Source organism: Juglans regia, chromosome 11 (assembly GCF_001411555.2).
Source record: "Juglans regia cultivar Chandler chromosome 11, Walnut 2.0, whole genome shotgun sequence".
NCBI lineage: Eukaryota > Viridiplantae > Streptophyta > Magnoliopsida > Fagales > Juglandaceae > Juglans > Juglans regia.
Window position 1 is genome coordinate 35,677,011 of NC_049911.1, and position 441,726 is coordinate 36,118,736.

At 35.7% G+C, this 441,726-nt stretch overlaps 50 protein-coding genes, 2 long non-coding RNA genes and 2 other non-coding genes across 78 annotated transcripts; 25 read left to right on the top strand and 29 right to left on the bottom strand.

Moving 5' to 3' along the window:
• The first annotated feature begins 6,528 nt into the window (after positions 1–6,528).
• On the top strand, positions 6,529–7,973 carry LOC109001819 (uncharacterized RNA-binding protein C17H9.04c-like). Of its 2 annotated transcripts, none has more exons than XM_018979261.2 (3): positions 6,529–6,619; positions 7,037–7,548; positions 7,650–7,973. In XM_018979261.2, exon 2 carries the CDS (start codon positions 7,045–7,047, stop codon positions 7,531–7,533), a length of 489 nt encoding a protein of 162 aa, XP_018834806.1. In that variant the 5' UTR covers positions 6,529–6,619; positions 7,037–7,044; the 3' UTR covers positions 7,534–7,548; positions 7,650–7,973. The 2 variants fall into 2 exon arrangements, with proteins under 2 accessions (XP_018834806.1, XP_018834807.1); XM_018979262.2 differs by having other exon boundaries at positions 6,538–6,619; positions 7,041–7,548.
• A 4,103-nt stretch (positions 7,974–12,076) lies between these two features.
• Positions 12,077–15,642, bottom strand: LOC109001817 (UPF0481 protein At3g47200-like). 2 transcript variants are annotated; one of them, XM_018979259.2, is made up of 2 exons: positions 15,319–15,642; positions 12,077–13,565 (listed from the first exon to the last, which is right to left on the bottom strand). In XM_018979259.2, exon 2 carries the CDS (start codon positions 13,527–13,529, stop codon positions 12,222–12,224), a length of 1,308 nt encoding a protein of 435 aa, XP_018834804.1. In that variant the 5' UTR covers positions 13,530–13,565; positions 15,319–15,642; the 3' UTR covers positions 12,077–12,221. The 2 variants fall into 2 exon arrangements, with proteins under 2 accessions (XP_018834804.1, XP_018834805.1); XM_018979260.2 differs by having other exon boundaries at positions 15,384–15,615.
• Positions 15,643–25,904: 10,262 nt separating this feature from the next.
• Positions 25,905–28,163, top strand: LOC109001821 (transcription factor HY5-like). Its single transcript, XM_018979264.2, has 4 exons — positions 25,905–26,112; positions 26,490–26,670; positions 26,788–26,944; positions 27,604–28,163. The coding sequence occupies exons 1-4, from the start codon at positions 26,016–26,018 to the stop codon at positions 27,673–27,675; spliced, it is 507 nt and encodes a 168-aa protein (XP_018834809.1). The 5' UTR covers positions 25,905–26,015; the 3' UTR covers positions 27,676–28,163.
• Positions 28,164–31,070: 2,907 nt separating this feature from the next.
• LOC108992210 (cellulose synthase A catalytic subunit 1 [UDP-forming]) lies at positions 31,071–44,636 on the top strand. Of its 2 annotated transcripts, none has more exons than XM_018966688.2 (14): positions 31,071–31,347; positions 32,412–32,607; positions 32,761–32,942; positions 38,657–38,789; positions 38,889–39,075; positions 39,603–39,869; positions 39,973–40,318; positions 41,447–41,584; positions 41,677–41,802; positions 42,053–42,265; positions 42,365–42,629; positions 42,736–42,932; positions 43,026–43,376; positions 43,633–44,636. In XM_018966688.2, exons 1-14 carry the CDS (start codon positions 31,267–31,269, stop codon positions 44,218–44,220), a joined length of 3,270 nt encoding a protein of 1,089 aa, XP_018822233.1. In that variant the 5' UTR covers positions 31,071–31,266; the 3' UTR covers positions 44,221–44,636. The 2 variants fall into 2 exon arrangements, with proteins under 2 accessions (XP_018822233.1, XP_018822234.1); XM_018966689.2 differs by having other exon boundaries at positions 31,101–31,347; positions 38,669–38,789; positions 43,633–44,611.
• Positions 44,637–45,394: 758 nt separating this feature from the next.
• LOC108992242 (adenine nucleotide transporter BT1, chloroplastic/mitochondrial) lies at positions 45,395–48,646 on the bottom strand. The gene is made up of 3 exons (XM_018966737.2): positions 47,795–48,646; positions 46,334–46,495; positions 45,395–46,257 (listed from the first exon to the last, which is right to left on the bottom strand). The coding sequence occupies exons 1-3, from the start codon at positions 48,335–48,337 to the stop codon at positions 45,784–45,786; spliced, it is 1,179 nt and encodes a 392-aa protein (XP_018822282.1). The 5' UTR covers positions 48,338–48,646; the 3' UTR covers positions 45,395–45,783.
• Positions 48,647–54,941: 6,295 nt separating this feature from the next.
• Positions 54,942–57,503, top strand: LOC108992201 (pentatricopeptide repeat-containing protein At4g21065-like). 2 transcript variants are annotated; one of them, XM_018966676.2, is made up of 2 exons: positions 54,942–56,822; positions 56,960–57,503. In XM_018966676.2, exons 1-2 carry the CDS (start codon positions 54,970–54,972, stop codon positions 56,961–56,963), a joined length of 1,857 nt encoding a protein of 618 aa, XP_018822221.1. In that variant the 5' UTR covers positions 54,942–54,969; the 3' UTR covers positions 56,964–57,503. The 2 variants fall into 2 exon arrangements, with proteins under 2 accessions (XP_018822221.1, XP_018822219.1); XM_018966674.2 differs by having other exon boundaries at positions 54,942–57,503.
• Positions 57,504–57,637: 134 nt separating this feature from the next.
• On the bottom strand, positions 57,638–59,184 carry LOC108992203 (probable sugar phosphate/phosphate translocator At5g25400). Its single transcript, XM_018966678.2, has one exon. It carries the CDS (start codon positions 59,021–59,023, stop codon positions 57,974–57,976), a length of 1,050 nt encoding a protein of 349 aa, XP_018822223.1. The 5' UTR covers positions 59,024–59,184; the 3' UTR covers positions 57,638–57,973.
• Positions 59,185–62,845: 3,661 nt separating this feature from the next.
• Positions 62,846–63,702, bottom strand: LOC108992186. Its single transcript, XM_018966652.2, has one exon. The coding sequence runs from the start codon at positions 63,700–63,702 to the stop codon at positions 62,869–62,871; it is 834 nt and encodes a 277-aa protein (XP_018822197.2). The 3' UTR covers positions 62,846–62,868.
• Positions 63,703–67,544: 3,842 nt separating this feature from the next.
• LOC108992202 (DEAD-box ATP-dependent RNA helicase 15) lies at positions 67,545–72,316 on the bottom strand. Its single transcript, XM_018966677.2, has 12 exons — positions 72,296–72,316; positions 72,023–72,138; positions 71,674–71,774; positions 70,744–70,916; positions 70,394–70,625; positions 70,182–70,300; positions 69,633–69,689; positions 69,364–69,548; positions 68,833–68,977; positions 68,670–68,753; positions 68,511–68,574; positions 67,545–68,074 (listed from the first exon to the last, which is right to left on the bottom strand). Exons 2-12 carry the CDS (start codon positions 72,133–72,135, stop codon positions 68,064–68,066), a joined length of 1,284 nt encoding a protein of 427 aa, XP_018822222.1. The 5' UTR covers positions 72,136–72,138; positions 72,296–72,316; the 3' UTR covers positions 67,545–68,063.
• Positions 72,317–73,079: 763 nt separating this feature from the next.
• Positions 73,080–75,245, bottom strand: LOC108992204 (probable carboxylesterase 6). Its single transcript, XM_018966679.2, has 3 exons — positions 74,797–75,245; positions 74,618–74,699; positions 73,080–74,219 (listed from the first exon to the last, which is right to left on the bottom strand). Exon 3 carries the CDS (start codon positions 74,133–74,135, stop codon positions 73,197–73,199), a length of 939 nt encoding a protein of 312 aa, XP_018822224.1. The 5' UTR covers positions 74,136–74,219; positions 74,618–74,699; positions 74,797–75,245; the 3' UTR covers positions 73,080–73,196.
• Positions 75,246–75,343: 98 nt separating this feature from the next.
• Positions 75,344–78,406, bottom strand: LOC108992205 (SPX domain-containing protein 1-like). Its single transcript, XM_018966680.2, has 3 exons — positions 77,892–78,406; positions 76,697–76,823; positions 75,344–76,133 (listed from the first exon to the last, which is right to left on the bottom strand). The coding sequence occupies exons 1-3, from the start codon at positions 78,192–78,194 to the stop codon at positions 75,697–75,699; spliced, it is 867 nt and encodes a 288-aa protein (XP_018822225.1). The 5' UTR covers positions 78,195–78,406; the 3' UTR covers positions 75,344–75,696.
• Positions 78,407–88,261: 9,855 nt separating this feature from the next.
• Positions 88,262–97,011, top strand: LOC108992217 (RNA-dependent RNA polymerase 6). Of its 3 annotated transcripts, none has more exons than XM_018966699.2 (3): positions 88,262–88,464; positions 92,599–95,345; positions 95,845–97,011. In XM_018966699.2, exons 2-3 carry the CDS (start codon positions 92,622–92,624, stop codon positions 96,718–96,720), a joined length of 3,600 nt encoding a protein of 1,199 aa, XP_018822244.1. In that variant the 5' UTR covers positions 88,262–88,464; positions 92,599–92,621; the 3' UTR covers positions 96,721–97,011. The 3 variants fall into 3 exon arrangements, with proteins under 3 accessions (XP_018822244.1, XP_018822243.1, XP_018822245.1); XM_018966698.2 differs by having other exon boundaries at positions 92,605–95,345; XM_018966700.2 differs by lacking the exon at positions 88,262–88,464 and having other exon boundaries at positions 92,093–95,345.
• A 2,151-nt stretch (positions 97,012–99,162) lies between these two features.
• LOC108992195 (ethylene-responsive transcription factor SHINE 3-like) lies at positions 99,163–100,220 on the bottom strand. Its single transcript, XM_018966663.2, has 2 exons — positions 99,936–100,220; positions 99,163–99,817 (listed from the first exon to the last, which is right to left on the bottom strand). The coding sequence occupies exons 1-2, from the start codon at positions 100,013–100,015 to the stop codon at positions 99,283–99,285; spliced, it is 615 nt and encodes a 204-aa protein (XP_018822208.1). The 5' UTR covers positions 100,016–100,220; the 3' UTR covers positions 99,163–99,282.
• A 1,578-nt stretch (positions 100,221–101,798) lies between these two features.
• LOC118343821 (phospholipase D alpha 1-like) lies at positions 101,799–109,520 on the top strand. The gene is made up of 5 exons (XM_035682827.1): positions 101,799–101,891; positions 106,233–108,081; positions 108,186–108,470; positions 108,582–108,795; positions 109,438–109,520. The coding sequence occupies exons 1-4, from the start codon at positions 101,799–101,801 to the stop codon at positions 108,749–108,751; spliced, it is 2,397 nt and encodes a 798-aa protein (XP_035538720.1). The 3' UTR covers positions 108,752–108,795; positions 109,438–109,520.
• A 6,718-nt stretch (positions 109,521–116,238) lies between these two features.
• Positions 116,239–120,363, top strand: LOC118349837 (phospholipase D alpha 1-like). Its single transcript, XM_035695533.1, has 5 exons — positions 116,239–116,318; positions 116,545–116,705; positions 117,606–117,683; positions 117,809–119,660; positions 119,767–120,363. The coding sequence occupies exons 2-5, from the start codon at positions 116,607–116,609 to the stop codon at positions 120,204–120,206; spliced, it is 2,469 nt and encodes an 822-aa protein (XP_035551426.1). The 5' UTR covers positions 116,239–116,318; positions 116,545–116,606; the 3' UTR covers positions 120,207–120,363.
• An 8,339-nt stretch (positions 120,364–128,702) lies between these two features.
• Positions 128,703–142,642, top strand: LOC108992226 (phospholipase D alpha 1-like). Of its 2 annotated transcripts, XR_004797581.1 has the most exons (7): positions 128,703–128,771; positions 129,019–129,174; positions 130,735–130,788; positions 130,919–132,767; positions 132,872–133,341; positions 135,645–135,790; positions 141,266–142,642. XR_004797581.1 is itself a non-coding variant. In XM_018966715.2 (5 exons), exons 2-5 carry the CDS (start codon positions 129,082–129,084, stop codon positions 133,309–133,311), a joined length of 2,436 nt encoding a protein of 811 aa, XP_018822260.1. In that variant the 5' UTR covers positions 128,703–128,771; positions 129,019–129,081; the 3' UTR covers positions 133,312–133,474. The 2 variants fall into 2 exon arrangements, 1 of the variants encoding a protein (XP_018822260.1); XM_018966715.2 differs by lacking the exons at positions 135,645–135,790; positions 141,266–142,642 and having other exon boundaries at positions 132,872–133,474.
• LOC108992227 lies at positions 139,697–143,364 on the bottom strand. The gene is made up of 4 exons (XM_035682614.1): positions 143,361–143,364; positions 142,898–143,217; positions 142,723–142,810; positions 139,697–140,712 (listed from the first exon to the last, which is right to left on the bottom strand). The coding sequence occupies exons 1-4, from the start codon at positions 143,362–143,364 to the stop codon at positions 140,708–140,710; spliced, it is 417 nt and encodes a 138-aa protein (XP_035538507.1). The 3' UTR covers positions 139,697–140,707.
• A 14,306-nt stretch (positions 143,365–157,670) lies between these two features.
• LOC108992244 lies at positions 157,671–161,920 on the top strand. Of its 4 annotated transcripts, none has more exons than XM_035683072.1 (6): positions 157,671–157,944; positions 158,157–158,279; positions 159,696–159,954; positions 160,595–160,682; positions 161,403–161,469; positions 161,566–161,920. In XM_035683072.1, exons 2-6 carry the CDS (start codon positions 158,271–158,273, stop codon positions 161,617–161,619), a joined length of 477 nt encoding a protein of 158 aa, XP_035538965.1. In that variant the 5' UTR covers positions 157,671–157,944; positions 158,157–158,270; the 3' UTR covers positions 161,620–161,920. The 4 variants fall into 4 exon arrangements, with proteins under 4 accessions (XP_035538965.1, XP_018822285.1, XP_035538966.1 ...); XM_018966740.2 differs by having other exon boundaries at positions 157,711–157,944; positions 159,701–159,954; XM_035683073.1 differs by lacking the exon at positions 157,671–157,944 and adding an exon at positions 157,961–158,051.
• Positions 161,921–164,631: 2,711 nt separating this feature from the next.
• LOC118343829 lies at positions 164,632–166,303 on the top strand. Of its 2 annotated transcripts, none has more exons than XR_004797607.1 (3): positions 164,632–164,951; positions 165,160–165,258; positions 165,977–166,303. It is a non-coding gene; the product is annotated as an uncharacterized LOC118343829 (long non-coding RNA). The 2 variants fall into 2 exon arrangements; XR_004797606.1 differs by having other exon boundaries at positions 165,160–165,253.
• Positions 166,304–174,324: 8,021 nt separating this feature from the next.
• Positions 174,325–178,862, top strand: LOC108992206 (EIN3-binding F-box protein 1-like). The gene is made up of 2 exons (XM_018966681.2): positions 174,325–174,604; positions 176,047–178,862. Exons 1-2 carry the CDS (start codon positions 174,580–174,582, stop codon positions 177,966–177,968), a joined length of 1,947 nt encoding a protein of 648 aa, XP_018822226.2. The 5' UTR covers positions 174,325–174,579; the 3' UTR covers positions 177,969–178,862.
• A 1,507-nt stretch (positions 178,863–180,369) lies between these two features.
• On the top strand, positions 180,370–182,345 carry LOC108992209. 3 transcript variants are annotated; one of them, XR_001996289.2, is made up of 3 exons: positions 180,370–181,160; positions 181,511–181,645; positions 181,758–182,345. XR_001996289.2 is itself a non-coding variant. In XM_018966686.2 (3 exons), the coding sequence occupies exons 1-3, from the start codon at positions 180,415–180,417 to the stop codon at positions 181,581–181,583; spliced, it is 729 nt and encodes a 242-aa protein (XP_018822231.1). In that variant the 5' UTR covers positions 180,370–180,414; the 3' UTR covers positions 181,584–182,345. The 3 variants fall into 3 exon arrangements, 2 of the variants coding, with proteins under 2 accessions (XP_018822231.1, XP_018822230.1); XM_018966686.2 differs by having other exon boundaries at positions 180,370–180,897; positions 180,988–181,160; positions 181,511–182,345; XM_018966685.2 differs by having other exon boundaries at positions 181,511–182,345.
• Positions 182,346–182,420: 75 nt separating this feature from the next.
• Positions 182,421–186,597, bottom strand: LOC108992207 (protein WVD2-like 6). Of its 4 annotated transcripts, none has more exons than XM_035695773.1 (9): positions 186,481–186,597; positions 184,837–185,101; positions 184,514–184,756; positions 184,373–184,413; positions 184,102–184,170; positions 183,870–183,966; positions 183,713–183,784; positions 183,521–183,631; positions 182,421–183,257 (listed from the first exon to the last, which is right to left on the bottom strand). In XM_035695773.1, exons 2-9 carry the CDS (start codon positions 185,086–185,088, stop codon positions 182,778–182,780), a joined length of 1,365 nt encoding a protein of 454 aa, XP_035551666.1. In that variant the 5' UTR covers positions 185,089–185,101; positions 186,481–186,597; the 3' UTR covers positions 182,421–182,777. The 4 variants fall into 4 exon arrangements, with proteins under 4 accessions (XP_035551666.1, XP_018822229.1, XP_018822227.1 ...); XM_018966684.2 differs by lacking the exon at positions 186,481–186,597 and adding an exon at positions 186,156–186,450; XM_018966682.2 differs by lacking the exon at positions 186,481–186,597 and adding an exon at positions 186,156–186,447 and having other exon boundaries at positions 182,499–183,257; positions 183,870–183,972.
• Positions 186,598–197,780: 11,183 nt separating this feature from the next.
• Positions 197,781–207,248, bottom strand: LOC108992224 (putative L-ascorbate peroxidase 6). Its single transcript, XM_018966711.2, has 10 exons — positions 206,888–207,248; positions 206,666–206,783; positions 200,822–200,949; positions 199,877–199,947; positions 199,586–199,628; positions 199,398–199,494; positions 199,060–199,143; positions 198,866–198,987; positions 198,470–198,527; positions 197,781–198,075 (listed from the first exon to the last, which is right to left on the bottom strand). Exons 1-10 carry the CDS (start codon positions 207,126–207,128, stop codon positions 197,973–197,975), a joined length of 1,065 nt encoding a protein of 354 aa, XP_018822256.1. The 5' UTR covers positions 207,129–207,248; the 3' UTR covers positions 197,781–197,972.
• A 489-nt stretch (positions 207,249–207,737) lies between these two features.
• LOC108992178 (G-type lectin S-receptor-like serine/threonine-protein kinase SD2-5) lies at positions 207,738–210,895 on the bottom strand. The gene has a single exon (XM_018966647.2). It carries the CDS (start codon positions 210,560–210,562, stop codon positions 208,130–208,132), a length of 2,433 nt encoding a protein of 810 aa, XP_018822192.2. The 5' UTR covers positions 210,563–210,895; the 3' UTR covers positions 207,738–208,129.
• Positions 210,896–219,532: 8,637 nt separating this feature from the next.
• LOC108992177 lies at positions 219,533–222,407 on the top strand. 2 transcript variants are annotated; one of them, XM_018966643.2, is made up of 4 exons: positions 219,533–220,016; positions 220,173–220,328; positions 220,727–221,122; positions 221,374–222,407. In XM_018966643.2, exons 1-4 carry the CDS (start codon positions 219,669–219,671, stop codon positions 222,316–222,318), a joined length of 1,845 nt encoding a protein of 614 aa, XP_018822188.1. In that variant the 5' UTR covers positions 219,533–219,668; the 3' UTR covers positions 222,319–222,407. The 2 variants fall into 2 exon arrangements, with proteins under 2 accessions (XP_018822188.1, XP_018822189.1); XM_018966644.2 differs by having other exon boundaries at positions 219,904–220,016; positions 220,142–220,328.
• A 5,593-nt stretch (positions 222,408–228,000) lies between these two features.
• LOC108992223 (probable clathrin assembly protein At4g32285) lies at positions 228,001–230,698 on the bottom strand. The gene is made up of 2 exons (XM_018966710.2): positions 230,421–230,698; positions 228,001–230,286 (listed from the first exon to the last, which is right to left on the bottom strand). Exon 2 carries the CDS (start codon positions 230,228–230,230, stop codon positions 228,260–228,262), a length of 1,971 nt encoding a protein of 656 aa, XP_018822255.1. The 5' UTR covers positions 230,231–230,286; positions 230,421–230,698; the 3' UTR covers positions 228,001–228,259.
• Positions 230,699–232,294: 1,596 nt separating this feature from the next.
• Positions 232,295–232,367, top strand: TRNAR-CCG. The gene has a single exon. It is a non-coding gene; the product is annotated as a tRNA-Arg (tRNA).
• A 448-nt stretch (positions 232,368–232,815) lies between these two features.
• On the bottom strand, positions 232,816–235,710 carry LOC108992182. Of its 2 annotated transcripts, XR_001996284.2 has the most exons (4): positions 234,112–235,710; positions 233,857–234,018; positions 233,556–233,616; positions 232,816–233,206 (listed from the first exon to the last, which is right to left on the bottom strand). It is a non-coding gene; the product is annotated as an uncharacterized LOC108992182 (long non-coding RNA). The 2 variants fall into 2 exon arrangements; XR_001996283.2 differs by having other exon boundaries at positions 233,556–234,018.
• Positions 235,614–235,716, bottom strand: LOC118343884. Its single transcript, XR_004797671.1, has one exon. It is a non-coding gene; the product is annotated as a U6 spliceosomal RNA (small nuclear RNA).
• Positions 235,717–236,455: 739 nt separating this feature from the next.
• LOC108992179 (auxin-responsive protein IAA29-like) lies at positions 236,456–239,669 on the bottom strand. The gene is made up of 4 exons (XM_018966648.2): positions 239,255–239,669; positions 237,408–237,685; positions 237,198–237,294; positions 236,456–236,802 (listed from the first exon to the last, which is right to left on the bottom strand). Exons 1-4 carry the CDS (start codon positions 239,551–239,553, stop codon positions 236,748–236,750), a joined length of 729 nt encoding a protein of 242 aa, XP_018822193.1. The 5' UTR covers positions 239,554–239,669; the 3' UTR covers positions 236,456–236,747.
• Positions 239,670–245,630: 5,961 nt separating this feature from the next.
• LOC108992172 (UDP-N-acetylglucosamine transporter UGNT1-like) lies at positions 245,631–250,472 on the top strand. Its single transcript, XM_018966638.2, has 10 exons — positions 245,631–245,842; positions 246,392–246,468; positions 247,154–247,315; positions 247,422–247,555; positions 248,164–248,294; positions 248,378–248,422; positions 248,521–248,618; positions 249,219–249,326; positions 249,773–249,829; positions 249,948–250,472. Exons 1-10 carry the CDS (start codon positions 245,674–245,676, stop codon positions 250,020–250,022), a joined length of 1,056 nt encoding a protein of 351 aa, XP_018822183.1. The 5' UTR covers positions 245,631–245,673; the 3' UTR covers positions 250,023–250,472.
• A 3,552-nt stretch (positions 250,473–254,024) lies between these two features.
• LOC108992192 (E3 ubiquitin-protein ligase KEG-like) lies at positions 254,025–258,074 on the top strand. The gene is made up of 5 exons (XM_018966661.2): positions 254,025–254,199; positions 254,621–254,998; positions 255,126–255,217; positions 255,328–255,801; positions 256,797–258,074. Exons 2-5 carry the CDS (start codon positions 254,630–254,632, stop codon positions 257,728–257,730), a joined length of 1,869 nt encoding a protein of 622 aa, XP_018822206.1. The 5' UTR covers positions 254,025–254,199; positions 254,621–254,629; the 3' UTR covers positions 257,731–258,074.
• A 623-nt stretch (positions 258,075–258,697) lies between these two features.
• On the bottom strand, positions 258,698–261,852 carry LOC108992190 (myosin-11). Its single transcript, XM_018966659.2, has 2 exons — positions 261,549–261,852; positions 258,698–261,101 (listed from the first exon to the last, which is right to left on the bottom strand). Exons 1-2 carry the CDS (start codon positions 261,609–261,611, stop codon positions 258,849–258,851), a joined length of 2,316 nt encoding a protein of 771 aa, XP_018822204.1. The 5' UTR covers positions 261,612–261,852; the 3' UTR covers positions 258,698–258,848.
• Positions 261,853–270,542: 8,690 nt separating this feature from the next.
• LOC108992193 (adenine phosphoribosyltransferase 5-like) lies at positions 270,543–274,704 on the top strand. 2 transcript variants are annotated; one of them, XM_018966662.2, is made up of 7 exons: positions 270,543–270,819; positions 270,950–271,060; positions 271,874–271,966; positions 272,508–272,657; positions 272,773–272,831; positions 273,719–273,791; positions 274,427–274,704. In XM_018966662.2, exons 1-6 carry the CDS (start codon positions 270,729–270,731, stop codon positions 273,788–273,790), a joined length of 576 nt encoding a protein of 191 aa, XP_018822207.1. In that variant the 5' UTR covers positions 270,543–270,728; the 3' UTR covers position 273,791; positions 274,427–274,704. The 2 variants fall into 2 exon arrangements, with proteins under 2 accessions (XP_018822207.1, XP_035551372.1); XM_035695479.1 differs by lacking the exon at positions 274,427–274,704 and having other exon boundaries at positions 272,742–272,831.
• Positions 274,705–275,027: 323 nt separating this feature from the next.
• LOC108992191 (PX domain-containing protein EREL1) lies at positions 275,028–282,788 on the bottom strand. Its single transcript, XM_018966660.2, has 10 exons — positions 282,266–282,788; positions 281,172–281,282; positions 280,182–280,280; positions 279,882–279,968; positions 278,935–279,043; positions 277,933–278,732; positions 276,993–277,157; positions 276,654–276,896; positions 275,826–276,044; positions 275,028–275,462 (listed from the first exon to the last, which is right to left on the bottom strand). Exons 1-10 carry the CDS (start codon positions 282,353–282,355, stop codon positions 275,211–275,213), a joined length of 2,175 nt encoding a protein of 724 aa, XP_018822205.1. The 5' UTR covers positions 282,356–282,788; the 3' UTR covers positions 275,028–275,210.
• A 5,504-nt stretch (positions 282,789–288,292) lies between these two features.
• LOC108992180 (14 kDa proline-rich protein DC2.15-like) lies at positions 288,293–289,093 on the bottom strand. Its single transcript, XM_018966649.2, has one exon. The coding sequence runs from the start codon at positions 288,997–288,999 to the stop codon at positions 288,619–288,621; it is 381 nt and encodes a 126-aa protein (XP_018822194.1). The 5' UTR covers positions 289,000–289,093; the 3' UTR covers positions 288,293–288,618.
• Positions 289,094–293,393: 4,300 nt separating this feature from the next.
• LOC108992245 (vesicle-associated membrane protein 711) lies at positions 293,394–296,009 on the top strand. Its single transcript, XM_018966743.2, has 4 exons — positions 293,394–293,902; positions 294,250–294,440; positions 294,835–294,998; positions 295,639–296,009. Exons 1-4 carry the CDS (start codon positions 293,686–293,688, stop codon positions 295,727–295,729), a joined length of 663 nt encoding a protein of 220 aa, XP_018822288.1. The 5' UTR covers positions 293,394–293,685; the 3' UTR covers positions 295,730–296,009.
• Positions 296,010–296,195: 186 nt separating this feature from the next.
• On the bottom strand, positions 296,196–299,715 carry LOC108992236 (protein FAR1-RELATED SEQUENCE 6-like). Its single transcript, XM_018966731.2, has 3 exons — positions 299,560–299,715; positions 298,928–298,993; positions 296,196–298,354 (listed from the first exon to the last, which is right to left on the bottom strand). Exon 3 carries the CDS (start codon positions 298,351–298,353, stop codon positions 296,338–296,340), a length of 2,016 nt encoding a protein of 671 aa, XP_018822276.1. The 5' UTR covers position 298,354; positions 298,928–298,993; positions 299,560–299,715; the 3' UTR covers positions 296,196–296,337.
• A 1,606-nt stretch (positions 299,716–301,321) lies between these two features.
• Positions 301,322–314,832, top strand: LOC108992213. Of its 3 annotated transcripts, XM_018966692.2 has the most exons (10): positions 301,327–302,923; positions 303,580–304,053; positions 304,187–304,488; positions 309,817–310,539; positions 310,622–310,900; positions 311,090–311,251; positions 311,357–312,292; positions 312,390–312,605; positions 313,373–313,633; positions 314,129–314,832. In XM_018966692.2, exons 1-10 carry the CDS (start codon positions 301,525–301,527, stop codon positions 314,471–314,473), a joined length of 5,097 nt encoding a protein of 1,698 aa, XP_018822237.2. In that variant the 5' UTR covers positions 301,327–301,524; the 3' UTR covers positions 314,474–314,832. The 3 variants fall into 3 exon arrangements, with proteins under 3 accessions (XP_018822238.2, XP_018822239.2, XP_018822237.2); XM_018966693.2 differs by lacking the exons at positions 312,390–312,605; positions 313,373–313,633; positions 314,129–314,832 and having other exon boundaries at positions 301,322–302,923; positions 311,362–311,479; XM_018966694.2 differs by lacking the exons at positions 312,390–312,605; positions 313,373–313,633; positions 314,129–314,832 and having other exon boundaries at positions 301,322–302,923; positions 311,335–311,427.
• Positions 314,833–315,079: 247 nt separating this feature from the next.
• On the bottom strand, positions 315,080–315,879 carry LOC118343809 (14.7 kDa ribonuclease H-like protein). The gene is made up of 2 exons (XM_035682615.1): positions 315,291–315,879; positions 315,080–315,168 (listed from the first exon to the last, which is right to left on the bottom strand). Exons 1-2 carry the CDS (start codon positions 315,877–315,879, stop codon positions 315,080–315,082), a joined length of 678 nt encoding a protein of 225 aa, XP_035538508.1.
• Positions 315,880–322,808: 6,929 nt separating this feature from the next.
• Positions 322,809–326,515, top strand: LOC108992233 (ACT domain-containing protein ACR2). Its single transcript, XM_018966727.2, has 8 exons — positions 322,809–323,039; positions 323,608–323,679; positions 323,809–323,860; positions 323,986–324,100; positions 324,251–324,318; positions 324,651–325,358; positions 325,554–325,658; positions 325,821–326,515. Exons 2-8 carry the CDS (start codon positions 323,609–323,611, stop codon positions 326,163–326,165), a joined length of 1,464 nt encoding a protein of 487 aa, XP_018822272.1. The 5' UTR covers positions 322,809–323,039; position 323,608; the 3' UTR covers positions 326,166–326,515.
• A 551-nt stretch (positions 326,516–327,066) lies between these two features.
• LOC108992234 (probable glycosyltransferase At5g25310) lies at positions 327,067–330,970 on the bottom strand. Of its 2 annotated transcripts, none has more exons than XM_018966729.2 (4): positions 330,585–330,970; positions 330,063–330,232; positions 328,465–328,816; positions 327,067–327,766 (listed from the first exon to the last, which is right to left on the bottom strand). In XM_018966729.2, the coding sequence occupies exons 1-4, from the start codon at positions 330,825–330,827 to the stop codon at positions 327,101–327,103; spliced, it is 1,431 nt and encodes a 476-aa protein (XP_018822274.1). In that variant the 5' UTR covers positions 330,828–330,970; the 3' UTR covers positions 327,067–327,100. The 2 variants fall into 2 exon arrangements, with proteins under 2 accessions (XP_018822274.1, XP_018822273.1); XM_018966728.2 differs by having other exon boundaries at positions 328,465–328,819.
• Positions 330,971–338,030: 7,060 nt separating this feature from the next.
• LOC108992232 (synaptotagmin-4) lies at positions 338,031–345,919 on the top strand. Its single transcript, XM_018966723.2, has 13 exons — positions 338,031–338,305; positions 338,436–338,540; positions 338,721–338,771; positions 338,866–338,986; positions 339,986–340,113; positions 342,558–342,659; positions 342,942–343,016; positions 343,101–343,180; positions 343,897–344,047; positions 344,130–344,360; positions 344,683–344,982; positions 345,206–345,319; positions 345,447–345,919. The coding sequence occupies exons 1-13, from the start codon at positions 338,201–338,203 to the stop codon at positions 345,591–345,593; spliced, it is 1,710 nt and encodes a 569-aa protein (XP_018822268.1). The 5' UTR covers positions 338,031–338,200; the 3' UTR covers positions 345,594–345,919.
• A 4,700-nt stretch (positions 345,920–350,619) lies between these two features.
• LOC108992250 (uncharacterized vacuolar membrane protein YML018C) lies at positions 350,620–355,619 on the top strand. Its single transcript, XM_018966748.2, has 8 exons — positions 350,620–351,153; positions 351,660–352,061; positions 353,147–353,364; positions 353,982–354,052; positions 354,148–354,249; positions 354,540–354,657; positions 354,746–354,881; positions 355,273–355,619. The coding sequence occupies exons 1-8, from the start codon at positions 351,073–351,075 to the stop codon at positions 355,333–355,335; spliced, it is 1,191 nt and encodes a 396-aa protein (XP_018822293.1). The 5' UTR covers positions 350,620–351,072; the 3' UTR covers positions 355,336–355,619.
• A 1,369-nt stretch (positions 355,620–356,988) lies between these two features.
• On the top strand, positions 356,989–360,080 carry LOC108992199 (ER membrane protein complex subunit 7 homolog). Its single transcript, XM_018966671.2, has 7 exons — positions 356,989–357,297; positions 357,520–357,557; positions 358,286–358,394; positions 359,036–359,099; positions 359,190–359,306; positions 359,388–359,496; positions 359,698–360,080. Exons 1-7 carry the CDS (start codon positions 357,215–357,217, stop codon positions 359,790–359,792), a joined length of 615 nt encoding a protein of 204 aa, XP_018822216.1. The 5' UTR covers positions 356,989–357,214; the 3' UTR covers positions 359,793–360,080.
• Positions 360,081–360,945: 865 nt separating this feature from the next.
• On the top strand, positions 360,946–365,786 carry LOC108992198 (hydroxyproline O-galactosyltransferase HPGT3-like). Its single transcript, XM_018966670.2, has 13 exons — positions 360,946–361,026; positions 361,116–361,284; positions 361,736–361,799; positions 362,133–362,182; positions 362,287–362,477; positions 362,752–362,812; positions 362,967–363,039; positions 363,417–363,540; positions 363,653–363,740; positions 363,845–363,895; positions 364,528–364,599; positions 364,968–365,080; positions 365,445–365,786. Exons 2-13 carry the CDS (start codon positions 361,160–361,162, stop codon positions 365,465–365,467), a joined length of 1,035 nt encoding a protein of 344 aa, XP_018822215.1. The 5' UTR covers positions 360,946–361,026; positions 361,116–361,159; the 3' UTR covers positions 365,468–365,786.
• Positions 365,787–366,551: 765 nt separating this feature from the next.
• On the bottom strand, positions 366,552–372,369 carry LOC108992197 (heparanase-like protein 3). 2 transcript variants are annotated; one of them, XM_035695639.1, is made up of 10 exons: positions 372,137–372,369; positions 370,637–370,917; positions 369,468–369,504; positions 369,168–369,351; positions 368,899–369,047; positions 368,404–368,634; positions 367,973–368,162; positions 367,766–367,891; positions 367,108–367,207; positions 366,552–367,028 (listed from the first exon to the last, which is right to left on the bottom strand). In XM_035695639.1, the coding sequence occupies exons 2-10, from the start codon at positions 370,904–370,906 to the stop codon at positions 366,654–366,656; spliced, it is 1,662 nt and encodes a 553-aa protein (XP_035551532.1). In that variant the 5' UTR covers positions 370,907–370,917; positions 372,137–372,369; the 3' UTR covers positions 366,552–366,653. The 2 variants fall into 2 exon arrangements, with proteins under 2 accessions (XP_035551532.1, XP_035551533.1); XM_035695640.1 differs by lacking the exon at positions 368,404–368,634.
• Positions 372,370–372,482: 113 nt separating this feature from the next.
• On the bottom strand, positions 372,483–375,024 carry LOC108992200 (phosphopantothenoylcysteine decarboxylase subunit VHS3-like). The gene is made up of 3 exons (XM_018966672.2): positions 374,662–375,024; positions 373,166–373,224; positions 372,483–373,024 (listed from the first exon to the last, which is right to left on the bottom strand). Exons 1-3 carry the CDS (start codon positions 374,779–374,781, stop codon positions 372,685–372,687), a joined length of 519 nt encoding a protein of 172 aa, XP_018822217.1. The 5' UTR covers positions 374,782–375,024; the 3' UTR covers positions 372,483–372,684.
• Positions 375,025–375,838: 814 nt separating this feature from the next.
• On the bottom strand, positions 375,839–385,065 carry LOC108992196 (topless-related protein 1-like). Of its 2 annotated transcripts, none has more exons than XM_018966665.2 (26): positions 384,941–385,065; positions 384,478–384,575; positions 384,213–384,324; positions 383,917–384,096; positions 383,684–383,797; positions 383,215–383,373; positions 382,914–383,091; positions 382,664–382,787; positions 382,471–382,541; positions 382,240–382,390; positions 382,050–382,123; positions 381,855–381,924; positions 381,687–381,760; positions 381,496–381,591; positions 381,318–381,413; positions 381,090–381,217; positions 380,763–380,997; positions 380,454–380,615; positions 379,996–380,139; positions 379,180–379,290; positions 378,861–379,040; positions 378,268–378,396; positions 378,080–378,175; positions 377,388–377,576; positions 376,992–377,158; positions 375,839–376,387 (listed from the first exon to the last, which is right to left on the bottom strand). In XM_018966665.2, the coding sequence occupies exons 3-26, from the start codon at positions 384,293–384,295 to the stop codon at positions 376,177–376,179; spliced, it is 3,222 nt and encodes a 1,073-aa protein (XP_018822210.1). In that variant the 5' UTR covers positions 384,296–384,324; positions 384,478–384,575; positions 384,941–385,065; the 3' UTR covers positions 375,839–376,176. The 2 variants fall into 2 exon arrangements, with proteins under 2 accessions (XP_018822210.1, XP_018822209.1); XM_018966664.2 differs by having other exon boundaries at positions 382,014–382,123.
• Positions 385,066–386,328: 1,263 nt separating this feature from the next.
• On the top strand, positions 386,329–395,655 carry LOC108992220 (topless-related protein 1-like). Its single transcript, XM_018966705.2, has 26 exons — positions 386,329–386,474; positions 388,038–388,149; positions 388,236–388,415; positions 388,504–388,617; positions 388,703–388,861; positions 389,008–389,137; positions 389,288–389,408; positions 389,517–389,587; positions 389,674–389,821; positions 389,940–390,049; positions 390,138–390,207; positions 390,299–390,372; positions 390,457–390,552; positions 390,619–390,714; positions 390,817–390,944; positions 391,031–391,265; positions 391,403–391,567; positions 391,641–391,703; positions 391,911–392,054; positions 393,247–393,357; positions 393,469–393,651; positions 393,810–393,938; positions 394,026–394,121; positions 394,421–394,603; positions 394,720–394,886; positions 395,318–395,655. The coding sequence occupies exons 2-26, from the start codon at positions 388,070–388,072 to the stop codon at positions 395,496–395,498; spliced, it is 3,234 nt and encodes a 1,077-aa protein (XP_018822250.1). The 5' UTR covers positions 386,329–386,474; positions 388,038–388,069; the 3' UTR covers positions 395,499–395,655.
• A 714-nt stretch (positions 395,656–396,369) lies between these two features.
• Positions 396,370–400,656, bottom strand: LOC108992221 (protein MEMO1). The gene is made up of 8 exons (XM_018966708.2): positions 400,368–400,656; positions 398,981–399,065; positions 398,823–398,891; positions 398,477–398,589; positions 398,097–398,208; positions 397,883–398,026; positions 397,060–397,234; positions 396,370–396,825 (listed from the first exon to the last, which is right to left on the bottom strand). Exons 1-8 carry the CDS (start codon positions 400,417–400,419, stop codon positions 396,700–396,702), a joined length of 876 nt encoding a protein of 291 aa, XP_018822253.1. The 5' UTR covers positions 400,420–400,656; the 3' UTR covers positions 396,370–396,699.
• Positions 400,657–401,894: 1,238 nt separating this feature from the next.
• Positions 401,895–416,383, bottom strand: LOC108992211 (calcium uptake protein, mitochondrial). Its single transcript, XM_018966690.2, is given in 8 exon segments — positions 401,895–402,360; positions 402,362–402,517; positions 403,147–403,443; positions 410,011–410,224; positions 410,731–410,814; positions 410,986–411,209; positions 415,706–415,773; positions 415,895–416,383. Coding segments are annotated over 8 exon segments (1,542 nt in total). The 5' UTR covers positions 416,334–416,383; the 3' UTR covers positions 401,895–402,300.
• A 4,273-nt stretch (positions 416,384–420,656) lies between these two features.
• Positions 420,657–421,864, bottom strand: LOC108992212 (putative protein TPRXL). The gene has a single exon (XM_035682914.1). It carries the CDS (start codon positions 421,734–421,736, stop codon positions 421,071–421,073), a length of 666 nt encoding a protein of 221 aa, XP_035538807.1. The 5' UTR covers positions 421,737–421,864; the 3' UTR covers positions 420,657–421,070.
• A 5,871-nt stretch (positions 421,865–427,735) lies between these two features.
• On the bottom strand, positions 427,736–429,833 carry LOC108992187 (putative UPF0481 protein At3g02645). Its single transcript, XM_018966653.1, has 4 exons — positions 429,752–429,833; positions 428,789–428,840; positions 428,443–428,683; positions 427,736–427,820 (listed from the first exon to the last, which is right to left on the bottom strand). The coding sequence occupies exons 1-4, from the start codon at positions 429,831–429,833 to the stop codon at positions 427,788–427,790; spliced, it is 408 nt and encodes a 135-aa protein (XP_018822198.1). The 3' UTR covers positions 427,736–427,787.
• Between the last annotated feature and the right edge of the window lie 11,893 nt (positions 429,834–441,726).

The window sequence follows — 441,726 nt, forward strand, 5'->3', positions numbered from 1 at the left end:
AAATTACTTTTGTGCAATCTTTGTGGCTGTAGCAATACTCTATTCATAATACTCTTACTAATGCATGGACTTGTTCATAAGAATTCGGGACGTACTGGTTTGATTCAATGTATAAAGTGAATTTTAGGAAGTTCGAGAGAAGTAGGGCCGAGCAAAGTTTTAAGCATGTGAGGGACACTTTCATTCTCAAAAGAGACCATTTGAAAATCGGAGAAAATGCAGGCGCAAAATTAGGACGTAAGAAACCAGAAAGAAGTCGGGACTTGCAAATAAAACTCATTCAACCTTTGTGTTAAGGTAGAGCTCTGTAAAGTAAAACACTTGATTGAATAAAGAAACGCTTAAAACCAAAGACATGATATTGAAGATATGAGAAGGAAGACTACAATTACAAATGATAGTGCAGTAAGAGACGGACTTGGAGAATTATGTATTAATACTTATGTGATAATACACAAGCATACAAACTTCTCTGTAGTCTATATTATATGCTATGGATATCTGGGTTGGGCCTAAGTTGTTTTAGCATTACTACAATTAATTGTATGAAAGTGACTCTGAAATGGGCCATACGGGCTTTCTCCATCTCAGCTCAAGCTATAAATTGGGCTAAACATTGGGCCGAATCGGAAATTTTCAAAGATTCATTACCTTTTCACACTTACAATTAACCTTATCCTAACCAGAGTAATATTTCAGATCTTAAAGCTGTATTTGGATGTTGAGCTGAATTAAATTATGATGATAAAATATTATTAAAATATTATTTTTTAATATTATTATTATTTTGAGATTTGAAAAAGTTGAATTGTTTGTTATATTTTGTATTGAAATCTGAAAAAGTTATAATGATGAGTTGAGATAAGTTTAGTAATCAAACAAAGCTTGATTCAAATAATCATGTTTTTGTGTGTGTGTGTGAAGATGATTAAAAATGTTATTAGTAATAATATATACCACATTCTCATTTTACTATATAATATATTGCCCTTTATCATTCTTGGATTATTTTTTATTTTTGTAAAAAAATAATAATAGAGATTGATGAGTAATGTTTTTTCATAATAGTGGAAATTAATAAAGTAGAATGAGAGTAGAATATATAAAATATCAAACGCCTAACCACGAGATCGATCGTCTTCCGAGTTCGAAGTTCTAAATCCCAAACAATTATGCAAGGGGCCGGGGCCGGGGCCAAGTCAGAGGAATTCTTGGAGATCATACATTTCACATATATGGAAGAGGAACCGAACTTAAACATGTGTAAACCTAAATATATAGTGTTTATTTTCATTGATAATAAATATAGATCATCGGTACGTATCCAAGCGCGCGCTCACACACATGTATATATAATATAAAAAAGTTATACACATCGTTTTTACACTATACATTACATATTTTTTTTTTCCTTACTAAATGTGTCGCTTTTGGTGATTAGATTTTAAAATTTTAAAAATGTATAGTATATTGTGTAGAAATGATAAGTAAAAGAGGTTATATCTCTTGATATTGTTATCGTGAAACCACGCAAGGAATTGAATAATTAATAGGAAGAGCAATGCTATACAACTTCTCATCCTCTACACATAACATTTTTTTACAATTTTAAAATTTTAAAATTTTAAATTTTTTTTTTTTAGTTTATTCTTTTTAAACTAATTCAATTTTTCTATTCATTATTCATATATTAAATATTTGATAAAATAAAAATAAAAATAAATTTTAAAAAGTGTGGTGTGTGGAGGTTATGTGAATAGTAAGAGATTGTGTAGATTTTTTAAATCAAAGATTCCATATGTGCAATATAAATTAGTATTACCTGTAGAAGTAGTAGTAGTAGTAGTAGTATGCATAGATAATTTCTAGGAGTTGGCTAGAAATATGTGCAGCATCAAAGGGGTGGACATTTGGGGACTCCCAGAGCACAATGAAAAAGATATTGGAGGCCGGGTCTTAAAAGTGAACACCTTTTATCATTGTGCTTATAGCTAGCCTTATACTACTACACACACAGCTGATGATCTACACCTCACGTGCATGCGAGTCTACCCAAGAACGAATTACGTAAAAAAACATATAAACATATATATATTAGCAGATCAATACGAAATTCGATATATTTTTTTCCTTTCTCGTACGTACGTACGTCTGTCTCTTAACCCGACACGATCACTCATGCGAGAATATTCAGCATGCAATTTCATTAATTTGCTGGCAATACTTATAAACAATTAACGTTATAGGCTGACTAATAATTAATTCCAATTACGGTTAAGATAATTCTAATTTCAATGTCTATAGCTATCTTAATTTATTTAAGCAGAAAATATACTGACGTATATATGTGTCCTACTTTTAAGTGACTTTTCATTTAAGCAGCTAAGTTATAAAAAAATCATTTAAAATATGCATATTATATATCTCCTTTTAACTTAAACAAAAAAAGCTACACAACTTCTACACACCATACTTTTTTTAATTTTTATTATTTTTTTCTTTTATCCAATATTTAATATATGAATAATGAATAGAAAATTTTAATTAGTTTAAAAAGAATAAACTAAAAAAAATTTAAAAAACATATTTAAAAATTTAAAAATATTTTGAAAATGTAATGTGTGGAGGTTGGCAAGTTATGTAACATTACTCTAATTTAAAAGCTGCTATAAACATGAACAATAATGAATAGTATTATAGTAATGAACAGTGCAAACAGTAATGAATAGTTCTGAACATTGCTACAGTAATGAATAGTGCTAAACAATAAAATAAATAATAGAATTTTATTAAATATTTTTAAGAGAGTAAAATCATATAAATAATTAGAGTTTTTAATATAATTTAAATCTCATAATATTTTTAATTAACTAAAATTATTTAGATAAAATGATTTTATACCATTATAATATTTTTGGAGTTTGCTCATGAACAGTAATAAACAGTGCTACAGTAATGAACAATGCTGAACAGTAAAATAAATAATAGAATTTTGTTAAATATTTTTAAGAGAGTAAAATCATAAAAATAATTAGAGTTTTTAACATAAGTTAAATCTAATAATATTCTTAATTAACTAAAATCATTTAGATAAAATGATTTTCTGCCATTATAATATTTTTGGAGTTTTCAAAATAGAAGAGACTTACTTTAATAATGAAAAAATGTGAGAGCAATATAGAAATAAAAGATTTTATATTTTTTCAATGCTCCATGAGTCATTGAGTATTGTGGTTGAATTCTACACAATTCATATATTTTGCTAAGAAAACTATTGTTAAAATATCCAAAATCTTTTAATTTTCATATTACTCATATTATTGTAACGTTTTGTTATCATTATGATGTTTGTTAAAATTTATTTTCCTAGTCCTGTGCATTAAATTATTAACTAATTAATTTTCTTTAAAAAAATATATTATTTTTACACATCATAATATTTTTTTGGACACATCATTTTCAATTAGATAAATGGGCAAACGTGCTTTGCACGTTATATAACTGCTAGTATATATATATAGGGCAGCGGAGCCTCGCCTTGTAGGTCAAGACACTGGCGGGGGGTGGTATGGCCCCGGTGCTCCATCCCCCGCCCCACACTTCAATTTTTTTTATATAAATATTTATTATTTTTACTATATATAAATATATTAATATCATGTATTAAGTAGAACTTTTATTTAATACTTTGTGTAAGTTGTAATATAGTAGAGTGATCATTTTATAGATTTTTTTGACAATACAAATGATCTCACACTTAAACAATATGAGACTCTTGTATTATATTACAACTTACATAAAATATGCAAAAAATTTAAAAATTACGTAATTTTTAAATTATAGTCATATTTACAAATTTTTTAACCTAATGGACTGTAATCCATTATTGAAGTGGACGGAAGGCGGGATGGATTAGGAGTCCACCCCCGCCCCTAAGATGCGGGGGTGGGAGGCAAGGGTGAAAACCTCACCCCGGCTCATGCGGGGTGGAGGTGGGGATTAGGGGGCTACCCCACACCGTATGGTGCTGGTAGCACCTATATATATATATATATATATATACACACATGATGTGATGAGAATAACGAAATCTATGATAAAGAAATATAACATTGCTTATCACAATATTGAAAAGTGATCTAAATGTGCATTACTCCAGTGGTTTTAGTCACAGTTTGTTAATATATACATGATGTATATATAGGTCACGTACGCATGTAATTCCCAAAGGAGAATTTGTGGACAAATGTACATGCATGCATGCTTGCATATGTAAATATATATATATATATATATATGTATAAATTAGTATACTTTAAATTAAGTATTCACTACGTGGGTACTTGGCTAGATCAGTTATACGTATATATCTTTAATCTTATATATACGTCATGTGTGTGTGTGGGGGGGAGGGGGGAAGATTAAAAGAGAAAGTGGAAAGTGGAATGGAATACGTTAGGTGTATAGGGTACGTTTGGTCATGGTCATGCATGGAAGCATTTCCCAAAGCGAGAATCGAATCGGTCTGCAGGCACCCCCATGCAGCTTTCTTTCTTTTTTGCTTTTTTCACAGTTTGCTACAGCCTTGATCTTTACCATTCCCCAAGAATAATGGTGGGTGAATGATATCTTATATATAAATAGCGCTAGCTTAGGTTTTCAAACTTGTATTTATTTATTTCTGTCTCTCGGCCAGCCAGCCAGTAGTACTGTCTTTCTTCTCTTCATTCTCTAGCTCGAGAGAAAAGGGGAAAAAGAAAATGACAGCGAAAAAGCCATACCAGCAATGAAGAAGAAAAAGAAAAAGAAAAGATGGTCAAAATTTGAACCTCGAAGACTTCTCTTCCATCATGATGATGATCAACTTCGACTATCTTTATCGAAACTCTACCTCATGCATATATTTTGATCATTTAATTTGAACCCTTAGCTATATATAATATCGTCCTTCGATTATATATTCATATATCCCTTCACATGAAAATTCGGTCATAAAAAGAGAATTGATCTTCTCTTTCATTAATATATATCGCAGTCTTCGCTTAATGTATATAAAGTGAAAAGGGAAAAACTTATCATTTTAAAAAACACTGCCGCACATGCATAATCAAATATTGCTTGAATTTCTGGTTCGTTAATTTCCTCAAGTACTTCCATGCAGATCAATCTTCTTATCATTTTATAGCTAAAGATCAAGCTGATTTGTACACAGAGATCTGAATTAAGGTTCAAGGCCAAATTAATTAGCTAGAGGTTTGAGAAACATTACAAGATCAATTGAATTGATTAATGATGAGGCCACTCATTAAACCACACATGATAGGAGGACACACATGCAGCATGCAATGCATGAGTACTACTACAGCCCTTACTTTAATGCACGCTTTATTAATCACTCGATCAAAATTAGAAAATATGTTGTCTTAGAAGTGAACTCTTTTGACTTATATATTCATATATTTTTTGGGTTCCAAGTACAATAAAAGGAATATTCAAAATTGAAAAGCAACCACCATTTTTCATACATAGTGACTGTTTCTTTTGCGGGCTCTCATATTCATGCATGTTGTCTGTCTGGCCGTAAGAGATAGTGGATTTTGTTCTTACTTCTAATTATCTAATCCTAATATCCCAAACACCATATATGGTGTTTGGGATATTGGAGCTGGCCGACCATGCATGCCTTTTTTTTTTCCAACTTGTCGAATGAGAGTCCTGGTTAAATGCAATAGTCAAAAAGTATTTTAAAGGGTCGTTCATGAATTAATTCTATGTCTAAAAGATGTTGGAGAGGGCCGGGGCTATATATGCTGTGTTTAGAGGTTACATTAATGTTAAATTGCTAATTTGCTTTATCATGTACGTGGGGACAAGGCCGGAGCTTAATTAGCTTGACAAAGTTGAACAGAATGACCTAAATGAACATGCATCATGTCTATGCACTTTTTCTTGAAGCATGGACGATTCCAGTCTTCTCACCATTTCAACGGGTCGGGATGAGAAAAGTGTAATCTCTTATAATTTTTTGTGTTTTCTTTAGAGGATATTGTTGGCTATATAGTATAATTAATTAATTCGTAAGAATATTGCATGGGATTGAATAAACATATATATTATTTGAAGAGAGTACATACACTTGATAAATGTTTTAATCACAGAGAGGGATCTATAAACAGTTAATATGGCTTATATATAATATGGTACGATAGATTATAAAACTATTTTTATTATAAAATAAATTTAAACGTATTACATGAAGTGAGCTAGCAGATGATTAATTGATTTTGGCCGGTTGCATTATATACATACTGTTATTTTCTTAATCTTTTTTTCCTTTGGAATAGGATTTACTTTTATCTCTTTTCCTAAGTTTTGGTTTTTGTGATTCCATGGTTCAAGGAAGCAAAGTGAAGCGAATATGAAAAAGAACAACCTAGCTAACCCTCCACTGGCTACCTCAATCTGCTCGGTTCCCGAGGATCTTAAGGAAGTATATAAACTCATTCCAGCCCATGGCCATTCAACAATCATAAATTCCTCATACAGTCTGTCTTCATCATACATTCTGTCTTCAACTTCAAGCAACTTAACCTTCACATACTCACTTTGTTTTCTTTAGGTAAGTCCTTTAACATACACACATACGCATAGATGTTTTTATTTTCATATGCATATTATATCCTAGCAGGCTGCTGATCATTTCTGATCTCAAAGGTTGATCATGGCCAGCCGGGTTTGTTTCAAGCTCGATGCTTATTACGTACAAATCCCATTATGTTTATAATTACTTCTATTAATTCCTTTTTGCTCGGCCTTGAGTCCAGCTTGTAACGCCTAGATGTATTAGTTGATCATGATACTTTCAAAGGACCTTTAACGAATAATATATAATTAATTAACTTCAATAGTACAGTGTAATTGTTAGTCTGGCTAGCTAGCTCAATCATATATATATATATATAGCTGGCCGGCGTCTTTCTTTGTTATGTAATGGACTAATGAAGTTCTCTCTCTCTCTGTCTGGAATTTATAATAGAAAGGAAAATGAGCAGACCAGGAGATTGGAATTGCAGATCATGCAACCATCTCAACTTTCAAAGAAGGGATTCATGCCAGCGGTGCGGGGAGCCAAGACCAGCCGAGAGAGGTGACTACGGAAGCTTTGGGGGAAGAGGCAGCCCAACATTTGGGTTCAATACAGGCCCGGATGTCCGCCCTGGCGACTGGTACTGCACCTTCGGAACCTGCGGGGCTCACAACTTTGCTAGCCGCTCAAGCTGCTTCAAGTGCGGTGCCTCCAAGGATGAATCTTCCGGTGGGGGATATGAAGGTGACAGGCCTAGAATGAGAGGTTTTGGATTTGGCAGTGGCAGTGGCAGTTCTGGCAGCTCCAGTACTCGCTCGGGCTGGAAATCTGGTGACTGGATTTGCAGTAGGTCGGGCTGCAACGAGCACAATTTCGCTAGCAGGATGGAATGTTTTCGGTGCAATGCACCGAGGGACTCAAGCGGCAGGTCTCCATATTCATCCTAGAGTTTCCATTTGTGGGTAAGGATCTTTGGCCACTTCAAATATATGAACGTACAGTTTTCCGCCATTGTAGTATATGATCCCTAGCTATTAATTATATTCACGAATTTAATTTACAGGTACTGCTGTCCAAGGTGGAGAGAATTATCAAGAAAGTTCATGATCATGCCCAAGATATCCGAAGTTACTCTCATTTTGGCCACCACCTGATCTATTTTTTGTTCTTTTTCTTGTTGGTTAATGAAAGTCTAAATCATTCAGCATTCTGTGAGCTTCCTTATATATTTTAGCATCTAAAGGTATGGTTGTTGATCATCTGGTCATGTATCGATTTAATATATAATATTATCATCATGGTGTCCTTGTGTTTGAGAGGGTTTCTTTCTTGCCTCAATATTATTGATGCGAGGTGCTGATCATTCTGGCGGCCTCTATCTAGCTAGCTAATTATGTTGAGAATATATTTCAAGATCTCTCTCTCTCTCTCTCTCTCTGGCTTTTACTGGGGCCTTCAAAGTGATGAAAGAGCTGTTCATCATGGACCACACTCGGGTCTTTTGGTTAAGCCAATGTTTCTTGACAATTAACAAATTGGATTCTATAATTAATATATATCATGTTCGAATGTGTTGTACGTGCCTTGCAATATTACCACGTACCTTCACCACTTCACGATACCTCACATCTCTAAAGATGAGAATCGATCGGATAAATATACATTATATTAATGCGTGTCATGTCGACACTTACAAAGAGATTCATGAAAGTACTCCATATATATATATATATATATAATATATATGTGTGTGCATCTTCATTAATAATTTTCCTTTCAATATTCGATCCCTTCGTCTAAAAATTTGAGAGTACGTGCATGGGCTCTCAAGTTCTCAAAGTACTTAATGCCATCCTCCATGCATGGGAATGAATCAAATGATAGATTAATGCCTTTGCACTGATTTTTAAATGTGATCAGGTTCCGCCTCTTGTAAGAGAAAAAAACTAATCTTATTTTGTACGAATATATATGATTATCAAACTAATTGATCATTCTGCTTAATTAATTACGATCGAGTACTACATGAGCATGTAGAGGATATATGATGGATGCATGGCATAATTGAACTATTTTAGCTTTGATATATATATATATATATGTATCTACTATATCATATTAATTCTTGCTTTGTTGAGAACAAGAAATATTAGTGGAGATCTTGAAAATTAATTAAAGGCCAAAACGAGATATATAATTATGACACGCGCGAAAGCATAAAGAAAAGATCAGACGACTCACAATTAACGAAGTTAATTTCGAGATATAATGTTCGTGTTGTACTGTGCTCTAACAAGACAAGAAATTAATAATTAGGTCAATCAATGCAAGATTCTTAGGTTAATTATATATCATGGAAATTAGGTGATATGCATGTAATGATTTATTCGTGTACTTGAGCAATCATGGACGTACTGAGTTAACGCAAAAATGGATATTATATAAAGCTAAATCAAACTCATCTCCCTCTCTCTCTATCTCTCTATTTCCTGTGATATGCAATCATTATCATCTGCAATCATTTCTTTTTTAAAGAAGGGATATCGATGAACAAGTATATATAAATATATATATATAGAATATTGTTACAGAACTGTTAGCACATATTATAAATATTACGTAGCTACTTCTAGTCTTTTGTTTTGTTTTTGTTTTTTTTTTGGTGCAAAACGCATTAGACTTTCTGGCTTCTACCCCTATCTCTCTCTTCTACTCTCTCTCATCATCTCTCTCTAGCATCTCTCTCATCTGCGCTCTCTCTCTCTCATCATATCTCTCTCTCTCTCCTTGACTCTCTCTCATCCCTCATTGTCTCTCTCTCTCTCCTCGACTCTCTCTCACCCCTCATCATCTCTTTCTCATCTCTGCTCTCTCTCCCATCTCCGCTTTCTCTCATCTCAGTCTCTCTCTTTCATCTCTACTTTCTCTCTTATCAACTCTCTCTCATCGTCTCTCTCTTAGTCCGGTAGTAATTTTAAATTTGAGAGATGTGTGATTTGGATGATGCCACGTAGGGTGTGCAAAAGTGGCTACTCCCAATATTTTTTCATATATATATAGTACTCATGTCACACCAATGAATTAATTCTTAGCAAAACATCATTCATTTGTGTTATCAGTTATCACCTAATTCATTAATTAATGTAGTGTTTATTCGTTTGGATAGTGAGATGAGATGAGATAATCTTAGATAAAAGTTAAAAGTTAAATTGTGTATTCTATTTTATATGAAAATTTGAAAAAATTGTATTAATGATGAGATGAGATGAGATGAGACAGTTTCTTTATCCAAACGGACCAAATATATATATAAATATATATTATTATTATTATTATTATTATTATGCACATTGGATTCCAAAGCCTTTTAAGCCAAAACCTTTCATGCGTTCCCTCATTGACCTCAAAGGGTGGGTATATATGCATAAGTATTACTGCAAATTTCATTGGTCAAAAAGTAACCACACATTCATTAGTGTCTGCTACTACACTCCATTACTTAGCTTTTAGCAAGATTCTTTCATATTTCACTTTAAGCTTAACTTTATGTTACTTCATTCATTTGCTTTGTTGGTGTTGGTGTTTGCGAAGGTAAGTACGTACCTCCCATTCAATCATGATATCACGTGCCTTTAATTCCGACTTCCTTCTACAGATTTTCTGCCATTTTCAGGCGTTAATTCCTTGCATTTATTATAGTTTTATATATTGTTTTTGGTTCACCTTATATAAATTGTGCACATAATTTTTTTTTATATATTATACACGGCCGGTACATGAAGAGTAATTAATAGATATAAGATACTTTCACTCTATCACAATATATAGATAAAAATGTAGTACTGATTGTGTAAATAATTTTAATAATATGATATCATGATGTGATAAGACGAGGCTAGCTACAACATACACATTTATATTTTGAGAATGACTAATAATCACTATAAAAAAAAAAGAACATTTATAATGAATTATTTATAACGAAAATGATTATTTACGATGAAAACATATTTATTTTAATAAAAAATAATCATTGTAGTGAATTAATCCTAATGAAATATTATAAACAATATTTGAATCGATCATTGGTATTAAAGGTGAAAAAGAGAGAGAGAGAGAGAGAGAGAGAACTATTTCCGATTACTTATAATAAACATGAGCGTGAGGCCAGCTAGCAGGCTTTGGGAAATTATTTCGAGATTCAGTACTAATGGAAAAACATATATATATATATATATATATATAAAATTGTGCCTCGTGTGTTCCTTGGTGCAGTATCCCAATCTAAAAGAGAGACATGAAGACGTGGCAGACTCGTGCTCATGAAAGAACAACATGAACGACATCTCTCTAACCATGATTTTAAAATGTCAGTCGGGCCCTGAGAAAGCTATCAAAACCAGACAAATAGACAATTCAATGGACTAAGTACGAGAGTGATCGGAAAACTAATCAAAGTACTGTGATGGTCAATGGTAGCAAAAACAAGGGAGCTTTTATCCAACTCAAGGCACGAAAAAATGACTTGAGCTTTTTAAAGTTTTCCCTTTTCTTTCTTTATAAAGTGGGCATTTTTTCTTTTACTTTCTTGAGTTTTTTTTCCAACTATTCTTTCTGCTTCAAACCAAAGACATATCGATCTTTATAAAGCATCAACTATTCATGTACATGCACCGTTTGGGCATTCATTTTTTACTTTCTTAAGTTATTTCCCTGGCCTATTCTTTCATGTATATGTTTAATTCTCTGCTTCTACCTCTTAATCAAGAGGCTGCTGTTTGTGTGTACACGTTCTCTACTTTTACCTCCTAAGAGCATTGATCTACTACATATATTTGTGGGTGATACCAAATGCCAGATACTACACAAAATTCAAGGTTTCTCAATGCATGTTTCCATTTGAATCCCACAATTTCAAGAAAAATTTTAACTCTTTGTATATATTTATAACTTATTAAGGGATCTTCTAGCCATTGATTGATCAGAAGTCCTAAAAATAGCAGATACAGAGAGGTCAATTAAACACTTAACCCTAAAGATCGATCATAACATGTTCCAGACTTCATCTTTTACTTTTTCTTTGGTCGAGAAGGCCCATGATAAGAATCAATATTTGCCTTGCATTTCAATTTCTACATGCCCTTAAAGTTCTTAGATATATGTCAAGAGTGCCCGTACCTATCAAGAAACCCATCTCAGTCTGTGCCCAACGTCCATTATATTTCAAAAATTCATACTTATCTTCCCCATATATATGTCATCAACTGCAGAAATTGGTTCTGTGCTTGCGTTACTCGATCGATCAAGCATTCCTGTGCTTAGCAATTAAGAGATAGTAGCATTTGGGGTGACAAGAATTAAATTTTCCAGAGAAGCCGGCACATCTCTCTCTCTCTTTTCTTTTGGACGAATCTGATTCTATTCAGAAGATCTATCTTCGCGGGCAAGAAAAACAGCAAATTACATGAAATCCGTACTTCAACAGTATGATGCATCAAAAACAATAGTAATATCTTATCAAATCGTTGCAGAAGAAAACTGGTACATGGAACCAGCATAGATACAAATTCACCAAGAAGTTTTAACTGCAACAATTATAGAAACAACAGCCAGGGAGTGATGAAATAGTCACATTTCATTTCTGCTTATCAAAAACAACGGAGATAACAGAACACACCGATTGAATCAAAGTGAGTATAATGAGAATGAAACCTGCAATAACAGAAATTATGGCCCATGGCGTGTTGAAATAATTTTGTTTCAAATTTGCCTTCCACCTGTGCCAGGGTCTTCTGTAGTAAGTGTTCAGATCTTCAGAAAGACCAGCAAAGTAGAATTCCTCAAATTCCACAACCACCCCATCAGCAAGTTTGTTAATAAGAATTGCCGCTTCATTGCTGTCACCTAGCCTATTCTCAACAATTCCATACTCGACCAGCAAATCCACATCCTTATGAGTGTTCACGAGGCGATCCATGATGACAACATAATCATTGATGTAATTCTTATCACAATGGCATTGCTCAAAGGCAACCATATTTCGGATGGAGAGTTCTGTTTCGCCACATATAATAAGCTTTGGGATCTTCAGAATCCCTTTTACGAACTCTATGTCAAATACATTGCTGCTTGATCCCACCTCAAACCTGACTCCAGCCTGCTGTAGCTCTGTCATGCAGGGCATCGTTAGTGTTTGAAGTTTCCTTTCTTTTCTTGCCTGCGAAGGTAGATATAACTTTCTCAGAAGATCGACAAAATGTTCAAATTTATCAGAATTGAATTTCATCAAATTGTCTTTTGTCACCGCCAAAAGCATTCGCTCTTTGAAGAAATTATATGAAAGCTCAACGATGGAAGGTCTCTTCCCAAGCTGGTACGGGATTGTTACTTTGCTTAGTTTAAACAGATCCGCAAGAATAAAGAAAGGAAGCTGATTTTCAAGCAATTGCATGTCAGACCATACATCCTGTATCATTCTTTGTTTATAAAATATGCGGTCATCTCTATCTTGCAGTTCTGGGAAATAGGACCTCAGTAAGACCTCAATTATGAAGGCAGTGTCCACTACAATGATTTTAACAAATTCATCACATCTAAACGGAATGGTTTCTGCATAACAACTACGCAGTCTTACTTCCTCTTCTTCGACAACTTTAATATAGAACTCCAAGCTTTCCTGGGAACGTTCTATAAAATCTTTCAGGTACCTCATTTTGTGTTCTTCCATGGCTTTTAAGCTTTCCCTGCCATGGTGAAGCGGGCCAATGGAGACTACCTGAGGCGTATAGTCTTTTTCTTTGGCACGACGTAGTCGCTCAGGAACTCTATAGATACTACATTCAGAGGACAGACGGGACAAGCTTTCCAACTCCGTCTTCATTGACTTTGCCAAGCTATAACAGGGGTTTTCTATGTCGAATGAAGAACAGTTGCCTCTATCCATTTGGTTTCAAGAAAGACAACTCTCTCTTGATAAGCCCTGAAAATAGTTATGTTCAAGATGTAACCTTACAAGAAAAAAAAAATATAAATGTTCTTGATATGTGCATTGAACATGTAAGGAAGGCAATTCTAGAGTGCGAGGTTGATGAAAACCGAGCTTGAAGAGAATCCCAGACCTGTTTTGAGGTCTCCAAATTAAGAACAGTGGAAACTAATTTTTCAATAGAGGCATATAGCCAACTGAGGATGCTGTTATCTTGTTTGGACCAGCGTGTGTACTCCGGATTTGGAGTGTTATCTGGGAGAGTCTTGGTTGGAGCAACGTTGGTTCCATCAACAAGACCAACCATGTCATGACTCTTCAAGAATACAAGAAATTGGATCCGCCAAGTGAGGTAATTGGGGCCATCCAACTTCGGAAACTGGGGAGTATTTTGGGAAGAGGCCATTCTGGTTTTAGTGGTGTGCGGAAGCTGTTTACGTAGGATCTTTGTTGTTTTGACGTTAGCCTTAGAGGCCTGATACCATGTAAGAAACCGTAGATCTATATGGATAAAAACAGAGAAGGCCAACTTACCTTTCTCATTCACTTCATTCAGTTTAAATAATACATGAGTCAATGTGTAGGTTGCAGCTTTACAAGTTAAAAAGGAAACTAGCAGATTTACAGGAGGAAACTATGGCAACGTTTACAAGAGAGGATCAAGGAATCAGAGGAGTAAAATCAGGAATCATATCACGTTGATCCAGTTGACATTTCATATCTGGAAGGCTCATTAATGTGCTCTGTAATTTCGGGATTTCCAGTTGTAGTTGCTGTTTTGAGAGGCTCATGAAGATGTGCTGTATTTTCAGGATGTCCAGTAGGATTTGGTCTAACAGAACAAACATAGAGCTCAAACTTTATCTGGCGATCGAGGCCAAAGCCCTGGCAATGTAAAATGGCAAAGCTAGCTAATTGCTCAGAACGATGACCTTCCACAAATTTCCAAGTTCTTGCATAAACCGAGTCAGTCGTGCCTATAATTTTGGTTGGAATGACAGACATGCAGTATCTTTATAAAATTTTTACTTGTAATGCAATCCATGCATGCATACGAATCTGAATCCTTGTGAAAAGAGAGAGAATTGCAAAAATGCAAACTCTCATATCATCTCTTTTCTCCGGCCTGTTGTTTTCTCTCACTTATTGGTGCCTTCTTGATACTACTTTTGGTTGCTAAGAAATGGAAAAGAAACCAAATTCTTCAAACGAATTGAAATCATTTTTTTATTATTTGGGGATCAAGGGGAAAAGGAAAAAAGAAGGAAAAGAAAAAGAGGGTGTATGTGCCAGGTACCATACGAATTGAAATCTCAGCACTTCCACTTAATCCTACCATATCAAGAAAAACTTCAACTTTTAGCACTAGTAAAAACTCTCAAGTAAGAAGAAACTTAAAAAAGGATCAAATCATGGGTCAAACTCACAATTACATGTCATACCACAACCAGAAATCATCATTGCAGTAAACATATGCAACTTTGAGCTTTGACCCCAAAGGTTTGGAATATGTTAAAATCTTAGAACACAAATGAAATGTTTAAAGTTCATCTAGCTCTTCCGACAAAGTTTAAGCTTCTGGGCATAATTAATCATGCAACATACAATATCGGAGCAGTGATGCTCAAGTTTTTAGGAGATCGAATCGAGGTTTTAACATTAAAACATATACAACAACTAAGAGATATCGGAGGGATTAGAATTAGTGAATGAATCCATCATCAACAACAACAAAAGAGTATTGAACCTGGTATAAAGAAGTTTGCTTAATTTGCCTCTTGTAGTTGACCGGAAAAAGTTGAATAGACAGACCTTTGCTAGCTAGCTTTATAACGGATGAAATGTAGTTTTGCGGTGTCACCAAAAGAGAGCAGAGCTCCTTCTCCCTCGAATGACCAAAACATCAGAGTACATTCTCCCTGGCCAATTTTTAGAAGAACACAAGTTTCTCTAAAGTCAAGTCAGCCCTATTTTTCTGTCTGTTTCCCCGTTTCACGAAAGTTTCCCAAATTAAATTATGATCCAACGCAGGCCGCACAACGGCCTGCTGCCCCAACCGGGTTCTCAACCTCCTTGGACAGAATCAGATAATTGATATTTGTAATTACAAAATGCGTAAATATTGTGATTTTTTTTTTAAGTAACTGAATAAAGGATCCATAAAATTAATTTTTTAATAATAAATTTTATTCTGAAAAAATTTATAGACCTAATTTATTTCATTAAATCGATTCAATAAGAGATGATTATTTATTTTTTTTTAAAAATGTATAAGACCTTATCTACAGATAATGTAAAATTATTCTTCAACACATTCCCTCTTGTGCAGATCAATATTTTTTTCTGATCATTATTACGAAATAAGTAGTGTGGACTTCCATTCGTCTTGTGACAGATTTTAATACCATGAAAAAGTTTATCGGATCTCATAAAATCAGTTCAACAAGAGATGATTACTCATTTCTTATACACATATTTAAAACTTTATCCATAAATAATAAAAGATTATTTCTTAATATACTATTTTTTTATTAAAAAAATACACAATATTTACACAATACATAATTATATCTAACAAGAATTAAAATCGTCTACACTTAAAGTGTAGCTCTTATGTCACACGCTTTGAAGCCTTTAATGATACAGAATTACAGATTCCGTGATATAACTTGTGTTAGTGTGAGTTTTATGGGCTGGGCTGGGCTGGGCTGTCCCTACAATTAGGCCCATTTATTCCCAAACGGATCGGAAGAAAGAATATCTGCGTCGTGGAGCCCATCAGTTAAACGGTGCGTCTCCAAGAGCTTGTATTAAAGACTGCAGAAGATAGAAGGCAGAAGCTCCCAAGCCTCTTTGCCTTTTGATTCAACGGTTTAAACTTCACTTCAACCATGGCGGTTCAGCAGCGCTTCTCAGTGTTTTCATACTCTCTCTGCGACCGCCTCCTCATGGCCCCCCTCCCAACTCATCTGGTTCTGCCACATCTCCCCCACTTCCCCCGGTTTCGTACTCTTTCTCTCTCGCCGCCAAAACCCCCAGCTCTTCCACTCCCGCATCACTAGAAAACTAAGCTTTATTTCTATTCTTCTTTTTTTGGCTTCGATATTTCCTGCTGCCCAATCCTTACTAGGAGATAAAAATTTTTGACTGTTTGCTTTTCGGAAATCTGTGACTGTTATGGCGTGTAATGTACTATTATAATGCGATATCTTTCTTCTTATAGAAATGATGATATAGAGGGTGATGATAGAGATGAGGATGCATTTGAGGGAGGCGACGGTATTGATTTGAAAAGTGATGGAGCAATCCCTAGACGACGGTATTGATTAGGTAAGTGATGACGATCTTTCCAGGCTTGAACAAGGTACTAGGCGATTATGATACTCTATTCCAATAGTTAATTTGGCAAGTGGCCTATTCCTGACCTGGGCTTTGCTAAATGTATCTTGAACTCTTTTCAATTCCATTTGATGATTTAGAGGGGTGCTTGGAAATTGAAATTTGATCGCTATGCTCATCCATGTCAAATACTTGTGTAGAGACGGCTTCCATACTTAGAAAGAAAAGGAAAGCAAAATCGCATCCAACTGGTTCTGCTAGGATGCATGGGATATCTGAATGAACCAAATACATTAATGTTCTGAGTTTCTTAGTTTATTTTTCAATATTTTTTCTTTTGTATTTTGCTTGAAAGCAATCTACGAGTTAGAAGGCCATGCGCAAGTGTTTAGCTGAAGGGAGATCAAAATCCGAAGCAGAACCCCCTTTGACAAGCATTTTCAGCATGATAGATGCTTCTTAATCTGCGCTTGTAAGGTGTGCCCAATTTCTTGTTTTGAGTCCCCAATTTCCTCTTTTTTCAGATCAAAAGTCTTGCTGCTGAGCTTTGTCTTTATAGGGCTGTTGTTCTTTAACTAATTTGTGACCCTATCTATGACGCCCCAGTTTCGGAAGTCTGGAGAGTTAACTCATGTTATCTAAAATCATATCTAATAACACAATTATATATACTCCAAAGACTCCATAAAATATTAACTTATTTATTCAACACAAATATTTCAAAATGATACTAAAGAAATACCTCAATAAAATAAATTAAAATCTCAACAAAGACTCGAAAATATCCATAACTCAAAATATCAAAATAACATAAAATAATAAATCTACTAAATAGGACTCTCCAATAAATACTTGTACTATTTGACACTTATTTCTCTACGATCATCATACCTTATTAACACTTTCTACTTTTGATTTTCAGTTGAACCATCAAAATTATCTGAAAAATATTATGAAGATAAGGGGTGAGTTATCAACATGAGAACATGTTATTTACAGAGTTTAGAATGCAGAACAAAGCTTTTTTATTTTTAGAATGCAGAATCAGAACATGTTATTAAAAATATCATAGGGAAAGTTCATAAATATTCTTATTCATAATTCATTTGGCATAGCATAACTAAAACATTACATCAAAATAGAATTCCATGTTTAACTCTCGTGGTAGGGTTGTGCAAATCCCAGCAGCCAACCGAACAGAAACATAATGTGAAATCTTCTTTTTGTTATTCTTGGGAGCTCTAAGTGTGCACACAGGAAAGACCACGTAGAAAATCATTTTACTTCTAAAGTGGATGCATCGGAAATAGAACCATATATAGAATCAGAAATAGAGCAGAACATAAACAGAACCAAAACCATATACAAAATCAGAATGTCATACCAAAAGTTTTCAGATGCCACATCTTATCAAAACAAAGTACTGAACAGAATCATATCATCTTCATAATCAAACGAGATTTAGAGTATTTTCATATAATCATGCACAAATTTGCATATTCGCTCTTTTTGCATAGTTCAGAAATAGAATGCCAAAAATAACTCATGTCTACACCAGTCATGACATAAAATATTTTTCTCTTTTTAAACAGAATTTCACGCGAATGCTGATAAAATAACCGAGCTTGTTTTCAAGTTTTTATTTTCATAACAAAACATGCATATTTTTAATAAAATCAACCTCAGTCCAATCGTTTTATGCAAAGTCTAGGATATGAATCCCGCTTACCTGAACCTTTTAACTTTTCTGAATTTATTCACAATAGTGCCAAGGGAATATCAATCACCTATAAAATAGTCACGTAATTTGCGTTAATTTTCAATCGAACACATACTTCGTAATTAAAAGTTGATATATAAAAATCTATATTTCCTTGATATCTAAAAATCATCGGAACTTGCTAAGATCTTTTAGATCAATTGACAACACATTAGTTTCTCACTAAGAGAACCAATAATCGAATCCCCCCTCTCCATGTATATAAAAAAAAAAAAAATCATCGAAACCCTAAAATATTGTTACTCCCCAATATACTTTGATTTTCATATAATTTCGCGATTAATTCCTAAAATCATATTAACTCCATAATATTGACATTCGAGTCATAAACCTAGTGTTCATATGTATCCAACTTTAACTTTTCGACATTTCGTCAATTTTCCTAAAATAGTCTATTCTTTCTTGGGATTTAGGGTGATAAATGGTCCGGTCGGACCGAACTAACATACCGTTTCGGTCTGGACTAGACCGGACCGAGATTTAGACTGGTTCGGTTCGGTCGACCAGATCGAGACTTAGACCGATCCGGTCTGGTCCACATTTTAAAGGATCGAAAAGTTTCGGTCCGGTCCACGGTCTAGGATTTTTCCAAACCGGACCGGATTGAATGAAAAATTAAATTAAAAAAATATATATTTTATATATAATAATTGTACAATTAACAATATATCATTTTAAATATATTATTAATACTTGTTAATATTCTATAAATTAACAATATTTTTTATATATATTCATTTAACATATCACTAATTATATAATAATTATATAAATTAATTTTATAATTTTCATCTAATTTATTATCATTGACCATATAAAATATTTTTATTGAATTTGTTACATAATCCACATTAATAAATCACTTAATTTAATTTAGTATTTTAAATAAAAAATTTTATTGATTATTTAAAAAAATAAAAAAATTAGGCCGGACCGGACCGGACCATTTACACTCCTACCTGGGATCCAAATAACCTAAACTCAAGTGACTAATGAATCTGCGGGAGTATATGTAATTATGCTTAGAAAACATTTCTCAAGTATTACATGTACGCATCTCAACTTCATTGCTTCAAATTAACACTTAGGTAGATGGCTTAGATTGCATGCACTGACCGACCGAAGTGTGTGTGAGAGAGAGAGAGACGTGAGAGGGAGAAATGGAGAAGAGGCAGTGGGCTTACGAGAGGAAAAACAAACGGTGGACCTGGAGTGGCGTGCAGTGCTTGGCGGCACTTTCTGTGCAGGTGGAGACGACGTGGAGGGGCTCACGACGTCGTTGGGCTTCATCATGTCGTGGCTGGTGGCTAAGATGTCTGTGTGAAAGGGTTATGGATGGCTTGGGGTGCTCTGTTTTGGCATAGTGGAAATATGGGCTTTCGGTGGTTTTACAGAGGGTGGGTAGTGGTGTGTATGGAGAGTCTCACGGTGGCTGGGAGGTGGTGTAGGACGGAGGTTTAAGCTGTGGGCCCAGCAGCTCCTGTCGTGCAGGGAAGATCTGGACACATTGGGTTTCCGTTCAAGGTTGTTGTGTTGCGCGATGGATGCCAGGTGTGGGCTAGCGGCTTGTGGAGGTGCAGTAGGCTAGGCCTTGGGCAATGGTTGACTGGCTAAGTGTGGGTGGGCTTTGGTGGCGTAGGTTGGGCAGGGTGGTTCCGTACGATGGACGCACTTGGGGTTGGGCTTCCATGATGGTGAGGATGTGCAAGTGGAGTTGGATGACGGCTTGGTGGTCTGCGGTTTGGTTACTAGGAAAACTATGTGCGGTGACCCTAGCTTAGGAAAATAACCAACCAGCTTATGTGTGAATATATATATATATATATATATATATATATATATATGCACATGCACTGCCGTGAATGTAGTGGGAAGGAGACGTGCATGGCGTGGAGTCTGAACTTGGTTCTTCACGGGTTGAGTTTTGGGCGTACTTGGTTTGGTCTTTTTTTTTTTTCCATGAGTTATGGGCCTCGACTCAACCTCTAAAAATAATATAACATTGTCCCATAGATTTTTTGAGTCCATTCTCACTTGGCTCACTAAAAGATTTTAATTTAATTATCAAGTCCAAGAAAATCCATACTCTGCCAAAATAAACTTTGGACCATAGCTTATTTCAAAAATTTTTGTTAAAACTCAAGTGGAGTTTTCATACATATTAACCCAAAAGTTTTATAGAACCTGCGATTAGCTTGGGCTTGGTGTTACACTCTTTGGATCTTCTAATGATGAGCACTGCTTTACCTGATGAACCTGCATTGGCAGTATAAATCTCAGTATCAGTTCCTGAAACCAAACTCACAGAAACTGATCCTTGTGAAACAAGTGTGGATGCTGCAGAACCTAGGACCAAGGTTCAAGTGCCTATTCGTGTGATGCAACATAGATTGGCTGCTCAAAAAAGACTAAAACCAATACAAGTTAAAACCCTTGAAAGAGTTTATAGAATAACAAAGCGAGCCCCCACTGTAAGTAATTTAATTTATTTATTTTTTTGCCTCAATACTACAAATTTGCATGTTTGAGATTTTTGTTTTCTCATCTATTGCTAACTAATCAAGGCTATTGTATCAACTGATTTAATCCACTTTTGTGTTCAGTTTTAATGGAAAATAGCTCTTGATGTTCACGTATCAGCTGCCTAAATGTTATCAATGCATTGCAATATCATGAATCTTTTAGGATTTTCTGGATGCAGCTTCAAATTTTGTTTAGTTGAATTATCCTATAAAATAATTTCAGGGTTGTTAGCAAGAGTTCTAATTGAAATGACTTCCTTCCCCTTATGAATGAGGTAGAGGGTGAGATTATAGGTTCAATACACTATAAGAAATAAGGCTTTTTGCGGTGATTTTATATCTGTTAGAAATAAAATCGCCGCAATAACCTTTAATTGCAGCGATTTTTTACATCGTCGCGATTTTTTTACATCAAGTTGAAAAATAGTCTTTTGCGGTGATTTTTATACTTTTTACAAAGGACAAATTCGCCGCAAATACTAAATTGATCTTTTGCAGCGAATTGTCAATTTTTGCAACGAAACATTCGCCGGAAAAAGTAAATATTTTTTTGCGACGGTTAGTTAATTGCTGCAATTACGAAGGTGGACATTTGCAGCGATTTTTTATGTTTAAAAATTCCCAAAAAATAGTATTTCCAGCACTTTTAAAATCTTCACAAAAGTAATCGCTGTAAATACTATTTATTTGCGACAAATTTAAATTTCGCCACTGAATTCAGCACGAAGTTTGAAACCGTCGATTGAATTCACTGTAAGTGTTTTTCCGGCGACTTTTATTCGCCACAAATGAGTATTTGGAGTGATATTGTTTTCGTTGATAATGACTTTTTTCCCAACGAGGTTTGAGGTGTTTGTGGCGAGATTAAGACGCCGTAAAAAGCTAATAAAATTAAATTGCCCGCTCGTTCTCCATTCATTTCCCTCCAGTCGTTCCCCCTTACCCTCCCCTTCTCTCTCCCCAACTCATCCTTTCTGGAGCACAACCCACGCCGGTAAGCACAGTCCGGTGCCAGCGACCCCACCAAGCCACCTTAGCTCGACGGCCACCCCCTCCTTCTCCCCCAGCCCCCCGCCGATCTATTTCCTCTCCGAATCTGGCCTCACCTCTCTTTCTCTCTCTCGAATTTCTCTATATCGCCGCCACTAGGGGAGCCGTTCGCCACCACCCACACGTCGACGCCGTCGCCAGTTCTCTGTCGGAGCCCCCTTCTCCTCCACGCCCAGCCCAATAGCCCGAGACCCTCCCTCTCTCCCTTACTCTGTTCGTAACCCACGGCCACCAGCTCTCCCCAGCGCCACCGTGCTCCTCCCGAGCCACCACTCTGCACCAAGCAACCACCACGACCACCCCTTTTAGCTTCCTCATTACAGATTTGGCTTGCCATTTACCAATAGACAGTATACTCAATTTATATGATGTTTTGCAATATTTTGTCTTTGATATTGTCCTCCTTGTATAATGTTTATGTGGGGAATATGTAGGATATGTAGAATATGGTCCTCCTTTTACAATATCTGTGATATGGTCCTCCTTGTTTTATTGGATCTTAGCTAATCTTGAACGCTTAAAAGTTAAAATTACTAAGAACATTGAAGCACGTAGATGATGACTGAAAAACATGCTCTACAAGCATTTCAGCTAAGGAACTATTTGTTTTTGTCTCAAAACCTTAGGTGGTATATTTGTGGAGAGATGGCATTGTGTATCAGGACATGAATTTTGTAAATATCATACCTGAAGGCTAACAATTCTCCTTTATTGGCTTTCTTAGGATTACTAGTTTCGTCGAAGACAACAATCTAATAATTATGATATGGAAGACTCGGGCTAAGAAGAATTGATGTCCTATTATGGGTTAGAAACATGCGTCTTGAATGACGGTTACTTTCCCTTCGTTCATTTCTTGTCTTCTTTGGCCTCTCTCTCTCTCTCTCTCCTCTTGCATACGTATTAGAACACGATTTTTGGGTTTCACTGGTTTAACTTTTAAGTGAGTCAACAATTGCGACGAATGTCCGGCGCATCATAAATCACTGCGAATGGTTATTTGCATCGATTTTGAGGGTTATTTGCTGTGATTTTTGGTGCTGCAAAATGCCTTATTTCTTGTAGTGAGAGCTGCTAAGTTCACATGCAACATAGCCAGGGATGGCGACAATGTCTTCTTCGTTCTTTCATCAAGAATGCTGTGTTGTCAGACCTGTTTTATTGTGAAGTTAGAAGGAGACCTAAGGTTGTATCCAAGTACACAAGAAGTATATGGGAGAATTGCCTAAACAAAAGGACGGAGAAAAACAGCAAATGGGATTATGGGATTAAGCCCTAGACCTGCCAACTCCCATCCCACTGAAACAAAGTACCCCTCCATACCCTATAAGCTATGTACTGAACTCCCCACACGTCCCTAAAAAGGACCACAAACTCCCCACACAAAGTAAAATCTAAACTGAAGACTCCCTTCTTGATTAAACCCAAGCCTCTTCACACTGTGGCCTTGACATATGCCCACATCAGTTCTTCCTTTAGCTTCAAATGACAATGCTTCATACTTTTCTGATGAATTAATTAGAAAACCTAACTGCAAGTAGGTTCCCTGGGGGTGAAAACCGACCCTTTCGGTTTAGTTTTTGGGCAAAACCGACGCTGACCAAAAGTTAATTTTTGGGGGAGAAAACTGGCCAAAACCGGTTGATAGGGAGGAGAAACACTGGTTGAAACCGTTGCTTCATTTCTTTGGCGGTTTATGGTCAGTTCTCATACCGCGCTTCCTCTTAGAGAGTAGAGAGAGAGAGAAGCCGATGCGAGGAAGAAGACGAAGTTATTTCGAAACAACGCCACCAAACGGCGTCGTTCTACTTAATTTTTTTTAATACGTTATGAATTAAACGACTAATACCAAACAACGTCAGTTGAGTTGTGTTTGAAACACAACTACAGGCTTAAAACGACATTGTTCCACTTAAACTTAAACTTAAGTGGAATGGCGTCGTTTTGAGTACAAATTATATATATTAAAAAAATAGTTTCTTTAGTCGGCCAGTTCAGCAGTTTGAACTAGGTTCAAACTGATGCCAAACCGTCTTATATTGGTTTTCCCTATTTGCTGTCGCACGCCGACTGGTTCTCCATCAGTTTCGGCTGGTTCTGAGCTCCTTCAGCTGGTCTGAGTCAGTTTCTCTATTTTTTGTACAGCCCTAGGTTCCTATAAGGTTACAGGACCATAATACTCTTTCTGCTAGAGATTCCACTCTAGTTTTCTCTAGGTAACAATTCTCCTTTCTTGGCTTTCTTAGGATTACTAGTTTCGTCGAAGACATCAATCTAATAATTATGATATGGAAGACTTGGGCTAGGAAGAATTGATGTCCTATTATGGGTTAAAAACATGCGTCTTGAATGACGGTTACTTTTCCTTCATTCATTTATTGTCTTCTTTGGCCTCTCTCTCTCTCTCTCCTCTTGCATTCGTATTAGAACACATAATTTGGTTCATAAGATGTTGTAGAACATGTACAAAAAACTTTTAAGGTTAGCTGTCTGGTTGAGGTCACATTTGATTAAGTATTGATTTGTAAGCTACATGGGGCAAATTTTCAAGGAGAGTTGTTATTGCTAGAGTTTTTCATCTGAAGCATTTCTATGGATAATTATATGTGAGATCGCTTGAAGCAACAAAAACTGTCTGGCAGTAATAATTTCGGTCTGCAGGATGTCCGCAGGTGCCTAATGCTTTGAACACAAAAAATGTGCAAAGGTTCACGTTTTTCTTTCGAATGCATATGGGTATGCTAGAAGTAAAGAATTTATATTCTATTGTATATAAATTATGAGTAATGTTACATATAATTATAAAATGTATAAATATTGTACAGTCATTTTAAAAATAAGTAAAGTATATTATTAAAAAATTAATTTTTTTTTATATAAATTCTATATTTATTTATTTTTTTAAATAATTATATAATACTTACATACTCATCGTTACAATTATCATTTTTGATAAATTATTGGGTCTGAGCAAATGTGCTGTTTATTATCACATTTTACTCGACCATGACCTGTGATAAGCCCGCTCGGTATTACTTTGTTTCCCATTAACATAGGAGCCTTCAAGGCAATTGATATGAAGAGGGCCCTTTAGTATATCGCACGTGTGTAGCACATGCAGGTATCCCAGGGATCGAGATTCTCAGATTCATGGTAATTGTGAAGGAGAAACATTACTCCCACAGAATTTGTTTACCGAATTTTATTTTAATTTTAATTTATACTTAATGATTAAGAAACTGTTTTCTAATAAGTTTGTAAATTTTATTTTTTTAAAAAAAAATATTTAAAGTGATTTAAAAATATTGAAAGAAGAATCCAAGAAAAAGGAATTTTTTTTTTTTTTTGCACTATTCGGTACCCAGAGTTGACCAGAATCGAGACCAGTGGTCCCAACTCGTTGCATTACCGCTTCCAACTTCGGTCCCAATCCGTCGGATCAGTATTCAATCCAACGGCCTGGGAACTTCCACCACTGTCCTCTGCAAACCTTTGATTCACGCCACTCCTCATGGCTCATAAGTCTCCACGCTCTCACTTTCAAATCCGTCAGATCGAGACGAATCTAACGGCTGCAAATAGACGTCATATTATTGTTATAATTATTATTATAATTATTATTACTATTATTTTCTCAGCACCCTTGTATTAACTCGCCGTAACATTGAAGTCCCGCTCTTTTTTGTGTCTGAAAGCCCAAGAATATTTGGCTTGCTGCGTGTCCCCTCTCTCGATCTATTGCTTGTAGATGCAATGCAAGAGCAAGCAACGAGTTCCATTGCGGCGAGTTCTCTGCCTTCGAGCAGCGAAAGATCTTCGAGCTCTGCTCTTCAGCCTGAAGTCAAAGAAGGTCGGAACTTTCTCGCTTTGGGATTTTTTTTTTCTTTTGTCAAACAGGTTATCAATTTGGTGCTTTTCTCTCTTTTACTTTAATTTTTTTTTTTCTGATTTCCAATCTTGGCTTTCTGGAATGTCGAAAATTTTCTCCGCGTGAAATTCCGTCCGCAAATTCTGCAGCTTCTTTTTTTTCCTCTTTCCTTTGTATGATCAGCATTATTCATGATGTCAAGACAATTGAAATTTCCCTTCCGGGTTTTGTACAAAGTCGAGCTTTTCTCAACTGGGACATTCTGTATTTTCATGGGTATCACTTCTACCTGGGAAATCCCCGGGATTACCATTACTCCCACCCCTTGCAATTTTTTAATATTTCTTTCTTATATTTAGGTTTGGAGAGTGATGAAGAGATCAGGAGGGTACCAGAGATTGGTGGTGAGTCTGCTGGAACCTCAGCCTCGGGGCGGGACACGGGTTCGGTGGCCGGCCCAGACCGGGCTCAAGTTAACGGGGAAGGTCGGAGGAAGAGAGGCAGAAGTCCAGCTGATAAAGAAAGCAGGCGGCTGAAGAGGTATTAGTTTATAGCTCTTCTGCCCCCTTCCCGATCTATCCGCTTTATTCTATGGGGCCACTGGCACTTTTGGTATATAACATTGTGCATTTGGGGGCTGCAAAAAATTGGGAAAAGGTTGCTGAGGAACAGAGTTTCAGCACAGCAAGCAAGGGAAAGGAAGAAAGCATACTTGACTGAACTGGAAACGAGGGTGAAAGAATTAGAGGAGAAGAACTCTGAGCTCGAAGAGAGGTTGTCCACCTTGCAGAATGAGAATCAGATGCTTAGACAGGTATGTACTTCACCATCACATCATACCACAGTAGCCATCATAAATGGTTGTTGAGATATATGGTAGTTAGGCATGTAGTCCTATCATTTTCCATCAATGATCAAAACGCCCATGAGCTTGTTGATAATGATCTGATTGGGTGGGTGAGGGTCTTCATGATCAAAGCATATTCGATGTGTTTGCCATACAAGTATAGGCATAGGGGCATAGAACCCCCCCCCCCCCCCCCACAAAAAAAAAAAAAACACCACCAAAACAAAAAAAAAGAAAAAAGAGGAGGCTAATGGCCATAATTCATATTCTCCCTTGACGTGTCAATCATGGTTGTAAACCACCCTCTCTCTCTCTGTGGCTCAAAAATGGAGATGCACGCTTATGTATATACACCAGCTTGACCTTAACTAACTCACTCCTAATCAGAAGTGGCAAATTAAATACTACAACAGAATTACAACTTCTAATGCAGGGCCTCAGTGAGCCTGGCCAAACCGGTCAGCGACGAGCAAGTCATGCTTATTAATGAATTTTTGTTTGGGTTCTTGGTATATGAAGTTTCTCAGGTTATTGGAGTTGGCACCTGTGATTTACCGCTATCTTATCTCAAACCGCAAGTTGCATGACATCTAATTGTTTGCACTTTATCGATTTGATTTTTTCAGATATTGAAAAACACAACAGCAAGCAAGAAAGGAGGAAGTAGTGGTGCTAATGGCAATGATGGGTCTTTATGAGACCAAAAAAAGGAAGAGCAGGATGCAAGTGTATTTAATAATATTTGGTACATTATGAAGTATCAGAAACTGAGAGCATCTCATTCTCGACATGCTTAATTCTAGGTTAGTGTTTTCCTAGGGATTTTTTCCCACTTTTCTCATATCCGTATGCCATGTAATGCTAGCCTGGCTAATAGCTATGACATCAAACAATGATGGTGGGGCGACAGTGACTATGGTTGTAGTGCCAATGGCGGAAGTGGCGGTGACTGGTGGAGTGGAAAGTGCAATAGGGGCGTGTGTTAGGTGGATGAACAGTTTACTTAAGTAAGCTTCTTTGGAGAATCTCCATTTGTATATCCTCATCTCAGAATCTGTTTGGCATGCATATGTCAATTTTAGCTGGTGTTTACTTGTTTCTCTCTGTGCTGCTTCTTAAGTTAAGCTCATACTATTGACAACAGCGATGTGTATGAATTAGCTGGAACAATGCCATTGTTTTCCTCATATTTAACTCGCAATAAATAGCTGGTTTTGGGCGCATTCCATTGAATAATAATTTACGGGAAAATATTGTCTCGAGTGTTTAAATGAATTTGAGGATTTTAAGCAAGTGAGAGATGGGTACAATCTTACAGTATATTTAAATTTGGATGAAAATCCCTGGGTTTTAGATGTTAAGTTTATTTCGCGTGTGTATCACTAATTCAAGTTGAAATAATAATTTACAATAATTTGGAAAAATTCTAATGTACAATTTAAGGATAATGGTGGCAGTTAATTTTTTATTTTATTCCTTTTGAACTAGGCAGTGATAAAGATCTTCCGAATGAATACTTAAATATATATATATATATAAAAATAAATAAATAAATCTTTCGAATGGAAGCAAAAGATAATCTCACTCCAAACCCGAATAGTTTATACAGTAAAATTATTTTTATTGTATAGTTATTTTTATTATAAAATAAATTTAACAAATCAAATGAACTCATATCAATTTGTAAAATTATGATATAATTTTTTTTTATAGATGTAACAATACTCATATTATAAAGTAAAATGCTATTGCCCCAAGTGCCTGCAGGGCATTTTAATTTTTTTTAATGCTTAAAAAATTATTACTAATAAATTTATGTATTTTTTTAATATTTTAAACAAATTAAAAATATTTTTAAAGGGCAACCTAATTAATTAGCATATTATAAATATATGTAAATAAAGCTGATGCATGAAGATAAAGAGAACTGCTAGGGCAAGGCAAAATTCACTTTTTAATTTTATGTGTTTTTTAAAAAGTATTTTTAAAATTATTTTAAATACTATTTTTAATAAATTTATAAATTTATTAAAATAATACTTTCTTTTAACTGTTAAAAAAAGGGTAAAGAATTTGGTGGTTCTCGGAGTTTCGCTAGTTGATTTTAGTTTTTTTTTTTTACATGTATTTTCAAAAAAAATTTAAAAATTTTATTTTTTAAAAAAGTTATAATATTATTTAAAAATAATTATTTAGGGCAGGTTTAGGGAATGAGATGAGAATTTTGTGTTTTGTTTTGAAATTTAAAATATTATATTTTAATATTATTATTGTTTTGGGATTTGAAAAAAGTGTATTGAAATTTGAAAAAGTTGAATTATTTATTATATTTTATATAGAGATTTGAAAAAAGTGTAATGATGAGATGAGAATTTTGTGTTTTATTTTATTTACAAAACCTGCCCTTAATCATTAAATAAATTTAAAAAACAAAAACCCAGCGGTAGCCGAGCGGAAGAGTAGATTTATCCTAAAGAATTTGTCCGTAATCCAAGGTAAATTGCCACTAGTCCACCGACAGCCATAGTCAGATCAATCAATACAGAATTGGACTGATTAAATTTATTTTTAAGTTTTAATAAAAAATATATATTTTTCATATATTTGAAATTTTTTTATTTATAATTTTATATTAAATTAATTATTAAATTCATCAAAATAATAATATAATATTATTTTTAATAAAAATATTATTTTTTTCATATTTTATAATTACATTAATAATATATTAATTAATAATTTAATTTAATTTTTATATTATTATTATAAGACAATTAGAGATTAAATGTGAATAAAAAAATTATTAAAGATTAAAAGTGAATAAAAAATATATTTGATAAGTGAACAGTAATCCTTTAAATTTAAAAAAATCTATACATTTATTATAGTTTAAAATTGTATATTTTTTGAAAAAATTTATATATTTATTGTAACTTAAAATTTTATATTTATCTTTAAGGTTTCGTTTGGATCTCAAACTCATCATTATAATTTTTTTAAATTTCAATACAAAATATAATAAATAATTTAACTTTTTTTAAATTTTAAAATAATAATAATAATATTAAAAAATAATATTTTAATAATATTTTATCATCTCAATTTAACTCAATTCAATTCACTTTTACGTATAAACACAATCTTAATTAATTTAATGCAACTCTCTTTTTAATAAAATTTATTATATTTTATATTTAATTAAGTTTTGACAAAGCAAATACCAATGCCCTGATTAGAAAACCGGAAGCTACCGACACTTAGTAGGTAACCCACAGGTGACAGGACAGCCTGTTAACAGCAACGGAAATGTTGCAAAAATTTGGGAAAGCATATACGACGCTTGTCCCCTTCGACTGGACCCCGCGTGACTAACGGAATTCAAGTCTCATCTCTCGCTGATAAAATATAAAGAAAAATTATTTTAAATACATATATATATATATATATATATATATAAACTCATTATATTCATTTAACATAAAATATATTAATATTTCATTTTTTTATAATTAATAAATTTAAATAATGTCATTCATCATTCTTTTATAATTATTTTTTTACTGTGATATAATATTAAATAATTAAAAACTATTTATTATATTTTATTTTATTTTTAAATTTATCATTAAATGTCTCATAAATTTATAAAAGAATGATAAATAAATATTTTTAATAAATATATCCATCCAATAATGACTCATATATAATATATTATATAAAAAATATTTTAATCATAAAAAAATTATATAAAAATTATCTCATAAATTAATGTTACTTAACGTGATTCGTCAGATTATAAAATTATTTTTATTATAAAATAGATCTAATAGATTAAATAAAATCATATTATTTTATAAAATTATTTTATAAAATTTATTTATGAATATAACAGTACTTTATTATATATATATATATATATATATATAATAAATGGAGATTAAAATGAGCCCCACGGTCCTACACCTTGCCCGTTGCTGTCCTGAGAGCCGCGTTGGGTTTAGGTACAAGCAGCTACCGTTCCGGCCGGTAGCCACCATTGCTTTATTATCATTTTTTAGAGATGATAAAGTAATACGCAAAAAGAAATTGATAAAAAGACAGGCTTTAGTCCTTTATGTTGCTGGAAGTGTTGAAACCAGAGGTACAGAGATGGCGTCCTGAATGGGCGAAGAATTCACAGCATTTGCACCAATCTATTCGCATCCCCTCCTATACCCTCACAACACTGAAATCAGAAGCGGGGATCTCTTCTGATTTCCCTAAACGAAAGAACCAACTGAGAAAACAACATGGAAGCAAATGCGGGAATGGTGGCTGGGTCTTACAAGAGGAACGAGCTGGTCCGGATTCGCCACGATTCCGACAGTGGGGTTTGTGTTCTCGACATACCCATTTCGGATTTTCCAGTTCCATACTAGTTTTGCTTTTGTGTATTCTATTTATTTCTTATTTATATTTTTTTTCCCTGTCCTTCACTGTGGCGTATGGATCTGGGTGTTGGGTAGTGTGGAATGCGAGTCCGTGAACTCCTAATTTTGTTTTATACATGAGTCGGGAAATTGTGGTGGTCGTACTTCCGATTTTGTATATTTTGGTTTTTCGGCATAGTGATTATTACATGTATTTAATTGTTTCATTGTGAAGCTTGGATCTTATTGTTTATTGAGTGCGAGTGAGTGTGAGCTGAGCTCAAGCTCACACCGTTTATGTGGGAATGGATAGCAGGTAGTCGCTGTATCAGTCGGTGTGGGGATTTGCCATGTGGGTCTCTAAATTTGAACTTGTTGCAGTTATGATCTTGTGAAATCAGTGCCTTTGTTTTTGGGCTGTTCCCTTGATTTCGATATACCATTGGGGTAATCGGTTGTGATGGCTTAGTTAACGAGATTTCCTATTAGTTTCTCCTTTTTATACCTAGTCCTAGTAGCGAGAGTGATTGGTTGTCCTTCAAAAAATGATGGCTTTTATTAGGGAGCATTCAAGCTGAGATCCGAATATTACAGTTCGGTGGCATTCAACTCTTTTCCCTGAACGTAGTTGAGATAAGCAATTACCTACCACACAATACTGTTGGGCCAGACTTTTGACGAGATCTGCTACTGCTTGAGCTGGGATCTAGTCTTATGGGTTTCCTGAATTTTTTTTTAACCGAAGAGATTAATGTAATCTTTAGGCGTAAAGAATTTATATATTTTTTTACCTGAAAATGTTATTTTTATGCCTAGCGAATGCCATCCTGATTTGCACAATGGAAAATGGTGTGCCATTGCGTTCTCATCATCGGTAGAAGCTATAATTTGAAAATGGGGCTAGTTAATGTAGTTACGTGTTGATTTACAAATTTTCAAGAATTTATTCTTCCAGTATATTACCATAATGTTTCTCTATTTTTCTTCTGTAATGTTGATTCTTACATTGTCTTTGGAAAATGCAGCCCAAGCCCTTAAAGCATTTGAATGGCCAAATATGTCAAATTTGTGGTGATACTGTTGGACGTACAGCTTCCGGTGATGTCTTTGTTGCTTGCAATGAGTGTGCCTTCCCTGTTTGTCGGCCTTGTTATGAGTACGAGCGAAAAGAGGGGAACCAATCTTGTCCTCAATGCAAAACTAGATATAAGAGGCAGAAAGGTTAGCTTGCCCTGTTCCCCATTATTCATTTGTACTTGTATCTGGTACTTGGCTTGTGCCTCTTTGCTGTTTTTAATGAAAATTTATTACTGATAAGATAAAAATTGTATTTGTACATGTAGGAATGAAATTAATACTGTTTATGTATTTTAGGGAGTCCTCGAGTGGATGGAGATGATGATGAAGATGATGTTGATGATTTAGAGAATGAGTTCAATTACGCTCAAGGGAATAGCAAGGCAAGACGCCAGTGGCAGGGGGAAGATGCCGACCTCTCTTCTTCCTCTAGACATGAATCTCAACCTCCAATTCCCCTCCTCACAAATGGGCAATCGGTAGGCACTTAAAACAATCCATTATCCTTTTTATGTTTACATCTTTCTTGCACTATTTTTGGATTGCAGTCCAGGTTTGAGCATGGTGGTTAGTTAGGTTCCGTTGTTTACGTTGACGGTGGTTGAGATGGGATTTGCAAGGGAGCTTGTGATTGAATCAAAGTTCTTCACAGGTGGACTGATTCGTATCTTTGAGAGAGTTAGGAGGTTCAAACAGGAGCTGTTACTGGGGCTGGGCACTGCAAAATGGCTCGGAAGAGCTCTGGAGGATTGTGCGATAAGTGGAAGGAGGGACTTTTATACGTCTATAAGAGAGGGCCATCAGAGTGTCAGCTCAGAGATGCTCGAATAACTGGGGAAGATTCATGGAAGTGGTAGCGTATGGTGAAGGGAATCGCAGAAGTTGTATTATTATTCCTAAAGGTGAGGGGGCAAGGGGTTGGAGAAGAATGAAGGAGGTATTATTGGAGGCTACCATGGAGGATAGAGATAACGTAGGGTTTGAGGGTGGTTTGCAGCGGAAGCCATGGAAAGAAACTGAGGGGGTTTCGAAGTCTTACAAAGATGCTTTATTTCCGGCAGGAAGTCATGGCGGCCTGAGAACTGGGGCTGGCGGGGAGGAATTGGTTGGGAAGGTATTGGTAGGGGGCACTTTGAGGCCATGCGCATCGAGCCCATCACGTTTTCTCTCGGGAGCGTGATTATGGCAGAGACGTGTACTGCATGGTGAGGGAGGTGCAGGGGCAGTTAAGGTACCTGCAGAGGGAGTTGGATAAAGTGGTGAGGAGTGTTGGGGTGTTTAAGGAAAACGATGAAACGGTGCGTGCAGGGGGGGAAAATGGCGAGTTTTGGAGGTTTGTTATGCATAAAGGAAAGGGCTTTCAGGCCCATAACTCTGATGGTTTTGGGCTGGTCCACCAGGCCCGTAACACTTCTGGGTTTAAGAATAGCCATATGGGCTGTACCGAGAAGCATGGGTTTAAGCCCAATAAGCCCACCAAGTGGAGGGCTTGGGCAAAGAGAAGTTTCGAGGCCCTCATTGCCGCAACGCCACCAGAGGGTGGTGGACGTGCCGGAAACTTCGTCGCGTCGGCTTCAGAAGACGCCGATGAAGGTGGTGGCCTCGTCAGAGATTGGGCTGGTACTCCAGGTGAAGCTGAAAGAGTTGGTGGAGTCTCCTCCAACACAACCGAGATGCGGGGGTGGAGAGGAAGGTTCGGGGAATGGACAGAAAATGCCGATGATGCTTGGGGGTGAAGCCGAGGGTCCGGCGAGGCCTTCCGAGACGGGGAATGGACAGATTCAGTCAACGGGGGGTGAGGGTGGAGATATAGTTCAAGTGTGGCCTCTCGTGTTGCCGTGTGACTCCACTGTTGGGCAGAATATTCTTCCTCTGGGGAATGGGTCATTGGGGTCGTTGGGGTGTGAAAAAATGGGAGTAGTGGACTCAGCCAGTGAAGATCTCTTTCTCTCAGACGAAGAGAACCTGGGAGGAGAAGTGGGTTTCGTACTCGGGGATGAGGTTTTGGAGGAACAATTTGAGTTTAGAACTCAGAGTCCTATCCCTTTGAATTGTTTGTTTCCAGACCAGTCTAGTGTCTCAGATTGGATTTTTAACACAGTAAAGGATATACAGAATTTGGTGAGTTTGAAATGTGAGGGATATGAAAAGCAATTCATGTCGCTGCTCACTGCCATTGAAGTTGGGCATCAACAACAAAAAAAAGCTGGCTCTAAGAGACAACGTGAACTTAGAAGGCTAACCTGGTCCATGAACTCTGAAGGTAGTTCTAGTAGGGATAGGTCTAAGGGAAAGGGTCTTGCCTATCCCAAATGAAACCAAAAATTGTCTCGTGGAATGTCCATGGTCTAGATGAGGCTAGTAAGCGTCTTCAAATAAGAAACTTACTGAGAGGATGGAAGGCGGACATTGTTTGTTTACAGAAGACGAAGTTGAAAGTCATTAATACTAAAATGGTAAGAAGTATATGGAGATGCGTTCATGTGGATTGGGTATATCTGGCAGCTGATGGGGGCTCAGGAGATGTGTTGGTGATGTGGGATCAAAGGGTGGTGGAGAAAAGGGAGGAGTTCATAGGGTTATTCACGGTAGCATGCTCTTTTAGGAGTGTGTCAGATGGTTTTTTGTGGGCCTTTGTAGGTGTGTATGGTCCTAATATAGATACTGATCGTAGATTATTTTGGGATGAACTATTTGGAGTTCACAACGCATGGGATCTTCCATGTGCATTGGAGGAGATTTCAACGTAATCAGATTTCCCAGTGAGAGCTATGGTAATAGAAGGATGCGTCCAGCAATGTCAGATTTCTCGGAATGCATTTTTTAGTTGAATTTAGTGGATCTACCAGTGGCGGGGGGTACATGCACGTGGGCGAATAATCAGACGTGGTCTCGATTAGATCGATTCCTAATTTCCCTAGAATGGGAAATCCATTATCTGGAGGTTTGGCAAAAGAGATTGCCTCGTGTGTGTTCAGACCATTGGCCTATTATGTTGGATTGTGGGGGGTTTCAAAGAAGACGTCGGTATTTCAAGTTTGAAAACATGTGGTTGAAATCAAAAGGTTTTGTGGTCATCTTATCAGATATGGGGTACTCCTAGCTTCATGTTTGCAGGTAAATTGAAAGCTTTAAAACAAGATTTAAAACTTTGGAATTTACAGTCTTTTGGCAACATTGGGGAGACCTTAACTCAGGAGGAACTAGCCCAAAAACTAGTGCTGGCTGCAGATCTTGAGAGGATCATTCTACTAGAAGAGATTTCGTGGCAACAAAAGTCTAGAGCATTATGGTTGAAGGAAGGAGACCGAAGCACTAAGTTTTTTCACAGGGTCGCCAACTCTCACAGGAGATCCAATAATATTGGGATGCTGAAAATTGATGGGGTTATCAGTAAGGATGAGCAGGTGATTAATAATCATGTGGTTGGTTTTTATGAACAGCTACTAAGGAGGTTTGGTGACCTAAGCCTGATGGTTTGATCTTTGACTCTATTGGACCCTTGGATGGTAGCCGTTTGGAGAGGCCTTTCGAGGAAGTAAAGGTGTTCGATGTGGTTAGGAAAATGGCTAAAGACAAGGCTTCAGGCCTTGATGGGTTTTCTATGGGTTTCTTTCAATCATGTTGGGATGTTTTGAAGGAAGATCTTATGAAAGTGTTCCAGGAATTCCATTTGGTCGGTAAATTCGAGAAGAATTTAATGCCACTTTTCTTGCTTTGATACCAAAGAAGGTTGGGGCTGCGGAGATTAGAGAGTTCCGACCCATTAGTTTGGTAAATTGGGTATACAAGATTCTTTCTAAGGTACTGGCAAATCGCCTTAGTGAGGTGGTGGGATAGATAATCTCAAAGCCCCAAAATGCTTTTGTAAAAGATAGACAGATCTTAGATGCGGTTCTCATTGCAAATGAATGTCTGGATAGTAGACTGAAAGATGGTAATGCAGGGATCATTTGTAAGTTGGACATGGAGAAAGCATATGATCATGTTAACTGAGATTTCCTTCTTGACCTTCTTGGGAGGTGTGGTTTTGGGGAGAAATGGCGATCTTGGATCCGTTGGTGTATATCTACGGTGAAATTTTCAGTCTTAATTAATGGTAGTCCAACAAGTTATTTCAATAGTTCACGAGCCCTAAGATAAGGAGATCTGCTGTCTCCTTTACTCTTTGTTATTGCGATGGAGGCTCTGAGTAGGATGACCACAGCCTTGGTCACCATTGGGCGTGTGACTGGTTACTCGATCGGATCCTCGGGAGGGGGAGTTATTAATATTTCTCATTTATTGTTTGCAGATGATACTCTTATATTTTGTGAGGCAGAAAATAATCAGGTGCGAGTATTAAAGGCTCTCTTACTGTGTTTTGAAGCAGCTTCGGGGTTGAAAGTGAACTTAGACAAGTCAGAGATGGTGCCTATTGGAGGGGTCCAGCATATCAGACAGCTGGCTAACACTCTGGGGTGTAAGATTGCCTTACTCCCTATGACATACCTTGGCCTTCCGTTGGGGGTTGCCTCGAGAGCGGCTTCTGTATGGGATACAGTCATTGAGAAAGTAGAGCGTTGTCTAGCAAGCTGGAAGATAATGTACCTATCAAAAGGTGGTAGGATTACCTTGATAAAGAGTACATTATCTAATCTACCGACATATTTCTTGTCCTTGTTCTCCATTCCAGCAAGTGTGGTACTTCGAATTGAGAAATTACAGAGGGATTTCTTGTGGGGCGGAATTGGTGAGGAATTTAAATTCCACCTAGTCAGGTGGGAGAAGGTTTGTTGTCCTCTCCCTAATGGTGGTTTAGGCATTCGAAATGTGATGATTTTTAATTAGGCGTTGCTTGGTAAATGGTTGTGGAGATACCATAAAGAACCAGAAGCTCTATGGAGATTGGTGATTGAGAGCAAATATGGTGGTTTATGGGGGGGGGGGGATGGGGCGCCAGTGACGTGAGGGGGGCATATGGAGTGGCGTTGTGGAAACATATAAGAAAAGGATGGGGGGTTTTCTCTCGTCACTCACGATTATGCTTAGGAGACGAGGCTAGGATCAAATTCTGGTATGATGCTTGGTGTGATAATGGTGTCCTAAATGATCTATTTCCTGATCTCTTCAGGGTTGCTAATGATACAAAGGTTTCAGTGGCGGATGTCATGGTGTTAGTAGGGGAACAAATCCAGTGGAACATCAATTTTAGCTGGGCAGCAAATGATTGGGAAGTGAACAGCTTTGCAGCCTTTTTCAGACTTTTGTATTCTCTTAAACCGAATAACCATCATGCCGACTCATTGTGGTGGATATCTTCGGGTGGTGTGTTCTCAGTTCGCTCGTTCTATAAATCCCTTTCACATGAGCTCCCTATTCAGTTTCCTTGGAAAAGAATTTGGAGACACAAGGCACCTCTCAAAGTAGCTTTTTTTGTATGGACATCTTCCTTGGGTAAGATCCTCACAATGGATAATCTGAGGAAACGAGGGGTGATCATCGTAGATTGGTGTTGCATGTGTAGGAATGGGGGTGAATCCGTGGACCATCTTCTACTACACTGTGAAGTAGCTCGAGGGTTATGGAACGAGGTTTTTAGAAGACTAGACTTGGGTTGGGTAATGCCTGAGTCAGTAATGGCGGTTTTGGCTAGCTGGACAGATCTAAGAGGAAATTGGCAGATCAAGGCTGTTTGGAAGTTGATTCCTATTTGCATCATGTGGAGTTTATGGCAGGAGCATAATGAACGGACGTTCGAGGACAAAGAGAGATCGATTGAGGAACTCATTGCTTTCTTTTTTAGAACCCTTTGTACTTGGGCCTCTTCCGTTAATTTTAATGGACAAGATTTCTATGATTTCCTTGTATCTAATGTCCCTACATAGTTAGGGCACTCTTTATACTACACATGGCTTTGCCTATTCTTTTATTAATTCACTTTGATTACTTACAAAAAAAAAGGTTGGGCGATTAACATCACTTGTATTGTTTCAGAAATTATATGTCACTTGTTGTGCCTTTGAGTTTATGAATAAAGATTTATTACTTATAAAAAAAAGAAATTTTATGTCACTTGCGGCTTTTGATGTTATCTCCACTAACTGTTCTTACCATGTTTGGAAGGATAATCAAAATGGACGTGTTTTTTATGATTGATTTTTCCTATTGATAGTCCTGGTGATTTATCCACCTTCTCTCTTCTGATATGAAGATAATATTTCAGGTGTCTGGTGAAATTCCATCTGTTATATCAGACAACCAGTCCGTGCGAACCACATCAGGTCCTTTAGGTCCTTCAGAAAAGCATGTTCACTCCCTTCCTTATATTGATCCAAAGCAACCAGGTAATCAAATAACTCGAGTTTGTTCATTTATAAATCCTCAAACAAGCTTTTGTATCACTTGTATTGCTTGATAAACTGTCATGTCATCTATTTCTACAGTTCCAGTGAGAATTGTTGACCCATCTAAGGACTTGAATTCTTATGGCCTTGGAAATGTTGACTGGAAGGAAAGGGTTGAAGGTTGGAAACTCAAACAGGAGAAAAATATGATGCATATGACCAATAGATATGCTGAAGGGAAGGGAGATATGGAAGGCACAGGTTCCAATGGAGAAGAACTCCAAATGTGAGCATCCCATACATGAAAACTTTATTTGCTTTGCACTTTTGGTGGTTATGAGTTTTATTTAGTATCACCGTTTCCCTGGTGAATGGAGTTCACAAATGATGATGATTTTCAATGCCTCATTGTAATTAATGGCAAATTTCTTTGGCTTGAATAGCATCTGAAATGTTTTATATCTCCTTAAATTTGAAATTTTATAAGTAAATGTAACCAATACCAATCAAAAAAATTTTTATAAGTAAATGTGTAAAATTAAGTTTTATATTCTGCCATGATCTTTGTTTTCACTGTTGTTGACACCTTCACTTCACTTCACGTCTCCATCAGTGACTTCATATATTTTTTTTTCATATCATGCCATTTGTTTAACGTGCAATATCGTGATGAGATAATGTGGAAGCATGGATCTGTGCCTTCTTTAATCTGTTGATTGACAATGGAATGGGTTCTTTTGCCTACTCAGTGTATCAAGCATTTTTTTATCTGTATTTTTTGGTGAATTGAAACTCTCTCTCCCTCTCTCTCAGGGCTGATGATGCTCGGCAACCTTTGAGTCGTGTGGTGCCTATTTCTTCTTCACATCTGACACCTTATCGTGTCGTTATCATACTGCGGCTTATTATTTTGGGCTTTTTCTTACAATACCGTGTGACTCACCCAGTGAAAGATGCGTACCCATTGTGGCTAACATCAATTATTTGTGAGATCTGGTTTGCTTTATCCTGGCTTCTGGATCAGTTCCCAAAATGGTCTCCGATCAACCGCGAGACCTATCTTGACAGGCTTGTATTGAGGTTAGTTTTCTTCATTCTATTTGTTATGTTGTATGGTATTATGTGTGGTTTGAACATGAGGAAGTAATCTACTTTTCTTGTTAATTGTTATTATACCCTTCAGGTACGATAGGGAGGGAGAACCATCGCAACTGGCTCCTGTAGACGTTTTTGTCAGTACTGTAGATCCCCTAAAAGAGCCCCCTCTCGTAACAGCAAACACTGTTTTGTCCATACTTGCTGTGGATTACCCTGTCGACAAGGTCTCTTGCTATGTATCAGATGATGGGTCAGCAATGTTAACTTTTGAAGCCCTCTCTGAAACTGCAGAGTTTGCTAGGAAGTGGGTGCCCTTTTGCAAGAAACATAACATTGAGCCTAGGGCCCCTGAGTTCTACTTTGCCCAGAAAATTGACTACTTGAAAGACAAAATACAACCTTCATTTGTGAAAGAGAGGCGAGCAATGAAGGTGAGTGAATTTGCTATGATGGATCAATATTTTTTTTGTGGTTTGGATAGCATTATTCTCTCTCTTATTATGTGATGCATGGTGGTAATGCAAGTTTTATGACTGCCATGGTATGGGGCTTTTGAAGCTGTCTACTCTTGTCTTGTTCATCAATGATAAAAACTACTGTTGTGTCTTATAAATAAAAAGTAATGTCTTTGGGCGAATGTTCTTGTATTGAAAGGGGATAATCTTCATGATTTTCTTAGCTTTTTCTAGCTCCCAGTTCCTAGCTTGGATTTAGGTGTTTCCGCTTGTATACTTAGGGGTGTAATCGGTCCAGTCTAGTTGGTGCAAAGGGAGATTTTTGAACCTGACTGAAACTTTCGGTCCACCCATTTTCCACCAGATATACTTCCTACTTGGGCTATGCCTATTTACTTGTTTTAATAAAAGTTCTTATTATTTTTTTAAAAAAAAATTACTGTTATGATAAGTTGATGATATCTCACAAGAAATAGTAGAAATAACCAGTAGCAAATACCATACTTGTATGGGAAATTCTAATAAGATTTTTAAGGCTTGTTTTACCGAAAGTGTTCCCTATATTATCAACGGCATATATATACTGTTCATAAAATATCAATATTTTTTATATATCAGCTGATTTTTTTTTTTTTTTTTAATTTTTGTATGAGTAAACCGAAAATAATTGTTGGGTCTTTGGTAGAGTAGGTGAAGACAGGATTTTTGAGTTTTGACTTCAATAGAGCTTCACCCTATGCTATATAACATTTTTTTGATTGAAATATATGAGGTGTATGAGAGATTTGAAACTTTTGCAAACTAATGTGTTTAAAAGAGGGTAATAAGTAAAATACAGTTTTGTTGCCTATAAAAAAATACAGTTTTTCTGGAACATCTGCAATAAACTAGGCCATATAAAGACTCCTGACATTAATATTTGTTAGGATCACATTTTTTTGCAAAGTACCTTATTGACTCCATTCGTATGTATTCTCGAGCAATTTTGAGTGGGTCATGTAACAGGTCTAGGACTTCGCACATTTGTATATAGGCAGATGGTTTTAGTATTAGGATTATGGTGTCTTTGATTTTTTAGACATTCAAAACCATTTTGTTTCGTAGAGAGAATATGAAGAATTCAAGGTACGGATCAATGCCCTTGTTGCCAAAGCACAGAAGACGCCAGAAGAAGGTTGGACAATGCAGGATGGCACTCCATGGCCTGGAAATAATCCTAGGGATCATCCTGGAATGATTCAGGTATTCTCATTTTTCCCAAGTGGTTCAAGATTTTGATAGTTTTCTTCATATTTTTACGGCCATGTTTACTTTTCAATTGTGTGGAAAAACAGGTGTTCTTAGGCCACAGTGGGGGGCTTGATACAGATGGAAATGAACTACCCCGACTTGTTTATGTTTCTCGTGAGAAGCGACCTGGCTTCCAGCATCACAAGAAGGCTGGAGCAATGAATGCATTGGTTTGTCTACTGATGGCCTTCTATTGTTATAATTAGATATCTTATTCATTTACAGCCATAATAGCTACCATTGTCCACCATTCTAGGTGGTGCAATCAGCGATTTGTTTGAAAAAATAGAGAGATCACACAGATTTGTACCGTAGTTTGGCGGTGATATGATTTTTCATTGGTTGCCTGATTGATTGGAGCGGCTTGTCATACCAAGATGTTGTTGAATCCATGGTTTTTGTTTATCTTATATATTGCAGATCCGAGTTTCTGCTGTCCTAACAAATGGTGCATATCTTCTGAATGTCGACTGTGATCACTACTTTAATAACAGCAAAGCTCTTAAAGAAGCCATGTGTTTCATGATGGACCCTGCTTTTGGAAAGAAGACTTGTTATGTGCAGTTCCCACAGCGTTTCGATGGCATAGACTTGCACGATCGATATGCTAACCGCAATATTGTCTTCTTTGATGTAGGTTCCACTGGATGTTTCACAGCAAAATATTTTGTGTTTTGTTTCTTATGGTTGGGCTTTGGTTAAGTACAATCCTGTATTTATTGTATTATGCAGATCAACTTGAAAGGGCTGGATGGCATCCAGGGTCCTGTCTACGTGGGAACAGGTTGCTGTTTCAACAGGCAAGCTTTATATGGGTACGATCCAGTTCTAACTGAGGAAGATTTGGAACCGAATATTATTGTCAAGAGTTGTTGTGGTTCAAGAAAGAAGGGAAGGGATGGCAATAAGAAGTACATTGACAAGAAGAGGGCAATGAAAAGAACTGAATCCACCATTCCCATTTTCAATATAGAAGACATTGAGGAGGGTGTTGAAGGTTGGCTTTCTGTTTTCCCAAATTTGACAAGAATAATTGTCAAACCAAATGATGGTCTGGTGCGTACATGCCTTGTAATGTTAACCCCACTCCCTTTGTTCTGCAGGATATGAAGACGAGAGATTGCTTCTTATGTCTCAGAAGAGCTTAGAGAAGCGTTTTGGTCAGTCTCCAGTTTTTATTGCAGCCACCTTCATGGAACAAGGAGGCATTCCGCCATCAACCAACCCTGCAACTCTTTTAAAGGAAGCAATCCATGTTATCAGCTGTGGATATGAAGACAAGACTGAATGGGGAAAAGAGGTCAGTTAGTATAGTAATTTAGAACCTAGCAAGCTACTAATTTGACATAGTGCTCAAGTATTAAGTCATCTAAGCCTTTTCTTTTACCACCAGATTGGATGGATTTATGGTTCTGTCACAGAAGATATTTTAACTGGTTTCAAGATGCATGCCCGTGGGTGGATCTCAATCTATTGCATGCCTGCTCGTCCAGCATTCAAGGGATCTGCTCCGATTAATCTGTCTGATCGATTGAACCAGGTTCTTCGATGGGCCTTAGGATCAATTGAGATTTTGCTGAGTAGGCATTGCCCCTTGTGGTATGGATACAATGGGAGACTGAAGCTTTTGGAGAGACTGGCATACATAAATACTATCGTGTACCCGCTGACCTCAATCCCACTGATTGCCTACTGTATGCTTCCTGCCTTTTGCCTTCTCACTGGGAAATTTATAATTCCTGAGGTAAGTGATGGTTCTGCTTAATAACAGTCAATCCGATGAGTCTTTCAAGCATGCTTGATGTGCATTCGTTCGTTTTCTCATCTTTCTATGCGCATTATATTGGTGGGGTTGAAAATTTTGGCTGTGGAGATGTTCAATGCAAGACCACAAATTATAAAAGTAGTTGACATGGATCCTTCATGCTTGTCTATAGGATATACTATAATTACTTTTTGTTTTTTCATGTGATTAAAAGATTAATATCCTTTTTATGCAGATAAGTAATTTTGCTAGCATGTGGTTTATTCTCCTTTTTGTCTCCATTGCTGCTACTGGAATTCTTGAGCTTAGGTGGAGTGGGGTCAGTATTGAGGACTGGTGGAGGAATGAGCAATTCTGGGTCATTGGTGGTACATCTGCCCATCTCTTCGCCGTCTTCCAAGGGCTCTTGAAAGTGCTTGCTGGAATTGACACCAACTTCACTGTCACTTCAAAGGCATCTGATGAAGATGGAGACTTTGCAGAGCTTTATGTGTTCAAATGGACATCACTTCTCATCCCTCCAACCACAGTCCTTATTGTTAACTTGGTAGGTATTGTGGCTGGTGTTTCATATGCCATAAACAGTGGATACCAGTCCTGGGGTCCCCTCTTCGGCAAGCTGTTCTTTGCTATATGGGTCATTGCCCATCTGTATCCATTCCTGAAGGGTTTGTTGGGTCGGCAAAATCGTACCCCAACAATTGTCATTGTCTGGTCCATACTTCTTGCTTCGATTTTCTCCTTGTTATGGGTACGGATCGATCCCTTCACCTCTGACTCCGCAAAAGCTGCAGCAAAAGGTCAATGTGGCATTAATTGTTAGTTCATTGCAAGATTATTCTGTCGTCGTATATGCCATCCTTCTCGCTGAAGCAGTGTAGTGTGTATATAACAAGAAATCAAGGTATCAAAGTTCTCTGCAGAATCTGTGCCCCCTCTCCCAAAAGAAATAGTGTCTGCACGATCAAAGGTCATGTATTCTATTTATGTATGAAAGGAGTTGGAAGGAAGAAAACGGGACGGGACCCTTTTTGGTATTTTTATTTTTAATTTTAAATTCATTCTCTTCAGAAGTGTCTTTGTTGGCGTCTTTTAAGATAGGTGTCTCCAACTCGTCTGATGTTATTATTTTGTTGTATTGTGACAAAGTTTTGTCAGGACACGGAGCATATAGAACCTATATATGCAGGTGCTTTCAGTTCTTGGAAATAAAATAGGCTTGTTATTCTTTGATGTCTAGATATTTGGTGCGATGGTGGAATAAGAATTAAATTATATGCATTATTCATCTCAGACCCAATTAAAGAGATTGGTTGTTAGGGATTACTTTGAAATGCTTTAGTGATAAAGAGGTTTCAAAAAAGTAAACTGATATGACGTGATAAGATACATTGGATTGTAAAGTTATTTTTTTATTATTATAAAGTAGGTGAAGAATTTATTTTTCTTTCCTCAGCTGCTGTGCTCTAGTTTCAAGTATAAGATGGCTGTACTGGTACATTTGATGAAATTCCAATCATCCAATTTAATCGCTTAGGTCTACGTAGTTGCAATCTGTTAGATTGGCTTTGTTTAGTGAAGTTAACTAGCTATCATCATATTTCTTGAAGGAATTTTTGTTAACTACACGTACTCGTTATTCAGTATTCAAATTTGTTTCTAAATGAACTGTTGTCACCACATTGTTCTTGAGTATGTGCGGAAATTTGTGCCCTCTCTTGGTTGAGCATCTCATTCTGTTGCGGTCAGACCATTTTAATGCTGTTGTTGATCGGGCAGAGGGCTTGGCTTTGTTGTCTTTTGTGCTGCCTTTAGCGACATCCCCAACCAAGAGTTTGTCAATGAATCCCGTGGGAGTGGTGTCAATGGTCATCTGCTTGACGATCAGCTGATGCATCCGAACCATCCTCCAACCTTTATAGTTGAAAAAGCTGAGAAAGCTACAGGGAATTTTTTTTACCTTGAAAAGTAATGGAAACAGTATAAAAGGTGTTGAATTTATCTGAAAATCTCTTTAAAAAAGATTTTTATTTATTTATTTATCCTGAAAATGAAGAGCCTAATGACAAACTTATGTACGTCTGAACGTTTAAGGCAATGTTCTAAAGCATACAAAATTTTGGCACCTCGTTGCTAGGTGTTCCCACTCATTTCAACTCTAAAAACATCAGATCTAACCTTACAGACAAGGCTCATTGAACTGAGTCGCAATTGGGGGGGAAAACAATACTAATGATGATAATAATAATTCAGAGGTGAGTAAAAAAAAAGTAAAAGAACCCAATAACTTAACCAGGGCACGTGAAAAAGGTGTATGAGTTCTTCCCTCTTTGCTCCGAGAGATGTATTTTGTGAAATTATTTGGGACTCCCAAAAAACTCTCTATTTATGCTTCCTCATCGTTCTCTATCAATATCCTCTTGCATGCTTCGTAGCACATGAAAGAAATCCCAGCAGCAGGGACCAACTTCATGCAGCTAGGGCCCAGCCCTCTGTATAAACCCGGGATCCCTTCTTGTTCAAATATGCTTACAAGTGCATGGATCACATTCTCATATACCTGCCTACCACTGAGAGCCCCCACCTGCATGTGCTTGCGAGCCACCTCAAGTGGGAAAGTCGCACTACTTGAAATAGCTCCAGCAGCTGATCCAATTAAAAGGGTTTCGATGTTGCCAATTCTCTCTTGCTTGAATATTTTACGATAGGTTTTCCTTAATGTGTCATAGGCAAAGTAATTAGCGGCAGCATATGGAATTACACCAATAAGACTAGGTGTAAGGCCTCTGTAGAGTTCTGCAGGTCCTTCCTCTTTCAGTATTTTTAAAAATGCATGAAATAGTCCCTTGTAAACACCTCTCTGCAACAGACCACTAATTTAACTACTGCATTTATACTGAAGAGAGGCACAATTTCAAGCTTAGATCTACATGTACCTCAACGGTTAGTCGGGTCTTGACTAATTCGAGAGGATATGTGCACAAAGTTGAGCTAACACCAGCACAGGCCCCAGCAACTAACGAGGCAGGAATCGGGAGTTTGGGCTGTTCCCCAGGTTTGTGCGACAATTGCTTGTTGACCGTATCATAAGCAAATAGCTGGTATTGAGAGTAGCACAAATGTTTAGATACAGAGCGAAACAATTATTATATTTAAGGTCTTAAAAGTTGACTACCCTTGATGTATATAAGGTTTAGTTCTCTTTTTTCTACTTGATGACTATAGAGCGCGCTGCAAGAGAATCACCAAGTACAACTGATGTTCACCACAAAATCCATAAAACACCTTTTCTCTGTCCAAAATCAAACTGAATGAAAATTTGGGCACCTCCAATTTAGATTATTGCTTTTTTTCAATCATAGCTAACTAGAAGTCAGAGACCATCTCCTCAGATATGGTGGCTCTTATTTTTAAAGATGCAAGATATATATTGTGTTTCGAAAAGTGAGAACAGAAAGGGTGTCAGGGTGCAGAGGAACAACCCACAAAAGTTTTTTGATAAGTAGGAATTACCCACATAAAAGTACCATGAATTTCTCCGCTTTGATCAAGTTCATTTTTATAAAGCAACAAAAGTTTTACAAATATAACATTTACCACACAAGAAATTTAACAATTTTCAGTGAATGATCCAAGTTTATGCTTGAGATTGATGTGCTGTCATGCCAAAAGCATATCAATGTGAATCAAGAGTTGGGCATTCACAATGACACATACAACTACTTCCAGAGAAGAGAGCTGGATAATACGAACAACATGAAGAATTACTTCCACCAGTATTGATAACATTACTATATCGGCAAGTAAACTAATGATATAGTAAGTGGAAACGTTGAAACGACCATAACTAATATGCAACTGTAAATATAACACCTTTTGAAAAGATGTAAAATACTTCTGCTTGTAAAACCATGGAATCTTAAAAAAGCAGTTTAAGATTCAATGATGCCTCTCTTTCAGTTGAACATAAACACTCATCTTTAAATGACATTGAAAAAGCGGCAAGAAATGCAGTTCCACAATCCAATCATCTTACTTTCAAGTCAAAGACACAAATTATGGCGATGTCAAGGAAACGGAATAAAATTGGCAAAAAAAAAAAAAAAGCTACCGTAACCATTTATACGTCACTGATCCTAAACTTAATTGTCACATGGAACAAAAACAGAAAGGACGTCCATTTCAGAATGTGTAAGCATCGTAACCAACCGACAAGAGTTCTCTTGTCTATTTGCAGAATGTGTAAGCAACGTGACTTACATGAGTACCTAAGTAAACCGACAAACGAATTGCAGCAAAATGCGAACCAAGCAACCATTTATCCACAATGCAATAGCCGTTATATCCAAAAAAAAAAAAAAAAAAAGTGATCTAAATTGAAGATATTCATTTAGTACCTCTATCGCCTTGCTAGGTGCGACCCGAATCACATTGACCAAATTACCCCTGAACAATCCCTTCCACCCATCAGTCTTCATGATATTGTGGAACACCTCTGTCGTGGAATGGCCACTACTCCCAACCATCAAATGCGTCCTTATGGTCTCCAACGGCGCCACCGCCGTCCGTGATACCGCCCCGGCTATCGCGCCGCTTATCAGCCTCCTGAGCGACGGATTAGAGACCTTTATTTTCAACTTTAGAACGCCCTTCTTCGTCTTTTTCTTCCCAACCCCCTCCTCGTCCCGTAACCCAACTATCCGAAATCCCTCCAGAGACGACATGTACTTGGCGTACAAATCTGCGTACGGTACTTTCACACCCCCATTGTCACGGGAATCTGGAGGATTCGGCGAAACATCGAACCCCATTCCGACCTGACCGACGCTGGCGAATAAGCCTCCGGGGTGAAAGAACCCCTCTTGGAGGGTCCACTGAGAGCCCAAATCACAAACAGAGAAAAGCCCATCTCGTTTATCGTCGAAAAGTCTCCTACCCATCAGTCGGAGCCTTGCAAATGTGCTATTGTTTTGAGGATTCTGAACAAAAGCCGTTTGCTTTCATGGGTTTAAGTAAACTCGGAGCATTGGAAGAGAGACTCGGTTTTTGGGATAAATGGGTATGTGAGAGAATGAAACACCGATTTTGGAGGCGGTAAAAAATAGAGAAAGGGACTGTGCGAGGAAAGGAGAATGAGCAAAACCTAACAAAAGAGAGAGAGGAGAGGTTAAGGTAATCTCTCTCTCCCTCTCTTTTCACCCTTTCTCGGTCTGTGAAAGTTTGTGTGACCTATATTCTTTGCTGCAACTTGTAACAGCATTCTATTGAATTGGTTAAATTCATATTCAAATTTTAACTAATATTATTTGAATTTATATTTATTTATTTTATTTAGATTTCATTTCTATATTAAATTATTTATTTATTTTTTATATAATAATTAATTAATTAAATTTTTATTTTTATCATATTTTATAATTTTATCAATTAAATATTAATAATAATTATATTCTAATTAAATTAATATTAACAAAATATTATTAAATGTTAATAATAATTATATTATAAATATTAAATATTAATTATATTCTAATTGATTTAATTTGTTTGTTTAGATTGAGAAATTAGTATTTTAGTATTTAATGAATCAATTATAATTAGTTATATTTGGTGAAACACTACAGTTGAAATTCAAATTATTTTAGAGATGTTCAATCTAATGTAAAGTCTTTTTGACGTAAATTATCTAAATTTTAACTATCGTTCAACTTTGATCTAATCAATGAACATGCTCTTAGATTTGCCGTTAGCTTGCTTTGCCTTGGAGCTTGGTAGGTGGGTGATAACAAAGGTATTTCCCAGAGGAATAAGGGATGTTGCTATCCAGTGATTCACAAACCACTTTACCAAATTAATCCTGAAACGAATAAGGCTCTGTTTGGATGTCCATCCTTGTTCTGTGTCATGGGATGGTTTGAGATCCACTTGACTTGATTATAAGTTATAACGCACCTTATTCATGCTGCAAATCACCCAACCTAAACCGCTAAACGTTCCCCCGAGATGTTTTTCCTATTTCCGTCAAAAAAAATTAAAAAAAGGAACGGTTCTCCTGTAATAATTTAATTGCATTTAGTTTGGTAGAGATATTGTTACATAGTTTGTCCACGAAATTAAACATATACATATTTCTTTCTTTAATACCAGTTTTTCAAGGGGGAAAAAGAGAAGAATGGTTGTATATAAATCGACGCAACTGGCCGCTACCGACACAAATCGGCCAAAAACGATGGAGAATCGGATAGTATATAGTGAAAATTTGAAGAAACAGACGTTCAGCAATTCGATCCCAATTTGAAAATGGATCGGATCGCTGAATCAACCGATATAATAAAATTAATTTTTTTAAATATACTTCAATCAAAACGACATCATTCCACTTAAGTTTAAGTGAAACGACATCATTTTATATCTATAAATATACAACAGATAATGGAAACAACGTCGTTTAGTTTTAAACCAAACAACGTCGTTTTATTAACAACGTAAGAAAAGAAAATATTTGAAACGATGTCATTCTACTTAAATTTAAGTGGAACGGCGTTGTTTCAATATGAGATCTTCTTTCTCAACTATTTTTCAGTTCTCGATTTACTTTACAACTCTCTCTCTCTATTTATTCTCTCAGTAGAATCTCGTTGCTAGAGAAATCGACGCCGATCGAGAAATGTCATAGAACTGTCTCGATCGGTTTCCTTCTCCTCATTGACCGGTTACCGTCAGGTACAATCCTAATTTTTCAGACATCGAAAGGTGTACAAACAAAAAGGGTCCACTAGATATGTATCTAGATATACAGATAGATATATACAGATAAATATATATCACTTTAGAAGAGTTAAAATTTTAATCTTGTGTCAAAACCTATGGACCAAGGGACAATCTCAAATAGACAATTTCTATGAGGCGTAAGCCTCCCAAAAAGGTAACGGAGGCGAATCAGTTTTGCACGAAGGCGTTAGTTTTCACCCTAGTTCCACGTTCTAGGGAAAAAAAGTAAAACTTAATTTTTCTATTTATTTATTTATTAATCAATCAGATTGTTATTTTATAATCTCTTCAAATGAAGTAGAGAAGGGTTCGTTTGTTTTTAGAGATGAGATAAGATGAAATGAAATGAGTTAAGATTAAAGTTAAAAAATTAAATAAAATATTGTTAGAATATATTTTTTAATATTATTATTGTTTTAAAATTTAAAAAAATTGAATTGTTTATTTTATTTTGTATGAAAATTTATAAAAATTATAATGATAAAGTGAGATGAGATGAAATGAGATGTTTTTGAATAACAAATAAGGCTTTAATTGCTTTGAAGCAATGAATGCGCAAGAACGAAAGAGACAGAAAAGAAGGCGCAGAGCAAGTACTAGTAGACCAGTCTTGGACCTTAGAATGACAGAAAATAAAGGGAAGACCAGTGTCAGTCTTGGACCTTGGTATGACAGAGAAGTTATGAGAGGGAATTCTACCTGCAATTATATTTCCTAACTCCCTCTAAAGCTCTCCCAGTCCCAGTGGACCAACTTTTATAATATAAGGACCTACTAGGCCTGGTTTGACTTGTTATAGATGAAATGATACGATTTTATATAATTTTTTTTAATTTTTATAAATTTTTATAAAAAATATAATAAATAATTTTTTTTTTTAATTTAAAAATAAAAATTATATTCAAATTCAAAACTAGATACCCTTCGCTTGTTTTAGCCATGCAGAGTGGGCCTGCTCTAGCCCGATTAGGGTCCCCGGCCCACCTCAAATCTAATTAATTATGATTAAAGGTGAAAAAAAAATTCCGGTTAATAGGACCGGATCAAACCGGTGGATTAAGTCGAGCATCGATTTTAATTTTTTCAAAATTAATCGAAATCAGTCTGATTTCGATTTTTATTTTTTCAACACCGGACATGTTGATATATATATTTTTTAATATTTTAAGAACCCCGTGAGTCCATGATCTTAATTTATATAGGATGATGCTACCATCACAAGGAGTGGCCATCGGCTGTAATTTGTTTTTCAAATATTTTTTAAATCTATTTAGATATTTAAAATAAAATAAAAAATCGATGAGAATTATATATATAATGCTCCATCTAGAATATGGGAAAAGTTAACTTCTTTTTTTCTTTTTAAAAATATTCATGTGAACTTTCTTATTAGAACACAGATTTAGAACTTAGAAGTATTTGGAGAGATCAGAAGATTCAAGTATTACAAGCAGATCATGATCAAATCCAGTACTAGGAAACACGATAAATATAGTCTCGTTTATTTTCGTATATGAGATGACATGACATGAGTTGATATTAAAATTATTAAAAATTAAATAAAATATTGTTAGAATGTATTTTTTTTAATATTATATTATTTTTTAAAATTTGAAAAAATTAAATTATTTATTTTATTTTGTATGAAAATTTAAAAAAATTATAATAATAAAATAAGATGAGATGAATTGAAAGGATTCGTAAAAACAAAGAGTAATTGTTTTCAACCCCTACCATATATCCTAATTAATTTGATCATAATGTACTCGTGAGTCAAAGCAAATTAATTAGTACTTGTGATGACGAATAAAAGAGTAATTCTACATACAACCGTGAAGTGCGTAACCGCCGCGTAATCGCTTTGAAAAAAAGTGGGGTCCACTTTTAAAAAATTAATTTTTTTCATATGGGTTCCATGTTTTATTCATTTTTTTCAAAGCGATTACGCGGCGGTTACGCAATTCACGGTTGTAAGTATTTTTTCTCCGAATAAAAAGAAGTAGCTTTCAAAACATGATGTTCAACCTAAGTAGATATTTTTCAGTCCTCAACTTTCCAGATAATAATATCTTAATTGGATGCAAATTGGAATATATAGGCTATCATCCACAAATCGATTACTCTAAGCATGCCACTATATATACATATGGACTATATATGTTATTCTGCCGTTCAATTTTTACCGTTGGGCATGCCCTAATTAGTGTAATCAACCTTGTTTTAAATGTTTTTTAACGTTTTTCATATATTTAACTTTCACACGTGGTTATATATATAGGCATTAATGGGACATGATTTCCGCGTACATTAATGCTTCTGGTATACGACCACCCGATCGATCATAATATTGTGGTTTTTCTCATCCCATAGTGGTGGAGTTGATGATCAGTCTTTGAAGTGGTCCAAATTATTGGACAATAAGCCACCAGTTATCAGACCTGCCTAGCATGGATTATAAAGTGAGTTATATGTTTCGTGAAAGAAATATTATAGCTGATTTTTTAGTTAAATTGGGAGTTGAGGGTGTAAATATATATGGACTAGATTGAAGACAGAGATTATTTATCCAGTAAGTTGAGGGGTTTTCTTCGCATTGACAAAATTGGAATTCTTTATTTGCAAATTTCGTAATACGGTATTTGTTAAACTGCACCTGTTTTTCTTTGTAATTATTCTTATTGGTGTGTGTTGACGTTTTATCTGATGGATTGTCTTCCTTCTTAGTTTTTAAGATTTGCTTTATTGTTGATTGACCTGTAATCGTTGGATATTTGTCTATTGTTGCTTTATTTTAGGTTTTCTTGAACGTCTGAATTTTGGTCATTTATGATTATTTGTAAACTCTAAGTGTCTGCCTGTAACCACGATTTTCATCCACAACAAATTAGGACTATCAATAAACTTGGGATATCATCATCTTTCTTTAAAAAAAAAAAAAAAAACCTCGAGTTATATTTTTAATTAATAAACACCTTAATTATTAAAATGCAAGGTGGCCGAAATCATGATAGCCATCACATGTGATATTTTAATGATCCATGTTCCACTTCATGGCATATTTTAATACATAGTGGATCGAAACTCATGACATATATATAGAAAACCCTTAATTATCGAAAGATCTTTTTTTTTTTTTAATAAGAAAAAAGATTATATTGAAATGCCAATTACCATATATTACTTTATATTTAAGGGTGGATCGGATTTTAACACTTCGTGATCATGATCTTGAGAGGGGAGAAAAACAAAACCATATATATATATATATATATATATATATATATAGTTTTGACATGCTTATAAAATGGAAATGAATTATATTTATAATGCTGTCCCACACGGTAATTTGAAACTATCACAAAATTATCGTGAAAAACATAAAACATTGACCTCTGTTATGATCCACATATAAGATCGAAGTGGTAGTCTGCAGGTAGGCCTCCATGATCGATTGATGTTATCGCCGATCGAGTATATATAAATGATGATAGAAATTAAACAATTAAAGAAATTAATTAGACAGCATATGCATGCTGATCTGGATGATCATCAACATACATAAAATTTAGAAAAACTATCGAAATGAGGCCGGCAGCCTTCTTAACAACATTGCTTCCGCTAGTTTGCATGTGCTTTGATATTATTCTTGGAGCTCTCGGGGACGTTGGGACGGCAAAGTACTATGCTCCTCCCTACTTGCGTAAGTAGCTAGCTCTAGCATCAAACCCCTCCACCTCCCATCCCATGCATGCATGCACTTTCGTATTGTTTTCTTCCCTCTTCATGAATCTATTCTTCTAGTATTTTTCACTGTCTTCCTTAATTAGTATAAAAATCACTTTGTATTATCGATGGTTTTTCCTCTTTAAAGTTTTTTTTTTTCTTTCCCGGATAAAGCAACGCAATGCAACGGTATTGACGAGAACCAATTTCCCACAAACGGATATTTTGCGGCAGTGTCGGAGGGCTTATGGGACAACGGAGGGGCATGTGGTCGGAAATATCGAATGCGGTGCATCAGTGGCAGTTACCGGTATCATGGTCGTTCTCATCGTTATGGCACGTATCCCCAGTACAGCCCATGCACCGGCGAATACATAGTGGTGTAGGTACTTGATCATTGTCTAGAGGACCCATGCCCAACAACAATGACCGTGTCTCTTAAAGCCTTTCGCGCCCTCTCCATATATAGCTCCAAAATCAACGTCGAGTTTATACAGTAATAGTCTCGTCCACCATCATCGTATCTCCTCTGTTTTGACAACAATCATTTTTACAGGCCTATCGGCGTGCATTAATGCTGATATGTTTTGTATTTGCAGAATTTGATGTGGGAGTACCTCAGCCAAAGACTCATCATGATCAGTTACTAGAGGATTAATTGATCTTGCATGCATCCAAATAGATGCTTCTTCAAGATCAAGATCCCCTGGATCGAATTTAACTAGTTTCTATTCAGTATTGAGCATCGGATAGTTTAAATTTTCTTAACGTAACAACCTATATATGATTGATTCTCTGATTAGCTTGTATAAGGGGCATTTACACAAAGAATGAAGTATAGATTTTTACCAATTATGTGCTATACCAATAAACAGCCGTGCCTGGAAAGTGCGTGTACAACTTTCTTTAAATGACAAAAAAAAAAACAAATGTGAAGTAGGACGCAATTTTCTTTAATTTTTGTACTTATTTTATCCTTTTTTTTTTTTTTTTTTGGAACGTGACTCCTTAGCAGTAACTCTTCGCTAAAAATTGATTTGTGACATTCGTCTGTCCAAAGTCTAAGCCCACGATCAAAATGCAATTTTCAGCCATAAGACCGAAGTTGCTACGTACCATCAACGTGGCAACGGCCACCACCTCATCGTCGCCCCACCACCCTTCCAGTGCCACCACCAGTAAAAGAGCAGCAGAGCAGCGCTGCTTGGCCCTCTTCCAGGACCATACCTGCAACACTTTTCCGAAGCTCGCCCAGACCCACACCCACATCCTAAAATTGGGTCTCCATAACAACCCTCTCGTCCTAACCAAGTTCGCCTCCACCTCCTCCGATCTCGACGCTATTGACTATGCCTCATCCTTTATATTCTCACCCGACGCTGATACCCGGCTCTACGATACCTTCCTTTTCAATACCATCATTCGAGCCTATGCTCAAACTAGTCAGTCAAAGGAAAGAGCTTTGTATTTTTACAATGTTATGCTTGATTATGGAGTTTGGGCAAATAAATTCACGTACCCATTTGTACTCAAGGCCTGTGCTGGCCTCCGGGTCTTGAGTTTGGGTCAATCCCTTCATGGATCGGTTGTGAAATTGGGATTTGATGATGATGCTCATGTTCAGAATACTATGGTTCACATGTATAGCTCTTGCAGTGGAGGGATTGAGTTTGCTCGAAAGGTGTTCGATGGGATGCCGAAGTCGGACTCTGTGTCTTGGAGTGCGTTGATTGGAGGGTATGTCCGACTGGGGTGGTCGACAGATGCGATTGGTTTGTTTAGGAAAATGCAGATGGTGGGAGTTCGCCCAGATGAGATCACTATGGTCTTGGTTCTCTCTGCTTGTACGGATTTAGGTGCGCTTGAGCTTGGGAAGTGGGTTGAGTCGTATATTGAGAAAGAGAGGGTTCAGAAGAATGTGGAGCTCTGTAATGCCCTCATTGACATGTTTGCAAAGTGCGGCGATGTTGATAAAGCTCTGAAATTGTTCAGAAACATGAGCGAGAGAACAATTGTTTCTTGGACTTCTGTGATTGGTGGTCTGGCAATGCATGGTCGTGGTTTCGAAGCCGTTTCCTTATTCGAAGAGATGATAGGAGCTGGGGTGGCTCCAGATGATGTGGCCTTTATTGGGTTGCTTTCTGCTTGTAGTCACTCGGGGTTAGTTGAAAAGGGCAGAAAACATTTTGATTCAATGACGAAAGAATTTAAAATTGTGCCGAGGATAGAACACTACGGATGTATGGTGGATATGCTGTGCAGGGCAGGACATGTCAAAGAGGCACTGGAGTTTGTTAAAAAAATGCCCATTAAGCCAAACCCAATAGTTTTGCGAACCCTGATCAGTGCTTGCCATGCTCATGGCGAGCTCAAGATTGGAGAGAACATCACTAAACAGCTAATCAGGAATGAGCCTATGCATGAATCCAACTATGTATTACTTTCCAACATCTATGCAAAAATGTCCCATTGGGATAAGAAAACCAAAATTAGAGAGGTGATGGACAAGAAGGGGATGACAAAGACTCCTGGGAGCACTATGATTGAGCTTGATAATGAAATCTATGAATTTGTAGCTGGAGATAAATCACAAAGACAGTACAAGGAAATTTATGAAATGGTGGAGGAAATGGGGAGGGAGTTGAAGGGAGCAGGATATGCTCCCACCACGTCAGAGGTCTTACTGGATATTGATGAAGAAGACAAGGAAGACGCCTTGAACAGGCATAGCGAAAAGCTGGCTATTGCTTTTGCCCTTCTTAATACCCCACCAGGAACTCCTATTCGGATTGTGAAGAATTTGCGAGTTTGTAATGATTGCCACGCTGCTACTAAATTCATATCTAGGATTTATAATCGAGAAATAGTGGTGAGGGACCGGAACCGGTTTCACCATTTCAGGGAAGGGTTCTGCTCGTGTAAAGACTTCTGGTGACAATGCTGATAATCTAATTGTCATTTCATTATTCTTGAGTTTCTAAATGAAGCCATAATTTTTTTGCTTATGGAATCTCATGAGAACTGCAGCGGGATTAGATCCTCCTTGACCCCCTCTCATGATCATTCAGGTAACCGTGCCAAAGTTTGATCCATCTATCAACGTTACAACTGGACAAGTTTCTTCCCCAAAGTTTGATCGGAAGGCCTGTCTGTCGGAAGAACAAATTTAGGAATATATCCGGTGTGCGACAAAACTGTTGGTGCCACTGATCTGAATTCCTTATTTGAGAGAGAGCCATGTTACCACTGTGCTTTTTACTCTTTATAGAGGATTGGCCTTGGAAAATCAGTCTTGCCGTGCTGATCAGGAGGTGGTGCAACAAATACTCTGACATAAGGTTTCGTAGTTGAGGTAAGCTCTGTTGCCACAGGACAAGAGAGAAAGCGAGAGAGAGAGAGATCTACAATCCATTGGTTTAGAACCAGCACAAGGCAATGACGAAAGAGAAGGTTCAACAAACCAGCACAGAGCATGACTCCCCAAATGATAAGAACTAAGAAGTTCCAAATGAGTGCGCATTTGTTATAGTGCAATCACCGAACTAAAGTTCTGGAGACCTTTAGGTGTAATAAGCGAGTTTGTGCAAATACTAATTCAGTGTTATAGTGCCTCGTGAAATTGTTGTTCGTTTGTCTATCTCTTAAGAAATCGCTCTCCTATTTCAAAGAGACGTTTTTTCCTTCTTTCAAAGACTTGAAATTAAACTACGTGATAAAGGTTACATTATCAAACGAAATATACAAAATGACCCCAGAATGTGAGCCCAACTATCATGTCATGTAGATATCCACCTCATACCAAATCATAATAGCGTTAAATATGAAGAAATAACCATAGCAAATATTTTATAAGAACGAGTTCCTACACAAACATAATCCAGGGAAAAAAAGAGGGTATTTGATACTCTTAAGACACAGTGTAATGGACTATAAGCAACAGACCGAACCTAAAATCCCTGAACATTGCTGAAGAACAACCACAGTTGGCAGAACAAGAAGCACAATTTCATCCCTTTCTCGTTATTTCCGTACTCTTCCTTCATTTTTTCCACAAATTAAAATTTCTAGAGCTCCTAATTAAATCAATTTTGCAATTCGCTCTTCTTTCCCAATCCATCTTCTTCCCTTTCTTCCAACAACCTCCCAGCCTCCTCATCGACCTGGGCAGCCTTCTTCTGCGCCTCCTTCGCCTTCAGAGCCTGCAATTTCGAGTGGTTGTAATAGGCGACACCCAAGAAAGCAAGAAAGTACCCAAACAAATTAATGGGTGTCACCATGTCCTTAATGACCGACCACGAAAACGCGATCAACAACCAGTCCTTCACCACGCCGGCCACATTCATGGTCAAAGCCGAAGTCTTTCCCACCAGCAAAAACACCGCGAGATTCAGAGCGAATGCACAGAGAGAATTGGTGCCGAAGGTAAAGAAATCGAAGTGGAAGCTAGAAGAATCCTTCAACAACGGATACTCCACGAAGATCCAGGGCACGGAGAGGAAAACGAAGCAGCAGGGAGCGACGTAGTACAAGGAGGTAATGGGATTCAAGGAGATACCCTTGGAGGTGAGCAAGATTTGGATCATGACGAGCCTCGTGGCTTCGAAAGCCACGGCACCCAGTTGGAGAATGACACCCCAGGAGTCGAATTTAGCTTCTCCATAGGCAGCAATGGCGACGCCGAGGGAGATGGAGAGCATGTTGGCCATGGTGTTGGGCTTGAAGGACTCTTTCTTGAAGAGGATGCCGATGGAATAGACGGCGACGGGCATGAGGGCCTTGAGCATCTGGATGAAGGAGACGGAGAGGTAGATGTAGGCGGAGTTGGAAAGCCAGAGAGAGAGGGAGTAGAGTGCACCGATGGGGACGACGGAGGAGAGATAAAGTTCGCGGGACATGGAGACGGGCTCGACGAGGCGGAGGACGCGGACGAGGAGGAAGGCGATGGAAGCGCAGAAGGCCATGTGGATCATGGTAAGGGAAATTGGGAAGGGCCAGTTGTACAACTTCTTGTCCAGAATGTACTTGTTGTATACGATCACCGAAAAGCTGAGGACGATCCAGATGAAAACATAGGTGTAAGACTTACAGATCTTCCTGCCGACGCTGTCGCCTGAAGCGCCGCCCTTGCCCATTGTAGCCGACGCTCTCGCTCTCGCTCTCACTCTGGGGATCAGATTCGAAAATCAGTAGTGGAGTTTGAAACTGAATCTGAAAAGGAATAATATTATATATATATTAGGCAGAGGAGACCAGGGGAGATAGGAGTTATATGTGGCATAAAACTCTACGACTTTACGTTGATGTGTCTGTGGCAGAGAATGGGCCTCTTTGGATTTTCACTTTTCTCTACTCTTTTTTGTTTTTTTTTAATAATTTATTTAATTTTTTTATAATTTAGGAAAACATAAAGAAAAAAAACTATGTCCAAATGTGAATCAATCATGAGTCATGACATGACCCCTACGCAAACGCAAATAAAGCCCGTTAAAACATCATCAATGGAAAAGCCCAATGGTGAATAAAATAAATTGGTGTGAATAATTGAATTGAAGAAGAATTTTACTATTATATACTGAAAATAAAAATAAAAATTTACATAATTAGAAGTACTGTGGTGCAGGACGGTTTCCAAAAATATTTGTTTGATAACAAACATTGTCATTCACGCAACTTTTCATCATATAATATAATAATATTATCCGAATCTTACGTTAATATTCTTAGAAATAGAATTTAATTACTACTTAATTAGTTCTATAGCTTGCTAGAATTCCAAAGCTACTAGATAACGTCTGAGGAAGGTGTTATCTTTATCATTAGGTCAATAATGCTAATCCCTATTTTTTTGTGCCACTCCGACTCCTAGGGCGGGAGAAGGATCTGAAAACGTGAAGCTTTGTCTTGATTTTTCAAGGATATGTTAAGAAATATATATTTACTAGTCACTATTTATTTTTACATTTTATTATTATAATTTTTTTATAAAATATGAATATATTTTTTATAAAATATGAATATGTAAATAATAATTAATGAGAAGAATTTTTATATCTATATATATTCATGATCTTAAATAGTTTGTCAACGCTAGCTGCTGAATAAAGCAAGTAGCAAGAGAATATGCTAAAACTAGTTTATATGAACTGTCAAAAGCAATTCTCGGGCGGTGCATGAACAAGCTGCTACCAGCTTAATTTTATGTATTTAATTTTTTTTTTTAATAATTAAGAAAGTGACCATAAGTTTATTTTTTTATTTTTTAAAAATATATATATAATTTAGATTAGGCAGCACAATAAACGATCGGCAGAGTATCATCGCTGTTAATAAAAACGTGTTCATGAGGACGGATCGACGTGGCAGGGTAGCTGGAAAAGGGTCTCTCCCATCACTCTAAAAGACATGTTAGAATTTCAAATGGAGAACAGTTTTTACTTTTAGGCTCTTGAAGGAAGGAAAAAAAAGTCCTTCCACAGGGCATGATATGATCTTTATCAGCCTGCTAAGCAGCCATTAATTATGACTCATTATAATTATGAACCTCGTGTATATGGGCTAAATAAGCCTCTCTCTCTCTCTCTCTCTCTCTCTATATATATATATATATATATTCATTCAAAGATGGATCAAACTTCAAAGCACTTAGACATTATTTATGGTATTTATTTGTTAATTTTCTGATTGTTTTGTTTTTTTGGTACGTAGTAGGTAATTGCAAGTTAGGTAACGTGAGGACCCGAAGAGCTAATCAATGTTTACAGAAGCTGTCTCAATATGCTGTATGTATCTGAATGACCACATAATTAATATTATATATGTAAAAATGAATGATCACAGACAAAACAGAAAGGTTTGGTGTGTGAAATAGTCAAATATGGTGCCCAACCAACACATGATAGCCTGCATAAATAATCTCATAAATAAATTAATGTCATTCTATTTAATTTGTTAAATTTATTTTATAATAAAAATAATTTTATAATCTAACAATTCATATCAAATTATTTTATGTAATTTTTTTATAACTATAATATTTTCTCTTTAATTATAAGAAAAATTAATCATATTTGTTTTATCCAAAGTACTATGAGACGACGAACGAACGTTCATGGATATAGATACGACATATAACTCAAAGCTTCCACGGGACAGCTGATGATCAGTTGAGCGATCGCTCTCTTCTATAATAATTTCTAAACCAAAACAATATATAGTATATACCCCACTTTTGTATATGATAATATTATCTGCCACTTCAGACACCGCTTTTCGAAGACTTTTCTTTCCTGATCTTGCGTGCATTATTTGAGCTTGCATGGTTTGACTGAGATCTAACGCAAAACTCATTATATTCTAGAGAATATATTTATATATATATATATATATATATATATATATGCGCAGAACCAGATATAGCATTTCAAACAAATAAAAAAATCATAGCAATAATGCATTTTATTTTTTTAGTGGCAGGATAATGTACCCAAACAAAACCATGGAAACTGGAAGAACAATGTAAATATTACATAATGTAATATTACGTACGATCGTAAATTGTGTAAATACCATAAAATTGTTTTAAAAAAGAATAGAATTTATTATTAAAAAAAATTTTTTTTTTATATAAATCTTTTATTTTTTTTTATTTTTTTTAAATAATTATACGATATTTATAAATTCATTTATCTATTACATACGTCGTCTTAATCCTGTCATCCTTTCAAGCCTTTTGCCGATGGAAGGGATCAATGGCAATGGCAGTGACGTGAAGACCCAATCAATTACCTTATGGCTTTCCAGGAGAGTCCCGTTAAGAGTCCGTAAAGCCCACAAAAACAGAACTTGGAACTGTGTCAGACGTCATCTTTATTAAATGGCTGAGAAACATCAAGCACATGATCATTCCAATCATCATAACCAGCTTGATGTCTCTTCCACTTTAGAGGTCAATGCCGATGTTGTTAAGACTCTTTGCTGAAACCGGATGTGTCATCTCGATGTGCCGATTCCAATGTGGTTTCCGTCTGGATCGAATTCATTCACGAAGGTGTAAGCTCCACGGCTAGTTTCCGTACAACGCCACCTGCATTTTATTTGACAGCTAACAAATATGTTTTCCCAGCAAATCTAAAGGATCAAATGATTCATGAGTTCCTCGTATAAACACAAAAATTACAGTATGTTTCTCAAAGTGAGATATAATTAATTACCTTCCGTACTTGCTCGCTGTTCTTAGCGTTTGTTTCTGAAATGTTAACCCTTCAAAAGAGTTTTGAACAAAAAAAATAGTATTTATAATCGTAAATTATGCAAGTGTTATCTAATTTTTTTGAAAAAATTAAATAAATATAAAATCTACATAATAAAAAATTAATTTTTTAATAAACCACACACTTCACAACTAAATATAACATTACTCTCAAGTGTTACAAAATTCCATACTTGTAACTCGCATTATGACAAAATAATGGGAGTTATTGTCTCTATATATGACTAGAGGAATTCTACTCATCAGTTATTATTTACTCATACTTCTCATATTTATAATTATTTTTTTTTATAAAATATGAGAATATTTTTTATAAGGTATAAAATAAGAAATAATAAATAAAAACTGATGGAAAGAATTTTTCACATAACTATACGTGGGATCTCGTAGAAAAACATACACTGAAAAACATACACTGACGGAAGTCCATTCTGGACCCAAAAAATCGAAAAGACAAAAGCCCATTCAAGAAGAAGAACGTTACACTGACCTTTCTTAGAAAAAGGAAGATATGTACGGCTAAACAAATTGCCAAGAAAATGGTCAAAGTAAATTCTTCAGGAACCACATAAAGAAGCGTGCATCTGATTCAAGACAAGGGATATCCAAAACCCACCACCCCAGGACCATGTTTTATTACAGATGCGATATGCAAAGAAAGAAAAGGAAAATAGAAGTTCTCGAATCAGGCTGATCTCTTTAGATGATCTATTCTCGACGTTCATACTTCCGAGCCCACATGTGTTTGCCATTGACCCGAAATTTGGATATGCGTTTCCCATTCAAAATCCGATCAACAAAAGTAACAGAATGCAAAACCATTCTAGCATACAAGGGTTGCTCATTGGAAGGGACGGTCTCCATTTGGACACTCTCCACACAATCCCCATAAAGTTCTGTAAAATGCTCCTTCACTTCCTCTTCCAGCACGGGAAAGCCCCGCGAGAAAGTCAGAAACATTGTCCTATCATCCTCTGTAACACCATCAGTTGGTTGCCAACCCCATAATCCACCAATAGAAAAATCACTACCCATTGGCTTTGGTACTACAGTTATGGCACCAAATAGTGGGTGTGTAGAACTAGGAACCACAAGAGGCTGGTTCAAAATTACTTGGGAAGTGCCATCCAGAGCACGTTGTAGAATATCGTTAAAAATATGACAACAAACACTGTTAAGAAAATTCTTTATCCCACTGATTGCACTGAATCTGTTTTGGTTGAACATTTGCAAAGAAATGTCCCTTTCCATAAGTCTTGCAGTTAGGGGAATGCCACCACCTGGTGCCACAAGAGGAGTCTTGGATTCTAGACACTTCAAACATAAAACAGCTTCATTTGCTAATCCAATCACAATAGTATCAGGCAACCCAACCATTTTTACTACAATGTTCGGGTAACCCTTCTCTTCAAGCCACAGCCAAACAGCCATGACAAGTAAGGATTCTGCAGGGTCGCGCTTAAATTGAATAACCAGTCGAGAGAATACATCCCTATCAATTTTGTGGTAATGATGAAGCTCCTCGAGGCTAACTGAGGCCATCATGAAAATGTGTGTATGTGGAAGAAGGGAAAATGTAAAAAGAATGGAAGCAAATGCAATGGTTGTTGGCATAACCTACGAATGCAAGGGAGTATGGGGATGGATCACTCGGTTATATATCCTGAGAAGGGCCATTTACGGCAAGATGTGGCAAACAGGATCTGCATTGGGTATGGTCAAAATTGGGAGCGTGTGTAGCGTAGCAGTTCCCTGAGCCATCAATACGAGGTTGCCCGGTACTCTGACAGGAAATGTCAAAAGAACTCCGGCCCACAACTTGTTTTTAATCCTAATCCCCTTTCAGTGTTTGCATGCTCGTCTTTTAAATCTCTTCTTTTTTGTGACTATAACCGATACAAGTACTTGTGGCATCTTCCAGACTTCATCTGCAGAGTCCAGATGTATTTCCCAGTGACAGCTAAGAACACTCCTAGTGCTTTAATGAACTTTCCTTCTATGGCTCTTTTCACTATAAGCTCTCTTAATTGCATAAAAACTCAAAATCTTGGCCATGAATGACATCCAAATTCTAATGCACTTTAGGATTTATGAACCTAAACTTGCATTGAATTTGACAACTTATGCTGTGCACAGTCACACTACCTACATATTTTGGCTTCGAGATTTATTTGAAGCTCAATAATTAAGGCTTCTCACATTAGTGACAAGGACAGGAATAATTGTACTAGCTGGTTGGAAAAATCCTAATCTCAATTTTAATGGTTCAGATTTCATCAACTCAGCATTTATTGGAACTACTCGATGAATATGATAAATGCTGAATTAGTGAATATGATAGATCTAAAATGCTAAACAATTGAAGTTAAAATGAGTTGTTAAGATTTAAAGGATTTCAAAAGCAAGTACCTTACCCTAAGAACTCAGAAATTTTGGATGATCAAAGTCTATAAGCTTGGTCCCTTGGATATATCAACTAGGCCCAGAACAGGTAACCAACCAGTTGCCCTGCTAAAATTGCAGCGGTGTTCCATCTACAGTCTTGTTTCATAAAGCAACAAAGAGAGTGAACAAGCAAACTACCTGCCGTATAGCTCAGTTTTGCCCTAGAATAATAGCAAAACTATGTTAGGTAAAAATCTCAAAAGAAAATACTTTAGCCACAAAAGAATTAAACAAAAATAAAGTCATAAATTGATATGGTTTGATATAGTACATCAGATAATAAAGTTATTTTTGTTATAAAGTAGATCTAATAGATTTTATGAAGTCACATAAGTTTATAAATTTACTTTATATAATTTCTTTGTATCTATAGTAATTATCTTTTAATTTTTTTAAAGTAAGATCTACTATTATTATTGTTAAGATTTATCTATTTAAAATTTGTATAAATTGTTAATTAATAGAAAAGAGCAGGAGTTGACATTCGATGTGGGGGTAAAAAGCATGTCTGACCAGTGAACTTTGTGAACATGCACACAGCCCAAGCAATGACTGGCCGTTAAATAAAACACAAGTTTTATTATTCAAATCCTTTTTTTTTTCTTTTTTTCATGTCCTTTATATTAGATGTTGTGTGGAATAGGCATTCTAACCCATTAATTTACTTGCCAAATATCCCCTGTTTATGTTGTAAATTTTTTTTTTTTTTTTATGGGTTTCTCTAAGTCGTCGATTAAAACTACAAATATGATCTCAAAATAATTACTATAAGCATCTTATTAACAAAAAAAAATATATATTTTCCTTAAAAGCCAATATGTGAAAAAGGGGGAAAAAAGAACTTACTGGAAGGTTAACTTGCTGGTTCCATGCACATCCGGAGCTCTGAATTAATTCCAGGATGAATCAATTTTTTTCTACTTCAATTCGACATTGAACACCAAATAATATTGAATGCTCCTTTGAACAGTTATATGATGGCTATGGGGGAATCAACCACAAAGTAATTGGGATCAACTTCTACACCCACTTGAGTACACTCCTTGCCCTGCAAGTTTCAAACAGAAGACCCTCAAAATTGTAATGGTATTCCTCACTTCCCACTGAAGAAAATAAGGAAAGAACAGAATATAACAAGAACCGAGATTGATCAAGAACAAGAAATGAAGAAATGAGAAAGAAGCCACAACACTTCTCTTATTGCTCAGAGATTTTCGAGGAACCTCTAACCTCCAAAACAAAATCAACTTCCAGGATTCTGAACAACCTCTTCTTAAAGGTTGGCGCCCTTTTATACACTGAACTGATAATGCAAGACAAGAACGACGCCGTTACACTACATGAAACGCAGCGCTCCACTTAACTACAAAACGTACCGTCTATATTATTCTACCGTTAATTCTGTTATTATCTCAACGCAGCGTTTTATCTTCCCTACTTATACAATATTTATCAACACGATCAGAGTCCTGAATAAGACTCCACAGCAACCCTGCAACTACACAGCCAGGACTCCACCTTGCAAAAACTTTCATTACCTAATATTGTTACTGTCGGACCAAGAATCGTAGTCTTTTATCGAAGAAATCAGAAAGAAATTTTATCCCCCAAGTCAAATTTTATCCAGATCACGTTATTTCAAGAACGTGCGTTGCTTAAAATATTTGCACATGGGCCGAGAGATTTATATGCTTTGGAAAGCTTGCAATTTTTGTTTCTTTTCAAGTGTATTAAAGCCATCCGCCTGGGTAAAGTTTAGGAGCACTTGTAGTAACCAAATAAACAGTAATTTTAACTTCACTCAAATGTAACCAACCAAAATCGATGATCAAATAAACAGCAAGTTTGGGATTTTTGCTGGTTGCGGATTGTTTATGTTTTTTATTTGGGATTTTTGCTGGTCTTGGGGATTCACCAATTACCATTAGAATTAAAATAAATAAAAATGTCAAAATAAATATTTTAATAAAATAGTGATAAATTTAGAGAATTTTTTAGTTAGTATTATTGAAAAGTAGGTAACCAAATTAAAAAAATAAAATGAATTTCCTAATCAAATTTTAGTTAAAAAATAGTTAGGCTACTACTAATGATCTTATGCTCAAAATGCCGAGGTTACCAACTTACCGCTGGCTGAAAGCGTCCTCTTATCTTTCTTCATTCTTTCCACTATCTTCAGCATTTTTTTGCCCCCGCGAGTTGTAAACTGAGATAAATTTGCGTACGGATGCGGGTTTTTAGCCCAAAACAGATAGGGCTATTAAGACGTGATAGGGTTGAGCCCGTCATTCGTTCATTGAAAAGGAGAGGATGTTGTTACTACTCCTTTAACGAAACGAGAGGGAGGGTTTGGTCTTGGAAATGTCACCTGGTGAAACTACCCTATAATCTAACAAGTAGTAAACCGGATGATATAAGAGAGTATGCTCAAGATAACCCAGACGATTTTCTTTTTCTTCTTTTTGAACTTCGGGGCAGAACATTTGAGCCGAAAACAGAAGGTTTTTGGACCACAGCGACCCAAGCAAGGACCCTACATTTTCTCATAGAAAATGTTGCTCGAAACTTCTTTATCCACCGTCAAAGACTCAAAATTGGGCAGGGGAAAAAAAGGAGATAATGTGGGGGGGGGGGGCGCTGCTAGAGCGTAGAACAGATTCATTTCCATCTGACCAGGCGACGGGGGTACCACCATGTCAAAGAGACCCAGGTGAGAAAAACACATGCAAGTGGACGACTCAGAAAAAGAAAGAGAAGATCATGGAGGACTCTTAAGAAGGTAACACACACCATGGGGCGCACCTTAATAGAAATATGGCTCAAACTGCCATCAAGATGCCGTTGCTGCGGCTACTAGAGCTCAACAAATTGGTGCAGCTGCTGAATCGTATCCCTTAAAAGCCCATGTTAAATCACACAACCCCTACGTCTTTCAAGTCTCGCAAAACACAGCATATTATTCAGCGCCGGTCAGCACCCAGCATACACCTAAAATGGCAACCACATCTCTGATATCCATATGCAAGTAGACCTGATGCACAACAATCTCAAGAAGGCGGCTATTGCATGCAATCTTCAAAAACTAGGCATCGTTTTTGTATGGGCCAAATAATCTTTCCCGACTCCTAAAACAATAGGTCTTAAGTTCCACATAGAACATATTTAATTGTTGAAAAATGCATATATGGCTGCTACATAATAAAAATTCAGAAACCGGAATGCAACTCCATTGCAAAGTCCTAGTGGAATAAAACCTAATTCCGCTGCATTCTGCTCGTCTCAGAAAAGTTTTTTTAAAAGCTACATCAACTCCAACTCCAGATCTGAGCAAGTGCCATTTCTCAAGCCAATTGTTTCACATTAATCAGAAACAGAACACGATGGGCCTGCAGCACACCCGCCTACAGTTCCCATGTGAAGCTTCCATGTGGATATACGGACCAATGTGAATCCCCCACTTACGATGGCACTGCAAGTAACAAGTTTGGAAATGGTTAGTATACCCCTTGCAATTGTATTTGCAACACCAATGAAAACAAGTTAAAAGTCCTCTATAAAACAAGCAACAAGTGTCAACAACGAAGCTTTGTTTTATCACCCAGAAAAACTTTATGTTTTATCAGCAACGAAACTTTACTGAGAAAATACTAACATTAAATTTAAAAGAGCAAAGAAGAAGAAGAAGAAATCATCCATGACCCCACACCCCTAGTTAACAGGCAAGCACAAAAACAAGATTATAAGACTTCTGTTAAACCAGACCTCATATTTCTTAACTTATGAAATCCAATCGCCCAAAAGGTCCCAGTTTCTCATAATAGAACAAATAACGAAAAGGCAGATCAAATTGTGGAAGGATAGAAGGAATTGCGAATCTGCAATCACATAGACCAGAGAAAACTTACTGTATGTAGAGGTATCAATCTGCTCAGGAAGTTCCTTTATATCCACCTCAAACCTCATCTGAACCTGCAATTATCCAACCAAAAAAATGAAATTAAATAAAATAGAACCACCAATAAATTGAGAAAAGAAACATTAAAAACTAAAAAGTGAATACATACATTATTGAGAACATCCGAGTCAGAAGCAGATGAAACAAATGTAATCGCAAGCCCCTTGGTGCCAAACCGACCAGCTCTACCAACCTGTTGGGAGCAGTCAGAAACCTCAGGAATGAATATGACAACCTATATAAAATAAAAGCCAATATTATTTTGAACCTACCCTGTGCAGGTAAGTGTCAGCAGAATCTGGCATGTCATAATTAATGACAATGTTAACGCGTTCGATATCGATGCCCCTGCCAACCAAGTCTGTGGCCACGAGAATCCTCGACTGCCCCTCCTTAAAACCCTTGTAGCGTGTCAATCTACAAATAAATACTAATGAAAATAATGATGGTGGTCCATGTTTGCACAGTATGAGAAAATCCCACACTGGGCACCAGGAATCAGAACAGATTGAAATGAAAAATCCATGTAATTGGACTTCAAAGATTGACCACATTTTCCATGAAAACAATGACAAACAGAAGGAACAGAATATGGAACTAAAACAATATAACTTAAAACCTTTTTTTTTACTGGTAAAATAAGGAACAATATAACATAAAACACATGAACCAATAGACAGTACAAGGCAGGGAATGGTAAAAAATCTATAAAATATGGACCTTTACAGAGTACAAAAAATTAAAATAAACAATCAAAAGCATGAATCATTTCAACAGACATACAATTATCCGCAGATACAAACCTTTCCTCTTGGGACATCCCAGAATGGATGCATATGGAGGGGAAATTACACTCCTTCAGTAGCTTGTTCAGCTCAGCTGCTCTACTGACACTTTTGACAAAGATAACAACTTGATTAAAGTCCAACGCATCAAGGAGGTCATTCAACTTGCGATTTTTCTCTGACTCGCTTAATTTGATGTAGTGCTGCCATTTAAGTTGTGCTACATAAGATATATCCACAAAGACTACTAAAGCAAAACTGATGATCAGCTGACAAGGATATAATACCTGAACAAGACCATGAAGAGTCAGCTTGGCCTCGTCATCAACATAAATTTCCATTGGCTGAAACGAACAAATGTCACAGTAAATCGTATTAGGGCCTTTCCTCATGCTAATGGAATCCAGTACGAAATTAATGAGTGATGCACATCCCCTGAATCAAGATCCTGCTCCATCTGCTGTCTCCCCGCAGGAAGTCATGCCAATCAAACACCAGTAATCTACTACATAACTGACAGCACAACCCAGATAGAAAACTACCCTCCCCATCCCCTTCTCTTGATTCAATAACTTAAACAAAGACACACCCAGCACCCAAGTTAAGAAAGTAAAGGGACTACAACAAGAGTGAAGGAAAAATTTTGTGTGTGGAACAATAAGACACCGATCCCACACAACTTTGAGCAGACTAAAAGGTTTCCACCTTGCCACTCAGCCCCCTGTAAAATTACCGGATACATAGCGAAAGCACAACGCCAATGGCAACCTAACATGATGCACCAGATTTTTATGAAAGACTTCAAAATTCAAGTATTACGGGCCATGGAACATTACTTCTTGCATAAATCTCTTACAAACTGGCCGGATTTCTTTGCTGAGTGTTGCAGAAAACATCATAACTTGTTTATCATGAGGAGTCATCTTGAAAATCTCCTGCACATCTCTCCTCATGTCTGCAGAACATATAAGCACATGATGATTAAGGCTATGCAAAAACATAACTCTGAAAAAATAAGTTAATTTAAAGGGGGGAGATTAAATCATACCTAGTGATTCAAGCATCTTGTCACATTCATCGAGAATAAAATGCCTCACATTCTTCAAAGAAAGGTCCTTATCTCTTGCCAGTGCTAATATTCTTCCAGGTGTTCCAACAACAATATGAGGGCATTCATTTTTCAGCAAATCCTTGTGAACTTTGATATTTACCCCGCCATAGAAGACGGCAACCTTGAGATCAGGTAGGTATGTACTGAATCTCTCAAACTCATGACAAATCTGCAAAATAGAGGGGTACAAAATTAAATGATGGGCAACAAACTCTGATAAGACTAGCAATGTAAGCAAGTGAATTTAAAATTATGAGCCTTGTAACAATGGCAAATATTGAATATACCTGGTAAGCTAACTCCCTCGTATGACAAAGCACAATCGCAGAAACTTGCCCGGCAACAGGTTCAATCTGCTGCAATGTTGAAAGAACAAAAACAGCAGTTTTGCCCATTCCGGACTTAGCTTGGCAAATGACATCCATTCCCAGGATGGCTTGAGGGATACATTCATGTTGCACTGGTGAAGAACCAAAGAAAATTGCATCGAAGGAACCATCGGTAAGTAAAAATATAACCTCTCCGATCCTTTAATGCAAAGGATTACCAGACCGACTAAGTTCTCCGAAATCAAGTTTATAACAATAGAATATTACCTGAAAAGTAAAGCATCCAAAAATTACTAAAAAATAAAAATGTTATCCAGGAAAAGGACGCAAAGGATAAGATAGAAAACAATGAAAAAAACCACCATATTTAGCAATTTCTAATCATGCCAGATTCAATAAATATGGAGAGAACCAATCGATATTGAACACCATATCAAAAGGGCCAAATGCACAACAAAGAACAATTTTTCCAAAACAAAACTGTCCTTTTTTCATTTAGACCAAAGAAATTCACCGGGTGAAAAACTACAATAGTAGGACGCAGAGAAAATGTTACTCTATCAAAGAAAAAAAATGTTTTGTAAACATGCAATTAGATAAATCATCTACAGAAAATTAATATATGAATGATTAGGATTGAGTGAATACATAAACAAGTCAAATAACAAAAGGAAACTTTTTTTTTATAGGTAAATAACAAAAGGAAACTCTAGCATAACTCAAAATTACGTACAAAATACAGAAACCTCTCAAACAAGTTAGCATATTCAAATATGGTTCTAGCCATTCAAAAATTCTTTTAAACTTGTTTTTGGTATGGTTCCAAAAGTTTATCAACTGATATAGCTTCGCTAATAAAAAGAGTTACAAAATAAGTAAATAGTTTGCCTTCCGAAGGATGCTCAAATCCAGAGTCCACAATAGCACGAAGAAGCTCTGGCTTCAGAAGGAAGTCTCTGAATCCTGAACTGTGAATTCCAACATAGCCCCTGCACCAGGAAAAAAAAGCACAAAATAAGCGCATTTACGAACACCGAACAATTTGTTCTCATATTTTTCAAAATTTTCTATGGAAATATGCAAGAGAACAGATCTTAATAGTAAGCACACTATTTCCTGTATTCACATCGAACCCAAGCAAAAGATGGTTATTTGCCATCATTTCCTAAACAAATCGACCGAAAAGGTACAAGAAATCCGACATCGAAATGAATGTTCCGAGGACTACTCTACTCACTTCTTGGTGGCTTCGCCATTAACTTTGAGCGCTGAGGTTGGGGCATGGGCTTCTTCGTCGTCGTAGTCTACAAGCTCTTCCTCGTACCCATCGTTCTCCCTGGTTTCTCCCATATCCTACACACATACACACGAATATCAGTATTTAGGGTTTCGAGAAATAGAATAAGAGATAGGAATTAAGAATCAAATTGATTCAGGAGGTTAAAGGAGGGATTAGGGATTCGGATATGAAATTGAAGGAAAAGGGAGAGGTTGAGGAGATCGAAATTACCTGTGAGGCTGTGAATAAGTTGGGAGGTTAGGGTTAGGGTTTGTAGAGTCTGCAAAGGAAAATGGTTAGCTGAAAATTAAAATTTGGGGAAAGAGATCTTGCGAGAGCTTGTGTAAAGATTTATATATTTCGCGAGAGCGGAGACGTCGTCGATAGCAACTGGATAGAGACTTGATTACTAAACAACTCCAGCTGTAGCGTCTGATTAGGGTTTGGAGCTTGGAGGCGGTCTTATATAGGCACGAATTATACCGTATTTCCGTGATTGCCCTTCAAGTTTGCCATAATTGGCTATAAGACAATGATAACCACGACTATATTACAACTTACTATTTATACATTAAAATATTAATATTTTTTTATTTTAATTCCAAATTTTTATGTTTATTGTAATTCAAAATAAATAAAATAATACTTTTTATACTTAATTATAAATAAATTATAGTATAATTGTTCTTATATCATGGTTTCTGATCATAATAAATCACACAATTTTAATCAATATAAGATAGAACTTGTGTTGTTAGCATTAAGAATCTCAATAGGATATGTTTCAAATTTTTAATTGTTTTGGAAATTGCAAAGGAGCTGGTTTTGTTGGAGGTTGCAAGAGCACTTTTGTTGAATAGAAGTCATGTGCTGAATGAAGTAGAAAGAAGTGCTTATGCCAGATATAAAAGTATGATTTGGCCCTCATTATCCTCATAGCAGACCGATATGTGTTTGTGCATATGAATTAGCGTTTACATTTTTTGGGGCATGGATATGTTAGTAACTGGGATTTTGTGTTGCCATGCATGCAATGCATTGCTAAAAATAGCCTTTTTCATTCATTTATATATTTAGAGCTCCAAAGACAATAATAGAGGACCATAAATTCTTCAGTCCGTTTAGGAGGAGGTTAAGAGCTCTTCATGAACTCGCTCATTTGCTGTTGGAGCAAGCGAGTCGCATCAGATTTAGGATACAACACATGAAAAACATGCGCCTCACCCTCAGCCTCCACCAGTCTCACCACTTTTACACCTTTCTTCTGTAGGAATTCTGCATACATTACTCCCCTTTCCTTCAAGAAATCCAAGCCAGCCACAAAAACCATCACACCAGGGAAGTGGCTCCATTCAGCTGCAGACAGTTCTGCCTTCTCAAAATTACAACCATAATAATCACGATTTGAGCCTTCTGGTATACTTAATCTCCAACACAAGTCAATGTTTGCAAAATCTCTTGCTGCTCCCTCGGACTTCTCTTTCTCGGTCTTCTGCTCACTCCCAAAATAAGGGTGTATCGGCAATAGACCCTTGATTTTGACGGGACAATTGTTGTTCTGAATGGCTTTCATAGCAACATTGTGTACAATGTTTCCTCCAGCACTGTCCCCTGACAGAAACACACGAGAAAGGTCAGCCTGCTCAAGCCATGGCTCAGAGCTTACCTGGTGGCCAAGCCAATCCAATGAGCTACAACAATCTTCATAAGCTATGGGGAGACGATTTTCTGGAGCTAGACGATAGTCAACAGAGAGAACGATGGATTGGGATGCGATACACAAATCTCCCAAGAAATTATGGCTGCCAACCGATGTAGCGGATCCGAAGCAAAAACCACCACCATGAAAATGAACTATAACAGGAAGCTTATGATCTGAGGACCCAATACTAAGGGTACCCGGAAGAAATAACCTTCCTGTGATTGGCTTTGATGTGTCAATAATCACATCCTTGGACTTGTATCCGTTGATTGATTCTGACGAGGCTGGGACAATCTCACGCGCAAAGCGTTTTACAGATCCATCAGACAAGACTTGAAGGTAACCTGGTAATTCAGCTACAATGGACATTTCTTGTTATGATAGCAGAATCCCGAATGTCACAGGCGGAAGCCAACCCGAGAAAACAGTAAAAGAACTTTACCCAGAAGCAACCTATAAAAAACGGTACGATTAAAAAGACCGCAAGAACACGAATATCCAGTTACGTGAATCGAAATTCAAAGGCAAGCACGAACAGCACTGTTGAAGATTCGAACTTAAGACCAGCACCGCAGGAAGAACAATTACAAATTTACAGCCGGATTAAAAAAAAGGGCTAAGTTATTGGTTAATTTTCTGTAACTGAGATTGTCACGTTTAGACATAACCATCATTTACACCCAAAAGGCAAACCAAACAACAAACTTTTAACAAATCCGAATTGAAAAAGAAAATCATGGCACGAATCTCTGTAGGAAATCTCTACCGGGATGAAAATTCTACAAACGTGAAAGCCCAAAACTTTACAGTGAATACATGATGCGAAGAAAAAACGAAGAAGTCGATCAAACCTGGAAAATAACAGCACAAGAAACTCCCTCTCGACTACAATGAGAGGCGCCAGAAATGGTGTGGAATTTTGAACCTGTGATACTGATGTATAAACACGCCAAAGAAGTCAAAGAAAGCAGGCGACAAAAACCGATTAAAATATTTCGGATGGACGCCAACGAACAATGATCAAACCTACCGAAACAAGAATGACTATGTTTGATCAAATAAAGACACAAATGCCTGCCAACAACATAAATACGTATTATTTTATCAGATAACAAAGGCAGAGTTTTGAATATTTATCATCATCGATGGTTATCTATGACAGCAAACTATAATTTTTTATTATAAGAAAGGTTGTGTGCTCCCTACCCAAAAGAGAAGGGTCATCTGGTCTTGACAATATGTAGTTACTTGGCTTATGAATACAACTCGATACCCTATAAAAAAGATGAATGCAACTCGATGGGGGCACATTATTTGTGTACATGATCCCATTTATTGATTCTAATGTTTTAACCAATATGGCTATGGAGCATTTTTTTTGGGTTTCATTATTTGATATACTCTTAATGAATTTGATTATTCCGAAGGAAAAAAAAAAAAGTTTCGCAGGTTTGAACCTTGAGATGGGCAGTCATCCATCTACATATGTCTCTGTAAAGAATCAAATGCTTTTTTTGTCATATATTCAGCTAAATCTATGTCAAAATTATCACCAAATAATATAAAGTAATACACAATTGGAAAGCCAGCATCGTTCTTTGTGTTATTACTGGTTAACTCAATTTCACATTGAAAAAACCAGAAGTACAGAACAACATCCATCGCATTACAGTCAGCTTTCAGTAAGCCAAGATTCAGTAGTCCGTAGGTCAGATTCTAGCTAGAGATATATTCCCGATCAAAAGCTAACGGCAACATTTTACCAAAAAAAAAAACATCACAGGCACAGATTTTAAACTTTATACAAAAGAGGGCAAAGGATTATTCAATGTATCAACAAGACCGCGGTATTTAGCATACAAATGCGTTGTTACCTATGTCCAATGTAACGTGAAAGTGTGAGAAGGAGCAGAGAAGTACTATTCCAAAACTATTTGGCTGCTTGTTCTAGAACCGTTATATTTTTCATCTCCCTTGTATTATTTTGCAAAGGGGGTAATGAAAACACGCTCACTGTTGAACTTCCGCCCCGGACCTCCTTCAGGACACGGAGTGCCGATATCGTTAGCTTCATGTACATGCTCTCCATATGCTTGATTTCTTCAAGTTCTTTGGGAACTTTAAGTTGAGTTTTTTTACTTTCAGTCACAGCCTTAGAATCACTCCCTTCTTCGTTATTGGTTCCTTCAAGTGGGCCTGACGGGTCATTCCTGGAGAAAATTTGATCCAGCATGCTCTCACACTCCTTCACAAGCTTGTTAAGGACATCAGTAGTGAAGAATGGTTGTTGCATGACCCTTTGGATAAAAGGCAAGCGAATGAGAGCACCACTTCTCTTCTCATATTTCTTCAGTATCTTCACTAGTCCTGTGTATTATAGTATGTCAGGAATATCAAAAAGAGAAGAAAAGTTTTTTAATGCTGAATCCCAGAACGAAGTTCTGCATGAATGTGTATTTGTAATGCTCGGTCAGTTAATGCTGTCCATATGAAGATTAAGCATCATCAAGATGCTCCAACTCTCTTAACTGCCCAAAAGCCATGCTGTATTTTTTCTTCTTTCTTGTCTAATATTTACATAGAACTCCGATCTTCCCATGCCAACTTAGGGTTTCGGCAAACAAAGAAGGGAAAAAACACATGGGCGCGCAAATTATGTTGGAAAAATTGTGAAGGGCAAAACTAAACCCACAATACTTCACAGTTTCATCTCTTCACTGAACTAATGTATGCTATTTTCTATGTTAAAAGTGGTTTACTGGGTAATTCTCGCAAAGTATTTTGCATTACTATCATTACAAGAATTAACCATAGATTGTTCCTCACAAAAAATTTCACGATCAATATTCCAAGTTTTTCATGACCATGCATCATAGGTACCAAACTTTGCTTATTTAGTCACTAGTAATACAGCACTAAGAGGCAAGTACCTGTGTAGTTAAGTGCACTGTAATTCTCTAACAAAACCATCTCTCCATGAAGATCCACTACTTCTCTCCCTACTTGCATCAACTCTTCATTTGAATCCTTCGCCTTTGCTATCCTATCTTGCAGTTCCTGCATTCCAACCACAAGCCAGACAGTTTAGAACATTTACCATGCATATTAGTTCCTTGCCTAACCAACAGGCAAGCCCCAAACAAGAATGAGTAGAAGATGGTCAAGAAGGTGAATCATGTGAAGAACAACATTGCCTAGTGTGATTAAATGCCAAACAAGAAAACATGATATTTGGATCAGGGTAGTAGTGCTAGGAAATACATGATTATGTAGGAGTAGGACAAGCTGGGGGATTGGAACATGCACGCAGATCAGTTGAGAAAATATAGATTTGAATTAGATAAGAACACACCAGAGGAAGCAGAATTTGAAGCAATTAAAAGCTAAATTCAGCACTGGTGCCAAGTGTAAGAACTACCAAAGCAGTCCTTGAGAAGTGGCAGTCGCATCAATGACACATGTACACCATGAAACTGAACTTATCAAAGAATATGGCTTTAGCTAACCATCCTCCTTCCTCGGGCAATCATAAAGCTCCAACTCCTGCAGGAGTAAGCTAGTACATTTTTATTTTCTTGCTTCTTTTACCAGTCAATTTTGTCATTCACAAAATTTACAAGAAAAATAAAACCCACAAGTTTCCTCAAGTGAATTTCATCCGCCTTCCATTCAATCGCGTAATATCTCATATTCAATATCATGATTCAAAATACCACCAGACATACAATTCCTAATCTTCCCAACAAAGGTCAAATGATCATTTCCAAACAAATAACCCCATCAAATTTCTCATCCACCGGACCGAAATTTAGAAGAAACCCCTATAGGCATTTATTACCAAATCCTAATCAGAAACACAATCCTTCATATCCTAGACATGAAAGCCGCAAACAAAAAGATTCCCTCAGAATTCCCATCTTCTGAGAAACGCACACCCTTTCAATTCTCATATTCAACAAGAAAACGATAATTTCCTTACTTTTGAAAATCAAGAATCTTTTAAAAAAAGAAAGAACTCCACAAATCAACAAACAAGTTTCCCATATCCCAAAAAAATAAACAATTCAACGAGTGCTAGTTTTTTCTAGATAAAGAAGAAGAAGAAGAAAGAAAGAAAGAAATTACCTTCCACCGAATAACGTACTCCTCCTCCTTGTCGACGAAGAAGCCGTTGAACTTATCGATCTCGTCCTCCAAGAGCCTGACGAAATCGTCGACCTCCTTGGACAGCTCGGGTGGACAATAAGATGCGTCGACGTTGGGGTCCGAATCCAATCTGGGCCGTTTATCAGGCATCTTGTGGGTATCGTCGTCCTTGGGGTAGATAAGCTTGAGCTGCTTCTTGAGGTCCTTATAGGACAAGAACTTGTCCCGCCACTCCGGCAGGGTCTCCTCGATTAGGCTGTTGAGGATCTTCCAAAACTTCATGGTGTTCCCGCTCGCACCGGATGAAATCCTCCTCCACCACCACACCGCAGAGAGAAAGAGAGAGAGAGAAAAGAAGATGGCCAAGATGGAAATAACTAAAATGAACGGATGGTCGTAGAGATCAGAGAAATTCGAATATTCGGATGAAAGGAATTCTGGGGAATATACTCTTTTTTTTATTATCTTGCTTGTTCGACACGAGCTACAGAGGAATCTCTCTCTCTCTCTCTCTCGGTTTCCTATCTTCAACGTCCGCCGAGACCGTTAAAACTTAAATCGTTTTTATGTTCTGCTCTATTCTATTTCACTCTCAGTCGTAACAAGGCTTGGAATATTTTTACCCTTTTAACTCCTATTTAGATAATAAATTCATCTCAATTTATTTTATTATTATAATTTTTTAAAATTTTTATATAAATTATAATATATAATTTAAATTTTTTTTAATTTTTAAATAATAATAATATTAAAAAATAATATTTTATTCAACTCATCTAAAACCATATCAATTCTCACGAATTCTTATTGAAAAAATCTACTTGCAAGCAAGTTCGTGCACCGATATTAATATATAATGTATATGTTTAATGAAATGATGTGAATTAAAGATAAAAATAATTTTCATGATATAGGAGATTTTCTTCTTTTCTCAAAATATTTTTTTTTAAATAAAAAAAATTATCAGTATACGATATGATTCACAAACTCGTTTGTACCTAATAAAACTCATTCTTATTTTCCCTTTTACATGAAATCTTGCTTTTGCTCCAAGGGATTGCTCATTAAACGACAAATAATAAAGAAAAAAGACGAGACTTTTTTGTTGTGGGTAGAGTTGCGTTTTTATGCCACGCGAATATAATGTACCAGTGGCTAGTCTGATCATACTGCAAGAATAACCTATTCCGACACTTCAAGTGCAAACATATGCGGCTCAAACAGCCGCATTCGAGCCAAAAACAATGATCTGCAGGACCAAAAGCCACAGGCTTTCAAGGCCCAAAGGTAAGTAACTCTGATGGGCAGGGAGCCAGCTGAGAGTAATCAGCAAACGCACGACTCAATAACAGCACTTGTATGCAATGCATAATAAATAAAATTAAATGGGTTTCAACTTCTCCCTTTTTGAAGTATAAAAATTTTAGTTCTGATTTAAAAATCACTTGAATCACATTTCAATAATTATAAAGGAATTGAATTTGTCACTCGCATCATGGCCAAATTTGTTGTTGGAATGGTGAATTTTCAAGTCACCATTTGCAACTTTACCCAAGATCATCAGAGAAGTGTATTAAGATTTCCTACTTTTTAAATAAAAAGATATTTACAATTCAAAAGATGAAAAAATTATATTCATTATCATTTCTGTTACCACTGGTGACTGGGTGATAGTAAAAGTAACTGTGAGCGAAGAAAGTGAGTAACATTATTCTAGAACATATATTAATAGAAAAATTATTCTTATCAATCACTATTCACTACCTCACACCCCATACCTTATGAAAAATACCTTCACACCATATGAAAAAAAAAATTATAAGTATTGGTGTGAAAGTGAATAGTGACTGATACATAGAATTTCTTATCTATTCTATTATTATAAACAGCTATCGAGCCGATAGATTGAGCTACTGAAAATTTTGTCCATCCGTATAAATTTCCCGTATGTTTTGTGAAGTTACTTTTTTATCTCTCAATTTTCTTCTTTAGAGTACGTTTAGTGTCCGTTTATGCAAGTTTTTTTTTGTCCACTTCTTGTGTCAGTTTTTATTTTTCAGTTCTTCTATGAGCAGGTAAGTTGGCGTAGGGATTGCGCACAAATAAGTATTTACATCACGTCATATACAACTAAAAAATAAACACTCAAATAAAAGCTCTTGAGTCTTACATTTGCGTTGCTCTTTGGACATTGAAAGCTCAAGGCCAGAAACCGCAGAGAAAGCTGCATGATTAAAATGAAATTCTGTCAACTTAGTAACAAAGATCCAAAATTTCAAACTTTGAATCCAAACCCAGAATAAGACCTCGAATAAATTACTAGAAATAGCCGGTGAGAGCATACCATCTCCAATCACCATGCAAGCACCAACCAAAGCCAGAACAAGCAGAAATCTCTGCAAAACCCGGTGCTTTTCTAACGTAGACTTCAACTCGACCCAAAACATATCTTTGGGGCCAAACGAACTCTATCATTTTCATATTCCGATAGCTCCTCGTCTACCAACTGGCAATTGGGCAGTGAGCTGACTCGAGCGTGTCGACACAGCAACGATTACAGCGCAAACGTGCCTCCCTTGCTATTATCGTCAGCTCTAAGCACAATAAACATGTATTTCAGTAAGGGAACCAAAGTGAGAGTCTAGAACACAAAGGACAACACGCCATAAATTTCTTCATTGCCATCTGAGTGTTCGATATCTTCAGCAAATGTGTTTCTATATACATATAGAGGTGAAGTGCTCAAATCTCCATAGACAACACCAAGACTCTGATAAGCAAGAGTCAGCACTGTCCTCCATGACTCTTTTTGCAACAAAAACAACAACTTATTCACAAAATTGAACTGGGTTTCCCTCGAAAAATCACTGTAAAAAAAATTAATGCATGTTTGTGAATATTCTCAGCTCACCTTAACATGGTTTTGAAAAACTCCAGGTCCCAAATCCATGGTTGATGAACTTAGAAATTGAGGAAAGTAATTGTTTATTGTGACGTTCAAAGCTTCCAGGAAGACCCATTTGCCAAAAATGCAAACATCAATTATATTTGACGGAAAAATATGATTCTTCAACAAATGAGACAACTTTCCAGATCAAAGATGAGTTGTAGAGATTGAAAGCGATATTTCTAGTAAGAAGTAAAAGGAATTCAAGGACAACCCAGTTACGAAACCTCCCTCCCCCAGTTTCATGCTCTTCGAAGCTAAATGGATCGTTTGTGCGAAACGCATCGTTTTATTTTTCACGTAGATGTTCCTGCGCGATTCTTGCGCAAAGTCACTTGTGAATATTATTTTCCTTTATTTTTTGTTATTTTATTCTTTTCATTTCGGTAACTTATCCATCTGTCAGTCATGTCTATCTCAGTAACGACATATATTTATTACTCTATTGTCTGAAAGTCTGTCCTCGAGTTCATTATTTATAAAAACCGTATGTCCGTCTGTCAGCAATCATAATTTCAATTCATTTGTAGCCATGAATTTCGTGGAGAGATTCTAAGCCATTGGATTCCACTACAACACCCTGCGTCCATGAATTCTTACTATATACAGAGAACACGGGTGAAAAAAAAAAAACAAAACAAAATACACAATACTTAGTAGGGTCTGTGTGTGACAAAAAAAAAATAATAAATACACAATACTTAATAGGGTCTCACTGACTGACAAATGCCAATACTATTTTTATTGCTGAACAATAAAAAAATTTAAAAAAACAAAAAACTATTCATATCTCTTCCATCAGTTCATTCATCCGTGTCAATTCATCCTTCATCAATTGTCATTATGTCAGTTCGACGATAGATAATTCAACAATTCCCAACAATTATATCGATGGGACGTCGTTTGGAGTATAGTGGATCCAGTGGATTAGTCCATTACGACCCTCCTTTCGAAATTAATTTGATCTTGTGTTCTACTTTTATTCTGCATATTGTTCTTCATTACAGGTGATTTTTTAGAAAAAAATTTTGCTTCTTAATTTTATTTCTTTCCCATTTATTTGTTTGATCATATCCTGCATGCATATGGTTTTATGTATAGTATTTTCTAATCCTTTTTTTAACTACAGTTCTATTATTTTCTATAGATTATTTTTGTTGATTTGTTTTCAGGTCTTAGGTCTTTTGTCGGTTAAAAACTTTCAAAACTGGACATTTATCTTTCATCTTTGCAAGTGTACGGTAATATTGATTTTAAAAGTATTTTTTATATAAATTATTTTCTGATTATTTATTTATTTATTTTAGTCCATATGGTAATCCTAACAATTATATTCACATAACACATTTTATAACAAATTTAAAAAGTAAAAAAATTCAATCATTTGGTACAGTCTTTTATGGCTCCTTTTTTTTTTTGTGAATGGTTATTAACTTCTACAGGTTTTTTGTTGTTGTTTGTCTTCTAAGTCTTTTGGTTGAGGAATAAATATTCCATATAATCTTTGTAAGTGTATGGTGTTATTTATTTTGTAACGTCATTTGTTTTATAATTCTTTCCCTATTTTATGGAACTGTGAGTGTTTTAGAGAAGATTTTATCACAAACTGTGTTTTGAAAAAGTTTGGCAGAAATGATTTTTGTCACAAACTAAGCAAAACATACAATATATACAACCTAATATAAATTGTGAGTATATTATAAAAATCATCTAAAAAAGCATCTAAAAATCAAATGTTTTATGGAAATCTCTTTTTGAGTTATTATTTTATTGTTTAATACTGTGTTTGTGGCTTCATTGATGTTGTGTATAAGGATGATATTATGTTCGAACATAATTAACAATATATGAAAATATCTAAAAGAAATTTGTGTTGTTAAATCTGTGCTTTGGAGAAATTTGACAAAAATGATTTTTGTCACAAACCAAGAAAAAACACAAATTAAAACTTCCAGATCTAAGTTACAACTTCTCAAATGTAAACTAAAATTAAAACTTCTTAACTAAAACTTATCAGATGTAAACTAAAGTGTGTACATGTCTCGAAGCTTCTAAAGATAACAATAAATAAATAAATAAGCTATCAAAAGAATCGATAAAACATGCAGATGTAAAGAGGGAAACTTCTAAAAAATTTAAAATTTCTCAAGAATTACATATTTTTTCATGGCTAAAACCGAGAACTTTCTCTAAAAAATGATTTAAAAAAAGAAAAAAAACTAGAAGGTAGAAATTCTAAAGTAGAACCTATCGGATCTAAGCTAAAACATCTAGATCTGTCAAAGTTAACAAAGAACAAAAAAAAAAAAAAAACTTCTTTCCCCAAAAATAAAAGGTCAAAACTAGAGATCTGAACAATACATAATATAAATAGATCTTCAAACTTCTCGGGCCTACACTAAACATGTACATTTGTTCAAATTTACTAACAACAACATTTTTTTTTAAAAAACTAAAAGATCAAAATCTTAGATGTGAACAATACACGAGAGATAATAGATCTAGGTAAATAGATCGACTGATCTAAAATACAACCTCTTGGATCTAGACTAAAACGTCTACATCTGTCGAAGTTTGCAAAGAACAGAAAACAAATTATTCAAAACTAAAAGGTCAAAATCATAAAGTTGAACAATATATAAAAATAAATAGATCTTCAAACTTCTTGGATATAGACTATAAGGTGTAGATCTGTTGAACTTTAAAACAAACAAGGAATAAAGCTTTACACATGCATTGCGACACCCAACAGATCTCATCTTTCTGTTGTTTGTTTATGGACCAAAAACATGGAGCTCAAAGAAAGAGCTTTCAAGAGAACTAGAAATAGAGAACGAAGAACCCTTTAGAATGTGCTTCTTACGAGAGAGAGAGAGAGAAAGGGCAATGAAAGTGTACACCAAGGATTAGTTCATCGATGGCATATATCGAGGCTATAGACAGAGGGCCTCGGCCAGATCATATCTCTGATGATCATCCATCCCTTGATCATGACGTGTCCTTCAATTTTCTTTTCTCAATTTTTTTTAATTCTTTTTTTTTTTGTTCTATTTGGATCTATATATATATATACATACTAGGCCGGAACAACGTGTAAAGCACGTTTGCCTAGTTCAGTGAGACATCGATATTTATAGTACATTAGTTTAGAATATAAAATAATCCAACACATATTATAACATCGATAGTTTTAGTAAAGTTGTCTCAGATAAGTTTAATACAAAAACAACAACAATATCAGTTCTAAATATGAGTCATTTGATATTTTTACTACGATGCATCATTTTTTGTGTGTGATGTATGAGCTTATTAATAGCAATCCTCTTTATATTTTGTATTGTGTATTAGTTTTTCGGATTGGGCTTTCTTTGTTGAGAGGTTATGTGAAGTGTTTGGATGAATTATTATTATTATTGGGCCGGAGTGTGTGTGTGAAGGGCCCAGCCCGTGTGCAGATGGGATCCAAGGCCAATTCCAAAACACTGCCGTTTTGCTATGTTTAGATAAAAATCCTAATCTTTTCTCCATTCCCACCCCCCCGCGTCGTACTCTCCCTTTTCAATCCCTTCCTCAGCTCCCTCGTCTCACTCTCTCGCCTCTGCATCACCGTGCCGCCTCTACGTCGCCGGCCGTGCCGCCTCTTCCTTCTCCTGCTCTTCAATTTTCGATTGAGAAAAGGTACAAAAATTTCCCCCATCCTTCTCCTAAAATTTTTTGTTTTGAGTTTTGCATTTACTCGATTTTCTTTTTGTTTTCACTCCCTTCCTCAACTCCCTCGTCTCACTCTCTCGTCTCTGTGTCGCCGTGCCGCCTCTGCCTCGCTTTGACGCCGCTGCTTCAATTTCGGATTAAAATAAGGTACGAAAATTTCTCGTTATCCTTCTCCCAAACTTTTTTGTTTTGAGTTTTGGATTTAATTGATTTTCCTTTTGCCTCTCTTACAGATCCGAGTGTTTGTTCATGAAATAAATTAAAAAAATTTCGATTTTTATACATTTCTTAGATGCCCTCCACCTAGGTTTGATTGCGTTAGAACTAATTCCCACGACAAAATTGGATGATTTGAACTGTTAAGATCGAGTTTTGTAAAAAAATATACAACGGATGTGTGAATGTAGAAAATATACATCGGGTTTTTGTTTGCTGTTGAGATGTTGGATGATTTGAACTGTTAAGATTGAGTTTTGTAAAAAAATATACAACGGATGTGTGAATGTAGAAAATATACATTAAGTTTTTGTTTGTTGTTGAGATGTTAGTTGGACTATCTAAGGTGCTTGAGTTTTTTGAAATTATGGGCTTCAAATGAAAAATGGGCAGTGAGTTTTGACGAGTAAAAACATCAGTTTTTCTATTTTTTTTTCCTTTTTAGTACTTTGGTTTTAATGTAGATTGAGAGTGGACACCATCTCTTCAAATACAGATCCACAATAGAAAAAACAAAGTAAACATGAAACAGGAAAAAATAAAAAACAATAAATCTGTGACACAGCAAACAAAAAAAAAATGAAAAACGTGTAGTGAGTTTTGACGAGTAAAAGCATGAGTTTTTCAATTTTTTTTTTCTTTTCTAGTTTCAGATTAGTACTTTGGTTTTAAACATCTGCTGAGTATGGCAATAATCTATTTGCCAATATTTATTTTATCAATTGAGTAGAATGGCAAATAGATTATGTGATGTATGCACACCATCTAAACATCTGTTGAGGTTTATAGGAAATAGAAAACAGAAAAAGCTCTGCATGTACCATTAGAAAACACCACACTAAATAACCATAGACTCACAATGATCAAACGCTAGAAAGTTATAGCTTGAGAAATCTCCAGCCAAGAACACCTTAGACAACTGGGAAAGCAGCTGTAAAAAAATTAATAGTAAACATTAACAACCAGTAAGAGAAAAAAATAGAAGAGAAGAGAATATATGAGAAGTCAAAAATATAAAATAGGTTGAACACTGAATGTTGCCAAAGATGAATACCTATGATCCTCAATTTCGGAATATCAGGTGGTTTGGTTTCTCCTCTCAAAACACTCTGGTTTCTCGTCTCAAAACAATGTGGTTTCTCCTCTCAAAACAGTATTTTAAAGTGTAATGGAGGAGAGACGACTTCTTACATTTCAAAAACAGCAAAACAAACATGAAAAAAGAAAAACTCAAAAACTCTCAAACCAGATATGGAAAAACACTGATTAAGAATATTTTTTTAATGGTTTCTATGCTTTTCTATGTTTTTTCTTATTGGTTTTTTTATGAATTATTTTTCCAAACCAGATATGGGAAAACACTGATTAAGAATATTTTTTTAATAGTTTCTGTATTTTTTTTATATGTTTGTTAGAGTTTGTTTATTTTTTTTTACAACTTTTTTAATGTTTCTGTGTTTTCTTAATGGTTCCTTATTTTTTATATTATTTTTTTCAAGACAACTCAACCCGCATAAGTGAAAAGGCATCACAAGCCGACAACCTGCTGAAGAAAAAAAACCGATAGAGCATGTGATCGATGTGAGAATAGGCATCGAGTCAGAGCTCATTAATTTGAGTTTCTGAGAAGATTACATTTTACATGATCAGAGAGCACCTAGCCTACTGAAGAAAGGATCGAGATCAAGTGATTATAAAGATATATTTTTATTTATATATATAGGTTTCAATCTGGGTTTTGAGCTAAATTTGCTTTTGTGTGTGATGTCGGTCAGCGCCCCCAGAAATTCCAAAAGTATCATAATCTGGCAATTTGAGTTTTGAGCTAAACTTATTTTTGGTGTTTGACGTTGGTCAGAGTCTTAGAAATCCCAAAATTATCATAATCTGACAAGTAGACATCATTCAAAAAGTAGAAAGCAGAAAGCATTCAAAAAGGAACCTGACAATCTGTGAAGAGAAAAAGTAGACAATGCAAGTGAAAAAATATTATAATCTGAATGATAAAAAAATTTTGAGATGCAGTAACATAAGCTAACGTTCATTTAACAGAAAGTAAACGAAAAACAAGATTTTCCGTTTACTCCGTCTCATAGCCATTTATTATATATAAAGATATATATATATATGAAATTGCTTAAAATGTGCATAATGTATATGATGTGCAATGTAACAATATTAATGTCGCTCACATCAATAAAATCCACCAATTGCTTAAAAGTGTACAACACGTATTTGGGTAACACATGAATTATCGGCACTATATATAGCCTTAATTGATCAGAGATTTCATGATTTCATCTTCCATCTCCATTAAAATCAAGAAATAGTGCCCACTTTAATTATGCTAGCTAGCTTTAATATTTAAGTAACTATATATGTCGTCGTTTCTTTTCTTAATTGCTCCTCTTTAATATCATTTAGTTCTTGTTTTTTTTTCCTAATATTGCTCTATAATATTTCAAGAAAATGGTGGGTTTGATGAAAATACAAAGACGACTTGTATTGTGCCAAATCCAATATCATCTTACTCTAGCTTATGTATAATGGAGTAGATATACTCTAGCTTCTTAATTGTTCTTTAAAAAAAAAAAAAAAAATCTTTTCCTTGAGTTCATGGTCAGCCCAATGAGCACAAGAAAGGTCTAGAATACTTCATGGTCAGCTGATGACAAATTATGAAATACCAGCTAATCAAATGTTATAATAAGTATCGTTATTGTTATTACTAAAAAATGTAAAAAAACATGCTTAAAAATATAATAAGTTGGTCCCTGTTTATAATTTTTATTCGCTACTTGTTATGAAGAATAAATAAACTTTGGCAAATATTTTATTTAAGAATTTTCTTATGTGATATTGATTTATTCTTTTATAGGTTTTATTTTCTTAGTATTTTTTGATTTGATATGCTATTTTGTTATGTTGGTTTTATTTTTTATTTAAAGTATAGATAATTTGATTGCTTGTATTGTTTAACGTAAAAATCAATGAAATTATTTATTGATTGTTTATTGAAATTGAAATTTTTTATTGATTGAAATCTATATATTTTTTTTTATAAGAACCACATTATTTCTTAAAATTAATCAATTTACTAAACTAGACAAACGTGTTTAGTACGCTCCGCACTAGTATTATTAAATCCCCATAACTGGTATGAACACAACTATTTTATTCTTTATAATAAAATGTTAATTTTTTTGAATTTAAAAGACACTCAAATTAAAAATATAGTCAACAAATAGAAAACAATATTTTATTATATAATTACACACTAGTAATAATTGCGTAGTGCTATTTTTACTGAAATTATTCAGTAATCACAACTATTATTTCTTTAGAAAAAAAAAATCACAACTATTATTTATTTTTAATATAAAGACGGTGACTTTCTAATGATTTGATGCAGAATCCCCTCCCCAACAAGTTTCTCCGTACCAAGAAAAAGGCACTCAAATATTATGATTATTATTATTAGGAGGAGCAATAAAAGAAGCGGAATCTATTACAAGAGCGGGGTTCAGTGAGAGAGAAGTTAAACTTGCTCAATAAGCTAAGGGATGGACCTTTCATGTCTGTAAGTGTGCTTAAAACGCACATCGACCCATTCTCTCACCCTTTCTCATCAAGTTTTCCAGGACGGCTTCCATGCTTGCATGATCAATTACTTGAAAGGTCAGTAGGGTTTCTCCCAACTTCGTAAATCCGTGATCTTTTTCTTTTTTCTTTTTCCTTTTGTCTGAATTGGGGAACATATGTTTGTTGCTTCTTCGGTTTTTACTGTGGAAGTTTTCGTATTATAATAATTATCGTTGATTGATGTGCACTGCGTTTGATACTGTGTTTGGTTGATGGGAAAAATGTGGGTCGAAGAAATAGATGATGAGATTTGTGTGTTGGGCCTTGTTTTTGGTTAATGGGTCTGGGTAAAGACACCGTTTGGTTGCCAAGAAAATGTTGGAAAAGAAAAGTTAAAAACAAAAGTTTATGCACGTGGCATGGTTGACAGGATTTCCGTTATGGATGGATCTCAATTCTTGTGATTTTATGAACGGTTTTATATTGATTGAGGCAATTTTTTTAGAGGTGTTCTGGTAATATCTGGCTACTTTCGCGACTTTTAACTCGGTCAGGTGCTCTCTTATGTTTTTTTCCCTTTTTCTTTTTAATCATGTTGCATGAAAGGAAAACATAATGCATAGTTTGATTACAATGGCATGGAAGTTGGATCTTTACCGCCATGGAAGGATAGTACTATTGGGAATTTGGACCTCCCAAATTCACCCCCTAGGATCCACCATTTGAAGGAATATCAGGAAAAATAGAGAAATAATAATGACACAAGAATTTACGTGAAAAACTCTCCAATTGGAGAAAAACCATCAAGCATAGAGAAGAAAATCCATTATGTGAGAAATTGTTACAATCACATAATTTTTCTCTTCACCCCAAGGACACCCACAAAATCACTAGCAAAACTTTGACTCTCATCTTTTCCACTTCTTACAAAAGGGCAACAAAAGAATTTTACTAGAGTCACAAGTTACTAGTTAAGCTTATGACTTGGTGCACTTAGGTCTCGTTTGTTTTCGGAGATAAAATGAGATGAGTTGAGATTAAAGTTAAAAAGTTGAATAAAATATTATTAAAATTTTTAATATTATTTTTGTTTTAAGATTTAAAAAAGTTAAATTATTTATTTTATTTTGTATTGGATGTTGAGAAAATTGTAATGATTAGATAAGATGAGATAGAATGAGATGAGTTGAGAAATTTCCTAAAAACAAACAAGGCCTTAATCAAGGAAACTAAGCCCCTTTATATGGGTCATGAGCCTTGCCCCTCACTCTTCTCCCACTGATGTGGGATTCAAAAGGAGCAAATCCAACAATTTCCACCTTGCAACTTTGGGTGATCCCATAGCCATACTCCATCACAATGAAGATCTTCATAGCTTTCGCTATCATGCTCCACCATAAAAGGATACCACTCAGAATAAACCAGTTCCAAACATTTCAATTTTGACCTATGTCAAAAATAACCTTACTGAAAAATTATGGTGTAACTTCTATGTTTGGCTTTCTTGGAAGTTCATCAGCCCTTGACATGAATTTCCACCACACACCCTGCATCAATGCCAAACCAATGTCCGTGTGCAAACTTGTGGACCAGCTAACATTAACACATCCTCTATTATGACAACTTTGGGATTTAGCGGCATGGCATGAGGATGTGCATGTCCCTTTTCAAAGGAAATTGTCTTCCATGGAGAGAGACAAAAAATTAGCTTCATCATCAGTATCTTCATTTACTGACTTGGAGCCACTTGCCGAACCTGCTCCAGCTATTGGAAATTTTTTTTTGACGTGCCCAGATTGTCCACACACCCAGTAGACTACTTTCTTCTTCATGGAGTTCTTCCTCTTCCCATTTTCAGCTGCTACCATTGCTAAGTTCTTAGGTGGACCATTTCTTTTTTTTGATAAGTAGGTGGACCATTTCTTCCACCACTTAGTCTTCTCTCTTCAGATAGAGTTTACTGGTAACTTTTGAAAAAGTTATTTTCTCCTTCCCATATATCAGAATAAGCTTCATATGCTCATAGGGAGGTGGAAGAGACCAGATGAGCCTCAAAGCTTGATCCTCATCATCAATTTTAACTCCAATAGATTCTAGCTTAGAGACAATGCCTTTGAGAACACTTAAATGATCTGAAATAGTCATACCTTCACTCATTCATAGTGTATGAAACTGCTCATTCAGGCACACCTGATTCGAGACGCCATTCTTTTGATACAACTCTTCGAACTTTTCCCAGAGTCCCTTTGCGGTAGATATTCTATGCACATTTGTAAGAACATTATTGTCCAGGCACAGACGTATTGCATTTGCTGTTCTCAAATTCGGATCCTCCCAATCTTCATCGCTCATTCCAAGTCTGCTCTTTGTTTCGCCAGTCACGCTACTGCTGACTTCAGGAGTTGGTCTGCTCTTCAAGGCCTTGTGTAATCCTAATTGAGTCAAAACATCCTTGACTCGAACTTGCCATAAGCCAAAATTGATTCTCCTATCAAATTCCTCCACCTCAAATCTGATAGGATTTGAAGCCCTACTTCCTAACATATCCTTGATGAATTTTACCGTATAAATGAATAGTACTCACTAAGTAAGTTTCCAGGAAAGATTATTTTTTCTTAGACAGAATTTCAAAATTCCCAGAAAAGATTGGATGGTCATAATGGACCACTTAAGTATTAATCTCCTAGACAGAACTTCCTTAGACTGTACGTATCCACACCACCACACCAAAGCTCTACCTCACCAAAAAGGATCCCAGGCTCTGATATCAATTGTTGGGAATTTGGACCTCCCAAATTTACCTCCTAGGATCCACCATTTGAAGGAATATAAGGAAAAACAGAGAAATAATAACAACATAAGAATTTATGTGGAAAACTCTCCAATTGGAGAAAAACCACTAGGCACAGAGAAGAAAATCCACTATGTGAAAAATTGTTACAATCACACAATTTTTTTCCTCACTCCAATGACCCCCACAAAGCTACCCCACTAGCAAAACTTTGACTCTCACCTCTTCCCCTTCTTACATAAGGACAACATAGAAACTTTACTAGAGTCACAAGTTACTAGTTAAGCTTATGACTTGGTGCATTTAATCAAGGAAACTAAGCCCCCTTATATGGGCCATGAGCCTTGCCCCTCACTCTTCTCCCACCGATGTGGGATTCAAAAGGAGCAAACCCAACAAGTACGCAGGGGTAATTTGATTAGGGACATGCTACAAAATTGGAATTTGGTTGTTGCTGGTTGCACAATTGAATCCTCAAGTCGGTTTAAGATCTAAGTAATCTTCTTGGCCTGGCAACCTTTAAACAACTTGAGGCGCCTTGTGATGTCTAGGACAATAGGTTGAATCCCTAAATATCGCATGAGTCGGGACTGCGGAATAGCCAAGGTCGCTGTCAATGAAGCTCCCCCAAGTATACTCTTTTCATTTCCTATCCCCTGTTTACTGTATTGCTAGAGATGTGGCAGTTGCCTCGACTTGATTTGGATAAGATGAGTTGACATGACTAGCGGTAACAAAGTATGTTGTCTAAGCTTGATCTTCCCACGCCTGATTGTCTTACTTCTACATCATATTACAGGGAGATTGTATTATTTGTAGGAGAAGACCAATACTGAATTCTTCTTGTAATATTTTATTTACTTTTTCTTTAGCGCTAAAAAAATGGCAAGACAAATGAAATTCTGTTATACAGATGCAAAAAAAAAAAAAAAGAAAAAAAAAAGAAGGAACTAATTTTCCTTTACATAAAGGAAATGCTTTACATAAAGAAAATGATCAAGAAAACAAAAAAATTATATTCTACCTTTCCACATGCTTTTGTAAGACAGCAACTAAACAGTCATTCCTAGAATTTTGTACCATTTGATCTATTTGGTTTTAAAGGGAGTTTTCTCTTAGTTTTCAGTGACTTCTTATGACATTTAAGTCCATCACAAGAGAGGTATTGAAATATATCTTCAACTGTCAATGTCAAAAATTGAAATATTGCTTTCTTGTGGATTATCTGTTGAATTGTCCTCCCTGATCTGGGATACCAAAAGAAGGGTTATACTTTTATTTGTTACAGGAACTGTTTAGTTCTAAGGGCTGAGGTGTCATATAAAATTTTAACGTTCTTTTAGGTTCTCTGCATTTTGAGGGTTTTTGTATCAGGATAACTTTGAGGTCTTTTGTTTTTTGGAAAGAGTGATCTATTTTACAATCTTTGCATTTGAAAGTGACAGAACTTTGAAGAAAAGAAATGGAGTTGGAAGGAAGTGAAAGGGATGGAGAAACAGTGGTGACTCAAGTTAGTTTTGGTGGGTTTGACAGTAATGTCAGAGCGAAAGATCTTGTGGAATGCTTAGAATACGAAGTTGGAACTGTTTTTAGGTGCAGACTGAAAACTTCTTGGACTCCTCCAGAATCTTATCCAAAATTTGAGGTCATTGACACTTCAGACATTGAAATAGAAGATGATTATAAAAAGGTGGAGCCCCATGCATTTGTGCATTTTGCCACCCCTAAATCGGTAGATTGGGCTTTGGATGCTGCAGGGCGTTGTGATCTTTTTCTCAACAAGCAACAATTGAAGGTTAGTTTAGGTTTCCAAAGTCCATTCCACCTGAGGCAGAGGAGGAGGACTACAACTCCTCATAAGTTGTCTGACGTGCTTGTTGAGGTTGGAACCTTGGTCAGCCGGGATGAGTTTTTTGTTGCTTGGAGAGGAGCACCTTATGGGGTTGACTTTCTGGTAGATCCCTTTGATGGGACATGCAAGTTTTGTTTCACAAGAGCTACTGTTTTCTCTTTTAAAAGCACAAGCAAGTATGCGGTGATAAAATGTAATTTTAAGATGGAATTTGTGGTAAGAGACATCAGCGAGATCAAACGCTATAATGATACATCATATCTAGTAATTTTGTTGCACCTTGCTTCGTCTCCCTGCATTTGGTATAGAACAGCTGATGATGATATTGAAGAATCTGTGCCGTATGATTTGTTAGATGATGATGATCCTTGGATCCGAACCACAGATTTTACACCAAGTGGGGCCATTGGTCGGTGTAGTTCTTATAGAGTTTCAATCCCACCCCGCCATGGTGTCAAGTTGAGAAGGACAATGGAATATCTTAAAGAACAAAGAGTGCACGAGATCTGCCTTGAAAAGCCACTTAGGATCAGGGATGAACCTGAATTTGGGCTGCCCTTATCAGATCCTTTCTTCTGTATTCAGTACAAGCAAGGGATAGCTTTTGAGATAATGTTCTTGGTGAATGCTGTCTTGCATAAAGGCATATTCAGTCAGCACCAGTTGTCAGACAATTTCTTCAGTTTATTGAGAAGCCAACCCAAAGAGGTCAACATTGCTGCACTAAAGCACATATGTTCTTACAGACGCCCGGTGTTCAATGCCCTCAGGAGACTGAAAACAGTCCAGGATTGGTTGTTGCGGAATCCTAAGCTTTTTAAGAGCCCTAGACGGCTTGATGATATTGTTGAAGTTAGGAGGTTGGTTATTACACCAGCAAAAGCATATTGTCTTCCACCAGAAGTGGAGCTTTCCAACAGAGTTCTCAGGAAGTATAAAGGAGTTGCTGATAGGTTTTTAAGGGTCACTTTTATGGATGAAGGAATGCAGACAATGAATTCCAATGTTCTTAACTCCTATGTCGCTCCTATTGTAAAGCTTATCACATCAAACTCTTATCCACAAAAAACAAAAATATTCCAAAGGGTGAATACCATTCTGAAAAGTGGATTTCATGTTTGTGGTAGGGAGTATTCTTTTCTAGCCTTCTCATCCAATCAATTGAGGGACCGTTCTGCCTGGTTTTTTGCTGAAGATGGAAAGACAAATGTTGTTAACATCAGAAACTGGATGGGGAAGTTTACCCAGAAGAACATTGCGAAGTGTGCTGCCAGGATGGGTCAGTGCTTCTCATCTACGTATGCTACAGTAGAAGTTCCACCAAAAGAGGTGAATCCCAAGCTTCCAGACGTAGAGAGAAATGATTACATTTTCTCTGATGGGATTGGTATGATTACTCCTGATCTTGCAAACAAAGTTGCAGAGAAACTGAAATTGGACGGGAACCCTCCATGTGCTTATCAGATAAGATATGCTGGTTTTAAGGGTGTTGTGGCTTGTTGGCCAGCAAAAGGTGATGGGGTGCGACTTTCTTTAAGGCCTAGTATGAACAAGTTTATTTCTGACCATACTACTCTTGAAATCTGTTCTTGGACTAGGTTTCAGCCTGGTTTCCTAAACAGGCAGATCGTGACACTGCTTTCAACTTTGAACGTTCCTGATGAAATATTCTGGAAAATGCAGGACTCTATGCTCTCCAGGCTAAACCAAATGCTTGTGGACACAGATGTTGCATTTGATGTCCTGACAGCATCCTGTGCTGAGCAAGGAAATGCAGCAGCAATTATGCTGAGTGCGGGATTTGAGCCTCAAAGTGAACCTCATCTACGAGGCATGTTAACCTGTATACGAGCTGCTCAGCATTGGGGCCTTAGGGAGAAGGCTAGGATTTTTGTTCCTTCAGGTAGGTGGTTAATGGGCTGCTTAGATGAGCTAGGCGTCCTTGAGCAAGGCCAATGCTTTATCCAAGTGTCTACCCCGTCATTGGAAAACTGTTTCTCAAAGCATGGTTCCAGGTTTACTGAGAAAGCAAATAATCTTCAAGTAATTAAAGGGCATGTGGTGATAGCAAAAAATCCTTGTCTTCACCCAGGAGATATAAGGATTTTGGAAGCAGTTGATGACCCTGGTTTACACCATTTATTTGATTGCCTTGTTTTCCCTCAAAAGGGTGATAGGCCTCACACGGATGAAGCATCTGGAAGTGACCTTGATGGGGACCTCTACTTTGTGACATGGGATGAAAATCTCATTCCCCCGAGCAAGGAGAGCTGGCCTCCCATGAAGTATACTCCGGCAGAAACCAAACGTACAGCACGCCAGGTCACTACTCAGGTACTTGATCTGCATTGCTTGACTGTAATCTACTATATTCTATGAACAATTGGATTTTGGGATGGTGTTTTGATGAAATTTATAACACGAATGTTGCTACAATGTTAGCCAATGACACAACTAAGTCAATTAGATTAGCACAATGGAGTTCCCTTGTTAGTTGGTTTGGTTTCAAGAAACTGCTGCATTATTGCACTAATAAGCAATTTCAATATAGACTGACAAAAGCATGTGATGAAATGGGATAAAATTCTCGTATCACTAAACCATTGCTTGTATATGTTCCGTATACTTCTTGGGCTCTTGCCTATTATTATGATCAGTAAAGTTTTGTTTACTGATAAAAAATTGGGATAAAATTCTCCGTAGTTAATCTTGAGGAACGAGTAAGTAAGATAGGATAGACATTTGATGAAACTCTTACACATACAAAATATTAGAACCCCAAGTATGCAACAAAGAAACTCTCTTAAATTTATATTTTGTGTTTGTTCCGTAGGATATAATTGACTTTTTTGCAAGAAACATGGTGAATGAGAGCCTGGGAACAATCTGCAATGCACATGTGGTTCATGCTGACAGCAGTGAGTACGGGGCTTTGGATGAGAACTGCTTAACGCTTGCTGATTTAGCAGCTAAAGCTGTTGATTTTCCCAAGACCGGGCACATTGTCATCATGCCTCAACATCTGAAACCAAAATTGTATCCTGATTTTATGGGGAAAGAGGATTACCAATCCTACAAGTCAACCAAAATTTTAGGAAGACTTTATCGCCAGGTTAAGGATGCCTATGATGAAGATGTTGTTACATCTTCACAGTTAGATGTTGTTCCCGCTGATGTTCCTTATGATACAGACCTTGAAGTTCCAGGATCTGCTGATTTCATTATGGACGCATGGGATCAGAAGCGCTCTTATGATGGGCAGCTGAATGGTCTACTAGGACAATATAAAGTGAAGAGGGAAGAAGAGATTGTGACTGGGCACATCTGGTCCATGCCAAAGTACAACAGCAGGAAGCAAGGGGAGCTCAAGGAGAAGCTCAAGCAGTCTTACAGTGCTCTAAAGAAAGAGTTTAGGCTAGTTTTTGATAAGCTGGACTCAGATTTTGAGGGACTAACTGATGACGAGAAGAACGTATATTATGAGCGGAAGGCATCAGCATGGTATCAGGTCGCTTACCATCCTAAATGGGTGAAGAGATCTCTGGAGTTGCAAGAGCCAGATGGTCCAGAGGATGTAGTGATGTTGAGTTTTTCCTGGATTGCAGCTGATTACCTTGCTCGGATCAAAATTAAAAGCCGCAGGATGGTAAATTTCGACTATAGTAAGCCTATTAACTCTCTGGCAAGGTACCTTATTGATCGAATTTGACCAGATCTTAGTGCTGTCTAGAGCTCTCTTGTTGCCACTCGGAACTTTTTGGCAGCCAGGCCTCTCTGCCATGTTTAAAGGAAGGTTTGTATCTATGTGTTCAAAGCATTTCCATTTCTTTTTTTCCCCTTTCTATCCTGGTTTTTCCTTTTGACCTGTTATAGTCGATGCTACAAAATGTTCCTTGCCTTTGGTCAAACTGTTGAAACTTGTGCTTTGATTGGATATTTCTTTCTGCCTCCGAGTTCTCTGAGATTGTAGTGACAATTATCCACTGGCTTGTTTTTTTTTTTTTTTATGTTTAGTACATCGTATATGATGATGTATCTGCATGGAAGTTGAATGTCTAAATTATGTTTCTCTAAACAGGCTAAGCATCTTTAGAGGCAGCTATGCCAAGATGCATTTCTTTAATTTATCTGGAAAACATTTTACATCCTGACATGTTAGATTTGGTTAAACGGTTCAACCAAATCAAGGCGTGCATGCAAATTATGAACGGATAAAATGAATCAAAACCCAGGCGGTACTAATGGTTTTATTGCATTGTGTTGGTAAATTACAGACCCCAAATAGCCTAATTTCTCAAAAGAATTGATCCATCAGGAAATAGAACATAACTAAGTCCAAAACTAAAGCAAACATTAATTTGCAAATGCTTTGATGATCATTGACGTCCCATGAAATTAAGGATAAACATAACAAGAGAACTTTCCCTTCTGATTGATAAGGATATATATATATATATATATATATATATATATATGAAATGAGTTAGCTCCTTGATGTATGCAGCATTCATGATTCATTGATTATATCACCCAACTACTTAAAAGAGTGCTAGTGTGCCTGTGCCCTACCTATTATAAGTCAACTATACACATGTCTTATCCTTCCTGCCCTATATAGCACTTGGAGCCTCGATATGCTCTACAATATTTGGGGTGCTTAATTAATACGCTCATCATTAATGCACGTCACACGAAAATGAAGAAATTATACATATATACAAATTTGTGTATATAGGGTACATAAACAAATCAAAATAAACATAAGCTAGGTAGCTAGCTGGTTGACTTGTTTCTTAATTAACTAGTTGCTCGCTGCTTTGCATTAATTATCATACATTTCAAAACTATAACTTACGTACGTACGGAGATAAGAGCAATTTTAGAGGGATAGTACCCTATCATTAAAAGTAAAATTAAAAATTAAAAATTAAAAATTAAAAAAAAAGTCTAATATAAAAAGAGTAGTACGTACTAAATGAATAATAAGATGTCATTTAGATTCGAAGATGAGTTGAGATGAGTTGTAAATAGTTATGAGATGAGTTGTGAATAGTAGTGAGATTTGTGAGTTAAAATTACTTAATAGTAGTGGGATGAATTGAGATGAGTTAAGATGAGTTGTGAATACAAATGAAGCCTAAGTCTATCATTATTATCCATTTTAGATATCATGGTGCATGTAATATATATGCTCATGTACGTGAAGTACCTTATAAACATGCGGGAGGAGGAGTTCGAGTCGGATTCATTGGTTCTTACTTCTTATATATCAATTTGTTTAAAAGGAAAGTGTGTACGATGGGCTATATATAAATGAGACATGTACGGCAGAGGATTCTTTCATTGGCCGGACGATTTCTCCCTATAAGTTCTACCAAACGTACATGTTGTGTCCAGGCCAGAGAGATAAACCGATCGAAATATTGCTGATCTTTTCTTTGTAAAACTAGGCATTGGAGTTGGAAGGCCACTCTCCTCCGTGAGCGATGAGGGGATTTCTTTGTTTATTTATAGAGTCGATACGTATTGTTCCAAAATTACAGTGTAAATGATTTAGGGCATGCTTTTCTGAAGTGTTTGACTGATAATTCATGAATATCTAGCCAACTTTTAATATCAATTATGTATTAAGGCAAGCAATAATGCATGGCAGCAGATCAGAAAGTGATATCAAAGAGATACATGATATCAAAGAGATGCATGATATATTAACTCAACAACAATATAAGCACAGAGATACATGATATCAAAGAGACTAATATATGTATATATATATATATTTATATATATGGAAAAGAGACAGAAGTTAGCTACTTTAAGTATGCATTTTCACGTTGTAACTCAAATCATGTGTTGCCATTAACTACCATATATATATATATATATAACCTTTACAATCATTTTTCATATATATATATATATATATATTATAGGTGCAATCATGAATGATCACACTGTACCATGTGATCGCACTTTGACAGTTGCAACCCTTAAACTGACATGATCCATAACTAGTACCTGATGCTTCGTGGCCTTCCTTTAACAAGTACTATTAATTCACTGTAACGCTTGACGATTAATTGGTCCACGTGTGCTTTATCTTTTTATGCAGTAATCACACTCACCAACCAAAACACTACGTATTGAATTCAGTGTCTCCAAAGTAAACTGAGGAGGCAGTCTGTGATTGGAAACTGAGAAAAAAGAAAAAGAAAACTAAAAGTACTGCAGTAAATGAAGAAAATATTGCAGGGGACACAAATATATATGGCTATTTCCAAGTACCGAGACAAGGAAGATTCCCTTTTTCTTCTTGGAAATTACTTGGAGCAGGACAATTCCAGTTGAGTAGTTCTTCTATCATTTGCATTGCAATGCTATCCTCTTCATCCATTCCATTTCCAGCATCATGAATTTCGACCCTCGGTGATCCTGATGATAAGCTATCCTCCAGAGTTTGTGTCTGCTTCTTCCCGAGCTCAATTCTCATCACCCAATTTGAGGCTGAACGTGCCCCTGCGCGCTTTTGCCACACTCCAATGTGAGAGTTATCAGCATCAAGCCTTAGGCATGTGAGGGAAGGATATTGGTCTTTGCAACACTTGCGAAGCTTGGTGCTAAGGAGCTCCGAAAGAGCTTTGGGAGACAAGGGAGAGTCACCGCAAGCCTTTGTGTCTTCATGGCGGCCATTTGCCGTAGGAAAGTTGGTCTTGGCATTTTGGCCACTCATCAATATGGCTGCTTGGTCGTATGCCCTTGCCGCAGCCTCAGCTGTCTCAAATGTGCCCAGCCATACCCTTCTCTTCCTAGACAAGAAAGAAAAACAAGATGTGGGAGAGAGATCAGAATGAGAATTTAGAATTATGACGCGCGCGTATATACATATATAAGGATCGTTGTGGTAATGGGAATGGGTGAACTTACAGTAAAGGATGGCGAATTTCTGACACCCAGGAGCCCCACTGGCGTTGCCTGACTCCTCTAAACTTCTTTGAATGCACCATCTTATGTCAGAGAGAGAGAGAGAGGGAGAGAGATCAGGGTTGCAGAGATCATAAGTACGAGAGATCAGAAATGAGTAAGAGGAGGAGATTAAACGAACGAACAATGTGCGTGACCAATTATGTAAACTGTCGGTGGATTGGTGGGAAAGTCGAAGTAAATGTGCGTACGTACTTCAATAAAAGTTTCCATCTGCACAACTCTGATAAACCATAGGTTCCCAACAGTTGGAAATAAATGGACAACACGGTACAACGAAGACCATAAAAAATAATAATAATAATAATAATAATAAATAAATAAATAAATAAAAACACCCAGCAGCTATCCTTTTCTCTTATCTTTACTAATATCTAAAATTGCTATATATATTGATAAATTTGCATCAACATGTTAAGTGAATTAATATGCATCTGAAGAAACAATTGAAGGTCAACAATGGGTACTTGGAGATTAATTGATTTTCTTTGCAATGAAATATTAAAAAATAAAATATCACAAGTTTGGAGCGTGGAAATTGGATTGCATGCAGCAATTAAGTTTATTTTATTTTATTTTAATTTTTTTTGGAAAAGTGGGGGAATTAATAATTAGTGAAAGCCGGCATTTGCAAATATAAGTTTTTGTTTTTCAATTTTATTATTATTTTTTTAAATTTACAAGCTGGAGTTCTGCTACAACCGTGAATTGGGTGGTGGATGTCAATGGTCATACAAATTAACACTTAATGCATCGATTTCTTGTAGTATGAATCCTATACTAAATTGAGTGACTTTTGTTGTTATTTTCTTTTCTGCTGCCCGCTTTCACTTTCCAGACCAGAAACTAAGGATTGAAATTTGAGTAGTTTGGTTAGAAGGGAAGACCCAAAGGATGCAGAGGACTGCAGGTTACATTTTCATGTACGTAGGACCCAATGTCTAGCTAACTCTTACAATTGGACCTTTTTCTATCCTAAATTCCTGCAGGTGAGCCGAATTGTCTGAATTTTTTCGTGCTGCAGTATTAATTCTCCAGCGGCAGACGACTGGAATAAAGCAGCTTTCGTTCATCAAGGCCTGATGTTTACAGGAAGTAATCAGCTTGGCATGCAATGATGCAAATGTGTTAGGGACCAAGAAGATAAAAACAATGAGAACATAATTTCATTATTGGGCTTGTGGTGTACAATTAATAATAAAAATTTTTATGTGCAGTCAATTTTACGTATTCCTTTACACACTTTATTAATACGATTGGCTGCATCATTTTTTTTAATATAAAATAATTGTTTTAGTCAATTACATCAGTAAAATGTATAAAAGATACGTAAAAACGACTGTATGTAACATAACTCATTAATAATAAGTTGATTTAGAGATCATGACTACATTATCGTGTCAACTTACCATACTCAACATAATTGGTAATTTATTATTAATACTATATAATAAAATAAATAATAAAGAATTTATTCTGTACATGTTAACTTTTTCTTTTTATTTTATAGTAAATTATAATAAATAATAATAGGCATATAGCAGACGTAGTTGCGATTCGGAGGCAATCAATTAGGTGGCCTTTTAATTAAGCAAGTAATATAAGCACCAAGCAAGAATTCATGGATGAAGGCTGGAAGCAAAGGCGGGAACTGATTCCTGCTTGACTTCTCTATATAAAGTAGATAATAATACCTCTTCTTTCATTCAAAACTCCACTCTCTCCCTCTCACTCTCTCTCTCTCTCTCTATAAATATCTACCTTAATATATAACGTCCCTACCATCGTACGTACTAGCTGGGATCAATGGCTGATCAAGCGTTGCTCCACGGGACACTGCTGACAACCATTTGCGAAGTTGATAGGATAAACTATGGCTGCTGCAACGTCCTCCGAAAGGTACGTACGTTTTTTGAATTCTCAAGATCAAAGACTTTTATGATTTTGGCCGCAATTAATTTCAGTTATAATTGATCTCCTTTGGGATTTAGTATATTTATATATTTAGGTTTTGCTTTCGATTTCTTATTTCTAATTCAAGTACGTACGTCTCAGTTCATGAGTTGTTAGATAGTACTTTAGTTATCGAAGAAGGAATCGATCATGACATGTATTAATTAGAGAGATGATCTAGATTGATCAGGATAGTTATAAATATATATAATAATAATATCGATCGGCCGTGTACGTACCAGCTAGCAGCTTAGTAGCTAGTAATTAATTAAGATATGATATATGATCGAGATATTACTAACTTTATAGGAGATGTGAAATCACTACAAGAAAAAAAGATCGCATATATGACAAGTTATTTGTTAAAAGAATAACTATTTGTGACGAGAATTCATAGATTCATTTTGATAATAAATAATTATAACAATAAATAACTTATCACAAATATATAAATTTTTGTAGTAAATAACATATCCGTTTACCTATTTATATAATTATAGGAAATATATGAATTCTAATACCGATATAATTGAATATTAATATCGTTTGGGTTTTCTTCAAAAGAAGATCATATATATATATATATATATATATTACGAAATCATCAGTTGTCTCAAAAGTATAAACTAATAGAAAGAGGTAGAATTAATTAATTGAATTATATTCTTAATACTCCCCTCATGTGTGGGACGGACTCCTCCTCATTAAGTGAGTCCAACACATAGAATATATAATTAAATATGATAGAATGTAGAGTCAGAGTTCGAATTCAAGATCTTTGCTCAATCTGAGATAATGTGAAATTACCAATTGTTTTAAAAGTTTAAGCTAATAAGAAGATGTAAATTTAATTATTTGTATTATATATATATATATCACTTACTTGTAAAAGTACTAGAAATATATAGTACTTCTTCCTTTCTTAGCAGCGTACCTGTGGAAGCGAACGTGTATATATATATATATATATATACATATACTAGTAAGGAGGCTACATACAAGGCACGTATGCCCCTTGTACGTAGCGTTCGGTTGGAGGGAAAAAAAATCTATACAAAATTAAAATCTCTTTGTAAAAGTATACAATAGTAACAATTAATTAATTAAATAAAACTCTTTAAAAGCAAATTATGAACAACATCTAATTAAAAACACCATTATTTATATAAATGGGCCAACATACAAAATCACTATTCAATTGACAAGTTTATGAGAGTTGCATATTTAAAATCACTAAATTTATAAACACATTTTTTTACATAAATATTATCAAGTTTATAATAATAATAATAATAATAATAATAATAATAATAATAATAATATTGCATGTTGAAGTTACAATCAAATATAATTATCCAATATATGCATGGTAGCGTACGGTATGTAGTAGCTAAAAGTCGACGAATCCAAATTTGTTTGTTCAATAAAAGAATCGGATAGAAATAAGATTAGCGAGTCGTGTAGTATATGTTAGATTAATAAACCGATCGACGTTGCAAATGGCGATCTATAGGGTAGGGTAGAAATGATAGAAACGTAAATAAGATAGAGACCAAGTAATAATGCAATATGAAATAAATAATTTGGTTTCACTCACCAATTACGTGCATGCTAGCTAGCTAGCTGCATGATTTGATCGTCACTACATGATATACATAATTATATACTAGCTAGTTTCTAATTTAATTTGGACTATCCTCCATAAATATATACATGATAACATAATTAGCGTTATTTCTAACAAGACATACTATTCACTAGCTGCAATTTTCAAAAAAAAAAAAGTGTGGCTCTACAGCCACCACTACTTTGTTGAGGGCTCTCGTTAGTGTATTTCACGAGTTTTTTGTTTTTTTTTGCTTTTTCAATGGCTGCAATTTTCAAAAAAAAAAAAAGGGCTCTATAGCCACCACTTCTTTGTTAAGGGCTCTCGCTAATGTATTTCATGTATTTTTTTTTTTTTTTGCTTTTTCACTGGCTGCAATTTTCAAAAAAAAAAAAGTGGCTCTACAGTCATGGCTGCTTTGTTGAGGGCTCCCGCTAGTATATTTCATGTGTTTTTTTTTTGTTTTTTTTTCACATGCATTTTTTAAATATTTTTCAATATTTTTTTTAAAATAGAAAACATCATTAAAAAAATATTTCTTTAATTACCAAATAAAAATAAATATAAAAAAAATTTCAAACTGAGGCAGCAGGAAGACTAACATTTTCCAAAAACAATTGTGCTTGCCTAGTATGTATATATATATATTATATATATATATGTAGGAGCTTATGTGATTATGTCATACTGCACGCACGCCAACCCCTCTTAAAAAGTCAGGGTCATTTTTTGTCAATACACTAAAAGAGTTCAAAACCTTTAGAAGATGAGAAAATATATTTGTAACTGTGAATTGTGCAACTGTCGCGTAATCATTTTGAAAAAAGTAAATAAAACTTAGGACCCACATGAAAAAATTAATTTTTTAATAATGGATCCCACTCTTTTTCAAAGTAATTATGCGAAGTTTACACACTTCACGGTTGTATGTAGAATTACTCTTGGAAGATACTACACGACAAAGGATTTTTAATGGCAATTTTTGTAATTATAGTAAGCTATTTATGTATTTTTTTGTAAAACTGATGACCTAAAAGGCACAATTGTAATAATAGTCAGTTATATAGGGATATATGCAGAATAAAAAATGTCCAAAGAAAATACTATTTATTATTGTTCACCTTATTGTTCATATGAGGATAGACACTTTTAAGATGTAAGAGATATAGTGCTAGGCTTCATCTAGATCACTAGTTTAGATAGTGATTTAAGATGAGATGAGTTGAAATGATTTATGAATAGTATTGATAGATTTGAATTGAGATGAAATGAATTATAAATGATTTAAGTTAAAATGTTTTATTGGGTTTTGGGAGAGAAGAGAGAAAAAATTAAATAAAAATATTATAAAATTAAAATATTGTTATAATATAATTTTTGTTTTCAGATTTGAAAAAATTGATTTTTTTTGTTCATTTGTTTGGTAATTTGAGAAAATTGTAATAATTAAATAATGATTAGATGAAACAATTGAATATTTAAAATTGAAAATTGTTTGTATTTGTGGTGTTTAGATATTGAGATGAGATGGAAGCATCTTTGTATCCAAACTAGACCTAATAGTTAAGATAAGTTGAGATTTAGGCTTCGTTTGGATATTGAGCTGAATTGAGTTTTATATGAATATCAGTGAGTTGAGATGGTAGAGTGAGTTTTGTGGGGCTCACCTAAGATGAGGTTAGATGTGTTTGGATATTAAGATAAATTTAGATGTATTTATGAAAAATTGAAAAAAATTGTGGGTCCCGCGTGTAAAAAGTGTTGAGTTAAGAAAGGTTGTGGGTCTCACGTGTAAAGAGGTTTTGAATTGATATGAGTTTAGTGATTTGAGAGTTGAATATTTAGATGTTAGACTTAGTTTAAAATTAGACTGAACTGAGTTGATTTCAGTTCAATCCAAGTTCTAAAAGGAGCCTTAGAGATCTATATCAGGATTATTAATGGATCGAGTGTATAGCTACATGGGAGCTCTGAAATTGGCAAGTTTAACACAAACGATTATTTCAAAAAACCTAGATCTGTTGTACGTACTTGTTGGTATTGGCCGGAGAAAGCTAGGCAAAAGGATCAGTAAGATGGATGTGTCATGTTGGTGTACGTTTCATAAATTAGGCGATAATTAGTTTGGTTTCACTACGATTCCTGGTTAATTTGCCAAACACATTAATAAAAAAGATCACATGACATTTAACATCGGATCATGCAGCCTGTACATGCTAACAATAGCGATGATCCTTTCAAGAAGGCACTCCTTAATTTTAAGCACATATGTAAAATGTTTTTCTTTATCATGATCCACTTCATGCTATAATTAGAAGAGAAGGGATTGATCATTTGAAGCCCCTAAATTGTTTATATCAATAATAATTTGATCTTCAGATCAAATTCAGTAAGTTTTTTATAGCCACCCACCATTAATTGTATGTGTTTTCCAGAACTCTTTCTAACCCTTGTGCATTTTTTTTTCTTGAAATCACGCAACAGTTCGGGAAAAGGTTTCTGGCCCAATTCAAGAGACTAGTGCAAGACAGGCCTCTGGTAAATTGTTTTTCTCTTGCAACCAACCAACAAACTCATTTTTTTTTTTTTTGTTGTACATTAATATCAACCTCATCAATTAATTATCAGTATCACTTTTTAAATATTTTTCTGACAAATCAAAAGTAAACACTATATTGCAGATTGCTGGATCCAAACTCTATGCAACAGTTGATTTAGATAAGGCCGTGGTTGGGCAGACTAGAATGGTAAAAAATCAAGCCTCTCATCCTAAGTGGTTTGAGTCCTTCACAATATATTGTGCCCATTATATCTCGTATATCATATTCACTGTCAAAGAAGATAACCCTATTGGGGCAACATTAATTGGAAGGGCTTATGTGCCCGTTGGGGATGTCTTTTGGGGATTTCAGTTTGATAGATGGGTTGACTTACTAGATGAAGACCACAACCCTATACATTCTAGAATCCATGTCAAGCTTCAATATTTAAATGTTGCCCAAGATTTGTCTCAACAAATGATAACTCCCGACTTTGAGGGAGTTCCTCGCACATTCTTCAGGCAAAGACAAGGTTGCAAAGTTACTTTATACCAAGATGCCCATGTCCGAGATGCTATGCCTAAGGTTTTCCCATTCATAGAAGATCGTTATAAGCCCCAAAGATGCTGGGAGGACATATTTGATGCAATCACGAATGCAAGACACCTAATTTACATAGCTGGATGGTCTGTGTATACTGGGATAACCTTGATAAGGGATCCTATGAGGCCAAGGCAAGACGACAACCTCACATTAGGGGATCTTCTTAAGAAGAAGGCGGATGAAGGTGTCATGGTTCTGATGCTTGTTTGGGATGACAGAACTTTTGTCGAGGAACTGAAGAAGGATGGTTTGATGGTGACTCACAACCAAGAAACTGAAGAATACTTTCGAGACACGAATGTGCGTTGCTTTTTGTGCCCTCGTAATCCTGACGATCGAAGAAGTATAGTTCAAGGTTTTGAAATTTCTGCCATGTTTACTCACAATCAGAAGACAATAGTTGTTGATAGGGAAGTGCCTAATGGAGGATCACAAAAGCGGACGATTGTGAGTTTCATCGGTGGTATTGATCTTTGTGGCGGGAGATTTGATATAACAGAACATCCTTTATTCAGTACTTTGAAGACAATTCACCATGATGACTTCCATCAGCCAAATTTTGCAACTGCTTCAATCAAGAAAGGCGGTCCAAGGGAGCCTTGGCATGACATTCATTGCCAATTAGAGGGGCCCGTTGCTTGGGATGTCTTGTACAATTTTGAGCGAAGATGGAAAAAGCAAGTTGGGGACAAGTTCCTAATTAAACTAAACCAACTTGATGAGATCTTAATCCATCCATCACCAGTTACCTCATTAAATGATACTGAAACATGGAATGTTCAAATCTTTCGATCGATTGATGGTGGGGCTGTTTTTGATTTTCCTGAAAAATCTGATGATGCATATGCAGTAGGGCTTGTTAGTGGAAAAGATAACATCATCGATCGAAGCATTCAAGATGCATATATCAATGCTATTCGACGAGCCAAAAACTTCATCTACATTGAGAACCAGTATTTTCTAGGAAGCTCGTTTGGTTGGAGCCCAAACGACATCAAGGTGGAGGATATTGGTGCTTTGCATCTCATTCCAAAGGAGCTCTCGCTAAAGATTGTTAGTAAGATTGAAGCAGGGGAGAGGTTTGCCGTCTATATTTTGATCCCAATGTGGCCAGAAGGTATACCAGAGAGTGCTTATGTTCAAACAATATTGGATTGGCAGAGGAGGACTATGGAAATGATGTATTCTGACATCAATAAAGCCCTGCAAAAAAAAGGACTTGATGAAGACCCTTGGGACTATCTGAATTTCTATTGCCTTGGGAATCGAGAGACAGTGAAAGTGAAAGAGTATATACCTCCAGAGAGGCCAGAACCTAACACAGATTATAGTAGAGCTCAACAGGCTCGTCGCTTCATGATAAATGTCCATGCAAAATTGATGATAGGTAAGTAACTAACTAGTTTTCCTCATTCCTTCTAATTAATTTGTCCTAATGCTTCAATATTATCATGTTTGACTCACATGAAAATAATCATGTTTAACTTGTAGTTGATGATGAATACATAATCATTGGATCTGCCAACATCAACCAGAGGTCAATGGATGGGGCAAGAGACTCTGAGATTGCAATGGGGGCATTCCAGCCACATTATTTAGCCTCCACATACGGAGCTACGGGGCAAATCCATGAATTTAGGAATGCATTGTGGCTTGAGCACCTTGGACAATTTCAGAAGTCCTTTCGACATCCAGAAAGCAAGTATTGTATGTCTCTGGTGAATGGTCTTGCTCAACAATATTGGGATTTATATGTGCGAAAGACATTCCATGATAGTCACCCACTACCAGATCCCATCCCACTAATAGTTCCCACACCACCAGTTCCCATCCTGCTATCAGGTCCCATCCCACTACCACCCATCCCACTTACTTTTGATACGGGAGAGATATTCCATGATACGGGATGTCACTTACTACCATATCCCATCCAACTTACTTTTGATATGGGAGAGACTAAAATATTGCCCTTGCCTGGTTTCGAACTCTTCCCTGACACCAAGGCTCGTGTTATGGGTGCTAAGTCTGATTACCTTCCTCCAATCCTCACCACTTAATTAGTGGCACCGGCACGCATGCATGCCCATCAAAGTACGTACCGGTACGTATTAGTAATCATATATATGCATGCCCTTTGTAATTCTTCAGCGCCAATACTTTTAGCATGAATCGGATTACCTATATATATTGTAATCATGATGTGAGACTTATCAAAGACCTAAGAATTAACGATTACTGAACTTATACGTACGTGGAGTACTGCGTTATCTGCTGTTATGTATATTGTCTATATAATTTCTAAAACATTTCATTTTTTAAAATTACAAATATCTCTTCCATAAATTAAAGACTCTTTCATTTTTTAATTTTCAAAAAGCCTTTCAATTCTCACTTTCTATAAAGAAACGGCCAGCTTTTAATTTGGATTCCACTTCAATAATTACCACACAAAAAGTGGGATTTTATTTTTTTTCCTTTTTTTATAATTGATCATTCAGTGCTTTCTCTATTTGTAACATGATCTGCTATTGCTACATTTGACTGCCCTAAGGCGGTTTGGGTGCATTTCTTGACATTATTTTGATGTATTGACGTCATTAATTTCAAAATCATTTTGAGGTGTTACAATCTTCATACATAAAACTATCAATTTTTATACTATTTTTCTATACTCTTTTTTAATATTCTATTTGAGTATAATATGCAAAACTAGTTAATGAGTTTTTTGATTTCTTGGCTGCAGGAATTGACAATGGACTATTTGGTGTGAGATATCACTAATCATGGAAGACCGTGCTACTGATTGTATAACTCATTTCTTGTTATGTTGTGTCTTGTAATGTAATTTATAAATACCAATAATGTAATATATATGTAATAGATTGTATTGTGTGTTGCATGCATGTTACGTGATGAATATTGAATTTTCTTTTGTTTTATATGTATTTTATTAAAAAGTTAATTAGTTGTTTCTAGCTTTAGTTATTAATTTTTTTCACAAAATTTAGTTTTTCATTTTGATATTTTTATTATTATGGACAATGTTCAATACATTAGTAATATGCTTCTCAACGTGACTCTTAAAAAAACATAATAAAATATAGGTTTTTTTATAAAAATAAAAGAAAACTTAGTTTTCTATTTTGGTATATTTTTATTATTCTGAAAAATATTCAATCTACAATCATGAATTAGTGATATGTTTTTTTTCAATATGTTTTTTTCTTGAAAATACTGAAAAATAGGCTTTTGTAAAATAAAATAAAATAATCTGGTACATTATTTTAAGTACGTACGTATACGTACACATATGCATTTTCACAACATCCAATTAACTACAAGTGTTATATTTACCTTGCAAAGATTCATATTAATTAGCTTTTAACACGACTTTATACCTGCTGATTTTTTTCTTTATTAATTTATGTCGTTCTATTTTTCGCTTAGTAATTTTAAAGGCGCTTGTACTTTTTAGATCTTTTTTGTGTTGTGATATTTATAATCGCTTGGTGTGTAGCACATAAATTATTGTAATATTCGTTATATTCATCAAATATATTAAAGTATTGATAAAATTTTTTTTATGTAAGTTGATACAACAAGTTTCTATATCAATACATAAAAACTAGGGCTACAAACGGTCCGGTCCGGTAATGGATCGAATATTTTCGGTCTATCATTTTTCCGGACCAGACCGAACCGAACATCCAAAGGGACCGGACCGGACCGGTCCAGTCGATCCGGCTTTTTTTTTTTAAATTTTTTTTAAATAATTAATATAAAATTTTTATTTAAAATACTAAATTAAATTAAGTGACTTATTAATGTGGATTATGTAACAAACTCAATAAAAAAATATTTTATATGGTCAATGATAATAAATTAGATGAAAATTATATTATTAATTTATATAATTACTATATAATTAACTAATTGATATTATATATTTATTAATTTATAGAATATTAACAAGTGTTAATAGCATATTTAAAATTTTATATTGTTAATAGTGATATATTAGATGAAGATATATATAAAATATTGTTAATTTATAGAATATTAACAAATATTAATAATATATTTAAAAATTTATATTGTTAATTGTACAATTATTATATAAAAAATATTTTTTATTTTATTTTTCATTCGGTCCAGTCCGGTCCGAAAAAATCGTGGACCGTGGACCGGACTGAATGTTTTCGATCCTCTAAAATGTGGACCAGATCGGACCGAGACTCGGTCCGATCCAGTCCGGATCGAAATGGTTGGTCCATTCGGTCCGACCAAACTGTTTATCATCCCTAATAAAAATAGCAGTGCTACAGGAAAATCCATGTAATGCACGAATTGCACAAATGGCTGGCGTGGATAAGTTAAAAGAAAAAAAACAAAACAAAACAAAAGTATTAAAATTGAAGCTTCTTCAGCTCCTTTGTGACTTCTTCTCCATATTCTTCTCCCACGCAGCTTCTCCCATCATCCCGCCCAGGTTCACCAAAAAAAAAAAAAAAAGGATACAATCCTGAAAATATCAGAATCTAAAGGCCTCGTACCACTCATACCTCCATTCACGCCCAAAAGTTCATTTCTCTGCTATTTTAGTCCTTTTCTTTTCCCTTACCAACCGAACCATAGGCGTCAAATTGAAGGTTAAGGAGGATCTTGTAATTTTAAGGAATGTGATCACCAAATAGTATATCTCATAGAATAACAATCTCTTCACAGTGATGATTCTCATGAGAGGTGAGTGTTAAGAAAGTAACAAGAGACAATCAAAAGGTTGTCTCTTCTTAAAATTGTATCATTTGCCAATTAACCATTAAGTTACTAATGGTTATGCCATTTATCAGCCGGTGTATGATGGCCTATAAATAGGGGTTATTGGTACACAAATTCATTCATTCAATTCTCTTTGTCCATCACCAATTTGTGGGATAAATACTCTCACAAGAATGTTACCATATTGCCAAATTTTGTTACTATTTTTTTTTCATAATTCTACAGTGGAATCAAGAGCCAGGTCATGTTAGAAGGAATTTTTTCGTGCATCGTAAAGACAATAAATAGACAAGTGTTTGGTTTAATAACCACGCTTACATATTATAGTCATCTTCAAAGGTTTGAAAATCCAAGAGATAAACTTTTGCAAATCTCGATGAGAGGATTAAAGTGCATTGGAAATCTTCAATATCTTGTAAGTTGTTATTATTTTAAAGAAAATTATTGGAATACTTTTACTTACCAATTTGTGATCAAATTACTTACTTCACTGTGCTTCTTCTTATATCTCACTTTGTAGCTCGTCACCTATACGCAATATTAACTATCACTAAATTTGTCTAGGAACAACATGTACTAATATCTTACTTATATAAATTCATAATCCAAAAGATAGTTAAATAAATCGTTGAGTAACACCATAATCGATAAATCATATTTTAAATTACTTAAATACTAATAATATATTATAATTTAGTAGGATACTAGAGCTATTTTAAAATAAGTCATAAAAATCCTAATTCTTAAAATATGTTTCATTTTTTAATATAATTATTCAAAAACTCATAACATATTCCTTAATTTTTCTATTTAAAGTATAACATAATAATTTTATTAAAATCCTACAAAATTGACAAAGGAAATATTAACTAAAATATTAGCCTCAATAGTATATTTTAAAATCTATTTCCAATTCTTTAAACACATTCTTATAAAATAAGTCCATGACTAATATATTTATTTAAGTAAAAACTCTTCTTTAAAATATTAAGTCCAATCCAACAATAAATAAAATACTCAAGCCCACATGAGGAATTCAGAAGCGGGCTTAAGGCCCAAGGCCCATTAAAATACTACAGGTAGTTCATAAAACAGAGGGCTCGGGGTTTACGCATCAAGGATCAATGGATCTTTGAAATCATCTTTATTTAACACTTGCAGTAAACTGAAACTAAAAAAAAAAAACCCAACTTATATCATGAGGAGTAAACAAAGGCTCGGGGTTTACGGGAACGACTTGCAGCAAGACTTTGGTGAAAAAATAAAATAAAAGTTTAAGGCTTCGTTTGGAACTAAAATTCTTCTCAATTCATCTCAACTCATCATTATAACTTTTTTAAATTTCAATACAAAATATAATAAACAATTCAAATTTTTTAAATTTTAAAATAATAATAATAGTAATAAATAATATTTTAATAATATTTTATTATCTCAACTCAACTCAACTCAACTCAACTCAACTCAACTCACTTCAACATTCAAATGGATCCAAAGACTCTTACATGAGGGTTACATGGCCAACTTTTTAGTGGCAATTTTTGTAAATATTGAAAAGTTAACTATGAGTATAACTGAAGCTAAAGACTTTTTAATGTTTTGAAAAAGTAGGGATGTGAATCAACTTTTTGATGGCAGGTTCGGTAATTTCAAAACAACCTACCCATAATTCTAGGTCACATAACTAACGGCCCCTTTTTATTTCACAAAAAAAAAGAGGTCTGGACGACGAAGAAACCGAGAAAAAGAGAAAGCTGTGAGAGGAAACTGTGAGAGAGGGAGAGAGATCTCATAACTAGTGGGAAGAAAAGAACAGTAAGAAGAAAGAGAGCCTTACCGAGAGAGGAGATTGATCTCCTGGATCCGACGTTCCCTGTGGTCGACAGTGAAGTGGCTTGATTGAGATTTTGTGAGTACTGATTTGAAGAAGATTGTTCTAAATTTTGCGAGTGAGGGAGGAAGTTGAATATATATAGACGGGATTGGGACTTCAACGTGTTTGTTTCAGAGGGATTTTTGCTAAGATTGAGATTTTTACTAAGATTTGACTTCAAACTAAAATTTTAGAGGGATGTAAAATATGATAAAATCTAGTAATAATTATTAATAATAAAATGGAACTTTAGTAAATTCAAACAAAATTATAATATTAATTATTAAAATTAATAAATGTATAATCTAATAAGATTACAAAAATAATAATAATAATAGAAAAATAACTAGAAGATTTATTTATATACCCAAAATCTATGACTAGTATGTTACAAAAAGATTACATAGTTGAGTTTAGGTCTGAAACTATTATAATAAATAAGGGTAACGTGTCAGTGAAATGCGTGAAAGATCACGATATATATGTACTAAATGTTGATATTAATAAAGTACTTATCTACAGATTGTGCATATTTATGACATTTAAGATTAAGCCATATAAATAAAAATAAGATGATCAAAATGTGTAAAAGATGATTAATATCACAAATAAACTCAGATAATTTGGATATATGTGAACCATGTATAAAAAAAAAAAAGAGTAGTAAATCTTTTTTCAAAAAATTAAAAATTTACAGATTTACTAGAAATTATACATTCTGATATTTGTGGACCTTTTAAAACTAAAACTTATAGAGAAAATTAGTACTTTATTACTTTCACTGATGATTATTCAAAATATGAGCATATCTAGTTATTCAAACATAAATCTAAGGTAATTAAGAAATTTAAAAAATTTAAATTAGAATTAGAAACTCAGTTGGGTAGACTCATTAAAAGTTTGAATAGTGATAGATGAGAGGAATTTGAAGTTTTGGATAATTTCTGCAAATTGAATGGTATAAAACACATTTATACTATGTTATGTCATATAAACCTCGACATAATGATATTGCAGAAAATATAAATAGAACTTTATTGGATATGGTGCGATCGATGATGGCATATGTCGATCTACCAACACATTTTTGGGGTGAAGCATTATCAATTGTCATATATATATATATATATATATATTAAAACTTGAAACCAAAACAAAACCTCTTATACCTTACGAGTTATGGATGAGACATAAATCAGGCTTAAGCAATGTCAATGTGTGGGGTTGTAAGGTATAAGTGTTTATTTCAAGGCCACTAAAGGATAAATTAAAATGTAAAATCTGGTAATGCAGGTCTATTTGATATGTAGAAAACATAAGTAGTTACAGATTTTATCATATTTTGAAAGAGAATTGATAGAAAGTAAGGGTGCCATTTTCTTCTCCGGTTGATCAGATAGATTTAGAAAATCAATAAATTTTCACAGAGTCTAACAATACAAATTATGATATTATTCAAATACATAATAATAAAAATAAAAGAAAGTCAAATAAAAATCAATTTTTAGGTATTGATGTTGGAGATAATGAGAGTAAAAGAACCAAACGACTATCAATATTATTTCAAAATCGTTATGCGCTAAATATCAGTTTGAAAAATTTAGAAAATGACCCTGAAAATTTTTCTGAGAATATCAATAGTATTGATTCAGATAGATGACTTGAGGCCATAAAAGATGAAATAGAATCAATAAACAAAAATAATGTTTGAGAGTTAACAGAAAGAAAATGGCTTAATTGTAAATGATTTCTCAGAAAAAAAAATTTAAAGTTGATGGTAATTTGGAAATGTATAAAGCAAAGTTAGTGGCCAAGGGATATAATCAACAACCAGGTGTAGACTTTGTAGATATGTATTTTCCTGTGGCGAGGTTCAGATTCGTAAGGATCATCTTGTCTATTATTGCCAAGATGTATTTGGAATTACATCAGTTAGACGTAAAAACATATTTTTTTCAGTGGTGAATTAAAAGATGATATATTTATGAGTCAACTAGAAGGATTCTAAATTAAAAAATATGAAGAGAAAGTCTACAGGTTGAGAAAGTCACTGTATGGACTTAAGCAATCTTCAAGACAATGGTATTTAAAGTTTCACCCAGCTATTTTGGAAATGAGATATGAAATGAGTCCACTAGATCATTGTGTATACATATGGAAAAATAATAATAATTTAACATTATTATCATTGTATATTGATGATATATTACTAGCAAGTAATTGTCCAGATACGATGAATGAAACAAAAGAATTCTTGAAATCTAAATTTGAAATTAAATACATAGGTGAAACCATCTATATTCTTGATATAAGAATTCAAATCTATTATATTTAGATCAAAAAAAATATATAGAAAAAGTACTTAAAAAGCTTAGTATAGAAATTTGTAAATCTGTAAGTAATCAGCTTGGCTTGCAATGATGCAAAAGAGTTAGGGACAAAGAAGATAAAAAAATTGGGAACATAATTTCATTATTGGGCTTGCAGTGTACAATTAATAATAAAAAAATTTATGTGCAGTCAATTTTGTGTATTCCTTTATGCACTTCATTAATATAATTGGTTGCGTCATTTTTTTAACATAAAATAATTGTTTTATCTAATCACATCAATAAAATGTGTAAAAGATATACAAAAATGACTATATGCAACATAACTCTAATAGGCATATAACAAACGTAGTTGCGACTCGGAGGCAACCAATTATTAGGTGGCCTATTAAAAGGGTTCTCCCTCGAGAGTAAGTAATATAAGCATTAAGCAAGAATTCATGGATGGAAGCAAAGGCGGGAACTGATTCTTGCTTGACTTCTCTATATAAAGTAGATAGTAATACCTCTTCCTTCATTCAAAACTCCATTCTATTATCTCTCTTGCTCTCTCTCTCTCTCTCTCTCTCTCTCTCTCTCTAAATATATTCCTTAATATATAACGTCCCTACCATCATATTTTGTTTTCCTTAATTTATACAGGTGATGATCTTAGCTAGCTAGCGCTGCATGCCTTTCTTTTGCATTTGTTACCTAATTATAAATTGTTTTCTCAATTCTTACATAGATATGATTCTAACAATTAATTAATTAATAGTTAATGTATATTAATATCTGGTAAATGCATGCTATAATTACGAAATTAATTCTTCTAGACGACAGAATTTTTTTTAATATTTAAATTAGATCCTAATCCCTTTTCTTGCAGTTCTGCATTTCCTATATATCGAGCTAGGAAAATTTATATATAACGAGCACTAGCTGGGATCAATGGCTGATGATCAAGCGTTGCTCCACGGGACACTTCTGACAACCATTTACGAAGTTGATAGGATAAACTATGGCCTTGGCTTCAACGACCTTCGAAAGGTACGTACATTTTTTGAATTCTCAAGATCAAAGACTTTTATGATTTTGGCCGCAATTAATTTCAGCTATAATTGATCTCTTTTGGGATTTAGTATATTTATATATTAAGGTTTTGTTTTCGATTTCTAATTTCTAATTCATGTACGTACGTCTCAGTTCATGAATTAATTGTTAGATACTTTAGTTATCAAAGAAGGAATCGATCATGACATGTATTAATTAGAGAGATGATCTAGATTGATCAGGATAGTTATATAAATATATATATATATATATATATATATTTATATAAGAAGATCGATCAGGTACCAGCTAGCAGCTTAGTAGCTAGTAATTAATTAAGGTATGATATATGATCGAGATATTACTAACTTTATAGGAGATGAACCCAAGAGGAATCACTACAAAAAAAATAAAATAATAATAATAATATATGAGTTATTTGTAAAAAGAATGACTATTTACGAGAATTTTGACAAAAAATAATTAGTTTAACAGTAAATAACTTATCATAAATAAATAATTTTCTTGTAATCATAAATACCATATTCGTTCACCTATTTATATAATTATAGGAAATATACGAATTTTAATATCAATATAATTGAATATTGTTTGAACTGGACCCAAAAGGAGATCATATATATATAGTACTTATTTATTTCCTAGCAATTACGTACCTATATAGTGCTACGCTTCAATTAGATCACTAATAGTTAAGATCAGTTTAGAATTAATGGATCTATATAAATAAATATATATATATATATATATATATATATATCGTTCTGAACATTTTGATATTCAGATCAAATTCAGTAAATTTTTTATACCCATCCACCATTAACTGTAAGTGTTTTCCAAAACTCTTTCTAAGCATTTTCTTTTCTTCAAATTTAGAAATTGCGGCAATGCACGCAACAATCCGGGAAATGGTTTCTAGCCCAACTCAAGAGATTAGTGCAAGGCAAGCCTCTGGTAAATTGTTTTTCCTCTGCAACAAACCAACAAACTCATCTTTATTTTTTGTACATTATCAAGCACCTCATTAATTATCACCATTTATTAAATATTTTTTGACAAATCAAAACACTATATTGCAGATTGCTAGATTCAAGCTCTATGCAACAGTTGATTTAGATAAGTCCAGGGTTGGGCGGACTAGAATGGTAGAAATTCAAGCCTCTCACACCCAGTGGTTCGAGTCCTTCAACATATACTGCGCCCATTATATTTCACATATCATATTCACTATCAAAGAAGACAACCCTATGGGGGCAACATTAATTGGAAGGGCTTATGTGCCGGTTGGGGATGTCATGAGGGGAGATATGGTTGATAGATGGGTTGACATACTAGATGAAGACCACAACCCTATACAATCTAGAATCCACGTCAAGCTTCAATTTTTAAATATTGCCCAAGATTGGTCTCAGCAAATCATAACTCCTGACTTTGAGGGAGTTCCTCGCACATTCTTCAAGCAAAGACAAGGTTGCAAAGTTACTTTATACCAAGATGCCCATGTCCTAGATGCTATGCCTAAGCTTTTGGAACCCATTGGAGATCGTTATAAGCCCCAAGGATGCTGGGAGGACATCTTTGACGCAATCACCAATGCAAGACACCTAATTTATATAGCTGGATGGTCTGTGTATACTGAGATAACCTTGATAAGGGATTATAGGAGGCCAAAGCAAGACGACAACCTCACATTAGGGGATCTTCTTAAGAAGAAGGCTGATGAAGGTGTGATGGTTCTTATGCTTGTCTGGGATGACAGAACTTTTGTCAAGAAACTGAAGAAGGATGGTTTGATGGCGACTCACAACCAAGAAACTGAAGAATACTTTCGAAACACGAAGGTGCATTGCTTTTTGTGCCCTCGTAATCTTGACGATCGAAGAAGTATAGTTCAAGGTTTTAAAATTTCTACCATGTTTACTCACAATCAAAAGACAATAGTTGTTGATAGGGAAGTGCCTGATGGAGGATCACAAAAGCGGAGGATTGTGAGTTTCATTGGTGGTATTGATCTTTGTGATGGGAGATATGATACAACGGAACATCCTTTATTCATGAGTACATTGGAGACAATTCACCATAATGACTTCCATCAGCCAAATTTTGCGACTGCTTCAATCAAGAAAGGCGGTCCGAGGGAGCCTTGGCATGACATTCATTGCCAACTAGAGGGGCCTGTTGCTTGGGATGTCTTGTACAATTTTGAGCAAAGATGGAAAAAGCAAGTTGGGGACAAGTTCCTAATTAAACTAAACCAACTTAATGAAATTTTAATCCATCCATCACCAGTTACCTCATTAGATGATACTGAAACATGGAATGTTCAAATCTTTCGATCTATTGATGGTGGGGACGTTTCTGGTTTTCCTGAAAAACCTGATGTTGCATATGCAGTAGGGCTTATTAGTAGGAAAGATAACACCATCGATCGAAGCATTCAAGATGCATATATCAATGCTATTCGACGAGCAAAAAACTTCATCTACATTGAGAACCAGTATTTTCTAGGAAGCTCGTTCGGTTGGAGCCCAAACGACATCAAGGTAGAGGACATTGATGCTTTGCATCTCATTCCAAAGGAGCTCTCGCTAAAGATTGTTAGTAAGATTGAAGCAAGGGAGAGGTTTGTTGTCTATATTGTGATCCCAATGTGGCCAGAAGGTATACCTGAGAGTGCTTATGTTCAAGCAATATTGGATTGGCAGAGAAGGACTATGGAAATGATGTATTCTGATATCACCAAAGCCCTGCAAAGAAATAGACTTGATGAAGACCCTCGAAACTATCTGAATTTCTATTGCCTTGGGAATCGAGAGGCAGTGAAAGTGGGGGAGTATATACCTCCAGAGAGACCAGAACCTAACACTGATTATAGTAGAGCTCAAGAGGCTCGTCGCTTCATGATATATGTCCATGCAAAAATGATGATAGGTAAGTAAATGACTAATTAATTCGTCATCTCTTCTAATTAATTTGTCCTAATGCTTCAATATTATCATGTTTGACTGACATGAAAATAATCATGTTTAACTTGTAGTTGATGATGAATACATAATCATTGGATCTGCCAACATCAACCAGAGGTCAATGGACGGAGCAAGAGACTCTGAGATTGCAATGGGGGCATTCCAACCACATTATTTAGCCTCCACATACTCAGCAAGGGGGCAAATCCATGAATTCAGGAATGCATTGTGGCTTGAGCACCTTGGAGGATTTTTGGAGCCCTTTCGACAACCAGAAAGCAAGTCATGTGTCTTTCTGGTAAATAGTCTTGCTCAGCAATATTGGGATTTATACGTGAGAGAGACATTCCATGATATGGAAGGTCACTTGCTACCATACCCCATCCAACTTACTATTGATATGGGAGAGACTAAAATACTGCCCCTGCCTGGGTTCGAACTCTTCCCTGACACTATGGCTCGTGTTATGGGTACTAAATCTGATTATCTTCCTCCAATCCTCACCACTTAATTAGTGGCATGCATGCATGCCCTTTGTAATTCTTCACCATTAATACTTTTAGTTTTAGCATGAATTTGATTACCTATGTATATTGTAATCATGATGTGAGACTCATCAAATACCTAAGAATGAAACTCGTGTAGTAGCTAGTGACAACTGAACTACGTACAAGGAGTGCATTATCTAATAATATTGTATATATTGTCTAAATAAAACATTTCATTTTTTAAAATTACAATCTCTTCCATAAATTTAAGACTTTTATTTTTTTTAATTTTTAAAAGACCTTTCAATTTTCACTTTCTAAGAAATTGCCTTTTAATTTGGATTCCACTTTAGTCGTAATTACCGCACAAAAATATGTACTTTTTCCCTTTTTTTTTTTTTTTTTGAATTAATCGTTCAGTACTGCTTTCTCTATTTGTAACATGATCTTCCTTGGGGTGGCAAATCGTGTGTTCGTATCATCGCAAATTATGAACATTCAACTATATAAGTCAATCCAAATTCAATCCGTTAAGCTAAACGTATCAAATTTTCAAATCCTAACTCAACCTACTTTGATAACGAGACTTGTCATTTCATCTGTTTTGACCTGTTTAATAATTAATTAGAAATATGTTAACATGACACGTTATTGACCTGTTTATAAGTCGTGTCTCAACAGGTGAACCCGTTTTTACTAAACCTATTAACATCAATCCCAAATTAGTTAATTTCGTGTCGTGTTCGTGTTGGGTTCATAGGTCATATCACATATTACAACTCCTAGTCATTTGCCATATATTGCTACATTTGATAAATTTGTATCGACATAGTATTTGAATTATTTTTTCTTTAAAACACTGCATCGAAGATACTTGAATGATTTTGTCTTTAAGGTTGCCCCTTGGGTTCGTAACATTCCAATTGCAAAGAACGCCTTTCATCTTTTTTTGTTTTTTGATTATGCGGTGCAAATGCATCATAAAATGACTAGGTTATAAGCTTTAAATTAATTAAGGTTGTGTTGCATTTATTGCATATTATTTATGTATGACCCAATATTGTTCATGGCCAATTGGTCCATTTTACACACTATAATACACCTAAAAGTATTTTTTGGGAAGAATTCAAATTTCATCCCAAAACAAAGGTCTTTTGGGACAAATTAGAGACAAAAAAACCCATTATCTTGTAGTGAATGTGGCGCTTTCAGAGTTGATGCCCTAGTTTTTAGTTTTTCGTATTTAGCTTTGATGCCCTAGTTGCTTCCATCCACTCATACAAACAAAGTAGCAGCACCTTGCTTTCCATCTTTCCGCCCCCAAAATCAAGACCTCCCCTTGCTTTTTAGGCCCTCTAAAGTTCAAAGATCAATTTTGTTGCTTTTAATCCGAGTACTGAGTAGTCTCTCTGGGATTCGATTCCTTAGGAAATTACATAACGTATCCCGAGATTAAAGATCAAGTTTGTTCTGCATTAGTCCTGGTGATTTGGTATCTTTTGTCGATGAAGTATTGGTTTCACTCCTTGGGGGAACTTATCATGATTATATTTTAGAATTCTTCAACTTTTATGCAGGTGTGTATATATATTTTACTATGTTTGTTTGGTATTTCAATAAATAGGCTAATAATTTTTTTTAATATTCAAGCATCATTAGCTTCTTCTTTTTTTTTTTTTTAATTTTTGGCAATGCATTCGTGTATTTGTTCCTTTTTAGTCTCTTTCAAGTATAAATGTTCTCAATTGTAGAAAATTGGTCACTTTCAATGATGATTATGCTCTATGATGCATTTGTCCCCGAGGTTCTACAGCCTATGGCGAACGATAATGCTACAAAACTGTACTTGAATACGAAATTTATAAGTTTTGATGGTGGGATGCAAAAGAGGTGGTAATTCAGGGGTGAAGCTACAATATATATTTATGAAAAAATCTATTCGTCATCCTAACTTCCATCATCTTTCCATCATCTCATGATGTGGCATTAAATGATAGGTTTATAAGTGAAATATAAAAAAAATAATCGACAATCATCTAATGACACATCATAGGATGATGGGAGGATGATGGAAGTTGGGATGATGAGTAGCATTGCTCTATATTTATACACTTATCAAAGCTACAAAATATATTTGACTAATTACAAAGCTCAAAATATGTTGATGCGGAAAAAAATCGTACAACAAGTCGGAGGGAGAGAAAGAGTTCTTCCCAACCCACTGAGTTAATTGGGTCTTGATCGGTACTGTTTGGAGCCCCCGGAAGTGTTCCGGTACTGTTGTACAATCGGAATGCGTACGTCCATGGCAATGGATAGATTATAAGTGCAGAGAAAATATAGAGAGATGGACACAAAGACTTGCATGATTCAACATTAGGCCTACGTCCACTGGGATTTGGGGAGGAGAGTTTCCATTATAATATATTTGTTTACAACTACTCATGGTCTCTCATGTCTCACTGTACAAAGAAAGTTGGAGCTCTTCTTGATGGAGACGTTTTTTTCCTCGAAAGATTGTTGAAGAAGAAGAAGAAGATTTGATCGAGCCCACTGGTCATCTGGCTGAAAGCTTTTTATATATCTCATTGTTATGTATGCCACTCTACAGTGATGGGACCTGACCCTTTGCTTGTGTCAACTTCCCTTCTCTTCCTATTTTCCTACTAACATGTTCTGAAGCCTTATGCCACCTGTCTGCTCCACGTCCCTCCTTGTCTCCCACTCTTATCCCTTTATCTTGTCATCTAATGTGGCCTGGTGATTGGGCCCAATCTTGGACTTAACATTTTATCCCTCCACAGAAGCCTGCGATTCTTAAGGACAACTTGTTCTAACAAAAATTATTGAGAATCTTTACGATAAAATATGCAGCATAAAGTCATCAACAAAATAATCTGTTTGTGTTAAGTAATAAATGCCTCCAGGGGCAAATTCACCCCTAAGGGGGGTATTCAACCATGTATCATATGAGTGAAGAGCTCGAATGTGGTGGCAGATAAGCTCGACCACGTACAATGCAAGCGAAGAGCTGAGATGTGGTAGGAGATTAGCTCGACCGCTTATGGTGTGAGCTTGGAGCTCGGATGTGGCGAGAGATTGGCTCGACCATGTACATAGCTCGGATGTGGTCGGAGGCTAACTCAACAGCATATGGTGCCAGTGTAGAGCTTGGATGTTTATTGTTATTTGTAAAGTGTATGTTCATTTGATGCATTTGTTTTCAATTTGTTGTTAGTGTTGGAGTTTGTGTAAAGTAGCCCACGCAAAGTGATTGGAGGGTCCGTTAACCCCCTGGGTCCACTTTAGGTGGTTGTTGAGCCCGTCAGCTCGTTCTCGAAGGTAATCCATCCTAGATGGTTGGGGAGCTCGAAGGCCTGTTAACTCTGAAAGCTCGTTCCCAAAGGTAACCCACTGGCAACGATCATGCATCATGGTGAGTGTAGAGACTCGGCTTTTAGCATAAAGGTCGGCAAGTTAAGTAACTCGTGTATGACTGGTTTTGAAGGGGCTGAGCTCAGGAGGTTTTGGCTCTTAGCTAATGCATTGTGGCCAGCCAAGGGACTGAGCTTGTAGTGCGAGGCACTTGTTCGTGTTGTGTTATCTATCGAAGCAAGGCGAAGGTTGGAGATGCACCACTGTTGATGCTCAACTAAAATAGTTTGTATGGGCCCACAAGTAGAGTCCGTATGTGCCCATTGGGGAGTGCTTGGATGTGTCCAATGGCTAGGGTTCGTACGTGCCCACTGGGTAGAGTCCAGATGCTTCTGCTAGGGAGAGTTTGAACGAGCCTACTAGGAGACCCCGGATGTGCTCTTTGGGAGATCTCAAATGAGTTTGTTGGGTAAAGTCTGGATGTGCCTGCTGGGGAGAGTCCGAGCGAGCCTGCTGGGAGACCCCCAAAGAGCCTGTTAGGGGAGCCTGGATGAACTCGCTTGGAGTCCGGGTGAGACCGCTAGGGAGTTAGGGTGAGCTCGCTTGGAGATGCAGGATAAGCTCGTTGGGGGAGCCTGGATGAGCCTGCTAGGGAGAGTTTCGAAGAGTAGTTGGTCTCTGAGTGGTCGGCCTTTGGGTGGTTGGGACTGGTCCGAGTCATGCAGTGTAGCTGGTTCGAGTCTATCCGAGCCCTGAGGGCCTTGTTTGAGCTCTTATGCATGTTGGTGCATGGTCAAAGTTGTGAGGGCCTGCTCTGAGCTCGAGTCCCATGCAAGTGGTAGAGCTATTGAGTCCATGGTGGCTAAGCAGTGCATGGCAACTGGAGGAGGTACCAAGTCCATGGTGGCTGAGTAGAGCGGCATCACTTAGTGCAAGAGAAGTTCGGTTTCTGAATTGCCGAGCCGAATGGCACCAAGCTATGGAGGAGGAGCTCGGGTGTAGGGTTGCTGAGCCGAGTGGCACCAAGTTGTGAAAGAGGAGCTCGGTTGTATGGTTGCCGAGTTGTGGGGTGGCACAAAGCTGTGGAGAAGGAGCTCAGTTGCAGGGTTGCCGAGCTGAGTGGCACCAAGTTGTGGAGGCTGGGTTGCCCGTCAACTTGCTATGGCCATTAGAGGGGAGGGGCTCCCCTCGTGTGGATGATACCGAGCCCCATTGCCTCCTACGACGTGTGGGACTTTTGTCAATGAGGGACGTGTGGTCAAGGATAGAAATGCTGGCATGCCATGTGGTGCACGTCGGCAGGTCTAGCAAGCTCACAGGGTCAGCCGTGAGCCTTTTGGTTGCACAGCGGGTCCGAATCCATTTTGTGTACGTCCCTCGCACTAAGGTCATGCGCGACCAACGACACCATTAGTTGATCGGGGTGGTCGATAAACACCCCCTCAGAGAAGCCCCAATGGCAAGTGGTAACTGCCATCAAGTCCATGTAGCTCATGACGATGCCTTGAGATTAAATGCAAGTTAATGCACCATGCAGCCAATAGCCGCTGCCTGCCGACTAGGGTGGTCTGGAGACCACCTCATGGGAGGTAGACAAAGCCGACAACCCCTTTTGGAGGTCGTTGGAGGCCCAGTCGTGCCACAATGGGGCTGGGCTTCGCGTCTCCTACTATGTGCAAGGCTGTGCACTCGACTCCCCCGGGGTTCTACCTCCATCGGGGGTGGTCTCTCGTCAATAGAAACCTCTAACGGTCCAAGTCATTACAGTTGGAGGATCTGGTGGGCTGACAGTTACTGCCTTGAGCCATTCGGGGCAACACTTAAAAGGTGCTCGTCGTGCACATCCATTATTCCCGGTGACCACTCTAGCTGCGACAAAGAATGCCAGCAAACTTCATGGTGGCCGATGGTTCCCTCCAGAGAAGTGCACCCATCATGCTGCCATGGTGCGTGCCATGCATGGCTAATACGTGCACGACACTGTGCGTACCGAGCACAGTGTCCTGTGTGGCACTGCACATCGGGTGTGTAGTACTTACCCACTAGTGCATATGTTCCGGGCACAAACTAAACCCCCGTGTCGGAAAGGTGAGCGGCTTGGTCACTTGCACTGCAAGTCCCATGTGCAGGCCCTTATGGGCGAGCTCGATTTATGCGATGTCGTCACTAATAAAAATAAGAGCAGTAAAGTTGGGAGCACTTATTTGGAGGAAGGTTCATTCAGAGATTTATTCAGCACACCAAAAAATCTTCATTCTCTCACCTCTGGCTTAGAAAGTGAAACGAATCTCATAGACGGCGCCATTGTTGATGTTGGAAAAATCGAACAATTGGGTGGAGGGAAAGAAATAGTCTTTTTCGGCCCACTAAGTCAACTAGGCCTTGATCGGTATTGTTTGGAGCCCCAAGGAGTGTTCCGGTGTAGCTGTACAGTGACGATGAGTACATCCATGACGATGCATAGAACATAAGTGCAGAGAAATAAATAGAGATGAACACAAAGATTTACATGATTCGGCACTAGGGCTATGTCCACGGGAGTTTGGGGAGGGGAGTTTCCACTATAATATATTTGTTTACAGCCACTCATGGTTCCTCATATCTGACTATACAAATAAAGTTGGAGTTTTTCATGTTGGATTACGTTGTCTTTCTCGAGAGGTTGCTGAAGAATAAGAAGAAGATGAAGATTTGATCGAGCCCATTGGTCATATGATTGAAGGCTTTTTATGTATATTCTTGTTGTGTGTGCCAATCTACAGTGATGAGACCTGACTCATTTGTATGTGTTAGCTTCCGTTCTCATCCTATTTTCCCTTTGACCCGCTCTGAAATCTCCTGTCATCTGCCTGCTCCACGTCCCCCCTTGTCCCCCACTCCTATCCCTTTATCTTGTCATCTAATGTGGCCTGGTGGCTGGGTCCAATCTTGGGATTAACATTATATCCCTCCACAAAATATATCTTCAAGGTATTATGTAACATATTGATTCTTTAATCAATCAATATGGCGCTAGATCTTTTATGTGGGAACAACCCAGTAATAAGGTTGGTCTATGAACCTCATCCAAGGAAAAAAAAAAGGTAGAAATTGTGAGTAACTACCTTGCTACTGTGATTGTCATCCTTCTATTAAGTTGATGTTGCAGTTTGGCTACTGATAAGAAAAAAGTACAAATGAAAAGGGGAACCAAACCCATTTTGGTTCAGAAATTTTGCAAGCAATTTCTTTTTCGTTGCCTTCTGAAATACTTTCTTCTTAAAGATCCCATTTTGTGAGCTATTGGTGGTGAGAATGTCAGGATGTTTGTACTCTGATAAGTTGATGTTCTTGAAGAATTGGCTGTGTGTCTATTGGCTTATTTGACCACGTTTTTTGCTCCAATCACAGAGAGTTCCGGTTGAGTGGTTTCGATTGGATAAGTTGGTTTCCTTTGTTTGTGGGCAATATTTCAATCCTTTCCCTGGGAGTTGAATCGCGTTGCTTTCAAATGATATTGAATATTGATCTCTTTAGTTTTTGGGTAAATGAAAATATTCAATATCTCCTTGAATTCTACCTGTAAGTAGAGTCTCATTCCCCTTTTCACTGTTGTTGCTCATTTTGTTTTATATAGGCCGGCCTTGTTCTTGGGGAGCTCAAGTCAGTCAAGGATCTATATGATTTTAAAAATTTGTCGGTTCTTTTTCTTATTGGTTTCATCTCCATTTGTCTGACCCTTCTGAAGAGGGAGAAAGTCTCCGAATGAAATTATGTTAACAAAAGAGAAAATAGCAGAGCTAGGGGACAGAAAGGGGGAAAAAGACATAAGCAGGGGCAAAATCGGCATAAATGATAGAGCTGAGGGACAGAAACGAGAAACAAATTCAAAATCAAGGACAAAACTGGCAGAAAAGTGTTAGACGACGCCTGCTTCTATTGGCACTTATTACATAGAATTGATAGATAATATAATAATACAAAGGATAATTCTTTCATCTATAATCATGAATTTTTTAAGCATGCTTATATTATTATTATATTATATTATATAATAGATGAATTTCTATAATCAGAAAAGTGTTATATTATTATGAATTTTAACATAGTTAAAATTACTAAATTAAATAATCATGAATTTTTTAAGCGTGCTATAATAGGATAAAAGTGTCCTACGATAGTCTTGCCACATGATCCATGTGGCTGAGAAAATATTCCCGGGATAGCGAGCTTAATATTTTGAGCTGTAAATATGTATTTTCAATTTTAAAGGAAATCAAAATACAAATAGAGAGACTGTAGTGGCACGCGAGTCACATGCGCCATCCACCGTGTAAGTATGGCAGAACGTCAGGTCTAAAGAAACCGATAGTCCTGATCCCAAAAAAGCTGCGCGTGGCGACGATAGAGCTTTTCTTGCAGTGGCGTTTGAATGTCACGCACGCACTTTGGGCCGCACGAGTGGCTCATTCGCTGTTCCGTTCGACGAGAATCTTCGTCCGTTTGAAGGATCGGCGCCTTGGAAATCTTGCAGTGGGGCGCGTGGTAGTCGACTGGCTTCAAAGAACAACATATCTGCATTTCCCCCTACTGTTAACGGGAAAAAAAAAAAAAAAAAAGCCCGAAAAATACTAGAGAGTTGAGAGAAGAGGGATGAGGGAGGAAAGGAGGAGGGAGGGAGGAGCCAAAGCTCGAATCCCCCTCCTCTGATCTGAGTTTTTTGAGAGGAGGGGCAAATGTGTAAAGAGAAAAGAGAGGGAGCGAGAATAGGGTTTTTTCTTTCATGACTACATTAAGCAATAATATATAATTGTAATTTATTATCAATAATATATAATAAAATAAATAATAAAGAATTTATTATGTGTATGTTAACCTTTTTTTTTTTTTTTTTTATAGTAAATAATAATAGGCATGACAGACGGACGTAGTTGCGATTCGGAGGCAACCAATTAGGTGGCCTTTTAAAAGGGTTCTCCCTCAAGAGTAAGTAATATAAGCATTAAGCAAGAATTCATGGATGGAAGCAAAGGCGGGAACTGATTCTTGCTTGACTTCTCTGTATAACGTAGATATTTAAAATACCTCTTCCTTCGTTCAAAACTCCATCCTATTCTCTCTCTCTCTCTCTCTCTCTCTCTCTCTCTCTCTCTCTAAATATATTCCTTAATATATAACGGCCCTAGCTGCCTGCAGCTACTACCATCGTATTTTGTTTTCATTTATATATACAGGTGATGATCAAGCTAGTGCTGCATGCCTTTCTTTTGCTTGCTTTTGTTATCTAATTATAAATTATTGTTATCTCATTTATTCTTACATATGATTCTAACATTTAATTAATTAATAGTTAATGTATATTAATATCTGGTAAATGCAATTCTGTTATTGGGATTAATTACGAAATTAATTATTCTAGACGACAGAATTTTTTTTTTTAATATTTAAATTAGATCCTAATAATCCGGCCTTTTCTTGCAGTACTGCATTGCATTTCCTATATATCTAGCTAGGAAAATTTATAACGAGCACTAGCTGGGATCAATGCCTCAAGCGTTGCTGCACGGGACACTTCTGACAACCATTTACGAAGTTGATAGGATAAACAATGGCCTTGGCTTCAACGTCCTCCAAAAGGTACGTACCTAGTTTTTTGAATTCTCAAGATCAAATTAAGACTTTTATGATTTTGGCCATAATTAATTTCTGTATTTGATCTCTTTTGGGTTTTAGTATATTTATATATTAAGGTTTTGTTTTCGATTTCTTTCTAATTGATCATGTACGTACATCTCAGTTCATGAGTTGTTAGATGGTACTTTAGTTATCAATGAAGGAATCGATTATGAAATGTATTAATTACAGAGATCTAGATTGATCATGAGGATAGTTATAAATAAGAATATGATCGATCGGCCGTGTACATACCAGCTAGCAGCTTAGTACGTAGCTAGTAATTAATTAAGATTATAATATTTAATTAAATAAAATAGAGTATAAAATCATGATTCGAATTCAATATTCTATCTGATAATACAAAAATCACCAAATAGGAAGATGTAGATTTAATTATTTATATTATATTCTTAATATACATATATTATATAGAGAGAGAGAGAGAGATCACTTAATTAGTCGTAGATGTACTAGAAATATATAGTACTTCTTCCTTTCCTAGCAACGTACCTGAGGAAACGAACGTATTTAAATATAGTGTTACGTACGCTTCATCTAGATCATTAGTTTGGATAGTGAATTAATTAGATGAGATGGGTTAAAATGATTTATGAATAATATTGAGATATTTGAATTGAGATGAGATGAGTTATAACTTATAAATGGTTTAAGTTAAAATATTTGATGGGGTTTTGGGAAAGAAGTGATCAGAAAAAATTGAATAAAAAAATTATAAAATTATAATATTGTTATAATATAATTTTTATTTTAAGATTTGAAAAAATTGAATTATTTTTTGTGTTTTGTTTAGAAGTATAGAAAAATTATAATAACTAGATAATGATCATATGAAAAAGTTGAAGATTTGAAATTGACAAGTGTTATATTTGTAGTGTTTAGAAATTGAAAAGTGTATATATGGTGTTTGGATCTGAAATTGGCAAGTTGAACACGAACGATTATTTCAAAAAACTTGGATATGCTGTACATACATGCTGGTACTGGCCAGAGAAAATTAGGCAAAAGGATCAGTAAGATGGATGTGCCATGTTGGTATACGTTTCATAAATTAGGCAATAATTAGTTCGGTTTCAGTACGATCTCAAGTTAATTTGCCAAACACATTAAAAAAAAAAAAGAAGATCACATAGACATTAAACATCGAATCATGCAGCCTGTGGCTGTACATACTAACAACAGCAATGATCCTTTCAAGAATGTACTCCTTAATTTTAAGCAGATATATAAAATGTTCTTCTTTATCATGATCCACTACATGCTATAATTAGAAGAAAAGGGATTGATCCTTTGAAGCCCCTAAATTGTTTATATCAATAATATTTTACATATGTGTATATATATATAATATAAAATATCGTTCTGAACATTTTGATCTTCAGATCAAATTCAGTAAGTTTTCTATACCGTCCCACCATTAATTGTACGTGTTTTCTAGAATTCTTTCTAATCCTTGTGCATTTTCTTTTCTTGAAATTTGAAAACTGCGGGGACACGGAACAGTCTGGGAAAAGGTTTCTGTCCCAACTCAAGGGACTAGTGCTAGGCAGGCCTCCGGTAAATTGTTTTTCCTTTGCAACCAATCAACAAACTCATCTTCTTCTTTTTTTTTGTACATTAATATCAACCTCATTAATTATCGCCATTTGTTAACTATTTTTTGACAAATCAAAACACTATATTACAGATTGTTGGATCCAAGCTCTATGCAACAGTTGATTTAGATAAGGCCAGGGTTGGGCGGACCAGAATGGTAGAAAATCAAGCCTCTCACCCCCAGTGGTTTGAGTCCTTCAGCATATATTGTGCCCATTATATCTCATATATCATATTCACTGTCAAAAAAGATAACCCTATTGGGGCAACATTAATTGGAAGGGCTTATGTGCCCGTTGGGGATATCATGAGGGGATTTATGGTTGATAGATGGATTGACATACTAGATGAAAACTACAACTCTATACATTCTAGAATCCACGTCAAGCTTCAATTTTTTAATGTTGCCCAAGATTGGTCTCAGCAAATGATAACTCCCGACTTTGAGGGAGTTCCTCGCACATTCTTCAAGCAAAGACAAGGTTGCAAAGTTACTTTATACCAAGATGCCCATGTCCAAGATGTTATGCCTAAGCTTTTGCCATCCATAGGAGGTAGTTATAAGCCCCAAGGATGCTGGGAGGACATCTTTGACGCAATCAGTACTGCAAGACACCTAATTTACATATCTGGATGGTCTGTGTATACTGGGATAACCTTGATAAGGGATCCTAAGAGGCCAAGGCAAGACGGCAACCTCACATTAGGGGATCTTCTTAAGAAAAAGGCTGATGAAGGTGTCATGGTTCTTATGCTTGTCTGGGATGACAGAACTTCTGTCGAGGAATTGAAGAAGGATGGTTTGATGGCGACTCACGACCAAGAAACTAAAGAATACTTTCGAAACACGAAGGTGCACTACTTTTTGTGCCCACGTAATCCTGACAATCGAAGAAGTATAGTTCAAGGTTTTGAGATCTCTACCATGTTTACTCACCATCAGAAGACAATAGTTGTTGATAGGGAAGTGCCTGATGGAGGATCACAAAAGCGGAGGATTGTGAGTTTTATCGGTGGTATTGATCTCTGTGATGGGAGATATGATACAATAGAACATCCTTTATTCAGTACTTTGAAGACAATTCACCATGATGACTTCCATCAGCCAAATTTTGCAACTTCTTCAATCAAGAAAGGTGGTCCAAGGGAGCCTTGGCATGACATTCATTGCCAACTAGAGGGGCCTGTTGCTTGGGATGTCTTGTACAATTTTGAGCAAAGATGGAAAAAGCAGGTTGGGGATAAGTTCCTAATTAAACTACATCAACTTGATGAAATCGTAATCCAACCAACACCTGCTACCTCATTAGATGATACTGAAACATGGAATGTTCAAATCTTTCGATCCATTGATGGTGGGGCCGTTTTCGGTTTTCCTGAAAAACCTGATATTGCATATACAGTAGGGCTTGTTAGTGGGAAAGATCACATCATCGATCGAAGCATTCAAGATGCATATATCAATGCTATTCGGCGAGCCAGAGACTTCATCTACATTGAGAACCAGTATTTTCTAGGAAGCTCGTTCGGCTGGAGCCCAAACGACATCAAGGTGGAGGACATTGGTGCTTTGCACCTCATTCCAAAGGAGCTCTCACTAAAGATTGTTAGTAAGATCGAAGCAGGGGAGAGGTTTGCTGTTTATATTGTGATCCCAATGTGGCCAGAAGGTATACCTGAGAGTGCTTATGTTCAAGCAATATTGGATTGGCAGAGAAGGACTATGGAAATGATGTATTCTGACATCACTAAAGCCTTGCAAAAAAAGGGACTTGATGAAGACCCTCGGGACTATCTGAATTTCTATTGCCTTGGGAATCGAGAGACAATGAAAGAGGAAGAGTATATACCTCCAGAGAGACCAGAACCTAACACAGATTATAGTAGAGCTCAAGAGGCTCGTCGCTTCATGATATATGTCCATGCAAAAATGATGATAGGTAAGTTATAACTGACTAATTTTCATCATCTCTTCTAATTAATTTGTCCCAATGCTTCAATATTATCACGTTTGATTAACAAAATAATCATGTTTAACTTGTAGTTGATGATGAATACATAATCATTGGATCTGCCAACATCAACCAGAGGTCAATGGATGGAGCAAGAGACTCTGAGATTGCAATGGGGGCATTCCAACCACATCATTTAGCCTCCACAAACCCAGGTAGGGGGCAAATCCACGAATTCAGGAATGCCTTGTGGCTTGAGCACCTTGGAGGATTTCAGGAGTCCTTTCGACATCCCGAAAGCAAGTTATGCATCTCTCTAGTGAACAGTCTTGCTCAGCAATATTGGGATTTATATGTGGGAGAGACATTCCATGATATAGAAGGTCACTTGCTACCATACCCCATCCAACTTACTATTGATATGGGAAATACTAAAGTACTGCCCTTACCTGGCTTCGAACTCTTCCCTGACACCAAGGCTCGTGTTATGGGTGCAAAATCTGATTACCTTCCTCCAATCCTCACCACTTAATTAGTGGCATGCCCATCAAAGTACGTACTGGTACGTATAAGAATCATATATATGCATGCCCTTTGTAATTCTTTAGCATGAATCTGATGATTACCCATATATATTGTAATCATGTTGTGAGACTCATCGAGGACCTAATAATGCAACTCATGTATTAGCTAGCGAGAACTGAACTACGTACGTACGTGGAGTAAGTACTTATCTATTAATATTATATATATTGTCTAAATCAAACATTTCATTTTTTTCAAATTACAATCTCTTCCATAAATTAAAGACTCTTTCATTTTTTTTTAATTTTCTAAAGACTTTTCAATTTTCACTTTCTAAGAAACGGCCTTTTAATTTGGATTACACTTTAGTCGTAATTACCACACAAAAAGAGGGATTTTATTATTATTTTTTTTCCTTTTTTGATAATTGATCATACAGTGCTTTCTCTATTTGTAACATGATCTGCCATTGCTACGTACATTATAAATTTGTATCGACATAATATATACTTGAATGATTTTGTCTTTAAAACACTGCATCCGAGCTGGTATTTGGAAATTAATTTATGGTCAGACGGTATCAGTATAATAAGTTGGTTTAATTTACAATCAACTGTTAAAAACTTATAAATTAAGGATATTGCGCCGCCTTCATGGGTTCGTAACATTCCATGTGGAAAGAATGCCTTTCATCTTTTTTCTTTTGAATCTGCGATTCAAATGCATCTTAAAATGACTACATATACATATAAGCTCTAAATTAATTAAGGTTGTGTACGTTGCATTTATCGCATATTATTCATGTTTGACCCAATATTCATTTTTCTGGCCAATCGGACCATTTTACACACCAAAAGATTTTTTATGGAGAGAGAATAAATAAATCAACTTTCACAAAAAATACAAAAAAAAAAAAAAAAAAAGATTTTATGACACCAAATACTTTAAAAAATATGTATATTTTCAGTTAATACCATTATTTTATTCATACGGGGATGCAGTACTACTTGACTGTAAAGCAAGCAATATAAATTTATACAAATAATTAGATTGTTATTATTATTATTATTATTATTTAGAAATATGCGAATAATCCTGAATGAAGTATGCGTCTTCTATATATATAATATATATATATATATATATATATATATATATATAAACTTGAGGTTGGCAGGCATTGTTTGGATAGTTAGATAAAATGAAAAATCTATAAATAATAGTAAAAGATAGTTTATGTAATAAAATAGTTTGAGTTAAGAGTTTTATTATATTTTGGTAAAGATAAAGGAGGTAGAAAAATTTTAAATTTGAAAAAGTTGATCAATTTTTTTTATATTTTATATGAAAGTTTAAAAAAATTGTAATGCTTAATAATAATTAAATAAAAAAGTATTAAAAAAAAATTAAAAAATATTTATATTTAAATATTAAAATAAGATAAAATAAAATGAGAGTCCACGATGCCAATTACCTATCTAAACGGGATCGAAAACAATGAATTGAAGCTACAGAATAAGTGTGAGCAGAGTAGAAGTCCGGATTCCGTGGAAACTAAGGTGTCCTTATCCCTGCCTTGGATGCCCCGACCTATGCATTCATCTTACATACATAAATATTATACATACATATATATATATATATATATGTATAATATTGTAAATTCCAAGCAAGTCCTTGGAAGCAAAGGCGAGAACATGATTCTTATATATTATATGTATATATAAATATACATGGAGGTTCCAAACTTGAAACAAAAGTTGAATAAATTCTTTTCGTGAGATATAATTTAGATGTGTACGGACGTATATATATATATATATATGTATATATATATATATATAGATCCATCCATCCACTCCACCCCAACATGTGCTACCTCATCGTCAACACAATCAAGTTATCCACTAACGTTACTGCCCGCCCGCCTGCACACCTGCATGTACTTTCTTTTGCCTTCCTACCTCATCCTGTTTTTGTAATTTTCTACATGATATGATCTACATTAATATATATATATATATATATTTATATATGTACATATGTGTGTGATATATATATATATATATTGGTATATCCGTGTGTGCATGCATGCTGATAGCTGTATTATGTTTAGAGAAATTATATTTACACTTATAAAGTATACAAATGTCACACATTTTTTTTATAAAAATGAGTAGATACGAGATTTATATTAAAAATTTAATTTTTTAATAATAGATTTTATTATTTTTCATAACGATTACACAATATTTATATATTTTACGACTGTACGTAATTTTATTTATATTTTTATATTGACTGTTATTGCAAAATTTGATATGAATTTTTTTTGTACAGATATACGTACACGTACGCCTATAATATTATATTCGTACAGTATTCATATATTAATGGAAGGACAGTTGCTACACGGGACACTTTCGGCTACCGTATTCGAACTTCAAAGGACGCCCCAACAGCCACAGCAAGGATGCTTTGCAAAGGTACGTACGTAGGTCGTACATTATTTTAAGTACGTACGTACACGTCTGCATGTTCACATCATCCAATTAATTACAAGTACTGTATTTACCTTGCAAAGATTCATATTTACATGACTTTATACCTGTTGACTTTTTTCTTTATTATTTTATGTCGTTCTTTTTTTCTTTTAATAATTTTAAAGGCGCTTGTACTTTTATATCCTTTTAGCTCTTATTTGTATTCGAGATTTACATCAATTTATTTTAATTTATCTTTTTTTATTATTATAATTTTTTTAAATTTTTACATAAAATAAAATAAATAATTTAACTTTTTCAAATCACAAAAAAATAATAATATTAAAAATAATATTTTAACAATATTTTATTCAACTCATCTAAAACTATCTCAATTCATCTCTGAATCCAAACGGTCTAATTGTGATATTTATAATCGCTTGGTGTGTAGCACCTAAATTATTGTAAAATCCATTATATTCGTAAAATATATAAAAGTATTGAAATTTTTTTTTTATATGTAAGTTGATACAAAGTTTCCAAATCAATATATAAAAATAGCAGCGCTGTAGGGAAACTCCATGTAATGCACGAAAAATAAATCTTTTTTATTAGTAACTATTCGTTATTCTACACCCCACATCCTATATGGCAAATCGGATTCACTAACAAGTGAATCGATTTTCGCTCCAATCTCTCCATCTCAATCCGCTCGTAAAAAGCACGATGAGAGAGACCTTGAGGAAAGGGAGGTCGGAGAGAGAGAGAGAGGCCGAAGAGAGAGAGAGGTTGAAGGTAATGAGTCTGACATTTTAAAAAAATTACGTGAAATTTAAAAATAAATAGTGACTGATGTATAAAAAAATTCAAAGCACGAATTGCACAAATGTTAGGCGTGGATAAGTTAAAGGAAAAAAAAAACAAAACAAAAATATTAAAACAGCTTCTCCTTTGTGACTTCTTCTCCATGTTTTCTCCCGCACAGCTTCTCTCATCCTCCCGCCCAGGTTCCCCCCAAAAAAAAAATCACAATCCTGAAAATGAAGACCACGTACCACCCATACCTCCCCCCCCCCATTCACGCCCAAAAGCTCATTTCTCTGCTATTTTAGTCCCTTTCTTTTTCTCTTACCTACTGAACCATACGCGTCAAATTGAAGCTTCAAGGAACATCTCTCCCTCTTTCTCTCCATTATTTTCCATTTGTTTTTTGGAGCATCCATTAGGATCAAATGCGCCTTTGATTTCCCAGATCATGATTCATGAGGCAGTATTGTTTTTGTTCATATAGAACACTCTCAAACTGTCAAACCCATTGGTAGAAAAAATGCACATTTCTTCATATATTTTTTTTTATAACTTGTTTTGAGCTCGTTTTAATGGATTTGTGCTTATGGGTTTCGTGATTCTATCATTCGAATGACTTAAGATCATAAGCTTTACTTTTGAGATTTTTCTCTCGTGGGCGAGTTTTTGAAAAAATATGAGGATGCTTTTTAAATGGGGATAAATTTGACATTTCCGTATATGCTAGTGTGGTGGGTTTGCATTTCGTTCTTTCTAGAATTTTTTATATAAAAAAAGCATTGTTTTTCAAATCTTGATAAAAAAGCATCCTGCAATTGCATCTCTGGCTTCGTTTGGATTTTAAACTAATCTCAACTCATCTCAATTCATCATTACAACTTTTTCAAATCTCAATACAAAATATAATAAAAAATTCAACTTTTTCAAATCTCAAAATAATAATAATATTAAAAAATAATATTCTAATAATATTTTATCATCTCAACTCAACTCAACTCAACTCACTCCAACATCCAAACACAACCTAAACAAATGTTTCGATAGATATACCACCACTTTTACAAAATCTCATAAAATAAAAAATGAAAGCTTCCATTTAAAGGATTGAATAAAAAATCATGGATATGATTCTTCTAAGAATTAAACAACACACCACTAGTCCGTCCGTACTACCGAACCTAGTCATGAAAATGACATCATGGTGCTGACCTGTAATTAAGTAGAGAAACAGATGATAAGTAAAAGGTTTTGGTCATGTGGAAAAGTAGAGAAATGATAAACTTACGACAAAAAAACCATTTGTATTCAACTATATAATAAAATAATATTATTTTAAATATTATAAATTTAATAAAAAATATTATTATACTTAAAGTTATTTATAAGTTGTGAATGAGTTGTTAGCCTATCACTATTCATAAGAAAAATTATACACATCATCCTCACACTACACACTATACATATTTTTTTTTTCTTTTACTAAATATATAATGTATGAATGATGAGTAGAAGAACTCAATTATTTTAAGAATAAAAAATTATAATTTGTGGTGTGTATACATAATTAGAAATGCTACCCACCCCTTATGGGACAGGGCCACCCCTTTCCCTCATCCTGTCCTGCAGGGGCAGAGAGTGAAGTTTTCAACCTCATCCCCCGCCCCCGAGATGCGGAGGATGGGGACATATTTTGTAAATACATTTTTAGACCCAAATTTAAAATTTAAAATTTATAAATATGATTATAATTTAAAAATTATATAATTTTTAAATTTATTAGTATATATTTTGTATAAATTATAGTGTATTAATTTTTAAATTTGCTAATACATATTTTATAACATATAAATATATATATATATATAAATGTAAGTCGGGACAGGATTGGGCCCTTCCCGTCCTCCGACCCCGCTAGGGACTCTAATTGCAGGACGGATGGGTGTGGGACCCCTGCTACCCAACTGTAAAACTAATGAGTAGCAAACTCTACTTGGAAAATGTAAGAAAGAAAGAAGTACGTATACCTCCCCAGGCTCTAGCTTTCGACATAAATACACATTTGTATTGGACCCATAGCTGAATTATCGATCCGTAACGCCACAAAAGACCCATACTTTTTTCCTTTGTTCCAAACTTGGATAAAATGTGAGAATCAAGTAGCGTTCATCTTTTGACGTGGGACATCTTGCTCGTTAAAAGCAAAGCTTTTGGTTTTTTAATTACTGTCAGAAAAATACTTGATATATATAGAGATCTTACAAAAAAAATTATAATTTTTGTTATGAAATATATAATATCTCACATTAAAGAGAAATATTTTAATCACAAAAGAATTATAGAAAAATAAATCTACAGAGTGATGTAGATTGTAAAGTTATTCTTATTATAAAGTAGATATAACGAATCATATGAAATCACATCACTTTAAGAGTTTACGTTTGTATAATTATTTTGTGTCTATAGCACTAATTTTCCGCATTAAATTGCATTTGTTTGTAAACTTACTTTTGATATTGATATAAACTTCTCTTATCATAATTTTTATAAATTTTTAAAGTAAGTTTTAATTCTAAGTTGTCCGGCCTCTACGCTTTAAAACTATGATAAGAAGCAATTAAAGCTAAAAATAGTGGTCCTTATTTTTTTTCTCTTATTTGGTAACTACTCCAAATCTATGCCTTGTGGATTCGAGGTTTATTATCGTTTAGAGAAATTATTTATCTAAAAATAGAGTCTGTAAAAATAAATTTGCAAATTCACTTATACATATTGATATAATACTATGTTAGATTGTAAAATTATAAGTTATTATCCATCATGCATCTTTTTAGTAATTATTATATTACATCAAATAAATAATTAACAAAATATTTGTTATATTATTTTTGACGGATTATTTGATATTGGCAACATGATGAAACGCAAAACTACATTTCTAGACCAGTAATTAAGAATAAGAGTTGAGCTTTCAATTGCAACTTTTACACGAAAGTTATATTAGATATATACATTAGTCTTAGGAACATATTGGAAAGTCATCTTTGATGAGTCATGCTATATATGTGATAAAATTAAAAGCTTTTGATCATCTGTTCATTATATTCAGGAAAAAATTATTAATTAGCAGACCATTCATATATGCTGCATATATATATCTTCTATATATATAAGTGGCTATTTAACGGAGCCTAACGGAAATTCTTGTTTTCCGTTAGTGCTCTGTTAAATCAACGTTAGTTGAGTGAAACATAAATACATTAATTGACAATATCAATTGACAAGTCTCTGTTCCTGATACAAAGCATACAAAGTTTTGTTTTACACGAGCTTTCACATGTTATCAACCTGCAGAGCAGAAAAAGTACACAGGAAAACAGAAAGTGAAAATTAATATAACTCAAAATAATATAATACTCAATGGATAATGTGAAAAACTGCAAAACTGAGCTTTCACACTTTTGAAGTCTGTTTATTGGCAGTGTTAAAAAGCATGCAACCAAAATACATACAAGTGCTGGACTGCATAACGGAAAGCAGAAAAATAATAAACTCAAAATAATCTAATACTCAATGGATAATGTGAAAAACTGCAAAACTGAGCTTTCACATCTTTGAAGTCTGTTTATTGGCAGTGTAGCACGCCAAATACATTACTAATATGGAATCTTTTTCCTAGCTAACATGAGTATATGAGTTGTTTCTATGTCACAGTAAAAATAATATATATTTGAAACTAAGCTTATCTAAATTAAATCTTTACTACCTATGTCACAGTATATGCACCACTTTCACCACTTTCATATGTCACAGTAGTTTGAAGATAATCAATATATTTTAAACTAACTAAGCTTATCTAAATCAAATAACCATCATAAACAATTCTTGCTTAAAGACTAAATGAATAGGGTACCAACCTCACTTATTAACAAATATCATAAAATATTCCTAAAAAATAATTTACTTGAAGTGTGTATTGAGGTCGTGTCCTCGTGATCATGCTTTGCCTTTGATAAAAATGCATGGAACCCAACTGCACTGCAGTCTATGCATTTGAAAGGGACTTGTCAAATTTGCTGCTTTCCTGTCCTCTGCCTGTTTACTGAGAAAGCAGGTTCAACCTGCAGATCAGAAAAAGTACACAATAAAACATAAAAATGTTGTGCTGACATATCTGCCAAATTATAAAGGATAAAAATAATAAACCCAAATAAAAAACATACAACGAAAAAACATGAAAATAGTCAACTGGTATAACTGTCAAAACCTAAAGGAGAACTGCAAAATTGACTAAAGGATATGAAAAACATGAAAGTGGTGGCCTGACATTACTGTCAAAACATAAAGGTGAAAAATAATGAACTTAAAATAACCTAATACTCAGTGGATAAGAAAACAAAAGCTGCCAAACAAAACTGCCAAAAATAAACACTGCCAACAGAAAAAAAATTACACGTCGTGATTTTGGGCTGTTATCAGGCAGCCATACTTTCTTAAAAAAAAAAAAAAATCATGTTAGAAAGATTTTTAAGAAGAAAGATAAAATAAAAATGTACACAAAAACTGTACTCTTGCTGAAAACAAAAGAACATATGCATGCATATTTGATAGTTTTTTCCATATATGGTTTGAGAGTTTTTTTTTTCCTTGTGTCTGGCTTGGTTGGTTTTGCAGTTTTTACTTGGCCTTGGAGTGGTCGTATGGGAGGAGACGAGGCATTGCAGTTTATAAACATAATGTCTTTTCACAGGCCAAACTTAACCAAACCCAACCACATATATGCAGCCTCACTTCCAACTAAACAAATTCTGATATTTGCTCCTCATACAACTTCACTTCCAACTAAACAAATTCTAAACAAATTCTGGTCTTTACTAAGGATCAAGCAAATTGTCATAGGTGAATAAGGATCAAGCAGATTCTGTTCTTCTCTTCTCTTCCATTTTCCCCTTTTACTGTTTTTTTATGTTTACTGCTGGTTTTTACTTGTGATGATTTGTTTTCAGCTGATTTCCCAGTTCTGTGAGGTGTTCTTGGGTGAGGATCAACTGCACATTCCTAGCTCTTATCTTAGTAAGTGTATGGTATTATTTATTTCTTTCTATATATTTGGGATACATCTTTTTGTAATTTTAAAAATATTTACTGCTTATGAAAAGACTAATTTAGTAGAAGTATTTCAGTCAAAAAAATTTTAAAAAGGGAATAGATTTCACTTGTTGGTTGTTCAATCCACCGCATTGCTAATTTGCTATCTTGGGGTAAACAAGTAGGAATAAGTGAAAAGGATGAACACATAGCAAAAGCAGTGGGATTGAACAACTTTGGCCAGGTTTTAGTTGCTGCCGAGTCTTTCTAAAGGATGCCTTGACATGGCTTGGCTAATCTGAAGAGATACATCTAATTATTTGTTCATGCATACTGTCATCTTATTAAACATTTTATCACTTCCAGACTTCCAGCATAATTTGCCATTTTTAATTTTTTTTTATTTTTTTTATCGTTATTGACTTCATTTCCTCTTGTTTCCTTTTATTCATCCATTTTTTGTTTTTAATATTGGCAGGGAGATTGTGAGCTGCCAGTACTGCAAAGGTGAGTTTGCGACTTCTCATAAGGCCTTTTCTTTTTGTACTTAATTCATTTCTCATGCAGTTTATAAACAATTTATTTAAATATTAGTTTTTTTTTTTTCCATTTTATTTTTTGGTAGTTGCTGCTTATATATTTTTGAATTTGTAGTTGTCTCTCCTCATCATCATGAATTCCTATGCACTTCACTTAGCAACCTAGATTGTTTGCTGAACTTTATTATATTTGTACAACTACCAAATTGTTGCCAAGTTTTGAAAAAAATTACAAAGTGCAGTTTTTAAATGTTAGGATATTACACAAATTGGTGCTGCTTTTGCTGTATTTGTATGTTCATGGATATTCTTCTATTAATGGCTATATATACAGATTTCCCCAATTAACAGGACACGCCTAATTACAAAACCCTAATAACACAAACACAATCACAAAAATCTTAAATTAAAAATCCTAATAAAACAAATACATAATATCATCAACCATATTTAGATTTTGAAGTATTTTAAAAACACAAAAAAAACAAAAAAAAAAAAACTTACTATGGGAATCGAAGACAAAGAGTGAGGTGAGGCTCACGGTCCGCGCGAGGGTGGGTGAGTTTCGGGAGATGGATATGGCGGCGCAACCCTAATAAAACAATTAGGGTTTTTTCATCAACCACATTTAGATTTTCAAGTATTTTAAAAACACAAAAAAAAAAAAAAAAAAACTTACCATGAATCGAAGACCGTGAGAGAAAGGGTGAGGTGAGGCCGATGGTCCACGCGAGGGTGGGTGAATGGTGGCGCAAGGTTCAACAACAACAACAAGAAGGAGAAGGAGAAGAAAGAAGAAAGAAGAAGAAGAAAAGATGGGAGAAGGGACTGGATTCGTGCGGAAGAAGAAGAAGAAGAAGAAAGAAGAAGAAAGAAGAAATGGCAGAAGGGAGGGGAGGATTCGTGCGGCGCCGTTTCCGAAGGGTTTCGGCAAACATGAAGAAGAAGAAGAACAAAGAAGAAGAAGAACAAATGGGAGAGTTGGGCTCGTGCGGCGCACTACAAACCGGAAGAGAGAAACACGAAACCTAGGGTTTCATTTTACCCTAGCGACAACGACACCGTTTTAGACGAGCTGGGCTCCCCCCTTCTCTCACGGGCTGGGCTCCCCTTTCTCTCACGGGCTGGGCTTAAAATCATACCCATAAAGTCCAATTCAAGTAATAAAACCACTATGAGGCTAGGCTCCCCTTTCTCTCATACGGGCTGGGCCTAAAATCATACCCACAAAGCCCAATTCAATTAGATAATTATAAAACCCCTATAAAAAGTCCAAACTCAAAGAAAAAAAACAATACCAACAATAATAATAATTAAATCAAAATAAAAGCCAATAATATTTAAAAGACTATCATAAATTATATTTATAATTGTAAAGTAAACAAACACTTCACAATTTTTAAAAAAATAATAAATAATTACAAGATTTACATAAAAAAAATTAAGTTTTTAATGACAGATGTTAGTCTTTTGTAAAATAATTACATTACGTTTAGACACTCATAACGATATATAACATTAATTTTATTTAATTCGATTTGGTCTTTCATGTTTTGTTTTTGATAAATTATATATGAGTATCAAATAGATAAATTTGTCTAAATTTTTATAAAAAAATATATATTTTAAAAAAATTATATTTTTAATATGGTCCACTTTTTTTATAAATAACTTAGGTGTAACTTATCTATTTGGAGCCAAGATTATCATCCTTTAATTTTTCCTGAACCTAAAAAAGATACAAAGAGTACATATCTTTATTAGTCGAAAGTGAGCTTTATTGGACCTACACAAAGAAAAAAAAACAATACCAACAATAATAATAATTAAATCAAAATAAAAGCCAATAATATATAAAAGACTATCACAAATTATATTTATAATTGTAAAGTAAACAAACACTTCGCAATTTAAAAAAAAATAATAAATGATTACAAGATTTATATAAAAAGAATTAAGTTTTTAATAATAAATCTTACTCTTTTATAAAATAATTGCATTACGTTTAGACACTCATAACGGTATATAACATTACTTTTATTTAATTCAATTTGGTCTTTCATGTTTTGTTTTTGATAAATTATATATGAGTATCAAATAGATAAATTTGTCTAAATTTTTATAAAAATATATATATATTAAAAAAAAAATATTTTTAATATGGTTCACTTTTTTTATAAATGACTTAGGTGTAACTTATCTATTTGGAGCCAAGATTATTATCTTTTAATTTTTCCTCAACCTAAAAAAGTATGAAGAATACATATGTTTATTAGTCGAAAGTGTGCTTTATTGGACCTGCCTAGAGCCCATTATCAAAGTAGGAACCATTGGTCCAAAGGACAGGTTTAGGGCTCAAAACAAAAACCTGAATTTCTTTATTATTAATATTATTATTTTGTGACCCAAGTTTGACTAAATTGTCCTCTAATCGACCTGATTGTGTTCCTCATCGCACCCAAATTCTCAACAATAATACCGAAAGAAAAAAAATATTTACAATTGTGAAGTGTGCAGTAACGTAATAAAAAAAATTGAAATTAAAGAGGCAATAATGATATAAAATATTATTTAAAAAATAAAATTTATTTGATATATTATTACGATACAAAAGGTTTAATCCGAAGAAAACACCTTTGTACAAAATACACAATAAATAATTATTTATTACTCTATATAAATGTTATTCCTATTATTTAAAATGTTATTCATAATAATAAATAAAATGAAATTACAGAGGCAATAATAATATAAAATATTATCTAAAAATTGAAGTTTATCTAATATATATATTATTATAATACAGAAGGCTCAATTCCAAGAAAACACCTTAATACAAAATTTACAATAAATAATTATTTATTTATCTATTTAAATGTTATTCTTGTTATTTAAAATGTTATTTATGTTATTTTAAGTTTTGAATAAAATACTAGAAACAAATTTTAAAAAGGGTTTAAATTTTTTTTGATCGTTTCAAAATGTTTGCAAAAGACATATTTGAATGATCTTTTTGTGTTTATATGTGTGTGTATGTATACAATACAATCAAAACTTACAATATCATTTGTGTCTAAGCAGGAATTATCCTCCTTATCAAGAGATTTAAATATATAAAAGATTCAACTATTCGTTACAAGACCTGTAAGTGCTTTTTTATATAATATATATATTCCTTTCTTTGTTGGGCCCTGCTTGCAATTTTTAGTCGATAGTTACTTTGTTGGACCCTGCTTGCAATTTTTAGTTCATACTTACTAATAGAAATTTAATTGTTTATAGCATTTAAAATGCACTATGGATGTATGTATTTCGCATTAAGTAGTTATTAATTATTCATTTAGTCTTGGTTGTGTGGAACAGCATCCAACATTTCGAAGAATTGTTGACTTCATTAACATAATGAGAAGTGGTAAGATTGTGTTAGTGAGTTATGTAGTATTTATTTTTAAATAGTAATATTAATTTCGTAAAAGTTAAGCTTAAAAACTATTTTTTGAAGATCATGGAAAACAACCAGCAAAGAAAATCCCGTATAAAGATTTACCAGAAGAGAAAAAGGAAGAAGTCCGTAGAAAACAGAGAGAAAGATATGCTAAAAAAAAAGCGTTTAGAAGCAATTCTATTCAGTTAAAAGAGCCAACTTCATTTAGGGATGATCAAATGACTACGTCAATTGATGGACCTTCGAATGATGATGTCCAACATATAAACATCATTCAGGACTTCAATGTTCTACAAAAAGTGTCAAAGAGACAACGAATTTTTCGCGTTGATCCTGACATCGAAGAATCGGCTTCATCTCATAAAGTATGCGTTCCTCCTGGTGTTAATGTCTGTGTGGTTGATTCAGAGGCGACTTCATCATTAAACAATGTGACAAATCGTTCTGATTGTCCGAGTGATTCTATGGATTTCTTGACACGTAAATCAGGAAACATATACATAGATGAAACAACCATCTCTGATCAGCTTTTGATTTAACAGGTTTTTCTGAAATTATTTTTTTATTTTCCTTAAATTGGGCAGTCTTATATTCTTTTTCATTGAAATCTGGAAACATCCTATTCAAATAGGCTCAATGTGTTGTTGGGGAAGAGTCAACATTTGAAACAAGTATACCGCCACCATGTAGGGGTAAGAAACAAGTATAATTATACTATTTGTTCTTCTGATTCTATTATCAACTCTTGCCACTCTCCCCATAGTGTCTTTAGTTAGATCATTCAAAGAATTCGATGGGTTTACACCTATTGTTTTGTGTTCATTTTTTAACTCAATAGGTGGAAGGCGTCGCCGCTCTGTTGGACTTAGACAATTATTACAAGTCGTGCCATCTGAAGCATATACTTTGCCATATGTGCCTTGTTGTAGACATTATAAAGCAAAACGTTTCTATCATGAAACAAAAGGCTTTTGTTGTGCTGATGGGACAATTTCTTTGGTCACAAATGATGTCCCTGATCAGCTTTATGATCTTTTTACCTCCGACACAGATGAAGCCGTGCATTTTAAGACTTATGTTCGGACTTATAATAACAAGTTTGCGTTTACATCTTTTGGAGTTAAATTCGATAGAGATCTTTGCAGACGGAATAGAGGGATTTATACATTCCGAACTCAGGGACAGATCTATCATTATATCAATGATTTAGTTCCTTTAAATGGCCGCCCTTCTTATCTCCAATTGTATTTCTATGATACTGAGCATGAATTGGAAAATCGCATTTCCGATTCAGACAGAATGAATCCATCAATTATATCTCAACTCATCGATATTCTTCGCATCAATCCATACTCTGTGTTTTTTCGGTCTCTTGGTGATTTGCCAAATTTGGAAAATCAAGTAATTCATATAAGATCAGATACTGGCCTAGATCAGCGTGTATTCAATGCCCCGACATCTTCACAAGTTGCAGCAATATGGGTTGAAAATGAAGATGCAGATCAGTTGGGAGGACGAGACATTTGTGTCTTCAGTCATTCTGGTGGAAGTCATATAGTTCAGTATTATTTTGGCTGTTATGATCCACTTCAGTATCCACTGTTATTTCCTTTTGGAGATACTGGTTGGCATCAAGGCATTCGTAGGGTGAATAGAGGAAGTATATTAATACGTGATGAAACAGCTCAATCAATAGATCCTCACCAATCAATGTCAGCAGAAGAGTTACTTACAAGAGAACAACGAAGTGAGAGTATAATCTTAATATTCTTATTTTGTACTTAGTTTGTATACGTCTAATTTTGTAATATTTCATTCTTCTTCAACTTTTGTAGCATTAAACAGAAAAATGAAGGATCCCATTGTTTCGTGTCGTGAATATTATTGCTACAAATTACAAATCAGAGAGAATATCAGATCAATTTTGTTGCTGTCTGGTCGTCTATTGCAACAATATGTTGTTGATATGTATGTTAAGATTGAGACGTCAAGATTAGATTATTTTCGTGCCAAACAACAACATATTCGATCTGAGTTATATCAAGGTATTGTTGATACCATTACGCTTGGGGAAACTAATGCTTCTAATGTTGGAAAACGAATCATTCTGCCTTCATCATTTATTGGAGGTCCAAGAGACATGCGAAAAAAATATATGGAAGCAATGGCTTTGGTTCAACGTTATGGGAAACCAGACATTTTTTTAACAATGACATGCAATCCAAACTGGCAAGAAATTTCAAATGAATTACACCCCCATGAGGAGAGTCAAAATCGGCCTGATTTGGTTGCTCGGGTCTTTCGTGCAAAATTAGAAGAATTAAAGGATCGATTATTCAAACGGCAGATATTTGGAAAAGTCTCAGCATATGTTTATGTTATTGAGCACCAAAAAAGAGGGCTTCCACATGCTCATTTTTTAATTATATTACAGAGGGATTGGAAACTCTATGCACCTGAATCTTTTGATGGGATTGTATCGGCAGAAATACCTGATAAAAATGCGAATTTGCACTTACATAATGCTGTTGTCAAGCATATGATGCATGGACCATGTGGGGTGTTGAATCCAACAAATGTTTGCATGAAGAAAAATGGTTATTGCAAAAATCAGTATCCAAGAAATTTTGCATCGCGTACGACTGTTGGAAGTGACTGTTTCCCAATATATAGGCGTTCTGACAATGAAATGACTGTCAATGTGAGAGGTCATAATTTGGATAATCGTTGGGTCGTTCCATATAATCCATATTTGCTTGCAACATTTGACTGTCACATTAACGTCGAAATTTGTTCCACGGTAAAAGCAGTCAAATATCTATATAAGTACATTTACAAAGGGCATGATCGTGTTGCTTTTAATTTGGTTTCTGAACAAAACCATCAACAAATTGATGAAATCCAACAATTTCAATCGGCCCGATGGATTGCTCCGCCTGAAGCTATGTGGAGAATATATGGCTTCATTGTTAATGAAATGTCTCCAGCAGTCTATAGCTTACATTTACATCTTGAGGATCAACACCAAGTAACTTTTCGAGCAAATGAAGACTTAATCAATGTTCTCAACTCTGATCGGTCTGCAAAATCGATGTTAACAGAATTCTTTGCATTAAACCGAGTGGATGAGAATGCGAGAACTTTGTTGTACAAAGAATTTCCAGAATTCTATGTTTGGAACCAACAATACAAAGAGTGGACTTGTCGAAAAAATAAAACTGTTATAGGTCGAATTGTTACAGCAAATCCATTTGAAGGTGAGAGGTATTATCTACGGATATTGCTAAATCATGTAAGAGGACCTTTATCATTTCAAGATCTTAGGACAGTTGATGGTGTTGTGGCTCCAACATTTCGTGAGGCAGCAACTATGCGTGGTTTGCTACAGAGAGACAGCGGTTTAGAAGATTGTTTACATGAAGCATCTGTATATCAAATGCCATCCAGTTTGAGACGGCTTTTTGCAACTATATTAGTTTATTGTAATCCAACCAATCCTAGAGAACTTTGGGAACGTTTTGAACAAGATATGTCAGTTGATTTTAGGTCAACTGAAGATTCTATATTCAATGTAAGAATGCAAGTTTTGCGCTCAATCTCTTATACACTTGAATCAATGGGAAAAGACATTAATTCGTTTCATCTTCTTGATGACAATATTTGTTTTGATGAAGACCAATTCGAATCTAGAGAAATTGATGATGAATTAGCTGTTGAAATTCCAGAAGAAGATATTGCTGCATTAGAAATCCTTAATAGTGAACAACAACATGTTTATAATGAAGTTTTGGGAAAGGTTTTTTCAAATAGAGCTGCCACATTCTTTGTTGATGGCCCTGGTGGGACAGGGAAGACATTCCTGTACAAGGCACTTCTTGCAGCAGTAAGATCAAGAAAATTAGTTGCTCTTGCAACTGCTTCATCTGGTGTTGCTGCATCTATCCTTCCTGGAGGTCGAACAGCACACTCACGCTTTAAGATTCCATTAGATACTGATGAACATAGCATGTGTTGTGTCAGTAAACAAAGTGCCCTTGCAAAGCTGTTGCGTGTAGCAAAGTTAATTATATGGGATGAGGCCCCAATGTCAAGAAAACAACACATCGAAGCATTAGATAAAATGTTACGAGACATTAATGATTCAGAGTTAACATTCGGTGGAAAAGTTATTGTTTTCGGTGGAGATTTTCGTCAGGTTTTACCCGTGGTTCGTAAAGGAACAAGACAAGAACAAGTCGACGCCAGTTTAGTTTCTTCCTATTTGTGGCCTACATTCATCAAGTTTCATTTGACTGAAAATATGCGAGCAAGATTAGATCCGGTTTTTTCAGAATATGTGTTAGAATTAGGCAATGGAATGCCACCAATCACAGTTGATGAAACTATAAAAATTCCTGATGGCATGCTTGTTCCCTATGAAGATGACTGCACTTCTTTGGATCATTTAATAGATGTTGTTTTCCATGATATTCATGAATATTCAATAAATATTTCAGCTATGATGAATCGGGCCATATTAACACCAAAGAACAGTTATGTTGATGAAATAAATGCATCACTAATTCATAGATTTCCTGGTGAGCTTAGGCGATATTATAGCTTTGATGAAGCAGTAGATGCATCTGAACAATCAATCATGGAAGATTTTTTGAATACTCTAACCCCAAATGGACTTCCTCCTCATGAATTGTTACTGAAGATAAACTGTCCCATCATGCTGCTTAGAAACATTAATCCTTCAGAAGGACTATGCAACGGAACACGCCTAATTTGTCGGGCTTTTGATAGAAATGTCATTGATGCAGAAATCGCAGTTGGACACCATAGTGGAAAAAGAGTATTTATTCCAAGGATCCCATTCTTACCAAATGTTGATGAAAATAGTGGTTTCCCATTCAAACGAACTCAGTTTCCTATCAGATTAAGCTTTGCAATGACTATAAATAAGTCACAAGGGCAAACATTGGATTTTGTTGGGATATATTTACCTCAACCTGTTTTCTCACATGGTCAATTATACGTGGCTTTATCGAGGGCTAAGACTGCATCAACAGTAAGAGTTTTGATACGGCCAGTGTCGACTGAACGATCAGAAAAGAACTGCACAAAAAATATTGTGTATACGGAATTATTAAGATTAGCATGTTCAGATTAATATTATATAGGTAATGATTCAATTGTATAATTTCAGTTTAACTATTTAAACAAAATTACACATTTAATAGAATTCTCTTTTCTGTATGTTTAATATTGTGTTCTTGAAATATTTATTTTATTCTTTAATTTTATTTGCAACTTTCTTTTTAAATTTAGTATTGGGTTTATTATACTTACATGTCTAATATCTTTGTATATGAACAGGTTTAAAGATGAGGACGGTTTATACATCGATAAAAGATATCACTCCAAATACAAGAAATTGGAAAATAAAAATGATCGTGGCAGACAAATCATCTAAACGAACAGGGCAACGCTCGCCAGTGAAATACCAAAACCTAACGTTGATTGATCCAGAGGTATAGTATTTATTTCTATCTATTGTCTTTTATTTATACTCAATTATTCATAACAATTTTTTGTTCGTTTCAATTTCTTATATTGTACAGGGAAATCGAGTGCAAGCGACAATGTTTGATAAAGATATTGACTCGCGAGATGATACTTTACATATTTTTCGGTCATATTACATCAGTAATGCATATGTGAAGCCACTTGATCCGAAGTATAGAATTGAAAAACATGAATACCAATGGATTCTAAATTCTAGAACGATAATTGAGGAAGTTCCGAAAGATGAAGAACAATTGGAGCCACCGAAGTACCAACTCGTTCCATTCAACGAATTAGACGCTTACAAAAACTCAATTGCAGAAATAGGTAATTCACTTTTTATTTTAGAATATTTGATTATTAATAAATTAACAATTTAAATCTTTTTTTTTAGATGTTTTGGCTGTTGCAATCCACATCAAGCCATGTAGAGAGATAACTTCAGCATATGGACCGGCAACAATTCAGGAAATCTATGTCATTGATCAAAGGTAAAAATATTTTTGGGTAGGTCACTCTTTAGAATTATGTTTCATTCTTTATTTCTTACATATTCTGTTAATTCTTTTTTTATTCCAATTTTGTAGCTTAAACCCCATATGTTTAACTATGTGGGGTCAATTTGTGCAAGAAGAATGCAAAAAAATCTCAGAAATAATAAAGACAAAGCTAGTTATACTTGGAACAGGAATAAGAGTTGGCTCTTATAATGGTATTTTTAATAATTAACAATATTATATTTTCTTTTATATTGTATATGCTTGCATTAATTATGATCTTTATTTCGAATGAAGGATTGTCTCTTTCATCGCGTTCTAAAAGTAAATTTGTGATCAATCCTATTCTTCCTGAGGCAACTTCATTGCAAGAGTGGTAATTATCACAAATAAATTATTATTTGTTTTCATACTACTTGAATATTGAAATCTCCATATTTTTATTTCTTATGTTATATTTGTTTTTATAAATTTTAAGGGCGGTGGTTAATGACTTATTACTTGAAAGTATTATTGCAAAATGCTTGACATACCCGCCAACATCTCTGTCTTCTGTTGGTATTCGAGAAATAATCAAGAATTGTGATGTTGCTGAGTTTATTAAAAGTTTACAGCCCATGCAGGTAAAATCCTATTCTTTGTAACAAATTCAAATACTTATACAATCAATTCACCTAAAAAATTGTTTTTAATGTAATGCAGAAAGCAAGATTTTGGATAAAGGCAAAGATAATTGTGGTTGATTTGCGCCAAATATTTTTTTACATGTCATGTATTGGCTGTAATAAAGGAACTGGGTATGATTACAATGATACCTTCCTTTGTTATCATTGCAAACATCAAAGCATTTCTCAACCACGGTATGTATCTTTCAAAGTTTTTGTTTTGTTTGATAATTTATGTGATAGATTTAACGTATAGTTTTTGTTGATTCTAACTTAAAATGACATTTCCATCAAATTTATAGTTCTCGAGCATATGTGGAACTTGACGATGGCACAGGAAGACTATCTGCTGTTATGTTTGGTGAAGCTGTAGAGCAAGCATTCGGTTGTTCGGCAGTTGAACTGATGAATCATACTGGTGATGTATGTTTTCTTGTTTTCCATTACCTTTATTGTTCTGAGTAAAAAAATCTATCTTTGAATTTTTGACATGTTTACTGCATTATTTATGAGCATATTGAGTTTCCTATCGAAAAAACAATTAAAAACAAATTATAACAAAAATTATTTAAATTGATTTTTATATACTTATCTGTTATGCCAATTTTATTTTTATTTATAACATGCATAGTAATTTAATTAAGAACATTGCATTCAAAGATTTGTGTTAATTTACAAGACATCAATTTTTAGCACATCTATTTTTTAAATTTTTATTAATCACGGAAGCCTATTAAAAATTTTTTTTGCAGGAGCATCTGCCATATATAGAAAATCTCGTAGCAGAAGTTTCACAAAAAGAATGGATGATTGAACTTTTGGTAGACCCCAATCGACTCAACCAACAGCAACACAAGAATTTCAATGTCGTCTCTATTGATGCAGTACAAGATGACAAGAATGATGCATCATAGTAAAAATATCAAAGGACTCATATTTTAAACTGATATTTTTGTTAGTTTTGTATTAAACTTATTGGAGACAACTTTGCTAAAATTATCGATATTATAAATATGTGTTGGATTATGTTATATTCTAAACTAATGTATTATAAATATCGATATCTCACCAAACTAGGCAAACGTGCTTTGCACGTTATTCCGACCTAGTATGTATATATATATGATGATGAATTTCTCCGTTTGCATTATGCTGTCTCGTATCATTTTGATATACCAATGCCAATTATACCATTTTCAGTGTGTTTTCCTATATACTTTTTTACCCTCTGCGTTTTCTTTTTCTTGAAATTTGGGAACTCCATCTACACAACGTACAGTTTCTGAGATGGCTGATGTGCGGGTCATTAAAGGTAAATTACTTTTATCCTCTACTTGACTGATAAAATAGTTTATTTTTCTTTTATATATTATTAATTTTATTATCCATGATGTTCTTCATTTTGGATCTAACCATGCAGACGGTAGAGATTGATGGATCCAAACTCTATGCAACAATTGATTTAGATAAGGCACGAGTTGGGCGAACTAGAATGATAGAAGATCAACCCAACAACCCTCGATGGGTCGAGTCCTTCACAATATATTGTGCCCATCGTATCTCAAATATAGTATTCACAGTCAAAGATGATAACCCTGTTGGTGCAACACTAATTGGAAGAGCTTATGTACCAGTTGGAGATGTTATAAAAGGGTCACAGGTTGAAAGATGGGTGGACATACTGGATCATGAAAACCAGAACCCCAGACATTCTAAAATCCGTGTTAAGTTGCAATTTTTTAATGTTAATGAAGACATTCATTGGTCTAAGGGAATCAGAACTCCCGACTTTGAGGGAGTTCCTCACACATTCTTCAAGCAAAGACAGGGTTGCAAAGTTTCCCTATACCAAGATGCCCATGTCTCAACAAATTTCCCCATAACAACCATTGAAGGACAAAATTATAAGCCTCAGAGATGTTGGGAAGATATCTTTGACGCAATCAAGAATGCAAGACACATAATTTATATAGCTGGATGGTCTGTATATACTAAGATAACCTTGATAAGAGATCCGAAGAGGCCAAAGCAAGAAGGCAACTTGACATTGGGGGAGTTGCTTAAGAAAAAGGCTGATGAAGGTGTCCAGGTTCTCATGCTTGTTTGGGATGATAGAACCACTGTCAAGGAACTTAAGAATGATGGTTTGATGGCTACTCATGATCAAGAAACTGAGGAATACTTTCAAAACACGAGAGTGAATTGTTTTTTATGCCCACGTAACCCTGACGATGGGAAAAGCATAATTCAGGGTTTTGAAACTTCTAACATGTTTACTCACCACCAAAAGATCGTAGTTGTTGATAAGGAAGTGTCTAGTGGAGGATCACAAAAGCGGAGGATTGCGAGTTTCATTGGTGGTATTGATCTTTGCGATGGGCGATATGATACAGGAGCACATCCTTTATTTAGTACTTTGAGCACAATCCACCATGATGATTTCCATCAACCAAATTTTCCAGGGGCTTCAATCAAGAAAGGTGGTCCAAGGGAGCCCTGGCATGACATTCATTGCCAACTAGAAGGGCCTGTTGCTTGGGATGTTCTAAAAAATTTTGAGCAAAGGTGGATAAAACAGGTAGGGGACAAGTTTTCAATTCCACCAGTTAAGGTCTATGGAATTGAGACGGACCCATCACTAGTTACATTAACAACCGACTCTGACACGTGGAATGTTCAAATCTTTCGATCCATTGATGGAGGGGCTGTTTTCGATTTTCCTGAAAAACCTGAGGTTGCATCTGCAGCGGACCTTGTTAGTGGGAAGGACAGTGTCATCGATCGGAGCATTCAAGATGCATACATCAATGCTATTCGTCGAGCCAAGAAATTCATCTATATCGAGAACCAGTATTTCCTAGGAAGCTCATTCGATTGGAGATCAAAGGACATCAAGGTTGAGGACATTGGCGCTTTGCATCTAATACCAAAGGAGCTCTCACTAAAGATTATGAGTAAGATTGAAGCGGGGGAGGAATTTGCTGTCTACATTGTGATCCCCATGTGGCCAGAAGGTATACCTGAGAGTGATTCTGTTCAGGCAATATTAGATTGGCAAATGAGGACTATGGAAATGATGTATACTGATATCTCTGAAGCCCTTCAAAGAAAAGGAAATGATGCCAAACCCCAGGATTATTTGAATTTCTTCTGCCTTGGGAATCGGGAGGGAAGGAAATTTGGAGAGTATGTACCTCCAGAGAAACCAGAACTTAACAGTGATTATGGTAGAGCTCAGGAGGCTCGTCGCTTCATGATATATGTTCATGCAAAAATGATGATAGGTAAGTAAATGACTTGTATTATCTCTTTCAATCTTTCATAATGCTTCGTTAATCATGTTTGATTGACAAATTTTGTTTAATTTATAGTTGACGATGAGTACATAATCATTGGATCTGCCAACATCAACCAAAGGTCAATGGATGGAGCAAGGGACTCCGAGATTGCAATGGGGGCATTCCAACCATATCATTTAACGTCCGACGTGCTTGCAAATGGGCAGATCCACGCATTCAGAAAGGCATTGTGGCAGGAGCATCTTGGTGGGTTTCACAAGTTTTATCTGAATCCAGAAAACATGTCATGCATCGAAAAGGTGAAGGGTCAGGCCCGAAGAAACTGGGAATCATACACAAAGGAGAAATTCGATGGAGATATGGAAGGTCACCTACTACCCTACCCAGTCCAGGTTACCAATAGTGGAGAGATTACTGCATTGCAAGGGTTTGAGTTCTTCCCTGACACCAAGGCTCGTGTTCTGGGTACCAAGTCTGAATACCTTCCTCCAATCCTCACCACCTAGCTAGGGGTCGGCATGCCCACCAGATCAATAATAACAGGCCACCTGCCGCATGTAATTCTCATTTCTTTAGAGTTAATCAGCTTAGTACTTGTCATAAAGTCCAACTGTTGGGCATTTACGTACCCATGATTAAATGCTTCCATCGGTTGGAAGGGTTGCAAATAATTAATATTAATGAAACAGAAGAACAAAAGGGGATATAATTTATTATTTGAATTACGTGGTTTAATTTGATAGATGCTTTTATTTACTTAATGCATTGATCCTATTCTTCTATATGAATTATGTTTATTCATCATAGATGCATGCTGCTACCCTTTGGGGTCCAACTGTACTGGAGAAATAAATTGTTTATTGGTATTATAATGCAAGTTTTTCAATCACAAGTAAATTAAAACTGTTAAAAGCATGTGGTCTAATTGGTATAAATTTTCAACCTTCAAAATAGAAGTTTTGGATTTGAAACTCTCTTATTCAAATGTCTAAAAAAAACCCAAAAGTAAACTAATATTAAAAAAAAAAAAAAAATTAAGAACTATACGCGATAACAACTACACGTGGAAAAACGACATTATCTACCTTTCAAACCACCAAGCTAGCAGTCTGTGTGAAAACAACCAATGGGGTTTTGGTCTTCGGTTTTCTGTAGTTACAACTGCAGCGACTGATAACTTCGATCATTGTCGCCCCCAATAGTCGTCTTCCTTATCCTCTTACTTTTTTTTTTTTTTTCATTTGGGCCCGGCAACATAAAAAATTATTGGAAAACAACGTGTACCTAATAATTTATTGCATCCGTCTTACATTTTTACTTCCAATAATTTATTCTGTGACATGAATTATTCAGAATTTTGAGTGAAAGAACCACACAAAAGGACATGCAACATCTTCTTCTTTTTTTTTTTTTGGTTTCTGAGCAAATACACGCATCGTTCGCTTATATAAAACCATAAAAGTCATTTTATGGTACTGTTTCTATTATATTGTCAATGGGTATATATGATGAATTCATAAAAATTATTATTATAACGGAAGAGTAATTATATATCATAAGTGAGAATGTCTCTGCAACGGTTACTACTATCCTTTGGTCAATAAACTTATTCCAAAAGAAATGAGTAATAATACTTTTCCACCATAAATGACTGCTTGCTTTTCATTTTTGCACGTTGCAACAAAAAAAGTTTTCAACTTTTGATTTGAATTATCTATATTTTTTTGAGATTAATGTTATTTATTATTTTATTATTATTTTATGATGTGATATTATATTATATTTATAAATTTATTATCTATATCATAAGATGATGAGTAAAAAATAAATATGAATAGATTTTTTTCTAGAAAATGCCAAATATGGAAGGGAAGCAAGACGGATTGGATGTAAACATAAACCCGATTACCGTGTGGAGCCCCCAACAAACCCGTAAAACACAACGAATGACAGCATTAATTTGTTGTAACGTACAAACAAAATATGGAACCAAAATGCTTTTTCTATTTGGATCTGTTCTCTTTCTTATTTTATATCCAACGAATAGTGACCTTCTTCCCCTTTCACCGAACTTTCCCTTGTTTTCCACTCTTTGGTCTGCATTACTGCTGAGAAATGGAAGGAAAATATAAATTAACAGATGAATAAATAATAGAGGATAAAAAAATAGAGGGAGCCCTTTGGTTGAATTACTCGCCATACCAGAGGGTCAATTGTTTCATCGTGGCCGGGAAACCCGTAAGACGCAATCTAAACATGCCATGTTTCAGGTCTGAGCAAAGCCCTTTTTTTCCCTTTTTATTTACTTGTAATTAGATTTCGAGGAAAAGTGATGAAATTTCTTCTTTTTCTTTTCGGGAACTAAACAAGGCTATATGTTCATCTCTCTCTCTCTCTCCCCTCTCTCTGTTTTTTTTTTCCCTTCTGATTTCGTTATTTTTGAGTTCTGAGTAGTGTTTTTACTTCGTAATTGAATTTGCAGGACTGTCATAACAATCCTTCCTGGACTTAGGATTTTCTTGGAGAGATCTCTTCCTGGACGTTCATAAATGCAACTCTGCAGATACGTTCCACCTTGGCTCTCTCATCTTCTCGCATGCATGGGGTGAGTTCTCTTCCTTTTCTTTTCTTTCCTTTTATTTTTTCTAATTTCTTCATCAACATAACTATAGGCCTCTTTGGTTGCTGAGGAAACGGGGGGAGAGGAAAAGATAGGACTTCAAAATATACTATGACTTCAAAAGATAGGCTCGCTTAATAACTTTTGAATGTTTGCTTGCTGAGAAAAATGTCTGAGAAAGGGGAAACAATTTAAAACAAGTTAACCAAAATTTTTCAGAAGTTGAGATGCTTTGTAATTGTGATTATATTGACGCACAAGAGTATAAAATTTCTTGTCACGGCTGAGACGGTTTCTGATTGGTCCAGTTGAATTTATTTGGAAATTTTTGCGATGAGATATCAATAAATATAAGATTTGAGATTCTATTTCTTTTCTTTTCCAAAGCTTTCTGTGCATCCAAACACAAGGGCGCTAGGTTCTCGATCTCAATCACCACTTGTGTCTTTCCAATTTCGAAGTGTTTTATGATTTCTTGGTACTTTATGGAATATTTCGGGTTTGTGTTTGCTTGTTCTGTAAACGATCTTTGAGATACAGCGAACAGGGAGATTTGTTGGGGCATTTTTGTATTCATTTTCCATTCCTTTTCCGGTGTATTGGGATGTTGTTTAGAATATATACATCAGATTTTTTCTTTTGTATTTGGGATACAATAGGATAGATTCATTGGGAAGAAACCCTGCTGTTCGTATGATGTTTCCTGGATCATATCTTTGCGCTCTTATGCTTTTGATGAGGGAAAGGTTTGGTTCAGTACTAAATGGAAGGCACTTTTCAGTGAAAGAAAGAGTAATCTTTTTCACTTGTGTTTTTGTTGAAATAAAATATATTTGTAATTGATTTCTTCTTTTGACTTCTAGAGGTTTGCTTTTATAAATTATGTTGCAAACCATGGCTTGAATTGGAAATAGTGATCTCTGGTGATGCATATTTGGTCATTATAAGTTTATGGCATAATGTGGTGATTTCAATTCTTAATCTCGTTAGCTTTCATAGGGGAATTTGGTAGCAAGGATTTCTTTCAGTTTTCATTGCTTTGCCAAATACTAATATATTTGGGAGATCAATTGCAAAATCATTTCATCCCTGCCCCCCCTCCCCCAAAAAAAAAAAAAAGTTAAATTCCTCTGCTTTATGTTTTTCAGTAATTATAGTGGGATCAACAAATGTAAGTTTGGGCGGATTTGTATGAAATGGTCTCTCATTTCCTCATTTTGCTTTTTGGGTAGGGGTATATTCGTGGCAGGGTGAGATGCAGTAAGGAAAGGAATGATGCTCCTGTGGGAGTATTTTTATATTTCAGCTTGGGAAATAATTGCATGAAAACTCTTTATTTATATTTCAAATGCTGTATACGGTACTAATCTTTTTATGTGGTTAAAACCTGATTTGTAACAGAGCAGGGGCTGCCTTGGATCCTATCCCGAACCTAAATTAATTGTCACAGTAGATGAGCCAGCAAAGGGGAGAAATCAAGGTCGATCTTTGAAGAAATCTAGTGTATCAGAGGACTTCTGGAGCACCAGCACTTGTGAAATGGACATCAGTGCAATTCACTCCCTGAGAAACATCTCATCAATCAGCATGCCAAACCAATGCCTTGATCCCCAGGGTTGTGGTGGCAGCATGAGCAACCCATCGGAATTCATAAATCATGGCAAGTTCTTATTTTTTAACTTCTTTTATTGACGCTTGGCGTTAGGGTTTATAACAATCTTGCCAAGACTAGTGGTTATGAGAGACCTTCTGAGCCAGCTGTCTCAATATTTGCACACATCGTTTCAAATATGAAAAGGCCTTGGGATGGAACCCTAGTCAACTGTATTGAAGAAGCTTCTGTGCCAAATTGTGTGTGGTTCATGTATTAGTACTGCTCTCTGTTCTTGTTGTCCCACTCTTTTATAATTAAAAAAGGAGTAAAAAATAAGACCATGATAAATGGTTTCTCGAGCTTGTTGTTCCTCTTTCTGTTCATTTTCGTTTAATTTTTTTTTGATATTATTGTTTTGTTTTTTCTCTGCAACCTCTGTATCTCCCTGGTGTCAGTTTAACCACTCTAATGATCTATATGATTGTACTTCTCTGCACCTATATAGTGGAGACAGTGAATGGGTTTGACATGCTCCTGCTCCTGCTCCTTGATGTAATGCAGTGGCTTGATTTTTATGTTGTCTTATAGATTGTTTCTCTCTTAAAAGAGAAGAAAAAACAAATTTCACCATTAATTCTCTCTTTCCATTTGCCAACATGTCTGTCAAAGCCAACTCTTTTTAATATTCAAAATTTGATGTACACAGGTCTGCTTCTATGGAACCAGACAAGGCTGCAGTGGCTTGGAAACAAAAGGTCAAAGAGCCATCCGCAAGTTCTAGAACCCAGAATAAGGTGAATAACTTCTTTTTCTTTTAATCAAAGAGAATTATACCTCAGGTTTATGACATGTGGCAGAGGAATACTGTGGTTACAACTAGTATAAGATTTGTATATATCAAACAAAGGGATTATAAAGCAAAGAAGTGAGAAGCAGACGGAAAAAAAAAAAAAAAAAAAGCAGAAGCTAGTTTCTTAAGCTTGGGAGTCCAGACTTGTCTGAGGGAAAATGACCAATCAGATCCTTAGGTAGCTGCTCCACATACCTGCAGCACCCAAGTTTGCTAGTCCATCTGCAATTTTGATACCTTCTTGATACACATGCTGGACTTCACAGTTCATAAGAGAAAAGCGCTGCATCACATTATCCCAGAGTAACTTCAACTGTTCAATACTGACTATTTAGAGTATTCTATTTAGCTGTTGTCATGCAAGTTTATATGGAATAGATTCTTCTCTTGATTTTAACAATATGAAGCATGTTGACAATTTAATTTGCTCAGTTTTAGTGACCTGATCAAGTAATCTTTAGTATTTTATTTACTTCTACATTATTTTAATACTTGCCCTTGCACGAATGTGCACCAGTTTTAGAGGTCTTGAATCCTTTATGTGAACGCTTAAATAGTTTACAATCCCGCAGCTTTAGTAAGCCTGAGTCAAGTTATTTTGTTGTTTAACATCTTTCATTGGTGCTTTATTATCTATATTTGATCAAACACTACATTGCTGCAGTTGGAATGCAACTTATGAAAGTCTACTCACGACCAACAAGCCTTTCCCCCAGCCCATTCCCCTTCCTGTAAGATGTCATTAACTATGTTGTTTCCTCTATTTTTACAGGTCATAAATGTTGGTTACCCTATTTCCTGACTGTTTATTTGATTTTAAATGACAGGAAATGATAGATTTCCTTGTAGATATTTGGGATCAGGAGGGTTTGTATGATTGAGGGCACAAACCCAGAAAACTCGAAACTCGTATCATTTTTTTTTCTTCTTTTTCTTCTTTAACTCTCCATTTGTACTAATTACATATCTGAGTACTACTGTATATTTGCAATCTATGCTGCTCATCTGAAAATGCTTAGGTTCTCTATGGATGGGCTTGAAGAAATATATTGTATTATTGTGGCATCTTCTCTCTGGCTTTCTGTCAGCCTGTTTTTTAGATACAAATCAAATCACAGCTTGCCCTGCAGGAGGGTTTGTATGTTGCCTAGAGGCTTACTAATTAACTAAAGTAGTCGTCCAGCCTCTCTTTGTTGGCAAGAGTCTTGTCTTGTCTTGTCTGTTAATTGTTCATCAATTCTTTTGTAGTCTAATAATTCTTCTCCTAATCCCGGATCAATCCATCATAGCAACACAAGGAAATGGGTGAGGGGGGTTGGTTACCCTTTCCGAGTTCTCCAATTTGGATGTATTTTTAGTTTAACCATGTAAGGATTCCTTGGAATCTCCAACATTTTACAATCATTTCACTCACTCGATATTCTGGGAGTATTGAAATTAAAATCAGAAAATCTGTGAGCCAACAGATCTATTAAAATCCTTCTTTTCCTTTTGTTTTTTTTCCCTTGTTATATTTGATGCTGCGATGACAATGATTTTGGTGCTCGGAACAGAATATACAGGAGAGGTGGAAAGGCAAAACAATCATTAACCCAAATTTCCTACCAAGACAATTTTTTCGAATCAGTCTATTAAATTGTCATGTATGTATCTTTTGTACACGTGAGAAACGCATATTTTTTTAATAAAATTTTAGATAATAATATAAAAATAAGTTAATAGTATACGAATAATGGGAAAGGTAGAAGAAACGAGGAAATCTGGTACAGATGAACCCAGCCACCAAAAGTGGACATAAAGTTAAAGCAATGTGTTTCACATTTTTATTGCCAATATGAGGAGGCCATGGGTCATGCAATATCCGTCTTTTTTTATGTTTCAGGTAACTAAGTTCATATGATTAATGTATCATATTAACTATAGTTAGTGACGTCTTAAACCTTGTGTTGATTTCAAACTCTTTCATGCTTATTAAAAACGTACTCCACATATGTCCGTATCTGTATTTCAAGGACATTCCTTTCACTCTCTTCAAAATTCTCAACTCTCAAGTCCCATCTCCCTTCCTTGAGAGAATTCATATGTATTGCATTTATTTATAAAATAATTACATAAAATTAATCTCATAAATTAACGTGATTTTATTTGATCTGTTAAATTTATTATATAATAAAAATAATTTTATAATCTAACGAATCACGTCAAAACACATCAATTTATAAAATTATTTTTACGTAATCTTTTTGTGACAAAAATATTTTTCAATAAATCATTTACACTACAAAATTTATTATATAAAAAAAAAACTCAATTTTCGTTTATTTTCCACCATTTTTCTCACCGCCCAGACCAATAGTACAATTATGCAGAAACGAAGAATTCCCTATTTTCACGAACAAGAAGGGCTCACATCCCATGTACGAAGGGACGTTGCTACTTCTGAAGACGATGGAGAGCGAAAATCCTTCTTTGAATTTGACGAACCTTTCTTTAAAAAAAAAAAAAAAGAAAAAAAAAGAATGAATGAAAGGGACTCCTCTGTTAGGCCAACTTTTCTAATAATAGTGAATTTGGAGGAGTTTATCGTCTTTTGTATTATTCTCTTGCAAACACGTAATCAATACGATAGCAAGACCACGTTATCTTTCATTTCATTTCCTTTTAGAATAATGTTATTATGATAGAATCTCCTCTCATTTTGTCTATTTATTTTGATAACTTATATATTTAATTTTTTAAAATATTTTTTTACTTATTAATTAAGAAAATAACTACTAATATATTGGTATTTTTTTAAAAGAAATAATATTTAAAAATTTAAAAAAAAAAATTAAAAAAGATAAATTTTATCTAGCCAACACGCCTAACGGTTACTCTTCCTTTTAATAGATGTAAAATATATTTTTATCATTTTATTTTATATATTTTTTAAGAATTTTGTTATAGATAAATTGGCATGTTTGTACATCACTTATTGTAGAACACATTTAGTTAAAATTAATACTAAAATACCAATATTTTTTACAACTGTTGAGATGATGCACTCACACATTTTATAAATATTTTTTTTTTTTTTTATTTTCCTGGAGTATATATTTGCGCATGGAAGCAAGTGGTGTATTACTGTAATAATAAAAAAATAAAAATTAAAGTCAGATAAAGTAGAAAAATGAATAAGTTGGGATGCATTATTAGAAATTATTGGGCCGTAAAAGTAAGGCAAGGTTTAGATGTCAATATCACTTCAATTCAATTAATTTTAAATTAATTATTAATAAAATTTATTATTTTTTTAACTTTTTCTCATCTCTATCTATTTTATAGATTCAAATATATATATTAATTTATTTATATTTAAATACATCTCAACAGAATTTATAAAATATTATTATAAATAAAACTACATTGCCCCTAATGTATCGTTCCATTTGACAGTTTGACAGGTATTTTTATTTTTATTTTTTATTTAATAATTAAAGAAGTAATTTTAAGTATATTAAAATTTTTTTAAAAATATTTAAATATATTAAAAAATGTGAAAAATAAAATAAAAAAAAAACTCAAATGCACAATCGGTCAACTTGAACAGACTACTTGCCACGCTCTATTATTATTCACAAATTATCTAAAATTAACTCAATACATCCAAACACAACTTTAATATGCTTCAAGTTTTTTTTTTTTTTGAAAACAATATGCTTCAAGTTATAAGGAGAGCCCGGAGAGGCTGATTTTTATATAAGGAAAACTCTACGTAGTAGCCACTGTTTGCTGCATCCAATTTGCACACACACGTGTCATCCAATTTCCACCCCCTCCCCTCTCCAAACTGAAGAAGCTACTTTCATTGTGAATTTTCGTCCCTTTCGTGCGTTTCGTTCATCTCCCCCAACCCCCCGCATTTCCTCCCTCCCTGTTTCTTTCCTTTTTCTTCCCCCACCCCCCGTACTCCTCTGCCCTAAGCATTTCCCAAGAAGCCCTGCACTGAGATTTTGAGTTTCTCCCCCGAAGCCCCGAGCTCATCTGTTGTGCAATTTCGAGTTCGCAAGTGATTTCTTCTTCTTTGAGATTTCTTCTTCTTCTTCTTGTTCTTCTTCTCTAAGATTTTTTCTTCTTCTCTAAGGTTTCTTCTTCTTCTTCTTCTCTGCGAGTTCGAACACACAGATTGAAGCCCTCAATCCACCGACGCGAAGCCCTCAGATCTGCGAGAGGGGTAATGTATAGTTCATTGTAAATAATCTTCTTCAAGTTTTTCCATGTATTACTCCTTTTTTCTCTGTGATTCTAGGGTTTAGTCATACATTTATTTTTTTCTCTGTATTTACATCATCTCTTTTTTCCTCTAAGGTTTTGTCATATATATACATGAAATCTGGTCGAGTTTTCAAGCTTGCCCTAACTGGGTTTTGCTCTCGTCGCAGAGATATGCGGAAGGGATCAGCGTGCTTCATTTGCGCCACTGTAAAGATGGTTTTTCTCTCGTCGCAGAGATCTGCGTGCTTGTTTCTTGCCATGGTAAGGTATTTTTCTTTGTGTTTCCTTACTTGGGTTCCCTTAATAAAACTATTACCTGTTTTTTCATCCATTGACCTAATGGATCTAAGGAATACTTACCCAGATCTCTGCGTATTACGTTTTGTAGTCTGGATGAAAATTTTTTTCTGTTTCCTTACTCGGAAAAATACCTGGTGATTGTAGTTTGGATGAAATTTGTATGGGTTATAGGTGCTTGTAGTCTCTCATTGTCGATTGGTTTGTGGAGTCTGTTAGTTTAGAAAGTTTGTTTGTAGGAGATGATCAATTAGGAGGAGACCAGACGTGACCTCCCTGAATATCAACATCTTCTGCATATATAGAAGCACTCAATTGGTTTCGAGGAGAAAAGCTTGGTGATGATCAGGAAATTGTTGAGCCCAAATGAAGTACTCCCAATAACATATGTTACCTAGGTAGTTCAAAGGATGACAAAATAGGATCCCATACACTGGATGATACAAGACTTATTTTATTATGCTAAGTGTAGAAAAAATTCATTTTTTATTACCAAAAACTTTTTTTTAAGGATTTGTATTTTAAGGCCTGAACCTTGGTTTGGATTTTTAATGTCTATGATTCAACTAAAAGCATGATATGATGGTTGAGCAAGATTTCATAATCATGGATAATTTAACTTGGCAAATAACCAATGTTGTTATTGGTTATTTTATTATTTTAATTAAATGTTCATATTGTGTGTAGGGAGAAGCGAAATGCGAATTTTTTGTTTGGCCGGATATACTTCACAAACTAGAAGAGAGCATTTGTACAAGAGAGAATAAAGTTTGGAAGATGTGGGATGATGTATTGTTGTGCGAGTATGAAGTTCGAGAAATGGAAGATAAAGTACAAGAGAGAGAGAGAGAGAGACAACTCTTCAGAAGGAAAAGCGAAAATTATTGTATTTATACTGAATTGTCACATTTGTAATAGTTTTGGCTTGGTTCAAATAAATAGTATGTAAATAGCACGTTGTATGGAGTATATGAAATTTTTTGAATGCACCAATTGTAATGGTACTTCTCAAGTTGTGACCTTTCAATGAAAAGTTGTGTATTGAAAACAGCTTAGCTCCAGACTGGTTTCCTTACTTTTCAATGAAATTTGTATAGTCAATTTTGGTAACATTATGTTTATTGTATATTGGATTTATGCTTGCAAAATTGCACAGAAATTAGGACAGAAGAACGATGCCTAAATGGTGTCCACATGAAGGCTCGTGCTGTACTTTCATATTTCATTCACTCAAAATATATGCATATATAAGATTCCCTGTTATGTTACTCAATTAACTCTCTGCCAGCCGAACACCATTTACATCTGATCTTCCTCTTTTTGTTTGTGCTATGGAGTCTGAACAACAGCAAACCATTAAAACCATCCCACAACTTTTTGTGTGCAAACACTGGTTTATGCGCACCTCTACAACCTTTTTGTTTATACAAGAATATTAATTTAACTCAATTCAATTCAAATAAAGTCTAATTCAATAAGTAAATTGCAATGTCAAGACCGACATTTCACAAACAGTTTAATCTCCAATTCTCTATACTAACAGCATAAAAAAAAAAAAAAAACAATATGCATTTATAGACATTTATAAACAATTATGGTATACACATTTATAAACAATTCAAATGTTCGCCCAGATCATCAAACTCATATAGCCAAAATTATTTGCTCATTTTCTACATAATTTTTTTAAAAAAAACCTGAACCGTGACAGTAGGCTAGAAATTAATTTTTTTTTTTTTGGTTTTCCATGTTTGCCTTCCTGCATTCTTCCTCCAAGCATTGCTTTTCAACCCGTCTCTTGTCAAAATTAGCCCTACACAAACAAGAATGAGCAGCACAATTAATAGAAATTTGACTATTTACTATGAGAGAGAGAAAGACAGAGACAGGAAAATATTTTTAAAATTGAAGCTTATAGTTTTCCTTGTATTTCTATGCACATGCATCAATGGCCTTAAAGAATTCCTCCATTCCAGCACCAGAAACATCAAGCAATTCAACAGTACATAAATTCTTATAGAACTCATCCAGCAATAACAGTAGGGAAGGTTGAAGTAAAAGCTTCTGTAATAACAGCACCAGAAGCAGACCAAATGAATATTTCAATCTGATTAGGAGTATCCACTAGAACATAATCAAGTTGATCTGCTCACCTCTCAATAACAGAAATAAGCTGTTGGGAATTATAAATATCATCATACATATAAATACTTGGTGAAAATGAATAAGATAAGAAATCAGAGATAAGAGTTGAAGTGAGAGCATAAACCAGCCAAATAAGAAGATCCTATGGCTACAGAGTATACATAGCTAAAAAGTAATGTGCACAATTCAAAACAAATTAAGCTCAAATCTGAATTGGGTCAGTCAGAACAAGTAAAAAAAGGGTGGGGAAACCCAAGAATAAAAATTTTCACTATGATGCTTCTATAATTTGAGACTAGGACCAAGAAAGCCTAAACTCAATAGAGTTTTTAACCTCAGGTCCTCATTAGAGCTAAAACATTAGCTCAGAATACAAATTTCTAAAATTTTCCCGTCGTTTTCTCAAACATTAGCGCAGAAGTTGGAAAGTTTGTATTTTCAATGAGGATATAACAGTATGGTTCAAATATTGACTTCAAAACAAAAAACACAAACCAAATACATTTGAAGTTAGTTTTGGGCCGAAATAAGAGGTCCAGATAAACTTAACAAATTTGTGAATAATTCGAGATCCACTCATTATGCAATGGATATTGTTAATATTTGAAATTTCGAACAATCATTTCACCAACAATTCTGTAATACATATGCTATCTCATGTCATGGCTATTTGAACCCTACCATTTCAAACCAACATTTCCATTTCTTTGCGGCATATTGGTTTTTTCATGGTTGAAAACAATTCATTCGAAAAATAAAGGAATTCCATTTTCTACAGATGAAAATTTCTAACACAACCAAGAAAAGCAAATTGCATGATAGATCAAGCTTATACATATTTAGATCATTCAACCAATAAATTCTCTGTTATTTTTCAAAACTCTCATCGACCAAACACTAGATATTTAGACAGCATCAACACTTTTCATAACAAATGAAAACCCAGAAACAAAAAGAAATAGAAACAGTAGTCACAATCAATTAATTGATGAAGTATTGGATAGAAAATAATGAGAAATCAATCTTGAATGCAAGAAAACAAGGATGAAAACAGCAACAAGAACAAAATCTTTTGCGGTTGATATCTTTTGCTTATTCCAGCATGAAAAAGTAGCGACAAGAACAAAATCAAAAGCCATAAACAACAAATTATAAAAAAAAAAAAGCCCATTAACTAGCTGAAACCACGCCAAAGCTAGATCATAGATAGACCATACAGGAGCAAAAACTTCAAAATGAAAGGTCTAAAAGATTCAAAAAGAAAGCAAACGGACTTAAACATACATGGAGGATCGAAAATGGACAACACACATGACTAAAGGACAAAAACATTAAAAAGACAACAGAGATCAAAACTTGATCAGAGGCGAGAATCTAGAAAAAAACTCCAGTAAATTACAAAGAATGTTCGGAACAAGTATATACAGAGAGAGAGAGAGAGAGAGAGAGAGAGAGGGAGGCTTACAGAGCAGTAGGGTCATCAGTGAGGTCAGAGACGAGAAAGGTGGAGCCATCACTTCAGCTGAGTAGAGAGAATGAGAGGGAGCTCTTGATCGGCTTTGTGCTCGGGTTGCATGGTGTGGCCGAGCTCTTCAGTGCCGAACGCAGCTTTGTAGAACTGAATGGCATCGCTCGCCTTGGGAGCCTCCACAACCAGCTACGGCTTTGAATCTCTGAGGGACAGAAAATATGAACCAAGCCTCAGAGAGAGATAAAGAGAGTGTGAAATGCTAGCCCTAGGAGAGAGAAAGAACCAAGCCTCTCGGGGAGTGGTGGCACTGGGCAGACGGAGGAGCGTAGCTCGTTCGCTGGACAGAAAAATAGCATCGCCAGGGGGCGTTGGGCAGAGGAAGGTGACGCGACGCGGGCGAGGGAGGAGGTATTTCGCGGGGCTCTGAAATTTGAATGGACGAATGGAGCTCTAAAATTTGAATGCAGAAGAAAAGAAATCAAAACGCAGGTTTTGTCTAGACAGCAGCCACGTAAGGTGTGCAATGAGTGCACCCTCTACAGTGGATTCTATATAGAATAACTCTTTATATAATCCTCGTGGATACCGTGGTAGTGTGCTCCAGTAATATTCTGTGTAGGTGGGTGGCTGCTCCCATGCTAATAATGCCATGCTTAGCTTTAAATAATACCAACAGAAAAATGAAACGTGGGTCTTTGAACTGGAGCGGCTTTAAGAATAATCTTATATATAATCGTATAAATATTTTTTAAAAAATGAGATTTATTATTAAAAAATTAATTTTTTTTAATGTAAATTTTATATATTTTTTTTAAATGACTGTATAATATACACTTATAACTACAACTATCATTTCCTTATTTTAAAAAAGTTTTTGCTTCTTAGTCGGTGAAAGGCGAAGGAAGAAGGATGTTGACTTGATGTAAGTGTGGAGAGGTTTCCTTTTGTCACAGATTTTAGAACCTCTACCAAATGGCATTAGATGGGGCTTAGGAAGAGGCTTGTCTATATGCCACATTCCCACCAGACAGCTGAACCGCTCATGTCGTACGTGTTTGTGATTTAGTTTTATAATGTGATGAAAATCACGACGCTAAGTAATTGAAGTCAATAAAATAAAAAACTTCTATGCCATGTTACTTATAAATATGTCACATTCCCTAAAAAGTCATTGATCAGAGGCCCATATATGTTCATGTGTGTGTGTCTACATTTATATATATATATATATATATATATTAAAAAAAAAAACTAAAGCCTAGTACTGTAGAGACTAATCAAAATGTCCATATTTTACAAGAAAAGGAAAAAAATAAAAAAATTGAAGGGAGTCATGGATTTGGTGGCACTGGCGCATCACATGGGACATTGATCTGTACGTACGTAAGTGGGGAATGGGGTGGGGGCGTTCTTACAGTTCTTATGTTTTAATATTATTATTATATTAAAATTTAAAAAAATTGAATTGAAATTTAAAAAAATTGATTTGTTTATTATATTTTGTATAAAGATTTAAAAAATGTGTAATGATGAGATGAGATGAGATAAAAATTTTATGTTTCATCCCACCTCCTAAACCTGCCCTAAAGTTTACCACAAAGTCCCACAGGCAAACTTCTCCTCCCCACCCACAGGGCTTGACAGTTGATTGCATTCTTTTTTTCGTCAAGGCAAGCAGCAGTAATTCATTTTCAATCTATAAATTAGGCATAAGCCTCGCACGCACGCACGCTATAATGTTAGTGTTTTTCACAACGCCACTCGCGTTACTCCATTCAAGATTTTACTGCATGTCCTTGATCACTCTCAGGTTTCGAGACAAGAATCTCATGCGTTTGATACAATAATATTATGAACATCATCGATAAAAAAACCATAATCAGAAATGTCCATTTCCCCATCTGTCTATATAGCCTTCGTACATTACTTGAGTATCAACATGATTATCTACATATGGCAAAGATAATGGAGTTCATAGATGAATTTCCATATCACTTACCACTTTTTGTTTTTACTTTTTTTATTATTATATTTGTAATAAAAATTAGATAAATGATATTTGTAGTCATAAAATGTATCAGACTCGTGTATTTATTTTAAAAAAAATAAGTAAATATGATATCTGTATAAAAAAAATTAATTTTTTAATAATAAATTTTAATTTTTTTAAAAAAAGAATGTGAAAAACTTATATATATCTTATGATTGTATCAAGTACTATAAAAAAAAATAATAGTATTGCTCTAAATTTATGAATGGCGTATATATCTAATCTAATGGAGCCAACCCACTTGCTTTAGCTAATATTGCATCATAATTTTATGGTGGAGCCTGCATGGATCTAATTAGATGTGTTAACCATGGTTAATTTGTGCGAATGTCAATAAGAATAATTCATAAATAGGGTTTAAAGCTGGGTTAGATTATTCAATTATTGTAAGCACGAAAAAATAAAAAAGAAAGTGCAATTGGGGATAACTTTGCTAATTAAGATGGGAAATATATACTAGATTATTGTCAAGTTGAACAAGCAAGTTAAACATGATTGAATGCGTGGGGTTCCAACTTCCCAAGTGGGTCAAAAAGCTAATATTACACTTTGAAAACACCATATATATATATATATATATATATATTACAGGTATGAGGTCCTGGTCTAATTAAAAAGTTGATGAACCGGGTCTCATGTCTCCCCCCATGATCCGTACAACTCCACCATTCTTATTCTTATATATATGAGGACTGGGTAGTCCATGCTATGCATATTGCATTGCATACAGAACCCCTGATAGCCAGCTGGGCCCTTTCTGTCTCCTTTCCTTTGAAATTGCATGTTGATATTTTCAATAGGAATTCCAACTACATTTGAATTATTAGAAAAATACAAAGTTAAAATATCTCTTATAAGTAGTACCACTTCTATTTAGAATATTGAATATATTTATGCAAAATTAAGATTATTTTTAATAAAATAGTATAATTACATTAATAATTATATATATATATCTGTCTATGATGAAGATGGCAAAATGTTTAAGTCCTCTAAAAACGTTTCTTTATTTTGGGTTTTCATTTTCAGAATATAAATAAAAGGGTTATACATTTAATAAATGTGGCAAGGTGGCTTTGCTTTAAATTGTTGGAAGAAGATATAAGAAAAAAGGCTAATAAATATATAAGACATGGTTTTTACGCAAAACCTTCATGTGTTGAAAAACGTGAAAACAAAACCATGCTTATAAGCATTTGCAATTAAGAATGTTATTTTCATGATCTCAATTAGCTAGCTCACATGTAATATAATGCAACCGGCCCCCCCACTTGCTCCCGATACTCTGCCTGTATACATATATATCATGTGTGTGCGCGCATAATTACCCACATGTCGTCCCCTGAATAAGCAAGGATTTCGATCATATATATTATATGGCAAAGGACATGGTTGCACAACTGGATCCTTCAAAACTCATTAAAAATAGGTAAAGTTTTGGGGAGTTTTAAGTTGGCAAGAATCATAATATATGTGTGAATGTGAATGTGTGGGTAGGGAGGTGTACCGGGATGGTTCAAATGAATCATAGATGCATGTGCAACTTTCGATCTTGGGAACACTTTGAAAAATGTCAAGTTGGACTAGGTGGTGTGTGTATATATATATATATATATAAAGATTGTTAATTACATAAAAATAATAATATAAATTAACGTAATTTCATCTAATTTATTAGATTTATTTTATAATAAAAATAAATTTATAATTTGATGAATCATATTAAATCATGTCAATTTATAATATTACTTTTGTGTAATCACTTTATAACCTACTTGAAAAAAGCCTTAAACTTAGACTAATATTACTCAACTTTCAATATCACATATCATTAAATCGGATGGTCCCATTTTCAAGGGAGAGACTAATATTACTCAACTTTCAATATCACATATCATTAAACCGGATGGTCCCATTTTCAAGGGAGAGGAACCTACGAGGCTATGGCCATACGTATATATATTATATATATATATATATATATATGAGTAATGCTAGGTACAGTCTTTAAATAGAAACTGCAATGCAAGCCTAAGCTATTTTAACTTTAAAATTTTTTAAAATTATAAAATTATTCATTCTAAAATGATGTTTTTTCTCATTTAATAATGTGTCTGTATATGCAGTCTCCACTTAAAGACTATAAATAAAAGTTCTATATATATATATATGTATATATTAATCAGTCCATGTGAAAAAAGAGGTGAACTTAAATTATTTTATAATATGATAAATAAATGATGATTATAATATGAAATGTTGTTAAACTCATGATCCATCTGTTATATATATGAATAAATAATTATTTAGAGGGGAGAAAATTGTGGAAGATGATCCACATAAAAAAATAATAATAATAATAATAAATGATGATATGGACTTAGACAAATGGGAAATGGGATCCACACGTGAATGTGACAGGGTGAGATAACAGAGTTTGGAGTATGTGATGATTATTCGGGGCCCCCCACCCCCCAAGAAGTCCGATGGAAACATTAATTTCCTTTCATCGCAGATACAAATAGAAATACAAATTTAGGTGGAATAGCAAGTTTAACGTACGAACGTGGCACCAGCTTTATTCCAAGCTGGAAGTTTCGCAGACGTAATATTTATTTATTTATTTATTTATGCTCGTGCATGCATCTGGGCGCTGGCTTTATTACAAGGAAGTGCGTCATTGCCTCCCACTGCGCAGAAATTTAAGTCCCATTCAAAACGCAACACACGAAGCATTTTCAAGTCAATTAACGCGTAGTCAAAAATTCAGTGTATTTTCGTACCATTATTTCTCCTCCCCCTTCTATTGGTAAATTTCATATATAATCCTCTATATTTTCCTCGTGAGAAATATGGATTTTTCTTAATAATTTTTTTTTAGACAGGGAATAGGAAGTTTAGATTTTTTATTTAAAGAACTATATTATATATTATCAGATCATCTGACTCTTGATCGATTTGGAGAAACTTAAATATTCTATTTGTTGTTATTAAAACACTAAGATAGAGAATTTAAGAAAATAATGTTTTTTTAAACAGAAAAATAATGTTGTTTGTAATATGATGAACGTGTCATTCAGGTAGCATAATGTATTAAATGTGACGTTATATCATGCTGATGGTGTTGCGAGTAGAGTAGTTAATCTAAGGATGTAACGGGCCGAAGACAGAATTAACCGAGCATCCAAACAAGTCATAATTCACCAAAAGGCAAAACCGAAAACCGCTTTAAGGATGCCTGGTTTTCATTTGGTGGGAGAATCCACTTCTCAGCACAAATACATTGCATGTGGGTTTCCTTGTGTGTATTGTCACGTACACAACCTCCCACGTTCCTCTCACGAATAAAAAGTGTTCCCCATTGACCCACCCCGCCCCATATCATTTTGCTCCTCACCTTCTCTTTCTTCTCTCTTTTTTTCTCTACTTTTTTTTGCCCTATCTCATAGGGTTTTCATGTCCTGGTAGTTCTGTTTCTCTCATGAACTCCTGCCCTATAGCTCTGTACGAAGAGATTTTGGCCGTGGTCTTTTCCTTTGGGTTTCTCTTTTTTGCTCTCTTTGGAGGGTTTTCAGGTGGAAAACGGTGCGGATTCGACCTCCCGGGGTTTTTTCAGCCGTACCCATGTCTAAGATCTTCGGTTTCAGTGGTAAGCTCTCGATTGCTTCGGGTATTTGTTTCAAATTTCATTTTTTTTACGATGATTCTATTTGTGGGTCCGTTTGGAATTTCTGATTCTGTGGTTGTTTGGCTGGTATAGTTCTAGATCAGAGATGTATATTTTTGTTCTTAAGATGGGTTTGCTGGGTTATGGGGATTGTGGGTATGGGTCAAGTTTTGTTTTGTTTTGTTTTTGTTTTTAAATCATGGATATATACATCTAGTTTTCTTGTGATCTTGAGGTTGATAAGATGGGTTTTTTTGGTTTCTATGATGTTATGGGTTGTGGGCCGTGTTATTTGTGTAATTTAAGGTTTCACGGGAGAGCCTCGGATGTTTCCATTTTAATTTTTGTAGTCATTTGCTTTATAATTGTGAATATGTTCATCCTGCTAAGATGTGTTACTTATGTCAGATGAGTTCGATTCATGCGTTTTCTCATGAAATCCTTATTTCGTTAAAGTAGATGAAGATGGATTGATGCGTTGGAAGAGAGAGAGCCACTTTTTATGTTGGATCTGACGAGATATCTTAGATTATGCTCTTAATAATACTCTTTTGGTTGATGTTATGTTGGTGGGTGAGAAAGAAGGAAAAGGAAACTAGATCGAGGTTTGTGATTTGTTTTGTTTGTTTCCTACAAGTGTTAAAGTTGTGGGTTAGACTGGCTGTAGGGAGTATTTTTTTGGCCTATTGGGTCGTCACGGTACAAACTGTATTGTGGGGATTTTTATGACGAGTATTACGGTAAATATTTAAGTTCGCCTCCTTTATCTTTTCCAAGAAGTTTTTTAACCGATAAATAAAATTTTCCTAGAAGGTATATTATTGTTCACGAGGGAGTATTTGATTTGATGTGTTTCAGAAAAATTTTTAACTAAGTACTAGTCAATTTTAATATTATAACTGACTTGTAAACTTCTGTTTTGAAGGTTACTTTTTTTTTGTGGCTCTGTTTAATTGAATTAATTTGGACTGTAATCTTTTGAAAGGTTGTGAAATCTTGGAGGTGGTCTTTTGAGATTTGTGTGATTGGTAGTTTTATTGCATGTAATTCTGTGGTGTTCCAAGATCACAATTTAAGTTTTACCATGCTCCACACGGGGAGGCCCTCTGTGAGATGACTGGTGTCATTGGATTTCAACTGGAAGAAAGTGAAACTCATCGTCATTAATGGCTATGTTCTTGAATCATTATGAGATATTCATTAGATATACTTATACAACTCCACTATCTAGTTTGAGGTGTCTATTCTCTTAACTTTCTTAAATTTTTGTTTGTTTGATATAATTCTTTCATTTATCGTGGATACACCTTGCAGTGTTACATGCACATTAATATACACGAAGATGTTGATTTGGGAATTGAAGGCTGATAATAATTTGAGTTGGTTGGAGTATTTGGTCTGAATTAGTTCATTTTGGCTCTCAGGAAATGGTGATTCTTGCGCTGGGGGGTCAATTTACCCAAACCCCAAGGAATCTAGCCTCTTTTTGCCGCTTGGTCATCGCGTGGATGTCTATTTTCCACCTTGCAAAAGGTCTCGCATCCGTGCACCGTTTGTTTTCAGTGGAGAGACGTTTGAGCAGAAGAAGCGGGCCTCTATTGAAGTTTTGCCAGATGAATGCCTCTTTGAGATCTTCAGGCGGTTGCCTGGAGGCCAGGAGAGGAGTGCCTGTGCTTCTGTTTCCAAGCGTTGGCTTACACTTCTGAGCAATATCTGTCAAGATGAATTCTGCAGCAACTCAACCACTGGATATTTGAGGCCTGAAGAAAAGAGCACTGAGAATAAGGCTGAAGATCAGGAAATTGAGACTGATGGCTACCTTACTAGGAGCTTGGAAGGAAAGAAAGCAACAGATGTTAGACTTGCTGCCATTGCTGTTGGAACTGCCAGTCGTGGCGGACTGGGCAAGCTTTTGATCAAGGGAAGCAGCTCTGCTTGCAGGGTGACTGATGTCGGCCTCAAGGCGATTGCTCGTGGCTGCCCTTCCCTAAAAAGCCTCTCTCTCTGGAATGTTCCTTCCATAGGAGATGAAGGTCTGTTTGAAATTGCTAATAGGTGTCATCTGCTTGAAAAGCTTGACCTTTGCCAATGTCCGGAAGTTTCTGATAAGGCTGTGCTTGCAATTGCCAAAAACTGCCCTAATCTGACTGATTTAACACTAGAGTCATGTTCAATTGGGAATGAAGGTCTGCAAGCTATTGGACGCTGTTGTTCCAATCTGAAGTCCATTTCAATTAAAGATTGCCCCCATATCGGGGATCAAGGAATTGCAAGCTTGTTATCTTCCACCTCTTATGTTTTGACTAAGTTGAAGCTCCAGGCATTGAACATTACTGATGTATCTCTGGCTGTTCTCGGACACTACGGCAAGACAGTAACTGATCTTGCCCTTATTAATCTTCCAAATGTTAGTGAGCGGGGCTTCTGGGTCATGGGCAGTGGCCTTGGATTGCAGAAATTGAAGTCCTTCTCAGTTACATCTTGCCGAGGAGTTACAGATACTGGGCTCGAAGCTGTAGGGAAAGGTTGCCCAAACCTAAAACAGTTGTCTCTCCGGAAATGTGCTTTTTTATCCAACGGTGGGCTGGTCTCTTTTGCCAAAGCTGCTGGGTCCCTTGAGAGCCTTCAACTGGAAGAGTGCCACATGATTACCCAAGTTGGTCTTTTTGGTGCACTTTTAAACTGTGGTGCAAAACTGAAGGCCCTTGCTATGGTGAACTGCCTGGGTATGAAGGACCTAAATGTGGGATTGCATCTACCATCACCTTGCAACTCCCTGAGATCATTGTCCATCCGTCACTGCCCTGGGTTTGGTAATGCTAGCGTGGCAATGCTGGGGAAGCTATGCCCTCAACTGCAGCATTTAGACCTGAGTGGGCTTCAAGGAATAACAGATGCTGGGTTTCTCCCCCTGCTTGAAAGCTGTGAAGCTGGTCTGGTAAAGGTTAATCTCAGTGGTTGTGTGAATCTGACTGACAAAGTCGTTTCATCCTTGGCTGAGTTGCATGGGTGGACTCTTGAAATGCTAAATCTTGATGGTTGTCGCAAGATCAGTGATGCTAGTTTAGTTGCAATTGCTGATAACTGCTCGTTGCTCAGTGATCTTGATGTTTCTAAGTGTGCAGTCACAGATTGTGGGATTGCAGCCCTGGCCCAGGCAAACCAATTCAATCTCCAGATCCTCTCAGTTTTGGGGTGCTCTTTGGTGACAGACAAAAGCCTGCCTGCTTTGGAAAAACTGGGTCAGAGTCTTTTGGGATTGAATCTCCAACACTGCAATGCAATCAGCATCAGCACAGTTGATCTGCTTGTGGATCAGCTATGGAGGTGTGACATCCTTCATTAAGCTGGGAATGGGCTGAAAAATCCTAATTCCTGCATTATGAAAGGTCGAGGTTGAATTAATCAGGGGTCAGTAATTCCCGTCAGGTTGTGCTTAGCAGGTCGTGTTTTTGGGTCCATCAGCTATGGGTCTTTAGTCATTCAGTTACTCGGCTCCTTTTTCCAGGGAATACAGCCATTAACCCTTTTTCAGATTTCCTAATGAAGGAAATCTGTTTCCAGTTTTTTGCGCCAAATGATGGGGCTTCATTTTCTTAATGGCTGCATTTCCCTGAGAATATAGTTACCGGGCTCTGAATTAAGGTATCTTTAAAATTATCGTGGTTTTTTATGTTGCTGGGTGTCAGCACTTGTTGTTTTTAGCTTAGCCTTGTGTCGGATATGTATGCCCTGGTGCATGCTAAGCTATTATCAAAGCAAAGTCTTTTGTACTGTTGTACCAGTTGCGAGTCTGTCCATTGTCTTTTACCGAGTCTGTCACGTTTTTTAACTTGTCGTCTGGACGTGATGGACTTATGGTTTGGTCTCTGTTTTCCTCAAAGGGCAGGTTATGTTCCTAAGGTGTCTGTTCCGGTTGCTCTTGGCAGTTTGAGTTTTTGGTGCCTTGTGTCTCTGGGGCTTTGGCCGTGGCAGCTGGTTATACAATGGCTGCCATGACAATCTCTTCTTCATGGAGGATTGTTTTTTTTCACCAAGCCCTAGTTTTTCAGGCTTCATTTGTTTGCGAACTGTGATCGGCAACCTCCTTACGATGTACTGAAATTGTTATCTGCCCTTTGTGTTGTAGCTGTTCACATCCTATTGGGTGATGATAAATAAAATTTGTAGTCTTTATTTCGGTTTAGAGATGTGGATGTCAATGAAACCTGGTGCTTGCCTATTCATGAATCTTTTTCTTCACGATCTCTGTTTTGGACATGACCCCCTTGATCTAGCATCGTGTAAATTTTTCTAGTTTGTCAGAACGTCCGTCTGGACAGAAAAAGCTAGCTCTCTCTCTCTGTTTACGTGTTAGACAAATTGGGGGCGTGAAATTGAAAGCTTTGGTTTTAGGTGGTTGAAGAACCTGGGGACGTGAAAACTTTAGGGGGGAAAGAAGTTTTTGAAAGAAAAGGCTGATTGTAATGTGGCGGTTGTCATCATCCGTCACGGTGCCCTATGATTCCAATCAAAAACAGGATTGAAATGAAATATGGACCAGATTTTATGTTCTTGTTATGCAATGGATTGGTGTATGTGCTTTTGCTTGTTTCCGTCAATTTCTAATCAGTAGGCAACTTTCTTCCTTGTGTGTTCCAAAGGAAAATTGGGTTTTGAAACTTGTACGCTGTTGAACAGTAGTTACTTGGAGATTATGCATTCGTGTCTCACACCAACGACAAGAAATTATGGGTCGAGGACAGACTGCCTCTTTCTAGTTGTTGGCACCCAAATCCCTTTAAAAAGAGCATGCAACTGACTGACTCGTTTGTTTCAGAATTGAGTCAAGGACCGCTTTTCTCGCGTTGTTGGCTGCCTGTAAACTCACTCCACTTACTGTATTATGTAAATTAAATTCAGAGTAATTCTCCTCTTCTTCCTATTAAATTTTATAGTCATATTTACTATGTTGCCATTTAATTAGTTTATAGAAGTACTATTTAAAATACAAGAGTCAAGACGTAGAATTAAGAGTAATATTTCTCTCTTTTTCAAAAAAAAGAAGTAATATTTCTCTCAAATGTAAATATTTTGAAATCCATCTGTGTGTTAATATATTTTCGCTGGAAATCTCAGCGTCTACTTTGGAGGGCCATGATTATGGGTTGATCAAATGTGAGTATGAAATCAACAAAATAAGATTCAAAAGTCTGAATCTAAATGATAGACATATAGTTTTTTTTTTTTTTACAAATATATTTTAAATTAGAGATATTTTTATACTACTTTAATAAATATTCTTATTTTATAATAGGATTCTATAAAAAAATTATAAAATAATTGTGAGTGTATTATTAAATAGAGGATTATTATATCTACAAAAAAATTATATAAAAATAATTTTATAATTTTATAAATTTATGTGATTTTATTTGATCCGTTAAATCTATTTTATAATAAAATAATTTTATAATATGACTAATCACATCAAACCATATCAATTTCTGAAATGATTTTTATATAATAATTTTTTGATTAAAGTATTTTATTATTATAGATAATACAAAATCGATTGCGTAGTGATATACCAACCGAAACTTTATTTACGTGGCCGGAAGTTATGAAGCGAGATCAAGATCAACGGACTAGGTCGAGGGATCACGCGGAGTCAAAAGGAGCGTTGTGTCCAATATCCAGGTACTTTCCTTCTTCTATAAAACAACTATCACACTCCATACCTGTTTCTTAAACTTTGTTCTTTTCCACCACGCCCAGGATCTCTCATTCTTAACCCCAACAAAGAAAGAAAAATGCTTCTCAGAAGCGCTTCCTCACCAATCTTAAAATCATCTACTAGTAGTAGTATTTTCCAACCGTTTCCGGAATCGGATGAGGTTCTCCGGATCTCAACCTCTCGATCCCTGTCCTTGTGTCTCTCGTCCAGTTCTTCATCTTCTCCTATCGACAACAACCGGGCGATGAAGATATCTAGAACGATGCCGGACAGCAATCTAAGGCCCAGGAGCCTTTCTCTAGCGAAGAGGACAAAGATTAACCTCTGTGCGGGACTTTGTTCGGGAACGGCGTCGTCGAGGAGTTCGGTTGGGTTGGATAAAGGGTGTCTTTTTGGTTGTGGTGGTACTGTTGGGCGTGGCGGTAGTGCAGATGGCAACGAAGGTAATGGGAATTGGGATAATGGGAGTGAGAAGATGGATGAGTATTACCAGCAAATGATCATGGCGTACCCTGGTGACGCTCTTCTTCTCGGAAACTATGCCAGTTTCTTAAAAGAGGTAAAGCCAACCGTCAATCTACGAAACTATGCGTTGAAAAGTGCATGCATTTGTTATTCTGATCAATGGAGAGGTTTTGGGTGGGTTCAGGTGCGAGGTGATTTTGTGAAAGCAGAAGAGTACTGTGAAAAAGCAATTTTGGCTGACCCCGGTAATGAGAATGTTCTGTGTCTCTACGGGGACTTGATTTGGCATAAACACAAGGATGCTCCTCGTGCTCAGTCCTATTTTGATAGAGCCATTCACTCTTCCCCTAATGACTGGTAACGACAAAACTTAAATAAAAAAGAACTCTACCAATTTATGGGTTTACAATTTTTTTTTTCCTTTTCAGTGATTTATAAGATGGAATATTTCCTTCAATTCTGTTAGAAAATTTGGTGAGCTCGGTTTCGTAATCCACCGTTGGTTGTCCCCAAAGATTCTATTTTTATTTGTCTATTGCTTAGTAGTTTAATTCGAATCATGATTGGCTTTCAACGGCAAATGATCAATCTTTGTTACGTATTACTTAATATAACTTAATTTAGAAAGATACATCTTTGAATGACGTCATCTCCCCAATAAAAGAATTAACGTTGATTGTCTAACTATGATTCATCTGTGGATGCAGTTACGTTCTTGGTTCCTACGCTAAATATCTTTGGGACGCTAATGAAGATGATGGTTCGCAGGCAGTACCCTAGAATCTACATCCCAGATTAATGTTTCCCGAGGGTGTTCTCCCAGACCAATGTCAAATATGAAGGTTGCATCTTTTCCAGCCTTATTTTCTCTTCATTTTTTTAAGGATCTCTCTTGCCCGAATTTTGTTCAATACATTGGTTGAGTGCTTTTGGACCTTTTGTTACAATATGCAGGAAATTGCTTGTCCTGTTAACGGATCCATCTCTAAATATCCGTACCATCTTTGTGATGGTTATCACTCTTCCTTGGTGCTACAGATATTCTCGAACTCAGATTTGTCCTTGTCCTATGATGATGCCTTGTCTCATCCTAATCCTTGCCAATGCATTTGATATTCTTGCCTTCCGATGTTGCCTCTATTGCTTGGTTGCGTCTTTCTTGTATACACTTACTTTAATAGTCGATACCCTCTTCCTTGCTCGAGTGTTGACAAAGATTCTGACTTTTCATGCGATCGCTTTGCATTCACTCTCAGCATTTACTTGATATATGTCGTCATACACATGGGAGAAGAAAATGGGATTCAGCTTGGGTAGACGTGTCCCTATCCCAACGGTCCAGTCTTCAATCCAAACCCAAAAACACAAAAGAGTCACAGAGAGTGCCCTCGCGCAAACCTCCGCCTAAGTCCCGCCGGTAGCACTATTGGAGATCCTTTACTCACACAGAGTAAAAAACCATTATTTATAAGTGGTCTGAACTTCATTCTGCTCTTAAAACATTCTAGAAAAACTCGAGTTCATACTGTCATCAAGATCCCCCCAACACAAAATCCTCCATCATCAATGATTCAATACCCACTCGTGCAGTAGAATAGGCTTAAAGAAACAATACCATTTCATCCTGAAGTATCCGATGGCAGAATCTCCCAATTTTTTTTTTTTTTTTAAAAAACATTTCCAAAGACGAGGAAATTGATGCATAAATGAAAACAACCTCACAAATAGTTACAAACAGTGCTGCAAGCTGGAATGCAAACTTTAATGACAAGACCAGCAACTTTAAAAGCAAGCACACAAAATAACCAATGCTGCTGACTATGGACAAGACGACATTACAAACCATAATGCATAAATCCTTCATTCTTTCATCGTCAAATAATTCAGGTCTTATACCCTCTTATTTTCAGGAAATAGAGAGAGCTCCTCCATTAATGCACATCTCATTCTACTGCTGCATTTTGTTTAATGCTCCTATTGTGTGGGTTCTTGAATCAAGGTGGGTTGAGGCTGCTCTTCAACCAACATCCCGTAATCTTTACACGCTTGAGTTTCACGTGGCTCGGCTGTGGGAGCTGTCCCCACCTCTTGAGTGTTAGATGGAGGTTCATTTGTTGCAGCGGACATATCCATCTTCTCTTCATTTGTTGCATTGTCCAAGGTGGTCTCTTCTTCATTTGTTGCCTCGAGTAAGGTGGTATTTTCCTCATGTTTAGCTTTACATGAAGTGGTTTTTTCTGCAACTGGTTTGGACAAATTGGTCTTTTCAGAAGGTAGTCTAGGGAGAGACTTTCGTTGTGGCTTCTTCAGATGGATGAGAGCTTTGCCAGGGTTTTCCGTGACTACTTTCTCATCCAAACTTAGCCTGCCTATTCTATCACTGCTACTGTTCCCTTCAGTCTCAGAGCTCTTCCTTCGGCCAAGCTTGGGAGATTTAGCTCTTGTTGGTGGTATCTGCTTCGAAGTAACACAGGCTTTATGAACAAAAAAAATTCCAATGTAATAACAACCTCACATGCTAATATCCAGTCTCATTTGTGCATGGCATAAAGAATTAACATAAGCTGGTTTGTGCTTTTTTTTTTTTCAAAAAAAAAAAAAACGTGAATATGTATGCCAGAACAGGCTAGCAAATCTACATAGATGTCACCATACATGGCACGTTTCATGTTGTGGACAGGAAAAAATGCCTTACGCTAAATAGCATAAAACCTTACCTTCTTCAACTCCACCTTAGGAGGCGGAGGCTCCTGATAGAAGCTTGGCATGGGGGTTGCTTTAAAGGCCAAACTCTTCCTAAGCATCTTAATTTCAGCTTCTTGTGTTTCCTTCAAACAATTGAAAAGTTTTCATGGTAAGGACATATTGCACATGCAGACAACATTTCATCACACATACAAAAATATCACCTTGGACTTGGCTTGCAAGTTATTCCTCTCTACTTCCTTTGCATGAATCTTTTCCTCAAGTTTAGAATAGAACTGTACAACATAATAACAGAAGACTATATTAAGAAGCAGGAGAAGACCATATAGTAATACAAGCAGGAGTGAGTGTAAAACTAACCTCTTTCCGCTTCTCAGCTCGTTCATCACACCAAAAACTGAAACCATAGTTTGGAAGTGCAGCGGCCTTTCGAGATTTGGCATCTCCTCCTGAGGGACTTTTACTAGTGCTTAAGGATAAACTAATGGACAGCAGTATATTCTCATAACCACAGATATAAATGTCAATGACACCCAATTCATTCCCTTTTACCCACAGAGCGAGAGAAAAATGTTCAAAATCCAAAGGATACGAGGAAGGTTCTGTGTCATCAGCTTTACCACCAGGTTCTTTTTTCAAGGGCTTCAGTTTTGTCTTATCTCTGTATCCAGTAAATCAAATTTCACAAATAGGCAAAGAGAATAGCTTCATCAATTTACTTGATCAAACATAGATGGTTAGTAAGAGCATCCTACTCCAGTCTCACAAACTTAAAATTAGTCAGATTTGGCGACAAAGGTTGAGAGCATCCAACGCATACAAGTTAGATAAGAAAATGACACTCAAAGTTAAGAAATACATACACAAGGCCTTCCGACAGTGCTGCAACAGACTTTCCAGATTGCTGTTAAACGGAGATACAGCCAAAAAAAGATGAAGTAGAAGTGGTAAACTGAATTTAAAATACAGCCATGCTACAAAAGCAAGCCACCTTAAAAGTTTACCTTAGATAATTGAGCCTGTCTGTCATTGAATGATCTGCTTTTACTAGGCTGTGTTGGGCGTGAATTCAAACCAACTGAACCATTTGAAGTAGATGTTCTCTCGAAATCTTTTCCATCATTGATCTCTGTCACCCCAGCTGCTGAAGCACTTTTCAGGCTCGGGGCCTTTGCATTCTTGCTCTTTCCCTGAGCCTTTTGAGGTTTGGATTGCTTTGAATGATCTGCGTTTTTCACTTCCCCGTCCTGTACCATGGGCACACAATAAGTATTCAAATCATAAGGGTTTATTCAGCAAACAAATCAAACATAATAAAGCGTCCTACCTTAGATGTGGAGGGAACATCTGATCCCTCATTGACTTCCCCTGTAGATGAGTTAATAGCTGCATCAGCATCCAACTTAGCAACATTCTCCAAATTCCCATTTGGCACTGCAGTCTCTGAACTTCCAGCGGCAGTCACTTTTACATTATCTGAAACAATGCCATCCCCTCCATAGGCAGGAAGTTGCTCGTGAACACCATTTTGATGTGTTGTCTCAAGCCCGTCCACAGGTACAAGATCACCTGAGTCCATCACTCCAAGAACACTACGAAAAGCATAAATGGATAGAACTATGAGCTTACTCCTAAAGAAATTGAATAGAACTCCAGAACGAAGAGGGAAACGAAATTTAAAAGGTTAAAAAAAAAAAAAAAAAAAAAAGAGAGAGAGAGAGAGAGAGAGAGAAACAACACGGGGCAGGAAATCTACAAGCTGCTAGTCCTAATAAAGACACCACCATATTCTTCTGTTTTCAAATGACCGCACTTCTGTGCATGAAAACAAATCATTTAAAATTCAAATCTCACACACAAACACAAGCAATCAAATGTGCAGTCCAGCCAATTCTGTTCATTTTCCTACAAAGGATACCATGACAGATGGATATCCTTTGAAAAGACACAGTCTTCAGCAAATCGTGTGGAATTCGCGGTGCATTAGACTCTCTGACCAGGTAAGATTTTGGAAACAAACACAAGTTAAAAGCTTGGGGCATTAATAGAAAACCAATACACCACATCAGCACACAAGCCATCCTTCTAAGCTCGCTTGGCCACTGCAGAAGTGTAGAAGAAGGCAAGTTGTACGGAAATTTGCCACTTGAGTAGACAAAAACCTAATTTCAACTAAAATTAAAAATTTTAATCTCTTCCGTTTTCTCAGCAACTATATCCAATTAAGGACTCACTCAGACACTAATCAATCACGTCAGATTAAATTTATAAGCAACATATCCAAATAAGCAAGATAGAGGAAAAGAAAAAAAAAAATAGAGGAAAAATCTAAGAATAAATGGATTTCCACATAAGTACCAAACGCAAGCACATTCCGAAGATAAAACTTCACATTGATCTGCTAAATACACCATCATGTAACAAATCTTCTTTAGAAAAAAGAAAATCGACGCTCTGTTTGTTTGCCGAGGAAATAAGAGAAAACAGAATCCAGAATCCCAAATCTCAGTCGAGATTATCTAGACATTATTTTTCAAAGACGAAAACAACAGAGAAACCATTAGATTCAAAACATTCTTCAATTTCGTTCATTTTTCTGGGCAGCCCAAAGGGCAGGCCCAGATATTTCAAAATCGTTGCTCTTACCTCGAGAAACTTGCAATAATCAAATCTCCATTAAAGGGGCATTAGCTTTGATTTAATCACGGAGATTTACTTGAACGCTTTGAAAGATCTATGCAGCACACCACACACATCACATACACACAGAAGATAGATAGAGACAGAGAAAGAGAAGATGATAATGAAGATGGCGACAATGGATCGAAGAACCGAACCCTAAGAAAGGATCTATCCGATTCAAAATTTGAAACTTTTGGTAATTTCCTTTCTCTTTTTTACTTTTAACTTCTTTTTTTTTTAATAGTATTGAAAGCCAAAGGTATAGAGGAATTGAAGGTTAGAGGCGTACTTTATATCAGAGGCCGTCGAGTTTCAAACCCATTTCCAGGAGAGAGAAATACTTCGGTTTGTAGGGACAGCGTGTGCGATTGTCGAAGACGGTTTGGTACTTGTATTTACGGTTATACGGTTTTCCGAGGAAATACCGCAGGTTATACGGTTTTGTAAATGGGTGGCAACTGGCAATACAGCCACCGATTTTGGTCTAAATTCATCTTTTTTTAATGCATTTTTTCCTGTATTTTTTTAATAATATTTATATTTAAAAAAATCATAATATCATTATAAAATATTTACTTAATCATTAAATAAAGGACGGTGCTACGTCCACCGCTCCCAACTCTCACTGAGAGCTACCATTAGATTTAATTGGTCTTCTTCTTTTTTGTTGTCTTTTATATATATATATATATATATATATATATATTTACACTTTTAAATTTTTTTTTTTAAATAGAAAAAAATCATAATATTATTAAAAAGCATTTCATTAATCACTTAATAAAATAAAAAATAAAAAATTTTAACGGTAACATTGAGCAATAAGAACCAATGATGAAAGTATCATTTTCTTTAATTTTTAAGATAGCACTACAGCCACCGCTAATTATTTTGATGTGTTTATTTTTAACTTTTTTTACATATACTTTTTTAACATTTTAAAATATACTTTTTTTAAAAAATATATTTAAAATATTATTAAAAAATATTTTTTTAATCAAGAAATAAAAAAATAAAAAATAAAAACAAAAATAAATGCCAACGGTCTGGGAGCTGGAGGACTAGCATTATCTCTAAATAAATAAATAATATATCTGGAGAAAGTCTCGGGAGACAAAGCATTTTACTGCCTCCTTTACTGTTTCTGTATCGGAAAAAACCGAATATTTTTTATTTTCTTGGATCAGTTACGAGTTTTTTTTTAACCATATTAATTAAGTTTTTTTTTCAAAAACCCAAAAAAAGTTATTGACTACTGTTCTTCCAATAACCATCCCTCAGCAGGTATTGCAAAAGCCTCCTTAGAAAATTACCTAATCCAAATTTGACATTGGCATTTACGGCATAATCATAATTAAGAGTAGCCCGAGAATAATCCAAATATATTACAACTATCTATACTGCCTCTTTTGTATTTAAAATTCACCTCAATTTATCTTAATTCATCTCATCTCATCATTATAATTTTTTAAAATTTTCATATAAAATATAATAAACAATTCAATTTTTTTAAATTCCAAAACAACTTTCTCAAATTCCTATACAAAATATAATAAATAATTCAACATTTATTCTACTATTTATAACCATCTCAACCTATCTCAACTTATCTCTGAATCTAAATCGCTTAGTATAAAATTGATATTTCTCATCTTGATTTATAAAATAACGTTAAGTATGATTAAAATTGATAAAATCTAAAAATAAAGTATTACAATTAATCATATGCCTACCAAAAATGAATTGTACCGTACCAATTCAATCTTGGGTGTACTTACTAAAAGTTGTTACGGTTTTTAATTTTTAAAATTAGATTCTCTAAATTAAGTTTTAATTTATAAAAAGAGTGATAGATATAAAAGTGGATTGTAATATTTATCACTCATCGTAATCTAATAAACTTGTGTTTGAGCATATATATATAATTAATATAAAATATATATCTATAGTGAATAAATAAGTGGCGATATAGGTAAATAGTGAAATTGTCATCCTCCGTGTATTCCGTCCGTTTTTAAAGTATTTTGTCTTTTATGTCCTTTTATATATTCTTTTGTATCCGTTTAGGTAGAGATATTTTGGTCTTTTTAGTGTGATTGTGTCAAAGGTGCAACTTTATCTTCTTTTTTTTCTTCTTCTGCCTTTTTATTTCCTTTTCGTCTTCTCTCTCTTTCTTGTATCTTCTTCTCTTCTTCTTTTTTGCACTCTCTCTTTCTTCATTTTCCCTCTGGTTTCTCTGTTGGTATCTTCTCTCTTCTCTCGCTTCATCTTCTCTTTGTATTTTCGTCCTCGCTTTCTGTTAGTATGATTTTGGTTTCTATATTGTTGGTTGTTCGTATTTGGGTTTGTATTTTTTGTCAATTTTTTTTTTTTTGCAGTGTCTTGTAGGTTTTTTTCTCTTCCGATCTGAAGATATGTTCTTCATTTGTATGTTTTGAGTCTGTATGTTGTGTATTGTTTGCATTTTTGGTACTTTTTTTCGTGGGTTTCTGTGTTTTTTGTAAAAAGTAATTTTTGCACATAGTTTTGTTCGATTTCTGTCTTCAGATTTGTGTAATTTTTTGGATTTTTTTTTAGAATGTGTGTTTCTTTATGGGTTTCCATAAGTTTTTTTATGTTTTATGGATTTGCATTTTTTAGATTTTTTGTGAAAAATTGTACCTTTTTTGTGGATTTTTGCTTTTTCGTGTTGGGCTTTTTTCTCATGCGGTTTTGTTCATTTTTTGCCTCTGGATTTGTGTATTTTTTTGAATTTCTTTTTAGAATGTGTATTTTTTTCATGAGTTTCCATGAGGTTTTTGTGTTTTATGGGTTTCCATGTTGTGAGTTTTTTGTATCTTTTATGAAAAATTATATCTTTATCATGGATTTTAGCTTTTTTGTATATTTGTTTTCACGAATTTTGGCTTTTTCGCATTTATCATGGATGTTAGCTTTTTTGCATTGGATTCTTTTATCATGCAATTAGACATTTGTTTGTGTGTTCTGGGTTTGGATTTTTTTGATGAGCAAATGGCTTTTTGGTGTGTGTGTGTGTATGTGTGTGTGTTTTTTTTTTTGTTGTTAAATGTTTGTTGATATGTTTTGAGCTTGGGAGTCGTACCTTTTGTTCTGGGTTTACGTCTTCTTTGCATTTAAATATATTTGTTTATATGTTGTAGGTTTGGATACTCTCAGTTTTTTTATATTTTTTGCTGAAAAAAATAGCTTCTTGATGTTGTTTTCGTGTTTCGTATTTATTGGCTTTGGGTTTACATTTTCTCGGTTTTCTATATTTTTTGTGTGAAAATATAGATTTTTTTGTGTCATTTGTATTTTTTCCAACTGAGTTATAACTTTTTTTGCATGTGTGATTTGAATGTTGGTAAAAAAATATAATCTTTTTTATAATGCAGTATTGTAAAGTTTGTATTTGATTGTGTTCTTATATGTGATGTATACATTTGTGAGAAAATATATAATCTTGTGGGTTTTTTTGTAATCTTGTTGGTTGTATTTGTTTTTTGTAATGTAATGTTGGGTTTTTTTTTTTTTTTTGTTTTATTTTATCATCCAGCGATGTGATTTTCCCTCATGCAGCTAAATATTTGTTTGTATATTGTGGGTTTGGAATCTGGATACTCTCAATTTTTAATATTTTTGTTAAAAAAAAAATCGTTTTCAGTCGATTTTTTTTTATGTTGTTAAAAAAAAAAGCTTCTTTTTTATAATCTAATATTGTATCTTTTTTTTGTAATGTAAAGTTGGATTTTTTTTTGTTTTGTTTTATCATCCAGCGATGGGGTTTTCTCTCATACAGTTAAATATTTGTTTGTATATTATGGGTTTTAGGGGTGGGCCAGGGCCCCGCCCCACTTGCCAGCTCTTCCGCCCGCATCAAGGCCCAGCCCTAGCTGATGGAAGGAGAATAATCCGCCTCTTCCGCCCCATTTTTTTATATATATATTATTAAATATATATTTATATTTTAAAAATTGTATATATATAAATATATATTACAATTTGTTAGACTTGTTCACAAAATATGCATTGAGAAATTTAAAAACTACATAGTTTAAAAACTAATACACTATAATTTGCACAAAATATGTACTAGTAAATTTAAAAATTACATAATTTTTAAATTATAGTCATATTTACAAAATTTAAATTTATAATTTAGATCTAAAAATGTATTTTTAATTACTTTTACATTTATAAATAATTTTTAAATCAAATAAAAATTATAGTCATATAGTTGCCAGAGTTTGAAACTGGTGGAGAATCAGTCGGCCAGTGGTAGGAAATACAAGAATATTATATCAGCCAGTTCGGTCCCGGTTTGAACCAATTTCAAACTGCCGAACCGGCCAATATAATATATATACTATATATATATATATATATATATATATATATATCTTAAGTAAAACGACGTCATTTCATTTAAGTAATTTAAACGGCTTCGTTTTATACTCACGATTTTGAAAAAAAATATATATATGTAACGGCGTCATTTGATTTAATATACCAAACCCCATGAGCCCCCCTTTCCCCTTACTTCCTCTCCGCCATTCTCTCTCTCTCTTTGGTTCTCTCTCTCTCTCTCTCTCTCTCTCTCTCTCTCTCCCCCTCCATGCCATCAATCCATTTAAGATTTGTTGATGGGATTCTTCTCCCGTTGCAGTCCCTCCCTCTCTCCATCCATTTGCGTTGTTTCAAGCTCTCTTTTCTCCGAGTCATTTGAAGTTTGTTGATGGGGTTATTGGAATGATTTTGTTGTGAATTTTGTGATATTTGTTGTGATATTTGTTTACGGGATTCTTTTAATTTTTCTAGTTTTTTTTTATGGCTCAATTTCGGAGGAGTATTGCTTTGAGTTTTCTCGGTTGGTATTTTGGATTCCTAACATTTTTGTAATGATTTTGTTGTATAATTGTTTGATGTGTTAGTCTATCTAAAGTGTAAACCGATGGGAACACCGATGAACTGATGATAAATGGCTGAAACTATGCCGGCCGATTTTATTCTCCTTCATAAGCAGTTTTGCTCGGTATCTTTCCTAAAAACCAGTACATCGATGCGGTTTCGGTCCAATAGGGTCGGTTTTCAACCACTCTACTAAATGAAACCCGTCCCTAGTGCCCGCGACATTATACGAACCATGCATTTATTGTTTACTGTACGGGTAAGTCCAGGCATCCATAGTTTGTTTATAAAAAAAAAAAAGAGTAGTGCTATATAGCATCCACTGTAGTAGTGCACACAATGCACACACTACAATCCATTAATTTCTTCTCTTCAGATGAATGGTTGGGATGATGCCACATAGAGTGTGCAAAGTGACTGCTCCCAAACAGTGGCTTCTCTCAAGATTATTTAAAAAAAAAATCCAGGCATCCATAAAATTGAACCAGCTCCGGCCCTTACGCAATCACAAGCCAACTTCCTCGATCGGTCTTTCGGTGAAAGCCGCTCTTTACTTCATCATCTCCGACCGGAAACCAAAATGATCATTTTGAAGTGGTTAAACCCACCGTACGTACTCGTGCAGTTATGTTGCATGCATTTGGAATACATGTACGTACGTATTTTTGCATTTTTTTGTAACATGATATTAGAAAAGACCGCATGTCAAATATACTAGATCAGTTGGGTTGAGATCATAATTAGAATTCTAGGTTGCGGATAAAGTTCGAATTTAAAGATATGATAAATACAGCATGAGTACGTCGAATTATGTCCGATCGACCAAAATACACATCCTATATATATATATATATATATATATATACATACCAGAATCTGCATGTTCCGTCGACGGTGAAATCTTATTGATATTGCCAACGGTGATAAAATGGAGCCAATTAACATGATATACGTACAAACCAATTAAACCCGACACAGAACAATCATGCATATATGGCTGGCCTGCCTATACTTAATTGGCCGGGCAGTTAGGAATTTGACAAAGGGAAAATAATCGTTAGGCAAACCAAGTCGGACCTACAATTTATTCACTTTGTTCAGTACAAGTTTGACCCCCAATATATGTGTATATATATATATATATATATATATATATATATTTATATGTTTTTTTCTTTTTCTTCCTTTTTCTTTTCCCTGATAATTGGCATTAACGTCAGTACTCATGCATGTAACGTCATCCTAAATTTATAAGCCCCCTACCGTGGTTGTGTTTCTCTTATATCATGTTTCTTCGAAAAAAATTTACTTCCAACTAAATCATGTCGGACAGTTTTGACCAGTCTAACCATACGAATTGCTTTGCTCAAGAGAACGTAAGCAACCAGCTTGCTATATATATATATAACAGTACTTACTGCGTACAAGATGTAATTATTAATGCTTCTAAAGCCAATTGGTTAACAAAATTGAAAAAGTAGTGGTTTTATTCAATACAACACTTAGAGAGAGTGAATAGGTGCAGTTTGATTTTTCTGGTCTAATAAAAAATATTGATAAGTAAGCAATCAAAAGATAAAACAAATCATACAAATAATCAAGACAGAGATTTGGTCACGAAGTAGAAACTCATTTGAAGAACGTCTTCAAATTCTAAGACCACTCTGGGTGTAAGGCACTACCTAAAATCCACTATAGAAAAAGTTTGTTACAACCAATATAGAGACACTCACAAAACCTTTGTAGTTCCTAAACTTGGTTTGCAACACCACGAGTGACCCACTCGATCTCAACACGCATGTAGTATCAGAATTCCGACATTTCTATAGCATCCCACGAGAACCTCTCGATCTCTGCAGCAATGGCAGCTCCGGAAACCTTTCGGCCAATGAACACGTCCATTCCAATGGACTTAAAGGTGTTTTATCTTGAGTGTGATATGGTGGCGGTATAATTTTCAAGAGATATTCAATTTTGAATGTGAGGAGAAAGCTCTCTCAAGTGCTCTTGGAAAGAGGTTACGTTTTTGCTCTGATTTCTCCACCCCAAAGAAAGACCAAAAGGTTTCATTTTATACAAACAAGGAAAGAGGCGCTCAAACTTAAGAGAATTAGGTTTCTAGAACATTGACTCTAGCGAAGTGTCAAGCGAACTTAATTTCACTCGAGCGAAGTGTCGAGCCGGGTCAAGCGAACTCTCTGACTTGAATGTAGCTTGAGCGAAATGTTGAACCATGTTGAGCGAACTCTCTGACTTGAATGTAGTTCGAGCGACGTGTTGAACCATGTCGAGCGAATTCTCTAACTTGAAGTTCGCTCGAGCGAAGTGTCGAGCCGAGTCAAGCGAACTCTCTGACTTAAAGTTCGCTCAAGCGAAATGTCGAGCCATGTCAAGCGAACTCTCTGACTTGAGTTGGCCCTTCATTTTTCACTTCGACACACTTCACACTTGTTATAATACAATTTTACACAGATTTTCACAAGAATATGCCAATCAACTAATTTTTTCCCTCAATAAAAATAATAATTAATACGGTTTTTGATAAATATTACTGAGCAATAGTTATATATGACTGGCGTTAGTCCTGCACAAATCATTTATAATCATGACAATTTAAAAAATGTAAAGGCTGATGAAGAAAAATAACCATAATTAAGAAATCTGCATATATGCCTTGTTAAATAAATGTCATTATTTGTTTTTCTTTACGTAGCTTTAATTTTTTTTTTTAGACTAGAAATTCTAAGCATATGCATTTATTTATTTATTTCATGATATTCCAGTAGCTAGCTAGGTCACTTGATCCCGGAAAGCATAACGATCAAGTATGAGGAGGCTAGGGGTGGGCAGCGGGGCTCCGTCCCGCTCCACATATATAAATTTTTTTATATATATATATAAATAAATATATTATATATAGATATATACAATTTGTTAAAGACTTAAAATTGTATTCAAGTCATTGGATTGCCTTGGCCTCCTAGGCCAACCTTTATATAGGAAGTCAAGGCAATACAATAGTCATCCTTAAGCAATGTCAGACTTACTACGACTAAGACAATCCAAAATCTAATTCTAATGAGTTTAAATTTTTTTTATATTTATAAATTTTAATTTATTATTTAAATTATATTATAATTTTAATTTAAAAAAATTTCTCCCAATCCTGCATAATGCGAGGCGGGGTGCGGAGGAGGATATCCCATCCTGCCCATGTAGGTATCACCCCTAGAGGAGGCATAGGGAAAGCAAAGGTGCATGCATGGGGCTGACAAATCCACGTTCCCCTCGGTTGGGCTCCGCAACATTTCCTAGCATTTGCCGGTGCGAAGTGGGTCGTTCTCGATCCGATTGGCTTCCAACACGTGGCATGTTTGGAGGTCGGGGGCCACTAAATCATAGGGCATGCATTCTTGTTTGGGGTCTGTCTCGTCAATGCTACGTTTTTTTTTTCCAGTTAATCCTTCGTTAAATTTTATGATTAGAGAAATAAGTTTGATGTTAAAAAGTAGGTATGGTTTTTATTAATTACATGTATGGACTTATTCATTGAATTAGTACTTTTCTGGGTTTTTTTTTAAATTTATAAATATAGCACTTTTTAATTTTTTTTTTAATCCTAATGACAGCAGCTTAGACGAGAGAATAATTCTGATCTTTTGTTATTATACGAATGAAAGAGACCCGCGGGGGGTTGGAAATATTTTCCTGGCCAGCCAGACAATAGTATTAGTCGCTCTCAAAAACTTAGAAGAAATTAACTTCATTTATTTTTGCATTTTTGCAGATGAAATTAGATAAATTGAGATTAAAATTAAAAATTAAAAAATATATTATTAGAATATATTTTTTTAATATTATTTTTATTTTGAGATTGAAAAAAGTTGAATTATTTATTTTATTTTGTATGAGAATTAAAAAAAAATTATAATGATAAAATGAGAGGAGTTAAACGTGAAAACAAATAAATCTTTTGCCAACTTTTGAAGAATTCACTCGATAGGCTGCAAAAGTAGTAGTAGTACTTGATCATCTCCTCATGAGGTGCTAATTTGCTGGGGTAGCCTGCCCATGACATCCTCTTCTCCTGCATCTTGTCTTTAGTACCTAAGCTCACGCTAGATCTCCATAATGTCTGAGTGATCATCTAAGCAATTAACATAAAATAAAATTATTTGCAATTTAAATACTATAAATAAACTTCCTTGCATGTGAGCCGATACATAAAATTATGTTTTTTTTTTTTTAATAATAGAGGAATATTATTACCCATAATATATATTATATCAACCCTCATTCATATGCATGTAGAAGCATTGGCTGAAGGTACATACCTACCCATTAATATATTAACGTCAGAGAGAAATTAACAGATCTAATTCCAAAAAGAAAAAGTGGAAGGATAAGGAATCGTTGGCTTGTGTTATGTACTGTTAAATATTGATAGACAAGGATGGAGATCAATGTCTACATATATATATATATATATATATAATTTTGGCTACAAAAGGAGATGATACCAGGAAAATTTAATCTATTTGTGAAAGAAATTATATTTGCTGTTCCCATGCATGCAGGATTCTCATGTGCGAAATGGTGATGATCAACTGTTCCTAAAACTAGAATAACTATGAAAAATTTTCTTTTATTTTGTGATCTTTTAGTACTCTTTTTGTGGTTGGTTCAGAATTAATTAAGTTGGATCAAAGCCAAAGGTTAAGACATTGAAGTTGAGCTTTTTTAGGCTTCATGACCCACGTCGTATAGGCATATTTGGACGTATACTCGTTGTTTTCTACTGATCGATATTCCTTATCGTATTGGAGGGTCCTCCTTAATTTAATGCTCTCGAGTACTTTTCATTCATTTCTGTATGGTAGCTCAAGGATTAGCTCTAATGAACTTTCATTTCATAATCAGATGAAGGTGTGAACCAGAGCCAAAAATGGCTGAAAAGCCACCAATAAAATGAACTCTCATCTTGTGCTTCAGAATCTTGTGGGCATGCATTTATTCGATGGATATTGGGTTCCTGGTCTGGATCGGATAGGAGTAGTTGAAATTGAAAGATGATGGATACTTTTCAGTATTTTGCATCGATCCGTTGCCATCAATTCCTACTTTTTCCCAGAGGATTTTTCTTCATGTTGTTTTCGATTCCAGGATACAGATCATAGCAACTTAAAAAGAAACGAAAGCTTACGACAGTACTAATTTTAAATCAATTTGCATGGGTTGATGTGGCTAAGATACTTAAAATGATCCTTGGCTTGAACCTTTTTTTTTATCCTTTATTTTTCTTGTGATTGGACAACTTCTTAAATCATGCACCTTTGATCTCCTCAATTAATCTGTGCTAATTAATTAATTAATTGTTGATGAGTGAGAATCCTTATCCATTGGAGTGAATATTGCAACCTTTCGATGGATCAGTACGGCCTTTTGTGTTCGATCGTAAAAGGGACTCATCTGTCCAATTTAATGCCCTAATCTAACAAAGGCTGTGTTCTAAGAATGCAAATTAATTTATATTGTTCAGAATTTAATTTAAGATATGAAGTTTAGAAAGTGATAAACGATATTTTTCTATTTTTAATATAACTGTCCATGTAGATAATAAGTATAACTGTCATACCAATAATTAGAAATAATAAAATTTATGATAGAAGATAACAACTCTCTTTGAAATTATGTTTGGAAAAAAGGTAAACCATAAAACTACAATTTTATAATTTTATATCCTATTTAAAAAATAATCATCATCTTTATAAGTGGCCCGTTTGGATTGAGAGATGAGATTTGATAGTTTTTAGATGAGTTGAATAAAATATTTTTTTAATATTATTATTGTTTTGAGATTTGAAAAAATTGAATTGTTTATTAGGTTTTGTGTGGAAATTTGATAAATTTGTAATGATAAGATGGGATGAATTAAGATCACTTCCCAATCCAAACAGAAAAGTTAGGCCTTTTTTGGCTACAAAAATCATCTCATCTAATCATTACAACTTTATCAAACTCTCACTCAAAGTACAACTAATAAATTAACTTTTTCAAATTCTAAAATAAAAATTATATTTTAATAATATTTTATTTAATTTTTATTTCATCTCATTTTATCTATATAACTAAACGAGCCTTAATCATATAAAATCTCCAAAATAATTATCATATATATCGTTCATTTGGCAAAGAAATATAATCTATTATGGTGGAGAAAAATGACCATGCTTTCTGTTGAAATATACACATTTACCTGGCTTTACAATCATTAGCCACTTTTTATTTTTTATTTTTCTAAAAATGTAGTTTTACGATATTACCCTGTCGTGTAGGATTGGTCCCGCTCACCTTCGACACAACGGGACAACAAGAGCCAATTATTATAGTTCTCCCTGTTTTGTGTGCATCATGTGCCAATTAGTTCAAGACAAATGTAATTTTTAAGAACAGCAAAACCTAGCACGTGATCCAACAACTACCTCGTCTGCTAAGTCATCATTTGGTCATAATATTTTGTTAAACAGTTTAGATAAAATGAGATATTTTATTAAAAATTAAATAAAATATTATTATAATATAATTTTTATTTTAAAATTTAAAAAAATTGAATTATTTATTATATTTTATATTAAAATTTGAAAAAATTATAATAGTTAGATGATATGAGATGAGATGAGATAGTTTGATTTTATTTTATGTAATATACATAAAACAACAAAAAACAGAGCATCCAAAATTGAATTTAATTCCTTCAAAAATTACAACACCCTCCTGCCACATCACCACTTTTAACCACATTGAAGTACCTGTTCCCTCCCTGAACACAATTTCTGTAAATACGCCTGTAATCTGATTAAAAAGACAACAATATCACGAATTCTTCCACTTTGCACCAGAATTCACCAGTTTGATATAAGCGTTTTTAAAATCTTCAAAGAACATATTCTCACTTTCAGCATACTTTGTGATCCATCTGCGGATTTAAAGATGTTTCCCTTCAGTTAAGTACCAAAAAAATAAAGAAGAAGATATTGCACAAAGAAAAAAAAACATATTAAAATTGTCCAACCAATTTCGACAACCTAGGATTTCAAACCAAAGTGAGGTGGAAGTACTTTTTAATTATAAAAAACATATGCATGGCTATCTACAGTTCATAGATTACTTGCATTGTTTGCTATCGTTTTGCACCATACCTAGTTGTCAGCATGCATCTATTTTATATTTCATGCCACCTGACCATATTTATAACATTTTGTGGAACAAGCACATATCCTACTATAGCTCTTGAGTGCTCAGCAAAATAGGGAAACTGTGAAACAGTGCGGGTCACAAGGGAAGCTCAAAAGGTTTTTGAAAGACAGAACCTTAAGCACTCATCATCGTCAGCAAGTGCACGATCCGAAGGAAGCCCAATCATGGAACCTAGATGCAAAAGAACAGAATCAATAGATGAATAATTAGAGAAAATGATGACAAGAAAATTGCTGACATTGAGGTTCTGCATGTATACAGATTGTTAAAGACAAAATAGCGAATAAAACAACCCCCATCTGGCTCCTCTCTTTCACTCATACCTAATGTAACATGCAGTAATCTAAATCATTTCCAAAGGCTGGATGCTAGCCAGCAGCTTAAGGCTAATAATGAAGCATATGTCAAGGTTTAAAAAAACAAAAGAAAGAATTAGTACACAAATATCTCAGGCCAAGAGGAAAAGCAATGGTTATTAGAACAAAACGAATATTATCGCAGTTATCTACCTGAAGACTTCCATGGCTTCTGAAGAAGAATTTTAAAGTATGAATTGTCAAAAACAGTTGGATTTCCAAAACCTTTACTTCCAACAGTATGGGCTCCAGACAGAGCAACAAGATCTTGTGTTCTGCACAAAAAATCAATAGTCAGGTTGCTCCAACTAGGACATCAATGAAGTTAGGCCTATATATAAACTTACGTTAAGCCTTTTCTTTGAAAGCACTGCCTCAAACTAGGAGCATCCAGAGATTCTTGAGGAAGTTTCCCTTCTGGATCAGGCTGCCTAGTAAGAACAAGTAACAAGTAAAATTATGGGCAATTCGTCCATAAACAGATACTGCCGAATTTAACAAATGCTGAAAAATTAAATTTTATGATTCTTCAATATAAAAAGTAGTCATAAGTGTTAAAAAACTCAAATACTCATTTAAAAAAGGAGCCTGAGTAATTTCCTGAAGCATCTTGAGATATTGAGTGGACTTGATTTCGGCTTTCTGCTATGTCATATATATTAAGGTGAAAAAGTTAGCCTCTTACATTGAATCTAGTCTGCCTAATGGTACTGGAATTGTTGGACCTCCACATACCGAAACTGCTTCAGCTCCTGCCACAGCAATCATGTCCGCCCATGATGCTAATAATTGAAAAATCCAAAACATGTTAGCAGGCACCACAATATTCTGTTAATAATGAAACCTCTAAGTAGTAGCATCTCCGACAACAACCTGGACGTATCGCATCCACTTCAGTCTTTGCTTTATCTAGAATCTAAAGAATATTCATATGCTGGGTGTTAGTTGGTCAGAAACCATCTGAGTTATCCGAGGATTTATGTTTGCATTCAAGAAACTCAAGAGAAATCAATTTCACATGGAAAATGAAAACGAGGACGTGTATAGATACATACATGTGTGCAATATATGACTGCTTATAAGTAAAAAAGTTGCGAAAGATAGTAAAAGGCATGTGTGAGTGAGTGTGTGTGTGTGTGTGTGAGAGAGAGAGAGAGAGCATGCCTTCACAGGATTTTTAAGACCCACATTTTCTGGTCTATCAAGTTCATACACAATGGAACCATTCATGCCACCTGCAGTTATAATAAGAATACATGGTAAATGTAGATAAGACTACATAAATAATAAAATCAGTAATTGTCTTTTATATCGGTATCAGCTAACGGAGCAGAATTTAACTCAACTCAACAGAGCCTTACACATTCTAGAAATTAGTCACTCAGAGGTCTTTTCTGTTATCAATCCAACTGAATTCAAACACTCACTGGTATTTGCAGCATGTTCCAGTTATGAACATGAACATTAAGGTGAAAGAGATGAATTTTGAATATAAAAAGCTGAAAGCTCTGCTATAGATGGCACGTAGTATTTGGAAATATTTCTTCAGTTAATAGCGTATGGGTTTAGCCAGGTACCTATCATGAATACCACATTCTTGATATCAAAATTAAAGGCACCACAGATACGTTTTGGACATATGCATTAGTATCACGAGTCGCTCATTGTTGACAGATTAATGAAAATAAAAACCATAGCCCATTCTTTAGACCGTTCACAAACCGACTTCAGCCTCCATTAAACACACCAAACAGCCCTGATTTCCCTTGCCGGAAATAAAATAAGGAAACTCAGGCATTCAGATTCAATCTTTTCCAGAAGCCTACTTTGAACCATTAAAGCATCTAATTCTTTTCCCCATAATTGAAAACCAATTTACCCAGGAAAGTTCTCTTTGCTGCCATCTCACGGCAGTTATAACATGATTCCTACCCGTCAGGATATATATCCGGTGACTAATTACAATTCTGACTCATAATTTATTTGAAGACAATCAGATAGGTAAAATTTACACTAAAAAAACAGAAAGAAGCATAAGGTATTCTCCTAGTAAGTTATATTATCACTCTAGAAGGCAATTTACCAAGATCATTTTCTCGAAATTAATACCTGAATTGTCATCCATATCAAAGGTTCCCGCGTCATGAAAAACCAGACGAAGTACACCAGCGGCATTTCCCTTAGACAAAACCTTCCTCACCTCTTCCTTCATGAGCAGATATTCACTTGTAGCCAGGCTTCAATGAATATGGAGAGCATCGAGAAAAACAAAAACGAAAACAGAATCTCGTCAGAGAGAAACATACTTACACGATTCTATAACATATTATTAGGCAGTTTTGTTGTACCAAAACCACCCAAAATCACACCCAAACACAAGATAGAGACAATATGTAAATGGTTCGGTAATTTGCATACGTCCACTGTAGCGGAAACAGTAGATTTCAAAATGTTTGTACAAAATATACAAACTCCAACAAGATTATCTCTATCTCTACAAATTGCCCTCTTCTATATCCCACAGACACTATTTTGTTTACAATATGATCTCTTTTTATAGGAGAAGTTTCAGGAGACAAACAAACAATAAAAGTGGCTGTAAGAGACAAACTTGATATTTTGGAGACAAGCTTGATATTTCCAGACAAGCCTGATTTTTTGGAGCAGCTATCTAAGACTGTTGAAAAGCTACTGTTCACACTTGGGTTGATATTTAACAATCACCCCCTCCACCCATGTGTGCCATATAAGCTACTGCAAACTATTGCTTCCTCCAAATGATTTCACTCCTTATTTGAAATACTCGTTATATCTGCCATGAGAGATTTCCGCTATCAAATGTGCCCTAAGGCACCAACGCACCCGAAGATACTCAGCAGTGTGAGATATTGATCAATTCCCAATAGTGTTGAAATTTGATCCCTGTGACGACTTTCGTCAACATATCTGCTGGATTGTCTTCAATGCCAATCTTCTGAAGTAGAATGTCCTCTTCATCTAATATCTCACGTATGAAGTGAAAGCGGACATCTATATGCTTTGTTCGAGAATGATACACTTAATTCTTGGCCAAATGAATTGCACTCTGACTGTCACAATAAACGGTAACCTCTTGCTGTTTAAAGCTCAAATCTGTTACTAATCTCTGTAACCAAATGGCTTCTTTCACGGCTTCTGTCACAGCCATGTATTCAGCCTCTGTTGAGGATAGTGCAATTGTAGACCGCAATAGATTGCCAACTAACTAGTCCTCCAGCCATAGTGAACACATATCCAGTTGTCGATCGTCTTTTGTCAAGATCACTAGCATAGTCTGAGTCAACAAATCCAGTTACTAGACTATCTTCACTCTTCTCCAACTTTAAACCAAGATCTACGATCCCTAGAATGTACCGTAGAATCCATTTAGCCGCATGCCAATGTGTCTTTCCAGGATTGTGCATATATCGGCCGACTAAGCTGACGGCCTGGGAGATATCAGGTCGGGTACACACCATGACATACATTAAGCTTCCTACAACACTTGCATACGTGACATTTTCCATATAGTCCCGCTCTTCGTCACTTTTAAGAGACTGCAATTCACTAAGTTTGAAATATGGGGCCATTGGAGTACTTACAGGTTTCGTCTTCGAGTTCATGTTGAAACGTTGTAGTACTATCTCCAGATACTGCTTCTGAGTGAGGTGAACTGTGTTTTTCACCCTATCTCTGTTAATCTCCATCCTCAATATTCTTCGTGCTTCTACTAGATCTTTCATTTCAAATTCTTAACTCAATTGAGTTTTCAATCGATCTATCTCCACATTGCTTTTACATGCAATCAACATGTCATCTACATATAAAAGCAAATAAATGAAAGATCCATCTGCAAGTTGTTTGAAATACACACAGTGATCATATCGGCAACGAGTGTATTTCAAGTCAATCATAAAGCGGTCGAAACATTTGAACCACTGCCGAAGTGACTGCTTCAAACCATAGAGAGATTTCTTCAGATTGCAAACCAGTTTTTCTTTACCAGCTTCTTTAAAACCTTCCAGTTGAGACATATAAATCTCCTCCACCAGATCACCATGTAAGAAAGTCGTCTTCACGTCAAGCTGGGCTAACTCAAGATCATATTGTGCAACCAAAGCTAGCAATATTCGAATGGATGAATGTTTAACAACATGAGAGAATACCTCACTATAGTCAATTCCCTCTGTCTGAGCGTAGCCCTTAGCTACCAATCTAGCTTTGAATCGCACCCCACATTTAGCAGTTTGATCATCTTTCTGATTGAAAACCCACTTACAACCAATTGACTTCTTTCTATTTGGAACCTGCACAAGCTCCCATGTCTGGTTCTTATGAAGAGACTGCATCTTCTCGCTCATTGCACTTTTCCATTCAGTCTGTTCATTAGACTGTATAGTTTCTTTATAAGTGGTTGGGATTTGATTTCCTTCAGCTAGAATTGCATACGTCACAAAGTCTGCATAACGTGTTGGTAAACGTGTCTATCTTCTCAGCCTGTTTGTTGCAATTGATTCAGGTTGGCTTGGAGATATCTCGACTGGACTATCAACCTCAAGTTGTCCACGCTCTCCATTAGCGACTCCTGATTCTTTTGGCATAACAAACTTCACCTTCTACTACTCACAATGTGCTTTGCTATCATGGTTGCCTTCATGGGTGTCTTTATGCTCATGTGACTTGAGCATCTCAGACTCGTTGAATGTAACATCTCTACTGATTATTACTTTTTTTTACTCTATACACCAGAGTCTATACCCTTTTACACCAGTACTAAAGCCAAAGAATTTTGCTTTCTTAGCTCTAGGATCAAGCTTACTTTCTTTAGCATGATAGTAAGCTGGACATCCAAAAATGTGTAAAGAGTCATAATCAGTAGCATGTGTACATTTCTATATTTCAATGGGTGTCTTCCCAACATTGGCAACTGCGGGTAATCGGTTGATGAGGTAGCAGGCAACTTCAGCCTAAAATTGTTTACTGAATCCAGCATCCAGTAACATACACCGTACTTTCTCTAGCAAAGTACGATTCATCCGTTCTGCCACACCGTTTTATTACGGTGTTCCTCGTACAGTGAAGTGTCTAAAAATTCCCTCTTTCCGGCATACTTTTATGAAGAGGTGTAGAGTGTACTCACCTACATTATCTTATCTGAGCCGCTTGATCTTCCTGCCGGTTTGAGTCTCGATCATCTTCTTCCAATCAAGGAAGATCTTCAACACTTCATCGTGTACACCCATACACGACGAAAATAATCATCAACAAAGGTTACAAACCAATGTTTACTTCCCAAAGATGCATTCTTGGTAGGTCCCCAAATATCAGAGTGTACATAGTCAAGTATTCCCTGTACTATGGACTACAGTTCCAAACTTGATCCGCATCTGCTTCCCTAATACACAGTTTTCACAGAAATACAATTTACCAATTTTGGCACCTTTAAGTAAGTCTTGCTTTACAAGTGTTTGCAAAACTTGTTCTCCAGCGTATCCCAAACGTATGTGCTAAAGCCTGATGGTGTCAGCATCAGTCTCATCTAGCTTCTCACAAACTATGGAAGCTCTTCCACTAACAGTACTTTCTTGCAAGAAGTACAGATTTCCTTGCCTTGAGCCCTTCATTGTCACCAGAATTCTCATTACCACATTGAGAATTCTATCTTCTAAGGTGATTCTGAATCCCTTTGAATCCAAAGTCCCAAGTGAGATAAGATTCTTCCGCAAGTCTGGAACATACCGAACTTCTATCAATGTCCTGACGGTTCCATCATGCAGCTTCAGCCGAATGCTACCTATTCCCTAAGTCTTACAGGCATTATTATTATTGTTGCACATAAGTACTGCTCCATCACTCTTTGTGAAGTCAGTAAACCAGTCCCGATTGAGACACATGTGATTGGTACACTCAGAATCCATTATCCATTTATCAAAATGACAAATAAATGATAAACCAATTAAGGCAAGACATGCATCTTCATCTCTGTTGGCGACATTGGTTGTGGATGGTTGGTTCTTTTGTTGCCCCTTTAGTTTGGGACAATTCTTTTTCCAATGCCCTTTGTTGTGACAAAAGGCACATTCATCTTTAGCAAGTCTTCTGCTGACTGATGAACCACGTGATGTGGCCCGTGTTCTAGATTGAGAATCCTTCTTCTTTCCTGGATACCTTGACTTCGGTCTCCCTTTTGCTATAAAGGCTTCATTTTATGTATTTAGCTATACCTCCTTATCTTTTCTGCAGTACTCATTATTTATCAAAACATTAGATACATCGTTAAAACTAATATTTTCCTTCCCATATAAAAGTGTGGTAATCAAATGCTCATATGTATCAGGTAAGGAATTTAATAAAAGTAAAGCCTTATCTTCATCTTGGATTTCTACATCCAAGTTTTGCAAATCAACAAGTATCTGATTGAAACTATTGAAATGTTCGGACATAGACATACCTTCTCGAAATTGGAATCTGAAGAGCTTCTTCTTCAAGTATAAGCGACTCCCAATACTTTTTGTCAAGTATTTCTCTTCCAATTTCCGTCAAAGTTCACTTGCTTTTGTCTCTCTCATGACAAAATACTTCTGATCTTTGGCAAGGCACAAACGGATTGTACCACAAGCTTGTCGATTAAGCTTGTCCCAATCCCTCTCCGTCATGTCCTCCGATTTCTCTTCCAACGTAATATCCAACTCTTGTTGGATCAAAACGTCCATGACTTCACATTGCCACATACCAAAGTTATTAGTTCCATCGAATTTCTCAACTTCAAATTTGGCATTTGACACCATGGATCTACGCCCAGAGCTACTAACATTTCCAGAACTCCTATCACTTGCAATTTCTCCGTCTGATTCCATCTAAAAAATTACTTACTTCTGGAAAACGAATTTCAAAATTTCAACCGTACGGATGAGTCCAGAATGATTCAAATATATGGAAAGCACTATTGGATCGTCGAAATTGGACTCCGAATGGCTTAGATCAAGCCCAAAACATATATGAAATTTTGAACGGTCCAGATCGAACAAGAACAGCACGGTGAGAGTGGGGAGCGTGGGCGCATGTATATCACACGTCGTCTTCCTCTGAAGCGCGTGGGGGCGCGTGGGCGCATGCAACTCACGCATCGTCTTCCTTTGGATCGCGTGGGGCACGTGAGAGCGTGTAGCTCACGCGTCTTCAACCTATGGTGCGAGTGGGGGCGCGTGGGCGTGTGTTCTGCACTCGTCTTCAACCTCTGGACGATCGTTGGTGCGTGAATCACACCTTCCGACCTTCTAGGAGCGCATGTGAGCTCCTCCGATGTCCGTTTTCAATGCCGTTTGAGGCAACGTGTTCCTCTTGTCGAGACGAACCTCCTGGTGTAATCAAAAGTTGATTTGGATCAACTTGAATTTTTTGGGTAGCACAAAACCAAAGCTCTGATACCAATTATTGTACCAAAACCATCCAAAATCACACCCAAACACAAGATAGAGACAATATGTAAGTGGTTCGGCAATTAGCCTACGTCCACTATAACGGAAACAATAGATTTCAAAATGTTTGTACAAAATATACAAACTCCAACAAGATTATCTCTATCTCTACAAATGGCCCTCTTCTATATCTCATAGACACTATTTCGTTTACAATATGATCTCTTTTTATAGGAGAAGATTCAGGAGACAAACAAACAATAAAAATGACTGTAAGAGATAAACTTGATATTTTGGAGACAAGCTTGATATTTAGAGACAAACTTGATATTTTCATATAAGCATGATATTTTGGAGCAGCTATTTAAGACTATTGAGGAGTTACTGTTCACACTTGGATTGATATTTAAGTTTAACTACTCTCTCCACCCGACAAACTCATAAATTCGAACGTATGATAGATCCCAATAACACGTAAATAAAAGAATGAAAGTGGAGAATTCCAAGTTCCACTAACCCATCCGCCTTAGCGACAAGGCCCTCCAACGATGGTTCAGTCCAAAGAAGAATAGTCGGTAGTGTTGCTACAAATGCAAGCGCTCTCCTTCTACTTGAAACACTAAAGCGATTTCGAGCTGTAATATTTAGCAATAAAGGGAAAAAATCAAGATGTCGCAGTTTAGGACAAAAAAAAAAAAAGTTTACTTTCATCAAGTAAAGGAAAACATAAAAGGCTTGCCGGGGCCGGAGTCATTATTATTGGTGGCAATGGCGATGCGAGTGGAAGCTTTAGGTGTACTGGCGCGGGATTCGACAGTTGTGAGCAGGGAACGTTGTAATACAGAGGGGGAATTGAATTTGAATTGGGAGGAGCGAGAGTAGGAAGAAGAGGCGGAGCAAAGGGGAGAGAGGTTGAAGTCGAAGAGAGTTAAGGGCGTCATTAGGATACGATCTCTAACGAACGGGTGAGAATGAATCATTGCTAGTCTCCTCTCCCTGCACTTGGGAAAGGTCGTGGCGAATGGCGATGGCGGATTGGATGGGGGGCTAAGGTTGAGGGAGCGAGTAGCGTGGATTGGTGTAGTTCAGCGAAATTCAGTGCCACGCGGATTTTGGCCACCGAGATTTGGGAATTGAAATAATATTAAAATAATAGTAAAATATTAGAATTAATATATTTTACAGAATTTAAAGAATTGAAAAAAATATATTATTATAATATAATTTGTTAAAATTATTTTTATTTTAAAATTTGAAAAAATTAAATTTTTTTATATTTTATTTAAAAGTTTAAAAATTTTATAATGATTATATGAAAAAATTTAAAATTAAAAAATATTTATATTTAAGGTGTTTAGATATTGAGATGAGATGAGATAAGATAATTTGAGAATATTTTACTATCCAAACCAGGCCATTCTAAGATATTTATATTTTTAAATTAAAAGTATTAATATACAAAACAATATATACAACGAAGTTTCTACGAATTTGTCTCATTTTATTAATAAACCAAAATTTTTGTTTGATTTTGATTTATTTATTAAAGAAGCTAATCTTGAGTAAAAGTACCAGGGTCAGCTCGATTAGTTTCTAGCCCTGCAAATAATCGTCGGACGCTTGGATGTTGTAAAAAGCAATGGGCAAGGTGTTTATTCCCTTTGACCAGGTTTGTGGCTAAAACCTCAGTATACATAACAGATGCATCTTCAGTGTATTCTTTCTCGGTCTGTTCTGTTCTGCTGTGTGGATGGTGGAATTGACAGCTACTTCAAATCATGAAATGGAATAACATTCCTGGAATTTGCATTACTTTAGTCATAATCATCCTTCTCGATTTACAAGCAGAAGCGCTTGAACGAGTGAGAAAGTGCAAGCAATGGCTAGTATGACAAAATTATGAGTATTCTCACAAATATACAGGAACATTAATGTGGAAACTAAGCCATGACAAACTCAACCATGATATCTTCAGTTACTGTTATCTTGGGCCAGAAAGCCGCACTGCAGAAAGATTGGCATCGCTGTTGCCGTCCGATGGTCCGGAGGACGTGCCTTCCTCACTGATTGATTTAAAGAAACCCAGCGGAGAGGAACTTGGAGGCTGAGGAACAGCACAGAGACCTTCAAGCATTTGGACGACTTTGGTCATTGATGGTCTTAGATGCATATCTTCCTGTATGCACCACAATGCAACCTTGATAGCAGCAAAAACTTTCTCATTCACATCTCTACTTAGCCTTGAGTCGAGGATGCCTCTTAGTTTCCCTTCTTCCAACATCTTAAAAGCATAGGATGGGAAATGGGATTTCTCTGAAGTTTCAGTTGGATCAAAGTTTTTTCTTCCCCCAATTATCTCTAACAACACCATCCCATAGCTATAGACATCACTCTTCTCTGATATTGCATAGTTTGTGATCCACTCCGGTGCAAGGTACCCCCTGGTGCCCCTCAGGGTTGTGAAAACATGGCTTTGTTCTCGATTCATTAGCTTGGCTAAACCAAAATCTGAGACTTTGGCGAGGTACTTATCATCAAGAAGCACATTTTCAGGTTTTATATCACAGTGGACAATCTTGGACTCGCAATCTTCATGTAGGTAAGCTAGTCCTTTTGCTGTTCCCAGTGCAATATTGAATCTAGTGTCCCAATCCAACAGGAACTCATCCTTATTTTTCCTGAAAATCCATTTATCTAAAGATCCATTTGCCATGTACTCATAAACAAGAAGCCGATGTGTTCCTTCAGCACAGAAGCCTTTAATCCTGACCAAATGGAGATGATGGATGCTTCCAATGATGCTAACTTCTGCTCGAAACTCCTTCTTTCCTTGTCCAATTCCTTCTAACTTCTTCACAGCCAGTCGAGTTCCATCAGGAAGAACCCCTCGGTAAACTGAGCCAAAGCCTCCTTGCCCAAGCTTCACAGAGAAGTTATCAGTTGCAGTTTGAAGATCTCTGTAAGTAAAACGGAGTGGCATCCCGGACAAGCCCTCCAAGAAATTATCCTCTTCAGAAGTCCCATGAGGAGAGTCGGGCAATTTTTTACTTCTTCTGTAGTATCGAAATCCCACAATAAGCAGACCAACAACGACAATAATAACTGAAATTACTACAACAACAACATATGGGAAGCGCTTTTGGCTGCTACCATCTCCTCCAGTATTTACGCCACGGCCTCCATCACTCAAGACCTTAATGTATGAAACGAAGTCAGAGCCCTTATTAGAGTTTTGGAAGCCACCTATCCTGTCAAACAGATAGCAATCTCCTGTACTGTTCTGGAAGAACAAAGCAAGGCATGAGCAGTTACCATCACAGGAGGCTTTGCAACCATTAAAATCAGATTTAGAAGAAGGTGGAAGGAACCCAAGTGCAAAGTAGTTGAGCCCATCCCCAGCATTTACAAGCTCCGTAGAACCCTTGGAGGGATCACACGGAGAGACAATCCCGCTGTTGCAAGAATGGGAGGGAAGAACTGAAGGGCATTGGCACTTGTTGTCACTGGAACATATATAGTACGCATCACAAGGTTCCGGGGTGCTGCAAAGGTCGCTTGGTATTTTTGTTGGTGAAGCACCATTTGATGGCCCATCTTGGAGATCGTAGAAAGAGATAAAGCCATCATTTCCTAAGACTGCAATCCAAGTGACATTTGAGTCTGTGTTGCCCGAAATAATAAATTGCCACAATAGGACACTGTTTTTATCATAGAACCTCCATGAACTAGCATTGAGAGATGCAACAGCGACCAAGCCACCATCTTTATTGTCAATCTTTCTGCTGTCCTTTCCCATAGACCAGTAAGGCTGGAGAGTTTGATAACCAGCAGAAAGTATCATGTCGCCTGACTTGATCTCAAGAATATATGTCAAGTTCTTGGAGTTAGGATTGCTTACAAGTTTAAGTCCTTCAACAAAATCTTGGTTCGATAATAGGGTATCCGTGGGATGACTAAAACTCTGCCAAATTACTGTACTTTCATTCTCAAGAAAAATCAAATTCCCCGAGTCTTGCAATTCCATAGCAGAAACTCCTCTGTCACCAGTTTCTACTGACCAAACCACAGTGTCTCCTTTTCGCAAGAACACACTCCCCTTTTCATCGAACACAAAATTATCAGAATTTGCAACTGGGGAACCTCTATCGGCAGACCAAACTATTCTTGAACTCTGCGTGTGAATGATTACTAGTAGAAATAACGTGACATCTGAGGTTGGGTGGAAGCCAAAAGAAAATTGACTGTTGTTCGATAAAAGAAATTTCCCACCATTATCAATATATCTCATCTGAGACGCTTGAAACCCAGGCTGAATTTTTCCAATACTTTGAATGCTAGCGAAACATTTTTCAGACAGAAGGACAACAGAAAACCACACAAAGCCCTTGAAACGAAAGAAACTCCAAGTGTCCATGGCCTACTGTAAGAACTTAATATTCCATTCACCCAAACGTGGGAAAATGGAAAGTCTAGGGAGAAGAATAGAACAATGAAAACAATGAAGTATTGAAAGCAGAGGGAGAAAGAGGGGAAGGAGGATTTAAAAAGAGCAACATCGCCCTTCTACCGTTTACAGATGAAGATATAACCGAACCGAAACCCCCAAAACTAAATACATCTGAAAACAGACTATATGTGGATGGATATGTTCACAATTATCTCAAAGTCTCTTCAACTTTTCTATCTACCCGGATCTCTTTGATCCTAACTTTGACTACACGGCTTGAAATGCTCCAAAGTCATAAAATTGAAAAAACAAAACAGGAAACACGTCAGCTCAAGCACTACAAGTACAGAAAAGTTCTGTCTTTTAGCATCAAAAGGCCAGAAAATAAAGGGCTCTGATAGTGAGAATGAATAGGTGCTGTTCAGTTGGCCATTAATTGAAAAGAGAACCACCCACAGTTAATGGGGGTGCTTTTCACTTAGCCATAAATTGAAAGAAAACCAACCAGTTGAATTAAAAGGCTGGGAGAGGAAGGGAAAAATCACAGTTAAGAGAAGCCACTGACTTGACTCATTTGGCCATGGCACGAGAGAGCATGTTGCAGAAATCACAGAAAATAATGTCAAAAGAAGTATCAAACACACAACAAGAAGTGGATAAAAGATGGGACACAAACAACGAAAGACTTCAAGTATATACCAGACGGAGGAGTTCTCACTTCTCACCCCATTATGTTGGTGAGATTGAAGGAAAGAAATGAATTTCCGGACATGGATCTCTCAGGAAGTTACATCTGTTTCTGCTTCTGTCACAAAGGTTTGGAGATCTGAGGTTGGACCGTTTTATAAAGGCAGTACAGTAACAGTCTAGGAAATAATTTTCCCACGAGATTTCTCCCCAGCAGAATGAAAATACACGATTATTTATTTTCCTTTTTATTGCAATTTGCGGTATATAATTATTTTTTAATCTTATAAAACTATAAAATTATGAACCCCCTTATATCTTCAAAGCATATATCATATTTTAATTAAGAAAATGGAGTGGGAGTTGGAGAATTATTGAAATATTGGTATTATAACGGTTGTTTCTTTGACCCAAATTATGCTATATACTAATAAATTGGGATTAATTAAATACAAGTAGGAAGAAAGTTAGGGAAGGGTTGGAAATTTTTGCAACCAACTACGTCACAGTAAGCTCATTCAGCCAGCCAGGGTGGTCGATAATATTTACTATCCATAATATTACACAGTTTCATGATTTAATATGTCAATATATATAGGTGATAATTTGACGATACATATATAAATAATATTAATTTTGTCTATATATATATATATTTAATCGATGATAATCAAGGATATTGGACCATTTCTCAGTGATCCCTGATTGCTAACTTCCATTGTCAAACTGATGGGAAAATAAAGTGAAATCCCCTCACTAATTCCCATTCCACCTACTAATTTCAAAATAATCTCAATTCTGAAATGTTTTTATTTATTTATTTATTTTTTAGTTTTTGGCCTCATCTTGAACAAAGTCAATCAACTTGCAGGTCATGACCGATTGGATCGATCACGCTAGCTGGTGATATCATGCGAATAACGAATACACTCTTGCTGTATGAACCTGCAATAACATGGTTCGTTGCAGGATTCCTTCAATATATCTATTGTGTGTAGCGTGACATGCAGCATGCGGCTTTCTTGGGTATTGTAAATTAGTCTTTTACAAAATTTTTTATCTTATTTTATTTCATCTTATTTAATCATTACAATCTTTTTAAATTTTCATATAAAATAAAATAAATAATTTAATTTTTTTTAATTTTAAAATAAAAATAATATTAAAAATATATATTTTAATAATATTTTATTTAATTTTTAATTTTTATCTCAATTCATCACATTTATAAAAACAAACAGGGCACAAGATATAAAAATTAAAGCAAATAGAAAGAGGCCGAATGGAGGCTAAATTAACAGCATTAATTAATTGGGATCATCATTCATGTATCCTGGGAAGATATTATAGATCAACTCGATCTTGAAGTGGATCGGAAGCTAGCTTTCTCAAGACTTTAACCTACCTTTTCTTTTCTTTTTTGCATAGAAAAATCTACATATATATGCATACGCAAATACTTTTTTCCCAAAACAAAAGTATATGTCTTCTATATATAAAAGCGTCAATCCCAAAAGCAATAATATTTCTTGGTCTAACATTTTGCTTTTCAATTTTGTCCCTCTGTATCTCTCATTTTACGCTTTTAGTCCCTCAGTGTAGCATTCTATCACCGCCTCTTTCACCGCCATGAAGTTCTCAACTATCCCTCTCAACTATCCCCCATTACATATTTCTTGAATCTGAGGCCCCGAAAGAAAAGTGTGTCGCAGTGTCTATTGCAGTATATCAATCAAATTGAATACCACTTAAATTCAAACATTTTTTAAATTTTATAATGTATTGATCATTAGTCATATTAATTATGAGTAATATTATACATTATACTCTCATTATATTTTGATCATACTAAGTAGTATGTGGTACATTCATCAACATTAGACAATAAAAAAGTATATAATAAATTATCATTTAATGATGATAAATATGTCACATCTTACTTAGTGGGATGAAAATGAGATTATAATATGGTGTATAGAATTTTTCTTTAAAAAAGTAATATCATCTTAAGTCACCCGGTTGAAATGATCTGGAAATTATATTTTTGACTTTCAGATAGACTAGTAGTACTATAATCAGAGGGTCGAGGTCATTGTGGTTAGCACTGAAAGAAGCTGAGCATGGGATTTTCAGCTAATTGTATTCTCCTGAAGAAATGCACCACATTTTTTTTTATAATACGTACATTCGAAAGTGGGTATCTTTGCAACAAAGAAAACAAAAACAACTTGCACGTAAAATATGCGTTAGGTAGTCTTTAAAACTTCCATCCCAATTTTCAACAAAGGAATGCAATATTATTGTAAAATGGTTGAACTTTTGCATAATAATTGTGCGTAGTTCATTAATTTCAAAACTTTGCATTTTGCTTTCGTTCATGAGCAACGTCAGAGACTCAGAGTAAAGTGAAAAAGCTCGCTAGCTGTCATAGTCTGATCACAAATTTCCAAATTATTTGTCAATGACTTTATTATACATCAGTCACTATCCTCACACTCAATACTTGATAGTTTTTTTTTTTTTAAGTCAAACCTATCATCTTCAACCTCTCTCTCTCTCTCTCTCTCAAGCTCTCTCCCTCAAGCTCTCCTCGGCCTCTATCTCTCTCCAACCTTTCTCTCCTCAAGTTCTCTCTCATTGTGCTTCCTTCAAGCGAGAATCCAGTTTACCACATAGAGTGTGGGGTATATGGTATAAGTGAATAGTAGCCGATGAGAAGATTTATTCATTTGTTAAATGTGCATCTTTCTTTTTGAATCTATGATATTCTATATTTCCAATTATTATACTAAATAGCTAGCTAAATGGGGAAGACATAATGAGAGAGAGAGAGAGAGATCTAGTTATTAATTTATTACTTGCTGAATAAGTTTTAGGTTTGTCTTTCATATTAATTTATCATGGAACAAAAAGCTGGAAATTTTCAAGGCTCACGAGGGTAAAGAATCTAACGGTGAGATTAAGGTTATGTTTGGCTGTTGAGACCATTTAATTAAACTATTTTATTAATATTCACAAAGATAAAAAAAATTCCACATAATTGAAAAAGGGTACCAAAAAATTCAGAGGGCTCGAGCTTCTTGTTGATGCTGGTGAGGATGTGTCGGAGCTCTAAGACGGAGATGTAATCAGTGGAGTGCTGGTCGAGGACCTTGTAGGCATCGCAGAGCTAGCCTTCGAGGAACAGAGAAATTCTGGCCTTCGAGTTTTTGCTGCCGTTTCTCTCTCATTGTCAGCCTTTCGATAAGTGTCTGTCTACAATTTGGATGTTTGAAATGAGCCTAAGTTTAATATTTATTTATAATTTTTTGGTTCGCATGGAAGGTTGGAGGTGCTTGAGTTTAACCCATTTTGCATTGGTAAGGTTTTCGTTGCTTATCAATCCCAACTTGGTTTATTGAGCTCGTCCCGTATATATTTATTTTGGGTTCATATCTTGTAGTAGTTTAGGCTGTAGATCTATCCCATGATTCAGTAGTACAGTGGATATAAAGAAGTTATAACCCATTTTTATAAAATAATTCATGCTTAAAACCCATTTGTTAAAACCCATTGATTCATGCTTAAAACCCATTTGTTATTTTGATTTGGTTTAAAATGTCTTTGGCATCAAACTAAGCATCGAATCAAATATGCAAATGGGGTTTAAGCATGAATTAAAATCCAAACTAAGCATCAAAATAAATAACAAATAAGGATGCTTGGTTTGTTAAAACCAATGGGTTTTAATTCATGCTTAACAAATGGGTTTTAATTCATGCTTATTTGTTAATTCGTACCCATTGAAATGCTTATTTGTTAATTGATCCTTAACAAATAAGGAAATCAACCCATTGTTTGATGCTTAACAAATGTGTTTTAATTTATGCTTAGTTTGGGTTTTGATTCATGTTTTAAGCTAAAGATTTTGTGCTCTGCCTCTCATCTGTCTCCTTTTCTTCCGATACTCTCTCACAATTATGATTCTAATATTAAATACTTCTTTGTTGTTTCACATCTTCTATGTTTATCATATCAGTCCTCCCAAATATGAGGTGTGCATATGTTAAATAGTTGACTTGTCTTCATAAAGGTTCTTGCAGTTAGGAGCTGCTGCAATTTGTCCAAAAGATTGATCTATGCCAACGTCTGTGAATGATTTGACAGATCATATCAAAGTTCTTAGCCATTTTACGTAATAATATTTATTCTAAAATATTTTTGGTGATTTAATGTGACTTTTTGGTATCCAAAGTTCATAATTTCAATTATTAAGTAGCATTCTTATGAGCATGTTAATTTTATGTACAAGGTTGCATGTATTGGCCTGTTTCTATTGGATGGAATTAGTACAACTGATGTTGGATTCATAGTGTCAATTAGTACAAGGTTGTATTGACTTGCTTGTATTTAATAACTGTTCACGTCACTTTCAATAATCCTTCCCCATATGTGTTTTATTGAATATATCATGCCTAAGCACTATATATAACAGCTAACGCTAGCTGATTCGATTACGTCGAAGTAGAACAAGCACATGCCAGTTCATGCAAATTAAATATATAGCTAGCTAGTACGGTACATATAATATAGGATATTTATCTTAATTATTGTTAAGTTTTAATTACGAAAATAAATAATAATAATTACTAAGATGATGAATTACATTAATTTCAATGAATTAAAATGGTAAGAAAATATAAAATTAAAAAAATTAAATTAAATTTTCTTGCGAGTAGTACTGACTGTCACTGATCACATGCAACCAATATGGTTGTTCATGATCATGATATATTAATTACTAGTATAAAACATAAATTTGTCAATGAGCCACATGACAAAGAGATAGAATATTAATGATCTAACCCGTTTATATTTATATGATATATATATATATACATATAATGAATTATTGGATTAATTTTCTTCTCAGGATTTAGAAATTAGCCTCGTTTATTTTTAAAAAAATTTTCAATTCATCTCATCTAATTTAATTATTATATTTTTTTCAAATTTTCATATATATAAAATAAAATAAATAATTCAATTTTTTTATATCTTAAAATAAAAATAATATTAAAAATATATTTTTTAATAATATTTTATTTAATTTTAATTTTAAAAAATTCTATTTCATCCCATCTCATCTTAACCTTATTTTGCAATGCAAACCTTCGTTTACGTACCTTCTTCGATCTGCCTAGTAAATAAAAGGCAAATGTACGTGGTAAGCAGCCAGCTGGGGTTGCAGTCATGATGATGTCGTCATGCATGGCTCATAGACTGCACCACGTATGCCCTAGTGCTGCATGATACACATGAACCTACTGCCATATTTTATTCTATTTAATTAATGACTCTGACCAATTGTATGTCTACCTACGTCTGCAGATCTCGATCCGCAATGCAACAATCACTTTTATAATTTTTTTTTTCTCGATGATTTTGAAAATATGAAACAAAAATAAATATTAATATCATTTGATCTATATATAATATATACTTTAGTCACGTACGCAAATCCTCTCCACCTACGATCGATCCTAATTGTCTCCCGCAGTAATTATAGTGATATTCACGAGGAACGACAAGGAATTAAAATATCTATGAATAAAATACGAAATACTGCATGCATGGGGCCGTGGGAATTAAGGAATTAATGCGTGCATGAGGTCCCGTTTGTCCGTTCAAATGTTATGAATCCAGCTCATTTCATTTTAATATTAAATATTAATTAAATATAAATAAATTTTTAATTTTTTTATTTAATTATTATAATTTTTTTAAACTTTCAAACAAAATATAAAATATAATTTAACTTTTTAAATCTCAAAATAAAAATTATATTCTAACAATATTATAATTTTATAATAATTTTATTTAATTTTTTCTTTCTCATTTTCTAAGACTCTATCAAATATCTGAATTCAAATCATTTCATTACTATTTACAAACTATTTTATTATTACTCACGTGATATTTTTCATTTCATCACATATCAATATCGGATACCTAATTAATCAACAGTTAGACTGGGTTTAAATTTTTTTACCTTGGATGTTGATAATGAATATCGAAGTGTTTATTAAATTTTATAATATATTGATCATTAGTCATATGAAATAGTCGTGTCAAAGCCATCATAATTAGTACGGCAATCTCGATCGATAAAACAAACTACATTAATTAATTATCGATCGAGTGGGATTTAAGAAAATTAAAGTAATACAAGCATCTTAGGTCACCCAGTTGAAATCTGGAAATTATATTTTTGACTTTCAGAGTAGTACTATAATTAGATAAATGGAAGGGTCGAGGTCATTGTGGTTAGCACTGAATTAAGAGGCTGAGCATGGGATTTTCAACTAATTCATGCACTGTTCAGAAGAAATGCACCATATTTTTATACCTACTTTCGAAAGTGGGCATCTTTGCAACAAAGAAAACAAAAACAACTTGCACATAAAATATGCATTAGGTAGTCTTTAAAACTCCTATCCCCATTTTCAACAAAGGCATGCAATATTATTGTAAAATGGTTGAACTTTTGCATAATAATTCATGTGCGCAGTTCGTTAATTTCAAAACTAATTTGCGTTTTGCTTTCGTTCATCATGAGCAACGTCAGAGACTCAGAGTACAGTAAAAAAAAAAAAAAAGCAGCTCGCTTGCGGTCATAGTCCAATCACAAATTTCCAAATTATTTGTTAAATAAATGTGCCTCTTTCTCTTTGAATCTATGATATTATATATTTGCAATTATTATACTAATTATAGCTAGCTGAATGGGGAAGACTATACGAGCCAAGAGAGAGGGAGATATCTAGTTATTAATTTATTACTTGCTGAATAAGTTTTAAGTTTGTCTTTCATATTAATTTATCATGGAACAAAAAATTGGAAATTTTCAACACTCGAGAGGGCAAAGATTTATTGGAATTGGGTCTAACGTTGAGATTTATAAGGTTATGTTTGATTGTCGAGACTATTTAATTAAATTATTTTATTAATATTTATAAAGAAAAAAATTCCTCATAATCGAAAAAGAAATTTTATTTACAATCTCTATTTAGAGATTGCATGTACAAGTCCTTCATTAAATACAAAAAAGTACTATTTTGATAAATATATTATTATAATTTTGAAAAAATTTATAAATAAAATTAACTAGACTTATAATATAATCCTCATTTAAAGACTATACATAGTATTGCTCTAATCGAAAAAAGGGTACCAAAAAACTCATGAGCTAGGTGGGATTCGATCCATCAAGTTTTATTCCTTTATCATATTTTTATATAGAATAATGATACATACAGTCGTGAAGTACAAAAGTACCGTGTAGTCGTTTTGAAATACAGTAGAATTTATTATTAAAAAATTAATTTTTTTTTATATAGATTCTGTATTTATTTACTTTTTTTCAAAGTAATTATTCAACATTTACATACTTATAACTACAACTATCTTTTATATATTGACAATGTGATCCCGTTTAAACCATGTATTTACACAGTTACACGTCAACTTCTCAAAATGAATGATACTGATTTTAAAGGCAGTATTTGAGATTGTATTATATATGATTGGTCTCGGTCATGATCTCCTCCTAAAAAGGAAAAGAAAAGAGAGAGAGGCTAATAACACCTTCTTTTTGAGTTTGGGGCCGGATGTGAATGATGCGTAAGAGTATGTCATATGTATTGTTTGGGCCCAGAGATAAAGTGACCTTCTGTTTTAGAATCTGTGGACCTGATTGATGGATTTTACAACTTACATCCAATAGAGTAGAGCCTAACTAAACCCAGCACAAACTTATAACTTGGTTTTGAAAGTACTCGTCATCATGACTGACACATGGCGATGACTGATAAGCAGGCAATGTCAAAGTTTTTTTTCTTCGAAGGCAATGACCAATATCTCTCCCTCCCTAAATTTACGTGTATTCCCAAACCCGGTATATTGGCAGTCCGCGTTGACGTGTCAGCTCCCCATATCCGCTTCTGACGAAATCTAACTCTAAAAGTGCTCGTCATCAACCCTCGTAACACAAAACCCACACCATTTCAGCCAATGATCATTTGCCACCTCGCATCAGGAAGAAACGTGAGTCACGTGATAACCACGCGAACCTATATATCATCTGATGGGCGCGCCGCGTAGGATTCGAGTGGGCTCACACGGTACCACGGACAGGACTCTTTCTTCCCTCCGCTATGCATCTTAGCCAAGTATACATATCTTTCGCTGACCAAATTTAACAACAACTCTCTGTATCTCTCTAATATATAGTTCACTGCTTAGGTATCTCTCTCTGTCTATATCTCTCCCGGAACAAATCTTCCTGGTCGTGTTTGTGGCCGGTTACGTATCTTCGGAAGTTTTTACAGCCAAAGCAGAGAGGATCATGAAGTGGTCGCCGTGGGTGGCAACTGGGGGGATGAAGAAGTTGCAGGTGAAGGTAAGCCAGTTGAAGCTCCAAGTCTTATGTAAAGAAGAGGTAGAAGATGCAGCTCATATGATTGGGGATAAGATTGTGATGATTGAGATCAAATGGAGATCAGGGCCTAAGGCTGGAGTACTAGCTCCATTTTATCGGATGTCGACGTGCCAGAGGAATTATACCGGGCACCGATCGTTAAGGAAATTATGCGAACCGCTTGAATGGGACGACGAGTTTGAGAGTGTCCGCAATTTCTCGATCTCCAAAGACGGTTCTTTTGGTCCGTGGAATCTCACTTTTAACGTTTTATATGTAAGTTAATTATTTCTGATCTCTTTCAGCTTTTATCTGCCCTCCATCAGATCTTATTAATTACTGTTTGATATTTGCCTGCAAATTATATAAGTTGAGATGCGTCTGGACTCACATATATATAGGGTTGCAATATTTGGGATGATATATATGTAGAGAGATGGCGCAGAATCGAGGACTAAAATGGCGGTTCTAGGGAAGGTTTCATTGAACTTGGCGGAATTAATGGCTTCGAAGATGGAGACTCGCATCAAAAGAAAACTTCCGATGACTTTACAGGACAGTCGTTTCGCCATCGAGGCCACTCTATTGGTAAATGCCTTTTCACTCGCTCCAATAAACTTATTCTTTAGTGACATTAAAGTTGTATATATAATTTTATCCAATAAAATTACAGAAAAAATGCTTGCTTTGGTAATTTTCAAGCTATTTATTTTGGTGGACACGTATCCTTGCTGGCTGTTTTTGGTTCATGTTTGTTAGGTAAATTAAAGCAGTTGTGTTTTTTTTTCTTGGACAGATCATAAATGTAAAGCCAGGTATTTAAATGCATATTTTGTTTTAATGGTATCCACACCCATGGATTAAGGATGTCTAATAATAGTTTATACCAATACGTAACGTTTGAACAACTTCCTACGAGGTCCAACATTCTTGCCCTTTTTTTTTTAATTATTATTTTTGGATTCTAATCTTGTTGTTTTCTGCAGTTATCCCTGAGCTTTGTCGAGGTCAGAGATTCCCATGACTCGCAAATGACTCGAAGAATTGGTCCAAACTCGGCTGAGTCTGTCAAAGAAGACTTGTTATTCGCAAAGGTGAAGGACTTGACAAGTAGCTTTCAGAATAAGCAGAAGCCTAGAGTGAGTTCCAGTGACTCGGAAGAGTCAGCCGTGTTTGACTCGGAGGGCTCAAGGGAATCTATCACCACCAGTTACGGTAGCAACGCGACTTTGATTTCGGAACTCGAGTTGGAATCGTTCCCGAATTCAGAGACCCAGTTAAGCCGGGGTCGGAAAAGAGGGTTTTTCTCGTGGAAGAGAAGGCGGTTGAGTTTTGGACCTGGACAGAGGAAAGGCGAACCGTTGACCCCAAGTGCACCGCGGGTATATTATTTCTCTTTTTTTTCCTCGTTTCAAAAATAAAACGATATTCCATTTGGTGGTCAAATTTTCCAAAATCAACGATAGTTTGGAGGAGATAAAAGCGTAATTTTCTCATAAAATAATTTTTTAAAAATAGTTTTGCCTATGAATTGTCTTTTTCCATATATATATATATATATGCATTGTAATCTAATGCTCGTCACGGACATATATATATATATATATATATATATATATATATATAATTGCAGAAAGCAGATGCCGTTTTGAGTACTTCAGAAATATTAGATTTTGAAGATGACAGTTGCAAGACAAGTAACTGGGAAGTGAAGGAAGTGGCGAGCAGAGATGGGCAAACAAAGCTCAAAACCAAAGTATACTTTGCTTCCTTCGACCAAAGGAGTGAACAAGCTTCAGGAGAGAGTGCCTGCGCGGCACTTGTTACGGTCATAGCCCACTGGCTCCACTCACACCAGGACACGCCCACCACATCCCAATTCGACAGCCTTATCATTGAAGGTTCCTCTGAGTGGCGAAACCTTTGCAACAATGAAACCTACATCAGATCATTCCCCGACAAACATTTCGATCTTGACACAGTCTTAGAAGCTAATCTTAGGCCCCTTTCTGTCTTGCCCGACAAGTCTTTTATCGGGTTCTTTTGCCCCGAGAAGTTTGAGTTCTTGAAGGAAGCGATGTCGTTCGGTGAAATTTGGAAGAAGATCAATAGGAAAGCTGAATTAGATAATGAGCCGAGTGTATACATTGTGAGTTGGAACGATCATTTCTTCGTGTTGAAAGTAGAAGCCGATGCGTATTACATCATTGACTCGTTGGGGGAGCGGCTCTTTGAGGGCTGCAATCAAGCATACATATTGAAGTTTGACCGTTCAAGCTTGATGTATGAAACGAGAGGGAAAGAAAAGGTTGGCTCTGAGGAAATGGGCGGGGGAGGAAGCGGTGACCATAAGGGGGAAAGTGATCAAAAGATTATATGCAGGGGCAAAGAGTGTTGTAAAGAGTTTGTTAAGAGATTTCTAGCTGCTATAACACTTCGGGAACTTGAGGAGGAAAAGGAAAAGAGTGCAGTTTCCAACTACCCTCTTCACCAGAGATTGCAGATCGAGTTCCATCTTTGCTCTTCTCCGTCTTCTTCAGCGACTTCTTCCACATCCTCACTCTTCTCGAGCAAGTAGCAGAATGGCATCAGTTAGGCACCAATCTGTTAACACTGTTGGATTAGATAGCTGTTTAAATACTGAAATAGCAGTGTTTTTTTTTGGCAGAACTGACTTCCTGATCAAGTCGAAGTATACTCAGGAACTTTCTGTTTAACATTTGATAATTTCAGATGAAAATGGCCAAAGGGCTTACTTTTTTTTTTATTGATTTTTTTTTAGCTCTTGTGGTTGTGGCCTTTGCAGGAAAAAACTGAATTTAATAAGCACAATGAACAACGTTTGGCAGATTACAAGGATTAGTCAGTATATAATTATATGCAAAAATTCTATGTGCAGTTATTTTTATGTATTTTTTATGCACTACACTAATGTGATTGGCTGCGTCACTTTTTTTAATATAAAATAACTGATTTGAAAAATCACATCAGTAAAATATGCAAAGAGTACGCAAAAATGACTATGTAGCAAAACTCAATTATATAAGTAGCTACTTGGTCTAGTTAGAGGGGGAACAAAATGATAAACCAATGACAAGGGGTTACAGTTATGTTTAAGGTTAATTGAAACGACTGAGGGTGCACCTTGTGGATTTCAAGGCCCAGAGCATATTTTGTAGGACAAACATAAAACGCACGAAAATCTCAAATTAAAACCATCAAAACATAACAACGAGGAATAATAATTGAAGTAACTGCCCAACTATATTGACGCTGCAGACTCATTAAATTTATGAGTTTGTGGTCCTATTTTATTTGGGCTGCATCTGGTTTTAAGCCCAATCGTATGAGAAAAAAAGGAAGTACTGATGTGGACAACGGTTTGTGCATGGAGTGGAAAGCTTTGGGATGCGAGGTTTGCGCAAGTTGGAAATAATTTTTCTATTCAAAGACCTCTTATGGGCTTATTCTAAGGTCACTTGGGGCATCCCAATCGAAGGAATCCGTAAATAATATATAGAAATCAGGAAATGAGTAAGTGTCGTATAATTTTATTTTAAAATATGTAAATACGGGATCCATATTTATATACATACATACATATATATATACATATTATTGTGAAAAAATGATGATAATAAAGTAAAAGTAAATAAGAAATAATCGAACAATCAATCACATGATACAAATTTACATGGTTTTACAATATGCTTACGTCCACGGAACTGTAGAGTATTTTATTATGTTAAAAAATCTCAATATATACTTTGGGACGATTTTTCATTGTTCAAAAAAACCATATTGTACAAAATAAGCATATTTATAAGATTACATGGTGGAAACTCTAATTTTCATCTTTTTGCAATATTTGCTCGAGTGGAGCGTTGGGCGTGCATCGAGCAAACTTTCTGTCTGATTTTCACTCGAGCGACTGTCAAATGAACTCATTGCTTGGCCTTCGCTCGAGCCCACTATCGAGCGAGAGTCGAGTGAACTTTTTATCTAATCTTCACTCAAGTTGAAAGTCGAACGAACTTTTTCTCTCAGTGCTTCTTGAGTAAAAATAAATAAATAAATAAAAAACCTCATTGAAAATTCACTAAAAAAGCATAACAAATTATTGTCAGGTCGGATTATCAAGTTGGACTGCCACAACAATAAACTAAGTTTCATAAACCCAACACATATATATATATGAGTTATACTATGTACAGTCACTTTTGTATGTTCTTTATATTATTTATTGATGTGATTAGTCAAAATAGTTATTTTATATTAAAAAAAGTGATACAATCAGTCACATTAATAAAATGCACAAAAAAAAAATCTAAAAATGACTGCACATCGAATTTTTGTGTGTATATATATAATATATGTGTGTAATTAGTAATGGAATGGGGTCCACATTTCTCCACGAATACCAGAATTGAAATTATTACGAGAAAGGGGCTTTTGGATTTTGCTAATAAGCGTCCACCCGGTGCCACTCGCTCGATCGAATCATGGGAATTTAAATCTAACAAAAGGACGTGAAGTGGTGGGACGGGTGAGCTGCCCGAAATTGACCCCTTCAATGCTCTGATATTTTAATTATTGGGCAACTATTTTAGGTGAACCAACGATAATTTGAGGTTCTGGTTTGACTATTGGGATTCTGATCTCTCTCTTATTTCCAATAATGAAGAGATGGACCACCAAAGTCACATCGCCTCACGATCCCACAACAAACGATTTTACATCACTAAACTTATTATGGTGGGACCTTCTTGTCTATGGTATCCAACTGAGACCTCACCATTTCTTGTAAAAATCAGTTGTGATGCACTGAAATAACCAAGTCCGAGAGAGGAGAGAGGGTAGTTGAGGTAGGAAAGAGTCTCTCTCGTTTGGTAACTTTTTCTTGGTTTAAAAGAAATGGGTTAAACATCACCTTCTAACCCAAGTATAATACTTAAAGAGTATGTAAATTCGCAGATCCTTTAAAATCCACGAGACCCATATGATCATTTTTTTTTTTTTTAATGTAAATCCTACTATTCAAAGATTATACACGATTTCACACCCTAAATCTCTATCAACCATTTATATAAATATATATATATATATATATGGATGTAATAATATAATCAAATTTAATTTAAAATGACAAAGTAGGTGACAACAGGTGGCGATTACTCCGGTGTGTAGTTTGGTGCGGCTTCGGTAGTTCCAGGCTGTACTTGCATGTCATGGCTAGAAGGTTCACCCACCAACGGTATCATATGCTATTCTAAATTTTGTTTTTAGGACAAAAAATAATAATAATTAAAGGAATAGTAGAGGGATAGGTCTTTATTTTTTAGGATAATAATGCGGAAAGAAAAAGTGGTACGTCAAGGCCTATAGTGGTGCCAAAAAAATTAGCCTTCAATTGGGTTGGTGTGGAAACTGCGGACACAATGCCATGGCGAATTAACAGCTTCGGATGGATAGTTATAGAGTGAGGGGTGTCAAATTGTATTAACGAATCGTGTCCGTATCGTGTTAAAATATGTATATTATATTATATGGATAAACTCGAATATAACTCGTTAGGCTTATCATGTTAAAATCTTAAATTTTAAATTTTAACATGACTAATAATTCCATATATGATGTAGCATCATATAGACCATACTAGGGGTGTGCAAAATTTCGAAAATTCTGACTCCGTCCGACTTCCGCTCCGACTCCGACTTCGTCGGAGTCATCGGAATTCGAAGTCGGAATTCGGAGTAGCTCCGAATATCTATTCGGAGTCGGAGCTCCAAGAAACTCCGATTCCGACTCCGAAATTTTTTTTACTGAATACTTGCGCTCGAGCGAGGTGTCGAGCGCAAGTCGAGCACACGTTGTATTGAACATTAGCTCGAGCGGAAGTCGAGCGAACCTCTCTGGAAGAGTTCTGCTCGAGCGACAGGTCGAGTGGAAGTCGAGCGAACTTCTCTGAAAGAGTTCCGCTCGAGCGCTACGTCGAGCGCACGTCGAGCTCCGATCTTATGTCGGAGCTCCTATAGGAGGTCGGAGCTCCGACCTCCGATCGGAGTCGGACTCCGACTCCAGTTAGGAGTCGGAGTCGGAGCTCCAATTTAGCTCCGACTCTTGTCGGAGTCGGAGGTCGGAAACGAGCACTCCGACTCCGTCGGAGTCGGAGCCCAGCCCTAGACCATACATTTCTCTAAATAAGTGTTGAGAATAATCAATTAAAAGTAATCATACAGTGAATATAAAGTGTACATTATTATAATAATTTTTTCTCTAACATTACTCGTTGAGATAACAGTCCATGATTATCGACCCTAATTATAATGTGGTTCGCCTCCCTCCACTTTCCAAAAGGTTTAGAAAAAAAAAAAAAAAAAACAATGATAAACGCCGCCCAAACCGAAAACCATGCAGATCGAGACAATAAAGTTCTTTTGTCTCTCTCTTCTCCTCTCTTTTCAGGATTCATGCTTTAGAGAATGAGGTGTCACTTCAAGTTTCGACACTAATCCTGGGTTCTCTCTTTTCCCTCAGTGGCGTCAATAACGCCACATCATCCCATAGACGTTTTTTTTTCCTTAATTAACGGAAAGTTGGGGAACTAACACTTCGGGTGAGTTTGGATGTTGAAGTTAATTGAGTTGATAAAATATTAATAAAATATTATTTTTTAATATTATTATTATTTTGAGATTTGAAAAAGTTAAATTATTTATTATATTTTGTATTGAGATTTGAAAAAGTTGTAATGATGAGTTGAGAGTAGTTTACAAACCAAACGCAGCCTTCATCGTCTAAAATCACTGTTCCTGAGTTATGATACCAAAGTATAAAAAATTTCACTTTGACCCCCAAATTTGAAACATAAGTACAACTTAAGTCCTTATTAAACCTATATATGGACACAAAATAAGGACAGTTGGATCCTAGAAGAGAAGGCAACTTGCAAAGAAATGATAATTTCAAATGTAAAATAATACTTCATTTAGAACTCAAACTCATCTCAACTCATCATTATAATTTTTTTTTAAATTCTAATATAAAATATAATAATAATTTAACTTTTTTAAATCTTAAAATAATAATAATAATATTATAATAATATTTTATTATCTCAATTTAATTTAATTTAATTCAATTTAACATCTAAACGTATCGTAGTGATCATATTAAAAAAATGAGTCATAAGTAGTTGGTCTTTTATTTCATACCGACTACACACTCCTAGGACTTTCACTCAGAGTAAAAAGGTAACATGGAGGACAGATCCACAGCACCGACAGAGCTAGGAAACAGTTGCAACCAGTAGCAGAGAAAAAGTCCACATGCCGTCGTGATTATAGAGAGAACTCAAACCACTCTTTTCATCTAAAATCTGGATATATATGGGTGCACAACAGCCACAGTAAATAAATATATGGGTTCTCAGTGGTTACACTTGATAGCAGAACAAAGGTCAAGAAATAGACATGGAGTAGAGCTACCATATGAAAAAAACAAGCATGCGCGCGGTAGAGCTAAAAACACATGGCATCCAATGCCATACCCCACAAGATAAGTTACACTAGTATAGCACAACTACATCATGATTATGGATTCTTTATTCCCTCTAACCCCAGTGGGCAAATTTCTCAAAGTGGGGAAAAAGTCTTTGCTTTTACATTCATAAAAGTTTTGGGGGTGCTCATGAACAAGATGTTCAGTTTAGACTGTTTGGGTATGAATCAAGATACTTACCAATAAAAAAGAAATACGATACTAATTAATAATGCGGGAAGTTAAATTTAAATTAATCTTGTTTTTTTTCTGTTCTTTGGAAACTTCGATCTGCGGTAACTGGACTTTTTTTTTAGCATTTTCGCCGATGGTTTTAGTAATCCATGATTTAGCCATGAAAGCGCATTTGATGCCATAAAATTAATGCCCCCAGGCTGTTTTTTAGCAAGAACTTCATTGATTCCCTAACTATATTCATTGGTGTTTGTAAAAAGAAACTTAGCAGGTCTTTCTTTACAAGAGCTTTGCAGTTATATTTCTCACTTAACACAATTTGATGGGAGAATCCCTTCGCCAAGAACAAGGGACAAAGCCGAAATAGATGACCGTGAACTAGTGCAGCCATATTAAGGGAGGCTTGTCCTTCTACATAATGAAATGACTGAGCCTTTTGTGTAACCCAAAAAATCAACAGTTTTTTCATAATATTCAATGGAGTTAATGTCATGAATTGTTCTAAAACAAGAGGAACACATGAACGTAAAGAGGTCAAGAAAATTCTAATATTACAGAAACATAAACAGACCACTATTAGTTTACAAATTCTCGGCATCAAATTCCCCAATATCACTCGTCCTTTCAACTCAGCCCCCGTCTCTCCTCACAATTCTCATTCAAAAGATAGCAGGAATAAGATCATACAATTTGAAAAAAAGAAAAGAAAAAGGGTAAAACATTAGAAATGAATATGGAAATTAACAAAGAAAAGTCAATCATATATATGTGGAGAGAAGGCAAAATCAGTAAGGAGTGTGGTAATACCCGGCTGGAGTTCCCATTCCATTGATTGGCGGCATGCCATAAGGCATCATGGGCATTGGCCCTGCAGCATAGTATCCGGGCCCGCTGATCTTGGCCAAACTAGCTTGACCTTGCATCCCTTCCTTCGCATATTGCTGCCATAGTTGCTGCTCCTGCACAAGAAACTGCTGTTTCTTCTCCATATCAACCATTTGCACATATGATGGAGGTGGAATACTTAAGGATGCGGAAAATGGGTCTTGATTAACTGTTTGAACTGTCCCATCCGGTGCGGGGAGAGCCAAAACAGGTGTAGTACTATTCCCCGCCCCTGGCAATGCCACACTGCTAGCACTCCCTCCACTTAACTGGGCAGTACTCACATGCTGCCTCACCATTCCCTGATCATACATTCCGTTCAACAACAACGGATCAAGCCCGCCACCCAAGGCTGCTTTCTGCCTCGACAAATTGCTCGCAGTCTCAACCAGTGCCAATTCCCAATCGGCTTTGCCGGATTCCGCAGCCGGATTCTGCCAAGCAGATGTCACTTCCAGCTGTCCATTCGAGGGGAATGCTTCCCACGATCCATTTGCATTATTCGCGGGTGGACCAGCAAACAAAGCCAAGGCTAGCCTATTCCCCTGATCATCTGCAGTAACTGCATCATCCCTCAAATTCACCAAGTCTTCAGTGACTTGCTGCTGAGGCTTAGGCTCTGGCACAGGCTCCGGTGGAGGCGGGGGAGTGTAATCCTCCGGGGCAGGCAATGCCTTTATCTCATTCATACTCTGTACAGGCTCCTCATCCTCTTTAGCCACGGCCTCCTGTTTTATCTCAGGACTCTTGGGTCTCTTGGCCCTATCCCTGACAAACTCCTCCAACGTCTCCAACAGCTTACTAGTAATCCTCTGCACATCCGGATACTCGGACGACCTCGCCACACCTGTGTCCTTACACCAATTGTAGAACGCAACAAGCTCATCAATCTGCTTGGCCGCGCTCGCATAGGCATCAAAGGTCTTAACACAATCCGGGGACTCCATGTCGAAGAATTTATCGAGGAGCACCGCTAAAACCTCGCAGACATCCGCGTACAACTGGAAGCTTTCTTTCACCACCGGATACAACGCAATCAAAATCATCCGGTTATTCTTGGCCAGACCCGTGGGTCGGCACGACAAGAACCGGTCCAAGAGCCTCTGCAAATGGCCCATCTTCCCGAAGATCCTCTCGGGCTTCATATCCCTCAGTGGGGTGACCGTCACGGTCACCGAACCCCTCTTCTCAGCTGCTTCGCTCACATCCCCGAATGAACGGGACCGTCTCATCGACATCCCATAATTCCCGTACTCATGAGTACTACTATCGCCGCGGCCTCCGTAATCATATTCATATGGCCTTGAGGGCGGAGGTGACCTAAAATCATCTCTGCCGCCCCCAAATCTCATGTTTCCGCCAGCACTACCACTCCCACCGCCGCCACTACCACCGCTCTTCCTGTCGAAAAGCATCAATTCCAGGCGCTGATCTAAATACATGGCGTAGGTTCTCACGAAAGCGGAGTGGTCCCAGGAGTTGGAATGCGCTTCGTCTCTGAAATCGGACATATTCAAGAGCCTGGTGCCCCGTCTCGTGGCATATAGGATCTCCTCCTGGAACAACGGGTCTCCTTCGTTGAGCAAGCGGTGGACGAGAAAAAGCGCCTTGAGGGCCACGATCCAGTCCCGCGTCTTACCTAGACGCTTTGAGACGGCGGACACGCAGGCGTGGACGTAACCGCTGGAGTAGGAAGTGAGGTTGAGGATGGAGCGGATGTACTTCTCGTTAGCGGGATCGTCGTCGTGGCTCGTAGCCTTCACAATCGCCACCTCGAGGTCTGGGGCCATGTTGCTCGCCACCTTCGCGATCCCGATGCTCGTCTGGTCCTTGACGGCTCCAATCGCCTTCCGAATCGTGCTCGGCGCCATAAGCAGTGTACGCTACCCTTTCGTCTGCTTCTGCTTCTTAAATCCCAAAACTAAGCCTTAAAGAATAAATGGAGAAGTAGGTTAGTTAAAATTGACCTCGTAATTAATGGACAGTTAAATGAAAATGAATTAAGCTCGTGAGTAGTTGACTTTTAATAAAACACAGGTGGAGTTCTCAGCGAAAACTAACAATTGAAAAACGTCGGCAGGCGGGAGAGAACTCTGCGATCTATAGAAAAGAACTCCGGATCCAGTCACTTTCCTCGGCGTAAAAGGTCCGAACGACCACTGAGGATCACGAGCTCAGCCGATCGGGGCAGGAGAGCGACAGATATTTCGTGTTATGAAGAAGGAGGAGAAGAAGCAGCTCCAAAAAGTTCACCTTGCTTTTCTTGGTCAACTGTACTCTGTGTTTCTCTGGGGTGGTTGGTTTGAAGAGTGGGGAGGGAAAGGAACAAAATTGGGAGGTACGAAAAAAGAAAATTTTAAATATAAGTAATATACTATACACATTATTTAAAAATATATAATTTTATTTTTTTATCTTTATATGCAAGGACGTAGGATTTTTATGTATCAACTCTACGAAAAAATGTTGGATTTAAACAGTGGTTGGAATCCGGTGACGCGGATGGACATTAACCGTTGGATAAATCTGAGATCTGGGAAAGAAGACCCTTTGGCCGGAAGCGTCGAGAGGTGTGTGCGTGCTGAGCTGTCCGAAAGAAACATGGGGGTGTCTGCGTGACGGTGTGGGGGGATTTTTAATTTTAAGGAGGAGAGAGACCCGTCCCACGGGTCGTCATTACATACATTTGTTGCTTTTTTTTTTTTTTAATTATCAAAAATAAACACGTACGGCATAAGGTGATGGAGATATTTTACGAGTTCGGCGGTTGGATGAGAAGGACACGTGGAAGTTGATTAGTAGGGGCTTCGGTAAAGCGTCCAGCTCATGGGAAGTGCGAAGTTTTGGAGGGCAAACGTATAAAATAGATTATATATATGTATATACTATATATCATATATTTATTTTATTTTAATTATATTAATAATATGTGATATATTTATCATTATTAAATGATAAAAAAATATATAATAAATAATTATTTAATAGTTATAATTGTGTCATATCTTATTTAATAAAATAAAAATAAGATAATAATTTAGTGTATAAAATTTATATATATATATATTTGATGTGTATGATTGTATTGAATGTGGGCGCAATACAAGCAACAAAGGGTGCGTTGACGGGAGGAGATAGCTGGAGCATGCTGTATGCATTATTGTCGCCTTAGCCATTTATGGGATCTGACCACTAATTGGGTTCCGATATCGACTGTGTTTGAATTTCGTTACTTTAGCTTTGAATTTGTCCACATGCTTCGTTTCTAGATACAATTAATAAAGAAGTAGAAGTTGGTCAATTTTTACCAGAATCCTGTGTTTTTATAGCCTATCAAATAAGATATCAACCGACATGATTGGTGATTAGGAGGATCAGCTTGATCCATTCTGAGGAGTTTAAGAATTGACTTGGGCATGTTGTGATGTCTATTACTTTCTAGCTTGGCCTCGTATAAAGAGTCGAGACGGCAGTGAAGTTATCGTCATTTATGTACTTCAATTTATAAATATGTCACTTCACTTATGTAATGCGTAGACTGATTATTTATGTGAGAATTTATAGATTTATATTTAAATTAATAGTAGTATTTGAAAACTTTTACACCTTATGTAAGGCGCAGACTGGTTATAGATTTATATTTAAATTAGTAGCAATATTTGAAAACTTTAATACTATATATTATTTATGTGGTATAATTTAATTTGTAAGATTTAAATTTTAAAATAAATTATATCATATGAATGATATGTGATAGAAAAACATCCGAATAAGTTATTCTATTTAAATATAAACTATACATAACTATTATTACACTATTTCAAATTAATAATTGGTCGTGAAAAATGTTAAAAAATGTCTATTTAAAATTAAGCAAATTTAAAGCTTTGAGTAAATAGTTATTATAAAGCTTACTTAACAAATCGAGAGCATCAGATCGCGTGGCCTAATGGATAAGGCGCTCGCCTCCGGAGCGGGAGATTGTGGGTTCGAGTCCCACCGTGATCGAATTTTTTACATCAGTTGGCAATTACGATTTTACTTAATAATTTTATCGTTATACGACACGTCGTTGAGAATGGTAATGCACTAAAGTCAGTGCAAGGACCGTAAAGTTCGTTGGATTGAGATCTGTGAATTTTCACAAATCCATATTTCCAAAAACAAACACACGAACACACGCTTGCTTGATATACAAACACACGCTTGCTTGATATTGAATTTATGTATTTCGAGCCTCACATCAAGCAGATGGCCTTCATTGATACAACCATCACATTTTGTTAGCAAGTTTTAAGATCATTAATGGGAAACTGGTCCTTTACAGCACCAATAAAGCCACCCCAAAATGGGGGGCCATCTTAGCGGGGAATCATCCCTCCTTCGTGAGTCTCTGTGTACTTGCACCTGTACAGGTAAATCCTTCTTACTTCATACCATAAGTAGAACAGTGATGAGATTATCACAAAACCAGCTTCGCATCCTAATCCTATTCCAACTATTCTTCATACATGCTTCGTGTCCCGTTTGGAGGAAGAGCCAGCATCAACTATGAAAAGAAGTTCAGGAACAAATAAGTAACATGCGTATTGATCAAGGAAAAATGAAAATTGTCTGAATTTGCAGGAAAAGATGTAAAGAACGTCCTTGACAAGCATGGACTGCTGAAATGGGATGCAACAAGTGTCTTTCCCGGCACAGAACAAGTGGATATCCACGATCGTATTTGTTGCATTCGTCTGGAGTGCTCTGATCAAGGCTCTTTTGGATCCGCCAGTTTCCTTCTGAATGTTGAAGTCTCGGGGAACTCTCTCACCCTCGGGCCAAATTGCAGCATTTCATGAAACCTTTCATGAGCAATCAGAAGAAGATGCAATTAACCATTTGATTATATTGATCAAAACAATGGAAAAGGCTGCAAGCACAGGAAAATATGCTGCTGTCTTCCTAAAACAATAGCTCTTTCGTACTGGAAAAACCCATGAGTTGTCGACAGATTTTTCTAATGCTAAACGGTCCAAAGAAGTTGTTTGGGCTAAAACTTCCGTAACAGGATAGAGGCTTGGAGATTTACAGATGGATATAAGAAAGCTTATTTTATTAAAAAATAAAACAGAAAGAGCACCTGACAAATGCTCACATTCGTTTACAGGGAAATCAGTTTGGTCAAATTACCAATCTCTAAAGGCACTCTACCTGTCAGGTTGTTTATGCAATTTCAGCCGTGGGTTCACTCAATACATTCTGACCCAGATTCCTGCATCATTGGGCAATATTTTAAATCTCAATCACATCAAAGCAACAAGGACTACTTAAAGCTTAAGAATCTATCCTTCACAAGTCCATCAGCACTTTCAGGCTTCAGCAGAAACAGTTCTTTCAGTATTATACCAGAAATCCCAAAAGCATATATATCTTCTGGCATCAAGTGAAATTGGAAACTTTCTTAACCAAACAAGAATATATATGAAAGGTGAAAATGATGATGGAGAACTACAGGCGATTGATGTGGCAGGAGTTGCCAGCACAGTCACAATCCACACGAGGGATTCGGAATATGGGAACCCCATGATGCATTCGGTGTACAAGGTTCAATGCTAAAACTCACTCACTTTGCTTCTTAAGTTCCAGTAGTCTATCATCTTGCTGAGAGCAGCCACTGACCAATAAAATTAGCAGTAGTTAGAAACATCGATCGAGAATAAATTAACTGAACTTGTACAAAAATTTCAATTCGAAACAGCTAGAAAACCTTCATCCGGAGCAGTCCTTTGTTTAGCAGACAAGCTGAAACTAGCAGATAAGAAGAAAAGAGAATCTCCACAGTCCACACCACACCTCCATTACCGAGCAGCACCAGCAACGCACTCAAGCACATGCACAGCCACGGACAAACTCAATAATAAAGGCAAAGGAGAGGGAGAAGAGGACAAGGCCAGCTGAAAATTGCAAGATTATAATGACCCAAGTAAGGAGCTTAACACGTTGGCTCAGTATCAATTCTTATTTCTCTTATACAAAACAAGAAAAACCAAGCCTCGAGATTCAAATATAATCTCATACTACTACATCTTTGTTATGAACTTCGTTGATGACATACAGCCTAACCTTTGACGGTTTCATTTTCCGCCAATAGCAAACTGCCCGTATTTTAGCACCTTTGATCACATTGACAATAACACAACGATAATTTTTTGTCCTCCGGGTGGGCCCAGTTGAGACATCTAACCGCTACCTTCAACTCTTTTTTATAATCATCCATTTCAACAGTAGAGATAAAGGATGCAAATCTCCAACGAGCCAATTAAATAGGACTCGACCAAATTAACCATCACATGATTCACGCATAGTACATCAAATGCTGCAACAACCCATTTGATCAATCTCAGTATTCAAACCAGCTGAGTTTTCAATTGCCTGAGGTTTGAACGTAGAACTTATAGCTGAGTCAAATTATCCCGTAGGACCAAGTCAACTGTCGCCTGACGAAGAAAATGTTAATAACCTCTGGTAGTAGGTTACGTTAACCTATCGGTTGGGGAGAAAGGATTGGAATTTGGGTCCTCTGATAGCTGAAAGAAAAGGATGCCGCAGAAACATCCAAGCAAATGATGCAAAATTAGAGATAAGGACAACATTTTTCTTTTCTTAATATATGCTTTCTTCAAGATTTCTGATTTGGACCGAATCTAAGAAAGCTTACACATGAATGTCATGCTTTCACAAAGGAAGACAAAAACAGTTGTCTACTTTTGAGTTTGAAACACTCACGTGAGATCAAATCACTGTCACTGTTTCCTTTGCAAAAACAAGATGATAGGTGAGGCAGAGAGAGAGAATCCAATTTGAAAGAGTATTGAAAGAGTATATAGCAATTGCGATTGGAGTAGGCATCGTTATGCTATCAAATTCCATTTTAACTTCACAGCCTCGGCAGAAAGGACACATTTTCAAGATCTAAGACGCATTTCATCAAACAACTTGTGTACTTGCGTTCGCTTTAAGCTTTAACACTGGAAGTCAACGTAAGGAATCTTCAAATACACGGAAAATTTTCTCAAACAAAGGACTGTCATGGAAAGCCTAAGATCCTGAGGAGTGAACAGGTTCTCCGTTAGCACAAAGAACACAAGCATGAACATTGAAGTTGCAGAGAGAGGTTTGGCGCAGGGGCCTGGTGTTGCCAACGGAGAAGCATGCAGGGGGCTAGTTTAGGGTGTTTTGGTAAAAGCAAATGAATATTTCAGGAAAAAAAAAAATTTGGACCATTTCTCGATTTGTGCGTGTCATCCTTGCGCAGGGGCCATGCTAATCTTCTCTGTATCGTTCCAATTTTATCGGATGTCCCCGAAGGGACGTTAGTCTTCTGCGGCGTGACAGTATATAAGAGCAATTTATCATTTGGATCCGAACGATGTGGGATAACAGTAACGATCTTTTCTATTGGAGAGATGCTATACTACAGGCCCAAGCCCGCACTATGCACCAGCCCTAAGCTTGTGCTTGGCCCTATAGTTCAGATAGCTGCTTCAGTGCTATTGTAAAATTTGATATGGGCTTGGACCCACTTAAGTCACGTGTAGATCATATACATATATAAAAGATGAGTAATGTTAAATTTAATCATAGAGTATATACTATATAATCATTTTAAAAAAGAGTCGGATCTATTATTAAAAAATTAATTTCTTAATTTCGTATTTATTTATTTTTTTTAAAGTGATTATACGGCACTTATATACTCACGATTGCAACTATCATTTCTCATAAAAGAGTACTGAAAATACCGCATGTCCATATTTTGAGAATTTCTTATAAATTAATCCATTTTCTCAACACGAATCTTGTAAATTAAATATTGAAGTACTTGATCCTTTTCAAGATTAATGAAATAATGAATGCTCGATCTAATCGTTTTAATTAATAGGTCACGGGAAATAATCACGAGCCTTTCAAAAATTTGTTAATTTATAATGTAATTAAGCCTCACTAATATTTATAATTTGAAATAGAGAAAATGCATCATTCTAGCTACTTAATTTCTTTGTTTTTAAGATAATATAATTGATCAAATATTGAAACTCAACGTACAAAACAATTGAAAACACACTCAATATTATATCACATATAAAGTTTTTTTCTTGTGGTTTCTCGAAATACAAAATGCATGCTGCAGGTAAATTAAACAAAGCAATTCATCTCTTCCCTTCGCTTTTCTTTCCTTTGATCTGTTGGATACCCTAAGCTCTACGTACGTTCAAATTTTTTTTCCCCAATCACTTATCACAGACCATACGTTTAATTTGCTAAATCATGCACTGCATAAGAAAAGTCAAATAGATAATATATATTTATATATAGCAACGTTAACATTATCCAGCTGATCGATCAACCGTCGACGTTCCTCAGAATCTCCAAACGCTGCACGGATTCGGTGAAAGTTCTGCAAAATCATCGTTTTTTCACATGATCTCCTACATATCACGACTCCATGCATTTGAAAATTATTTGAATTAAAAAAAAAAAAAAAAAAAAAAAAGAAAACACTAAAATCATGTGAACTTGTCTTTATTTTCTAAAACATTTTAAATAATTTATTTTCAAAAGAATTCATGATATTTGAAAAAAAAAAAAAAACTAGATTTGTAAATCAGTGCGGAGGATGTCACACACACATATAATATATATATATATATATATATCATGAAGATTCAATTTACAATAATAAAAATTTAAAATTAAACTTCAGTGTAAATTAAATATTGCATTAAACTTCAGTGTAAATTAAATATTGCAATATATATAGATATAAAAAAATATATATATATATATACGTACTGCCAAGGAACATCTCCAGCAAGCAGCCAGTCGCCGTCTTTGTCTTGATATGTGAGCGCAATATAGCTCGCACCATCTTTATCAATATTTTGGCGGCCTGCACATGAGATTCATGAGTATATAATTAAACCCAAATAATCAAAAACCGATAATCCTACTCGATATTCTCTTGATTTTTATATATTTGTAAACGCCCGGCCCGCGACTTACCATTGGGAAACATGGTGATCAAGCTGTTTGTGAGAGCCTGATAAGAGTCGTAGAGCCTTAGATCAATCTTTCTTGCAATTGCTACCCCCTTCATCTTGACCTTGACATACAAAGAGTTTGATGATCCACCAGTACCAGTACTCCTCCTCTGATGATGAGCCGTTTGATCGGCATTATTGATCTGCCCATACTGATCATGATCATGCTGGTGGAGCTGTTTCATCCTCCATGATTTAATGGGTGGCCACCCCACTAAATGGTTTTCTTCCTCTTCTTTCCTATATAATATATCACAATATTTGAAAACCGATAGATCATTTATTAATATATGAGTAATACTAGATACATGATATGTACTGGCGGCCTTTCAGATTCGATCAGTACTGATCATTTTAAAACATCTAATTAATATACTGATAAAAAATTAATCAATTGGGATAGATACATTTGAAACATGATATGCTTGTAATTAATTTAACAAAAATATAGAAGCGAGCCTTTAGTTATTTTTAATTGGGTGCCAATTATAAGTAGTTTTGTTCTAGGCAAATTCGTAAATTCGAATATACATATATATTGAACGTTTCTTTTTTCCTCAAAAGATTTCCCCATTTTGGGTAAGCATTACAAAACTTTTCCTTTAATACTTTACCAATATTAATCTTAATTATTACATTTTTTTGGGTGAAATAAACCAATATATTTATCAAGTCCAGTTAATTCGTGATTAAATTAATCTTGTACGTTAACGGGAGTGGGGATACAATCTTGACCATATATGAATTAGGATGTGTCGAACGTCCTTAAAAATGTCTTGCTGAAAAAAAACAAAAACAAAAACAAAACAGCACTCATAACTCAGACCGGAAAATCATGTATAATAAAGATAATCATGCATATATGTTTTCCCTTCGATGATTTTTTTCCTGGTTAATTCCATGTTTTATATATTAAGGAAAATTGGAATAGCCACCAAAATATTGATAATTAGGATTGAGGAACGAACTACAATATGTTACATTGCCAATAATGTAACAAATTAAAACACATATAATTAACTGCAGAAAATCACGGCGGAACCACTTGGAGATCATCGGGCCGGGGCCACCCAACATCTCTTATCGATCCCAGAAGAATAATATTCTTGAAGTAACGAAAATAGTTTGTGAATAATAGTAAAATAGTTTGAGTTAAATATCTTTTAAGTCTTGAAAAATGAGAAAAAAAAAGAAGTTGAATAACAAATATTTTAAAAAATATATAGTTTTATTGTTAAAATATTTGTTGGGATTTAAAAAAAAATTGAATTATTTTTTATTTTTTGTTTGAAAATTTAAAAAAATTATAATGATTATTTTAAAAATTTTATATTTAAATTATGTTTGTGATGAAATTATATGAAAATTTTAGGATGAGATCTATTTCCAAACAAGCCTGATTCCTATATAACAATATTAAGATTTTATAAGTGTAATTAGCATTTCTTTATTAAAAAAGCATGCATGATATATGTCTTATGTTCCTATATACGTTAATGCATTAAAAGAAAATTGATTGCAATATATATCATGTATATATTGATCATGCATGGATAAATGAATTAGCGCGCATACATGAGATCACACAAATATATGAAAATATTATTCCAAGAGGTAATCTATTGGCTCAGCACCTTTGAGAACATACACATGCGAACACACACATATATATAATAAGCTAGAAAGATTTCGATCAATATTTTAAAAATAATAATAAAATTCAGCTAAAACTAAGATGTAAAGATTATTCAGGCCAACATATATATAAGTGAAAATTCCAATAAAATCGAAATATAAAAATTAATTTACTTATCGAGGATGTAAGGCTTCTTTTCTCCTTTCCGATCATCGTCCTCGTTTGGCTGGCCATTCCACAACGTCAGGGGGAAGGTTGTGATCTGTGGTAGGTCTCCAAAGGCCTCCTCAGAACTACGTTTGTTTTTTACCCATTTGTCGCTTTTCAAACAACCGCTGCTATGGCTCCATAGTTCAGAGGCAACTGGTTCATTCAGTTCAAGCTCGTGATCATTTAGGTCGAACCCTTTCAGTTTCAGTACTGGACTGTGAACTGGAAGGGCAAGGCCAAGTTGGAGCTCCATCAATCTCATACATATGACAAGCGGAAAAATCAACGTCGTAAGGTTCAGGAAATTATATGGAGGAAAAGGCTAGCTAGACATGGGGCTCAAAGGTGAATGGAGATTCCATTGGGAGGGATTATGAAGTACTTATATGAGTGTATATATATGTGAGAGAGAGAGAGAGAGAGATGAAAATGACCATTGTCATCTGGTAGAGAGGAAGTTGGGGACAGCATGGAAGTTGGGTCGGCTAAAAGACTAGCAGTGATATAGACAGGCGAGGAAAGGGTGCACCAACGTGCCGAGATTGCCTTAGCCCACCCTCTCTTTTAGTCTTTAATCTTCTGATCTGCCCCCGCATTCACCAACCCTCTGATCTCTCTCTCGTCGGTTATATATTTGTGATTTTAATTAGTTTAGGAAAATCCTTATAATTAAGCGAACATGCATGATTCTTCAGAGGTATAATGAATCAAAATATATATTTTTCTTTAAAGCATGAATTTCGGCTACACATGATAACATGATTAATTAGGAGCTAGCGTTTGTCCTTCGTAACCTTCGAACTGGAGCAGTACATGAATTGTTTAGGCAAGAAGCATTTTACACGATTGTTCAATCTCCAGGACAAATGACATATACAAATCCCGAATACACATGCTTTATGCAAGTTCTTTATAAAAAATAAAATAAAATAAAAAAAGGTGGAACCCACAATAGAAAATTGTAAAAAACTCACCTTTTCTTGATAGATTCTATATTTTTACAAAAATCTTATACAAAATTTGTACATTTGAGCTTTTATAGCATTGTTCTTTATTAAAACTGCTACATATCTGCTTGACTAGCGATATCGCATCTACCCGCGCGAGTACTTGCATATAACCAACGAGCCACTAAAGAAAGAAACTTGACGAGCCACACATTTGGATCGGTTGGCATTCATTGTCTTGCAGCTGCGCGCTGCTGCTACGTACATGGACATTATAATCACCTGAGGTCCTGACCTACTCGTACGTTTACATAAGTTACATCGATATAACTTGTAGACAAGATGATAAATATTCCAACTTTTTCTAAAGCTAATTGACAAGGTATGTCATAATTAAATGGATAAACTCTCTGATCTGGGCTCGTGAAAGACCAACTATTTAGCATTTCTCCAGCTGGCCGTCTCTCAATGCCAGGCGTCCTGAGCTTGCTCAATTCAGTCATTAATTCCTTCACGTACAAGCACTCAATAAAAGTTTAAACCAAGTGGGCCAATAAAGAAAGAAAGTTTAACCTAAAGTATTGCTATATATATATATATATATATTCTCCTTTTATATGATCTATTTCTTTATAATACTTTATAGACGCACTTATAATTACCAATATTTATTATATTAAAAAACTAACGGTGATCCAACTGTTAAATCAGTCGAATCTAAAATTGTCAGTTTTCTAGGTTGATATTTTCGATATATAGGATTATGACAACTATGAGCCAAAGTGCAAAACTATAAACATGTCCAGTGTGTCGGCAGAACCCCGTCAACAGAGCATCATGATGAGGCATTTCACGAACCTCCATGCTAAAACATTTCGTTGATCTTCTTTATTATTTAATGTTTTTTATACTTTAAAATACTAATGTTTTTTAGATCAAAATAATGAAAATTCTTCTTGTCGGAGTTTAATTATACAATTAATCTAAGCCAATGACAGGGGGAGAGAGAGATCATGAGGAGGGGAGGGGAGGAATATTATGTCGGAGACAAAGAAGCCAACAACATATATATTATACGTTTGGTATGTGTTCGTTTGTGGCTCCAAATTGAAAGTGCAGGCGGCCTCTACGCGCTGTTCCAATATAGCAGGAGGCAGCAGCACTTGTTTAGAACAGGGGAAAGGGTACGTGCACCTCGTGAAGTACACGTGATGGTAGGCTAGGGCTTGACATGCGAGGTGCCCCAGAACCCACACCGGAGGCCAGACTGGTTCCAAGATATATATGGTCAGAAGACACCTAGACCACCTTAATGATCTGTACATGTATGACATGATCCCAAGGTTCTCACCCTGATCCAGTAATACTGGTGGAACCCAACTCCAACATCGAGTTTAAATTAGAACGTACAAAACCTGATAATTATTGTCCCCCTTAACTGCCACTCATAAATTCAAACCCATAAAATAGGTTACATGGACAAGACTACCTTGTCATTCATTGAATGTTAATGGACTTTCAGACTCGATCGGTAGGTGGCAGATCGAGGACCACTGAAGATATATGCCTCTCGTAATCAATCTCCCGATTCTGTATACAACATGCATGCTTGATGCATTGGACCTTTTCAACATAAATCGTAATCAGATCACTAGTGATCATAGAGCATCTTAAGTGGCCTGTTCATCGTTTTCTAATTTAGTAATTCAGATTCTATCTTTCAAGCATTTCTGAAATGCAATATATATGCAGAAAATATTGAAATATATATATATATATGAGGAATCATTGCATGTTACATGTGTTCACTTCTGATAGGATAGAGTTCAGAGATAAGAAGAACTTATATAAAGCATGCATTAATGATCTTATCCGATCGATGGAATGGAGCGGCCTCCAAGAGGCCAGAGATATATTATATATATATACAGTGAAACTGCACAGTTTCATCCCCCCTATTCACGAAAAGAAAGACATGCACCAAGCCAATTAGATCCCACACCGTCTCTCTATTTCTGGACCATTGATGTATCATGTCCCTTAAATTAGTTACCAAGTAGATATATGCGCAAAGGCACCCGTGGCCGTGGGAACGTGGGATCACCCAAACATGGCTGGTTGTCGTTAGGTTTATTTCCATCTTTACCCGTGGGGCAACCTTTGGTTTCTTCAAAGTTTAGCATTGACAATATGTTCATATCATGATCTTGAACCCAAGACGTTGTAGCACTTAAGACCAGGAACCCATGCATGTGTACTCGTCTCAGACGTAAAGACCCACCATGTTTAATTGTTTCGATTGATCTGCTTGCATGATAATTCCCCATTTTTCAAAGTCCAAGATTAAACAGTTTCTAGTTTTTTCTTTTTTGATGTTAAAAAAAAAAAATGCATGTAGTCCTTGGTATATATAATGCGATTCTTTTCATCATTAGTTCGTTTAATTCCTCGCAACCAGCCGCAACGAAGGTCATGTCGCTGAGTGGGTGTTGGGGCACCAAGCTCTGCTGCTGACAGACATGATTTTCTTTCTTTTGTTTTATACATCATTTTTCTTGGTGAAAATTAGTACGTCCTCACTCCTCAGTCATCTTTCCGCGTTGAAATAGTTCTTTTTTTAATCTATACTTTTACCTTCTTTCATTGTTTCGTACTACGTTCAACAATCATGATTGATCAGCATTTGAACTGGACCCATCTATCCTTGAGATACCGCGATTTCAATAGTTAGTTTGACCCAAAACTCCGAATATTCTTATGAACACGAAGAAAAAATACATACGTAATGAAATGGCCGGCTTAACAAAAAATTTCGTGTTGTTGAATGTTCGAAACCAGTTTGAGACTTTTGTCACTGACAATTAAGATGTTGGTCGTCATGTAGTACTACTGTTAACATCGATCTGAGCTTTATTGCTTGCTAAATGTTTAAATGATGTTTTCTTGCTAGCTGGTGATCATGAGCTTAAATCGCGGGGATGGCGATAGTCATGAACTTATGACCAATCCTCAAAATTTTTAACCTACTTAGGCGAAAAGTAGGAAAATAATAAATAAAAAAAATAAAAAAAAGGAACGAAGGAAGGAAGAAAAGTCATGAGTTTCGAAAATAAATAAAATAGACATGATTTTATTGGAGATCAATATTTCTTTATTTTTTTAGCACTAATTCGTCAATAACCCTAATGGCGTGCTGCGTCAACACAACACCATGGAACACGTGAATTCAATCATTTAAACTCAAATGTACATTAACATTATAATACCATGCATTACAATAGATCATGAATAATGATATAAATATAATTATTTAATTTATTATTCATTTTACAACCAACTAATTTAATAATCACAGTACTCTAATATTGAAGATTTGAACTGAAATTACTGAAAAATTAAATACCATGATTTGGTTAAAGTTATTGACATCAAATTGATAAAATGATTATTATTTTTTTATTCCAAATACAAAAGCCGAATCGCTAGTTTTATAGTAGTTTATTACTCTTTTAAGGAACTTTTGAAAAAAAATTACAACCAGGTACGAAACGAAAACACTATTTAATTATTGAAAAAGTCTTGAAAAAAAGGGTTGGCATGACTTGGGCCTTAATTAAAAATTATTGACCAAGAATATTAGAATACCATTAAGATTGACAACTGACTGAGTAAAACAGCTATAGCTTGGTCCACGTAATTTTGTTGGACCCGGCTTCGATTGGTTCGGGCCAAGAGCTGCATCTAAATCCAATTAACGTTGGGAATTGGGCATCCAGATTCCACACCCTTGAAATCGATTTTCAGACACGTTTTCTGGTTTTCTTTGAAAACAGGTTTGTTGGAATTGGAATCTCGGACCATTAAATTATGAGTTCTTCTATATAGCATCTAATCTATTATAGTAATACACATAATATATACACTACCTGAATGCATATAGTCCATTTTTTTTTCTTTTGCAAAACCCACATACGGCTACCCCCTCTCTCTCTCTCTCTCTCTCTCTCATCAACTCTTTCTCTCGTCAGCTCTTTCTCTCTCCTCATCTCTCTCTCTCATCCTTCATGCTCTCTCTCTCTCATCTCCGACTCTCTCTTTCATCATCTCTCTCATTTCTATATTATCAATGGCTGCTCATGTAATACGTAATGTGTGCAATTTGAATGCAGCATAACAGTTGCTGCTACCAAGACTTTTTCTCAAATTATTGTTACATGTTTTATAGCTGAAGATATAAGATATTTTCTGTGAAAATCCAATAGATTTAACTCTAAGAAGACTTTTTTATTTTCTAAATTATTTTAAATGTTCACAAAACTATTTATGTTTTGAAAATAAAATCATAAACAAAACAAGTAATGTTACTCATCATTCTAATTCTTATTATCTTCTCACAATTCCATGATGTTACATTAACTAATTGAAGATTTTTTATTATATTTTACTTGTAAACGTATCATCTAATATCACATCATGGAATGACGAAAGAGTGATGAGAAAAATGATAATAAATAGATTAAGATGAGATTTGGATAGTCAGTTAAGATGAGATAAGTTGAAATGATAGTTGAAAAAAATATTGTTAAAATATTATTTTTTAATATTATTTTTATTTTTAGAATTTGAGAATTTGAATTGTTTATTATATTTTATTTAAAAATTTGAGAAATTATAACAATTAGATGAGTTGAGATCAACTTTAATCCAAATGAACCTAAAACATGGAAACAATCATTTGGATTTTGGAGCATTGGATGCAGTTTGCATAATTTAAAATTGAAATGATATTTATAGTTATAGAATACATAAGCGTCACATATATTTTTAAAAAATAAATAAATATAAAATTTATATAAAAATAATAATTTTTTAATAATATATCTCAATCTTTAAAAAAAAACAACTTTAAGTTTAAACGGAACCTAAAACATGAAAACAGTCATTTGGATTTTGGAGCATTGGATGCAATCTGCATAATTTAAAAATGAAATGATATTTATAGTTATGGAATACATAAATGATACATATATTTTTTTTAAAAAATAAATATAAAATTTATTTAAAAATAATAATTTTTTAATAATATACCTCAATTAAAAAAAAAAAACAAGGCTATTCAAACTTCAGAGGCATGCTCTGAGTCATCGACCCGATCTAATTATGAACGCATTGCCAGTTATTGGCTTGGATGGAGGCTCGTTTGTTTTTGCGAGATGAACTGAGTTGATATTAAAATTAAAAATATATCGTTAGAATATATTTTTTAATATTATTTTTATTTTAAAATTAAATTATTTATTTTATTTTTTATTAAAAATTGAGAAAATTATAATAAGATTAAATATGATGATATGTCTTTTCAAAACAAACGGGCCTTAATTTCCGAGTCAGCTTTGAAATAGGACGTTCCCTAGAGCGGCCGGGAGGAGAGAGAGATGTCTTTGAAGGCGTCGAGTTCGTCCAAGTATCCGATACTACCAGTGTCGGATCCTCCACGTGACGAGGAGAGAGACAAACTCCTCAAAGGGAATGAAATGCTCTTCCAAGGGTCTGCCATGACCAAACGAGGAGCCTACGCTGCGATCTCTTATATGTCCTGTGCAGGTATATATCTCCAATACATTATGAAAGAGCAAGTGATCTTTCTGTTTTATTATTATTGCGATTTTAATCCATCCAATTTATCTCGGAGTCTTAACATTTTTTGCATTTGGAAGAACTTTAAATGTTAATCTTGTTCTGGTTTCAATTAATTTGTTTATCTCGTAAAAAACTGGATGCAAAGTTTGTGAGAAATGAGTTTCCACATGTCATGCCGAAATCCATGATGGGACGCTGAATTATACGGAAAGTCACTGTCACTTGGTTCTAAAATTGCCATGTTCCATATGCTTATATGCATCTGTTCACGGAAAATGTACGGAAGGTAGATGTTATACTCTTTTTTTTTTTTTTTGATAATAGGTAGATGTTATACTTGAAAGAGAACTTAGTATGTAAATAAAAGTTTTTTGCCATTTGGTGCGATTCTCCGGTACCGGATCTCTCTCTTTCCATAGTATGTTACCATGAATATATCTAGCAGTGGGAAATTATTCAGATTCATCGGGTTTTACACTTAGCTTTTTTAATTGTTTTCCATCTTCTGTGCAGTGCTCTTGATATTGTTCAACAAAGCAGCTCTTTCATCCTATAGCTTCCCGTGCGCAAATGTTATCACACTCTTTCAGGTATTTAGTTTCTCGCTATTCTTTGTCTTTCACCATTTATAGAATGCTACAACTGATGAAATGAAATAACGTTTCTGAAGCAGCCAAAGTATCATATTCCGTTTTCCCTTTTTGGTAATTTTTTAATGGATTGCTTACGGACTTAGTACTTAATAAACTATGCATCATTCACTCTGATCATTTAGGCCACTAATTTTTCTTGGATTTTGTTTAGCTTGCTTATCCTAGCTCAATTAGGCCGCTGCTCAAACTCTTGTGCTAGAGTGCGATGCAGTCCTCAAACTTTTTCATGGTTTGTCATCTTCTCTGACACCTTTGTTAGATCCCCTCCCAGGCTCCAACCCCTAGAGATACTTTATGTAAATCATATTAGAGTTAAGTTTCACCTATTCAATTTATTCCCAGATTCTGCTCTGAAAATGTTGCAAGACTTGGCTTGATGAAGAACTTTATAACTCTTCTGCATTGATATTCTTTTTTACTCCAATTACTTCTGTTTCTATTTTTAATTAATACACTCCTCTCTCTCTCTCTCTCTCTCTCTCTCTAAAGAAAGTATATGGTTTATGCTGATTTTCTTTCAGATTTTTACCAGATAGGCATTGCAGTTTGGACTGAAGAACTGTTTGTTCATGAGCCCTGTTAAAAATTATATACATATTGTTGTATCTCGTGTCCACTGCAGATGATATGTTCATGTTGTTTTCTCTATGCAATGAGACGCTTGAAGATAATTTCTTTCGCGGTAGGTGAATCTTTGAGCGTGTCTGGTAATGCCACAACATTTGTACCACTAACGACATTAAGGCATACCCTACCTCTTGCAGGAGCATATTTGCTTTACATAGTATGTATTTCATAATGCTGAAAACTTCCTTTTGGTGGTTGAGTCTTTAGCACAGTGTTTATTAATAATTGTTAATATCTACTTTTCCACTACCTCTCCTTGAAAGCTAGCCACTATGGAGTCTGTCCGTGGAGTAAATGTTCCCATGTACACCACCCTCAGGCGGACTACTGTGGTATTTACAATGGTTGTGGAGTATATTCTGGCAGGGCAGAAGTACACACCTTCTATTGTTGGAAGGTAAAAGGCTCTTTATTATGGCTATTTGCAAGTTTGCAACTATTGTTGGTCTAGCTGCTGTTTTCAGTCCACAAAACAGAAAAATCTTTGAGTTGATGCATCTAGGAACTTTGCTCATAAATATTAACTGCATAACTTGCTTGGTTGTCAAGGCACAAGGGTAGTGCATAGCCCTGTGCATAATCTGTGAACATTTTTAATCAAAGATCAGGTATTACTAACAAGAATTCGAAGATGATTAAAAGAAAAGCCTATGATTAAGATGTGCTTTTTAATAGATGAGAACATTGAGAAGCCCCGTTCCACAATTATCAATACTGGTTTAGTCTGTCATGCTCTATTTTCTTTGGATTAATTATCGAACTGGGCTTCTCATCTCTTAAAAAACACCCCCACCCCCCCTTCTGTTGACCTGTGTCCAAATCTTTATTTTCGAATTCAAACTTCTCAGGCATCTTGCTAGACAGATGTTATATTTTATAAGCATTAACCCCAGGTCATTTATAAAGCCTTGTGTCACTAGGACCAGTTGTGAGACATTTTTACTTGAATGCCCAACTTCCGAATTCCTATATTTAACTGGAAAAAAAAATTAAGGATGTTATCAGTGTTGGATTGATTGTTCTTGGTGCATTTATTGCTGGAGCTCGGGACTTCTCCTTTGATGGCTATGGCTATGCTGTTGTTTTCTTATCCAACATCACCACAGCAATATATCTTGCAACCATAGCCCGCATAGGTAGTACTATAACCCCCTTTTTGTATTTTCTCTTCGCTAGCTGTTGCATCTTTTGTGAATATTCACTGGCATTTTCTTCTCAGGGAAATCCAGTGGTCTGAATAGCTTTGGCCTTATGTGGTGCAATGGTAAGCTAACAATGCCTAACCTGAATTTTCCATTTGAATCAAGTAATGCGATTATTTCAATCATTTTATGACACATAATTATATTTCTCCTGTAACAGGAGTAATATGTGGACCAGTTCTGCTGTTTTGGACATTTATTCGTGGTGACTTGGAGATTACAATTAATTTCCCTTACCTGCTCTCACCTGGCTTTTTGGTAGTTTTTTCATCTCAGTGAAATCTCATATATATGTACTTCATGATTAAAGTCATCTCGAATCTCCTTAATGTTCTTTGACAATGTCAGGAGGGTCCAATTTTTTTTCCTGTCTATACACCAATATATCTGGCTTTTCATCCTTGAACAGCAAAAATTATGTCTGTTTTTTCTTTTTTGGTTCTGGAAGCTTAGTTTTTTCAAACTATCCTCTGTGCTAGCTACATAGAAAGTAAGTGCATTAGTATTTTGTTGGAGCAAAATCAATATCTCATATTTTTTGAATGGTTCATTGATTTATTTCCAGTAGGAAATGATTTCACTGTGTATTAAGCTTGAGATGATTGAATCTGCCATGCTCTTTTTTTGTTTGGAGCAATTAAAATCTCTCGCTTGTGCATTGGTTTTGTAAACTATTGCTTGTATTATTGTGTGGTGTGCTTGGACATCCCACAGGATCTTTTCATTGCCTTAAGCAATTAATGGTTCAAGTTCATTTAGGCTAAGTCTCAAAGTTTAATGTCCTAGGTGTTTTATGCCATTACTTGTTTGAAGGATTTCTACAACCTTGATACATTATATTTTCAATTTATTTGGCAGGCTGTGTTGCTTTGTTCGTGTATACTGGCTTTCTTCTTGAACTATAGTATATTTCTGAATACGACTCTCAATTCAGCACTGACACAGACGATTTGTGGGAATCTGAAGGTTTGTTTTACCAGCTTTTCCTTGCACCCAGTTTGCAGCTTGGGATATGATGGTGTTGTATGGTGCATATAGTGGTGCATTATTTCTGAACTGTTTTAACTGTGCCAGCCTGCCAGGCCATTTATGGAGGGTCCAACCAGTTAAATTTTTAAGAGTGCTACATCCACAAAAAAATTACACAAAAGTAACTCCACAAATTGACGTGGATTCACCTGATCCTTTAGATCTACTTTACAATAAAAATAATTTTATAATCTGAAAAATCACATCAAGCCACGTCAGTTCGTGGGATTGCTTTTGTGTAATCCCTATGTGGTTAGAGTATAACCCTTTACCATTCAATTTCAATTATGCACCGCGTGTACTGCTATGCTGTTATTAGATATTCTTTGGTCACACCATGTCTACCCATTTTCTGAAAATTGATGATTGTTGGGTTCTTACAGGATCTTTTTACCATTGGGTTTGGCTGGATGGTTTTTGGCGGGCTTCCGTTTGATGTTGTGAGTGTCATTCTCCTAATCAAACCACTCACGCTAAGAGGGCACATTTTGTATATATATTTCTTTCTTCTTTCCCCTTATCGCTCCTCTAATATTAGGTAATGTTTTCTGTCTGCAGTTTAATGTTATTGGGCAACTTCTCGGTTTTCTTGGCTCTGGTTTGTATGCCTACTATAAGCTCATGGGGAAGTAACTTATCAAGCTGTTTCATGGCCAATCTTTTCATTGGAGATAATGAGTTGCTGCTCCATTGTTTTCTCCTCCAATTCTTGTTTGATTGGAAGGTGAGATTTACAGGTATGAAGACTGGAGATTTTCGCTGATCCAATTTTTTTAAGGGAATCAAGGCCTTCTTATTCTGATTTATTTTTTCCATAGATGGTTAGGTGTTAGAAGCTAAAACAGAATTTTTGTGTAGTTGCAACCCCATGCTAATATGATGCGTCCAAATGTACACTACATACCATGTCTGCCTTTATCCCCCCTTCTTTGGTCCGTTGTTTTACTGCTGCTAACATCAAATAGGCAGAAAATCTGGGAGAAACAGGTGGTTAGAATATCCGAGTCTGACTACAAATTGCAGTTACTTCAGTTTATTAGATCGTACATCCAGTCCAGTAACTAATGCTACGGTGTTTTGTCACTATCCCAAGTTGATTCTGTATAGCCGAAGCGTTAATGTCCTTTTAACCTCCTCTAATGGCATGCTGCGGGATGCAATTAGACCAAGGGGGTACTATACAGGGCGTTTTTTTTAGGCTTTTGTGTCTTGTCCTTCTAATAATATGTACCAAAAAGCTAAATTAAGATGAAGATGATTTAAGGAAGATATATTATTTTTAATAAGAAAGCTATTTAAAAAATTAAAAATACACATACATTGTTGGGAATTGGCTTGGGTTTTGTTGTTTTGTTAGAATCGAAATACATCCTTTTTACCTTCTTATCGGACACATGTTCTCCATCCAATGGATCCAATTCATTGGTTAATGGTTATGATCTCTTATGAACCAATTCCATGCTTGAAATGAAAACTATTGATTGGTCACTTGGAGTCATCAATTTGAGCAAGAACTGAGGGCTTTTTCGTTGAAATCATTAATATGCATGTAAAGGTACGCAAAAATGGACACGTCGCACATATTCTATAACAGTTTCACGATTGTTTGGCAGGAAACTTTCTCGTGTAACGTGTTAATAGGGCCTTATACAAGTTATAACTGTGGAACATACGGGATAATTTGGATTACGCCACAGTGACACTGAGAGCCCTGCTTTACAAGTTACCAATTATTGAAGACAACACTGCTCGATTATTCACATACAAACAAATTATTTTCATCCACCAACACCGGTATGCAAGTCCCGGACAAAGATTTTTTATCCTTTCTACAAAATCTCATGCTTCATAGAGCTAGACGGTAGCCACCTTTACTCTGACCCGTAATTGCATACACAGCGGCATACATCACTCTCGAGAAATTGGAACTCGAAAAGAAAATTGTCTCTTTGTATTTTCATTTAGGCTGCTTTTAATTGTAAGATTCAGCTGAATTCAATCTAATTTTAAGTAGAATCTAATATTTAAACACTCAATTCTCAAATTACTAAACTTATTTTAACTCTAAACTTCCTTACACGTGAAACTCATAAATTTTTCAACTTAACACGTCTTTATACGTGTGATTCGTAATATTTTTCAACTTTCTATAAAAATTATTAAATTTATTTTAATATTTAAGTACACTTTAAACTCAATTTAGATAGATTTTACATAATTTATTTCACAATTTATCTCACTACTATTTATAAAAAATTGAACTCAGTTGAATTCAACTCAATATCTAAACGCAGCCTTAATCTCTTGCTTCAGTTTACAGCAGTTTAAAATAGATACGAGTGTTTAGAAAAATCATCTTTGAATTCGTTTTCTTCTTTAGACGCTGTTCTTATTTTGTTCTTGGGTGAATTGAATTCACGCAGCTTACAAAATGGTTTACGACAAGTCAATCTGCTCATTAACGAACAGAAAAAAGAAAAGAAAAACGGGGATATTTCAAAAGTCATGTATCGTTAACCACTTAATATTGTAATAATATCATTTGATTTGATATAGGACTTACAGGTAAATATCCACTAAAAGATGCCCTATTATTGTCTCTTAGGTATCTTGGATGTCAAGTTACAATTATCTTATTCTACAACACCTTTGATGCTACTATAGGCTCATAGGGTGGGGTTTATGCTCAAATCATATTTCTTACGGTAATTAGGGCTCGTTTGTTTTTAAAATTTAAAATTTTGAAAATTTTATTATTATTATTTTATATATTTTTTAAGAGTTTTGCTACACAACTTCCACCACACTCCACACTCCACACTTTTTTAAATTTTTTAAATTTTTAATATTTTTTTAAAATTTTTTTTTGAGTTTATTTTTTTTAAATTATTTTAAATTTTTTATTCATTATTTATATAATAAATATTTAATAAAATAAAAAAATAATAAAAATTAAAAATAATGTGGAGTGTGGAGGTTGTATGAATAGTAGGAGGTTGAGTAGATTTTTTATTTTTTTAAATACAAGTTTTGAAGAATCAGAAGGCCATTACTTACTTTAATTTATGCAATGCTAGTCTTAATACAATTAAATAATGGAATTTAAAAACATAGATTAGGCTAGACTAACGTCTACTTCTTTTTTTTCTTTTTTTCTTTTTATTTTTGGGTGGTTGTTGTTAAGAAGAAGGGTCCCTTTCGATTTGAGCCTTTTTCTGTTTTTACCTGCTTATAGTTGCCACACCATGAGACGAAAGGGAGAAAGGAACGAATAATCAAATTCGAAATGACCTTCTGATTCTTCAAAACGTGCGTTTTAATTTTAAAAAAAAATCCACATTAAATGTGGGGGTGTAGAATGAATAGTAGTTAATATACAATATTCTTCAAAAATAAATAATGAAAATGATGTGTTACAGGCTCGCGGGTTATAAAATGACAGTGGCCCTTCCTGCCCCGCTACATTATTGCGTTTTAGTAAATATTACTATTTATAGAAAATTAATTATGCGGAAATCAATTTTTTTTTTTTCCATTTTTGAGAGATATTTTCAATCAGATTTGTAAATTTTTCTCAAGGTCATGTTCTAATATTAGGTTTCGTTTGGACGATGAGATAAGATGATTTTAAATAAAAATTAAAAATTAAATAAAATATTATTATAATATATCTTTTAAAAATTTTAATATTACTATTATTTTCTCTAGGATTATGTTCTTCTAACAACATTAGGAGAATGCAATTTGTAGAGGGTTTGACTTCCGGTTATCCTACACGTACCTAACTATTAGATTAGATGCCCACCAATCACAACCCAGGATCATTGACTAAAGAGCTCAGCTAAAAAAATAGTTCGTTGTCGTTTTTAAAAGTCTTAGGTCTTATTTGTATTCGTAATTCATCTCAATTTATATTAATTTATCTCATTTCATTATTATAATTTTTTCAAATTTTTATACAAAATATAATAAATAATTCAACATTTTTAAATTTCAAAACAACTTTCTTAAATTTCTACATAAAATATAATAAATAATTTAATTTTTATTCTACTATTTACAAATCATCTCAATCCATCTTAACTCATCTTTAAATCCAAACCATTTCTTAGTTTACTCCCACATAAAAATTTGAATTTTTCCTTAAATAAAATGTAGAAGTCATGAATTTATGTTCCCGAGTGAAGTTTGATGTGTTTGAGAATTACCAACAAGGAAAACACAATCCACCTATATATACTCCCGATGATTATTATCGACACATTTTTTTATTTATTTTTATTTTTATTTAATAATTAAGTAAATATTTTTAAATGAGATTGTGAATTCTTTTTAAATGTTGGAAAAGATTAAAAAAATACATCAAAAATAAAATAAAATAACCTTCTCGCCGTTCTCGGTGTGGCTCGAGGCACTGCCCTACCATCAAGTTCAATAGCTGTGCCTGTTATTATTTTCCAATTAATTTTTAATGGATAAAATAAATTAAAAAAATTCAGTACAGGGCTGAATGGTCATTCGACCCAAATGGCCCACTGGATCAAGACTGAACATTCAGGAGGGCCCCACCTGAGGAGACACCGGCCCATAGGCAAAGGGTCTTCAATCTTCAATGCAGTTGGAGTGGATGTACGTGCATCCCCCTCTCTGTGTTTTCCATCACCAAACTTTCTAAATATCTTTTCCATACCTTCTCCACTTCCTCTTTCGGATTTCAACCTCGAATTGAAAGTCTTTCTGCCTTCTGCAACTCTCCTCTCTATCTCTCCCTGTTTATTTTCATTTCTAATTCGTCGACACTTCGCTTTCTGTAAGTTCTTTTTTTTTTCTTTTTTTACCTTCGAAGGTTTGTTTTGGTTTCTTAGAGAACCGATTTGTTATTGTTCTTCTTGTTGTTTTTTTCTGAACTTGTACTTGGTTTTGCTTCCATCTCTATGGATAATGATTACGAGGGGATGGATTGTCTCTAAGTTTTTCGTCAATGAACTCCTCAAAAGCGTATGATTTTGTTTTTAGAAAGTTAGCTTGAAGATTCTGGACTTTTCCTCCTGTTTCTCAGCATACAAACAGTGCTGAGCTCAGTTTAGACGAGGGTGTTTAGCTTTCTTAATATGAAAAATCCTTTCCCATCGTATAATTCGTTTTGATATTTATCTTGTAATTACTGATTGGATTTGCTAGTAAAAACTAAGACTTTGTTCGACAATCAAATTCATCTTGCTTTATATCAGATTAAGGAAATGGCAAAACAAATTGTTCCCACACAACCGGACGCTTCTTTTGACTTCGAGCTTCTTGAAGATGATCCCGACCACCCTAGAACAACCGTGGTGACCTCGTCAAGCCGGAAAAGCTCATGGATTGAACCTGCGAAATTGAAACTTCGACACAGAATAGGGAGGGGCCCTTTCGGGGATGTTTGGTTAGCAACTCATCATCAGTCAACCGAAGACTATGACGAGTTTCATGAAGTGGCTGTCAAAGTTTTACATTCAATCAAAGAGGATCACACGAGGGCTGCGCTGGATAAGTTAGAGGATTTGCTTTTCAAATGTCAAGGGATAGGAGGTGTTTGTTTGCTACATGGGGTTTCAGTTATGAGTGGAAAGGTTGAGTTTCGTACTTGTATTTGGATTTGATGCACTATAGGGAGATTATATCGTCTGACTTTTCAAGGTTGGTAAAGAGTGATATTCTTTTCTCTTTTTTTTTTTTTTTTAATTTGTTATATTACAGATATGCATCGTTATGAAATTCTATGAGGGATCAGTTGGTGACAAAATGGCTCGCCTTCAAGGGGAGAAGCTTTCATTGCCTGATGTTTTAAGGTGGGTTGGGTCCGGATTGGACAGGAAATATGCTTTTATTTTATTTCTACTTAATGAGTAAAATAGCGAAGAATTGATGTTCAGTTCTGAGTGTATGCTGCTGGTTACAGGTACGGTATTGATTTGGCTGAGGGAATTCTGGAACTGCACTCAAAGGAGATCTTGGTGCTTAACCTTAAACCTTCTAATGTGCTCCTTAATGAAAATAACCAAGCTTTCCTAGGAGATGTTGGTATTCCTTATCTACTGCTTGGTATTCCATTGCCAAGCTCAGATATGGCTCGCAGGCTTGGATCACCGAACTATATGGCTCCAGAACAATGGCAACCAGAAGTAAGAGGTCCAATATCCTTGGAGACTGATTCATGGGGATTTGGTTGTTGCATTGTTGAGATGATTACTGGTGTTCGGCCTTGGCGTGGGAGATCGGTGGATGAAATTTATCATTCAGTTGTCAGAAAGCAAGAAACACCATATATTCCTGGTGGCCTTCCTCCTGTACTGGACAATGTTCTTATCGGTTGCTTTGAGTATGACTTGAGGAATCGACCCTTGATGACCCACATACTGCATGTGTTTAGAAGGTAACTCTCCGTTCTAAATCTGTATGTTTCATTCACGTTTACAGACAAATGTCTTCTCATATATTAGGTTGCCTTTGGACTTAGCTGCCAGAAACTGCTGCCATGTTGCATTTAGTCTTGTTCATTGGTTGGGATGTATGACTTACACTAATTCAAGGACAGCTTATACCCAGTCTGTGGCTCTTTGATATTTTTGATTGGCTGTACAAGTTTATGAATAAGTAGAGGTCATATGTAGATGAAATGATCATTCATATTTTAGACTACATAAGGGTACTGCATTCAAAATTGTAAGCCTCCAGCCTGGACTTTTTAGATCAGTTAATGAATTCAAAATTGTTGAGGACTAAGATTGTTTTTTCTTCAGTGAAAATCAGCACTGTTAAGTCAATAATCTTTTAATAGCATATCCTCTCCTATTGGAGGGGATGGTTAGATCATTGGGCTCAACCTCGTATGAGCGCCAAATAGTCTTTGTCATATTGTTGCTTCTATGTGGCTTATATTTGTTTGTCAATTCTTTATATATATATAAATATATATATATTGATACAATGGGCGAGGTGGGTTCGAACCCATGCTCTCCATCTAGAGAAGTGCATGGGCCGTGTGCCATCAGGCTGTTGGCAATTCTTTATAGATATTTTGAATTCAAAACTTTTTTCTAAGCAAGAACGGTTCAAGCTCACCGTGTCTTGCTGTGTTCAAGTTGGCCCCCCAGTGTCTAAGACTAATCAATCTGCCAAATGGAGGATTGAGAAGCAAAGCAAACACTTAAAAGGAGAAAAAAAAACTTTTTATGAAAAGATAAGAATTGCTTTGCTCAAAAAATGCACCAGGGAACTATTCTTCTTTTTGTACAGTAATATTTCGGCTTCTCATTTTTTCCCCTTGAGATATCTTTCAGATGGTAGTAAATCTGAGTGGGACAAATGAAAGATCTGCCGTTTACAACTTTTTTTTTTTTGTGTTATTGATGATCACAAAACTTGCAGCTTGAAGAATGCCATCGACAATGATGGAGGCTGGATGGGTCTTGGGAGCATGCCAATCAAGGAAAAATCAAATAATACTGGTTACACAGAGTGGTTCCTTGCCAAGGATCATCTGCAAGTGGGCGACATGGTGCGTTCCAGAAATGCACCAAACTCACGTAAACCAGAAAACATGGATGTCCTCGAAGGGACGGTAGTGGGTTTGGAACGTGACACAGATAGAGATGGTTTTGTTTTGGTGAGAGTCCACGGCGTCCATGACCCATTAAGAGTTCCCGTAACAACACTGGAGCGGGTAACATTTGGCTTGGCAGCTGGTGATTGGGTACGCTTGAAGGAAGAAGACAAGAAGCACTCACCAGTAGGTATCATTCATTCTATAAATCGCGATGGTAGTGTGGCTGTTGGATTTATAGGGATGGAAACTCTTCGGAAGGGAAGCTCTTCCGAATTCCAGATGGCAGAATCCTACCATGTGGGCCAGTTTGTTAGACTGAAAACCAATATTCTGAGCCCTCGATTTGAATGGCCTCGTAAAAGAAGTGGGACTTGGGCAACGGGAAGGATTTGGCGGATCCTACCAAACGGGTGTCTCATGGTTAAGTTTCCAGGGATTTTGACTTTTGGAGATGAATGGAACACCTTCTTGGCTGATCCAGCTGAAGTAGAAATGGTTGCATTTAAAAAGTGTCCAGGGATGGTGAGGAAGTATCAACACCTGGAGGATTTTCACTGGGCAGTGAGACCACTTCTGATTACAATAGGCTTATTTACAGCCATGAAGCTAGGAATCTTTGTTGGAAAGAAAATGGGGAGATCAAAAGTGAAGAAGCACGAGGCCAGTTCAATTCAAACCGACAGTCAATACATGGATGGCCAAAATGCTAGCAATTCTTTGTGGATCCCTCCAAAAGTAGCAAATATGCTTTTCTGAGAATGTGTTAGCCCTGCTTAGCTCATATGCCCAGAGTTGAAGTTTGCTAAAGTTCATGCAGGTTAGCATCGCTAGTCTGTTAGGCAGTCAGGGTATTTGACTGATTTCCAGCTACAGTGCAATAGGAACTAATGTTTCTGCCAAATGTTTATCATGTATAGCTTCAGCACAGACGTGTCTGGCTGTCCATAATTTGTAAAGATTCACTTATGCTAGTCAACTAATTTGCTGTGATTATTAGTAATGTTGGCTGTTTTAGCACATGAACGTGCTCTGTTTTAGATTCTGGAAAACCAAGTCCTAAAACTCGGATAGGTTATGAATATAATGGCAATTTGCAGGTATTTAGACTTGTTGATTCTTTGTTGGGGTACTTCCAATGACGTTAGACTTGGACGGGTTCTTGGCCGAGCGATGTAGGAGAAAATCCCTCATGAACCACGGTCACCTAGGTATTCCCTCTAGCAATTGTGATGTGGGGTTGTGGCCCTGCACATGATTAGGGGTCATGGTGTGGGTCTCAGAAGAAACCCTTCAGTACATCGATCGTTTCCTACATTACTTAAATTTCCTTATTCAGCATCCGCACTATTTATTTCCGATTCCTGCAACGAATGGAAAATCCCATTCAGATTCGCGGGAAAAATGAGGCATATTGATGTTATAAAACCACAGGTTTACGTCGTATTTCTCGATGCTTAGATTTTAATAGGTTTTCGACGGTTTACTTCGTATAAAATCGAGGCATATTGACGTTATAAAATCTACAGGCATGTTGTGTTGTACGAGGTAGAAGCCTGTGCACTATTCTATTGGGCCTGCCCCCGAGAGAGAGAAGAAGAGAGAGAGAGGCTGCTGGAAGATCAAGACAGAGATAATGACCGCTTCAACTCCAGATTCATCATCAAATTAACTCAAAAAAATGAAATTATAATATAAAATACTCGCAACGAAAAACTTTTTTACCACAAAACAAAAAAATCTAACCTTTCACATATGAACATATTTCGTCAACAATGTCACAATAAAGGAGCGGATCTATATGAATTGGTGCTGTTAGAAAATGTCAACAATGTGTATACAAAATCTGGTCGCTAGCTTCGTAGTCAGTTTACTATTTACGCAATTCCAGCCTCTTGCACAAGCTGCTCTGTCAAAGCTGAGAGCCTTTCAACTTCATATTTAACCTCAGTCAGACATTCACTGTGCCCAACCACATCTATCCCCGTATCGGAGTCATCTTGTGGCAAGACACTTGCATCATTGTCAGCATCAAGGCTTACGCTAGCTTTATTTAAAAGCTGCCGACCCATATCTATAAGTTTGCTGAGAGCACAAGTTGCAGCCTCAACTTCCAATTGAGCTGCCTCGAGCTGAAGCTTCTCAAGTGCCAAGTCCCCAATACTTCCATCACCAATTCTCTCTTGTGCCAAAGCATAAAGCTTCCTCGGATCATTAGCATCTTCATTCAGTTCTTCCTTCAACATTTTTAGTTCTTTCTCCCTTGCATCTAATCTCCCAATAACAGTTCTGAGTTCCTCGTCTTTGAGTGTTAGGGCCCTCTGTACAGCTAGCACTTCAATTTCTTTCATTCTTAAGCTCTCTCTGGTCAACTTGAGCTCAGTCTCAACTTGTCTTTTCTGCAAACTAAAACCGTCTGTAGGTTTCTCTAATAGCTGCTGGAGGAAATCGTGGCCCATATCATCAAATGCACTCACTGCAGTAGAGTTTTCATCCTTAATGGACATGGCCAATTTATTCGTTAGCTCTACAATCTGTTGAACGGCAGTATTAGCTTCAGAGAACTTCAGCTTGACATCATTTAACTCATCTTTCATCAACTGAACATGGTCATCCTTCTCCTTCAGCATAGTTGTGGCTAAAATAAGCTGGTCCTCTCTGCTATTCATAAGCATCTTTAGCTCTCCAATTTCCTGGTTTAATCCCTCCAACTTCTTCCTTGCATTTAAGAGTTCCATGTCCTTCTCCTCCAAGATAAGCTGAAGTGCAGCCTGCTCAGATCTCAAGTGCTGGATTTCAAGCTTAGCCTCCACCGACTCTGACTCTTTCACCTGGAGAATATTATTCATCCTTTCAAATTCTGTGTTTTTTCGGTCTAGCTCTTCCTGGAGCAATGACATGTCCTGGATTGCCTGCTGCAGAGAAGTTCTCTCTTTATTCAACTCCTCCTGCAACTCTTCCATCAGCTCCTTCTCCATGGATAGGTCCCGTTCAAGCTCCTTATTTCGAGCTTGTGCAACTCTAAGCTTTACTCTCTCACTCTCTACTTCAATTTGGGCATCTTTCAAACTCACCATATACGACATAACATTTTTCTTCCGTTCCTCAAGTTCTGTTAGTTGCTTTTCCAACTGGACCTCTTGTTCTTCCATTTTCTGCCGAGAGGATGCCAAGGATTTCTGAGAAGAAACCAACTCGGACCTCACGTCACCAAGAAGTTTTTTTACTCTTCTGAAATCCTCCAGAGTTTCATCTGTTTCCCTTGCATGTTTGGATGCTTTTTCTGCCACTTTATTCAGTTCTTCCTGGGCTAATAACCACTCCATTGTCCTCTTCTCCAGATTGGCCTCTGCAGCTTTTAGCTTCTCCTCTTCAAGTTTCTTTAGGGTCAAGGAAACTTCTAGTTCTTCTTCTTTCTCCCTGATAGCTTCCCGGAGTCCCTGAAGCTCATATTCTTGTTTCTGTATGACTTCATTGGCTTCATTTAAGAGCTGGATTTTAGATTTAAGTTCAGAATCAGTCTTCGAAGCTTCTTCAATCTTCTTCACCAATTCAACTCTCAATTTTTCCATTTCCTCTTCTTTTAAAGATAGGGAAGACTGGGTAGTGGCAACCTCCTCGTCTCTCTTCTTGAGTTGAAGCTTTAGATCTTCTATCTGCCTGGCTTGAGAAGCTAAAGTACGAGTAGATTTCTTCATCTCCTCTTCTAATTGTTCATGCTTACAGCGAGCAGCAGCAATTTCTTCATCCCGCCGCTCCAACTCCTCCTTTGCACAGTTTAATTGACTGTGCTCCAACAAGACTATGCTTTCAGCATCCTGTAGATCTTCTTCCTTTTGCTTCAAGGCTAACAATACAGCCTGAAGGTCAGACTCCAGTACCTCAAGGTTAAGCAGCGGCTGAACATCTTCAGGGGGGTAAGAATCTTGGGTCATCTGTTCTTCCAGTTTCTGCGTCTGCTCAAACAATCTCTCAAGAAGAATCTTTGCAGACTCAGTTGGCCCATTGTCATTAATGCTAATCTTCCTCTTATTTAAGACTGCTCTAACGACCTTCAAGCAATGGCCTCTTCTTTTTGTCATCGGAAAAGCTAGTTTATCCTGCCTCTTGTTGAGCCTCGAGTAGCATAACTGCAGGAAAAAAAATACACCATAGAAATTTGCTTTGCCCTTATATCTGGAAAAACCCAATAAACCCTCTTTTCTTTTGTCTCAAGGATAAGTAGAAACGTATCAACCCCAAATTTCACATTCACCACCACTCAATCAATTTTTAAGTAGGAAGAGCTCATTAGATCCATTGATATTTCAAATTCTGTGAAGAGCACACGAGCATTAAGTTTACTGTTCACTACAATTACAATCTGCCAGAGCTTTGTCCAAACGCTGGCTGATTTTGTCAAAAATATTTTAATCTTAGGAACCCAGGGAACTCGAAGTACATTTGTTTATATCATTTCTGTTTATTCCTTCTCCCAAGTTATTCATTTCCTTTCTTTAAAATCAGAAACCAAATAACAAAATATCATGAAACCAGGAAATACACACACACACACACAAAGGGGGGCGCGGGGTTACCTTGGAGCAAAGGTGAGAAGAGGTGGCGGGAAGAATGGGGCGTAGAGCGGCAGAGAAGACCATGGCCAACCTTGGGGGTGCACATCCGTGCTCCTTGCTGATATGAGTTAATATTCCTCTGATCCCTCGCTTCCTCTTTCCATCCCATTCATCACCAATCTCACCCAAACGGAAACAACAAGTTTTCAGAGAGAGACGGACAGATTGTGGTGTGAGTAGTGAAAGGAATAGGAATAGGGAGGGCTTGCAAATAGAGGAAGGGATTGGATTGGGTTGGAGGGAAAAGAGACGGTAAGAGTACAGGACCACGAGTTTCCTTTCGATAAAGGCTAAGGGTACGTTTGGGCAGTGAGAAGTGTTATGAATGTTTACGAATAGTTATGAGTAAAGATTGAAGTGAGTTTATAAGTTTTATTAAAAATATTTTGAGTTATTTAGATGTGAGAAATATGTTGAATTATTAATTTTTGAGTAAATAATTAAAAAATATGTGGATTCTATAAATATTATAATGATTTTATTTTTAATAATAAATATTATAATAAATTTATTATAGTGATTTTTTAATATTAATAAATATTATAGTAATTTTATTTTACTTTTATATATAATAATGATAAATATTATAATAATTTTATTTTTAATTTATATATAATAGTGATAAATATTATAATGATTTTATTTATATATATATAATAGTGATAAATATTATAGTAATGTTATTTTTTATTTATATATTATAGTGATTTTATTTTTAATTTATATATAATAGTGATAAATATTATAGTATTTTATTTTTTATTTATATATAATAGTGATTTTATTTTTTTATATATTATAATGATTTTATTTTTATTTATATATTATAATGATTTTTTTTATTTATATATTATAATGATTTTATTTTTTATTTATATTTAATAGTGATAAATATTATAGTGATTTTATTTTTTATTTATATATTATAGTGATTTTATTTTTTATTTATATATTATAACGATTTTATTTTTTATTTATATATTATAACGATTTTATTTTTTATTTATATATTATAATTATTTTATTTTTTATTTATATATTATAGCGATTTTATTTTTTATTTATATATAATAGTGATAAATATTTTTTATTTACATATTATAATGATTTTATTTTTTATTTATATATTATAATGATTTTATTTTTTATTTATATATAATAGTAATAAATACTTTTTATTTATATATAATAGTGATAAATATTATAGAATGTTTGTGAATAGTTATGAGTAGAGATTGAAATGAGTTTGTGAGTCATATTAAAAATATTTTAAATTATTTGATATGTAAAATATTTTCAAAAATATAAAAATATTTAAAAATATTAAAGATACTCTAATATCCAAACATATCCTAAGTTGCGCCGGGAAAGACAGGTTATTGTTTGGTTTTCAAACTCATCTCAACTCATCATTACAATTTTTTTAAATTTCAATACAAAATATAATAAATAATTCAATTTTTTCAAATTTTAAAATAATAATAATATTAAAAAATAATAATAATATTTTATCATCTCAACTCAACTCACTTCAACATCCAAACACTACCTAAGGTTGCATTTGGATGTTGAAGTGAGTTGAGTTGAGTTGAGTTGAGATGATAAAATATTGTTAGAATATTATTTTTTAATATTATTATTATTTTAAGATTTGAAAAAGTTGAATTGTTTATTATATTTTATGTTGAGATTTGAAAAAATTGTAATGATAAATTGAGATGAATTGAGAGATGTTTGTCTTTCAAACAAAGCGGATAAACATGTACTTTATCCGGCTCGTTTCACGTGAAAGAAACGAGCCGGAAAAGTTTTGTCAAGGAGAACATAAAGAGATAAAAAAAAAAGTGGATAAACATGTACTTTATCGGCAAGACTCGTGTATAAAGCTTGCTTGTGTGGAAAGCCAAAGGCAGAGAGGTTCGTGGATGAACCCGGTGCCTGTCACGTGTCATAGTTTCCACCAGGGATTTTTTATTTTTCTTTTTAAGAGTTTTTCCTTTCTTAAAAATAAATAAATAGATATGGTGTATTATAGAGAGTGAAAAAAAAGTAATAAATATTATTTGATTGTTTTTATACTTTTTTTCAGTTTAATCATATTTTATCTCATCTAATTAAAATAAATAATTTAATTTTTTAAAATTTTAAAAGAAAAATAATATTAAAAAACATATATTTAATTTTAATTTCAATTCAATTTATCTTATTTTATTTTATCTGTGAAAACAAAATAGGTATAAATAGGTGTCTGGGTTATATTTGGTTGAATGAACAAAACTATTGGGCTTCTATTTATTTTTCGGCTGTGAGCGTTATATTGAATCCATGCCTATTTCTGCATGACTTTATTTCCCGCACAAACCCAAGCCCATAAGTATATGATAAAACTTATTTCTTTCTTGTTGGATCGGAGGTTGTTGGTTGGGCTACAAATCCACTGAATGCATATACAGTAGTAACTTCTTCTTCTTCTTCTTCTTCTTTTTTGCCGCAGGAAGCAATTGCAATAACTACTAACCATTGACAGTTATACCTTTCCCCCCATAATTTATTTCTCTTTTCAAGGGAAAAGAATAATATAAAAAGTGTTTGAAAAATGTTCTTTGCTTTATGAACGGTGTTCTTGAGCATTACTGACATGATAAATTTACAAAGTCCCGATATATATATATTTTTTTTACTTAATAATTAATAAAGTATTTTTAATAATATTATGAATTTTTAAAAAAATAATTTAAAAAATACAGTTGTAGGAGACTCTCGGTGGGTATAGTGCCACCCACTTACAAATTTGAATATGTCAAATGTTAAGGATGCGACAGACTAATTTGCCAACAAAAAATAAAAATTTTGTCTATTGGAAAAGGTGCATAGAGGATATTACTGATGAAAGGTCCTTTCTAAGGCTTCATGCTATATTGAAGTACCTTTGCATGCATATCAGTCATGGATTGATTAGCTGTTACTTGTCATTTTATTGATATGATCTTTAAAGGTGATGTGAGGTTGTCTTTACAAATTCAATTCATTAATAGTAACTTTTTTTTAAATATTTAAAAGGAAAAAAAAATTAAAATACTCTTTAAGGACCCTTTTAAGAGCAGCACATTTAGGCTTTGAATCACAAACTAATCTCAATTCATCTCAACTCATCATTACAATTTTTTTAAATTTTAATATAAAATATAATAAATAATTCAATTTTTTTAAATTTTAAAATAATAATAATATTAAAAAATAATATTTTAACAATATTTTATCATCTCAACTCAACTCAACTCACTTCAACATCAAAATACAACCTTAGAAGAAAAACAAACATTTTCCAATCTGGCAATGTATGCCATCTCAACCATCAATTATCTCCGCTATTCATTCACTCACCTTGAGATAGATACCATCTCAAGCTGCCGCTATCTGCATCCTTTTTTTTTTTTTTTTAAATAACTTTTGCTACAAAGTGAAATACAGCGGAGAAAAGAGAGAGACGCCAACGAGAATGACTATCTTAATTTTATATACATTAAAAATGTTTAAAAATTTAAAAAAGATCGAGTTCTGGGACTTTTTTTTTTTTTTTTTTTTTTTTAAAAAAAATTTCCCTAATCGGAGGAGATATTATAATGCAGTGGATAAATAAAGCAAATATATAACTAAAACAGTGTCGCGGTCGCTCTGATCGTCAGCTATATAAAAATAGATAGTAGATAGGCGTAATTATTATTTGGTGGTATGAGGTTGACGGCCATTACCTTATTTAAATGGAAATATCATGCGCTCGACGTGGCCCCAAATCTTTAAAAGGATCTAATTTCATATCAACCACACAATCCAAAAAGCACCACTGCAGTATGGATACTTTAGATACTTATGCTGTGACCGTGCCTATTTTTATCAGAATGCGTCTTTTCTTCTGTACCCTTTTACGTCATCTTCTTAATAATTCTTTACCCCCGCATACTATGTAGTATAATTTAATTTAAAATATATATTTTTTAATTTAAATTTATAAATTAAATTATATCCAAGTAAATAGTGTGTAGAGTAAAGTTATTTAAAAACATTCTTTTTTTTAATCACTTTCTTCCGACACAATAAAATGAACTCTTAACATTTTATCTTGCACTTTATCGTACCCAATTTATTGTTTAAATAAAGCCTAATGTTTGTCCACTATATTTTTATTTTATTATATAAAATGTGATATATTTATTATTATTAAATAATAATAAATTATTCAATAAAACATTATTTAATAATAGTAGATATGTCATATTTTAAGTAAAAAAAAATACAAGTAAATTAATGTATAGAATTTATAAAAGTGCCTGAAGTTACACTGTATTTATTAATTTTAAGATAATAATAGGTTTATTATTCTCTTATCATATTTTTATTATTCTATTGTGTATTTAAATTTTTCTATTTTTATGATTTTTTTAAATACTTTGTTAACATTCTTAATCATTTAAAAAAATATACAACTTTATTAGTAATTACTTTTTAATTATCAAGTAAAAAAAATTAAAAAAATAAAAATAAAAAATAATAATCTTTTTATGATTAAAATATTTTTATTATTTTTATCATTATTTTTATCTAAGATGATAAAGATAATAATTTTTTTATGATTAAAATATTTTTATTAATTTTATCATTATTTTTATCTAAGATGACAAAGACAGCAAATAGTATTTAAAAAGGAGGGTAAATTTTTTTTACGGAGTTAAAACTGTTGATCTTTGGCACGTAAAACGGAAAAGATAGGCGTGGGCACATAAGATTGATCCGCTTATCTTTTTCTTTGACCTTGCGTGTAGATTATGAAAAGGCGAAGATCTCGCGTCCATGTTGTTTTGTTTTCCCTTTTTTTTTTTTTTTTACTAATGTTCACAGACGTCGAATTGAACGGTCAAGATCATAAAGTACGAGGGTCGATCTGTGCCGTTCAACAGGAACGTACAGAGCAGACGACCTCATAAAAAAGGGATAGAAACATGGGATATCGTAATCTAAGAGATGTGAGATGTTGTGGTCTATCCAAACTCCAAAGCTCTTAATGATCGTGTTATCATGTTTTCCTTGGTACAACTCGCGTGCGTGTGAACAGTAATATTGTACGTTTTGATTTTATTTTGTGGGACCACGGCAATCCATTGTGCTCCTTCTTCCTCCACGTGCTCCTCTTCACGTTTGTTAAACACTTGCTTCTCCAATCTCAATTACAAACAACCACCCCCACCCAATAATATCCCCTTCTGCGCCTGCATGTGTCATTCTTACTCAATAATTCATTTACTTTTTTTTTAAAAATAATAATTCAGTTATAATTATCTTGATATTTTTATAAGAAATTTTCTTCCCTTTTCTTAAAATTAACAACAAGATTTATATATATTTAGTATTATTAATTATATTTTATTAAAAAAATAATTAAAATGAAAAAATAAAGGTACACAACAGAACACAAAACAAATGTGAAATTCGTTGGCAGGGCAGAGCACGGATCCCTTTCAAATTCAAGAAGTCGTTGAATGTGTTTAGGGTGTTTCAACCAACCAACCAACAATAAAATTGAACAAGATACGGAGCGTGCTGTCAAAGTTTCACGCCTGATACTTTTGATAGGTTGCGTTGGAACCATGACGTTGGTCGTATCCAACTGCCGGGCCCGCGATATTAAACACAGGCCTAGATATTGTGTCGAGTAAATATACACAGAAAACTAAATTCGTTTTTATTTTATATTATATACAACACAATAAACGACAAGCTTATAGATTGCCAATCTCGACGCGTGTCGCATTCCCACTGACCCATCGCTGCTTAAGTCTTTTCATCATGCCACGTGAACGGCCCACTAGACAGCTCCCGTTCAGATTGGGAAATGCCACGTCATAAATGCAAAGACGAGGGACCACCCTTGGGAGTTGGGACCACCACCAAACTCCAAATCTCTAAAATCTTCTGCTACTCGATTCTCTGCCAACCAGTAGCCGTCAATTTATTCTAAATGACAAAAATGCCACTACCTCGTTGTTCTCAAAAGTATTAGAGGCAGGAACTGGATAAACTCTCGATCTTATACAAGTTAAACCTAATATGGCCGCTGATGTCGACGGTAGCCGTCGAATCACCGTTGATCTTAAAATGCCCGACGGTGTGGTTCTTTGGGCGAAATATAGAATAATTAATGCCTGTTTTGATCGGTTAGATACACTAAACAGTGAAAAGGCATGTACAAGTCAGACATTCTACAGCAGGAACGATTTTTTCAGAAAAATAAATAAAATAAAAGATTGAAAACACGACAGCGGGATTGATGTGTGCTGACTGCTGTTCCTACTTCGAATCACCCGCGCGTGTCTCAACCGTTGACATTCCTTTTCTATACGATGGAGAAGGTTTTGTTATATAGTATCTATTTAAAATTGTTCGTCAGATAATATATATATATATATAAATATTTTGTGTTTAATCGAAAGGCAGTACTGGACGTATAATTTAAAATTGATATATTGTGCATGTGTAATGCAGGTATAAGTATTAAATGCATAAATTTTACACAGAATTTTTGTAAAAAATGGCCTCCACGGTTAAAAATAAATAAAATTATAGGACTATCTTATTTCATAAAATTAATTTTATAAAAAATTATTGTTCATTTCTTATAAACATGTCTAAGATCTTATCCACAGACAATATAAAATTATTTTTCAACACTCTCTCTCACATATATGCTAGTATTTTTCTTGGTCATTGTCAAGGATAAATAGTGTGAGTCATCACTTATCCTGTAACAGGTTCTGATACCATACAGAATTTTATAAATCTAACTTATCTCATAAAATCGGTTATACGGAAAGATAATTGATTATTCCTTATAAACATGTTAAGACCTTATCCACATGTAATATTAAATTATTTTTAAAAAACATTATCACACTTTTCAAGATGGGTTCAATTTTTTAAAAATATCTAAATGTAAAGGGATTTGTATATATTATTTATCTAATACGGGATCCAATTGACATTGCCTTGTTGAATTAAAAAATAATGGTTGATTTAAAAGTTTATATATATAGTTTTATGCCATCATAATAGGATAGATATTATAATGAGAATGTAAATTTTATATTTTTTTTAATCTTTTAAGATGTCAACATCATTTCTTACAACAATATATTTCTAAGCATTCTAATTAATGTTTCCCTAATATTAAGATTATGGTAAGTTTTAGATGTACCATAAAAAATAGGAAAAATCTTATTGCAAGCAAGTTTGTGCATTAATTTGTGCACCAATATTAATATATAATACATATGTTTAACGAAACGATGTGAATTAAAGATGAAAATAATTTTTATGATATAAGAGATTTTCTTCTTCTTTCAAAAAATTTTTTTTAAATAAAAAAAATTATTGGTACGCGATATGATGTACAAACTCGTTTGTATCTAGCAAAACTCTAAAAAATATAACGAAGAGAGATGATTCTTGGTTGGTGGTAATATAGGTGGTGAGTGATAAAACAAATATCATATTTTAATAATGAATTGGAAAGTGATTGATTTCGAGTTATAAAGGTGACAGTGATAATAATTACAAAAACTGATGCGTTGTAACTGTTTTAACTACTATGATTGACATTAATAATGTTTTATGCAATGATGAGTTGCATAATGAATACAATCTATGAGATAATAATAAAATGAAAAGAAAATAATTGGAGAATAAGTTACAAAACGTGATTGTTGTGGACGACAATAATAGTGACTATTTAATACGAGATGTATGATATTAACGTAATAAGTAGAAAAAATTATATGGATATAATTCTTTTATAATTTTTTACAAAAATAATATGTATGTAACTATTTTATAGAGAATTGATAAACGTATTTTATAAAAATAAACTAACGTAATTTTATGTATCTGGCAAATTTACTTTCATTGTATTAGAAAAATAATTTTATATTTGACATAATACATTAAATTTGCTAATTTATGAGTTTATTTTAGCGAAATTATTTTTTGGTGAAAGTATTTAAGTATTTTATAATTTTGAAAAAAATAATATAAATATTTTTTTATAATTTTTTTATTTGACAAGTTAATAAAAAAAATGATTATTTATTAACTTTGCCTGAATTTTATCGAATTTAATAGACTTAAATATAAAAAAAATAATTGCCTCAAATTTAATAGACTTCAATATAAAAAAAAAAAATTACCTAGAATTTAATAGGCTTAAATATAAAAAAAAAATAATTGCCAGTCAATAAACGTAATAAATAGATGCAAATTAAGCGTGATAACTTTCGTGTGGAAAAATTTGTTTGTGCCTGGTAAGGTGATTTTAGATATTTTAAAAATAGTAGTAAAAATTAATACTTCACTATTAATTATTATTTAATCATTACGTTTCTCATATTTTTTACTATTATTTAATATTTTATCATTATTTTTTATTATTATTTACAGAATATTTAAAATTATCTCACTATTCAAACGTAATAATGAGTTAATATTAAAGTTGAAAGTTAACTAAAATATTGTTATAATAATAATATTATTTTTAATTTTAAAAAATTAAATTATTTATTAAATTTTGTATATCAATTTGATAAAATTGTAATGATTATATGAGATGAGATGAGATGAATTGCGATTAACTCTAAAGATTTGTTTGGATAGAGAAACGATCCAATATCAGTTCATTATTATAACTTTTTAAAATTTTTATATAAAATATAATAAATAATTTAATTTTTTTAAATTTTAAAATAATAATATTAAAAAATAATATTAAAGAGTAAAGACAGAGAGTGATCAAGTGTGCCTTACACGCGCTTTAGATCGCGTTGTGATGCAACAACCTCAATCGATTTTCAGTAAGCGCAAAGCTCTGGTTCGGACAACATATTAAAGCACTCACAGGTGACATGGAGAGAGGCGAGAATTTCATCCTGCAACCCAGTTTTGGAGGGAAAAACCCAAAAGCTACTATTCAACCAGGTTGAGTGGCTGAGTGAGAGAGAGAAAATTCAAGAAAATCTTTGCTGAATCTATTGGAAATCTCTTAGAAGCCCCATTCGCCATTGAAGAGAGGGAAATCCGTGAGAGAGGGAGAGATTGATCATGTTTGCTGCAGAGAATGGACTTAGAGGAGACCCAAGGCTTCAAGCCATCTCCGAAGCCATTCGAGTCGTTCCTCACTTCCCAAAGCCAGGTTCAATGTTTTCTTCTGCGTTTTCTGTTTCCGTTTGGTTTTTTTTTAGATGTTTACTTTTACTTTTATCTTGCTTTGTTAGCTTCCAGCGACTGTATGTAATTTTTACCTTTAATTTTCGTTTGTGTAGGAATAATGTTTCAAGATATAACAACGTTGTTGCTGGATCCCAAGGCGTTCAAGGACACGGTGGATATTTTCGTTGATCGCTACAGAGACATGGGCATCTCTGTTGTTGCTGGTTCTCTCTCTTTCTCTCCCTAAAATTGTTTTGACCCCAATTTTTACTAAATTTCAGTACAAGAAGTCCTTTATAGTTTATACCGGCACTTGTTTCCCCCTCCACCGATGTCTCCGACTCATATGTCATCCAAGTACTGGGTTCTGCGCCTAGCAAACTCTGGAAGCGTAGTACCATTTTTAAAAAAGTTATTTGAGTTGATCTCGACAACCTCTTAATTTGCCGCTGCTGGATGAGATCGAAGTGCCAGAGTCCTTGTTAAGCAAATTGCAGGTCTATTTAGGCATGTCCAAAGTTATGCTTTGGCTACTGTGGTATAGAAAGCACAATTGGAAAGAAAACTTGTATAGGATTTTGACTAGTTTTTATTTGCCTAATGGATTCCTCACCTTATGTTGTCCGAATCACGTAATGTTGATTCCATCACTAAAATAATCACAGGGCAAGGGTGAATTCGATCGACATGTTTTCAGTTACTTACGTGCCCTTTGAACGTTTACTCTGCATTCGGGTGATGCCGAAGCCTGAATAAGACAACTTGTTGATGCTTAAGTCACCTCAGAGGTAATCTGTGCTAGAAACAATTGAGCTCTCCACCGTCACTCGATTTTCCCTGTCCTGAAGGCTCTTCTAATGGGAACTTGTTATTTAAGGGCCATAGAATCATCTAGGTTTTTTTTTGTGGTTGACAAGGGGAATTAGATACAGAAGATTTCAGAAATACAAAATGATAGCATGTAGATCAGATTTCTGTAATAGTGATTGCTTCTGTGCTTTATTTGCATATATCTCATCTTTGCGAATTATTTGTAGGGGTCGAAGCGAGGGGATTCATGTTTGGTCCCCCCATTGCCTTGGCTATTGGTGCAAAGTTTGTTCCTCTACGTAAACCTCGAAAGTTACCAGGTAAGCTGAATGAAAATGGTACTTCTAAGCGATCATTTCATTATTTGTTGAAAACTAGAAATAGTAACTCTTCAATGGTGCTGCTACCTTCGGTAGATCAAGCTGTATGTTACTAATACTCCATTTAGGGCCACATGTTGCTTCTGTATGGTGCAAGTAAAATTTGTTGAACTAGCATAGTGACTGAACCAGGAAAAAAGTAGCTAATTAAGAAGTGACTGCAAGTGAATAAGCACCATTTCAATTTGTAGATTGGAAATGAACACCTAGGCAACATAATGTCTGGTGACGAACTCAGACTACTCTCTCTCTCTCTCTCTCTCGCTCTCTCTCTCTCTCTCTACCTTATACACGCACACACTCACAGACAGCCTACTCTGACAGCTAGATTAGAAACCTTACTGATTCTTGTTTGCTGAAGACAATGTCTGGGATGTTTAGTTATTATAACTAATGGTTTAATATATATTTTGGATAAGCATTCATGGGGCTTCACAGAATGTACTTCACTATTCTAATTTCCCACATTGCGCATATAAAGGTGAAGTGATTTCTGAAGCTTATGTCCTGGAGTATGGAACTGATTGTCTGGAAATGCATGTTGGAGCTGTTCAACCTGGTGAACGATCATTGATCATCGATGATTTGGTAGCTACAGGCGGGACTTTATCAGCGGCAATAAGACTTTTAGGTGAGTTCCCAATATTTTCTAAGAATTACATTTTCTAGTTTATTGTATTCTCTTCTACTGGTTCAGTCGGTAACTCGTAATTAGTTTATGAAATGCAAATATGCTTTTTATCTAGAACGTGTGGGGGCTGAAGTGGTTGAATGTGCATGCGTTGTTGGATTGCCTGAGGCGAAGGTAATGCTTAAACCCCTATATCTGAACTCTTGTTCCTTTTACTTGTTGGTCTCTGAATAGTTCATCCTATTTTCTTATTTGTCAATAGCTTATTCTTTAATGTTGAATGACATGTTGTTAAATTAGATGTCTATGTCATTATTAATTTGTATACCGAACTGTTTGATGACACAGTGATGAATAGCATGTAGAGCTATTGATTACAAAGTTTATGATATGCACCTATCAAGAAAAACTACCTTTGAAAAGCATAAAATGTTAACTTAAAAACATTTTTTGTGAACTATGTTTGAATTCAAAGCTTGACTGTTCGATTCCCCATGCCTTGTGTATGTTTAGGTTGAGTCTTGGGATCAATCTAACATTGTTGCCAAACTCTTTGAAATTGTAGGAGTAGTTGTTCAAAAATTAATATATGGTCTAAAGTGTATGTTTGGTTATTAAAAAAAATTCTTGATCTTGATTTTTCTTTGTTGGTAGGAACAGCAGACTGATATGAGATTTACATGATAAATCTGACTATGCAAACTATTTTATTGATAATGATTTATTAGATAAGGGCAAAAAGTGAAATGAACTCCTTGTTAAGGGCCTGTGCACTCCCGGGATTAGTCGGGTTATTATTCTCAAGACCCCCAGCCCCAATAAAAAAAGGGGCAAAAAGTGAAAGGAAGAAAAGATGTTTGCCCCCTTTTCCAGCAAAAAAAAAAAAAAAAAAAGAAAAGAAAATTTGATGCATTGCGTTTTCAGCGTTCATGCTCTATACTAATTTCTCATTCAATGTTACCATAGTTGGATAATATATTTCCTGTTCCTCCCTGGCCAATATTGTTAGAGATGGACATTTGGAACTGAGATGCTCTTTTCACAAACCCCATACCTTTCAGGGACAACGCAGGCTTAATGGGACCCCACTCTATATACTTGTGGAGCCACGCGAAATAGAACATTGTTATTAAGGTAACACCATATTCTGAAATCAAAATCTCGTACTGAGAAAATAAATACATGGGCAGTGGATGATCATTTCTGTTCCTCACTTTTTGCATTAGTCTAAGAATCTTAAAAGAATTGATTCTATTACAGAAAGTGCGCAAAGATTATTTCCTGTCTTAATCTGATTTGGTTCTTATTTCAACTATGCATATAAATTAATGAAATTCATTCACACTTGTGTTGCTCGGTAATATGTGAAAGACATGCACTGAATTTACGAGCCTACGCAGTTACCACAGGATATTGATTTTCTTTATCTATGCAAGTCAATCCAAGGTTTTGGGATGCAGCCACGGTATTCCCCTCTGTCGGGTGTTATCAATAAAATTGGAGGAACTTAAATCTTCCAAACAAAATCTCATGTCAATAGTAAATATATTTTTTATTCAAAGTAATTATTTACATTACGAAATAATATCTGGATTCTTAGTGTCGTAGGTTAATGTCTGCTACATCAGATTTCTGCATATTGTCTTGTAGTCGAAACCTCTGATCCATATGATAACGACTCGTAGACAACTAAATTAAATTAGTGACCTTTTATTTCGCATTTCCAATTTGGCGCCACAATGAGTTGTTTCGATTTATTCACATTGCAGATCTGTGGGCTTGATTCTGCTTGGGCTGACTTATAGGAAAGATGATGCTTGAGCAAACAGGCCATGATGAGTTTCTACCGAGTTTTGGCGGAATTCCATCATTTCTTGGATCAATTTGTATAATTTCTCTATGCATGAGATGTGCATCTTCTGTAGGCTGCTATGTGCGATTTATAGTTTTGGAACAAGCCTCCTGCTTGAAGAATTGTTGCCCCGTGATGTTTGATTTGTTCTTTTAAGTCATTTTTAGTGCCCATTTTAGCGAGTCCTCAATTTTATTATGCCCGTGTCTTAAGTTGTGGGATGGGAGGTTGGAGGCATTTGCTTTTGCTTGCGTTAGGCTTTTGTAAATGCTCCGTATTCTGTCTCCCAAATCAACCTGTCTTTTCCCCCATTTGGTTCACCTGCACCGCAAGGCACCCAAAAAAAAAAGGGAAATAGCGAACGATTCCCCTTGTGTAAAGAGAACCAACGGGTTGACTCAAAATATAACTTAAACCAGAAGAAGGTAATATGGGACCGTTAAGCCTTGTCAGTTCCATCCATGCCATCTTATGACAAATTGACACTACATTTTTAGATGAGAACAGCAGAGCGAACGTGCACTGAACTTCCATCTTTGTTTTACATAATTGTTTGTATTTGTGGAACCACAAAATTTTGTAACTGTTACATTAGTGTGACAAACTGTCTGTATAAAACAACGGACCAATGACCTGAGTGGCATCCAAACAGAAAGTACATTTCTCAAAAGGGTAAAAAAAATTACAATTGTATCCCCATTTTATGTTTCTACAGATGTATTTACTACGATTTTTTCTGAAGGGGCCCCATCTTGCTTAGACATCATGTCCTCCATTTTGAGAGCACGGCGTATAATAAAATTCACCTGTTTTCTTAATCTAGCGTTATCGATGAAGATATCTGCTAGCATCTTCCTCAACTCTTCATCCATTGTCCTTGTCTCATCATTCATGTCATAAATTTCACCAACACCAGAAGCAGCGGTTTCATTTGTTTCGGTCAAGTGTTGCGCCTGTCCAATTTCCAAGGAAATGTCCATGTAAGGTAAAGTTGAGAAAGACATGGTAGGAAATATTTTACATCCATAACATAGGCATGTTGCATCAAATTCTATACATGAAGACTACACATGATAAACCATAACGATAGATCAGCTCTGGATACACGTTGAATATGGAGAAGGTATAAAAAATAAAGAGTAATGTTACATACAGTTGTTGAGTATGCAAGCGCCGGACAATCAGTCTACTATTAAAAAATTTTAATTTTTTTTTTTCATGTAGTGATTGTCGGCGCTTGAGCATTCTATGACTACAAATATCATTTCTCAAAAATAAAATGCAAAAACTACAATACTAAAATACATAATAGGTACCTCTGCAAGTAGGAGGCCAATCTGATCATCGGATGTTGTTAACAAATGTGGAGCGTCTGCCAGTGATGAAGAATCCACAACAAAGTCATGTTCATCCTCCTTGATTAAATTGATGCTGCACTCTTGTAGCCGACTGATAAGACCATCGCATTCATGCAGCAGGTTTTCCCTTGCAGTTTTGGCATGCTCTCTCATTTGTCTTTCCTGTTGAATGAGTTTCTAAACAGAAAAAAAAAAAAAAAAAAAACATGGTATAATTTTCATTGTACTCTTTGATTATCTTCATCATATATAAAAAGTATCACAGATTCACAGCTCTGTTTATGTCAGTCCTAGACTTTGGAGTACGAATGTAGGCTCCAAAAGGGGAAAAAAGAAAAGGAGAGGATCACGGAGATTAACTTGAGTCCTTGGTGAGTCATGCTAATGGGAGACACACTGCAGAGTATACTAACCAATTAAAGGAAAACTTGTCATAAGAAGCAATCATTTCCATTGTGTTCATCGGTACCCTATGCACCCATAACTCTAACACTAAGCACATTAGCATAAACCACCATGGCCATGCAAATTTCAAAAATACACACACACACACACATATATATATATATATATATTTATCTATGGACATATATCAGCCATGTATCGAGCTGTGTTAGAGTTATGTCAGATACTTGTCAGACACTGAACACACCAGGAGGTTTATGAATATCCATGTCGAACCATTAATTATGTCCCTTTTATTTGGCCTCCTGATATGTCCAGATTAATCAAGCAGCACCATGTAAAAATAATAAACTCATACATTGCAGCAGATAAAAAAACTACCTCAGCTTCAGACTTTTCCTTCTGTGTTTGACTAAGCTCCCGCTTCAATTCTGTTTGGGAACTTCGGAGAGATTTGACTTCTTTAACAAGAATTTTAATATCTGCTTTTGATTTTGCTTCTAGCTCTTCATATCGCTTCAACAAATTGTTATGCTGCTCTTTCCTAGCATCCAACTCCTGCAGCAGCAAATCTTTCTCCTCAACAGGATATTCTTTTCTCGACTCTATATGTGACTTTTCATTCTGGTAACATTCCACATATCATCAGTGAAATAATAATAATAATAATAAGGGAAAGATGTAAATTGAAGAGGAGAAAAGCAGATTAAGATATATAACCTGTTCGTGCTTCAATTTCATATCCATTTCCATTGACTTTCGCCGGAGTTCCTCCATATCCCACTGCATTTGATTAACTCTTTCCCTCTCAATCAAGAGTGCTTGCTGTAGGTTTTCTTTACTCTTCTGTTTGGAAGTTTCCAGTTCAACTTCCAAATCCTTCACCTGAGTAGATTCAATCTGTTATGGTAATCGACTGGCATCCAAGCAATATTCAACAATTTAATGGGTCTACAAGCAGGAAGTTCTGAACGGTAAATGATCTGTCAATTTTACATCTTTACCGATAAAAAAAATTCATTGGCAGCAGCCATTATGTTCTCCCATGAAAATAAAATCCACTATAGCTACAACACATAATTGAGTGCAATTAATCCATACTTCAAATTAGCAGTATGAGCAAGGTGCATCTCAGTATTATTCCTGTCATGCAAGCCACTCAAATGTAAGTTGGCATGTGGTGGATGGGTGTGAGGTATTGAAACTCAATAGTTCTGGAATTTAAAAGGAAAAAAATCTCACACCATAGAATGAATACTGTAGATGAAAATATTTTTTTAAAGAGTAAAACTGCTTGAGTTACTTTTTCTTTTCGGTAAGCTTGCTTTATTGATAATCTAAAATGGGTGCTACCTAAAGTACATAGAAAGTATACACACCTAAGAAGATAAAGTTTATTTACTAGAGTTTTTTTTTTTTTTGGATAAGTACTCAGATAGCTATGAGTTACTCAGATAATTATTTTTCAGGGCAAAGGGAATCCAAATAGCAAACAAGAGGATTAATCTTTTATCAGTACACTACGATTTAATTGGTGTATGATTAAACTAGAAATGATAATGAAGTTTTTTTAGTGGGCAGATAATGGAAGTTTATTTATAGGTCAAACCAAACCAGTAAGTCTGAACACTTCACATCCAGATAGCATGATCAAATGTACCTTTGTTGCAAGGTAATCTTTCGAGGCTATTTCTTGATGTAATCTAGCTATAAGGTCCTCCATGTCTGTTTTTGCCGTGACTAATCTTCTCTGCATTGTGAAAAGAACTCTGTTCAATTTATGACGCTGATCCAATGGAAGAACTAATTGAGCATCGCCTGAAAACTGAAAGTCTGCACTGCCAAGAATCTCTGAGGTACCAGAACACTCGGCACCACCAGGAAGGTCAAAAGATCCGTCACCAGATGAGTTTGGAATTCCAGAATTAGACATTTCACTACCTCTCAGAGAACTTACATCACTTCCAAAACTCTCATTTGAATGCTTGCGAGCATGACCAAGTACCTTACCATGCTCTTGCCCCGAGAAAAGTTCCATCCCATTCCCAACCAAAAATGAAGCTTTAGAAGCATTTCCATTATACTTATCCTTTTCTATAACGTTGTTGAGATGCCTGTCATTCATTTTATGCCTTGGAAGGCCTTCCAACTGCTCAAGAATAGTCTGGCCCATAAACAGTCCCTCGTCAATATTGGACAGGCCATATTTCACTAGCTTTTCTAGTGAATCTTCATCCAACGATAGATCCTCAAAACCAATTTCAGAATTGTCATCTCTTCCTAGCCGTGGGGTTCCTTGCTCAGATGTCTCGTATGCGGTATCACTGCCATAATCTGTTGTGATTGATGAGCTACCAGCAACAATAGGTGAGCTTGAATGGGGTGGTAATTCAAATGAAGAAACTGTGCTATTGGAAGCAGGGCTTGCTTCTGAAGTTTGCTGATTTACATCTTGGAATGCTGAAATGCATTATGACATGGAATGAAATGTTTAACTCTTGGTAATTCCAATAACAAAACAAATTATTATTTGCTGAAAGATATAAAGATTTCAATTAAATATTCCCAAACCAGAATGTTATTTTTTTGGTACTAGTACAAACATAGATATTGCACACCAAAAAATTGTTTAGGTACACCTTGAAGCTAGAAAGGTACATACAAAACCTCGCGGCAGCTTCTAGTTCAAGAAAGGATGCCACTGCAACACTTCTTGATAAATCAATGTCAGACAACAACTTTGTCAACCACTCTTCCAAAGAGCACCTTCGCTGTAATGAAAGCAAGTCTTTTAAGAATACTAATCACTGTGTATTATCTTAAAAACAATGCCTTTTATCTTACACATCAAACTTCATGAATTTTCAATTAAACTTTTTAAGTGAATAAAATCCAACCTCAAATTTAAAGTTTCAAATATTGTTCAGATGGCACTAAAACATAAACTTAGGGTCTATTCCACCATAACAGTGTTCAGAATTTTAAAAAGCACAGACCGTACACGAGACCAATTCGCAACATGTAATTGAAAGAGCCCAATAGAGCACTTTTTATGGACAAAAATTAAGCTTTAAGATTTTTTTTTTTTAATTAGCACCGGGTGACCAAGAACAGCGTCCCGAATAATCCCGGGGGTGCACAGGCCCTCGGCAAGGAGTTTCCCACAAGTGAGCTTTAAGAAAATCTAAGAGGTAGCAAACAAGTAACATGTATTTTTTTGATAGGTGTCACGTAGCACATTCATTCTGGAAGGCACTAGCTATACTGCTGCTGCAGTTTTGTTTGTTGTTGTTTAAAAAGCTAGGATTGCTTCTGGTCCCTTATAAAAAAAAAAGCGACAAGAGCAATGAACCTTAATTGGTGTGCTTAAACTAGCAGGATTGCTGGGTTTATAATCATTGTATCAACTTCTACTCACAATTTCAGTAGCTCTAAGAGCTATTTATAAGTTTCTCATCGGCCTTTTAGTTATGAAAAGAATTTATAAGTTCCTCTGTGTATCAAATAATAAAATGCTTCTAGCAGTGATTATCTGAGGAATAAGAGGCCTACACAAATTGACCATACAGCTAATGCAACAAAGTTAATAAGTAAAGAACACACTGGTACCTCTTCTAACAGAGCCCGGGTTTTCAGCCGCAACAGTCCCTTGGGAGGAGCTGGTGGGAGGTTCTTCTTGGGAAATGCCCTTTTAAGCTGCAAAAGACGACCACAAGAAGGAGATAAGAACATTGTACAATTAGTAATTATTGAAATGAAAAGTGAAAACTCATAAGGCCTCTCTTTTTCTTATCATCATAAAACACTCAAAAAGAATAACCAAGTTCACACAATCTGGTTCAAATTCCAAAATGACAAGGAAAATGAAGTTTGTATGTACCAAACTGCTAAGAAAATGAACAAGCTTACCACACCAAATAACTTCAAAAAATCATTAAACCGTCTTAATATGCCACGTGTTGTCGTATTCCCTTCTGGGGATTGTACACCAACCTGAACCCTGTAGAACTGCCCCTTAAAAATGTTAACACCAAACATGTAGAATGATAACAAAAACAATGGAAGCCCATGAAACTGACAAGTCAGCTTGAAATATGATCAAATGTTAAAACAGAGCTCTGGATCATTAGTTTGATACTTAAATGAACATAAGAACATTCTATGAAATTCAAATCACTATCAATTTGGGGGAGCATCTGCTAAATTCTCATGAAGAAAGCAAGAATACAACCAGAAAACTGGCAACATATACCAATACAGTTCTTTTTTTTTATATATTTTTTTATGATAAGTACCAATAGAGGATTTTTAATAAATATTAATGAAATTTTATCAGAAAAGAGGAGATACCTTAAATAATTATCAATGAATAATTTCGAATCAAGCTGATAAGGGATTTTTATAACTAGCAATGTGAATCATAAAAAGCATTTCTTCATCATTATGCATTATGTTAACGCTTGTCAACTGTGTTAATTTTTGTAAGCCTGTTTCATTCAATTTTGGACTTCAAAAATTAAGTTACATAAGAGATGGCTTGATCATGAATAAGGAATGCCCATTTTCTAGTAGAAAGCCTGAAACACATTATAAAATCACAAAATATGAAAGCCAATGGCCTTAGGGCCAAATGGCCACCCCCACCCCTAAAAAAAGTATGAGGTGTTAATTGAGGTCAGGATTTCAACCACGTTTGATGTGTAAACTTAACATTCAAAACAAAATTGTATATTTCCAAGCATTGTCATTTTTTATTAGTAAATATCAGAGCACAACGTTATTGAGTATCCATTGTGAGGGAAATTAACATTCATTCAAATCAAATCCTTGAATATGGTATAAAAACAGCATCTAACCCTGAGCATAGACAAACACTAAAGAGTAATTTAATTTGAATACCACTACAGGTTCTGAATCTCTTGATTTTGGATGGACAACCCAGGAAGGTATAGTGACGCAGTAACTCCATCCTGTGCGGGGATCATGTGGCCACACAGTGTCCCGCCCTTTCTGCATGATGAATATGAACTTTAGAGACAGAAAAGATATTAAAAGAATTAAAATATAATTTGAAGAGATCACTATAATTCAGCCATGCAGGAGTGAAAACTGAATTAGCTGAAGAGTCATGACACTTCAAATGCCATTCAGTTACATTGAAGAATTTAAAGCTATGCATTGCTTATTTTCAGCACAATGCGAGTGCAATATAATTGCACTAGAAAGAGAACAAAGAACTTAGAAAACCAACTCCAGAACTTCAAACAAAGACACTGTCTATTAGCTAGAATCTTAGGCTAACTAGAGGAGGTCCAATCCTCAACTTAGTGCTCAAGCTTCAAATGACGATGACTAACACTCATGGACTAAGTCAAATATTGTGGTAAGTGAAATTTAGGAAAAAAAAAACCTTTTTTTTTTATTATGTTGGGGAACCTCTCCAAGGCAGCCCTTTGGACCCACTCCTGCAGAATAAATCCCGGTCCCATGCACTGCACCCTCGAAAGTTTTCCTATATAGAACTGGTTAAATCGCTGACTTTTCATCAGGAGTGTGACCCCAAATGATTGTTTGCGCCTATGAGGTATTGAACCTTGGACCTCGAAGGGAGTGATACCCCAAGACCAAGGTCTTCACCACTTGGTCTATATTAGGGCATGTTGAACCCTAATTACAAATTGATGAACTTGATGAGCTCAATTTTTGCAGTTCAATTCACTTTTAAAAAATTTGGAAGTTCAAATCGAGCCAAGTAATCGAGGAGCTCTAGATTTTCATAATTCTATGCTGAAAACCTATTTTATTTCAGTGCTTATGGATTACCCAAGTGGTGGATGAACTCAAAATTCCAACTCATACAAACCGAACCAATAAAATCAAATTCAAATTCAAATTCAAATTCATCTGAAGCCCCAAAGTTCTCCGATTAAGCAACAATAGCGAGCTATATTAAAAACACTTAAAAATAAATAGAAAAGAACAGAAAAAGATACCCATTTTCTCGGAGGAGGACTCCAATCCATCCCCAGAGGCAGCGGAGAAGTGCCATCGTGCCTGTGCTTCGGAGGACTGCGTCCCTGCATCCTCCGATCACTCTCTATCCCTCCGTCTACAATTATCTTTTCTTTCGTACGAATTGAGGTTGATCTTTCTAGAAATTTCTCTGAAGGAATCTAAATTAGATAATTTTCAATCAGTAAAACTCTCTCTCTCTCTCTCTCTCACACGAATTAGGGTATTGGTGATCGGATCGGATCGGATCGGACGCAGCAGAAATAAGAGCAGGGAAGATACAGGTGGAGTCCGAACAGTTTCATTAAGTACAGTGCTGTCAGGTGCAATCCGACGGCGCACGTCGATCGGTGAATGGCCGAATTGCCAAGGTAACGTGGCTAAGCGGACGGAGCCTTGAGCACAGTTTTGTCACCTGCTTGGATTCTGCCTCTTTTCTTCGGGTTGGAGTCTACTGAACCGCGAAAAAACAAAAATAAAAAATAAAAATAAAAATCTCACCTAACAATCTTCTCTTGCAAATTGCTTCGATCTCTACGGCAACGCTAAAGAGAGAGAGAGGCCAATTAACCACTGGCGTTGCCCCAAAAAAGAAGGGCTCGAGAAGGCTAAAGAGACCGCATTTATTTGTGTTGGGCCATTAGGAATGTGGGCTTCGCCCATGAGGTGGGTTGATACCTTCTGGATCTTGAAGTTTATGGGGCCACTAGTTAGTGACCCATCTAATTCAGTGTAATGTGATCCGAGTGGTCTGTTTTTGACTGTTTGTGTTTTGAAAAATGTTGTTTCTTCAAGGTACTGAATAAGTTGATTTGATAAAATCATGCGTATCAAGATACTCAATTTGTAGATGTAAAAATTTGGTTAGGATTGAAGATTAAGTTGATAAGTTTGATATAACTAAGTAAATAAGATGATAGAGTTTATCTTATATTTGGTTTTGTAATTTGGATGATTTTATCTTGAGGTTGTTAGGAAGTGTTTTAGATAAGTCAAAAGTGTGGAATTCAAGTTCCAAGAGATAGATCTTATCCAGAAAAGAGTTTGAATGTGAAACTGTTAATGCTAAGAAGATAAGTATCAGGCGCCAACAGAATTCATCAGCAGACTTTCATTGTGACTCAAACTCCTATTAAATTTGTTCCGTCAACAAATTTATATTGCAAGTCAAATTCATATCAGATTGTTTATTTAAAGGTTCCTACTGGTTAGAGTCTGGAGAGATTTAGGCTTTGGAGATTTTGGAGAGTCTTTCCGAATGCTTATGTGTGAGAAAATTCTCTTAAGTATTTGCTAGTTATTTTTCTCTCATTGAGTGTGTGCTTAATCCATATTGGAGTTTGAATGATCGAGTTCAGTCACTGAAGTTTCAAAAGAGAAGTTAATAGTTTGAAAATCACTAGAGGTTCTAGCTGCTATTGCGGTAAAGGCAAACATGTTATTTGTCAAGTTAAGTAAGAAAGTCAATTAGCAAATGTTTTATAATTGAGAATTACTTATAACTGATTTTCAAATAATAAAATTGATTTTTCTGAATTTGGCTGATGGTTTTACTTTTAAATAGTTATTTAAAGGGTTTCCCTTCGTAACCAAATTTAGTATAACGCACTTTATTTACTTTATAAATATGATTGATTATCAAATTATTGCATTATTGGTCACTAACTAATTTGTCGAGTGATTTGGTAGATCATTGTATTACGATACAGATGTACGTGAATAATTTCATCTATTAATTATTGTGATTTCGGGAATTTAGAGGAGGTTAAATGGGAATTATAATTTATTCACCTTCTACCTTAAAAAGTTTTCTTTTAAAAAGATGAGTATTATTTTGAAATAGGTTAATGCCTTGTTTGGTTATACAGAATAGATAAAATGAGATAAAAATTAGAAGTTGAATAAAATATTGTTAGAATATAATTTTTATTTGGATTTGGAAAATTCAAATTATTTATTATATTTTATGTAAAAATTTAAAAAAATTATAATGATTATATGAGATGAGATAAAATAATGAAGACATTCAAACATTTTTTCTCACAATCCACAAACATTAGACAATTAATTAATTAGCACCACGAAAAGTAGAATTTTAAGATTAGTTTAATTAAATAGGTCGGTTTAGAATTAATTTATTTATAACTAGAATGCGATTAAGCACGCCCAAATTTGACATGACATCACGATCGAGTTGCTATAGTAGCCCTAATTGTTGTACGTTGCTGCTTTTAACTTTTGAGAGGAGGACCGTTTAGGCATGGTTTGGGTATACAAACAGGTTTAGTTTGCGTAGAATAGAGTTCAAAATTATGTGTGTAAGTCAGTCAGAAAGTCTCATCCAAAATAATTAAACGAATTAATAATATTCTCAATCTTGACTTTTAATTGCATGCGTATTAGCTAGGTAATTCTCGGAGTCATATAAAAAAAAAAGGATCAATACGTTTCGATCTTAACAAGACAATAAAGATGACAAGTTTCCAGAAGTACTTGATCAGCCCATGGGCTTGACCTTGCAGCAGTATTACTCTCACCTGTCATGATTAATGGGGTAAAATGTTCTTCCGATATTGTATCTTTGGGAAGAAATAGCAATAGATAATTAACATAGAAAATTAATGCAAATTAAATGGTGGGGATCAGGAAGCTGGCTAGCTAGCTCAATGCAGCTTATGCAAAGCCAAAAATATAAAAAGATATAGACGAGGAAATGATTGATCTAATAAGTTGGGTCAGTCGTCTCAGCTTTCTTATACATTGGAATAATCATTAAATTGATGAGAAGTAAATTTCAGTAATATTCAAATTCCGGCTGATTCCTTCTAATTTATCACAAAAAAAAAAAAAAGAAGAGTATTTGTGATGATAAGTGACTGATCATCATTTTGGTAGAAAACATCATTTTCATAGCAATTTTTCTGTCCATTTAATTTAATTAATTAATTTATAGAGATTCAAACCATCTCATGTCATCTAATAATTAATTGAAACCATCACATCTCATCTAATCTAATTAATTAAAACTATTTCATCTTATCTCACTAATATCCAAAACTTGTCATCAACGTCCATGCATCTCTTGAGCTTACCTGCCAATAATTAAGCGCATATATATATATATATATATATGAAAGATATGCTCCGATCCTTTCCTATTTGTTGCATTAATCCCTCATAATACGAACGTCTGCCTTCTACAAGAGATCAAGAGAAAGACAGAGAGAGGAATTATATATAAGAGAGTCAAGTCATGTTCGTTTTTTTTTTTTTTTAAAGAATTATCGCATAACCATTAATTAGATAGCTAAATACGGCATCAAATATTTCTAACTGATCACGACAAGATTACAATTTAATTTCATACATGCAAGCGAAAGAAATTGAGAAAATATTGAATAATACGGCCAGGAAAAAGTAAATTAAGTTTTCCAAAATATTTATATATATCACAAAAGGAACAAAAATCGAATCTTGTCGATAGAGTTGCAAAAAGAATTTACAAGCAGATCAGCTAGCAAACCTCTTATATATGGTGATGATCATAAGTAGACCAGCTCGAATTATAGCAAGTACTACTACAGATCCTATCAGCAATTTTCCACAACTTTCTTGAATTGTCTGATCTATGACATTTATTTTGCACGAGATCACCTCCCTCCGAAGAAGCTCCGATCCCTAGCTAATACAGTTCAAGAAAGCTGTGGAAGACCACAGAGAGGACCCTTTAAAACCCCCATGCAGAATTGTTCGATCATCTCAACCCTAGTAGCTAGCGTAATGTTTTGAGAGAGAGAAGAAGAAGAAGAAGAAGAATGGTGGAGAAGTAGGCACTTAATTTGGTGAGGAAAAGGTTATATGTTGTGAGAGTTATTAGCGCCTAGGCTCCTCTTGATCAGCCATCATGATGTCAACCATGTTTTGTATGACGATTACACCTCACCGTACCACATGGGCACAAACACAGTTTGGGCCCTCCAAATGGTGTCTGCTCAGCATGCAGTAGTATCTTATATCATCTTTGACAATTTTTTATTTTTTTTTAATCATCTCCGTCTTCAATTCTATACACGTACGTACGACTGGTACTTAATTACATGAGAAGTACTGCATCGATCTCATATATCTTATGCATGCACAAGGAAAAATGATACTGAAGACAGAGTTTTAATAGAAATTCTCTCATTGATGTGATGTCTGATTCATGTCTTTATTTTATGCATGAATATGATCAATCATTCAAATCGGATTTAGAACCACGTTTAACAAAAGTACTACTCCTCCTTATGAGTAATATTGATCAATATTAATGTAAAGCTGCGTGCTTGATTGATCTCTTTTGATACAAGAAATTAAGGACTAATTAATTGTTGGCGATCGAGGACAGCTACTAATTCGTCCAGATAATTAATTAATGGTAAAATAAATTCCATTTTTATTCACACCTATCTAGAAATTATGATTAAAGTCATCGATCTACCTCTTAATTTCATTATCGATGGTAATTATTAATTAAACGCCAATCTCACATTTTCAGATGAAACGGAGATCTACAATCGTTTTATCTATGAGTTATGCTACACGTAAGTCTCACACTCTGTACACCACTTAAAAAATATATGATTTTATTCTTTTATCTTCATAGTTTATATTTTATATTTTATGAAACATGGAGGTAAAAGAATAAATTTACATATTTTTAAATGGTGTGCAAGAGTGTGAGGCTTATGTATATAATTTTTCTATTTGTAAAGATAGATCTAAAGAAATTACGTATTCCATAAATGCTCCATATATCAATTTTCAAGCTAATTAATGGCGCCGCGTGAAAAAAAAAAAAAAAAAAAGCTGTCTTCGTGACATAACGGCCATAGGTACGTTTCTGAGCTGAGCCATTAATGAAACTTTCGTTTGCTTTTTAAATTCATCTAAATTTATCTTTATAATTTTTTTAAATTTTAATATAAAATATAATAAATAATTTAATTTTTTTAAATTTTAAAATAATAATAATATTAAAAAATAATATTTTATCATTTCAACTCAACTCAATTAATCATTTTTCAAGAGAAGTAGTTAAGCCAGAAAATTAATTGGCTCGATCCCTAGCTAGTTGTTGAAGTTAATTAAATGCATATTAATATTTTTGAGAATATATATATTGGTGCGGCCACCAATCAATATAAATATATATATATATATATATGGACCCAATTAAAGATCTTAAAAGTACTGTACGTTCATGAATATTCTAACTACGAAAAAGAAATTAGTTGTTCATTAATTAATTATAATTTTTAACAATCAAGTTTTAGATCACCATAAAACAAAATGATGAGTTAAAGCATTTGAAAATGCAACCAATTCATTCAACAGAAAACTCAAACGAGTGATTAATAATATATAATTAATAAATAATTCTATATATAACTGTACATAAAGTGCGTAAATATCGTATAATTATTTTAAAAAAGAGTGAAATATACTATTAAAAAAATTAATTTTTTTTCACGTGAGTCTCATGTTTTATTCACATTTTTCAAAATGATTACGCAGCGATTGCATAATTTACAGTTACATAATTAATATGAATTGTGCATTTACCGGATAATCTTTTTGAAAAAAATAAATAAAATATAGGATTTACATGAAAAAAAAAATTTAATTTTTTAATAACAGATTTCATTCTTTTTTAAAACGATTATGCGATATTTATCCACTTTACAGTTATATGTAAAATTACTCTATCTTTTCTCATAATCGATATATTTGTCAAAATCCAAACTGGGTCAGCAAGTAATTAATTAAACCGGTTCTATCCGAACCGGCCAGCCCTTCAGATACTATATTATATATGGGATATATATATATATATATATATATATTATATAAGCTGTCCAAAAAAAATTACTCTACTTTTGTAAATTAGCAAAAGTAATGCCATTTGTTTCTGATCTTAAATATATATAACTCGGTTTTAATTAAAACATGAAGATATTTCAAACATGGGAAAAGAAAAGAAAAGAAAACTAATATATAAAGCAATATGCAGCTCTGACATAGACATATATAAGTTTTCTGATAAACACTCTCGAGGCAAACAGACAGCTAGCTTGCCTACTTATTTGAACAAATCACATATTCTATGGGAACAACTACTTACCCGAATCACGGTCCCCATAAAATAACAAATGGAAAAGGAGCAAAAAATAAATCAAAGCATCTAGAACTTAACCCAGAACAGCAACAAGAAGCAAAAATACACCCTAGAAGCTAAGAAACACACTGCAGAACAAACTTGCCAGAGCTAGCCCTTGTTAATTTGTTATCCTTTTTATTCACATACGAAACCAGGAGGAACTGACTTCTGGCAAGCACTAGCAAGCAAACTAAGTGTAACAGGCACGTTCAAGTTAATTCCAAGCACATTGGCCTTAATGGCAGTGCAAAGACATAGTGCAGCTTCAAGGTCAGCCAAGCCTCCAAGCAATGTGCAACACTTGCTGGAAGGAGGGGATCCAAGCTCAAGGTTAACCAGTCCAAGAAGGTCGACGCAAACTCCAAGCTTCAATGTATCCTTGGGGCATTTTGCCATGGGCGCAGGCGAAGGAGTGGGCTTGGGGCTGGGGTTGCATATACCACATGCACTAGAGACTGTGAAGTAGACAAGGAGAGAGATGACTAAAATGGCAGCGGAGAGCTTGTTGGAAACCATGGCTGGCTAGCTAGGAATTAAGAGTAGTACTACTAGCCAGTTCAATGGCTTTAGGTACCTTCTTGGGGGGAGGGAGAGCATCTTTTTTAAAGGAAATTGTGAGGTGGATGTTGGGCGTCTGATTGATGAGTGGAAGAGAGCGGAAAAGGACAATCATGTAACAGTTGGAATTTTTGTATGCTAGCATTTGGCCGAGAGGTAGTTTTTTACTTTGTTTCCTACTGGGACATTAATTATGTAATAATTTCACTTGGACATTATGTCTATTCTAAAAAACAAATTACGGGCCAGGCGGGCTTTGATCTAACTCGAGACGCTGTAAAAGGATCATTAAAAAAGAATGATAATTAACAAAGCTAGCTGGGTGCACTGTAATTGGACTAAAACCCAAAAGAATTGTTGAAATGAGGTTAGTACTAGTTGTCTCTTAATTAATCTTAACTACTGATCTTGTAAAGTCGACATTCGCTAGTCTTCGTCGTGCCATTAAATGGTCCGAAGTTTTGAGAGCGGCAGTTGTTTTCAGTCCCCTAGATTGGAATGGGCGGTTGCAAAAGAAAGTTGAACCAAAGACACAAACTAATGCAGGCGGCCGCTCATGGCTTCCAGCTAGCTTTTTATAAACTGTGTCGACAGACGTGAACTACTCTGATATTCCTTTATCTTGTTTTCCGTCCATTATTTAGTTGGTTTATTTTCAATTATTGGGAAGCAATGAGGTCTGGGGAACGCGATTAGGATGATCACATGGTCGGGCCGGGTGTTGACGATGGAACTGCATGCATGCATCTAATTAGCTTGCCCTGAATGCAGCATGGTAAACCATATCCTTACACTTTTTTTTTTTTTTGAACAAAATGAAAAGCGAATATAGTGAGGAAATTTCCGAAGGGAAAACTAGACTAAAAGTTAGGAATCAATCACGAGTTGCCTGAAGTTTATGGCACCAAATTTAGTACTGTATCAATAATGTAAATTTAACGGGGACGCAAAATATAAGCAATGTATAGATTGGCTCCACACGACTGATCATATGGACAACAATCTGGGAATCAATCTTAAGGCTATGGACCACAGCTTATATGGAGATATATATGGAGATGGGGTGTGCGTATATATATATATATATATATCTGCAATTCCTTGAAGAAGTACTGATAATTAGAGGCGATTAATGCTCTGTGTTGTGAGGATGATCATGACATGCATGCATGAATTCTTGAAGCTTCCCGGCCACTGATGCCAAAGTTTGAAAGTTGACAAATGAACAGTACTTGGTACTTATTCAGAGAATTGTAACTATCCCAACCGAGAGCACGAGAATAGATTAGATCTATATGCATGCTGCATATCTCTCAATATAATTCTCACATGGTCTTGCTCCCATTAATTCTTTTCGGCTTTTTCATAAATTATTCACTGTCGGTTGTCCCACTTGTTTTGATGTATTTGAAACTTTACAAGAATATATATATATATATATATATATATAATATTGTTATCCATCTATCTATCATGTCACTCTTTTTTAAAGCCCATTTCTAGATATGGTCCACATGATATACATGAGTAGTTAGATATCTCTCTCTCTCGGAACTTATTTCTATATTATATGGTGTAGTCGGGCTTCAATTTCAAGTTACAGAAGCTTTTGGGCCCCAAGATTAGTAAATACATGAAAAATCGCACAAGATGTCGGAAGGGCATAAATAATCATTTTCAGCCTACTAAGATGATTCGAGCCTCGATTAGTGTTGTTTGAAGCCCCCCAGCAGTGGTTTAGTATGGTTGTACGGTATCAATGCGTACATCCATGATAGTGAATGGAATCTAGAGATCTACTTGCTATGTGATTCGGCATGTTACCTACGTCCACGAACGTTTGGAGATGAGAGATTTTGCTATAATATGCTTATTTACAGTCTCTTATAATCTTTCATTTTTCACTGTACAATGAGAATTGAAGATCTACTTACTGGAGAAGATGTTTTCTCTGTAATTCTCCCTATGGAGGTTGAAGAAGAAGCCCATTTGAAGTCGTCTGGATCTCTCATTTTATCTGATCTTCTTTCTACGTGCGCCTCGTTCGTAGTGAGGGATATCCGCTTTGCGTGTCTGACTCACTTTCCCTTTCTCATTTTCTCTTGACACCATCACTCATTCCTCTTAACACCCTCACCCCCTTGTCCCTTCTTATCCCCTCTTTCTCTCTCTTATTTTGTCTCTTAGTAGTGGCCTGATAGGCTAAGCCTGATCTTGAGCCTGATGTATTTTATCCCCTCACAATCAAGTTAACCTCTACTTTCCGATGTTTGGTTATGGGTCCAGCAGCGTTTTTGGTCAGCTTAGGAGTTGGGGTTTCAGAACTCGTGTGTGTCATCTATGCCGTATACGACCCAACTGGCTCACTGAAACATTAAAAAAAAAAATGAATTGAGTATTTCCCCCAAGATATCCCTCTTTGCAAAGGAAAGGAGCTCCTTTTTTCTTCTTTAAAAGGATACTGGTCGTCTGATACAGGGCGGGTCATGCACTTGGGTCTCAAGTTAAATTGATCCAACTTATAGGGTCCAAAGAAAAGCTCCAGTATAAGGCCTGATACCTAATAAGAAAAGCACCTTTTTAGGCTATCCTCCCATGTCGGGGGCCCATTAATCAAAAAAGTTGGCCCAGTGAAAGAGGGGACTGCACGTGGCAAACTGGAATGGCAGGGGGAAATGAAAAGCAGACAATTAAACGATATAAAAAGTAAATTGAAATAAAAGAGAAGTCGTTTTTTCAGGAAAAAGATAAGAGAGAGATCAAGACGTTAGTGAGTAGAGAGAAAAAGAAAGAGACAGAAAAGGAAACATCCTTCACCAACCAACCATGTTCCTTTTTTCATCATATCTCTCGCTTCTTCCCATTTTCAATTCCCCTTCCTTTCCGCCAAAATCCAATCTCAAATGTATTAGCATAAAAGATGCTGTATTCACTTCTTAATAATTGTTTATATTTCTTTAATAATTAGACATGCAAGTCGGCAGGGTGGAAAAAAAAAAGAAGAGTAATTCTACATACAACCGTGAAGTACGTAACCGCCGCGTAATCGTTTTGAAAAAGAGTGGGGTCCACTATTAAAAAATTAATTTTTTTCATGTGGATCTCATATTTTATTCATTTTTTTCAAAACGATTATGCGATGATTACGCAATTCACGGTTGTAAGTATATTTTCTCAAAAAAGAAATACAAGTGAATCCGAGTTTCAATTGCCGACTCACGGTCACAGTCATAGAGAGGTGGCATCTAATATCAAATATCATCCGTTGTTTTATTTTGTTTTGTTCTTTGGAGGGTCGAATTAATTATGTATGTATTTTGTTCAACCACACAATGTACTAATAAGGTAGCATGCATGCATTGCCAAGTGTTCATCCTGGTTTGGAGGAGTTAATACGATTGATTGATGTTTCCTTTCTATTTCAATCCATTTGAAACCAACCTCCTTTTATTTTATGGATTGGCGGCATTAGCCGACATAGAGCATTCGGGTGGATATCATATTTTATTTTATTATCAATTAATTTTATATGAATAATATTAAATATAAATTTTAAATAGATAAATCAGATATTTTATATATAAAAAAAATTTATTTAAAAAATGACTTTAATATTATTTTTTTTATAATGAAACACACTTTTTATAACAATTACTGTACACAATTTATCTATTTAAAAGTTTTAAAAATCATCCCTAATCCATAAGAAATTATATTTTTAAGAGTAATGATTTATATAAGTTTTAAATAGATAAACATTATACAAGCTCTCATGAAAACACTGACCTCATCTAAAAAAATATAAAAAAATAAAAAAAAACCATTCTATAATAACGAAACCCACTTTTATTAGAAAAAATTTGTATAAAATTTATCTTTTTAGGTTTCGTTTATTTTCACAATATTTATCACACATCTTATATTATTTCATCTCATCTAATCATTATAATTTTATCAAATTTTCATATAAAATAAAATAAAAAATTCAAATTTTCCAAATCTAAAATTAAAATAATATTAAAATAAATATATTTTAATAATATTTTATTTAATTTTTAACTTTAATTTTAATTCATCTTCAAAACAAAAATTTACCAGAGTTCACTCTATTTTCAAGAGTAATGTTAGATACAGTCCCCAAATGGGGACTGCAATGCAAGTCTAAGTTATTTTAACTTTAAAATTTTTTAAAATTACAAAATTATCCTTCTTAAAATAATATTTTCTCTCATTTAATAATGTGCTTGCACATGCAATCCCCACTTGAAGACTGTAAATAAAATTTCTCATTTTCAAACGGTAGAACGGCCTAAAAACAGTTACACGCGTCGTCGAGCTTGTGGGAACAGGGAGTAAAAGAGAAAAACCTTTTTCAGCTCTACAATCGCATTTAGAGAGGGAGGGGGTTTTGAAAGTTGAAACTGGAGAGAGCGACAGAGAGGGAAGGGAGAGTCTCCGAGACGAATTCCCGCTTCTTTCGCGAGAGAGACAAATAAATTCGAGGAACAGAATCTTGCAGTTGATCTCTAGCTTCGGCAATTTTTATTTGGTACTACGATTTTTTTGTAGAGAGGGACTCGAATCTTGATTTCTATAAGACAGAAAATTTTGTAGTGAGAGAGGGAGAGAGATCTGTGGTGGACGATGGCAATTCTCTACGCTCTGGTGGCACGGGGATCGGTGCTTCTGGCCGAGTTCAGTGCCACCTCGACCAACGCGAGCGCCATCGCGCGGCAGATTCTCGAAAAGATACCCGGGAACACCGACACCCACGTCTCCTACTCTCAGGACCGTTACATCTTCCACGTCAAGCGCACCGACGGCCTCACCGTCCTCTGTATGGCCGACGAGAACGCCGGAAGTTAGCCCCTCCCCTTCCCCTCTCCGTTTCTTTTACTTTTATCATCCCATGATTTCCGAATCAACTCGGCATGAGTCGGAATTATATTGATTTCATTTCATTTTGTGGGTGATTATATAAATTCGGTATCTTTATTGCATATATAACGGTCATGTGGTTAATCATGCCAGGGTGTTTCGTCGATGAGATCTCGATGTTGTTCCTTCCATTTTCAATTGATTTTAGAAAGAAATTATCTGTGTTTCGGTGTTCATTTGTTCTTCAAAAATAAAACATGTTATATGTGCTAGGGACATTTGGAGTGCAAGATGGTAGAGATCTTACAGTAAAAATCAATGATTGTGCAGGAAGAATCCCATTTGCGTTTCTCGAAGACATTCATCAGAGATTTGTGAGGACTTACGGGCGTGCAGTTCATTCTGCCCATGCTTATGGCATGAATGATGAATTCTCAAGGGTTTTGAGCCAGCAAATGGAATACTACTCGAACGACCCAAATGCTGATAGGATAAATCGACTAAAAGGTGAAATGAGTCAGGTAAGTTTTGAAGGCTTTTCATCAACTACCTCCGATATTAAATGTCGTTTGGTTTTCTGTCTGGGGTTGTTTTCTTTGAATAATACCGAGTATAAGTGGACAAAGTACTTGGGATACTAGGTTACATTGTATTCGAGTCTCTCTTCACAATGGATGTCAGTACTGAATTACTTCTGTGTTGCTCGGTATGTGAAAGTCTGTTGGTTTTATTAAAAAAGAAAAGCCACGAGTTAAGTGTGTTAAATCTAGTTCTTCCTTCAATCACTGCTTAAATGTAATGATCATAATACAAGGCCGAAAAGTCTGAATGGATTGTATTTTCGTACAGCTCATGAGTTCTTGAATTTGTCCTTAGACTATTGCGCCCCAATTTTGTGATATTATGATTGAATAGGTGCGAAACGTCATGATAGAGAATATTGACAAAGTTCTAGAGAGAGGCGACCGCCTGGAATTGCTGGTTGACAAAACTGCAAACATGCAAGGAAACACCTTCCGCTTCAGAAAGCAAGCTCGTCGTTTTAGAAGCACAGTGTGGTGGAGAAACGTCAAGCTCACGTATGTTCTTGAACTAAAGATTCTCTGTATTAGGAATTGCATCAAGGGAAGATGGATGAAGTAAATAGCTTGTTTATACATCTATAAACATTATGTGTCGGTTGGCTTATTGGTAGGGACCCCTAGCGTTGAATCTTTCAAAGGGTTCTTGATGATTAAGGATCATACTGATTAGTCCTGGAATAGTTTACTAGTTTTCTCGCCTACCTTCTATAGATGGCTATTTTATAACCAAATTAACTTGAGCTTGAGCTTGAGCTTCAAATTCAAATAGGCCAAATGGGAAGAACTTAAATCATTATTTCGTTTGGCTGTATATGCCAGAATCCAATATATGAGAGGATTCGTGTTTATCTCAAGTTAATTTAATGATATCAAGTAAAATATGAAAACCCACTCATACTTTCGTCCAATAGGAATCAAGCTTCTGCTTTGTGTCAACCCATTTTTTATTTTCTAATTACTTCCTCCAACTCTTCACAATCTGCTGTTTTGAAAATTTGAACTATAATAAAGCCTCAAAACCATCATATGATTAATGTTACCCTTATGGTTTGGAGAAGTTGTGTAAATTAGCATTTATCTGCCTGCTGAGATGCATAACAATCGTGGCACTGATGAAATGCTTTGAATCTTGCAGCGCTGCACTGATACTCTTGCTGCTGGTGATTGTTTATGTTGTACTGGCTTTCGTCTGCCATGGTCTCACCCTTCCTTCCTGCCTTACGTGAGGTTGTGAGGGTGGCATGGACTGAGATTTGTATGTGCTACCAGTTTTCACCCCGTCTGCTTTTTTGGGTTGTGGTATATTGGATTCATTTTCAGCTTCCACTGCTGTAAGTTGTCTGAGATTCTAATTTTTGCGATTTCCAGTACTCACCCGTCAGCATGAGTGCCCTTTTTGTATTACTAATAGTATAAGTCGAAGCGATGCAAATTTGTATGTCTTTTGAAGCCATGGATTGATGAGTTAATATTTATAAATTGGAGACTATCTGTTTTTCAGGTGCAGAATTTATGTGGCTTCTTACTAGTACTATTTTCTTAATTTTTTTTCCCTTCATGCACCGAGAATCAAGAAAACAAAGTCGATCATGTTCAGCCCAGTGAAAAAACTAAAAAAAAAAAAAAAAGACATTTCAGGACTGGACCAGAATATCCAGTCCTGAAATGTTTTATATAACTAAATATATTTTATCAAAACTGTTCTACATAAAAATAGAACATATCTGTTGAGAGAGAGAGAGAGAGAGAGAGAGCATATCTGTTAAGTTAAAACGGCCGTGTCAGTATAATCAAACCTCGGCATTTCTTGGATCAGACAGCGTAATGTTCTCTATCATACAAAGTCATTATCTACAGCATTAAACTTGTTTAACAACCCCTCTAATTCTTGCAATGCAATCTTATAGTGTTCCTGAGACTGCGCGCCTTCTTCCACAATCGATAGAGCACGTTTGTGCAGATGATTGTGCCAGTGCACTGGATCATCATACACATCAATGTTCCCTGTGTTATGGTCCAAACGATACCTGCACTTTAAGTCTTTACTCCAACGAGGCAGAATATAGCGAGACGGGATTTCTTCAACGCCATTATAATTAAGAACATTTAATGCATGCCGGCATAGATAACCTTTATAGTTGAACAAACTGCAAATGCATCGGATATCCACCTGTGTTGTCTCGAACAAAACCTCATAATATCTTACTTCCCTCTCGTTTCCTTCGACCTCAACTCGTTCTTTAACTACATATGTTATTATAGGCCCATTGACATTCACCTGCTTCGTGTTGAAGCAAGAGTACATCCCTTCCACCTCGGACTGGAACCTCTTAAAAATTTCTTTTGTATACACCTTAGAGAGCTGCACCTCAAAATTGCATCTTGTTTTCAACTCAAAGCTTGAATTTCTCGACTCTGTATCTGCCATGGCTTCTTTGAGGTGCTTCCTATGTAGGGCCAGATCATACTTATCGACAAATTCTTTAAAAGACGTATGTTTATGTACATAACCCTCAAAAAAGGCAATCAAGCTCTCATTTTCGCGGATAGGGACCATTCCTGCAAAAAAAATGTCTTTCAAGTAAACTGGAACCCACAACTGCCTGTCTTCATACAGTGCTTGAAGCCATTTATTATCCCCTAGTTTGTGCCACTTGATCATGTCGGCCCAAGAAGTTTCAAACTCTGCTATCTTCAAGGAATCATACACAGCTTTGTTCAGTTGTCTTTTGATTGCTTCAAATCCCTTCAGTCCTCCCAACTTCTCTGGAACTCTTTGCATGATATACCACATACAATAGCAGTGATGAGCATTTGGGAAAACCTCAGAGACTGCACTTTGCAAGGGTTTACACAGATCAGTAACAATCACTTGTGGAGGGCGTCCAAGCATGCATTTAAGCCATGCTCTTAAAATCCAAACAAAATACTCTACAGACTCGTGTCCTAGGAAGCCACAGCCTAACAACACAGACTGCCCATGGTGGTTCACACTAACAAACGATAGCAAAGGGACCTCATATTTGTTTGCCAAGCATGTTGTGTCTATTGCAACTGTGTCACAAAAATAACTATATGAAGCCCTAGACCTCGCATCAGCCCAAAATACATTCCTTAGGCGCCCATCATCATCAAGATCAAACAAGTAAAAGAAGTTAGGATTTGTCAGCTTCATGCGACAAAAGTAGTTATAAACTGCATGAGCATCTCCTTCTTTAAGTTCCAAATGTTTTGAGTTATCAACAGGATTGATACCTTCAATTTCACTGAAATTCGGGTATTCATAATGGCCAGTATTTATAACAGCTGTTCGATACAGCTTAATGGTGTGTATTTCTGCAACAGGCTCAGGTGGTGGTTGTGCTTTTTTAGCTGCAAGAATCATCCTTTTATGTGACTTATAAAATCGTTTGATTTGTGGACTGACCTGATGGTTGTGCCCAAGCTCAACTTCAACTATCCTCCACCTTTTGGAGTCCACCAGCTTGATGACTATCATTGCAGGACAACCAGTTCTTGTTTCTGGTCTTGGATTGTTGGCTTCACTCTTTTTCTTGAAACCGGCACTACTGCAGCTAAGTTTTGCCCTATACCGCTCTTTTCTCTTAGATCTAAACCATGAATTGCTCACTCTGATGCCAAAACCCTGTTCTTTAGCATAAATATTGTAAAAATCATAAGCTTCATCAAAAGAATCAAACTCCAAACCCACAGTTGGTGAAGGGGGTCCCTTTCTTAATTGTGTTTCCTCAGTTTCATCATCATGTTCCGCCACAGTGCAGTCCCCTTCAACATCATACTCATCACCTTCATCGAATACCGGCTCACTATTTAGACAAACTTCTTCCATCCTGAAATACGAATTGAACAAGAAAATCAAATCGAAATGGTTACTTTCAACTCCAAATCCTATTTTGGCATAGAATATATGCATGAGAGAATCTTCCAAGGTTGTTGGTCGATAAATATCTGCAGTAACATCTGGCAGATTTTAGGAATTTTTGTCTCTCAATCACATAGGGTACTTACAGATTATTAAGAGGTAAAAAAAAGAAGGTCCAAGTTGGATGACCAAACTTCATTTACTAAGAAACTTACGACAAATTGATACAAATTTTCCATTCATTAGAGGAAAAAAAAGTGTGAAAAAAACGTCAATAATGTCAACAGCTACCCACAAAGATTTGATGTTTTTCATTTGCTATATAAAAAGATAGCTCTATCTCCTTTGTGCATGTTACGTAAACTATAAGACTAACATAAACACCACGGAAAATTTACGGGCTTCTGAGGTAAACACAAATACGGATTTAAAACCATGCAGGCAACAAATTCAAGTCGAGGCGTTCGGCAACTTCCTCAAGCAAAATTGTAAGAAGCTGGCAAGAGAATAAAAAGATACACAATGTCACAAGTAACAGTACCTTCAAATCAAACTATATTATTGCCGGTCATGTTGTTGGTGCTGAAGAACCCACCATCCTGGACCCCTGCTTCCATCATCAGGTTAAATAAAGTATATCACTTCAAGGCCCGAAGAAACTTACGAACTTTTCAATGGAGTTGACATGAAAATTATGACTGACACTAAATTTCCAGATAGATATACACAATTCACAGATACATTGGTGGTGTGTGTGGGGCTGCGTGCGTGTGTAAATGATCTAATCATGTATGACACATTTCCAAAAGAAAAATCTAATAATATGGATTCTGTCAACAGCCACAAAAAAATAAAGAATAATCCATAGCCGTCGGTATGGCTGCTCAAACTACTGAGAAAATGAAATGAAATCAGAACTTGAGCATCGCGTGGCTCTGTTCATTCGCCTAAAGTCGAACTCGTAGCTCATTGAAACCTACAACGTTTCCTACCCTACGTCCCAAACTACGAAAAATATAAAATTCCACATTCTCTGCCTTTCCCACTTCTTCTAAGCGACCAAACGGGTTGTAATCGAAGCCCTAAGTCAAACAGATCATTGACCTAGATCAATAATTCTACCCTATGATCTCGGGCATTACGATAATAAATCGAGAATCTAGATGATCTTACGCAGAGATTCTCCGAGTCAGACACGAAAGACGGTCCAATCGGCGGTGGATTCGGGGGCCGAGTCAGTCCTCCGAGTTGGCTACCGAAGGAGAAATTGCGAGTTACACTGGGGCTTACAGAGGTTTGAGGGATCTTTCGACTCGATGAGCTGACACGTGGGTTCAAATATGGGGGTACTGTTTTTTCTACCTTTGTTTCGGATTGGTCCTTGATTTCTGTTAATATTTCGAGATAGTGCTTCAAATTTTTTTAATATTAATAATTCTTTTTATTAGTTTAGCTCTTGCGAAAACTTTTCTTATAGCAAATATACATCTTTATGCCTCCTTAATATTTTACTTGAAATTTTCTTAACATATTTTTTTTTAATTTCAAAACACGAAAGAAAAAATAGAGGAAGTAAAAAAATTATTAGGTAGAGCATCTCGATTCAAGAAAATAAATAAAAAATAAAAAATTATGAATATTAAGAGTCGAAGGCCAAAACAAACATATGCCAATACCGTGACATGCACAAAAATGAAGAGAGCATGCTGCACTAATATGCAAATGTGTTTCATTTGATGACCCAGAGAGGAATTAAATAAGCACTTCTACCTTATTAGTAGATTAATTGACCATCTTTAAATAACATAATCATCATGTATATTGGATCAAGTAACTATCTTGGGGTACCAACTCCATTTTATGTCCACTTTCATTATAAATTTATGATTTTCTTTAGGTTATGGTTAGTCCAAAATGTGAGAGGCCTTTGGATTGCCAATCTGCTGTTAAAATTCCAAAAAAAAAAAAAAACACATTTCAATCTTTGAATTAAGACCCGTGATGTGCTAAACCAGTAGGAAAAATATTATAGTTACAAAGAGATTGTACAAAAATAATATCACAAATTAATGTGGTTCGTCAGATTATAAAATTACTCAAATTATAAAATATAACTAACGGATCAAATAAAATCACATTAATTTATGAAATTATTTTTATATAATTTATTTATAGATGTAGCAGAACTCAAAACAGTAACATGGGCAGTTCTACCAATGGGCAATTGACCAAATGATTTGCATCACTTTTTTTTTTTTTAAACGTTTGTTGTTTGGCCGTGTATTTAATCAAGAAAACAAGCACAATGAATATAAAAGGCATGCGTGTTTAAAACTTAACCACGAAACAAACAAATATGGAGAAAACTGATCATAGGTTAGGCTCGGGTTCAAACTTTTTTCTGTATGTAATTACGAATACCATATTTACTTGTTTAATTATTGGATCTAATATCATAGGTTAGTTTGAGATGCTAACTAATTTTTATTGACCTAATAAAAAAAGATAACGACAATTATTTTCATAATTAAATAATACAAATTGAACGTTTTCTTAAAAATAAAAATTTATTTTTATTTAATATAAATTTATAAAAAATAATACTATATATTACACTCTCTTATTTTACAAATTTTGTATTTATATTGGCTTTAAATAATCTTTTATTTTATTTTCTATAAAAATGTTTTTAAGTTGTTGCAATGCACACGTAGTCAACCGGATCATTTTTCGGCACGTGGGGCCTATCGCACCAAAAGCAAGCCACGTAATACAATATGCATCACCGTATATATATCGGTTCAACAAACCAACGGCAAACACGTATCCAATCGACACCCATTCGTACGGTATCAGCGCCAATAATGTGTAGTCTAGTGTAGGGCTGCAATAGAAGAACTGAGAACTCTATTCTTCACACACACACAGTATCCCCTTCCCCAACACAAAAAAAAAAAAAAAAAAAGTGGGGGATGCACGATAGTTAGCATACGCCTTCAATGGTTCTGAGGTTCCATCTTCTCACCCCCCTCACCACAAGCTCACTCCTCCCCCACCCTCTCACTCTAAATCAAAGTCTGATTGAAGAAAAGAAAGTCCAGAGAGAGATAGAGTGAGAGCCCAAAAGCAAAAGGAGAAATGAAGCAGAGTTCACCTGAGGCAGTCTCGTCTTCATCCTCTGCACCCGCTCTGTCCGACCATTCTCAGCCGTCCGCTTTATCATCATCATCATCATCATCTTCATCCGACAAAGCCTCATCAATATCAACCGCGGCCGCTGCTGAGGACCTGGCGGTGGGGTCCAGGGATGGCGGAGGTGGGGCCCATGAGTGCGTCACTGTTGAACGGCTCGGCGAGTTCTCCGCCGTGTGCAAATGGACGGTCCATAACTTCCCGAGAATCAAGGCTAGGGCTCTGTGGAGCAAGTACTTCGAGGTCGGCGGCTATGATTGCCGCCTCCTTGTGTACCCCAAGGGTGACTCGCAAGCCTTGCCAGGGTACATCTCAATCTACCTCCAAATCATGGACCCTCGCGGCACATCCTCCTCCAAGTGGGACTGCTTCGCCAGTTACCGCCTCGCCATCGTCAACGTCGCCGACGATTCCAAGACCATTCATCGCGATTCTTGGCACCGCTTCTCCAGCAAGAAGAAATCCCACGGCTGGTGCGATTTCACTCCCTCCTCCACTGTTTTCGATTCCAAATCCGGTTTTCTTTTTAATAGCGACACAGTTTTGATAACCGCCGATATATTAATCCTCAATGAGTCCGTTAATTTCACCCGCGATAACAATGAGGTCCAGTCCTCCTCGGCCTCTTCGACGATTTCGTCGTCGGTGGTCGCCAGCCCGGTCTCCGACGCGTTAAGCGGCAAGTTCACTTGGAAAGTGCGTAATTTTAGTTTGTTTAAGGAAATGATCAAAACGCAGAAGATAATGAGCCCGGTCTTCCCGGCCGGAGAGTGCAATCTTAGGATTAGTGTGTATCAGAGCTCTGTGAATGGGGCAGAGTATTTGTCAATGTGTTTGGAGAGTAAGGACACGGACAAGACGGTTATTTTGTCCGATAGGAGTTGTTGGTGTTTGTTCCGAATGTCCGTATTAAATCAGAAGCCCGGCTCGAATCACATGCACAGGGACTCGTATGGGAGGTTTGCAGCGGATAATAAGAGCGGGGACAATACAAGTCTGGGTTGGAATGATTATATGAAGATGTCGGATTTTTTTGGGCCGGAAACTGGGTTTCTGGTTGATGACACTGCGGTATTTAGTACGTCCTTTCATGTGATTAAGGAGTTTAGTAACTTTTCCAAGAGTGGAGGATTGATTGGAGGGAGGAGTGGGAGTGGGAGTGGGAGTGGGAGTGGGAGTGGGGCGAGGAAATTGGATGGGCATATGGGGAAATTCACTTGGAAGATTGAGAATTTCACGAGGTTGAAGGATCTTTTGAAGAAGAGGAAGATTACGGGTCTTTGCATCAAGAGCAGGAGGTTTCAGATTGGGAATCGGGATTGCCGTCTCATCGTTTATCCGCGAGGTATGCTAAATTATGCTCTGGAGGATTCTTTTTGGCCTGTTATTCAATACTCTATTGGTTTACATGTATGATTAATAAATTTTACCATTGTACTAAATAATAGTACTAGTTTTAACTATTGCTAAATCGTTTTATTTTATTCATGTTAATCTTTATAGGTGTCGCTTTAAAACCATCTGACATGTTCCTCTTATAAGGATAATCGGGACAACTAGGACTACTAGTATCTCTTACACTTCTAATATGGTAGAAGTGTTACTTATCCTTTGCTGCAATCCATTTCCCTTGAGCCCATTCAAGCTAGTGCTGCTAGCTGCTTGGCATAGCATTCAATTTCCCTTTTGCCTGAAGCTCAATGTAGTTTAAGCCTCCATGTAGGGTGGCATATTATTTATACTTTAGACCTGAATTCATTTAAACCTTTCACTTAAGCCATTGCGTTGGGAAGGGTACTTCCGATATTTTATTTTATTTCATTTTTTTGCTTTACCATGTTTGATTGTAACGGGGCAGTTTTTAGCTACCTTGCATCGTGGCTTACGATCTATTTTCTGGTCCTTGCATCTGAGATTATTTGAGCTAGGCTGACAATTGCTTAGCTTGTGCTCAGAAGAGTGAACTGATAAAAAAATTTCCCATATACTTGGTGCTATCAGGGCAGTCTCAGCCACCATGCCATCTTTCAGTGTTTCTTGAAGTTACAGATTCACGAAATACGTCAAATGATTGGAGTTGTTTTGTTAGTCACCGGTTGTCTGTTGTGAACCAGAAGATGGAAGAGAAGTCTGTCACGAAGGAATCCCAGAACCGTTACTCCAAAGCTGCAAAGGACTGGGGTTGGCGTGAATTTGTGACGCTCACTAGTTTATTTGATCAAGATTCGGGATTTCTTGTTCAGGACACAGTTGTCTTCTCTGCGGAGGTGCTTATATTGAAAGAGATGTCAATAATGCAGGACATTTCTGACCAGGAAACTGAGTCTAACAATGCTGGTTCACATATAGACACAGTATGGAAAAGAAGTTCATTTACATGGAAGGTGGAGAACTTCTTGTCATTTAAGGAAATAATGGAGACCCGCAAAATATTTAGCAAATTTTTTCAAGCTGGTGGATGTGAGCTTCGGATTGGTAGGTATCTGTCTCTTTTCATTTTTTTTTCTTCCGAAGAGGTAGTTGCAGTTGTTAACTTGTTATATTTCTATTTTTTTATTGACATCTGTCATTGTTTTTTTTTTTTTTTTTTTTTTAAATTACAACACAGGGGTGTACGAGTCCTTTGAAACTATCTGTATATATTTGGAGAGTGACCAGTCAGTTGGTAGTGATCTGGATAAAAATTTTTGGGTTAGATACAGGATGGCTGTTGTGAACCAAAAGAACCCGGCCAAGACAGTGTGGAAGGAGTCTTCTATTTGTACAAAGACATGGAATAATTCTGTTTTACAATTTATGAAGGTTTCAGATATGTTGGAAGTGGATGCTGGGTTTCTTGTGCGTGACACTGTTGTTTTTGTCTGTGAAATTCTAGATTGCTGCCCTTGGTTTGAGTTTTCAGATCTAGAGGTTAGTATTTGTAAGCCTGTTCCATCTATATTGTACATGCAAGTCATTACAAAGGCCTTCTGTTCATATGCTTCCTATAGTATATTGTACATGCAAGTCATTACAAAGGCCTTCTGTTCATATGCTTCCTATAGTGAGTTATAACCTATTACTGTATACACATTATTTGGCCTTTGGATATTTTTGTTATTTTTCTGTCATTAAAGTCTAACCTGGCTCTGGACTGTTAAAGTCTAACCTAATCATGACTATAGATGTCAAAATGAGGTTTGTGAGACTTGTATGTGATCCCTTTTATTTTTCTGTATCATACATGGCTTTGGGTGTATTCTGAAAAATATCCTAAGGTGTTTAATTGTGATGGATTTATGTAATGGGTAGTTAACTTGAAAATATAGAAGATGGATGAGAGAGGGTGAAGTATGACATTAAAATGTGAATGATTGACCACACTGGATAATCAACATTCATATTCTTGAATATCTTTGTTTTTAGCTAGAGTCACAATGCTCGAACTTTTGAATACCGAGGGAGGACAGTGCCAGAGTTAAAAACTATCATATTCGGCAACCTCTATGTTTGCAAATGTTGGGTCTGCTAAGAGCATTATTCCGATACAAGGTCCTTTTAGAATGGGAGTATGGGAATTTTTCTGAGGAGGGTGAGCTGAAGATGCCGATAGTTTCGCAATGGCTTAAATAGGGAGGGGGAACCTTTTCCTCTAAACTGTATGCTTCCAAATCAGTTTAATGTTTCGAATCGGGTTCTGCAGAAGGTAAAAGAAATTCAATATTCTGTAGGGATAGAGTGTGAAGGTTTTGAGGAGCAATTTATGGCACTGCTTACAACCATTGAAGCTAGTCATCCTAAAAAATCAGCTTCAAAAGAACAGAGGGAGCTAAAGAGGCTTACGTGGTCTCTTAACTATGAGGGTAGTGCAAGTTGTGAGAGATCTAAAGGGAAGGGAATAGCACCTGTTTTATGAAGCCTAAAATTGTTTCTTCGAATGTCTGAGGGCTTAACGAGGCAAACAAACGTATTCTTATAAAAAATTTGCTTTGTGAATGAAGGGCAGATATCGTATGCTTACAGGAAACCAAGCTGAAATATGTTACAAGAAGAATTGTTAAAAGTATTTGGAGTTGTACATATGTGGATTTGGCTTATCTTGCAACTGATGGGGCTTCGGGGGTGTATTAGTGATGTGGGATAGAAGAGTGATGGAGAGAATGAAGGACTTTATAGGGGAGTACACAATGGCAGTTTCTTTTAGAAGTGTGGAAGATAACTTTATGTGGGCCTTCAATGTTGTAAGATTTCCAAGTGAATGCTCAGGAGATGGTTGAATGCGACCATCAATGAGAGAATTTTTCTTTGAATTGAATCTGGTGGACATCCCTCTCACGGGAGGGGCATTCTCGTGGTCAAACAATCGTACGTGGTCTAGATTGGACAGATTTTTAGTATCCTTGGATTGGGAAGCTCAATATCCGGATGTATGTCGAAGGAGGCTGTTTTATCTATGCTCGGATCATTTTTCAATTTTACTTGATTGTGAAGGTATCCAAGGAGGGCGTTGGTATTTTAATTTTGAAAAAATGTGGCTAAAGATGGAAGGTTTTGTGGATAGTGTTCAACAATTGTGGTCCTCATATCAGTTTGAAGGAACCCCTAGTTTCATTCTTGCAGGTTAACTGAAAGCCTTAAAAAATGATTTGAAGATTTGGAACACACACACTTTTGGCAATATAGGGGAACGAAAGAAGTTCATATTGGAAGAGCTTCAAGAGTTAGAGAGGACACAGGAGGGCCGGGTTCTTTCCTTGGAAGAAATATGTTGAAGTCAGAGGTGGTTACTGAATTAGAGAGGGTTATCTTGCTGGAAGAGATTTCGTGGCTTCAAAAATCTAGAGCTTTGTAGTTGAAAGAGGGGGATCAAAGTACAAAATTCTTCCATGGAATGGCCAATTCTCACAGGAGAAACAATACTATAGAGATGCTGTAAATAGAGGGTGTAGCATGTACCAAGGCCCCTGTAATTAGAGATCATGTTGTTGGTTTTTTTGAATATTTGCTTACGTAACAAAGGGGGTGGTGTCCCAAGATCAATGGTTTGGCTTTTGATTCTATTGACCCACAGGATGTTTTGAGGTTGGAGAGGCCTTTCGAGGAGATGGAGGTCCATGATGTGGTGAGGAAAATGGCCAAAGACAAAGCACCTGGGCCAGATGGTTTTTTTGTGGGATTTTTTCACACTTGTTGGGAAGTGGTGAAGGAGGACTTGATGAAGGTGTCTCAGGCACTGTTCTTGGCTGGAAAATTTGAAAAAAGGTTTAACGCCACATTCATAGCACTAATTCCTAAGAAGATTGGAGCATCGGATGTCAAAGACTTTTTGCCCATTAATCTTGTGAGTGGGGTGTATAAAATCATTTCTAAGGTGCTTGTAAACCATTTAGAGGAGGTGGTGGGGAAGATTATTATAAAACCCCAAAATGCATTTGTATGAGGAAGGCAGATCCATTCAGTCCTTATTGCCAATGAGTGAATAGATAGCAGACAAAAATCTGGTTACTCGGGAATCCTATGTAAGTTAGATATGGAGAAGGCTTATGATCATGTTAATTGTGATTTCTTACTCTACTTGCTTGAGAGATGTGGGTTTGGGAAGAGATGGTGCTCGTGGATTAGATGGTGCATATCTACAGCGAGATTCTCTATGCTAGTAAATGGTAATCCAATTGGCTTCTTCAATAGTTCTCGAGGTTTGAGACAAGGGGATCCATTGTCCCCACTCCTCTTTGTCATTGTTATGGAGGCATTGAGCAGAATGACTTTGGTGTTGGTTTGCAGTGGCTTCATGGTTGTATTCTCGGTGCCCCTCTAGGGGTATTATTAATATTTCTCACTTGTTATTTGCAGATGATATGCTTATATTATATGAGGCTGAACAAAACCAATTGCGGGCATTGAGGGCACTCTTACTTTGCTTTGAAGCAGCATCGGGGTTGAAAGTGAACCTTGAAAAATTAGAATTGGTGCTAGTGGGTAGTGTTCGTAATATCAGACAACTGACTAACACTCTAGGATGCAAGGTGGCTGCCCTACCTATGAGTTACCCGGGTTTACCGTTGGGGGCTGCCTTAAGGACTGCAACAATATGGGATACAGTGATCAAGAAGATTGAATGTAGATTGGCTGGTTGGAAGAGATTGTACTTGTCCAAAAGGGGTATGACCACTTTAATCAAAAGTACTCTCTCCAATCTACCAAATTATTTTTTTTATCTCTATTCCCAATTCCAGCAAGTGTAGCGACCCGGATTGTGAAACTGTATAGGGAATTCCTTTGGAGTGGCATGGGGGATGACTTTAAATTTCATCTTGTTAAATGGAATAATGTACGTTCCCCACTTCTCGTGGGAGGGCTGGGTATTAGAAACCTAAAGATTTTCAACAGGGCATTACTTGGGAAATGGTTGTGGCGATATAACACAGAACGAGAAGCTCTATGGAAGTCAGTAATTGATTATAAATATGGATGTGTTTTTTTTTTTTTGGGGGGGGGGGGTCGGTGTAGTAGAGAGGTAAATGTGCCTCACGGATTGGGGACTTGGAAGCATATTAGTCGGGGATGGTAGGTGTTTTTTCGCATACTAGACTTGTGTTGGGAGATGATTATAGAATAAAATTCTGGAGCAACATATGGTCTGGAAACAATAAACTAAAAAATTTATTCCCTTCAGTATTTAGGATTGCATGTGAGAAAGAAGTTTCAGTGGCTGATTTTATGGTGATAGCTGGAGATCAAGTACAGTGGAACATCCTCTTTAGCAGGGTAGCTCAAGACTGGGAAGTTGTTAGCTTTGAGGAGTTCTTCCGGCTTTTGTATTCCGTGAAACCGAGCATCCAAGGAAATGACAAGTTGTGGTGGGTACCGGCTGGTAAAGGCACATTCTCAATTCGATCGTTCTATAAGTCTCTCATGCAGGTCCAGAACACTCAGTTTCCATGTAAGAGGATCTGGTGGAATAAAGCGCCTCCCAAAGCAACCTTCTTTGCATGGACAGCTTCACTGGGAAAGATCTTGACGACAGATAATCTGAGAAGACGTGGGGTGATCATAATAGATTGGTGTTGCATGTGCAAGAAGAGTGGTGAAACTGTGGATCATCTTTTATTGCATTGTGATGTTGCTAGAGCTCTATGGGCTGAGGTGTTCAGCAGGTTAGAGTTAGCTTGGGTTATGCCCGCCACAGTGGAGGCGCTCCTGGCTGGTTGGAAAAATTTAGGAAGTATTCACAAATCAAAGCCATGTGGAAGTTGGTTCCTATTTATATTCGATGATACTTATGGCAGGAGCGAAATGACAGGACGTTCGAAGACAAGGAGAGATCTTTTGAGGATCTTAGATCTTTTTTTGTTAGAATGTTATTCATATGAGCCATAGCTATAGATTTTAATGGTTTAGACCTGACGGAATTTCTTGTTTCCTCTTCTTCATCCTAGATAGGTGTTTTCCACTTGTATACCATCTTGTGTACTTTAGGCTCTGGTTTAGACCTGACGGAATTTCTTGTTTCCTCTTCTTCATCCTAGATAGGTGTTTTCCACTTGTATACCATCTTGTGTACTTTGGGCTCTGCCTATTCTATTAATACAATCATTTACTTATAAAAAAGAGAAATGTTTGGATGGCTGCTCACCACATTTCCCAATTTTCAAGTCTTCTAGATTTTAAGGACTTTTTCTCTTTTTTTGCTTCTTGCTAGTTGTGTGTTTCCTTTTGTATACTTTCTATGTACTTGGATTGCATCCCTTTGCACTTTTATATCTGACGCATATATTTTATTCATGGCATATTATTGCATAGAATTGAACCTACCTAAATTAATTTTGTTGCATACCTTCAAATGAGATGTTTTAAGGTTAAAAGTATTATAATTGGAACTAATAGGCTCTATTAGAAGTTGTACTCGGGCTTTGCCTATTTACGTGGATCAATAAAACTTCTTTTTACCTATAAAAAAAAAAAAAAAAGAAGTTGTTGCAGCCAGAGCCCGTTTACATAAAGTGTTTGGGGTATATATTTTCATATACTATGTAATTTAACATAGCCTATTTATACAGAATGGTAAAGGGGCCCTGGTTAGTGTTACTTACCAACCCAATTAATTCTGCTTTTTTGTTGGGACTGGTTCTTATTTGTATATCTTTATTCTATTTTCTATCAAACCCTCATTTTGTAGCTAGATTTATTAGCCAACCAATTTTCTCTCCTTTATGCGGTGGTTGTAACCATGTTTATGGGTGGTCTAACTCTTTTCAGGTTTTTGCTTCGGATGATGATCAGGATGCTTTGACAACCGATCCTGATGAACTCGTTGACTCTGAAGACAGTGAAGGAATTAGTGGTGATGAAGAAGATATATTTAGAAACCTTCTCTCTAGAGCTGGTTTTCACCTCACATATGGAGATAATCCTTCACAGCCACAAGTCACCCTACAAGAAAAGCTTCTAATGGATGCTGGTGCAATTGCTGGTTTTCTAACTGGACTTCGTGTGTACCTTGATGACCCTGCTAAAGTTAAGCGCTTGCTTCTTCCAACCAAGCTCTCTGGTAGTAATGATGGAAAGAAGGCCACAAAGTCTGATGAATCTTCCCCCAGTTTGATGAACTTGCTGATGGGAGTCAAAGTTTTGCAGCAGGCAATCATTGATTTACTGTTGGATATTATGGTTGAGTGTTGCCAACCTTCTGATGGGAGTTCTATTGGTGGTTCTACTGATGCAAACTCAAAACCTTCTCCAGATGAAAATGGAGCTGCCACTCCACTGGAATCTGATAGGGAGAATGGTGCATCAGAATCTGTGCCGTTTCCTGTATATGAGAGATTGGATTCTGGTGTCGATGAAGGTGGTAGTGCATCTGCTGTACAAAGCTCTGACATGAATCTGTTAGGTAGACCAGAAAAAGCTCTTCCTGGACAACCCATCTGTCCACCAGAAACATCTGCTGGGGCGTCAGAGCATGTACCCATTCACTCAAAGGTACACTTTGGTGTTTCACGAGGTGTGAACTGCTTTGCTTCATATTTTGATGTTGACTACTTGAACAAATTGAAAATTTCAGACAAAATGGCCAGAGCAATCAGAGGAGCTATTAGGCTTGATTGTAAATTCGCTGAGAGCCCTAGATGGAGCTGTTCCACAAGGATGTCTGGAACCAAGACGGCGGCCTCAGTCTGCTCAAAAGATTGCTCTTGTATTGGATAAAGCTCCCAAGCATTTGCAAGCAGATCTCGTTGCTTTGGTACCCAAATTGGTTGAGCAATCTGAACATCCACTGGCTGCTTGCGTTCTCCTTGAACAACTTCAAAAGCCAGATGCAGAACCTGCATTGAGGATACCTGTAAGATAGTCTCTGGAGAGGCTATATTTCTGTTTTTTTTTTAATGACCTGCTGGGCTTGTAGGCATGTGCTTTTAGGGCTATATTTTAGGAAAACATAAGTACCGTTGTATCATAAACTTCTCAGTATCTGCATGTAGTCCATTGCTATATCTCCTTTCTCCTAATTTGATATGTATATGTTTCCTAGGTTTTTGGTGCTCTTAGTCAACTTGAGTGTGGCAGTGAAGTGTGGGAACGGGTTTTGTTTCAATCGTTTGATCTCTTGACTTGCTCAAATGATGAACCTCTTGTCACGGCCATAGATTTTATATTTAAAGCTGCATCACAGTGTCAACATCTTCCTGAAGCGGTATGCATTAAAAATTCTGAAGTTTGATTTGGTTCCTTTCTCCTGTTTTTATTCTAATTTTTTATCGCTTTCTTTAAATGCAGTAATCTTCTCTCTCTATTGTAGGTCAGATCTGTCCGTGTTAGGCTAAAAAATCTGGGCATTGAAGTTTCTCCTTGTGTCCTCCATTTTTTAAGTAGAACTGTAAATAGTTGGGGAGATGTTGCTGAAACCATACTTAGAGATATTGATTGTGATGATGATTTTGGTGAAAATTGCTCAACAATGCCATGCGGGCTTTTATTATTTGGTGAATATGGTTCCGCTTCTGAAAGACTGCATCTTGTGGAGGAGCAGGATCTCTGTGCCAGTCGTCATTTTTCTGACATTTATATTCTGATTGAAATGTTATCTATACCTTGCCTTGCTGTTGAATCTGCTCAAACATTTGAGAGAGCTGTAGCTCGAGGTGCTGTTTTGGCCCAATCAGTAGCCATGGTCTTGGAAAGGCGCCTCACTCAAAGATTGAATCTTAGTGCCAGTTTTGTCGGTGATTACCAGCATACAGAATCTGTAGTAGAGGGTGAGGCCAATGAGCAGCTAACAATCCAACCTGATGATTTTACTTCACTTCTTGGTCTTGCTGAGACATTGGCCCACTCAAGGGACCCTTCTGCAAAGGAATTTGTAAAGGTCCTGTACACAATATTGTTTAAATGGTATGCTGAGGAATCTCACCGAGGAAGGATGCTGAAGAGACTTGTTGACCATGCCACTAGCACGACAGATAATAGTCGTGAAGTAGACTTAGATTTGGATATATTGGTTACTTTGGTTTTTGAGGAGCACGAAATTGTTAGACCAATTTTGAGCATGATGCGGGAGGCTGCTGAACTTGCTAATGTTAATCGAGCTGCTCTTTGGCACCAGCTCTGTGCCATTGAAGATGAAAGCATTCGCATGCGTGATGAAAGAAAAGCTGAAATTTCCAATATGGCTAAAGAAAAAGCTGGCATTTCACAGAAACTGAGTGAATCGGAGACCAACATCAATCATCTCAAGGTATTTGATGTCTTAATTAGAATGATATGATTAGGGCTTTTCACAACTTGCTAGTTTTTTTGGAGAATGTGAACTGAAGCCTTGCATGAAATGGCAGTCTGAAATGAGGGCTGAGATGGATCGGTTTGCTCGGGAAAAGAAGGAGCTCTCTGAGCAAATACAAGAAATTGAAAGTCAGCTTGAGTGGTTTCGCTCTGAGCGGGATGATGAAATTTCAAAGCTTACTGCTGAGAAGAAAGCTCTTCAGGATCGCCTTCATGATGCAGAGACACAACTCTCCCAATTGAAGTCACGTAAACGCGACGAATTGAAGGTATCGCGCTACCTTACTTTTGGTTACCCATCTCCTGCCTTTTATTTTGCTCCCGTTATTTTAGTGGAAAGGGGCACACACAGATATACATATTTGGTTATGCTCGGCTGAAAGAACCTCTATAGGTTCTTCTTCCTTTCAAGTCATTCTCTATAGGTTCAGGTGATGCCAGTGTTACGAAGTGCTAAATGCAAATGACCTTTAGTATGTTATTCTTCATACGATTTAGTAATTATGATATTGGGTGGATCAATCGTTAGTAATTAGGTAGAAGCCTTGGTGTGTTGTAATCCCCTGTGAAACTTGTTAATTTAATAATTTTAACCTCTAGTTGATAGATGACTGGGAATTGTTGAAAACACCATTTTCAGTGAAGTCTTTTTTCAGCACTGATGGTATTTGGCATCCTCCGTGTTCTCATTTGCTAATGCTGATGATCCAACATGTTTTTCCCTCTTTCTTTTGAAATATTATCTGATTTTCTTTGTCTTGTGAAGACAGACAACCTTTAAGTAGCTTTTCAGCTCATAAGGCTGACGCCTCTTGCTTTGCACAAAAATTTTTTGGCGTCGGCTTGAGCAATCGCTTTCTGTACAACAATAGCATCAAAATTACGAGCACTTGACTGTGATTTTGAGTACTTGTTATTTCCTCTAGTTTTTTTTAATCACATCCTTCCTCGTTTGAGACTTGAGAACCTAGCATGATATTATTTTTTAGTCATTATTTGTCATTGCCTTTTTCTGACTGTAATTTGCATGTGACAGAAAGTTTTGAAGGAGAAAAATGCTCTTGCTGAAAGGTTGAAAGGTGCTGAAGCTGCACGGAAAAGATTTGATGAAGAACTGAAACGTTATGCCACAGAGAATGTGACTCGAGAGGAAATCCGTCAGTCATTGGAGGATGAGGTTCGCAGATTGACCCAAACAGTGGGGCAAACTGAAGGAGAGAAGCGGGAGAAGGAAGAACAGGTTGCACGGTGTGAAGCATTTATTGATGGGATGGAATCGAAATTGCAAGCCTGCCAGGTTTTTGCTCTAAAATAGCTTATGCCTTTTTTGGCCTCCCTTCCATACTCAATGCTGGATGATTGTAGCATGACTGGTTGGAACCATTTCGTACTAATAATTAATAAGAATTTTATTACCAAGAAAAAGCACAGCCCAAGTATACTGGATATATACAAAGGAAATATCTACTACACTCTAGAAAGCAGGATCGTACTAATAATTATGTGGATTGAAAGAGGAGCGCTATCAATGATGGGAGACTGCTTAATTAGCTCTTTTGGCTTAGAACACTGAATTTGATTGTGATTTAACTTTAGTATTATCACATGTTTTTAGTAAAAAATGATCATATATTACATAAAAAAAAGTGATCATACAGACCTACTTGTAAAAAAAAAAAAAGGTCATACAAACCTTTTTACCTTTGATGAGCTTAATTGCTCCACCCCCCTCCTCCTCTCTTTGAGCATAACAGTGACTGGATTAATGCTTCCATTTGCCTTTCTCATGCAGCAATATATTCACACCCTTGAGGCTTCACTTCAGGAGGAAATGTCACGACATGCCCCTCTATATGGTGCCGGCTTAGAAGCTCTATCAATGAAGGAGTTGGAAACATTGGCACGTATTCATGAAGAAGGGCTTAGACAGATCCATGCTCTTCATCAGCGGCAGGGGAGTCCAGCTAGCAATCCTCTTGTGAGCCCCCACAACCTTCCACACAATCATGGTTTATACCCTGCTGCACCACATCCAATGGCCGTCGGATTGCCTCCTTCACTAATATCGAATGGGGATGGCATCCACAGCAATGGGCATGTGAATGGTGCGATTGGGCCCTGGTTTAACCATACTTGAATTTTTGGATCACAATCCTTTTTTGCCAATATAGGCATTTGTCCACTCAATTCAATAGAGCTGGGTGACATCTCAATCTGAAGGCATGCATGCTATATTCTCTTTTTTGAGTTATTGTTTTTGCTTTTTCCCATATTGACTGGTAGAACTGTTGGAATGCTCATGGAGGAAGAGAAGGAATAACAAAGTTGGATGAATGGGGAGGATTGGTTTTAGAGTTGAAACGAGGAAGTGAGTCCAATAGAACTAACAGTTGCAAATGCCACATTTTGCATCGTTCTCTTACAGTTATTCATAGGTTTTTTGAATTTTTTTGTTAATTGTGTTTCATTTACATTCTCATAAGTTTTGGTTTTTTCAACCTTTTGAGTCTATTTTCAGCAATTGTTTGGAAGTTGGGGAAGAAGTGGATGGATTTAAGGTTGCTTGTGTAAGAAGCCACCGTTGCGTTATGACTCATCTGGATAATGATTTTTTTTTTTTTTTTTTTAAAAAAAAAAAAAAGAGGACAAGACTCAAATTTTATTGATTGTCCTTACTTGTGGCGGAGGGAAACCGTGGTTACAAGTACGACACCTGGGACTTACATAAGCGCTAAATAAAAACTCAGGCATCAAAATCAATATAACCATATAGGGTACATGGCCTTAAATAAGATACATAACCTACATCCAAGTTAGCCAAAAGAGGGGCACCTGCAAAAAACCCAGTACACAAGGCAAATAGAGACGCAAATAACTTGAGAACAACGAGAAACAAATAAACAACGAACAACAAACCTGGCACGAAGCTTATGATATCCTCAGGTAGGGCATACCCAGCTTGTCCATGCGGAGAAGACCCCTCACCAGGCTAGGCAGCATGTGAATGTCATCCCAATCAGAGTTCAACCCTTCCGCCCCACACTTAGCTAGAAAGTCAGCCACGGCATTACCTTCACGAAAGATGTGATTCACTGTGTACTCCAGGCTATTCAGATGTTCTTGTAGCTCCTCCCAGAAATCTTCTAAATACCAAATGGGGCACTTATTCTTATCAATCCAATTAACCACCAGTTGAGAGTCGGTCTCTATTTGAACCCGATAAAATCCAAGCGCGTGGCATCTGCGAACACCTTCCAATAAGCTTTTGAGTTCAGCAAAGTTATTGGTACCCAAACCCAAGGGAATAGAATAAGCCACAAGTAATCTTCCATCCTCATCCCGAATAACACCCCCAGCGCCCGAGGTGCCAGGGTTCCCGAAACTACTACCATCGGTATTGAGTTTTACCCAGCCTTGACGGGGCCGGTGCCATTTTACCACCCGGACCCTCTTGGGCTTAGGGAGTAAAACGGAGATATCTAGTCTATTCAAAATATCCATGTCCTGGACGGAGAGGGAACGCACTTTCATGATCTGGTCCATGGTGCGCCGGAGCCAAAGTTTAATTGCGTGCCAAACCGACTCTTTTGAATGAGCTTTATCTTCATACCGGGCTTTACAGCGCCTCTCCCAAAGTTTCCAAGAAATAATAGAGGGCAGAAGGCTAAAGATGATTCTAACCTGTGAAGACTTACCCGCACGACGAAACCAAAAATTAATTTGATCATTCCAAGTGTAAAAAGAGGCCATATGAACCCCTAGGTGAGTGGCCGCTAGACGCCAAATGTATCTTGCGAAATCCCCCGTGCAGAGCACATGGTTCAGGTCCTCAATATGGCCCTTTTGACAACAATTACACTTAGAGGCCATTGAGACGCCCACCATTCTAATATTTTTGTCAACACTGAGGCAATTGTTAGTAGCCTTCCACATCATGATGGAGATCTTCTTGGGGAGATGAGTGTGCCATATCCACTGAGCCCAGGGTAAGGGGGGGCCCGAACCCTTATACAGTCCCAGGCGCTCTTAGTAGTAAACTTTCCCTCATTATCCTTCAGCCAAACAAGCGCATCTTGACCCTCCTTCCGTCTAGCCAAAAAATCATACAATTCATTGGCTTTCTGATGGCCCACTAATCTATTCAGGAGGGAAATATCCCATTCATTCTCAATGCGACACTCCTTTATCTTAATCAATGGGTATTCAGCCACAGGATATTGACCGTAGAGCGGACCTTCGTCGTCCCAATTGTCATACCAGAAAGAGATATTACCTTCTTTCACTATCCATTTGGAGCTATTTATCACATCTGGGATACTTCGGACAATAGATTTCCAATTATTACTAATGAGGATAGCTTGACCATTGGTAGAGACCCTTCCATAGAGGAAGTAAAGGATGCTCTATTCTCTATTCCCATCGATAGCAGTCTAGGGCCTGATGGTTTTGGATCAGGATTCTTCAAAGTTTGCTGGGATTTTGTTAAAAATGACCTCCTTTTAGCCACTGTTGATTTCTTCCATAGCCATATGCTTCCAAAAAATTTCACTGCTTCTTATATTGTTTTAATCCCGAAGGTGGACAACCCCTCTGATTTTGCAAAGTTTCGGCCTATTAGCCTTTGTTCCGTGGTCTATAAGATTTGCTTCAAAATTATTGTGGATCGTATGACTAGTTTGCTCCCTAAAATGATATCACAGGAGCAGGGGGCTTTTATTCCCGGACGTAATATCTTTGAGAATATCAGTTTAACTCAGGAAATGGTCCACTCTATTCATAGGAAGTCCATTGGAGGCAATGTTCTGGTGAAGCTTGACATGTCCAAGGCCTATGATAGAGTAGATTGGAATTTCTTATTACATGTTTTGGCCAGTTTTGGGTTCTCTCCTAATGTTTGTGACCTGATTAACTCTTGTATATCCTCACCGTGGTACTCTGTCATGATGAATGGGACCCCCATGGGTTTTTTCAAAGGTGAGCGAGGCCTACGGCAAGGTGACCCCTTATCGCCTTACCTCTTCATCATAATGCAAGAGGTACTCTCTCGTCTCCTTAAGAAATCCTTTGGAAAAGGAAAAATTGGTCAATTTACTCAAGCTAGAGGGACCCCGATTATCTCTCATCTAATGTATGCCGACGATATAGTTATCTTTGCAAATGGTGGGAAAAAAAGCATGAAAGGTTTGATGGAAGTGCTGAATCAATATGAGGAGTGGACTGGTCAAATGCTTAGTAAAGAGAAGAGTGCCATTTTTTTCTCCAGCAAAATCTCAGTCTCGAGGAAACATGCTCTTCTCCGCTATACTGGGTTTACCGAGGGATCTTTTCCCTTTAAGTACCTGGGGGTGCCTATCGTGGATGGTAGGCTGAAGGCTTGTGATTTTGGTGATCTTTTGGGCAAAGTGAATAAGAAGATTGCAGGGTGGAAGATGAAGATTCTCTCTACTGGTGGAAGAACTATTCTCTTGCGTCACGTCTTATCTAGTATGGCCACACACCTTCTTGTTGTTTTAGATGTCCCCAAAGCGGTGTTATGTAGCTTGAATAAGCTCCTAAGCTCTTTCTTTTGGGGTGAAGCTGGAGGCAAGAGTCGGAGGAAATGGATATCCTGGAAGCATATATGTACGCCTACGGACGAAGGTGGTTTGGGTATTAGGGATTTTGGGGATGTTCAAAGAGCCTTACACATGAAACTTGCCTGGAATCTTATCAAGGGCAACTCTCTTTGGGCGGATTTTTTCAGAGGTAAATATGTTAAAGGGAATCACTTATCCCTCCTAACATTAAAAGAAACTTGAAGACGACTTTCCAAATTTTCAATACGATCCTCTAGGCCTTTGATAATGACGTTAGTATTACCAAAGACACTTTTATTCCACTCCTTTAAAGCCACCTTAACCCTTTGTAATTTAGAGGACAGGTTGATTAATCCATGACCTAGGCCCTCGCGTTTCCACACCCCCTCCACAAAACTATAGAAATCTAAGTGATCATTCCACATATATTGAAAGCGGAAGGGACTAGGACCATACCTGAAAGAATTCTCCCCCATCTGAATAGCCAAAGGGGAATGATCCGAAGTAGAGCGCGCCAATACCTGGTAATAAGCATTAGAGAAAAGATTAAGGAAATTAGTATCAATAAAACATCTGTCTAACCTGGCCCAGCTGCGCGCTTGTCCGCCTTGCCCATTACACCAGGTCATATTCGGGCCTTTTGAGCACATCTCTATCAGACCACAGGTATGAATACACTGGTTGAACTCTTCCATGGCTACAAAAGGCCGAGGACGACCACCTCTTCTTTCTGAGTCATCCTTAATTATATTAAAGTCCCCGCAAAGAACCCATGGAATACCGGCATTCCCCATATTCTCCAAATCCGCCCAAAGTTCTCTTCTTTCATTACGGTTGCACTTAGCGTATATAATAGATAGAAGAAAACTATGACCATTCTCCTCTACTTTCACAGTAATAAATTGATTAGACCCTGCCACCCATTGTATCGAGACCAATGAGTTCCACATCAACCAAATTTTACCACCATGCACCTCATTTGTGACAAAATAATTGCAGCTGAATCTTCCCAAGAATGACTGTATTCTATCCTCTAACAAAAATGGCTCAGCCAAAGCTATGATATTAGGACTAAATTGTTTAATAATCTTCCTCAACCTCCTATAAGAAGTGCCTACTCCCCTAATATTCCAAAAAACAATAGGACTGATCATAATTTAAATTTGGAAGGACGAATTACCACCCTGGTAGCGCCCATTTTTTGGCCTGTTTTCCTAGGATTGTTGGAGCCCTCAGAATCTGTACAGTATTCCTTGTGCATGTCATCATTTATTTTGTCCCTCTCACTCTCGTGATCTGACTGGGAAAAGAGTAACTCATCCGTTCCTTCCTCTTCATTTCCCACCAAAAACTTCTCATTAACACTGATTGCAAGGGGCCTTGCCTTTTTCTTCTTCGATTTCCTCTTTAGACTTATCAGAGGATTCTCCCATTCTTCACCCAAACCAATTACTCTGTTCACAACCGGGTTCATGTCTTCTGTGTTAATCTCTTGTGGGTCTGGTAGGGGATAGGTAGATTTAACGATTTGTAAGCTCTCTTGCTGAAATATATCCACAACAAGTGGCTCTTCATCTGGTATATCATCATTCAGCTGATCCACAAAACTGGTGTCGTCCTGTCCGTTACCTGTAGCCATATTGGGTCTTATTGTTCCACTAAGCTCCTGGTTATTTGCGCTGCTCGACCCTTTAGGCTCTATGCATTCTTCTTCTACTTCTACTACATTCAGGTCGTGGGTGGCATGCTGCACTTCTTCTCGTTCGATTCCCTTCACCTGGGGAACTAGTTGGGCCCCTGTTTCCTTGTCTGTATTATTCTCCTTCTTCGATGACCCTCCTGCTCCATTCTTCTCTTCCTGATTTTTCCCAGCTTCTAATTCTGTCTTGGATTCTGTTGAAGACCCTTTCTTGATCCAAACTTGGTTCCCAGTCCCTTTCCTGGTATGATCTTTACCATTGCGGCATGTTTTAGAATTATGGCCCTGTAGGTGACAGTTGCAGCAGTAAGCAGGTAGTGTTTCATAGACCACCTCTTGTCTCCTACTGTGAGGCAGCCCTGGACATCCAAGCCAGAAGTGAGTGATTGGATCTCGAGAGGCATCGACCTCTAAACAAATCCTTGCTCCATCAGTTCTTGTAGCGCATGTAGTCGGATTGTCTCTACGAATGAACTTTCCAATTGGCGCCGTAATCATTTTCAATACCGAAGCATGGTAAAAATGAGGGGGAAGTCCAGGCAAAAAAACCCAAACAGGCACGCAAGGCGACTCGTATTCCTCTGTGTACTCTGGGGACCATGCAAATGGCCTATAGCATACACCATTAATCTCACAAGCTTCTCTGGACAGTGCTTTATTGAAATCCTCTTCTTTCGACATCCTGATGAAAACATTTCTTGGACTTTGCATCGCCGAGACCACAGGACAATAGGATAATCCCCATCGATTACGAATAAAAGATCTTATAGAATCAAGTGAAGGTCTTTGACGGAGGAATTTTAAGACAATAGAAAAACGAAATGGCCTAGCAGTAGCCTCTATTTCATCTGCAGAAAAAATAAAGCAAATCTCACCTTCTAAGACTTTCGGTGGTCTGGGCATAATCTCCACTTCCGGCAGCGGTTGAGGTGCTGCGAAGACCTCAGCAAACGTCCGGCGGGCTGCCACCTCTTCGACGTCCGCCATGAGCGCTCACACTGTCAGCAGCCGTCAGTTCCGTCGAGGAGGGGCGGACTCGCTGGCCATCTCCCCACTGGACGAAAACCAGAGCCAACCCGGGCCGGAAGACCCTCGGCGAGGTCGCCTGGGTCCGGCGACTTGGTCTGTGCCGGCGGTGATAGCCCACTCGCCGCCGGTGATCAGCGTTCGCGCCTCTCTCCTCTGAGCTGCTTCTTCGTCAGACGATCGCCAAACCAGAACCAACCCGAGCCGGAAGACCCTCGGCGAGGTCGCCTGGGTCCGGCGACTCGGTCTGTGCCGGCGGTGAGAGCCCACTCGCCGTGGATGACCGGTGTTCACGTTTCTCTCTCATCTGAAGTTTTTCTTCTCCGTCAAAACGTTTTTGAATTTTCAGAGAGTTTTCTCTCTCCTCGAAACGTCACTATCAGCTAACGTTGCAAGTTTAGTCATCTGGATAATGATTACCACATTCGATAACCATTGGATTTATGCATCCAATCCCATTAAGGCTCTATCTTTGACTCTGTTGCTATCGTATCGTTTACAGGATATACAAATTGCCAGATCAACTAACACGTTTTTTTTTTATCATCTTATAACTGAACAAAGTAGTCACGCGTTTTAATGGCCGAAAGAAAAAGCAGAAGTCGTGTTTAAGAAAATATGAGAAGATTTACGAGGATATTTCGAGAGCAGTCGCTGTACTTGTAGTCAATTGTATTTGTATTGGAAATCGAAACAAATACAGAAATAGAAAAAGATGAATCGATAGCAGGTTCTCATTTAATAATTGGATCAAGTAGGCCATTGGAATTTCTAAGCTGCTTCACAACCGCGTTTATTATTCTTGCTTCTTAATTTTGTTTTATCCTATCCTCCTACCACAACTAGTTATATCAAATCAAGAAATCTGTTTAAAGCCAAAGGCAAATACAAAACAAAAAAACCAAGAAAGTTCAATGCCTCCTTCGCTTACGTAACCTGCAAAAGCATCTGATTTCTGAAATTTCAAAACAAGGATCACTGTCTCCTTTCTTGGATAAGAAAACCACTTAGTTGAGATAAAAGTTAAAAATTAAATAAGATATTGTTAAAATATTATTTTTTAATATTATTATTATTTTAAGATTTAAAAAAATTGAATTGTCTATTATATTTTATATAAAAATTTATAAAAATTATAATGATGAGATGAGATAATTTTAGATAAAAATTAAAAGTTAAATAAAATAATATTAAATTTTTTTTAATATATATTATTATTATTTTAAGATTTAAAAAAGTTAAATTGTTGATTATATTTTATGTGAAAGTTTATAAAAAAAATTATAATGATAAAATAAAATGAGATAAGATGAGTTGAGATAATTTTGATATCTAACATTCCAAACCCAGCGTTTACCAATCCAAACCTAACCCAGAATTTAAGCTAGCGGTGAGTCATGCACGCCTACAGCTAGCAAATATCAAGCCCAATTGAGTTTGTGTTACACATCCCATATATTGCTGCCGCCACGATATTCAGCCAAAAACATGCTGGATTGATTAGGAAAAGGACCGCGTTGATTTTGACATTTCTGGGTTGTTCTGCATGAAATAGACAGCAAATTAATGCCAAAGTCTTGGTACGTAGAGATGACACTAAACCGAGGCCGCCTAATTCAGAGGTTCTCTTTGGATCGATTTGTGGTGTGAACATACAATAATATTTTGACGAAACATTGACTCGCTGTTTCACATAATGCAGAATTAAGAAAGTGGATGATGATTGATTAATGGTAGACATAGCATTAATATTCCCCTTTTTCGTGGAGCAACAGATAACGTCAGATGACTAAAATCCCGGTCTTCCTCCAGATTTTTCGCACATTCTGCCACGTGAATTAACCTGAAGCTGCAATTTTTCAGAGAGAGAGAGAGAGAGAGAGAGAGAGAGAGAGTTCGCTTAATCACTTATGATTACTTAGTCCTTTGGATTAACTCGGAATTTAATTTCCATCCATCAAGGAGATCAGCAAGAGCATAGGGAAAATTGCGTGAATGAGAGAGGTCTGACTAAGAACAGAGAGTATATCCCTTCAAACGTGGCCTGATAAATCTAATTTGACTTTTGTACGTGCCTCTCTCACGCACCCTTCCCTGGTTGTTCTCAAATCAATCTCTTCCATACAATTTTTTTTCTTTATATATTTGAGTTATTCGTAGTCCTCCTGTTCAAGAACCCAAAAATAGTACTGCTCTCTCTCTCTCTCTCTCTCTCTCCACAAATACACCAAGAATAAGCTGTTGATCTCTGTTGTTGGTAGCCCTTACTAATTCTTTTTCAAGGGAGAGAACTGACATCAACTTGATTCTTCTCTGTTTTGGCCATTGTTTGCGCATTTCTGGGTTGGTTATATTATATATATATGTGAGCTGGGTTTGACGGCCCACTTCGTTTTTCCGGAGTAAGCCACTCTACCTGATCTCAGCTTGCATGCGTCTCGATCTTTTAGCTTCTTCTTCCCTACTTATATTTCTGAAACATATATATATATATATATATATATAATAGATAGAGATCATACATTATTCTATTGCGATGATTTTCGGCCTACTCCGAGTAAATAAATAAATTAGCATAGAATGTCGATCGCATCATTGTCATGATATTCGTATTCAGGTAGAAAAACATATAAAGGTATTAATCTTGCATGACGAGAAGGCCCTGACGTGGTAGATCCCCAATTAAGAAATAAGAACTCTTAGTTGGTTTAACCATAGTCCTACATTTAAGGTGCAACGTTCAAATGAAATTCCCTCTTGATTTATAGCCTTCTAATAAAGTCCTACCAACGTCCTTTTAATATATATATGAGGAGTTATTTTACGAAAACTGCTAAAATGTCTTCAAAGATGTAGCTCTTAATATATTCCACTGGTCCTTTCCTTCAGCTCTGATGAATCTTACACTTTAAATTTGTTTAGAAATCAGAGATTTAACTACCTCTCTCTCTCTCTCTCTATGAATTTCAGCATGAACCAAGTTTGTTGGCCTTACTTTGATCCCGACTTTGATAACCTCCCAGAGAGGATACATGGCCCCACGTAAGTAATTCATTGCTCCTTAAATCCCCCTGGCCTTTTGAAAGTCTTAGCTAGCCATTTGATCAAGCAGCTAGCTAGATAGAATTTCCCGGCAGCGAGATGTACCAACTTTCTTGTTTTGCCTTGCAGTTGCAGAGTTTGCATTGACAATGAAAGCATGGAAACATGCACTGTAGTAAAGGTACATGATCGATCAGTTTGGAAAGCTAGCTAGGGAATATTTTTGGAAAAAGGAGGGCTGGCCTCTCTATATTATTAATGAAAAGCTAGCTAACAATTAAGATTACTTCAATTGTATGGCTGCAGGTTGATAGCGTGAACAAGCAGGGCCTACTCCTAGAAGTGGTGCAGATCTTGACAGACCTAAACCTTACAATATCAAAGAGCTACATTTCATCTGACGCAGGGTGGTTCATGGATGGTGCATACGTTCTTCCATTAACCCTCCAGTTTATGGGTCCAACTGTATCATAATGTTATAAACTTTTAAAACGGTTCTAACTTAACCCATCCCAACTACCGATCGTGTTTCAAATTTCTTGATGATCAATTAATCTTTGTAAATTTGCAGTTTTTCATCTTAAAGACGTGCATGGCAATAAACTTACGGACCAGAACATCATTAACGCTATCCAGCAGGTAATTTTCCTTCTTTTCTTTATCTCCTGCATATAGGGTTCTCATGCAAGTTTTGAATTGTGTATACATTTATATATATATATATATATATATATATATATATATATGATTCTGAGATACGCTTGCACGATCCCACCCAAATTTTCGTTTGTTGAATGCATGAATGTTTTTAAAAAAAAAAAAAAAAAATTAATTAGCTAGGAACCAAACACATGAATAGTTACCGTACGTGCAGTTAATGGTACATGTGATGCATTTTTCAGGAAAAGTAACTTTTGCATTAATCATGCAAGCACAAAATAGTAAATACTAACACGGAGAAAGCCATGCAGGCAATAGGTACTGCAAGGGGAAACCCAGATTCGGCCAAGGCAAAGAGTACCTATTCGAATAAGATTTTCAGACCTGATCAATACCAGAATGAGCACACGGCCGTCGAAATGACAGGAAAGGATCGGCCCGGTCTATTCTCCGAGATATCAGCCGCCTTAGCCGACCTTCATTGTAACATTGTGGAAGCCCATGCATGGAGCCATAATGATCGCCTGGCTTGTGTTGCCTACATCTCAGATCACGAATCCTCAGGCATCCCGATCGATGATCCCGACCGCCTCGCCACTATTGAAGACCACCTCTCCACAGTCCTCCGGGCCACCACCATCCCGAGCCTTATTGGATCGATCCAGACCAACCAACAAGAAGTCAAAGCGGGTTTTCTTGAAGGTTCCGAAGAAGGCACCAATATGACAAATGTGGAACGCCGGTTGCATCAGCTCATGCTTTCAGTTAGGGATTTTGAGGTCCCATCCGCGCTCTCAAGCTTGCCAACAATGACACCAACGGGATCGGAGGATAGTGACGATGAAGGAAGGAAGACAGTGGTGAAGATTGAGAGGTGTGACCAGAAACGGTACTCGATAGTGAACATAGAGTGCAAGGATCGGGCAAGACTCATGTTCGATACAGTATGCACGCTCACCGACATGCAGTACATGATTTTCCATGCTGCCATAAGTTCAGATAGAGGTTATGCCTTCCAGGTATATATGCATCGATCTCTCTCTCTCTCTCTCTCTCTCTCTCTATATATATATATATGTGTGTGTGTGTGTGTCGCCAGCAGCTAGGCCAATTAATATATATATATATATATATATATATATATATATAGAGTATGAGCATCATTGATGTTAATTTATGGAGCTAGGCTAATGCTAGCTAGCTGTTGATTACAGGAGTATTTTATCCGACATCTAGATGGGTGTGCTTTGGATACAGAAAGCGAGAAGGAACGCGTAATAAAATGCTTAGAGGCCGCCATAGAGCGTCGGGTTTGTGAGGTACGTGAGCGCAAGCTAATTCCTAGCTAGCTAGCTTCCAATTGAAATCCAGTACTACTACCATGCACCCCTTTCTGATCTACTTTAGAATTTCTACTTTTAATCGATTAATTAATATTAATATTAATGCATGGTTAATTAATTGATTAAAATTGCATGCAGGGAGTTCGGCTAGAGCTGTGTGCAGACAACAGGGTAGGCTTGCTGTCCGACATAACTCGGGTTCTTCGAGAGAATGGTCTTACCGTTGTCCGAGCAGATGTAGCGACGCAGGGAGAGAAGGCCGTAAATGCTTTGTACGTGAGAGACATCTCAGGGAATGAGGTAGACATGGAGACGTTCGCGGAGTCGATGAAGAAAGAGATCATGGGTCCAATAGCCCTTCAAGTCAAGAATGAGACCAAGGGATCACCATCCACCTCGCCTGAACGGTCCCGTTTATCTCTTGGAGACATGCTCAAATCTCACATCGAGCGCTTGTCTCACAACTTTATTCCTATCAAGTAATCAATCTCATGGGCGGGCGCGCATGCATGCAATTAGCTAATTCCTTGACACGTCATTCCACAAATTAATTAATAATCATGTAGTACTTGTACAAATTAAATTATATATATATAATACTTGCTTTTAGGGCTGTGAATAAAAAAGGGGTTCAAGGATATATAATATATATTATTGTAAATTTGTAACGCTAGCTTCTTCGATCTTAATTAGACTAGCTCATACGTGTATAATTCCTGGAATTAATATTATTGGACTGTATATAAATAATCGCATTTATTGTGCGGGAAGGAATTGTTTATATTGTAAATAAAAGGATAATTAATATCATGAAGACTTTATTGCCAATAGCCTATCTAGATCTGCTTCTTTTTCATCATATATGGTATGAAAAATCATCTCATGATATATATCACACGAGGAAGAATTATGGCCATACGATGGTACGACCCATAACAAATTACATAAGGCCTATAGCTGCTTGCTTTTATTTTCATTATTCGATGTGAAATTTCATTACTTGCTTGCATGTGAAACACCAACAAAATGCTATGTTTTTGTGTTTTAAATGATTTTTTTTTTTCATTTTAAAAAAAATTCTGTCACGTGATGTGCTATGTGCATGCATGCCACGTTAGTATAGCTCGACTGCTCGAGTTGTATATACATGATCATTGATGTAACACAATTTGATTTACAAAATTTTAATCTATGTAAATCTTTCTCATAAATTAAATTATGCTACATCAGTACTACGTAAATTTTACTCGACTGCTCGAGTTGTATATTCACGACGACTTATAATTTTGTTAATAAATATAAGAGTAAATCATTCAATTAAAAATTACAAGAGAAGTATGAAAATTAATTTTGAGGAAAAAAAAATTTCCCCTTTTTTTCCGATTTCCTTCATTAATTATTGTTGCTATATGATCCGTCTATTCAAGATTAACATTTATCCTCCTAAGCCATACAGAGTGTAGAATCATATGGAATACATCAAACCTTTGAGCCGGCTTGTTCAGCACAAAGTGCCTCCTCACAACCTTCAAATTCTCCTTAAGCCTCCTATACCTCTCTTCCGAGACTGCGCTCAATACCTCCTTCAGCCTTGGAATCTCCGACACATCAACCTGAATTGAAAATGCCTCCCACCGCAATACATCACTGAACGGCAAAACATAAGACTCCGATAGAATCACCGGCACACATTCCGCATAAATGGCTTCCACAATTCTGGGGCTGGCCACTTCGTGCCCACTAGGACATAGGCAGAATTTGGACTGGAGCATAAAGGAGTAGTAGTCTATCTCTTTGGGGAGATATTCGTAGACACGGAGATCATTGTCACGGTTCTTCCAATGGTGCAGGAGGATCGGCCGGATCGGGCCGTGAACGCCACCTGCAAAGAAAGCAAGGTAGGGACGTGGGGCATCGACCGGTGGGGGAGTGAGGAGTTTCGATGGTACGTTGCCGCCATAGAGGTGAATTTCAGGGAGGCTAATGTCCTTTTGAGGGTTGAAGCCCTCGGAGGTGTTGGCATTGCAAAGAACTCGGATGGATGTGTTGTAGAGGAAGGGATTGCCCTTTGCTACATGGGGACCCTGCAATTTCATTATATTTGAGGGCTTACATAATAATTACCAGTGATCATTTTAGGATAATATTATATAGTTTCAGTTAAATCAAGTTCATATGCAACATATCTATAACGCTAGCTCCACCGTCAGTTTGAAACTGTACGTCTCAAAAAAGTTAAAATGCATACTGCAGATGCCAGATACGGGTATTTGCTATTTTTTCCCATTACCATCCAAAAGATAACATGCACTATATAGCATATATAGCTGTGTCTTGGCAATCTTTATTTTTTTGTAGTTTTTTCATTTGCACTCTTCTTTATTCCATGTTAATTAATGATAATCTTCCAGCTAACAAGCAAAGCTCATCTCTTCCGATAAAGATGCAACACAGCCAAGTGACTTCTAGATAGACTTCTAGACTTCTACTTTCATTGTAAATAGACTTCTATCTTCATTGTACTACTTTCGTTTATAAATAAACAAGCCTACCTGCACAATATTCTGTGAGGCAATAATTTCATTTCTCTTAGACTTGTAACATTCCAAGATAAACTCTTGAAGCCTGGGAAGTGGGAATAATATTCCACTTATTAAATAATCATGAGTGCCGAGAACGACGCGCATGCCTAAAACTTGTGGTGTCAACCTAATTAAGCTCACTACGTACGTACGATATGAGGAAGTGAAGTGAGAAACTGAAAAGAAAGAAAGAAACTCACCCAATCATGGCAGGCGAGCATGAAGTGGTCAGCCCCACAAGTCCTATTCCAAAAGGGATACTTCATAGAAACCACTCCCACATAATCAGAGACAAACTGCTTTAGAAGGGTGAGGTCGTAAGAGAGAGGTTTGTAGATGTACTTGACCATCCATGTCACGCTGAAAGGCAAGAAGTAAACGTGAGCCCGGTGCGGATCTCTAGTCCTGAACATCCCCGCCCCATGCTCTAGCTCGTGGATGAACCTCCCTTCGATGGTGTATATGTCCTTGCATGGGCCATCGTGGGTGATCGGTGGGTCCCCTTCCGAATACACGTAGACCTTGAATCTCCTCTCCATCTCCTCATAGCTCCTGCTAATTAATTTCTGGGATTATATATTGGTGAAGGGTAAAAAGGTCAATTTCATTTTATTTCTACATGTATGATCATGCATATGATGTTCTTGGCATTGAGTGAAGTGCGCGCCACGGTACTCTATGCAGCTGTGAGAACCCGGAAATAAAAACTGTTTCAAGGTTGATGATCATTATGACTGTACTACCTCAACAATCATTACTTATATAACATCAAAGAATATACACAAGACTCTCTACAACTAGTTCTAAATCATTTGCATGATAATAATTAATTGATGATAATTAATCACAATATATATCTAGCGGTTAAGACTAAAGTAAAAAGGCGTTAATATATATTACCTAATACTAAGAAATATTAAATTAGCTCCTATAATTACGACAAAAAATATTAGCTCCTACTTTTTTAAGAAATTAAACAAGATATATAATGACAATATTTATATGATATGAATAATAATTATAGAAAATTAATTCTATATTAGTGATCTCCCAAGAGTGAGGCACAATATCGATCGATACTGTAAGAGTGGCCGGTCTACTTAAACAAAATGACTGCAGGAAATTAATTAAATTAGGAAAACTTGGTTGTTATCAGACCGAGGGAGTTAAATATTATTGATATATTTTATGATTTTCCAATTCTGATAGTACTCTAAAATCCCACTGAGTAACAAGTACGCTGGATATATTGTACGTGGTCAATTTCTACTTCTTTAACACACAAGCAAGCAATTCAATTGATGGCCTGACATATCTTTGATTGTTCCAGCTAGGCCATCATTCTAATCCTTATACCACATCGGCTATCACATTAAGGAAGCACCAGGATTCAGTTTTCTTTTTTCTTTAATTGGTCCAACAGAGTGAGGACCATTGGCCTTTTGTGGCTTTTCACCGGGATCCAGTATCCATTACGTATTCGCGAAGGACCGCATTTTTAAGCCGCAATGATCATACGGGTGTTAAAGTGTGAACTGTGGAACTGCAGTGGGAATTGAGTGCTTGTGCACTTCGCATACCTGGCGTTTATTACAAGAAATTCTATTCATGAAAACTCAACTGTTGAAGGAAAATCAAAATCAAAAGATATAATAATCTTTAACACCCGTATGATAATGAAAGATCGAAGAAAGTAAAACGTAGGTGCAAAGGCTGGCGGTGACTTGGAAGAAAAGCAGTACTTCAAAGCTTTCAATCGATCGGTAAAAAGAAAATTATGGTATAAAAAAGGGCTTACTGATAAAATGCGCCGGGGTTGCGATAGACAAATCTGGAGGGGTCAAAATCGTCGCCTCTGACGGTTGCTGAGAGATTGAGCTTCGAAGCTGCTCTGCGAATCGAAGATCGTGCCCGTGCAAGTCCTTGTTCGAGCTTTTGCTCTCTGCTTAGTCTCGTTTTCTTTCTGATCTGCATTATATGATAAGAATTATTAAGCATCGTCAAAAAAATATAGAACGCAGAAATTGAAGCGAGCAAATTAATCGACCAGATTCGAATAAAATTTCAATAAACATAGTTCATGAAGGTGATTTGGAATGTTATGACGACGGTTTCGGCCTTTCCAGTTTTTTCATGCGCATATATAATGCATGTGTGTACAGAGAAAGATATCTGAAATTCAAAGCAAACTCAAAGTGATTGAAAACATATTTAATTTATATGAGCTCGGTTTCGATCTTTCGTCCTGAAATCAGCTCTCTAAATACGATTGATATGTGTATAGGTAGAGAGTAGGCCGCAAGCTGAAATGTATTAATACCGTACGGTTCCCGAACTGGTTCACGTAAAAACCAGTACTGAAGCCGCCGGTAAGTACAGGTCGGTCTTGATCATCACGAGTGAATTTTGTCTGCAACTCAACCATTGGTACGGAGAACTCCGAATTCGATCCTGAGGACCTCATCAGCTCACAGAAATGACCAGAGAGCAGGAAAACGACGACGACCGAAACCACACAAAGAGACGAAAGGAAACAAAGGGAGCATCCGTGGCAAGTCCTCATTTCTCACTGGAGGGCTAGCTTGGGCGTTCGGTCGCTGTTATTTTGCTTTCCGGAGAAAAAAGATGGAGGGCCGGGAGACTGGAGAGAGTTCAGTGTACTGGAAAACGGTTTGGAAAGTGAAATGATCAGAGCGTGCTTGGAGCTTGAATAGTACAGGCCCCGGTCTCTATCTCTCTCCGCGAGTAGAAATTTAAATGCGGAATGTGTGAGGCCGCATGTGAATTCAAGGGTTTAAGCCTGTGAAAAAAAGAAAAATTTAACTGTAAGTAATTTTACGTACAATACGTACATCTAATCAATATAATTAGTTAAAAAATAAATTTTATTAAAAATAATATTAATTTAAATTTAAAATATAAAAATAATAATATTAATACACAGATTAACATGTAAATTTATTTGTATATAATAAAACTTGTAAAAAAACTCCCTCTTTATTCTCTATTTTAAAATTTTGATTTAAGAGATGGACAACGGTTCTCAAATATAGAAAATTATTATTTATCTTTAAAATTATCTTTTATTAATATTTTATTTTAATAAATAAAATAAATTCATCTTTCAACTATTTATACTTTTTTTCGTAATCATATTTATTATAATTTTAAATAATAATTTTAAAAATAATTACTAAAATATAAAAATATTATCATATCCATAAAAAATAATTTAAATATTGAATAATTAAATTTATAAATAGAAATGAGATAAAAAAGTAATAAAAAATAAAAAAATATTATTTTAATAGAATAGATAAATAATAAGAAATGAGGTGAAATTTTTTTAAAGATAAATAAAATTTAAGTTAAAATTATAGAGATGTTATTTTTTAAAAAATTTAAGAAAAAATTTAAGAACTGGAAGGGAATGTTAAGGGGGAAAATCATGTGCTACGCATGGCCATTCGCAACAGAACACGTGGTTTTTTTTATTTGTTGGGAAAAGTCCCAAATTAGCGAGAAAGGAAGTTACGGAATCCCCCAAACAGAGCTTCTGGCGACTGGCAGTCATCTTTTCAACGTCTTTAACTTGCATTTAATTAGAATAATGATAGTGTTATTATTCTATTATTATTTATTTATTATTTTTTTATATTTGATTTTTTTAATTTTATTTAATAATTAAGGAATTAAGTATCAGTAAAATTATATATATTTTTTAATTTTTTCTTAATGATTAAGGATGTTAAAAAAATTTTAAAAGAAAATAAAAAAAAACTTAAAATACACTTAGATAGTAGATGGATAGTAATAGAGTAACAATGAGACGTTTGGATTCGAAGATGACTTGAGATGAATTGAAATTGATTGTGAATAGTAGTGAGATTTGTGAGTTAAAGTTGCTGAATTGTAATGAATAGTAATAAGATGAGTTGAGATGAGTTGTGAATACAAACGTCTCCTTAAGTCTATCACTATCCATTTAATTAAGGTAACAATACTTACATCTTTTTTCCTATTATTTTACTATTTAATTTTTTTTACTCTTCTAATTTAAATTAAGAATTTTAGAGTATGACTTCTTGTATAATTAAAAAAAATTAAATAAATTCAATCAACTAATATAATTATATAATTTAATTAAAAATAAATTCAATTTTATACCCAAATTTACATTATTTTACTCTTTGAGTTTCAAAAAACACTGCCAAAAATAAAGAGAACCATTTTCGTAGCATTAAGTGTGATATACATATTATAAATTATAAGGAGAATAACAAACATATAATTTTTTTTTTTATAATTTTATATTAAAATAGAATATATTTTATAAAAATGAATTTATTTTTAATTAAATTGCATGATTACGCTAGTTGATTGAATTTATTTTCTTTTAAATTATGCAATAAAGTCATGTTCTGATATTTTGAATCAAGATTCAAAGAGCAAAAGAAAAAAAAAAGTTGGGTAGTAAAGTAGTAATAAAAGAATTGTAAGGGTATCATTATTCTTTAATTTATGTGGCATATATTTGTAATGAAACACTTGCAATTTTTTTAATTTTTATACAATTATATGTTAAATTGTTGATGTCGTGTTTCGCAGTCCTAGCACTTCCGCGATAACTAAGCTCACGTCACCTGCAACGAAGAGGAAGAAAGGGGGCTCCAGTGACGTCCGGGGTCACTTCAATGCCAAAGTTAGTGAACAATCTTCTAATGATAAGAATAACTCTAAAGAGTAATAAGAACAATAAAGATTAAGAGAGAGCCATTTCCCCTGTAGAATGGATAATCGTTATTTATACATGATCTGGGTTTCGCTATCTAGGGAGATCGTTGCATGTCAGGTATCAGACCTGCTACCACTTATTTCCTGCTGCCACAGTGTGTCAATCCGCAGCTTAGGCGGCCGAAGGAGATTGTGGCGTGTCAAGCCATGCTAGGTCAGTCCTGCTGCCACCTTTCTATTAGGGTTGGGTGTCAGATCGTGGCTAAGTCTTCCTTCGTACTTGGGGCGCACCGTTGCATGCTGGGTCTCTTGACACATGCATTGAATAAAACGTGCCTTGAGTCTGACGAGTCCACGACCGGGCATGTTCAGTCGTCCGCATACAGTTGGGCATCCTGCCCAGCGCTCTGCGTTAGGGCTCAGTAGGCTGTCAAGCCCCGAGATGATCTCATTGGTATATCAGCCTTCCCGGGTAGGTTTGCAGTCACGGGAACAGCACATGGCCCTCTAGCTCGGATTCTTAGCCCACGACAGGGTTTTGTCTTTGGGCCTGGAGTTCCATGGCTTGAACTCATTGGGCCTGAGCCCTTCTGGGATGGGCCCCTCCCTCACAGTAGGTATTTATGTATAGTAATGTTATCTTTACAAGTCATTTTATAAAAATATCCCTCATCCAACAAATGATTGTATAAAAATTGTAAAAAAAGAGTTGTAAGTGTTTCATTTTTCTTTATCATATATCTCCTAAATTATGTTGGCTTATTTTATTTTTTAAGTGAGGACTCCCTCGTCACATTTTATATTATTTCGTGTTTAAAAAATAATCTTATCATCTATTAATGTCAATAATTTTATTATAATTAAATTAAAATAAATTCCATTTTGTTTAGAAGATGACCAGCTCTCAATTTTATTGATAATCTTTGATGTTGGAGTGTAAAATTTAACTGGAAAATCAGACCTGATTGGCCCGAACCAGTGCAATCGGTTCGGAACCAGTTTCTGTAATTCCAAAACCGGCCGATACCGGTCCGGTTCCAATTCTATACTTTTTAGAACCAGACTGGACAGGACCGGACCAGTTCACTATATTATTTATTTTAAATTAATATATAATATATAATTATATAAATTAAAATTATATAAATTATAATTATATAAAAGATAATGTTATTATAATTTATAACATAAAATTTTAATATTAAACATGAAAATTTATTTGATCATATGTTTTAAACATAAAATATATATATTAATAACATTTTATGGCCCAATAAATTCTCAATATATTCATTTTAATAAATACATAATATATTAGTAATACTAATATACATTAGTATATTAATTACATTTCATTTTAATTAATTAGTATACATTAGTATATTAATATATATTAGTATATTAATTTCATTTTATGCCGTAATACTAATACTATTGAAACCGGACCGGAATCAGAAAAATCGAAGGTACCGGTTTAGGAGGATAATCCGTGCGTAATTGATTTTCAAAAATACAAAACCAGTGCATATCAGTTCAGTTCTAAATTTTATTCAATCGAATCAGTTACACCCCTAACTGTTAGCAAAAGAATATCATTATATTTTTATAATAAATTAATGTCTACAATCGAAGTTCATGATAAATGATGAGTTCCTAACTTCCATAAATGTTAAATTAGTACTTGAGAATGGTGCATAAGAGTAAAAAAAATTGGCTGATCAGTGATGATCGATCACAGAGTACATGATGATACTTCCCACACACAAAGGATGTACGTTTGTCTTACGTCGAAATGCTCACTTCCATGATTCCATCCCTTTATTTTCAAATGTAGATATACGTATGGTGTTCGAAACGAAATAATTAAATAAGGGAAGCCACCAAATATAGCAAAAGAGATTTGCATTGTAGTGTAAGTTTTGGGTGTGCTGATCCCATATTTCATTGTAATGGAAGTTGGGATAAATTATTCGGATAATTGCGGGACTGATCCTACTCTCCATTAAGAAGAGATAAGACAACATCTGACTCGATCTGTCTCCTTAATACATAGGGAAATTGCCTTCATATGCGTTATTGCAAAGATTGAAGAAATACTAACACGATTCTCCAGCGATTTGTAGAAAATATATAAAGATATCTCAACCAAAATTTTGGGTTTCAGAGTTCGTGACGGAAACGTCGCAGTTTATGGCTTAATTTTGTGCAACTTGCATGTAATATAGTTGCATGTTATACCTTCCCGTTATGTATTTTATCTTTTGTGTTATGGGTCCAATATCTAGTAGCTAGTTATACAAACGTAAAAAATTTAAATAATACAATTCTTCAAAATTGAATAAAAAGTAATTAGGGAGCAGCTCGATTTAAGAGCAAACAAAAGGATTATTATTAAGTTTAATCCAGTATTTTATTTAAACATCTAAGGTTCGAAAGGAGGCCTCAATTTTGTCTTAATTATATACATACAGCAAGCACTGATTTTTTTCCTTCTTGTTCTACCATAAGTTCAGCCAAGTCTTCAAACAATTATTGTAGGGGATTGCTTCAAGAATTAAATGATGAAGGTCTTAATTGCAACTTCAAGCTGAAAGTTCCTGCCAGGAGCTCCCACTAGTGTTTTTTCAAGTCCTGCTAGAAGCTTACGAAGATTGAATTCTGAGGATATCTTTCTTTCTTTCGTGGCTTTTCAAGAATTTCAGGATAGCCTTGTTACATGTTCTTCAAAAGAGTCACTAGCTAAAGCCATGCATAGTCCCCCGATCAGTCCCATTTCGAACCCAAAATTGCAGAGTTTTTATTCCAGACCAAACGCGAGTTTTTCTTCCAAACCAGACGTGAATGATTGGATACTTTGAATTTGCAGAAAATTGTTGGAAATGATTAATCGAACCCATCAACGACTTCCTCTATAAAAATACCAAAGACATCACCAACTAAAAAAAAAAAAAATGAGGCATTTATTTCACAGATCTAGATGGGATGCATCCTGGAAAGCAAATATGCAACTGTCCAAATTTCTCCTACCCACGACGACTCGCACAGACCTCTCACTGCTTTAGTTTCTACTGACCTCTCTCTGCTTCTTCTCTCATATCCAAGTTGACGACCACTCTTTCTGCTTTTTCTCTTACACACAAGACACAATCAAACTAGTCCATCATTCAAAATCAAACCAAACTTTACCCAAATCCACAACCGACCCATCATTGCGAAAGCTTTTTCTCCTACCCACGAAGACAACCACATATCTGAGTTGTAGAAGATGACCCCCCTGCTCTACTTTTTCTCTTAACAAAGTTTGGACATTCGTTGGTTTCTTTCCTTTCATTGGTTTTCGTCCGTTTTCTTCTTCTTTATTTTTTTTAGAATACTGCTAGAGCCACCAGCGGTGACTCCCGCTGTAGCTACCGCTGGTTCTAGTATGTGTTTTTTAATATATTTTTTTAATATTTAAAAAAATAAAATAAATTTAAAATTATTTTATTTTATTTTGTGATTAAAAAAATATTTTTTAATGATATCATAAATTTTCTTAATTTTTAAAATTATTAAAAAATTTATATAAAAAAAATTAAAAAAAAATACATAAAAAAACACATTCTAATGTAAGCAGTAGCTTCTAACGGAAGCTGAAGCGAGATGCTTAACATTTTTTTTTTTTTTTTAATATAGACATGGCATTAGCTGATTACACCACGGTTCGCTGTGATTGTACGCAGAATAACTGAAAATATAAATAAAGCATTAAAGTGCTGGCTGGAACACGTGGAACTAATTGTTGGGCTTCCGTGCAAAGAAACCATAGGGTACGTCCAGATGGCATTGCAAGTAATGGTTAAATGCCGGCAGGCCAGACACTAATTCATATCACACATACGTGACAAATAGAAATTCGTAATTATGATTTTAGAAAAATTTATTTATCGTTATTTTTATAATCATCTTCTCAATATTTTTAATGTGATATTAAAAGATAGACTTATAAATAAAATATAATAAATAATTTTTAATTATTTAATGCTACATTATAAAATAATGATAGTAAAAGAGGTTATAAGTAGTACTATTCATTAAGTTCTGTGAAATATAATATGATGAATTTAGAATTTTAGAGTACGGATTGTCTTTGGTTATCGATATATTTTCAAATATTTCGTTATTATTATTAAAAAATAATAATAAAATAATAAATAATAATGAGATATTTTAAATATAATACCCAAAGCCTAAAATTCAAAACGTGTAAAGTTAGCATTTCGACTAAAATAATGACTTGAATTGGCATCGAAGAAACCGAGTTTGAGATTGGCTTGATTCCACCCACCAAAATTATCAAAGTTTAGTCGTAGATCTCATGATTAAGTCTACGTTTAGTTTATAAACTTATCCTAATTTATCTCAATTCATCATTATAATTTTTTTAAATTTTAATGTAAAATATAATAAATAATTTAATTTTTTTAAATTTTAAAATAATAATACTATTAAAAAATAATATTATAATAATATTTAATCGTCTTAACTCAATTTAATTCAACATTTAAACACAACATAATTATAAAAAGAAAAAGAAATATATTCTACCTTAAATTTCCCGAACCATAATGAGAGACCAAAACAAATAAGAATAATGTTATGTATAATTTTTATTTGAAGATTGCATGTGTAAGTTTAATTAATTTGATTTTTAAATTTTTTTTAAATTTTAATAATATCTTTTTTAAAATAAATATTTTTTATGTAATAAAATATTTACCTATATAACCTCAAGATTATAAATAGAATTTCTTAAAAAATAAATTTGTTTTTGAGGGGATGTTGTGCAATTTTTTTGACGTCATCAGTTTAAAAATCTATTTATTAGCTGCAATCGGCCATATGATCAGATTAAATAACGTGGCATACCAGCAAAGAAAGCAAGGCAAGCAAAAGAAAAGAATACAACTACTTTCCATTTAATTCCAGACTTAATAGATGATATTCATAAAGAAATCCAATAATTAATATTTTAATAATCAATTAATTATGAAACTCTGTGCCATATCGCCAAAGAAGCTCTGTTTTTATCAGAATGGCCACCCCGAGGCTGACTGAATCACTAAGAAATTCATGTTTCAGCTAAAGATCGTCCCCGAGATCGACACATAACTTATGAATTTCTTGTATTTTTCAGTGTGGTATCTCTAAGATTTGCGGAAGATGACTTTCTATGCCGGTATGTTTATGGGCATTGTCCTCGGCGTTGGCTTGATAATCTCTTTCGCTCGTTATGAAAAAATCCGATCCAAGCGTCGTTCCGATCTGGTATTCAATCCGTAATCCTTGTCATCTATTCAATCCCATTTGTAACACTCGTGTTATTTCGTCTTATCCTTCAGATATTGCTCTTAACTTCTCCTATTCTGATCCATGTCGATGTTATATGTGTCGTTAGGCAAAGACGGTGGCAGCATTTGCAAGAATGACGGTGCAAGACTCGAGAAAGATCCTTCCGGATGAGTTTTATCCAACTTGGGTCGTATTTTCGCAGCGACAGAAGTTATGTTTAACCTACAAGCTAGATAATTTTTTCTGTCTTCCCCTTCTAACTATATGAATTTATGCATGCACGTGCCATGTATGTATGTATGTCCGCCTGCGTTCGTGCAAGCATATATATACATGTGTGTCAGTGTGTATATGATCTGTGCGCTCACACTGATGTCTTTGTTATGTGCAGTTAACTTGGCTTAATCTCCAACTTGACAAGATTTGGCCATATGTTGATGAGGTAATTTTTTCTTCTCTTTGTATAAATTTTACCGGAACAGTGCTGAATATTTGTTGGGTTTGATGTGGTAATCATGGGAAGTTGTTAAATTTAGGCAGCATCAGAGCTGATAAGAAACAATGTGGAGCCAATTCTTGAGCAATATAGACCAGCGGTCTTAGCTTCCCTCAAGTTCTCCAAGCTAACCCTCGGCACTGTGGCTCCCCAATTTACAGGTCGGTTTGACTTTTAAAGCATCAGTTTACGATTGGTAGCTGCTACATGATTAAGATGGCATCCATCTGATAATAATTGTCTAGTTAATGCGTCTATAACATCCAAAATACCATGCTATAATCGTTTCTCCAATTTGTGATTTTCTGTTACTGTTGCAGTTTCCTTTGATATACCCGTCAGAGCTCGCTTGTAACTTCAAGTAAGACTCCTGAAAGGTTATTCTGGCCAGTAGATGTTTGAAAAACCGAGGGATTTGGGAAAACAACTATCTTTTTTCCCCTTTCTGGAATTTAAAATTTTCAAAGCAAACATTCTGTTTTCTCTCACATAGATTTCAAGAAATAAGAAACCTGTATGTCAGATCAAAATATTAAGGTGCCAAATTTGTTATGCTGCTTTATTGATTAAAAAATTAAAATATATTGTAAAAACTAATTTATAATTGAAAGGAGGAATTTAGTTATCTTAGAGAGAAGTAATAAATAAAAAATTTCCTTATTCAAGCCTTTAGTCACACTTCAATGCAGAGCCAAAACGATAGTGAGATCTGCTATTGGCAATAAGTTGAAGTTGTGGCATACATGACGATAAACAGGAGCAAGTATAAATCCCGACCTGACATTCATTAGTTTCGGATGAAGAATGAAGAGTGTTCTGCCCAGCAAGCACCCACTCCTATCAAAATGAAAAGTGTGATTTTACTAAACTAGCAAGTCACAAGCAAGAAAAGGCCATTTCTAGTTTATTAGTAGAGCCCTAATGCGTGCCCCTCAATCAAACTCAAGTGTCTCCTTTTGACAGCTGGTCTGAGAAATGATTATTGTTGAAGTCATTCTGCCTGTTCTTAAGCCCTTTCAATTTGGTACTTATTTAAACATAGGGTTTCCAATCGCTTCTTCCATCCAGACATGAAAGTGATAAATTCTGGGAGAATATGCTGTTTTTATTCATTCATCAGATTTGTGATAACACTCACCTGAGTTCTTGATTTTCTCTAGGAGTTTCCGTTATTGAAAGTGAAAGTGATAGTCACGGAGTCACTTTGGAGTTGGAGATGCAGTGGGATGGTAACCCAAATATTACACTTGATATAAAAACTAGAGTTGGTGTTACACTACCTGTACAGGTTAGCCTTAGCTTACTGCTCATGCTCCATAGCCATCTTGCTTATGCTCAGTAACCACATGCTTATTTCTGATGTTTCTGATTGGTGTGAAATTAGAAGATTTGACTTCTCCCCTTTAATGACATTTGGAAAGCCATATGCATCCCTTTAATCCATAGAGATTCATTAATGACCTTTGTTAAATTTAGTAATGAATTAAATATACATTGTTTTGAGTGTTTTGTTTCAAGGTATAATATGAGCATTTGAATACTGAACCAAATTGTTTTTATGCTTATTCTGTCAAGCTGTGCTTCTTGTTATCATCAAGACTAATCTATTAAAGAAGGATAGAACTTGAAGGATTGATTCTTATCCTGCCCAAGTAAAGGATGATGCATGGTTGTCATACTTGCCACTTGGTGTAAGAATCTAACACTCCATTTGTGGCTTTGACAGCCTGTTAATACTGACTATAAGCTTCACAATCGATTTTTACCTTTCCCAACATCTCTATAGTAGATGTTCGGTGCAACTGATCTACTGGCCTGAGACAGTTGCATTATATCGACATTCCCATGGAAATTTTATACTGACTTTTTGGTGATTTTGAAGTCCTTTAAGGCACAGCATTTACTTTGAAAACCTCCAGTATATACGTACTAACATGAATCAGCTTCCATGTGAACAATTGTTCTGGATAGACCCCCTCTCTGTGCATGAAATGCACAAATATTTGGTTGGGATTATTTATATCGTTATTCTCAGCAAATGGATATCATTGGTAACATTTAGGGGTTTAAATTTAAACCAGAAAACCGGATCGAACCGGACCGGTTGGTCCGGTTTTGAACCGGTCCGGAACCGGTTCCTATATTATGAAAGCCGGCTGGACCCGGTCCGGTTTCAATTCTGTAGTTTCCGAGACCGGACCGAACTGGACCGGTTGGAAAAAATATATATATATATATAAATTAATTTGATATATTATACAAAATAATTTATATATATATAAGTTTTAATATAATATATAATTATATATTAAATTTTTATATATAATATATATAATTATATATCATATATGAAATAATTTCATATTATAATTTATAAATTATAACATGAAATGTTAATCTTAAATATGAACATTTGTAATTTGTTTAATTATATGTTATTAATATAATTATATATAAGATAATGTTATTATAATTTATAAAATAAAAGTTTAATCTTAAAGATGAAAATTTAATTGATCATATGCTTTAAACATAAAATATATATTAAATTATTAATAACATTTTATCATAAGAAGTAACACTTTATTATATGTTTTTTACATTTTAAAAAAATCGGAAAACCGGATCGGACCGGAAACTGGTAAAACCGGAGGTACCGGTTTAGGAGGATAACTGGTGCGTAATTGGTTTTGAAAAATGTAAAACTGGTACATACCGGTTGGGTCTTAAATTTTGTCCAAAATCGGACTGGACCGGACCGGTTACACCCCTAGTAACATTTAATCTTTTTTGGCAAATTCAGGTGCGTGCTATTTAAATATTGATGCAAATGGTCTACAGTCTAAGCTACAAATAAGTAGCATTATTTCTTCTGTAGAGTGGCATCTATTTCATGTTATACTAGCATCTTATGCAGTTTAATGCTCTCTCTTCTGTGTGAGAATAATACACCATCAAACCTTAGTCATACAGTTTGGCACCTTGAACTTAAAATGTGAAATTACATACATTTCCTACTAACACCATTTTGTCAAAATTTCTTCTTTTGGAGAGTTAAGTTGTGATACCCCATATGATAAGGATAAGGGTAGGTGGTGTATGAGATCCCACATTGCTTAGGAAGGAGAAGTTCTTGCTCTTTATAAGATTCTAATGGGACTCCAATTGTATCATTGACTAGTCCTTTTGGAGTATAGGTCATGTGGTTTGGGCCTTCCATTGGGGCGTTACAAATGGTATCAGAGCCTATCCCAACCAGAAATGTGGGACTTGAGCCGTGCCACTTACGAAGGACAGGCCCGACGAGGACGTCGGGAATTTAAGGGGGGGAGATTGTGATACCCCATATGATAAGGATAAGGGTAGGTGGTGTATGGGATCCCACATTGTTTGGGAAGGAGAAGTTCTTGCTCTTTATAAGGTTCTAATGGGACTCTAATTGTATCATTGACTAGTCCTTTTGGAGTATAGGCCATGTGGTTTGGGCCTTCCATTGGGGCGTTACATAAGTTTTTCAATTACTATTTGCATTTTGGTTTTGCACTTTTTTTATGAGCAAATTTTGGTTCTGCACTTGTTATGATTAGTGAGAATAGGCATGTATTCTTTAAGTATAATATACAAAAAATTTGCACTTGTCATGAAATATAAGAAAGCTTTCTGAGGTATTGTGCTTTTACCTTAATACCGTCCCTCATCATTGTTGTTTTCTGCTCTAACTTGTTCATACAGGTAAAAAATATTGGATTCACTGGGGTTTTCAGGTTAATCTTCAAACCACTTGTTGATGAGTTTCCTTGTTTTGGAGCTGTTTCTTATTCACTGAGAGAAAAGGTGAACTGTTATTATCTTTCTTATACTCAACAATCTTAATGCTTATATTAACAACCAGAAGGCAAGAAAATTTAGGGAAGGCCAGATTTATGAATATTTAAGCGCTCCTTCCATGTGCATGCATATAGATAGAATTAAATACTTTTTATGCAGGGACGTATTTCAACATACATCCATACATAATATTCTACATCAAAAATTTAGCATATAGAGATATATAAGTATAAAAACATGGGATGCCCTTAAATTTCATATCCTAACTTTTCTTTTTTCTCGCTACAGAAAAAGCTGGATTTTACTCTTAAAATTGTTGGTGGTGATATATCAACAATCCCAGGGATTTCTGATGCTATTGAGGTTTGAGTAAGCTCGTCTTCTGGTATTTCTACCACTTTTGTAATGAGTGGGGAATTTGAAGTGTTAAATTATAATGTCATTCAGGAAACAATACGGGATGCTGTTGAAGATTCTATCACATGGCCGGTTCGGAAAATAGTACCCATATTGCCTGGGGATTATAGGTATGCTAGCTTTAAGTGACCTATATATCCCTTTCCCCTCAGAAAAATCCTATTACCTGGTAAAGGCTTGTGCTGGAGTATTTAGTTGAGAATATCTTTGGGTATTTAGTTGAGATTAGCTTCGGTTGATCTCATCTAAGTTAGATTTGCCTTGCAGTTGAAGATCTGGTTGCCACACTCCTAGCATGGCTTACATGCATAATTCTCTAACAGGGTTTTTAATTTGGTGAACCCCATTTTTGTCCTGCAGCAATTAATAATACATAATATTAAGAATAATTTTTTTATTTAGAAAATAGATTATATATATGTCTAATCTCTAGTGGGGGTGGAACCGCATGGTATGCATAGTTCTATGTTTATTGATTCAACATTTTATGTGAGACAAATGAGCAATTTGATTCAGTCGTTTGGATTGCATTTTTCTATAAAGTCTGTAATTCAAACCAGGATAACAAAACCCAACTCATTTTAAAGGATAGCTGCCTTGGATGCAAACTGATCAAGTCAATTTTTGTCACTGAAGATGTTCATCTTCGTACATACTTTACAGGATGGTCCATGCATATTTATAGTGGATACGCTTGAGCACTGCCCAGCCACAATTTTTCTTTGCTGAAAAGAATCCTTTGTGTTCATACTAACATGCTCAAAAACCAAGGAACATTTTTTTTTCTATTTTCTGATGAATCATCTTTGATTTTGTTTTATCTTAGCAACCTAGAGTTGAAGCCTGTTGGAACATTAGAAGTGAAGCTAGTGCAAGCAAAGGACTTGACAAATAAAGATATCATTGGGAAATCCGATCCGTATGTGGTCTTATTCATACGCCCATTACGTGACAGAATGAAAACCAGCAAAATAATTGTAAGACAACTCATCTAATTCATTAACCTTTTTCTGCCCACCTTTGATGCAGTTAAACTTCAGCTATTTGTTTTATTTTCAGAATAATCAATTGAATCCAGTCTGGAACGAGCACTTTGAGTTCATTGTTGAAGATGATTCAACACAACACTTGACTGTAAGAGTTTTTGATGATGAAGGGATTCAGGCTTCCGAACTCATTGGTTGTGCTCAAGTGCCACTGAAGGACCTTCAGCCTGGTAAAGTGAAGGATGTGTGGCTGCCACTGGTGAAGGATTTGGAGGTTCAAAGAGACACTAAATATAGGGGCCAGGTGAAAATTCTATACGATCGTAGTAATTGGGAGAATTTGAGCAAATAGACATTTCATCCTTTTCAGAGTTGAAAGGTATTCTTTAATCAACTTGAGCATAAAAAAATTGGCGTGAAAATATCAGACGAGTCAAATATTAAAAAAGTGAATTTCTTGGAGTGGCCAACCAAAAAAGTGAGAGGAAGATTGCCATAACATTTCCCATGTACAGTGGCTACTCCTTACTGTTCTTACCTTTATAGAAACCTCATTTCACTTCTCGAACTCAACAAGTTAATTAATGATTATTTAGTATCTGTCTATTACATTTTATTGGCCTCAGGTGCACTTGGAACTCTTGTACTGTCCATTTGGCATGGAAAATATCTTTAAAAACCCTTTTGACCCTGAAAGCTCCTTGACCTATTTGGAGAAGAAGGCTCTTAAGAGTGGAGCTGATGAAACAGAGGTTGGCGATCTTGGAAAAACTGCAGCACAGAAGAAGAGCAGTGTCATTGTGAGAGGAGTGTTATCTGTGACAGTAGTAGCTGCTGAAGACTTGCCAGTTGTGGATTTAATTGGAAAGGCAGACCCCTTTGTCGTCCTTATTATGAAAAAATCTGAAACAAAAGCTAAGACTCGGGTGAGATTCAGATTCTCAATCACAATAATCATCCATTTCTTTCGAGCTTTGTTTGCTTTTTCACAAGAATATAATTCATCTAAACTCTTCGTTTCTGGGCTACTAGTTCCCTTTGTACTGGAGATACCAAGTCCCTTCCGTATGAGCCATCTGCTATATTGCCAGATACTAATTGCTATACATGGATACTTCGATTAAAATACTTGAACATTATTCTTGTCAGGTTCTAAACAACAACTTAAATCCAGTCTGGAATCAAACATTTGACTTTCTTGTGGAGGACGCGTTACGTGATATGTTAATTGTGGAAGTTTGGGACCACGACACTTTTGGGAAGGTAACTTTTCTGATATAAATTTCATCGTATTCTCTGTGTTTAATGACAGCAAGCTTGGTATGAGTTTGTGACCTGATTGACCACATAAACTACTTGCATTCTTATGTTAACTCTACTAATCTTACAGGAGAAAATAGGAAGAGTCATCATGACACTCACTAGGGTCATATTAGAAGGGGAGTTCCAGAATAGTTTTCCCCTAGATGGTGCTAAATCAGGAAAGCTTAATTTACATCTCAAGTGGACACCAGATAATATACTCCGGGATTCTTAATCCATGTAACATCGCAGGCATCAGATTTGGCTTGAAATTACAATGCGTTTTCTTCCTTTATCCATACAAAATGGCCCTGTTTTTTGTTGTTTTGGGCGGGGGGGGGGGGGCGCCCAAGTTAGGTCCCTGATTGTTAGCATTGTGTAAAACTGTAAAGAAATTCAAAGCAAACATATAAGATTTTCAGTCAGTTTGTAACTTTGTAGCAGTCATGTTCTTCCGAGGCCATTTGCATCACTCACGCCTACAGGATTCAAAATGGCCTTGCAACAGTTACATGAAAGATCTCGCTTTTTGTTTTTAGTGGATTGGTGTTAAAGACTCAGTTATTGATCCAAAAGTTACTGTTGGATATTAATTTAATTAAACTTTTAACTTTTAGATCATAACAGCCAGAAAGATCTCGCTTACAATCGAGCAATCTTGTTTCTTGATTGTTTTAACGAATCCGAAGACTACAGTAGACGTCCAGAACCGATCTGTCTGTAAAATCACTGAAAATTTGGTAAGCAATCTAGAACTAAGATGCAAATATTCATGGATTCTGACGTCCACTAATACTTAATTTTTCCCTCTAGGATCTGTGAATAGAGGCTTCAATGTTAGAACCACATAAATCCAGCATCTCATTTATCTTCTGCCATTTTCCCTTATTCGATCATGTTTGACAGTTTGAGTCTGTATGTCTCTTCCATCGGCATCAACTGGAATTATCCGACCAATTGTCGAGTGCCAGTCCAATATCTGACATATAATAGTTAATAAAAACGTTGTTGTATTCAAACTTAACATATTAAATTTTTATATAATTAACGTAGCATAATATAATGTCAGTTCTTTATATCGTCTATTTTATTATTTCCCTTGCACCAGCCAACACATCAAATTTTCATCCCACTCACAGGGAGACAAACGAGGGTGCTTTCTCCTTCGCGGGGAACAGTTGTCTATATGCGAGGACAGCTAATAGACGTATCCGTGTATACGTTGAACGGTTGGTTGGAACTTGGTTCGTCCTGCCTTTTGGACCGGTTGTTAGGTTTCCCGTCCTTCCCAGCCTCTCACTCTCACTCTCCCTCTCTCTAGCAAGCAAATTCACTGAGCTTCGACTCTAAGCAGCCATGGATTTGGAAGTTGATCGAGAACAAGAAAACCAACGTGTTTTAACACTACTTGAAGCGCTAAAGAAGGCCTCCAAAGATCTACGATGCAACCCCATTTCACTATCAAACAAAGAGTCAGAAACCACCGTTGAAGTTCTTTCGAAGCTCGAAGCCGAGGCCGCCACGGCCTTTTCCACGGACCCAAAACTTCTCAACCTCTCTCGTTTGCTCTGCAGCCTCAAGACCTTACTCGAAAGGCTGGAGCAATCTCAGAGCTATAGCCTCAAATCCATCCTTCGCCGCCAAATTACAAAATACAAGATTTCCCAGGTTGCATTTACGACCGAGGCTGAGATTCAAGCATTTCTTGACCGCGAAAGTGTTCAAATTCTTGCAAGAACGTTAACAGCATCGGCGGACGAGGACAAGAAAGGTAAGGTCTTGATCGAGTTAAAGAATCGAGTGTGCCAAGGTTTCGATAGAGATTTTCAAGATTTGGTTTTGAGAGCGAAGGTATTTTCTATTCTTGAATCTTTACTTTGCGACTCGACGTGTTCGCAGCGGCTTCGCGAGCAAGCGGCTCTCGCTGTAGATGCTTTAGTTAGATTCAACAAGAATGTATTTGTGGGATTGGTGTTTATGGGACCTACTATTGGAGCTTTGATCTCGATGGGTTCGCGTTCATCGATTCAAGTTCTTTGCTCGCTGATCAGATTTATCAGAAGTCCATTAATAGATGAAATGGAATCGAACCGTGACATCCTGAGAATTGTCAACATCTTGAGATCAGAAGATTTGTCTATTAGAGCTGCGGCCTTGGACTGCATTCTTGAACTTGCTTATTTTGGGAGGGTAGAAATCATTACAGTAATGCTTGGAGAAGATTTGGTCAGGAAGCTGATGGAGTTGCAAAGATTTGAACTTGGAACTAGTAGCGTACTTAAGAAAAAGAACGGAGGAATTTGTGTGGAAACAGAGTCGGAAACGAGGGTAGAGAATAAAGAGAGCGAACATATTGAGAACTATCCATTTGAAAGCTGTGTTACAAGGTTTGCAGTGCAGGTGGAAATAGGGGAAGGGTCGAATAAAATAGAGAAAACAGAAGTAAAACTAGAAATACTGAGGAGAGTCAGAGAGGCCTCTGTTTCTGAGGCAGAGTCAGCCACCATCGAGATGGAGGTATTGTGGGGTTCTTGGCCTTGAAAAAATTATTCTTTTGTCTGTCAATTTCAGGTTTAGTTTGGTAAGAGAAAGTACAGGCTAGGTCACTATTATTCATGACCTTCATTTCCAACGATAAGGTTCTGTAACACCTACATGCAAATAGACGGACCATATATCTGCAATGCCCTGCAACTGACAGCCATAGGCCCATATAGATAGACTTATAACACTCGTAAAATGTTTGAAACAAGCCAACAAAGACAAAAGCTGAGCGTCAGAAGTCAGTGGTGATGGATATTCTTTTTGTAGATACTTTGGTTAGAGATATTTGATGGAGGGGGAAGGTGATTGCGGACTTGCAGGGGTGGTGCTGTGCTGTGCTGCAAGTAGGGATGGTGATTAATTTTTTTTCATTCAAAAGCTCAAGTGAAGTAGGGTCATTTTTGCCCTAAAACACAATGAGGTTTTATGGATAGACTGCAGATTGTCTGAAAAATGCCCTTATCCCAAAAATGGAATAGAATATCTCATAATATTGAGTTTGGAAAAATGCCTAGGGATCTGCTGGGAGCTACCGCTCCAATTTTTTAATTTTATTTTTTTAAGTGTTGTTTAATAATATTGTGAATTTTTTTTTTCTTTTTTAAAAAAATATTTAAAAAGTGAGTTTTCTACTTGAGTTTGTAATAGAACTTCAATATAGTGTAGATTCTAATTCTGTATGTACCTTAACACAGTCGATCTTTCTTTGAATTTGATGGACAAAAGATTAAAGAGGGCCCTACTTGTATATTGTTATGTGAAAATATTCTAAGGATGTTATATTGCATCATCCTTGTGTAATAAAAATAAAAATAAAAAGGCTTGCTATAGATTTTTTCAATATTTAATCTTATTATTAATAATAACAAAAAAATTGACCAAATTAATTTACAACTCCCCCAAATAACGTTAAAAATAACCGTTTGGCTGATGCTTTGCAACTTTTCTTTACAAGTAATTCGCAGATTGCTGTGCTATTAGCCTTTCATGGCGTTTAAGGTAGATACCACGCAAAAATGTCGAAGTTCGGATTGAAACCCGAAGCCGAAGGTGGGATTGCGGAAGGCATGTGGTTGGTAAGAACAATAAACACAGGAGAGAGTTTCTGATATATTAATATATTCTGTATTCTCTAAAATTTTTTAAAAAAAAAAATGATGTCAAGATAACCTTCAACAATCATTTACTTTAAGGTTTCCAATCACATCATTCGAAATAAGGATGAATTAAATTAATTTAAAGTCCTTTGAAACTCTTAACTACAAAAGCTTCGTTTGATGCTAATACTATATTATATAATTTGAGTTTACACGTGAATAATAGTTTATATGTGGAGTATCGTTTGACCCATATTTTTTATAAGGATAATGTCGTGGCAGATTTTTTAGCCAATCACTGAGGGTTTAAATATAGATTGGATCATTAATAGTGAGAATTTGGCCAGTCACCTCTAAGGTCTTCTTCGTATAGATAAAATTGGTCTCCCTTACCTGCAGCTCAAGTAGGTTTCCATTGATAAATTTTATTTGTTTTATCTAAGTTGACATTATGTGTTGATGTTTTCCTCTTACACGTGCCTTTCGTTTCACCATTTTTAATTTATCTTGGTATTGTATTTTTCTTTTTGATAAATATTATTGATTGTCTTGTATTATGGTTGGTTTGTTTAATTTTTTTATGCGTTTTAATTTTTTTGTTGAAAATCTGTAACCCCCATGCATATGGATGTAACCATGATTTTCTTCCGCTATAAGTGAGAATTATCAATAAAATTAAGATATCGTTTTTTTTTTTAAATGTGAATAATAGTAAGTTAATATGTTTGAATGAATTTTGGGAATATCATTGAGATATATTTGAATGTATGAAATATGTTTAAATATGTATGGTTTTTTTAAAAAAAAATTAAAAAAATAACAAATCTCATTAATGATTGATTTGTTATTGTACTGATGAAATAATAATTAAAATTTTATCAATGAACAATGTGGCGTTAAGATGAAAAAGTAAGGTTATTTATGATGAAATAAGTCGTGTGTATATAGATAAAGAGTATATCCATCCGTACTAAACTATGTCATATGGTCTGAGTTCATTTTAACAGTCAAACGGGACCAAATGTCTTACATACTGACGTAAAGTGAACTGGATACATTTTCCACTATAGTTGGTGGATTATTCAATCAACGCATAAGGCTCATGAAATATTCGAAATCTATCTCGATGTACTCTTAGAATGGACATGATTTATAAGTTAAGAACAAAGCTGTTCAGTTTTTTTTTTTTCAAGCAACACATATGTATCATGTAAGAGAATAAGTGGTCCGGATTAGAAGATGTGACAATTCTATTATAAACCACGAAATGAATGATCGGTTCTAATAATTAAAATCTATTAGTTTTTCTATGCTATTACACTCGCGATGGTTAACGATGAAATTTGAAAAAAACTATTTATAAATTTTATTTTTTACACATCTAATACACGGTTGATATGAAAATTTTCATCTCAGTTATATTAAAATATAATTAGTGTTTTAAATTATAATAAATTATATTATAAGTGTTATATTAAAAAAATCGATTTATTTGTAGTAAAACTTATATGCTAATTAAATGGAATGTTAATGGAAATTTAATGAAAAATAATTCGTATCGTGAGTAGAGTATATGACGTGAATATAGTTTCTAATTTAGAAAGGAAAGGTGAGTGATGGGCAACATTACAACTCGAAGGTTGAGATCTCACGTAAAGAGCATATCGGTGTTCTTGTTTTCTTTCTGCTTCTGATTCTATAGATCGAGGGAGAGAAGGAAGAGACACGAAAATAAACTAGAATTTGAGGAGGCAACTGGTGAGAATTATAGTTAACTACTGCAAGGGAATAATTCGAGACGCGCATAGAGGCATTAACACTTCCGTTTCATTCTCTTTCCTTTACTCCCTGTTTCTTTGGTTTTTTCTGTTTGCAAAGAATCCCCTCCAACATTCCAACAACACCCGACCCAATTACCCTCTCTCTCTCTCTCTCTCTCTCTGAAGATCTTATTTTTACATGTTGGTGATCGGTGACGCAACAAAGGCAGGTTTAAGGATCTGAGAGGACCACCGCCACGCAGATCTCTGGCAATTTCTGTCGATTCCGTATCCGGGTCTTGTTTGATTCGCAATGAGTTGGAGATACAGAGCCGGATTGTTCCTGATAGCGGCTGTTGTTGTTATTTGGGTCTCCTCTGCAGAAGTCACCCAGGTCAGCTTCTCTCTCTCTCTCTCTCTCTCTCTCTCTCTCTATATATATATATATATATGAACTCTGATTTTCTCCTTTTTATCTCTTCTATATTTAGTCGAACTCGGGTGTAATTCCGTTCATGATAATGCATTTATAGGTTCCTTATGTTTGTGTTTGATGGATTATTTGTAACTCATTCGCTTGGAAATCGTCCCTGGAACTGTTTGAACGTAATATGCTTCCTGCAGACCTACCGACCCTCTTATAGGTTGAAGTTTTAAATATTTGATTCTCAGCATCGTATTGCTTTTGGCAATTTTCAAGGGTCTTATATAAGGTGGTGTTTCTTGTTTCATCAAGTGTTTGCGTAGGCATTAATGGGTAATTGTAAGTCTATTTATTTTTATCTCTCAAAATGTCTGGCATAATGCTTAGCTCTGTACATATTGATATGACACTGCACATGCTAGCGACTGAGCTATCTTCTTGAGCCAGGTTTCAGCTGATTGATATCTTATTTGCAGGGCATATTTACAGATTATAAGCAGCCATTCGCAATAACATATCTCGGAGCTTCTCTTATGGTAGTCTACCTCCCAATATCATTCCTAAAGGATTGGTTGTGTAATATCCTAAAACGTTGCTCTTCTAAAAGCGGTAGAAATGCAGAAAGCCTGAATGATTTTTCTTCTGGTCTTAGTTCTACTCTAAAATACATTGGAGGCCAGAAAGACTTTGAACTGGAACTTCAGGGGACTTTGACTAGAAAAGATAGTGAAGCAGACCTTTCACCTCATGCGGAAGCAAGTCCATTGGTTGCTAAACACAAAGATGATGCACACATACTGAAACGAGATAGGGAGCTTACAACCAAAGAAATTGCAACTTATGGATTTTACATTGCTCCAATCTGGTTTGTAACTGAGGTAAGCCACTTCCTTGGCTGGTTTTTTCAAAATTATATTCTTCATCTTGTTTTGTGGAATGACTCATAATGAATCTTCTTATCCTAGATCCAATTGCACTTGTAGGTAAATATTTGCAATCGGTTTGTAAGAACAAAAAAAAAAAAAAAAAGATTTTTTCTCTGTATCTATAGTGTATTGTACCTCTTAAGAAGTGTGCTTGTACTACAGCCAGTCAGTCCTCTTAATACACCTAAAGCTTCTCAAATATCACTAATTTGGGTACATAGCTTCTTTTCACATGGTGTATAGAATGGTTCAAGTCTATCCTTCTGCCCTGTAACGCAACTGGTACTATTACATTTTTCTTTATAGAATTAGTTCTAGTATTCATCGGTCCTCAATTGTTGCATGTCTTATTCAGCTTTTGTACTTGTGCTTGTGTGTTGGAGGAGAGTTTTTTCATAACTGCACATGGTGCATGCTCCCCCGTGTGAACTAGTCTGGTGATTTTGGCAGTTCTATAATGTTGTGTAATGTTGTGTGTATTTTTCTATGCATTGGCTGTTAGGTGCGAACAGCATATTGATTCAACTGGAAACTGTGTTTTGATTGTTTCGTAATGCTTGTTGTTTCATAGTTGTGAAAAAAACTGTATGCTGTTTCATAAGGTTCTCAAGGTGAAGAGTTTAGGTAGGGATTGTTTAGTCCAAAATATGTGCACCATGGCCTTTACCCAAATCAGGCACCCTTGCCTTGTGCATCTATGTCTGACAAGGAGGTGAGTGCCTCTGAGTTTACCCGTACCTACTACTGGACTGTAAAAAAACGCGGGCAGGGGGGGAGGGAGGGGAAGAGGAACTTGGAATACGTCCAAATGCTTATATGTTTGCAGATTTTACTCCAGTAGAGTGTATATTCTTCTGTTACTGGTTGAGATATTTTTGTTCATTAACTTTGCTGTTGCAAATTTTTAAGCATGCATAATTAGTAACAGTTTTTTCATGGAGAAATTTTCTTTGATTTCATAATGCTATTGAGGATTTAAATTTAGTCTGGAAAGCCCAAAAATACTTTTTGTTGATGTTTTTTTTGTTTGTTTGCAGTATCTATCAAATGCTGCACTGGCACATACAAGTGTTGCAAGTACAACAGTATTATCATCTACTTCAGGACTTTTTACTCTTTTCATTGGTGTTTTTCTGGGCCAAGATTCTTTAAACCTTGCAAAAGTAGTTGCGGTCTTTGTCAGCATGGCTGGTGTTGTCATGACAACTATGGGAAAAACCTGGGCTAAAGATGACTCACAGATGAATGCTTCTGCGTAAATCGTCACTCCTTTATCGTTGCATCATATCCAATCTTTCCTTGCATTGTATTTAATGCTTATTTCAATAGTAAAAGGGATAAAGGGCTTTATTGATGCTGGCTGGCTGATGGACAATAAACTGTTAGAATTGTGATTATGGTATAATATGTTGTCAAAATAAATGCAGAGATGTCAAGGCCTATTGTTAGTCTAGGGAAGCTGCATGTTTTGCTGGTGGGTTAAACTTTCTCATTCTTTGCTTACGTGTTGGGGTGGGTGGTAGGGGTTAAAGAGTAAGCTTGGCCAAGTTCCAAAATACAGCTTTGCTTATTGTTGTTTGTTGAAAGATAGGCTGTACCCCTTTTGTATAATATGAAATTCAATGGGTAATCTCTATTTTTCTATAGCTCCCTTTTGTTCGTGCAAAACTTTTGGTGGAGCTCAGTTGCTGTGCCCTAAAGATTCTCTCATTCTAGTTGAAGAATTTGAGACACAATATCCCAAGCAACTAAGTATATAACTGAATATTATGTAGGTCTTTATGCATGTATCATTGCATGTACATACAGACCCTATCAGCTTGCTCTTTGTAATGCATGTTCTGCATGTTGACAGTTGATATTTGTTTTCAGCAATGGGAAACGTTCTCTTGTTGGTGATCTTTTTGGCCTTCTCTCAGCTATGTCATATGGTTTATTTACAGGTTCAGAATTGTGTTTGGTACTTAGTTTTAGTATTTATTCCAAATTTATACTGACAAAAAATTATGTAACGTTCTATTTACCATCAATGCTGTAGTGCTTCTTAAAAAATTTGCTGGTGAAGAAGGAGAAAGGGTTGATGTGCAGAAGTTGTTTGGCTATATAGGATTATTTACACTTGTAGCACTATGGTGGCTTGGTAAGAGTCTTGATCAGATTTTATTATTAATTAGCCTTCAAAATTGTTTATAAGGTTCTTTATTTGCCCATCTCTCCTTTTAAGAGTTAAATTGTTGGGGAGCTCCACCTTCTGAAAAATTGGCAATAATGATAATTTTTTTTGATAATTACAATAATGATAATTTTTTCGTGTTTATAAGGTGTGCTAGATTTCTTATTTGTCTTTTCTGTGGTGTCTTTCATGTGGAGATCCATGTAGAATACTGCCTATTAGTAAATATCTATTCTTTTGAATTTCTTTTCTTTCAGTTTGGCCATTGACAGCCTTGGGAATTGAACCCAAGTTCACAATCCCTCATTCTGCTAAGATGGATGAAGTCGTGCTTGCCAATGGTCTTATTGGAAGTGTCCTCTCTGACTACTTTTGGTATGTAAAAGCTACTGCTTATGAATTAGTGATCTGGAGCTCACTTTTTTTCGTTCTCTTTAAGCTACAATATCTCGTTTCTGCATAGGGCACTCTGTGTTGTATGGACGACTCCACTGGTTGCCACCTTGGGCATGTCACTCACCATCCCTCTTGCTATGTTGGCTGACATGGTAATCCATGGTCGTCACTATTCAGCAGTTTACATTCTTGGCTCAGTTCAGGTAATCTTTGAAATTTTCTGAGTTTGTTGTAAAAATTATCATCTGTTGTGTCTTGATAAATCAATTTGTTTGAAGTTTATTGAAGCTATTTATTATTGGTGTGAATTAGGTGGAAAGTGGTGTTGTTGAGTGGTAGGGCACTGTTTACATTTCTCTTATGGATGTGATCTGATAGCTTTCTTTTCTATTCTTTTCTGGTTCTTTTTTTGGGAAAAAGGAAACTTAGGGTCTCAAACATTTATATTTTCGGTTCTATTGTTTGTTAATTATGAGCGGATCTTTGTACTACAGAACTAGCTGCTGTTACCATTTATTGACTCGAATTTATGTGGCCAGCTGTGTTTGAAGTCTGATATCTCTTATGTTGCTTTCCTTTGGTGGTTTATTGCAGGTATTTGCTGGTTTTCTAATAGCTAACCTTTCAGATTGGGTCTCAAGGAAATTGGGATTGTAGCATTTTGTGATATTCTTGTAGCTTGATCCCAATTCTTTCTCGGGGCCATTCTCTCTCCATTGTTTTGATTGGATGCCATATTCATGAATTATTGAGTCCAAAGTTCCTCTGGGGTATATGCATCCTTTCGTTGGCATATCGGAAAGAGGAAGATGATGAATGTAATTGTAGCATAGTCTATTGATAGTGTAAATGAAGGTTTGTCTTTGTGTGAGGTTTGAGTGTTGAGCCCCAAGGTTAATAATAAAGTTGTCTTTTTTAGAGAAATGAAAGTCTTCTTCCATTCTTTTTATTGGCGTTTCTCATGAATATTTTCAGTACTATTTTTTTTTTAAAAACATTTTGATATGGACAGAATCTTGATCTGAAAGATTAAAAAGATTATAGATTTGGCATTAGTAGCCAAAGGTTGATGATAATCATAATCCTCACCTCATGATATGAAACCTTTTAAGTGGATAGTGACCCATCCACCAATTGCATTGGTATTTTTATGGAGAGCCACTCCCACCATGTGTTGCTCAAAGCTAGACGACAAGTCGTTTTAATCCATCATGTCACACTCACGTCACCCGGAGATTTATAAAATTGACCTGGATTTACCATTATGCACTCCGTAAATCCAATATATTACGCTATTTGACTCATTGATCAACGGCCCAAGTGGGCCGGACGACATGTATACGGTGTTCGATTTGATTGATTTAAAATTATAATAATGTCAGAGCTCCCAGTGTTTTTTTATGTTTTTTTTTCAATTATTTTTTATATAAATTTTTTTAATAATTTTAAATATTTTTAAAAAATAAAAAAATATTCAGAATATTATTAAAAAAATTTTTTTAATCACAAAATAAACTTCGTAATTTAAGTAATTTTTTAATAATTTTTTTATATTTTAATTAAGAAAGTATTTTTAATGATCTTCTAGATTTATTTTATTTTTTAAAAATATTAAAAAAATCTATATAAAAAATTACTTAAAAAAAATACATAAAAAAATATAAAAATATATACTATAATTCCAGCAGGAGCTGTAGTATCGTTCTTAAAATTAAGATGAGATGAATTGAGATAAAAGTTAAAAATTAAATAAAATATTATTAAAATATTTTTTAATATTAATATTATTTTAATATTAAAAAAGATTAAATTATTTATTATATTTTATATAAAAATTAGAATTTAAAATATGAAATATGAGGATAGAAATGTGTAAAAATGTGAAGTTTATATTTAATATAAGAATAAATATAGATAGAAGTTATTATTGGGAATATTCATTTTGCATACATGATGTGATATTATGTAGATCATACATCTTCTCAAATGAGTGTTGAAAACAATCAACAAAAATCAGTCACGCAGTGAGTGTAAAATGTACATTATTATAGTGGCTTCTCTCTTCTTTCTAACATTATAAATATAGATAGAAATCATTATTAGGAGGAGCATTTATTTTACATACATGATACCATACATTTTCTCAAAAAAGTGTTGGAAATAATTAACTAAAAACAGTTATATAATAAGTGTAAAATATATACTGTTATAGTGATTTTTCTCTAACATTACTCTTAATATAATAATGAAATGAGATAATTCTCACGATTCAAAACTAATTTTATATAGTCGCAATGATAGTAACTTCTCTCAAACATTACCCTTAATATAATAATGAAATGAGATAGTTCTCTCGATCCAAAACTAATTTTACACAGTCGCAGTGATTCCGGTACCAAAAGAAAACAATAAGGTCGCTCGGTGACGCTGCATTGAATCCGAGAACACGAGCAAGGGTCCCTTGTAGCTTCCTCGTACTCTCGATTCTCCGACGCCCGAGGTCTTCCCCAGAATCTTTTCTCTTTGTGCAGTGACCATGAGATCCCAACCGGTTATTCTCGTGCTTTTGGTACATTTATGCATCTCATCTCTTTCCTCGTCTCTCGCAATCTCACCCGGGTAGGTTTTCTAATCTACGTTCCTCTTTTCCGGTAAATTTTATTCTTTTTTGGTTTCTTAGAAAGGAAAGAAAGCTTATATATATGTTTATATATAATAAACGTTTTATTGATTATGGAGGATTTCTCACAAAAAGTGGAGGAAAAAAATAATTTTTTAGGACCTCGACTTTAGTTTCTTTGCCCCTTAATTTAATTATTATTATTTTTTGGTTATTAACAGTGAAGGTTACACCGTTAACGGTCGGGTGAAGATTCGAAGTATGTTCTTTTCCATGTTCCATATACATTTCCATTCTCTTTTCCTTTTTGATTTAACTGCAGCGTCGAAAATCGGAACTAGTTTTCGTCTTTATTATTTGACTAGTATGTCCTGTAATTTTGAGTTAATTGAACTGGTTGGTACTGAATCAGGACATTGAAAAACGCGAGTTAAATAGAACCCGTGTTATCGCAATATTTGAACATCAATCGAATGTACTACTAGTTGCTTGTCGATCTGTTATTACTCATTATTTCCTCGTGCGGTGAAGTTTAGCTACAAGCAGAATCTCTTTATTAAGTTGATTTAGATGGTGAGAAGAGCGCTTGGAACCTCTCTGTTATTGGTAGATTTTGGTTCAATTCTTACCGAAGATGCTTATAGTATAAGTTTCTCATCAAGAAGAAGTTTGGCCCGTCTGCGTCTGTGTGAGGTGAAATTTAGTTGGGCCAATTCTGCCTGCCTGGATGGTTTCGGCAAGCACATGTCATCAATGGCAACTCTTCCATCACAGATGTTACAATTTCAACACTCAGATATTATATTTCGTTTAAATTTAGATTTTGGACCTCTATGTTGATTTTTTTGGTCTTCAAACAATGCCCTGAAATGTTATGGTTTCTTTGCATAATTTCCCCTTTACAATGCTTCTTTATGTTCTTCCCTTTCCCACCCTTTTCACCCTTTTTAAGGATTAACCTGTATTATTTTTAAATTAATTTGGCAGGTATGGGTGCACAAGGTCTTGTTCTTCCTGGAAAATTATCAAATATCAAAGTTGTACTTAATGGTGGCCAAAGGGTTACTTTACTGCGACCTGATGGATATTTCTCGTTGTATCCTTTTTTTCCTTTTCCACCTTGACACATGTTATTCTGTTAAACTTGATTCAGGACACTTTGGCATTGTCTGTTTATACATTGCAAAATTCCTCTCCTGCAAACCCATTCCTATTTTTTCTATGTTGTTGTCGTAGAAAAATTCATCTTCATTGTTATGGAAAATGACCACATCTTGTTTGATGTGGTGCCCATGGAGGGAAAGAAGTGACTGGACTTTTGAAAATTGTGAGAAGACAGTGACAGTACTCAAGAATCTTTTATTTAGAACCTAATATCATTGGATGATTGCTCAAATTTTTTTTTTCTATTTCTAGTTTCTAGGAGTTTTGTACTCTGCATTTTCTGGTTCGGTGTATAGCCAGTGTACTTCCTGTTCACTTGGGTAGCACCCTGTTTTGATCACAAATAAAGCTGAAGTTATATATATATATATATATATGTATATGTATGTATGCATAAAATATTTAAGTATTTCCTTTTGAGTTAGGATTTTTTTATATATATAATTTCAAAATGTAGATCTCCGCTTTTTTATTTATTTATTTAAATGCCCTTGTTATTTTACTCTTTTGATAGGAAGACTGGTGAATCATACTTTAGTACTCTCTGTGATTCCTTAATATGCATGCTTATAGCGATAACGTGCCAGCAGGAACTCATCTAATTGAAGTAGATGCAATAGGCTATTTCTTTTCCCCGGTGGGACTCACAATCTACTATTTCCTATCATTATTTTATTATAATGACCAATAAGATTTCTCATTATTGATTTCTCTTAAATGCATTTAGGTCCGAGTTGATGTCAGTGCCAGAAATCCGGGCAAGGTTCAGGCCACACTGACAGAGAATAGGAGGGGTTTGAGTGAGTTAGTTTTAGAGCCGCTGAGAGAGGAACAATATTACGAGGTTTGTTTCAACTTAAATTTGACTATTTCTTCTTCTTAATCTGTTAAAAACCTTGACTCATCGTGTTTTCTGCTTTTACAGATTAGAGAACCCTTTTCCCTTATGTCTGTTGTGAAAAGCCCAATGGGTCTGATGATGGGATTTATGCTGGTAGTCATGTTTCTAATGCCCAAATTAATGGAGAACATGGGTAAAGTACTCTTGTTCATAACGTTTTATGTTGAACCCCTGATCTTGAGGCTCTGACTTTTTGTAGATTTACCTGGGTTGGCTAGGCTCAGGCAGAATAGAAAAGCCCAATGTTTCATGAGAACCCTCAAGGCTACTAGCGTTTGTTGTATGGTTCCAGTTCTCTTACTGACAGTATCTATTTGTTGTGTTTTGGTGGCAGATCCTGAGGAAATGAGGCGAGCCCAAGAAGAAATGAGGAGTCAAGGGGTTCCCTCCTTGGCTAGCTTGTTACCTGGTGGTGCTGCCAGGAGTTGAGGAGTTAAGGATGAAAAACTGTGAACCCCCTGTCCTTTCGTGTTCAAAACATTAATCGGAATTTATGCTCTCAGATTGTACCTCTTTTTGTTGGCACCTCTGGAAGGTATTGGTGTTGCCTTGGTGAGGACCTTAAAAACATATGCTGGCCCGGTCCTAGTGATTGCGTTTGTGATGTTGACAACCGTCCACAATATTCTTAACTTCTCTCTCCATTATGCTTGCTTGAAAATAGGTGGGAACTATTTTGAAAGGGTGTCTGTGTTAGTGGCACACTCCTTTAGAAAACTCAAAATGCCTCCACTCGAAATCACAAGATCCTGTGCATCAGAGTATCATTCAGTCGATATTGCAATCCGTAATTGTATTTAGCTGATATTGATTTGAAGCTCGAGTTTTATATTTGCATTTTTGCTGTTGGGCTTCTAAAAGGATAGGATTGGTTTTCCCAATTCTGAAATGTGATTATCAATCAAGAGAACGACACCGATAGAGGCTTCTGATATCTGTTAGTGATATGGCTCCATTAGCACGCTGTCCTACCCAAATAATAGGGTTGGCAGCCTGGCACTGGCACCTAGTGGTACCAAGGAAGTATCCGAGGTCTTATTACGATCGGTTCAGGGGAAATCAACCATTTAGATTAACCCAATCCATCAACAATATCAATACTACGAAAACGTACTCTAATAAAATTCAAAAGAAATGAGAGAAAATGGTGCAAGAATGCAGCTGAAATCCACTTCAGGTGCTTTTATTATAGCATGAAACAAAGAGCCAATAGCAAGTGAAAGAGCTCCCAAGGCAAGTGTCCGGAAATAGGATTGGAGTGCCAAATGATATTCTGGGAGTGTTGAATAACTTTCATTCCCAAGACAGAAATGAAGGTGAAAAAACAAGCAGTTAAAAATAGCACCAAGGAGCATGTGGTACAAATAAAACTATTTTTCCCTTTGTCAATGTAGCTGCTGATGTGGCCGGTGGTGTTGAGCAAATGGATCACGTAACTCGTCAAAATGGGCTCGCCTAGTCCGACACATAAAGTGTACGGGAGCCCAAGTGTGCTACTGATGGACCCTGGATCTGGACCTCAATTAACTTTGCCTTGGAAGTAACCGCCTCCCTCCCTCTCTCTCTTTTCTTCAAAAAGCTTTTACCCCACTTTTTTTTTCCTTGTCTCAAACTCGAAACCAAACGGGTACTCTCGCTCTCAGAAATTCAAAACCTTCGTCTGGTACTTTCTACTCTTTGCGCTGACTTCTCCATTTCCATTCCAATTAATGGGAGTACTAACCTTGACTCAAATCACCTTTATTTGCACAGGGATATAGTTTAAAGTGTATTTACTCTCTCCCTCTCTTGTTGAGATGGAGAACTTACCGACGACAATGAAATCGGAGCGGCGGTGGAGATCTAAGCCTCTCCAGAGCACCAAACCCTCGCTCGTGATGGCCTTCTTCTCTTGCCTCGCTTGGCTCTACGTTGCCGGCCGGTTTGTCCCCCCTCCCTCTTTGTTGATTCATTCCTCTTTTTGCTTTACGTTAAGCCGAAATTCTAGATTTCAACAACTTTACTTTGCTTTTAATACCCTTAAAACACAATGACGCCCCTACGAAAATTCAAACCGAACTATCAGCTCAACCTGTTTGGATTTTTCTAGTTCCTAATATGGTGTGTTTGAAAGAATTGGAGTTAATTTTGCTTTTTAAGTGTAGATTTGTGGTCTATGGAAAGGCACAGGTAACAGAAAATTACTTACTATAGATTTGAAATCGGATCCTCCATTTTGAATTCCAGAGTTCCTTCCATGGGGAAAAAAGAAACGCAGCCTTCAATTCAGCCGTCTAACTTATATATGTTTTCGTTTCTTTTTTTAATTAATTTTTGTTACAATAGCTGATTCGTAACACTTTATGCATTTTCAACTTTGTTGCAATAATCAGGTTGTGGCAAGACGCAGAGAACAGAAAATTACTTTCCAATCTTCTTTACAAGAACTCCCTCCAGGTCTGTTTAAATTTTTCTGTTCTCCTCCCTTTATCATACTCGTACTTCGTTGATGAGGAAAGTATTGAACCTTGAGACACAATATTAAGCTCCAAGCCCGTTACAACTTACAAGTCGTTAGAATTTTTTTTTTATTTTTTATTTTTTATTTTTTATTTTTTGTGGGGGGTATTTAAAAAGAGACTTCTTGAGATGATAAATTATTATTTGTTTATATTTCTTAGAGTTTCTGGGGCTTACAAATTGTGGGTTGGTGACTTGTGTTGATGTATGTTTCATTTCAATTTTTTGATTCAATATATCTTTAATATTTTTCTGCGTTATTGTTACCAGAGACCCAAGGTTCTTACAGTAGAAGATAAGCTAACGGTGCTAGGATGCAGGTACCTTTCCCATCTTTTTCTTTAATATCCCTTTTTATAGTTGGATATGTTTTGGTGTGCTGCCATGTACTGTTTTTATTGGAATCTCTGGTTTTCAATTTTAGAGATTTGGAGAGGAGAATTGTGGAAGCTGAAATGGAACTGACGCTGGCTAAGAGTCAAGGGTACCTCAATAACCAATTGCAGCAAAGCAAGTCTTCTTCTGGCCGAAGGCTTCTTGCCGTTATTGGGCTTTATACTGGATTTGGTAGTCACTTGAAGCGAAATGTTTTTAGAGGGTCTTGGATGCCTAAAGGTCAGTCAGATTGCTAATTATGCTGGTTGTGTACTTAATTATTCCCTTTTTTAAAAAATCTGAATTCCATCCTTATCTTTTGTGACCAGGATGCACATTGGTTAAAATATTGATTACTAAAATATTATATGAGCCTTGATCTGTTTTTTTTGGTTATATTATGACATCCATTACTATGCATTTTAAAAAAACATAATATTATATGAGTGGACGTTTCAATCACATATATGCCTCTCTTTTCAATTAATTTACAGCACCATTTGGGCTTTTACAGGTGATGCCTTGAGAAAACTTGAAGAAAGAGGAGTGGTCATTCGTTTTGTAATTGGTCGGAGGTTTTTCCAAAAAACTTAATCCTTAAAATAGTGGCATATGCTTTCTTGTTCATTTGTTTTGTTGGTTGGTTTTTTCAGAATTACCAGTTCTACACTTCTGGTAGCAAGAATGGGACAAAGTTCTATCTAACCTTTTTTAATTTGACTTTGGTAGTGCCAATCGAGGTGATAGCTTAGATCGCAATATTGACAAGGAAAATCGCACAACAAAGGATTTCTTGATTCTTGTAAGTTATAGATTCAAATGTGTCAACAATTCAACTGATAGAAGACGTCTGACACAGCCATTAAAAGTTTGTTATAATGACATCTTTTCAGATTTTATCAGACATTTTGAAATTTAAAACAAATCTAATTAAAAAATGAATATCTTGGATGTGTTCTGTTTTTTTGTTCTGCTTTTAATAATCAGGATTTTTTAAGAGGCCTGAATGTTCCATATCACCTATTTTCATCCTATCAAATCAACCTGTTAATGAAAAATAAATTCCTGATTTCTTTTAAGTTAGAAATTTTTGCAAGTTTTATTAGTTTGCCTCTTATTCTATAGCTTTGTAACATTCAAAGCATAATGTTTGAACATGTTTCTTTGATAATGTGTCAGGAAGGTCATGAAGAGGCTCAAGAAGAGCTGCCGAAGAAAGTGAAGTACTTCTTCAGTACTGCAGTTCAAAAATGGGATGCTGAATTTTATGTAAAAGTTGATGACAATATAGACCTTGATCTTGGTAAGCACTCATACATGCATCTATTTCTACATAAAATAAAATATTGGTACATTTCTGATATATTTTTCTGAGCTTTTTGGTGCATCATTTACTCGGGTTTCTGCTCTAACAGAGGGTTTAATTGGACTTCTTGATCGTCGTCGTGGTCAAGATGGTGCTTACATTGGATGCATGAAGTCAGGAGATGTGATATCTGAGGAGTATATGCTTATCACATCTTCAGCTTTCTCTTAACTGAAATCAGTTGTAATCCCAATGTTATTGAATTAAGCTTATCAGCTTATAATTTCTTGTTCATTTTCAGGGGTAAGCCTTGGTATGAACCTGATTGGTGGAAATTCGGTGATGAGAAATCGTAAGTGATCTACTTTTGATTGAAAACAAAAGTTATTTTTTTATTTGATAGGAGAGCATTTGGGGATTATTCTATTTGTAGATTTATTTTTCATACATCTTTAAACTCGTTAAAAATCATTTATGCTCTATTAGGTTGTTGGTGGGTGGGGAGAGGGTGAGAAAAACTGGTAATTAAAAGTGTCTTTCTATGTTTTCCCCACCTTTTGGCAGCAAACAGAGTATCATTTAGCACATTTATCAGCATTGGCAACTTGTGAAACTGTGAAAATTTGATCAATATAAAGTATCGATAGTCTTGTATGATTGGATTAGAAAACTTGCTATGTAAAAAATCCAGCTTCATTATTTAATTCTCACCTGAGCATTCTGTGATACTGCTACACAATTGTGTTCTCCCTTACCTATTGTATAACCTTGGGAGTTGACAGTAGTGTGTTTGCTTGTTGCATGCTATGATAATAATTTCTGAGGATGTTAGGAAACTGAAAATAGTTTTCACAAATTGGGCAGCATTCATCTGCCCTCCTTTAGGGATCGAGTATGTAGTTGAAACTTTTCGTTATGATGTTGCTGCTTGCTACTCTAATTGCCACAATATGAAATTTGACCATAATTACTGCTTTCATTCAGGTACTTCCGACATGCAGCTGGCTCTCTTCTTATACTCTCCAAGAATTTAGCTCAGTATATTAACATAAACAGGTTATTACTGGGTCTGGTTTCAATAGGCAATTCTGTTTTAATTTTTTGTTCTGATTATCTTCGTTGTGTCTGTCATAAGGGGCTTGCTATAATTTGCTGATAGCAAGAATCTGAATAACTAAATCATTTGAAATTTGGAACTTGATGTTCAGCCCATTTTGTTCTCTGACTCTCATTTTTTGTTAACTTGATTGCATATTTTGAAAGTTTGCAACATGGATGTCCCTGTTGACCCAAAATGATAACATAATTGATATTTCAGTTTTTTTTATAAGTATAATTGATGTTTCAGTTTAATCAGAGCAAAACAAAGTTGCTATTATTGTATGCTAGTGCCCATCTCATTCCTGTTTCCTTATCATATGCAGTGCATCTCTTAAAACTTATGCTCACGATGATGTATCAATGGGTTCGTGGATGATGGGTATCCAAGCAACCTACACAGATGACAATCGCCTTTGCTGCAGTAGTATTAGACAAGGTAAATTTTCCTTAATGCTTTTATTAATAGTTTATCTGGAACTGCCAACTAGATCCTGGTTTTTTGTTTTAACAAATTTGCCTTTTATTCTCATTTGAAAACAAAAAGAACAGTTGGAAATCAATTCTTATATTAATGACTCTAAAAGGAAAAGGCCTTGAAGAAAGATTCTAATCAACAGAGCAATCTTTTAAGCATGGGTTGGAGCAGTTGAATATAGTGTTAATTTTTTTAACTTCTAGGGCTGGGGGTCAGGGTGGTGGTCTGCCTTTAACAATTATTTTCAGTAGTAGTGTTACGATTACTTTTAAGACATTTTACCAGCCATGCAACTTGTATTTATTTTTAACTTTCTTATTTCCAGACAAGGTGTGCTCCCTGGCTTGAACAGAGGAAATAGTTTATCAGAAAAATATCCCCAACTTCTTTTATTTGGGGACTGGAATGTTGGTCTGTCTTGATGGCTCATTCACCGTGCACATTTTTGTTTTATCTCCTAATATGAGGGATCTTTGAAAACATCAGCAAGATTATTCATTTGGATCTGGATATTACCTGCAATTTTTACAAGATTTACACATGTCCACCACATTGTCCTGTCCTATTGGTGGTCGGATCTTAAGTGGAAGCTAGGTGCTATAGTGTAAACTTGATGAAATATTTCGTGTTTTATTTAGTCAGTAAGGAAAGCTTCTGTTTCCTACAAGCCATGCTTGTGCATTCCAGAGTTAAAATAAGAGTTGAGCTTTAGCAGCATGCATATTCATGTTGTATAATTTAATTATTATTTGTTTCATTACTTCGCAACTGACCTGTTACCTGTGCAAATTTGCATAGTCACTTTTTAAGACAACTCATACCATTTTAAGCCGGTGTAGGCATTTGACCCCTAATCTTTTGTAATGTATATAAATGAGCATGCTCTGAAAAATTTCATTTGAAGCATGTCATGTCCTCTATAAATATGTGGAGTGAATTAGAGTAGGGGTAAGTCTCTTTAAATTGCTTGGTTGAAAAGCACTCCTCAGCTCAATCTGGAACTGGAAGTTGGTTTATCTATGGGGAATTATATTACTAATGGGCTTCACACCACAAAAAACTTGACGATTTACAGTCTAAGCCTAATTGCTGGACATTATCCCCTGTTGTTGATTACAAACCCACCAGTGACAACCATCCAAGGATTGATTACACTTGCGAGAAGTCTCGTAAAAAGAGAGACGCACATTTGGAGGAAAGACCTGTGATAATCAGAGTGTGAGGTGAGTTACGAGAGATTTTGTGAGGAAGAAAGGCAAGCCCCTCCTGTTGTATTTGTATTGGTGGTGAAATTCAATCGAAGCCAGTAGTAGTTGGATGTAATGATTAGCCCTGGAAGCATTTGATCCTGATTTGGAAAATCCCCTTCTAGACTATCTTCCCTGTAAACATTTGCACTCTCTATTGTAGATGTACATGAAAACTTAGTATATTTCGTTACTCCATCTTATAGCATATGATAAGGAAAACAAATTGCACTAACATATGGGATCTTTTTTCCTGCAATTGGTATTAATCAATTGCGTCTCTTCACCTAATTACATACAGAGAAAATAATATAAGGTATTTGAGCAAATACAATAGAGAAAGGAGCTACGGTTATTGGGTCTGATTGGTTTACAGTGATTGGTTCCAAGAATGGAATATCCCCTAAGGAATTGATAGCAAGTATTTTTCCATTAAGAAGCATTGTTTGGCTGTGTAAATCCCCATCCTTAGCTGTCAAGTGGTATTCTTCTCTTGTAATATTACTAATTTTAGACCCTCGAGACATTGTAGCAAACCTAGTTCTTGGAGTTTGATTTTCTTGTGAAGTCGAAGTGCTGAGGCTGGTAGCATTTTCTGTTGAAACGTGCACTTGAACTGTAGCGTTACCGTCTAGGTTGATCAGGAGCAATGTGATTCCTTGCTGCAATTATTAAAAACCCAATGAAATCATTCCTCTCTCTCTCATTTTTTTAGTGGACTAAACTGTAGATTATAGTCACCTTTTTCTTTGAGCAGTGAGCATAAGCTCGGATTTTATTTGTTCCGGAGAAGTTTGTGGATAGAACATTCCTTCCCATCAAACGATGCCAAAGAAGGGCACTGTGAATAAAACAACAATATTAATAAGCGCATGCCTCTCGTTAATCAACCTATATAATATTAATTTTTTTCTTGCTAATGCCTTGGGCTCATTCAGCCCCCCATTTTCACAAGTCTTGTGTAATTCTCGGGCCACGCTAGACTTTGGGGATGGGTTCTTAGGGTTATTCACAAACTCTTGAGCTCCCTTCAGATTGCCTCGTTTTAGGTATTTTAAGAAAGTGATTCTCTTTAGCGTATGACAGAAACCATGATTCAGGGGCAGACCTATTATCAGATGGCCTGTCTTTGTTCTTCTCAATCAGAATTCCTATTTATATATTTTTTTGGAATAATTATTCGGTAGTCTTGAATATGCAATACTCTCATCCTATCGCAAAATATCATGTCATTAAAAATTAGTATTTATATAAGTAATTTGAATGATATAATATTTTGTAATAGGATGAGAGTAGCACGCCATCTATATTTTAGGAGTGCCTAATAATTTCATTTTATCGGGAATGGAAGGCTTTGCTAATTTGGAGTATAGTGTCTTGCTTGGAATTCAAGAAAAACCTGTAGTAATCAGGATTTGGAACCAATGTGGAAGCGTCGAGTAGGCCATAGTTTCCACCAACTAATGATTGTCTACAATATGTTTTGGTGTCAAAAGATGATGCCATTCCGAGCTGGTCCAAGTACCTGTTTGATTATTTAATGCCAACCAAGATCATTATCCAAGACCAAAAAAAAAAAAAAAAATGGAGTCCGCAGCAAATTTACCAGAAACTAAAAACAAATGCATCAGTGACAAGATGATGGCCGCTATTATAAGCCCCGCCTGCTTCTCCAACCCATGCAACTGCTCGAGTCCCACTACTCTTCAGAATGCTCCGAAGGCTACTGAAGGTCTGCGATACGCTGTCAAGATTAGATGGATCTAGGATCCTGTCAATAAGGTGATCATCAACACCTACGTTCGAGAAAACAGGAAAGCTGTCATCAAAAATACTTTTCTAGGAAGTGCTTATCCGGTGGTGAGAAATGCTGCAGAGTAGAATAATATGCGTATCGGATATGGTTACTTTCAAACTGATCCTCTTACACTGTTCTCTTACATTGTTCGATTCACTATGTGAGAAATCCGATATAGAGTTGTTGTTGTTGTAGTTTTTTTTTTTTTTGGCATTAATTCCCTTTATTTTTCGATGTACCTGGACCAAGGCTATAAATATGGTGGGAGACCACTTGAAGAGACTCGGGTGTTTCCTTGATGAATTCTGTGAACCAGTTCGCATCAAAGAAACCTCCTGGCGCAATGACTAGTGGTTTAACTTCAAAACCAGCATAAATATTTTGCACCATATTTTGGAGAGAGTTTATGTCAGATGCATATTGATGTGATGGAACCCTTGTTCCAACTCCATTCCCACTCAGTTCATTTCCTAAAAAGGAACAAGATTTATGTAAGAGATTATGCAATAAACTTAAAGAAAAGAAAACAGAGTTATGGTATGATGTTTGCCAGAACAATACATATACTAGGTCAACTAAAGCATATTTGATGAAATTAATGATTCAGTTCACCATATTCTACTGGTGTATGTTTTGGGTAAATAATAGTTTATCTTGGTATATGAAAGACTATGAAGTTATAAAGCAAACTGCTTCCACATATACGTATCCAATATGTGAATAAGAAGTCTTACCAAGCTCCCATCCATGAATAGTGTAACCCTTATTGACAGTATATCGTATAAGTGACTCGGCATCACTGGAATTCCAAGCTCCTATAGCAGAACCTTGTGAATCTACAGTCTTGCCACTTAGTTCATTTAGACCAAAAACAACCACAGCCCTGGATTTTAAAACAAAATGATAACCAACAGTTCATGATTTATTTAGGAATACCTATTTCTTTGGGGAAAAAACAAAGTGTATAATTGCAGCGGATTTCTGGCTATAACAAAGTTGTTACCCGGCTTTTTTGAAGAAAATGTTGAGTTCATCCCAGCGAGACATAGGGAGGCAGCCTTGAGAGAAACCTAGCAACTCAGAGTTGTTTTTTACAAATGAGCTGCATTGTGGAGGATTGCCTTCTGTGTCGTATATGACTTTGTCTTGTAGGGTTCCCCCTAATCTGATTTTTAGGGGAGAAAAAGCTGCAATACAATTAAACCAGAGTCTTGACTTGGGCTATATAGGAAATTTTCGAACAAGAATTTTTATGTGTTGTTGTGTTGCCGTGTTAAAAAATTTATGCAAAGCGACGACTTACCTCTGATGGCATTCATTAATATAACATTGTTAAGGTCCTACCAAGGAAAAAAATACAGGAGTCAAATTAGAATAAGGAAAGAAAATAACAAGAGCCTTGCTCTTTACATCATTGAGCATCAACTCGATAGAAGGGGCAAAACTTATTCGACAAGAAGGGATCTTTGCGACTGTGTTTCTAATGTACAGGAAACTGCTAGGAGTTCTGGTTTTTGGAAAAATCTTTAGTAAACTTTGGTTCCGTACACCACACTCTTGGAAGTTTTCTTATACGGAACTAGTTAAATTGTAGACTTTTCACCAGGAGGTGTGGCCCAAAAGATTGTTCGCACTGCCCATGCGGGGGCGGGGGCGGATTGACCCCAGTGGGGCCCCGCCCCCCGCCCCCCGCCCCCCGCTCCGCACTCCTCCAATTTTTAATGTAAAAATTTATAATTTTCAATATTTATATAAGTAATTTATATAAATATATTGTATATAAATATATACAATTTGTTAAAAGCTTGAATTCAACTTCAAGTTAATGGATTGTCTTGGCCTTTTAGGCCAACCATTATATAGGAGGCTAAAACAATCCAAAATATAACTCTAATGAGTTTGTATTTTTTTTAATGTATAAATTTCAATTTATACTTTAAATTATATTATAATTTGAGTCTAAAAAATATTTTTAGACAAAAAAATTTTTTAGACAATAGGTGGAGCGGGGTGTGGTTTCTACCCTACCCCCCCGGTAGCGGGGCGGGATATGAAACCCTTCCACCCGCATGGTGCAGGGCGGGAGGCGGGGAGGGGGTGCCCCCGCCCCGCACCATGCGGGTAGCACCCCTAGTTTGCACCCATGAAATGTTGAACCTTGGATCTTGAAGGGAGTGATACCCCAACACGAAGACCTTCACCACTTGGTCTTGTGGATATCATCTTAGTTCTTCTTTTTGGCCATCATAATCTGCTTATCTTGGTTCCGACAGTGTCAAGATATGGTCATAAAAATTCTTTAAAAACTTTGTGATACGTTATTATGGGGGCACCTCAGGAAAAACTATTTGGTCAATAATTTCAACGGAGAAACAAATAAAAAGTAGATGTCAAAGACGCATGCTGAACTGAATGATATCAAATATGGAATTAAAAAAAAAAAAAAAAGCATGTGAAGGATGATTGGCTTACTAGATTCAGCAGAGAAGTTCTGCCCCAGCTACATGTTCCATAGTCACATTTCTCAGGAGGCCACCAATCCAAAGTGGCACAGACAAAATCATCATCTATTCTTGCCATACAAGTTGTTCCATTTATTAAAACGACGCCTTCAATGGTATTTCCAAGCCCTGTCGTACTGTGTGAAGCCGCAGAGAATATTTGAATGAGCCAGTAAAGCCAGAAACACGTACAAAAGAGAAGATACAGAGAACACATCCCATAAGACAAAATCTTCTGCATGCGCTTCTTAGCTGCGAGTGCAAGCATGCTATTCATATATATATATATATATAGAAACACCAATAAGTTGTAGAGTGGAAGAATCGTAACTATGTACGCAAGTCAGGTTGCGAGAGTTGTTAACAAGTATCAAAGTGATGTTTTGTGCTGCCCCTTAAAATAGAGGACTAGAAATTGATGATTGAGGGCTAAGTAATTAAATTCACATATTTCCATTATTTTAAACTTTCGGGATAATGAATTATTTAGTACGAACCAAATAATAACTTTTGAGTTTGAATTTTAACTCCATACTTTAACTCTCGAGTTGAACCCACTACTTATTAAGAGAAAATCTGGTCCATGTGTTAGGAATAACATTATAATATAAACTATATAATAATTAGATGCATATTTTCTGATCAGACAAATGATTATTCAACACCCATCTCAGTAAGAAAGCCCAAGTCGTCAATGTAACTTGCTAGCTCTTAAAAGATTGTAACAAGATCATTAGAAGCAGAAAACAGAGGATTAACATTAAAAAATACAAGGTATTTTACCAGGAAAAACCTCCACCAGACCAACCCGATAATTAGATATGAAGGAAAACCTCCACCAGGCCGAGTATTGAAGGACAGGCAGTGCCCGGCCCCTAACGAACCCCATTAGATAATCACTTTAAGGTCAACAGCAACAAGGGTCTCTCTCGTGTGACATACAGACATGATGACATGATGGATGTTCCTAAATTGTAATGATTATTATTCAGCTCACAAAATCTAATCTCTTTTCCTTTTAAAACAGCAATCGTTTGTCCAGAGTCGTGACACTGAAATGGTCTGATCTAGTTAAGAGAGTGGCAAACATTATCTCTTCTGGTGGAAAGCAGTAGTGCTGTCTAAGGGAGGTTCCAATTGCCTTAAATAGTTCGTGCATGGGAATTCATAATTACTGCTCTCTCTCTCTCTCTCTCTAGGAGGGTATAGCAAGGCGTTAACTGAGGCAGGTTCCAATTACATCAAAGTTCCATAAGTGAGAACTTTCAATAAATGGCTGCTACCCCATAAGTGAGAGCTTTCAATAAATCACAGGGATGCATCCTCTTTGAAAAAAAACACATACCTTTCTTGGAGTGGCCAGTCAATTTATTGTTTTAGGTTTATAAAATAGTCAGCGTGGTTAATATATGAGATAGCATACATGAAATATAGCTTAAATTCCAAATTGAACCCGTTAATTTAGGATTACCTTCAATTTACCCTCCAATCTGTTGATTTGAACAGTCAAGCCCTTGAAATCCCAGATTATTTTCGATTTAAACCTTGAATCTATCTGCTGACTTTGCTCCTCTTCAAAGTAGATATAGCACGAGCATCAACTTGCAGCCTTGTGGAAAACTGTCATTCACTTGCTCTGTTCTGTGCTAAAAAAAAAGAACCGAAGGGATTTGCATTTTTAAGCTCTCTTTGCATGCCTGTGCTGATATGAATGTGGTATTTTCTCCTAATATATATTTATATTTTCCTTATATTTTTTACTTATAAAAAAAAATGTTTTCCTTATATTTTTTGCACAAGTTATTAAGCTATCACAATAGAGCCTTAAAAATTAGAATAAGAAGATATAATAAAGTCGATCAAGTACTAGAGAATTTTCTAGTCTATGTTGACAGACAAACTGAACCTTCCATGCTGGGTTTTTACTACCCGAACCTCCACAACAACCCAACCAAAGATTTCAAAATAACTGAGAGAGAGCGAGGGAGAGAGAGGAAAATAGATGCAAAAATCAAACTTTCATTTCCTCTTCTTTGCAGGTGGCTGGGGTGTCTCTTCCTCATCCTCCTCTTCTTCCTCATCATCCTCATCATCATCGTCTTCTTCCTCTTCGTCATCATCGTCGTCGTCGTCGTCTTCGCCGTCTTCACTTCCACCATCACCATTAGCCTCAAGCTCATCCGCAGGATTCCCATCATTGTCATCATCATTGCCATATGCATCATCATCATTACCTCCATCATTTTCCCCATCATCCACGGCATCATCATCATCTTCATCTTCGTCATCCTCTGTTTCACTAGCATCTTTATTCTCGGGACCAGGTTTCCTCACTGCATGCACCTCAGAAATTGGAAACCTGAAAAATATAATTGATTAAGGACTACCCATTATCGAGAAAGATTTTTCTTTTATCGGTAAAAAATATTGATAATAATGTGGGAATAGGCAAAAGATAGAGAAAGAATTGAAACATGACAAAAGAAATCAAGTCACTAACCCTCCAGATGTATCAGCCTCTTTGGGCAAAACATCTATTCCCTTTGGCATAATTCCCATCTGAAAAAGAAAACCCAAAATCATTCTGGATAATGGAAACATTAAAAAAAAAAAGAAGATACATTTGCATTCGTACAAAACAAGCATTTTGGCAGGGGAGAACGGAAGGTAGAGACAAAAATTCAATAAAGTGCCATAACTGGTACTATACACCCTTTTAAGATTAATACTCATAGCATGTGACATATATTCCCCTACATTTTTCTTCTCGGCACACTGCATTTCAGCTTTTCGGGAATTCCTCTTTTAGTTGTACAATAGCATGTACCTATAAAAAAAAGTTGTACAATACCGCGTATGCTGCTTCCCTCATATTCTGTTCAAACTTGTAACCAAGTTATCAAAACTATCAGCAATGTATATAGCAAAGTCAACACTTTATTCTCATCATCCTTGACCCGTACTACCCAACCTTAGAATGGACAGATAATGCATCATATATTCACAATGGAAATTGTAGGGTGGTTTAAATTTTTATTTTTTATTTTTTTATAAGTAGTTTTAAAAAAGAAAAGTCCGAGTATCAAACCCTCTATACTAGTCTAATCCCCATGACGTGAAGATGGTTAGCCTAATGCATGCATCTACATGCTATGAAAAGAGATCATCGGAAGGATGTTTTAGAGAACTTTATCGATGAGGATGTTAGTGCAATATGTGTAAGTGGTGTGGGATCATATGCAGCTTGTTCTTTCACTTCTACCATAATCCCTTTAAGTCAGTATGTAAGAATAGGATCTAATCAAACATATTACAGCTTGAAGGAGAAATAGCAGTGGCAGAGGCTGGAGCCAAGTTAAACCATGCGTTCCACTCTTAGATCTAAAACCAAGTTGGAAGCCCACAAACTTTTATTTTTCAAAAGAGAATTATTATAGGCCACAAACTATAACAAACAATATCAACTAGTAACCAAAGGGTGTGCACACCCATGCCAGCCTATGAAATATTTAAACACAACTAAATTATATAATATTTGGTCATGTTTTCAGGTCGAAATCAATTGACAATGTCAAGGCCAATGCTCTGGTAAAGCTACAAAATAGATTATGTTTATTCATACATGTTCTCTTTTGCCAAGGAGAACGAGGATGACAATAACAGATTGCTTTTTTCTTATTCTCAAAGGCCCACTAAAACTCTCATACACTAGCTTTTAAGAAACTTAAAAATAAAAATTTCAATACAAAAGGCCACATTTTTTTCTGATGCAAAATGAAACCAGTACTTACGAAACTCTTAGCTTTGGATAACAGATTTACAAATTTATAATAAAAGAATCTAATTTTCCAGATAATTAAATAATTAGAGCAAAATCCACGAGACAGCAAATGCCAATTTCAAAACAATCATATTTCACAAAAAAAAAAAAACAAAGAAACAGTTACGAACTCAACTCAAAGAATATCCAAACACGTATATTCATACAGTCTATACCATCAAGAGAGAGCAAACAAGAGACTTGGCAGCGACAATGGCAATCTCAACCACCATAGCCTCCACCACAGAGCAGAGAAAACCTTCCGAGACTACCGCGTTCGAACGAAGAGTATCCATATTTGTCTAACTAGAAGAGAGACAAAATAACCCTAATTAAAAGAGAAGGTATTCGAAACAAAACTTTCTCAAAAGAGAGGGTTTAGGGTTTTGGAAATTGAGGGGTTTAAGACTAGGGTTTGGACTTGGAGGACTGGGGCATTGACTGCATTGCCACTTTACTCGTATATGGTTCTAGGACTAGAAGTGTGTAAATGTGTTCCGAGGTAATTCGACCTGGGACTCATTACGTCACGGGATCATGTCGGGCCGAATTTGGACCGTTAATTTTACAGGCTCTTGCAGCATGGGACTGGATCCCTAGATCAATATTTTAAGTTCTAACTTGTATAAAAGTTTTTTTTTTTTTTTTCCCAGCGGAATGTTATGTCACTATTCATTCTCATGCTTTATATTTATAAAATTTTCTTAAAATCTAGAGATATTTTTTATAAGGTACAGAGATATTTTTTATAAAATGTGAGAGTATGGAGTGATAAATAATAACTAATGAGAAGAATTTTTCTTCCCAATTTAGCTCTTGTTTGGATTCGCAAGTCATCTCAGCTCATCTCAACTTATCTCAACTCATCTCACTACTATTCATTACTATTCAGCAACTTTAACTCACAAATTTCACTACTATTCACAACTCATCTCATTACTATTCACAATCCATCTCAACTCATCTCAGCTCATCTCAACTCATCTCACGGGATCATGGCGTTTTCTTTTCTTTTTAATGGCCAAAAATAAAACCCTGGTTTTGGTGTCATACAAATGCACTAGAATGAAGAATCAATCCAGGGGTAAACAAAATAAAAGAAACTGGTAGAAAAAGAAACATGGGCCTAGGTGACCAATTGACCCAATCTTTCCGGCTTGTGTCTAAAAAGGCACGAGTTTTTCAATGACCCGAGTCAACAGACTATTTCAAACATTTCCAAAACATCATCTCCGCACAAATAGCTGGTCTGGCATAGACAAGTTATAGATTTGAAGGCCGACGGCGGCTACCAGTGAGTGAAGCTGCCAAAGTTTATAGCATCCAAATTTAAAGTTGGTGTAGTATCCAAAGTTTGAAACAGTTCAAAGCTCAAACTCGAAATGTTATTCTGGCAAATTGCCCACAAATCGCAGGCAAATTCGACTAGCCAAGCTGTTCAAACTCCCAACTGGTTCATGTCTTGCAAAAAGCACAGGCACTGCTATTTGATACATCAAACATAAGATTTAACTCTGTTAAGAAAGAAGCGTACAAACTGCAACACGTCTTTGTAGCATACTACACAACCTTTTTTTGATAGGTAGGTAGACATAACCTGATAACTGATACTAAAATTAACCACAATAAGAGGAAATAGTCTGATAAATTAAGATAAGCAACAGGCCAGGCAAATTGTTCTGGGTGGTCCATCAGCTCTGGGGTTGAACCAAACCTGAAGCAGCTAGTGTAGAGGCAATAGAAATGCAACTTGGTGATCCATTGTCAACGGGTGGGGGCACACCCCATTTGCCTTCAGATTCAAGTGGCTCCAATACATGAACCCTTCCATCCGTTAGTCCTATGGCAAACTGGTTTGGTTCTTGTGGATGTGCAGCAACCACAAGAGGGTATACTGAAGAACTGTATCAACATGGAGAAAAACAAAGACCAAGAAAAGAGAAATTATCGACGCTACCCATACCATATATTGAATCTGGCCAAGATGCTACTGAATGCAGATTCAGAACTCTATGTGTCAGAATTATTTCAAGTAACCATGCATGCATTATGCAGAATTCGGGAGATAAGGATAAGAAGTCCAATGTAATTATCAGGCCAGTAAATGATAATTTACCATAAGAAGTCAGAAAGTCAGAGGCTACACCATATGGGATATATATTATATATGAATTCCAGTGAGGGAATGTGATGTTTATTTTGCAGAAGATGAAGAAGAAGCATTGTTTATCATCTTTGAGCCACTATGAACAACATGGAGATCTATCATATACTTAGAATGCATCCTTAACAAAAAGTTTCACATGACATAAACTTTGTAAATATTTGTCACACTGGATCTAAAATCATGAGCTCAAAAATACCCATAACAGATACCACTTTGGAAATTGAAATTAAACAATGAATGCTAAGTAGTGACTACGCAAAGCTGATAGCACATATATCTCACTGAATGAGGCCAGGCCAAGCATCCTGACAAATAGATTTCCAAAATATCATTGAATACCTGACATCAAATGGAAGATAAGCAGTGGGATTAATCTGACATTGTAACTGGAGATTTGAAGCACCAAATACACGCACAGTTCCATCCAAATAGCTGGCATAAATTAACTGGCTATCACAAGAGAATATTGCATGGCAGATAGGCGCTGAAGATTCTTTTACAATCCACTGTTAAACACAAAACATCATTAATATATTATTCTGAAGAAAAATATTGGAGAGGGAAGTGGAGTGGGAAAACATAGCTCATCCATAATATTTTTTCTTCCTACATTGTTTGCTGCCATCACTAAAGAAAATTCTTCCCAAATTTTCATGGTAAAATTATAAAGGAGCAGAGTCCACAGGAACTGGACACACATTTGATTACTTTGACATGAAGCTAAGATAAAGATACCTGCTTCACACATTCAAGTTTCTTTGTTTCGTATATGGCAAGTTGAGTCCTATGTACAGCGAGGAAGTGTATATGATCCAGGTGAAACTGAACTTGGGTGTCTGAAACTACGGTGGATGCCCTCCCAGCTGGAATCTGCAAGAAACTGTTATTTTGTCTTTCCCACCTATCAGAGTTCCACACGTTAATCTGGGAGAAGAGAATACGAAAAAAAAAATCTTAGTCAAATTGGTCAAGAGAGTTAAAATGAAGGATTTTAATTCAGCTAACCATAAGCGTTTTATTCTCTTTCCATGTCATCCTTGAATCAGTGTGCTGTTGGTATTGCTTTGTTTATCTGAATTGCAAGGATGTTCTTGGATGCTATTCTTGCTTCTATTAGCTTATTTTTGGTTTTGGATTTTGTTAAGTGATCATTGTCCTTGGATTTAAATGGAGGCTCATATACACTGTCCTCAGCTCCAAGCACGTGTATGTTCCAAGAGTTACCTAAAGGATAGTGGGCAATCGTTGAAGAAATCCCTTGTATGTGATTTTTCAGTCATATTTGAACTCTCCCTCCCTCCCCTCTCTCTTTCTAAGGGCAAGTGCAGGAAACTCATGCTCATTCTCCGACATATAAGATAACTATGAGACATAGTGAAAACTGCCAGAGTTCCTAATAAGCAAGCTACATAAGACTAATTACTAACCTGATCATCTGCTCCAGAAGAAACAAGTACGCTCAACACGTGTGAGAAGGCAAGGCCTGTGATTTTTTTAGAGTGACCCTTAAGGTTGGTCATAACCTACAAGAAGAAAGAAATAACCAACTCCTGGATCTTCACTTTAATGAGTACCATACTAGTAATACAATTATCTGTGCCATAATAGACGTTACCTTATCTAAGCGGACATTATATATGAGAATTGTGGAGTCCTCCATTCCAATGGCCATTATATTGTTGTCATGAGGGTGAAAAGCAAGATATGTTGCCGCAGGTGGTGGAGACATGAATGTCGTCATGATCTGTAATTTCTCAACAAAACTTATAATTGGTCAGTCAAAATGAAGTGGATTTCAGATGCAGCATTACGAAAAGTGTGGAGTGTTCTCCATCATGAATGACGGGACAAACAGATACTTCGACCAAATGTAAAGCACCTTTTCAGAAAAGACCAGTTCAAGCTTGTCTTAGTTTTTGGCCAAAACTAAATAATTCAAATATTTAGAAGGATAAAGGCCATGAGCTATTACTGACCTGGCGAATAAGCTTCTAACCAACATCTGACTGCCTTAATTTTTTGCCAAAACTAGAATAATTCAATTTTATTAGAACATAAAGGCCTAGAGCTAATTTGAACTGGCCAATAAGCTTCTAACCGACATCTGCAGCTTAAACCAAAATATATTTTATCATAGAACCTAGCTCTGATCCATTTTCGACATGCACACTAAAAGAAACCTTGTAATGATATAGGTTTAAACTTCACCTTAAATGTCATCATGTTGAACAGAGAAATTTTTCCTCCAGATGCTGACATGACATAAGAATCATTCTTGGACAAGGCAAAACATGATAGAGCCTCATCAGGTTTTGCCTCAGTTAAATCATTGGTCATTGTCATACCCGATGATTGTTGTACTAATTGAGGAGTAACCTTGGTCGTTGCCTACACCATATCACAATAATCACCTTTTTTAAAACAGTGATAAGAAATGCAGGTTCAGAGTGAAACAGAAAGCTTTGAAGTCGTCAAAAGGAAATTTTAAGAAAGGGACAGATTTGCAGAAAATATGGAAACTTTGTACCTTGCCACTCGAATTGAGGTCACTTCGTGGCCACTTCCAGAGTAGATGGATCGCATTTGTTGCTAATGCCAAAATAGCCGTACCTGATTTAGTATAAATAAGCCTTGAGATCTGCATATTCACAGGACAAGCCAATCAGAAACTTCTTTTTCATTATTTGGTATTTGCATATAATAATATTTAAAAATGAAAACATATAATAAACAAAGATGGCACTTAGATGAATTTAAAATAACATAGACACTAGTATGCTCACAAACTAAAAAACTTTTTTTTGATAAGTAATCAAAGATATTGTATTCATAGAACTAGGCAAAGCCCAGGTACACAGGAAGTATACATGAAAAACGCCTAGCTAGAGGTTACAATAGAAAGGAGAAGATCATGGACACTAATCCGTTACAAACTATAGCCCCTGCCCATGGGAACAATGACTTAAAAAAGAAAGCTTTAAGCTCAGACAAAGTTCTCTCATGATCATCAAAACATCTAGCATCTCTCACTCCAAATACACCAACACATGAGAATCTCTCATGGAACTAAAAAACTAGAATTAAGTTCATAGGAACTATTAATTAACAACTCTCTGCTAACATGCTCACAAACTGGTGATTGAAGTTCAAATGCATGTCAGAAAGAGCATTTGACAGAAATTAATTGAAGTGTGTGGATAAACAGTATACTTTGGAAAAATGGGAACATCCACACTAAGAAGCTGGCCAAACTGCTGCCCAAGTTTTTGTACAATAGATCAAGAATCATTGCATTATCCCCGACACTGACTGCTTTGACTGCTTTGTCAATAAGAAATCATACCTTGTCTGCTTTGACTGGAGCTGAAAGCCTCAATAACCTAAACTGAGCAGGTTCACTAATTTCAGTGAGCTTCCATATCTTTGTTAGGCTGACTTCATCTGCTAATTTAGGTTCCATGTCCACCATGTTTCTTGTGTCTCCATTCTGCAAGCCAGCTGAATGAATTAGTTCAAGTGTATTTTTTTATTTTAATGTAGCAAGGCAATCAGATTCAGTTTTAACTTTTTTTTGAAGAAGTTTTAAGAGAGAGAGAGGGAGGGAGGGAGGGAGAGAGGCGAGTGCAATTAAATTTTCCAGTACAGAGTTAAAAAAGTATCACAATACTAAACCACACAGGTGAAGGAAAATTGAATGTTATCAAGAATTTCAATGTGTAGCACTTGCACGCTGCAGGATATAAGAAGAATTCAATATGGCTTTTTGTCCAATTCAATGAAAGAAGACTTTATAAGCCTTACCTTTGTTACTGTCTCGGATGTACTTCCTGCAAGAAGAGAATGTCGATCATAAGTTCGCATCAACTGGAGACCATCAACCGTTGCTAAGATTTTTATTCTGTTATCATTTGCCGAAACAGCCAATAAAGTACCCTCCTTGTTGAAACGGACACGTGGACTTGCCTTAAATTCAAAGAATTATGTCAGCAACTCAGACCAATGTTTTTGTGGTAGGCATGTTATTGGCCCATTGGGATATATGTAGAATTGCTACTGAGACCATACATAAAAATACATTACAGAATTACGAATACACATGTTATAACTTACTGGTAGGCCACCCTCAGCATCAGTACTTGTCAGAAGATTGACATTGTCCATATCCCAAAATTTAACCGAATAGTCATCACCAACAGCCAAGAACCGGTTCTTTGCTGTATCAAATTGAACAATTCCCTGCGAGCATTTAGGAAATCCTAGGTAGCTTCTCTTTACAAGACCCTCATTTTCATTCCACTCAACAATGTGCGACTCACCATCTTTATTGGTTCCACAAGAGAAGAGCCTACAATGTCAATCAAAATATTGACTTGAAGTTTTTCATAGGAGGATAGATAAAGAAAACCTTACAATGGCGTTAAATTCCAGTAAATAAACCTTTTCCCATCAGCACTATAAGCCATCGTAGTGCATGAGCGGCCTGGAGCATCATAATCAACCCTATATCCCATATTGTCATACAGCCATGCTCTTATCTTTCCATCCACCGATGTTGAAAAGATAAACTGAGGCGTTACAGCAAGGGCAGAACTTTAGATAACAGAGTAAATCAGCCAAAAGTGGCAAGAGGTGTATAAATGAGTCAAATGGAAGTATAGCCTTTACATGAACATTTTCTTTGCAGTGAGGGCACACAGAATGAACAGGAGCGTTGTGACCTTCAAAATTAAACATCTTGGCACCAGTAGCCACATCCCACACCTACAAAGACAAAACATAAGCTAGCTATAGATAAATAATCATTTTCTATGCTTGACCACATAACAACCATTCCATAACGAACCTTGATGATCTTGTCATCACCGCAAGTAATAACAGAGAGTTGCTTAGTAGGATAACAGAAGGCAATGTCATTCACACTACCAACATGAGCGTCAATCTAAAATTTAAATTTAAAAAAAAAGAAGCAAAATATGGGTGTTAGAAACAAAGAAATGAATAATTTATTGGAAGAGAGAACAAAACAGAACCTACCTCCAAATGCTGGCGGATGTCATTCCCACCTTGATAAGTATATAGCTGCATCATGTGTTTAGAATATGCAACTCCTGTTTGATGAAAAGCAACAAACTTACATTAAATATAGCGACCTGGATGATAGGCTCTTACAAACATTGTTCTTGTCCATATCTTAAATCTCACCAAATAAAGAACCGTCAGGGCTCCATACTATACGCTTAACCAAGACACATGGATCTTTGATTAGAGTTGCCTACATTTCATCAGATTTAGAATTCATATTTCTTTGCTGAAATGAGTTGCTGACTTGCTTTTAGTTATACTGATAGAGAAGGAACATACCTTTAATATCATTGAACTTGCTCCAATATTCCATACCTGAAAATTTCTTGAAACCAACTTCTCCCTGGAACTAACTTCCCACAAACTTATGCTCCCCACATTGGTTCCAACTGAAAAATCACATTACAAAACACGCATCAATTTAAGCTTAAAAAGAGAAGTGTACATGACATAATAATCACCATAAAATTGATTAGTCATTAAAAAGAAGCTCGTGGAAACCAACCTAGAAGAAGTGTCTGTTGAATGGGATGAAAATCCATACTCGTGGGAATCGAACCCTGGTTCAATGTTCGTGCTACAGTCTTGGGCAACTCATCAGTTGAGTTAAACATCACACTCTGACTTTGACCAGGATTGGTTACTGGAAACATTACCTACAGAAAAATGTATAGATCTCATTTAAAGAATTGTTGAAGAAAAAATTAAGAGGGTGTGTTCATGCTGTTAAACTTACCCTGTCTGAAACCCCAGAGAACCTTGTTTTGTACATTTCATCAGAATTCCCTAGACCATTTGAAATTGCAGCTGTAGCAAGAAAATAATATACATTTAGGAATGAGAATGGATGCCTTTTTATCCCTGAGATTGTATAACATATGAACTTTACTCAGGGCTTTGAAGGGTTGGTGAATAATTTGCGTCACTACCTGGATTTGTTACCCTCCCAAAATCAATACCACCACCAGGAACTGCTGAATGAGTTCGGGTTGACAGATTAGACATCCATGTGGTGAGAGGTGTTTGAAGTTCTACTGATGTGGGTTGCAATGGCTGATTACGAAGAAAAACAAAAGAGCAAATTTAGAAAATTCTGGAAAGACTGTAAGGCTTGATTAAAATGCAACTAACTTGGTCTTTGACCAAGAACAGAGAACATAATTTAACTTCATCATATACCACATTTGCTCCCAATGGAAGAAAACCTTCAATTTTTGTTGGGGAACCTATCAACTGGTTGCTTGCAGCTAGTTGTGCCAGTGAATCATTGGAATTTTTACAACTGTGATCCACAAAGAGGGTTCTTATATCAGGATTCTGTCTAGGATTTGGGCAAAGTGAATGCTGCCAATTCAAGCTGTCAAACATATACCGAAATCAATTTTATCTCTAGGGTCTATAAAAATAGCCAGAAATATGATGAGTATCATGGGATAAAAACCAATACGTAGAGTATCCTTTGGTAATGATGTAATATTACCTCTGGTTAATGAGCATCCTTAATCTTGAACCTCTAATGTTTGGGAACTGCAACTTATCACGGAAAAGGGGATTTGCCTCAAAAAGCTTCTTGAGCTCAATCAACATGATTGCTCTTGCTGTTTTTGAATCTTTATAATTATAGAGTTGCTCATTTTCCCTGCATAATCCACATGATTTTCAATGTCGTCTCCATATACTATTATTCTTTTCTTGATGACGTGCATCCTCACCAAGACAGGGCCCTTTGGACCCACTCCTAGGATGTAAACCCCCAACACGTGTTCCCACATGTCAGAAATAAGTATCAAGTAATCCAGGAGAGCTCTTAGTGGGGAATCGAACCCTTTATGCCTGAGTCTACAGTTCATCCCAAGCCCATCCTTTAACCACTAGGCTGCCCATGATGGTTGCACACTATTATCACCAACTTAAAGTGGAAACTCAAAATTTTTGTATAAAATATATACCTAAAATTATCTAGTGTAAGGAGCATAGTCATTTCCCTGAACAATTCTTCATTGAAAGAGGCAAAAACTTTCAGATCCTTCGCGAGAATATCTACAGCCTTGCTGCGATCCAGCCTGATTCATTATAATTAATTAGGAAAAAAACAACATAATCCATTGAAAAATTAAACTAAAGATGCCTTGAGAAAGATGATAACTGCCACAATTATTCTTTCATAGAATCATAGACTTACTCATCCAAAGCCTCAAGGTACTTTTGCTTTCGTATTTCGAAAAATATCTTCATAGAATGCCGGTTATCATCCAGCTTGGTGAACCCCAAAAGGTACCTCTCTATCTCATCCCAGTTCCCGCTAAGCACCATCTCCTCAAAGTACTTGAGGTTAAAGAGCATTCCTGATTCTTGCTCAAGCCTGCTCAAAAAATACAAAAATACAAAAATACAAAAGTAAGAAAAATAATTATAACGGAATCACACAAACAGCACAAGAAATTGGAAGCTGAAAACAGGATCTGGAAGAAAAATTACTTATGAAGGGTACCCTTTAACTTTTCCTCATCGAGGAACTGCAATATCAGGAAGATGAGGTCCCTACTAAGCGAAGACGACATTGGAAACTTCCCGTTGTTACCTTCGATACCTGCAAATAGACAATTATCACCTGCAGAATAAAAAATCTCACGAAAAACAACAACAGGAAAAATGTAAACAAAAGGTTTGTTGGGTCTCTCTCTTTAAAAAATTATTTCCACGAAACCGTTTTTCCTTGGAGAGAAAAGTAAATATTCCAGACCTTTTATAATCCTTCAAACTAAATGGGGTCTCATATCATTTCCCTGGCAAACTATATTCCATGGAACATGCAAAGCTTTGCATTTTACTAAAAGTCACCTGCAAAAAGCAGGACTAAAATATCAAAATTGAATTAAGAACGCTAAAAAAGCATGTACGTAAACCAAAATTAAAGCAAAATAAACAAAGGATTATACCATAGGTGCAACACGCGAAACCAATTTATTCAACGTGATTAAACAAAAAATTTACAGAAAATGAAGACCGGTAAGCGAGAGTCAGCCATCGAAGTTACAGAAATTAGGGTTTTCTGAAACCAGAAACGGTAAAGTGGCTTTTAAGATTTGACCCACTTAAATTGAAGATGCTAAAAAGCAGAATATTGAAGTAGAATAAAGCACGTAAGGATGAAACAAAAGCTAACCACCCTCTCAAAAGCTAAAGGCAGAAACAGAGAGGCTCACCTGCAAAACAGAGAAGAACAGAGCAAGCGATAGAAACAGGGCAGTAAAAACTTCCAGGCTCTCAAAACAGGGAAGGTTTCAGACTCTCTCTCTCTCTCTCTGTGTGAGAAAACTCTTACCCAGAAGATGCTGACAGGGGACAGTGCATCAGAGAGATTTATAATAGGTGGCGGCACTTTCTAGGTACGATAAGTAACTGTACTTATCATGAGAAGTCGTGTATTATTTGATGAGTTTTAGGTTATTGTGCATGTTTGCAAAGTGGTCGGAAGTGGGCCCACAGGCGAAAGATCAGTCCAATAGCTCTCTCAGCTTTGTTAAAAGAAGAGGGTCGTGACGTTTGAGGTGCAACTTTGGCAGTTCCACTCGCGAGTGAATCACATTCTGCGTTCCTTTTCATACGTTGTGTGTAAATTATTTTCTTTTCATGTTAGATTCTTTTCCTTAATTTATCCAAAAGTTATTAGAAGACAAAATAAAATAAAAAAAGTAACGTTAGTGCTGGAGACCCATTGGTGTACCCGTGGAAGTGGATGGCAAAAGCTCTTCAATTTTGATTTCCTTGAGTTGTACGCTTATTAGTTTATCTCTAGTTGATGCTGATGTCGAAGAGAGCCTTTAATAAGGATTAAAATTCTTTGTCTTAATTTGATATCAATTAAAAACAAAATTCCAGCTTACCAGGATTTGGTAAAAAGTAAAAACATGTATTTTTGTAACAATTGGGAACCGAATTACATCAGGATTTATGTTTTCTGAAACAGCAATTTTTAAATTGGGCTTACTATCGTGAATCTTATAAAAAAAATAATAGAAAAATATTAATTGAACTGATAAAAGTAATTGGTTGAGTTTTTAATTTTTTTTATTTAATAATTAAGAAAGTAAAAATTACTGAATTGATTTTTTTATTTTTAAAAATATTTAAAACTGCATAAAAAAATTATTAAAACAAAAGATAAATAAAAAAAACAAAAAATATATATATTTAAACTCATCGCTACACTTTTTTGGATGGATTAAATATCGGTCTCAAAAGCATTGTCGAAAATAATAATATATAATTTATGGATAATAATAAACTGTTTGAATTAATTAACTTGCTCAACACGACTTAAATCTTTCCATAGTTTGTTTCGTTCGTCAGCTCCCAGGTGTCTTTTAGATACCGGACCAGTTTACCTCCCCTGGGACCCACTTTCTAGGTTCTATTGGACGTGACGTAACGGACGCAAATAACCACAATGGCTTATCACTCACTTTTCTCTATGTTTATGTCTAATTTTCGGTTTTTTTGTATATAAGTGCGAGTACTTATCTTCTCGTCAATATCACGCCTAGCACCTGTCCTCTTTCCGCTGCACTTTACAGTGCTGATTAGAGAGACAGACGAGGCAGAAAAGTGCGGAGAGAAAAACGAGGCCAAAGCTTCCTTTCACTAAAAGCTGGCACTAAAACTTTTTACGATCTCTCAATCTTTTGACTGTGCTTCTCAAATACCTTGTTATCTTGTTCTTGAATCTTGATCCTTCAGGTGAGCTTTGTCAGAAACCTTTTTCTCGATTTCTTTTTTTTTTGGGGGGGGGAGGTTAAAGCTTTGCTTTGCTCAATGCCAATAATCTGTTTCCTTTAAGTTAGCCCTTTGGTTTATCAGAACCTGGATCTATTGCTTAAATCATTGCTTCTTATGAATTTTAAGCCTTTTTTATTTAAAGAAGTTGTTTTCTTGACGATCAGAACCCTTTTAATGGCAAGTAAATAAATAAATTAAAGCCCTCTCTATCATTTCGTTTCTTCTTTAACTTCTCTTAGATTAATTCATCGTTAGACCCTTTTTTCCAAGTAATTAGGGAGCTTTTTACTCAATTTTTAGGATGATCAGATTGAAATGGGTATCGTATGGAGAAACCACCATCGACATCTTTGCTAGGTGGTACTAAATTTTGCGTTTTTTAATTTTTCCTGAGCGTACTAATTTTGCACTCATCTCGATGATACTGATACTAACCTTATTCCGAGGTTTTGGGATTTTTGTTTGGTAAAGTTGTAGCAGTAAGATATTCCGAGGTTTTGGGATTTTTATTTTGGTTGTTCTCAGAGAGTCCTAACCTTAATCCGAATGTGCTGGTGAAGACAATTTAACTTATCTTGGCCTGTTTTGATTTGACTATGGGCAATCTATGCATGATCAAGAGCCTAATACTCTGTTTAGTTTCCGAGAAAATGAAAGGAAAAAATCTTTCTTTTTAAAATGGAAATTTTGTATGGCCGCCACCACAGAGAGAGAGAGAGAGAGATTCTCTCATAAAAAACCTGTTTCTAGATCAAGTAGTATCATGGTTCAATAACTCAAGTTCATTAATTATCTGTTCTAAAAGTGTCTCTTATAACTTATAACTGCAATTACTCCGGTGATACTAATGTCGAGATGTGCTTAATCCAGATCTGTTTGGTCACCAAAAAAAAATAAAGGATGACAAGCGGAAAAGAATACAATTTGGATTCTTTTGTTTTATATTGATTGTTCTCTGTGCAAATTCATTTGATAAACTGCTTTTGAGACTTCTATTCAATGAAAATTGAGGAATTGAGTTAATAACTATGTTATTTTTCCTTGTTTTTAGAACCGAACAGCACTTCATTTTTATCATTTTCATCTGTTTACAATCTCAAATAATGATCCCTTAACAGAAATCAGGTCTCCGTTTGAATTAGATGTCATTTATTTTTATTTGCTTCGTTATCTGTGTTTAACAGGGATTGTATTCTCCATTTGGTTGCCAAGGAAACAATGAAGCTTTTTTTTTTTTTTTCCATATAAATTCTTTTTTGCTGCTACTGTTTTGGGAAACAAAGAAGCCCAGTTAATTGGAGAACTTTTCATCTTTTTTTATTCTGTTTTTCCGGTTTTCTTTTGTTCTCTTCTGTTCTTGGTCTTTCTTTCTTTTCCTAACTTTCGTAGGCAGCCAAATGGATATGGACTCTACCTTTTTTCCTTTAAAAAAAATCTGGCGTTCACACTGACAGACAGACACACACCCACATATTAGATAGATTTATTCTTAAAGGGGGAATTTGAATCGTTTGGTGGTACTAGGAGGTTTTGGAGACCAGAAAGAAACGTCTGGGATGTCTACTCTCATCAAAGAGCTTGTCCTCTTAATCTTGCAGTTTTTGGAAGAGGAAGGTTTCAAAGAAACTACTCGCATGTAGGCCTCTCTCTCTCTCTCTCTCTCTCTCCACACTTTATACCAGCAAGTTGTTGCTTGTTAATTTTACTTTTCTGTTAAATTAGGCTTGAGCGCGAAAGTGGAATTTACTTTGACATGAAATATTTTGAGGACATGGTGCTTAGTGGGAATTGGGATGAAGCTGAGAGGTATCTTTCTGGTTTTACAAATGTCAGAGACAATAGGTACTCAACCAAGATTTATTTTGAAATCAGGAAGCAAAATTTTCTCGAGGCACTTGACAAGTAAGCTTGTCATGTTATTTTGTCATTTTCATGTAAATACCACGTTAGACCTTGTGTCAACATGAAAAACTGGTTGATTCTTTTGTAGTAATGATCGTGGAAAGGCATTGGGTATCCTCATGAAGAATTTGAAAGCCTTTGCTCCAGGTCATGAGGAGCTGTTCAAAGAAATGACTCTGCTTTTAACATTTGATGATATAAGGTATGACTTAATTAATAGCTCTGTTTTCAGATGTGATAACTATAGATGCTCAGATGATCTTTATCTCATTGTGAGGGTACAATAGGCAACATGAATCACTTTCCGGATATGGAGATACAAAGTCTGCAAGAACAGTGTTGATGAATGAACTCAAGAAAATTATTGAGGCAAATCCTATTTTCTGTGGCAAACTGGAGTTTCCTAGCATCAAAAGTCAGAGGTTGCGCCGTCTCATTAATCAAAGGTAATATTTCTAATCAATTTCTTCGACTTGTTATTTGTATGTCACTTGGTTAGACCTGTTCCGCTTCTTTGATACTCGGATACTGTTTATACTTCTAGCAAAGTTTGTCATTCATTGAGAGAACTGATATTGGTTGTAATTAACAGCTTGAATTGGCAGCATACACATTGTGAAGATCGTCATCCAAATCCAGATATAAAAACCCTTTTTGTGGATCATGTTTGTCAACATCAACAGGACGTTTCATTTGCGCTGTCAACTGAGAGCATTTCACTGGTAAGATCTGTACTGAAAACTGGAGTTTTTTTCAGAAGTTTTCCCCTTTTATTGTCCATTTAATTCTTCTACAGTTGGTAATCAAAACAGATGAATTATTTTTCATACTATTTTCATTCTTCTAAGAAGGCTCCCACTTCTATGTTATAGCATTCTCAAGCCACATCATGTCCAGCTTCAACAACTTCTGACAATTGGACTTCTAGCGCATCTACTGTAACACAACCTGCTTTTCTTGGAGCCATCTGTTATGGTGCGCCAACTAATTCAGGTAGAGGATTTAATCCTTGCACAGTTTTCGAGTAGAAATCATATTTTAGTTCAAGTTTTACACACATTACACGTACTATTTTTTTCACCCTTGATTACCCCTTTTTAGCTAAAGCTATAGAGCTTCTGAAGGATTCTGATATGATGTTCACAGGAAGACCCTTTAGCACCGTGGATAAGGTGAGCTGCATCAAATCTTCCGTGTTGAGGGGAAAAAAAGCTTGTTTCTGACCTAGGCATTCGCGTGTGTGTGCGTGTGTGTGTAGGCAACTTCTACTGTCACTCATCCTGGTCAAAGTCACAGCTCAGCGTTTGTACCAGATGACTTGCCCAAGATTGTTGTTAGGACATTGGATGAGGAATCATCACCAGTGAGCATGGATTTTCATCCTTTCCAGGAGAATGTTCTGCTAGGTTGACTTATATGAAAGTTTTATTCCTGTTATACACGTTTACGGATCAAGTATTTGTGATAACTATTTGTCTTTCAATTTGAAATTTACTCATGAGTTCTACAAACATGTTTTCCCAGTTGGAACTTCTACTGGTGACATAGGGCTGTGGGATTTAAGTTTTGAGGAAAAGTTGGTTTCAATAAATTTTAAGGTCTGGGATATTGGGGCATGCTCAATGAAATTCCAGGTACGACTCCTGAATTATGATAGTGTAATAGAAAAACTCTTTTTTGATGACGTGATCTAAAATCTGAACTGATCTCAACTACATTCAGGCAGCTCTGTTAAACAATTCACATGTCTCTGTCAATCGTATCTTGTGGAGTCCTAATGGTTCTTTATTTGGTAAGTGCTTTGTGGAGTCCTAATGGTTCTACATTAGTATTCACTGATTTTATTTTTCTCTTGATAATCCCTAGCATCTTCATTTGATCAGGGGTTGCTTATTCAAAGCATATTCTGCAGTTATTTTCTTATCATGGTGGACATGATGTCCAGCAGGAATTGGAGGTCTTTGAAAAAAATTGTTTTGATTTTCAATCTTCCACGTTGGAGTTTTTATTTTAAATCTAACGCTTAACATTACACAATTAGATCGAGGCTCATGTTGGTGGTGTAAATGATCTAGCATTTGCTGCCCCTCACATGCAACTTTGGGTCATAACATGTGGAGATGACAAGACAACTAAGGTTGGTTTATTATTGGAGATGTATATTATTATGTGATAGAGAAACTGACAAGTCATTGCTATTCAGGTGTGGGACGTGGTTACTGGAACGAAACAGTTCACTTTTGATGGTCATGATGCTCCTGTTTATTCTATATGTCCTCACGCCAAGGAAGATATTCATGTAAGAAATACTCTAGCTGCTGTATTTAGATTTTCATTTCTTTGATGTACCTTTGGTTTCCTCTATATTATTCAACTCTTTTTGTGCTTTTATGCCACTTAGTTTTTCTTTTCAACATCTGTGGACGGTAAAATCAAGGCCCATTTATATGATAACTTGGGAGTTAGAGTTGATTATGAAGCACCAGGTCTCGGGTGCACCAAAATGGCTTATAGTGCTGATGATAAAAGGTTTGATCTGTTGGGCCACTGGACTTTTGTGTGCTATTCATATTTTTATAGGAAACTAATGTTGTTGTCATGGATTGCCTTTCTAGGCTTTTTTCATGTGGGACCAGTAAAGATGGGCAGTCATTCCTTGTTGAATGGAACGAAAGTGAAGGCACTACAGAGAGAGTTTACCATGGACTTGGTAAATGCCCTTTGTCTGTTGTGCAATTCACTACAACCAGGAACCAGTTTTTGGCTGCTGGTGACAATCACATGATTAAATTTTGGGATATGGACAATGTTGAGCTTTTGACAACTATTGATGCAGATGGAGGCCTCCCAGTACGTTCTTCAGTGGTGTCTTGATTTTTTTACAGATCTTACTCGTTAAAGTAGTCCTGATGGTTAAGTCTCATACATGTACCAAACAAGAATGATGATGATCTAAGTTGTACATGAAAATCTTATCTGATATTTAGGCAAATCCACATATATGCTTCAACAAGGAGGGCACATTATTGGCTGTTACTGCAAATGAAAATAGAATCAAGATCTTGGCAACTGATTATGGTCCTCAGATGTTCCATACATTAGAAAACTGTTCTGGAGATGCCTCTCGGGTTCTCACTGAAACCTTCAGGAAGGTCGGCATATTAAACCTATTCTTGTTGATTCTGGTAGAGTATTTTTCCACCTGATGCTTTTAGTTTCATGCAGCTTGCTGTTAATCCAATTACAGTTGTTGCTAGTGCTGAAGATGCATATGGATGTCTCAACATAGTGAGTTTCTCATTGACGAATTTAGTAAAGACTTAAGTTTTATCTAATTGAGCATGCTCATAACATACACAGATATGTCTGAATCCAACCTCTTTCCACACCATCATGACTTTCAAATGGGACTTACTTCCATCCATGACCCCATAAATATCCTATCAATCACTTATAAAGTGCCATAAAAGATAATTAAAAAATTGCTTTCTGTAGGGTGGGAATGCAAAAAACATGGATGTCATGCAATCTAAATTTACTGGAGAAGCCTTCAACAAATCAAAGCAGAAGCTCTTTGAAATTAACAGTGCTTCTCAGTGCCAGTCCTTGCGGCTCCCTGAGCATGCGAAGACAGAGAAAGTATGGCATTCCCTTTAACCAACTTCTCTTCTAGTCATCATTTATTTTTACAATCTTTCTTGTTTCTCTATGTGGCATTATATTGTTCATTGCTGACTGTGCCTGGGGAAAAAATGTTTGCAGATTGCCCTACCTATATTACGATTCTAGATTGAAAATGTTGACGTTTTTATGCTCTTTTCAAGTTCTTTTCAGTTTGGGTTTTTCTTTTTCTTTTCATTCTTTTATTTTCTTTATGAAAATTGCTTATTATAAGTTTATCATATTTACTCTCTCCTCTTCTTGAAAATGAAAATAATTTTATCAAATCGGTGTAGTTAAGTATTTTTCCTACCAAGACATACCCACGGTCAAATGTTAATGTGACCTGTATTTTCAAGTTAGTGAAATGTGATATAAGCTATAAGATGCACAACAATAATGAAATCTTGCTGTCTACACTATAGAGTTTTTCATGCTCTATCCATTTACATGCCAATTGTTTGTTAAGAATCTGTTAAAAATTAAAAGAACACAAACTGTAAAGATTGCATATATTGTCCTCTCCTATAGCTGTTATCTTAATAACCGAAATACCTTCTCTGGGAAATAAAACACTTTTCTGCCGTTGCAGGTAGTGATCATAGGAGTTTATTGCTGATTAAGATTTTGCACCAGCCCAATTTGTAGGATATCTATGCTGATGGCAGATATAGGAAGCATAACTGGTACAATTGTATCATGATGGTCAGTAATCATTTGAAATCAGACCTCCCAATTCAATCACCAAGATAAACTAGAGAATCACCATTCAGCAGATTGAGAAATGGTATTTATAAAGTGAATATGCACATTATTGACTTTTAGGGAAAGGGCATCCACGTAACTATCAGTTATAATTATAAGGTTCAATAAGGAATGTGATGTTATTTAATCACAAGGAAAGAACCTCAATCCAGTAGAACAATGTCTCTGCCCATAAATGAAAAGATAACAATGCCATGACATGGTAGAATGAGTTGCATGGTTAATTATGAGGTACTAAGGATGGTTTTTGAAAAGACCAGAATAATGGAGGACTCCAGGAAACTTAAGGAGTAGAAAATGGAATGAAAATATAATCCTAGTGGAATTTGATTTATTTTTGTTAGCCCTATCTAGATGGGTTGTTTATAATTGATTACTAAAAAACATTCCTTTATGACAACTGCAGATCTCAAGACTGATCTACACAAATTCAGGTAGTGCCATTTTGGCTTTGGCCTCAAACGCCATTCATCTACTTTGGAAATGGCAACAAAATGACCGTAATTTGAGTGGCAAGGTAAAAAGGAGACTCTTAATAGTACGGATGCCGCTTGGGGTTTTTGTTTTGCCTGAAATTTGAATCCAAAATATAGTTGATAGCTACATTGTGGTACAATATTGAATTTAGGCGACAAACAAAGTTCACCCTCAATTGTGGCAACCAAAGAGTGGCTTACAGTTCATGAGAAATGACCTTACAGGCACCAACAAAGAAGATGCTGTAGCCTGTTTTGCTTTGTCCAAGAATGATTCATATCTCATGTCAGCATCTGGAGGAATGATTTCCCTGTTCAACATGTTAACATTTAAGGTTAGTAGGAAGCTGGATAAATGAAATTTATGCATTCTAGTGGATTTTCTTTTTGTTGCCATCTGTTATTATATAAAATGCTTGTCTATATGTGTTAAATTATGCACAGCTAATGAGGGATCTAACTGATCGTATTCTCAAACTTCGTTGATAAACAGACAATGATGACTATCATGTCCCCGCCACCTGCGGCGACATGTCTTGCTTTCCACCCTCAAGATAACAATATAATTGCTGTTGGGATGGACAATTCCTTGGTTTTAATTTATAACGTCCGCTCAAATAAGGTATACGTTCCATTTATTGAAGATTAATGCATGCACCATACTGTTTTAAATGTTAATCCAGGCAAGCTTTTGGGTCCATTCATACAGGTTAAAAGCAAACTCGAGGGTCACTCTGAAAGAGTTACTGGCCTTGCATTCTCTAGTGCTTTGAATGTACTCATTTCTTCTGGTGCAGATGCTCAGGTTAGTATTTGATATGTCGTGCTGTGCATATCTTGAATCAGTACCAGTACTTGAGACAAGGTTTATAGTTTTTTTCTCCTTTTGACCCCCCCAAAATTCTCTCCTTTGGTGCCTTGGGCTCGTGTTGCTCCTGATGATTGGTTTTCCAGTATGTGTACTGAGGGAGGAATGACAAGAAAACTAATGATCATCGCTAACTAAATCAGGGGAAAATGATTTTTTTACTGTCTCTGAATGTTTATGAAATCAACCCAACTCTAGTGGGAACTCCATGGATTACGAGGTCCATTCTTATGCAGGTCTGTGTGTGGAATGTGTCTTGGGAAAAACAAAAAGGCATATTCTTTCAGATGCCTGGTGGAAAATTGGCATCGCCATCAGACACCCATGTCCAGTTCCATCGGGATGAGAACCACTTCCTTGCCATGCACAAAACTCATCTTGGAATATATGAAGCAAGAGAATTAATCTGTGTTAAGCAGGTTGCTGCTCTGTTTCTCTCTCTCTCATAAAATAAACAGGTCTTTGCTGCTTGTACACTGTGCTTTTAAGGAGACAAATAAAATGTCTGAATATATTTTTTTATTATTATATACAGTGGATTCCAGGAGAATTTTCTGCACCCATCTCCGATGCAACTTTCTCGTGTGATAGCCAGATGGTGTACGCCACCTTTGTGGATGGAAGTGTGGCCATTTTCGATGCTTCAAATCTTGAGCTGCGTTGTCGGATTAATCCTACCGCTTACCTTCCTTGTAATACAAGGTATTCTGCATACGTCATTAACCGATCTTTACTAACAGTGTCCCAAGGCATACCTTCGTTGCTACATGCTGGTTATATCCTGCTTATCGGTTCATGTATGCACAAGATTTTCCATGAAAACTTTATACTTAATCTATCTCCCATGAAATAATGACCAGTAATATGTAGCCATTGCAAATGTTTCTCACCTAAAACACATTGCACTTTCCCCAGTGAGTGGCTGAACTTTCGTAATGATTTTTGGTTTGTTGTTATCACTAGCTTTAATTTGCTTGTTTTTCATTATATCTTATTTCTATATCTTTACCCCATATAGCTCTAACTTCTTTGTTTCAAGAGTAATACTTGAGCCTATGCTGATGATTAGCCCACAAAAACTTGAGACAGATCTCGACCAAAACATTTACAAATTCATCTATTTGGTGTTGCAGTCCCGATGTTTACCCGATTGCTATTGCTGCGCATCCTCAAAAACCAACCCAGTTTGCCGTGGGTCTTACTGATGGCGGGGTTAACGTTTTTGAACCCCTGGAGGCTGGAGATAACTGGGGCATGCGGCCATTGGTTGATAACGGACCAGCCACCGGCGTGCCTGTGGAATTCGAGAGTTGAGAAAGTCCCCATCCTTGACTAAAGAAGCAAAAAAGTTGGGTGTTGTACATAGAAACAGCTGTGTGATCTGAGCAATGAGTATTTGTGGCTCTACATCTGAACTACAATAATTGCTCTCTAACGTTAAAGTAATGGGCAGGGATAAGGTTACTACCTATTTACTATTTATTTAATATTTATAATGTATTTATTTTTTTAACATCTTTAATCATTAAGAAAAAATTAAAAAAATATATAATTTTATTAACAGTTACTTTTTTAACATTAAGTAAAATTAAAAATTCGAAAAAAAATCAAATACAAAAAAAATAATAAATAGATAATAGAAAGATAATAATCTTATCATTTTCCTAAAGTTATACGGGGGGTTGAGGTTTGACATCCGCCTGTACGAAACAAACATAATTTTCAAAGATGAACAGTTGTGTCTAATGAGTTTTCCACACAATCATCCATCTCAACAGCACAAAATGGAAGTCCTTTCCCCTTGTGATAAACTCGTAAAATCAGGGCATAAATTGCAGGAATTCAAGGCATAGCATCAGACAAAACCTATCAGGCGAACAATCGGGTCATTAGAAGACAACCAACTGTTTTTTTTTTTTTACCACGAAATTATACAATACTCGTGATGTAATAATACCACTGATTCCCACCAACATCACTATGTGCTCAATTTCTTAATCCAGTGAGCAAGCCAGTTGATCCAATGCGCTGTCTAACGTTTCTTGACGATAATATTGGTGGGGGGGAAAAAACCCCGCTGTCCCGAAATCATCATCGTTGAGGTTAATAAGTCCATATCATAACCTGCCGCCCACAATTCCAGTCCAACCGTTATAATTTTATTACAAGCACGCCCTCATCATAATGTCATAATCTCATCATTTCTTTCATGGTCATAACCATAGCAAGTCACACATCATGTGTGCCACATGACATAATCCAGTTTGAGCTCGAGTAAAATTGCGAACTCAGCAACCAATAAAAAAGAAATATAAAAAAAAGAGGTTAACTCAATGTATCACGTGCAAAAAAAGATGATGAAACAGGTTCGCAGAATGATCTGTTATCTGCCTTAAGCATATAAACGGGGAACAATTGCTGGTTCTTGCACGTGATTGTGTTAAATATTCAGGAAATTTAAAGAAAATTAAATTTATCAAATATTTTAATGGGAGAAATCAGCAACTCTTGAGCTTCAAGCATCCACCTTTGCTGCTGCAGATGCATAGCTTACACTGCTATCCCTCATACTTTTGCATTGACTAGACTGCTCGTATCGGAGAAATTTGATCTTTATCTTTGTCGAGGAGTTCCTCAGCATCTGATAAAATTTACAGATACATGAGAAAAAGGACACGATGCAGTAAAAGAAAAAATAGATACAGGTTTAAGTAGACTCAGATGCAACATGAAGATCGGGAAAATATTTAAATCTGCGGAACTACTTAACAAGATGGCCAATTCTTTCTGAATGCCAGGCATTTTAGCTTCTAGAAATGGCTCGAACCTTCCTTCAAGACATTTCGTGGCTGTTAAAAAAAACTTGGGCACTTACATGAAGAAAAACGCTAATGGGATGGCGTCCACAGATGGTGTTTTTGTATTCCAACAGATATCGTTTGAATGCCTCTGGATCTCCTGTTTCTATTATATCCATGCCCATCGTGTCCAAGGCCTCAATAGATTTGTATATGGCCCCATGTTTCTTCTCATAGCGAGTGTAATTGAACCTGACAATGGAATGGAAAAGTCATGTACAGATAGAATATCAAATTGCACCGATCAAGCAAGCTAAAGGGTATTGGCCCCAACTTCATGCACATATTCAGTAATCCAAAACTAATATCTAAAAAACATCCATCTCCATTCTGTATTCTAGGAAAGATGGTCCGAATAATCTTGAGTAGTTCCATGAACAATTATTTGCGGGATTGGATTTTAGTTCCTTTTCCTTCCACTAGTGCAGCTTCCAGCTCTATGTATAGTAGTCGCTTTCGTTGCTTTAGTCACTTGACTCGGTGATCCAGAGTATCTACAGATTCAAATAAATAAATAATCCTTTTGCTCCAGCGAATTGCTTTTTCCCTTTCTTTATGTTAGTTCACAAACCAAGTTTAACATACCTCTAGGATCCGAATTAATTACTAAGGGCGTACATAACTAATGCACAACCTCATGTTGATGGTGTCAAGCACTTCCCATTCATCGTATACAAGCACATATATGTGAATGCACATGCTTATGTGTATGTCCCAAAGTGACAATTAAAGAGAGTAACAAAATTAAAAACATTTTGCAAACTAACATCTTGGAGAAACTTGAACTTTCGTGTACATAAAAGGAACAAATAAGTTAGTGAATTTTTATAAAAGACATACCGAGAACCCCAATGACAAAAATCAGAGGACACGGAAAAAAAATTATTTGGATCATCCACATATTTGGCAAGCAAACGTCCATACATGGCTTCATTCTCAGCATTAAGAGCGCCAACCAAAATGGGTACAACTTTCACTTGGTGCCTGTTATGTATCATCAAAAGTAAGCTTCAACAAAGATAATTATAGAACTTGTATATATGAAGAAGCATACCCCTCAAATACTTTAGCGAGATATGGCAAGTGCATTTCCATGCTATGTTCAGCCTCATCAATGCGAATATCCATCATTTCAAATTTTCCAGTAGCTTTTAGCTCCTCATTGACTGATAGACAAAAACAAATATTAATTCATAATGCAAAATCATGAATGAATGACAATATATCGTAATGAAAAACTATGGTTTAAGCAAAAATGAACCAAGGAACTCAAAAATAGTCGTGTGTGGATCAACTCAACAACAAATAAAAACACATATTGTTCTCCATAGTTTTGATGCACGCATATTGAATGTTTTCTTAAAACTCATTATAACTCACAATTCTCAAAGAACACAATGAGTTACATATATCTAAAAATGAACATCACAATACCTTCCAAATCAATAGGTAGGTCTCCTATGGGAGTCTTGTAAACTGTGGCCATTGAAAGAGCACATTTTGAAGTGTAGTAGTGGTGAGATGGGCCAAGAAGGAACACCCGCAAACTGGAATTATAAGCATTTTGATATTAGCAACTAATAGGGCAGACAGCTATTTAATATCTCCAAATAATTAATCTTATTAGGTAAAATTATGGGCCATCCGGCTATTACACACGATCCCTCGTGCTGTGAAATTTCAAATTACAGGTTCAACACAGGTGGAGAAAACCAGTTATATTGAGCTAAAGCAACAGGAGGAGATACAAAGAGAGGGAGGGAGCTGGAAGAAAACAGACATGTTTGTCGGATCTATGTTAGCAAATGCATAGGCTGCAGCACGACCTGAATATGAGTAACCTGCATGCCTGTGGGTCCAGTACCAGGAATCAATGGAAAACATTACAGTTGTTTGTAACTTGAAGAAACAAGGCATTAGAGGTCCAAAATAACTTACGGAGCAATTACACCTCGGACATCAGGAGATTTGTCCACGCCAGATGCCGCCAGCCAGCCTTCAAGCTCTTCTGCTAATTTCTTAGCTGTAAAGGGAAAGAAATATCAGAAGCACTTTCCAAAAGATTACAAGGATGTTGGCCAGAATGTTGACAAGTGTATACAAAGTTCTTTAAACAAAGCATACACAAAATTTCCGGATAGCTTTAAGAAAATGTTTAATCTTCTGTAATGGTGAATGGATGCAGAAACTATTCCTCTTAGTGTCACTACGACATCTACTAATCTATGTTTCCTCACGCAAATTCACAACAGTGGAAGAAATTCTGAACATGGTTGGCTTCTGCGTATGAATCATCAAATCTCCACGCATGTGACTCATATAGTAAGAATATTAAATATATCACTACAATAAAGTGAGACTCTATATCTGAACTACTTTGAGAATATGAAAATAATAAAGTATGGTGATGTTCAACTCTATTATAATCTTTTTTATAAATAAAGGATATAAATTTATTTAATCCTGATAGTTACCATGCATTTCAAGTTACAGTTTATGAAACAAAATATCAACTATTGTTACACTGAAGTAACCGAATTAACAAGTTACTATTACACAGCACTGCCTAACCTAACGGGCAACAAACCAGTAATACGTAATGCTCTCTGGGTTTCTTCCAAGCACACATTAAAATTTTAATAGATCCGTTAAAATTCCATTTCAAAAAAGGAAAGTTAAAAACAATTGGGATTTTATTGTTTAAACTTGTCACGGTTACTAACTCATTATCTGGCGCGTAAAGAATGAAAACTGCGAGAAGAAACTTCATCCTCAATTCTGCAAGAGTTTTTATGAAAGCTTTTCATTTGCTTCTCTTCCATGATTTTTTTTTTTTTTAACTTTTCTTTTACCTATCAAAAAAAGAAATTACTCATATTTTCATCAACCAATTTGTTTGGATCATAAAGCGGGTTTTGAACCAGAAGCACAACTTTTTACAAACCCTTAATGGTAAACTAAAAACTCTTTCAACCAAATTATAAATTTTCAATCTTTTCATGCTATCTGATAAGGCACTCAACTCTACTACTCCAACGGACATTTATCTTACTGGAGGTGAAACCAAAAAAAGAAAAATTATTTTCAATTAATTTTCCAGAAAACCATCCAAAATTCGATAGCATCACACAACACCCCAAAACCCAGCAGCCTTTTAAATTCAGATAGCTAAAATACATCAACAAGACCATCAGAGTAAAATCGAAACTCGAAGACCTTAATGCATGCAACCAGAATTTCGTGAAGCCATACCTTTTTAATTAAAAAAAAAAAACAAAAAGTTTTTTCGTTTTCCCAGAGACTGAACAGATGAGTATAGACTTACGATTGTCAGTGTACCAGGAACCGGCATGGGATGCTCTTCTGGTTTTCTCCATGTTCACAATTTTAACAGCAGAAGGGGAAGAAGATGATGTATAATTTGGGATCAGATAGAAGACCCTAAATTATTTTATATATGAATGATCAACTCTCTTTTTTCACTTTATAAAAAAAAAAAAACTCTCTTTTTTCACGAATATAAATAACTAAATAAATAATTGAGTGCTCCGGAAGAGTGAGAACTGAGAAGTAACCAAGGGGGACAAGAAGTCCGTTTTTATTCTAATTCGAGTTGAGCAAGTATGAAGTAACCCTCTTTTCGGGTTTTATCGTCCGCGATTAGCTCCCAGGATTTAGATTTGATGATGATCTTAATTTATATAATCTTATCTCATCTTAATATTATAATAAATAATTTAATTTTTTTAATTTTATAAATAATAATAATATTAAAAATTAATATTTTAATAATACCTTATTTAATTTTTAACTTTTATCTTAATTCATCTCATCTCAATTTACTATCTAAACGAAATCTAAGATAGACACTGAACGCATGTGAAGCTATCTGCATCCTTCTATAGATTTTATTCTCAAATCAATTTATAGATATCACTTAAATAATAAAATTTTATTTATAAAATTTAAATTTTAAAATATATCTTTCAAATTAAATCATATCGCGTAAATAATTTGTATAAAAATTTTAGGCCTGATTTCGTCAGCTCATCTCATTTCATGTAATTATTATAACTAATTATTATAACTTTCACACAAAATATACAAATAATTTAATTTTTTTAAATTTTAAAATAAAAATAATATTAAAAAAATAATATTTTATTTAATTTTTAATTTTTATTTAAATAGTACTCAAATCTAGTAAAACTGCACTTATTTTATCGTTAAACGGCTACTGTATGAGTTGATAATTGCGTGAAAGATTTGAGTTGCTCAACACATAAGCTCGAGAACATCTCATCTCTATACAAATTTGTATGTCTATATGTCATTATTTTTCTTTTCTTCCAACAAATAAAATAAGATTCTAAAATTCCGTGTCAATTACGTTTCAGAAACAGCAGCAGGGGCACCACGCAGCTACATTGATCTATACCTCTAGGCTGTAAATTTTAACTTTAGAGTTTTCAACGTATCCGATCTTAATTAATATAATCCAACCACAGAATATTGGCCCCTGATATGTATCGAATAAGTGGTGTTTTTTAAGGGAACGGAATTTCTCAATTAGATTTTCCTTTTTCTGCCTGAATGATTGGATTTGTTTATTTATATATAAGGGTAGATTTTGGTTTAGGAAATGTGGTGATATGTTATTGGTAAATGAAGAAGATAAAAACAAGAGATGCAAGTAGAAAGAACAAAGATTATCTATCAGTCAATAATGGACTTCACCATTTATGTTACTCTCCCCATTGGAGGGTGTTGCGTCTTGATAAAAGTTAATTCAGTTGACGAACAAACAAACAGGAAAAAAAATGGAGCAAAAACATAAATAGGCAACAAAAGCTGAAATGCATAACCTCATCCTACATTCGATTCGAACAATTCTTATTGAAAAAGTTCGGTCTCGCCCTTTCGTTGCAATACAAGGAGTTATATCATTTTTAACAAAAAAAAAAAGACTATGTACTTTGTGATACAAAATGTAGCATACTTCCATTGTTAGAGTTCATAGTCTGATCCAAACAATTCCTAAGAATTTAGTCACCTCCTACCTGTTTTGATTTGCAACAAACTCGAGCCTTCCAGCTATCAGAAAGCATCCTTCAAAGCTCACCCAGGTAGATATTGAGTTGACGACTGTCAACACTAATAATATAAATCATCTATTTACAACACGTGATCCTTCAAGCTATCAGAAGGATTATTGACTATTGATTAAACTGCACCCAAACACAGCATGCATGCATGCATCAAGAAAGAACCTGAGAAGGGGAGCAATTATTTGCACTGTTCTGGCAACAAGAAAAAAAAGCCCGGAATTCCTTCTGCCACGCGTTGAGCTATATCCCTTTCCCTATTGCACAAAACTCTTACAAACTCATCGTAGCTTAAACTTCCATCACTGTTTGTGTCAAACACTTGGAAAATGATTTCAACCACATTATCAGAGAGGGGTACATCGCACACCTGATATTGCATAAATAATGCCATTAAAGTAAAATAAAGCCAGAAGGAAACAAGAAATAAGGCTATTGAACAAAAATTACTGCAGAAAATCTGAACCAAAGCAGTACATACATTTAGCAGTAAGGATTAAAAACAATGCGAGATTGTAGGAAATTTTTCTGTGCATTCTGCAAATTTTAGTTTTCTATGGCTCTTACTGAATTGTCCAAATATCCTAAGACCACATGATAAAAAAGAAAAATGATGGGTTCAATATGTGCAATCTGGACACCTTTCTTTCATGCATTTTTTGAAAATTCCATGAGCAGGTGTCGCGGGCTTAAGCCAAAAGTTAAGCACCCACAGTTATTAAAAAGTCCCCCAACCCTTTTTATTGGAGCATCTCAGCCTGATAATTTAATAAAATGGACTTCCACGATGATATCCAACAGTAGGAGCTCATCATGCACAATCGTATTGGGTGTTGTACATAATGAGGTAGTAATTAACAGCAAGCACTGTGCTACTCATTTTAAGCAAGGTTTTCATGACTACTGATGCAGAGGCCTTCCTACAAAATGAACTCAAAAGAAAAGTCACAAAATAGAGCCACAAAAGAAGAATTAAATCAACAAGGACAAGTATAGTACATGTGAGGCAGCTCGTTGAAAGTCATTTCTTCTTAACAGGCCATTCACTTCTCCAAAAGTGAAAAGGGCCAAAGAAAATGGCTTCAGTTTTTGGCGTAGCTCTGCAAAATTTTTGAACTCCTCAAAAGTAATGCGTGCATCCCTAAGTTGGGAAACATTGTTCAATTCATCAACCCGATCAAGCAACCTGCCTATATGACTCAAGTCGGCAGAAGCAACCATGGACAATGCAAAATCCTTAGCTGATATAGTTCCCCGTAATTTGTAGTCATAATGAGCAAACTCCAATCTCAGAATCTGCAAAATAAATTTTATCTTCATACAGACGACTTGAAGGCAGCATTTAGAGAAAATATAAAAAAATCTACAGAAAATCAAAACAATGATATTGATTGTGGTAACTTAAAAACAGGAAATCTCAAGAGCGACACACATGTGCAACCTACTTATACGTTCCCAAGATTGCCCCAAATAAAATGAGAAAGACAACTTGATTGAAAATAATATCAATATCCTATTCACCTCTGACATCAACATGATGTCAACTACTACTTAAGTTGACATCAAACTATTCTTTTAGAGAGGAGAAGAGTAAAATGCACACTTAGATTTTCCAGGTTTTATGCCTTCCCAACAATCACTTACAAATCACACTTGCAAAGTTTAAAATTGATTTTTTTTTTTTTATAAGTAAGAAAAGCTTTATTTAATGAAACTAGGCAAAGTCCATGCACACAGGAAGTATACAAAAGAAGCACCTAATTACATTCTAGAAACTAGAAAAGAAAACAAAAACTCATGAGCATTTCCTCCCTTGAAGACAATAGCTGAGAACCACTACAGCAAAGTAGACACAAACAATTTCCAAATATCCTCAACAGTTCACTCTTTGTCGTTGAAACGCTACTCATTCCTTTCTATCCATAAACACCACATAATACACAAATAAATCATCCTCCACGCCGCTGCCAACTGAGAGCTTCTGTGCCGCCTATTCCAGCATGCTAGTAAATCCACCACTCTCATTGGCATAACCCAACTCAACCCAGCTCTACAAAGAACCCCAACCCATAACTCCCTAGCCACCTCACAATGTAAGAGTAAATGATCAATCAATTCATCATTTTTCTTACACATGAAACACCACTCCACAACAACCATGCCATGTTTCCTCAAATTGTCAATCATCAAAATCTTCCTAAATGCAGTTGGCCAAGTGAAAAAAGCAACTTTAGACGGCACAAATGCCCTCCAAATACACTTCCACGGAAAAGGGAATTGCTGCTGGCCATGCAACACCTTATAATAAGATTTAACAGAAAATTTTTTGCTCCCCGTGTGTTTCCACAACGTTCGATCCCTCGCATTTCCTCCTAAGTTCAAGAATACAAGAAACTGAAAAAATCTGCAATCTCATTAAGTTCTCAATATTGTACATTTCTGATGAAAGTAACATTCCACTGCACAAACCCATTAGCACGGCTCAACATTTATGAAACAGCGGCTTGATGATTTCCAGCCAAGCTGAAAACAACCGGGAAGATAGAATGAAGGGCTCTCTCACCACGCCATTCTTCAAACCAAAAAAGAATTCCTGCACCCTTTCCATCCTCAAACTTGGTATGTTTTACAAAACTGTCCCACCCCTTTCTAATATATTTCCATAAACACATACCATAAGATCCCTTACCCTCCTTAGAGCACCATCCCCCCCAATCACCTCCATACTTTCGATCAAAACCTCTCTCCACAATGAGTCTCATTCCATTGGCCATAGCCACTTCCCTAACAGTGCCTTATTAAATTTGTTTTTGATAAGTAACAGTGCCTTATTAAAATTACTCAAATTTCGCACCCCCATACCTCCATTCGCAATCAGGCAGCACACCCTATGCCAACTCACAAGGTGGAATTTATTCTCCTCTCTCATGCCACCCCATAAGAATGCTCTAAACAACTTCTCAATCCGGTTTGCCACTCCAACCGGTAAAGGGAATAAAGAAAGATAATAAGTAGGAAGGTTGGAAATGGTGCTTTTGATGAGGGTTAGTCTTCCCCCTTTTGATAAATATAGACGCTTCCAACCTGACAGTCTTTTCTCAACCTTTTCTACAACACCATCCCATATGTTCTTTACTGTGAACGATGCCGCCAACGAAAGCCCAAGATATTTCATTGGAAGAGAAGCAACTTTGCAGCCCAAAAAATCCGCCAAAAGGTTAACATTCTTCACATCTCCCACCAGTACCAATTTTGACTTGCCCAAATTCACCTTGAGGCCCAAGACAACTTCAAAGCACAATAAGTTAGCCCTTAGAGCTTGGATCTGTCCACTATCAGCATCACAAAAAATGAGAGTATCATCCGCCAATAATAAATGGGAGATTGAAGTGGCACCATTGTTAATATTACCCACCGAAAAACCAGAGAGAAAACCCCCCTACAGCATCCTCCACCATATGACTCAATGCTTCCATCACTAAAACAAAAAGAAAATGGGACAACGGATCCCCTTGTCTCAGACCCCTCGAACTCTGAAAAAAACCACAAGAGTTGCCATTAACTAAAATAGAGAACCAAGCGGTCGAAACGCAATGTCTAACCCATCCACACCACCTATCCCCAAAGCTGCATCTTCTTAGCATATAAAAGAAAAAATCCCAGTACAAGTGGTCGTATGGCTATTCCATATCAAGCTTGCAAAGAACCCCCGGAATACCAATCCTTATACGGTTGTCCAAACACTCATTAGCAATCAGAACCGAGTCCAAAATTTGACGTCTCTTAACGAAAGCTTTTTGAGGTTTATAAATGATTTTATCAATCACCGTACTCATACGGTTAGTTAACACCTTCGATATAATTTTATAGATTCCACCTATCAAACTAATAGGACGGAAATCCTTCAACTCATGAGCACCGGCTATCTTAGGGATGAGAGCAATGAATGTAGCATTTAGGGACTTCTCAAACTTCTGACAAGAATGGAAATCTTGAAATACCCGCATAACTTCTACTTTCACTATATCCCAACACTCTTGAAAAAAAGCCATGGAGAAGTCATCCGGGCCCGGAGTTTTATCTTTACACATTCCATTCACCACCTGAAGCACCTCATTTTCTTCAAAAGGCCTCTCCAACCAGCTAACTATACAGAAATCCAGCTAGTCAAAATTCAGACCATCCAACTTAGGTTGCCACTCCTTTGATTCAGTTAGAAGATCTTCATAATACTGCACTATGTGATCTTGAATCTCATCAGGGGTGTGAAGCACGTTGGTACCGGAATGAAGTACCTTGATAGCATTGTTGAGCCTATGTAAATTAGCCATCTTGTGAAAAAAACATAGTGCAACTATTCCCCTCTTTCAACCAAAGCACCCTTGATTTTTGCCTCCAAGAAACTTCTTCCATCAACAAAACCTTCTCAATTTCAGTCACTACCTCCTCCTTCCTTAACAGTGACTCCTCATTTACCTCCCCCTCCTCCAAAGCATGCAACCCATCCCAAAGCAGATTTTTCTGCACTTCAGTGTGCCTAAAGACTTCATTATTCCACTTCTTTAAATCAAACTTTAGAGTTTTAAGTTTACCTGTCAAAATAAAGCTAGGAGTTCCAGAAAAGGAGTAAGATACCCACCAATTCCTAACCTTCTCCACAAATCCATCAACTACAAGCCACATATTCTCGAATTTAAAATAGCGTCTACCCCCAAGTAAGCCACCACAATCAAGCAAAATGGGATAATGATAAGAACAAACACAGGGCAACCTCTTCTGACATAAATCCAGATAGTGAGTCTTCCACGAAGGAGAGACTAGAAATCTATCCAACCTTAACCCCCTCTACTGTTAGACCAAGTATAAACCCCCTGCCAATGGAAGATCCACAAGATTCAGATAAAAAATCAGCTCCGAAAACTCTTCCATAGCCACAAATAAAGTAGTTGCACCCGCCCTCTCACTGGGAAACCGAACGATATTAAAGTCCCCACACGAGCACCAAGGCACATCCCACAAGTGAAACAAACCCGCCAACTCCTCCCACAAAATCCTTCTCTTCCTATCCACATTAGGCTCATACACACCTGCAAAAGCCCATCGCCACCCACCCTCAATGGTTTTAAAAGATTCAGCCACAGAATAATTACCAATGCAATCCTCCACTAACTCCACCACCCTCCTATCTCACATCAACAACACACCTCCTGAAGCACCAACGAAGCAAGATAACTCCACCCCACAAAAGCACAACCCCACAAACTACAAATGATGCTTCTATCAATAAAACTCAGCTTAGTTTCTTGAAGACATACAATATCAATTTTCCAGCTTCGAATGAGAGATCTAATACGGAGACGCTTGTTGACATCAGCAATCCCCCTTACATTCCAACAGAGGATTTTAGGCTTCATTTAATGACCAAGATCCCCTCCTTTCAACATGTCCCTCCCCACACTTCCCTTTTTATTATCATAATTAATGGAGCATATTAAACATTTCAACTCCCTATCATTTTTTGCTGCCGACTTCAAAGTCGTAGTTCTTAATGCTTCAATGGCAACAAGAATAGCCTTAAACCACTCCTCAAACCCTTCACAAGATATCCCCAAACATGCCTGTAAGTCTTCAACCTTTTTTAAAACCCAATCTAAGGCATTTTTGGTTGAAGCAAGAGACGGAATTCCATCAAAGGTTTCCCCCTCATATAATTCCATCTGTAACGTGGCCTCAACCACATCCCCTCCACAAGAAGCCTCCTGTCATAAATCTCCAGAAAATGTCGAAACAGAGTAAATGTTCATCTTGGGGTGCAGAAGATCAACTGGATGAAGGGGTTTGAATAACAAAGAAACTGGGTCCATCGACTGCACTTCATTAGCTAGAGAAACCGCAGACACAAACGGAATACAAACCACATCACTCACCTTTCCCTTATCAGCTTCATGATCCATGATTTCTCCCTTTTCCACCTACGACGACAGCAACATTTTCAACGCACCACCAGATGGGTCACCGATGACCGGCGAGAGTTTCTATGCAACCTCTAAGACCGTCGGGTCAAGTGGTGGCACCGTTGTGCTAGACCCACCCCCCTTGACTTCCTCAATGCAGCATATCTTCCCCACCCTTTATCCTCCTCAACGCACCGTATCATACCTAGAATATTACTTTGCAACTCATATATTTGAGATTGCATCTCTAACAAAGCCAGAAGCAAACTTTCCTTATTAAGGCCAACAGCTCCCCTGCCACCATCCCCATTACACTAAGCCCCTACAAAGACGGCCACACCACCTCGTAGGCCAGAGCTAGCACCCAGCCTAATAGGTCCTCGAGCACAGTTTAACCTTGGTTTCTGCAGAGCCTCCATATACGACCAGGCAGAAGGTTGATATAGGGCTGCCGTCGTCGCTGGTGGTGCCGACCCAACAAAACGGCCTTCTCTGCCAGCCTCCTTCAAAACCTCCACTAGTTTTCTCCATCCCCTCCCATCTCTGTCTTCAGGAATGAGAATACAGTTTCGGGGACCCCCTTGTTTGTATTCCACCAAAGCCATGAACACCCCTTGGGAGTTGGAATACCTTTGTGCTATGAAGCCCCGTCTCCTTCCCGATGTGCTGTATAAAACTCCCTTCTCCCCCCACCTTCAGGCAATCCTCCAACGCTTTGGTGAACCAACGTGCCGCGGCTAACTCCAAGCCAAGATTTTTCACAAACTTCCACCCTTTTTTAGTAATGTGCACCCATCGTCCATCTCTTACTACCTCAAATACCTTAAGTTCAATAATAACAGCATTTGACATGGCCATTTCCCTTCCCATACATGCAAGAAACACTCAATCAAACGCCCATGAACAACATCGCAAGCCAACTTACGAAAAAAATTAAAGAGTGTACGGAGAGAGAATAGAGAGGAGAGAGAATTTCAATTGTCTGGATTTCTGTTTATAGCTGGCAATGAATATAGATAAGGCTTTTCTTTGAATTCAGAACATACAGATCATCATGGTGTACAAAGACTATTGTAGCCTAAAAACAATAAATACACATTAAATTAGAAAACTCCCTAACACCATAGCTCTTCATTTTACACCCAACTTTCTTCACATTTGCAGTAATTTTATTTCCTATTGAGGTGATGCATTTAGCACATATAAGTGCATGTACTTTGTTCACTGGCATTTAATATTTTGAATGTTTACTTTATTCCTTATCTTATCTAGCTAAGTAGACATTAGCAATATTTTTCCTTTCTTGGTGATGTATGTTAGCAAATACAAAGTATTTTCAGGTAAAAAAGGGCATTGCAAATGTATAAATGAATGTGACTTCATCTATGGTTTTAATTTGGAAGTTAGAACTTGCTATAGTACTGCTTCTATACATATCTGATTTTCATCATCTATCCATTGTAAAGTCCCAATCAAAATTTATCTTTATAATTTGTGCCATGATGAATTATAAAATGAAATATGCTTCATCTCTATCTTTCAGTTATTAGTTATGTGATTCTCTATATGATAAAGATAATGGTAGGTGGTATATGGGATCTCCACATTGCTTTGGAATGAGAAGTTATTGCTCTTTATAAGGTTCCAATGGGACTCCAATTATATCATTGACTAGTCATTTTGGAATATAGGTCATGTGGTTTGGGTCTTCCATTGTGGTGTTACAAGTTATGACTACAATTTTAGATCACTGATTTTAGCACCATCTCAACCTTTAGGTTACTTACGTTTGGATTGTTAATTTTAGGTTGGACAAAACCCCATGGTAACAAGCAAATCTGCCACTATTGAACTAAAATATAAGTTACAATTACATTAAAAATTCATGGAGAAGGGGCAGGGGACTTACTTCATCATGAAAATCTCGCAAAAATTGGAAAAACTTATCATGTTGGAGTCGTTCATTTCCATGTTTACCAAAGAAATACTCCACCAGGCCTCCATTTGCTACTGAACCATTGAGTTTTAACCCAGTTCGAAGCCCATCCCTGTGTTGAGCCCCTTGTCTGTTATGAGATCGCATCATAGCCATAACTTTCTTGAATTCTTCCTTATCTATCTCTCTATATATGGAGATGGAAGGCCCAAAGTATGCAGAAGAAGACAAAGGAGAAAGAAAAACAGGCTAAAGAGTTAAGTAAATGAAGTAAAAGATAATTAATAACAATCACGCATAAAATAACACCTTAAAATGTCATTAGTTCAAAGATTTGATGTTGTGTATTTTATGTCGCAAATATCAGTCACAAAGAATGGTATATAATAAGTGTATATAATTTTTAATATAAAATATATATATCATATTAGAGGAAAGATTTTTCTTTACAAGTGTATATCAGAGGAAAGGATAATGAAGCGCGGTGTTTGTTTAATGCATTCTCTTATCATAGTAAAACCCCTAATTGGAATCGTTCCTTGGAAATATTGCAGTATCAAATATTAAGTAATAATAAATTGTTACCATAGAACCCAACAAAAACTAACAAGAAATAATAAGCATTTATATGCCAATGCATAAATGACACATCCAGTTTATGGCTAAATAATATTAATGTGCATTAGTACCAACCCATTGTTGTCAATGTCAAACATTTTGAATGCCACAGAAAAGCTTGATTCTGGGATGCTGAGTAGTGTCACAAAAAAGATATACCTGTTAAAGTGAAAATCATAAGAACTGAAAACTTCAAAAGAAGCAAAATTCTACAATGCACTTAACTTACTAAATATTGCATTGACACCCCCTAAAAATAGAAAAAAAAAAAAAAAAGGAAACTAAAACAATAATAATGTAATAATAAAGAATAACAAATAAGTAACTCACTCTTTAAAAGATATGAGTCCATCATTGTCCACATCAAAAAGCATAAAAAAATCTGAAGTATCACAATGTAACTCTCCAGGACTCCTTTCCCCTTTCAAATATCCTTCTCTGACAAGGTTGGATTCAGATGGAGGGAAGACAGGAACAATTGCCCGCATTAGGTCAGCTGGTTTCATAAATAATTCTCCTTCCAGTGACCGAAAAGATGCAAAGTACTCAAAAACCTTCAGTCAAGTAAGGCACAAGACACTGTCAAGGGGAGGTGCATGCAAAAATTTAAAAACAAAACTATGAAAAAAATAAATAATGTTTTGATATATTCAACCTACAGTATAGGCTGTAAGGTCATGTACACATATAGACTACAGGTCTATGCCAAGGCCGAAGGACAGTACTGTTTTCCAAATTTCGTTTTTACAAGTGATAATGCCGTACAGAAAGGTCATTACATTCGAACAAAAGAAAGGTCATTACATAGTGGAACTTTATAACCAAGTACTATTCACACTATGACTCCAAAATACATAATTCAATTAATCTCGTATAGAAAAGGAGAGGTGAAACCATGACACACATTCAAAGAAAATCTAGGTATTTCATGGAAAAAGCTTATGACCATGTGTGTTGGGATTTTCTCCTTTATATGCTTAGAAGATGTGGTTTCGGGGATAGATGGTGTGAATGGATTAAACATTGCGTCTCAACCGCTCAGTTCTCGATCCTAGTCAATGGAAGACCTTGTGGTTTTTTTCAATCTTCCAGGGGTTTGAGACAAGGGGACACACTATCTCCTTTCCTTTTTGTTATTGTAATGGAGGCATTGAGTCGTATGGTGGAGGCCGCTGTTAGGGGGGGATTTCTTGCTGATTTTTCAGTGGGCAGCAATAGTAATACCAGCTCCATTTCTCACTTACTTTTTGCAGATGATACGCTCATTTTTTGTGATGCTGTCAGTGGTCAGATTCAAGCCTTAAGGGCAGTTTTGTTGTGTTTCGAAGCTGTTTTGGGACTCAAGGTGAACTTGGGGAAGTCGGAGTTGGTTCCGGTGGGGGAGGTGAATTATATAGCCTCTTTAACGGAGTTACTAGGTTGTAAAATTGCCTCTCTCTCTATGAAATATCTTGGACTCCCCTTGGGGGCATCTTTCAAAGCAAAGAGTATTTGGGATGGAGTGGTAGAGAAGGTTGAGCAACGACTTTCAGGCTGGAAGCGGCTATATCTATCGAAATGGGGGAGATTAACCCTTATCAAAAGCACTCTCTCCAACCTTCCCACTTACTATCTTTCTCTATTTCCATATCCGGTGGGTGTGGCAAACTGGATAGAAAAGTTGTTTAGAGCTTCTTTGTGGGGTGGAATGGGGGAGGAATCCAAACTTCACCTTATGAGTTGGCAAAGGGTGAGCTGTCCATTGGCGAATGGGGGGTTAGGGGTGCAAAATTTGTGTGTATTTAACAAGGCACTCTTAGGGAAGTGGTTGTTGAGGTATCATATGGAAGGGAACTCGCTGTGGAGAGAGGTTATTGATCATAAGTATGGTTGTGTGTGGGGGGGGATGGTGTTCTAAGGAGAGTAGGGGGTCTTACGGAGTAAGCCTGTGGAAATTCATAAGGATGGGGTGGAATACCTTTGAAAAACATCTCAAATTTGAGGTGGGTGATGGAACACGTACCCGCTTTTGGTTCGATGTATGGAGTGGAAAGAGTCCTCTTTGCATGGCTTTCCCAGTTGTTTTTAACTTGGCTGGAAATCAGCAAGCTCCAGTTTCAGAAGTTCTATATCGTGCCAATGGGATGGTCACTTGGAATGTCACTTTTACAAGAAATGCTCAGGATTGGGAACTAGAAGAGCTGGCAGATTTTTACAGTTACTTGTATTCAGCAAAGCTAGGGGCCAATGGGGGTGACCGTATGTTGTGGACCCACACGAGGAAAGAAAAGTTTACTGTTAAATCCTTCTACAAGGTTTTGACAGTTCTACAGCCTACTTTCTTTCCATGGATCTTTCCATGGAAGAGTATATGGAAGGTATGCCATCTAAAGTTGCTTTTTTTACTTGGACAACTGCTCTTGAGAAGATCTTGACGGTTGACAATTTAAGAAAACGAGGTATGATGATCACGGAGTGGTGCTACATGTGTAAAAAGAGTAGGGAATCGGTAGATCACTTGCTCTTACATTGTAAGGTGGCTGGGGAGCTTTGGACTGGTATTCTTAGTAGAGCTGGGCTAAGTTGGGCTATGCTCAAGAGTGTGGTGGACCTATTAGCATGCTAGAATAGACCTCATAGTAGTGTCCAACTAGCAGCCGTGTGGCGGATTATTCCTTTGTGCTTAATGTGGTGTTTATGGTTGGAAAGGAATGACAGGTGCTTTAATAACAAGGAGCTGTTCTCATCATGGAGGCTCTAAATAAAATGGTGTCGGCTGCGGTAGATGGGGGATTTTTTTCAGGATTTTCTGTGGGTGATAACAATCATGGGTCCATCATTATTTCACATCTTTTGTTTGCGGATGACACATTGCTGTTTTGTGAGGCAGATATAGGTCATGTTCAAGCTTTGAAGGCTATCTTACTTTGTTTTGAAGCGGTATCAGGGTTGAAGATTAACCTTGCTAAGACGGAGATGGTTGCGGTGGGAGATGTTGGTAACATTAGGGGGTTGGCGAACATTTTGGGATGTGTGGTTTCTTCGTTGCCATTGAGGTATCTCGGTCTCCCGTTGGGGGCTCCTTTTAAGGCTAAAACAATTTGGGAGGAGGTGGTGGAGAAAATAGAGCGTAGGTTGGCTGGGTGGAAAAGATTGTATTTAACCAAAGGCGGGCGTATCACTCTTATCAAGAGTACTCTATCTAATCTTCCCACATACTTTTTGTCTCTTTTTCCTCTCCCCATCAGCATTGCAAATAGAATAGAGAAACTTCATCGGGACTTCTTGTGGGGCGGAATAGGAGACGAGTTTAAATTTCATTTAGTAGGATGGGATAAGGTGTGTACCCCTTTGAGAGATGGAGGATTGGGCGTTCGGAATATGAGGGCTTTTAATAAGGCTCTAATGGGCAAATGGTTGTGGCGTTATAATAAGGAGAGGGAAGCTTTGTGGAAAGGGGTGATAGACATGAAGTATGGAAGTACTCGGGGGGGGTGGTGCTCTAGAGAGGGGAGGGGGGCATATGGTGTGGGGCTATGGAAGTTCATACGGAAAGGTTGGTGCTCCTTTGTTCGTCATACTCGGCTATGTTTGGGGAATGGCAATCGGATTAGCTTTTGGCATGATGTGTGGATGGGAGACACGGCATTGAAGGAGGCTTATCCCCCTATTTTCAGAATTACAAGGGACAAAGAAGCTATGGTGGCTGACTTGAGAGTTATTACTAATGGCATACAAGAATGGAACATTAGCCTTACTCGTGATACTCATGATTGGGAAGTGGCGGAGCTGGTGGAGTTTCTTAACTTGCTGTATACTGCTGATATGGTTGTCACAAATGAAGATGAGATGGTATGGAGACCTTCTAGGAAAGGGATTTTTTCTGTACGCTCCTACTATGAATCTTCTACCATACAACAGAGGCAGCTTTTTCCTTGGAAGAACATTTGGAGGAGTAAGGCACCTACAAAGGTGGCTTTCTTTGTCTGGACAGCAGCTTTAGGGAAGATTCTGACTATTGACAATCTTAGAAGACGGGGTTTAATTATTACAGATTGGTGTTGTATGTGTCGAAATAGTGGTGAATCAGTGGACCATCTACTCTTACATTGTGAGTTTGCAAGAGAAGTTTGGAATTATTTCTTTTGTAGAATGGGTATTGCATGGGTAATGCCGGGAAGAGTGGTGGAACTACTAGCAAGTTGGAGAGGGATTACTGGGACACCACAGATAGCAGCAATGTGGAAGATGGCTCCTTTATGTATTCTTTGGTGCATTTGGTGTGAAAGAAATGATAGACTTTTTGAGGATCATGAACGTTCCTCAGAAGAATTTAGGATTTTTATGTGGAAGACTCTTTTTATGTGGGCCATTGCTTTAGATTTGCATGGTCTCAGCTTCCATGATTTTCTTGTAACTGTTTTAGTTCCTAATTAGGTGTATTCACATGTATACCTCCAGTGTACCGGGGATATGCCTACTCTTTGATAAATAAAATACCTTATTACTTATCAAAAAAAAAATAACAAGGAGCATACATTGGGGGAAATCTGAAACTTTTTTGTATTCTCTGTTTTCCAGTGGTTTTCTGCTATTGTATTGAAGGAAGGGAATGTTCATGAGTTTTTATTTTCTTTCTAGCCTACTAGAATGTAATTACATGCCTCACTTAGTATATTTCTTGTGTACTTGGACATCGCCTAATTTCATTCACATCAATAAAGATTATTACTTATCAAAAAAAAAAAAGATTTTCAAGTGGAGTTAAGCAAATAGCTAAACAAGGGATGAATGTAAACAAGGACGACAATGACACCGACAACAAGTATATTTATGCCAAAATAATATAAATAATTTTACAGCTTCCAGAGTATTTAGATCGATAATGCATTTAAAGTTCACGGAACTGCTTGGCAATTCAGCACATGACAGAGCTAAGGCTTTAAAAATTTATAAATGGTCATGAAAAACTAAGCCCTAGGCCAAAGAACGAAAGAATTATAGCCCTCTTGAAAGTAGTCAAATTACGTGCAGCGAATGAAACAGCGTGTTTGCAAAAAATTATGAATACCTTTTCAGGAGGACTCCGCAACCTTAAGCGCTTCTCATAGTTGAAGAAAATCTTTCTCCTAAATGCATCTGCAATCGCAGTAACGAATCAATAATTCCAGAAGTAAATCCACAAAATTACGCACTCGGTTCCTTAATCGTTAACCAAAAAGAAAGGGAAGGCAATTGACATTATTATCATCATCATCACCTCCAAAGATGTAGTATGAGCTTTCAGGTAAGGCTAATTTGCGAAATGCAGAAACCGTAGATTCAGCAGTGGCCGTTGACGAGTCAGCGAAAGACAACAAGGGCTTCTTGAAAAGAGCGAAATTGGAATCGGGAGAAGGAGCGGGAGTAGAGGACCAGCAAAGAAGTGCTAGGCCAGAGCCAACGGTGATCCCCGAAGCCCATTTCAGAATGGAGCCGAGAAGAGGGCTCTTGGTATCGGGGATTGAGGCATCGATCTGGGAAGAGGATGAAGGTGCGGATTGAGAGAATCGACGAAATCCAAGCGGTTGAATCGGGGCGAGTTGATGGAGGGATGGTGGTGCGGATATTTTCAGGGACGCAGAGGAACGCATAGTGGGATCGATCGTGCTCAGGATATTTGTTACAAACCGATCAATCTGTACGAGAAAGAAGTACATATAGTAGGGGGGGATGGGAGGCTCAAGCCTTTGTGTTTGTTTCAGTTATTAAAGTGATAGTATCGCGGGGTGGTGGTAGTTACAAAACGATCGTTTTGCACATGACCAACGCGTCAATATTTTATGAAAAATTATAGACATAAATCTTACAGTATATACTATTTAAAAATATATAATTTTATTTTTTTATTATTATAATAAAAAAATAAAATTATATATTTTTAAATAATATATAAAAATATAAAACTTCTGTATAGCATAACTCATATTTTATTAAAGCAATAATGGACGACATGAGAATAGACCCAATGAATGGCCTTTCTAGGCTATGCTTATTACAATCTATTTAATTATATAAAAGTTAAGTTTAGATTTGGCATTTAGAATTTTAGACAGCATTAATCGACAATTCCCTCACTCCCAAACGTCAACCGTAGTGATGTCGCATGGAAATCGTATACGAATAACCGACTTTACGCTACATCTCCAGTTAAACAAAGCCCAAAAGCAAAAAGATAGCCTCTGCTTAGAAAACTTAGTAAATGAAACAAAACAAGCACTTCGTTTTCCCTACCATGAACTGTGGTTGACAGTGAACCGCTGTCAGCCTCTTCAAAACCGCTACTTCTATATAAACCATCTAGAAATGACAGTAATGCGCCAAAGAGTTATACAAGTTTGCCTTTTGGAAAAAGAGAAAAAAAAAAAAAAAAAAGGGTGCAAAATCTCGCTCAGCTTGACCCCTGTATGTAACATGCCAGTGCTATTGTTATTGTTGTACGGAACAAGAGTTTGCAAACAAGAGTTCTCCAATCAAGAAATGTTCCAAAATCTGTTCTTCATATCCAAACTTTCTTATTTTCATTTTACTCAGCATTTTGCTAATACATTTCAATTTGGTATGGGTATAGAATTCTTGTAATTTAATCAGCATATATTTCTCACCGCCGTAGCCCAGCCATGAGCTCACGTGGAGCTACCGTTTGCCATCACTGAGAGGCCTATGCTTTAACTCCACGAAGCAGAGCATCCACCTCTCCTTTTGCCAACCACTGCAACCACCACATCGAGAGCCCCACCAAATGGGAACAACGGTAAAGGAGAAGATCTGAAAAGTAGGGCCCAACTTCGAATTTGTCTCTGTTGATTACCATTTTCAGGATGTTCACGGTTCACCAACCATTTTCAAGTTTCTGCCATGGAAACTGCCATATGCGATCGAATCCCTCTTTCACACAACCATGTCTTTAACCCTACAAAACCCGGTACCTCTCTCACTCTAACACACAATTTTTGCTTCAATTTTGACTTCTCAATGAAGAGTTCTTCATGATTTCCTCTTCATACCTCAATCGATCGGGTCATTTGTGAAATTGTATTATTTGCAACGAAAGCTTTTACATTCGTTTTTATATTCTAAAATTGAAGTTTAAATTGGATTATTGCATGGGATAAGTACACAGTTTGCAAGCAATGCAAGAATCAGATCATTTTGATGACAGCATCGGCCGCTGGGCTTGGGAAAGGTGACGACTTATTAGAAAAACTAACTGTTGAGAAGACGATGCCTGGAATAAATTGTTAGGCAATTTTTGTAAGTACTCCATTATTAATGAATTTATCATTTTAATTAAGACTTTACGATTTTTATCGTAGTTGAATAAATTGTTTGGCAGTCTGGAAGGTGCAAGCCCCGCACACCCCAATGAAAAAAATGGTTAAATTTGGATAGCTAAAAGCAATGAATATGCAAATATTTGATTAATGGTTTTGTTTTACTTCTTGATTTGGTTGGTAGGTTTGTTGGCTTTAATGTCCATATTTTGTGGGTTGTACAAGATTTTAGTATTAGACGGATGCTTATGTTTCAATAAACTCAAGCCATGCAGAAGATGGTAGAGGACAGAAACTATGGAGAGTGAATCAACTCTGTAATGTTTTGGTTATAAAGAATTATGTATTCGGATATATACTAAATCCCATTTTAGTATATACAAATTTAGATATATTTTACAATCACTTCTCTATTTTATGACAATCCGCACATTGCACGGATTATAAGCTCATTTATTATATTGAAGCCTTCAACAGTCTTCCCCTAAAATGGAGTTTGGATCCAATTTTTTTGTGCAACTCAGGGCTGATTTGTTTTTTTTTTTTTCCAAAGGTGGAGTCCTGGTAAAAAAATCTTCACAATCTCTTAATACTTCATACTCCATATTATTTTTAATTTATATTATTATTTTTTTTATTAAATATTTATTATATAAATAATGAATAAAAAATTTGAAATAATTTTTAAAAAAATTTAAAAATTTAAAAAAATATAAAATATGAAGTGCGGTAGAGATTGCGTAACAAAACTCGGTTTAAAATAGCATCGACATGTCATATCAAGCAACGGACAGGATCATATTTCATTGAATTATTGTTGAAAGACGAGGCGAGGTTTTGCCGTTTTGGGGGAGGTGATGCGACCGCTTGAATGTCACAACAGTTCTGAACTTTTTATGAGAGCCCATCCTCATCGTGGTCCCATGGTTTTTGTGTCGTTCATTTGGATCTAAACGAGTTTATCGCTCAAAAAATTATCAAAACAAGTATAATGTTGTTCAGTTCATTTAATATGCTATTTCTCTTATTTTAATATTTAAAATTCGTTTTTGAGAAATTAAGAAGGTTATATATATAAAAGGTGGATGTAAAGGCATTCACGGGGATGCATAGTCGGATACTCTTGTGGATAACCCTTTGTCACTTGTCATTCTTTTCCCGCCGGTTGTTTTCTTGAGCAGACACGACATGTGAATTCACATGCCTTACATAAATATAAAAGTTTAAACTTTAAGAAAAATATTCGGGACTTAAAAACGAAATATAGACGGGACAGATTTCTTCGAAACACCGCCGTCTCAGTCCCAATCATTTTTATCTTACCACTTTCTTTGGCTTCAAGGCAAAGTGAAGAAGAGAAAAGTGCCAGGCCTCAATATTCTGTCTCTCTCTCCTTATCTTTCATTAGGCTGATACGTCTAGTAAATCCAATTACAAATTTTCACTGCTGTACTTCTTTCTTTATGTGTTTTACCTTTTTTCACCAAATATATCTCATCTAACATTATTATTTATGAGTTTTGTTATACTTAAGTTTACATATTAATCTACATATTAATATTATTATTTTTATATTTTAAATTTAAATTAATATTATTTTTAATAAAATTTATTTTTTAACCAATCATATAAAATGAATAAATTGTTTATAATTAAATTTTTTCATTATTTAAAGATAATCTCTTATAAGAAATGTGTGATCGTTGTGAACTTCATCCTCTGCCCATTCACGTATGAGAATAAAATGTATGTGATTTGTGTGACAACGACATTCTTTCTATTTTTCGTTCATTCTTTCTTCTCCACCTTCTTTTGATTCTCCACCCCCCACATTATCACACAAGTCACATTCATTATCTGTGACATGTGGCAAATCGTTTGTTTTCATGGTAGAACATGATGAGTACACGCCACCTTTTTCCATTCCATATATTTTCTTAGACAGTTAATTTTAGTTTATTTTTTTCTTACGTCATAATAAAAATTTTTATTTTCGATTTTGTTTTCATGAAAGTCATATATCACAGCATGATTTCGTTTTCTTTTTAAAACGCTCCCCCGTATTCTATAATCTCCTTATGTTTTTTTCATCAAACGGCGCCTCCTTTTTCCAGTGCAAAGGTCACGTATTCATAATTTCAAGTTTCATTTATTTCGTTTGAAGTCCATCAATAATAAATTCGAAGTCCAGAATTGAAGTCCATGACATCACCACCTGCAACAACACAAACAAAAGAAACCCAAGGTGATAAAGATTTACAAAGTAAATAAAACAAACAAGTAAAAACAAAACAGAATAAATTCTTTCTTCTTTGAAAAAAAGAAAAGAAAAGAATAGGTATGTTCTGAAAATTAAAAAAGAAAAAAAAAAAAGAGCAAAGAAAAGAATCATACCTCACACCGAAAGCAACGAGACCTGATCAACGATAACGGAGAGGTATACGGTCCACGTAACGGAACAGACAGTGATAAATGGTGACGACCAACGGAACCGTATACATGGAACAGGTATGTCGACACAACGCATAAAGGTAGTTCCTACGCAGCAAACACTGAGGAACGAAACACGTTACGGGTCCCATCCAACGTCGTCACAATCCAAACCAAACCCAGTCTTTGCTGCCAGTTTTAATCAGGTAATTAAACTCTGAATTAATCTCAGAATACGTATTAATTATGATTTAAGTCTACTAATTTCCTGGAGAAATATGGTGTCCAAAAATTCTCCTTCCATAGAAAATGATATGTACAAAAGTAATTTTCTCTTCAGTCCCGCTCCCAAAAAAAGTAGATGACCGACGACTTCCGAGTACCATACTCGCCCGTGTCGGCTCAGTACCGCTGCACACAGATTTCAACTCGCCCGAGTTGACTCGGCTCTATTTCTACAAGTGCCGCCTGATATTTGCACTCGATTCGTCCCGGTTACTGCGGCGTATTTCAGCTACCAAACTCGCCGCTGACGACTCTGTTGAGAATCTCCTGGATCGATTCCGGCTTCCTAGCCGGAATCCAAGACCAGAAAATTCAAAGTTGACCGAAAAACAAGAACCAACCTGTCCGACCACGAAAAGAAACAAAACTCAGAGATCTTCCACAAAACTCAGAGATCTTCCACAAAACTCAGAGATCTTCCGCCTTGGACATGATCGAGAGCCGGCTAGGCGCGGCCTGGAAAGCGGCTCTTCTCCTTAATTGATGCGAAGAGGGCCGGATCAGAGCGGTCAGCGCCCTCTTAACCCACTCTCCCTCCACGCCTCCGATCCTAACCAGCGAGTTCTTCATAGCCGATCTGCGCATGTTCAGCCGATTGGTGGGATACGAGCCCGCATGATGGCTTCCGCTACTGTTTGCCATGTTTTTGTGAAGACTACAGCGAAAAGAACCTGGATGCGTCGTCGGTGAACACATACACGTCTTCTTGGAGATCGACATGGGGTTGTGGTGGCTCTTGATGACCTGATTGCGGTTGGGGGAGATAGAGCGGTGGTCGATGGAGAAACGAACGGATGGGGAGAGGGAAGCGGTGGTAAAGAGGTTGACCCGGGTAGGAGAAGCTGATCGCTGATTGTGGGAGTGGTGGTGGTGGTGATAGTGATGGCCGTGAGGGTCATGGTGGAAGAAAGCTGTAGATGGGGAAGAGAAACTCGAGCTCGTAGAGGATGCAAATGCTGAAGAGGACGAAGAAAAAGCAGAGTTTGATGTGTTGGGAGAATAAAATCTGCCGGAGGGTGAGAGCGACCGTAGAACCGGTCCGCTGGATCTGGTTCTTGACGATGAGGCCGCCATTGTTGATGAAGGGAGAGAAAGCGGAAGGTAGAGAGAGAGAGAGAGAGAGAGAGAGAGAGAGGGGGGGGGGGGAAGAGAGACTTTTTTTTTCAGTAAATTTCCTAGGGGGCCCTCAGGCCGGTTGGTTTGGCAAACCTAACGAGTCTCGAGGGCTGAATTTATAGATCCAGAATGATTGGACCATATTGTAATTAAGAAGGAAGGTTTCGGTGGTATGGGGTTTTCGAACGTTGGGTTGGTTAACTTAACCATGGTTTAACTGACTAGAGGCTGGGTAGGGATAATATGGTTTTGATTCTCTCGTCTAACGGCTGGAATGATGTGGACAGCGCAAGCCGACGAAAGTTGGAGGCCGTTTGTCTAACAGCTTTTCTGGACAGCTGCAACAGGCTGCCACGTATAAGGTTTTTAAGAATCTTCAGAGTTTGAAAGTACTATAATACCATTTACATATCTATAATTACGATATGCCATTTAATTATTATTATTTTTTAAATACTTGCATATTAATATTTTTTTTTTTTTGCATATTAATATTAAAGAATAAAGATGACGCGAGTTTTTCACCATCAAAATCTTATAAATTGAATTGACCGTTTACTTAAGTGTGCCAACAGATATTTTATTAAAAAAAAAAGGTCGATAGATTTGGATGGAAATCAGTACTTTATATAACATTTTACGTAATTATGCTTTAAAATATGTAATGTTTTTATTAAAAAGAAATATTCTCAACGATTACTATTCACTACTTCTTATTATATATCTTATAAAAAATACTCATACATCCTATAAAAGAAATACTATAAATATGAAGTATAAAAATAAATAATGACTAATTCGTAGAATTTCTCTTTTATTAAACATCTCATAAAAAGTAATATTATTTTATAAAATTATAAGAATCCATGTGGCATAATTATGAAAAGTGTTCTATGATTATCATCACACATGTGTTAAGATTTGATTTATATTATTCAAATTTTAAAATTTATCTTTTAAATCAAATTATAAAATATAAAAATTTTAAGAAAAAAGTTAAAGTCACCGAATATGGGTCTTGATATTTTTTATTTTTTTTAGTTAGTGATTAAGAAAGTATTTTTTAATAATGTTACGATTTTTTTTAAAAAAGAATATTTAAGAATATAAAAAATAATAAAAAATTAAAATGTACTCAGTCCGCCGGCCTGAAAATATCATTTTTATAATTATTTATTTAGTTTTTTAATATTAGTAATATTAATTTGTATATTTGTAAACTTTTTATAATAATATTTTAGATTTTGCTATGTTTAATCCATTAGGGTGAGTTTGAATGTTGAAGTGAGTTGAGTTGAGTTGAGTTGAGTTGAGATGATAAAATATTGTTAGAATATTATTTTTTAATATTATTATTATTTTAAGATTTAAAAAAGTTGAGTTGTTTATTATATTTTGTATTGAAATTTAAAAAAATTGTAATGATGAATTGAGATAAGTTGAGAGTATTTTATGATCCAAATGCAGCCTAAGTATCAGTATCACATCAGTCAATACATAATTATTTACTTTTTTAAATTTAAATATGGCATGTGTTATACTTTTTACCCTTTATAGTATTTTTTATAAATGTTACAAGTAAGGGTTACGTCACAAATTTATTTTTATTTAATTAACATGTGATTTATCTTTTTTATATTTAAAGATATATTTAAGCATTAATATAAAAGATAAATATCACATGTTGATTAATTGGAGTTGTGTAGTATAAAAATTTATGAATTTTATTACTATTTGATAAGTTGATTAGATAGAGTTGGGTAGTGTAAGGCTTCCAAATTTGTCAATATAAAATTTATTTATGGGAACTTCTAAAACTGTTTTTAAAGTTTGAATTTTTTTTTTCATTTTATTTTATTTTAAAATATTATTCAAATACAAATACTTTCAAATTAATTATTACAAATTTTTTAAATTTTCAAACAAAAAATAAAAAATAATTTAAGTTTTTCAATTTTTTGAAAAATATATATATTAAAAAGTTATATTTTAATAATATTTTTATTTTATAATATTTTTATTTAATTTTTTCTATCTCATTTTCTAAAACTCAATAAATAATTAAATCAAACTATCTCATTTCTATTTATAAACAATTTTATTACTATTTATAAAATTTTCATTTCATCTGGTTTGAAGGATCGCATCATGTTTCTTTTACGGCCTTAAAAATATTTCAACAGAAGAGATGTCTGTTCTGTTTCAGACTTGAAACAACGGGGAAAGTGCAAGTGAATGTCAAACTCGACTGCTAATTAAGCAGAGAAGCATGACCCTGCTACACCTTTTATTTTCACAAACTTATGGGACCCTCTGGACCGGAGTGGCTGTTTTGTTAGACCAATTCGGCCAGTCAGAGAGTCTTCCAAATTTGCAATCGAAGATGCTCCAGATCCCATTCCCACTTTCGTGACCGTTTTAGATTGTTAATGTTGGGTTTTTACTTTTTGGTTCATTTAGGATGAATTTTCTTGTTCAAATTCTTAATTCTACAACAATACACGGTCCCCTCATAAAACGGCTTTAATGTTCGTGGAAAACAGCCGAATAAGTTCGTACACGCATGGGATTTACTCGGCCATAATTTCAGATCCCAATTTTTTCTTTTCTCGAAACAGTTCGTGTTGCCTTTAATTTTGGTAAGATTATAATTATTAAGAAAAATGGTAATAATTTATTCGACACATTTCAATTATTTGTTTTTAATAATAATAATAGATGATCCGACCTCTTCTTGGTTTTAGTGTACCCTTTTTCAAATTGGAAACGGAAAAATTATAACCATAATTTTATATTTATATACATCATTTAATAATATGTAATTTTAAAATAAAAAATAAAAAAATAAAATTATATATTTTTAAATAATATACAAAATATAAGATTTATTGTATAACACGAATCTTTAAAAAATATTTAGTCAACAGGCCTAAGTTGCTGCTTTTATTTTCTTTGTTTTTATTTTATTTTTATAGTGCCCCAGTTGCAGTCGTACGCCTTGCATCGACGATATAATCAACCTTCATAAGTGATATAGGATTTATATACTAAAATATAGGGTAAGTAGAAGGATGACAGCTGTGAGAGTGACCAAATAAAGTGGATTATAATTACTTTGTTCTTTTTGAACAGACTAATCAATTTATTATTTTGTTTGGAAATGATAATAATTCTTTATCCTCGACCTTATCTTTTGTATACGCAAGCCCTTAAATTTATTCTGTGTTCTTTTTGAGCTTCGATGAGTGAACCAGAATCCTGAAATTAAACAGCCCTTTGCATTATAATTTTTTTTTTTTTTTTTTCCAAATTTAGTTCTAATCGCGAGAGAAGCTTAAACGGCAGGCGCTTATCTTGTTTCGGCATCAGCAATGTTGGATAATTCTTGAAGCGATAAAAATAATGTCGTTTGATGATTTTATTTCATGTCAGTTACTAAGGCATTGACTGCTAAATTATTTGCGAAGGTTGTTTTCAGTATGAATTTTTTAAAGGTTTTTATATACTTTTTATTGGACGCGACGCTCAAGGCCTGCTTATGAAGCCCTTCCGAAACTTTAATCCGAGGTTTTTGTTGCGATTTTGGTCCAAGGTATTTTATGATGAATTTAGAATTCAATTATTACTGATAAGTTATATTATAGATTTATTTTTATTGGAGTTGTTAATTTACAAAATTTTTTAAAATATGTCATATAAAAAAATATAAAATCAAGACAGACAAATGATAACTTTTATTTGAGTAATGAGATGGGATGAGATAATTTTTTATGAATTGAATAAAATATTATTATTATTTAAAAATTTAAAAAAATTAAAATTTTTTATTATATTTCATAATAAAATTTTTAAAAAATTTAATAATAAATTGAGTAGTGAGTAATGACGGACATATTGTCCAGATATAAAGGACAAATGAGCTGTCTTTTTTTAACCTTTTGATTTTTTTTAGAGCTTTGCTACACAACCTCCACCACACTCCACACTCCATACTTTTTTAAATTTTTAATATTTTTTTTAAATTTTTTTTTGAGTTTATTCTTTTTAAATTTTTTATTCATTATTTATATAATAAATATTAATAAAAGAAAAAAATAATAAAAATTAAAAATAATGTGGAGTGTGGAAGTTTTATGAATAATAAGAGGTTGAGTAGATTTTTTATTTTTTTTATCGAAAGATCGAGGTACCTATATTTTAGGCAGGCTGCAACCTATCAAATATAGTAATAAATTTCGAGAAAAAGGTTAGCTTATCCAGTGCAAGTGTGATTTGTTCGAGGAATTACCACGCAATTACCCATATCCATCCTAATATCAACAACAATATGGAACTAACTAATATTGGAAATAAATTATTAATAAATAAAATAAATGAGTCTTTAGAAAATTAAATGCGAAATTAATCTTGTTTCCGTTAGTTCTTTAATCTCATGACGAACTTTAGATTAAGGGTTTGGGATTCGAATCCCCCCCGTTAATTAGGATTAAAAGCAGCATTGAAAAATCCGAACAAGAGATTTAGGTACAGTGCTGATGCAAGGCGCATATGGGCAGGAAACATAATGCTGCTTATCAAACACTCAAATGAGATGGCAGTTGGGAAATTAGTAAAGTGGTTGGTAGAAAAGGCCAAGAGGAAGAGAAGAGGTATGTATGTAGCTGTTGGGTTGGAGGTGAGTCAATCGTTTGGATTGCAATTTGAATTTGAAGTGGAAAGAGGGTAAAGCCTTCAGAATCTTCTTCACTCGGTTTGCCAAACTTCAAATATTATAAAAAGGAAAAAGAAGAAGATAGCTTTATTTTTGGGGTTTGTTCTTCTCTGACGTCCACTGCTTTAAACAAACTCATGGCAATTAATTGGTATGGTCTTTAAGTAATCCCCCCACCAAAAAAAAAAAAAAAAAAAAAAAAGAAGCCAGATCCAGTGTTTTTGGCCTTAAAAGAGCAAAGAAGAGTTCTATCTTCGTTCTAGATATGTTGATGGAGTTGATGGGGTGTTTCAAATTTTGAAGACAGAGGATTAATGAGTGATGGTGGTGGTGGGGACGTAGACGAAAAGATGAGCATGAGGCTTAGAACCCAAGGTTATTAGGGGTGGAAACTTGCTTGTGGCTCCCAAAGCCGGTTGAAAGAAGGTTGTAAAGCCACCGTTGTTTTGACCATAAAAGTGGTAGAATTATTCAAAGGTCGGCCGTTTAGGCACCCACTTTGGGTACAAAAGATTTATTCCTTATAAATTTCTATACATAAAAATTTTGTTATACACCTCCGTTTAGCTATTCTAATATATATGCATTCAATCATTTTACCGCTCTTAAATAAAATGTCTGTTAACTTTGTAAGTTTGTTCTGTCAAGACCGCCCATAAATTATATATAACATGAAAGGAGACCTTCATGTGAGTTATTAAATTGAGCAAGCAATTTTAGTTGTACCCGTCGCATTAACTCAATTTAAAACTTACTCAAAAGTCCTAAAGAAATTTCCTTCCCTTTGAAACTCTGTCCCTTGAATGATTGAAGGGTTCCATTTGCAAGTGGTTGGGAATCCAAGATGCTTCTTCTACGAAGACTTTTTCTTTCTTTCTTTTTTTGTATATATCTTAATGGATACGATGTTGTATAAACATGATGATGAGTTGATCATGTTCATCAAGAATATAAAAACTGAAATTAAAGTAAGAAAAGGCATCATTAAAGACACATGAGGTGGGGCACGTACGTAGTGGGTATGAAATAATGGGAATTTTAGAACCCAAAATCATGAAAGGTCTCACATGGATGCATGCAATATTGCTGCCAGTCTAATAGCAGATGGGGGAAAAAGAACAAGCAGCGTGGGACATGCATTGATAATATATATATATATATATATACACACACACGTCGTATACACATATAAAAGCACAAAACGCGTTTTGCTTGGCGCAAAGTACGTACGAAATGCGTCTTTACATCACCTCGTTACTTGAAAAGTTTCACCATCTTTGAGTTGCTTCTAACTGCTACTAACCTTTTCTAAACAACCATAGAGCTGCAGCCTGCATAAACGTAAACGTTCAATACTTGTGAAGGAACATAAATAGATACCTAAATTATTTTTACAACGGAAATTATATATCTATATTAATTATTTTAATAAAAATGGAATAATTTTGAAGGTTATTAAATTTAGTATGCCGATGATCATATTAGATTCCATTATTAATTTGTGGTTGATATTCTTCCTCAAAATAAAGTGGGAGAATCTGGAAAAAAGGGAAAATAAAGGGGGGAAAGGGGGGCCCGAGGAATAACGGGTTTAGAGAATGTTTCCGTAATTCATACTCTATGTTTAATGATCAAAGCCTAGAACTTCATTTTTTTTTTTTCAAATTTGTTCTTAAAAAAAATCTCAGTAATTTAGAAAAACCATCTTCGGCCCATAAAAAGAGATGGGCCGACGTACTAAAATAAATGAATTGCCAATGCGATTGGAACAATTCAATATAGAAGTGGAGCTGCTAAACTTTTATCTTTTAGGGTTTTATTGGGCTCGTAGTTGGGCTTGAGTTCCAGAAATAAAGGCCTAGAAGATTTTACTACACAGGCAAGGCAAAGGCTTAGCGACCCGACTCTTACCCAGATATTAATTAATAATTAATGGTTGAGAGTGACTCTTACCTCTCGAAGAATCTTCACGTCCTCCTCGGAATCGATTATTCTATTCATCAACTCAGCGTAGCGAGTCAGAACCATTACCTCCGGTGCAATACATGCTTCATAGGCCACAAGGTTCCTTAGCACAACCTCGGAGTTATCATCCAAGTGAATAACCGAAAGGTAAAATGTACCACAAGAGTTATCGAAGTTTATCGCTTCCAAACCATTGGAGTGGCTATAACTCCTCAGCTCAATATTCGAGCTACAGACAATCCAATTCATTCTTCAAATTTGAAGTGATAGTGTTCACAGGCCAAAGGTATTTTTTTATTCCAAAATGCGAAATAACAACTCCCGGGCTATGTACTTTTTTGTTTGGTCCTTGAAATCTTGATGCGTTGCTTTCAAGAAGAAAGAAGCTGCAATTCGTAGCTTGCAGACATTATTTGACAGCAAAATTGTTGATTTCATGATGATTGTAGTCTTCATTGGGGATAAGCTCGAAGATAATTAAAAATTATTAATTAACATATTATTAGTGTAATTATAAAATATAGTTAGTGTAATTGTAAAATATCAAATTAAATTATTAATTAATATATGATTAGTATAATTGTAAATTATGAAAAAAATAAATTAAAAACATTATTATTTAAAAAATAATATTATATTATTATTTACTGAATCTCGCTAATCCAATATCTTCAAAGAGAAAAAACGGTGAAACCAAAAAAAATAAAATAATAATAATAAATAAATAAATAACGTAACTGAATGCCAAGGAGTCACGGAAGGTAAAGTTCCACGCATGAGTACTCATGATCTTGCTGGTCTCTATCACTCCGAATTGAACAAGCTAGTGGCCAGTACTGTCTGACTAGCCGAGCATATAAGGAGGTAATTGGGTCCGGCCCAGAGCAGAGAGTCCAAACAAATATTTTTGTGTTGTCCAACGTCTAGATAATAATTAATACATATATATTAAAAGAAATATCTTCGGGAGCTCATTTACTTCATAATCTAATATCCAATAACCTTTTTTTGTTGATGACGTGGCGGAAGTGAGTTTACATTACCACAATCATTTAATAAAATTTAATTGTTAAATTGGAGGCTCCCAACACTACTCACACTACAAAAAATAATAATAATAATAATAATAATGTAAAATAAAAATAAACTCGAAATGATATTCTGGCCCAGAAAATAGTTTGATTTTAAAGGATCCATATATTAGATAACAATGATCTAGCCCAAGCCCAATAAAAAGGACCTATTAAGTGAATCCAAGACAAAAGTCCACAATCAACTGGAGAAGGCCGGAGCTTACCAAGTGCATTCCCAGTAAGATTGCAAAAGGACCACTTCTCGTTCTCCTGATCACAAGCCCCTGATTGCCCCGGGTCACACATTGCACAAATTGGAACTAGGCTTGCAACATGGCCCGCCCAAGCCCTTTTGTACCGACCCGACTCAACCGCAACCCATGACCAGCAAAATAAACCGACCCGACCTACTGGATCCCTTCTCTCCTTTTTGTTTGTTTGTTTGTAGTCTTCTAGACGAAGTCTTTTTTAGCATGGTTGTGGCTTTGAATCACCACTTCCGGTAGATTTACACTTGGATGAGAGGTGAAGTTGAATCAATTTTGGATTCGGCAGAAAGTGGGGGTGACGAACCAGCTGACGCAGAAGAAGGCTACAGTTCAGAATCTTGGCATGGATGATGGATTAGTCAGTGAAAACATGGTTTGAGGAGAAATCAAGGCAATGCCAGCTTTCTGTTGTTCCTCCAAGATCTTTTGCAAGTACCTTGCGTGTTCCTCCATGCGTAACTGAAGGTCCCGTTGGACCTGTGCAGGGATAAAGAAATAGTCGGAAGAAATGAAGGAGAATAAATTACATCGCAGAACATAGAGCTAATGCACCATAGATGATGAAAGCTTCTGACTACATTACACAACTGAAAAGAAACCAAGACATGCAATTAATTGGCTCATTTCCTCTATTTGTTTGGGCTCTACTTCTTTTTCCTGGCAAAGTTTATTCCTTTCTCCATTTTTCATCACAGAATCCTTTCGATTCTGTCCCTAGAAATCTGCCGTATGACCAATCTTTCTCTCAGTAAACGCCGGTTTTTGTCAACGGAAACTAGCTCTTCGTCTCCCCCAAACTTTTTTCTCAATTTTTAATGCTTCCTTTGGTTTTCTTCTCCTTCAAAAAATGTCAAAAATACAAGCTCATCTTTGGGTCTAGAATCGGGGCCTGTTTACAGCCTTTTATAGACCAGTATAATAACAACCTCTTCCATACATCAGATGACAGCCGTACAAAATATTCTAACAATCTGATTCTACTTTATTCTAGAGTGCTGTTTACAGGAGGATGATTTGGTGCGGCTATGGCAGAGTCGTTGGCCTTGTCCTCTGCTGGTGCAGAAATATTATATGCTGGTGCAGCACTTGTATGCTCTTGAATCTTCTCCTTAACGTAGGAATCGTGTCGGAACAGAAGCTCGCCATGTGGGTCGTAGACGAAGAAGCCGTCGCAGGGGAAGAAAACGGAGATCTTGCGGGCAACGAGATGGGTCTCTTCAGGGTAGCAGTATTTCTCATCCACAATCACAAATTTGTCAATATTCGCCGTTGTCATCATTTCTTCCTGGTCATCATCCTCATGTGAAGCTTCTACATTTATATTATATGAAGAAGAGCAAAGCAAACCACCATATGTGAGAGAGAGAGAGAGAGGCTACAGTTTTTTTTTTTTTTTTACGAAGAAGGGAGTTGAACAATCGGGGATAAAATACGGGTTACGGTTTCGCCCGCTAAACAGCCCATCCAACCCGCATCTAATTTTAACCCGATTTTATCGGGAGGGTTGGATCAGGCATGTCAGGCGGATCGGGTTCTACAGTTTTCTGCACAGGCGTAGTTGGAACCTTGATGATCTGCATGCCCAAAAGAGCAAATACTTTGACCGAAAAAACATTAGTGTTACACTTACAAAAAAAAATCATAAAAAAAAATCTATAAATTTGCATGACTTTATGGATCTCTTTTATAATATAAGTAATTTTATAATCTAATATATTACGTTAAATTACATAAATTTATTAATTTATTTTATAAAATTTATCTGTAATCAAAGCATTTCTTACAGCAATGGAAAGAGTAGAGACGGACGGAGACAGAGAGGGAAAGGGGGAGGAGAGGAGGGACTCGCACGAGAGGAGGGAAAAAAAATTAACGAAAAATAAAAAAAAATGAAACGTGACACACTCACTAATCAGTGTACGAGATTTCTTTGTATCTGTATTGTGTTCTTTAAAAAAATGCACTCGTTGCATGGAATGATGCAAGGGACCCACGTACTCATAGTCGCACGCTCTCGCTGTTTTGAACCTTTTCTTACGGCTGCCTTTAGTTCTGAGAATCAATATCATTCTCCCAATCTAGCTAGGATGCTTACCATCTTGTTTGTTATATAAAGAAATTCCTAATTTCCTCGCACTTATTGAGTGCTCGAGGAAAGGAATTTCCTCCGAAATTTTATATGCCCAAGTTGGCCCCCCATATTCTATTTTACGGGAAATTTCACGTACGCCAATGCTTTGATCAGGGGTTGAATATTATATTTGATAAACTGAATTTTCAAAATGAAATATGACACGAAATTGTCTATTAAAGAATGCGTCAACATTGATTACATTAAAGAATTATGAATCAAAGAATATATTTACAATCAATTAGCGTATAGTGCTGTCGATCGACATATTGATCGGTCAATCAATTATAAAAAATTGTAAGACAATAAAAAGTGGGAATGTTCACAGGGCTTGCATCCATTTGGAGCAAGTGTACATAGAACAGGCTGTTTGCACCACGGATAGCAATATTAGAATATTCGCTGCCAAAAAGGTAAGACATGGCCACCAAGAAAAGATATAATTCTTCATGTTCATGTTCATCCTCACTTTCCAACTCTTCGAATAATAAGTATTCGCGCCTTCAATGGCCTTGTCAAGACTCGGAACTTTCGTTACCCTCACAGACTTCGACATCCAATTCCAAAGTGTTGCCACTTCAACATCACTTTTGAGGTGGTTCAAGATGATCCCTGCGTTACGAAGAATCTTCACATCCTCCTCTGTATCAATTATTCCATTCATCAACTCAGTATAACGTGTAAAAACCATCACATCAGGGGCAATACATGCCTCGTAGGCCACGAGGTTCCTTAGCACCACCTCGGAGTTATCATCTAAGTGAATAACTGGAAGGTAAAATGAGCCAGAAGACTCGTCAAATTTTATGCTTCTCAATCCACCCTTTGCTGGACGAAATTTGACACCAATTTTATGAAGCTCAGTCACGCTTGGGATTGCAATCTCTTCGACTAAAGGACTTTCGTCTTTCATGTCATGATCACTAGATGGGCTTTCCAAATTCTCAGCCATATCCTCTGCGGACGATATTAGATCGGTTATAGCACTAGCACTCTTGTTTCCTCGATTCGAAAAAGTCGAGATTATTGTGAATGGAATTTTGAGTAAGAGCGTGACTACTTTCGACTTGAAAATTTTGCTAATAATGAGGAGCGGCGTAAAATGAATATACCATAGCGATTTCAAGATTAATTTCCAGGCTTTTCCAAACCAACCAATCTCTTTATCCTCTTCTGGCTTTTCCTGCTCACAATCAGTTGAAAGTTGCAAGTTTGTCGCAACCATGTAGTATAGAAGATCTAGCAAATGGGCTCTCGCGAAACATTCTTCCCTGAATTTTTGTTGATCATTAAAGTACTTGATGGGGGATAGATCTTTGCAAAAACCCAACAGCATGTCGGCTAATACTTCGTCACGATCTTCGTAATAATAAAATGCGTGGTGGACTTCTTTAAGCAAAAAGAGAGGGATCTGATTTTCCAGCATGATGATATCCCTGAGTATTGCATGGTCATGTGTGGTTTTCTTTCTAGCGTAGTCGATCAAATGGGCCATTTTAGAAGATATTCGCGATCGGTTTGTTATGGAAGAGTAGGTTTGGAGGCACTCCAATATGAAGGCAGCATCAATGGCAAATATCCATGCGAGCGTTTCTTGGTCAAACACCAAGAACCGATGGTAGCAAGCTCGAATGATGCAATCACTTTCCGCAATGTGGTTAACCAAATCGCGAAATTTGATTTCTTTGATGTGCTTTTGCACTCTCATAGCTGAAGCAAGCTTGGACTGCTCCATTTCCAAGAGTTCAAGCCGCTGGTGGTGGTATGGGCCGAGGGCTACAAGCTGTGGCGTGTATGTTTCTGGTTTGATAGACATTAGGGTTTTGGGTACGCTGAAGATGCTAGTGGGAACTGGTTCATCGTCCTCCTCGAGTCCTTCTTCTAGGGCTCGACTTATATGTATGACCCATTCATGGTCATGGGTAAGTTTTGGCGGTTCCATTGCTTTTCACGCGTAGGATATGTTCTCCTTTGGAAAATGGAGAGGGTGAAGGCTAGCTAGGAGTAATCTGCTTTGAAGATTGCGAGGAATGAGAGACGGATCAGACAGAGGAGAGGAATGGCTGTAGATCTCTTTGATCTATTTTTTGCTGAAGAATGTAAAATGTTACGCTTTCTTTTGTGTTGGGGAACCCTTTTATAATCGTTTTGGACCGGTTATATCAGTCGATTTACATGTGCGAAACTGCGAATAATATTAAAAGTCAATCGCCGGAACAAATCAAACATGGTGAATCGGTGATCCTTATCTTCTTTTTTTTTTTTTTTTTTGACGAAAGGTAATCCTTATCTTATACATTGATTCAGACAAGATGACCGCCATATTTATTTCAAAGTCAACATCATCCGAGCCGCTGTTAATTTCCAAGTTCCGAAGATCTTGTATGCGACTGCGTAATAATTGCCTGCTGCCTCTTTTGTGCTATATATATATAAATTTGAATTATTTAAATTTACCTGACATAATAATTTAAATTAAAAAAAATAATTTATTTATTTAAAAAAAAATTAAAATATAAGATTAAAGAAAGACACAATATCAATATTAAAAAAATCTAAATTTCAGTAAAGGATGAATATTGATTTGCATCCATATTAAATTATTTATTTACTCTCTATATAATAATAAAAAATTATTATTCAAATTAAATAGTTATTTATTATAATAGAGTAGATATATATACATATGTTCCTTGTAAAAATTTAGTTTTGTATTTTTTTTTCTATAACAATATTTTGTTAATTATAAGAAAAATTATTTGAATTCGGATAGCTTGACTGGTGTCGTGTGATCTAGAACCGTCGTAGCCCATTTGGTACAACTTGGTATTTTATGGTTTTGAGATCAAGAATTCGAGTCAGGACATAAGTTGAAATTACTTGTAATAATAAAATCTGACATTTAAGTTATGAGATAAGTTTTGAACCAACTGAATATTTTGATAGTGTTGTGGATACTTTGAGAGTGTTGTGGTGAACTGGTGATAAACTCACCCTTGAGGCAATAACTAGGCTCAAACTAGATATTTCGCAACGGTAAAAAGCTCCCATCATCACGTCCATAAAAGATTGCTACATTGAACGCTCCGTGTTTATCATAATTAGCTAGGTCGCGTTCATGCACGTTTTCGTTGCGGCAAGCTGCATGTAATTTCCTCGTTACCAGAATATTGCCGTAACTCTCTTTTGTTCATCGATCGAGACTTATTAATCAAGATGATATTGTTCTCAGCAATTACGTACGTACGTGCATGTCAGAGGAATGGGGGAAGGGTTTGATCGTTATCTGGTGGGTTTATAGATGTTGTACAATATGAATGCAGGTCCTAGGTTACCGTGTTTGAACATATCATTTGTATATGCATCTTATTAGATTACGCACGCACGTGCGTGCAGTAGATCATCTTCAGCCAAATTATGAAAAAATAGACTCATGGTTTTAGAATAGATATCTTTTAATTAGTTCAAAATCAGTCTGATCTCGGGCTCGAAATTGACCTAGATCGAATATGATCATTTGTTGAAAGGGTTTATAATATAAATATATATGTTTACCAAAACGCGGTTACACCTCGAGATATAAATGGACATGTCATACAGTTATTGATCGCACGGTTATTGTTGTATAAGGAACTTCTGACTTTGTCTATTTTCCAGAACTTGAGCTGATCAAATAATATCTTAGAATATTATTGCGTTGAACGGCTTTTGTGTTTAACATTAAGCAAATTGAATCAATCAGTTTTCCAGTCCCCATGAAATATTCCAAGTCTACTTGCATTTTGAAAATGACAACCTTACCCGTGCACGGCCTGTAGCAATCATATATATATATATATATATATATATTAGGACAGAGTAACGTACAAAACACGTTTGCTTGGATGAATTGGTTAATTTAGGAAAAAATAATATTTTTCATAAAGTTTTTAACTTATTTGTAATAAATTAACTGCTAAAAAGCTAAATTCCTTGTCATTTAGGGAAAAAGGAGTTACAATTTGGCATATTTATCACATTTTTCAGTGAGAAGAAAACTTACTATAACAACAATTTTAAAACAGTGAAATCCTGCCATGAAAAACAAATAAATTATAGATAAGATTTGAATAAAATAATTAGGGGATTTTTTTTAATCAATTGTATTTCCAGTAAGGATGCTTGATAGATGTAAAAAAATTAAAACATGATATCTTGTGATAATTTTGCAAAGTTTCACAAAAAAATGTTTTAAATTATATTCTCTCTTCTTTTTTTTTGGAAAGGAAGAATGTTTAAGTATTTTGAGTTTTATCATCACAACATAAATTTTATTTTCTTCTGAATTGTGCAACAAATTTTTAAATTCAAAAAAACATTTGCCTTTCTCGGTAAAGAATTTATCAACTTTTATCTTGAGTCCATGTTCTCAAATAAATGCCAACCAAAATATACAAAATGAGAAAAAATAAAACTAAAAGACATAACAAAGTCCAAAGCAGCTTGGACTCCAAAGGGGAAAATTGGGAGAAACTATACAAACATGAAATAGAACTGAAAGGCACAGCATAACTTCACAAATAAAAAACTCCAAATTTCCCGTTAAACAAAGAGCAAACGACAAAGCCACATTAAACAAAGAGCAAAAAACTGACCAAAACATTATAATATGGCCCGACGGTGGGGGGGGCGGCAGCAAGATAATGTTCTCATGAGCACATTTTTTTGGTTTTACTAATATATCATACATTTTTACTAATATATATTATCTGTTGTAAATGGGGTTTTCAGATGCCTTTTCTTTGTTTTTTTGTTTAACTTAATGATCATATATTATATAATAAAACACATTGAGAGTTTGACATGCGACCTAAAATAATACACTGGAAGAATAGCTATGAATGTGATGAAGCATGAAAATTTGATTGGATGAAATTTTAAAACCGCTTCTTTGTCTTATTAATGCACTTGGAGATTGTCTCTTATTTAATTCTACACAGTAAAATAGTAACCCTTTAAATAACAAAAGTTTCTAAATGATTTTAAAAAGGTTTTAACCCCTAAACACAATATTAAACAAGCCACAGACACAGTATAAAACAGAACAAAGACCATACACACTAATAACCAGTAAAATCTGAAAGTATCAACCGGAAAGCAAGAAACGACAGGGGAAAAATAAATTTAGTCTGAAAATAAATATTGGAAAAGATGAAAATGTACAACCGAGAAAGAATAAGAATCAACGAAAAAAAATCGAAAACGAAAATAAACTATACCACCAATGAGATGAAAACCCATGAAGTTGAAATGCCCAACGTCTTCAACCATGAAAACCTAAAAGAAACAACCATAAAAAATAATTAGGTTGCGTTTGAATGTTGAAGTGAATTGAGTTGAGTTGAGATGATAAAATATTGTTAGAATATTATTTTTTAATATTATTATTATTTTGAGATTTGAAAAAGTTGAATTGTTTATTATATTTTATGTTGGGATTTGAAAAAGTTGTAATGATGAGTTGAGATGAGTTGAAAGATGTTTAGTAACCAAACGAAGTCTAGTCTCGTTTCCAAAATATAACAATAAGCAACGAAAAAAATATTAAACGATACATTCACCAATATAAAACACCACAAATGTCTAGTTCTGAAAGTTCCAAACTAGGGGTGCTACCTGCCCCCTACAGGGCAGGGGCACCCTTTCCCTGCACCCCGTCCCCCGCCCCCGGGATGTGGGTGTCCGCCCCGCCTATTTCTACTTAAAAAAAAAAATTACATTTTATTTAATTTAAAAATTATTTATAAATAAAAGTAATTAAAAATACATTTTTAGACCCAAATTATAAATTTAAATTTTGTAAATATGACTATAATTTAAAAATTATGTAATTTTTAAATTTACTAATGCACATTTTGTGTAAATTTTAGTATTTTAGTTTTAAAACTATGTAGTTTTTAAGTTTACCAATACATATTTTGTAAACAAGTCTAACAAATTGTAATATATATTTATATATACACAATTTATAAAATATAAATATATATTTATGTTTATATATATGTATATAATATATATATATATATAAATCGGAGCGGGGTTGGGCCCTCCCCGCCACCCGCCTCCTCTAGGGGCCTTAGATGCGAGGCAGGGGGCCCTGCTCCTGTATGTGCGGAGCGGGGTTGCCTGCCCCGCCCCAGTATCTGCGGAGCGGGGTTGCCTACCCTACCACATGGGGGTGGAGCGAAAGTGGGGTGGGGCATCCCCACCCCTATCCCAAACTAGCAAAACCCGAAAAGACTGGAAATAACCCACAAAAAATAATAAGTACTATCTTCAATGGAAAAAACATAAGTAAATAAAGAAAATGGAAGACATGAGAAGTAAATAACACTAGGAAAAAGTTTCCACAAACACAACTCACCTGGAGGGAGGCACAATACGTAAAACGAAAGACAAGAGAATAAAATGAAGGGTAGTGATAGGCTTACTACCTATCTACTATCCATCTACTACCCATCTACTACTTGTAGTGTTTTTATTTTTTTATCATTTTATTTTAAGTATTTTTTTAACATCCTTAATCATTAAAAAAAATTAAAAAAATATATAAATTTACTAATTATCACTTCCTTAACTATTAAGTAAAATAAAAAATTATAAAAAAAATCAAATATAAAAAAAGTAGTAAATGAGTAGTAAGAGGGTAGTAACCCTATCATTTTCCTAAAATGAAAGAACAAAATATTTCAGACATGCATGTTGAGCGAATGAAAAATTTATGCTCATTTTAAGGTTTTAACGTGAACCCTCTTCCCAGCAAGGTCCCATCACCCATCACAACCGTCGACGATTGTTTTTTGGTAAGAGGATTCCGTTAGTTTGGTCAAATTTATATTTACAATTTAGTTAATATTATATTTTTTTTGTATTTATCTATTCTATTTAAACTCAATTTACACATTAAATTATCTATTCACTCTTAATATAATAGTAAAATATTATTAATTTAATAAACTTTTATTTAATTTATTTTTATCACATTTTGTAGATCTACTAATTAAATGTTAATAATAATTATATTCTAATTAAATTAATATTAAAAATTCATTTTTTTAAAAGTCATTTAATGTTAATAACAAAAAATATTGGATTAAACTCATTTAAAATTCTATCTAAATTTATTAATTACAAACCAAATAGTATTTTTGTTTGGAGTGAGAAACTAATATTTTAATGTTTGTTTGGAATGAGAAATGAATATTTTAATGTTTGGTGAATTAATTGTAGCTCTCCATCTTTGGCCAACCATTATAGCAAAAATTTAAATTATTTTAGATTTGTCAAATTCAATGTGGGATATTTTTTACATCAATTACATAAATTTTAGCTAACATTTTTATTTGGCCAAGTCAATAAAAATACTCTAAGTAAAACAATGACGAGCTTAATTTAGATGGAAACGCAATGACGAGCTTAATTTAGATGGAAACGCAAATTTAAGAAAAGGCTTTAGACAAAATGGGAGAAAAAAATAGTCTTCACAGATAGATTTTTTTCTTTTTATGGTACGAGCAAGAGTGTAGAAAAAAATAGTCTTTCACCAACATTGGTCTCTTCCACCATCGTTGAATTCCTCGTAAATCTCCATGGTGGGTTATAGAGTTCCGAACCCCCCCCCCCCTCCCCCCAAATTAATTTTTAATTTTTATGTTTAGTAGATTCTCTCCACATGAATTGCTAGCTAGTGTCAAGAAAAGCATGCAACTCATCGATCGTTTTCCCTTCATAGCTACCGTCTTAGTTAAATTATTTTATTTTCCTGACAGAATTTAACTAAAAAAATTACTTTCATGTACTGATCAACTTGCACTTCTCTTTCAGATGGGTCTCGCATTGACGAAAGAGCTCAAATGGATCTCGTAGGGGAAAATGAAGTCTCGAGCTCAGGAATGGGAAAGGAGTTGGCAGTGGTATATACTTCCTCAAAACAATGCGTTTTTTCATTTAATGAAACACATCATTTTATTAAACGAGTGTGCATATGCAATTCTCGCCTCACTCGAGAATTACAAACAGAATTTCTCATATTGGCAAGAGCCTTGGCTGGATGACATACAGTTAGGCTATCCAAATGAAACTTGGGTTCAAAACCCCTGTGTACTTCTACTCAACTGCTTACTGTTCATGCAAACTCCATAGACCAATTTTTTTTTAATTAAAACGATGCGTTTCTATTTCTTCTTACATTTCAATTTATTTCCCAAGCCCCTCCACCCTCCCAATTACGTCTTCCCCCATTCATCCCACGTTTCTACCCCGACATACGTTGTCCCACGTAACCTTCGGCATCATCCTCCTCCACCACCTAGCTCATTGCATGGTTCTATTTTTTCACAAGGGTAATAAATAAAAGAAAGTATTTTTATTTTTTTCTTTTAGTTTTGTCTCTCTATTTCTATCATTTTGGTTTGTTTTTGTGTTTAATAGATCTAAGTGTTTTTTTTTAATCTATGTTTAATAGATCAAATAATATCTTAGAATATTACTGCGTTGAACGGCTTTTTGTGTTTAACATTAAGCCAATCAGTTTTCCAGCCCCCATGAAATATTCCAAGTCTACTTGCATTTTGAAAATGACAACCTTACGCGTGCACGGCCTGTAGCAATCATATATATATATATATATTAGGACAGAGTAACGTGCAAAGCACGTTTGCTTGGACGAATTGGTTAATTTAGGAAAAAATAATATTTTTCATAAAGTTTTTAACTTATTTGTAATAAATTAACTGCTAAAAAGCTAAATTCCTTGTCATTTAGGGAAAAAGGATTTACAATTTGGCAGATTTATCACATTTTTCAGTGAGAAGAAAACTTACTATAACAACAATTTTAAAACAGTGAAATCCTGCCTTGAAAAACAAATAAATTATAAATAAGATTTGAATAAAATAATTAGGGGATTTTTTTAATCAATTGTATTTCCAATAAGGATGCTTGATAGATGTAAAAAAAATTAAAACATATCTTTTGATAATTTTGCAAAGTTTCACAAAAAAATGTTTTAAATTACATTCTCTCTTTTTTTTTTTTTGGAAAGGAAGAATGTACAAGTATTTTGAGTTTTATCATCACAGCATAAATTTTATTTTCTTCTGAATTGCGCAACAAATTTTTAAATTCAAAAAAACATTTGCCTTTCTCGGTAAAGAATTTATCAACTTTTATCTTGAGTCCATGTTCTCAAATAAATGCCAACCAAAATATACAAAATGAGAAAAAATAAAACTAAAAGACATAACAAAGTCCAAAGCAGCTTGGACTCCAAAGGGGAAAATTGGGAGAAACTATACAAACATGAAATAGAACTGAAAGGCACAGCATAACTTCACAAATAAAAAACTCCAAATTTCCTGCGAGGAGCAAACGACAAAGCCACATTAAACAAAGAGCAAAAAACCGACCAAAACATTATAATATGGCCCGACGTGGGGCGGCTGCAAGATAATGTTCTCATAAGCACATTTTTTTGGTTTTACTAATATATCATACATTTTTACTAATATATATTATCTGTTGTAAATGGGGTTTTCAGATGTCTTTTCTTTGTTTTTTTGTTTAACTACTACATTTTTACTAATATATATTATCTGTTGTAATAAAACACATTGAGAGTTTGAAATGCGACCTAAAATAATACACTGCAAGAATAGCTATGAATGTGATGAAGCATGAAAAATTGACTGGATCAGATTTTAAAACCGCTTCTTTGTCTTATTAATGCACTTGGAGATTGTCTCTTATTTAATTCTACACA

Coding starts and splice junctions, on each gene's coding strand:
- LOC109001819 (XM_018979261.2), top strand. CDS start 7,045: ATGAGCAGACCAGGAGATTGGAATTGCAGATCATGCAACCATCTCAAC.
- LOC109001817 (XM_018979259.2), bottom strand. CDS start 13,529: ATGGATAGAGGCAACTGTTCTTCATTCGACATAGAAAACCCCTGTTAT.
- LOC109001821 (XM_018979264.2), top strand. CDS start 26,016: ATGCAAGAGCAAGCAACGAGTTCCATTGCGGCGAGTTCTCTGCCTTCG. Junction 26,113..26,489: donor TCAGCCTGAAGTCAAAGAAG/GTCGGAACTTTC, acceptor TCTTATATTTAG/GTTTGGAGAGTGATGAAGAG. Junction 26,945..27,603: donor AGAATCAGATGCTTAGACAG/GTATGTACTTCA, acceptor TGATTTTTTCAG/ATATTGAAAAACACAACAGC.
- LOC108992210 (XM_018966688.2), top strand. CDS start 31,267: ATGGAAGCAAATGCGGGAATGGTGGCTGGGTCTTACAAGAGGAACGAG. Junction 32,608..32,760: donor TAGATATAAGAGGCAGAAAG/GTTAGCTTGCCC, acceptor TATGTATTTTAG/GGAGTCCTCGAGTGGATGGA. Junction 41,803..42,052: donor CTGGAGCAATGAATGCATTG/GTTTGTCTACTG, acceptor TATATATTGCAG/ATCCGAGTTTCTGCTGTCCT.
- LOC108992242 (XM_018966737.2), bottom strand. CDS start 48,337: ATGGGTAGGAGACTTTTCGACGATAAACGAGATGGGCTTTTCTCTGTT. Junction 46,496..47,794: donor CACCTAGCAAGGCGATAGAG/GTACTAAATGAA, acceptor TCTCAATACCAG/CTATTTGCTTATGATACGGT. Junction 46,258..46,333: donor AGACCCGACTAACCGTTGAG/GTACATGTAGAT, acceptor GGTCTGTTGCAG/AGAGGTGTTTACAAGGGACT.
- LOC108992201 (XM_018966674.2), top strand. CDS start 54,970: ATGCAATTTTCAGCCATAAGACCGAAGTTGCTACGTACCATCAACGTG.
- LOC108992203 (XM_018966678.2), bottom strand. CDS start 59,023: ATGGGCAAGGGCGGCGCTTCAGGCGACAGCGTCGGCAGGAAGATCTGT.
- LOC108992186 (XM_018966652.2), bottom strand. CDS start 63,702: ATGGCCTCAGTTAGCCTCGAGGAGCTTCATCATTACCACAAAATTGAT.
- LOC108992202 (XM_018966677.2), bottom strand. CDS start 72,135: ATGGGAGAAACCAGGGAGAACGATGGGTACGAGGAAGAGCTTGTAGAC. Junction 70,301..70,393: donor CAAGATGCTTGAATCACTAG/GTATGATTTAAT, acceptor TATGTTCTGCAG/ACATGAGGAGAGATGTGCAG. Junction 69,549..69,632: donor CTCTTCATGGTCTTGTTCAG/GTATTATATCCT, acceptor CTTAAATGGCAG/CACTACATCAAATTAAGCGA.
- LOC108992204 (XM_018966679.2), bottom strand. CDS start 74,135: ATGTCCATTGTAGCTGAATTACCAGGTTACCTTCAAGTCTTGTCTGAT.
- LOC108992205 (XM_018966680.2), bottom strand. CDS start 78,194: ATGAAGTTTTGGAAGATCCTCAACAGCCTAATCGAGGAGACCCTGCCG. Junction 76,824..77,891: donor AGTACGTTATTCGGTGGAAG/GTAATTTCTTTC, acceptor GTTGGAATGCAG/GAACTGCAAGATAGGATAGC. Junction 76,134..76,696: donor CAGTGCACTTAACTACACAG/GTACTTGCCTCT, acceptor TATAATACACAG/GACTAGTGAAGATACTGAAG.
- LOC108992217 (XM_018966699.2), top strand. CDS start 92,622: ATGGAGTTGGAAGGAAGTGAAAGGGATGGAGAAACAGTGGTGACTCAA. Junction 95,346..95,844: donor CACGCCAGGTCACTACTCAG/GTACTTGATCTG, acceptor TTTGTTCCGTAG/GATATAATTGACTTTTTTGC.
- LOC108992195 (XM_018966663.2), bottom strand. CDS start 100,015: ATGGTGCATTCAAAGAAGTTTAGAGGAGTCAGGCAACGCCAGTGGGGC. Junction 99,818..99,935: donor GAAATTCGCCATCCTTTACT/GTAAGTTCACCC, acceptor TTTCTTGTCTAG/GAAGAGAAGGGTATGGCTGG.
- LOC118343821 (XM_035682827.1), top strand. CDS start 101,799: ATGGCTGATCAAGCGTTGCTCCACGGGACACTGCTGACAACCATTTGC. Junction 108,082..108,185: donor CCATGCAAAATTGATGATAG/GTAAGTAACTAA, acceptor TTTAACTTGTAG/TTGATGATGAATACATAATC. Junction 108,471..108,581: donor GCGAAAGACATTCCATGATA/GTCACCCACTAC, acceptor TTGATACGGGAG/AGATATTCCATGATACGGGA.
- LOC118349837 (XM_035695533.1), top strand. CDS start 116,607: ATGGCTGATGATCAAGCGTTGCTCCACGGGACACTTCTGACAACCATT. Junction 116,706..117,605: donor GCTTCAACGACCTTCGAAAG/GTACGTACATTT, acceptor CTTCAAATTTAG/AAATTGCGGCAATGCACGCA. Junction 117,684..117,808: donor TAGTGCAAGGCAAGCCTCTG/GTAAATTGTTTT, acceptor ACTATATTGCAG/ATTGCTAGATTCAAGCTCTA.
- LOC108992226 (XM_018966715.2), top strand. CDS start 129,082: ATGCCTCAAGCGTTGCTGCACGGGACACTTCTGACAACCATTTACGAA. Junction 129,175..130,734: donor GCTTCAACGTCCTCCAAAAG/GTACGTACCTAG, acceptor GACACGGAACAG/TCTGGGAAAAGGTTTCTGTC. Junction 132,768..132,871: donor CCATGCAAAAATGATGATAG/GTAAGTTATAAC, acceptor TTTAACTTGTAG/TTGATGATGAATACATAATC.
- LOC108992227 (XM_035682614.1), bottom strand. Junction 142,811..142,897: donor CTCACGGTCTTCGATTCATG/GTAAGTTTTTTT, acceptor TTGTTTTATTAG/GGTTGCGCCGCCATATCCAT.
- LOC108992244 (XM_018966740.2), top strand. CDS start 158,224: ATGCAACTCTGCAGATACGTTCCACCTTGGCTCTCTCATCTTCTCGCA. Junction 158,280..159,700: donor CATCTTCTCGCATGCATGGG/GTGAGTTCTCTT, acceptor GTAACAGAGCAG/GGGCTGCCTTGGATCCTATC. Junction 160,683..161,402: donor GTTCTAGAACCCAGAATAAG/GTGAATAACTTC, acceptor ACATTGCTGCAG/TTGGAATGCAACTTATGAAA.
- LOC108992206 (XM_018966681.2), top strand. CDS start 174,580: ATGTCTAAGATCTTCGGTTTCAGTG. Junction 174,605..176,046: donor TAAGATCTTCGGTTTCAGTG/GTAAGCTCTCGA, acceptor TTTGGCTCTCAG/GAAATGGTGATTCTTGCGCT.
- LOC108992209 (XM_018966685.2), top strand. CDS start 180,415: ATGCTTCTCAGAAGCGCTTCCTCACCAATCTTAAAATCATCTACTAGT. Junction 181,161..181,510: donor CACTCTTCCCCTAATGACTG/GTAACGACAAAA, acceptor CTGTGGATGCAG/TTACGTTCTTGGTTCCTACG.
- LOC108992207 (XM_018966682.2), bottom strand. CDS start 185,088: ATGGACTCAGGTGATCTTGTACCTGTGGACGGGCTTGAGACAACACAT. Junction 184,414..184,513: donor GACAGGCTCAATTATCTAAG/GTAAACTTTTAA, acceptor TCCGTTTAACAG/CAATCTGGAAAGTCTGTTGC. Junction 183,785..183,869: donor GAGCTGAGAAGCGGAAAGAG/GTTAGTTTTACA, acceptor TATGTTGTACAG/TTCTATTCTAAACTTGAGGA.
- LOC108992224 (XM_018966711.2), bottom strand. CDS start 207,128: ATGATTCATTCTCACCCGTTCGTTAGAGATCGTATCCTAATGACGCCC. Junction 199,948..200,821: donor TGATATGGATGACAATTCAG/GTATTAATTTCG, acceptor TTATAACTGCAG/GTGGCATGAATGGTTCCATT. Junction 198,988..199,059: donor TTTCAAAGAAAAGGCTTAAC/GTAAGTTTATAT, acceptor TTTTTTGTGCAG/AACACAAGATCTTGTTGCTC.
- LOC108992178 (XM_018966647.2), bottom strand. CDS start 210,562: ATGGACACTTGGAGTTTCTTTCGTTTCAAGGGCTTTGTGTGGTTTTCT.
- LOC108992177 (XM_018966643.2), top strand. CDS start 219,669: ATGAAGTGGTCGCCGTGGGTGGCAACTGGGGGGATGAAGAAGTTGCAG. Junction 220,017..220,172: donor TCACTTTTAACGTTTTATAT/GTAAGTTAATTA, acceptor ATATATATGTAG/AGAGATGGCGCAGAATCGAG. Junction 220,329..220,726: donor CCATCGAGGCCACTCTATTG/GTAAATGCCTTT, acceptor TGTTTTCTGCAG/TTATCCCTGAGCTTTGTCGA.
- LOC108992223 (XM_018966710.2), bottom strand. CDS start 230,230: ATGGCGCCGAGCACGATTCGGAAGGCGATTGGAGCCGTCAAGGACCAG.
- LOC108992179 (XM_018966648.2), bottom strand. CDS start 239,553: ATGAGATTGATGGAGCTCCAACTTGGCCTTGCCCTTCCAGTTCACAGT. Junction 237,686..239,254: donor AAGCCTTACATCCTCGATAA/GTAAATTAATTT, acceptor TATATTATATAG/GAAAGAAGAGGAAGAAAACC. Junction 237,295..237,407: donor GATCACCATGTTTCCCAATG/GTAAGTCGCGGG, acceptor TCTCATGTGCAG/GCCGCCAAAATATTGATAAA.
- LOC108992172 (XM_018966638.2), top strand. CDS start 245,674: ATGTCTTTGAAGGCGTCGAGTTCGTCCAAGTATCCGATACTACCAGTG. Junction 245,843..246,391: donor CTCTTATATGTCCTGTGCAG/GTATATATCTCC, acceptor TCTTCTGTGCAG/TGCTCTTGATATTGTTCAAC. Junction 247,556..248,163: donor ACACCTTCTATTGTTGGAAG/GTAAAAGGCTCT, acceptor GGATGTTATCAG/TGTTGGATTGATTGTTCTTG.
- LOC108992192 (XM_018966661.2), top strand. CDS start 254,630: ATGGCAAAACAAATTGTTCCCACACAACCGGACGCTTCTTTTGACTTC. Junction 254,999..255,125: donor TTTCAGTTATGAGTGGAAAG/GTTGAGTTTCGT, acceptor GTTATATTACAG/ATATGCATCGTTATGAAATT. Junction 255,802..256,796: donor ATACTGCATGTGTTTAGAAG/GTAACTCTCCGT, acceptor CAAAACTTGCAG/CTTGAAGAATGCCATCGACA.
- LOC108992190 (XM_018966659.2), bottom strand. CDS start 261,611: ATGGTCTTCTCTGCCGCTCTACGCCCCATTCTTCCCGCCACCTCTTCT. Junction 261,102..261,548: donor CTTCTCACCTTTGCTCCAAG/GTAACCCCGCGC, acceptor TTTTTCCTGCAG/TTATGCTACTCGAGGCTCAA.
- LOC108992193 (XM_018966662.2), top strand. CDS start 270,729: ATGTTTGCTGCAGAGAATGGACTTAGAGGAGACCCAAGGCTTCAAGCC. Junction 271,061..271,873: donor GGGCATCTCTGTTGTTGCTG/GTTCTCTCTCTT, acceptor AATTATTTGTAG/GGGTCGAAGCGAGGGGATTC. Junction 271,967..272,507: donor TAAACCTCGAAAGTTACCAG/GTAAGCTGAATG, acceptor GCGCATATAAAG/GTGAAGTGATTTCTGAAGCT.
- LOC108992191 (XM_018966660.2), bottom strand. CDS start 282,355: ATGCAGGGACGCAGTCCTCCGAAGCACAGGCACGATGGCACTTCTCCG. Junction 278,733..278,934: donor AGAAGCTGCCGCGAGGTTTT/GTATGTACCTTT, acceptor AATGCATTTCAG/CATTCCAAGATGTAAATCAG. Junction 277,158..277,932: donor AAGATTACCTTGCAACAAAG/GTACATTTGATC, acceptor GAATCTACTCAG/GTGAAGGATTTGGAAGTTGA.
- LOC108992180 (XM_018966649.2), bottom strand. CDS start 288,999: ATGGTTTCCAACAAGCTCTCCGCTGCCATTTTAGTCATCTCTCTCCTT.
- LOC108992245 (XM_018966743.2), top strand. CDS start 293,686: ATGGCAATTCTCTACGCTCTGGTGGCACGGGGATCGGTGCTTCTGGCC. Junction 293,903..294,249: donor GGCCGACGAGAACGCCGGAA/GTTAGCCCCTCC, acceptor ATGATTGTGCAG/GAAGAATCCCATTTGCGTTT. Junction 294,999..295,638: donor TGGAGAAACGTCAAGCTCAC/GTATGTTCTTGA, acceptor TGAATCTTGCAG/CGCTGCACTGATACTCTTGC.
- LOC108992236 (XM_018966731.2), bottom strand. CDS start 298,353: ATGGAAGAAGTTTGTCTAAATAGTGAGCCGGTATTCGATGAAGGTGAT.
- LOC108992213 (XM_018966692.2), top strand. CDS start 301,525: ATGAAGCAGAGTTCACCTGAGGCAGTCTCGTCTTCATCCTCTGCACCC. Junction 304,054..304,186: donor TGGATGTGAGCTTCGGATTG/GTAGGTATCTGT, acceptor ATTACAACACAG/GGGTGTACGAGTCCTTTGAA. Junction 313,634..314,128: donor CGAAATTGCAAGCCTGCCAG/GTTTTTGCTCTA, acceptor TTTCTCATGCAG/CAATATATTCACACCCTTGA.
- LOC118343809 (XM_035682615.1), bottom strand. CDS start 315,879: ATGGACCAGATCATGAAAGTGCGTTCCCTCTCCGTCCAGGACATGGAT. Junction 315,169..315,290: donor TCTCCGCATGGACAAGCTGG/GTATGCCCTACC, acceptor GGTTTTTTGCAG/GTGCCCCTCTTTTGGCTAAC.
- LOC108992233 (XM_018966727.2), top strand. CDS start 323,609: ATGAACCAAGTTTGTTGGCCTTACTTTGATCCCGACTTTGATAACCTC. Junction 324,101..324,250: donor CGCAGGGTGGTTCATGGATG/GTGCATACGTTC, acceptor GTAAATTTGCAG/TTTTTCATCTTAAAGACGTG. Junction 325,659..325,820: donor TAGAGCGTCGGGTTTGTGAG/GTACGTGAGCGC, acceptor AATTGCATGCAG/GGAGTTCGGCTAGAGCTGTG.
- LOC108992234 (XM_018966728.2), bottom strand. CDS start 330,827: ATGAGGACTTGCCACGGATGCTCCCTTTGTTTCCTTTCGTCTCTTTGT. Junction 330,233..330,584: donor ACCAGTTCGGGAACCGTACG/GTATTAATACAT, acceptor CATATAATGCAG/ATCAGAAAGAAAACGAGACT. Junction 327,767..328,464: donor TGCTCGCCTGCCATGATTGG/GTGAGTTTCTTT, acceptor ATGAAATTGCAG/GGTCCCCATGTAGCAAAGGG.
- LOC108992232 (XM_018966723.2), top strand. CDS start 338,201: ATGACTTTCTATGCCGGTATGTTTATGGGCATTGTCCTCGGCGTTGGC. Junction 344,361..344,682: donor ACACTAAATATAGGGGCCAG/GTGAAAATTCTA, acceptor TATTGGCCTCAG/GTGCACTTGGAACTCTTGTA. Junction 345,320..345,446: donor ACCACGACACTTTTGGGAAG/GTAACTTTTCTG, acceptor CTAATCTTACAG/GAGAAAATAGGAAGAGTCAT.
- LOC108992250 (XM_018966748.2), top strand. CDS start 351,073: ATGAGTTGGAGATACAGAGCCGGATTGTTCCTGATAGCGGCTGTTGTT. Junction 354,250..354,539: donor TGTAGCACTATGGTGGCTTG/GTAAGAGTCTTG, acceptor CTTTTCTTTCAG/TTTGGCCATTGACAGCCTTG. Junction 354,658..354,745: donor GTCCTCTCTGACTACTTTTG/GTATGTAAAAGC, acceptor GTTTCTGCATAG/GGCACTCTGTGTTGTATGGA.
- LOC108992199 (XM_018966671.2), top strand. CDS start 357,215: ATGAGATCCCAACCGGTTATTCTCGTGCTTTTGGTACATTTATGCATC. Junction 357,298..357,519: donor TCTCTCGCAATCTCACCCGG/GTAGGTTTTCTA, acceptor GGTTATTAACAG/TGAAGGTTACACCGTTAACG. Junction 359,497..359,697: donor CAAATTAATGGAGAACATGG/GTAAAGTACTCT, acceptor TTTTGGTGGCAG/ATCCTGAGGAAATGAGGCGA.
- LOC108992198 (XM_018966670.2), top strand. CDS start 361,160: ATGGAGAACTTACCGACGACAATGAAATCGGAGCGGCGGTGGAGATCT. Junction 362,478..362,751: donor AGGGTCTTGGATGCCTAAAG/GTCAGTCAGATT, acceptor GGGCTTTTACAG/GTGATGCCTTGAGAAAACTT. Junction 363,741..363,844: donor GGAGATGTGATATCTGAGGA/GTATATGCTTAT, acceptor GTTCATTTTCAG/GGGTAAGCCTTGGTATGAAC.
- LOC108992197 (XM_035695639.1), bottom strand. CDS start 370,906: ATGCAGAAGATTTTGTCTTATGGGATGTGTTCTCTGTATCTTCTCTTT. Junction 369,048..369,167: donor ATTTTCTTCAAAAAAGCCGG/GTAACAACTTTG, acceptor TTTAAAATCCAG/GGCTGTGGTTGTTTTTGGTC. Junction 367,208..367,765: donor CCAAATCCTGATTACTACAG/GTTTTTCTTGAA, acceptor TTTTATTCACAG/TGCCCTTCTTTGGCATCGTT.
- LOC108992200 (XM_018966672.2), bottom strand. CDS start 374,781: ATGGATACTCTTCGTTCGAACGCGGTAGTCTCGGAAGGTTTTCTCTGC. Junction 373,225..374,661: donor TTGTTTGCTCTCTCTTGATG/GTATAGACTGTA, acceptor TTTCTTTTTCAG/ATGGGAATTATGCCAAAGGG. Junction 373,025..373,165: donor GAGGCTGATACATCTGGAGG/GTTAGTGACTTG, acceptor TATATTTTTCAG/GTTTCCAATTTCTGAGGTGC.
- LOC108992196 (XM_018966664.2), bottom strand. CDS start 384,295: ATGTCGTCTTCGCTTAGTAGGGACCTCATCTTCCTGATATTGCAGTTC. Junction 381,218..381,317: donor ACTGCAAAGAAAATGTTCAT/GTAAAGGCTATA, acceptor GTAACGCCTCAG/TTTATCTTTTCAACATCGGT. Junction 379,041..379,179: donor ACCTCAATTCGAGTGGCAAG/GTACAAAGTTTC, acceptor GATATGGTGTAG/GCAACGACCAAGGTTACTCC.
- LOC108992220 (XM_018966705.2), top strand. CDS start 388,070: ATGTCTACTCTCATCAAAGAGCTTGTCCTCTTAATCTTGCAGTTTTTG. Junction 389,409..389,516: donor TGGTGCGCCAACTAATTCAG/GTAGAGGATTTA, acceptor ACCCCTTTTTAG/CTAAAGCTATAGAGCTTCTG. Junction 393,939..394,025: donor ATAACGTCCGCTCAAATAAG/GTATACGTTCCA, acceptor CCATTCATACAG/GTTAAAAGCAAACTCGAGGG.
- LOC108992221 (XM_018966708.2), bottom strand. CDS start 400,419: ATGGAGAAAACCAGAAGAGCATCCCATGCCGGTTCCTGGTACACTGAC. Junction 397,235..397,882: donor TTTTGTCATTGGGGTTCTCG/GTATGTCTTTTA, acceptor TTCCATTGTCAG/GTTCAATTACACTCGCTATG. Junction 396,826..397,059: donor CCATTAGCGTTTTTCTTCAT/GTAAGTGCCCAA, acceptor AAATTTTATCAG/ATGCTGAGGAACTCCTCGAC.
- LOC108992212 (XM_035682914.1), bottom strand. CDS start 421,736: ATGGCGGCCTCATCGTCAAGAACCAGATCCAGCGGACCGGTTCTACGG.
- LOC108992187 (XM_018966653.1), bottom strand. CDS start 429,833: ATGTGTGACCCGGGGCAATCAGGGGCTTGTGATCAGGAGAACGAGAAG. Junction 428,684..428,788: donor TTCAAGGACCAAACAAAAAA/GTACATAGCCCG, acceptor GATTGTCTGTAG/CTCGAATATTGAGCTGAGGA. Junction 427,821..428,442: donor ACGTGAAGATTCTTCGAGAG/GTAAGAGTCACT, acceptor ACGTTTATGCAG/GCTGCAGCTCTATGGTTGTT.